Source organism: Pristis pectinata, chromosome 7 (genome assembly GCF_009764475.1).
Source record: "Pristis pectinata isolate sPriPec2 chromosome 7, sPriPec2.1.pri, whole genome shotgun sequence".
Lineage (NCBI taxonomy): Eukaryota > Metazoa > Chordata > Chondrichthyes > Rhinopristiformes > Pristidae > Pristis > Pristis pectinata.
In genome coordinates this window covers 64,044,565-64,499,039 of record NC_067411.1, presented here as the reverse complement: position 1 = coordinate 64,499,039, position 454,475 = coordinate 64,044,565, and the positions used below count along the sequence as shown (strand labels likewise).

The 454,475-nt window shown below is 39.0% G+C and overlaps 1 protein-coding gene across 1 annotated transcript; it reads right to left on the bottom strand.

Annotated features, from left to right (window-relative positions):
- Positions 1 to 60,248: 60,248 nt before the first annotated feature.
- Positions 60,249 to 448,416, bottom strand: glis3 (GLIS family zinc finger 3). The gene is made up of 11 exons (XM_052020524.1): positions 448,117 to 448,416; positions 444,402 to 444,907; positions 332,151 to 332,346; positions 322,243 to 323,278; positions 201,548 to 201,709; positions 198,017 to 198,127; positions 156,512 to 156,653; positions 135,789 to 135,954; positions 117,664 to 117,845; positions 93,184 to 93,357; positions 60,249 to 62,218 (listed from the first exon to the last, which is right to left on the bottom strand). Exons 2-11 carry the CDS (start codon positions 444,793 to 444,795, stop codon positions 62,082 to 62,084), a joined length of 2,700 nt encoding a protein of 899 aa, XP_051876484.1. The 5' UTR covers positions 444,796 to 444,907; positions 448,117 to 448,416; the 3' UTR covers positions 60,249 to 62,081.
- Positions 448,417 to 454,475: the final 6,059 nt, after the last annotated feature.

The window sequence follows — 454,475 nt, the reverse complement described above, 5'->3', positions numbered from 1 at the left end:
ATGGGGCAAGAAGCCAGTGGTTTTAAAAGAAGCAGTTTGCAAAATAGTTGATGCATTCGTGTTAATTTTCCAAAATTCCCAAGATTCAGGGAAGTTCCATGAGTTTGAAAAATAATTAATATACTTCATTTATTCAGAAAACAGGAAACAATAGGGAAGTTAGCCTAACTGGATAGGGAAAATGTCAGAAGCTATTATTATACACAAGAGCAGGACAATTAGAAAAAATCAAGGTAGTCAAGTAAAGTCAGCAGGGTCTTCTTTCACCACTTTTAACAGTTCTTGGAAGAAATAACATATTTGTGTACAAAAGAGATCTGGTGAATGTATTATTCCAAGATTTCTAGAAGACATTTGATAAGGTGCTGTATCAATGGTCATTGTAAAAAGTAAAATTTATTGCAAGGAGAATTGAATACAAAAGTAGTGAGTGTCATGTTTCAGTTCCATAGAGTATTGGTGAGATTGCATCAGGATGTCGGTTGTGTGGTATTAGTCTCCTTATTTAAGCAAAGATGTTAATGCTGTGGAAACCGTTTAGAGAAATTTACTAGACTTATACTTGGAATCTGTGAGTTGTCTTATGGGGAAAAGTTGGTCAGGTTAGGCTTGTACCTTCTGGAGTTCTGATGAGTGAGAAGTTCTCAATGAAACATAAAAGATCCAGTGGGGTCTTAACAAGAATCTAGAGCGAGAATCTAGAACTAGAGTCACTGTTTAAAAATAAGGGACCACCCACTTAAGACAGATGAGGCAAAAAAAACCTCATGCTCATGTCTTTGGAACTCCCTTCCTCAAAAGGGTAGTGGAAATAGAGACTTTGAATACTTCCGAGGCAGAGGCAGGTAGATACTTGGTAAGCAAAGGCGTAAAAGGTTACACTGGGGTTTTATCAGAAACTGGAGTTGAGGTTACTATCAAATCAGCCATGATTTTACTAAATGGAAGGCAAGGCTTCAAGGGCTGAATGGCCTACAATTAATTAATATGTTTGTAAGTAACCACAGGAAGTGGAGAAGGTGGTCAGCCAATGAAAGTAAGGTAGCAGGTGATCAGGGCTAGCCAAAGGAACTGGGACAGGTAACTGGGGCCAAGTAGAGAAATGGGAACAAGAAAACATTGCTGAGCAGTGGAAGTGGAGAAGATAGTCAGAGGTGAGCAGAGGAAGTGGAGCAGGTAGACAGGGCTGAGCAGAGGAAGTGGAGCAGGTAGACAGGGCCAAGTAATGGAAGGGAAGGGGTAATTGGGGCCAAGCAATGGAAGGGGATGCAGGTAGTCGGGGCCAAACAAGAGAAGGTTGTTGCTCAATCCTTATTCAGATTCTAATCTGTAATAAAAAGGAAAAAAATTAAAAAATTAACATCACTTCATGCAATGCCTAAGTTTGCAAAAACAGTCAGCTGTAAATAATTTAAAGAGATAAATTATCATTCTCAGGTCTTCCTTCCTGTGGTTTGCATGCTGAATACAAAGTAAAGGGCATATATAGACATGCATTTTGTTCTGGTAACATTAATGGGCAGTAAATCAGAGTAGTCACTCATTCCCAATATTTATGCCAGTGCACAATTGTTGATGCCTGAGTACTAAAGGAGAGTTGCATCATTTAATACCTTGAGCTGAAAGGAGGCAACTTGGCCCAAAGTACTCGTGCTTAGATTTTTAAAAATATTGGTTCAATACTCCTGCTCTTTCCCTGCAGTCCTGCAAAACTTTTCAGTTCAAGTACAAGATATATATTCAGTTCCCTCTTGAAACTTGTAACTAAATCCGTGTTCAGCAACTTTGCAGGTTGTATATTCCAGATTATAACAACTCATTGTATAAAAAATTATGCTTGTCCTTTTTTTTACTGCCAGTTATAGTCCTCTTGTCACTGATGTTCCCACCTTTGAAACTGTTTGTCCAAACAACAGAAACGTTCCATAATTCTGCACACACATTTGAAGGCGAGTTAAATTGGTGCATGGGGGAAGAGCTGGCATATTCAGGCAACCTAAGAGTCTGTGTCAAACAAAAGATGCAATTGCATTGGTATTATTCTAATTTAGATTAGTGCTCAGAACTGATTAGACTAATGCTCAGAACTGATATTATTAGAAATGCACGTAAACACAATTACTTGGGCTTGGACAGCAAAATATTAACCTGATAAAAACAGGGGCAAATATCTGAACAAAGGTCAAAGGGGAGGAACAGTTAAACCAAGTATACACGAGAATGGAGTGACTATTGGTTATTTCTATTTTATTTCTATTCGCATTTGGCTTCAAGCTTTCTTTGAGTCATACAACACAGAAACGGAGTCTTTGGCCTGACTCATCCATGTCAACTGAGATGCCTGGCTACCCTGATCCCATTTTCCTGCATCTGTCCCATATCTCTCTGTTCCTTTCATATCCATATATCTGCCCCTCCTCTCACCCATTGCCTCCCCTCACCCGTTGCCCCCCTCTGCCCATCCTCTTGCCCGTTGCTCCCCTCACCTCACCCATTGCCCCCTCTGCCTGCCCTGCCCCCCTCTCCCGTTGATCCCCCACCTCGCCCGTTGCCCACCCTTGCCCGTGGCCCCCTTCTGCCCATCCTGCCCCTCCTCTCATCCGTTGCCCCCTTCTCCCGTTGCCTCCCTCTGCCCGTCCTGCCCCTCCTCGCTCGTTGCCCCCTCACCGTTGCCTCCCTCTGCCCGCCCTGCCCCCTCTCTCGTTGATCCCCCTCCTCGCCCGTTGATGATCAAGGACTTCTTTGAATGTTGTAACCAATACTGCACTAATTATCATCAATTTGACAAAGAATCCCACTACCTGATCATTCCTTGCATGTAAGTATATTTATTAAGCTTCCCCTTTACAGGTCTTCCCAAGGTTACAATAAGGTTACGTTCAAGAGAACTGTTCATAGCCCAAACAATTCATGTTGGAAATGCAGCAGCCCAACAATATATTTAAATAAAAACATCAGTTAACCAAGGACAAAGTGTAGTTAAACTAGTGTGTTTAACTCAACCATTCAGATTTCTATTGCAAAATACAATGATACTGCCATGAACTGAGTTCCTACATAGCAGAAGATGCCCCACAATGGTCGGCAAATTCATCCTGCCAGTCTCCCAAACACTCGATTGTATGTATGGGCTGTCCATAAGTTGAATGTTCATAACCTGGAGGGTACCTGTATGCATATTATGTTTTCTCCACTGTGGCGTGTGTGGTGTCTGTGTGTGTGGTGGTGGGGGGGCAGGGGGGGTGGCGGAGTGGAGAAGAGGGGTTTGGTGATGATAGCCCATAGTATTGATTTTGCAACTGCAAGGATTATGGGGATTGGGCAGAAAATTGTAATTGAATCCAAAGTTTAGATTAGTCATGACAATAGCAGAGAAGGTTGCAGGTGCCTTAAATGCCTTTTCCTTCTTTTACTTCTTGTGTTCTCATGGGAACATTGCTACCTTTTCTGGATCATACTCCCTATGCTGAGAGTTGGATGAGGAAAATGATATGTGGAAACTGCAGATTAAGTCTCCAGCCTCAAAGGAACTGTATGATCCCTTAAAGAACTTTAAATATAATTAGACTTTTGTCAAGAGACGTTCTCCTTCCAGCTGCACGTAATAAAATGGCAAAGTTCAAAGGAAGTAGTTCCTAAAAAAGACAGAGAGTTAAAGACCTGCAAGATACACAGGTCTTGTTTTATATTGTGGACTTCAAAAAACACTTCTTAAAGAATGGAGAATCAAAATGATAGGACATTGGATGAAACTATATACATATTCTCTAAAGTTGACATCAGATATGGCCCTAGCAGAAATCACCTGAAAGTGTGAGACATAGACTTTGGATTCAAAGGATTTGTAGATTCAAATCCCATTATTGGGACTCATGCATGTAATTTGACATTTCACTGAAGCATTGGGGAGTGGTGCACCATCAATGGTGCTGTCTTTTAGATAAAAAGCCTCTGTAGTCCTGTCAGATATAAAACATAAAAGAATGCAAAGCACTCTTCACAGAAGAGGAGCTCTTACATGAATGCATCAACATGCAATAAGGCCAAAAATCTAATTTCAGGCTTCCTGGTTTTGGGGTACAGGCAGGCAATTCACTGCTGCTCTTGCATTCATGTCGGCTGTAACCAATTATGATGGTGTAATGATGTAACTGGCCACATATTCAGTTGACAATGGTTGAAAAATAAACACTGGTAAAGAAATTCTATCAAATCTTACCAATTTTTCTTTGCATGTAATTGAGCAAGAGCCTCTAAATTGTCATCAAAAAGATCTGTTGTTTGGAAAGGAAGAAGGGATAGGTTGAGTGATTACAGACTAGTTCAGCGTTCAGATAAATTACTGAAAAAAATTTGAGTAACAGTTTAAATATCAATTAAAAAGGAAGAGATTTGTCAAAAGATGGTTTACCTTCATGGAATCAAAGGAGAGGTAACAAGAAGGGTCAATAATGGCAATGCATTTGATCTGTCTAAGTGGATTTTACCAAGTTATTTGGCTATATGTAGCAGATTGATCAGGAAAGTCAAAACAAAACAACACAGGTTCAAGGAAAGTGGCAAGCTGGATCAAAAATGTGAAGCAAACATCCTGTGGTGTTTTACAGACTAGAAGGCTGTTTGTAGGGCTGGGGAGCAGGTGGTATGAGTGTAGTTAATGGTAGTGATCCACAAGTCTTTTTCTACTTATTCAGTTTTTATCACTGCTTTAGACTTACATTTAGCGAGCATGGTTAAGTGTCTGTAGCAGTAACAAATATATTGGTTGATATGAGGAGGAAAGCTGTACACCACAAGAAGGTGCAGTTTTAGATCTGGTAAATGTAAGGAGATAGAATTAATTAATGATCTCATAGCAAAGAATCCCATGGAAAAAGTGGTCATAGCATGGTAAGATTCCAAATTCTGTTTGAGGGTGAGAAACATCAACTGAAGCTAGTATTTCTGGATGTAAAATAAAGCCTATTACAATGGTGAAAACAGAGTTTCTTAATATACAGTACACTGGGAAAATAGATTAAAGGATAGGATGTCAGATCAGCAATGGCAGGCATTTCACGAGATATTCCATAAACTACAGCAAAAGTATATTTGGGTGATGAAGAAAGGCTCTACAAGATGGATGCAAATCAAGCTAAGTCGAGTTTATTGTCATGTGCGCAAGTACAGTGAGGCACAGGTACAATGAAAAACTTGCTTGCAATAGCATCACAGGCACGTAAATTCTGTAGCCAACTAAGGAAGCTAGGGATGGTATCAAATTGAAAGAAAAGACATGTTGCAGAGGTTAGTGGTATGTGAGATGATTGTTCTTGTTTAGAAACCAGCAAAAGATGAGCAAAACAATTAAAAACAGAAAGAGAAGAGAGTGTATGAGAATAAACCACCAAATAACATAAAATAGACAGCAAGAACCTCTGTGGGTAATATAAAATGAGAGTAGCTAAAGTAAACATTGGTCCCTTAGAAGATGAGTCTGGAGAATTAATGATGGGAGATTGAGAAATGGCAATCACTTTATATTGGTCTTCACAATAGAAGATACTAAAAGCATCCCAATAATATATAATCAAGGGGCTATTAAGAGAGGAACTTACAACAATCTCTATGAACAGACACAGTATGGCAGGCACGGTAGAGTAGCAGTTAGTGTAACACTATTACAGTGCCAGCGACCCGGGTTCAATTCCCACCGCTGTCTGTAAGGAGTTTGTACATTCTCCCCTGTCTACGCGGGTTTCCTCCGGGTGCTCTGGTTTCCTCCCACATTCCAAAGACGTACGGGTTAGGAAGTTGTGGGCAGGCTATGTTGGCGCTGGAAGAGTGGTGACACTTGCGGGCTGCCCCCAGAACACTCTACGCAAAAGATGTATTTCACTGTGTGTTTCAATGTACATGTGACTAATAAAGATACTTTATCTTAACTTATCTTAATACGAGCCAAAATTATAGGGTCAAAGGCCATCAAGACTGTCAGAAAATGCTGGAAATACTTAGCAGTTCAGGCAGCTCTTTATGATGTGGTATGTACGTCACCCTTATTTCAAGGGGACTACAACATGAAGGATAGAATTTATGCAAAAGTTGTACAAAGCTCTGCTTAGACCATATCTGGTTTATAACTTCTAGTTTTAGTCACCACAATTCTAGAAAGACACATGTGCCTTGGAGGGGGCATCTTCAAATTTCACCAAAATGATACTTGGCTAAAAAAAAGTTTTAAACTATTCCATGGTGTATGGGATATTAATTGACTATCAAATTAGGATATTTAAGAATGACTGAGAAGCTGAAAGAATAATTCCTATGGTGGAATATTTCAAACATTGAGGCATAAACTAAAATTAGGTCAACCAGTAGAGAAGCCAGGAAACATTTTTTTCAGGCTGAAGATGGTGGAAATCTGAAAACTTCTACTCCAAAAGCCTGTAATGACTAAAATCAGTTAAAAATATCAAAACTGAGTATTAGATCATTTACGTTAGAAAAGAGTTTTAGGAGATTTGGAACCAAGTCAGATACACAAGCTAAGACTAATTATCAGTCTTGATCTAACTGAATGTCGGAACAGATTCAAAGAACAGAATAGCCCACTCCATTTACCATGCTCAAATATACTGTTTTCAGCTGTGCATTGTGGCAACATTGTTCACATGTAGGCAGCAGGCTCCTGGAACAGACACTATTCCAAGCTCTGTCATGGTAAGATATTACTAGGCAGACGGGAAAAGTCAAGGATGTGCTGAAAGCCTCCTTGAAGAAATGCAACATCTGTATTGACTTCTGGGAATCTCTAACCAATGACTGTTCAAAGTGGAGAAGCAGGATTCAAGATGGTATTGAGAACCTCAAGGCCATGCATCAGGAGTACAGAGAAGCAGCGAAGAAGCAGACCACCTCACTCACAACCCATCCACTCATCCACCCCACATGCTGCACCTGCGTCATGCACGGAACAGTCTGTAGTTCCCACACTGGCCTCATTTGCCACCCCTGCACCCACAAAGTTGGACTGAAAGGAAGTCATTCTCGATGCCTAAGAGGAAGACAGCTGTGAGACAAAAATGCTTAGTACTTAGGACTGTTTCAGTAAAGATCAGGGACAGCAATAAATTTATTACAAAAGCTATGTACTACAGATGCTGCAAGTCTGAAATAAAAATGCTGGAAGTATCAATATAAGGCAGATCATGTACCAAAAGGTACTGTAAAAATAAACTGAGGTGCAAGAGTGGGCGTTTGGGTGGAAAATGAGGAAAAGAGATTATCTGAGAAAGGGTTGAAGACTGCAGAGATTAAATGTCAAATGGATGAAGGTGTATGAGAAGAAGGAATTATATTTAGAGAAGCAAGGGAATAAAAGATGGGTCAAGAGGTGATTAAAATCATTTTCTGAAATTTATCATCTCAGATTTATGAACATTTAAAACTATAATTATGAAGTCATAATTTAAGACCTGTACGTGTATTGGGAGAAAATCCATTGTCAGGAAGGAGAGGTAGCCAGATTTAGTTAACAAGCCACCTTACTGAATCATGTAAAGGGAACATACGAGACCATCCAGAAGTGACCAAAAAGTTCAGGATGAGAGTGATATGGAATTATGCACCAATGCCCTTTCACTAAGAAGGGTTTAAAATTAAATTAATTTTAATTAAGACGTTAGATCATTTGCTTCAAAATGCTTTAACAACACCTTGTCTCAGATAATTATATGTTTACCACTATGTATTTGAGAAGCATGCTAAAAATGCTTGCAAGTTAAAGTTACAAGGCTGACCTACTGGTGTATCCCAATGTGCAATTAAATACTTGACATAACAATGCTATAAAAATTTTTGTAAATAGAATTCAGCTTGATTTTTTCCTAACTTTTCCTGATATGTTTTTTTTTCTTGTTTTCTTCCAGAGGCCACTAATTTGGGCTATTTTGAGCCGACCTCTACCCAATAAAATGGTTGCCCAGTTCTGCAGAGCCTACTTTGGAACTCAGTCTCTGCTTGACTTGATTACCTTTGCTGGGTGATGCACCACACGAACTCAGTCTTCCAATCACCACTAACAATCACAACACTGATCAGTCTCTCTACAGCCAGTTAGATGTTTTGAGTCATAAATGGGGCTGAGCATCTGTAGCATGTTTCTTGCAGCACTATCTGGGAAACAATATTATTGTGAGACAGTTGTTTTGAGTGGCAATGTCAGTTTTTTTCCTTCATGAGACAGGACATCACTGGACTACTCTGGCACAATTCTGAACATGCAACTTACAGAATGTCTCCAAGTGACTGGTGCCACTGAATCCAAGAGAATGGACATCTAAAATAGTTAATTCAGTATTTTGGACAATGTATGCATAAACAAATTCTATCATAGTTAAACACATAAAAGATAATTACTACTCACTAAAATACTTTGTAGCATGATTGATAGTAAAGATTTGATTTTAAGAAGTCAGCAATCAGTGATCCTTGGTTCAGTGGTGGTACTTGTGTCTCTGAGTCAGAAGGCCATGGGTTTAAGTCCTACTCCAAGAACTGGTTGCATAATTTCAGTTGTGATATAGATACGGTCTTTCAGTTTCCTAAAATTCTGCCTATTTTGTTAGGTACATAGATAAGATCTCATTAGATTATTTAAAGAATTGGGACTTTCCACTATCTTCCTAGTACATTACCCACATTCATCCCTTTATTCATACCTTCTTTACCTATTTTTAAGATCATTTTATCCAGATTCATCCCCTATACAAAAAAATCATACCACTTTAAAATCTTATCCATGCCCAATTAATCCTTTCAACCAGAGAAGCCAACAATTATCTTTTAGAAAAACAAATTCTCAGATCATCCCTCTGACTGCTGTTTGAAAGAACTTGTTAATGTGCCAATATGTTGCTCTCATTTTCAGCAGCAACTTTTCTTGACTGTGTAATATGCATTTTGGTATGTTATGTAACATTGCTAAATATATGTAATATTGTTTTTTAAGAATACAAGAAATAGGAAGAGGAGTTGGCCATGCAGCTGCTCGAGCCTATGTCTATACCATCATTTATGGCTGATCTTCTACCTCAGCACTATTTTCCAGCTTTTTCCTCTAGAAATGTATTGACCTCCCCTTTGAATACAATCAATGACTGGAATCCTTTAATCCTGTGTGAAGAAATTTCTCCTCATTTCAGTGTTAAAAGACCTACTACTTATTTAGAGCCTGTGACCCCTAGTTCTAAATTCCTCAGCCAAGGAAAGCATTCTATCCATCCTGCCCAGCTCTCTATGAATTCCATCAATTTTATGTGCAACTTTCATTCTTCTGCATGCTAGAGAACAGAAAACCTGGCCTACTCAGCTTCTTGTAATAAACGGATTTGCCATCCCAATCCTTGCTGCGCTCCACAGCAAGTGTATCCTTTTTTATGTAAGGGGACCAAAATTACCCACAATAGTCCAGGTGTGGTTTTCCTTACTAAGAAGAAAAAACAGGTAAATTTCAAATCTTTTTTCTAATTTCAATAGACCTTTACAAAGTTCCTGAAGATGTGATATATACTACACAATAATGATGTACATTATTTATATTAGAACAAAACCAAAAGCAATCAGGTAATCTCAGCTAACAAGACCTTTAAGTTAATTTTACAGTTTACTGTAAATATGGCCTTCAATATACTATTGCAAATATTGTTGTGGAGATCTCGCCAGCAGGTGCAGTTGTTTCCAGTTCCTCAAGCACTGAGCGGCGGTGTTCGTGGCTGCTGGAAGCAGGTAGTTTCTCCGCAGGACGCAGGTCTGTTGTTTCACGCGTAACTGCTCGGTTTAAGGTGGGATTTCCGCTTTTAAGTAGCAAGTTTGACGGAGAGGTAGAGAAAGAGTAGGCTCACATTCCGCCCCTCCCCTGTCCTCATCCCTCCGCTCTGGTGAACAGTCAATCAGTACCAGCAACAGAAACATTGACAGGGACCGGCGTCCATCATACGCCAATACAACCCCTTGATTTCACTCTCAACACGCAGACCTTCCTAACGGTTGCAGATCAGGAAAGGAGAACTTTGACAGCAAGAAATTACATGATCTATTTCGTTTGCATTGAAAATACAAAACCGAAACGGGGGAACTACGTTTTGTTTTCAGGCACGCAATACACCTGTGTACACCTGGTGGGTTTGCAGCAATTCCACATGAAACCAGATGTGACACATGGACACTGCGTTGCTGCCACTCAGACAGTGACGGGGTTGGGAGGGGGGGGGGGGGGTAAGGAGCGCCGCCCACGTGGCACGGTGCGACCCCCCCGGTTGATGACGTCACAAAGGCCAGTAATTCCACGCGGCTATTGTGGTTACGAAATAAATCATTCATAAATTGCATCATGTCAGCCCAGAAAAAATAATTACACTTAATTTTAAACTGTTGAGCGTACAATGCATTATTGCTCCTGAATGATATTTATTAAGAAGAATCTCTCTTTAAATTTATCCCTGCAGAGTCTGTGAACTTTCCCGTTGAAGTCTCCTACATCTTTTGAAACAAGATGGAACTTTACTTCAATGCAGCGAGGATATAAAAGTCGCTCGCTGTAATCAAATGGATGACTTAATAAAAATCGTAATTATCAATGTTAACAATCTCTCGTTTTTCGATACCTATGTTTCAAATTAAATAACACCGGAACAATGTCTTCCCAAGTGGACGTGACAACAAAAAATAAGACATCCGCAAATGAATTGTGCATGTAAACGTTAAAACGAGGTATCAGTTAATAACGATGTTAAAAAGAGAAATGCAGCATCGCAAACTGGAGCCCTGCTCTTCGTGGGAAATGCTGACAAAGGCTGCGCCTCCGCAAATTGCGGGTGCGGTGCAAGAATGTTGATTGTCACAAAATCGAATCTTGGAGGCGAGAAGCGGGAATAGAGAAAAATGGTTTTGTGTTTATCCCGCCAAGGACAGTAATAAAGAGCGGCTATCACTCAGCTTCCCACCTAGCATAACTGCTGTTTTCTCAAAGAGAGAGGTCGAGAATAAGGAGTAAATATTGATCAAGAGACCGGAAAGACACTCGCTTCTTAAAAATGCAGTGGTATATTTAATATATAATAATACACTCAGTGAGAGAGAGAGAGAGAGAGTACAACTTTATTATTCCAAGAAAGCACTCTACAACAAAAAGCAACTCCTTCAATCTTAGAGCAAAACACGACAGAATTGCTTAGAAATCACACACAAAAATCATTTTTCGCGGGTTAGATTGAGCCTGTCAAGAAATCGGACTCGGCAGTTCCATGCATAATTTAGTTTTTCGCATAAGACGTTTTCTGATAACAAACACACATCTAATGACGTTTCCCTTCTTTGCTGGAATAAATTGGAGAATTTAGTTGCAACCATCTACAGTTGCTTAACACTCACATATAACTAAGAGCACAACGTACAAATGTTTTTGTCTCCGTTTTCAAAGGGACACTGCTGACACCAGGAGACCTAACTGAGAAGCTTCAGAACTCTCTAAGATGTCTTTATTAGTCATATGTACATGAAGACACACAGTGAAATGCATCTTTTGCATAGAGTGTTCCGGGGGCAGCCCACAAGTGTCGCCACACTTCTGGCACCAACATAGCATGCCCACAACTTCCTAAGCCATACATCTTTGGAATGTGGGAGGAAACCGGAGCACCCGGAGGAAACCAACGCAGTCACAGGGACAATGTACAAACTCCACACAGACAGCGCTGGAATTGAAACCAGGTCACTAGCGCTGTAATAGCGTTACACTTTCCAATATCTAGAGTGCACAAGCTAACAAGGAGTCTACCTTTTCACCATTTAACTACCTGAAATATCCATACAATGAGTGCTTCAGTGGCCACACTACTGGCCACATTCCATTATTGAAGGCATCAGTGAAGAGTGCCCAAGAAGACTTGGTTGGGGCCTCAGAGCAAGAGGCTAATCCCTGTCCATCAGCAAAGAGCCTATTAACACAGCCTAAACATTCTTCAGCGACTGCACATTCTATCAGGATTCTCTGATGAGCAAAGTATTCACAAACTCAGATTCTCCAAGGCTATCATCACATAAATATGCAAAATGCCGTTATGGTCTAGAGCCTTGTCTGTTCTTTTCACTGAGATCAAAGTCACTTTCTCACCCACAGCAGGGGGATTCTGTGTCTCCCTACTTGCTGCTTACTTGGGTATCAGAGAGATCACCCAGGCACAGTATTTCTACAGAAATGAATTCATATACGTGATTTCATTGAAGTCCCTCTATGCTTATAGTAAATGTCACAGTATGGATTGGATGCATGCTAGGTTGCTGAGGGAAGTGTTGGTGGAGAATGTAGAAGGACTTGACATACACTCTTCAGCTGCAAAAGGGGTGTAGGAAAATGGCAATATGTTACACACGTTCAAAAAGGAGTGCAAGGACACATCTAGCAACCATAACCTAGTGAGTTTAACCTAGAGGAAGTTTCTAAAACCAACAAATGATCAGAAAAAAAAGCACGGAGAAATTCAAGTAAATAAAGGAGCACTAATACAGATTTAGTAAGGGCACTTCATGTTTGAGAAACATTGATTTACTTGATGAAAGAACAGAGAATGGAATGCAGTAGATGTGTGTATCAATTTTCAGCAAGCATTTAAACTCTCACATAAAAGACAGTTAGCAAAAATTGAAGTTCCTGGAATGAAAGGCTAAGTGACAAGCTGAACAAGAAATTGGCTTAAGGATCTGGTCCTCTAGCAATTTATTGGGAACATGGAGACACTGCTGTGGGGAAGGATGGTACTAGGACCATGGAACATGAATCTCCTGTTTTCACTCACAGCAGCAGGGGAGTTGTTTTTTTAGACTAGAAAGTAATGTACAGTGATGTTTCCTGATGGATTAATGCGAGAACCACAGTTTTTATGTATTTTAGTGACTTGGCCATGGCTGTGCAGAAAAATACATGAAAATTTGCAGATGATACCAAGCTTGGAAGTGTAACAAATTGTAAGACAGCTGGTAATGGACTGCAGGACAACATACATAGGTGAGCAGGATGGGCAGACACTGGAGTTTGAGGTGATACATGTTGATGGAAAGACTGAGGAGAGACAATTTTGACTAAATGACAACATCCTAAGGAGTGTGCTGAAACAGATGACTCAATGGCTGAATAGCTACCTTTTATGACAATTATTCTATGACTGGTGCAGAAATGAAGGTGGTGGGAGAAAAACCAAAGCTAATGCTCAATACCTAAGCAGGACCAAATTTGACAGTACAGGGAATGGGCTGTGGTTTGTCACTAGATCAGAAGAAAAGGACAACACAGGTTTCAGATTCCTGGATGGCTTTGTTTCAAATGAGTTTTGTAGCAAAAAGTTCATTGACTTCAGAACAAGGATTTCATTGGGGCAATTTACAGAAGGCCACTGATGAATTTGCATGATAAAATGTCTGGTGCATTATGAGGCCATCTATAAAGTCATAATTCAATATTGAGCATAGAAAGGTCCAGACCTTCCTTTCTCAAGACAGTGCATGGAGCTTGAAGATCATTCTGCTCATCATTGAACTACATGTGGTTACTTTTGGACCTAACCATAATGGTGTCTTTTGGCTGTCTCAGCTTTAACTGCAGTGCATGTAGAAACCATCCAATGTTTGGGTGTTACAGTGGATCAGACTGCTGCCATCACAACTCTGCATACCAATGTTAAAAGAGGCCTGAAGGGTAACACAGTATCTCAGGATTCTGTCCTCCAGCAATTTATTAAGAACATGGAGGCGCTGCTATGGGGAAAGATGATACTAGGTCCATGGGATATGAATCTGCTGTCTTCACTCACGGCAGCAGCCTTGATGATCTCACTTCCTCTATTCGAAGCCCAGAGGTTGTCCTTCAAGCCTGTATGGTGTCTCCTCCACTGAAACACACCAGCTATCCTGCAGCCATTGGGGTTTTACTTACAAAAGAAATAAACAAGGGTGATTTAGTTGCAGCATAATGCTTGAATTACTGGATTAGAAATAAAGCAGCCTGGAGTGAAAATCTGCAGACAGGAGTTTAAATTCCCATGGCAGCTGTGGAGCTTAGATTCAGATTATTAAATAATATACAGTATGTTTTTTAAAAAGCTGGCCTTATTAACAGTGACAATTAGAATTGGCAGATTGTCAAGATCATCTGGTTTTCAAGGAAGGGTATCTACCAGCCTTATCCAATATGGTCTAAGTGATGTAATTGACTCTTAATTACCGTCTGAAATAGACTAGAATGCCATTAGGTTAAACCAAGAATTGCTACATTAAAACACAATCAGAATGAATTATAAAATCTGCATTGACAAAAGCACTGTCTATGGTCAAGGCAAGGTCACTCACTCCCAGGCCAGTCAATCTCATCAAGTCCTCTTCGAAAACAGCTGAGGAATTTTATCTACATTGGGAGAGGTACCTCACAGACTTGTCAAACAGCAGTTTGATGAAGTTGTACACATAGCCAAAGCTCCATATTCCTCCATTACAATCTCTGAATATATCCTGTCCCACCACCAAGGGGTGGCAGCACAGCTAGGGATGTATGCTAGAATTTAAGTTTGTAAACATTTGGAGGGGCTCTCATGTGAGTCCTTAATGTTATCTGGCAAACATGTGCATGTACATCAGATCGTCATTGAGGGGCCACCCCTTTGGACATATCTGGGCACAGTTACAACTGAGCCAACGGAAAACTCTGGACCAACCAATCGTTCATTTCAGAAAGGGGAAGTTAGAAGTCATGTGCCAGTTTTCATTGGTGGGTTTGCAGCAGAGAGAGTTGGCGGCTTCAAATTCCTAGGCATAAACATCTTGGACGACCTGTGCTGGGCCCACGAAGAAGGTATGCCAGCGCGTCACATTAGACGCTTAAGGAGATTTGGCATGTCATCAAATACTCTAATAAACTTCTACAGGTGCACCATAGGAAGTATCCTGACTGGTTGCATCATAACCTGGTATGGCAATTCCAATGCACAGGACACAAGAGACTGCAGAAAGTAGTAGACACAGCCTGATCCATCATGGGCACAGCCCTCCCCACCATTGAAAGCATCTACATGAGGTGCTGCCTCAAGAATGTTGCGTCTATCACCAAGGATTGCCACCATCTGGGCATGCCCTCATCTTGCTGCTACCATTGGGCAAGAGATACAGAAGCCTGAAGTCCCACACTACCAGATTCACGACAGCTACTTTCCTACAATTATTAGGTTCTTGAACCAACCTGCACACCCTAATCCTACCTCAACATTAGACTACTACTGACCACCTCCTGCACTACCGTGGATGTGTTTCTAATTGTGTTTCTTGCACCAATGTCCTGTTTATGCACAGTCTTTTTCTTCAATCTCTTGTATAATTTATGTACAATTTATGTAGAATTTATGTTCTGCGTATTCTCTGAATCCATGTGTCTGTAATGCTGCTGCAAGCAATTTTTTCATTATACTTGTACCTCACCATACTTGTGCATACACTTGACTTGACAATGAGGAGTGCAGAAAGGCATGCCAGGAGCAAAAATAGGCAGATCTAAAAATGTGGTGCCAACATGCTGAAGGTTCAACAAGGGACTACGTATCTGCTAAGTATCAAAAATAGGATGCAACAGACAGAGTCAAATGATCCCACAACAGATCAGATTAAAGTTCTACAATCCTGCAACATTAGGTTATGGAAAGAGGTGGAATTAAACCGCTAACAGAGAGGAGGATATCTCTGTTCTGGAAGAGGATCTCTTCCAGAACATCCCTGTCCTTAAGAATGGCAGGCCACAGGATGTGTGTTATCTAGAGTTTACCACCATCACCACCAGACACATATTCCCCTCCTCCCCTTTCAGCATCTCAAAGGGATCACTTCCTTCATGACTCCCTGGTCCACTTGTCCATTCCTACTTACCGCTCCCCATTTTATAACACTTTGCATGCAACCACAGGAAATGTAATACCTGTGCTTTCACCTTTTCACTTCCCATCATCCAGTGACCCTAATAGTCTTTCCAGTAAGTCAGTGATTCACTTGCAATTCTTCCAATCTAGTGTACTGCATCTGGTATTCCCAGTACGGGCTCCTCTACATTGAAGAAACCAAACACAGATTGGGTGATAGTTCTGCAGAGGACCTGTGCTCAGTCCTTCTGGTTGCCTGCGACTTTCATTCATCATTCCACTTTCACCTCTGACTCTCTCTGTGGCCTTCTGTACTGTTCCAACAAGGCCCAACACAAGCCCAATTCACAACACCTCATTTTTAGCCTTGGCACATTGCAACCTGCAGGAATTAATGAAGGCACAAGAGATTCTGCAAATGCTGGAATCTGGAGCAACACACACAAAATGCTGGAGGAATTCAGCAGGTCAGGCAGCATCTATAGAGGGAAGTGAACAGTCGACAGTTCGGGTCAAGGCCCTTCATCAGGACTGAATTCATGAAGAATTCTCTAATTTTAAATTACTTATTCTTTCTTCCTGTGGTTATCAGGACTGGTCGTTTCTGACTGCAATCCCCTTTTTTCTTTCATTTGTGGAGTCTGGCCTGTACACAGATGTTACAACATTAGCAACACATTACACAGACAAAAGGAGTTTAACTGCTCTTTAATTGCTGCATTATTTCTCCCCATCAGGAAAATTTCCTGTGGTCTGCTCATTGCCTTCCTCCACCTTCTCTGTTACCCAGACTAAATTGTTTCTCTCTTTCTCAGTTCTGATGAAGGGTCTTTGACCTGAAACATTAACTGTTTCATTTTCCACAGGTGCTGTCTGACTTGCTGGGTTTTTCCAGCATTTTCTGTTTTTATTTCAGATTTCCGGCAGCTACAGATTTTTCGATGTTAAAGAGAGCATGTTGTCCTCCATTGCAACATTAGAGTCAAATCAGCAATGCATGCTGATAGTCGTCACAATCTGCCTGCTCTAGTTTCTTAAAGTAGGTATTCAGTGCACACAATTTAAAGGCCTCACCAAAATGGGATCCAGTGTGACCTATGCCATAAACGCACACGCACACACGCACGCACACACACGCACATTATGTTGGAAGCAATTCAACACCCGTAATGTTGTTTAGAATATTAGGGTTGGATGGGATTTGAGGGATTGGGTGTCAGTGGGATATGAAGACAAGGAAGACATTTTTAAATTTAATCTGTTGGGGGAATGTGAACCAACATGGGTTAACAAAACAGGGATGACAGGCACATAGATCTTGGTGCTGGGCAGTTTATGAAATGTTAGGGATGGAGTCCAGCAGGATGACCTACTTTGATTTCGAGTCTGGCAGATTTTGTCTTCAAAAGGTTCTTTGATTTTACCCTTTCTCATTTCTGTTTTCCACAGAACAAATTCCTCCAGGATTGCTGTGTTCATAACTTTTTTTGATCGTTCTTGAGTTTCACCGTTTAGTACTGTTGCTCGAGGCGTTGGCTGTCTAAGCCCTGTGCAATGTAATTCCTTCCTTAAAATCTCCTCACCTCATTACTCTTCTCCCTCACTCTCACTTTAGAATAGGAGCAGTAGATCATTCGTCCCCTTAAATCTTTTACACTATCCTATCTCGTTTAAGAATCTTCTCAAAATAGTAAGATTTTGGTCACAAATTTTAATATTTCCTTATGTCCATTTGGTGTGATAATTGCTGCTGGTAAAATACTTTGGAAGGTTTTGGTATGTTTAAGGCATATGTAAATTAATGCTGATGGATGGAAAACATTGGAGGACAATGAATGATCAATCATACTGAATGGTGTTGACAAATGAACAAAGAAGGATAAAGCCTTGGAGAAGATGTAGCTTCTGAAATTAGGTGAAAATTAATGTTGTGAGAAGCCAGACCTAAGCATCAAATAAGTTGTTATAAGAGGAATGCTCATATATCTGGGATGAAGCAATATTCAAAGATCTTGGAAAGGATAATTGCAGTTGAGGTTGACACTGGTAAGATTGGAGAGGTTTTTTTTCCAAAAGGGGCATGTTAAAAATGGGTTTGAAGAGGAGAGGTGTCATATCTGAAAAATGTGGACCACTTGCAGTGTCAGCTAACAAAGGGTCTAGAACAAAAGATGTAAGTAGTCAGCAATTGAAGGGGAAATGGATCAAATAAGATTTGAGTCTTAATTTGATTGATTTTTCAGATCAAAACCAATGTTTCCATTATCTCTACAGACATCACTTGATACACTTGGGATGTAGCTCATTCAGTCCAGGGTTTTTAATGTATTTTAGTTGCACTATTTCTCCAGTACTTCATTACTCTCAATTTCTACTCTGTTCTTCTTCTCTCCTACTATGAAGATAGAGGGCAAATATTTGATTGATGTATCTGCTATTTTCTTCTGCATCATAATTTCTCTTATCCTTGCTTCTAAGGGATCCACTTATACTTTGGTGGGTCCCTTAGAAGGGATCTTACTCCTTTTACATAATTGTATAAGAACCCGTAAGTTGAGTTAATATTTCTTGTTTGTTTACTAATTTCCTTTCTATTGTTTTTTTTCTTATTTTGCTATTTTTTGAAATCCTCCCAATCCAAACATTCACAACTTATTTTGGCAACTTTTAAACCCTTTTTTTTAACATCATACAAAAGGTTTTCACATAAAATAAGGACACACGGGGCTGCATGGGTCCTTATTTTAGCATAGGTAGATGTTTGGTTAAATGATAGAAAACATATTGGCAAACTGTTACAATTGGGTGGCTCCAGTGATCAGTCCTGTGTGGTCAGCTTGTCACAATTTATATTAATGACCGAGAGGAATAAACAGATTGTAACAATTCCAAGTTTGCTACAAGCACAAAGCAAGGTGCAGAAGTGAGTTGTGAAGATGAAGCAAGGGGACATGGAGACAAAGGGCCAAGCAAATAGGTAAGAAAGTGGCAAATGGAATACAGGGTTGGAAAATTTTGAAATTATAGATTTTGGGAAGAATAATAGATAAATAGAATATTTTTTTAAATGGTGAGACACTAGCAAATGTTGATATTCAGATGGTTTGCTGGATCATGAGAAATGGAAAGCGAACGTGTATGTATGATAAGCAATTAAAAGGCAAATCACAACATGCTTTTCTCCCCTCCCTTCAATGTAATCTTCTCTAACTCTTTAATCCCCATTTGAGATTCTCAATTTCTGGCCTCTTGCATATCTCCAGATTTATACACTCCACAACTGGCAGTTGCACCTTCAGTTAGAAGTTTAACTCTTGAAATGTAAGTAGATTAGAGTATAAAGTAAGGAAGTCTTGTTCGGATTGTACGTAGCTTTAATGAGACCTCATTTGGAACCACATAGGCAGTTTTAGTCTCCAGATCTAAGGCAACTATAATTCTCTTGGGATCAATGCAGCTCTGTCAGCAAGAATGACATGGATTCTGGTGCATGGGAACACCACCAACTGGAATTTCTCTACCAAGCTGCACCCACCTTGACTTGGAAGTGTATCACCGTACTTTTGTTGTTGCTGGGTTTTACTTCTTCCCCAACAGCATTATCGAAGTATTTTCACCAAAAGGACTATATCAGTTCAAGGAGACAGCTCACCAATACAGTCTCAAAGAAAAGAGGGATGGCAATAAATGCTAGCCCTGTCAGTAATGCCCAGATCCCAAGAAATGTATAACTTTAAAAAAAAGTGGATAAAACTTGCTAGATTTACTTCTGGGATGAGCAGGCCAGACTGACCATCTTTTAATTCTAGTAAACACCAGATGGACCAATGCATCAAGGGCTGGTGGGCAAGTCTTCATCAAAATATTAAATGAGTCAGCAAATGTAATAAATGTCTTCTTCTCATATTTATTCACTCTGGTTTGTATGTGTGATTTATGACATCACTGTATTGCTAATTCATGCAAAGCCTTGTCATTCTAGGCTTTAGCTTAGGCTTGAGCCAGGGCCTATTTGTAGTCCAAGCTTGTCACTGGGGACGAGGGAATTTTTCCTCTGAAACAATATTAAGAATTGGCCTAAACGCACTGGTGTTTAGGAGAAAGAGTAGTGACCTCATTGGCTGTTGCAAGGGCAAGATTGGCTGCTTGATGTTCTGGGGCTTAGATATTGCAAAAGGGATAGGGAGGGAGGTAAAAGAAGGTGGGGGGGGTGTGGCATTGCTAATCAAGGACAGTATCACAGTGGCAGAAAGGGAGAATGTTGTGGAGAGATCGTCTACTGAGCCAGTGTGGGTGGAAGTCAGAAACAGGAGAGGAACAATTAGTCTATTGGGAGTATTCTATAGGCCCCCGCCCACCCCATTAGCAACCGGGACACTGAGGAGCAGAGAAATATGCAGATTTTGGAAAGGTGCAAAAATAACAGGGTTGTTGTCATCGGTGACTTCAACTTCCCCAATATTGATTGACACCTCCTTAGTGCAAAAGGTTTAGATGGGGCAGAATTTGTTAGGCGTGTCCAGGAAGGATTCCTGACACAGTATGTGGACAGGCCGACTAGAGGAGAGGCCGTACTGGATCTAGTACTAGGCAATGAACCTTTTCAGGTGACAGACCTCTCGGTGGGCAAGCATTTGGGAGATAGTGACCACAATTCCCTGACCTTTAGCATAGCCATGGACAAGGATAGGAGCAAATGATATGGGAAAGTATTTAATTGGGGGAGGGCTAATTACAATGATATTAGGCAGGAACTTGGGAGTGTAAGCTGGAAACAGATGTTCTCAGGGAAATGCACAGCAGAAATGTGGAGGCTGTTTAGGGACCACTTGCATGGGGTTCTGGATAGTTTTATCCCATGGAGACAGGGAAAGGATGGTAAGGTGAAGGAACCATGGTTGACAAGAGAGGTGGAACGTTTAGTCAAGAGGAAAAAGGAAGCAAAAATCATTCAGGATTCTTGAGAATTATAAGGTAGCCGGGAAGAAGCTTAAGAAGGGACTTAGGAGAGCTAGAAGGGGACATGAGAAGACCTTGATGAGTAGAGTTAAGTAAAACACCAAGGTGTTCTACATGTATGTGAAGAAAAGGAGGATGACTAGAGTGAGGGTAGGATTGCTCAGGAATAAAGGGGGAAACATGTTGCCGGAGGTGGAGGAGGTAGGGGAGGTCCTTGATGAATACTTTGCTTCAGTGTTCACTAGGGAGAGGGACTTAGACGAATGTGAGGTCAGCGTAGAACAAGCTAATGTGCTAGAGCATGTTGAGGTTAAGAAAAAGGTAGTGTTGGAGCTCCGGAAAAACATTAGGATAGATAAGCTCTCAAGACCAGATGGGATATACCCCGGGTTACTATGAGAAGTGAGGGAAGAGCTTGCTGGGGCATTGACGATGACCTTTGCATCCTCCCTGGCCACAGGAGTGGTACCAGAGGACAGGAGGACGGCAAATGTTATTCTGTTGTTCAAGAAAGGTAATAGGAATAATCCTGGGAACTGTAGACCAGTGAGTCTTACATCAGTGGTGGGCAAATTATCGGAGACGATTCTTATGGACAGGATTTATAAGCCATTTGGAGAAGCATAGTATTATTCGGGATAGTCAACATGGCTTTGTAAGGGGCAGGTCGTGCTTCATGAGCCTAATTAAGTTTTTCGAGGAGGTGACAAAACAAATTGATGAAGGTAGAGCAGTGGATGCGGTGTAAATGGATCTTAGTAAGGCATTTGACACGGTTCCCCATGGTAGGTTCTTTGTGATTTTCATAAATGACTTGGATGAGGAAGTGGAGGGGTGGGTTGGGAATTTTGCAGATGACATGAAGTTGGAGGTGTTGTAGAAAGTGTAGAAGGTTGTCATAGGTTACAATGGGATATAGACAGGATCCAGAGCTGGACGGAGAAGTGGCAGATGGAGGTCAACCCGGAAAAGTGTGAAGCGATACACTTTGGAAGATCAAACTTGTAGGCAGAGTACAAGGTTAATGGCAGGATTCTTAGCAGTGTGGAGGAACAGAGGGATCTTGGGGTCCAAGTCCATAGATCCCTCAAAGTTGCTGTACAAGTTAATAGGGTGGTTAAGAAAGTGTATGGTGTGCTGGCCTTCATTAGTCAGTGCATTGAGTTCAAGAACTGCGAGGTAACGTTGCAGCTCTATAGAACTCTGGTTAGACCACACTTAGTACTGGTTCAGTTCTGGTCACTTCATTATAGGAAGGATGTGGAAGCTTTAGAGAGGGTGCAGTGGAGATTTACCAGGATGCTGCCTGGATTAGAGAGCATGTCTTATGAGGAAAGGTTGAGCAAGCTCAGGCTTTTCTCTTTGGACCATAGGAGGATGAGAGGTGACTTGATAGAGGTGTATAAAATTATGAGAGGCAAAGGCAGAGTGGACAGCCAGCACCTTTTACCCAGGGTGACAATGGCCAATACCAGAGGACATCTATTTAAGGTGAGTGGAGGAGAGTTTAGGAGAGATATCAGAGGTATTTTGTTTACACAGAGAGTGGTGGGTGCCTGGAATGCACTGCTGGGGGTGGTGGCAGACGCTGATACAATAGGGACATTTAAGAGACTCTTAGATAGGCGCATGGATGTAAGAAAAATGGGGGGTTATGGGCTATGTAGGAGGAAAGGGTTAGATTGATTGCGAAGTAGGTTTATATAGGTCGGCTCAACATTGTAGGCCAAAGGGCTCATACTGTGCTGTACTGTTGTATGTTCACTGGGGGAGAAGTGTCAAGGGGGACTGACAGTGTAGATGCTAACAAGTTACTGCTTCACGTTGGAGAATCCAGAAATGTGGGTATGGTCTCAGAATAATGGGTCAGCCATTTAGAAGTCAGCTGACAAGAAATTTCTTTCAGCAGAATGTGGTAAAATCTTTGGAATTTTCTGCTTCAGAAATAATTTTTGGAAATTAGGGCATCTGAGGGTATGGAGAGTGGGTTGCTAAGTGCAGATGAGGCACATGATCAGATGTTGAATGTTGCAGCAGGAGTCCTGCTTTTGTGCAATACGTTTGTAATCTCACCATTAACTTGTCTGGTTAGCTATGAATGGATAATATTTCCAGTGCAGTTTTTATTCAAAGGAATGTGCATCCATTGAGAATTATTGACTTATCATTATAACAACCAGGTTAAAACAAACATATGAAATGAAGATTCATTCCCACTTTACTGTCTTGACTTACTTATTGACTTGATTGCTGGCAATGGTCAAGGATGACTTTCATTCTGATCCCCTGAAAGTCTAATGACCAATTGGCTTCTGTACCCATTTCTTAGCAGTCCATACATCTGGTTATTTTGTGAATCGCATGTCTCATTTCCTTTGTGTGGCTTTTCCCTGTCAATTAATAGCATGCCTTTCTCATGTTTTCAATTCACCTGTAGCATTTAAACATCACCAGATATTTTCATCACAACTTAACTCCAAAAAGCCTGTTTTATAGCTCAACATTACAGGAAGATTATTCTCTTTCCCCACACCATTCAGCCCTTTCTTAAAGGCAAGGAGTGCTGGCAGCTTAGGCTGCCAACTTATGCAGTCTGTTCAATTTTGGGAACGTTGCAGAATTTTGCCCAAAATTAATGTTAATGACAGTGAACTTCACGAAAATGATCATCAGTCGAATTTTGTCTGCCTTTTTTCCTCAGCAACCTTGCACTTTTTTGCCAATTGTAGTATCCTCACAACCATGTTAATTGAAATGGACCAACACCATCTAAGTACTGAATGTTACCCAAATTTTTTCAATGCACGTCCTTTAAAGTCTAGTGGCATCAAATAGAACACCAATGAGTTTCCCTGAAATATGACTGAATTTTACAAGGTTATTTACTAAATACAGTACACCCCTGTATTACAGAGGGGTTGCGTTCCAAGAAAACTCTCCATACCGCAATTTTCTGCAATGCGAATCCTTGATAAAAATTGACAAAAATTGTTGTTTCTTTAACATTTGTGTTTAATTAGTTATTTTTTCTCACATAAAATTCCATAAGAGCAAATTTTTATTCCATATCTCGATTTTTTGGCAGTGATTTGTGAATTCTGTAAGGGTGAATTTCTATTACTTGAACTGCTGTAACATGGGGGTACACTGTATTCCATCTTTCCTATGTCAATCAAATCCACTTCGAGAATTATTTCATTGGTATTTCCTCCTCAGCTTTGATGAAATTGCCTATCATCGTTTCTCCTCAAGTTTATTGACATCTGTGGATCATTTCCTAAAGATACTTGAAATTCTTCATGTAAAATACTTGAAGTACAATCCTATATCATGTCACCATCCATAACAATTTCTGCCTTTACCACAATATCTCTCATGTAATGATATCATGGTAATTACCCTTCCATCCTCTATTTTGATTAACTTTTATATCGTAGCATTTTTAAATCAAACATCAAACACAAAGCCTAAAACACAAGGTATTGAATTATGCTCAATTACTATTATGCACTGGAGCCAGCTAGCACTGTTAAGCATTTCGTTTTGAGCAGTACTCCATATCCTTCAGTAGATGTCACTGAAGTTCTATTTCTTATTGACATTAACTGCTCACTAACATTAAAGGTCAGACAGGAAACACTGCTCCTTTCAGAAGATCACCATTACTCTGTAATGTTTGCTGTGACAGTTTGACAGCAGGGATTAACCAGGCAATGTGTCTCCTGGTTTCAGTTGCAACATAAATGCTTACATGCCTATTGTACACTAAACTACCCCATTAGCTGATTACAATCTTCAGCATATGAAACAGTGATTAACTTGTAGATTTTAAATTGATTTGTTTGTCCATTGTGAAATAATGAAATACACAGCTTCTCTCTGACAGGATTCATTTCAATGTCTTTCACATATATGGAGTTATTAAGTCTAACAGCAGAAACCATGTCCATGCTGATCATTAAGCACCCATCTATACTAATCTATTTACCAACACTTGGTTCATAGCTTTCTATGCCCTTGGCAGTTTAAGTGCTCATCAGATACTTCTTCCATGTTGTGAGAGTATCTCACATAGTGCATTCCAGATTCTAAAGTCTGGGTGAAAAAAATGTTCTTCCTCAGATCCTCTCTGAACATTTCTGTCCCTTACCTTAAAACTATGCCCTCTAGTTTTAGACACCTCTGCAATCGGGAATTTTTTCTTACCATCTACCCTATCTGTGCCCCACTTGCAGGGAAGCTCACTCTTTCTGGAATTTTATGGTTCATGTCAATTTGGGAAAGTGTATGCACCCAGTTATTATTACACTTCAGGTACTCCTGAATTTGCCAGGCAACAGGACCCTAAATGAGCACTGGTTGTTGGCACTGCTATCCTGACTTTTGAGGAGGCAACTTTGGAGATAATTTCTGCATTGATTGCAAGTCCCAAAATTTTGTGGATTCTCATGGACTGAGGGGTAGCAAATGCAACCCTCCCCACCCCCACCACCAATTTAAGAAGGGAAGAAGAGAGAAAACAAGGAAGTTTAGACCAGCTAACTTGATATCAGTTACATTAGTAGTAGGGAAAATGCTAGAATCTATTACTAAGAGATAACAGCACATAGAAAATAGTAAAAGGATTTAGCAAAGTCCATGTGTATTTATGATAGGGAAATCATAGTATGATAAATTTGTTTTAAAGTTGTAATTAATAGAGTTTCTTTACAGTTTTCATTATTCATTTAAAGGATCTAGGTGTCGCTAACAAGGCCAGAATTTATTGCCCATGAGAAGCTGATGATCAGCCATCTTGAACTGCTGCAGTCCATCTGGTGAAAGTACTTCAACAGTGCTGTCAGGAGGGAATTCCAGGATCTTGACCCAGCAATGAAGGACCAGTCAGGATGGTGTGTGATTTGGAGAGGTGTTGTGTGAAAAAGGTTCTTTTGGGATCTTAAAGATGGAGGACTGGACACAGGCTTTGGATCTTAAAAATAGTTTAATCGCAAAGGCAAACGCAGGAACAGAGTGAATGGGAACGAATATACACTCGCACACACACACGCACAGGAGATGGCAAAAGTAAGGGAAATCGCAATGGGGGTGAGATACACACACACACTAAACAAGTTACAACTTATCAAGGGATAAACACTTCAATGCCTGAACACCTTGACCTAGACAAGCATTGGCTCTAACACTCCCTGGAATCTAAGATGCTCCCAAACCTCTTGGTGGTGCACAGTCTTACCAATGGTCTCTGCAGCATTGTTTCACTATTCCTGGGGCAGTCGAAAGAGGAAGAACTAGGAATGTGCAGCACTCTTTATAGTGCTGGAAGGCAGGATGGAGCCAAACCAGACAGGCCAATGGTCAGGCAGGCCCAGGAACAAAGGTGCTCTCCAAGGCCAATCCCTATGCCCCACATCTGATGGGTTGGGGTGGAGTCGAACCTTGATTGACTGTGGTGTCACTTCTGATCCGATAAGCAATGCTGTCCTCCGACCAGAGGGGTCAGTGTTGTCACTGTCACGTGACAGCCATGTGCTTTCATACTACAAGGGGAACCTGCAGGTGGTGGTGATCTACTACATCTGTTGCACAGGTAGCAGATTTGGGAGTTGCTGTTAGAATAGCAATGCATTTTTTTTAAGGTAGTACACATTGCAGCCACTGGTGGATGGAACAAATATTTAGGATTTGTCATAAACGATGTCAAGCTTCTGGAGAGTTGTTGGAGCTGCACTGAAATAGGCAAATGGAGCATATTCCCCAATGCTCTTAACTTAGGCCTGATAGATGGTGGAAAGGCTTTGGATATCAGGAGGTCAGTCACTCATAGCAAGATATCAGTCTCTGGCCTGTTCTTGTAACCAGGTATTATGTGGCTGACTCAGCTGAGTTTCTGGTCTGTTGTGACCCCAGAATATTGATAGTGGGGCACTTGACAATGTTATTGCCATTGAACTTCAAGGGTAGTGGCTAGACTCTCCCTTGTTAGAGGTGATCATTGCCTGGCACAGCTGTGGCACAAATGTTACTTGCCACTTATCAGCTCATGCCTGAATGTTATCTAGGTCTTGTTTAATGGGCTGCTTCAATTGCTGAGGAGTTGTAAATGGAATTGAACAATCATCAGCAAATATCCCCACTTCTGATCTTGTTATAGAAGAAGGGTATTGTGAAGCAGCTAAGTGGAACTCCTGCAGTGATGTTCTGGGGCTGGGATGATGAAGGTATCTTTCACAATTTAATATACCAATATTTAATGCACCTTTCCATGTATAATGTAGGACTGCAACTATTGAAGTGTTTTACCTTTCATCCTCATTAATCAGTTTTACAAGAGTTCCTTGATGCTAAACTTGGTCAAATATTGCCTTGAAGTCAAGAATAGCCACTCAAATTACACTTTTTGATTCAAACCTGGATAGCCATAAGTAGGTGCCACTTGAGAACACAATAGATAAATCAGTTGATGTGTATAGGGACTTTCAGAAGGCCTTTGATAAGGCAATGAGTATGAAATTCTGAAACAAAATTAGAGTGCAGAATATTGGGGGCAGGGGTAATGTACACAAGAGGACAGAAGATTGGTTAATGGACAGAAAACAGTGTCAGAATAAACAGGGTTTGTTTTTTGGGTTTGGGGGCTGCTTCAGGGATGCACATGGGGCTCTCAGCTATTGAGTATATTAGTAACTGAGCTGAGGAGAATAACTACTAATATATTTAAGTTTGTTGATGATACTAAGCTGGGTGGCAGAGTAAGCTGGGGGAAAGATGCCAAGTTAACTTTGGGGATATGGACAGGTTAAGTGAATGGCCAAAAACATGGCAGATAGAATAGAGTTGTGGAGAAGTGTGATGTTTTACACTTTGACAGAAAAAACAGAAATATTGATTTTTTTTTTAAATGGCGAGAGGTTGAAAGACATTGGTGTTCACAGGGACAAGGTGTCCTTATGGATGAATTACTAACTTTTAGCTGAAATTAGGAAGGCAAGCAGTATGTTGGCTTTTGTTGCAAGAGGATTTGAGTCTGCTCCAGTTGTATAGGGTCTGGTGAGACCACATCTAGGAGGTTGTGTAAAGGTCTGGTATTCCTAGCTGTAGGCAATAAAGGAAATGCATTAAAAGGTTCACCAGATTGATTCCTGGAATGGCAGGTTTGTTGAATGAAAAGAAATTAACCAGAATGGCATTATACTCTTGTGTTTAGAAGAATGAGAGGTAATCATCAAAACATACAAAATTCCTACATGCCTTGACACAACAAATATAGAGGAGTCTCAATAAAAGTGGTCAACTATTCAGCACAGGAAAGGAGAAGAAATTTCTTCACCCAAAAGGCAGTCAATCTCTAGAATTCCATATCTAAGAGGGTTGTGCAAGCTCAATCATCAACTACTTTTCTGAGAGAACTCAACGGATTCTTGGATTTTGAGGGAATGAAGGGATATTGTGTAAGTGCAGGAAAGTGTGCTGATGGATCAGCCATGATCTTATGGAATGGTGGAGCAACAACAAGGGGCTGATCAGCCAAATCCTGTTCTATTTCTTATGATCTTAACTGAGAAAATTTGCAACCAGTATAAAACAGGTGATTAGGCATGTGAGGTTTGTAGATTGAACTTCAAGTTTTAAATAAAAGTTTTTACTAAATAGATTTAATTTGGACAAAGATATGATTACATAGGAGTTTAAAATAATATGGGATTTATGTAAAAAAAAACAACATATCTGATCAATTGAAGTAATCACTCCAAAATGCTACCCTCCTCACACAAGTAACTAACTGTTGTACATTTTGTTGTCAGTTGAAGAAAAAAAAATCCACAGCTGTGTCAGGTTATATATTTAAAGTGCTTTTTGTGAAGTTGAAAGTCCCATTTTTTCTTGTTGGAATGGATTGAGCTTGCAAAATAGAAAAGTGATACCTTGTATGATTCAGTGCCTTATTTTGGGTCCCCTAATTGCTCCAAAAAAAAACCTTAATTTAGGTGGTTAAATGTTGTCAACATTTACAAAATACAATAATCTGAAAGAAATTGGTAAGTAATCAATATCAATAGAATACAAATTAAAAGTGATTATCCAATTAATTATAAATATCTTTCCAGAATTAATAAACCAAAGGTCACCAGTTATCATGGGCTCTGAATTTCTGGTCAAATCCCAAAGAATGAACACCACTTAACAAATACATTTTCAATTAAACAGAAGAACATTACGAAGATCAAATTGGTGTGGTTGCTGCACTTCCTTCCAGGCCTCTGTCGGTGAATGCTTATTGTTTAGTGCAAGTTTGCACCACTCAATTAAGAAGTATGCATTTTGCTTTACCATACAACATTTATCAACAAAATAAAACAGAGTTTACAAGATTACCTGCAAATTTGGGATTAGTCCTTACTCTCCAAATCCCTTAACCAGGATACATGTACAGAGCCCCCACATTTATGCAGCTAGATGTGCACAGGTAATGTCAGAAATACAACCTGATACTGCTTTGGGAATTTAACAACTGGATTTACTAACCCAGTGTCAGAAGAGACAATTTAGGCCTTTCTAGTAGTAGGGTGTAAAATGTTGGCTACTCATGAAATTGGTGGTACCCGAGCCTGTGATTCTCCAAAACAGTTGGTTATTATTCACAGAAATCACCTTTATCAAATTAAATGTTAATAGTTAGACTACACACAACAAAAAATGTACTCCACAAGTAAATGCTAATTTTCAGTTACAGTATAAGCACTGTAAGGTACACGGTCAGTGTAATGTCTTAGCCTGGTTTCCCATCACAGTTTTTAATATTTTTGGTATTTTGATTTGTGTTTAAGTGGTTGAGTTAATTTTAAAAAGAAAACACAAATGAAATCTAAAGTGACCAGGATCAATTTGACAGTTTTGGATTATAATGGAAATCGTTACAAGGAAGCAGACCACAATCAGTATTCAGGGATTCCACTAGAATCATAAACCAGAGTGACGTCGAGCAAAGAAACAGAAGGCTCTCGCACATGCAGAAGCCTGGTTCGTTTTCAGCAGTTGAGTCGTCTCCATGTGTGCCATAAGAATTCAAAGAGTAAAGTTATACTAGTCCTTTAAACAAAGGAAGCTTATGGAAGATACAATATTAATAGTCTGAGTAGTCCTTTGAAAGTACTGATTTATGAATGAACAGATTTATGAAAGGGAAATCATGTTTGATTAAGCTATTGAAATTCAATGAGGATGTATCTTGTAGAATAGATAAGGAGAAAACAGTGGATGTTGGGTTTTCAGGAGCCTTTGACAAGATAGTACACAGGCAATTTCACAATCTATATCAATGATTTGACCGAGTGGACCAAATACAACATTTCTAAGTTTGCTGATGAAACTAAATGGATTCTGAGTAACGACAAGGATGGAAAGAGGCTCCAAATGGTGACAGAGACAAGCTAAGTGAATAGGTAACAATATGATAGACGGAGTACAATGTGGAAAAAGTGAGAGTCAACCAGAAATGCAGAGTATTTTTAAAAAAGATGAAAGGTAAGATATCTTTATTAGTCACATGTACATCGAAACACACAGTGAAATGCGTCTTTTTGCATTGGTTGTTCCAGGGGCAGCCTGCAAGTGTCGCCATGCCTCCGGCGCCAACATAGCATGCCCAAAACTTCCTAACCACATACGTCTTTGGAATGTGGGAGGAAACCAGAGCACCCAGAGGAAACACACACATACATGGGGAGAATGTACAAACTCCTTACAGACAGTGGCCGGAATTGAACCCAGGTTGCTGGCACTGTAATAGTGTTACGCTAACGCTACACTACCGCGCCTGCCTGACTGGGAAATCTTGATGCTTAAAGGGATCTAGGTGTCCTTGTACACACGTTACTGAACACAGGCAATTAGGCAAGTAAATAGTATGTTGGTCCTTCTGAGGTCTGCCCTGCAATATTGTGAACAATTTTTACACTTGTTGCAGAGGAAATACAGCAAAGCTTCAGCAGACAGATCCTGGGATGATGGGTCTATTACTTGAGGAGAGGTTGAATAGGGTAGGCCTCTATTCATTAGAGTTTAGATGCAAAATTCTTAGAGGGCAGGGTAGAGGGAGAGGATGTTTCCTCCAGCTGAGGATTCTAGAACTGTGAACTAGTAAAACCAAAATAATCAGGATGTTTGGAACTGAAACGAGGAGAAATTTCTTCAAAGGGCAGTGAACCTTTATCCTGGAAGGCTATGGAGTCTCAATCATTGATTGTATTTGAAACAGGGATGTATACATTACTGGATATTTGAGGAACCAAGGTGGAGGGGTTTGAGCTGGAAAATGGTGTTGAGATAAATCAGCCCTGACCTTGTTGAATGGCAGAGCAGACTTAAGGGACCAAATAACCTTCTGTCCTCTCTCTCCAAAAACTAAACAATAAAAAAAATGCACAACTCTATAATCCATGTGGCTGCCGTAGTGCCAAGCTTCCTGCACAAAACTCACTCCAACACAGTCTTCTTCAGAGCAGAGCAGCCAACATGTTTTCAAAACAGTAGTTCTTCAGTATTGGATCGAAGAACTACACAGACGCTGTGCAACAGTCTCCAGCTGTAACTTATGCCAGTTAGCAGGCTGACCAGCAGGGATACATCATTTCTGAGGATCCTGACAAGAACTTCTGAATAAAACCATCCAGGAGCAATGTCAGTTTCAGGAGATTTGTCAACTTTTTAGGATGATTTTGTACATATATGTTTAGCCTCTTCTGAACTAAAAATTGATTTGAGATTTAAAAAAAATCCCTCTTGCATATATTCTCTCTCTCAGAATTAGGACAAGGCTTTAACCTTTGGGACCTACTCATGGGTTTACCTGCAACAATAAAGAGTGATGTTATTTCCCTTGACCACGTCCAGATTTTGCAAGGAATGCAACCAAATTACACCATCTGCTCATTGACTGTCCATACACTTTGCATGACATGATATTCAAACAACAGGGCACTCTCAAGAGGCATCTAAAATAGTTACAAATATTAGAAGTAACTGTGCATGTTCCTCAGCAATCAGACTGAAAAATTGTTAAAGAACAACTCAGAGGATGAACCAGGAGTTAATAGACTAATGAATTTAATTGGCCAGAATTTGTGTTATCAGTGAGCTGTCAGTTCTTGCCACTAAGCTACAAAAAAATCCTTTGAAGGAAGTCATGTAAAGTTGAGCTCTGCTGTAATGTAAATGGTAACATCTTGCCCTAGAACCTGTTGAAGATGATGTTGGCAGAAAGCTAAGTCATGTCCCTGCACCACCGTACTGTGTCAAATACTTGGTATAGCCCTGAATATTCCAGAAACAATTAAAGTCACTGGAAGCTGTTCAAACTACTTAAGCAAAGAATATTAGAAATAAACATACAAAAATTCAAAAAATTTAAATTAACTTAAAGCAAGTTATTAGAATTTAGCAAGTTTTACAGCTTTTAGAATACTAATACCTTGGACCCTTGCAGCTGCCCTTTTCCATTGAACTGAAGAGCACTCCCTGCACTTGATGTCAAAATCACAGTAGGTTGATCAAGCAGATTCCCTACTGCAAGTCTGAGAAAATGCCTGCAACTTCACACTTCCATGCTGGACTCCAAGTGCAATGGACTGTTGTTAAATGCATTTTTAGGAAATACTCTTGAGCTGACAAATTTGGGACTTCCATAACTGTATGGGATTCCCAAAGTTGTTGTTAATAATTGGTGGGTGGGGGGAGGAAGGGGTGAGGGGAGGTATCAGCAGATATAAATTTGGCAACAATGTTATATCAGGGTGTAAATTGGGAGAGTTAACTATTATTTACAGTAATTGAACATATTAAAATTTATGATTAAGGGATTGAAGGTATGAAAAGTACCAAATCCAAGTTTTCATACCTCCAAATTACTAACATTCTGAAAAGATATTAACATCACAATAGTCTCTGGAATATTTTAAAATTCAAGAGTGTCAATCAAATCAAGACTGAAAGAAAATTGAAATTAACAGATGTTTGAAATGTGCTTACAGGCAATTGCTATGTTACAGCCATTTGGATAACAGGAATTCACCCTTATAGAATTCACAAATCACTGCGCAAAAATTTGACATAGAGAATAAAATTTGATCAAGGGAATTATGTGAAAAATAGTAAGTAAATCAACAAAATTGATTTTTTTCAACCCATATTTCTTGATACATATATAGATGAAATGGCATCGCATTACGGGAAAAAAAACTCAATACAACCTGTTTTCTAGGAATGCAACTCCTCTCCTCCTGTAACAGTGTTACATATATTAAATTGAGATGGAAAAGGTGGAATCAAAAAAGCTAACACACCATGCTTAACCTCGATAAGCATTATCAAGGAAGATAATTTTGCTGATGCCCCAGTAATGCAAGGCGTGATTGAGATTTAAGACAGAATAAAACTGATTGATGGGAGGTACCTGAAGCCCATCTTAAAGTGGATAAATAACCAGGTCCAGAGGGATGTATCATGGATTAAGGAAGGAAGTGACAGAGGAAAATGTAGAGGACCTGGACTCTAATCTTCCAAACATCTGCAGATTTATAGGTGGACCCTGAGAATTGAAAAATTCCAGATGTTATGTCCATGTTCAAAACAAGGCACGTAGGGATAAATGCAGTAACTTCAGACCAGTTGTAGATAAAGTTCTAGAAACAATAATCAGGAACAGAACCAACCTGAATACATGTAAATTGCTTGGGAAAAGCCAGCATGGATTTCTTAGAAGCAAATAATGTTTAGCTGACTTGATACAGTTTTTGACTGGTTGTTGAGGGAAATGTGGTCAATGTGGTATGTATACACTTCCAAAAGGCATTTGATAAGGTGTCACACAATAGGCTTGTCATCAAGATTGAAGTCCATGGAATAACATTGATAGAAAATTGGCAAAGTACCAGGAAATTAATGATAGTAGTGCAAGGATGTTTTTGGACTGAAGGAATTTGTACAGTTAAGTTACCTAGTGGTCTTAGGACCACTGCTTTTGATGTACATGATTTATACCTGGATGTACAGGGTACAATTTCAAAATTACCATGTGATTCAAAATTTGGAGCTGCAGTAAACTTTGAGCAGAATGGTCATAGAACATACCCTTCAGCCCACAATATAATAGACTTTGGGAAGATACAGACAGGCTAATAGAATGGGTAGATAGGCGGCAGGTGCAATTTAATGCTGAGAAATGTGGAGTGTTATATTTTGGTAGGAAAACTGAATAGAGGAAATACAAAGTAGAGGGCACAATTCTACAAGGGTTGCAAGGAGAGAGAGATTTGGGAGTATACTTACATATTTTCTTAAAAGTGACGGTATAGGTTGACATTTCTCCCTCCATCTCCACTCACAATGCAGGTTTGGAGTACACTAACAGGTGTAGCAGTGGAGATGGAATTAATTGTGGTGTTTAAATAGAATTGGATAAGACTATAGTGAAAGGCTAGAGGAATTGGACAAATTAGATTGTTCCCACAGAGAGTTGATACATATTCAATGAGCTGAAAGGCCTTTTTCTCTACTGTTCCATTTTGTGATTCTGGTTCCTGATTGTTTGAGCAGCATTTTCCCTCTTAATCCATCCTTTTTGTTGATTCTATGGTTTAAACTTTAAGCATCCTTACTTGGCATTAGTAAGGGGTGGAAACAACCTCAAACTAGGGTGCTAGTCTTACCTTTCAGTTAATAAGAATGTTGTGGCCTGGCTCCATCTTAACTGGGGACTGCTGCAAGGCAACATCCTCATTCTATTTTTGGGCCTTTTTAATATGAAAATCAGGGTTCCAAGCCATAAAAAAACTTCTATAATCTCATCGACCACATACAGAGCAAATGGAGGACCAGAATTGTACCCTTTTCAGCTACAAAAATAATCTGGGTCACAGCTCTCCTAAAAAATCCACACTCTGCAATTGCTTGCCATCTCCACATCCCACTACTACCATCCTCCCTCCCCCAGCATTTGATTTGTTGACAGCAGCTTTCTCCTGTCCTTCATGCTTTTTTAGCACCCTGCGGCTCACTTGATAAATATAATTGAGATTGGAGAGTTACACCCTTTTTCTGTTGCCATGGGTGGTTCACCAGCATGCTCCATTAATGGTGACCTGAAACTCAAAAGCTTTCACCACATATCTGCAGACAGCCTTAGCTCGCTCACCCATGTAGCATTTTTCAAGTATGTGTCAGGACATCAGCTTTTAACCAATGGTGTCTCTCTCATACATATCTGGCAGAGGTCACTGCACACAGTGGTCAAGAGCAAAACCGTCACTTCATTTTCTTATCAAAGCAAATTATTTCCCAACTGAAGACAGATTTATTATATGATAGTAACACTTCCTTTTTAGGGCCAGCATTTCAGATGTTGTAATGATAATGCAAACAACCAGTTTAACTCAGCATACAGAAGAAATAAAGTGGGCACTGGACCAGCGCAACCAATTCAATGATGATAAGCTAGCTTCTTTATTGAGAATGCAGTAGTACAAGAGAATGATGGTATTCTATTGGAGCAGACTGATAATTCCTTTGTGTCAGGTGATTTATATCTCAGAGGATTTTCAAAACAGGAATACAATGGGTCTAAAATGAGTACAACTCTGCTAATAAAGTTCAACATGTTGACAATTTGACTCCCTTTGTACACAGTGAAAGCCATTTTACAAACAATCATTTATATTGAACTGACTGATTATTGAAATCTGCTACACTCCTACTGTTCCCAGCACGTGATTAATTCAGTATGGAAACATACAACAAAATGAATTAACATCCATTAAATTAATTCCAATGAAGAAATGTATTAATGTATTCCACAAATCATTCACTCATCCAAATATTTGGATACATGCTGCTGAGTGGATATCTACAGCACACATCTACAGGGATTAATAAATGTAATTACAAAATACCTAAGTGGTTTCAGGGAGTTCTCTAAATAAACAAAGTTGCCTGAAAATTCTAGTGCACTCATAGCAGTGTGGTCCCAACAACTATTCAAATCCAATCAAGCACTGGTGTGAAGATCTAGTTGTCTCAGGTATACCTAATGACGGCCATTCTTGAGACAATTTAGTGGACATTTTTCAAAGTGCTACAAAAGAAATGTTGCAGAGTGTTGCAATCTGATGTGTGACTATGTGGAAATTTTGTCAGGGGCACAAGGGATACTTACTCTCAGAAAGACCCAGCTGATATTCCAGAGTGAATCAAAATAACCCAGAGTTGATCATCTTCATGCTTCAGTCTAAAATAGTGATCTTCAAATGCATTTGAATGAGAAAAATCAATTGAATTTTTACAAAAATGTTCATTTACCTGTGCAATCTGGCTTCATAATCAACCCAAAATAAGGATGCAAAATCTTTCTGTACAGCCTAGATGTAAAAGTTTGTATTGTTTGAATCTATTGGTAAAATTTAAAAAGGTAAATTGATCTTTTGTCTCCCATTGTCAACCAAAGAGAAATCAAGATAGTTTGCCTGGGGATGGCAGCTATCATTGTCAAAATTTTGGGTCAAGACCTTGTGTCAGGTCTGTGCAGGATCTTGACCCAAAACTTTGACAATTCCTTTCCTCCCACAGATGCAGCTCGATCCGTTGAGTTCCTCCAGCAGATTGTTTGCTAATTCATTGCATTCCTTGATCTATAAAACAAATTGTATCAGGTTTAAGTGACATTTGGTCATGATAATACTGGTTAAAATACCATTTAACCTCTTAAAAAAAGTATTAGCATTTCTGAACTTTAAATTTACATTCATGACAGACCTCTTTCTAAAATATTAAAGATGCACACATTTAAATATCTAATTAAATTTAGAAACTTGTTCAAATAATTATCTTACAGATCTCTAAATTATTCAGGTCTTCAAGCCTTCCATCAGGACTTTCATTTTTTCCAAGTTAGTGTCGTCCTTTAAACAGTGCAGAAAATGCAGAGTAAATTGAAAAAAAAACTAAGAATCTGCACTGTCAAAACCAGTGACATAATATTAAATACATCAAGAAACTAATTATTCTTGAGGTAGTTCATCAAACAGGCACCCAAAGAGTGCGACATAGGAGGCCCTTATATTTATTATCTTGCCTGCTGTTATATTAATGCCATTCAAAGCAGATGAACTCAAATACCAGATGGGTACATTTTGACATTGGAAGACAGCTGATGATGTTTTATATTAAAGAGATTCAAAACAAGATGGAAAAGTTCCTGAATTTAATTTTGCAACAGGTTCCAAAGAAAATGTCTTGATGTAACAGAGGCTTCTAGACATGGTTTCAATTTTTTGGCAAAAAATGATCCTCACCAGGTTACTAGTTTGTCTTCCAAATTACATTGGTCTTGTTTTAATATGTATTTGAAACTGTCCTGTTTTGGTACAAACCAAGTAATTGAATACAGAGAGGAAGTGAAAGATTCTTAATGTAATAAAAGTGTTAGAGAATTCTTTGGTTGATGTAAGACAGCAATCTAATACATGGTCTCTGATAACCAACATACAATACTTAGTTATTGAGTTTGATGACATGATCTAGTTACTTCATTTTTATTATTGGCTTCTAATTCTCAAATGGATATACATTAGCTTCCATATAGATTTGATCAGTTCATGTGCTGCATCTTGAATTTATGACAAAATCTACTTTTAGCACAACAACAGTCCCAAAAACCTATCTTTTTGAAGTTGGTGGCAATTAAAGGGGAACAAGTAGCATAAAGAATGGTATTGTAAAATGAAGTCATGGAAATGGAAGCAGTGCCATGGTTGAACTGCTCAGCATTATTATAACTTTGGTTTGGTTTGGTTTGTTATTACAAGATCAGGCATTAAAGCAAAATGAGGAGAACTGATTTAGTTCATTGGTAATAAATCAGGCATCGACTTTAAATCAAACATTGCAAGTGAGATCTTGTATACAATTTCACAATGGACTTGATGATCATGGTTTTTTTAAAATCATACTTTCTATTTTATTGAATTTCACTGACCCCAAGATTTGACATTATTGGGTGTTTTCCTTCTTTATTAATTATTTCACCTGGTATGACTCAATGAAGCAGCTAGCTAACAATAATTTCAGAATATGGACTGTGCGTCATTGCTGTATGATATTCCATAGAGTGTGAAACAAAATTTAAGAGTGTGAACTAAACATCTATTAACCTTCACTGTAGTACTGTATATGAAAAGTGACCAATGATAAAAACCATGCTAAATGGAAAAGTAAATTAAGGTACTTTAAGAGCCTTACTGTGTACAGCATCTGTCTCTCCTTATCAAAGATATGCGAGTAAATTATTAACATTTCATCTGTCAGGTGTCTTTTGTCCTACCTCCTCTCCCCTTTCCAATAATTAGTTGTTACTCAATAAAGCTGCCTTTGTTAAATACTTGTTGAGTGAGGTAACTATAGGATAGTTGCCAGAATTTCTAAATTCACTCATTAGCAGTAAAATGAAAATGTTTAGCCAGACTTTTAGCAGTAAAAGTGCATTTTCCTTTAATCTGCAACAAGTCAACTTTTCTCCTGGCTGTTAATGTACAAAAACACATTTTGTTAATCCAAGCAATTCCTTTATTTCCAGGCTGCTCGTTTTATTAGGACTAGACTAGTCTGTCAAGAGAAATTACCATGTTAACCTTAAATGTATTCATGCATGCTATCAGTATTTTCTAGTCACTTTATAAGTATGCTCAGGTACTTCTAAAAAAAACATAAGAATCTTTGTCATACTTTAGCAAGCTAGTCATCTATTTTGTGAATTGTTAATTTCTTACATCGATGGATCAAATTTACAGCATTTAACTGAAAGTTTAAAAAGTAACAGAGCTTACAGTGCACTGATTTTCAAGGTTAGGTTTAAGCTAACTTTTGTTAATTACTGCAAGTACATATTTAATTAGAAGGCAGTTACAAAGCTGCCTGCTCCCATTTTGCTTCATTTTGGTGCTCTGGACATAAAACTGTGTCATTAACCTGTTAACTAAGAACATTAAGAAATGGAAGCAGAAGCAGACCAAATGGGCCCTAGACTCCTCTCCATCATTCAGTAAAGGCATGGTTGATCCTGTGCCTCAAGTTCCCTCTCCCATTCTCTTATCCTTTCATACCTTGTGTCTAACAATCACAACTTTAAGAATGCTCAGTTACTGAGAATCCAAACTCCAATGAGGTCTCACTAAAGTCCTTCACAACCTCAGCAAGGTTTCCTAATTTTGTACTCCAACACATCCTTTCCCAATTCAGATTAGTTTATTGTCATATACACCAGAGTGCAATGAAATTCCTTTGCTTGCATGAGCTCACAAAGTAAATGCATGGTAACAATAAGTAAAGCAACAGGCACAAAAGCAATGGAATAATCAAAAGCACAGTAGTGCAAATTGAGGTTGTGCAAAAAGAGGTGTCAAAGTGACAATAACGGAAGAGGTAGACCATGACACAAGGTTCGAGATCTTTTTCCTGTACTGTCTCTTCGTTGTTGATCTGGCCTACAACAGTGGTGTCATAGAGTCAGAGTCATACAGCATGGAAGCAGGGCCTTTGGCCCAACTTGTCCACGCCGACTGTGTTGCCCAGTGAGCTAGTCCCATCTACCTGCGTTTGGACCATAGCCCTCTAAATGTCTCCTAACCATGTACTTATCTAGTTGGCTTTTAAATGTTGCTAATGTGCCCACCTCAACCACTATTTCTGGCAGCTCATTCCAAATATGTACACCCTTTGCATGAAGAAGCTGCCCCTGATGTCCCTTTTAAATCTCTTGCCTCTGATCTTAAACCTATGCCCTCTTGTTTTAGCACTCCCACCCTGGGAAAAAGACTATATGCTTTCACCCTGTCTATGCCCTTCATGATCTTATATACCTCTATCAGGTCACCCCTCTATCTCCTATGTTCCAGGGAATAAAGTCCTACTCTATACAACATCTCCTTGTAACTCAGGCCCCCAAGTCCAGGCAACATTCTGGTAAATCTTTTCTGCATTCTCTCTAGTTTCGTAACATCTTTCATATAATAGGGTGACCAAAACTGTATACAATACTCCAAGTGCAGCCTCACCAATGTTTCATATAACTGCATCACAACTTCCCAACTCCTTTACTCAATGCCCTGATTGAAGGCCAGCATGCTGAATGCCTTCTTCACCAGCCTGTCGACCTGTGGCACCACTTTCAACGTACTATGCACTTGCACTTCCATACGCTCCCTAGGGCCCTACATTCACTGTACAAGTCCTATCCTGGTTTGATCTCCCAAAATGCAATACCTCACATTTATCCAGACCAAAAGCCATTTGCCAATCCTTAGCCCACATACCTAGCTGATCAAGATTCGCCTGTAATTTTTCATAACCTTCTACACTGTCCACAAAACTACATATTTCTGTACCATCCACAAATTTACTAACAATGCCTTGTGCATTCACATCGAAATTGTTTATATAAGTTAAATGTCCCAGCACTGACCCCTGTGCCACACAACTAGACACAAGCCTCCAGTCTGTGAAACAACCCTCAACCTCTGCTTCCTTGCAGTGAGCCAATTATGAATCCAATACGCTATCAGCCCCTGGATCCCATGTGATCCAACCTTCCAGACTAGCCTGCCATGAGGAATCTTGTAAAAGGCCTTGCTAAAGTCCATGTAGACCACATCCACTGTCCTACCTTCATCTACTCTCTTGGTTACCTCCTAGAAGACTTCCAAGAGATTTGTCAGACATGACCTCCCAAGCATAAATCTGTGCTGACAGTCTCGAATCGGACCCTGTCTCTCCAAATGTTGGAAGATCCTGTCCTTCAGAAACCCCTCCAGCAATCTACCCAATCTGATGGCAGACTCATCGGTCTGTGGTTTCCTGGTTTGTTTTTGCTAACCTTTTTAAACAGTGGTACCACATTAGCCACTCTCTAGTCCCCCGGAACATCACCTGTGGCCAGAAATGAAGCAAAAAATCTCTGCAAGGGCCACCACAATTTCTTCTCTAGCATCCCATGAGATCCAAGAATGCACCAGGTCAGGCCTTGGGGATTTATCCACCTTAATTCACTTTAAGGACTCCAGTACCTCCTCCCTGCTAATTCATATGTGGTCCAAGACAACACCACTCATTTCCCCCATTTCCTTAACTTCCATCATTTTCTCCACAGTAAAAACTGAAAAGAAATATTCATTAAAAAATTTATCCTATTTCCTTTGGTTCCACATACAGACAGCCATGCTGATCTTTAAGGGGAACTATTCTCTCCCCAGTCACACTTTTACTCTTAATATACTTATACAGTCTCTCGGTACTTTGCCTCACCTTGCCTGCCAGATCACTCTCATATCCTCATTTTGCATTCCTAACTTCTCTCTTAAGTGCACTCCTACACTTCTTGTAGTCACCAAGAGATTCACTAGTTCCCAATTTCTTATGCGTAGTGCACGGCTTCCTCTTTTTCCTAACCAGAGCCTCAATATCTCTTTTCAACCAGGGTTCTTGAACCTGCCAGCCTTGCCCTTCACCCTGACAGGAACATGTAGGCCCTGAACTCTTGACATCACACTTTTAAAGGCCTCCCACTTGGCAGATGTTCCTTGACCTGCAAACAATCTCGCCCAATCAACCTCTGCAGATCCTGCTGAGTGGCTCCAAAGTTTGCTCTGCCCCAGATCAGGACGTTAATCTGTCTGATCTTTCTTCATAACTATTTTAAAACTAGACGAATTATGGTCATTGTACCCAATGTGCTTGCTGACAGACACTTTGCCACTTGTCTACCTCATTTCTCAGGAGCAGCACCAGTGTTGCACCCGCTATATGTTGATCAAGGAAGCTTTCTTGGACGCATTCCACAAATTCCACTCCATCCAAGCTTTTTACACTATGGTTGGTCCAGTCAATGTTAGGGAAGTTAAAATCTCCCACTAATACTACCCTATTATGTTTACAGCTATGATCTCTTTACACATCTGCTCCTCCAATTCCCGCTGACTATTGGGGGGCCTATAATACAATCCGATCAGAGTGACCATTCCCTTCTTGTTCCTAAGTTCTACCCATATGGCCTCCCAGGATGATCCCCAAGAATATCCTCTAAGGACCATTGTCATGTCCTCTTTCATCAATAAGGCAACACCCCCTCCTCTCTTACCTGTACATTTGTCATGCCTGTAGTATCTGTATCCTGGAATATTAAATTGCCAGTCCTGCCCTTCCCTCAGCCATGTTTCTGTTATGGATGATGATATCCCAGTCCCCAGAACTAATCCATGCCCTGAGTTCATTCGCCTTGCCTGTTAAGTCTCTTGCATTGAAATAAATGAGGTTTAAACCAATGGTCCTTCCTCTCCCTTTACTGAGCTCCTGTCTTTCCTGATGACTAAACTTGCCCTCATTGGCTACAGTATTATCCCCCGATTTCTCATCAGCCACTCTGCTGCTCAGGGCATCACCACCCTGCCACTCTAGTTTAAACCCTCCAGAGTAGCACTAGCAAATCTCCTAACCAAGATATTGGTCCCCCATCCAGTTTAAGTGCACCCCATCTCTCTTGTACAGGTCACCTCTACCCCAGAAGAGATCTCAAATGATCCAAGAACTTGAATCCCTGCACCAGCTCCTCAGCCATTTTTCATCTGAGCTATCTTTTTATTTCTACCCTCACTAGCACATGGCATTAGGAGTAGTCCAGAGATTACTACCCTTGTAGTCTTGCTTTTTAGGTTGTCTCCTAACTCCCCATATTCACTGCACAGGACCTCATCCCTCTTTCTACCTATGTTGTTGGTATCAACATGCACCACAACCTCTGGATGCCCACCTTCCCCCTTGAGAATATTCTGCAGCCTCTCCGGGAAGTCCTTGATCATGGCACCTGGGAGGCAACACACCATCCTGGTGTCTCTTTTGCAGCCACAGAATCTTATGCCTGACCCCTTAACTATCGAGTTTCCTATCATTACAGCTCTGCCTGACTTCTCCCTTACCTGCTGAGCCTCAGAGCAGGTCTCAGTGCCACCTACCTGGCTACTACTGCTGTGCCCAGAAAGGTCATCCCCCTAGCAGTATACAAAGGGGTATACTTGTTGCTGAGGGCAATGGTCACAGGGGAACCCTGCACTGTCTATCTCTTCCCCTTACCTCTCCTGGTGGTTGCCCAACTATCAGCAGCCTGTCTCTTAGGTGTGACTATCTCACTAAAGCTTTGGTCTATGATGATCTCAGCATCCCATATGATCCGAAGTACACCCAAGTCCAGCTCCAGTCCCTTAATGTGGTCATTTAGGAGCTGCACCTGAGTGCACTTCCCACATGTGTAGTCCTCAAGGACACTGGGAGTCTTCCTCATCTCCTATATCCTGCAGGAGGAACATACCACTGCCCTAAATGACATCCCAACTACACTCATTTTAAATTGTTAAAAAAGTATTTACCAGGCCTTACCCATTTCCTTCCTCTGCTCAAAGTCTTCTCACCAAAGCCTCAGCACTTATTCATCAAACACTGGACATAGGAACTCAAACACTGCCACTCCTGACAATGACCACTCCACTTCACCTTGCCTTCTTTTTAATTGGCTGTCCTCTTCAAAAATTAGCCAATCAGACTGCTTTGCTCCACCTCCTGCCTTGAAACCTGCAAGGTCAGCTCTCCTCTACAGATCATTCAAATGGAAGTGAGTTAGCACTGTATTTGGCCACACAGTCATGGGTTTCTGTAATCTATATGCTTTCTTTGCCTCATGACCCAACACACCTTTATACACCAAAGTTTGTCAGTTTTTCACAATTTAGAAGTATTATTTTTCTTTTATTTCCCTAAGAAAGTGAATAATCTCATATTTTCCCACAATATACTCAATCTACCACCTTCCCAGCTACTTTCACAACTTATTTCTTTCTCTCTGCTCCTCCTCACAGCTCACTTTCCTACCTTGCTTTCAAATGCCAGCAAATTTGGATACTATATACCTACTTTTCATCTAAGCCATAAATACAAGGTCTAAATAGTTGAGGGTCTAATACTGATCATTAACACACCACAGCACCCCACTAAGTTCTGATGCACTTGTTTTATCACAAATGTCCATTACATTTAATCCATTAAAATAAGATATTGGTAATATAAAATGGACACCACCAGCTTCAAAAAGAATTCAGCTGAAACCTAGCATGGAAGTTATTGCCAGTTTTTAATATTAGCTTAGAAATGCAATTGCAGTATTTCCCCTTAGAGTTATACTATTGAAAACTGACATTTCCTGTCCTGAATATGATGACAGCCATCCATATCCAGGTCACTTGGAATTACTCCAGAAATTTAACCAGACACTTTCTGGCACAAATCACCATTGTGCTCTTGATGAGATTTCTAATGTCATAGCCTGTACAAAGTACTTTTTGGAGCATTGCAGAGAAATTTGGACCACGTTTTCCTGGATGAGATACTTGCCAGGCAAGTCAATAACTTGCCTTTCATTCCTTGGACTCATTCCCACTCTCTCATTCCCATACAGCATTGACACCTCCATGATCAGCCCCTGGTCTCCATACTGACTCCATGATTTCCAGGACCGACTTCCCAGTCAGACAACCACCATATATCATTGCCAGTTCCTGATGTCTCATTTCCTCCCCTGCATCCAACTACCTCACTCCAAAAAAAAACACCTATCAGAGCTTGGGTTCCTCAGGTATCCCCACTGCCAGCCACCTTCAGTAAAACTATGATAATCCAGCATGCTTGGGACTTTGGTGCTGGATTGGCAGATTTCCCAGACTATAGGATGTTATTTCCATTAATACCTCAGCATGCCTTTAATTCACTTTTTTTTCAACGAATATACATTTTCCAGTGAATGAAGCAAGTTGAAAGGGAGTGTGGGAAATTGAGCCCTGGTGAGTGGTGTTGTATAATAAGTAAATGGAACCGTAAATTCATTTAAAGTTGCAACTGTAGCCGCACACAACGCGCTACTAAAGGAACACACAGAGGCAGAGAGTGCTGAACTCAAAAAACCCTTTACTGATTCAAAATTGCGCGCTTAAATCTCCCAACCCATGGGCCCATGTGACCCGTGGGGCGGACGTGACATCCGACTGTCCCTGGAGGGTCCGTCCCGAGCGGGTAGTTCCAAACACGCTACTGCGTGTCTGCCTGTGGCTTCCAATGGCGGTTCGAGTCCCGCGTGTGCGGGCCACCACACCACCCCCTCCCAGGAATGTCCATCAGGGGAGTGGAGCCCTCAGTCTGTGTGGCTTGCCTGGGTGGCCGGACTCGCCAGTGCGGTGCGGGTACCCTCACTTGTTGCTCAATGTCCAAGTGCGCTGGTTTGAGGCAGTCCACTGTAAAAGTCTCTTCCCGGCCACCCACCTCCATGACACACGTGGATCTGTTGTGCCGGATCACCTTGAAGGGTCCCTCGTACAGCCGCTGTAGAGGTGACCTGTGCATGCCCCTGCGAATAAAAACATACTCACAGACTCGGAGGTCTTTAGGGGTGAAGGATGACATGGGACCATGTCTGGAAGTCGGGACCAGTGCCAGGGTCTCTACCTTGTCCCTCAGTCTCATTAGCACCGCTGCTGGAGTTTCTTCCAAACCTCAGGCACGAACTTGCCCGGGACCGTCAGGGGGGCGCCGTAGACCAATTCTGCCCAGGAGGTGCCCAGGTCCTCCTTGGGGGCTGTGTGGATGCCCAGTAGGACCCAGGGAAGCTCATCTGTCCAGTTGGGGCCCTTGAGGCATGCCATCAAGGCCGACTTGAGATGCCGGTGGAATCGCTCTACCAAACCGTTGGACTGGGGATGGTACGCTGTGGTGTGATGCAGCTGGGTGCCCAGGAGCTGCCCAGTGTTGTCCACAAACCAGACGTGAACTGCACCCCTCTGTCGGAGGTGATGTCCGTTGGGAGGCCAAACCTGGCGATCCAGTTTGCAATGAGCGTCCTGGTGCAAGACTCAGTGGACGTGTCTGCAAACGGTATGGCTTCTGGCCATTCTGGTGAACCTGTCTACCATGGTAAAGATATACCTGGTGCCCCAGAAGATTGGCAGGGGGCCAATGATGTCCAGGTGGATGTGTTGGAACCTCCTGTGCGTTGGCTGGGAACTGCTGGAGGGGAGCCTTCATGTGCCGCTGGACTTTGGTGGTCTGGCAGTGTACGCAGGTCCTGGCCCAGTGTCCGACCTGTTTGTGCAAACTATGCCAGATGAATCTGTCCACCACCAGCTTGATGGACGCCCGGGTGGGCCAGGTCGTGCAAGCGTGTCGAACACCCAGTGCCTCCATGCTGCTGGTACATGGGTCGGGATTTGCCGGTAGTGACACGTCGCACAGGAGTCGATCCGCTGCTGGGCCGATGGGGGACATCCTCCAAACTGGGTCCCGAAACAGCGGTGCGGTAAGCCGGGATCCGGTGTCTGACCGTTGTACTCCCCCAGTGCTGCTAGTCTATTCCTGAGGACGATATGCCCGCTGAGTGGAGGCAGGGGCGAGACAGTGTGTTGGCGACGACGTTTTTCTTCCCTGCAATGTGGCAGACGTCCATGGTGAATTCTGAAATAAAGGACAGGTGCCTCTGCTGCCGAGCCGACCATGGGTCCAATACCCTTGGCCAGTGCGAAGGTGAGGGGCTTGTGGTCCGTATACACGGTGAACTCCTTCCCTTGAGGAAGTACTGGAAATGCCGGACAGCCAGGTAGAGCACTAGCAACTCTCTGTCGAAAGCGTTGTACTTCACCTCTGGTGGCCGTAGGTGCTGGCTGAAGAAAGCGAGTGGTCGCCACTGGCCTCGACAAGCTGCTCCAGGACTCCGCCGACTGCTGTGTCGGAAGCGTCGACTCTCGGGTGCACTAGGAGGGCCGCCTTTGCCAGCGCCTCCTTGGCCTGCTCGAATGCCTCCGCGTCCCATGCCACCTCTTTGGCCTTGCCAGCCATCAGGCTGAACAAAGGTCTCATGATGTGTGTCGCCGGCGGCAGAAACCGATGATAAAAGTTGACCATCCCTACGGACTCCTGCAGGCCCTTGTCCGTGCTGGGCTTGGGGAACTGGCGGATGGCCTGGACCTTGTCCGGTAGGGGAACTGCGCCACGTTGGTTGCCCAAGAAGTCAATCTCCGTCAGCCCGAACTGGCACTTTGCCAGATTGATTGCCAGTTCGTGGTCGCTCAGGCGTTGGCAGAGCTGGCGCAAATGTGCCATGTGCTCTTGGTGCAAACTGCTGGCCACCAGATATCGTCCAAGTAAATGAAAATGAAATCCAGGCCGCGTCCCACCGAGTCCATGAGCATTTGGAAAGTTTGGGCTGCATTCTTGAGGCCGAAAGGCATCCTCAGAAATTTGAACAAGCCAAACGGGGTGATGAGGGCTGTCTTGGGCACGTCATCGGGGTGCACTGGGATCTGATGGTATCCCCTGACCAGGTCAATTTTCGAGAAGATGGTCGCTCCTTGCAGGTTCACCGTGAAGTCCTGGATGTGGGGTACTGGGTATCTGTCGGTGGTTGTGGCGTCATTGAGCTTCCTATAGTCTCTGCAGGGCCTCCATCCTCCTGCGGACTTGGGCACCATATGCAGCGGGGATGCCCACGGGCTGTCTGAGCGGCGTACGATTCCCATCTCTTCCATCTTATGGAACTCCTCCTTGGCGAGGTGGAGCTTGTCGGGTGGGAGCCTGCGAGCTCGGGCATGCAGCGGTGGTCCTTGCGTGGGGATGTGGTGCTGCACACCTTGTTTGGGGTCAGCCGTGGAGAACTGTGGGGTAACTATGGAGGGGAATTCCGCCAACACCCTGGCGAATTCATTACCCGAGAGGGTCACGGAATCCAGGTGGAGGGCCAGTAGCTTGGCTTCTCTGAGCTGGAAAGTCTGGAAGGTCTCAGCGTGGACCAAACGCCGGCCTTATAGGTCGACCAGGAGGCAGTTGGCTCGTAGGAAATTTGCCCCTAGTAGTGGCTGTGACACCACTGCCAATGTGAAAGTTCAAGTGAAATGGCTGGACCCGAAATGCAGTGAGATAATTTGTGGGCCGTACTTCTGAATACTGGTGCCATTTTCAGCGGTGAGTTCGGGGCCTGGGACCAGGTTATGAATGTCCATGTTCGAGGGGGGGAAGTAAGCTGACTTCGGGCGCAGTGTCTACCAGGAAGCGCCGCCCGGAGTGTCGGTCCCAGAGGTACAGGAGGCTGTCTTGGTGGCCAGCCGTCGTAACCATTAGCGATGGCTGGCCCCGGTGTTTCCCGGAAAAGCACATGGTGGATGGCAACGGCGCGCGCCTGAACCCCATCTTTGGTGATAGAAACACCATTGTTCCGAACTTTTGCCTTTTTCCCCCGTGGGTCTTGATGGCCTTGGTTGCGGGGCCTGGGCTTTGGGGTGCACGCTTGTGGCTAGGCCAATGGAGGCTGCTCCATGTTGCTTATGCTGCCAAAGGACGTCTGCTTTAGCTGCGACCCTGCGTGGGTCACTGAAATCCTCACTCGCGAGGAGGAGGCGAATGTCTTTTGGCATTTGCTCGAGGAACAACTATTCAAATAAAAGGCACAGCTTATGGCTGTCCATAAGCGCCGGCGTATCATTCATGAGCTCGGATGGCGTGCGGTCGCCCAGACCATCCATGTGTAGGAGCCGCACGGCCTGTTCGCAGTGGGAGAGTCCGAAGGTACGGATCAGGAGCGCCTTAAGCTTAGTGTACCTGTCCTCCATTGGTGGCTGGCGTAGGAAGTCGATGATCCGGCCTGCCGTGTCCTGGTCGAGCGTGCTGACCACGTAGTAGTACCGCGTGGCATCGGCTGTAACGTCTCTGATATTGAACTGGGCCTCAGCCTGCTCGAACCAAACGTGGGGCTGAGTGGCCCAGAAAGTTGGGAGCTTCAGAGAGACTGAGCTGGGCGAGTTGCTTGATCTCATGGCTGGTCACTGAGTTGCAGGCTCCAGATGCCGTCTGGAACATCGGGGTCACCAATGTAGCTGCACGCAATGCGCTACTAAAGGAACACACAGAGGCAGAGAGTGCTAAACTCAAAAAACCCTTTACTGATTCAAAATCGCGCGCCTAAGTCCCCCATCCCATGGGCCCCTGCGACCCGTGGGGCGGTCGTGGCGTCCAACTCTCCCCGGAGGGTCTGCCCCAAGCAGATAGCTCCAAACGTGCTACCGCGTGTCTGCCCGCGGCTCCCGATGGCGGTTCGAGTCCTGTGTGTGCAGGCCGCCACACAACCACCAATAATGGGTATAATCCAATATTGGCATTAAGGTGAAAATAACTGGAGATAATACACCATCTATAAATATAATTAAATACACGAGAAAATAGAAGTAAGAGTCAGCCACCTGACCCCTCTTCTGCTTCTATTTTCTTGATCATAGCTGATCTGTCCGGGCTTCAACCCCTCTGTATCCCATTGACCCGAATTCCCCTATCATCCAAAAAAATGATCACCCTCCTCTTTAAATATTTCTAATGATCTATCCTTCACTATTCACCTGGGTAGAGAACTCTCGCGAGTCACTACCCATAGATTGGGGATTCACCAAGTTTAAGTACTCAGATTTCTCCTTACATTCTAATGAATCTGATAGTGCAGAACCTAGAGTCTTATGCTATCTGCAAAGATCCCATGCGTTGTAAGTTTGGACAGTATTGAACTCCCAAGCAACAAACACACAACAGAACATGTACAACTTAGCATATATTGGCATTAAATTGGATTAAAAGAAAAGTGGTTAGTTATGCACAGAATAACATGAAGATATTTTATGCTTATACAAGATGCTGGTTAGGCTCAGAATAATGTGGTCAGTTTTGGTATTCCCACAAGATAGGGGATGGATGAGACTTTGAAAAATATGCAGAGGAGTGTCCATAGATAAAATTCCCAGTTCAACGTTAGGCTCCGAGCTTCCTATAATGTCACAGTATAGTGACAAGTGGAATTAGGTGTTATTAGGTTAAGTTTTAAAAGATGAAGGGAATAGAGTGTGGATAGATCACTTCAGCCAAATAGGATAGAGAGAACCAGGGTTCTACAGACTAATAAAAGGACAAAACTTTTAACATGTTAAGAGGTGATTCTTTACCTTGTGATCATGTGAAAAAGGCTCCTGTTCAATGCTGTGAGCACCAATTGATTGAATTCTTTCATGTGAAGAATGAATTCATTTTTGGCTGTTGTGACGATCACCCAATACAAAAGAAAGGTACTGTTTAACTATAACCAGGGTCGGGGTGATCACCTGAACAAGTTTTGATCACCTAAGACGGTCATACGAAGAGAAATTTTCAACATTTTGTTTCCTCAGTTGGCCCAATTTTTTCTAATTTTCACACTTCCCAGAAAGTTACATACTTATCAATGTACATGTAAAGATCTGCACAGGGGGTTGCATGTTGCATTTGAGTGAGACAGGCTGGACGGACAATTGGGTATTTTTCCCCTCCATCTGTAATTGTTCTTAGATTTGTACATTATTGTCAAATAGGCCAGATGGATTGCCAGTGTGTAAAAAAAAAGACAAAAGTGCAGGTAGAATTTTATCTTATACTTCTGGAAAAACATAATGGATGCAGAATAATTAAGTGAAAAAGAAACTTACCGAGAAATTCCTTAGCACTGTTAGTGGAATGTTGAAACAGTTTAACGAGGACTCTTGCACCTATTTGGCTCACCTGAAAAGGATCAAGATCTTTGCTCACAATGAACAAATTGGATTGGGTAAACACTTCCATATTTAGGAGTAGGTGTGGATCATGCTGTTTCATCTGTGAATTTCGTTCAGCTGCCACCAGTTTACCATCAATCCATCACAGCAAGACTTCAGCCTTAAAGGGATATTTCCCATGGCAACTGTGGAACTAAGTATAAATATATATCCCAGAGTTAACTGACTGGGACATTGAGATTTCAGTAAATGAAATTTACATCAGGAGGGAGGTATGGTGTGGAAGAAAGTCAGATACCAATTAGGGCAGCCATTTGCTGTAGCTGGCAGGAGGTTACAGGTTCTGACCCTTGGAAGTCAGACTGAGGAGCACAGAGTAATGCAGTAAACATTGCTTGTGAGATACGTTAAGCTGAGATCTGCAACATTCACACTGCCACTCATTTTTTCTGCCTCCATTGGACTAACACACATGCACCCACAAACACAGGTATGCACAGCCTCAAGGTTGTGTTTGCCACAAACTGCGTGCAACATGGCAGAGAGGCTACTCAGGCCCAAAAGGTAGTGAGCACAGAGGCCTCTAGAAATCTGCCCAGTATGAACATCTAATCAATCAATCACTATGCTTAATTTATGTAAATATAATTTATATGTGTGTTGTCTGTACTTACGTGCCTGTGATGCTTCTGCAAACAAGATTTTCATTGTACCTGTACCTCACTGTACAATAAACTTGAGTTGAGACTTGATGGAATCCCTTTTGATTTCTCTGTAGACTATCATCTTAATGTGTAAGTTCCTTCCACCAAACGTACTTAGACACAGCTTGTTTGTGCACCTCTCCGATACTTTGCCTTTCAGGTGACGAAGAGAGCTTGCCTCTTTCCCTATCTCCACCTCAGCTTCCTCCCACAGCACCTCAACCACCAGCACAGATGAGGAAGGTGCAGGAGGAAGCAGAAGGCGCTGAGAAGATGATGAGGAAGCGCTCATGATGTTATTGCGCTTGACATTCCTTAGCATCACCTCAGATTTAGCACCACGATGGAAGAAGAAAATTTAACGTATGAGCAGCGACTGATGGCTCTGGGTCTGTACTCACTGGAGGTTAGAAGGATGAGGGGGGGATCTCATTGAAACCGACCGAATATTGAAAGGCCTGGATAGAGTGGACGTGGAGAGAATGTTTCCAGTAGTGGGAGGGTCTAGGACCAGAGGGCACAGCCTCAGAATAAAAGGATGTTCCTGTAAAACAGGGATAAGGAGGAATTTCTTTAGCCAGAGGGTGGTGAATCTGTGGAATTCATTGCCACAGACGGCTGTGGAGGCCAAGTCATTAGGTATATTTAAAGGGGAAGTTGATAGGTTCTTGATTAGTAAGGGCATCAAATGTTATAGGGAGAAGGCAGGAGAATGGGGTTGAGAGGGAATAATAGATTAGCCATTTCAAATGGTGGAGCAGGCTCACTGGACCGAATGGCCTAATTCTGCTCCAATATCGTATGGTCTTATGGAAAATAAGTTACCAGGGCAAAGCACCTTGTGGAAAGACATCTGGCATTAATGATCAACAGTCAGTTGGGAGTAAAAACTGATGTAAGGACTTGCCAGAGGAGGAGTTCACACAGCGGCACTGCTCTGGAGGAAACCAATGAGGATGGCAAAACGAAGGATCTTACGTGGAGGATGGTTGGTATATTTGCCAGACTACCTGACTACATGCAGGGGATGGCAAGGAACGTGGAGGAGTCCATCTCTCGTCTTTTGCTTGAGGTTGTCTGGAGAACATCACTTCTACTCTGGAGGCAACACACTCTCAGGGCAAGGGTTGGTGACAATCCCTTTCACAGCAGCAAATGAATTAGACATCAGCTGCAATGGAGTAACAGGCAGAACCCAAATGAAAGTTTGGTTCCTCAATGCAGTTTCACTAATCCAACTTGAACTCCAATCCCTGCTACATGGGTCCAGACTGTTGCTGCTCAGCAGCCCTGAGATGCTATTTGGCAGCTTGTAGCCCTCACTGAACAGAGATTCCATCCATGAACAGACTGCAGTTCTCTAGAGGCAGACAAATGCTACTAATGAATACCTTGCACAATTATGAAAAAAAAATAGCTCTATTACTTCCAATTTCAAGCTAATCGTTTTTTTTTATTTGCAGTGTCTTAATAGGGAACCAAAATGCAGATCTAATAGATGCTTGAAAATTTACTTCCAATTTTCCATTATTTATTTAACCTGAATTAAAAATTTGGGTTAAGGAATACGTTATGATTGATCCAAATTTGAAAAATAAAATGCAAAAACAAAAAGAAATTCCCCAAATCTCTCATATCTATACAGGCAGTCCCCGGCTTATGTAAGCATTCTGTATCTAAGAACTGTCCACAAGCCGATTTCTCCATAAGTCAGAAACATATCATATCCCATTTCGCTACCCATATTGTATTGGTCTACATGCACTTGCTATAATTCTTCCATTTTATTGAATAATCACCCTACCATGACCCATAATTAAATCAACGGAATATGTATTGTATCCGATCATTAATGAATAGCATGAAACACTTATTATTACTACCTTGAAAAATGCTTTAAAAACATATGGGAGAATTTGCGTGTCCGATTTTCGTAGGTCAGGTCATTCATAAACCAGGGAGCCCCTGCATTCTCATGTAATGTCCTGAAGAAAGCTCTGTCAATTAATAAAAAACTAAAAATGTTGGAAACATTCAGCAGGTCAGGGAGCATCTGTGGAAGGAGGAACAGTTAATGTTTTAGGTCAGAGGACCTTCGTCAGATGGAGGGTCTCCAACATGAATTGTTACACTATTTCTTTCTACAGATGCTTGCTATTGTACTTCATGGCACTTGAGCATGGCATTTTGATGATCACATTACACCTCACCTCAATGGCCATTAAAAAATGACAAGATCCAGGTCTTTAAATATTGAGAGGCGAGTCATTTAATTGACACTGATGTCTTATTATCCAAGTGGATAATGTTCAAAAATTTGTACTTCATTTTTACAGAATACCGACTGAATCACCTTTTCTACTTCATGGCTTAGTTTGCAATACATATAGATGTGTTTATTTGGAAAATATCTGTTCTAGTTTTTCATTTTGTTTCCAGCATAAGTTTCATTTAACATTTGTTTTATGGTTATTAGGGCATTCTCAACACTTTATAAATTTGTGGAAGAGAAATAATTTCAGTTCTTGAAAATGGAAGAAAAGTCCTGGGTTAACTAACAACATAGAATTTTGCATATTGTTTTAAAGGAAACTTATCATTAAAGGAAACTTATTATTAAAGGAAAAGATTATTAAAGGAAACATATTGTTTTAAAATAATGTAAGTTCAAATCCCATCCGTTGTAGTTGGGGAATTTAAATTCAAGCAACTAAATAAATCTGGAGTAAAACAAAACCTAGTATCAATAATGGTAACTTACTGATCAGTCCATCTACATTCTCATCCAAGTCATTTTTATATATGACAAACAACAAAGGTCCCAGCACCAATCCTTGTGGTCCACTACTGGTTACAGACTTCCAGTCTGAAAAAGAGCCCTTGACCACTGTTTCTTATCACAAAGCCAATTTTGGATCCTGTTTGCCAATGCACCTTGAATCCCATGTGCTGTAATCTTCCAAACCAGCCTACAGTGCAGGACTTTGTCAAAAGCATTTTTGTCCAAAATTATTAAACCTCTTTCTCACTCTTTCATACTTTCTGATTAAAAACAAACAAAAATGGCACAGATGTTTCTGAATTAAACACTGTAGACTAACATTACTGCAGAACTCAATACCACATTTGAATTATGCTCAAAAGTGGTTTAAAATAATAGTAGTAAAATAATGAAAGCTTGTTTTAATGATGAAACTGTTCCTGTAGAGCAAATGTGTAATTTTACTTAATCTTGAGTTTGTTACATATGCTTCACTTCATCTCCTGCCAGGGTGTCAAACTTACAATGAGAAGGTCACATGCAACCTCCAAACCTTATTTTATCTGGCTCTTGAAGCCTGAGCAAACCAGATCCATTTTCCTTTATTATTTGTTTGTTGCTTTGTTCTGTTTTGAATTTTGGTGGCCCTGGACACTTGGAAAAACTTGCTTTATGTTATTGCCTCACTGGTGGATGAATCCCAAAGGAGAACACAAGGATCCGTTTGTATCTGTGACTTAGAATTTGTTCATATAAACGGGAACATCGATTTAAACTTTATTTAAAGCCCTGATACTATCACTAAAATTTTAGCTCATAAAGACAAAAGTTTGCATTACTAACCAGAAGGCTGCTTTCACAGATGTGTTTGAACTTATAAAGAATTCAATATTTGAGATAAATATTCCTGGCAAGTGTTGAATATCTTAGGCACTGTTTAACTATATATTGAAGATAATTTTATTCTCACTTGACTCGGATCAAATCTTTACTAAACTTCTTGGCATTAAAATATTACGCAGATACAATTCCAGTATAAAAAAGTGATCTATCAGCAAATTGTCATCTGGGTGCTTGTGATTACCATGATCACATCTTAAATCATGATTTAGGTGAAGAAAGTTGAATTAAGTAACAAAAGCCTAACTAGTCATTCATCCATTTCAAAAGTTTTAATTGGAGCAATTCCCATAGGATAAAAATTGCAAAAAAAAGGTCCATTCCAGGTGCTGCAGTTTTATGACAGTTATTTCACAGCAATGTAATCTACATTTCAAATCAATTCCAGTCCTAGAACTTTTGCCAAGAATAAAAAAAAAGCCTCATTAGCAAAGACCTTAAAGGATATTTCTGTTTCTGATTATATAAAGAAAGTAGCACAAGTCTCAGTAATAATAGTAAAACAAGTGAAAAAAACTACTTTATTTTTCAATACATCCTTCATTGGTGCATTTCAGTTGTTTAAGTGCTGACACAGATCCAGTTTCAATCTTGTACCATTTTCAGAGAAATCATTCTGAGATTTATTTTGTGCCCAAAATAGTGAACAATTTAAAGTGAAAGAATAATATGAACATGAGAAAAATAATTTATCAAAGTTATAATAAACCAGAAGACTACATTATATGTTAATGAAGATGTAGCGATTAACCTATTCTGCTGAAGATTTAAGCTGTGGCAACATAATTTACAATATGTTGTAAATGTAGTATTGGACAGGAAAATCAACCAAATATACAACCAAATTTGCAATTAAAAATCTACATGTGAAGATACATGAAATATATACAAGCTCTATAAAACCATGCAAAAACATAATACATTTTCACATCATTTTTCTATTCAAAAGTGCTTCCAGAACTATATTATGCAGAATGCTCCAATTTATGTACAGATTGCTTTATTTAAACATGTTTTAACATGGAGAATTATATTTTGTTATGCTATTAATATTCTTGTAGGGGAAAATACCGTTGTCATGCTTTTGAGCACAATCTAATGTCATCCAGAGAAACAGAGCTCAAGAATCTTTTATCGCAAACTTTGTAAAACAATAGGAATGATGACTAGAAGAATGTTCAAAGCAGCATCTGATCTGATCTGAATTATAATAGGGGCATATAAAGGGGACAGAAATCTCATCTGAGGAGGATAAGTTGCATGATAAAAGCAAGATAAGATTTGTTATAATTTTGGACTTCTGAATATCTCAATTTTGAGACTATCCTATAATTCTTCCATCACAGTAGTTGTAAGAGACTGTCAATTTAATGAAACTTGGATGAAACATCCTTACTGAAGGATATAAGGAAGGCTAAAGGCAGTGGAGAAGAAGATAAAATAGATTAATGTAGTTAAATGACATCAGGCTTGCATTTCAAAAGCTTGTACATTACAGAAGCATGTGAAGTATGGAATTTTGTTGTTTTGAAGTCTTATCAAATAATGTTAGAATAGGTAATGATGTGATATACCTTGATTTCAAAAACCAAATGACTTTAGGTAATGCAATTGTGCTGAGTGTTAGGAGAATAATGTTCTGTGACATGAATGGGGGAACCTGGTTTGCTTAGTCCCTGATTCAGTTGAGGGATGATAAATTAGCATTGTCGGTGATATATAGGAGTCTTACTTGATCAACAACTTGAAGACTGGCAGGGGATGTAGCAGGATGAGTGCCCTGGCAGAAATGGTGTGAAGTTCAAGTGGACCAAGACAAAGGAAACTTATATCAAGTCTTAAAAGAAAAGCTAAGGCAAGATAAATAACTGTACTGACAGTAATTCTTAAAGTTATAAAATTGTTCATTAGGGATAATGGACAGAATATTGTGTGCAAGAAGAAATATTAAGAGCATTTTATTCTTAACTTTGAGCTATCATCTTGTCTAGTGGCTGCGATACCATTGGTTTCTTTCTTCCACAAAAAGTGTCCTCCATTTCAAAAGGTCAGACTGCATTAATAAAAGTCACATTTTAAAACTGATGTGCAGCACATTGAAGCAGCAGCTTCACCAGATACCAAAGGATTTTCGCTATTTTAATTCTGGGTGTCAGCTTCAGCCAACTTTGGTGTTTGAATTCAGTGTGTTGGGCTTCTCAAGGAATTCAGGTCATCAAACATAAAATTTTCTCCAACTTAAAATCAACAATGAAATTTCTATGATTCATCTTATTAAAAAGGGCTTATCATTCTTTCATAATCTACACCTTGCATAAAACATCATAATATTTAAAAAATGGGACACATCATGCATGAGCTATAAAACTATGATGCTTAGAACCATAGAACTCTAGATTCTCGGAGAGAAATAGCCAAAGGTTATTGGTTATCTTTGATTTGGCCTTAGAACCTTTGGCTATTTCTCTCCGAGAATCTAGAGATATCATTGGTATCTCCAGAAGAGGTATTAACCATAAAGTTTCGTCATATGCTGATGATTTATTACTTTTTATATCTAATGTTGAAGCCTCGTTACCTCCTATGCTTTCTTTTCTTTCTTGCTTTAGTCATTTTTCAGGATACAAATTGAACTTACACAAGAGTGAACCTTTTCCTCTGAATAACCTGGTACCATTTGATATTAACGTTCCTTTTAAAATTGTAAGAAATCATTTTACCTATCTGGGGGTGTCAATTACTAAAAATTATAAACATTTATTTAAAGAAAATGTTTTCACCTTACTACATTATGTGTTTATCAAGTTGGTCACCCCTTTCTATATCATTGATTGGCCGAATTAATGTTATTAAAATGAATATTTTACCTAAATTCATATATCTATTTCAGGCTTTACCTGCTTTTATTCCTAAGTCTTTCTTTGACTCTCTTGATTCAATTACATCTTCCTACATATGGAATAATAAACATCCTAGACTAAATAAAGTTCACCTTCAGAAGGTTAAAAAGAATGGAAGTTTAGCCTTACCTAACTTTAGGTTTTATTACTGGGCAGTCAATATATGAAATCTTATGTTTTGGTTACACTACATTAATCAAGAGGCTTGTCCGGTATGAGTTTCTTCCGAAGCTAACTCTGTTAAAAAATTTTCTATTATTTCTCTGCTTGGTTCTTCACTTCCTTTATCATTAAATAAACTAACTGATAATTTAGTAGTTAAACATGCTTTGAGGATTTGGTTACAATTTAGAAAATATTTTGGTTTATTGAGTTTTTCTTTGTCCAATCCCATTTTCTCTAATTATTTTTTTAAACCTTTTATGACTGATGTAGTTTTTAAAGAGTGGGACAAATTAGGTATTACTTGTTTTCAGGATCTGTTTGTTGGAGGAAACCTTTCTTCGTTTGAACAATCGTCTACCAAGTATAATTGATCAAAAACTCATTTTTTTGATATTTGCAAATTAGAGATTTTCTTCGATCTCAATTACATTCTTTTCCTATGAGCCCTGATAAAAATTTATTAGATGTAACCTTTAATTTGAAACCTTTTCACGATGACTCAATATCTAATATTTATGACAGGTTACCAGGAATGAGTAAGGTGCCACAAGAAAAAATTAAAAACGCTTGGGAACAAGATTTGCAGATGTCAATTTCTGAGAAAACTTGGAATAAAATTTTTAAATTGGTTAATACTTCGTCATTATGCACCTGTCATTCTCTCCTTCAATTTAAAATGGTCCATAGAGCTCACTTGTCTAAAGATAAACTATCCCATTTTTATTCCAATATATCTCCTTACTGTGACAAATGCAATAACGGAGAGGCTTCTTTAATTCACATGTTCTGGACATGTCAGAGTCTTAAAAATACCGGACAGAGGTCTTTCGAACTTTTTCTGCACTTTTCAAAATAAATTTTAAACTTAATCCTTTGACTGCATTATTTGGGATCGTTGGAGAAAAAGATATAACTTTGAAGGCTTCTGATCTACACATTCTGGCTTTTATTTCTCTTATAGCCAGGAGGGCTGTGCTGCTTAAATGGAAGGAAGTTACTCTGCCTACTCATGCTCAATGGTTACGGGATGTTATTGTCATACCTGAATCTAGAGAAGATCCGTTGTTCAGTTCTTGAATCTAACTTAGACATGCAAACCCTGTGGGGACCTTTTTTGAATTATTTTCAAAACCTTTGATTTAGTGACTAAAATACAGACATTGGTTGACATTGTTACATTTCAAGGGTTTTTCCTTGTTTTTTATTAAACAGCTTCGGTTTTTGGTAGTGGGAGTAGATTTTTTTATAATAAAATATTCCTATTTTTCCTTTATTAACTAACTATTACATGTGATTATTAATTTAGAGTATTGTGATTCTAAGTATTATTTAACACAATGTATTCAGTAGTATTTTTACTCTCTTTTTTGATGCATGTACTGTACTTTTTCCGTGGATTTAATAAAAATATTGTAAAAGAAAGAACCATAGAACACTACAGCACAGAAAACAGGCCATTCCGCTTGCAAAATTAGGGATCTTTTAATTCTTCCCCAACTCTACTTTGCATTCTCTGCAGATAAAAAAAATGCATATTTTCTAAACTATTTAAGATTGCACACATTATCCAATTTGTGTAATGCAATCAACTTTCTGAAAATTAAACAATTGCTTCATAGTTTTATTTTCTTCGATGGGAAGAGGTAAATATTTTATGGGATCGATACAGAATAACAAATATTATGAAGGGCAATATCTTTACCCTGTCTGTTTCTTCCAGGCAGGTTTCAGGTTATGGTTCATGCTTAGTTAGTTGGTAACAGTTTGGGGTAAATCTTGCCCTAATGTGATAATTTTGTCGAATTACAAGTGGGATAGTGTATTCTAAGAATACATTCTTCTAATTTCATTAAAGTACAAATAAGATTTTTCCAAGACAGTCTTGAACAAACATAGTGATTAGGGACAACAGAGACTTTGCTAAGTGGTTACAGGATTTGAGAAGAATACTGCCACCCATTACATACAGGTAAAGGTAGACAAGAATGGTTTTATTTTTATATGAGTAACTACTGACAAGGTGCACTCAATATTGTTCCGCTTTTCCAGTTGTGGTGATGTACTGATTCGGGATGTTGAAAAGCTTGGCATTATAGTACTATTTTGAATGCAGGATAAGTTTAAGGGATGGAGCAAAGGAAAATGTGGTTCATGAATAAACTGGAGTTATCTCATTCCTTTAGACAATCCTTCTCCATTTCTAGATTAACAACAGGTAAAATGCATGATGATTTCTTATACCTTTTTATTGTTGTTTTTGAAAAAGGGGTAATCAATGGAATTGAATTTGAAAATAAACAATTGCAATTTTTTCCACCATGTCATAGACAATGAGCTATATCTTGCTGGAATAGAACATCTTATAGCAGTTGTTTTGCACTGTTTTCTATACCTATTTGAAAAGGTTTTGCATTTTAACTTGCTAGAATTGAAAGCTGATAATGGGTGGAGAAGGCATCTGGGAAAACTGTGTCCTTTGTGGATAATGGGATCACCTATCTATCTGAGGCAAAGAACTTTAAGATTGAGAAAGAAAGATAAGTGAAGGAGGAAGGATAATTAGAATCAAATAAAATTCAGAAAGAAAAGCAAAGAAAAAGTTAGGTAGATTAGATTGGGAAAGAAAAGGTAAAAACAAAAATCCCTTTTAATGTCTAAAAAAATTATAACAACAATTCCTTTGCACATGAATGGGATGGGCAGTTTGCCCAACTTTCCTAGGCAGAGAAGTTGAGAATAAAAAGGTTAGGAGAGCAGCATCGATTGACTAGCAATGTTCTGGGATTCACCAGTTACAGTGTCTTTCTTAATCTGCTCAACCTGCTGGCTGAATTGTGCATTAATAATAGTATGCATTGTTTAAATGTTGTTTATCTTCCAGCAAGATGCAGTCTAACATAGGGACAATGTTGATGTTGTTTATCTTCCAGCAAGATGCAGTCTAACATAGGGACAATGTTGTGCAGGTGAGTGTTGATTAATACACGTATACTGGATCAATAAGGATATCATGTTTTACTCATGTCACAATTTCCGTACAGTAGAATGCTGGCACATAACTCACACATTGCAAGAATTGGGATGTTATTTTTTTTATTTTCTTCTTCTGTTCTTAATGAAACAAACTTGTAAAAGCATTTTGCAACAAAACTTTGAATTTAGCGAATGAGGAGTTTAACCTTTGCTGAAATCTTGATCATTTAATGCCAAACTTCGGTAAGAAAAAAACGCTTTGATCTTTTAAACTTTGTGAATGAGACTTGGAAAATTAACCTTGCCAGAAAAATATAAATTTACATACTAATGATTTGAAAAGCGAAGAAATAAAAAATAGATATTTTAGAAAATATGTATAAAAATAGTGTGAACTTAGTAATACATATGTAAATAGGAGATAATATAAAAGCAAAACAAAAATAACCTCCTTAAAAAACACAAAACTTATCTGTTCTGGAATCTTCTCTTCACAAGCAATGATACCTGTTTCAGTAGTATGCTCCAATATTTTGTTAAAAAAACTAAGATTTTGTTTGTATCGCCATTAGTTGGAGCTTTCACCCATGTACCAGCACCCACTATGAAAAGAAATGGGTGACTGAGGCACTGTGCCATGTGCAGAGTCCTTAGTGTGGAAGCACAATTTCTGTTCGATAGCCATATTGATGAAAACACATTTTTTTTGCTCTATTTTGTGTTTAAGGAAAGAAACATAGATTAGTTAAAAAGCAAGAACACGCCATATAAAACAACATACGACCCTTCATATACATTGTGAATTCCCTTTTCTTTTGTAGAAGTAGTTTGTAATATGGCAATAGGTGAATTAGCAGTAGTTTGATTCCTTGGCTATTTCACTTCTATGAAGTACTTCCATAGCATTTGGGTTCCACTTTTCTCCTCTCAGCCGCTGGTTTATGTGAATAGCACGCTTTCTCTCTCTGAGAGGTAGGGATGTAGGGTCTGAATTCACCAGAATAACCTCATTGAGTATCAAACGGTTTAAGAATTTGTTTAAAATGGAAGAGAAAAAATTGTGAGAGATGGTCTCGTTGTAACTCTTTTTGCTCCTGTTTTTAACCCTCCGTGTAAATGGAAGACAGCTGACTAGGGCAGCGATCAATTGCATTAATTTGGAGGAAACCATTGTCTTCAGGGCAATTCCGCACCGAGTCACTGAAAATCCCAGGGGAAGTTGTTTGAAAGTCATAAACTGCAAATTTAAAGAAAATGTTAATACAATGCACAGAATAAGGACAAACTAACCTCAGAATTCAGAGTTGTGCTGGTCTAAGAACCTCAGCTCTAAATACACCAAGGACAGAGCAACAAAATTCCAACAGTGGGATCTGGCCTCAGCTTTTCTACAAAACCTACCTGCTGTAATAAAACAAGTTAAAGATTGCATCAGTTGATGTGATGGTGCCCAGTTTCAACTTAATATGACTTTCAGAATGAGTAATATCAACCCTATTACAAAGACAATTTATTGTGTACATTATTAGCCAGGTGACTCGCCAAGCCTACTGTCCCACCTTCCCAGTTCTGACAAAGGGTTTTCAACCTGAACGTTAACTGTGTTTCTCTGTCCATGATTGTTGCCTGATCTACTGAGTGTTTCCTGCATTTTCTGTTCCATGTTTCGAAATTACCTCTTCAGCAGGTGCTCAAACCGTGGCCTGTGGTGATGTGGAAACCTGCTGAACAAAAGGACATACACGATGCTATCCATATGATTATCACGGCGAGAGGGGGAGCGGAGGTTACTGTGTCACCTGGCTATGTTTCTACTGTCTGAGTGGTGTCATCAGTTTCTGTCTACAAATACTAATTATATCAATACTGTACTGAATCATCAATGATATAAAAATAAAAATTTGCTAGTGCCTAGCAATGAATATTTTAAATCAGGAAGACAGGGAATTCTGAAACAGTTCTCAATTCCACAGTGATGATAAAAAGAAAGGAAAACAAAAGATGAAGTAGTAGCAGACAATGCTGGAAGCATAAGGCGGGCTGGTCAGCTTACGATTGGCAAAAAGCTTAATGTTTAGAAAACTGGAAATAACATTTCTAAGGTAATGACCAAAAATTAAGGGGCAGAAAAAAACAACGCATGCTAAGAATTCTGACTCCTTTCATTAGATGACAGTTAATTTGCTGTAGTTGACAACATTTTTATTTGCTTATTATCATATTGAGGATGCAGCACAAAACAGGCCATTTGGCTGAAATAGTTTGTGTTGATGTCAGTGCCCAATGCTAGCCTCCCTCTATTCCAATTAACTAATTTCATACCTTCAAAATATATTTCTATTCTCTCTTCTTCTATGTATTTGTCTAATTTCCTTTGGGAAACATCTTAGCTATTTCCTGAGCCACATGTTTAATCACCATGAATAAAGACAAAAGCCACCACTTGTTCAATTCTTCCTGACAACTCTAATTTTTCTGTTCCAGCACCATCCTCATTAATCTGTTTTGCACTTTCTCTAGTGCTTCCATTTGCTTATGGGGACCAGAACTATGAACAGTACTCTAACTGTAGCCTTACCAAGATCATGTACAAGTTAAACAGAACAATTTTTGAATTATATACCTCAAGAAATAAATCCCAAGGCTTTGTTTGATTTGTAATGGCTTTGCAATGCTGCTTTTAATGATTTGTTCACTTATATCCCCATATCCCTCTCCTCTGCAACTCTATTCATTTTTACAAAATTGCCTAAGTGGATCACCTCACATCTATGTCACAGTTCATTTGCCACTTAACTGCTCAGACTGTAATTTTCTCAATGTAGTCATGTCAAGTGCAGTTTCTGATTTTGTCCATATTCCCACTGAAATATAAACTTGACTAAACAAGTCATTCTAGAGATTAGTGCATGAAGATTTAAACTGAAATTTCAGTACTGTGGCAGGATAGTACTTCACCAGTAGAAACATCATCATTCAAATGAAAAGCTAAATGAGATCAATGATACATCTGACTTCTCAGGTGGACACCAAAGATCACCTTTGTATAGCCATGGTAAAACGTGAAATACTGTACACATGCATCCACATCTGTCTGTTTGTAGTGTGCATTTCCTACTTTACAACTGTTGACTGCATTTCAAAAACAGATTGCTGGCTGCAAAGTCCTTTGAGACGATCTGAACTTGAGATAGTTGCTAAAGAAATAGAAATCTTAAATATGACTGCAATTGGAATTTGCTGTAATATACTCCTGAAAGTACACTAAACCAGTACGTCAAATGACTGTCGACTGGACCTCCCTCGTGGCATGAACCGTTGAGCCAGCTTGGCCATTATCTGGAAGCCCTCTTCCTCAGTTTCTCCTTCCTCTCCTCCTTCAAGGTGCTTTCTACATCTACTTCTTTGGTCACCCATCGAATGAATTAATATTCAAGTTATCCTAATGGGAGGACCAGATGGGTACATCAGGAGGGCATTGAAAATGTGCCCCACCCAATATTCGGTCCCGTGAATGGGGTGAGGGTGGACAGGAAATCAGGAGACATTTTGAACAGTGGGGAAGGTGGGGGTAGGGTTGGCATTTTGGGGTGGAAAGGAGCTGGTACTGGGAGAAGATTGGGATGTTCAGGTCTTGGGACCTGGGATGAGGGGAGCCAGAAGGATGCAAAGTATCTGGTTGATGTACTAGGCGAGCATCCCAGTACAACAACGAAAACCTTGTTGTCCTTTGAGTAACCAATAGTGGTTTCTCCTGGGAAATTCTCCTTCAAGATTTCTGCCACCACCCTAAAACACTTCAAAAGATGCACAGGATGGTGAATATTTCACCTCATGGACTCCTGATGCAAAAATCACACCAAAAATGCTAGGAAGCTCATGCTCAGAAATTTGGCTGCTTGGCCATTCTTAAGGTGGCGGATGACTTTTTTTTCAACTCAGTACCATATTTCTACATTAACCCAATGTCTCTTGACATCCTGAATATCTAAAAATCTATCCACCTCTGCCTTTAATATACTCAGCAATTCAACCTCTACAGCCGTCTTGGGTAGAGAAGTCCTATAATTCACTACCTTCTGGGTGAAGGAGTCTCTTCTCATCTCAGTCCGGAATGGCTGACCCTTATTTTGAGACTGTGACCTCCAGTTCTAGATACCTTAGCTAGAGGAAACATCAACTCTGCAACCATCCTGTCAAGCCCCATAAGAACTTTGTACATTTCAATGAGATCATCTCTCATTCTTCCAAACTCTAGATAGTACAGACCCAGTCTGCTTAATCTCTTCTTGATTACCATCCCAGGAATCAACCTGGTGAACCTTCTCTGCACTCCCTCAGTTGCAACTATATCCTTCCTCAGGAAGGCATACCAGATCTTTACACAATATTCTGATGCAGTCTCATCAGAATCTGATATAATTGAAACAAGACATCTTGTACTTGAGAAAATGAAAATAAAAAAAATTGCAGATGCTAGAAATCCGAAATAAAAACAGAAAATGCCAGAAACACTTATCAGGTCAGGCAACGCCTGTAGAATGAGAAACAAATGTAATGTTTCAGGTCAAGGACAGGTCTGAGCTGCTGAGTGTTTCCAGCATTTTCTGTTTTTTTTTATTATGTTTGTACTCAAATCCTCTTGCAATAAAGACCAATGTACTGTTTGTCTTCTTAATTGCTTGCCATACCGGTTTGTTAACTTTCAGTGATTCATATACAAGGACAACCAGGTCTCTCTGAAAAGCAAAACCTTTTAATCTCTCAGTATTTAAAAAACAAAATTAGTGTTTTTATTTTTATTCTATCAAAGTGGACAATCTCGCATTTTTCCACAATGTACTACGTCCGCCATGTCCTCAAATGCATTCTGCACCCTCCTTACAACCCTCATTGCCACCTGCCTCTAATATCATCAGCAAACATGTATCTATTATGTTTGATTCTCCCCATGCAAATCATTGATAATAGATTGGGAACAGTGGGATCTCAGCTGCATCCCTGTGGCACCCTCTGGTCACAGCCTCCCAGCACGAAAATGATTCCTTTCCTCCTACTCTGTTTGCTGTCTGATAACCAAATCTGCACTGCTATAATAGATTCCAGCACTTTCCCTAGCATTCATGTCAGGCCTTATTTTCTTTCTCTCTCGTCTCTTAATTAGTGGGATTACATTTGCTACCTTCTAGTTTGTGGGAACCATTCTAGGGTCTTCAGAATTTTGGAAGATGACAATTAATGCATCTATTATTTTCAAAGCCACCTCCTTCAAAATCTTGGAATGTAGATCATTTGGTCCTTAAGATTTACTGCCTTTCAGTGTCTACCTAATAATTCTCAACTGTTTCTGGGAGGTTTTCTGTGTCTGCTTCCATGAGGAAAGACACATGATATTTGTTTAATTTCTCTCCCATTTCTTTGTTCCCAAATCAAATATCTCCTGCCTCAGTTTGCTAGTATCCACGTTAACTTTAGTTCATCTTTTCTTTTTTACATATCTATAAAAGATTGCTTTTATGTTTCTTCCCAGAATACTCATATGCTACTTTCTTTTTCCTTATCTGTGCTTGGTTCTCCTTTGCTGACTTCTGAAATTTTCCAACTCCTCAGGCTTACATACTTTTCTTGTAAATTAAAAGCCTTTTCCTTTGGTTTAATTCTATCAACCTCTCCTGATCGCCATGGCTAAACCATTTTTCCCATTGCATTTTTTTTGCCTTATCAGATGGAATCTATGTATTAGCCATTGCTTATTTATTATTATGCCTTTTAGTGTAGTTTTCCAATACAACATAACCAATTCATGGCTCCCTAGTTTGTTTCAATCTAGCTTCAGACTGAACCAAATGACTTACAGTTTTTATATAAAACTTTATTACTGGTGCCGAAAAGTACCTTGGCTGCCTGGTGCCAGCATGAAGGACAATTAATGTTTAGTCATTGCACAATACTTGATCTAAAATAACCTGTTCTCTCACTGTTTTCTCAATACACTGATCTAGAAATCCATCGTTATTATTTTTATTACATGAATACACCCTTCATCATATTACTGCTGTTCTGGCTTGCCCAGATTAAATGTAAATTAAGGTACCCCATAATTATATTACATTGGTTACCTGCACCTCTAGTTTCCTGATTTTTCTCTATGCCCTGTATTACCACATCTGTCTGGGGCCTATAGACAACTTTTTTCAGCACTTTGATGTTTCTGGTGTCACGAACCAGCAACAAAAGAAACACACTGAGCATGATTCAGTGTTAAAAACTATTTTATTAATCACTACTTATGATAATACGTAAAATAAAAGTAAAAATGTTAGTATGTTAGAATTCAAAAATGTTAAACCTCGAACGTTAACCCCAAAACTAAACTCGTCGTGTGTGTGTGTGACAAAGTCCAAAACTCCCAGTTCCGGAATGGTTCTTAAAGTTCAGTTCCGCAAGCCATAAGGTGAAACATGAGCAAGGGCTTCTTCAACAACCACCATTGTCTGAAGATAAGACGTAGACGTAGAGAAACATAGAGAGAGTAAATACGAAATCCAAATGTTCCACGATGGAACCCAAACGACACTTCAGTGTTTACTCGGTAGTGACTTCCTCACCCCGAAAAGCATCCGAACCGTGGTCGTCCACACATAAATACCTGTTTCCTTCTACAGGTCAGCAACATAGTGAACTCCACTGGATTACTTCCAACTTCCATACATGGATTTCTATGGCAAACACAGTTATTGTTTCTCATCCATCGATAGAGAAAACAAGCAGGCTGGTGTCTCTCTCCCTTCTCTCTCTCTCTCCTTCTTCTTCTTCTTCTTCTTCTTCTTCTTCTTCTGACCTCTTCAACAACGTCATTACGTCCTTTATCTTCTATTGACGTAAGCACGCCCCACACACACATACACACACACACACTCTATCTTAAAGGGACTTTCACTGAGTCTGTAACACTGGTTTATTTAATTCCCAGCATAGGTCACTCTGCAACCATTGATCACTGTAATAACTAATAGGTTCTATTTTTTTCCATGTTTCTTTGTAACACAGAAGAAGGAAATTCATTGTACCAATTTATTTCTAATTATGCCATTAATTCACTAATCGTGTTATGAGTGCTGTGCGCAATCAAAAAAAGATTTTTGTTTTGTCTTGACTTTTTCCTTGCTATGACTCTAACTGGAGGCATACTCTTATGTTTGAATGCGCTTTCCTTCCTGACAGACTCCTGTTAACATTACCCATTTTGCTAGTCTGTACTATTGCTCTGCTCTGACTTTTTAACTGTCAAAATCACTACTATTTAGTTTAATGCCTACAGCCTTAATTATGTGAGTCACTCAGAAACTGGTCCTATCCTGATTCAAGTGAAGCCCAACCCAACGGAACAGCTCATTTTCCCTAGTACTGGTGCCAATGACCCGTGAACTGAAATCCAGTCACAATAATGTTGAGCCACGCATTCAATTCTCTGGTCTTATTTATTTCTATGCAAATTTGTATGTTGCTATGGCTGCAATTCCCCTTTGTAGTTCTGTTTTTTACTTTAGACCTTTGTTGCTCATATTCCTGAGTGGAACCTTCTTCCTTGTCTATGTCATTGATTCCACAACAACAGGATCTTTCCTCTCCCACTCCAAATTCCTTTCCAGTTCTGAGGAGATGTCCTTCATGCTGGCACCAGGCAGGTAATGCAGCCTCTGGGACTTATACCTGTATCTGCAGAGAACATTATCTATTCTCTCTTCAAATGGTGCTACAGTGGGCTTGCTTATCTGCTCAGCAGTTTTACTCTCATTCACGGAGGCTGCAAAAACCTCATGTCTGTTGGACAGGAGCAAGGGGGTGAAGAATGAGACTCCCTGCAAAAGTATATTCTGGATCCCCTGCCTCATTCAGTCACACCCTTCTGCCACTCTTTGCTGACCAATTCTATTAGACTTCATCTAAAAGATGTGACTGCCTCCTGCCACAAAGTAAGCAAGTTGCTTCACCAATCTACCAGAATGCAAGGGCCCCACTCCCCACTCCAGTGCATCATAACACATGAATCTTGGATTCCTCATCAATTTTGAGCCAAAGTTCCCTGAGCTGCAGATGTGCTTTCCAAAGATTCTAATAATTCATCCGTCACATCAATTCCCATATACACCAGCTGTAACACATCACCTGCCTTGTTATACTCATCTTAAGCATTTATTCAATCAATTTACTTAATTCTCTCACCATCACACTTACTTCACCAAAGTTCCTCACTCACCCAAGTCAACAATTATTGGATGCTGTGTTAGGGAGTAGCAGCCATAATCAATAGGAGTAGTGTAGTAGCCATTAATACAAACCAAAAACAGCCCACAAATTCTTTCAAATGCAACCTACAAGCAGTAAGGACAGCTGTGTAAATAAACACTGCATCTGTGAAGAGAGCAGACTAGCAACTCACAGTGGGAGGCTGCTTGAAAGATATATTTTGGAAACTGACATGACCATGAGATATTCTGGTATGCACTAGCCACATGTACAGACAATAGAGCTATCTAGACTGGACTACTTTGAACCAAGGTATCTTGAGCTAAGATACTTTGCACCAGTGTGACAAAGATTAAGGAAGATTCCAGACTTGCTGTTTTGCCATTTTGCGCATCAAGTTGTCAAGGTTATATTTGTTCTGTCCATCAATACTCAGGGTGTGTCTGTGTACCCAGAGAGCCAACCCCCACAATTCTGTAAGAAAAGAAGGAAATTTTGTATGTCTGGGATTTATCCTCAGAAGCTTTTAGAATATTGATATGAACTCTCTTGTCTCAATAAAGGTGTTCGCTGATTTTATCATTTAAGATGTGCTCCCTTTGTAAATATATAACTTTATGGAACTATTTGTTCACACCCAAATATTGAACTATACTATGCACAGTAACTATTGAAATTGTATCTGATCACATACTGTAATCTTTGTACCTAAAGGCTATAAAAACTCAAACACAGATTCTCCTCACTTGCCACTCCTGTGCATCTGCTTGTGCTGAATAAAGATCTGTTACATCCAGACATCCAACCTCCATGTTGCTCATTCAAAGTCACAACTGCTCTCTCAAGATGTTGTGCTAAAAACACACTGTGCTTCCAGCTAGGCTCACTGATTTCTCAGGTATCAGTATCTTTATGTCACTGACTTAAATTCAGTAGTTTTATCTAGTTATCCAATTACCAGGGAGACTTAAAAGCTGCTTGCTTATCACTTTATGTCATTGCAATTAAAACTACCAGATTAAGAGAATTTAACTGTAAAACTGAACAATTTTTTAAAATTAAAATAAACTCACCAAAGTCCATCAAACTATGGGGCCTCCAGCTCCCACTCTAATTTTACTATTGGTGGATCTCTGTCTCCTGTATTCCTCTAAAATTCACGGGGCTTCTGACTGTGTTATCTCTAAACTCATGGTCATTTCAGCATCTTGCTTCAGAAAATATATTGACGTCTTATTGCATAATGCTGGAAAAACCATGCCATTGACTTTCTTGCTTTTTCTTTCTCGTATTTACTTTGCATCCATCTATTTGTGAAATATCGTGTACAATTTTCCCTTCAAAGGCATTGTGGTTGTGATATCCTATTGCTGTACTCTGAGAGTGATCTGAATAGTGCCCATTGATTTACTCCAAGTCCAGTGTAAGATGCACAATGTTCTTGTGAAATATGGGTAGCCTGACATATGGGCTTTGTGTCATCTTAAAAAGCAGGTAACTTGCTTGGCATAGCTTTACATGGGCTTTTCTGTTATCAGGTCACCACTCTAGTGTGACCTTAAACATAATTTTTTATTGTCCAATGATTGATTTTGGCTACAACCCTCAAGTTCAACAACAAAATACATAAAAACACTCACCCATATGATCCCTGGACAAATAGTAAATAGTTTTTATTTCATGCCTTAGGCATATAATTGTATGGATCAGGAATATTCTAACTTGCATTAGACATCTAGTTGAGTTTGTAACCAGGGTTTGCAGAGAAGATGAAATTGTACAGGATTGCGAGACTTCACTCATGTGGAGAGATTAGATATTAGATGATTATTCACCTTAGTTCAAAGAATGTTAAGGTAGATTTAATGAAATTGTTCAAAAGAGGGAATACGTTGCAGGGATACAGGGAGAGGTGGAATTGCATTGAAGGGATTGCTCTTTTGGGAGGTGACATGAACCCGATGGGCTGAATAGCCTATTTCTGTGTCACAGTTGGTAGGAGAACTTGTGGGGCAGAGGAACTGTATGGACACAAACAGGGTAGGAGAGGATTGTGGAAACTGTTCTTGAAATTTTGGCAAAAGAAGTGCCCCAAACCCCACCTCTGCCTTGTGTATAGGTGAAGCATCAATGGAAAGATGTGGCCAGACTGATGGGCTAAAAAACTTGGTCCTGGTACCGCAAGAGGTTTGGAAACTTGACTAGTGTGGTGAAGTCAGGTGTAGATTGTTGCATTTCCCATTTGGTGGTGCTGGAGACTACAATCTTGCACCCGCACAACACTCGCACACATCCCTCACATCTTACACAGACCTACTGCTATTCAATCATGGCAGCTCTTTCACAAACACACGAACAAAACATTCTTAATTTTCTCTTGCAAGAAAATGTTTTTGGCAAACAGCAGCTTCAAGAACAAGTTAAATTGGCTTCCTCTCATGCCTTGACTCTCAGATAATTAGAGGAGAGAGTGCTGGCAGCCATGGGCTTAGCTTCTACAGAACTAGTGGTAAATTGATAAATTGGTTTATTATTGTCACATGTACCGAGATACAGTGAAAAACTTTGTTTTGCATGCCGTCCATACTGAACATTTCATCATATCAGTACATTGAGGTAGTACAAGGGAATAGCAGTAACAGAATGCAGAAGATACAGTTACAGAGAAAGGGCAGTGCAGGCAGACAATAAGGTGCAAGGGCCACACCACGGCAGATTGTGAGGCCAAGAGTCCATCTTATTGTACAAGGGTCCGTTCAATTGTCTTATAACAGCGGGATAGAAGCTGCCCTTGAGCCTGGTGATATGCGCTTTCAGGCTTTTGTGTCTAGTAGATTGGAAATTACTGGTATACTCTGCCTTCTCACATCGTACCATTTGTCATTCCACAGACTCTTCTGCCTTATATCAATTCCGTCCCTCCCTTCACATGATCATATCCTTGTACCTTTCTCATTTTGCATATATGGGATGTCCTATTTAGCTGGGCCCTGGTGAACTGTGGCTGTCAAGGAGGAGCAAAATGTATCATTGTATTTTCATCCACCTGCCCAAATTTTGCTGCTCCAAATATAGTGGAGAGTAGTTTAGGAGTAAGATCTATATGAGGTGAGTCGCCAGACAGTAGTAGCCAGCAGCTAAGCCAAGCGGAAAGGGCTGTTAGTGTGCCAATGTCCTAGAGGGAGAGGTTGCATACCTCTGCTCTATAATGACACCAAGATTGAGCGTGTAGTGGACAGCGAGGAAGGCTATCAAAACTTGCAATGTGATCTTGACCAGCTAGGTAAATGGTCTGAAAAACGGCAGATGGAATTTAATGCAGACAAGCGTGAGGTGTTGCACTTTGGGAGGACAAACCAGGGCAATACTTACTTAGTGAATGGTAGGGCACTGAGGTGTGCGGTAGAACAAAGGGACCTGGGAATACAGATCCATAATTCCTTGAAAGTGGCATCACAGAGTAGGCAGGCACAGTGGTGTAGCGGTTAGTGTAACGCTATTACAGCGCCAGTGACCCGGGTTCGATTCCGGCCACTGTCTGTAAGGAGTTTGTACGTTCTCCCCATGACTGCATGGGTTTCCTCTGGGTGCTCTGGTTTCCTCCCACATTCCAAAGACATATGGGTTAGGAAGTTGTGGGTATGCTATGTTGGCGCCGGAAGCGTGGCGACACTTGCGGGTTGCCCCCAGAACACTCTACGCAAAAGATGTATTTCACTGTGTGTTTCGATGTACATGTGACTAATAAAGATTTCTTATCTTTAGGGTTGTAAAGCAAGCTTTTGGCACTTTGGCCTTCATAAATCAAACCACTGAGTACAGGAGTTTGGATGTTATGTTGAAGTTGTACAAGACGTTAGTGAGGTTGAATTTAGAGTATTGTGTACAGTTCTGATCAACAGCCTACAGGAAAGATATCAATAAGCTTGAAAGAGTGCAGAAAAAAATTACAAGGACGTTGCTGGGAATTGAGGACCTGAGTTATAGGGAAAGGTTGAAAAGGTTAGGACTTTATTCCCTGGAGTGCAGGAGAATGAGGGGAGTTCTCACAGAGGTATACAAAATGACGAGGGGTATAGATAGGGTGAATGCATGCAGGCTTGTTCCCCTAAGGTTGGGTGAGACTAGAACTAGAGGACATAGGTTTAGGGTGAAAGGTGAAATATATAAGGGGAATCTGAGGGGAAACTTCTTCACTGAGAGGGTGGTGCGAGTGTGCCAGCAGAAGTGGTAGATGTGGGTTCAATTGTAACATTTAAGAGAAGTTTGGATAGGTACATGGATAGGAGGGGTTTGGAGGGATATGGTCTGGGTGCAGGTAAATGGGATTAGGCAGAAGATCAGGTGGCATGGACTAGATGGGTTGAAGGGGCTGTTTCAGTGCTGTAGTAGTCTATGACTGTATAAGACTCAGATGGGAGATATAATGGAGAAGCCCTTGGAAGGATGTTGAACAGGCCCTGAGCAATGTACCCGGTATTGTCAACCTTGCCCACGTTTGCATGAAATGTCAAGGAACCTGTCTAAGTCTACTTTTGCATGGGTGTCTACTGAAAGCCTAGAGAACATACATTTCAACATTGAATGGCAGCCAATTCCACGTCGATGTTTATTGATGACCTTACCACAGTACAACTTCTGAAGGAAGGGACTTCAGCTTTCACTCTCATAGGGAGAGACCATACAACGTTTCATCATTTAAGGAAATTTCGGACTATTGCCATGGAAGCTCTACCATTGAAATTCAGACTGCTGGTCATCCAAAAATGTCAGGGGTCAAACAGGGATTAGGCTAGATGGCTGAGTTATCTGAGCAATTTATATTCATCCACAACACTGGATCTAGATGGTCACAGTCAGCTGCATAGCCACCAATCAGTTCAATACGTTATGGTAGAATTTAAAAGAACTGAAAACTGAAACAATTCAGAGATGCTGAATTGAACCTAGTCCCTTCTAATTTAATGTAATTACATAGATTTTGTTCATCTGTAATCAATGATGCACTTCTCTCTCTCTCTTTTCTCACTCCCTGAGTCCATTAAGGTTAGGTTCCTTCCTCACTGATAGCTAAGCCAAAAATCTGTTTCCAGGACTCTATGATCCCCAGATCCAGATGTTAGGTGCATAGGGTCGATCAGAACAACTCAGGTTTTCCATTGCTTTACTGAGCAAATGGAAGGGTTTATGGCATCTGTGACAAGCATAGAACAAAAGTTCTCTCTTGTTTTGGTCTGATTGCTTTCCATTTGAAATTCGGCACAGAAAAAAATAACGACTTTAAAAAGCCACCTGCACACCCTCAAGCTACTTTGCTACCCATATTGCAAAAGTTGTTGTGGTCTCCTTGGAAGCAAGCTTCAGAGGTGCCCAACATATACGTGCAGACTTTATAATTGATTCAATTAGGAATCTGCTTTTTTTAATGCAAGTGGGACTTATGGCAATTAGCTCAGATTTAGAGAAAGAAAGTTATTCAAGAATAAAACAAAATGAAGGTTCATAGACAGACAGACAGTTGACATCACACAAATACAGAAAGGGATAAGAAGAGGGGAGTTGTGTACGTAGTAGGGGCATTTAGAGATTTCATTTAACACTTGGGTTTGACTATTTTTGTTATTTTCACTTTGAGAATGTGGATGATAAAATTTCTATTATGATCAATAATATGGTTGTTTTCTTTGTTCAGACAATACATTTGTTTCATCAATTAAAATCAGATATCCAATGCGATGTTCTATCATTAAAAAAAACCTGGAGCTGGGTCTTGTGGTATCCAAGTAATTATAAATATAGGTAACAAACTAGAATGTTTTGCTGTTCTGGATGTGTTATTGAATGTTAATCTGTATTGTAAATATACTGAGGTTGAGAGGGAGTTACTGCTGGGTGCATAGGACAGTCATGAGTAGTTCTGGGCGTAGGTGGCCTGACTTCCAATCACACTATCTCACCATGAGTGGTAGCACTCTGGGCTGAAGGGCAACATTGAGGGCATCGTCAAAGTGTTGTGGTAGGAGCACAATTGCTGATACCCTGAGAGAAAACAGCTGATTCATTATCCACAGTGTAGGGCATCAGCAACCTTAGCAGATTGTTTGAATGCTGTGGCACCCTTAAAGACCATTCCAACAGTGTGATGCAAAGCCATAAAAGCAGCAATCAGTACTTGTGGGAATGGCACTTAAACAAATTTTAGCACGTGGTTTTCAGCTTGACTGAATTTCTACCCTTCTGTCTCTCCATATTTTTCTTCCTTAAAGAGCCACTTTAAAACTTATCAGTATGACCAACCTTCCTGTCATCTGCTCTAATGTATCCTTTGGCAGAGTGTCAATTATTTGTTTGATTATGTTCTTGCGGGTTTCTCATACTTGCAAGGGTGGAGGTGAAAGGAGTAAAACAATTTATAGAGAAGGTTTGACATACGTAAAGGAATTCAATGGTTATCTTTGCTCCCCAAAAGCATAACATGTGTTTAGCTTATGAACATATTGTGTAAGGAACATAATTCTTACTCAAAAGAATAATTCATGGAACTCCAACACAATGATTTATATTCTGCCAATGTCCACGATTCACTTAGGAATACGTAGATTATTAAATATCAGGAAGATGGTATTTAAATTCCAGGCATGAATCATTAATATGACAACTGAATCACATTTTGCCAGCACCAGACACTTGATTATAGCCTTGCTAAAGGCTCAGTATTAGCACTATTGTCCTGGAATCAGAACGTTGTAGATTTAAGTCCTGCCCCAGGAACATGTTTAAAATTTAGGTTGACTCTCCAGTGCAGTCCTGAGGAAGGGAATTTCTGCAATATTGAAGGTATGATCCATGAACCAAAACTGAGGCCTCAATTACCCTCTCTGTTTAATGTAAAGTTAATTTACTCTATATTTTGAATTCATTTATGAGAATTTTGGCATCACTGGTAAGGTGGACATTTATTGCCCATTCCTTGAACAGCAAGCTATCGTTGATAATGAAGAGGAGCAGAGAAAATCTTCTCAGCAAAATTTACCCCTCAAATTAAATTACAAAAGCAAATTATCTGGTCATTTTGTTCATTGTTACTTGTGTGGCATTGGCTCATGCATTTACATTTTTCAACTGTGACTATACTTCAAAGGGGCTTCAATGACCACAAACTGCTTTGGGACATTCTGAAGTCACGATAGGCGATACCTAAATGCAAGCCGCTTATTATTCTTTCCACAAATTAATATTACAGAATCCATGGAGTTTTTCCAGAAATGCTGCCAAAGTGAAGAGCAGGAGTAGATCTAAGGAAATTCATAGAATACGGCAGAAGGATTGTAAAAGGGCAATTGAAGTTACCGGATGATGTCAAGTAGCATAAGGGCAATTGATGTTAAGCTACTTCAGGGTGTGTGGTTGTTAGAAACTTTGTTACAGCTTGAAAGATATCCATACATCTGCTATTTTATATAACATATTGTTAAATATTTACTGTGCAGTGTTTCCCATAGTCGAACTTTGCCAGCTGGCTCTATAATAATGCATAAAACCTCCATGTTATGAAAGCGAGGGAAATTCTGTCTTTCAGATTTCCTTCCTATTTTAAGATCTCCTGGTTCCACATACCTTCCTAAAGTGGAGAAGATGCTCTGTTATCTCTGTCATGCTACACTGTAACTAGTTGCTAGGAGTTACATTAATAGGGAGTGGCATCCAGGACGAGTGAGAAATATGCTTACTTCTACCTTACTTCTACTTCTATCTGATAATTTGATTAACATCAGAAATTCACCAGATGGGAAATTCCTGGCATGTATCCACATTCTTCAAAGCATGGATCATTACTGATGCCTTTCAGTGGCAGTGAAGAGGATATTTGTTTATTTAAATTTCTTCCAATATTCCATCATTTTACATATTGGTGAAGTCACTACTTTTCCATACAAGCTAATGGGATCATGCAAAGATTTAATAAGCTTTATGTCTCAGATAATTTGTTTTGTCATGATTTTCTGTGTTATTTTAAAAGGTTTCAGCTGCAGCATGAAGTGACCTAAAATAAATGCAACGTAAGTTGTTTCTTTTCCCAAGTAGATCAAAGGTCCATAGTCACTATTTTCTGCCAAACTAGTAATGCAAAAAATATATATCACAAGAGAAATTATTACTACAATTGATGCAAAATATTGAAAGGTCTCAGAAGTTTAAAACTGAAATCTATTCAGAAACTCCAAATTAAATTTCTAAGGACCTGATTGCCCTCATCAGATCTTTGTTCCAGACAAGATATTTTAAATGGAGCTCAAGAAGGAAAACCTTTCACCGTTGTTCCATAGCAATTGCTGCTTAGGCACAATGAGGTTTGCTGTGGCAGGACCACAGTCAAAATGGTGCACTAAGGTGCACTTCAATTTCTAGGCACATATCCTTTGTGACTCATTGTTCATAATTCTTCCTATTCATTTTAAAGCATTCTAGTAAGGGGGGCGCCAACCACATTGTGGCTAATTGTTTTTCTGAGATTCCAACAAGATACTGAAATGATTAATGAAAATATTTTTACTTTTAAGACCCACCAATGGGCAGGACTTCATGACTGCAAACTTTTAAGGTCCTGGTGTGGTTTTTACATATACCAAATGCTCATTCATGTAGAGTTCTCGAGACAGTTTGTGACATCTAAATATGGCCATTCTTCAACCAAATAGGTAAACTTAAAATATGTTGTTCTAGCTTCTCTCTTTTAGACTGATTTGCAAGATTTACCCTGTCTGTTTTAAGCTTTACCTTTAAATTTATAATATGAAAATAACCTTTGTGACCCAGGCTTTGCTTAATTACCAATGTTTAATAAAACCAAGTATATGTATAAGTATTGGTTTTTTAATAAGACTGGAAGCAATAATTGAAGAAATATTATTGGCCAATGTCCAAAATCAAATTTTGTTCTGGTACAATTGAATCCTGACAAATGCATAACTAGTCTGCCAAGAAAAGATCTGCTTCATTCAAGATTATGCTTCATCAGATTTTTATCTAGTTCATATGTAAAATAGTTAGTTGGCAAATCTTTGTTCCACAACCCATTTAATTCTACAGCAATTGAGCTGAAACAAAATAGAAAATGATTAATTAGTTATATTTCATACTAACCAGATTGGATCACTGGAATATTCTGGCATTTTATATAGAATATTGCAGTTGGTTAGCTTTCAAGGTGATAACCATAAAGCAAGAGTTGAATGGTAATACTATGTTTAATATTTTTGCCTGGAAGTGCATAAAATATGAATTAGTTAAATTCACTGGAATTCTATGTATTGAGAGTGAACTGGAAATGATTCAACACATTGGGATTCATTGCTATGCCAATATTTTAGATTGGGGCATTGTTTCAGCTCCATGCTTGGGTTCAGTGATACTCCTTAATACTGGCATAAATTTACACTGATATAGTAGGATCTACTCATACAATAGCACAACCCTGGGTTGCAAAGAACGCATTTTGTGGTGGAAATTTGAGACATTAGATGTACCTACATGAATTAGGTACATCTATGTCTCAAATTTCCACCACAAATCCAAAATTTATTTAAAAAATTGCAAAATATAGCTTGTGAGATTTGCTAGAATTGTTGGATGAATTTGCAAATGTGTTATTGCCATGGAGGTATTCAGCTAGTCGTTTCCAGGATGGTGGTGATGACCAGCTTCATGCCAGCATGCCTCAGCCCGCCAGCCCAGACTGCTGCAGCTCACGACGAGGAGGTATGACCTAAAGACTGGCAGTGAAGGCCCACAACAGCACCCATGATTCATCCGCAACTTCTTTGAGTGCAAGTAACTGCCCATTCACTATGTTAGCTGCGGCTTCTGAGACAATGTTAAGTTGGTAGGGAAGGAAATGAGGACAAGGGAGATTAGCCAACAATTATATGGTTTAGGTTTTGACTTGCTATTTTAATATTTTTGGCATGATGACTTTCTTGATTCCGATTTTCATGATTTGTGGTGAAGGCGACACTGAGGTGATAAACATCAGAGGGAAGGGAAGTGTGTTAACATGGCAACCTGACTTCTTTATTCATTCTCACTCATGGCTGACAGGCTTTTATTAATCTTTGTTTATTATTATCACCGTTGAGAACTGTGAAGAGCTGCTTTCCAGTCCCACCACAGTGCTCATGGTATGGCAACTCCAGCAACTCTAACACTGTGAATGGGCAAGCATTTAAGGAAAGGAAATATATTTTCAGTTGAGGATGCTGGGTGACTTGGAGTTCACCCTGCCTGTGTTACAATATCCAAGTCATAGCTGGATTCACCTTTCTCACTGGTTCAGGTCAAGGCTTTTTCTTTTGGTTGGGAGGATGTTTAAATGAATTGTTTTCATCCACTGGCACGTGGTTGTACACTGCAGGAAGTCTGTCATTGCTGGACTCCAGTGAAAGCTCAGGGTGCTTCACAGGAGTGGCATGTAATTAGCTGCTTTGTCTGGAACAAGTTAAAGCTTTTTCATTGTCTTTGGAGTTGGACAGAATTTCTTTCACAAACTTGACTTTGTGAATAATAGAAACTCTTCAGAGGTTCAGGAGTTCAGCATATATGTAATGTCTAATGTGCTCCTGCAGTCATTGAACTTAAATGGCTGGTTCAGGTCAGTTTCAAGGCAATAGTGACCCCAGGATGTTGCTGATGAGGGAGTAGTGTATCATTTAAAACAAAAGCGTGACTTCTTGTAGATTGAGAGAGTGATTCCTAAGCATTAATGTGTTAATAACCTGCCACTTATCATTCCATGTCCAAATGGGGGGAGGTCCTTTTGCATTCTGTTTGAGCCTTCGTCTAGCGGAGTGGAGTTCCTATCTGCACCTCATAAGGTGCAACCTGACAGCATATCAAGTGAGGTTCTCTCCTCTTTGCTGTCCCTTCTTCCACTTCCTCCTCCTCCATTTCCTCTTGCTGCTGCTGTTGCTGCTGTGTAGCGGGCACAGGCTGTGCTGTAGTTCCTGGACAGCAAGATTGTGTCAAACAAATGGATTGAAAGGCTCTCTCTGCAGATTCATGCAGGATGCTCGCTGACCAGTTCAACCAGAGGAGTCTCATCTTAAGGGTCCTGATGCATTCTCCATATGGTCATTCTTCACCCTCTGGCTGTGGTTGTAGTTTGACTCTCCAGCACTTGCAGAGTTATAAGAGCTATTTGTCTGATCCCGGAGTTAGAATGTGATGAGCACAACTGATTGCTTCAAGATGGATGAGCATGTGAGCTTCCCAGGTACATGAAGTTGACCCTTATTTGGCTAGTGTTACCATACCATCTGTACATTCAGGGGAATGATTGCCTTTTTGATGCCCGTAGGGCCACAAGCCTATGTTCTGTCACTTCCTGAACCTTTGGAAAGTCCACAATCTGGGCAAATTCAGACGTCAGTGTTACCTGATGCTCTCCATTCAAGAAGAAGGAAATACATTCTGTCCTTGAGCAGAGGAATCTGTGTGGAGTGGCAATCTCCAAACTGTGAGGAATGATACATATCAGCTGTCACTTGGGATGATCTGGAGATTAAGAAGTTCAGGGTGACAGTGGTCTTCATTTCTCCAGGCAGGTAAGCCCAGACACAGCTAGGTAACTGGAGGTCTGCCTGCAGAGGTTGGCAGAACCCTGTCATCACTGCCTTTGAATATCTGGATGCAATGCTCCTTAAGCAGATGGAGTGAGGAGTGTTATTCCCAGAAGTCTCCAGGCAAGATCTTTTTGGCCATTGCCTTTCTGCACCTCCTGTTCCAGTTAATGAAAGAAGTCTTAACCTCAATAAAGAGAAAAAAAAACTCAAGTGTTGCACTGCAGCTCAGCTGCTCCAAACTTCTCTCCTCCAACTGAATCCTACAGCTAACTGATAATGTCAATAATTGGCCTAGGTGCAAGATTTCTTCCTGCTGTTATGGAGTCATGGAGCAGTACAGCACAGATACAGCACGGATACAGGCCATTCGGCCGAACAAGTCCATGTTATCCACCCAGCTAGTCCCAATTTCCTGTGTTTGGCCCATATCCCTCCAAGCCACTCTCCTCCATGTACCTAAGTGCTTCTTAAATGATACTATTGTACCCACCCCAACCACTTCCTCTGGCAGCTCATTCCATATACTCACCACCCTCTGCGTGAAAAAGTTGCCCCTCATGTCCCTTCTAAATCTTTCTCCTCTCACCCTAAATCTATGCCCCCTAGTTTTGGACTCCCCTACCCTAGGATAAAGACCGTTACTGTCCATTGTATCCATGCGCTTCATAATCTTAAACACTTCTATAAGATGGCCCCTCATTCTCCTACATTCCAAGGAATGAAGACCTAGCCTGGCCAACCTCTCCCTACAACTCATGCCCTCCAGTCCTGGCAATATTCTTGTAAATATTTTTTGCACTCTTTCTAGTCCAACCATGTCTTTTCTATAACAGGGTGACCAAAACTGTACACAGTACTCCAAGTATGGCCTCGACAATGACATACAGTTGCAACATAATGTCCCAACTCCTATACTCAGTGCCCTGACAGCATGCTAATCACCTTTTTCACCACCCTGGCTACCTGTGACACCACTTTCAACAAACTACGCAATTATACTCCTAGGTCCCTCTGTTCCATTACACTCCCTGGTACCCTACCATTCATAGTATAAGTTCTACTCTGATTTGACTTTCCAAAATGCATCACGTCACACTTATCTGTATTGAAATCCATTTGCCATTTCTCAGCCCACTTCCCGAACTAATCAAGGTCCCCCTGTAATCTATGATAACCTTCTTCACTATCAACACCTCCTAATTTTGTGTCATCTGCAAACTTGCTGATCAAGCCTTTTGCATTCACATCCAAATCATTTACATAAATAATGAATAACAAGGGCCTCAACACCAACCCCTGCAGCACACCACTAGTCACCAGCCTCTATTCTGAGAAACAACCTTCAACCACCACCCTCTGCTTCCTACCTCCGAGCCAATTTTGAATTCACGTAACTAGCTCTCCCTGGATTGCATGCGACCTAACCTTCCAGACCAGCCTGCCATGTGGGATCTTGTCGAAGGCCTTGCTAAAATCCAAATAGACGACATCCATTGCCCTACCCTCATCCACCTTTTTGTTTACCTCTTCAAAGAACTCTAAAAGATTCATCAAACACGACTTCCCACACACAAAGCCATGTTGACTCCTCCTAATCAGACTCTGTCTTTCCAAATGCTGGTAGATCCTGTCCCTCAGAATTCTCTCAAGTAACTTCCCCACTACTGATGTCAGACTGACTGGCCTGTAGCTCCCTGTCTTGTCGTTGCTCCCCTTCTTAAACAACAGAACAACATTAGACACCTTCCAGTCTTCGGGAAATTAACCAGTGGCTAACGGTGAAACAAATATCTCTGCAAGGTCCACTGCAATTTCTTCTCTTGCCTCCCAGAAAGTCCGAGGATGTACTTGGTCAGGCCCTGGGAATTTATCCACATTAATGCCCTGTAAGGCTGCAAATACCCCCTCCCTGGTAATATGAATGTTCTCCGAAACATCTCCATTTGTTTCCCTTATCTCTTGAGCAACCAAGAATTTCTCCTCAGTAAACGTCAAGGAGAAATATACATTAAAAATCCCACCCATCTCCTGTGGCTCGAGACATAGGCAGCCCTGCTGATCTCTAAGGGGACCTACTCTTTACCTAGCCACCCTTTTACTCTGAATATATCTACAGAATCTCTTGAGATTTTCCTTAAACTTACCTGCCAGATCCATCTCATACCCTCTGTTTGCCCTCCTGATTTCTCTCTTAAGTATATTCTTAATCGTTGTATAGTCTTCAAGGGATTCACTCGTCCCTGACCTCCTAAACCCAATGTATGCTTCCTCCTTTTTCTTCACCAGAGTCTCAATATCTCTTGTCAGCCAAGGTTCCCTAAACTTGCCAGGTTTACCCTTCACCCTAACAGGAACATGCTGCCCCTGGACTCTTTATATCTCACTCTTAAAAGCCTCCCACTTGCTATTCGTTCCTTTCTCTTCAGATAGGCTCTCCCAATCATCCTCTGCTAGATCCCGCCTAATTCCCTCAAAATTAGCCCTGCTCCAGTTTATGACCCTAACTTGTGGATCTGTCCTTTCCTTTTCCATCACTACTTTAAAACTAATAGAATTATCGCCGCTAGAGCCAAAGTGCTCCCTGACTGCCACCTCAGTTACCTGCCCTGCCTCGTTCCCCAAGAGGAGGTCCAGTATTGCACCATCCTGAGTTTGTCCCTTGATATATTGACTCAGGAAACATTCCTGGACACAATTCACAAATTCCACCCCATCCAGGCCCTTAACACTCTGTCAATACTGGGGAAATTAAAATCTCCCACTCATACAACCCTGTTATTCTTACAACTATGAGCAATTTCTCTACACACCTGCTCCTCAAGTTCCCGCTTACTACTGGGGTGTCCATAATACAGCCCCACGAGAGTGACACTCCTCTTCTTGTTCCTAAGCTTTACCCACATGGCCTCACTGGATGATCCCCCAAGAATGTCATCTCTAAGCACTGCTGTTACATCCTTGTTTATCAAAAAGGCAACACCCTCTCCTCGCTTACCTGTACCTCTGTCACGCCTGTAGCATCTGTATCGTGGAATATTGAGCTGCCAGTCCTGTCCTTCTCTCAGCCATGTTTCTGGTATGGCTATAACATCCCAGTCCCCAGAGCCAATCCACACTCAGAGTTCATCTACTTTACCTGTTAATCCTCGTGCATTGAAATAAATGCAGTTTAACTGAGTATTCCTTTCCCTCCCTTTACTGTGCCCCTGGCTATCCTGATTACTAAACTTGCTCTCGCAGACTACTGGTTTATCCCATGACTTGCTCCTGCTTAGAGTCCCAATCCTTGCCATTCTAGTTTAGATCATCCCATGAAGCACCAGCAAACTTCCCTCCAAGGATAGACTTGCCCTCCTGTGCATGGCCCATACAGTGTATTGGTTTCATAGAGATGAATGAATCTGATGGGATAGGAGATAAATTTACATTCAGGATGGTTGACAATCATCACTGTAAGCTCTGCATTTTTCAGGCATGTGTGGCTGATGTGCATGGAAAAGTGCGATTGAAACTTTAAATGGAGATGAGCCATATTATAACTGACTAGTTGCAATTCATGATTGATTTCATGCAGCAAACTGGACCAATAACATAAAAATATTCACCACAGCATTTGATTTCTAGGTCTTTTTCTTCTGCCAACCTGTATTCATAGCCAGGAAGTAAATTTGCCAGATAATCCCTATCATGAACCCAGATCCAGAAACCTCCTAACACAATGGGTTTGAGATGTTTATGAATACTGGGGCTGTTAATTAATTGTTTATTATTCATAGTCCTTGGAGAAGATAAGTTCAAAATTTAGTCCATTTGTATATTTTGATTGTGTTTGTTTTTCTCAACATGCATCCGAAATTGGTCTTGGAAGGTGCTTCTGCTTCTACTCCATCACTTCATTAGAAGTGTGATGGAATTGCAAATGTGGCTTGTACTGGAATTACAGGAAAGCTTGAAGGACTGATAAGATAAGATATTTATTTATTAGTCACATGTACATCGAAACACACAGTGAAATGCATCTTTTGCGTTGAGTGTTCTGGGGGCAGCTCACAAGTGTCGCCACACTTCCGGTGCCAACATAGCACGCCCACAACTTCCTAACCCGTACGTCTTTGGAATGTGGGAGGAAACTAGGGCGCACCCAGAGGAAACCAGGGCGCACCCAGAGGAAACCCACACAGACATGGGAATGTCACAAACCAGCAACAAAAGAAACACACTGAGCATGATTCAGTGTTAAAAACTATTTTATTAATCACTACTTATGGTAATACGTAAAATAAAAGTAAAAAAAAATGTTAGTATGTTAGAATTCAAGAATGTTAAACCTCGAACGTTAACCCCAAAACTAAACTCTTCGTGTGTGTGTGTGACAAAGTCCAAAACTCCCAGTTCCTGAATGGTTCTTAAAGTTCAGTTCCGCAAGCCATAAGGTGAAACATGAGCAAGGGCTTCTTCAACAACCACCGTTGTCTGAAGATAAGATGTAGATGTAGAAAAACATAGAGAGAGTACATACGAAATCCAAATGTTCCACGATGGAACCCAAACGACACTTCAGTGTTTACTCGGTAGTGACTTCCTCACCCCGAAAAGCATCCGAACCGTGGTCGTCCACATACAAATACCTGTTTCCTTCTACAGGTCAGCAACAAAGTGAACTCCACCGGATTACTTCCAACTTCCATACATGGATTTCAGTGGCAAACACAGTTATTGTTTCTCATCCATCGATAGAGAAAACAAGCAGGCTGGTGTCTCTCTCCCTTCTCTCTCTCTCTTCTTCTTCTGACTTCTTCAACAACGTCATTACGTCCTTTATCTTCTATTGACGTAAGCACGCCCCACACACACATACACACACACTCTCTATCTTAAAGGGACTTTCACTGAGTCCATAACACCTCCCACCTAAAAAAAAAATTTTCCCAAGAAAATTTTAACCGCGCATAGAGTTAGTAATGTTAATAATTATCACGCTACACAACTACAGACTATCAGATTAGTACAGATACATGTTTCCCATTTAACATCGAGAAAGACAATCAGCAATCACATTATCTTTGCCTTTAATGTGAGTTATCATGAGATCAAACTCTTGCAAAATTAAACTCCAGTTTAACAGCCTTCTGTTCTTGTTTTTGACTCGGCTCAGAAACACCAATGGGTTATGATCTGTATACACAGTCAATGGTTTCTGAGCGGTGCAAACATATACACTGAAATGTTGCAAGGCTAAAACAAGCGACAGTAATTCTTTCTCTATGGTGGAATAATTCTTTTGATGCTCATTAAATTTCTTTGAAAAGTAAGCTACAGGATGGTCAATATCATCAAGGTCACCCTTCTGCAACAACACAGCTCCTGCAGCTTCATCACTGGCATCTACTGCTAATGAAAATGGCTTTTCAAAGTCAGGTGTTTTGAGCACAGGATGGTAGCATAAAATGGCTTTCAGCTTCTCAAATGCTTCTTGACAAGAATCTGTCCAAACAAACTTTACTCCCTTCTTCAGAAGATTAGTTAGGGGAAGAGCAATATCAGCAAAACTTTTACAAAATTTTCGATAATATCCAACCATTCCCAAAAATCTTCTAACAGTCCTCGTACCTGTGGGAATAGGGAACTCAGATATTGCTTGAACTTTTGCCTGAACAGGAGCTTGCTTGCCTTGACCTACAACATAACCAAGATACGTCACAGTGGCATGGCCAAATTCACTTTTAGCCAAGTTAACTGTAAGGTTAGCCTTGGAAAGTCTTTCAAACAACCTTTCTAACGCAGAGATGTGATCTTCCCAAGTATCATTCCCAGTCACTAAGTCGTCAATGTAGGCATCTGTATGTTTTAACCCATGAATCACTGAATTAATCATTCTTTGAAATGTTGCCGGAGCATTTTTCATTCCAAATGGCAAAACATTGTATTCATACAATCCAGAAGGGGTTACAAAGGCTGAAATCTCCCGTCCTCTATCTGTTAATGGAACACACCAGTACCCTTTTAATAGGTCAATCTTTGTAAGAAATTTTGCCTTTCCCACTCTGTCTATGCAATCATCCACCCTAGGAATAGGGTAAGCATCTGACTTTGTTACAGCATTCACTTTCCTGTAATCTGTGCAAAATCTAACAGTTCCATTAGGTTTAGGTACAATAACACAGGGCGAACTCCAATTTGAAGTAGAATGTCTAATAATATCATTTTCCAACATGTACTTTAGTTCCTGATCAACAAGTTTACTTTTTTCCACATTCATTCGATATGGGTGTTGTTTGATTGGTTTTGCATCCCCAACATCAACATCATGGGTAATTATCGATGTTCTGTTTGGAACATCTGGGAACAGATTTTTAAATTTTAAAATTAATTCTCTCATCTGTTGTTTTTGTGAAACTTGTAAATGGTCCAACTTCGTTTCAAGGTTCTCCATGATATTTTGGTTTTTTAGTTTCGATGGAACAATATTTGGTCTAAATTGGCCTTCCTCAACATCAACATCAGGCATTCTAGAAACAACCTTTACACCATCCACCAAGGCCACAACTGAATCCCTCTCATAATAAGGTTTTAGCATGTTTACATGACAGAGTTGTGTTTTCTTGCGTCTATCTGGTGTTTTGATTATATATGTTAGATCAGTCACTCGAGATTCAATAACATAGGGTCCAGAAAAACGAGCTTGCAAGGGATTATTTTGGCTAGGGAAAAATACCAACACCTTTTGCCCCACTGCGAATGTCCTAGGCCGAGCACGTCTATCAAAATATGTCTTCATTCTTATCTGGCTTGTTTTCAGATTCTCTCTCGCTAGCTGGCAGACTCTCTCCAACCGAGTTTTAAATTTTTGGACATAGTCCAACAGACTCAAGTGAACTTCCTCATTAACCCATTGCTCTCTTAACAACTCCAAAGGTCCTCTCACCCTATGTCCAAACACAAGCTCAAACGGACTAAATCCTATTGACTCCTGGATCGATTCTCTAACGGCAAACAAAAGTAAATGGATACCTTCGTCCCAATCCTTGGTGTTTTCAAAGCAATAAGTCTTCAGCATATTTTTGAGAGTAGAATGAAATCTCTCCAGAGCTCCTTGAGATTCTGGGTGATATGCAGATGATACAATCTGCTTTGCTCCCAGCTCATAGACTATTTGTTGAAAAATTTTTGACATAAAATTACTACCTTGATCAGATTGGATTTCTTTTGGCAAACCAAACAAGGTAAAAAATTTTTTACAAGAGCCTTTGACACCGTCTTGGCCTTAATATTTCTAAGGGGTATTGCCTCTGGAAATCTAGAAGTGGCACACATGATGGTTAACAAATACTGATTTCCAGTCTTAGACTTTGGTAAGGGGCCAACACAGTCCACAATCACCTTCGAAAAGGGCTCCCCAAAAGCAGGAATTGGTTTCAATGGAGCCACAGGGGGTTTTTGATTTGGTTTACCTACCATCTGACATGTGTGGCAGGTTCGACAAAACATCACCACATCTTTTCTCAAACCAGGCCAATAGAATTGTTTCAAGATCTTCCCTACAGTTTTATTCACACCAAAATGACCACCCAAAGGCATACTATGGGCCAGGTTTAAAATCTCATCCCTATAAACTTTTGGAACAACAACCTGATGAATAACTTCCCATTCCTCATTAACAGGAACATGAGGAGGTCTCCATTTCCTCATTAACACTCCATTTTTGACATAGTATCCAGTTGGCACTTTTTCAATCTCCTCACATGAGAGTGCTTTTTCTTTCAATTCTGTCAACTCAGGGTCCTTTGTCTGTTCCACCATAAAATCCTTCTTTGACAAAGACAAATCTTTAAATTCAGGCTCACTATAAGGATGTTGATCCTCCAGTGAAGACAGAAAAGTCTCAGATAAGGCATCAAAATTTTCTTCCTGTTTAGGACTGTCACAAGGAACTACATCAGACTGCACCGGACTGTCTGTCTTGGCTAATTCTTTAGCTCTAGCTCGAGTCACCGCACATGATGGGTAAACATCTGGATCATCCTCAGACTCATCAATCCTTGGTTTGGTTGTTAACCGTACCACAGGATCACTTTCTCCATTTGCAAGGTCATTTCCCAATAACAAAGAAACTCCTTCCACTGGCAAACTAGGTCTTATCCCTATCTCGACTGGTCCTTCTACGAACTTTGACTTTAAAATCACCCTGTGAAAAGGTACAGACATGGTCTCACCTGTAATGCCTCGTATTAGATTTACTTCACCAGTGTCACTTTCTTCACCAAAATTTAAAACACTGTCCAGCAAGAGAGATTGACTAGCCCCAGTATCTCTAAGAATTTTCACTGGCACCTGGGGTGACTCATCATTCAGTGAAACAAAACCCTCTGATACATACGAACGGAATTCCTTTCTCACCTCCTCCAACTTTTCCGCTTTTCCCTCTTGCAAGGACTGATCTTTAACAGCATCTCCTAAACCTTTTTGATTTTTAATTGCCTGAAAGCAAGCATTGGGCCCAGCTTCCTTCTTTTTCTTCAAAAGGGCACAATTAGATATCACGTGGCCAGGTTTCCTACAGTAATAACAAGTACGCTCAACAGGTTTCTCCAGCCCTGGCTTCTTTTCATCCTTTCCTTTTTGATTACCTCCCAATTTAATCTCCGGTTTACCTGGATTGTCTTTGTAACTCTTTTGAAAGGTTTTAGGTTGTCCCCATTTGGATTTATGGGTTAAAGCATAATCATCTGCCAACCTAGCAGTTTCTTGTAAAGTTTCCACTGCCTTTTCATTTAAATATGTTGTTAATTCAGCTGGAACACATCTTTTAAAGTCTTCCACCAGTATCAATTCTGTCAATTTATCGTAATCCCCATCTACATTTTTAGCCAGGCACCATCGTTCAAAACATATTCTCTTTCCATTGGCAAATTCCATATAAGTCTGATCTGCAGATTTCCTCAAGTCTCTGAATTTTTGTCTATAAGCCTCAGGGACCAATTCATAGGCCTTCAATATAGCTTGTTTTACCTTGGTATAATCAGCTGCATCCTCAACAGACAAAGCAGAATAAGCTTTTTGAGCTTTACCTTTAATCACACTCTGTACCATAAGAGCCCATCCTTTCCTTGGCCAGTTTGAACTCACAGCAACCTTTTCAAAATGTTGGAAATACTGATCAACCTGATCTTCTTCAAACGGAGGGACTAATCGAACCTCCCTGCTGGCTGAAAAACCATCATCAGAATCAGATTCCGAACTCCTACGCTTCATTTGTAACTCATGCTGCCTCTGTTTTTCCTTCTCCTCTGCCTCAAACTTTAACCGAATTAGTTCCCGTTCCCGTTCAGCCTCTAACTTCATCCGAGTTATCTCTCGTTCCCGTTCAGCCTCTAACTTCATCTGAGTTATCTTTTGTTCGGCCTCTAATTTCTTTTGTTCGGCCTCTAATTTCTTTTGCTCTCGTTCAGCTTCTAATCTCTTTTCCTCTTGTTCGGCCTCTAATTTCTTTTGTTCTCGTTCAGCTTCTATCTTTAACTGGGTTTGCTCTCGTTCAGCCTCTATCTTTAACTGGGTTTGTTCTCGTTCGGCCTCTAATCTTTGGATTGAATCCCGAACAAATCTCGTCAATCTGGGGAACGATTCCAGATGACACTCGTTAACCTTGGGAACTATCCCGGACGAATCTCGTTAACCTTGGGAACTATCCCGGACGAGCCCCCAATTTTGTCACAAACCAGCAACAAAAGAAACACACTGAGCATGATTCAGTGTTAAAAACTATTTTATTAATCACTACTTATGGTAATACGTAAAATAAAAGTAAAAAAAAAATGTTAGTATGTTAGAATTCAAGAATGTTAAACCTCGAACGTTAACCCCAAAACTAAACTCTTCGTGTGTGTGTGTGACAAAGTCCAAAACTCCCAGTTCCTGAATGGTTCTTAAAGTTCAGTTCCGCAAGCCATAAGGTGAAACATGAGCAAGGGCTTCTTCAACAACCACCGTTGTCTGAAGATAAGATGTAGATGTAGAAAAACATAGAGAGAGTACATACGAAATCCAAATGTTCCACGATGGAACCCAAACGACACTTCAGTGTTTACTCGGTAGTGACTTCCTCACCCCGAAAAGCATCCGAACCGTGGTCGTCCACATACAAATACCTGTTTCCTTCTACAGGTCAGCAACAAAGTGAACTCCACCGGATTACTTCCAACTTCCATACATGGATTTCAGTGGCAAACACAGTTATTGTTTCTCATCCATCAATAGAGAAAACAAGCAGGCTGGTGTCTCTCTCCCTTCTCTCTCTCTCTTCTTCTTCTGACTTCTTCAACAACGTCATTACGTCCTTTATCTTCTATTGACGTAAGCACGCCCCACACACACATACACACACACTCTCTATCTTAAAGGGACTTTCACTGAGTCCATAACAGGAAGAATGAACAAACTCCTTACGGACAGCGGCCGGAATGGAACCTGGGTTGCTGGCACTGTAATAGTGTTAAGCTGACCACTACACTATCGTGCCAACCTCAGAGCTCTCATTATAAAACATTTAATAGCAACTTCTCATGCATATACTTTGTATAATAAAAAAACAGTTGAAAACGTGTCATAGGGCATCATGAGAAAGTATAATCAGTTTCACAATATGGTTGGAACTATTTGTTTATATTTTTCCTCGTGGCCTTTTCAACAGAGTCGTAGAGTTATACGGCACGGAAACAGACCCTTTGGCTCAACTTGTCCATGGCAACCAAGGTGCCTACCTGATCTCCTCTCATTTGCCTGTATTTTCCCACATCCCTCAAAATCTTTCCTGCGCATGTACCTGTCCAAATGTCTTTTAAACATTGTATTGTTCCTGCTTCTACCACTTCCTCCAGTAGCTTGTTCCACATGTCCACCACCTCTGTGTGCAAAACCTGTCCCTCAGGCCCTTGAACTATACTTGTGTTACAGATAGGTATGGCAGCATGAAAGATATACAAAATGTGACACTTTTTTAAACTGAATTGAACATTTCCTGATTCGATGTTAAAGTGGTTATACATTTAACTACTTAAACAGAAATGTTCCTCAATTTATGTAAATAGCGATAATACGCTTAAGATGGTAATATCATCTACATAATCAAAATTATAACAGTAAGTGAAAAAGATACAGGTATTGTGAAGATGTATAAATTTTCAAATGCGGTCCTGCCCTCTTTTGGAAAAATATTGGAAAGTCACTTCTGATATTATTTCAGTGGTATTGAGTATTGATTTACAACTTCATCCTATTACTGCAATTTTTGGGTTACCAATGATGGATTCTGGCCATTTATATGCATCAGCTTGTCGTATGATTGCATTTGTTACATTAGTAGCCAGGAGATCCATTCTATTTGAATGGAAAGATCCTAAACCTCCTACTACATTCCAATAGTTTTCCCAAACTATAACATGTTTAAACTTAGAAAAAATTAGGAGTGGTACTGTTGATCCTTCGGTTAAATTTGAAGAAACTTGGAGCCCATTTATCCAGCATTTTCATATGATGTAAGCTGACCTTTTCCGAATCCTTTTCAATAACTTTCTATTCGAATATGGAGGAGCGGAGTTAAAGACATAATAATGTTTTTAACCAAAGAAATACGACAGCCCAGCTTTTGTTCAGTTCTTGGTTAGTTTTTGTTTATTATTACTTTTTTTTGTTTTGTTACTGTTTTTTTTAATTTTATTTTTTCATATAATCAAATTTCTTTTTAAATCTTTTTCATGTTCAATTATTAAGAGATTGGGAGGTTCAGATTATATATCTTACTCTCTGTGTCTGTATATGTTAACTGTTATTATTGTAATCCCGATCTCTTTGTATCATGTGTATAATTACTATTGCTATGTTTATTAATTTGAAATTTAATAAAAAGATTGAAAAAGAAAGAAGTTTTCAAATGTGCTACAAGGAGCAGGCCATATAGTTATTAATGATTTGTTAATGTTTATTATTGTTGAAGTTTATCTGGCTTTAATTCTCTTTAGCCATAACCATATGTTAATATCCCTGTGAGGGAAGGCGAGTGACTTGCTGAAAAGTTATTTCTATAACCAGTGTTTTAGAGGTGAAGAGTGTGGTCCAGGTTGACTTTTTGATTTTCTTCTTCTCTATTAGGAAAAGGTTTAAACCATTTAACACCTGTATCTGGACATTTCCTGCAGATAATTCAATCACGATGTCCCTAGCACTGTAGAAATTTTAGTTATTATAGCTTGGAAATTTCTTTTATGTGTAGTTGCACTTCAGCCTGCTAGGGAGTGGCAAATGTTTCTGGTACTCTAGCATTAAATGAAAATAAATTCACCTGGATGAGCAGTCAACGCTCTGTGGAAGGCATCAAATCCAGCTTGACCCATAGTTGTGGGAAACAGACAGTCTTCAAGTGGCGGTACCATGTTGTGAGGACTGGTTTGGCGCATATTTCTACAAGCTTCGCTATATTGGGGTGGGTAGAAAGTCTGTAACTGGCCGTAATAACCTATAAAGAAAAAAGAAAGGAATTAGATAAATTTGCATTACTTCATCAACTTTCTTATCTAATACAACACAGAAGGAGGTTATGTGGCCCTTGAATCCATGTTGGCTCCCAGTTGAACAATCCTATTAGTCCCTTTCCCTTCTTATTATTTCCCCATAGCCCTAGATATTATTTTTTTCTCATGTGCCAATCAACTCCCTTTTGATTCTTTTGCCACTAACCTACGCTGGGGGTAACTTCTAGCAACCAAGTAACCAACCAGCACATCTTGGGTGCACTCTGCAGACACCCACATGGTCACAAGGAGAATGTGTACACTCCACACACTCAAGGTCAGGATCAAACTTGGTCCCTGGATCTTTGAGACAGCACTGTAGCTGCTGCACAACCATAATATTTTATATTTTGCAACACCTATGAAATTCATTGACCGAATTCCAAAAGTGTGTAAAATGTTTCTAACAATCATGCAGAGACAAAATGTTACCTCAAAGCTGTGAGAACTTCTCAGCCCATTAGATGGGAACTGGGGGGAGAATCATTATTTGGAATGTCTATTGGCTAGCCAAGATGGTGGAACTTGTAAACTGGTTTTCAATATATAAAAACTAGCATTTTTCTATGCTGGGCATCAATAAGGGGAAAATGAATCAACATTTACAGTTGACCATAGTTCATTTTCATGTATTCATGAATAATTTGGGACCAATTCAATTTCAACCTCTGTTCAGTGTTTAACTCAAATGGAAAAAAACACACTGCAATGCAAGTAAAGTTTATTTTATCACATTATGAGCAATTACACAATGACTATTGAAAATAGTACGTTCTCTGTTTGAATGGAAAAAGTGCTGATCAACTTCAGAGACAATATATCTTTATAAATGACTAAAACCAGCTGTTCTCAATGTTCAGCACAATATTACAATGAATTAAATGTTACACTTGCTGGAAGCAGAGTGCTTTGTGAAAGGTTACAGCTGAGTCCTATTACAAGAGCAAACTATCAAAGCCAAGCCAGCTGGCACAGCCCATCAGATTGCATACAGAATACATCTTTCACACTGCCTTGCTCTCATTCTGCATGTTTGAACCCTTCTACAACTTCCTATTCATAACATAGAGAATCTTGCAATATATCTGTTGCAACCAATTGTAGTCGAGTAACAAAAATCTTAATAATGTGGAAGTAATACTATCTTGTTCCAGATTATGTCCAGTGCAAAAAGAATATACAATGTTTTCATTATTTTAACATCGTTGTCAAATAGACGATTTATGAAAAGTGTGCCTTTTAATCCCTATTCTTTTGGTATAAGTTACGCCAATGTTCTAGCTTTAGTTCCCATTTCGGATGCAATTTATAGTTTTAGCACATGTACATTTTTACATGTTATTGATCAAATGACAATGGATAATGAAAGACTTAGGCAACCAAATACATAATGCAGAAATGAAAGTTCAATTGTGAAGTGCTTTGATGTGTTTAATAGAAAAAAATGAAGTACTTACATAAAATCTTTAAAATACCCTAAGGTTTGTTAATCCTTCTATCTTATTTCTGTGTTATTTTTAATTATCAATGCAAATCTTGGAAATGTGCAAATTGTCATTTCCAATCTGTGTGGTGTATGATCTATCACTCTCTGAGTCATCTTTAGATATCTTCCTCTTTTTCACCCTCGCTATTTTCTCTCATTTTCTCCAGTCCCAATCCACTTATGTGTTATCAATCATCTGTATCCTAGATACATTCTACAGTCACATGAGGCCGGTGAAACCCTTTATCAGGACAGCAAAACTTTTGCTGGTTCTTTATGTAATTTTATGCTAAGCCAATCAGCAGGTACTTCCCAGCACTAAAACAAGGAAAAACCAACAGAGGAATTAGCACTTAAATCACTGCTAGTTATTTTTTTATCAGAATTACAATTCTTATGCTTTCTGTAAATTATTTTGCTGCAGATATCCTATCCTAATTCTCACTTTCAATTATTTTGTCTAAAGAACTTGTTTCATCTCTCTCCCTTTACATTCAGTTGCATTGGTAAACAAGGAGAGAGCTCAGACATGGCCTATTGTCATGGCTGAGTGTCAGTTCATATACAAGGAGACATGGGCTGTGGTTTTGAATGAAGTTAATGCCGAGTGCAGCTCATGTACCATCAAAGGAGTCAAGATGAGAGGTAACAAAAGTGAGTTTAATATTACAGCAATAGTTGAGATGTAATAGAGGCAAAAGCTGGTTCTGTTGAAGAGGTGGAAGTAAGTAATCTTAGGGACAGATAGGATAAGGTATTCCAAAGTCAATTCAGGGTTAGAATTACCAAGGCTGTACAGCATCTGTTTCAGTTTGAGAGCAGCAAGGGAGTGGGGTCATTTGCAATATTAGCTGTTTATTTAGCATTCCACAAACAACAAATTTCATGAAATTTATTGAAAAAAATAAAAGAATCCTGCTTAAAGAATGCAAGTAAAGCTATGATAGTATTTGTGTTCCAGAACTTCGAATCTTCACAGGATTTTGGCTACTTAACCTTCTCAACATGGTCTTCTGAAGAGAACTCCCAATGTATACTCCCTAGACCAGGGCCATGGACAGGAAACTGCCAACTAGATTCTCAGTTGGGTTCTGAATCAACCAGCTCAGTTCTATTCAGAAAATATTGCAGCACTATTATTGAAAAACTAAAACAAAACTGCATATGCCGAAAATCTAAAATGAAAACAGAAAATGCTGAAATACTCAGTGGGTCATGCAGCATCTGTGACCTGAAATTTTGTTTCTGGCTCCACACATGCTACTTGACTTTCTTTGTATTTCCAGCATTCTCTGTTTTTATTGCAGCGTTAAAAAGTATTGTATATCAGAGTGCTATCAGACGACATATTGCTTCAGATGATGGGCTCAAATGTCGAGATTGCTAGAGAAACAAAGGACTGCAGATGCTGGAATCTAGATGGTCAGGCAGCATCCATGGAGAAAAACAGACTGTCAATGTTTCAGGTCAGGACCCTTCTTCAGGACTGAAGATGGGAAAAGGGGAAGCCCAATATATAGGGGGGGAAAAGCAGAACACTGATTGGTGGACAAAAGAGCAGAGGTGGGGTAGATGCAGGTAAGAGATAGTGATAGACAGATGCGGGAGGGGGGGAAGGGAGAGCAGATCCACTGGGGGATGGGTCAAAGGTATGGAGGCAGGCGGCATGGGGGGAGAGGAGGAGAGGAAAAGGAGAGAGAAAAAAATGGCAGGAAGAAAAAGAGAGATAGGCTAGGAAAGGGAAGAAAAGAAAAGGCAAGGTGGGGGCGGGGTGGGGGGCGGTGCTTTACTTAAAGTGGGAGAAGTTGATGTTCATCCCATTAGGCTGTAAGGTCCCAAGACGGAAAGTGAGGTCTTGTTACTCCAGTTTGCGTTTGGATTTCTCCCAGCAATGGAGGAGGCCGAGGACTGACATATCAGTGATAGTGTGGGAGGGGGAGTTGAAGTGACTGGCAAAGAGGAGATGCAGAATGCAGTTACAGACAGAGTATAAGTGTTCCACAAAACGTTCTAAGACCCTGCATATTGGGCTTCCCCTTTTCGCATCTTCGGTTCTGAAAAAAGGTCCTGACACGAAATGTTGACTGTCTGTTTTTCTCCAAGGATGCTGCCTGACCTGCTGAGTTCCTCCAGCATCTTGTTGTTTTTTCATGTCTAGACTGCTGTTTGCCAGCCTCCTACCTGTGAGGAATGGCCACAATGCACACTGCTTGGTGAACTGCTAAACACCTGACAAGGTTCAACATCCTTGTCCAGATGAAGGGTCTCGGCCCGAAAAGTCGTCTGTTCATGCCTCTCCATAGATGCTGCTTGACTCACTGAATTCCTCCAGCATTTATCTGTTGCTTAAGATTTAGCAGCATCTTCCTCTGGTGAATCTCGTGACACGTTGGTCTAACTGGGGTGATGGGGGTCATGTGACCAGCCCACACATATGTTGGTGATGCCAGCCTAAAAGCACACCTTCAAAAAAGCAGATATTGCATTTCAGGGGCAATTGCAGGCACCCGAATTTCATTTTAGTCCATATTAACTTGTTGCATTAAATATCAATGGTATATGACAAATCTAAAACCACTTCATAAAATAACTGCACAAAGGATAAGAATTATCATTGTAAATTAACCATTTATATCAGTCAACCTCAATATGACATTCTCTATAGAAATTTTGTGCATTTTCAAGTGCAGCCTATTTATCAGTGTGCCAATCAGCTTGCAGGTCTTGAACTCCAAAACATGTTCCAGAAAGTGAAGTTAGCTAGGATAGAGAACCAGGGGACCAGGGGAGGGGAGTCAAGGAGAGAATTCCAGGTACAATGCAGGTGGCTGTATTCAGCTGGGTGCCCACAGATTACATGTGCAAAACAACAGGCACAAAGAGGTGCAGAGCACTCTACAGCAAACACAAACAAGGCATAGACTGAGGCTCAGTGTTTTTTTTCTGCATCTCTCCATGATAACCCAGTGATCTTCACCAGCATGTTTTCCAAGTGTTATCTTCATCAGCCTGTCCATCAAACAACCATCCAACATGAAAGTTCAGACATCCAGACTTTAGAACAGCTCCTTTCCCACCGCTATCAGACTTCTGAACTAATCACCTCTTTCACATCCTCTTCCCAGTGGTGCCTCCATGTTCTTGGACTCATAATTCTACCTTTCTTGGTTATTCTATTATTATCACTGTATCATTTCTTTTTGCAGTACTATGGTTTGCACTAATATCTTTGCACCATTCTGCCATTTTGCACATGTCGTTTCATTTATTGTTGTATTTATTATTACCATATATACTGTTTACTCTGTGAGATTCATGAGAGCAAGGAAATTCATTGTACCCTGATGTATATGATGATAAGCTAATATGAAATATGACATTTCTTAATTCCCTTAATACTCAAATGCCTCCTAATCTCTGTCTTGAATTTACTCAGTCACTGAGTCTCCACATCCCTCCTCATCTTGTCTGGGTGAAGAAATTTCTTCTCATTTATGTCCTGAATGGCCGACCCTTTATTTTGAGCCTGTGAACTTCGTTTTTGACTCCCTAACCAGACGAAACATTGTCTCTGCCCTGTCAAGCACTATAAGAATTTTGTACATTTTAATGAAATAACCTCTCAGTTTTCTAAACCCAAATGAGAGGTTCAAGGTTGCTCAACCTCATGGTGTTTCTCTCACGCCAGGGATCAATCTGGTGACCTTTTATTGCATTCCCCCTCTCATAAGTATATCCCACTGTGGGAAGGAAGGACTGACCTGTACATAATATTCCAGGTTTGGTCTCACCAGAGACCAGTTTAATTGCAGTAATCCATCTTTACCCTTGTATTCAAATTTTCATGCAATATAAGCTACCATACAATTTGCCTTCCTAATTCCCTGCTATACTTCTGAGTTAATGAGAAGAAAATGGAGGGATATGGGCATTGTGTAGGTAGGAGGGATTAGCTATGTTGGCACAACATTGTGGGCCGAAGGGTCTGTTCTGTGCTGTACTGTTCTATGTTTTATGTTCTATGATGTGTTTACAAGGACATCCAAGTCCCTTTGAATGCCAAAACTTTTCAGTCTTTTACAATTTGGAATATACTCTACTCTTTTATCTTTTTTTACCAAACTGGCTAACCACATATTACTTTGCATGTGCCCTCTTCTCACCCATTCACCTAACCTATTTGTTGGGAGGGCCATTTGCTTGATTGTCACATATTCTGATTCTTGAGGCACACCTACAATTAGTAGAGAAAGCACTGGCTGGAAATAAATAATGTCTGATGATATTATCCCGAACAACATTTTAATAAACAAGATCCAGCACATAATTTCTACGTACAACCTTACAAACACTCAATCCATCATTAAAAGAATTCCCAAAAGGATCTTAACATCAGAAACACAATTCTAATGAGGGGGTTCCAGACCTGTAATATTAACTGTTTTTCTTCGCACAGATGCTGCCTGATCTGTTGAGATTTTCCATCATTTTCTCTCTTTATTACCATGAACAGTTGAGTTGAATGGAGCTGAAAGACTCAACTTTGCCAGTTCAGTTGAATGGACCTTCCTATTTGTTACCTATCTCTCCTGCCTGCCTGTCTGCCTACGTACCTTCCTAACAAGCATCGTAAGTTATTAGCAGTACAGGAGAAATCCTCAGGAAGCACACGTCTTTGCAACACTAAATGCCTTGCCAGGGGAGCAAACATACAGAATCTCCTGGTGTTCATCTCAGCTTGCTCCATTGGCCTTACAGACTAACCAACGAGGGGAGTCCACCACTTTTGTACTGCATGCAGGAACAATTTTTGAAAGGAACTGTAAATTCTTATATTTATATTTTATTGACTTCTCTGATTATGTTTTTTTTTGATTGTGTGCCAGCATCAGGAAGCCTTGCTCACTGGCTATTTATATTAAAATTAATAGAGGGAAATTCATGGGCAGTGCACTTGCAATTTTCTGATATAGATAGCTGGCAGCAAGTCTCTGTGCTATAGGACGAACTACAAAATAAAAAGGCACTTTCCTGAACCCCCACCATACTGAGTGTCAGATTAAACCATAGCCATGTTCCTTCCCAAGGACTCAATCAGTCCAAGGTTTTTCTGCACCCTGTACTTTTGGAGTACCAAAACCTTTCGGTGGCAATTGGATTGTTCCAGCAGAGGTTGCACATTATTGTTTAATGCAAGGAGGGGGAGATTCTCACCCCCAGCAGCATGGAGAGAGTTGGAATGACTCAATGAGTGGTGAGTGACTAGTAGCCCTGTTTTCCAACCTGAAAAGAATGTTAAGTACCAGCATCAGAGTAGTACAGCATAGAAACTGGCCATTCAGTTCACCATGTCCATGCCAACATTGTACTACATCTATACCAATCCTATTCACCCACTTATGATCCATAGCCTTCTTTTGCTTGGTGACTCAAGAGCTTGCCTCGATGCTCCTTAAATGTTGTGGGAGTACTTGCCTCCACTACCTTCTCAGGCAGCGTGTTCCAGATTCCAACAACTCTAAATGTCTTGCCTCTCACCTTATACTCACTCCCTCTTGTTTTAGTCACCATCACCAGGGAAGAAAGATCCTACCTTTTGTATCCTTTTCATAATTTTGTATCCTTTTATCAAGTCACCCCTTGGTCTCCTCTGCTCCAGAGAAAATAAACCCAGTCTATCCAATCTCTCCTTATAACTGAAATGCTCCAATACAGGCAACATCCTGGTGAATCTCCTCTACACCTTCTCCAGTGCAATCATGTCCTTCTTGTAGTGTGACAACCAGAACTGCACAGAAGACTCCAGGTGTGGCCTAACCAATGCATTTAGAAAGTTGTAACTTGACATCCCTGCTCTCACATTCTATGCCACGGTCAGTGAAGACAAGCATCTCATATGCCTTGATGCCTCAACACCTCCCTTTGCAACCAGATCCTTGATGTCCTGACCAACAGACCGCAATCAGTAAGGGTAGGCAGCCACACTAATGCCGCAATTATACTCAACACTGGTGCCCCACAAGGCTTCGTCCTCAGCCCCCAACTCTACTCCCTATACACTTGCGACTGTGTGGCCAGATTCTGTTCTAATTCCATCTACAAGTTTGCAGGTGATACCACTGTAGTGGGCCAAATTTCAAATAACGATGAGTCAGAATACAGGAAGAAGATAGAGAGCTTAGTGACATGGTGTCATGACAACAACCTTTCCCTCAATGTCAGCAAAATAAAAGAGCTGGTCATTGACTTCAGGAAGGGGGATGGTGTACATGCTCCTGTTTACATCAAATGTGCTGAGATCAAGAGAATTGAGAGGTTCAAGTTCCTAAGACTGAACGTCATCAATTGCCTGTCCTGGTCCAATCACATAGATGCCATGGCCAAGAAAGCTTATCAGAGCCTCTACTTCCTCAAGAGGCAAAAGAAATTTGGCATGTTCCCTTTGACCCTCACCATTTTTTTATCAATGCACCATAGAAAGCATCCTATCCAGATGCATCACGGTTTGGTATGGCAACTGCTCTGTCTGTTACTGCAAGAAACTGCAGAGAGTCCTTGACATAGCTCAACACATCATGGAAATCAGCCTTCCCTCCATGGACTTTGTCTACACTTTTCGCTGACTCAGTAAAGCGGCCAACATAATCAAAGACCCCAGCCACCCTGGACATTCTCTCTTCTCCCCCTCCCATTGGGTGGTAGATACAAAAAGCCTGAAAGTACATACCACCAGGCTCAAGGACAGCTTCTATCTCACTGTTATTAGACTATTGAACTGTCCCCTAGTATAATAAGGTGGATTCTTGACTTCACAATCTATCTTGTTATGGCCTTGCATCTTATTGTCTGCCTGCACTGCACTTTCTATGTAAATGCAACACTATATTCTGCATTCTGTTATTGTTTTACCTTGTAATACCTCATTGCACTGCGTAATGAATTGATCTGTGTGGATGGTATGCTAGACAAGTTTTTCACTATAACTTGGTACATGTGAAAAAATGAACTAATTTACCTTCTTCACCACCCTATCTACCTGTGCTGCCACTTTCTGGGATTTATGGTCTAGTAACCCCTGTTCTCTCTCTGTTCTCTCTCACTTTCTCTCTATTCATTAACACTCCCAAAGGCCCTACTATTTACTGTGTATGTCCTACACCTAGTTGACTTTCCAAAATGCATCACTTTGTACTTGTAAGGATTAAATTCCAGCTCAGTTTGCTCTGCCAAATTTTTCAGCTGATCAACATCATGCAATAGCCTGAGGTAATCCTTCTCACTATCTGCAACACCACAAATTTTTGTGTCATCTGAAAACTTACTAATACATTGGGGACATTAAAGAGACTCTTAGATAGTCACATGAATGATAGAGAAATGGAGGGCAATGTGGGAGGGAAGGGTTAGATAAATTTTAGAGCAGGATAAAATGTCGGCACAACATCGTGGGTCGAAGGGCCTGTACTGTGCTGTAATGTTCTATGTTCTATACCTCCTACATAAACATTCAAGTTGTTAATGTATATCACAAATGTCAAGGGTCTCAGCACTGATTCTTTTGTACACCACTGGTCACAGATCCAATCAGAAAAACAACCTTCCACCACCAGTCTCTGCCTCCTATTACCAAGCCAATTTTGGATCCTATTTGCCAACATGCCTTGGATCTGATGGGCTCTAATCTTTTGGACCAGTAACCGCCAGTCATTAGAGTTTTAAACTTCATTTATACAGCACGGTCACAGGCCCTGGCAGCCCAATGAGCCTGCACCACCCAATTACACCCTTGTTAACCTACTAACCTGTATGTCTTTAGAATGTGGGAGGAAACCGGAGCACCCGGAGGAAACCCATGCAGTCACGGGGAGAACGTATAAACTCCTTACAGACAGCAGCGGGAATTGAATCCCGATTGCTGGTGCTGCAATAGTGTTGTGCTAACCGCTACGTTACAGTGCCAGCCATCGGACATTCCAGCCTATTATGAATGATTATAGAAAATATTTAATTACTTTCCTCCAGAATTGCTTCAATTTGCAATAAGAATGTGATACCTCATGCTTGTCAAGGTAGTTTTACTACTTGGCTTCTAGGCTTCAATGGTGCAATTCAGTAATATTTCTATCAAGTGTTACGTCAGAAGTGCAGAGCCTTCTAAGTAGGAGACATAAGAGAGCCAACAAGCAAATTATATCCCTAATGGGTGAAACTCAATGGTGCGAACATGATGCCATAAAATTGGCTCTTTGATATATTAGTATTTTTAAAACAGCTAATCTGATGCAAATCAGATAAAAGGAAGCTGAATGTAGAACGAGTAAGTTCTGTGTAAATGCCAGATTAATACCAAATTAAAAATAGATCTGCATAGTTTCTGCATGGTCTGTTTTGAATTTACTATTTCTAACCTGGCTTTGTCAAGTTAAATAAGGAGGTTGATTCTGAACCCAGACAGGGTTCTGATATCAGGTGCTTATCAAAGGAAGACTGGAGATGTGTTGGTGGTAAGGGGAAAGATGTGAATTGTGCAAGTCAATAACCATTACCAGCTTAGACCATAAAGGAAAATGATTTCAAACGAAGCAGCATTTTATTAGCCTTTTAAAAAATCCCTAAGTATTTCTTTTATGTATAGTAAATCCTTCCCAATTGCCATTTGGAAGAGAAAAAAACTGGCAAATCCTGTGACTGGTGAGTTAAATGAGCAACAAGCAAACGGAGACTGTGGACAAATGGGTGGAGTGGCAGCTACTATTGATAATTTCAGAAGCAGAGGTGTGCTGTAAGAGAATATTTGCCCTGTTTGTCTCTTTGGGTTATTTTCCACCAATCTTGAAGCACTTGGCAACTTTTATCTCTGGTCAAATTTTGGTTGAAACATTCATGTTTTTTTTCATGGTAGAGTTTTTTTTTAAATGTATCACATTTCTATCTTAAACTCCAGATTTATCAAATGCAAGTCAATAAATAAGGTTCAGCATGATTTCAGATTTTCACCTTCTGCTGTACGTATGATGCTGCATTTGATGAAAATATCACATCACCCAAATGTGGAGGGTGCTGTGCTGGTCAAATTTTCTTTTGTGTTAACACCATGAACAAGTAATTGGTCCTATTACAAGCAAATTAGATGGCATCAGACTGGTGCAAAAGAACTCTGCTGAGAAAGAAAGAATGAACATTCCTTTAATTGTGATTTTCATATCCTTGGAAATCACCAGGCACAATGTAGAGAAAAATATAGTGCTTAAATGTAGTCATTATAATAACATACAAAAACAAAATAGACAAAAGATTTTAGCAAACATGAAAATAATATTTTGCACGAGAAAAGATAAGATTTCATGTCTCAGCTAAAAGAAATGTTATAGTTGGGTGCAGGTGGAGCTGCAGATAACATGCAGAAGTTGTCCAACTACAGCTATGAAGGAAAACTTGCTTGTTTCAGTAACACTGAACTGTTTGTACGAGCAAGACAGTACATCAGGTTCATCTGGAGTCTGGTATGTAGAACCATTGCCGTGAAGTTCTTGATGTAGGAGGTGTGGTGAACCAGGACGATTCTCTGAGAGCACAAGATCATTGACCTTATTAAAATTCTTAAGACAACTGAATGCTGTGTCCCAAGTCACAGGAAGGAACTAAGAGCAAATGGGATGCTCTGTGACACCAGAACTGTTAATGATAAATGTAAGCACCTTGGAATTTTTTTCATTCTTGATGGGATCCAAGTGTAGAGTCCATGTGCATTATAATCAGATAGGTCATCTAAAAGTTATTACTTTGCATGGCCCCCTTTTTACAATGCACTGTTCCATGGAAGCTGTATGGCACATTTCCAGTGGGGAACAATAGTTCCATACAGAGAGCTCTTAGCAAATCTGGCACAAAGAACTATGCTTGGAGAAACACCACGCAAGAGGAGAAATCAAGCTCAGTGAGAGATATGGTCAAAAGCAATTCAATAGTAACTTTAGAACAGCAAAATCCCTGGTCAGAAAACTGGATTTGATGTGAATGGAGCACAGAAAAAAGGATGCTTGATTTCCCGAGACATATCAGCTGCATCTGAAGGCTGCCTCTTAGGTAATGCCTCAAGGCAACAACCTCTTTAATTTAGTTAAATGACTTGCTTATAAAATCCCCATTTCTCTCGGCACTTTTAAAAATCTTCTGTATGAAGATGGCCCAGGTTTTCAATGGCTATCCATTGTTGTCAAAGCTGCAACAGTGCCAAGCCAAGCATGACTGAACCCCATGTACTGTTTTGACAGTACAAACAGTTCAAATTTACTGAAACATGCTGTGCTGTGTGTGAGTTCTCCTTCGTTGCCATTTTGCACCTCTTTACTGCCATCACTGTAACACATCATTTTCAGTTTTATGTGCCAAATAACTAATTTCCACCATTTTAGCAATATATGTGAATAACCTCAGTGAATATCTGACAGAAAGACAATCAGTGGGCCAGAAAATTTAGTATTAATGACTCAGTTAAAAGTGTATGGGATTACTGCCAAAGAGCTGTCTGCTGTGCCTTTTGCACCCAACAGTTCAAATATCTGTGACATACTCAAAGTTCTTTGTAAAAGAATATAATAACTAAAAGGGCTTTGTTGCCATAAATTTAGTAAACCAGTGGTCCTGAAAGTGAGAGACATTTTAAGATGCAATAATAGGCAATCCTGATTCTGATCATCTGCATTCCTTTTAAACATTATTCTTCAGTGGAACATGAGAGTTAGTAATCTGCAGAGGTAAAGTTAGTCATTTTTGAAGCGAGGCAAGGATGAGTTCTTTACATAATTAACTGGTTCCCTCAAACACCTGATAATTGATCATTTGGATGTCAAGAGGGATATCTGGATCTGTTTTGCTAAATACCTCATTTTTTAAAATAAGAACATTCACTTTTTCTGCATATTCTTACATTTTTTGAGACTTATGTATAGGTTACACAATATTATGAAAATATTAAGTCTACGAGTGGTAGTTATTCCCTTTTAAATTGAATTCTTCATCAACATCAATTATACTTTACAGTAATAATTTCTAACAGGGAAATATTCAGTATCATATATTGCCAATGTATTGCAATAAAAAAAATATTGAGTAGTATACAGATGATTACTGAATGATTTTGAAATGTTGACAGTTTAAACTGTCAGTCAGTTGAGTTCACAGCTGCAGAGGGGCGTAGGGGGTTTTAGGGAGAAGCAGTGAATTGTTAATGGGTAAGCTGTCTTCAATATATATCCATAACTAGAAATAACTCAATAAATCAAACATGCAAACACACAAAAATATTCTCCCTTCTGGGAAATTAGGAAAGATTGAGGTGGAGATGAAGTTAGAGATAAAACTGAAAATGATTTGTCAGGGAAAGATTCCAATTTTTTCAGCCCCCAAGTTGGAGAAAACAAACAAGGCAGATTTGAATGGATGGCAAAGCAGCTTAGAATTAAAACTGGTCCTGCCTATATAATGTTAATATATTTCATTGGCATAATCGTAGAGTTGGACCCTCTAGGTAAACTCAGTAATCTGAAGAAAAGCTGGAAATTTAAGTGGGGTGTGAGATGTGAGTTGAATGACAAAAGAGGGCAGACATGTCTATTGTAGACCAAAATCATGGCAGTTTTCTTTCTTATGTCAATCTATATTTGAAGAGTTTATGATTTGCCAAGGATTTCATATAAGAACAGCCTTTTATCATATTATTGATGATTCCTACCATTCCCTCCCATTTTCTCATCTGTTCTCCTGTAGATGTGATTTATGACAGGATACAATATCAGCATACAACCAAACATCAATACTTCAAGCATTTTTTATGCATGAATAAAGCCAGTGAGCACTGACTGGCAACTTAGATACAAGGAAGTATCACAACTAAGTTTAATCAGTTCTCACCTGATGTGCCTGAACATACAGCAAAATGTTATCAGGACCAGGAATGTTGGCTAACCTTTCCTCTCCATAATCCAAATTATTGGAACAATCCGTATTTTGTGCTTATTGCTGCCGTCATGGATGAGATCAGGCAACCAGTGCTGCAGGGGAGTTGAGTCTGGGGACTTTGTAATTTGACACATATGGTAAATGTAGCATGTTAGGAGGTGCTGGGAACCTTTGGCCTATGATTCGTAGAATTTTCCACTGGTGGAGAATCTCTTGTAGTCTAATTCATAAAGATTGATTGCTGTTAGGAGTCACCAACTCATTGCCATTGCAAAATGTACTTAACATGCTGGTAGAAAGCAAATAAGATGGAGCTCCCACCTCCCCACCAAAATTCCAATGAGTCCTAATCTATGTGGTTCTAATTTAACAGAATGCATTTAAGAATTGAACCATCACAACAGCCATTTATATTAATTAAAATATTCTGGAAATGCAACTTTAATTTACAACAGTATTCTGAAAGAGACTTCTGAGATGTTTGTTATGGCAAGATTATTCTGCAGAAAATAACTGATGCATTTGAACTGGCACAACCCCAAACATCTGCTATGTTTTAATATCACATAATGTACAGGAGAAAGAATGCCATATGAACAGAATATTCCCCAAACTATAAAAAGCAGAAGAGGAAGAATTAATTGGCATTATCCTATAGGTATGCAATCAATGCATAATATGGAAATGGAGGCGAAAGGTAGGCAGTGGAGAAAATATTCTATGAAACAATCTTGTCAAAATGCATCAAATGTATGATGTAACAAAATATAAAACATTCAATTTACCGAGGCCTGCAGTTAAACATTAGTTGTAATCACTACTATAAACATTTAATTTTTGGATAATGATCATACTCATTGTGGTGAAGCTTATGTTTTAGAATCTGGATTACATGTACTCCATGTATGATAACTTGTCTTTTGGACACTTTTAGTAGTTCAGACATTGTAGAGAATACCTGAACTTCCAAAATGCACTTTGCAAGGATTGAGATGATGCTAGGAAATGGAACAGAGGATATGTAAGTCCAGGGGTGAATTCCAAGGCAGTGTTGGAGTAGGGGAGGGGTATTATAGTGTGCTGGTACAGGGAGAATGTCATTAGAATGAATATGGATTGGGAAGGCAGTCGTAAGATAGATAAGTATTCATGAAACAGTCTGATTTGTAGCAATAATATGTAGATATTTATTTATTAGTCACATGTACTTCGAAACACACAGTGAAATGCATCTTTTTGCATTACTGAGAATGTGCTGGGGTAGCCCGCGAGTGTTGTCACTCTTCTGGCGCTAACATAGCATGCCCACAGCTCCTAACCTGTATGCCTTTGGAATGTGGGAGGAAACCAGAGCACCTGGAGGAAACCCACGCAGACACACGGGGAGAACGTACAAACTCCTTACAGACAGTGCCCCGTATATAGGGGTTTCTGGCAGTGGTACTAAAGTGGAACAGGGATGTGTTATTTGGATCTGGAAGCACTGGGATAGAATGCTGGGGTGTGGGAGTCAGGCTGAACAAAAAGCTGAGGGATCCAGTTGGAAGATCAAAGATCTGGGAACATTTGCCAAATGCTAAAGTGGTTGGATTAGAAGTGGGCTGTCATTGCAGAGGAATATGAGTGAGGATGCAAATGCCTGTGTTATGGGAATTGACAAGACAATTGGCGGCTTTGTTGTAAGGGACATGTCCACAGAGGAAGAGAACAGTATATGGAGTCAACTGACAGTCAGCAAACAATCCTCATTAAACAATATAAAGCTTTCAAAGACATTTGTGTTGACATAGAAGTGTAAGCAGGAGTATTTTCAGAAACTTTGAGAAAACTTGAAGCTATCTCCTGTTTACAGTGGAAATTATTTTCCCCCTTGTGCAGGGAACACATTTTGGGGAAAGGAGACTAAGAGATGGCGCTGTCAAGTCAGGGAACGTTGTGATGACTGATGATTTTGAGGATCATGGTTTGATGAACTAATGTAAGAGCCTGAGATCTGGTATAGACAGGAGGAGCATTGGTACCCAATCATGCATGGTAAAAAAAAATAGGAAGTTCTATCCTCAGGTGAGCCACAGCTCATTTTAAGTGTTTTTCAAAATGCTAATATTTTTGAATGAGCTCATCTTATCTAAGGAATGCTTAATCTTCACGGAAGTTTTTAAGAAAAACATTTAGATCATTGTGCCCAAGGAGCGAAATCGAGTCTGAGTTTAATTTTCTGGCTTGGAAATAGCATGGAATGAAGTCAATCAGTCTAACTCACCTGCCAAATCAATGAACCCTGACAATGAAGTTCCTTTTTTTCAGTTGTTCATGGGATATGGGCATCATTGGCAAGGAGAGCATTTATTGTGCATCCCACTCCCCTTGGGAAAGTGCTGGACAGCTCTGTTCATGAAAGGCACTAATCCCTATGGTGAGAGCTGCTGCCAAGTGCTGTTAATGAGGGATATCCAGGATTTTAACGTAGTGATGAAGTAGTATGACATATTCCCAAGTTAGGATGCTTTGCGACTTGGAGGGGGCTTGCATCTGGTAGTATTCCCATATATCTGCTATGCTAGGTTAAAAATCAAGATTGCAGTCTTGAATTTGCTTCAGGACAGGATTATGGCAGCAGAGGCAGATCTGGGTGGAAGTTATCCATGACTATGGCTCGTGGGAGGCCTGAACAACTTTAACTTCCAGCTCTCATTAATACGATTTTGGGTAGTAGCCATTGGGATATGGCCCTTGGCATATGTTAATTTGTCAGGTAAGGTCTGGAGGCAATCATGACTGGAAGAGGTGGTAGAAGCCTCCACAGAAGAGGCCAAAGGTATGGGGGCCCAGGGAAGCACTCGTGCTTCTCATAACCCACATGGAAATCTGCAAAACATAAAATCTCACAGTCACCATGATTCTAAACATGGTCCTGATTGCCGCTAACTTTCATTAGTAGTTTCAGATTTCTGTAATCAGCAATACAGCTTGCAATAGGGTCCAAATGTGGTCACTGGAGCCCGGTGTTTAAATATTAATGAGGCCTCTTGCTGTTTATAGAGGGTCGCATTGATACCGTTGAGTATCAGGAAATTAAGATGGCAGTAAGTGCAAATTGGTCAATTACAATATATGGTACTTACTGCCATTTTAACTTTCTACTCACCCCATTCATTCCAGGCAAGCTGAGTTAAAATTGGTCTTTAAATGTTTAGATTTCTTGTACACTAATTTTAAATATCATCATTAAGACTAGTTTTTTCAGATATAAGCTGCAGGCTTTTGGACTCACATTTTCTGTCACAGGGAAAGTTTTGCTATATAATCCAAATGAATTGCTTTTTTATTTAAATAAAACTGTTGTGCGGAATTTGTACATGCCCCAATTAGCAGTAAAAAAGAACTGAGAATAAATTTTCCAACAATTCATTGTTACAGACAAATGTGATGCTGGAATTATGGTCTCATAGTTATGTTATGTATGTCAACATTGTAGGGGGCAGTGGGGTTAGGGTTAATTTCTGGTAAAGGACACAGGAATCCCAATGTGTTATTAATTTATGCTTGATAATTACAATGAAGGCAGCATGTTAACTTTGTGCTGTCTGCTCAGTATATTGATTTCAATGACTAACCCTGTCATTGATTGAGACGATGCATTAGAAGGGGGCAATACTGTGAGATGTTAGCTCCTTGTAACATAAGCCTGCACTTTTTGAAGCCAGCCAACACCAATTAACAGGTATGTTGCAGCTGGAGTAGTTGTTTGTTGGTAATCTTCAAGGACATCCAATATAGGAAGTATTAGAGAGTGGCACAGCATGGGAGAGGGCAGGACCCAAGGTTTTCTAACACTGATTGCTCCAAGATTCTTGACACTGATCAAGATGGAAATAGTTGCCAACTGCATTCACATACTTTCAACTCAGACACGTGCAGCTTTGATGGGCAAGGTTGCTGATATTGATTCTGGTACTGAGCATTAGTTCTGGTACACAAGGTTCACCCTCTCAGTTCTCCCATTCTGCTAGGGCCCTTGCATCCTGTCAGCCAGGCAGTTGAACCGGACTTTAACATCTTTTTAAGATTGTAGAGTCTAAAGCTAAGCTTATTCAGGCACAGCGATGTATACAATCAGCATCCAAAGCCATCTGTAGTCTCCCCCACTGAAACCCAATAGTCTTTCACCAGGCAGATGCAGCCACTTGGGTAGCACTAGGACAGGCAAAGGAGCATGGAAGTGGGCAGAGTGATCATAGAATCATACAGCACAGAAATGGGCCCTTACGGCCCACCACATCCATGCCAACCGTGCTGCCTATCAACACTAATCCCAGTTGTCCACATTAGGCGCGTATCCTCTCCTATCCAAGTACCTGTCCAAATGTCTTTTAAACATTGTAATAGTATTTGCCTCCACCACCTTCCCAGGCAGCTTTTTCCAAGTATTCACCATCCTCTGTGTGGAAAAACTTAACCCTCAGATCTTCCTCCCCTCACACCTTAAATCTGTGCCCTCTAGTTTTAGACTCCCCTGATCTGGAAAAAAAAGATTATGACCATCTGTCCGATCTGTGCCCCTCATAATTTTATAAACCTCTATAAAGTAACCCCTTAGCTTCCTACACTCTGTGAGAATAAACCCCACCTATCCAATCTCTCCTTATAGCTACAGCCCCCCATTCCAGGCAACATCCTGGTGAATCACTTTTGCACTCTCTCTATTGCTACCATATCCTTCCTGTGGTGTGGTGACCAGAACTGTACTAATATTCTAAGTGCAGCCTACCAATATTTTGTACAGCTGCAACAGGATGTTCCAACTCTCACAATCAATGCCTGTGATTTAGCACACTTGTTTAGATGATGTTTCTATGCTTTTGATATATTTTTATTCATAAATTTGATTTGGAATGTTTATTCTTTGATGACTTATGTTCTTGCATTATGGCCCAGAGACTGTGACAATCAGTTACCGAATTCACATAAGGTGTGGGACCATTGTTGGATGGAGAATTGGAGTTTTAGCTACCAGCTGTAGACAAGCTCTTCATCAGCAATCCAATCAGAAAACAATTGTCCGAGATGACTCCTCACTTCTTCCTAATCTTCTTCTGCCTTCTTTTTGCTTCTGCTCCTGCTCGTCAACCTTTGGTAAGGGCAGACCCTTCACAGTTTGCTCCAGGAAAGAGATCATCTCAAATCACGTCACATGCTCTCTGTTATTGCAGGGTCCCTCCAGCAGAGTCCATTAGTGGAAGTAGGTTTTCAGCCTGCCACTGATCTGTTCAATCACATTCGGGTGGCATCTTCAACAGTTTGGCCATTTGAAGTTGTAAACTGAGGTGTTTTGGGGGTGGAGTACATATGGATGTGATGAAAATTATTAAACATTTGCCAGAAATATCTTTCAAAAGTAAATACTTAATACCAGAACCAGTATTCTATTCATCACCCTAAATTATGCAGATGTATGAACAGCATATCAGTTAGCATATCGGAACTGTCAAGCAGTGAATATCAGCACAAAATAGAAAACTGTTGATGGTAGCAGCAAAATGTTTTTGCTAAATAGAACCAAACAACATTAAATAATAGCAAGGACTGAAGAACTGTGACTGATTCTGGTAGATTTAAAGCATGAAACTATTATTGTAATCTTCAAAGTAATACGGTATGAAAATATGAGAATAGGCCTACAAATCCTTCAATAATGTCTTTAGAAAAACCTTCCTTTGGTTTTGTTTGAAGAAAACAGTTGCACAACTGAGTAGCTTATGGAGTGCATGGAACAGTCAATCTTGGATCAATTTCATGACTGCTTGCTGTTTAAGCACTAACACTTGGAGATTCACATAGGCTTCCAAGACATCCAGTCTTCAGCAGGGAAACTGTTTACTGCTCTTTGTTGAAAAGGCATGTTGGCCATGAAGCTGCTCTCGCCTGGTACAGCCAATTTAAACTGAACTGACAAGTTTAAGACTGCACATTGAGATAGATAAATGTCACTATTGTTTTGTACCAGAATGAGCTGAAAGTTCAGTGACCATGGCTACAGCTCTTTAAATCATACCAAACAAGCTGGAACAGCAAGGTAGTGAACTGCAGGAGATGGTGACTGTTAGAACTGGCTTCCCACAGCCACCTGATATTATGAAATAAACTAAAAGTGATGAAGCAGCACTATTGTCCTCTTTTTAATGCATTGAGATGGGACAACTAAAGATGATTAAAATTTCTACCCATGCCTGGCTTGGTGAAGTTCAACCTTAAACTGATAAATCATGGAACGGAGTATGTCTTTCTAAGTTTGGAACTCTATGGATGCTAGAACAATAATTTTGTATTTATTTATACTTGCAGTGGCCAAGAGGTAGACAGGTACCTACAATTCAACTGCTGACTATAAAGAAAGTGAATGATTTAACATTATAGCCCCCAGGTATTGGTATCTCTAAATCTCAAGGTTTTAGTTTTTTGGTCTTCTGTTTATACCATTATAGAAACATACATTACCATGGGCGACCATTTGGCCCATTGTACCCATGCCAGCTGACTGAAAGAACCATCAATTAATTGCACTCCTGTGCTTTTTCTACACAGTCCTGCAAATGTTTCTTTTTATGTTTACAACCATTGTCTTTTGAGGGTTCCTATTGATTTGGCTTCCACTCCCTTTCAAATGGCAACAGTTCACAAAGTTTCAAAGAAATCTCCCAAAGCCCTTTTTGTTTTTTTTACCTCACATCTGTTTCTTCTGGTTACAATCCCATCTGCTAGTGACATCAGTTTCTTGATATCAAATCCCCACTCATAATTTTGAATACCTATTAAAACTCCTCTCAATTATCTTTGCTCTAACGAGGACATACTTCATCTGTCCTCTCAAAATTTCAGTAATCCTACATCCATGTAGCCATTTTAGTGAACCTTATCTACATCTCCAATGCTTTGATACCCTTCCTAGGGAGTGGTGCCCAGAAATGAATGCAATTCTCTAGTTGGTCTAAGTCATGGAGATTTACTATAACTTCCTTGGTAAATTGTCTCTACAGCATTAACAATTCAATCGGTGTTTGGCTTTAAGATTAAAAATCATGAAGAATAAATCCAATTGGCCATATACATTTCTGGTCCTGTTTTTAAGTTACAATGGGCATCTGTCCCCCATTGTGCAGAAGAAGGACATTGCATAGACTTCATCAAAATATTGAAATTTGGGGTTTGTAGCCAGGCAGGTTTCCTGGGACCTGGAATCAGGAAATGGCTGAATGAAGACATTATGTGCTTATTAGTGCACTATTGTTTGGCCAGGAAGACTGGATTGATCCCCTTCTCATCTTCCCATCCTTCCAGCTCTACCAATTTCACCCTTTAAATGATTCTCCTCCCTTCTCAATTTACCTCTATTTCCATTCTTTTGGTATTGGTATTGGTATTGATATTGGTTTATTATTGTCACTTGTGCTGAGGTACAGTGAAAAATTTGTCTTGCATACCGATCGTACAGGTCAATTCATTACACAGTGCATTACACTTGAAATACACAGTGCAATTCATTACACTTTTCTCTCATTCAAATAGATGTGTTTTAACCCCTCTCCCTCTTCTCCCCTGCTTCATCTGAACTTCTGGCACCAGTCTCAAACATTGTCACTGGAAGGAAGAAGTAGTAAGAGAAAATTTCTCTCTGTGATGCCAAGACTTGTGTCTGCAGGGCTGTTTAATGGAAAGACTTAGGTGGGCTCAAGGCTTTGGCATCACTGCTGTATCTCTTTAGGGCAAGAGAGATTACCGAAGCTTCTTACTACACTTTTGCATGGATGTTTGCCTGAAGATTGTTTATCTGAATTTGAATTGTGAATACCTACTGTGAAATAGATTTCACCAGGCATGTTGACAGATTTTAAAAACAATCCTTCTACAGCGCCTGTCTACTCTCTCAAAAGTCATCACGCATCCACTTTGAACACATCAACATCCTTGTAGTGCATGTTACTTTTGCAAATTTGGAGAACATGTCAGATTTATTGTTTCCTGATAATACGTCATCCGAAAATAGTGCAGGTGATGGAGAGCAGGCAGAGTGGGTCCCTGTGTGATCCTTGCCTGTCCTGGATATGTGATGAACAGGGGTGAATAGTAGGGGGAAAACTGTCCCTATGTTTTCAATTGCTTCTCTGGACAACATTCCATTTCTGCTGCCTCATTAACGGCACAATAGCGGTGTAAATTATGTAGAAAATCTGGCTCTAAATCTCAAAAGGACTGGGATTGATGTATTTTCCCAGCATGAAGGAAGGATTAATATTGGTCTGCTTTAGTGGCACTGAAGTTATTAGCATGGTTTGTAAGCTGCTAAGGTAAAGCTGTGGGAATCTTAGCTATCACAAGGGTACAATAAAATAGTAACTGTAACACCAGTAGGCCGAATATGATTGTGGTAAAATGATTGAAATGATTTATTCTGCAGCTATGTTTATAATGGCATTAATCTGTTTGGCCAAAGCCAGTATACAAGTAAGAAATAGAGGGACATAATATAAATAGATTAAACATTAATCCGTTAATATTGGTAATAGCAATTTTTCACATATTTTGGCCAAAAATCTAACGTAATCTGAAAATGATTGATATCAAATTTTAAACAGACAAGATCCAAACTTGTTCTTTCCAGTTGAAAACCTAAAGTGACATGCTAATGGTGAGAGTAGAGCACATCATCAGTTTAGTAGGTTTGAGAGAGAAGTTGAAGTAATCCAGTAGTTGATAATTTGACAAGGCCATACTTAAACAGGATCGTAGAATCATTTAGTGCAGAGAGACCTTCAGCCCACTACATCCATGCTGACCGCTGAGTACCCATCTATCTTGATTCCCTTTCCAGCACTTGGCCCATAAGCTTCTATACCTTGGTGGTTCAATTGCTCCTCAAGATACTTCTTACATGTTGTGAGTCCACAACCCCCTCAGGCAGTGTTCTCTCCACACTATAGAAAGGATGTGATTGCAGTGAAGAAGGTGCAGAGGAGATTCACCAGGATGTTGTCTGGGATGGAAAATTTCAATTATGGAGGGAGACCCTCAAGTCTGGATTTGTTTTCCTTGGAGCAAGGGAGTCTCAGAGGCATCTAACTGAAAATATACCAAGTTATGAAGGGCATAGATAGAGTAGATAACAAGAAACATAGACTAGAGGGTGTAGGTTTAGGGTAAGGGATAGGAGGTTAAGAGGTGATCAGAGGAGCTAACTTTTCATTCAGAAGGTGGCTGGTATCTAGAATGTTAAGAACTATGCATGATGATGGAGAAAATTAAAACCCAATGTTTCAGTATGAAGATATTTCATCTGAAGGAAATTGTGGTAGAATAGGTTTATCAGCAGGAGTGAGTATTATTATCTGAGCAACAGAGAAAATCAATGAAGAGTTGGAGAGAAGATTGTTGGAGATCCCTCAGTTGATGATAAAAGATCAGGGAATTAACCACCCATTTTAACACTTTGGCATGATAGTTACAAGTATGACTTTGGTGTGAGGTAACTTTGAAGCGTTTCGTATAAAAACAGATCAATGTATGCATACAAATGTTGAATGATACCTATCTTTTCCGACTGAAATCCCCTTCCTTTCAATGTCATTCCTGTGATAAATCTACTGCAAGGCAAATTAATTTTAATCAGTGTAAACCTAGGTGGGAATGAGTAAGAATTACTTCCTGCAGTAGCCAGAATCCTTTCCATTAATAGCCAAATCCAAGCCAATTGGACAATGAAGAGAGAAAACTAGCTTACTTGATGTGGAGTAGGAAGGCAAAATGAATGGGAATGGAAGATCAAACAATAGAATAGGGTCAGAAGGTGGAGAGCAAGGATTTGTGGCTGGAGGAAGTGGGAAGCTGAGAGTGGATTTGGGAAAGAGAGAGAGGAGATTTTCCTTCACCTCTACTCTAACCCCATCTCTTCCCTTCCAAACCTTTTCCTCAAATACAAGGTTTCTCTTGCCCTCATTTTCCATCCTATCAGTCTCTGTATTAAATGGATAATTTTGTGCCATTTCCTCCTTCTTCAACAAAATGTCATCACCAAACACATCTCTTTCTCCCCTTCTCTTTCAGTATTCTGAAAGAAATCTTCCTTTTGTAATGTGCTAACCCACTTATCAAACACCCTGAATATTCCCTCTCTTTCTGTTGGGAGGGAACTTCCGTGCAGAGAAGATGTACTCCTTGGCCTCTTAGCTCCTCCCTTCCCAAGAACCAAAGTTCCAAATATTAGCTGCAGATGAATCATTGATTTAAAGGTACTGCTTACAGTTTAGTACATTGTATTTGCTGGTCGAAATGCTACCTTATCAACATTGTGGAGACTAAAAATAGAGTGTGTGATTGTACTGTGGAAAACTTCTGAGTCCACAAAGGAGAATTTGAGCTTCTGGTCACTTGTTGCTTTAATTCCCTGACCCACTCCATTTCAGTCTCAGCCTCTGTTGCTATTCCAATGAAATACCCCATCACAGACATTCCTGTTTGTTCTTTGTTCTTCTCTTTCTGGAGTTGATTAAAAACAGTTGCATCTCTACAGAGGAAGGGAAGTGAAATGCAGGCTTTATGAAAGGTCACCAATCTGAAACATTAACTCTGTTTTTCTTTTCAGAGAAGCTGAAAGGCTACTTCTCCTTCAGAAACAAGATTTGCCATCAGAAATTTACAGGTGGAAAATGGAAAATTTTAATCAATTTTCATCACAGGACATCAGAAATCTTCACTCATAGCAAAATTTCCCATGTGGTCTTGACTTTATTTAACTTTCCTTATTTCTTACCTTGGACATGGATGCTGCTAGGCTGTGCTGAAGAGGCTGTGATTGGTGGGTAAGGTTTGAGGTGGGATCCTGAAAATTGTTGTATTTGGGATGGTTGTGGCGTTCTTCTGTGCATCAAGGGAGGAGGCGCTGCAACTCTCCTGGGACTGATGTGATGAGGAGAAGGAGCTGAGGCTGCAAACCTGTGGACAAACCAACAAGGATGTTCATGAGATAAATTGGCAATTTTAATTTTAAGAAGTTGCCTTTTATATAATATAGGCCTAATAAAAAAGGAGGGAGAAAGAAAACAGGCTATGACAGACCAGTCAGCCTAACATCAGTGGTGGTCAAAATGCTGGAGTCTACTATAAAGGATGTGACGTTTAGATAATATCAACAGGATTCCACAAAGACAACATGGATTCATGAAATGGAAATTGTGTTTGACAAACCTAATGAAATCTTTTGAGAATGTAACTGGTAGAAAAGGGAGAACCAGTGGACATGATGTATTTGGATTTTCAGAAGGCCTTCAATAAAGTCCCATGTAAGAGGTTAGTGTGCAGAATGAAAGCACATGGTGGTAATACATGTATTGAAAATTGGTTGACATACAGGAAACCGAGAGTGGGAATAAATGGATCTTTTTTGGGATGATAGGTGGTAACTAGTTTGGTACTGCAGGGATCAGTGCTTGGGCCCCAGCTTTTCACAATATATATCAATGATATGGATGAGGGAGCCAAATGTAATACACATAAGTTTGCAAATGACTTGAAAACTGATGGGATTGTCAGTTATGAGGAGGATGTAAAGAGTTTTCCAGGCCATTTATACAAGATGAGTAAGTGGGCAAAAAAACATGTCAGATGACAAAAAAAACAGAAAGGCAGAGCACTATTTAAAAGGTGACAGATTGAGGAACGTTGATTTTCAAAGGAATCTGGGTGTCCTTGTACACCAGTTGCAGAAAGCAAACAGACAGGTGCAGCAAACAGTTCAGAGGACAATTGATATGTTGGCCTTTAATGAAAACTTATGAGCATTACTGTTGCAGTTGAGTACATTGTATTTGTTGCTCAAATTGCTATTTCATCTCTATAGTGGAGAGTAAATATAGACTGGGTGATTGTACTGTGGAAAGGATATCTTACTGCAGGAGTAGAGGAGCAAGGATGTTTTACTACAATTATACAGGGCCTTGGTGAGATTACACCTGGACTATCATGTTCAGTTTTGTTCTCCTTACCTAAGAAAACACATCATTGCCATAGAGGGAGTGAAATTCACTGGACTGATTCCTGGGATGGGAGAGCTGTTGTAGGAGGGTGGGTTGGACTTAACACGTTTGTATTCACTAGAGTTCCAAAGAACAAAAGGAGATCTCATTGAAGCATGTAAAATTCTGAGTGAGTTTGAAAACTGGATGTAGGATGATATTTCTCTAGCTGAGGTGTTTTGAACCAGGCATCACAGTCCCAGGACAGGGAGTAAGACATTTAGAAGTAAGAGGAGAAGAAATTTCTTCACTCAAGTGTCGTGAACTTGAGGAATTCATCACCAAGAAGGGTGGTGGAGGCCAAATCACTCTATACATTTAAGAAAGAAATAGATTTCTATGTACAAAGGGCAACAAGGTGTATGGGGAGAGAGCAGGAATGCAGTATTGAAATAAAGGATCCGACGTAATCGTGTTGGTCAATTAGTAAATTGGTTTATTATTGTCATATGTATTGAGGTACAGTGATAAACTTTGTTTTGCATGCCATCCATACAGACCATTTCATTACATCAATACATCGAGGTAGTACAAGGGAAAACAACAATAGAATGCAGAATAAAGTGTTACAGTTACAGAGAAAGTGCAGTGCCAGACAATAAGATGCAAGGTCATAATGAGGTAGATTGTGAGGTCAAGAGGTCAAGTATTGAACAGTGAAGTAGGCTTCAAGGAGTGAATGGCCTACTCCTGCTCCTATTTTTCTCTGTTTCTAATGCCTGTGTTAGGTGGGTTGTGAGATGAGCTGTCTTTCTATGCTGCTAATAGCAGATGGCAGAGCAAATCACTGGGCAGGATATTTTCCTCGAGGGATAAAACTCAAAACTTCAGCAGACAGACATAAGCATTGCACATTTGCTTTTGCATCTATGAAATAATTATGAGTGATTTCCATTGCAAGAAAATGCTTTAGTTCGTAGTATTTTTGGCATGAATTATTCATTGAGCATGTACAGACATTGGACACAATAGTCATTAATAATACTCTCACATGCACAATAGGAAATGTTCTTTGGACAGCTTTCAATCTACATTTGAGTTTCTGCATTAATCAGAATTTTCTAATGGTAAATTGCAAATCTACTGGTGCTAAAACAATCAATATGCACTTAAAACCAAATTCCTCAGTGTTAAAAAGTCACAATATAAGTGCAATTTGTTTTTGCCTTTCTTTGCTTATAGTGTGCTTCTGCTTGTCCTTCAACTGCTTGAAAAAAATTGTCTCTTCATGTCTGTAAAACGTGTGGATTCAATCAACTGAGAACCTTGGTGAATAGTGAATTATTTGAGTTGCCCTTTAACCATCTTTTCTGTGCAGCTTATAGTGCTGCCAGATAAATTGGAAACTGCATTGAAAGAATTCCAGCTGCATTGGAAGCAAATACATTGACATTGGTCACGCTCCCTTCAGCTGGTGTTTCTGGAAAGAACTGCCAACTAACAATATTGTGCAGGTCAGTATCATCTTGATTTCTGCCTGTACATTGCAACACAAAATTCAGAACATGTTGGATTCTGGCAAAGATCTCGATGCCAAGTCCAGAGGTGGAGCTCATTTGTGCCGAGCCGAAGGGGATGGATCAACTTCGTAACTGGCCCCTTAACTTTATGGCAGACATGGTTACCATATTGAGGGCAGCCCAATTCATTTGAAAGGAACTGCTGACCAGCAATGGTAAAGGTAAGTGCAGGTAAGAATGCTTTAGTTCGTAGTGTTTTTGGCATGAATTATTCATTGAGAATGGACTGGTGTTGATACTCTCATTTGTACTATACGAAATGTTCTTTGTACAGCTTTCAATCCACATTTGCGTTTCTGCATAAATCAGAATTTTCTTCTGCTAAACAGCAAACCTGCTGGTGCTAAAACAATCAATATGCCCTTAAAACTAAATTTCTCAGTGTTTAAGAGTCACTATTACATTTATTTTAATGAATATAAATGTTTTAAAATAAATTTACATAATTTAAATTCATTTTTAAATGATCTTTAATTATTAGATCTATTTAAATCAACTATTTTTACATGCCTCTGGCTACCAACCACACTTAGGGATTGTTGCCAAGGTCTTTGAAGGCTGTGATTGCCAAAAGGCCATCAAGCCTGGTCTGGGATAAATCCTCATTCTCATTGACTGCTCACCAACTGCTCCACTTATCAGGACTGAGCCTCCACCTCAAGTGGATCTGTGGGACCATGAAGATTGTGGAAGGGTGAACAGGGGACACAGCCATGTTGAGTGTGATCTGGCTCAATCTTATCAGATGTGTTCTCGTTTTTCTATCTCATCTGCAGGTTCAAGGTACAAGCGGTTGTGATGTAGATGTGAAAGTCTGAACAACTCTTGCAGCAGATATGGATAGAACATGAAAATATCCTGAAATGTGTAAATGTCTATCAGCTAAAAATTACATGCAGGCCCTTTGAGATTTTATACTTTAATCCTACGAATACTGCCCTTTCTTTTTGCCTCCTTGTTCTCCTTTCTCAGTCTACGTGCCAGTATAAACCATGCTAACCATGAACAAAGCTAATTGCTGTTAAATGACCAGTGATCAGGTGGTGTGTGTTGTAGGAAATAATTGGTATGAACAAAGTGCATTGTTGGGGTGGGAAGGAGGAACCTTTCATTGTTTCTGTCCTGTGCTTCATCTCTGGTCAACGTCCTTAATTCTGGGACTATCAGTGTAGTTGTTTTAGTGTCTAAAGGTATATTTCATTTGTTGATATGCAGCAGATGTTAGCACTCCTTAAATGACTAAATCAAAATCAACACTAACAAGTTCTTAATGTTTCTATTTTTAATAACAAATAGCTTGTTTTTATTGTTTCACTCTTAGACCTCTGATTTTTCCACTTCCTAATTGTGCTATTTGTTGGCACAGAGTGGTGCATAAATTCTCAAAGTTTTCCATCAGTTTGGGATCTGGGATCAAGAAGTTCAGACTCAAATACATCATAATATACAAACATTGATTTTGTTGCAACTTCAGACATCTTCCTAACCTCTTTGCACAACCAAACACCCTGAAATTGGAGCACTAGCGTCATCGCCTGGGTAGGTCTTCTCTGCACAATTTGAGGGTATATTTGGATGGCCAAGAGTTACAATTCTATCTGAGAGCTGTAGAGTTGTACAGCACAGAAACTGGGCCTTCAGCCCACTACATCAATGCTAGCCCATCCACACTAATCCCATTTAAAAGACTAGATTTTGGTAAAAGGAGGGAAGGGAATCATATCTAAGCTATTTGGTGTTGTCTCTGGATATCTTAGTTCAGGGATTCTGTTTTTGAAGTCACACTGGATAAAGTGAGATAAAGAAAGCCTAAAATAAAAACAGAAAATGCTGGTAACACTCAATAAGTGAGGTAGCATCTGTGGAAAGAAAATGTTTCAGGTAATGTTTTAGACCTGTGAAAGTGAGAATATGAATTTGCTGTGTGTGTGTGTGTGTGTGTGTGTGTGTGTGTGTGTGTGTGTGTGTGTGTGTGTGTGTGTGTGTGTGTGTGTGTGTGTGTGTGTGTGTGTGTGTGTGTGTGTGTGTGTGTGTGAGAGAGAGAGAGAGAGAGACAGATGTGTAAAACTGCGAAATACAAGTCAGAGTTGTTACTGAATTTGAAGTCAAAAAGAGAATGTTGAAATCAAAAAGAGAGTGCTAGGAACTCCCAGCACATCAGACTGTGCCTGCGGAGAGAGAAGAAAAATGAGTTCAAATTACTGATAGATATCCTACGGCAGAACTGGTCAATTCTGAAATAGACAAGTAGTTAACTGAAGTTGTTGAATTTGATACTAAGACCTGAAGGCTGCAATGCATCCAGATAGAAGGTGAGATGCTGTTCCTCAAGCCTGCATTGAGTCTCCTCAGAATAGTACAGGAAGCCACAGACAGATAAGCCAGAATGTGAGTGGGATGGAGAATTGAAGTGACAGACAACTGGAAGCTCAGGGTCACCCTTGTGGATTGGACAGAGGTGCTCTGCACAGCGGTTACCAAATCTGTGCAAGGTTTCTTCAATGTAGAGGAGACTAAATCATGAGCACCTAATGCAGCACAGTAGATTGGAAGAACTGCTTCACCTTGAAGGAGTGTTTAAAGGAAAAGAAAGCTGACCCTTTTGGTGCATATGTGCACTCCTCTTAGAAAAATGTAGCAATAAAACTATCAAGAATAATTAACAGGATAGATGCAGCCTACTAAACCTGTGAGAATCTGAAGAAGATGTCAGACATCAGGAGATCTGCCGACATAAAGGTACCTACCAAGTAATTGAGCCAAGTATGTTAATGTCTCCTTACAACTTGTTAACTTTTCACCTATACTCACTAAAGAGCATGCTATCAGTTTTGGAGGAAAGTTTTCTGGATTGCACGAGGTACTTCCACTATAGCCTCTGGTGTTATTGTCTTAAACGCCTTGGAATTAACTCTATTGAGCTGCAGAAATGTTAAGAGATCAAGAATTGTGATTACAAGAGACTCTGTTAACTGCTTTCAATATGTTGCTAGAAAGAACCTAGAAGTTGAAATTCACATGAGAAACAAAGGAGTGCAAATGCTGGAATCTAGGTTAAAAACACGATGATGCTGGAGGAACTCAGCAGGTCAGGCAGTATCTGTGGAGAAAAGCAGGCGGTCAACGTTTCGGGTCAGGACCCTTCTGCAGGACTCACATACTTTATGAAGTTGAAATTCACATACTTTATTGCAGTCCACAAACCCATTCCCTCACAGATGGAGCATGCAGCAGCAGCAGGAAAGCCATTGTCTCTCAGGGCCATGCGATTTGCAACCTCTGCAGCAGGTAACAACAGGTGCACCAGAAAACAGCTGAGACAGTTGGAGAGTCATCACAGAAATCAGTACAAGGAGGTAGCGGACTTTCTGACTCTCTATAACCTTCAATGTTACTCAAAGACCTGTGCACTTAGAATTATTTGTCAGTTATGAGCTACTGGCAGCACACTACACCTCAGCACCAAGGAAAAATGTAATGGAAGAAACACACATTACCGACATGAAGCACAACTTGGGTGAAAACATTAGTTACATTGTATTTTAATTTTGCCCAGAAGTTTTTTGCTGATTATGTGTAAAAAAAAGGAGCTAAACATGTGCCCAGATCTTTACTAAGGAAGTGAAGAAGATCACATTATTTTCTTGTTATTTGCTGTCTTTGAAAGAACAATTCTTGAGCTGAATTTCATTTAGCTCAAGCTGAATTAATCAAAGTTCCTTTATTTATGGTTGTTATATGGTGAGACCTGTTTAGAGTTTACATGCTGCTCTGACCTGGCTTCCAGTTCCTGCAGAGATGGGACTCTTCAAAGTTCTTCAAATGACAGCAAATGTAACACCCTTGGCAGGAAAGACTAAGCAATCAAGTGCTGATGATTTGTCAAAGTATTTGAAGAACTGCTTCAAAATACCAATATTATTCTCGATAACAGTCCTGTTCGCCTAAGGGCCTCATCGCAGCAGTATGTGCTCAGAGATGGCATATGGATATCCTTAGCCATGACAAAAAGGCATTGCTGCAGCCTGCTTTTGCCTTCAAATAAACCAAATTCAGAGATAAAATGAATGTACCATAACTGCCTGACAAGTGATCATTGACCTGTGTGATGTTGATGAGGCTGATACCACTTCTGTATTAACAACAATCTGGCATGAGGTTTGCAAGATAATGAATGACAGTGAAATTGTGAATGCAGAAATTCCAAAAATGCTGGCAGCAAATTGCTGCTGGGCAGCAAGTTGGATTCCCAACATTTGAATCCTCATAAGAAAGACACTTGATATTGCACACTCACCTTTTGCCTTCACTGGAGAACTAGGTCCCAGGAACAGCCCAGGGCATTTGCCCTTGATTTAAATGGAAGGAAATGGATGTGACAGCCTCAGTTAAAAGTTTAGTTATTTAAAAAATCCTTATAGATAGTTTATCAATTCATTGTAGCTTTCCAAGATTTTAAAAACATCCTTCAATTCGCTTGGAATTCCTTTAAAACATTTAAAAGTGTTTGAATTTATTGTAAAGTGTTTTAGATTTTTCAATTTTCTGAGTTAATTTTTTAAATACTTAGCTTTTTGTTTCTTTTAGGTTTGAGAAGTTTTTAAATGTTTCAGAAACATGGAGGATCCTCCCTGTGGTTTCCAAGTTCTGCGGTAAGGATAAACTGAGATAAATTTATATCTTTTTATTGAAGTCAGCAGAGAGGGGACATTGTTTGGTTCTGACTGTGAAATCTGTCCCATATTTATAGAACAGCTTAACTGAGAAATTTGATTACATAGCACATAAGTACTGTGGGATTGAATTGTGGCATAAAATCAATCGGGAAAAACAATTGGTATCTTATAATTCATTTGGCATGTAATGAAGCTTTTAATCATGCCATTTTGACCTCATCACTCTTACAGACATGAAACACCCAGAGCGCACAGAAGTGTCGGCAATGCTTATGCAATGCACGATTGAGACCTGCCCTGTGAAATTGATTCTTGTAAATGGAATTACCACACAGGAAATCAGTCTGAATGGTGGGGGCCAGCCCTGCACCTGTGTTATTTGCAGAGATCATCAATTACTTGCAGGTTTGTTTGGGAGTTGGAACTGAGCTCTTTGTAGTGAGCCACAGTGAACTTTGCCACACATTTGAGATCATTCAGTTGTGATCTCAGTGAGCCTCCAGTATGTCCAGGGACAGCAAGAGATGATTCAAAGGCAAAGCATCTCTTACAGAGATGTCTAAAGGAGACAGGGGAAAAGGATTCTGTCCAGGTGACATATCTTGACACTCTTTGAGAAGCCATACATCAAAGAATGACATGTAAAGGCTAAGATACCTGAAGGAATTGTGGTGGCAGTGATCTGCATCCTCTGCTGACAAAGATCTAGTCAGAAACACATGCATGGACTACTGTTGCCTGTTGATGTTAGTATCTGTCACCATGACCTTATTGGCTTTGAGATCAATCCAGGCAGCAACAAATGATACCTGTTACATGTTCTAGTTTGGAGCACAATACTGCATTTGAGAGTTCACAAGGAGAGAGGGCTCATGGAAAGGGGGATTCATGTCCTTCCCCTTCAGTGGAGAGCCTCAGGAAATGCAGACATGGGCAGTTATCATGATTGAGGCTTCCTGGAGTGACACACAGCATCAATGTGGCATTCTAGGCTCCACGGGATTGAAATTATTTCCTTTTTACAAAGTTAAAACAACATTGTGACTCTGCTAGTGAAACTCACATGGAAACCAAGAGGTTCAGCTAAAGGCTCACAGCATAGCACTCAGGTTTTAATGAGCGCTGAGTGTCAGTTTTGATGTGGCATCCTCTATTGATCTACTGGAAGTTTCGGTGACCTTGTTATGCAGCAGACTGACTTGTTATGCAGCAAGAGCAAACTATGAAATGTGACAGAGAAGATAATGGTGATCTGTTTTTTGAGCTGGCGGTAAGCTTATGTTGAAAGCACATTTATAGTGTTGTTAGTTATGGTGTTATAGGATTTATTGGAATTGTGATAGTGGTAAGTGTGTGATTTGCTGGTAGATGGGATTTCCACTGAATTTGACTGCACGTGTGAGGATGTTCTGTGTGATGTTTGTGTATTGCTCCAGATTCGAGCATCTGCAGAATTTCCTGTGTCTCTGTCTACTCCTGTGTCTGCCTTTCCAAGTTTTTACTTGGTTTTCCAAACTGCATAATTACTTCTTTCAGTGACCTGAGGCAGTAAACACTTCACCATTCAAAGATTCATTCAACCCCAATTCCTTTTAGCTGGCACTGAAATTCAGAAATATTTCCCTTTTTATACCCTATTATAACAATAAGTATGAATGAGATTCTTTCAGCACACAATTCTTTGCACAGGACTGGACATAAATATCTTATATATTGGTATGGAGGCTCCAATGCACAGGATTGCGAGAGGCTGCAGAGGGTTGTAGACTCAGCCAGCTCCATCAAGGGGACAACCCATGAACACTACCTCGTTATTCCTTTTATTTGCACTATTTATTTATTTTGTAACTTATAATAATTTTATGTCTTTGCATTACTGCCACAAAACAACAAATTTCAAGATATAGTAGTCAGTGATAATAAACCTGATTCTTATTACGGAATGGGCTCAGGGACAAACTTGCAGGGATTTCCCATGCAATAGGATTTTAGCGTATATTTTCACACATGATTTAATTTCTGGCCTGAGATGTTACCATTTGTTTTCTTGTTAATTTCTTGGTTTTCCTATAGCCACTATTGTATTCTATCCTACTGTTGTAACTTTTCTGATAACTTCTTATTCATTTGAAATCTTTTCCCAATTGGCTGGCAATGGGTTAAGGTAAGCTATGAATATTTTTGTTTTAATTGTAATGGCTCCAATGGACAAGTAGATTGTTTTTTGACTCGGACCTCACATCAATAGTAATGTGAACTGACCTTACATAGAAGATGTTTTCCTATGTCAGACATGAATACCTTTTCCATGTGCAGTCTTAAATTTGGAGGATTACGTACAATGGTCAATGGTTCATGCTTTAGGAATATTGGAACATTTTGACCAAGTAGCTTACAGCTTTCAAAATAAAAAGTGACCACAAAAATGACATTGGGAAATGTGTCATTTCCCTGACCTTTTGTTATACTAGGTTGAGCAATACGCTGTGCTTATGAACCCAACAGATTTGAACATTATGCATCAGAGAGCAATTCATTTACTATAACCCTTGTAGTAAATGAATTGCTCTCTGATGCATAATATTCAGAAGGCAACAGTTGTTGCAATAGTGCTGACAGAAAGAAATAATAAAACTTTGCCGAGCCTTTGAAGTGGTTCATATTTTGGTGAGCTTTGAGAAAGAAATCAAGTCATGATGGATCAAGACTGGGCAGGAAATTGCATCTTGCTCCCCTCTGATTTTGATTGATGTTGCCACCCAGAAATGACAGCATGAGTAATTTTCATGTTTGGTAATGGATATGAACCAGATCCTCCAGACTATAATGGAAATTTAAATGTTGGGTTTGTGAAGGAAAATACAGTTTGATTGTCCACCAGCTGTATTTTCATTACATCCCATCCAGTAGTGCTGAAAATGTCCTATCGGGTAATCAGTACCTATTTTGCCTCATTCTAACTAATAGTCCAGAGTATCAGTGGCAAATAAAACATTCTCAAAACATTACTGACCAGAGTATGCTAAATGACTGGGATAATTTTGATGTCAGTTCATTAATGATTGGATACGGAATCAGGTATTAGCTTGGACCAATAAGTATCTTTTTCTGTGGTGAGGGAAATGAGAATTGGGGAAAATCCCTCTTCAGAAGTGTTGAGACATGGTCATAGAGAGATACAGCAATGGAAATGGGCCTTTCAGCTTATTCTGTCTGCATTGACCAACGACTACTCATTTTACATTAATCATACACTAATCCCACTTTTTATTCTCCCCACATTCTCATTAACTCTCCCAAGATTCTGCCACTCATCTACACACTAGGGGCAATTTACAGTGGCCAATTAAACTGCCAATCCACACGTCTTTGAGATGCGGGAGAAAACTGGTGCACCCAGAGGAAGCCCACATGATCTCAGGGAGAATGTGCAACCTCCTCACAGACAGCACCCAAAGTCAGAACTGAACCAGGTTCTCTGATGTTGGAAGGCAGTGGCTCCACTAGCTTTGCCACTAGGCTGCCCTTGACTAAGTCATAATGTCGGTAAATTAAGAAAAAAACTATATTACCCTTGGTATTACAGGTTAACTATATTCTTCCTAGAATACCAAAGGGTGTTTAGTAAATGGTTCAAAGCATTGACAACAAGATTACAGGGGCTCACTTTTAGGTCTATTTTGACAAGGTAAAATCCCTGTATCCCTAATAAACAATAATCCGATGTTCAGAAAGCAAGTCTTACAGAATTCAGGGAACAAAAATCTGACTTTATATCCAATGGCAGCAACTGTTACATTTTTTGTTTATTGATTTTTCAGGATGCAATCATCCCAAAGCCTATCCACCATCAATAAGTTACAAGTATAATGCAATTCTCTCTATTTACCTGGATGAGTGCGCCATAACAGTCAAAAAAAGGTAAATCTCATCCAGGATGAATAACCTCATCAACTACTCTAAACATTCATTTGTTCCTCTATCATTGCACTGTGGGGAGTAAAGAAGGTTGACAATGTTCTGGCCTTTAAAGCTAATGCATGGAATAGTAATGTTACAACCTTATGGGCAGAGTGACACTAACAGTCCTTGAACTCTGTATTTGCTGCTTGCATGAACACAAATTAGAAAATGGTTTCTCAGGACTAGGTCGACATCTGGCAGAATACTTTCATTTGGAGAAATGGTTCGGGGTCTGGCACCACTCCTATTGTGTGGCAGGCAGGTTCAATCAGCCATATGGGCTGGTCCTACTTCTGTCCTGTTATTCTTCTGAGATGGCCCTTGGAAAGCAGCATACTAGTTCTGATAAATGGATTGATGTTGAGCGGAGATAACTGATTTTGATGGGTTTGAGTCTTTCCCTCCCACAACTCTGTTAAATTGAAAAGACTAGTTGGGACCTCTAGCTTTTGTTGCAGCACACCTAAGGCAAAGATACAACCAAGAGGAAGGCAATAAGTAAGTACCTCAGCTATATTTCTCTGATAACTTGGTCAACAATCCCTTATCTAAGAGTTCAGGCTGGACAAAAAATATCTGGAGATGATATTGTATTTGACCCACCCTAAAACAGGACAGAATTGATGGTCAAAATTCAAATTCATCTCCACATAATTTTCTTCCAGCCTCTGCACTCAGCTGCATTAAGAGGAATACCTGCCCAATGTAATCAAATACTCAATACAATAATATATTGCTAACATCCCAAAATCCAATTAACCTTGATTCTTTCTCTTGCACCATCTAGTTCCAGGCCAGTACGACAGGCACGGTAGTGTAGCGGTTAGCGTAACACTATTACAGCACCAGAGAACCAGGTTTAATTCCCACCACTGTCTGTAAGGAGTTTGTGCGTTCTCCCCGTGTCTGCGTGGGTTTCCTCCGGGCGCTCCGGTTTCCTCCCACTTCCAAAAGATGTACGGGTTAGGAAGTTGTGGGCATGCTATATTGGCGCCGGAAGCTTGGCGACACATGCGGGCTGCCCCCAGAACACTCTACGCAAAAGATGTATTTCACTGTCTGTTTTGAGGTACATGTGACTAATAAAGATATCTTATTAAGTGTTCCTTTTCAAGCAAAATATTATACAGTACATGGACCAAAATCACACTGCATTCAAAGATGGGTTTCTACCTCAGTTGGCATGATATATGGAGGGCATTTCATATGAATATATCAAACTTTCATATGCAGCATGCATTGCAGCATTTTCTATAAAAAAAAGTACAAAACACTGACTTAATTTTATCCTCCTGTGCACATTTTATGGAGTTTATGAGGCTTGGCCAAATCCATAAGATTGGAAAAAAGCTAACATGCCTTCAAGAATGGTTTGAGGGATGAGCCCGTATCTTACAGGCCTGTGGGCCTTATTTCTACCATTGTGGAAATCCTTTAAAGTACTAAGAGGGACATTCCAGGTGTAGAATCTTCAGGTTTGGGGAGATGGGGTCGAGGTAAAAGAGGAGGTGGTATTGCAATATTAATCAAGGAGTCCAGTGCTATAGTAAAGAGGGATATCCTAGAAGGTTCTTCAAATGAAGGTATATGGGCAGAGATGAGAAACAAAAAGCAGACAATCAATTTGCTGAGGGTGTACTACAAGTCTCCAAACTGTCAGTGGGAGACAGAGGAGCAGGTATGTAGGCAAATCACAGAAAAGTGTAAAAATAATAAGGTAATAGACTTAACTGGGATCACCTTACTGTGAAAGGCTCAGAGGAGGCGGAATTTTTAAAATGCATTGACAAGAGCTTTTTGAGCCCATGCATATATAGTCTTACTTGAGAAGGTGTAGCACTGGACCTAATCTTAGGGAATGTAGAGAGAAAAGTGGAGGGCTAAGTGTGAGAGATTTTGGGAGAGAGTGAGCATAACCCTGTAAGCTTTAAGGTTGTTATACAGAAGGACAAGGATGGCCTGGAAACTAAGGCCCCGAACTGGGGCAATGACTGATTTCAATATGAAATACAGCATACAGCAAAAGTGGACTGGGAGCAAATAACTGTGTCCAAAATAATTGTCTATTGAAAACAAAAGCAAATAATGAATACAAATGTACACAAATTCCTAAGAATCTTGTCAAATTTAAAAAAAAATTCCGGATACAATGTACTATATAGTAATGTGAAGCAATGATGTAGAAAGTGGAATGTAGCAGGCATGGGGAGCAGGAGGAGGATCTTGGGGTTCTAGCAGACAGGTCATTAAATGCATTAGCATAATATCCCCAGAATGTCTAAAAAAAAGCAGTGTTTTGGAATGTGTAGTAAAGGGACATGTCATTAATATTCAGAGAAGTCATTTTAATTCTGCACTTAATCTGATATGATCATATCTGGAGTGACCAGATTTGGTTTCCCTATTTGTAAAAAGATTTTGAGTTATTTAGATGGGAGACACAATGCTTAATCATAAAACCTAAGAGAATCTAAAACTTTGTTTAAGCATCCAGAGAAAGAGAGAGATATGGATGAAACATTTGGTCAAGTTGAATTCAAAATAGTTTTTCTGTTGTGAACAGAATGTAAATAGAGAATATAATTTTTACAAATTAAGGAAAGCAAAACAAAATGCTAAGTGCAGGGAGACTTTTGTTAACCAATTGGATATTAAATACACTAAACAAAAAAAGTATTGTGTTTCAAGTAGCAACACAATTGACTCTTTTCAATAAATGGATGTTATGCTAATTGGAAGTGCTTAAATGGAACACTGAGAACGCACTGAAGGTCCCATCTTGCCTGAAACTACTATAACTTTTTTTCACACTTGTAACACAGTGGAATTACCGCTAATGCTTTGCTTCTAATTTTACTGTTTTGATAGGATCTCTGAGGAAAACAAATATGCCCTCATAATTCACTTAAAATAATGTGAATTGGAAGTCAGAAGTTCCCTATCTGAACAGTTGCCAGTGTTTCCTGCTGCTTCAATGCTGGTATAGAACAAAAATACAAACAGATAGTGCTGAGAATACTCAGCAGGTTGAATAGCACTAGTGGAGAGAGAAACAGAGTTAACATTTCAGGTCAATGACCCTTATGATTTCTCATCTGCTTAGTATTTCCAGAAATTTCTGTTTTTATTTCTGATTTCCAACAGCTGCATTATTTTGATTTTCAAAAGCTGGAGGTAACTCACAGAAAGAATAAAAATTAAACCCTGAGCCACACTGAATAGTTTATATGAATTGCCTAGCAGCCAATGAGAGCCTTATTATATTTCCAACTGCAATATCTGTTATTTATGAAGCCAGCAAACATATTGTGTGGTATAAATTTTATATATTCTGTAAATAATTCCTTTAACTTGACATCTGGGTAAAGAAAAAGACAAAAGTTTGATGGGGGTAACTAAGAGGTCAATAAGAGATTGTCTGCCACTGTTAATAGAACAGCCAGAATTAGAATCTAATCTGATCAAGGTGAATAGATGAGTTTGTCAGGATTTTGAAAAAGCAGGATTGTCTAAAAGTGGTGCTACTCATGGTGGTACTCATTATTTGTTATCACCACAGTCACTCAAATGAAAATGCATTGCTTTAGATCTGGCCAAGAAAACTAATGGACTGTATTGCCCTGGATTCCGGCCCACTGCTAAACTTGCTGCCCGCATTGGCTGCCTGCCTGCCTAGCTGATCTTCCAGACCCTAGAGTCCTCTCGCAAAGTGAAGCAGCAACTAAGCTTCAGATGGCAGCAACATGATGACCTTTTGAATGTTTGTTGTTGTCAAAGGCCTTTGACAATTTTGTACATCTCTGATAGACATATTTAAAAACTGTTCAAACAGACTTTATAATTATAAAATACTTATGGAAAAAGTAAATTTAGTTAAACATACCTTAAGGTATTAGCAATTAATTAAAGATGTTAAGATAAAGTAAAATAAGCAAGAAACTTACCTGTACTTGGATTTTCACTAAATTTTGATGATGTTTAAATGCATGGCATCACTATTTCTTACATCATCTTTTCTGGATTAAAGTTGAGAGACCAGATGTAAAGTACATCTGGGCTCTCTGCTCCATTTACCTGTACTCTACCACTTGACTCGATGGTAAGTGGTCCCTTAACAAAGGGGCTGCATTTCATATCTCATTTATACAATTATCTATCTCGAAAGATTCTGGGACACCTTCAACTGAGCATATTTTGGTTTGGAGGGTTGGAAGAGCCAGTTTTCTTAGCAGCCCACTATTCCCTCCTCCATTTCTAACTAGATGTTTATAGATTGCAGTGGAAAATACAGGACTCTTTGTAACTCAATCCTAGAGGTGAGGTGAGAGTGACTGCCCTTGACACCAAGACAGCATTTGAACAAGTGTGGCATTATGGTGTCCTGGTAAAACAGAAATCAATGGATATCAAGCAGGAAACACTTCAGTGGTTGAATCATATCTCACAGAAAGGAAGATGGTTGTTGTTGCTGGAGGTCAATCATCCCAGCCCCAGGACATCACTGCAGGTGTTCTTCAGGGCAGTGCCTTTGGCTCAGCTATCTTCATCTGCTTCATCAATGACCTTCCTCCCATCATAAGGTCAGACATGGGGATGTTTGCTGGTGATTGCACTATGTTCAATGCCATTCATAACTCCTTAGCAAATGAAACAGTCTATATCTGCATGCAGCAAAATTAAGACAATATACAGGGAGGGGCTGATAGGCGGCAAGTATGATTCACAATGCAAAATCATCTCTAACATGAGTGAGTCTAATCCTCTACCCTTGATATCCAATGACCTAATCTAACCATCACCAAGTCCCCTACCACCAACATCCTGAGGGGCATCATTGACAAAAAAACTCAACAGGATCAGTCAAATAAGTACTGTGACTACCAGAAGAAGTCAGAGGCTGGGTCTCCATTAATGACCTCCTGATACCTCAAAGCCTTTCAACTATTCCATTTTTGCCAGGATGAGTGATGCTCCAACAACTTTTGCAAAGCTCAATGCCATCCAGGAGAAAGTGGTTTGCTTGACTGGTACCCCAACAACCACTCGAAAGGTCATTCCCTCCACTAGTGCCGCGTGACTTCAGTCTGCACCATCTACAGATTACACTGCAGATACTTATTATGCCTCAGATGGTTCTTTGAGCCTCCTTTGCTTTTTAAAAAGACCATGTCTATCTCCCCAGCTTTGCTTTCCCACCCATTCCCCTAATCCCTTGATTCTACTGGATTCATATTATCTGTTAATCTCAGTCTTTATATGTAGCTTTGAATATATAACAAATGGGCTCACACAGACCTCTGGGACAGAGAGTTCCAAAGATTCACAGCTTCTTGAGTGAATTAATTCATCCTGATCTCAGTTGTAAATGTATGACCTCCTTATCCTGAGACCATGCCTCTCTAATTGCAGACTGTTCCGCCAAGGGAAATGAACTTTTAGCAACCATCATGTGAAGCTTCATCACTAACCTAAACTCCACAGAATATAGGCTGCCTTATTTCATCATTCCTCAGAAAGCAGCCTTCCTGTTCCCAAGAAGTAATCTAGAAACTTCCATTTCATGCCTTCAAAACTATGAAGTCCCTCCTCAGGCAAAGAAGTCAAAATTTACATCTTCCCCTAAATACATAAAATCAATGGGATATGGAGCACAGGAAAAACATAACTCCTTACGGAGATGGTACTGTTCTCTAAGCATGAATTATTACATTACCTTTGTCCAATGTTTGAAAATTGATGGAACCACAAATTTGTAGATATACTCATAGTAGACACATGTCTGTGTAATGCAGTATCATTTTTGTTTCAGTAACATTTGGTTCTGGTGTAAATTTGAGACCTTAATTTGGTTGGAACAAGCATGGCAAATAAGTTATCCTATTTCTATTGGAAATATGCTCACCTTTAATGCTTAGTCTTGACTTCCTTTCATTTCTGTTTGAAGAGAGGTTATGAAGGAGAAGTGCTCATGGAACTCAGTATCACCAGTGTTAATTTGATATTATGTTGGCCTGATATCTTTGCTGACTATTTGGGGTTGTTGAAGGACAAATATTAATAGTATGGTAAATTAACTTAATTTCAGTATCCTAGAATATTCAGTTCATCATAAAAGGATGATCGGCTGAGTAGCTCTTGCCAGTATTTGAACCCAATCAAGCCAAGCCATTTCAAGTTAGTCCTGGGGCCACTGTGTCTGGCGTGCACAATAGTTCCTGAAGCAATATTGTTCCTCACCATGCTCGAATGAGGGATGCATTTGTTGTCGACCTGGGCCTTGATTGATTTGGCATGATGTCAGAGAAGTTGCTATGAATTATCAAAGGTGATTTTCAGGTAGAATGACATGATGACAGTCACTTATCCAGGGGTGGATGGCCATTGGTTTGCCAGGAGCTCATCCACCTTTTGACAGGCATTGTTTTCAGCTCACTTGGGCATCCACATGCTCACCTTAAACCAGGTAACAGTGGTCAGATTGGTGAGCAATCAAGCATTATTTTTCACTTAATGAAGTACAAAAACAGTATACAAAAGCTGATATAACAATAGAGTACCAATCTGAGGTATATTAAATACTGATGAAATAAAAATGACACCAAAGGGTATTTTAATCTTGTCAATCAATCAATCAATCAATCAATCAATCAATCAATCAATCAATCAATCAATCAATCAATAATCAATCAAAAGATTGTCAGTTACCTCTCGTTGCTCTCTTCTACCACTGGGAGGGAGGGTAGCTGTGTCTGCGGGTTGTGGGGGCTTCCTTGCATATTGTGTACAGGGGATGGATGGTTGGGAGGATGAGAAGAAGGAATGATGGCTGTTGCTGTTCCACATCGGCTAGAATGTGTGCTGGAAAACATTCCTGAAGACAAGAAACATCAAAGTACAACATTGTTTAATACAGAAAGATTTGTTTTTTTCAATCCTATAAGGTCATGCAAGCATCACTGAAAAGGTCTGCGTTTAAATACATCCCTTCACAATCTGCCCCCTCCCTGTATCCTTGAGCTGTTCTTGAATCACTGCAGAGTGGTGAACGTCATCATTCTCAGTCACCATATGGTTACTGTTAAACAAGATAATGCTTCTCCTCAAAAGGGAATAACAAAAGTTGTCCTGGTATGAAAAATGAACAAATCCAACATCCAAAAATAGATGTAATAATTATTTCTTCAGAAAAATGTTGAATTTGAAAATAAAACTGTCAGCGTATTTTAAAAGCCCACGGTTAATGTCGTTGGTTTCTATTTGTCAGATGAAGGATAATCAATGCAAAAAACAAACTGCTAGAGGACTCAGCAGATCGAGCAGCATCTGTGAATATTCAATTATTTTTGTTAGAAACAACCCAAGAAATTAAGAAAGTTCTGAATTCCCAATTTTGTATTATATGAAATGCTAGGTTTCTGTGAATTGTCTACATGATTAGGGTTCAAAATAGACCTATTCCTTTTCACAAGGAAGTAATTACAAGATTCACAAATGTAGCAGCTATGTGAAAGAGAGTTTATTCTAAATATGGTGTAAGTACTGTATAACTGTATGAGGAATACAATATTTGTGTGAATTACATTATAAACCCTTTTTTAAAATATGTATGAAGCACGATACCAATCTATGTGGATACTAATATTGAAAGCTCCAATAAAAAATTATGTTCAACAGAATACTTCTTGTATTTGGATACCAATGAGAGTTAGATCATATTGTGTGTAGGTGGCTGATTAACTCTACTTAGAGTTGAATAAAAACCTAGACTGTGGAATATAGATTTCAAGATTTAAATATATATGCATTCTAGTGTAGATTATAGTATGTAAACAGATATAAATTAGAATGTAAATGAATGACATTATGGTACCAAATACAGGATGAAGTATTTTGTTATATTTCATTTCAAGACTGCCACATTTTACTTAAATTACAGGATAAAGGGGTGGAAATTTGCCCTTGGTCACATGATATAGTAGCATTTTGCAGGTTGCTTCTAAAAGTCAATTTCATTAGGTTGAAGGAAAACTTCTTTTGAGGTGGAAGGAGCAGCATTCTTCTCTCTGGTTCCAGCCTGGTCTGACTTCCCACACCTGGTGATCATCTCCATTCTCCAGATTAACCTGTGGACCGTGGCACGGAGTAAAATTGGTGATGCACTCACGGGTGCGTGGCATTGCTGTGACTGATTACCACTCGCAGATCCCTTAATTTATTCTGCTGAGGTCTGATTGTAGGAATGCCCATGAACCTGTATTTTCCAGTTAGATGCCACTCTATGGAATCCTATCTGGTTTCTGACACTAACAAATATAAAGGATGTTCTATTTTTGAAAGGGAAACTCTCCCAAAGTAATAACTACACTTGAGATAAGAACCCATGTCCTCTGAATTGATAATCAAGGCTTCTGGGTTACTAATCTGCTTATGTAGTCATGACACCCAAAGTGAATATTCAGTTTTAATTCAGAAAAATCCTTTAATGGCATTCCAAGTACCAGCCTAAACATTCACTAATGGCCACATTGCTACAGAGCATACCATCTACAAAAGGCTTTGCAGCAACTCCCAAACACGCAACTTCTTCCACTTAGAAGGGCAGAGGGGAATGGGAATACTATTAGCAAAGGGTTCCTCTCCAACTACCACATCATCCTGACTCGGAAGAACATCATTCCTTTCCTGGTGCTATCTTTAAATCCTGCAACTTCCTACCCAACAACACTGTGGGAGTACCTTACATGGAAAGATGGAAATGACTGAAGGTGGCAGTTCACCACCATCTTTTCAAGGGGATTTAGGAATGGTCAGCAAATGCTGGTCTTGCTATTGATTGACATGTCCTGCAAAAGTGATTAAAATATGGAGGGAAATATTTTATAAGACCAGTAATGATATTTAATGATGTCAGAACTAAAACCCTATTTTAATTCTTACGTTACTAAATTGTAACACTTTCCTTCTTTTTCTGAAAAATTATTACGTAAAGCAAAAACATGTGTATTAACCACTGAACATTGGATTCCATGGTTTTTTATACTCATGTTGAACACCAACAAAATCAAATAAAGTAAAATTAGGCTTACTTTTAATAATGGTCATTTATACAAGAAACATTCTTTGCGCCATTGTGGTATATCAGGTCCACTTCTGACAGTGAAAGGTAAAGTTATTTATAAGTAACTAAATACACTTGTAAATGCCTGTGGTATGCAGCACAATAACAACAAGCTTGCTGCAATACATTTACATTAAATGCTGCCCGGGGGGGGTTTGCTCATTGTCTGGATCTTTTAGATTAGCAAAAGTCTCTTTTTTTTTATTGCTGCTGCATTGCTTTTAAGTTTGTCTTCAGACACTTAAAGTGATTGACAGATGGAACAATTGATTGGGCACGGCAGAAAAAACGTTATCAGTAATGACCATTGCTTGTGCGTCTCGGAGATTTTGAGATTAATCTGAAGCTGGTGCCTGTGGTATTAATTAGAATTTGAGATTACAGGATTGGTTGTAGATTCTTTTCTCCTTTACACAATTGTAAAATAGGATTGCTTACAGAAACTATATACACTAATACAGTTATAGGCTGATATGAAAGTAAAACAGCTTTGCATTAATGTCAATTACCAAGCAATGCCAGTAAAGCATTTACTATATTTTACAAACCAACTCTTGTTTTTATTTCCTCAGTTTTTGGCAGGGAATTGGTGAACATACACAATTGCATTGCATTGCTTTGCTAATACATTGGAAACAGTTTAGAGATGATCGACTGGAATGGTTGGGTTGTCTGGTGATGAAACGTTGGGTAGGCTAGGATTGTACCAGCTGGAGTTTAGCAGGAGGACTTGATTGAAACATATAAGAACCTGAGGAGTCTTGACAGGGTGGATGTGGGGAGGATATTTCCCATTTCAGGAAAACCTAGAACTAGGGGTCACTGCTTAAAAATAAGGGATCAACCAATTAAGACAGAGATGAAGTGATTTTTTTTCTCTCTGAGGGTTGTGAATCTTTGGAACACACCTCCTCAAAGGGCAGTGGAAGGAGAGTCTTTGAATATTTTCAAGACAGAGGTAGATAGATACTTGATAAACAATGTGATGAAAGGCTACCATAGGTAGCTGGAAATGCAGAGCTGAGATTGCAATCAGTTCAGCCATGCCCTTACTAAATTTCAAAGCAGACTTGAGGGGCTGAGTGGCCTCCTACTGCTTCTAAGTTGTATTTATGTTTGTACATAATTAAAATTCTAACTCTCCATTCTGTGCTATTGCGCCAGTGAACCATTCCTAGTCACTTGGTCTTTTGACTAGGAACAATTCTTGTACTTTCTACTGCATTTATTCAATTTATTCTACTCTCTTCTGCCATTTAGTAGCACATATCCTCCTTTTACACTGCTCTTCAGTTATCATCGATGAACTTTCAAAATCAGCTGGCAAGAGCAATAATTTGAACAAAACCAGCAGACCAATGTCTTTGTTTTCTGCTTTTAATCCTTCTTATTCTATTGGTGAGATAGATACTGTTGAATGGCAAGGGCTCAAGCTTGGATTCCAGGTTATCTTGCAATGCAGATTTCTTGGAGAAAATGGGCCTATCTCAGATCAAAAGAGTTAGAAGATCACATGCCTGGTTTGGGAACTGTGCTATGGCAAGCTTGATAACTAAGTACAAGTCCAAGGTATCCAATTATTCTCTGGCCAGCTGGATTATTAAAGGCACTTTGAGAAGTAGATGAGTTTGAGAGAGCAGATATTTCACTCATTTGGCTTCATGTGAACTGTCAAAATAGTGATAGTAAGGATGGTGCATTCTGAATAGGTAGCAAGAAATTTATCTGTGCTTTCTGTTGGAAAGTTGTTTTTTTAGTAGGTTAATCTTTAGCAGTATACATGGCACATCAGGGAATCTGTAGACCTTGTCTCTTAGTTAACCTTGCATCAGTTCTCTGGAAATACTCAGGCTGGCACAACAGAAAGAATGCCCGTTGTGTTTGCAGTAAATTGGAAATGGAGAGGTTCTCAGTGAGATACAAAAGATAGTGTTTGCAACAAATGAGAAAAGTTTTGCATACTTTTTTTCCTGTTAATGTTTAAAGTTAAACAGCAGAGAAACCATTATGTACAGACTGACTACCAGGTACCCATCAATATTAATCCCATTTATCAGCACTTGGCCTGTAACCAGAGTAGGTTTAATCATCGGAGGCACGCTAAACAACTGAATGCAATAAAGATTATTCTACTCCTCCAGCAAAAATAAGTCTTTTCTCATATTTGCAATGTTCTTGTGTAAATTATAGCTAAATCCATCATGAAATTTGATCCTGGTCCACACTGTATATGGTACACATTATTTTGTGTATTTGAAGGCTATAGACAGTGTGGGCCACTTACACGAGGAGAGTTGAGGCCTTCTTGAGCATTAGTTAAAAGGAATTTGAATTCACCTGGTCTACTGCCCTACAGCCCAAAGCAGCTATTTGTTGTTTGGCAGGTAGGTTCTTTTCTGAAGTAGTTTTATTAGTATTCACTCCCTGCATTCCCTTCTTACTGCTAAATTCATCAGGGTTCATAGTAAAATGTCAAGCTGACCCTCCCCCTCTCCCCCCTCCCCTCCCCACCACAGCCCCAGGTCCAGCTGACCAGACAAGCCATTGACCTTTTCACATTTGACCGCACATCTTACTTTCTCAGCTCCAAAATCTCCAGAGGCCCTGAATTCTGTTGCTCTGGATGCCAATACCAGACCTGATCCTTTCCCTACACTCTCTCCCCAATCTACAGTCTAACTGATTTACTCTGTTTGCTCTGTCTTGCATCTTGCACACAACAGAATTTTGGTGTTGGGATGCCTCGCAGAAATTTGGTGCAGGGCCCCTTTCACACCATTTTGTGCCCATCAACTTTATTGAATTCAGTTATGTAGTTTGCCTCCAATCATTCTTCATGAGTGTTTGCATGTTTATGAATTGCTGCAGTGGCAAAGACATGCAATAGAATATTAATGAATTCTCCTTTAAATCAACACAAATTCCCAATCCTATTCGCAGTGTGTGGATTTAGTTATGACTGCATTAGAAACATTGCTTTCCTGACCTAGATCTTCTAAAATTATTAAAAAACTCTACGAATACACTATTCTGCAAAGGCAGAATGAACATTTGAAAACTTAATGGACAATGACATTTCATTCAATGTATTCATCGGCTTTCTGTCAGAAATGTTAGCATGAAATGGATATACTTAAATGTGTGAAGTAGAAAAAAAATGTGGTCAAAAACAAAGCGAAAGACCACAATAATTCTTAATACTTGTTACAAGCAGGATCCTTTTTAACACGGGACATAATTATGTTTGTTTTTGTTTTCTTAACAACAATTCAGTGTGGTATTGGAGAGCTGCATCTGTCGATGAAAAGGTACATGATAATATAAATTATCATTTGGGTAGGGAAGGAAACAAATGAGCTGTGTAACATTGTGACATCATATTTGAATAATGTCATAAGGGACACTGTTTACACAATAATTAAACAGAGTTTTTCATCTTTAAAACAAAATAACAAAGCAGCTGTACCCATAATGATTTGACAGTGTGAGATATTAAACTTACAGAACATATACCTGGAAATTGGAATTCACCAATATTCAATGAGCTAAACGGTTGTTTTGTTCAGTACTAACCCCCAATTGGGCAACTCCTCCACTCCCTGTCATAATGAAGTAGCAAAGTTCCTGTAGAGGTTCTAGCTTCTTCGCCATTGCCTCTCAGTATCACGGGAAGTGAGTCACACAGGGATTCTGTGCGCATCTGATGCATGGACTCAAGATTCTCAATAGCACCACAAATGCTCCTTCTCTACTTTGAGGAGTCAAAAGCTCTGATAGATTCAAAAGCAATAATCCTTATAGAGAGCTTGCTGATAGGCAGGGCAAGAAATCCTGTTGTAAAAATTCTTGATTCTGGAGATCAATTTCTCAAGTACCTTGAGAAATTTTATTATGTCAAAGGTGCCCCATAAATATAATACACTACTGTTGTTCAGGTGAGGCAAGAGAAACGGAAACTGCAAAGAGGTTCTTTTTCTCCAGTCTTACTTGTTCACGGTCTGATTAATTCCTGTTCCGGTGCTGCAGTCAAAGAGGAAACACTGTTTAGAAGTTGTGTTATTGTTGACAACAGAGCAAATATCTATGTAAAAAGACTGTGTTTGTGTACAGTCTAATACATATGGGTCTCAGTATTAGTTATCGTAATTTACAGAAAAATACATGAACGGATCAACACCTTTATTAATCACACTGCTGCTATGTCTGACTTTCTTTTAAACCGTGAATTCTGCATATTCTCTGATGCCTATAGAACAAATAACGAAAAAAAATGGGAAAACTGTTGATGTATTTCATCTTTTGGGTTGAGCAAGTAAGTGACTTATTTTCATGCCAAGCATGTACCAGGTGTACAGTGGGGACTGTGCTCTGCTCATCTGAGGAGACTGATTAAATCAAGTGAAACAGGCCCACTGACAGTAATAATCCTCATAGACAACTTGCTGATAGGGATGATAGGAAATTTTTCTTAAAGATATATTGCTGCCCCATTATGTGGTTGGACACTTTCCATGGGTTATCTATGGAGTCGTCAGGATGTGGACTGGGATGCTCCATTTCCCTGATGCTACGTTTGCTCAGCAAGCAAGCGACAGGATGAATTTTTCAATGTAACTTGATCTGATCTGACTTATAGTAGCGTGGCCCCTGTTAGTTTTGCATGGTCTGGATGCCAAAAGTGAAATCCACTCCAAAATTGTGCTCTATTTCAGGAGGAAATCAGCAGTTCAGCTCCTTCTGTGATTATTGTCTCATTTGCCCTGTTTTTCGTATAAGTTTTACCTTTTTCACTGCTTTATTAATCGTCTTTATTGCCCTTAGCAGGCTGAAAACATACATAAACTTTAAGTAATTCAATCAAATTTGTTCAAAATTTTAACCTGCCTTTCCTCCCTCTCAATACTGCTTGACCTGCTGCAAGATATACACTGCTGATGCAGTGACTCAACCCAAAATATTGATATATCCCTCTTGCCGCCACAAATGCTACTCGACCCACTGAGTTCTTACAGCAGTTTGTTTTTTGCTCCGGGTCCCAGCATCTCAAGTCTCTTGTTTCACCTGATGTGTACTTCAATGATCTTCTGATTATATTTTAAATTTCCAGTATGGGCCAATGTTTTTTCTTTTCCCTTGCTCAGTAAAATTACCTGTTGCCACTGATAAGACTTTGGACATTTCCAGCTCTCAGAAATAAAAACAATTTTTTTGAAAATGAAGGAAAAGCTTTATTATTGCAATTTGAGCCAGCAGATCTTAAACAATGTCATACAATTTATAACAAAATATTTACTTCTAATCCTGCTTATTGGATCATTCCTATTTACTTCCTTTTTTTGTTGTGTCGTCGGAGAACTAAAATGACTGGTATCATGAGGATGTGCTTGTGCTTACAGATTGACCTGCTCTTGCTTTATGTGTGAGGGCCAGTTAAATTTCTGGTCAAGGTATCCAGGATGTGTTAAAAGCTGTAGACAAGTCATGAAAAATGAAGAAGGAAAGATTACTGCTGCTGGAAAAAATTCTTTGAAAAACAAAACTGAATAGAGTGTCTGAATTTTCTTGAATAAGAATACACACACACATTTTATTTATATATATATATATATATATATATAGACACACACACACACACACACACACACACACACACACACACACACACACACACACATATATATATATATATTTATGCGCGTGTGTGTTGTGGGGCTGAGGCCAAAGAAACTTTTATACAAGCATTGCAAAGCTATGAAATGCACAATCAGAACTACTGGGTGATACAGAGACCATGGCACCATACTGTTTAGCTTGGAAAAGTATAGAGGCAAAGGTCTTGCAAGAATTCAGCACAGTTGAAGTTCAAAGTTCACTGAGGTAGGGATGCAATGGGTGTCTATAGAGGACTGATCGTTTGAGGTTAGAGGGCAAAACTGAGTAGGACAGTGAAAACACTGCAAAGGCTGAGAACGAAAGCAGAGATGTCTAACAAAAGTTACAGGGAAGAAGGAACTGGACAGGCATTGGAACCTAACAGCTGTTGTAATCTGCAATCCTTGCTGCTTGAAAGGAAAGAAAAACCAGTTTGCTAAAGGAAAGGATGAAGTGGATTCACAGAGGATACCTTTGAGACAGTGAGTCAATGCTACCGAAGGTAAAAGTTGAGAGCATGCACATGTGTAGCAGCACACCAATGAGCATGGATCTCACGATCACTTAAGAACAGTGAGGAAAACTGAGTATCTTAGATATATTTGTGACTTTGGGTGGATCCAAAATATGTAGGATGGAATTTCAATAGGAATTTCTAACAGAGGAATTGGGAGAACAGGTGCAGAGCATACCTATAGGAGGCATGTTGTTTGTGCATAGGAGCCACGGGCACTCTGCAGCTGCAGCGAGGCACTCCTGGCGGGAGGTTGCCAGGGAGGTCTCTGTAAGGACATTAGTACAGACTCTGAACACGACGGAAAAGTAGGTGAAGTCTTCTCATTGTGCATGGTATTTGGAAGATCTTAGTATACAGCAGTGGGCAGAAAACAGATGTAGCAGAGATCAGCAGCAGCTGGAGTGATCCTGAGGCTAGGAAGCTGACAGAGACTGTGACTTCCCTGGACGATGTAGTGAAAGAATACTTGTGAGGTTATTTTCAAGTTCACAGGAAGTAATAGATTCAGAGAAAAGAAAGAATTTAAATTTGAATGTTGGCTCTTTAAACAGCATGGATTCAGGGAAATAGGGCATGGAAAATCTGGTTGTGTTGCGAGTAAATAAAAACAAATGAGGTTGAAAATCTTACTGCAGGTACATTTTGTGAGTTTCGACATCACTTGGGAACTTTTATGCTGCAAGTGAAGTGCAAGGAGAATAAAAATCATGCCATAAAAAGAGAGGAATTTCCCAGCAACACCCAGATATGTGCACTAAATTGCAAAATTCCAGGTTAGGCTGATTTTCAACAGGCCTGAACAACTTTCTAGCTCTGTGAATATTCCTGCAAAGTTAATTTTTCTTTTGCTTTGTTTTGTTTACAATAAGCGGAAGTAATGAGGGAATAAATCTGGCTTTGTCAAGCCTATTTAATTTTTGGTGCATTGTCCAAAATTGAACTCGATATCTTGCAATCTTAATGGAAATTTTAGTGGTTTAAAAGCCCTTATCTTCTGTCACATGCTTTAATTAATAGAATGGCTTTCTAAATTTATATGTTTAACATTTGCAGGAGCAATCAATCAGTCAACAAGTGTTTGTTTTCTCAGCAGTGGAGTGCTAGAGAAAGACAATGTTGTTTGCCATCAAATTAGCTCAGAGTTTGGTATTAGAGACAAACCAACTTTTGTCCTGTCACTCCAAGAGGTACTGAATGCAGCCAACGGGATCTGTCTAGTCAGCCTGCTGGTCGATAATATGCGAGGACTATCAAAGTACTGAAAAGAATTCAGCTATTGTCTGAAATAACATTATTCCATACAGTATTAATGCTGTGATGATGAAGGGATTAAAATGATGAATCCACTTCCTCAACCCAGCTGGATTTTCATATGGCAGTCATTGCAAGAATGAGCATCAATATCCTGCTGACTTCTTCTTTAAAAAGGAAAATTAATATATTTTAATAACATGAGCTAAATTCTCAAAACTAGGAATTTGGCTATGTACAGCATTGTAATTGAATTTTTTTGTTACGGCTAAAAGGGATTTAGTCCAAGACATGAATCTTTGAGACAGAGACACATAATGGCTAAATCTCTTGTCTCTCTTTTTTTTATTTTAATATTATTGACTAATGGATCTTTGACATTTGCCTTTGGGTTCTTGTGTATCCCAGTGCACTACAGGACTTCACAGTGCACCACTGTCCTACACATAGATTTTCCAGCTCTATCAGGCTCTAGGATCAGGTACTTTTTTAGGAAAGTGGGTATCTATTTCTGGGATGTCAGTCAGTGAAGTTCAAGAAAGCAATTCACTTAATTCAATCATGGAATTCTTATTGAAATTACAAACCACAAAATCAAAACAAAAGTAGTTTATTAACATTGCTGAAATACTGTCTTTGACTCACTCCCAGCTCTTTTTAAATTTTTAAAAAAATAACCTTTATACTTAACCCTACAAATACCATTCCGGCTCAAGGTAGACCCATTGCTCATAAAAATAATCAAAATATAGCCCTCAGAAATGGGGCTTTTAATTGGGTAGGAAGCTTCATTAATAAAGCTATATTTCATCCTCTAATAACATAGAACTAAAACTTAGTATTGGCAACAATTCTTGTCCTGGAATGGATGGGCCCAAGGCTTGGGCTATTGAACCTCAAGCTTCGTTCTCATGAAAACTGGCAGGAATCAACAGATAACTTGGATTTCAACCTTAGCCCATTCTAGCATTGGCAGTGGGTCTCATGTAGGATTTGACATATATGGAGGCCTTTAAGAAAGAGAGCAGAATTGGAAAAAGATAGATACAAATGCAAAAGGAGTTTGGTGATCGGCAGATGGCAACATTGGTGTTTGGCAGTGGCCATCAGTCATAGGTGAGGATCAACATCTGGATCCATATTTAGGTGAATTTTTAAAACTCTTTTGGGCCTTTTCTTCCTAGACTGCCCCTTGGGATTTGCTTCCACTCCAGTTCTGTGGTAGCTGATAGGCCAATATAGATCCACAGACTCTGCCACAGGTGAAACAAAAGGATCTCCATGGAGCAGGCCGGTAGATAGTTTAGAAGCTGGTGTGCTTGTTCCACCATTTATGTAGGGAACATCTTTGAGGTCCTGAAGAACTGATTAGAAGTTCACGGGGCATCCCAGATACTTCTCAATTTTGATTGGTTACACACCAGGGATTCCCACGAGTTGGTGAGGATGTTGATTTTCAAGGAGGCTTTGAATATAGTCGGAGTATTCCCTCTGTCCTCCTGGTAATTTCTTACCATAAAGGAACTCAGAGTAGAGTGACTGCTTCATAGCTCTGGAGTTGGGCATGCAAACAATGTGGCTTACCCAATGGAGCCCACTGATGCTGGGCAGGTTAGCCTGGAGCTGGAATACTGACATTAGTTTGCTTATCCTGTGAGTAAATTTGAAGGATTTTGCAGTGGCAGCTTTAAGACACCTGCTTGGATATGTCATGTCTTTAAAGCATTTAGGGTAGCAAAGATCTTTGTTGCCGGGTAGAACATTAGTGTTGTGTTGGGTTTGAGAGTCTGCTCTTTGAACAGTATTTCCTTCAGATGGCTAAAGGAACATTGAAATGAATCTTATCATCAATTTAAGAACAAAATCTTTTTGGTTAAACCACATGTAGCCCACATGTTGACTTAAACATAGTTGATACAGCACTTGCAACATGCAGGATAAACAATTCTGTCTAAGTGCTCTCCTATAGGTATGATTCCACATTTGCAAATGTAAAGGACAAAGCAGCCACAGTACCTCATTTTACCAATATGGCTGTTAGTGCCCAGAAGGCATATGATGAGCACATGCATCCTGCCCAATTTTTTGATTGGTTACATACCAATTTTCACTTGTAAAAGAGCACATGATATTGAATTTCTAAGTCTAAGTTTTTAAAAGCCCGAAGGCAAAACACTAAATGTTTAATCTTGAATTTTAATTGGATAGATGGCCTGAAAAACTACAATAGATTGAGATAATAGATAGACTTAAGACGAAAGTTGGTGAGAAAGAAACAGAGTTAATGTTGTAGGTTAATGCTCTTTCATTGACCTGAAATAAAAACGTTGTCCTTGTCTCCATTGATGCTACCTGACCTACTGAGTATTTCCAGAATTTCTGTTTTTATTTCAGATTTTCAGCACCTGTGTTTTTTTCAGTTATTTCATTCTCAATCCACCTGTGGTCTCTTTGTCCTCAGCAAAATTTTAATGCAAATTACTGTAAACTTCAGGAAAATTACTTAATCTTTTGAAAAGGCACTTACAATCTTTTGGATTGAGCTGAATAATTACAACTAATGGTTCGTCTCTTCATACTTACACCTTTTCTAATCCACTACCTCTTTTTGCACCATCATCTAATTTGGCTGATCACATCTCCTGCCTATTAGCTGATTACAGACCTTCCCCTTCGTTCCTTCCTCATGATTTCACACTTCCCCTTGCAACATAGAAACTTATTTTATCTTTAACATTTTCTAGTTCTGATAAAAGGTTAATTCTGTTTCTTTCCCCACAAATGTTGCTTGATCAACTGAGCATTTTAAGCATTTTCAGTTTTTATTTCAGATTTCAGGCATCTGTAATATTTTCCTTTTGTTTTAGTCAATTCAAAAACAAGGGGTTAACATACATAAATTGGAAGAAGTAACTGAACTGAAATGATATTTGATAAGTAACAGTAACCAGTCGTGGAAACTTTAATGGAAATAAGAATCAACAGTGATGTAAAACAGGCTGCTGACTGATTCATTATCACCCATTTTACATTATCATACAAAGCCCAGATCTATCCCATTTTACATGTGAAGACTGTGACTTGAACAGATTTTTGACCTTGAGCCAGAACTTACACCAATGAATCACAGCTATATTTTATAGCCAAGGCAAGTTCCTCACTCTACACCCCTTTTTTGGAATAAATACACTTACACACTAGGTATTTAACAAATCTGATGACTTGAATTATTGTTCTCTGGATTTATTTCTCTCAGATGGACTTGCATAATTAAAATGGATTCTGCTAATGCTGCAGTACTTAGAAAGGTTAGGTTGTCGCCACCAGAGTCTGTCAATCCACATATATCATTTCAGTTAAGCTACTTCAGCAAAAGAACTATTTTATTTAATCAACCATTGAACAAAAGCATAGGCAGAAAAAGAAAGCACATTTAGGACAGATGTTAATCACCGAATAGACTTCAAGTCTGGCCAGTTAAGTTGATTGATTATCATTACCATGGGATACCTTGAGGCATACATTTGACTGAAGTCATTTAAAAAATTTAATTTACTTAATCTATCTAAAATTGAAGAATACTTAATGCAACAGATCTAGTTTATCACACCCATTATTGCCTTTGCAGTGATTTTTTTATTTATCATGTAGTAAAACACAATCATGGTGAAAATATCACTCGGTCTATGATAGACAATCAAGGTATCAAGTTCAGGACATGTCAAGAGGAAGGAATGTTAAGTTGATGCATTGCACAGTATACCTGTATTCAAAATGCCATACCACTTGACAAGATGGATTATGTCAGTAAAATAAGCTTATTTAGAAAACAAAAAGCAATATTGTAGCAACATATTAGATATTATGTAATTAATTTCCATTTTGTCATGTTTGGAACTGCTGTTAGTCATATTAAAGTATTTTCCCATTTGCTGTTTGCATTGACTAAAACAAATAACAAGGAAAACAAAATTAATTTGCAAATAATACTTAATGGAAAAGAGAAATAATGCACTGGAAATTATTTTAGGAAATTCCCACCTGTGTGTAAAAAAAAGATTACTGTATTCTTTTTGGTTAGGAAAGTGGGTAAACGTGCATTTCATGTTTTGGGAAAGTAATTATATTTTCTCTTTTCCCTCTCCTGGTTTGCTTGTGGTCTGCCTCAGTTGTGGCTTACAGATAGAATGATGAACTTCTTGGCTTTACAAAGGCTGCTCTATAAATTGCATCTCTGAAGACAGGCTCCTCTGACTCCTACATTTGGTAGTATTTGAAGAAAATTCATTATCTAGTAAAACAATTGCCATTTCTCCATTGCAACTGCTCATTTTTTGTTATTCTCTCATAACTGTACTATTTTATGTATTATTTCTAAGTTCTGAAAATATCATTCTATACTGTATGTCCTTTGTGATCCCTAAGTTTTCAATGAGTTAAAATCAATATCGATTTTGCTTTTGAAAAGGGTTTTCAATCTTTTTTCAGGACCTCTAAATACCTTTGTAATCTAGCTCCTGTTTCTTTTAAACTTAGTTTTGTTCTGCAACATGGGCCCTTGCCTTTCACCTAAGAAGCTCAATAAAAGAAAATAGATTGGTTAGAATGTCTCATCAATCAATGTGGACAAATGCATGACCTGCACACAACACCTCACTACAACATTGTGTGGTAGATTTTGCAGTGATAATAGAATGAAGATCATGTGGGTTTTGCAAGAAACAGTCAATGCTCTAGCCCAGATCCTTACCCACGTGATTAAACCCATCGCAGTGATGCAAATATTGTTCTTCTTGCCATCAGTGTTCAGACGCACTCTGACTACAACTAAGTTGAGCATGAAGGGAATAGCAGACATGACCTTATGCCCTACTATTACCTTCATTAACATGGAAATTCAATACACAAACCTGTTCTTAATATAGAAGAAACAGAGCAATCGGATACTTGTAGCTTCTTTGGATAAGGAAAGATGGTAGTAATGGAAAGCACCTGTCCACTTTGCAATATGTATCAATTAAAGATGAACTTTTTCCTACTGAAGTAACAGATGATCCCATAAATAATAAAGTGAGATAGTTACAAACCCACTTGTAGCTTATATTTGCAACCTGTTATCCCATTTTATACCTTGGAACTGCCCAGGGTCAAGCAGGAAGCTGACATTTTATTGTGAAACCTTTTTGTTTTTTCAGGAAGGGGGGGTAGGAGAGTGGGCAGTGTTTGCCACTCTCAGATGGGATTGCTGAAGTCTTACAGGAAAGTTGAATAGAAGAGGGAAAATGCATATAATTAACAATTCTGATGTAAAGTGTAACACCTTTAAATTAGAAACTACTTGCTGCGTGTGCTCAGCATGAAATAATGCAAGGCAGAAATTGGTGTATACATATATAATCTACATACAAAAACATCTATTAAAATAATAGATTGCTAATCTTTTTTTCCTTGAGGCTCTGGTTGTGAATTCTAAAAGCTGCCAGCTCCAAATAAGCATCAGATAAGGAACTGAGTAAACACAAACACACTGAAATTGACTCACACAAAGAGTGGAAGTGGGGAAGAGGGATTTAAATAAGGGGACATCTCCAGTAGTACACAGATGCACACACCAATGAAAGGGAGATGGGTGGTGCTGGATCCACAAAGCAAGCATCTTTTCTCAGTACTGCCAGCTACTTTAATCCGTATAGGCTTCTCCAATATCCATTCTATTGCTCATTGTCAGGCTCAGACACATGTCCTTTGCCAGTATTGTTGGGATGGAACTGAATAGTATGTCATTGATGGAGTACTTGGTTGCACCCACCTGTACTTAGCTGTGTATATTTCAAGCTGCCTGTCATAACCTGCAGGAAATTCCAGAAACATTGAAGGCAATATGTTTTTCATTGCACTTTGGTGTACTTGCACTGGCTGGTGGTAAACATAGGTCTCATAACTATACAATATTAGAATTTTCAGTTACTGCAGTATCTTCTTGGATATGTACCTGCATAAGTAAATGTATTTACCTAAAGGACTGGAGTGCCTGTGGCAAGTTTTTGGATTTAATTGTATGATATTGATAACAGTTGTGAAATCCCTCTGCTTTTATAAGAGAGCGTTAGTTTAACTTTTTAAAAGTAAATTAATTATTATTTAAATTTTCAACAGGTCATTTATATGATGAAAGGCAACCATCATACCTGTGCTTGTCTAAACACCAACTTGGAGCCATTTCCTCTTTTCCTAATTCCTGCCATTTTGCTCAAGCCTTTTGTATTTTTCGTCTTCAACCACTTATCTAATTCCTTCTTAATTCATTCAGCTTTAGATATCACTTGAATTGAAGCACAAAGTATTCTATAAGTGTCATCACTGTCCAGTTTACAGAGAAGGTAACAGAGAAGAAACCGTGAATATGAATTTTTGTCCTTTTGGAGCCCAAACACAACCAATCGCTGATTTAGTGCAATGTCTTTTGACCTCCAGAGATTTCAGTTGGAAGAATGCTTCTTCCCTTTGGTGGCATATATTTACATTTCAACTAAATCTAAATCTCTCTGTCACATCCATAATCATATGCAGCAGCTGTCTGACATTAATCTTGCATTGAATTAACAACTAAGAACTTATAATGTTTATTGGATGGCATGTGCCAAAGCTGAAAAATGTCACAAAGGTGCAATATTTGAAACTTTTCTAAAACTGGATTAAAAAAAATTGTGGACAATTAGTAAATTGGCTTTTTGTGCTGTTAATATACTTAATCAATTTACACTCATGCACAATTTTTTTTCTGAATGCTGAATAGCATGGTTTCATCAGGTAAGTAAAACCTTTAATGTACAGCTCTTTTTACTAATTTTACTCAGTAATTCTTGATTTTGACATTAGTTCTCTGATAATAATGGGAAGGTAGGTCAAAGGGTGAGTCATGTGAGTTATTGGTTTGCTTAGAAGAGGGAATGGGCCACCTGGAATGCTGGGTAAACTGCTTGAATTTGATGGCGGGTCTTCATTTTCATTTTTTCTTTCAGTTTTCTGGCCAGCAGCTAACCTGAGTAACCTTTGGTTGTGGGTTGGACAGGCAATCAAGAAGAGGGTATACCAGAAGGATTTGTCATTTTATGGTGGGGGGTGGTGGGGGGGGGAGGGTAGAAGTGTTTTGTTCAAGAGAGGTTACTACCATGTACTTGGGAAGATTTACACAAGTGGCCATGTTCAAATGGCTTATTCTCCTCTCTACCCAAAACCAGTGCTGGAAAAGTATTTACTGGTATTTACTGGCTGAACTTGGCTGTCCTTGCCTCTCTTTAACTGATGAGTTTCTTAAGTCCTGGAAAACCTGGATGACCAGTGTCAAATTTACTTGCCTGGAAATAACAAAACACCAGGAACAGAGATTGATCAGCAGCCCTGGCTTTCAAGAGTGCCCTCCTCAGATGCCCCATAATGGTGATTTGTTGTTGGGTTTTACACTTTCCCATTTAACACCCCCTACTCTCCCTTCTCCAACTCTCTGGGAGGAGGAGGAAAGGCACTGGGGGAAGGTTAAAGTTACCCCACAGGGAGTCTTCAATGGAAATGGGTTCTATTCCCCAAACCAAGTGGAACATTTAACTACAGTAAAACACGAAGCTCTGCCTTACATTTCAAACCTTGTTCTGTGGGTTAACAGCCACTAAGTGTTAAAATTGATTGATTAATTTAATGGCCTTGTAGAAACAGGTATAGCAACCCTATACTTAGAATTGAAAAAAAAATTACTGTGATATTTCTCGGTGCTTAAGAAAAATACCTGAATGATACCTCAGTCACAATGACATTTTTCATTCTATTCAAAGTAAGAAGTGACTTTCCACATTTGGAGTTGGTGTTTATTTTTGTAGTCAGTTGAAGGTAAAATTATGATACTTTGGGTATTTCACAGTGGTGTCACCTAACAAAACTTCTGTTGTTTTAAAAGATGTTGCAAAATGTATTTTATAACAAATGCTGAACTATCACAAACAAGAAGTTACAACTGGGCTTTTATTCTTTTCCTTTTTACTTGATTGCTCTCTGAATGTGCCTGTGTAAATGAGATGCAGATGCCTGTAAATTATGAATACCGATAGATTCATGAATGGCATACAAGTGCTGCAATGATATTTTTCACTCACAAACCAAGCAAAACTATGGATCCTTGAGCTGTGACGGCGTGTAAGGTGGAACACAACTGAATGGTCATCTGCAAGACCTTAAGGCATAGGAACAGAATTAGGCCATTCAGCCCTTCAAGGCTGCTCCGCCATTTGATCGTGGCTGATTTATTTTTCCTTCTCAACCCCATTCTCCTGCCTTCTCCCCATAACCTTTGACACCTTTACTAATCAAGAACCTATCAACCTCTGCTTTGAATATACCCAGTGACTTGGCCTCCACAGCCATTGGTGGCAATGAATTCCACAGATCCACCACCTTCTGCTTGAAGAAATTCCTCCTCATCCTTGTTCTAAAGGGATGTCCTTTTATTCTGAGGCTGTGCCTCTGGTCCTAGACTCCCCCACTACTGGAAACATCCTCTCCGTGTCCACTGCATCCAGACCTTTCAATATTTGGTAGGTTTCAATGAGATCCCCCCTCATCTTTCTAAACTTCAGTGAGTACAGGACCAGAGCCATCAAACACTCCTCATATTTTAACCCTTTCAACCCCAGGATCATTCTCGTAAACTTCTTCTGGACCCTCTCCAATGCCAGCATATCCTTCCTTAGATATGGGGCTCAAAACTGCTCACAATACTCCAAATGTAGTCTGACCAACACCTTATAAAGCCTCAGCATTATATCTTTGCTTTTATATTCTAGTCCTCCTGAAATGAATGCTAACATTGGTTTTCCTTCCTTACTACTGACTCAACCTGCAAGTTAACCTTTAGGGAATCCTGCACTAGGACTCCCAAGTCTCTTTTCACCTCCAATTTCTGAATTCTTTCCCCATTTTGAAAATAGTCTACGCCTTTATTCCTTCTACCAAAGTGCATGACCATGCACTTCCCTCCATGTATTCCAACTGTCACTTCTTTGCCCATTCTCTCAACCCGTCCAAGTCCTTCTGCAGACTCCCTGCTTCCTCAACACTACCTGCCCCTCCACCTACCTTTGTATCTTCTGCAAACTTGGCCACAAAGTCATCAATTCTGTCATCCAGATCATTAATATCTAACATGAAAAGTAGCGGACCCAACACCAACCCCCGCGGAACACCACTAGTCAACAGCAGCCAACCAGAACAGGCCCCCTTTATTGCCACTCTTTGCCTTCTGCCAGTCAGCCAATCTTCTATCCATGCTAGTACCTTTCCTGTAGTACCATGGGCTCCTATTTTGTTTAGTAGCCTCATGTGCAGCACCTTGTAAAAGGCCTTCTGAAAATCCAAATAAACAACATCCACTGACTCTCCTTTGTCTATCCTGCTTGTTACTTCCTCAAAGAATTCCAACAGATTTGTCAGGCAAGATTTCCCCTTAAGGAAACCATGCTGACTTCAGCCTATTTTATCATGTGCTTCCAAGTATCCAGAAACCTCATCCTTGATAATGGACTCTAACATCTTACCAACCACTGAAGTCAGGCTAACTGGCCTATAATTTCCTGTCTTTTGCTTCCCTTGCTTCTTAAAGAGTGGAGTGACATTTGCAATTTTCCAGTCCTCTGGAACCATTCCTGACTGTAGTGATTCTTGAAAGATCACCACTAATGCCTCCACAATCTCTCCAGCTACCTCTTTCATAACCCTGGGGTGTAGTCCATCCAGTCCAGGTGACTTATCCACCTTCCGACCTTTCAGCTTCCCAAGCACCTTCTCCTTAGTAATAGTGACTACACTCACTTCCGACCCTGACTCTCTCGAATTTCTGGCATGTTGCTGGTGTCTTCCATAGTGAAGGCTGACACAAAATGCTTATTCAGTTTGTCCGCCATTTCTTTGTTCCCTATTACTACTTCTCCAGCAACATTTTCCAGTGGTCCGATGTCCACTCTTGCCTCTCTCTTACTCTTTATATATCTGAAAAAATGTTTGGTATCCTTTTTTATATTATTGGCTAGCTTACTTTCATATTTCATCTTTTCTCCCCTTATTGCTTTTTTAGTTGCCTTCTGTTGGTTTTGAAAGCTTCCCAATCCTCTAGCTTCCCACTAAATTTTGCAATATTGTATGCCCTCTCTTTTGCTTTTATGCTGTCTTTGACTTCCCTTGTCAGCCACGAATGCTCCATCCTCCCTTTAGAATGCTTCTTCTTCTTTGGGATGAAATGGTATTGGCATTGGTATTGGTTTATTATTGTCACTTGTACCGAGGTACAGTGAAAAACTTGTCTTGTATACTGTTCGCACAGATCAATTCATTACATGGTGTATTGAGGAAGTATGGGGTAAAAACAATAACTGAATACAGAGTAAAGTGTCACAGCTACAGGGAAGTGCATTGCAGGTAGACAATAAGGTGCAAGGTCATAACAAAGTAGATTGTGAGGTCAAGAATCTATCTCATCATATGAGGTCAATGCCATTCAATGACTTGGACTCTTGACTTCATAATCTACCTTGTTATGATCCTGTGTCTTCTGAATTACTCCCAGAAACTCCTGCCACTGCTGCTCTACTGTCATCCCTGTCAGGGTCCCCTTCATATCCATGTCGATATACTGTGTATGAGTCCAGCTATGGTAGTAAATACTTGTAGTACAGTTGCTGCTGAAATAATGAATTATGTAGCTGAAAAATCTAATAGCTATTATTTGTATCCTCCAGCTAATATTTTGATGGATTTAATTTTCTGACCTCATAGGAAAACAACATAGCAATATTAAAATTGAAATATATTTTATGCAAATTAACTTAGATGTTTTTAGAAGCTTACCCGAATACATGTCATGAGGGGGCCCTGGGGATCGACCCAGAGTGCTGTCCACAGCATCTTGTGGTGACGTAGCAGGCTGCAGTGGTTGAATAGTGAGGCAGTCATTGAGCATATCCTGATCTGGCTCATTACTGGATCTTAACTGTATAACAAATACAAAGAAGTTGAGAGAAGAAGAAAACTAAAAGTTTTCACAAGAGATGTCAAAATCTGTTCTAGATTTAACAAAAACATTATTAGGGAGTGCAGTGAAGCATATACTCTTGAAATGGATTATTAAATGATATGGGCTATGACAAATCCCTTCTTGTCAACTATTCATGAATGATTTATTATGCTCTTCATAGGAACTGAAGAAGGTATGAAATGTGGTTACATACTTAAATATAAACACTTCAGAATTTTAAAAGAAGAAAATTATTCATTTTAATTTAGCCAGTAGTTTTGATCTCCTTTTAGGACAGACTGACACTCCAACATAAAGTATATGAAGCATGTAGACAGAAATGCAGTTCAGCAAGTGGTGACGAGTGCAATAACCAAATCAAATATAACAGGTGCATTTCTTCTTTTCAGTAACAAATCTTTCTATCAGGTCATTTGGAGGCCTTTCATTTAAACAGACTACTTTGCCACTGTGCAAGTTAACTGCCTGAACTGCAGATGACATGCAAGCTGCGTTGTGACAGCTGGACTACAAACTGTACATCCCCTGAAAAGATCTATTAAAGGAATGTGAGGCATTAACACTATTAGGGGCCACCCTTCTGGAACTAATTCATTTGGGTTACAAATTGCATGCTGGGGGCTGGTTGTGAGGTGTAGGGGAGCAGGTTGGAGGGAACAGAGAGGATGGTGGGGTGAGAGGACTGGGAATTCAGGGGTATAGAGTGGGATGTGTGTGAAAAGAGTATCAGGAGAAAGGGGTTAGTCTGAAAGAAAGGGATCAGATTCAGCTTGGGGCGAGATTGATCAGGGAAAGTATGATTGACGCCTCTGAGAACATCAACAGTGAGGTAAGTGTGTTAGTGGGAAGGGTAGGGGTGGAAAGTAGATTTGTGGAAGCGAGCTCGGAGAGCAACTTAAAGGGACATATATCTGTTTGGAAAACAATGGATGCCTTGTGGCAGTGGACCAGGTCAGGATGGGCTCATATAAAACAAGTCACAACCTTCCAGTTAAGTTCTGCCTCTGTCTGTTAACCTTGCATGCTCACAGGCTTTGTATTGCAGAAGATATTTGTACATGTTTCATCCAATTGTGGGTCCCACGTGATTTGATGTCACTACTTCTGTCCAGTGTTCTTTAGCACACTATGCACTCAGAGAAACTGAAACAAATTTTCATTTGTTTACTCTATCGAGATACCCCTGGGCTTTTGACATAATTCAGTCATGTAACATATTCAAATATTTCATAGTTTTTGTCTTTCAGCGCAATACAACTTCTGTAACAGTTCCAAAAAATATTTTCAACATGGGCATTTGTTCTTTCTGCAAAAGGGGAATTGAGATGTCTAATGGTTGAGTAAACTGTCTTTTCACTTAAAACATTTACTGAAACCTATTTCACATTGGTGGAATAGAAGATTAATTAAGGCTGGGTTGTCTCAACCCAAATCCATAAATTAAGTCCTGGCATCAACTACTTTAAAATTAGTACTCCAATTAAGTTGCAATAGTTTCTATAAGAAATGTAAATGTCATAGCAGTAAAAAGCAGGCAGTTGTCTCGACACTGGACATGAATCTTATTTTTCTCTTTTGAGAGGGAGCATGAAGGATATGGAGCAATAGTGTGGATCCCCTGTCATAGGTGGCAGGTGAAGGCGGAATAAAGTGTATGAGCAAGTTTTTTGAAAAGACAGCATTGAGTGAGGTTATTTTGCTATGAATGCCATGGTTTCATTGCTGTACTAGAAATACAGTATAACTTGAGCAAACAAAGGTGAATAGTTAAACACATAGGTTTTGATACCTGCAAAAAAACTTCCATGGCTTGTGGCATGAATAGAACCAGTAAATTAGTTATTTCACTGTTAACCCAAATAAATTGTATTTACTTGTGGAGCAGGCAGGAACAAGGCAAGGGATTGATCCACACTATTGCTCCATATCCTTATTGCTCCCTCTGAAAAGAGAAAAACAAGGCACTGGAGAAATGGCACATAGTCATGGAGATAATGTACCTTCTCCACGTATAGCACCTAAAGTCAGGATCAAATCTACGTCTCTGGAGTTGCAAGGCAACAGTGCTAACTGCTGTGACATCCTGCAGCCATATTTGCAGCTTGTTGACATGGTTTCAGATTTATAGTCATGCTTTATACCTTCTGCTGCATATTCAGTAAATATGGAAAATAACTTAGAAAGTGAAACCATCCTGAGCAAATATTACTCCTTCCCTTTCTAGTTGGAAGATATTGGGATCAGTCAGAAACAGGTCCATGTGTGCAATGTGTTATCTGAATATGGAGTAATGTTTCTCTCCACTCCAGTAAATTATAACCAGAGATTGAAGCATGATGTTAAACCATGTACACAGCAGAGGGAACCACACATGACTGAAAAATCTAGAGCACTCCATGCAATTATTTGAACTTGCATGTGCAGAACTCTTATTTCTTCCTCTGATGGAAAAAGCCATTAATAATGACTTCCCATTATCACCAATAATGCAACAATGGTAGAAGTGTAACAACAAAATATGACAACTGAGTAAAATTTATGTATCAATGTAATTGTGCAAATATTATTAAAAGATATAATTTGTTTTCCAAATTCTCATGATAATGTTCTCTCTATATTAGAGAGGAGAAACATAGTCAGACATACGGATGGGCAAGTCACACTTACATATTAATGTTAGATAGGTGGAGCTGACTGGGACTGAATCAAGCCCACCACAGGTTTTGAATTTATGTGGTAATATTTCTTAAGAGTTTTAAATGTCTTTGACCCCCTCTAATACATACAGGGGAGTCCCATCTGATTACTAGCTGGCTCACATTAGGCTATAATATTCCCTTATCAAAATGCTTTGTGATTAACTCTATAAACTTAAATATCTTCAAAACTTACAGATATTATTTCTGGCTTTATAGAGTATTTAGCTGTATAATTTACTACTCCCATCATACTCCCAACTCAATATCACATGGCATCAAAATTTCTGTTGAATTTCTGCCAATGTTGTGATGGTCGAGTAGGGGAAGTCTAAGGACATTTACCCAAAATTACAGTGGATGATTTATGAACTTTACACTATTTGTGTGTCATCTTTGCGAAGTACATTGCCTCAAATACAACAAATATATCATTTTGGATACTGTTGGGGAGGTTGGCCTTGCAGAGGAGGGCAGCAGCAGCAGCAGCAGGAGCCAGGTCTGTGGTACAGCGACTGGCTCTGATACACAGCAGGGGAAGGTGGAGTTAAGGACTGCTGTAGTGATAGGAGACTTGATAGTTAGGGGGACAGACAGGATATTCTGTGGCCTCGATTGAGTCTCCAGGATAGTATGTTGCCTCCAGGATAGTAGGTTGCCTCCTGGGTGCCAGGTCCAAGAGCGTCTCCAAGCACTTGCAGAACATACTCAAGGGAGAGGGTGAGAAGTCAGAGGTTGTTGGCAGTCATTGGCACCAACAACAAAGGGATGAGGTCCTTCAGAGTGAATAGAAGAAGTTAGGAAGAAGGTTAAAATGCAGACCTCAAGGGTTGCAATCTGTGAATTACTCCTGGTTCCAAGTGCTTGTGAGGATTGGAATAGGAAGAAAAGGCAAATGAAAAGCTGGTGCAATCAGGAGGGGGTCAGGTTCTTGGACCATTTGGGTTCTCTTCTGGGGGGGAGACGTGACCCGTACAAGAGGACCAGGTTGCACCTCAACTGGAGGGGGACCAATATCTTGGTGGGGAGATTTGCTAGACCTACTCAGGAGCATTTAAACCAGTCTGGCAAGGGGTTGGGACCCAAAGTACAAATGTAGCAGATGAGCGAATTGAAGCAAATATAGAAGTTAAAGTGAGCAAGTCCAGCAAGCAGGACAAGCAGGGGCAGGAGAGAGAGTGAGGAAGGTCTGATAGGCTTAACTGCATTTATTTTAATGAAAGAGGCCTGACAGGTAAGGCAGATGAAATCAGGGCACGAATAGGCACATGGGAGTGTGATATAGTTATTACGGAAACACGGTTGAGGAATGGGATGGACTTGCAGCTCAGTGTTCTGGGGTACAAAGACTACAGATGAGATAGAGGTGGAGGTAAGAAAGGAGGGAGGGTTGCAATATTGATTGGGAGAACATCACAGCAGTACTTCAAGAGGATATTCCTTGGGTAATGTCCAGTGAGGCTACATGGGTAGAACTTAATATTAAGAAGGGGGTGATTATTTGATGGGATTATAGTACAGGTCCCCCAATAGTCATCAGGAATTGTAGTAGCAAATATGTAGGGAAAGGTGTAAAAATAATAGGGTTATAATAGTAGGTGATTTTATCTTCCCTGATATTGACTGGAACTGCCATAGTGCTAAGGGATTAGATGGGGCAGAACTTGCTAAGTGTGTCCAGTAAAGCTTTCTGAAGCAAATGTAGATAGCCCTATTAGAGGAGGGGCTACACTCGGCCTCCTCTATGGAACTGAGGCTGGGCAAGAAGCTGATGTGTAAGTGGGAGAGCACTTTTGGACCAGTGACCATATTACTTAGTTTTAACATAGTTCTGGAAAAAGATAGGATGGGTCCACAACTTGAAGCCCTAATCTGGGGCAAAGCTAATTTTGATGGCATTAGACAGGAACTTGCAAAGCTTGATTGGTAGGCTGTTAGCAGGTGAATGGACATATGGCAAGTGGAAGGATTTTAAAAGTGAGCTAGGGACAGTTCAGTTTGCACATTCTCCCTGTGTCTGTGTGGTTTTCTTCTGGGTGCTCTGGTTTCCTCCCATATCCCAAAGACATGCAGGTTGGTAGGTTAGTTGGCTGCTGTAAATTGCCCCTAGTGTGTAGATCAGTGGTAGAAGCCGGGAGGAGCTGATGAGAATATGGGGAGAATAAAATGTGACTAATGTAGGATTTATGTAAATGGGCAGTTGATGGTCAGTGCAGACTTGGTAAACCAAAGTGCCTGTTTCTGTGCTCTATTTCTCTATGACTCTGCACCTTTTATGCGCATCAATAAAGCAGGTCTTCTTGTCACTTTCTCTTTGTTTGTAGGAGCTTGCAATTTGCTGCCACTTTTCCTACATTTCAACAGTGTCTAGTCTACAAAACTACTTAATTCTGTATAAAGTGTTTTGGAATGTTCCTGATTTTAGGAAAGACATCGTTTAAATGCAAGTCTGTTTTCCTCTCCCACGATATGACAAAAACAGCCAAGTCCTGAAACCGCCAAAAACAGGTGGCAAGTAATTCCTCCAACAGTTTAAGAGGAACAAAGAGGCAAAAAAGTTGAAACAGAACACGACTTAAAAACTAAATTATGCCAGAATGAAAGGGTTAGGAAGGGATGGTAATAATGGCACACATTATAAGTTACAAAAGCAAAATTTGGCACCAATGTCAAGAAACTCATATATACGGTAAATGAAGATTGATCAGCACATGGTTGGATATCTGGAATAGTTAGTGAAGGCACAAATGTCAGAGGAACCTAAGATATAATTGGTTCACATGATAAGAAATGGAGGGTGTTTCTGGATGGATGACTACCTCATTGGCATCAATTTAATGCTTAAAGTTATTTGTGCTTTGGTGTTAAGAGCAACACCTTCTAGAGCAAAGTAGTAGACTGGCTGCTTTGGTTGACAGTGGTGGTCATATTGATTGAGGGCTAGTTTTGTTCACTGAAGGGCAAATCAGATTCCAAAATTCTGAAAATTAATGAACTGTGTATGCTTGAAATTACATAAGCCATGGCAGCTAGGCTTAGAAGGGAAAGTACCTGCCCAGTTACATGGTCCCATTCGGCTTCCTGCCTTATAAATTCACTTCATTGTGTATTATTTTTCCTGCAGAGAGAGAGGATGCTCCCATGCTGTTAATTTGGTGAGATTTTCAGAATTGCAAGGAGCAGAATGCTAACCCACCTCCCCAACAAGCCCTAGCCAATGTATATTTACATACAAATTTTCACCAATGAGTTTATTTGACTTCCCTGCTAATGTGAGTGAAGTTCAAAGGTACCAAAAAACTGTTTCAAATAGCCTTTATTGATTATCAGAAAACAATTCACAAGAGAAAACAAGGAACTTCTATGGCAAGACATTTTATCCAAAGCTGTTATATTCTTTCTGATTGTATGGAATTGACAGCACCTGGAACTGTAATGTCAGTGCAGCTGTAAGCAGTAAGTCTGAGTAAAACATAAAAACTTTGCTGGCATAAATCACATTAACCGGCATGTTACATATTTTAGTTTTAAACATTAAAGTATCTGTTTAAGAGGCCAAACCATTAAACTTTATCAGCAGTGTCATGTATTATATGGCCATATGGCCTTAAATTCTTTTAAATTAATTGGAAGGATATATTGGTTTTACATGTCTACTTATTTATCATGTTTAATAAGGGAGTTTTATTAACTGTTGAAATAAACTGCTAGAAATAGATTAAATGGTAAAAGCACCATTACTTTCAGTGCTGACATGTTACAATGAACACAGACGTAACTCAAGTTTTAAATCCAAAATCTTGCAAACTTAAATCTACTTCAAACTGAATCTAATATAAAATGTCAAAATCAAAGAAAATTTGTGAGTAAGGACAAAAAGTTATGAACAGTTGAGTTCAAATTCCAATTTTAAGATAAATAATTGTCCAAATCCAAAAGGAATAGGCTGGCCTAAAATGATCTAGTTTTTGTATCAGTCCAAGCCAATTCACTTGGGGCCATTTCAGATTTGTAATTAAAACGAACAGCTGAAACAATCAATTTAGATTAAGAGTCCCAAAATATATCCAATGCTGTACAGATGAATAATTATGTTTACCTATGTGGCCTCAAAAGACAAGTCACTGACTGTGCTTTCAAAAAAAAATCATGAATGGGACTTGGACATCAGTCCAAAGTCAGAATTTATTGCCCATCCCTGTTTGCTCTTGTGTAACTGAGGACAGCAAGTTAGCAAGTCAATTTATTTATTTTCAAGCAAGATTCCTGGCAGAATCTTTTGTTTTGTAGAGATTCCGATTTCTCTTTGAAGATATAAAGGACCTGAGAGGTGCAATGGCAAATGGTGACTCCATGCCAAATTAACATAATCTAATGTTTTGTTTGGGGAACGGAATTCTGTGTAGATCCCCATCTCTCATTTAAATCTAAAGGTGAAGAAATAATTACAGTATACTGTTACTTAGTTGGAGGCATCAAGTTCTCAAGGAGATTGCAATGTTTATCAAGTATCATTTTCCAGATCTCCGTGTGGAAGAACATGATCCTACAATGGCTGCCAGTCAATGTTATACAGACAACCTGTGCATTATGGCGGGGGTTGTGTTCCTAGAAGCTGGTCCATATCGTGATTTTACATAACACAAACCTGCATCATCTGCGCCTGCATCAAGAAAAGCAAGTTGAAAAATAATTAATTTTGTGTTTATTTATTTACTTCTTATTCCACATTAATTCTGTGAGAGTGAATTTTATACCATATCTCAAATTTTTGGGTGGTGATTTGTGAATTCTGTAAGGGTGAATTTCCTTTACCCAAACAGCCATAATGCAGGGGTTGCCTGTATTCAAAGCATAAAAAGTTCTCAACAGTGAAACAGTAGAGTAGATTAACTGCAAATGTGTTACTCTTATTTCTATAAGAGAAAAGAAAACTTTGAAGAAATGATAAACAAAATAAAGATAATTGTGTCACACAAAAATATAAATTAGGTTTACTTGCTGGTTTGAGGCTTTGAAAATTCAGGAGTGTTTCTTTCAATGGCTGACCATTTTCTTGTTTAACTGGTGATTGACAATTGGGGAAGCGGTCACCTTGGTTAACTCTAGGACTTCTAATGTCCATCTAGTACAATTTTCAAACAAGATATGCACACTGATGAGCAGTCACCCACCTCCAACAACTGAGAGGCTGCCTATATAAAAAAGTACCTGTGAGATTGTGATTACAACTTTCAGATATGAATCACTCTATAAATCTATGCCTGATATGGATTGCCCTAACCAGGAACCCTTAAATTAGCAAGTATGGACCAATCCCAAAATGGCCCATGCTGGGAGCTTGAGAGGCAGCAGGCTTCCAGCTATACCACATCTGGCCAGCTGCTACAAAATGCCCATATGGCACATACAGCTTGGAGGTGACACTTAAATGAGATTGAGCCTTATACTGGAAATACTGGATTGGAGAGAGGGCTCCTTCACTAACTTCACACATTTTAGGTAATAATCAAAGTTCACCCATCTCACATAAGTAATTATTTATAAATATTACAGAATATATCTATCATGGTTTGTGTCTATAATTTGGATCTGAATCCTCAGCAGCTTCAGCGCTGGACCATTAATGAAAATCCTTGTTTACACACCACCCTATCTTTGCAAAGGAAATGGATATTAAGAACAAACTAACTATTCAATACCTGACCTGTGAGTGCTCCTCAATGTTCCTCATCTTGATGAACACAGAATTTATAAAGATACCATTAAAACTGTTGGAAACACTTCAGTCTGTATGCAAACATAATCTTGTTTCAGATCAATATAATGTCAGGAGCTTATAATTATCAAGGATGATTGAAAATGCTAAACAAGGAAGTTGCCATTTCCAGTGGTGAAATGCAAGCTTAAGCTCAATATTAAGGAAGAAATGTCTGTGAAGGGTAGTCAAAGCTACATTTCAAGACCCACTTAAGAAGTAGCTAGAAGTATTCAGAGATGTTAAAGTTCATGTTCCATCAAGTCAAACATGGCTTATTTTCACCTAAATCTACACTGTGAATAATATGTGATCAGCAAATAAGAAAATATTTTTTGATGCAAATGAGGTGGGATCTTAGATCAAAAAACAAGAAAATATGATTTTTGAACAACTTTTCTTAAGATTTTTGTATTCCATCATAACATTGTGCATATGGGTGGTTCTGATTAGTTTCATGCTAAAAAAAAATTAAGTGTATTTCCTCCAACTTTAGGCTATAAATTTTATAGTCCCTGTGCAGCTCAACTGATTTAATAAGAATGCTCCTGGTCTTTTAATTACTTTGCAATAATGCATAAAAATTATTGTTCTAAATTAAATACCTTTACTGTGTATTTTGTTTTACAATCCCATACACAAATATAAGCTGACATTGGTAATTAACTGGTGAAATATTTACTTGAATGAGGAGTTCTAGTTATGTAAACTTAATACCTTATTGCAACTTTTACTTGCTGGAAATTGGAAAGCATGAAGTAATCTTTTAAAAATAAATGAGTCTATAACAGTAATCAACAAAGAGAATTGATATGCAGTTATTATAGATATATCACCTTCCTGAAAAACAATTTATATAAACGTGGTATCAATTGATTTGGATAAATTTTTTGCTTCACATTTATGTGATGTCACAATAAAACTCTTTTTCTTAATTTTTCTTAATGACAAATACCAGTAATTACATCAGCTGAGTCCATATCAAGTTTTCATCAGGTGAGAACTCAGCAATCATCTGTTATGCTCAAAATATTTGAAGAACAACATTTGCAATGTATACTCTCACAAAACTTGAAACTCAATTTAAGGTACATTTAATAACTGTAAAGAAGATCTAAGAAGCTGCTTAAATACTTTTGATAGTATATGGGAGTTCTTTTCCTTATGTTCCTGTCTCACCATTGTCCTCTACAGTCATGACAGGATCTTGCTGTAAAGCTGTATTGGGCTCAACTTTGTAGACCAATGAATAAACACCACCAGCCCCTGCATCAGCACAAGATAGTACCAGTCAAAACAACAACCATAGTTCCAGACTTCATTGGAACTTGCCCCACTAAAGAACAACATAACAATATTTCAAAGGGGAAGTGAGAATGGCCATCCTTGATATTAATAGTTCTTTTGACTCAGTATAGGGCTAACTTCCAAGTAAAATCAAAGTCAATGGAAATTAAACTCTCTACAGGTTGGAATATTGCCTTGCACAGAAGATGGTTGCATCTAAGTGAAGGTCAATCAACTCAGCCCCAAGCCATTGATGTAATATTTTTTCAGGGCAGTGCTCTTGGCCAAGTCATTATCAGTTACTTCATAAATACTTTCTTCCATGGGAATTTTGCTGATGACTGCACAATGTTAGGATCCATTCACAAATGTTCAAGTAATAAAGCATCCAGCAAGACCCAGACAAATACATGCTAGGGCTGATAAGTGACATGTAACTTTCATATCATGCAAGTGCCAGGCAATAATCATTTTCAATAAGAGAGAGACAACCAGTTTCCTTTGACAGTGAAAAGGTAGTTCTGTCAGTAAATCTCCCATCATGAAAATCCAAGGAGCCACCATTGAACAGAAATTTATTAATGGACAGATAAGTACTGTGGCTTCAGGAGCAAGTAAGTGGCTGATGAGCAAGTGACTTCTCACAGGCTTCCCAGTAAAAACAAAGCAAATCAGGAGTGTGATGGAATGCTTCCCACTTCAGTGATTGAGTATTGCTCAAACTGCAGTCAAAATGATTGACAACGTTCAAGACCAAGCAGCTGCTCGATTAGGACTCGATTCACAAACTTAAATAGTTATTCCCTGCATCACAGCTGCACATACCTGCAGTGTGCATCAAATGCAACATGTGTTTAAGCAACTTGTCAACAGCACTTTTAAAGCCACAAATTCGACAGCCTAGAAGCATGAGGGCAGCAGGTGTTTTGGAATATCCCACCCATAAAGTTCTCCTCCGAGTTACTCTGCTAACAGAAGTATTCAGCTGTTCCTTCATTGTCACTAACTGTAGCAATTCAAGGAGGCAACATACCACCATGTTAATAAGACAATTAGAAACATGCAATATATGCTGGCCTTGCCAGTGGTGATCAGGTGCCATGAACAAGTAAAAGAACCATGACCACGACCACGTCCGTAGACTAGAATGTCTTGAGTCAAACTTTTGTGGTTAGCTTACTTATTTATGACATCAGTGCAGGAATTGTATGCCATTTAGCATATTTGTATGTTGATAGATGATTAGTTACCATTTTTGGGTAGCTTTGGAAAGTAACATCTCAAATTGCGACAAGTGAATGCTTTGCATTAAACATTACATCTGGCAACCTACTTTAACTTATTCTTTGTGCAAAATGAACATACTGATAGACATTTAAACTAAAAGGGCAATAAAAAGGTATGGCAAGAGAACAAGAAAGTGGCATTGAGGTCAAGATCTGACTGAATGGCAAAGGAAGTTTGTGTGGCTCACTGGCCCAATCCTGCTCCTCTGTCTCATGTTGTTTCTTATCCTGTGTTGTTGGGGTTATGCTGCCCAAACTGGTTCTCCCATGAGAACATTGTATCTAAGCAAAATACCTGCTGAAATGGTATTGGTTTGTCATTGAGCATCAGGTAAGAATGTTTAGAGATGGCGGCATATTGCATTGCTTGCTGGCTATAGAAATGGTTCAAGATAATCCAATTAGACTTTAACACTTGTTTTGGAAGTACTTAGCTCATGAGAAACTCATTGTTGCTGGCTATAGAAATGGTTCAAGATAATCCAATTAGACTTTAACACTTGTTTTGGAAGTACTTAGCTCACGAGAAACTCATTTATGTGTCCACTTCCCATCTCTCCAGCTCTTTCCTACCAATAGAAAGAAGCTTCCATCGTTTAAGTAAATAAATTGTGCTGAGTTGCTTCTTATTAGAGAGAAGGCCAAGAACAGCAGCATGATTCTTTGTAAACATGTCTAAAATGTTACAGGTGTACTGATAACAACAGTATAGTATAATCTCAAAAAACATATTTTGTTTTTGTAATGGTATGCAGAATAATCCACATAACACTTAATTAAAAATTGCTCAATCTAACAAATTTGCCATTGATAGCCCAATGAATCATTTTTTAATTTCGTAATGGTTTATGACAAAGGCTTTAAAACTGCTTAAAAATTTGCAAACATTGTAAATAATGTGAAATGCCACATAAAGTATGATGGATTGAAATCCAGATTGCCTTGCATTTTTATGAGTTTCTGCAAAAGCCTCATTATTTCCATGTTTAAGATGCAAAAGGCTCCTTCAGTGCTTCATGAGGAAGCAAGATATAGAACATTGGAGAAATCCATCAAACTGTCCCATTGAGTTATATTCATACAAGTAATACACCTCAGGAGCAAAATTAATTGTGTAAAATATTAAAATGGTGTATTTATTCTATCCATTCAGGTAAGATTATTTCCATTTTAACTATGTATTCAAGTCAACTTCATTTCATTTTTCCTGCTGCTTAATTAAGATGATTACCATGCTATTGGTGTACGTTAGTTTTACTGTATTTTGCTTTACAGAGAAAGCAAGAATTCAATTTAATTTGGCTTGGGCTATCTTTGAGCACCTCTCATTTCCTTGATAAATAAGTGTCCAGAACAAGAATAAGACAATGAAAAAGTGCTGAACCATGGGTTCAGATGAATTAATACCCTACACAGAACATAGAACAAGAACAATACTGCACAGGAACAGGCCTACAGTCCCCAATGTCTGGTCTGACCACGATGCCATTTTAAACTAATTTCATCTGCCTGTACATGGTATATATCCCTCCATCCTCTGCCTGTTCATGTGCCTGTCTAAATGCCTCTTAAATGTTGCTATCGTGTCTGCTTCCACCACCTCCCCTGGTAGCATGTTTCAGACACCTACCAATCTCTGTGTTAAAAATCTTGCCTTGTAAGTCTCCTTTAAACTTTCCTTCCATTCACCTTAAAGTTATGCTTTTTAGTATTTGACATTTCCATTCAGGGGAAAAGACTCTGACTATCTACCCTGTCTATGCCTCTCATAAGTTCACATACTTCTATCAGGATGTCTGCTCAATGCTCCAGAGAAAACTATCCAAGTTTGTCCAACCTCTCCTTACAGCTAATCCTCTCTAATCCAGGCAATGTCCAGGGAATCCAGGGAGTACTTTGGCTCTAGCGACCATAATTCAATAAGATGGAAAAGAATAGGGCAGGTCCACAGGTTAGGCTCCTTAACTGGAGCAAGGCTAATTTTGAGGGAATTAGGCAGGATCTAGCAAAGGTCAATTGGGAGAGCCTGCTTGAAGGGAAAGGAACAATACGCAAGTGGGAGGCTTTTTAAGAGAGAGATATCAAGAGTCCAGGGACAGCATGTTCCTGTTAGGGTGAAGGGTAAACCTGTTTGGGGAACCTTGGCTGACAAGACATACTGAGACTCTTGTGAAGAAAAAGAAGGAAGCATACATTGTGTTTAGGAGGTCAGGGAACCTTAAGAGGGAAATCAAGAGGGTAAAGAGAGGGCATGAGCTGGATCTGGCAGGTAAGGTTAAGGACAATCCCAAGAGATTCTATGGATATATTATGAGTAAAAGAGTGGCAAGAGAGAAAATAGGTCCCCTTAGAGATCTACAGGGCCACCTATATCTCAAGCCACAGGAGATGGGTGGAATTTTTAATGAATATTTTTCCTCGGTGTTTACTGAGGAGAAAATCATGGTTGTTCAAGGGATACAGGAAGCAAGTTGAGATGTTCTGGAGAACATTCATATTACCGGGGAGGAAGTATTTGCAGCCTTACATGCATTAAGGTGGATAACTCCCCAGGGCCTGACCAAGTACATCCTCGTATTTTCTGTAAGGCTAGAGAAGAAATTGCAGAGGCCCTTGCGGAGATATTTCCTTCATTGTTAGCCATAGAACCATAGAACACTACGGCACAGAAAACAGGCCATTTGGTCCTTCTAGTCTGTGCTGAAACTTTATTCCGCTAGTCTCATTGACCTGCACTCGGTCCATAACCCTCCAGACCTCTCCCTTATCTATCTAATTTATTCTTAAAACTCAAGAGTAAGCCTGCATTTACCGCGTCAGATAGCAGCTCGTTCCACACTCCCACCACTCTCTGAGTGAAGAAGTTCCCCCTAATGTTCCCTCTAAACCTTTCCCCGTTCACCCTAAAGCCATGTCCTTTCATACTTATCTCTCCTAATCTAGGTGGGAAGAGCCTACTCACATTTACTCTGTTTATACCCCTTATAATTTTGTAAACCTCTATCAAATCTCCCCTCATTCTTCTATGCTCCAAGGAATAAAGTCCTAACCTGTTCAGTCTTTCCCTGAAACTCAACTCCTGAAGACCTGGCAACATTCTAGTAAATCTTCCCTGCACTCTTTCAATCTTACTGATATCCTTCCTATAGTTAGGTTACCAGAACTGCGCACAACGTTCCAAATTTGGCCTCACCAATGTCTCATACAACCTCACCATAACATCCCAACTCCTATACTCAATACTTTGATTTATGAATGCCAGGATGACGAAAGCCTTCTTTACAACCCTGTCTACCTGTGACGCCACTTTCAGGGAATTATGTATCTTAACTCCAGATCCCTTTGTTCCTCCACACTCCCCAGTGTCCTACCGTTTACTGTGTATGTCCTACCTTGATTTGTCCTTCCAAAATACAACACCTCACTCTTGTCTGCATTAAATTCCATCTGCCATTTTCTGGCCCATTTTTCCAGTTGGTCCAGATCCCTCTGCAAGCTTTGAAAGCCTTCCTCGCTGTCTACAACGCCTCCAATCTTAGTGTCATCAGCAAACTTGCTGATCCAATTTACCACATTATCATCTAGATCATTGATATAGACAACAAACAGCAATGGTCCCAGCACAGATCCCTGAGGCACACTAGTCACAGGCCTCCAGTCTGAGAAACAATCATTCACCACCACTCTCTGACTTCTCCCACACAGCCAAGTTCAAAGCCACTGGTGAAGTTCCTGAAGACTGGAAGGTGGTGAACATTGCTCTGTTATTTAAGAAGGGCAGCAAGGCCAAGCCAGGGAACAACAGGCCAGTCAGTCTGACATCAGTAGTGGGGAAATTACTGGAGGGTATTCTGATGGACAGGATTTACCAGCATATGGATAGACAGAGTCTGATTATGAAGAGTCAGCATGGCTGTGTGTGTGTGTTTGATGAATCTTCTGGAGTTCTTTGAAGAGGTAACCAAAAGGGTAGTGAGGGTAGGGCAGTGGATATTGTCTATTTGACTTCAGCAAGGCCTTTGACAAGGTCCTGCATGGCAGGCTGGTCTGGAAGGTTAGGTCCCATGGAATCCAGGGAAAGCTAGTTAAGTGGATTCAAAATCAGCTTGGAGGTAGGAAGCAGAGGATGGTGGTTCAAGGTTGTTTCTCAGAATGGAGACTGGTGACTAGTGGTGTGCCACAGGGGTCGGGGTTTGGACAAGGCTTGATGAGCAAGTTTACAGATGACATGTAATTAGGAAGTGTTGTTGATAATAAAGAAGGCTATTTTAGATTACAGGGGGATCTTGATCAGTTTGGAAAGTGGCCAAGGAATGGTAAATGGACTTCAATACAGATAAATGTGAGGTAATGCATTTTGGTATTGGTATATTATTGTCACTTGTACCAAAGTACAGTGAAAAACCTGTTTAATATTGTCACTTGTACCAAGGTACAGTGAAAAACTTGTCTTGCATACCGTTCATACAGATCAATTCATTACACAGTGCATTGAGGTAGTACAGGGTAAAAACAATAACAGAATACAGAGAAAAGTGTCACAGCTACAGGGAAGTGCATTGCAGGTAGACAATAAGTTGCAAGGTCATAACAAGGTAGAATGTAGTGTTACAGTTACAGAGAAAGTGTAGTGCAAGCTGACAATAAGGTGCAAGGTCATAATGACGTAGATTGTGAGGTCAACAGTCCATCTCATTGTATAAGGGAACCATTCAATAGTATTAGTGGGATAGAAGCTGTCCTTGAGCTTGGTGGTATGTGCCCTCAGTCTCCTGTATCTTCTGCCTGATGGGAGAGGGAAGAAGAGAGAATGACCCGGGTGGGTGGGGTCTTTGACTATGTTGGCTGCTTCACCAAGACAACGAGAGGTATAGACAGAGTCCATGGAGGGGAGGCTGGTTTCCATGATGTGCTGAGCTGTGTCCACAACTCTCTGCAGCTTCTTGGGGTCCCGGGCAGAGCAGTTGCCATGATACATCCAAATAGGATGCTTTCCATGGTGCATTGGATAAAAGTTGGTGAGTATCAAAGGGGACATGCCAAATTTCTTTAGCCTCCTGAGGAAGTAGAGGCTCTGGTGAGCTTTCTTGTCTGTGGTGTCTACATGGTTGGACCAGGACAGGCTATTGATGATATTCACTCCTAAGAACTTGAAGTTCTCAACCCTCTCGACCTTGATTTTGGAAAGTCAAACCAGCACAGGACTTGTACTATGAATGGTAGGGCACTAGAGAGTGCAATAAAACAGAGGGACCTAGGAATACAAGTGCATAGTTTGTTGAAAGTGGCATCACATGTAGACTGGGTGGTGAAAAAGGCATTTAGCATGCTGGCCTTCATCAGTCAGGGCACTGAGTATAACAGTTGGGACATTATGTTGGTGAGGCTGCACTTGGAGTACTGTGTATAGTTTTGGTCACCCTATTATGGGAAAGACATGGTTAAACTGGAAAGAGTGCAGAAAAGATTTACATGGATGTTGCCAAGACTAGAGGGCCTGAGTTATAGGGAGAGGTTAGCCAGGCTAGGTCTTTATTCCTTGGAACGTAGGAGAATGAGTGGGGAACTTATAAAAGTGTTTAAAATTATGAGAGGCACAGATAAGATGGACTGTAACAGTCTTGCACCCTGAGTCCCTCTGTATCAATGCTCTTAAGGGCCCTGCCATTTACTGTACACTCCTGCTTCACATTTGCCCTGTTGAAGTGCAACTCTTACACTTGTCCGGATTAAACTCCATCTGCCATTTCTCTGCCCAAATTTCCAACTCATCTATATTTTGCTGTTTGCTTTGACAACCTTCCTCACTATGCACATCTCTACCAATTTTTGTGTCACCTGCAAACTTACTCATCAGCCCACCTACATTTTTGTCCAAATCATTTATATATATCACAAACAACAGAGGTCCCAGCACTGATCCCTGCAGAACACCACTGGTCACAGACCTCCAATCAGAATAAAACCCCTCCACCACCATGGTAAAGCAAATTTTGAATCAAATCTACCAAGACTCTGTGGATCCATGTGCCTTATTCTTCTGGATCAGTCCACCATGAGGGACCTTGTTGAAAGCTTTACTAAAGTTCACGTTGACAACATCCACTGCCTCCCCTCATTAATCATTTTTGTCACCTCCTCAAGGTGAAGAAGCATGCATTCAGGGCTATGGGCCATGCACTGAAAGGTGGGATTAGGCTGAAGAGCTTTTGGTTGGCATGGATGAGTTGGGCTGAAGGGCCTGTTTCTCTGCTGTATAACTCTATGATCTCTTTTTGACTGGAGTGGACAAGATGCGCCAAATTATCTTCTATGTTATGAATATTCAATGATTCTAAGAAATCCTGTCCTTGTTAACAACGCCTAAGATGGACAGAAATGAGCAAACTGCTGCAGATGCTCAAAATCCAAACCAAAAGCAGACAATGCTAAAACCACTCAGCAGGTTATGCAACATCAATGGGTAGGGAAACAGAAATAATATTTCAGGTCAACTTAAAAAACACTTGTTTTCTTACTTTTCCAGTTTTAATGTTAGTCCTTGGGACTTAATGTTAAATTAATTAATTTTAGGTAACATCTACTTTTTTTTCCCTCTTTCTCTCTCCACAGATATGCCTGTAACTTTCTCTTCTTGATGCTAACTGCCGGTTTTTAAAGTAATTGTTACCTCTTAAAGTAATTGTTACCTGTAATCTGCCCCCTATCAGAAATCTCTCCTCTGTTCTGTCCACCCTTTGTCCTCTCTGCAACTTATAACAACCTTGTCCTGAAATGTCAACTCTGGTTCCTGTCCCTCCATTTCTGTTTATATCTGATAATTTCTGTTTTTGTCCAAGATGAAGATTAAAAAAAAATTGCATTTAAAGACTTGCTAGCAAACCCAGCTATTTTTCCATGCAAACCCTCTTCGGCAGTTGTATTGAAGAGCTCTGCCAATTTGTAATTTTCTCCACTTTGGGATTGAAGTTGTCATTATTTGTGACTGGTAATCTTCCTCTTATGCCAGTCATAAATCAGAACATGCTACTTCATTGTTCTGCAAAACAATATGATTTATCACAGATTTTTCCAATATACTTTTCATTATTACGAAAATTATGAAGAGTGCCAAGTACCAGAGAATCTGTTATATTCTCGGATCACATAGACATTCAAGTGCAAAGTGTTAATACTGTTGTATCAACTTGCTTACATGCTGTACTGCATTGGAAGCCACTATTAGGTTGAATTATTTTACTATCACTATATTGTCAGCAGAAATTCTTCTATGAAATGATCAAAGATGGGGCTCTAGAGCTTCTAGAAATGTAAAACTGTGTGCATTTAATTTATACAAAAAGATAAACTGGCCTTTTTGCAGTAATTTCTCTTGCACTAACACATTGATCACTTTGCTCTGCACCATTGATCTTCATGAGGAAAATGAGCAGCATTACTTACTGCTTAAATAATGGTAGGTCGAGAATGTCTGTACATATACTGTCATAAACTGAACTTCCAGGCTTATTGACAGATATTCTCAGTATACTCTACCACTGGACTGCACATGGGGGGTGTAGCAGCAGAGCCCAGTCTTTTTGAGATGCCCAAGCAGTTATACCCAGAAATTGCCTATTGGATCCTGCATCAAGTTAGCCTTGTTGCAGGAGACAAAACCCTGTTGATTTCACTGAGGATTGTAAGGCTTTGGATTAGGAGGCAAGGTACTTTCTTAAAACTATTTTGCTTTAGTTCAATTTTTTTTCAGAAGTGTTTCAGGTGTTCTTGTTATTTTTTTAATTTAAAAAGTAATGTTTAAATTTAAATGACTAATTTGAATTTTGATCTACCTTGAATAGCAGATTAGATTTTTATTTAATGAAAACTCAATTTCCTTATGGTTCAGAACTAATGCCAACTCCCTGTCTCCTTATGTTATTATTTTTGGGGATTTAAATACCGGACTTATTCATTATGTTCCTTTGTTTATGTTCTACAAACCTGGAAATTATGGTATGTTACATTATTTTAATGATTAATAACTCAGTTAAAACTTATTGGATATTGGGTAATTACTATGTAATTTCAGGGCTATGGAGAATGAAATGTGCTGGTAACATTTTACCAGCCGGTAACGCTCAGAGCCAAGCGTGAAGTTGTTTAAACCTTTGTCCAAGTCCAAAAGAAGTACATTTTACATGAAAATAATATATACTATTTTACTGATGAATTTACATGTCAAGTCATAGCTGAGTATACATTTTTTTTGCTGAAATTATTTTATCCATTAATAACACTGGAAAATTTATGTCAAAACTTATTTCCACTGAAGAAAATTTGTTTTGCTTTGAAGTAGCAAATGACCTAATACAGGAAGTGGAATCAAAGTATTATTGTTGGAAAGAGATTTTTTATTCAACATGAAAGTATGTTGATTGTAAAGGTAAAGCAGCCAAATTTGGATGCATGGAAATTTTACATTATGCAATATTTCAAAAAGGAACAACAAGGGTCCCTGACTGCTGAATTTTTCGCATGTGGCTAAATTTATGATAAATGCTAGAATGGGTGGCAGGTCACCCTCGTTACAAACAGAAGGGTCCTTTGTTATATATGTGCCCATCATATCTAATGAGAAACCTATATCGCAATCTTGTTTAAATGAGACATGGATTCTGTGTTAGTCATCATGTTCTAATTCAATTAGAGCATGGTCATCAATGTAATGGACAATTTGTGCCTATTGAGCACTAATGAGTATGGTTTTCTGCCTACAACAAAGTTATTTAGAGCAGCACTATTAGTAGGAGCTTTTGTTTTGAACTGCTCCAAAGATATTGCTAAGATAAAAGACCATATTTTGTAACCATAATTTTTGAGTTCCTTGAGTGTCATATTGGTTGTAAAATGATATCCATTGGGAGTCCGCACACTAAACAAAATGCAAAATTCTCCAAATGCTTGAAAATTGTGACTAAAAACAGAAAATGCTGGATCTATACAGCAGGTCAGGCGGCATCTGTAGAGTGAGAAATCAAGTTAACATTTCAATTTGATGACCTTTCATCAGAAAGGGGGAAGGTTGGAAATGAAACACGTTTTAAGTTGCAGAGAAAGCACGGATGGGAAGAAAGAACCAAAGTGTGTGAAAAGGTGATGTAAGAGACTACAGATGCTGGAATGTGGAGCGACAAACAATCTGCTGGAGGAGCATTGGATGGGGGGAATTGTCGACATTTTGGGTCAAAACCTGCATCCGGACAGATTAAAAGGTGGTGAAAATCTATGATAGGGTGGAGGTCAGGGAAGTTTGAATCACACAAGTGTTGAAGGCACTGGCTATAAAAGTGCAGGTAAACGCTAGTGAACAATAAACACTCTGTGTGGAGGAGGTGTAAGCAGGTGCAGATACATGGAAGCTGAAATATCAGCAAGAGATAAGATCTTTATTAGTCACATGCACATCGAAACACAAAGTGAAATGCATCTTTTGCGTGGAGTTTCTGGGGGCAGCCCACAAGTGTTGCCATGCTTCCGGCACCAACATAGCATGCCCACAACTTCCTAACCTGTACGTCTTTGGAACATGGGAGGACACCGGAGCATCCGGAGTAAACCCATGCAGACACGGGGGGGAACGTACAAGCTCCTTACAGACAGCGGGTGGAATTGAACCCGGGTTGCTGGTGCTGTAATAGCATTATGCTAACTGCTACACTATCGTGCCGCTAAGAGTGAGATGGAAAACTGTCTGGTGGAAGTGTGAGATACAAGACCAGAAAGGCTGATTATCTGCAATGGTCGAATTCAATGTTGAGTTCCTGAAGGCTGCAATGTGCCAAGTCAGAAGATGAGTTTCTGTTTTCCACCTTATGTTGGGTTTAATTGGAACAGCGTAGAGGGCATTGACAGAGAGGTTGGAGTGGGAGGTGGATGGGGAAATAAAGTGACAGGCAACTGGAAGTTCATGGTCACCCTTATAGGTACCTTCCCATGAGCAACATGACATATAACACCTGCTGTATCTCCTCATCAACCAGACATTCAGAAGCTCCTTCCAGGTGAATCTGTGATTTCCTTGCACTTCTAGTTTGGTATACTGGACACATTGATCACAATGTAGTGTCCATCAGATGGGGAAAAACAAACTTAGATTGGGTGACTGCTTTGCATAACACCTTTGTTTAGTCGAGAAGTTTTTAAAGAAAAATCTTTTCTGCTTTGTTGTGACTAATCATAGCATTCAGTATAACCAGAGAAATAACTTGTGGATGGCTTAACATAGCTCAAAGTAAAACCAGTTGATACTCTAAATGTATGATTTTTTTAAAAAATGGTGTTGTTTATTGATCCTCCATTACACTGACTTAACAACTATTGTTAGCTATAGAATTATAAAAATAAATCTGTAGCACGGTATAATCCACTGCATTAAGCTTCTAAATTTAAGTGTAACCTTTATTTGCTGCCTTTCATGCCTCTGATATTCTGTACTGCACAGACTTTAAGACTGTCCACTATTGCATTTAACCAATTGTCAGCTGAATACTTTTCAAAGTGTTTTGTTGTTTTTTCTTGGCCACACTAAAAAGAATTGGTCACTCATGGCCTGAAAAGTTTTACAACAAATTGTGTGATTAAATTCCTTGAACACTTTTGCCCATTACTAATCCTCTTTTGCCAACATCCTTTTCAGTAAAAATTGCTGCACACCATGGTGCCAGATTTATATTTCATTCCTGACAGGAAGTAGGGTGGATTAAGGTTTAAGGATTAAAACACTTACTCTTCATTGCATTTTTGTAGAGAATGTATCCTAGATACCGTGTGCTCTGTTCAGTGACCCTCAGCCCTTTCTTGCGCCTCTTTACACATTCATAAAATATTTTAAATTACCTTCAGGAATGTTTAAATATTTTCTTCAGATGTGGACACAGTACAACAAATTCATGTTGTTTCCTCATGGAATGTACCATGTTTTTTTTACATTTAGCAATAACAATTATGAGCCATTGTTTGAAGTGAGGAACAAAAAAGCACAGAAGGCAATAAAATATAATAGGATCATTTTCTTGTTATGAGCTTTCATTTTAGTGTTCATTCTCCACAGGATTAAACAGTTAACTATTTCCTCCAGGAAGAAAGAAAAGACAAATTTTAACTTTAGATAACAAAGGAGTGTACTATGGGAGAACATATTTTAAACCATATAAAATATATATTTAAAGAAAATAAAATTCTACTGGAAGGAATTTAACCTGAATAATTATAATATAAGCAATTTCTGGATCCCTGTCAGATTGTATAGCAGGCTGCAAATTATTTCTATTTCCAAAATATAGGCACCTTCTTTCTTAAATGAAGTTATGGAAAAACTATTGTGTTGTTATTAGTGCTGGAGACAAAAGCTTAACCACATAATAATTACTGTCCAGTTTAAAGTATAACCCATGATTATTTAACCAGATGTACAAAGAAGTCAATGTACTCTTTTTCTGGAAAAATGCATCACTGGGTTCATTATTTTACATGCTATTCCTGACTAATTTGGTACTGTGCACTCCGTTTCTAATGCAGTCACCAGTGCATTTGCAATAACTGGGTTAACAACTCTGTTAAAATACCATAGAGTCTAATAAGTTAACCATTATGTTAAAAATAGCACACAGGAGAAATTAAATCCAGAAGGGGGTTATTTGTAATTTTCAATATCAGCAGCATGTTGTTGAATCTGGCCATGATAAAAACTAATTTTCTCTACGTTCAAATTCCTCACCCCCCCAAAAGACATACCTAGAAAATGATGGAGTGAAATTTCGAGGCTTTTGTGGAACTATGGTCACTGGTCATCCAGTGAAGAACATTCTATTACATAGTAATTAGAAAATTCTAGATTCCCAGATGTTTTGCCATTTTCTAATGTGATTGTTAAATTGTTAGACTGACAATTTGATGCTGATGTACAGGAAGCTAATAAACCTGAAACAATTAATGCTCATTTAAAAATATAGTTCCAAATAGTTGTGCAATGCATTTCCTGGTCTATAAAAAATATTTCTGATCCGTCCAAAGCATTTATTTTAGATTTTTCAAAAAATGTTAAAGAAATGTTTGATGCAAAGATAAAACTTAGATGATAGTCAAATGTAATTCCCTCTAAAGTATAAAATGTTTGTCTCACATACAAAGATTGACATCCATTCACATATACAAATGAATACAGTCAGCACTGACTATGTTAGAATGTAGGAATAGATAAATGACGTGAATTTATACTATTCCTCCACTTATGGATATAGAACACCACTGATGCAGAAATATTTCATTCCGAATCAAAATGCTTTGGAAAACTGTAACCTGGTAGCATAGAGAAATGTTTATTTCTAATTCACTTCTAAGATCCTTCACAAAGAAGGGGATGGTTGATTTTTTTTGCAATATTGAGGTGTTGCAGAACATGCTGGGGAAAATTTGACACTGATCGTTATTCTGGTTTGTTGTTTTTTTTAAATTAGCATTGACACATATTCAGAATCATTTGAGTTAAACAGATTCCTTTTCAACGTATTTATTGTTTCTTCCATTGCTGAAGAATTTCAATGGTCATTTTTATATTTTCAATAATTAAATTGCTGTTGACGGACTCTATAAAAAGAGTGGCTCATTAAAATAAAATACTGCTGTGGATGCTTTGTATTGTACATGTATTGGTAGGAATATACACATTTTTATTTATTTTCCTATCATTCACAAACTATGTTAATTTGAAGCCTTATCCCACAGTATAACAATAGAATCACCTCAAATTTACTTGCGAGTGAAACCTGTTTTTCAAATATACATTTTTGAAAGTAATTTGAGAAGTGCCTTTGAACCACAAATGGCGAACTGACTCAACAATGCACAAGTGACAATCTAATTTTGTTGGCTCACCACTCTTCTTGTGCAATAATTCTGTGAATGCCAGGTATGAACTGCAAACCACAAGGGTAAATAATGGTCAGTGTAATTTTTAAAGATTTTTTAAGCCCACTTCTGTTGAAAAGAGGATTTGTAACCTCACTACAAAAGTGAATCCATGACTAACAGGGTGTGACAGGCAAGGTCTTTTATCCATTGCAGGAAACTGGAATCCTACTGCTGTACTACCGCTTCATTGAGTCTTTATCACCTTGGAATTTTTATGGTTATTTTCATTTTATGAATTGCACATTTTTGTACAAGCTCATTTGACCTCATGCCAGAATTCATGTTTAATTAAAGTCATAATTCAGTTTTAAGACAATTTATTGTTTCTTTAGTTTTTATTGTTATTAGTGGGGAATGCTAGTTCATTCCAAAGTGAAACTGGAGTTTTCAACTAAAACAAAGATGTCTTGGAAGCTTTGCATACTGATAGAGTTGGAGTTCATAGAGCTTAAAGTGGTCAAATCTGTCTGCACTACAGTAGACGACCCCTTTACTGAACAGTTCAGAAATTCTTCAGTGTTTCTAACCCATACACAAGAAATTGATGCTGTCAGGTGGCAGAAATGGATTCTGAAGATGAATTGAAAACATTAATTAACAAATCAAGGAGCATGTTTTTTAAATAGTCAATGTAGAGTTTGCCAGTGCCAGAATACAAGGCAACTTGCACAATTGTCTGCATTTTGAGAGCATCCTAGAATAATGAATATTCTGTGGTTGTTTTTGATCCTTGTTCTTGTCTTGCAGGATGTGACTATTTACATTTGGCAGAGCAGGCTCAACTGGCCAGATGACCTGCTCCTGCTCCTATTTCTTATATTGAACATGCAATAGTTTGTATTCCCTCACAGAACGCATATGCCCAACCCCAGCGATGTTCAGCGATTGGACCAACAAGAAATGCATTGATAACTATCAGTATGGAAAGTTCCAACTTTTAGGAGCTGGTACAATTCGAAGAAATTATTGGTGTTGCAGTAACCTTGTAAAGTGGTATGTACAAGGACCCACATAAGTAAATGGACAAATGTAGATTTAGCAGGATATTTGGCTACCAAATGAATCTGGACAAATAAAATATTTGGAGGCTAGATTGCGATGCAACTGGCACATGACCTAAATTTCCCACTATATTGTGAAATCAAGAAATGGAGATGCATCTACCTATGTTAGGTATAAGGAAGATTGCCATGTGGGGAAATGGCTTTGCCTCTTCTGTGGTTGATGGAGTCCTCACTTGCACTTTCTCTATTTCCCGGACTCCTGCTCTCAACCAACTCCTCCCCTCCCCCCCCACCTTCCCCACAGACAAACAGAGATAGAGTTACCTTGGTTCTCACCTTTCACCCTACCAGCCTCCGCATCCAGCATGTCATTCTTCATCATTTCCGACAGCTGTAATGGGATCCCACCACCACTTACATTTTCCCCTCCCTACCCTTTGTGCTTTCCACAGGGACCACTCTCTCCATTACTCCGTGGTTCGCTCATCCCTCGCCACCCACCTCTCCCTGATCCCTGGCACTTTCCCCTGTAGCTGTAGGAGATTTAACACTTAAACCTACACTTCCTATGTCACTACCATCCAGGGACCTAAACAGTACTTCCAGGTCAGGAAAAGATTCACGTGTACCTCCTCCAACCTCATCTACTGTATTCTGTGGTCTCAAGGTGGCCTCCTCTACACCAGCGAGACCAAGTGCAGACGAGGCGACCATTTTGCAGAGCACCTGCACTCTGTCCGCAATGGCCATCCTGAGCTCCTAAGTGCACGCCATTTCATCTCCCCTTCCCATTCCCACACTGAGGTGTCTGTTCACTGCCAGAGTGAGGACTAATGCAAACTAGAAGAACAACACCTCATATCCAGTCTCGATAGTCTATAACCCAATGGTATGAACATTGAATTTTCCACTTTCAGGTAACCTGCACCCCATGTTCCTTTCTCTCTCCTTCTGATCCACTCAGGTTCTTTCAACCCCCTTTTTCCAACTCTCCTTCCCCCCAGCCCCCATTTCCCCGGTTTGGTCCCCTTCCCCACCTGTTTCCATCTGCCTTTCACCAATACATTTAACCTACTGGGTCTCCTATCACCATTCCCAGTGGTTTCCTTATTATCATCCCTTATCTGATTCCACATCACCTTCTTTACTTATCAGATTTCAGTATCTGCAGCCTCTTGTGTCTCCACCTATCACCCCCACCCACCCTCCCCACCCCCCAACCTGGCTCCATCTACCCTTTTTCCTCTCTCCACTTATTTGGTTCTACCTATCACCCACCAGCCACTGTCTCATAAATCTGTCCCTCCCCCACCTGGCTCCACCTCCCCATCTCCCCATCATCCTCAATCATGTTCAAGCAGAAAAGGTTCAGTTTAATTTGGCATCATGTTTGGCACAGACCATGTGGGCTGAAGGGCCTGTTCCTGTGCTGTACTCTTTTATGTTCTATGTTCTATCCCCCTGCTCACCTGGTTCCACCTAAAGTCTGCCAGCCCCTGTTTTACCTCTTCCCCTCACCTCTTTATACTGGCTATCTCCCCTCCAAATTCCCAGTCCTGATGCAGGGTCTTGACCTGAAACTTCAACAATCCCTCTGCCTCCACAGATGCTGCATGACCCACTGAATTCCTCCAGCTGTTTGTTTTTTGTTTTACTGCTGCAGGAAGCTTATCTTCACTGGCATTGCATTTCCCTCTTTCTAAAGAAATGAAATATTGCAAGAGTCGGCAGATGGGAAAAGTAGCAGATGATAGCAGAGCTGCAGAATGAATTTAACAGTTTTGCCTTTCAGGTGTATAATTGAAGAATGCAGATCATGATGTCAACTGACATGCATTTTTCTCTTTTATACCCAGGCTACCAGCTTCAGCAACAGGAGGGAACTACATCAAAAGCTATTTAAAGGGATCATCATCGTAGCTCTTGACCTGAAATGTCGACTGTCCATTTCCCTCCATGGATGCTGCCTGACATTGAGTTCCTCCAGCACCTTTGTGCGTTGCTCCAAATTTCCAGCATCTGCAGTTTCTTGTGTCTCCAGCTTAGCTCATGATTGTTTTCCATTAGATGGTATATACAAAAAGTTTTGAGCTTTCTAATTTTTTTTTAAGTTTGTAGAGGCTACAGGGAGTGGTGTGCCAAATGCTGAAGGACTTTGACAATGAAATTCCTTCAAAGTTCAGCTGCTCCCAGAGATGGAAGCAATAGTGAGCATTCTCCTCATAACATGACTGAGATCTTCTTAGGCTGTCCCTCAGATTGAGGATGACCTGTTTCTACTTCAGTCTTGTGGATTCTGAGGCAGCGGAAGGGGCTAATGTGGGAATCGCAGACTTCTCCACAGATGGGGCAAGAGGCAGGTAGTTTGTGAGGTGGTGTGCTCCTTCCATTGTTTACGCTGCGCTTCTGAGTGTTCCTGATGCACGGACTGAAGGTTCTCCATACTATCCCGAATGGTCCAATTCCAGACAGCAGCAGGCAGGTTGAGCTCATGGTATCACAAGAATTTGCACATTGCTCTGTGGTGACAGTTGACATTGGCTCAATGCTAGTTTCTTTATGGGTTCTACATGTCAGCTTAGAGATCTACTGCAATTATAATTCAAAATTCGGCTCTTGTGTGACTATATATAATGCATCATTGTGGTTAATACCTGGGACCCTGGGAACAGCCATGATGCCTTCATTCTGCAGCCATCCACAATGCTATTGGCATTTTCAGCCAATGTGACAAACCCATGCTCGTGACTCTGGTGAGCAGCCCTCATGGGTAACGTGACTATGATGAATTCCATGCTGTCTGACAAAATGTAAAATTTAAATTGATACAATGCAACTGCTCACCAGATCATATGGTGGAGTGGGTCACAAAGATTATTATCCTTGGCACAACCTTGCCATGAGCTTCACAAATTTAAATTAAATTTACAACTGTGTACATATGTGCATTTAACCTTTTGTGTAATTCCAATGTTTGTCTAAGTTTGCATCTTTTTCTGAGGGAAAGAAGCAACATAGTGCTTATACGTTTGCAGGGACTGGTTATACCAGATACTGTGATTAAAAGTTATAGCTATCAATAAAGGATGTTCAGCATATAGCTCTACCTCTGTCTAATGGTATATGCTTGCAGTAACACAAGGAAATACACAGACACCACAATTTTGTTGTGTTGTGCTAGATCAATTCATGTCTGGAGACTCCTACCATTAGAGTCAATAACACTGCCCATTTTGGAGGTTGAATCAATTTTCCGGTACACTGGTCCATGATGACCTGATCACCAGTTATTAAGTCTCAGTTTTACCCAATAACCATGAATGTACCAAATGACCAAATCAAAGATGCAACTATGTAAAACCAGCATGAACTCATTTATTAATGCATATGTTAACTCATTTGGTTTAATCAGTGGAAAACTCATTTTCTAGAGAGAAGGAGTTCACCATTAACAGGTACCTAAGAAAACCAAGGTAACATGCCTTAATGACTACTGACCAGTGGCTCTGACATCCACCATCATGAAGTGCTTTGAGAGGCTGGTCATGGCACACATCAACTCCAGCTTCCCAGACAACCTCGACCCACTGCAATTTGCCTACGCCAAAACAGGTCTACAGTGGACACCATCTCCCTGGCCCTACACTCATCTCTGGAGCATCTGGACAGTAAAGGCACCTACGTTAGACTATTGTTTATTGACTACAGCTTCGCCTTCAATGCAATAATTCCAAGCAAACTCATTACCAAACTCTTCCAAGCAAACTCATTACCAAACTCCAAGACCTGGGACTCAACACCTCCCTCTGAAAGTGGATCCTTGACTTTCTGAACAACAGACCGCAATCAGTGAGGATAGGCAGCAACACCGCCAGCACGATTATTCTCAGCACTGGTGCCCCACAAATCTGTGTCCTCAGCCCTCTACTCTACTCCCCATATACTCATGACTGCGTGGCCAGATTCTGCTCTAACTCCATGTGCAAGTTTGTAGATGATGACACCGTAGTGGGCCAATCTCAAATAATGATGAGTCATAGTACAGGAAGGAGATAGAGAGCTTAGTGACATGGTGTCATGACAACAACCTTTGCCTCAATGTCAGCAAAACAAAAGAGCTGGTCATTGACTTCAGGAAAGGTGGTGTACATGCACCTGTCTACATCAATGGTGCTGAGATCGAGAGGGTTGAGTACTTCAAGTCCTTGGAGTGAACATCACCAATAGCCTGTCCTGGTCCAACCGCGTAGACACCATGGCCAAGCAAGATCACCAGCACCTCTACTTCCTCAGGTGGCTAAAGAAATTTGTATGTCCCGTTTGACACTCAACAACTTTTATCAATGCACCATAGAAAGCATCCTATCTAGATGCACCACAGCTTGGTATGGCAACTGCTCGTACCAAGACCTCACAATCTACCTTATGACCTTGCACCTTATTGTCTACCTGCAATGCACTTCCCTGTAGCTGTGACATTTTACTGTTTTCTGTTGTTGTTTTTACCCTGTACTACCTCAATGCACTGTGCAATGAATTGATCTGTACAAATGGTATGCAAGACAAGTTTTTCACTGTACCTCAGTACAAGTGACAATAATAAACCAATACCAGTAGTGGACTGCACCAATGCAAGAAGGAATGGCAGAAGTATAGGCATTGGCTTTCATTGCTCAATCAATCTGAGGATTTTGAATGAATGATTATTTTATATTTCCAACTTCTGTTCGTGAACTAAGTATTATATATGGATCTACTTCAAAATGAAACATTCCTGGAAGATTTCATTTTTGAATGATAAACTCTGAATAATGTTGAATAATTATTTTGCATCAGTATTTACAAGAGGATGTTGATACATTAGGGAAACAAATATTTAATCAGAGATGGGGACATAGCAGAATGTACATGATGGGGCCAAAGATTTAAATTCCTGGGCGTTAACATATTGGGTGACCCGTCGTGGGCCCAGCATATGGATGCAACCATAACGAAAGCACATCAATGTCTTTACTTTCTTAGAAGGTTAAGGAGGATTGGCTTGTCACTGAACACTCCAACAAACCTCTACAGATGTACAGCTGAAAGTATCCTGACTGGTTGCATCATGGTATGGTACGGCAATTCAGATGCACAGGAATGTAAGAAGCTGCAGAAAGTAGTGGACTCTGCCCAGTACATCATGGGCATATCCCTCTGCACCATTGGCGCTGCCTCAAGAAGGCAACATCCATCATCAAAGATCCCCACCATCTGGACCATTTTGCAGCTACCATTGGGCAGGAGGTACAGAAGCCTGAAGTCCCACACCACCAGGTTCAAGAACAGCTAATTCCCTTCAACTATTCAGTTCTTGAACCAACCGGTAAAACCTTAATCACAACAGCTTAGCAAAACTATGAGCACTTTGATCACTCTGCACTAAAATGGACTTTGCTTTTTTGTTCTAATTGTGTTCTTTCTTGTAAAAATTGTGCATAATTTATGTTTAATTATTGTTTGTCTTTTGAATGCTGCTTATATGATGCTATGTGCCCGTGATGCTGCTGCAAGTAAGTTTTTCATTGCACCTGTGCATACATGTACTTAATAAACTCAACTTTGAACTTTGAAGAGTAATAGTTTCCCAGAACCACATGGTTTCCAGTCTAGGAGTTTGAAAGAAATAGATGAGAACGTTGAAATGACTTAACTTCTGAATTTCACTTAAAGAGTCATACAGCAATACAACATGGATACAGGCCCTTCGGTCCAATGAGTCCATGCTGATCATGGTGCCCACCCAGCTAGTCTCAATTTCCTGCGTTCGGCCCATATCCCTCGAAGCCCCACCCCTGCATGTACCTATCCAAGTGCTTCTTAAATTATACTATTGTACTTGCCTCAACCACTCCAACTGGCAGCTCGTTCCATTTACTCACCACCCTCTGCATGAAAACGTCGCCCCTCAGGTCCCTTTGAAATCTTTCCCTTCTCACCCTAAATCTATGCCCACTAGTTTTGGACTTCCCTACCCTGGGGAAAAAGCCTGTTACCGTCTACCTTATCTACGCTTCTCATAATTTTACACATTTCTACAAGGTCGCCTCTCATTCTCCTACATTCCAAGGAATAAAGACCTAGCCTGGCCAACCTCTCCCTATAACTCAGACCATCTAGTCCTGGCAACATCCTTGTAAATCTTTTCTGCACTCTTTCCAGGTTAACCATGTCTTTTCTATAACAGGATGACCAAAGCTGTACATAGTACTCCAAGTGCAGCCTCACCAATGACTTATACAACTACAACATAACATCCTGACTCCTATCTTCAGTGCCCTGACTGATGATGATCAGGATGCTAAATGCCTTTTTCACCACCGTGGCAACGTGTGATGCCGCTTTCAACAAACTATGCACTTGTACTCCTAGGTCCCTGTGTTTCATTACACTCCCTAGTGCCCTACCATTCATAGTACAAGTCCTACGCTGATTTGACTTTCCAAAATGCATCATCTAACACTTAGCTGCATTGAAATCCATTTGCCACTCCTCGACCCACTTCCCTAACTGATCAAGATCCCCCTGTAATCTACGATAACCTTCTTTACCATCAACAACACCTCGTAATTTTGCATCATCTGCAAACTTACTGATCAAGCCTTGTGCATTCACATCCAAATCATTTATACAAATAATGACCTCTCTGAGCTTCATCAGCACGAGACAGTGGTCCCAACACCGACCTCTGTGGCATACCACAGGTCACCAGCCTCCATTCCAAGAAACAACCTTCAACCATCACTCTCTGCTTCCTACCTCTGAGCCAATTTTGAATCCACCTAACTAGCTCTCCCTGGATTCTACAGGACCTAACCTTCCAGACCAGCAGACCATGCAGGACCTTGTCGAACGCCTTCCTAAAGTCCAAATAGATAACATCCACTGCTCTCATCTACCTTTTTGGTTACCTCTTCAAAAACCTCTAAAAGATTTGTCAAGCACAGCTTTCCATGAACAAAGCCATGCTGACTCCTCCTAATTAGACTCTGTCTAACCAAACACTGGTAGATCCTGTCCCTCAGAATTCCCTCCAGTAACTTCCCCACTACTGATGTCAGGCTGACCGGCCTGTAGTTCCCTGGCTTGTCCTTGCTAATATACGGTACCTAGCCACCTTCCAGTCTTTGGGAACTTCACCAGTGACTAACAATGAAGCAAATATCTCTGCAAGGACCTCCGCAATTTCTTCTCTAGCCTCCCACAAAGTCTGAGGATGTAATTGGTCAGGCCCTGGGGATCTATCCACCTTAATATGCTGTAAGGCTGCGAATACCTCCTCCCTGGTAATACAAACGTCTTCCAAAACATCTCCACTTGTTTCCCTTATCTCTTGAGCAACCATGACTTTCTCCTCAGTAAACACAGGAGAGAATTATTCATTAAAAATCCCACCCATCTCCTGCGGCTCGAGACATAGGCAACCCTGCTGATCACTAAGGGAACCTACTCTCCCCCTAGCCACCCTTTTAACATAGCTATAGAACGTCTTGGGATTTTCCTTAACCTTACCTGTCAGATCCATCTCATACCCTCTGTTTGCTCTCTTGATTTCCCTCTAAGAGTATTCTTAATCTTTTTATAGTCATCAAGGGATTCACTTGTCCCTGACCTCCTAAACCCAATGCGTGTTTCCTTCTTTTTCTTGACCAGAGTCTCATTATCTCTCGTCAGCCAAGGTTCCCTAAACTTGCCAGGTTTACCCTTCACCCTAACAGGAACATGCTGCACCTGGACTCTTGATATCACACTCTTAAAAGCCTCCCACTTGCTATTTGTTCTTTTCTCTTTAAACAGGCTCTCCCAGTCAACATCTGCTAGATCCAGCCTAATTTCTCCAAAATTAGCCTTGCTCCAGTTTAGGACCCTAACCTGTGAACCTGTCCTATCCTTTTTCATGACTACTTTAAAACTAATCAAATTATGGTCACCAGAGCCAAAGTGCTCCCTGACTGCCACTTCAGCTTTTGCCCTGCCTCATTCCCTAAGAGAAGGTCCAGAAATGCACACTCTCGAGTAGGGCCCTCTATATATTGACTCAAGAAACTTTCCTGGACACATTTCACAAATTCCACCCTTGTCCAGGCCCTTAACATTCTGGGTAGTCCAGTCAATACTGGGGAAATTAAAATCTCTCACCAATACAACCTGTTATTCTTACAACTATGAGCAGTTTCTCTACACACCTGCTCCTCAAGTTCCTGCTGGCTATTGGGGGGTGTATAATACAACTCCACTAGAGTGACACTCCTCTTCTTGTTTCTAAGTTTTATCCACATGGCCTCACTGGATGATTCCCCCAAGAATGTCATCTCTAAATACAGCTGTTACGTCCTCCCTTATCAAAAAGGTAACACCCCCGCCTCGCTTACCTGTATCTCTGTCATGCCTGTAGCATCTGTATCTGGAATATTGAGCTGCCAGTCCTGCCCTTCTCTCAGCCATGTTTCTGTTATGACTATAAAAGCCCAGTCCTCAGAGCCAATCCACGCTCTGAGGTTGTCTGCCCCAGCTTTAATCCTCATGCATTGAAATAAATGCAGTTTAACTGAATATTTTTTTCCATCCCTTTACTGTGCCCCTGGCTATCCTGATGACTAAGCTTGCTCTTGCTGGCTACTACTTTATCCCATGCCTTAATTCAGGAACCAACCCTTTGGACTGGAAGACTACACATGTCACTCTGAGTAAAGGTCAGAGAGAGAAAATTGGGAATTATAACGAGATAGCCTGGATCTATTGCCAGTAAATTAGGGCCAGAGTGAGTGAACAACTGATCAGACAATCAGAGGGAGCTAGCATAGAAGATAGCAAGAAGGGTGAGTCGTGTCTAATGAAACAGAATCTTCAAAGAAGTGACAAATAAGGGCATTACTAAAATGGAATTCCAGAAGGTATTTGATAAATTAATTCCATTATAAACCAAAGTTAAAGATAATGGAAATTAAGGTAAATTATTAAACTAGTTAGGAAACTGGTGAAGCAATAGGGGCCAGCAGGTATAGATGCCAGAAAGGTACTTAAGTTGGCAGGATGTGACTAATAGTCTCCTGCAAGGATCTGCATTGTGCTGGCAGCTATTCACTGATTTTATAACAAACTTAGATGAGAGGAAGGAGAACTACATATCATGTTGATTAAGTGAATGGACAAAAGTGTGCACAACTGAGATCAGTGTAGGCAAGTGTGGGATCATCTACTGTGGGCCTTAACAGTATAGAACAGAGTACCATCTAAATGATGAAAAGCCAAAAGCAGTTGAAGCCCAAGAAAACTCTGGGTCCATGTACATAGATCATTAAAAGGACAAGGCCAGGCACCAAAAATAACCAAAAAACAATGACTTCCTCTCCCACCCTCCCTGCAGCTTAATAAGATAAAATTTTTTTAAAATCTCCTTCCCAGTTCTGATGAAGGTCTTCGACCTGAAACATTAACAGTGTTTCTCTTCCCACAGATATGGCCTGATCTGCTGAGTATTTCCAGCATTCTTTATTTTTATTTTATATAAACTGGAGCAGTGTGCCCTGGAATTTAGAAGGTTAAGCAGTGTTATATTCAATAATATAAATATATTAAAGGGACCTGAAATGTTAGATAAAGACAAACTATATTTGGTGGTTACGATTTCTGGGACTGAGAGGCATAAACTAAAAATTAGTGTCAGTTCTCACAGGAATGAAGTGAGGAAACACTGTGACAGGCAGACGGTGGTGGAAAGTTGGAACTCGTTTCCACAAGCAGAAAGTGATGCCAAGTCAATTGTTAACTGAGACATTGTAAACCAAAAGGTACAACCTATATTTTTTTTAAAATCAGAAGGTAGACTAAGAGGGAGAAGGAATTTGTGAAAATGGATCAGGTAAGGGGTCTAATTCTAATATTTCAGCCCTGCTGCTGTTCATGGTCTCAGGAATGACCTCTCTAATGATGGAGAGCTTAATCTCCTCCATTGGGCAAGGTTTTATTGCTGTGTCTGTCCACCACAATTATCCTCAACACTGGTGCCACACAAGGCTGCTTCCTCAGCCACTTACTTTAATCCCTCTACTCTTGACTGCATGGCCAGATTCTGCTCTAACTCCATCTATATGTTTGCAGATGACACCATTTTAGTGGGCCAAAGCTCAAATGACAATGAGTCAGAGTACAGGAAGGAGATAGAGAGCTTAGTGACATGGTGTCATGACAACAACCTTTGCCTCAATGTCAGCAAAACAAAAGAGCTGGTCATTGACTTCATGAAGGGGGGCAGTGTACATGCTCCTGTTTATATCAACGGTGCTGAGGTCAGGAGGGTTGAGAGATTCAGGTTTCTAAGAGTGAACATCACCAATCGCCTGTCCTGGTTCAACCACATAGATGCCACTGTCAAGAAAGATCACCAGCACTCTACTTCCTCAGGAGGCTAAAGAAATTTGACATGTCCCCTTTGTCCCTCACCATAGAAAGCATCCTATCTGGATGCACCACAGCTTGGTATGGCAACTACTCTGCCCAAAACCGCAAGAAACTGCAGAGAGTTGTGGACACAGCTCAGCACATCACAGAAACCAGCCTCCCCTCCATGGACTCTGTCTACACTTCTTGCTGCCTTGGTAAAGCAGTTAACATAATTAAAGACCCCACCCACCCCAGGCATTCTCTCTTCTCCCCCCTCCCATCAGGCAGAAGATACAAAAACCTGAAAGCACATACCACCAGGCCCAAGGACAGCTTCTATCCTGCTGTTATAAGACGATTGAACGGTTACCTAGTACAATAAAATGGACTCCTGACCTCACAATCTACCTCATTATGATCTTGCACTTTATTGTCTACCTGCACTGCACTTTCTCTGTAATCTGCAACACTTTATTCTGCATTCTGTTATTGTTTTCCCTTTTACTACTTCAGTACACTGTTGTAATGAAATGATCTGTATGGATGGTATGCAACATAAAGTTCTTCACTGTACTTTGGTACATGTGAATATAAAAATAAACCAATTTTGAGGTGTTTTCGTTGACCTCAACCTTGTGAAAAAGATTATTGAATATTCTGCAATACTGCAAACAGTTCCTTTGGGCTCCTGGCAGTGGCTACCAGGACTATTTCTAGATTCTGGATGGTCTCCTTGCCCCTCAGGAATAAAGGAAAACTCAAATCACGAGGGTCCAGTTATCACAGCTAGAAGGCAACCAGCCAATGCAATCTGCTGGTTGCCTGCACTGAAGTCAAAATCAACTCCAATTTTCATTTGAGACATTGAAACAAGTTCACCTGACTATGATATTGGTTGGGTTGTACAGGAAATCATATTGGAATTGGAAGAGCAATATTTCCCTTCAGATAAACAATATCTGTTGCGTTCCAGTTAGGAAACTCTGTGCTAGGCATTTAATTGGAAAGAGTATCTTTTTTTAACTTGCTGATTCTTTCCATTATCAAGAGGCCATGAAAGCATGAAATCTTTGTAGAAGAATTAAACTTTACACTTGGAGTCAACCAGAATCATAAAGTCCCATGACCTAATGTTAAATTGCCGGTCAAATACTGTATTTTTTTTCCCCATTTGAGTTCTTCTCTCCCATTATATGCTGGGTTTTGATTTCATGCACGCTATCTGTCATCCAGCTCCTTGAAATGTGAGGCTGGATAAAGAGCAGACTATTTGGTCATGGGATGGGAGAACTGGATTCTCATTCACATCCACATTCCAACAAGAGCCACTGGATCTGGAACAGTTGGTGGAACTCAGAATGATTTTACAACCCCTGCCTGGCTCAGAAATGCTAGACCAACTACAATATTTCTTAATTTACAAATGTTTGATCAATGAACTTTTGCATGAATGCCATTGATGCTTCATAGTATGTGTACTTGGTTTAAGGAGCTTTTGTTATGAAAAACAAAAGGTGCACCAATCTCCATCTTTGTACTTCATTCCCCATCATTTTTTCATTGAGATTGCTGAGGTCACAGAGCTCTGCTTGCTATTGGGCTACATCACAATTTATTCTGTGTATTATTCAATGTGGCTTCAAAACATCCCAGTAGTTGTGAGGAATGCACTTCTTCTAAGAAATAACAGCAAACTATAATGTTAATACTAAACTGGATATAATTAGAAGAAGTTAAAAAGGTGAGCATGTGGTGGGCTTTACCCTGGTTCATTAAATTTTGCAACCTCAGCAGTGTGAACAATCTTTACCAATGCAGACAAAGTAAATTTTAGTACCCAAAGTGCTATTCCTGGAAGTGTGGAGATGTTATAAATGGAGAAAGTTGAATAAGTGTTAAGTATGTGATTAGAAGATCAGACTCAGCAGCATATGCCCTGAGTTTGATGACGATCCAGGAAAGTGCCTGTAGAACTGTTTCTTTTCCCTTGAGGAAAGGTGGATTCCAATCTAGGAATGCCTTGTGTTTGTAATTGATTAGCTCCTCAGTTCTCCTGGTCATTCTCATCTGGTTTTTTTCTTGTTACAGAAGCCAAGAGCTTCCATAGGTGCCAGTTATGGCAGACCTTTTAAGGTTGTGGGCACTCAGTGGCTCCTGTAGGCTATGAGTTACCAGGCTATCTGTGAGGTACTGCCCAAGAAGAACTGTCTTTGTGGTTCCTTGAGAGCTTCGACATTGATCTCCTCGCAGCAATGCTTCTGTTGGCACTCCTGTCTTGGGACCAATTGTTATCTCCCCAATGTTTTTGGGAGGTAATAGAGTGGATTAGGCAGTAGTCAGTCGAGCAGTTATTAGTGCCAGACATGGTGCAGATGTCGAGGGCATCCTTGCGGTCCCTTGCTCAGATGATGATATAATCTAACAGATACAAGTGCTTAGACTGGCAATACCCATCTTGTGTTCGACTCTCTGTGTTCATTGTGATGAGGCCATGCTCCAAGAGGGCTGTGTCCCTTCATACCCCTATGTTGAAGTCTCCAGGAAGATCAGTTTATCTCCCATTGGACTGTGGATCAGGATCTTTTCAAGGTTAGAGCAGAAGTCTTTCTTGGCTTCATCTGAACCTTCCAGGATTGGGGTGATGATTGCAATGTATTGGTGTGTGTTAGAGTGAGCCAAGAATCATAAGACTTGCTGAACTAGCACATTCTTGACGGTGAAGCTCACTCCATGAAGACAGCATTCATTTCCCAGGTTGTCCCTCCAGAAAAAGGTGCACCCACGTTGATCTTTAAATTGGCCATCTCTTGCTCATCGAGTCTCACTCAGAGCGGTGATGTTGATGTCAAAGTATCTTAGTTCTACAAATGCAGAGCAGCATTCAGGTCTATCACTCTTGTGATTATCTTTGAGAGTCCTGACATTTTAGGCCCTGAACTTCAAACGGTAGACCGAAAGTTGCCTGTGACAGGTTTCTTTTAATGTGTGGTAGCTGTTGCACACCAGTTACTACACAGCCCTTACAGAAAAAGGTCTTGATCCAGTGGTAAAAGGGACCAGAATGACTGGAGGCCAGTATCTGCATGAATGGGTGCATGTGTAGATGCTGCCTGGCACTTATGCTTCTTTACACACATATATGCACATGTAGACTCATGCACAGGTGCCCTTCCCTTCTTAACCATGTACTTGGCTACATTCTGGGCACTTTGGCTGCCAGCTCTCGAGCTTGACTGTAAACCAGGCCCCATTCCCAGTCCCTGGTTCCACCTGTACACCTAACAGGAATCTCAATCTCTGGCTCTGGCTGCACACTTAACCATGCTGGTCCCTGGTTAAGGCTGCACACAAAACACCCTGACTCTATCCACACACCTAAATGAGTTCCGGTCCCTGAATCTGGTTACGTGCCAAACCACAGCATTCCCTAACTACATTGTTATGCCCACTACATCAGGGTGCTATCGCTACTTTCAAAGTTTACTACCTGCTGTGGTTAATGAGACATCTCATTTTAGAGCTGAGCAGCAATGACACACCCACTATTCAGGAAATTTTGGAAGAGGTACAATATCAAGATGTTTATATACTATATTAGTGCCTCTTGGGATAACATAACCCATACAACAATGAATTGTATATGGAGTAAATCATGGCCAGAGAATGCACACAATTCCCATTGATTTACAAACCTGAACCACCTCCAAAGTCCATCAACATCTTGTTTAAGCCTTGTTTACGAGAAATCTATAAGTCACAGGAAAATCCCTTGTTATCACACTGCAAACTATATGTAGCTCAGATTCACCAGTACCACCACCATCATTATCAACTAAACAGTGGTGACGACTCTGCCTCTTACTGCCACCTCAACACACAAAGCCACCACCATTACTTGCATACAAAGATGTGAATTAGGAGCAGGAGTAGGTCATTTGGCTCTACGTGGTAACCTTTCACCTCCTTGCTTATCAAGAATCCAGCTTAAAAAGTATTTTGCTTCCACTGTCCTTTTAAGGAGGAAGCTGCAAAGATTCAAAACCCTCAGAGCAAAAAAACATTGCCTCATCTGTGACTTAAATGGGAAAGCTCTTATTTTTAAGATAGTGATCCCTGGTTCCAGATTCTTCCATAAAGAAACACCCTCACCACATCCACCCTGTCAAGACACCTCATGAACTTATATTTTTTCAATTGTTGTGTACCCCGGTGGTACATTTGGATGTATTTATTATTTTAATTTAAGATTTAATTGTTAATTAAATAATATTTTATCATCTCAGATACTTGTATTGATGCAGTTTTAAGTGTTTAGGTCCTTCTGACTGACATTCTGACCTCTATTACAAGGAGTTTTTATGATGAAACAAATTGGCAAATAACTTTTGATTTACAATTTTTAATTTAATAAAATAAATGTTGATGTGTTTGACAGTGAGGACGTTAGTCTTGGGTTAGGTAATGATATTGATCAACTGGTAAGTTGCACAGAGCAATGGCAAATAGAATTTAATCTCAATAAGTGTGAGATGGTGTATTTTGGGAGGTCTAATAATGGTTGGACATTCATCATGAATGGTATGTCCCTAGGGAGTATTGAGGGATAGAGGGAACTTAGTGTGTAAGCCATAGATCCCAAAGGTAACAACACAGGTAGATAAGGTGGTGAAGAACTCCTACAGAATGATGGCTTTCATTACCCAGGGCATAGAATGTAAGAGCATGGAAGTCATAATACAACTGTATAAAACTTTAGGCCACAGCTAGAGTTTTGTGTGCAGAAAGTTTAGGAATGCTCTGGAGAGGGTGCAGAGGAGATTTATTTGGATGTTGCCAGTGACTGAATGTCTCAGTTATGAGGAAAGACTGGACAGGTTTTCCCTGGAGCAGAGGAGGCTGAGGGAGGACCTGATGGAGATATACAAAATTATGAGCGGCATAGATGAGTTGGATTTTAGTAAATGTTTTCCCATAATGGGATGCCTAAAACCAGAGGCCATAGGCTTAAGGTGAAAAGTAAAAGGGTTAGCAGGGATCTGAGGCAAAACATTTTCGTTCAGAGGGTGGCTGCAATCTGAGAAGGTGGTGGAGGTAGGTACCCTCAAAATATTTAAGAAGTATCTGGATGAGCATTGAATTGCCAAGATATAGAAGGCTGCAGGCCAAGCGATGATATATAGGATTAGTATAGGTAGGTACCAGGAGGTCAGTATGTACATGGTGGACTGAAGGGCCAGTCTCTGCACTGTATGACTCCATGACTGAAACATTACCCATGAATGCAACCCTTAAATAAATCGAGGATTACCTGTACGCCATTCTTCCACAGCCCCAGCTCAGATCATTTGAACCTGTCTTGATTCAAAGATTGAACTCAGCCTGTCTGATTCAATCCCACATTAAGAAATAAAATTACCAACCAACTTGTGCAGTATATACCATTCATTCTTGCACTTTGTGGAACTTAGAATCCTTTCAGTATGAAATATCGATGGTGGAATTTAGATTTCAAAATTCTTTGTGATATTACAATAATAAAAAAAGCTATTTTACTTAAATAATCACAGGTAAGCAGATATGAAAGGTTTCCAAAGACATTTTTTTTTCATCCTTTACTTTTTTTTAAGGATTCAGTAACATTGAATTGGAAATCTGGAATGAATTATCTTCCTAGCACTAAATTCTTTCTATGACCAGCAATTTTTTTAATAAGGTTATATACTAATTTAAGTAATAAAATAAGCTTATTGGAATCAATGTGGAATTTCTTCTTTCCATATTACATGAAGTTCAGTCTCAGGGTATGCATCTAGCATCCAAAATGAGAACTTCAACAATAACAAGAGAATCAACATTCTTTTTATTTTACCATTCTATCATAATTCTCTTTTTCAAACCCCACAAATTAACTCACCTTCTTTCGAGCCTGTTGCTCTTTTGTGGAGTGTGCCTTCACGTGCTTTCTGAGGGAGCTTGGGTCAGTATATCGTTTAGTACAGCCAAGGATCTGACATGCATATGGTTTCTAAAACAAAAGAGAAAACAGCACCAGCTTTAGTACAGTGAAGATTAGTTGGAAATGGGAATTTGAAATGAGAGCTGGCCAGGAGCATTCTGCCGTACTGTACTTTGGTCTAATCTCAGACTAATCAACTTCACCTGGACAGGACATACATTGGAGTCAGACATGCAAGATCTCAAGTAGTGGTCAAAGGTCGCTGACAGACACCCATTTTCCAATTATGAATAATTTAACAATGTACCTCATATGGCTGAATGCTAACCATTAATCAGAATAATATGACTACTGAAATAAATATGTTATTAAGAATTCACTAAATTCTGTTCTTCTCTAACTTTACCATCTTTGTGACTTTTGTTTTTCAATGAAAACTTGCAGCTGACTTCTGTAATTATTGTAATTATATACTTACAATTTTTTCAGCCCATGAGACTCTGCAGCATAGTCAGAAACGATTAGCAACAGAAAGCATTTAGGGTCTCAGTTCAAGAAACAGCAGAAAGGTCCATGTACAGTATCTGAGCAGTATGAGAAAAAAATTAAATCTGCTAGGAAAGAGAGAAAACAAAGGCAGAGGTAAGAAATTAGTTCTGATGCACTAAGAGGGTTTAGAATGTTGATGATTTTTCTTCCAAACAATTTTGTTTAACTCATCTTAACAACTACAGTTGTTATCTGGTACAGCAACAATCTAAGGAGGAGTAACTCTGGGGAAGTAGTAGATAAGGAGGATACATTAAATGAGTCCAATTACATTGATTATTTAGGAGGGAGAGTAACTCCACATAGAAACTTAAGGCACCAGTTCAGTACAAGAACTTTTTGATTAGTTCAACCATCAACTCTCTTTCGACAGAACTGGAATATTTCATAGAGTCATAGAGTTGTACAGCACAGAAACAGGTCTTTCAGCCCATCATGTCCATGCCAACCTTTTTGCCCACCAACACCAATTCAATTTGCCCACACTAGGTGTGTATTGTCCTATTCCTTGCCTATTTAAATGTGTGTCCGTTTCAAGAACACACTCCATTCCACTTTGTTCTTCTTACTCTACTTTTAAATAGTGCATTCTAAATCATAACAAATTGCTTCATCCCCCCAAGGTTGTTTTGTGAATATTACAAATCTGTCTTCTCTTCCTGACCCATCTGCTAATGGAAACAGTTTCTCCTTATTTACAATATCAAAATTCTGTGTATTTTTGAACACCTCTATTAAATCTCCTTTTAAGCATCCCCACTTTGTGAGCTATTCCAGTTTTTCTAGTGTTTCCACATAACAGATCCATTATCTTTGGAATCATTCTGGTAAATTTCCTCTTCACCCCCTCCAAGGGCTTGACATCTTTCCCACAAGAGTGATGATTCTCCATCTGTTCATAATATTGTGCTGAACTACCATAATTTTTGGATAATTAGGACAGCATAATTCTAAAAGAAAGACCTGAAAACTTATGTTTTTCCTGTTTTAACAATACAGATTATGAAAGAGCTGTTTACTTTGGAGTTTTTGTTCCAATACCTGATAGGTCCCTGGTAAGAGAACTTGGATACAAAATTAAATGGAAGATATTTGCAAAGGTGTGCAATAGAAATTTCTTTGCAGAGAGTTGTCAAGCTGCAGAATTCAATTCAGAGTTAGTCGGTGATGTAGAATCCATATCAGTTTTCAAGACTGGATTGGACAGAAAGATGAAGCAAAAAGGAATAGGATGACTAAGTATGATTTAGCAATCAAATGGAGGGCAAACTCTGACATGAACTGCTTGAGCTGTGTTGGTTTAAGGTCTACCCTTTTCAAACAGTTAATTCTACTGACACCCAGCAGCAACTGCACAGTAGCATCCCCTTTTTGTTCTTTGGAGCTTCTATGGTTTTCTCGCCTATTTCTCCCAGCCGAGCAAGTATGTCAGAAGTCTCCAGGTTTTATGTTGATCTGCACAGAACTTTACACAAGGGAGATGGGAGGTGAAACTAGTTCATGTAGGTTCTAAACATTGACCTGACAGACAAGGGCAAGGTGAGAGGCCTAAAATTAATTTTTACGTTTCTATGTCTTAATTATTACTAGAACTGGAATAGTTAACATTGATGAAGAGATAAAAATTTGTATTGGATGTTATGCAACCAAATCTCATAAGTTTTCATCACAAAAAATGCATCATTTCCATAATGAGAAAGGATGAACCTCATTTTCCTAGATCTTCGAAAAGGATCATAGCCATAGTTTTATGACAACACAGAGAAAGAGAATAGTTACAAAGGAGCCCATTTGGTCAATCAGGCTTGTACTGGCTCTATGTAGGAGCAATGCTTGCAGTCTTTCCTTTCAGATATGCTCATTTTGAACATAACGATTAAGTCTGCTTCCCCTACTATCCTAGCCCCTAACCACTCACTGAGCAAAATGATTTTTCCTCTTGTCACTTTTGGTTCTTTTCCTAATCAATTTCATTCTACGTCCCTGGGATCTCAAGTCCTCCACCATAAGGAACAATCACTCTCTACCCATTCCATCTACATACTTCATGGTCTGAAATGCCTCCATAAGATCATCTTGCAACCTTGTCTGTTCCAAGGAGAACTACATGAGCTTCTTCAGTCTAGGCATGTAATGAAAGTCCCTGGAATCATGGTGGTAAATCTCTTCTAAAGCCTTCACATCTTTCTTAAAGTGTGGTGCCCAGAACTGAACACAATACTCCATTTGTGGCTGAAACGAGTGTTTTAACAAAGTTTCATCAAGACTTTGTCATTCTTGGCTCTATTTATAAACCCTGGGATCCTGTTTTTTTAATCTATTTCAATATATTATTTTAATTTGTGCAATAACACCTTTATTTCAAAAGACTAAGTTAAAGAGTCTCATATGAACACAATAAGTACAAAGCTGTGATGCACAAAATGGGTTTGATGGGATTGTATTTTTTCTCCACCAAGGGCTAAATATGATAAGTCAGAAAATGTTTTTACTGCATTCAGCCCTTGATAACTTTTGAAAGGTCAAAAACTTATATTATTTATTTGATTAAGTTCAGATCCACATAATAACAGATAATAACAGCAAATAAGACTAAAATATTCTATGCTATATATTACACAGTACTAAATTTATTTCCCCAAGTAATATTTAAAAAATATTAAAAATCATGAATATATCATATGTACATATAATTTTTTGGTCAATAAGTAACAGTAATTATAATAAATGCAACAGTTTTTCAGGGCCTTGCATGTGTCAATATCAATGCACTTTAGATAGCAGATTGTAATAATGAAGGGGCTGAAAAATAAATAAGAAAAATAGAAATAAGATGATGTAATTATTTTTGAACTAGATTATTACTATTGAGAAAAAAGAACCAAATAATTTATTTCTTAACAACGTATGGTGCTAGTTTCTTAACTTAGAGAACCTTACTGTGTCTAGATGTGTTCTCTGGTGCTTGGCACGGTCACTTGAATTGCTAAAGGCTTTTTGGCAGCCTGGATGCTGACATAGGTAAGGCTTTTCCCCTGTATGACTTCGTAGATGAATCTTGAGATTTTCCAGTCGTGAAAATGCCTTATTACAGCCTTCAAACTATGGAGAAAGATTTGAAAAATTGTTGTTAGAAAAAAACATTAGGATACAAATTTCTGCCAGGAAATATTGGAGTTCAAATCTTCACTTCTGATAAAATTAACTTATAATTTACTTTCAAATAGTAAATGATCCATTGTCAATTTTCTAAATATTCATGGGTAGCATTTGTACTCAGCTCTTGAGATTTGGCCCCACTGACTTCATCTGTAAAGGAGTTAAGTTCATCCAGTGGCTGATAGTTTCATGTATTTACTAACTGCAATCAAAGTTGTATTTCTCTCAATTTTTTTTTCAATTCCTAATTCATGTAAGGTTTCCTTAAACCCTTACATTTCCCATAGTATGCATGTTTGTTTTAATTGCTTGTTTTTATGACTATCTGAGATGTCTTGTAAAAATATCAGAATCATGATAACTTTGTAGAACAAATTGATTAACTTTAATCACTTCTGATTTTTTAAACCTGTTTACTTTTAAATAAATGCAATCAATTGATAGATAAGAATCCGATTAAGCCTTGGTACTCATGTTGTTTCTCATGCTGTACAATAAGAGATGCTGAACTTCATTCATAGGTATCAATACACAAATTTTGTGAGGAGAATCCTTTTGTTAGTTACACATGCAATTTTCTTGAAAACCACCGAGCAAGTTTGGAGAATTGAAAGAGATTCACGTGATGCAACTGGGGTGCATATATGCAACCCCAATTTGCTTTACACTAAAGGATCTCGACCTTAGTGCCTTGCTTAATTTGCAGAATAGTTCTCATTAAATTTACAGCAGTAATTAATAGTTTAAGTACTTTTTTTAACGAGGTGTTAGTTATTAAAGCAATACCAATCAATCTACTTGGTACAGAAAGGGAATAACTGAATGGGATTCCTTCAGGGAATGAATTATTCTTGGTGATCTTGAAAATGCAAAATTTAAAATTCAATGTGCTTCTTTAATTTTATTTTGTCTCATTTCTCTTTCGTAGTTCATTCTTGATTTGCATATTTCCATTTCTCTTTCTACACTTGATTATGCTAATAAACCTTCCTTTCATCAATATTAGTCATTTGTTTTTTTCTGATTCCTTAATTAACAATATTCAAGAGGTAGAATTAAAAAGATAAATCTTATAATTTACCAAGGACCCAAATTTTTCTTTTGCCTTTGCTATGCAAATATCAGTCAGCACTTCCAGCAACTTGCATTGCAAACTGAATGAAGAGAGAATAGTTCTAACTAAAATGGCACATTGCAAGTTGTTCTGCTCCACCAATTCCCTAGCACCGATTGCAAATGTTGCTTTTGAACTCCAACCATTTTCAGTCTACAAATGTTGAGCAAAAAGAGAACTATTAATAGAGCATGGTTGTTAGGCTGAATCAAACTAATTGTCATAAAGTTGGGTCTCCGTATGTCTGTAACCTCTGTGTATTTTTGGCCAAATCCAGAAGTCCAAGATGAGTTGGAAGTCAGATGTTGGTGAATCTTACCTCCATCTCCAGTGATGGACTTGCCCATGGCCCCTCAGCTTTATATGAAGGAGAATGGTGACCCATACGTTTCACAGGGCTGCTGATCCTTTTGAAAAAGGCGTTCAGGCAAGCACTCAGTCTTATTTGAATGTTTTAATTATATGTTAGCATTTTAGGATGTTTTTAATTAGGTTCTTTAAAAATCTTTAGTAAGATTTAAAATTATTTGAAACTTTTGACATTATTTTCAATGGTCTCAGGATGAACTGAATCATGCAATCTATACAATCGCAAGTGGAGCTTTCAATTCCAGATGCTCTAGTAAAAGATAGCTTACTTCCTCCTCTGCAATATCACCCATCTCTGCTTGCCTCTGCTGCTATAACCCTTATCCATGTCTTTTAGACCCAATGATTATATTGTTTACCTCGTTGGTTTACAACATTCCATTCTTTGTAAACTTCACAATTTAATTCTGCTTAGCCTTTCCCATGCAGAATAAGTTTAGGATAACTGAAATTGTCCTGAAGTTCTGCTCATATTCTGGTTAACCATCATTTCTGTCCTTGCTGGCTTACAGGGACATCTAGACTCTCAGCACCTTTAATTTAACTTTCTTATCTTTATATTTAAATCTCTTCTTTGTTTTGTTTTGTTTTCCTTTCCACTATCTCAGGGACCATTCTGTTTGTGACTCCCTGGTCAATTCTTCTGTTCCCACCAATCACACCCATATAGCACTGGATTTAACCTTTAACCTCTTTCTTTCCCACCATCCAGTGACCGGGTCTTTCCAGGCGAAGCATTGATTCACTTGCACTTCTTCCAATCTAGTATGTTCTCAATGTGGTCTCCTCTATATTGGAGATTGGGTGACCACTTTGTGGACCACCTCCGTTCAGTCCGCAGGGGTGATCTTGAGCTTCCTGTTGCCTGTCACATTTCCATTCCTCTCCCACTCTGACCTTTTGGTCTGTGGCTTCCTGCACTGTTACAACGAGGCTCAATGCAAGCTTGAGGAACTGCATCTCATCTTTCATCTGGACATGATGCATCATTCTGGACTTAATACTGAATTCTAAAACTTCAGGTAACTTGATATCTCTGAATGTATCAGCCATCCGTCTATGAGATTTGCCCAGCTTGTTTATTTTTTTTCTATTTTTTTCTCTCTTTTCTCTCTGGAAATGGATGATATGTCCAACCTGACCTGCCAGGCATGACTTCTTTCTCTGCATATGGCAACTCCTACATTACTTAGTCGATGTTCTTTTGCCTATGTTCTCACTCTTGAACTGCTCCCATTCACTCAATGTAAACCTCGTTTACAGCTTATCCTCATGATTACTTCCTCTCCAACCCTCCCTGCAGCTTAATGAGCTTCTTTTCATTCCATCCCAGTTCTTATGAAGGGGTTTTGATCTGAATATTTAACTGTTTCTCTCCCACAGATACAGCCTGATCTGCTGAGTATGTCCAGCATTTTCTGTATTTTTTATTTTAAATTTCCAGTATCTGCAGTTTTCTTTTTATTCTGAAATTCGGGACTGCAAGATTCAGTGAAACCAGTTGCTCTCTTTCTTGCACACTGAAGTACAACTATCTGGTATAATCTTCCTCTCTGAGGTGAGGTTAGGATAATTTCTCCCATAGGAACAGTGTGGAGGGTATCACTTTGTACTGAGAGCCTTTTCCTCCTCCTACCTGTTTTAGCAGCTACTTCAACTCTGTATGCCCTCTCTTTATTCTTTCTATCATTTAGGACTGCAAAACACTTAATAGCTTCCCCTTGCACTTTGGCAGTCCATCAGAGTCGATGATGACTTATCAGTAGCTCTCCATTGCTATTGAGCCATCTCTGGAAGCAACTGGTTTTTGCAGAAACTTTGACTGAGAGAACCACAAAATTTACAACTTGAAAGAAGACCATTCATCCCATCCTGTCTGTTCTGATTGAACAAGAGCTGACCAGTCTAATCCTACCTGCTAGCATTCTACCATCCCTGCATCCTCTAAGTGAGATTTCCCCCTCATTTCTCTTCTAATCATTCTACAAGTTACTTTAAATCTATGCCCCCTGGTTTGTGCCTTAGAAAGGAAATGGTTTCTATTACAATACAGCTTTTTATAGGGCAATGAGATGTCCTGAAATTTCTACCAAAGTATTATCCATCATTAATTCTTCAGTTTCAATGATAATTAGTTAACATGGATAGCCAATACATGATTAACAAAAGAGCATAAAGTCAAAGATTTGTGAATTTCTGCAGATTCACTTCTGCTAAGCTGACATGACTTTACCAGAAATATGGCAGAAACCAAGATAACACTGCTAAAAGGGAGGAAACTCCCGATAAAGACTGATGCTATTATTAGTTGCAAAAAAATGAGCTGCTGGAGGAACTCAGCAGGTCAGGGAGCATCTGTGGAGGGAAACGGACAATCGACATTTTGGGTTGAGACCCTTCATTTGGACTGGTGAAGGGTCTTCATCCAAAGTGTTGGCTGTCCATTTCCCTCCACGTATGCTGCCTGACCTACTGAGTTCCTCCAGCAGCTCATTTTTTTTGCTCCATATTCCAGCAGCTGCAGTCTCTTGTGTCTCCACTCTCTGCTGTTATTGCTTGCCTGAAGTTGCATTACAATAATCAGCTTGCAAAGCTTGTTTAATGCTATGATCTGCCTACGCTGTACACTCCCAATGGATGTTAATATCCTTATTAATATGGCCTCCAATGTGACCAGAGCTACAAAATGCATGCAAGCATCAGGTGCTATTCTGGAAATGACACATATAAGGCCTAACAAAAAAGGCACTGGAGAACTTAAACATATACCCTTTATTTGAAAAATGTACCTTATTTGTAATATTTGCAAGGAGAAAATTGTGGTGTCTGTGTCTTGGCTTGTATCAGCTGCTGTTTAGAAGAATGAAAATCAACTCGAATGCATAAGATCTTGAGGGAGTTTGACAGGGTGGTTGTGGGCATTTCCTGATGTCAGAGAATCTAGAATCAGGGGTCACTGTTTCAAGATAAGGCGTCACCCATTTAAGACTGAGTTGAAGCAATGAACTTGATGACTAAGCCTCCATAGCTCTCTGAACTCAAGAATTCCAAACATTCCACACCCTCTGAGTGAAGAATTTCTCCATCAAGGCCCCTACCATTATTCTAAGACAGTGAACCCTGTTTTAGAGTCCTCAGCCACCTCAACCATCCTGTCAAGCTCTGTAAGAATTTTCGTAAATTTCAATGAAATCTCCTTCATTTTCCTAAACTCCAGAGAATGTAGACCTAGTTCACTCAATCTCTCCTGCACAACAAATCTGCCTTTGTTGGAACTAATCTAGTATATCTATGTTTTACTCCCTCTATGACAACCATATCCAGTGTTTCTTTAGGTAAGATCAAAATTGGTCACAATATTCCAGCTGCAGTCCTACCAAAGCAGTATATAATTCTAATAAGATATCTTTATAAGTCACCCCTGCATTATGTGGGCGGGTGGGGGGTTGCATTCCTAGAAAACAGTCCATATCGCAATTTTCCTAACGTGAGTCAGTGTCATCTGCGAGTTGGAAAGAAAAATAAATTTTCTGTTTATTTACTTTTTTCACAAATTCTGTAAGACTGAATTTTGTTCCATATTTCAAGTTTTTGGGTAGAGATTTGTGAATTCCCATAAGGCTGTAACATGGGGGTCACCTGTATTCTATACTTCAATCCTCTCAAAATACGTCCAACGTACCATTCTCTCTCCTAATTGCTTGTTCCACCTGCATATTAGTTGTCAGAGAATTATGTGTAAGAACTTCCAGGTGTCTTTGAACATCAGCATTTTCAAATCTGTCACTTTTTGGAAATATTCTGTCTTTATTGTTTGTACAGTAATGTGGATGACCTCACATTTTTCCACAATGTATTCTATCAGCCATGTTGTCTTCCATTTATCTTCTCTCTATCTCTTTGAAGCTTTTCCATATCCTCCTCTCTGCTCACAATCCCATCTAGTTTTGTACAATCATGAAATCTCAAAATATGACATTGGGTTCCCTCAGTCAAAGATGTAAATTGTGAATAGCTGGGGCTCAAGCACAGCTAGTCACCATGTGCCAACCTGAGGAAAAACGCAATTATTCCAATGATTTCTTGGCAACAAGCCAACAGATCTGCATCTGTAGCTCACCAGAACTTTGGCCTGAAAGCCCAGTTTGTAGCAAACCACAGTCTCTGGGTGTACATTTTCCTGCTTCCTATATGTGAAAATCCAGTTTTTCCCCCTTGATATTTAATATGTTGTTTCATGGTCCAATAACTAAGAAAAACATTTCACAAAATAATAGTGCATTGAGTCATATTATAAATCTTTCAAGTGCTAAATTCTTGATCATTATCCTGGATTCATAGGACACAAATAGAGGACAATTCTTTCTCCACAGCATGGAGTAGAAGTTAAATGAACATTCCTAAATTGATTTTAAGGACATCCAGCTAATCATTCTAGACTGGCAAAGGGCTTATGTACTGGCTGAGATTATGGCAGGGAAATAAGGAAAGAGGAAAAAAAAACAATTTTCTTATTTATTTTCCCTAAAAGACATGACGTAATCTTGGTAAAATGTGATTATTATGCAAGGTATAAACAGGGTATAAATCTTGAGTAAACACCTTTCAAAAGAGTGTTTTTATGATGTTGATGGCATGGGAACAGGGAATGGCCAATTAGAAAAAAAGAACATGCATTTTATGTAGCACCTTTCCTAACCTCACTATGTCCCAAAGCATTTCACAGTCAGTGAAGTACTTTTGAAGTATAGCCACTACTTTAATAAGGAAACTCAACAGCCAAATTGTTCACAGCAAGGTTCCTCACAGACTAATGAAACAAAGACCCTGATAGTTAGGTTTTAGTGAATCTGGTTAGAGAGATGAATGTTTCTCAGAATCCTTCTGCTCATTTTCAACAGTGCCTTGGGAAGTTTTATGTCATTCTTAACATGGCAGATGGGGCCTCGGTTTAACATTTCATCTGGAAGACAGCACTACCTTGATTCTACACTGGAAGGTCAGGCTGGATATATATTTAAGTTTCTGAAATAGAGGTTAAACCCACAATTTTCAGAGTGCTGCTACACTGTTGGCTAAAGTTAAATATTTGACTGCAAAGATTTTTGTGAATTTTTTTCTTGAATAGCTCTGACTCATGTTATACAATTCATGTGAATATTGAAAATTAATTATCTCAGACTTCTCCATTAAATTAAAAAGGTGGATACTTGGGCGACTGATGCAGAGTGGGATTCATTTCACGTGTCCAATCAATAATCACGTGATGCCATTTCACCTTATTAATATGCTACTTTACTGGCCTTGTCTTATGTGCATGCACAGTCTAAAGGTTAACAACATTGATATTCTTTAGATCACATTTCAGCACTGTCTCTGATGTCAGGGAAACTGAAAACATGAAGGATTGTGTGTCAACCATACCTATTCTATACCATTTGACTTCAATTAAAAGCAGAAAGTACAAAGTCAAGCAATTCCATCATTCAAAGTCCCTCTCAACTCTATTATTAGTCATAGGTCAATGAGAAATGCTGTCTGTAACTTGACAGGCAACTTTATACCTGAAATTGTATAAAAGTCTCTGACAACTTAACTACATAAATGAACTGACTTGGAATCATGACCTGTTTTGCAATCCTATTTAGATCAATGCTTGCAAATCTAGGGAAATCAGTTGCAGTTTCAAAGCAGACCTCCGTTTCAGTTGCTAATTCCACCAACCTTGATGATTGCAAGTTAGATTGCAATCTTCATTATTCTTTTCATTGCTAAAGTTATTTACCTGTCTTAGTTTAATCACTCGGTTACCAACACATTTGCAATGATATTACCAAGCTGTCTGTGGTATTCAGGAGTTCAAAGGAGAAACTTGACATATATATATAAGTCTGAGGCCCATGTCAGCTATGATTGAGAGCATAAGGAAAGCAAGGCCAGGCTTGAGGCAATTCTAGTTTCTCCATGAGCAGGTTAAGTTGTTTGTTGGGCCACTGTTGATGGGTCTACTGTTACAGGTTGCTGCTGGTGCTCTGAGATATTTAGCGTCTTAGTTGAATGAAAAAAGTGATAATTTTTCTAAAACTGTTGGGTCAAGACCACTCAAAGCCAAAAATAAACACAGAATCCAAAATAATGTCCTTAGTAAAATATAAAAATTGCATTAACAAATCCAGATTCAGGCTAAGGTGTGCTATGTCAAGTTGAACATTTTTATGCATGTAATTCATTTGGACAATTATGAGTTACCAGAACGTTTCCAAATTATTTTCCATTTTCTCCACTTCTCAGGAAAGAGAAAACAAGAAAATGTCAACAAACCTGCTACCAATTAGAAATCCAAAAGTAATGATAGTTCATTGTCATGGCTGTTTTGTTTTAAAAAGTAGGGATTGTATGATGGATAAGTGTTTTCATTTTAAGGTAAATAAAAGAACCCACATTGTAGGAGAGGGAAACAGTATTTACCTTCGAATCTATGCCTGCTATAGTGAACTTTAAGAAGGGTGAATAACTGTAAATAAGTATATTTTTGGATCAAATTTAACTAATGCATGGCTACATTGTGTATCACTTTCACTTCAGATTGCTTATAAACAAACAGGTCCTAAAAGAAACCAGAAAGCGATGGACCAAGTAACCACAGGACAATTAGTCTCTCATCAGTACTGGGTAAATGAAAATCAAAAAAAAAATCTTCAGATGCTTGAAGTCTGAAATAAAAACAAAGTGAAGGAAACATTCAGTAAGTCAGGTGGCATCTGTAGAAAGAGAAAGAGTTAATGTTTTAGGTCCAAGATCCTTCACCAGAAACATTCATTCTGTTTTCTATCCACTGATGCCGTCTGACTCTGAATATTTCCAGCATTTTCTAAGAAAAATCAGAGAGACTGTATAAATCAACATTTTTAGGTGCAGTTAATCAAGGACCTTCAGTGTGGCTATGTTAAGGGAATGATGTGTCTGATTAAATTAACTATTTTTTGAGTTTACATGAAATGTTGATGAAAGTAGAGCATTTCGTATAGTATGTGAGGACTTTAACAAAACATTTTACAAAGTCCCCTATATTAGATAGATCAAGACTGTAATAGCCCATGTTATCAAAGGGAAATTGGCAAATAGGATTAAGAATTAACTCAATAGTAGAAAGCAAAGAGAACTAGTGGATAGGAGTTTAGTGACTGGACTCTTGGATGCAGTAGGGCCCCACAAGGTTCAGTACTAGACTCTTGCTTTCCTTGGTGTATATTTGGAATTGAATGTAAAACGTTAAGTTTGTAATGAAAGAAATAGAGGGGAGATTTAATTGAGGTGTATAAAGATTTAAAGACTGAAAAGGGTATGACCTGAAATGACCTATTTCTAAGAGCAGAGAAGTCACTAATTAAGGGGCAGAGATTTAAGTGAATTGACAGAAGGATTGGAAGAGGAATAAGAAAATGTATCTCACTTATTGAGTGATGGGTGTCAGAAACTCACTCAATGACAGATTGATGGAGGTAAAAACTCTCACCACATTTAGAAAGTACTCAGATAAGCACTGGAAGAGTCATAACCTGCAGAGCCATGAACCAAAGTTAGTCAAACCTAAAGTCTATTTTTGGTTGCCATGGACACAAAGCTGCAAATAGTTTCCTTCTGTGCTATAAATTTCAATGATTCTATGACAGAATCCTTGAAGTCGTAAAGTGAAAGATTTGCATATAACATTTGAACTTGTTCATCTGACATTCCTCTGCCTGCTATTTCAGTGAAAGCATTAGTCAGTTTCAATTAAATGGGTCAGTGCCTTAACTGAAATAATGGTGAAAGCAATTTCATACATTTAGGGTACTTTTCTGAATGCTAATTCCCAAAATATAATTTCATGTACAGTATGTTGTGATATAACTAACATTGAACTGTTACCTTGCCTGTTAGAAGTCATCACTGCATCATAACATAATGTTTACATGTTGCATAACACGGTGATTGGTAGAAATCTTAAATCCTCTTTAACCCTCTGTTCAGGCAAAACAGTCAAAAGAGAAAAAAACAGATACAGGGCAGAAATTCCTTTTTTTTTAATTCCTCCCCTGTAACAGTCAGTTCCCACCCAATCCTGGAACTCCTTTAAAACCCACCATCATTTTGACAGTTGGTCTCCTGGTCCTAAACACTTAATATTAACAATGGCCATCCAATCCCTTAACACTTCCACCCATCTCTAGGATTGCCCAAGAGACTTCTGTTTCATCCACAAATCACTCATGCACCACTTCCACCCCCCAACAGCAGCTGAAGTAGTTCACACACTGTCATTCATTTTCTCCAAAGAAAATATATTACCAAGGTCTTAGCTATATCTGCCCTGTGAGCTTTGAAGAGCATTTTTATTCTGATGTCCTCCCTCACTTATTTTACCCTATTATCTTGCTGACCATATTGGTGCTATTTTTGCTCTTGCTCAGAACTGAAAACTTCAGGACCATTCCTTCCAATTTCCAATGACCACATAGACCAACTCCTAATTGGTCTCTTCCATTCTTTGAATTCAGCATCTCCATTTCTGGGGATAGGTTATCAACTGTCTCTCTCAGGTGCTTTCACTATACTTTCCCTAACCCCTAACTTGCAAGAAATCTAATTTGTTTTTCCAGTTTCTGCATTTGTGTCATATTCATTCTGCCTGTACCATCTTCTGTACCAGTTTGTCCAAAATGTCATCTTATTTCTCAGCAGATTTCACTGTGGTTGACCAACCTGCTATGCCTGTACCATTTTCCAGACTTTTGCTCTCATCTCTTTCCCTCCCTCTCAGTATCGAAATAGTACCCCAACTTTGAGATTCTATTTGTCACCCTACCCTGTTTACATTACCTCCAACATGCTGACAACCGCCCTTCCTCTTCTCTTCTGAATAATGAAGGGAACATGCCGGCCACAGCACCTGATCTACTCCTCACTCAAGTCAAAGAGACACAATATCAGCCATTTTTTTACTGCCTTATTTCCTAATGTCAAGGACTCTAAACATTTCTTCCAGGAGGTACAAGGACTTATTTGTATTTCTTTCACATTGGTGCAATATATCTGCTCCTTATGATGCTGTTTCCTCTACAATGGGGAGAACAAATGAAGACTGTGTGACTGCTTTTGCCAAACATTTCTGCTTTGCTCTCAAGCATAACCCTGAGGTATGGTCACTTGTCACTTCAACTCTCTTTCCTGCTACATTTCAAGCTCTCCATCCTCAGTCAACATTGTTCCAACTAAAGCTCAATGCAAGGCTGACAAATAGCACCTCATCTTTCAATGGGTACTTTATAGCTTTCTGGATTTGACAACATTCTACTCAAAAGTTTCAGATAATAATCACTGTCCTATTTTAACCAGAAAACAATTTTTGGTAACAATTCTGATTTTTCATTTGCATATCCTCTTGGCCCATCTGGTTTCAATTTTTTATTTGCACTATTACCAAATCATATCATCAAAAACTTCTAATTTGTATGTGGTCCAAGACAACACCACTCACTTTCCCTATTTTCTTAACTTCCATCATTTTCTCCACAGTAAAAACTGAAGAGAAATATTCAATAAACATCTCACCCATTTCCATTGGTTCCACACACAGACAACCATGTTGATCTTTAAGGGAATGTATTCTCTCCTTAGCCACTCTTAATATACCAATAGAATGTCTTGGAATCTTGCTTCACCTTGCCTGCCAGATCCTTCTCAAATTCTTTTTGCCCTCCTAACTTAAGAAAAAGAGTGTATGCCTCCCTCTTTTTCTTAACCAGAGCCTCAATATCTTTCATCAAGGGTTACCTAAATCTGCCAGCCTTGCCCTTCACCCTGACAGGAACATGCAGGACCTGAACTCTTGACGTCACACTTTTAAAGGCCTCCCACTTGGCAGATGCTCCTTTCCTTGTAAACAATCTCACCCAATCAACCTCTGTAAGATCCCGCCTAATGGCTCCAAAATTTGCGCTGCCCCAGATCAGGACCTTAACCTGTGAACTGACCCCTATCCTTCTCCATAGCTATTTTAAAACTAATAAAATTATGGTCACTGGACCCAAAGTGCTTGCCAACACATACTTCCGCTACTTGCCCTACCTCATTCCCTGGGAGGCAGTCCAGTGTTGCACCCCCTCTAGTAGGTCCCTCTATATATTGATCAAGGAAACTTTCTTGGACGTATTTCACAAATAGTTAAACTTCAAATATGGTCTCAACACTGCCCTTTATATTTGAAGCATAACCACCCTCCTTTAATCAAACCATTTCTCTATCTACAGATGCTGTCTGATCTGTAATGTCCAGCAGTTTTTGTTTTACTTGAAGATGATGTGTAGAATAGATTATACTGAACATACACAAATATGTCTTTTTCCCTTTATCAAAACATGGATCTGTACAGGTTTGTTGGACTGGTATTGGTTATGGAGAACCAATATAGATTTTCACGTTGTACTGTCTCACTTAAATCAGAAGTTTTGTTAATCAACAAGACAGATCCCAACTGAATAATTTTATTTGTACTGAAATGTTTTGTTAAGATTTTATTTGTGTTATGGTGAAAAAATTAAATTACATGCTGAAGGTTTCATTTTATCTGGAAGCTGGTATGTGCTACTCATATTTATGCAATTGAATACAAATTCAAACCATACAGAACCCCGTAAAATGCAATTTCCTGACTGCATTCATTTCCTGTTTTCCTGACTCTTTATTAATGAGTCTCAAATAAAAAGATTATACCTATTTACATTACATGAATTGTACTCAGAGTTTAAAGTAGAGACATTCTGAGCTTTTTAACAAGCTAAATATTTGATGCCAAATAAATGTACCACAAAATGTATCAGAAATTGCTTCATTCTATTTCTGGATAAGTTTCATCCCCTCAAAATTTCAGCCTGTCTCATTACAGAGTGCCAAAATTTGCAATTTGATCTTGTTTTCATAAACAAAATACATGTTTTTTTTGTCCAAGGATCTGGCGTGTATCTCTTCTATATACTATCTTTAGGCTTTAAACTTTGTTTCTCAATTATTAGTGTTAAAACTAAAAATATTTGATTTTTCCCTTGTTATAAAAAGTACTCAATTGCTAAACACAACAGATTTTTTGATTATATTCCTTTTACATTGTGCAACATAAAGTTGAGCCATGTGAAAACATTTCTAGCCTCTCTATGCCTCCCTGCAAGCAAGCCTTGTGGATGCATAGTCATAACCAATTGGGCCAGATGTGTCCATTTACTGAGCTTGGAAAGGAAAATCTGTATCAGTTGAGCTGTGGGAGAATTCTGAATTCTGTAGCCATGTTTTTCCATATCTGTGGGAGAAATGCTTTGGATTCATAATGAATCTATAAATCTACATCAATTTCTGTTCTGGCTTATGTAGATATTAGGAGATGTTCCTTAAGAGGACATTTTTTTATACAATTAGGGTATTTTTAATTTTAGATATTTGGGTAAATTTAAATCAAGCCTGATTTTTGGTCACTATTGACCTCAAAAGAGAATAAAACAGGTTGTCAAACTGGCCAATCTTAACAGTTTTCTGTCAGGTAGCTTAAGTTAAAACTGTACCTTACTGAAGTAGTGTAGGGAATGTGTTTCTTTTGATCTTAGAAATTACCTAGATGTAGTATGTGTAATACTGGTGATGAACAATGTACAGGCAACCCCCATGTTACCAGGCAGTTGTGTTCCTAGAAAACGGTCCATGTCACAATTTTCTGTAACACGAAGCCATGTCATCTGCACATGTGTCAAGAAATGCTGGGTGAAAAAAATATTGTTTATTTATTTACTTTTTTTTGTATGTGTTGCGGTTGACTTCATTAGAGGTTAAGTACCCACTGAGCTTACATACTTTACAGTACAGGTAAGGTTTAATGAATCTGTACATGTAATTTGTGCAGCATTCCATATGTTTGTATTCAATGAAATGCCCCATGTCTTTCATTAATAGCATGGGCAACCAGGACTGAAACATTGATCAAAGCATGGTCACAAGTCCTTTCAGATTATTACCTATAGTTGTGGCTGATTACAAAGATAAAACCACAGTAATAAACTAAGAAACCAGTAAAAGGTTTATTTCTTCATTTGTACAGAAAAATGAAATAGCACAATTTATTAATAAATTCATGGTAAAATAATCCAGGCAATGATTATTTAGTCATACATACAGTAGGTAATTCTCAAAATGGCAAGCCTGATGTCTTCTGTATTCAGGAAAAATCATATTTTGGTTTGGATTATAAAACAGGTACTGCATATTGGAAGACTTTAGCTGTGGGGAGAGATTGTATAGGCCAGGTTTGTTTTCCCTAGAGTGAAGGAAGCTGAAGGGTGACCTGATAGAGGTATATAAAAGTATAAGAGGCATAGATAGGGTTAATAGTCAGAATCTTTTTACAATGGTAGGGGTATTGGAAACAAGAGGGCACAGGCTTAAGGTGAGAGGAAGGGGTTTTAAAGGAGATCTGAGGGCAGTTTTTTTTAAAGACAGAGTAGTTGATATCTGTAACTCTCTGCCAGAACAGGTGGTGGAATTGGATACAATCATTATGTTTATGAGGCCTTTAGACAGGCATGTAAGTAGGCAAGTCATAGAAGGATATGGTCCTAATGTGGGCGAATGGAATTACTGTAGAAGGGCAAACTGGTTGGCATGGATGTGGTGAACCATAGAGCCCATTCCTGCGCTGTAAGATTTATATGAGTCACATTCATCACCAATTTCAGTCAACCACCAACAACTTGCCTATTGTGTGCCAAACAGTCACGAGATTGATCTCCCCCTTTCTCTCTTGAATACAGTGCCTTTAGAAGTAGAAATGGTCAATTACATCAGAGCAGAAATTTAGTCGATGAAGATTAATCCCATCTGGGTCATCAGGTTGTGAGCATGTAACACTGCACAAAAATACCAGTTTGCATCAGTATATAGAGCATATAAAGAATATGCTGTAGAGCTGAAGGTAATTAGTTTATATGGTATCTTCATGGTTATGTTGCTGGACAAAACTAATGCAGACATTTGGATAAAATTTAGAATAATGAAATCAAATATCATCAACTGTGGAATTTAAATTCCATTAATTAAATCTCCATAAATATAATGCAAATTTTAGTAATGAAGACCTCAAAACTACTGGATTATCTTTAAAAGCTTGTTTGGTTAATTAACATTTCCTGTTCTAACTGAATCTGGAATATTTTGCTTCAGATCTACCAGGATGATTTACTCTAAATTTCCCTCTGAATTGGTCCAGCAAGCAACTCAATTGCATTAAACTTCCAAAAAAATCTTTTAAGAATGAAATTAAATAGGCAACATGGCATTGGCTAGGACATTGGATCAGGAGTCAATCAGAGCACACAGAAACCAGTCTATCTTACAGGATCTTCTTCATTCACATGCTAAGAATGGGAGACTGCCCAACTGATGAATCAACTTGATATTATCCTTCTTGTGTCTTACAACCAATGTCCCAGATTCCACCATTGCCTTTCTTATGTGCGTCTTGGCAGAGCACATTCACCGTTGTTAAGGTAGAGTGCTCTACAATCAGTAGAGAGGGATCATAAGAATTGACAACATTGACTCAGACCCCATGAAATCTCATAGGACCAGGTTAAACATGCGAAAGCAAATCTTCTGCTGATTGCCACACTCCATCCTCCCTCATCTTATAAAATAGTACTCCTCTACAGCAACCAATATTCAGGAAAAGCACTGAGTATAACATGGCACCCTCCCTTACACAAGGAAAAGAGAATTCTCCGTGGGCTCCCACGAGCTTTTCTGGGATTATCTGCATTACAGCATTGGATATCATGAAGTGCTGTCACTTCCAATACAGATTTGGTTTCCTGAACCAGACTTTAATCAACTGAGGGCAAAAGAGGGGATCGTTCGTCCCTACAGAACAACATTCACCCATTCCTTGGGTCCAACTGACCCATAGTCATGGAGCTCATTAATATCCAGCATCAAATATGGCTTGGCAGTATGTTTCCTGACTGAGTCCTGAAGGAATAGTTGGCAGACTATCCCAGCAGTAGGTGGTAAGGGAGTAAAGAGAGAGAATAAAGATGGTTCTTGAACCAACCGGCAGGATCTTAGTCACTGCGGTTTAGTGGTACTATGACCACTTTTATCACTTTGCACAAAAATGGACTTCTTTTTCTTCTTATTGTGTTCTTTCTTGTAAAAATTGTGCATAATTTATGTTTAGTTTACATTTTTACTGTGAATGCTGCTTATATGATACTATGTGCCAGTGATGCTGCTACATGTAAATTTTTCATTGCACCTGTGCATACATGTACTTGTGCATATGACAATTAACTTGACTTTGAAACTTTGAAAAGCTACTTGGTTTCATCCACATCAGTCTACCTGCCATAGATGCATTCAACCATGAGGCAAAATTGTAACCATTCCTAAGGATGAAAATGTTAATGGGAAATGTTATTTGTCCTATCTTTACAATTAATTTTGAAACCAAATATTTTCTGTTCTACAGATCAAATTTTATATATATATAGTACTATTTAAATATTAGTAAAGGTTTTTGAGGAAGTTTTGACTCCAAAAGAAGGGAAAGCATCCAAGTGAGGGTTCAGTATGCCTGGGTGTAACAGTAGGAGGCATAGTTATTTTTAACTTCTCATTAAATGCTGGTGGTGAATGCTCCACTCAGATGGTCAGAGCTCAGTGAAACGCTTCCCATATTTGAGAAACAAAGGACTGCAGATGCTAGAATCTAGATAAAAAACATTTTGATGTTGGAGGAACTCAGCAGGCCAGGCAGCAATTGAGGGTCACATGTGAGGAATTATAATTTGGCAGTTACGAACTAGGGGAAAAATCAAATTCATTTGGGAATAAGGTGATCTTTAAAAGATAAATTTCATGTCAGCATCTATAAAGCCAGATCTCTCCTCCACCGGGATCCATAGGCAACCGACTGTCAACTTACATGTGCTCAGGGCACTTGCCTAAATCAAACACTTTGAATTTGTGTACAAGTATCTTAACATGAGTTTCAGAACATAGAATGAAACTGATTGGAGCTTGTATCATGCAAGTTCCTTAGAGTTAACCCAAGTCTTTAGCGATCTAATTTGTGTCCCCAGTAGGAATCACTGGGGGGGGGGGGGGGGTACTGACAACAAGGTAATTGAAGTGTTTTATACTTTAATTTGCTTGGAGCTAGAAAGAACAAAACTGCTTCCTTCCAGGCTGTATTACAGTTTGAGCTGGTAGAAATCCCTAAGGTCCCAATTAACAAGCTATATAAAAATCAACAATTAGATGGTTTTATGTAGATGGGATGAAGGTTCTTTTGTAAGCTAACCTCTGGCTGATGCTTTGAGCACCAGAAATGATTATGGTGCCATTTCAAAATATTCCTGCTACTGCTTGAATTCTTAGCCCAACACTTTGTTGAAGTCTATATTCATATCAACATATACAGGTGATTAATGGAAATACAAGGGAGAATAGATTACAAAGCTGAGTAAAGCAACAAGATCTATTTTTGCAAAGCAAACAATATTGTTATTGTAAAATGATTATGAAGAGCAAGGAAGTGACTATTGCTTACTGTATCTACATAAGAAAAATTGGATAGGTTTTAGTATTTACAATGGGTTGTGGAGCTAGGATGGCACATAGGAAGGAACACTGCATTTGTCCTGATGCATTACCAGACAAGCTTGTATTCTTTTCTGTAATGATCTAATTTTAATTTCTTTTCCAAGCAGACATGCAGATTGGGCTCTGGTAATGCCACCTAAGCCAGGCTGATTTTGGACCAGAGGTTTGAATGGAGAAGATGACCAGCTAAGGGCCAAAAGAGAAACAAGATTAAATCATTTTACTATTATTTTAACTTTCCTTGGAGCTCAACAAAGAGCAAAATTACTCCTTACATTTCACAAGGAAAGATTTAGACATTTCACAAGGAAAGATTAGACATTTCCTGAACTGGGTTTCTCCCCACCCATGGCTGCAAGGCCCAAGAGGAACCTTTTGCCTGTATAATGAAAAACACTTCTACCATTGTCCATCTGTAGCTTCCATGTGGTTTGGGGCAAAAAACTGAACATGGCTATGTAAATGAGGCTTAGGAAATAAAATTCGAGCCTCATGATGACAAGGTCAGGTCTTGTTCTGCTCACCTTGAAGTCAACCACTCTTACCAGTAATTTAAATTGGGCGATTATGTCATTTTTTTAAAGCTCCTGATAAAGTTACATTTTTGGTGTTGTGTCTACAAAGTCTAAAAACAAACATTAATCCACAGAATTCTAAATTAGATTGTTGTGGAAGATTTGCTGCATGGAACAAATCTGATTAGGTTAGTGACTCAACAAATAATCCATACATCTGAAGATATGACTGGATAGAAGTAAACTGGATTGCTAAAATTCCTAATTACTGAAAGAAGTACAGATGTGCACATGAACAAGCTATTCCATTTAAATGCACTTTAATATATGTAAAAGACATAGACTTTCTCGTAATATGGGATATAAGGTATTTGAATGCTTGCTAAATAATAGTCTTTTAAATTTATTTTATGAAAAACTCCTTTACACATAAAACCACTGGGATTTTAAAAAATAGGTTATTTGTAGAGCTACTCCACAATATGTGCAAATCATCCATTTATTAATAATTTTCTTTCCGTGTGATTAATAGTGATGGTTAAGAATTTTTTGATAGGGTATGACTTATTGAAAGTAAACTGAAATAGCTACCAAAAACCTTTATGCTTACTGAAGCTTTCAGATATTTGAGTGACAGATTTTTGCAAATATTTCACATAATCCACTTTTTGACATGAACTATATGTAGTTTAGACCAAAATTCTTCTAAATAACATTAGCTAATATTTCAGCTTGCTCCTGTACCAATCAATTCCATTCAAGCTTATTGCAGAAGCTTTTGCCAAACACAACTAGGTTTGCACCTGCATCTTGTTATTTTTGTGCAGTCTAGAAGATTCTACATATGTCTCTGACGGTAACTTCTAACTACAGATGAAATGAATGCAGTTCAATTCAATTAAATACAAACTAAGTATAAATATCATCTAAGGTACATTTGATTAAATTATTCAAAGAGCAAATTAAATTAAAATACAAACTCATAACAAAACCATGCTTCAAATTTGATAAACTGAATCAAGGTAACTGCAGCATGCAGAAAAGGGAATTCACAGAGAATGAATTCATCACAAAACTTAGATTTTTCCAAATCCCTGAACCTTTCGTATAAGTCATAAGGCTACCTTACATAGACGGATACACGTAGCTAAGTGGGATATATGTAGCTTATCAGAATGGTTGAATGCTGGTTCACAGTTATGCTTAAATTCATAGTGAGCACTGAATCATATTTCAATTGTTAGGAAACCAGGTGCATCCCCCAAAGGGAAGAATGATAAATTTTAGGGGAAGGTTCCCAACTCCTTGCACACACCTATAGCAGCTGGTTAGACAATATTACCAACAGCACTCTACAAGAATGTCACTTCCTCACTCGCAAGATATAAGAGGAAAACTGAAGAACTGAAAAATGATGTTAAAAATGGGAAATAAGACTGATAAATTTAAAGGAAGGAATTAAAGACCCAGCAAAGTGAGCATTTTACAATGTAACAATGTTATGGTGAAATGGATGATAATAGAAAACAGTCTGAAATCAGTTTTGCATGACAAAAGTTACCTTTGGTAATATATTTTTGGAACTATTTCAACACTTGTGATTGTAAAAAAAGTTACTTAGAATCTACCAGAAAATTAGGAGTATTATGCTTGCAGAGTCTACACCAACTAATTTCAGAAATGCATTACTGAACTTAATGATCTTCTAACAATAGGTTTAAAATACATTTTTCTTACTTTTTTTTGCTATGGTAACTGACCTATTAAAACTTACACTTTTCAGTGAGTTTCAAGCTCATTTTAAACAGTTTAGGCTTAAAATTATTAATAGAAAAGGTTATGTAACTTCAGGACTTATGATAGCAGTCCAGTATCTGATTTATCAGGGTTACTCTGATTATTAATTACAGCTATGTGAAAAGCAATGATAGTTTTTAAATGGCCATGAACTTTTAAAGTTGCTCAGACATTTCCTCGGCAATGTTTCACCTTTATTAATGTACATGCATAAGGGCTTGTTTTATGACTTTGCCTTCCTGATGGGGAGCCTTGCCCACTGAGAGCATATATTAGAAATTCAGGCACACATTGTCTATGATTTTCCAGCCATTAGTTTAAATGTTCAGAAAATCAAGGGGAGTGCATTCTTGAAGTTTCAATATCCTTACTTGGTGGCAAGGCTCCCTGTTGGGATTGCAAAGTTAAAAATTTATCCTCATAAAATACTAATTCTTTTATCTTCACCTTAACGTGATTTTAAGAGATGCACAGGAATTCTTCAGGTCCATGTATTCAACTATATATTAATGGAACAGTTCTGCTGGATTTTAATGCTGGTTGCAGATCAATTAGACTTGCAAGGAGGAACATCCTCATAGTGAAATATATTTTGCATGTAATCAAGATGATGTCACAATTGAGCATTTTGAGGGTAGAATTTTACAGTGTGACAATACAAAATGTGTGATGGCAAATCAACATCCCATCCAGATCACTTCTTGGTTTCAATAGAAACAAAAATTAGCAGGAAAAGTAAAGGACCACTGACTCTTCATTCACCCCTTTTATAATATTGCAGAAAAATCAGTATCCAACCCCTATCATGGAATACAAATCCACTCAGTTACCCAAACCATTGTAACTAAAGTACATCAGATTCTTTTTGATTCTGATTCTATATGTAATTCATTTGAATTACTATCTTAACATAATATAAGCAAAATATAAAACAGTCTCTCTGAGACATATTACCTATGCTCCATTTAAATTATATATCTAATATGGCATAAACAGAATGAATTAAATGTCTTAGTTGTGGTGCTGACAGTGATTTACTCTCCTTCAGAACTGGGTTGTCCTATCTAAAGTCCATTACTTGTTTCGATCAAGAATATGCAGACAATGGGGATAAAGAGAAAGAAAATTTAAAATAAATACAGTCAGAAAAACAAATAAACCTTAGAAATAAGATGCAAAATTGAGAGATTTCATATACATTCAGGGTTTATGATGTAAAGGGAATCTGGCTCAATCCCAAGGTGGTGTAACACTGCATGTCAAGGAATCAATAGTGGTTCAAGAAAAGTTAATGTTATGAAATGTATAAAATTAAATAATGAATATCAAAACAAACAAAAGATTACACTGGAACTATGCTGGAGATCACCTGGTCAAAATAAAGAACACAACTTGTTCCAAGTGATGGAGAGGGAACAAGAATGTTGATTTATGAAATTTCAATCGACCAAAGATTAACCGAGTCAATCTAAGCAATTTAGATTCATAACCATTAGATTCTGTGCATTACTGTTTCTTGATTTTCCTGGAGCAATTTTCATCTTGAGAGAGATCAAGAGGATATTAGTTAATTTCATCAATTGAAGACCATAGTTTTGAGTTTTCGTAAAATAAATTTTGAGAGTTGCTGCAGCAAAATGATTAGAAATATCCATTTTACTGACCAGGTTGGCTCTGGTGAGCAGGTGAGTGGTGCATAGAAATCCATCTACATAAGAATCATTGAAACAATGTACACAGACGCCTATTGAGGCCTTGCCTTTTCACCCTAACTTCCCCGTTCTTCCCCTTTTTCCCCTTCCCCTCACCCCCTGCAAGCTCACTCAAAATTTAAGTACTTTGCTGGAGCTCCCAGTTATTTTGGTTGGGAATTACACTTAAAACAAGACCCAGTTTATAATCATCTGGGTGGCCAAGTAGGCACTAGTGCTAGACTTTAGTATTACGTAGGGTTCTAGCACAAAGGTGGAATTTTTGATTCAACTAAATAATGTCAGAACTAATAATTTACTTGAATCTTTTTTTGACCTTATTTCATTTAACCCCATCAATATATTCTTCTATTCTATTTTCCTTTGTATTTATCTAGCATTCCCTTAAGTTTATCTGTGCTTGTTGCTTCAACTACTCCAACATGGGCTTAAGTTCTGCCATTCTAATCACTCTAGCTAAAGACGTTTAATCTGAATCCTCAACTGGATTTACTGGTAAATCATATAATTATGGCTTTCATAGTGAAACTGGATTGCAGCAGGAAAAGAAAAATGTTCCTTTGCATCAAGGAAGCACTGACAAGCAATGCTAATCATGATTCGGCATTTATAAATGTTCCAGAAGATGTATAACAATGGAATTTATAACTTACATGGAAAGTGTGAATCAGAAATATATAGGACTAGGAGTCAACGACATAACTTTAAAAGATGCAATTGAGAACTGTGGAAAAATCTATAGTTACTAAGTTGCTGGAGGTTGTTCAAACTTCAGCAGTTAAAACAAAAAAGACATATAATACTTCTTTACTGGTATTATACCAAGCATATGGATTCCCAATGCTAACAAACTTTATTAGACTAAAGAATCATGATCTTAAATGGGTGAATGCAAATTAAAAATGAGATGAAGTGGAAAAGTGACTTGCACAGATCCTGCAGTGAGCAATGAAAAAGGCCTAAATGCAAGGAAAAGCAAAAAAGCTTTTGAAGGGAATCAGCAGGACAAAGAGAAACATTGAAAAAGTAGTAGGTAAACAATATGCTAAGAATTCTTACAATAAGAAAATTATGAACTATTAAAAATTTGATCGGAGGTGAAAATGAAGATGGATGTAAAATAATAACTATTCTACATGATTACTTTGGACATGTACTAACTCCAGACAACATCTGCAACATGCCTTCTACAAACAAAGCTGTCCCAGGTAAAGTCAAGTTGTTAACATCAATAAGGTAAAAATTCAAAGAAAGGACCACTGGGCTCAATCAAATAAATCTTCAAGGATATATGTAATTTATCCCAAAGTGCTGAAAGGCACTAGGGAAGAGCCTTATGAAGTGTAAGAAATCATTCAAAGGAAGTCACTGAATATTAAGGATGGCAGACTAGAACCAGGCTACTGTGGCTAAAGTATGACTGATTAATTTTAATCAATTCATGAAAAATAATATTGATTGGAGGATTATCCCAAGACCACACTATATTTGACTGGTGCCTCAAAGAGTTTGATTAGACAAGATTTGATGCACAACAGGAGATACTATTATAAAAGTGGGCAGAATTAAAGCAGTGTTATTTTTAAAAAATGAGGGATGGATAGGCAGAAGGTTTAGAGAGGGAATCCCTAATCTAAGGACATGAGCTGTTAAAGACAATAGTGGACTAAAGATCTAGGAGGCACAAGAAGCCAGAATAAGAGGAATGGAGATATCTTGAAGTGTTGTAGGGCTGGGGGAGACCACAGGGATGAGAAGAGCTGAAGACAATAGAGAGTGGGAAACAAGAATCAAGTCATTGCTGGACCATGGGTCAGAGAGCACATGGGTGATATGCAAGTCCCATGTGGTATGAGTTATGACAGGAGCATAAGAATTTCAGATGAGCTCAAGTTTACTGATGGTACAAGTTGGGAGACCATAAAAACATGTGATAACACAAAAAAGTAAGAAACAGAAGCAGGGAGAGGCTCTTCAGCTCCTCACTCCACCATTCAAAAAAAGGTCATGGATGATCTTATACCTTATCACCATTTTCCTGCAGCAACCTATTTCCCCTGATTCCTTTAATATTGAAAAATCTATCTGGAACATATTCAATGACTGAGTCTCCACAGCCATCTTTGGTAGATAATTATAGATTCACTCTGGTGAAGAAAGTTTTCTCATCTTGGTTCTGAATGGCTGACCACTTATTTTGAGACAGTGATCCAGCCAATGGAAACATCCCTACTTCTACCCTGTTTAGCCTCCAATAATTTTGCATGTTGCAATGAGATCACCTCTCTTTCTTCGAAAATCAAGAGAGTGTAGTTGTAGTCTGCTTACCTTTCTTCGAAGAACAAGCTTATCATTCCAGGAGTCAATCTGACAAACCTTTGCTGCATTTCCTCTACCACAATTAGAGTCACAGAGTTATACAACACAGAAACAGGCCCTTTAGCCCACTGTAATATTGCCAACCATCAACTACCAATTTTATCAAATGATTAATATCACCTTGTAGTCTAAGACTATTGAACTCGCTATCAACACCACGAATGTTCATTTCAATTCTGAACTTACTAATCATACTTGCTACATTCATATCCAAATCCTGTATCCCAGTCTCAGAACTGATTCCTGTGGTGCACCACTGGTCACAGGCTTCTGATCACAAAAAAACGACCCATTCACTGTCATCCTCTGCCTCCTATAATCAAGCCAACTTTGGATCCAATTTGCCAACTTGCCTTGGAGGATCCTTTGGGCTTTAACCTTTTGGACTTGTTTGCAATGTGGGACCTTGTCAAAGACAGATCAGTTTCCCATGTGGGATCTTAGAAAAGACAAGGTGCTTCCTTAGGTAGAGAGACCAGTCACTATTCTAGATGTGGTCTCATCAGGATGATGTACAATGGAAGCAAGATTTCTCGATTCTTGCATTCAAATGTATAGGGACATCTGCTGAACATCAACAGGTATCAATGTCTTACCATTTAAAACATGTTTCTAGTTTTATTACCAAATTAGATGACCTCACATTTTTCTACATTGTATTCTGTTTGCTATTTTCTTGCCCATTCAGTTAACCTATGTATATCAGCAAACTTGGACTGATCCCCTCAACAAATCATTGATATACTTTGGGAATAGCACAGATCCCACCAGTTATTGTTGCTGAACCCTAAATGAACTCCTTTATTCTAACTCTTTGTTTTGTCTGTTAACCAAGCCTTGGAATAGTATTGGCCTACGAACAGATTAATTGTCTAATATTTTGAATGAGGCACAAAAAAGGGGGGGATGAAAGGAGGAATATAACTTTTAGTTCATGGGAACGCAGAAGAAAGCTGAATCAATGAAACAACATTAAAAAAAATGGAGCTGTACTAATTCAGATGAAGTATATAAAATTAAATAATATAATTGTAATAAAAGGAGGAAAATCATGAGTTTGGGAACTTCATCTGTTAACATATTCAATATTGAACGTTTCTGTTGGTTGAGGGAATGAGCTCCACTATATGAGGCATCTGAGCTGATTCTGATAGGAACAATCAATACAATGTCTCAGTGATGGTGTCACTTCTAGTATGTAACTTAATTCATCCCAGGGACAGGAACTATACACAGAAAATTTTCAATTATGATTCACTTTTCAGTCTAAAATAGCCATAATAGAAACCACGGTCAGCATTTTTGATTGTGAACAACTCCTTTTCAGTAAATTACCTTTAAATTGATGCCAAGGATATTACATAGGTTTTTATACTGTAAATTATATTTTATATTTCCTAAACTTTAATGAAATATGAAATGGGGATCATAATGTAAACAAAAATGAACTGGAAAAAGGGTCAAGTTAAACATCTGTCTCTCTGCCAAATGACTTCTGCTGTCAGGTAGCATCACTGCAATGCTTTGACATATGTGCAGCTTTTCATTTTGACCAGAATGATTCAATAGATAATGTGATAAAAGGTGGGCATATCAAACTTCAAAAGCTTTCGGAACACCATACGAAACTGGTTATGTGTAACTCAATATTTTAAAGTGCTGAAACAACAGGACAGTTTACAGATAAATGCCATTGTTCATTAAAGCATTTGCAACTGAAGTTAACAGATGTGTTCTTTAATTTATAGGAGCTGTTTGAAAAAGTTTGAATACTTGCATTTTATTGTGACATATTTAAACAGTGTATTGTACTAAGAAAAAATATTCCTTTGATAGTAAAATGCATCTACTGTTCTCATTTTTTCAGTCATTTTCTTAACAATCACAAAAAGTTCTCAGTGTACTATTTTGTCATTTTTTAAATTTGCAAATACAATTGTGTAGGGAATCTATACTTGCAGGAAAATTTATATAAAAAGCTACATTGATATACACTAGGGTGTTTAAATATTCAACCACATCATAATCATAACTTCCTGAACTTCACAGCCAATTCATAACCAACATGGAACATTATGTCACCAGTAACAATGCATCCAATTAAAGGAGTTACCTACGTCAGAACTAACAGTTAGCTATTGTATCAAAAAGTACATAACTAATCTTTAAATCAACAGAAGTAAGTTTAGTTTGATGTCCAACGTTCCTTTGCAACAAAGTATTGTAAAGAATAATGGCTAGATTGCTCTTGAAAATGTACTAATTTCAATCGTATAGTTTTGAAGGTGTATTCCCCTAGATGGATGAAGGAATAAGTGTGGGGAAAGGTCATTGGACTCTTCTGTTTATCTGGTGATTTGGGACATTGGCTTAGAGATCTTGCTTAATCATAATTTTGGATGCAAACACTAGTCATCTGAACTCCATTATTAATCCAATCTTTTCTTAACTAACTTCAGTGCTGCACTAAATTGAGCTCTTCGAAAAAAAGTTATGGCGAGATAGGTGGCTCATGGATCATGTATTGAGATTTTGGAAAAGCAGTGAAAAGTATAAAAAGATTTATGTTTCACTGATCTGCACCTGGATAAAGAGAAACCCAAGGAAGAGTACAGGGAAAGACTCTGATTTCATAACAGCGTAGAAAGCAGAGATTAAGAAAAGGCCATTTGAATCATTGACTGATTTCATTCACGGATCAGCACATGAGCAAACCATTAAATAACTTGAGTTAAAGTTCTGCAATAATTTCCATTTTACATTCTCCAATTTATCAAGAAAATTGAATTAGGGCCAATTATTCTTGTTCTTTTCTTCAATTTTTAATCACTTTTCAAAATCTTTGTTTAAGAAGCGATATCATTAATCTTTAGAGAAGTTACTGATCCTTATCCAGTAAGAGGGAACTCAACTTACTGAAATAATTAAAATGGGCTGATTGTATCACTATAGCTTTCTTACATTAGGAAAATTGGTAAATCATCTAAGACCATCAAGATCAATGGAGGGATAAACAAAATTGTTCTTACATTTTTTCCACTAAAGTAGCTTTCACTATTGCATCTTTGTCAAGCTAAACTGGCATGTATGAAATTAAGCTTGTACAAGGCAAACAACATGCAGGAGTTCTTAATAATGGCAGAAAATGTAAAAAACTTTCTCTGAAAGTTAAGTGTTTCATTGAAGACAACAAGCAATTGAACCTATGAATAAATTAAAATTCAACTGATTTTTGTAACTACTTATGGCTATATTTTTCAGGTTATTCAAACTCAATAAAATGCACAATTGGTACTGTTATCTCTGAGGACTACACAATCATATTTCTGATCTAATAAATTCAAACAGTTATGGGATAACAGAAAAACAAAATGGAAATATGCAATCCTTTTGGTTTTTATATTCCTGTCACTGTTCAATTTGCAGTTTTTGGATAAGGTGCAAAACAATTTCCTTTTTAGCTAATTAATATGTACATATATTTTACTAAATTCTAAACACTTTCAAAACCTGCTTCATTGGCCAGTGGCTAACTTCAGTTAAATCTATTTGACAAAAGAACTTTGCCAAAGAAGATTAATTATCTGGAGATGCAATTTATGGGATATAATTCCATATATATTTTCCTGATACATGTATGTAGTATTTGCTTGGTGTATTACCATAGTCTTCTTACATACATGTCCAGCTGAATTACATCTAATGTCTGTTGTATCTCTCTTCTTCACAGACTGTCACATGGTTCCAGTGAAGGGGGAGGAAAAATTCAGGAGCAGAAAATAAGTTGGATGAAGGACTTTCAATAGGAGTAACTAGAGCCTGGACCATCCATTCTATGTACAGTAAATAATATCTAACGTTTGCTTCAAGGACCCTGAAATTGGGAGAAAAGTATTTAGCTTTATAAAACAACTAACGTAATGAGAGGATCTGCTGGAAGGACAGCTTCTACCCTGCTGTTATCAGACTCTTGAACAGACCTCCCATATGCTAAAGATGAATTCTTGATCTCCCAATCTACCTTGTCATGGCTCTGGTATGTTATATATTTACCTGAACAGCACTCCCTCTGTAGCTGTTACACTACTACTGCATTCTTTTCTTTTTAACTACTCGATGTACGTATGCATGGCATGATCTGCTTGGATGGCATGCAAAAAAAGTTTATCACTGTATCTTGGTACACATGACGATAATAAACCAATTCCAATTCCAATTCTACCAAGATAAATTTCACCATAAGTTCTTGAATCAAGAATCTGTTGGTGAAATCTGAAGCATTAACTCAACACCCCTAAGAAAATTTTTTGTATTGCTGGTAACTTATTCAGTTACTTTGATTAAGTTTATTTTTCTGTAAATTAACCTTCATAATCTCTTAAAGATTTTCACATTAATAAGACTTCAGTTGGTGGTAACTAATTTAGGGTGCTTGACATCGGGAAGCCTCTGAAATGGATACCAAGGTCATTAATTAAGGATGAGAGATTTTAATTTTCACTTGAAATGAGAGATCAGAGAAAGTGGAACAAAGAATGTTGAAAGGTATTTTAATGCATGTCCTTTAAATAATTTTGATAACCTGAGGGTTAATAATCAGAGAAAATAAATTTAAGAACATAAGAGGATAGGAATGAGAAATACAGCATTTGGAGCCTAGATGAGTCAAAGGTGAAGAGGCTTGAAGACATCTTTTACATAGTTAAGATATTGAGAGCCATATCAGAACCAATGGTAGAAGGTGGTTCTGATAGTTTCAGAAAAGTATGAATAATTGGAAAAGCAAAAACTAGAATGCTATGGAGAAAAAGCAGAGGAATGGTACTTAATGGACAACTCTTTTAGAGAACTGCGTGGACGTAATGGCTCAAATATAATGTGAAATGACTCTGTTCTAAGACTGCCTCACTTCACCTATCCTCCAAAACCCAGACTCATAAATTTCCTAAAGGCAGCAGACTTCTGAGAGATCCACATGTGAAGAGAGATAGGTTTGAAACCATTGTACAAGTCACATTGCTTATATAACATATAATTAAAAGTTATTTATTTGTGAGATATTAGGTTTGTGTGGAAGACCACTGATCAGATGCAGTGCAATGGCCACACATATTATTTATTGACTTTAGTCAGTACTGATTGTTCTTATCCTTTATCTTGCTATAAAACATGCATGACATTGATCTTTTCATCAGTCCATTTCTTTAAGAAACAGTTAATATTTTATTGTGCCATTTTGCTAATGCTATTGCAATGTAGTAAGACAACAAGATCATTTCCTACTAACGTATAATCAAAAAAACAATTAGTATAATACAATAAATTCTATCAAATATCTTGTTATTTTGTCTTTTGGAAAAGGAAATGAAATCAATTCTATACAAAAGGATCAGTGGATATTGGCTTGGATAGTGTTGGAGTTCTGGAATTGGACTTTGATTTCAGACTATGAAGGGAACAAAGATTCAAATTTCCTGTTCCTCATTGCTAGCAGTAACTCCTGCTGAAAAATTGGTGTGTAGAGTATATGAGGCCAACAATATCAGATCAGCTGTGGTGGCTCCCAGGAAGGTAGAGTCAAATGAAGGTCTTTGTTCACCTTCTTGCAAGAGACCACTTGAATAAGAAACACAGGACCTCTGATACTATTAAAATCTTGCACACAGGAAGAGGGCCAAGAAGGAAAATAAGAGGGAAATTAATTTAAAAATGAAATTAATTAATTGTATTAGTAGTTTTAATGAATTTTTGGAATTTATTGGTAATGGCAACGATCCAGTGGTTGATGTGTAATTGGCCTGCTAGCAAGGATCCGGAATTTTAACACATTCCTGGCTTGGCCGAATTGACCAATTATTCTGCTGCTTCTATCAACACTGGGGACTTTTCTTTTCTGGGGTCATTAAGCTTGTCAAAACTAATTTGTCACCACAACTGTGGACCCACTGTGCATTTGACAGCAGCACAAGTATCCACCTGCTCTGCAAAACATTACTGGGCACATCAAAAAAACCAAGTGACTGATTAACTGCGGCACGCTGTGTTCATAGGTCAATGCAGGGAATTTCAAAACTGCTGGAGTAAAAGTAATTTCTAGTACACAGAATTGATGTGATGATATATATATATATATATATATATATGTGTGTGTGTGTGTGTGTGTGTGTGTGTGTGTGTGTGTGTGTGTGTGTGTGTGTGTGTGTGTTTCTGTGTGTATATGTATAATAGTTTTTCCAAAAATAATCACAAATGTCAGCAGATAAAAGAGCCTTAGGAATGGGATTAGACTGTTGGAAATAATCACCAGCTCCTGACTGACTCAATTATATTTATTCTTTACTATCTGTCTAATTTCCATACACTTCCAGTTTCTGTAATGAAATACTGATAGGTATGTTTTTTTTTGTCTGAGCAAAAGCTTTTTAGGATGGAAAAAGGAAATGATTTAAAGTTTTCCCAGTCTTACCCCTCCTCCACTTTTGTAATGATGTCATTGGTTCCATAATCTGTAGCATCAGCTTGTTTTTCCCTCCTTGCTTTGCTAATTGCCGCTCAAAACTTGGCAAACATGAGTTAAGTGGAATTCAGCTGTTTCTCACTGTATTCACAGCCAAAGCCTGCTGAGGTCTGAATTTTAAGTTGTTTCCTTTGTTTCTAGCTGGCTGATGTTATTGAGGTCCAGCAATGATCCATGCTGAATATATTTTCATATTTTATTTAGTCTTATTCCCTTTCTTTTACAATGCTCAGGGAAATCTACTTTCACAGATTATTTGAAGATATATAAACTTAAGGGGTTGCCACAACATATAGCATTAATATCACATTTCACAAATGACCAATGAGTAACAATGCATTAATGCTACAGTTGGCAATGTAAAGCAATTACATATTTTGTGGCTATTCTATAAATAAAACTTACCTTACTTGCAATATACACAAATGATACATGTATACCATGACCATGCAAATATTTAGCAGAGTAGAGAGAAACCCAGTGGAATGTGAAAGGTAAAGACAAAGTTAATTAATTACCATAAAACTTGTGATCTGCACTGCTGTTCTGAATAGTAGGTGACATAAAGACAAATACAAGCATTCCTAAATTTCTTTTCCACTTAAAAGTTTGAGGTTTTTAAATCAATACTTGACATTATGTAATCATTACTTTTTCATTTATCTCATCTTCTCTAATGCTCTGTTGGAGCCCCTTCAATTTCTCAACAGAAAATCTCCGTATGTAGAGTAGCTCATGAAAATCTGCAGGCATCTGCGACTATGTAGTCTCCTTCATAGCACGATAAAAGTATATTCAGAAACAATGCAGTATCCTCTAATTATCTGGCAGAAATACAATATGCTAGAGAAGCAGTCACTTGGTGAGCTGTTCTGAACCAACAATAGTTTTTGGATATTTACCAGATGTATCTAACATATCAAAAGCACTGGCAACAGAAAAAGTGAATTAAGAATGAGTTTTGATTGAAAACTGTATATTTCACTGATTAATTTAATGGCATACATTATCATTTTGGTTTTCAAAAAATGCAATTTCATTTGTGGAATTAATACTATAATTATCCCCTGTTGGTCTGATCCACAAAACATATCCAGTAGTTCATTTAATATGATCTCCACAACAAGCACCAAGGTAACTATCATTGTTTCAGTTATAGGGAAGACAAAATTAAAACAGAACTGATGATTTTATAACCTTGATTTCTATTATTTGAAGTTTTCATAAAGGATATCTTGAGGCATTATGGTAACTTGTACTACCTTTGTTAAAAAATATACAATCCTTATATTTAAAGATTAACCAAGGATTAGCATCTGTTAGTAGACAATAAAACACAGTTGGCAATAAACCTTTGCTTTCTTTTCAATGTTATGCAACTGAAAATCATTTTTTTCCCAGAAGTGAAACATAGTATTTTCCAGGTCATTTAGCACCACATAGAGAATTCAACTTGGAACTCTTTTGCTTCACTGATATAAAATGCTTAGCTTAAAAAATCTGTTTAGGACATAATGGAGTATTGGCAGCTATATGAAATACAGATTAGTTTCTCCCTCTAAATGCTGCCTTGCTTGCTGAGTATTTATAACATTTTCTTCTTTTTATTTCTGAGGACAATTGTACACTGATACATTGATGACATGGAACCTCCTGCCATTTCGTGGATGGACGCCACTTCAGTACTGAGGTGCTGTTGATTATAGTTCAAGCACCATTCAAAAAGTACATGAGACAAACTAAAGTTGAACTGATAATCATGTCCAAAATTGCACTGCTGCAGATGACACTGGCTGGCCACATTCTCCATGGTACTTGGTAACTAAGTCAGCTGACCAAGCAGCACTTCACGGATATTGTCTGTGGAATCCACAATGGATGCTTTTATACTCCATGGGCTGCATAACACAGTCAAAAATAACAAGCTATCAAAGAATATTTTTAACAAGGAGCTGAGCTGCAAATGTGTGGGCACTGCAGCTAAATTATAACTTAAACTGATGTTATGCTTGCCATTGTAGATCTCTGGCATTCAGCAAGTGATGTCACCATGCTGATTAAGCAGCCAATCACAATGAAGAATTCTCATGGAGAGTAAACCAGGAAGAGTGATTCACAATTTCCAACCCTCCATAAACTTGAAAATTTAAACATTCCCTTTCAATCCGCAACACCCCAGTTCCTGCTGATGTATAATGGCTCTGTCTCCAGGGGTATGCAAAGGCACTTAAATTTGCTAGCTTTTGGAACACCACGTGTATGTGTCCTTATTGTTACTGGTAATCAAGCATGTTCCATGACCTTACCCATTACTGGGGTAAAGATGAGGTGGGGAAATAGTGTTCCACTGATTTCTCCCTATGCATACACAATGTCTTTCTCCCAATTAATATGCTCAAAATTCGGAAGATTTCAGGTTAGAAACTGGTCACACAAGATCAGTGGTATTGGATCGAATTCTGTCATATGCATTGTTTTAGACAAAGAACTTAACTATCAGAATCAAAACCCTCTCATTCTACATTGTCATTTGAGAAGAATTTTTGGCCCCTTTCTTCAAATCTCTTCATAGTCTTGTTCCATGTTTTTAAAGCCTCCTTCATCATCTCCTATACCTTTTACACCTGGCCTTTGGTGCATACTTTCTTCCTTTGTTTACCATTGGCATCAGATGCAACAACTGACCAACCTAATCTTTAGCATTTCATTTCCAAAACTTTTCCCACCTTCACTTTTGTAAATCTCAACATATATTTTTCAATGAAGTATTTAATTACTGCTCCTAATCTCATTCCCTTGATTCAATATTCATTCCTTGATATAGGTTTATTTTTAAGTAGTTTAGGTTTTATTTATATTAAAGGTATATATAGTTTGCTGTTGAAGACTGAAATTTTGGTACCTTGATTTAGAATTACCTGTTTGAGGCCAAGTTTGAATGACTAATATTTAAACTGGACATTATACAAGGTTTTACAGAGTACTATGCTGCTGGAGAAAGGCCCTCACATTGGTAAAGTACAATAATTTAAGTGGAGAAGAAAGGAAGGAAAATTTGTACATCAATGTTCCTTGAAAGCTAATAGAGAGTAACATTGAAAACTATTTTGGGTACAAGAAGAACTCGGAAAATCTAAACTCAGCCTGAGATAAAAGAATAAGGCAGTGAAGTAGATATAATTGATAAAGAATTTTATAAAACAATATGTATTGAAGAAAAGTCAACTAGCAAGAATAAAATCATGTGAAATGCTGCAGTGCATCTTTAATAAAGGAAAGATGTGTGTAACATAATAAGACCACCCGTATTGAGGAAGCACATGAATGTAGGAGAAGCAGATGTTGTCCTTCTTGTCCAATACATTTGATGTAACAGCTGTATGATGACCAGCACTTGCAGTATTTAACACGTGCTGTTGTATGGAAAATTCAACAGTTTTTACTTAAAATTGTTAAGGTCATGGGGAAAATGGTCACTGAGTCCAGTAGCTGTGGCAGTGGAGCACTGGACTCCCAACTTGAGGGTTTATGTTTAAATCCCTGCCGTGATTAACACTTGAACTATCTAATTCTTTAGTGAATGAGTTTATTTGTTCTTGCCTCAGTGGATGCAATGTTTTTCAGCCAAAGAGCACTCCATTCTACAGAAAGGGAAGAAAAAGAATAACAGAAGCACATTTTAGTATGAGATGCAGTATGAAGGTAGGTGGCAGCAAAGAGGACTTAAACTACCAGTGAATGGGGAACAATAAAAAAAATTCTTATCGATTATACCTCTTTAAAAATAGAAAAATAGCACTGAATTTGCACATTAAGTTGAATATTGAATAGCTAAATTAAGCATGCTTTGGCAATTTTTGTAAAAGAAATTTACCTCTAAATTTAAAATGTCTTTCTTAGATTCAAAAATTCATCATAACAAAAGAAATAGTAGTATATTGCTGCAGCCATTGGCTTTGCATCATAACAATTAACAAATTCCAGAACTACTTCAGAGCAAGTCAACAGAAACAATTCAATCAAGCAACATCAAGACCTGGCCTGTGCTTGGTAACCCTAACTTGAAATAATTTCACATCCCTGAAATGATGTCTTAACACTACATAGTTTTTTGTTTACATTGCTTTTGTTACAGAGGCGATCTACTTTCTAACGGTTCACTGAGATTCAATTTCAATTGATTCCAAAGCTTATTTCTGCATCTGTGTCTGTGGATTTAGAAGTAAATTAATTGGTAACTCTAGTTGGTGTTGTTTTAAAAAAAATTAAGAATTACTGTCATAGCTTTAGAAGAATTATAAAAGTTTTCCAACTGTTTCATCTTGGTCCATGTGCTTACAACCCAGAAAAAGCTTCCCTATCTTTAAGGCTGCAGAATTATTACAGGTGTATTTGGGTGATTTGGGCATTTTAACTATTTGTATCCAGCTGTTTAATACAGGTCACAGATAATTGACAATATCATCATAGCACCAAGATATACAGTATAGTTGTATCTTCTTGAGTTTAGTTTCAAGATACAAGATACAAGATATTTATTTGTCACATGTACATCGAAACACACAGTGAAATACGTCTTTTTGCGTTGCTAAGAATGTTCTGGGGGCAGCCTGCAAGTGTCGCCACGCTTCCGGCGCCAACATAGCATGCCCACAGCTCCTAACCTGTACGTCTTCACATTCAAGCAGTAGATTTCATGGTAGATTTTAACTATAGTAAACACTTATCAGTTTCTTTAAAATGTATTCATTTACAGGGCATGGACATCACTGGCAAGTCCACTGATCAGCTGGTAGAAAGGTCAGAACAATGATTGGTAGGAAGCTATGAGTGAAGGACTGATGTTGGGGCTATTAGTGCAATTGGTTGTGGAGGGGTGCAGCCAATATCATGAAGGAATGACAAATGCTATTCGGGGAAAGGGTGTAATTGGTAGTTGGGCAGTGCGATCAATAGTTTGGGACTATCATGTTTAGATGGCACATACTGGGATATTTCTCCTCAGATCACAGACAATACCTTCAATTTGCATTCATGTTCAACGATGCTCTGCAAAAGGGTAATAGAGTGATGGCCTGTGCCAACAATTTCTATACGTGGGCCTCCCAAATAGGCAGCTGCCAAGACAAGGTGAAGTAATTACCCACTGGAAGAGGCTAAAAAATGTAATGCTGAAAATTATATTAAATAGTTAAATTTAAGTAGGACCCTTTCACTTGCTCGGTGAATGCTGGAGTACCCTAGTCTTTTGCTGAGCAACAAAATAATGATATGGAGCAAACTAAATCAGTATCTTGTAGAAAATCCCTATCCTGGTTCATTTGCATTATAAGAAGTTTGGTGAAGGGTTCCTTGCTGTGGGACAGTGAAATAAATATCGAGCAAGTTTTCAGGTTCAATAACTGATCTTAGCTGTGCTCCTCCAGAAAACAGAATTGGCTTCAATGTCCATAAGCTGAGGAAGCATCTATTCATTGTCATTTTCTGATGCCTTGTGGTAATAGAGCAGATTAGACTCAATTGTCATGTTCTTGGTCAAATATTCTGCTGAAGTTACAGTCCGGTTTGCGCACATAGAATTTTACTGAAAGATTAGGAAAGCAATGGGTTCGTTTTCAGTTATATGATTCTTCTTGGCAACTTGCTTTGGTAACTGAGATTTACCAAATGTTGTAGCTGATCAGGCTGATAGTAACTAGACAAGGGCATAATGCTGGATCTCACTCTCCTCTTCATGTCTAGAAGTACATGATATTCTTCTCTATCACAGCATGATATACATCACAAATTCATCATGTGTGGATTTATTGGCAGGTGCTGAATCCTTCCATATGTGAGGCAGTAATTTGCATTCTGTGCTACCACAACATTGTTCTTTGTTGTAATCTATTGGCTATCAACTGTAGTAACCAGAGGGGCATCAAACTGAGAAAGATGAGAAAGAAGTTATATTGGAATTGGCTCTCAAATACACTAAGCAGGCTAACATAGATGTAGCAAAGAATAGGAATGCCCAGGAGTAAAGCAATCTGAATGAATTAATGATGTATAAAAGGGAAATACATGGAATAGAATTAAAGTGAAGGTATTTCAAGTATAAACAGCAATACTTCACTGTGACATCCCAGAGAGTTAATAATGGGAATATATGTGCATTAAATCATGATACTTGTTTGGTGAAGAATAGTGCAAGGATGCCAACAAAGCTGTTACAGCAAATATCATCTTACTTGCAAAATTAAATGAGGAACCCTGTTAAATAAACAGATTTTGAAATCTGAGCGGAACAAACTGCTCAGTAACCACAGAACCTTCCACTTAAGAAGTAATTTCGAGTTACTTTTACAACACCTTTATTGTTTTTGCAACAATAGTTGTATGACATAACTCTATTTAGTTAGAATTAATTTTATGACTATTATTTTGTTGCAGATGGAGTGGCGCAGCATTCATTCAAAATCCTATCTTCAATTGTGTGAAGTAACTGCATTGGTTCATTCTGGACTGGCCTGTGTCTGCAGAAAGTCAAATGGATTTGATTTGGTTTGGATGTGAAAGAATTTATCAGGAATGTAATTCCACATTCTACACCAAGAATGCATTAAACTGATTCAGAGATGTGACTACGATATTTTCTTCTGCTTTAACTGGAACATTATACATTTTGGATATTGGAATTAAACTCTCCTCATAAAAATAATTTTATTATTGTTCACAAATGGTTTTTAACTCTATAGATGTTTAGCCTTAAGTCATTCTACTATTTCATTCTTTCTTTCTTCTCTCAAAGTCATCAATACTCATACTCTTCTCCCAATGAATGATCCAAGACAACAATCAACATGGGTTTATTATATGATGGCAATCCACATAGTGAGGCATGATCTACTTTTTTACTCAAAAGTAGGGTTTAGTTGATGGATTCATGGATGCCTCTTACTTTCTCTAGTACAGCTAAACTATATCTAATGATAGAAGCTGTGTCACTCCAGCTGAGATGAGTTATTTTGGGGAAATCAGGAGCTGAATGTGGGATCTTCAGTTCTATACAGCAGATCTGAATATACTTCCAGAAACAAGGCATTCAGGTGATGAAGAAAAAGATCAAAATAAAATGCAACTCCAAAGATGGTTGGGTGTGGATAGCTCTCAGTTATCTCAGAAACTCTGCATCATGTATAAGAAAATACAAGGGGAGAAGATGTAAATACATGTTTGTATATTAAATGAGTTCATCTGAAGAAAAATTCTATATACGTCAGATTAAAGTTTTGGAATTAAAGAAAAATTGGTTAAAGTTAATTGTTTGGGATCCCAAATGCATCCACTGGGCACATAGGTAACATAATATTGAAAAGGTCATGATGCTGATTGTTGTATGTTGCACCCAAATAGTTAAAAGGGTCAAGTGAAATTGGTGCTGCCGGCTCATTATCACGAGTCAGGCAGATAGCCAGTTCTACCCATGCTGCTTATTGACTGTATGCCTGGTTACAAAGGCAGGAATTTTGGCATGATTTATGCCACTTAAAGTTTGCTAACACCACCTGGAGGGGAGGTGTATCTGGCTGCAGCCAGAGAGACAATGCAGTTAATAGTCTACGATGGTGAAGAGAAACAAGAAGCGCACCCAGGTTCTGTGATGCAGCACTGGAGCCCTGGTTCAAGCATCAATAGGAGGGAAGCAATTCTGACACTCCTGGGAAGCTGAAAGTCCTGCAGGCATCATTTTCACTATTAATAGGGAAAGGTCACTGAAAGGAAGTCGATCTCTATTCTCAAAAAGCATCACAAATTTGTCAACAATATACAACCTTCTTTCTTGATCTAGGATTTTGGTAATAACATCTGACTCAAGGCAGTGACTAGAGGAGGAAGAATCCATCTGTACACACTCTCTCCTAAAGTAAGCATGCTTCTCATTGTATGCAGCTTGCAAGTTAAGGCTGCAGTGAAGCACTGTATATGTGATCACATGCTTGCTTCTTGACACCATATTTACTTTCTCTCTCCTTAAAAATCTAGAAATACAGCCAGAAGTTTGCTGTAAAGCTTCTCTTGAGCTATCTGTGCATGAGAAGGGAGTTGTTTAAGTGGACTTCCCTTGTAATCCTTGAATAAAGACAACAAAGAAGACTGCAGGAGGGTAAATGACTTAACGCCACTACTGGTACACTGGGCACAGACTTGGAATCAACCTGCTTATTTATGTCATATTATACTAAAATGAACAATATTTAACTTCAATTGAAATATTTCAATACTTAAATGCCATACAGGGATATTTAATCAAAACTAAAATTTGTTACTTTAGAAGAACCAAGTCCTAAACAAGGTCCATTAATGGAATGCCCTCCCTGGGTTTGTTTCCTCCTGTAGAAATGAATCCGAGCAAAGCAGACCAGCAGCAGTTCATAGTGACAGATTCAGTGCCCTGAAAGTAAGCATGTGAGAGTCCAGGACTTATTTCAGTTTCAAATAACAAGATGCTGGAGGAACTCAGCAGGTCTGGCAGCTTCTGTGGAGGGAAATGGACAGTCAACATTTCGGGTCGAGACCCTTTGTCTGGACTGAAAGGTAGAGGGGAGATAGTCAGTATAAAAAGGTGAAGGAAGGGGTGAAGAAAGAGCTATCAAGTGATCCAGGTAAGGAGAGGTGATAGATGGAGAAGGGGAGAGTGGAAATAGTGACAGAATAGTGACGTATTAGCGAGAAGTAGTAGTAGGTCAGAACCCTATTCTACAAATACCAACTCATATTGGCAAATTGCTATTTTAAAATCTGAAATTGAGCAATTTAAAAAGTACTGAGGGGTACACGACATAATAGGAACATAGAGTAAGGTCACAGATGGCCCATAATCTTACTGAATGGTGAAGAGAGTTCAAAGGACTAAATGCTTTACTCTTGTTCTTATGCTCCAGTGTTAGGGAAGGTGAAATTGTCAGAAAAGATGGAAGAGAGTGAGGAGTGTAGTCAGTGTAGCTGTGGGAGGAAATTACCTTATTGTCAATATTGGTTGATAGAAGAAGAGATCAAAGGCATATTACTTGTCTCTCAACTTGTTCCCACCAACATCCTCTTTTACACTGCAACATCATACTCTCATTTAATCTTTCCCACTTTCATTGCTATTACAGGCATCCCTTCTGTTCATTTTTGATTCATCCTTTCCCTGCCTCAACGTTGCTAGCTTCTCCATTTGAGATGGAACATTAACTCTGTAGATGCTGAGAATTTCCAGCATCTGCTGTTTTTACTTCAGGTTTTCAGTATCCACAGCCTTTTGCTTTTATAGCAGGATCACCCTCAGGTAGAATTAAGTTTAGTCCAGGTCCATTTTCAACCTCAATGGAAATTTACTATATCCTTATTTCACCTGCTTAACATAACAGCATAACTTGGAATTCTTCTTCTCAAATGGCAATTGATGCAAAGTCAATTGTTAATTTTAAATCTGAAATAGATTGATTTGTGATAGTTATAGATATTAAAAGATATTAGGTACTTAAGATTAGGTTGCAGATCAGAGACAATCTCACTAATTGGCAGAATAAGCTACACCTGTCCATTGAAACCATAAATTTTCCCAGAATGAAACATCATAAGCATTTCAGGTCTTTTCACATCACTTTGCAAATTCAACTGGGCATTTCCTGGCATGAAACATGGATCAAATACCACATTGAACATAGAACAGATTAGTGCAGGAGCAGGTCCTTCAGCCCATGATATCTGTGCTGACCACAATGCCAAATGAAAGTAATCCCATCTGCCTGCACGTGGTCTATATCCCTCCATTCCCTACCTGTGCATGTGCCTGTCTGAATGCCTCTTAAAAATTGTAATCATATTTGCTTCTACCACCACCCCTGGCAGCACGTTCCAGGCACCCACCACTCCTTGTGTAAAAAAAACTTGTCTCGCACATCTCCTTTAAACTTTTCCCCTCACACCTTAAAGCTATTCCTTCTGGTAGTTGACATTTCCACTCTGGAAAAAGCCTCTGACTATCTACCCTATCTATGCCTCTCATAATTTTATATACTTCTATCAGGTCGCCCCTCATCATCCGATGCTCCAGAGAAAACAATCTAAGTTTGCCCAACCTCTCCTTATAGCCAATACTCTATAATCCATGCAACATCCTGGTGAACCTCTTCTACATCTTCTCCAATTTCCTTTCTGTAATGCACTGACCAGAATTGCACACAGTACTCCAAACTGAGGTTTTATGCAGTTGCAACATGCCTTGCCTAATTTTATATTCAATACCCCTTTTGATGAAGACAAGAATGCCGTTTGCCTTCTTTATCACCATATCCACTTGTGTTGTCACCTTAAGGAAGCTATGGACTTGCACTCACTCTGTACATCAGCACTCCTAGGCATCCTGCCATTTACTGTAAAATAACACTTTTTCGTCTTCTAATGCTTCTTTTGGAGTGTTGCGAGGGAAACTGGACCAGGTTGTTCCATGGAATGACTGACGTTGGTCACTTTTGGGATATTTTCTAATGCTATCCTGGATTAGAACTCCACTCAGTCCCATCACCTTCATAACCTGATCATCCCCTATTTAATTGTTCTCACTGACCACTCTCCCTGATGAACCAGAACCCAACCACAATTCCACGAACCTGATTCCTCACTTTAAACTCCTCCTAATTGAGTTTCTGACCTCTATCGTTTTCCCTTCCCCATCCTCCCCGCCCCCATCCTCCATCATAAGGAGGTGTTTAATGGCCAGCCAACATCTCCATAGTCCCAGGCACCATTTGAGCTTCTGATGTTTATGTGTGTATCACCTCCAATGCCTCCCAACCATCCGCAGCCCCCAGACCCCCAGTCTTGATCAGGCCTCTGTCCACTGACATTCTTCTAAGACCCAAATACTGTATTTTCCCAACAGGCAAAGTAAAACGTGTAATGGCAACATAGTAAAGCCCAGATGTTACTGAATCTCCTGTTGGCAGCTGATGACTGAAATGCGTTTTAGTGAGCTACAAAATGATTATTTCATTGCAAACAACAATTTTCAGGTTTAAATACCTTATTGATGATGAGGTCTCAAGTTATTTACTCATCTACGGAACCTGTTAAAAATGCAAGTGCCTTTGTTTTTCCCAAAATCCTCTTATTCTTCTTAAACCGTGTTATTAGTCCTGCTTTGTCCTCTTGGTGTATCTGCACAATTCCTTTCAACCTACTGCATTCTTGTTAACTTCCCACCGTCTTCCTTTGAACTATTTCATTTTCTAAGTGAATTTACCCAGGCTCTTGCCATGTAAGATGGGAGCTTGACTTAAGTGTACTACTGCTGCATGAGCTACTCAGGGTTGAGAAGGGGAAGCAGGGACCGGCACCTAGACAGCTTTAACTTCACCTTTCTCTTTAGCAGTGTTCTTTATTGTCCAGCGGAACTGTACTGTTTCCCTCTAAGGCCTAAAAAAAGCTTTATCCTACCCCTCTGTAAATCTTTCCGTCTCTCCCTTTCTGATTGGTAAACTCCACCCATCACATGCTCCCTTCCATAATCCACCACTATGTGCTCTGTCTACTCCCAATTGCTAGGAACCATTCCTAAAGGTTCCCAGCTGTGGCCTCTTACTGTTGGTTTCCCCTCCAGGCCGCAGGCCAGCCTCTTGATATAAGTAGCTGCTGGACAGGAAACAGATCCAAAGAATGACAATACGATTCACCCGTTAACTTTAGCAGGATCTCCATGCTGTCAGTTATATTTGGTTCTATGGTCATTTTTTCAGCTCCTCTGTGCCATCCCTATAAATATTAGAGTAAGCATTTCACTGAAAGGCAGTGAAATCTTTGGAATAGATTCTCCAGGGATGCAATGGAAACACTTAACAATTCAGTGCAAATTGATAAATTTCCTTCAAGAAATTTGAGGTTATGAGTAATTTGAAACATTGGGAAGAGAAAGGTAATCATAAACCTATGGTTTCTTGTGGCATTTCTGAGTCTACTTTTGCCTAATTGATAAAAAACACTAATTGTTATTAACTCTATTATAATTCTATTATTGTGCAATTACCTGCATTGCAAAAGGAAAATTAGATGAATCTGAGTCTTTATTTATATTCCTAAAGGTTGGCCAAATACTTTAACAGTTCAAACAACTGAAGAAAACAAAATGTTCAGTCTAGTTTTTAACCATGTTACTTACAAAAGCAATAATTTGATCATTATTTTGCCAGTAGAAGAAAAACATAATTAGTCCATACTGCAATAAATGTGCTCAAAATTTGGCAATGGATTCCCACTATTTTTAATAGTTAAGTTCATTCATTTGTTCTATCTGTTCATGTATTATAGTTTAAACAACAGCAGATTCTTGGAGTAAATATGCAAAAGCTAAACCTTTTCCATCTGTAAAACAACATGTCTCCTGCTGCCAAATCCTTTACAGATTGGTCACTGTGAAATCAGTGCACTGGTATTGAATGCCAGAACACTTTTTGTATTGCATATTTATTTTATATTGCAAATTCTTTCGTTGGCTTTCGTACTGAAACAATAGTAATTACCCACTACCATGGTGAATGAATGAGAACATTAGTTTGCCATGTTCTTCCTCCCATGATTTGCTCTGCATTAAACAGCATGTGGCAACTTTATATCACCAATTTAGAAGCAGCTGCATAAATAATCAAATGCAGCAGATTTATTAGCATCTGTTTAAAAAAAAGTTTTAAATGAGGATATTGAATGCAAAGTACAAAACACTTAGGAAAGTTCTTGGCTCAGGCTCTGTTTGTGAAGTCATGTTCATTTGTGCCAGTCAGTTACAAGGATCTTTGTCATGGCAACTTTAATAAGTCAGCTAAACGCTGTAGTGTGTACAGATATTATTGCTTGCTGGGTCACCTTGCACTAACAAGCTACTAGTTTTAGAGTTTGTGATATCTTCCAAAACAGTAGTAACATATTTAAATAATTCTTCTGTTTAAATAGCAAACTAAACCTTCCTTTCAAGGTCCAATGCAGCTTCCTTGACTGAAGCAAACAGCTTAGAATGACAATTTATTTCAAAATGACTCAAAAACTCAAATCATTAGTTTCAAGCAACACAAAATAGATCCAAGAGTATGTGGAGAGAAAGGTTTGTTTTTTTTTGAAATGGCAAAGATTTTTAATAGTTTTTGATTATTTATGAATGTTAAACTTAATCAGAAATATTCAAGAGTTTTGCCAGCCATCAATGGCAGAGGCTATGGCTTAACCTTATGTCAATGTGGTTTCAGCAGGTTCAGCAGGTTTGTGGGCAGAGTTTCTCCTGCACCACCCATTCTCCTGCTACCAGCCACCTGCCCTCCCCCCCACCACACCCACCACCCTGGCACACCCCGAGGTGGCTCCCACAGAAAATCAGGCTGCCTTCTCGGAACAAGTTCCCACTGAATCCTAGGGAGCTATCACAAAATGTCTTTGTAAGTCAGAGGCAAGTGATACTAACTGAAAATTCTGGACCACTTGCATATTTTGAACATTAAGTAACTGCTGGGTTGAATCCTACTGATGTTGCTTGTAATTGTCTAAAATGTTATTCACTTTCTATATGTAGCAGTTTTAATCAGCGTCAATGACAGATTGACTCACAAATTCAACCATAGACAAACTCTGTAGTATACATTTTGTTCAATGTTGAAGGCTATTTACAATTCTATGTTATGATTGATCGTTTCTAATTCTGTTTAGTTTTAAGATATATCTTAGTCACATGTACATCAAAACACACTGTAAAATTGATCTTTTGCATAGTTCTCCTATATGCCTTTAATTTCTTAGATGTAGATAACTTGCAGCCAGTAAGAAATTTCAAATGACTAAAGAAAAAGGACTTTCCTTGTTACCTTTATTGATACAGGATGTTTTTCACTTATGATGAGCAATTTTGCAGAAATTATCCACCCAAGCTGCCAAAATTCTTATTTGTTGTCTTTTTAAACTCTCTCACATGACATGTACATTGCTGTACAAGGTGAACATTTAATGCTCATTCATAATTGCCCCCAACGGGAATCCTTATGGTTAAAGTACTCCCACAGTGCTGATGGATTTAGACCCAGCAGAAATGAAGGAATAGCAATATATTTTCATTATTTCAAGCTGAGTATCAGTGAGTAGGTTATTGGTAAATAAGTGTTGCTTGACTGCAGTGTTGGAAAAACCATCCACACCATGATGAAAATTGAAAGCACCTTGATGGACAGTGTTAGTCATTTAGGATTTATTTTGTTCTTTGTCCTTTTGAGCATTTTTTCACACCACCGGGCAGATGTTCAAATTGTAGCCCAATTGGGGCAACTTGTGCAGGGATGCAAGTTGGTTCTAGGGCACTTGTCTTTAGCACTGAAGCTGGAATGTTATTAGGATAGTCGGTATGTCATTTTTCCATCATTTGGAAAATAATGAAGCAAATAAATTTCTTATGTCGTACCATTACATACGTTAACCATGAAGTTAATATTGGGGTCAGAAGAAACACTTCTGGTTATGCATGTGCAATATGTATTGAAAATTGTGGCATTTGTTTTATTGAACATATAAGCTTCTTGCTGATTTCTCGTTAGAAGTTTTTCTACTTTCATCAAATTATGATAGCTCTAGTAGGTTTGTGCAAATCAAAAATACTGCAGATGTTGGAAATCTAAAATAAACACAGGAAATGCTGGAAATAATCTGCAGGTCAGGCCACATCTGTGGGAAGAGAAACAGTGTGGGTCCATGTAAGTTGGCATTTAACATTTTAGCTATTAACCCATCAAAAGAGCTAATATATTCATTTTTTCATGGTAGGATTTTGTTAGTGATCTATTTTTCTTGCAAGGAGTTTGCAAAGCTTTTTATTTTTTTCATTTAAAGACAAAATACATGATAGGAGGCCATTCAATGCTTTTTCTGCACACCTTCTGAGTAAGATAATGGTAAAAGAGTACAGTCATTCACTGGGAACTGCAAACATATTATACAGGTGGATTTTCAAAGTCACTGTCATGAGAATAATTTTCATTATCACTTCCGGGGCCATGATCTTCCAGAGACATTTAAATATCTCAGGCTTCTGTTACAGTCTGTTAGGGATGTTCTGGGGGCAAGACTTCTGCACTAAACCAGGAAAGGCCAAGTTCTCATCTGGATCTCAATGCCCAACTCATGGGTGCTGTGGGCCAGTGAGGCTACCCTTGGCATTTGGCCCAGGTAAATCCTGTCATACAGGAGCAAAGGGTGGCAATCCTGTGGTGGTGAACCAGGTCCTGCGTGATCAAGCACATATTTCAAACCAGTTGTAATCCAATTTGTAAAGAAATTGGGCAATGGCATAAACAGACACTACTAATATAGCGTAAAAGTTACTCTTGTCATTCTCAACCACTTGCAATGAAAATGATAATAACAACATCTACCCTACATTTCAATTTTTTTTAAGATTGTCATCTATATTTTTAGATTCAAATTCCTGATTTCTTTTCATTTCAAGTTATTATTGGAATTGGTTTATTATTATTACATGTACTGAGATATAGTGAAAAACTTTTGTTTGTGTGCCATCCAGGCAGATAACACCATACATAAGTACACCAAAGTTGTAAAAAGAAAACAGAATGCAGAATATAGCAGCTACAGAGAAAGTTCAGAGCAGGTAATCAAATAAAGTGCAAGGGCCACAATGAGGTAGATTGGGAGATCAAGAATTCACCTTTAGCATGTGAGATTATCATTGAAGAGATTGATAACACTGGAATAGAAGCTGTCCTTGAGTCTGGTGTTAAATGCTTACAAGCTTTTGCACCTACTACAGAGATCACTCTCCTCAGAAACTATATGAATGAACAAGTAATTTATGAACAAAATGCTGGAAACACTCAGCAGGTCAGATACCACTGATGCTGCCAGACCTGCTGAGTGTTTCCTGTATTTTGTGTTTTTATTTCTGATGTTCAGGATCTGCAGTTTTTGATTCTCAAATAAACAATAAAATGTGGCAAAGAACATCAGTTTTAGCAGAAGTTCTCAAAATTGTAAAATTGGAAGATCCTGTACCCTTAACAGCCAAAAATCTAAGTTTGCAACAGAATCTTTGCATTTCATCTTTAACTCTATTGAAGTAAGGTTTAACCAAAAAGTACAGAGCACTCTAATAATGTTAAGTATAGTGTAGTATAAGGTCATGGAAATGATTACAGAGCAGTGATATATTCAAAGGGTTCAGGTAACACAATAAGCTGCAGCATAGAATACAACTTAGAAATTACATTTTTGCACTTGCTTTCAATAATAGTATACAGATTTCTACTCTTGGGCTACCGGTAGATGGAGAGATACTCCTGCTTTCTTGGGCTCACCAGTATTGTAAGTTTCCAGCTCACATACTATATCATGACAAAACAAAATACTAAAGTAGCAAAGGCACTAAAATATCAAGAGCAACATTATTAGAGGGGTATTACCCAAAACTGTCGCAAGCTTGCCACAGAAATATTACTCATTTTCCTTCTACTTATATTTCCATTCCTCTTAAAAAAATAATGCTAGTTAGAAAAAGAGGAACATTACTTTGTTATTTTGTAGGTAGAATTAAGATCCATGTTTATTGGAAATAATAATATGTGGAAAATTAACAAACATGCCTTTGAAACATTTGTATTGTACAAAACCTACACAAAGTGTGGATGAAACATTGATTTATTCCCCAATCTAAAGAAAACTTGTCATCCAATTTGATTACCAGACAGAGAATTAAAAAGACAAGGTTGACTCTCTCAAAACATTCTTGAGTGATTGTACAATATTTTAGTGCAGTCACATTGAAAGCCTGTATTACATTGACTTTCATTGTATATGATTCACCGCTGTGTAACTCCAGAGTTGAAATGAATAACATAAAGAAAGTATTCATTTCCTTTGTTTCCCAAAGCTCAGCACGATTTGGCTATTGATTTGAATAAGAAAAATCTGTCAATATTTAATAGCTTCCAAGATGTTTATTCGTGCTGTCCAATTTCTACCACAGAGATCTCAAGGGACTTTTGGCCAAAGTCAGCAAAGCCAACACAAAAAAAAATTGGCAGAATGACTTTCTATGACTTCCAAATTGCATTGGGGTCCTATTGATGTCACAGCACCCCCATTTCCATAAGCTTATGAATCTCCCACATCCTGTCTCTGCCATCTACTTAAAGCAGATGTGGACAAACTCTGCTACTTCCCTATTTTTGTGTAGTTTTCATGATATTTATTGATCTGGATTTCTCTGGGCAATGGTGTTATGGTATGGAATAACAGACTCATAATTCCTGTTTCAGCAATGATTAGCGAAGTGTTCTAATAAAAGGTGTTAAGCAATTTTGTTACAAAGAGTGAACATATGAATCTTTTATTTGTATTTACAAGAATAGTGAATGGACAACTTTTTGTTCTGCCTATATAAAATAAATATTTTAACGATCCTAGACTTACTTGAAATTGATATTGGGAGCTAAAAGTAGAATAGTCCTGTCACCCAGAACCCAGTTGAACACACAGTTCAATTATCCTTTTAAAAAATTGAAATATTTGTCTCTTTTCCATTTAGCAAAAGCTTATTTGAAAAACCTAGATTCATCAGATTCTTTGTTAGTTAAGTTGGACACATGTGATAGATGGTTTTACTTTGTAGAATGCAATTAAATTTTGGAAAGCCTGGAGAGGAGACTTTCATTAATTGATTGAAATTAAACTGACTGGCCTTCCCACACCTGTGTCAAAATGGATCCCTTATCTGTCCTAAGCAGTTAAAATTCTTTCCCTTGACACATAGGGAACCTGTAATTATCTCTATCACTGTACTTTCGACATCTGATTAAACTGTTAAATCATACATATCAAAGGGGAACTAATAATCAGCTTAAATTGATTCTGACAGTGAACGCTCCAAAATCATCACCTTCCAGCTTTCTGATAACTACTCTTCATGTAATGAAATTTATGTTTCAAAGATTAGAGGTGTAACTTGATCTTTTCCCTGACAGACCAACAAACTGTGATAAAAAGATTCACTTAAGTGTAAGCTGTTTCTCAAACCAGTCAGTAATGCACAAGAGATTTTAGCAGTGTAGAGAAAACAAAATGTGTTATTGATCAACATTTTCTTTGCCTGTGTCTGCATCTGTAGCAATTCAGATAGAAACTATAATTTCAATTATAATCCCAAGTACTTTGTTTTCACTATAGTCATAGAACAAATAGAAATATTAATTTTGTACATAACAAAGTCAAACTTCATCGATGGTACCTTGTTGACAGAAGGAAGCAAAGCAATGAAAGAATTTCAAAATATTCCAAAAACCTTTATCGATACTTTGAAGACCATTGTTGAAAAGGAGAAAACAGTAGCCAATTTGCATACAGTGAGTTTCCAAATCCAGCAGACAATAAGATCACCATTTTAAGGTGACGGTTGAGTCACAGAGTCATATAGTATGGAAACAAGCCCTTTGGCCCACTGGGTCTATGTCAACCATCAAGTACCCATTTACACTAATCCTATTTGATTCCCATCGACTCTCCCCAGATTCTACCGTTCACCTACATATGAGGAAGAATTTACAGTGCCAATTAACCTACCAATCTTAACATCTTTGGAATGTGTAAGGAAACTGGAGCACGCACAGGAAACCATGCTGTCTAAGGGAGATGGTGCAATTTCTATGCAAGTTAAAGATTGAACCTGGGTACTGAAGCTGTGAGGCAGCAGCTCCACTAACTGTGCCACTGTACACTGTGAGTAAACATAACACCATCAAAAACAACTTTAATCTCTTTGAAGTTGTATATAAGGGTCAGTTTTGTTAATCTGAAAGAGCAGACAGGGCCCTGATTGATATTTCAAATTAGAGAAACAAAGGACTGAAGATGCTGGAATCAAGATGAAAAACACCATGATGCTGGAAGAACTCAGCAGGCCAGGCAGCATCCGTGGAGAAAAGCAGGCGGTCAATGTTTCGGGTCAGGACCCTTCTTCAGCTTTTCTCCACGGATGCTACCTGGCCTGCTGAGTTCCTCCAGCATCATAGTAGTTTTCATCTTCAACATTTCAAATGACATTATTATTATCTGAACAATGAGAAGTTACCATCTTCAAAAGTCAAAGTCGAGTTTATTGTCATTTGCACAATTACATGTATGCACAGGTGCAATGAAAAACTTTCAGCAGCCTTCACAGGCACATAGCACTATACAAACAGCATTCACAAGAAAAAATGTAAATTACACATAAATTATACACACTTTTTAGAAGAAAACACAATTAGAACAAAAAAAACAAAGTCCATTTCAGTGCAAAATGGTCATAGTGTTGCTAAGCTGTAGTGATTAGGGTTTTGCTGGTTGGTTCAAGAACTGAATGGTTGAAGGGAAGTAGCTGTTCTTGAACCTGGTGGTGTGGGACTTCAGGCTTCTGTACCTCCTGCCCAATGGTAGCTGCAAAAAGATGGCAAGGCCCAGATGGCGGGGATATTTGATGGTAGATGTTGCCTTCTTGAGGCAGTGTCTCCTGTAGATACTACTGGTAGTGGAGAGGAATGTACCCCTGATGTACTGGGCAGAGTCCACTACTCTCTGCAGCTTCTTACATTTCTGTGTATTTGAATTGCTGGACCAGACCATGATGCCACTAATCAGGATACTTTCAACAGTACATCTGCAGAAGTTTGTTAGAGTGTTCGGAGACAAGCTAAACCTACTGAATCTCCTAAGAAAGTAAAGATACTGGCACACTTTCCTAATGATTGCATCTATGTGCTGGGCCAAGGACAGGTCATCTGATATGTTAACGCTCAGGAATTTAAAGCTGCTGACTCTCTCCACTGCCGATCCTCCAAAGTAGCCTGGTGCATTGTAATGGTATTGTTTTGTACTGACCTCATTCTGATAGGAAAAATTACCGATCCATAGTGATGTACAGTGAGATACTATATTAATATTATTGGTGGTACAATCAATATTGTGTGCATGATTCTTTGTGATTTCTCATATTTTCTTATAGCACTACCTTCCTTTTAATCCTCACAAAACTGTCATATTCAGTGGGCTATTTCTTTGGGTTACCAGGGATACATCTTGAAACAAAGGCAATTACATTTGTCCATAAGTAAAAGTTTTATTTTGTCCTATATTTAAGATAATGGTAAAAAGTTTACCAATACAGACCAAAACATATCTAAAATCACTATGGAATCCAAATAAGTCAATGTACCAGGCCAGGGCATGAAATCTACAAAAAAAAGTTACAAATAATTGAACGTGTGTGTAAGGATCGCAACGTACTTTTCACATTTTATTCACAACATGAAGTTGTAAACAAATTGAAGCAATGTGTGAAAATGCATCATTCATTTTGACAAACAGACAAGCATATTTGGATGTGATGTGAGTCTTAATTAACCGATTTCAAACATATTTATTCTCAATCATTTTTGTCAAACGATTGCTACAAGTTGTACTCCAAAATTTGGCCCCATTGAGTTTAATAGAAAACATTTTGGAAGTGGAATACTATGTACAAACACTGCTGTACATGTTTAGCAGTACCAATGAAGGAGGAAGTTCTTTCCATTGTACTAATTGGGATCAAATGAAATATCAAAATCTACTTTAGAAATAAGCCTTGAATTGAAATTAGATATTTTACTTCCATTAACTACATCCTCCATGTGGGCAATAACCCCATGAATCTTGTTTGAATAGTTTTGTGAATTAGTATCAATTGTTACTTTTTCTCCTGACTGCCTTCTTAAAATGCCAGGTCATATCAACCATTCTGTTATTCTCCAAAATATTATCTTCTGCAACACCTGAGCACAAATCCAGTGTCTCTAGCTCTACTCATTGCTACAACATTGCTACATATCCTTCAAAAATCTCTCTTCTGTACCTCTGGCCTCACATTGGGTTTATACCTAAACTCAGTCCCCTTCCTTCATAATTTACATCATCTCAATGACAAAATGATCTGTAGAGTGTGTTTAACTTGTACAATGGTGGCACCTAATTTCACCTCTCTACCTGCCATCAGAGTTTTCATCATCTCCAACTATACATCTGACATTAGGTTCTGGCTGAGACATAATCTCTTTTCATTGAATGCTGGTAAAAGTTAAGTCAACGCCCTTGGTAATTAGCAACATTTCTTTACCACTGCTCTAAACTACATTAACCTCCTTCACTGTTCCGTCAAGGTATTCTCCAAGGCACATTTTCCAATGTTTCTGCCTCTTTCTTTACACCTGATGCACTTCTGGATTGTCTTGAGGTGGATCAGGCAATCCAGAGGTGGATCAAGTATAAATAAAGAGGCAGAAACATAGGACAATGTTGCCTACCTTGTCCCTATTCTTTTCATTTCACTGCCAGGACTTCATCACAGACATGAATTATTTACTGTCCTTACAGCAAGATTTTTGTCCAGTCTGCAAAGTGAAACTTTTCCAGAATGTTGCAAGCTATCTCCTTTTTAACACAAACCCTGATATCTTTGCAAAGATTCAACATCTTCCTGTACCTCATCAGTTGATTATAAAATTATCACTTTGAAGATCAAGATGGTTATGATCTGGCCCCACAGATGAGACAATTTTTCCCGTAGCATTACTTTCTATGATTAGAACTGTCAAGTGTATTTATATTTGAAAATTGAAGGGAAATTTGGAGATCACAGACAAATACTGAAATAGTAATTTATATTTAATTGAAATCTATTATTACTCAAAAAATACTATTACAAGGGCTGACATTAAGAATACAATATTAAGGAGATTATTTTTGTGTCAATTCTAAAAAAAACTCATGTAGAATTTTCACACAAATGGTAAGCACCTGTATGCAGTTACTGGTGTTTTGCGCTTTCTCAAATTTTTAATAGACGGGAGGAACAATCACAAAAATGTATTGGATGCTTGAAATTCCTTGGCACCCACTTCATTGTGTAAATCTATTGAAGTGCATGAGGCTACACAATGGTAAACCATTCAATGTCTCTTTGTCACTTATCTTGACAACAGTAGGGTAGTTATTATGCTCAATTATCTTTGCTATTGCTTCTAAGAAAGACTGCATTAACCGCTGTATTATTCTGTTAAACCATGACTGAATGGTATGTTCACACTAATGCTACTTGCAAAATGCATTAAGGCCTTTATATTAGCATAGTTTCTCTTGCAGGCAAACTGAAATATCCTTAGCCAAAACTTGAAAGTTTGACAGGAAAAATATTTTATAGTGGTCCAAAAAAAGTGAACATGGGCTACTTTTAGGTTTAATTTTAATGAGATAATTAATATATCACTGACAGGTCTGTATAAATCGTTCATTCTGGCTAATCCTAACTGTGAACAATAATTTCACAAATGTGCTCCTGATGGGCAAAGCTCCATACTGAAAGCATAAATTTACAAAATTACTTCTATAACTTCAAACCCAAAATCAAACTAGACATCTTCTTTGAAAGATTTTCATTATCAAAATGATCTGAGATCCTGAAATTGCACCATGGGATATGAGAACATTTAAGCCTAATGCGTTTGTCTGAAATTGCTTTCTCTGTCATTTATTTCAAATGACTTCACTAAACCAGCAGATAGAGGTATTTAAATTTCCTTGCTATCATTTTCAAAGCTTAAAGTTCGAATTTCTGTTTCAACTGTGTTATTTTATGTGAAATTGTCATGATCAAGACAAAAATATCAGAAGATTTCTGATATTTCAGTTGGTAAGAGGTAGCACAAATCAACAACATTCAGGCCACGATCTGAGGTACTTGATCTCGGTTGATCTCTGCCCCTAAGGATAATGAGAGGAAATTGGCAAAGTTGCTAATTGCTTTCCAATTGTACTGCTAAAAATGCACGTTTCCAAACATCAGGTGAGGAGGTTTTTGGCTGGTGTAGAATCTACAGTGCTGTTCCAAGCTAAAACACAAAAAGTGATTACTTTTCCAAGTGAACTGTACCCAAGTTATAACTTAATACCCTGAGGAGCTGAGAGAAGAAGGCATGTGGAAACAGGAGAGGAGAAGATTTTGTGTAATAAAACTGTAGAACTGTAGTGTGTCTTGTGGACTTGGATTACTGTTTACATGCAGCAAACATGATCAGTTAGTATCCTAGTTCAGCCATTATAACATTTTGAATGCTGGTGATGTGTTTATTACTATAATTATGCTTGTACATTATTCCAAATACTAATCACTTCACACTTCAAGACATTTTACCAATTGCTTTAAATTTAGTTTTGAACAATTTAACTTGATTTTTTGTCCGCCTCTCCCAGCTTATTCTGAAGTAATACCCTGAGACTATCTGCTTTTTACTGTTTAATATTTTACATCTGAGTGAAATCTCAACTTACCAGTTGTCTTTCAAGACCTGACCTTTCCAAACAATTTTTTGTTGAACTCCACAGGAGATTTACACTCCATGCATGTTCCTTTTTTTATATAAGAAACAGTATTTGTACCTGGAACAATAGGATTTTATTTTCTTGGCCAACATACAGAGATATGAACCTTCAGGCCTTTAAACTATTAACAAGAGATCTTTACGTAACACCTTAATCTGGGAAAGCAGCAGCTCTGCTGTTCACAAGGAGTATAGTAGCACAGTGGTTAAGGTGTTAGACTTGTGTCCAGAGGCTGTATGATTGATTGATAAGTACAAGTTCAAATCCTACAATGGCAACTAGGGAACTTACATCCTGGTAATTGAATAAAATTTGTATAAAAAGCGGCTATAGAGCTACCAGAATACTATTTATAAGCTTGTCTATCAGGCACGGTAGTGTAGCGGTTAGTGTAATGCTATTACAGTGCCAGCGACCTGGGTTCAATTCCTGCGCTGTCTGTAAGGAGCTTGTACGTTCTCCCCATGTACGTGTGGGTTTCCTCCGGGTGCTCCGGTTTCCTCCCACATTGCAAAGACGCACGGGTTAGGAAGTTGTGGGCATGCCATGTTGGCGCCAGAAGTGTGGCGACACTTGCGGTCTGCCCCTAGAACACTCTGCGCAAAAGATGCATTTCACTGTGTGTTTCAATGTACATGTGTGACTAATAAAGATATATTATCTTATCTTATAGCTTGTTTAATTGTCTACTCAGCCCTGCAGGAGCAATTATAACTGGGGTCTTTTTCAGAAGGTCCTCATACAATGACTGAATTTAAAAATACAATATTTTTTATTTATTCAGGACCTGGGTATTATTGGCAAGTTAGTTAATGCAAAGATAGCACAGTAGAACAAATATATAACAAAAGAAAACTGAATATTAAAGAACACACAGTGGCTTATCCTGTACTCATGAGTGGAATAAAAACCCACTTGCAAGCCTTAAATTTAATTCTGAAGAATTTCAAATGTGAATCAACCTCCACATTCATGGATCTTCTACTGACATTTTTTCAAAGAAAATCCCAATTCTCACTGAGGCAAATTCATGAAGTATTCCATTGTATCTTTGGAACAATGTTGGGAACAATTTTTCAGTTGAGAACCTGAATCAATTAGAGGCATGATTTCAAAATTGTCTTTCAGCCACTAGCACCAGTGATCACATTCTTGAAAATCCGTCATTTTCATTGTTTCATCATTGGTGATCAAGCTTTTCGTTGCCCTTTGGCCCAAGTACCTCTCTGTGCTAATAAAACTTTCCAGCACTCGGCTCATGGCTTTTCAAATGCTCACCTAAATACTCCTTGAATGTGGTGAGAGCACCTGCTTCCACCATTCCTCCAGCAGTACATCACAGATTTCAACTACCCTTTGGGTGAGAAAATCCTTCCTCGAGTCTCCTCTAAAATTCCTACCCCTTACCTTGAACTTATGCCCGCTGATTATAAACTTCTCTGCTCAGGGACAAGTTTCTCACTAATGTTTGTATACCTCTATCAAGTCACCCTTCTGTTTTCTCTGCTCCAAAAAAAGGCCCTGGACTATCCAATCTCTCCTCATGGTTTAAATGCTCCAGCAAAGATAACATCTAGGTGAATCTCATTTTTTAAAATTCTATTGACATAGAATGACATAGAAGGACATATGACATACAAGGAGGCTATCCAGCCCATTGAGCCAATGCTAGGTCCCACAGCATTCCCTTCAGAACCATTCCCTCATTTATTTCCCTGCAATCTATTCCCTCTCACAAGATTACCCTGCTTCAACTGCAACCTTCCTACATTTAAGGGTAACTTACCGGAGCCAATTAACCTTTGGGATATGGGAAGAAACCAAGGTGCTGGAAGAAATGCATGAGGTCACAAGGAAAGTGAGAAAACTCCACATAGTCAGCATCCATGGTCAGGGTTGAACCTGAGGAGATGGAGCTGTGCAGTAACAGCAGTAGAAGCACTTATATCCTTCCTACAGAGAGGTGACCAGGATTGTACACAGTGCTCCAGCTGTAGTTGAACTGATGTTTTATATAGCTGTACTACATTTTCTTTGCTCTTATATTCTATGCCCTGGCTGATTAAGACAAGTGTACCAAATACATTCTTAATCATCTTTATCTGTTGCCTTTTAGCATCCTGTACCTTTGTTCTTCAGTATTTCCTCGGGCCCACTATTCAGAGTGTATGTCATTACCTGCCTCAGTCCTAAGATGCACAATTCACCCTGCAAACATCTCCACCTTCCCACCTGTTTTGACCAAGTATTTTAATGAATGGGCCTTTGCATCCTGGTGTCATATTTTTCTTTTTGATATCCTCTGAAACACTTTGGGAAGGTTTAACCACATTATAAAAATAAATGTTATTAATAATGATCTTGTTAGAACCTCATATCAAAATTGCCCTTTAATACATCATCATTCAGCTGAAAATGAATTTCACATACAGGTGAACTCTTGCAAGTCATCTGCCTCTTGCACAAAAACATCAGGATTTTAAGTAAAATGGATGCAAATGCTCCAAAATTATACTTCTTAGGTTGACATTTCATAACCCACAGTAATGGAATATAATGCTAAGAACATAGTTACATTGAATTGTTGTACATTGCTGCTTCATAGCTGAAGTCTTTTGGCAGTGTGTAATTATTCAAGCAGGATGAAAATATTACAGTTCATTGGAAAGAAATGTTAAATTTCATTGAGCCTGTCACTTATATAGGACAAACAGTCGAGTAAACCCTGGAGGCTATCATAGAAGAAATGATGAAGTGGTAATTCAGTGTTGATCAAAAACACGTTTCTCTCCTCAGACATTATAGGTTCTTGCCAAAGCTTTACCACAAATCATCTAACTTCTGTGTAATGCTTACTCACCAGAACAACAACCCCATAGTTCCACAGGGCATGAGGAAGTGGCATAAGTTTGATGGGCAAGCTTTTAAGTAGTTTTTCACCTTGAGACAGCAGTCACTACACCCGATAGCAGCTTCAGCGAAGCATTTATGACTAGCTCCACAATCCGTAAACAATGATGGCAACATATGCCACATGATGAAATGTGCTATCCACCCAAGCATTAATTGCACTGCTACCTTGTCATGGCATTTGTCTCATCTATGGATATCTCAACTACAATCTAATAATTTTTCAATCTATCATGTTAAGTTCTAAAATAGATTTTCTTAGTGCAAAATAGCAAAATAAAAATTAGTTGACATCTTCAATGAAAACCATTGTTTGTTTGACTAAGGAGTGGCCACTGCTCTTCTCAATTTACAACCTGAAAATAGATTTGTCTCACTGGCTGTTCCAGCTCTATCCACAATCAACTCTGCTGCCAGATGGTGGGCTAGTCACTAACTAACCTTCCACACTTTGTCAACATTATTCAGATAACGTCTAGTTCAAGTACTTCAATCAGATGGGGATTTTATACCTGGTCATTTGATACACAGTAGCTTGGATTACTTCAAGTATATTTTTAGAGTCATAGAGAGATACAGCATGGAAACAGGCCTTTTGGCCCATCGAGTCTGCACTGACCATCAATTACCCATTTTACACTGATCCTACATTAATCCCATGATTTATTCTTTACACATTCTCTTCAACTGCTGCCAGATTCTACCATTCTTTGACACACTAGGGGCAATCTAGAGTGGCCAATTAACTTACCAACCTGCATGTCATTGGGATGAGGGAGGAAACTGCAGCAGCTGGAGGAAACCCACACATTTGCAGGGAGAATGTCCAAACTCCACACAGACAGCTCCCAAGGTCAGGACTGAGCCGAGGTTGTAGGAGCTGCGAGGCAGCAGCTCTAGTAGTGGCACTTCTGTGCTGCCCATTTATTCGTAAGTCCCAGATGGCCTTAAAAGTGGTGACCTTAAGCTTTGGTTACTTACTGCAATGGGGGTCAAATGATATGCAGAGGCGAAAACAGGATATTGAAGTGGTATTTCAGCCGTTATCATGCTGAATGCTGGACCAGGCCCAAAGGGGCGAATGGCTGGCTCCTACTCCTATTTTCTTTATTTCTATGTTTTCTTTTCAGGTGAAAGAGATTTTACCTTAATAGGATTTCATAGTTTATCATTCTGGGCAAGGAATGTTAGTCCAAATGAAATGTTAATGTTCTTGGCTATCCCGCAAAAGAGACAAGCAACACATTACAGTATATTATTTTTGTCAGAAAAGTAAATGTGAATCCCAGTATTCCAAGTACAGAGGATTTTCCTTCTGCTCAGCTCAACTTGTTTCTCACACAGGATCTATGTCCCCCACTCTCTGCTCCATCATATGCTGCCATATCAATCACCAGATGTCACTATCACAGGAGTTACAAAATTAGAGTGGTAGAGGCATTAGAATATTTGGAACACTTTAATATGAAACAGAAGCTCAATGTAAAAGTCAGTTCAGGCAGTTGTCACACAGATTGTAGAAGATTATAATATTGTAAAAACCAGGCTAGAAAATGAATGACGTCTATGTAGATGCATTGAAAAGTTGGTGCACAGCAGGCCAAAGATTGTGTTATTACAAGGTTTGCCACTGGGAATCTCAGTAACATGCGAGGCCCAAGGTGCTTCCTACTGAATAGACTTTACCGGCAGAGGACATCAGATGGGGCTGGGACTGAGTGGCAAGGGTGCAAGTGGTGATCAGGGAATGGAAGGATGGTTGTTCATCTGAGATTGGAAAAGTAAGCAATTGGCTGGGATCAGAAGAGTTGTCAGACTGGGATACAGGATTTCGGCTTGGGATTGGAAGTGTCGTGTTTGGCCTGAGATTGGAGAGGTAAGCGGTCCAGCTAGGATCAGAAGGACAGGCTTAGATTAGGAACTGAAGAGAAAGGATCAAGACAGAATAACGAAGATAGGAGTTGGGGAAGGAGGAGAGTGGAGGGAGGAAGGTAAGAGACAACGACCAATAGGGGAATTGAATTTAAGAGCTGAGAGGTATTTTTGCAGCTGTATTGGTCCCTGGTCAGACCCCACTTGGAGTATTGTGCTCAGTTCTGGTCGCCTCACTACAGGAAAGATGTGGAAGCCATAGAGGAGGTGTAGAGGAGATTTACAAGGATGCTGCCTGGAATGTGGAGCATGCCTTATGAAAGCAGGTTGAGAGAACTCGGCCTTTTCTCCTTGGAGAGGCGGAGGATGAGGGGGGACCTGACTGAGGTGTATAAGATGATAAGAGGTATTGATAGGGTAGATAGTCAGAGGCTTTTCCCCAGGGCTGAATTGGTGGCCACAAGAGGACATAAGTTTAAGGTGCTGGGGATTAGATATAGAGGAGATGTCAGGGGTAAGGTTTTTACTCAGAGAGTGGTGAGTGCGTGGAATGGGCTGCTGGAAACGGTGGTGGAGGCGGATACGATAGGGTCTTTCAAGAGACTGTTGGATAGGTACATGGAGCTGAGTAAAATAGAGGGCTATGGGTAAGCCTAGTAATTTCTAGGGTAGGGACATGATTGGCACAGCTTTGTGGGCCGAAGGTCCTGAACTGTGCTGTAGTTTTTCTATGTTCTATGTTTTTTTCTATGGTGGGGAGGGGACAGACTAATTGTTGGGGAATCAGGTTGGCAGAGTTATCTTTGGGATGGGAAGGAGAGACTGTAGTAAATTTTTACCCCTATTATTGGTGAATAAAAATAGATTGGTATTAGTTTATTATTGTCACTTGTACTGAGGTACAGTGAAAAACTTGTCTTGCATACTGTTCGTACAGATCAATTCATTACACAGTACCTTGAGTAGTACAGGGTACAAACAATAACAGAATACAGAGTAAAGTGTCACAACTACAGGGAAGTAATTGCATGTAGACAATAAGGTGCAAGGTCATAACAAGGTAGATTGTGAGGTCAAGAGTCCATTTCATTGTATAAGGGAACCATTCAATAGTCTTAACACAGTAGGATAGAAGCTGTCCTTGAGCCTGGTGGTATGTGCCCTCAGGCTCCTGTATCTTCTGCCTGATGGGAGAGGGGAGAAGAGAGAATGACCCAGGTGGGTGGGGTCTTAGATTATGCTGGCTGCTTCACCAAGGCAGCGAGAGGTATAGACAGATTCCATGGAGGGGAGGCTGGTTTCTGTGATGTGCTGGGCTGTGTCCACAACTCTCTGCAGTTTCTTGCGGTCCCGGGCAGAGCAGTTGCCATACCAAGCTGTGATGCATCCAGACAGGATGCTTTCTATGGTGCATTGATAAAAGTTGGTGAGTGTCAAAGGGGACAAGCGAAATTTCTTTAGCCTCCTGAGGAAGTAGAGGAGCTTTCTTGGCCATGGCGGCTACATGGTTGGACCAGGAAAGGCTGTTGGTGAAGTTCACTCCCAGGAACTTGAAGCTCTCAACCCTCTCGACCTCAGCACCGTTGTAGACAGGTGCATGTATACTGCCCCCTTTCCTGAAATCAATGACCAGCTCTTTTGTTTTGCTGACATTGAGGGAAAGGTTATTGTCATGACACCATGTCACTAAGCTCTCTATCTCCTTCCTGTACTCTGACTCATTGTTATTTGAGATATGGCCTACTATGGTGGTATCATTTGCAAACTTGTAGATCGAGTTCGCACAGTCATGACTATATAGGGAGTGGAGTAGAGCAGAGGGCTGAGGACGCAGCCTTGTGGGGTACCAGTGTTGAGAATAATTGTGCTGGAGGTGTTGCTGACTATCCTCACTAATTGCAGTCTGTTGGTCAGAAAGTCAAGGATTCAGTTGCAGAGGGAGGTGTTGAGTCCCAGGTCTCAGAGTTTGGTGATGAGTTTGCTTGGAATTATAGTATTGAAAACAGAGCTGTAGTCAATAAACAATAGTCTAACGTAGGTGTCTTTACTGTCCAGATGCTCCAGAGATGAGTGTAGGGCCAGGGAGATGGCATCCACTTTAGATAATATATTTTAAGGTAAGAGGTAAGAGATTCAGAGATCTGTGGGGGGATCTTTTTCACCCAAATAAAAAGGTGGGCTGAAAGGCCTGATTCCATGCTGTATCTCTCTCTGTAAAAGAGTGGAGGGTACCTGGAATGCATTGATGGAGAGTGTGGTGGAATCAGAGTCACTGACAGCATTTAAGATGACCACTTAAATTGTCTAGGCAAAGATGGCTGTGGGCCAGCTGGAAGATGGGATTAGGACAGATGGGTGCCCACTGGTTGGCATAGACATGGTGGGTAGAATGGCCTGTGCCCATGCTGTAAGACTCTATGACCCTGTGAGAGTGTTGGTGAAGGTTAGGAGCAATGATGAAGGGTCATCAGGGTTGCAGCCAAGTAGGCAGATGAGTTGGGGTTCAAGGGGATGTGTGTAACTGCTGTAATTAAATAGGATTTACCTCAGGTGGGTTCTCAGTGCCAGCCTCCAAGGGCTGAGAACTATTAAGGCAGATTCCCTTTAAAGATAAAGGCTGCTTTACAAGTGTAGCAAAGGCCTTTTTTCTCATGAGATGCTTGTGGAGGGCTCAGACCAAACCTACATTGTCAATAATCTCATAAGTAGTGCCCAGAAATGTTAGTATCAGACATATGAAGGTTCAGAAGAAGATCATGAAACTGGTGCAACTTCCAATGTCCATGACTTTCCTTTAAGTTTTATTTTTCATATAAATTGAATTGTGTAGCCCAAAAAAGGCAAATATTGGCAGCTGCCACTAGTACAGACTCAAATCGCCTTCCTATTTTACAACAACAGCGTGACTTTCAAAAACCTGAATTATGTTACATATTAATTTTCTTTAAAATGCATGCTTTAATTTCAAAGAAAACATAAGTAATGGAATAGCCATGCATCAGGTGTCATTACCAATGATGAATATTCTTAATTGTTGGGAAAGTTTGCACTTAGCTATTACAAGTTTCATTTCATAAATGTCTGCCCAGTTGCATAACTACTCTGAATCCTCTTCTAACTTCTTTGTTACGTCATGTTTTCTTTTTTCTTGTCAGCATACTTGACAAGTTTATGTTTGGTTTTGATATCCAGATCATTAATGTAGATTAGTAAACAGAACTGCAAAACTTACCATTTCCTTGGAAAATTCACACAAAGATTATATGGTGGATTTTGAGACTGTCTGAACCTGATGAATATTCTTACTCCAGTATCATTATCATATTTTGGTGAACTCCTGGCTAGATTCCCACCTTGAAATGGGATGCCTGCCTCAGGGAGTGAAATGGCTGTTAACAATTTGCAAAATTACAAAATGTGGGAGAACTTCAAATCTTTTAACTTTTAAATCCTTTGTTTTTGCCAGACCAGAACTGGACAGCAATAATATGCATTTCTGCCCTCTCCAAATCCACCCAAAACTGGACACAACATGTTCAGAAAATCTTGCTTGATGTGTCCAAGCAGTAATCCATGTAAAACTTCATTTGAAACCTCTTCTGCTGCTCAGGGCTACTTATTTTTAACTTGTATTTTTAATCCATTTCTGGGTTCAACCTTGGATATCTATTTAAATTAAACACCCCTCATATGAAATTTGCCAAAAGCTTTTGGAAAATTCATATAAATGACACAATACATTTTTAGAAATCTATGGCCCTGTTACTGAATTTGACACACTAGATCTGTGGGCCCCACAAGGGATTGCCAATCAGTAAAACAGGATGGAAAATCTTTGGCTCTATTGATCTTTGGTAACTAATTCTTAATATTTGCTCTTGCTCCAGAAATACAAATTCTTTAATTTGTAGACTTGTACCTCTGGAAATAGCAATTACTACATTATCCAAAACTTTTCAAAGAAGTCAACAGTTTTTGTTAGGTTTGATCTTTCCTTTCTAAAGGAATTCTGGTTGTTCTGACTTGATAGAGGTGTACAAGATGATAAGAGGCTTAGATTGAGTGGACAGTCAGAGACTTTTTCCCAGGGTGACAATGGCTAACTGGAGGGGACATAGGTTTAAGGTAATTGGAGGAAGATATAAGGGGATGTCAGGGGTAAGTTTTTTACACAGAGAGTGGTGGGTGCGTGGCATGCACTGCCAGCAGAGGTTGTGGGGGCAGATACATTAGGGACATTTAAGAGACTCTTAGATAGCCACATGAACGATAGAGAAATGGGGTCTATGTAGGAGGGAAGGGTTAGATAGATCTTAGAGCAGGATAAAATGTCGGCACAACATTGTGAGCCGAAGGGCCTGTACTGTGCTGTAATGTTCTATGTTCTTATTGTTACTACTCCAGTCTATGCAGATTGCACTTCCATAATTCCTGATAATTGATATTAGAATGCTATTCATTTATTAATTTAATTAACTCATCATCTTCAGTTTTAAATTTATATTTTTATTTTAATGCATAGAATTCTAACTTCATGTTTACCCTAAATCCTGCTAATAGATATTGGAATAATAAATTCAGAATTACGGAAAGCTTGAAGGGCTAACACTAAATTCTGGGAACGTAAACTCACAGAGACTTTTCACAGATACTGCATTTCTCCAAATTGCAAAGAAATACCATTAGAACCAACAATATATTACTCGCATAATTACTACCTCAATGTTTTAAATTTATGGGTCACTTTGGTTGCTCTTACCTAGAAATTAAAGTCAAGGATTGAGAAGCTAGTTGGAGTAACAAGCAATGCTAAGTTAAAAGGTGAGCATATGTCTGGAAATGTTTTATGTATCAAACATGTGGAGATTTATTATCCATAATTATCCCTATCATAACTTGATTGATAGAATTATCCTACTTAACTGTATATCAAAGTTTATCAGTGAAAATCAAGACAGAAAATAGTGCCATGCAGAAGTGGCTCCTCAGCAGTATCTTTGCTCGTCTTTAAATGTTTCTCTGACTCTGTTATATTTTACCAGTAACTTTGAAAAATGAAGATAATTACTGTAGATTAGAATAAAATGGATAAAATTTTCCTTTTTAAATATGTTGTATTGAATTTTGGGATGTCCTACCTCTCAGCATTGATCATGGCAAATATTCCAAAATCAGTCCCATTATTAGGGTGTCAAATACTGGCAGTTTTTTGTGGAAATGCTGGTGTTTACCCCACACCCCCAATATGTGTCAGGAATTTTTGAACAGCCATGGGAGCACAAGAGTGTCATATTTGAAATTCTGAACTCCACCAGCATTTCCCTGGTTGTACTCTGATATTCAATGAAGGAACATGAATTTCCTACAATTCTCCGGTACTGAGAGGGAGGAGGGAGGGTATAATTTACATTGTTTTGGAATGAATCTGCTATGTGCTTGCAGGTGACTTGATTTTTATTTACATTATTTCAAGGATATTCGGAAACATTCATAGATTTTGGCCACTGGCAAAGCCTGGGAGCATGGCTCAGCTGTCTGTCAAAGTTTTCTTCAGCTGACTTGTGGGTGGGGCTGGTTCTGCCCTCCACTGCCCACACCTGAGGCATTATAATGTGCAAAGCAAGCTGCTGGGCAAGACCTCATTACTTAATTACTTAAGGTGGAAGTAACTGGCAAGTTGATATGGGGATCCATAAAAATATAGTGTGCATTGAGTTTGTATGTCAATGGTGAATGCTATCAGAAGATTCTGGCAACTTTGGCGAACTCTTAGTTGTAGCTTTCCTTAGCATGGATAGAAAAAAACTGAAAACTGTAGAATGAGGGAAAATGCCCCAATCCATCCCAAACTGGGCGGAAAACCAATGGGATGTGCATACTTAGTTAGTAAAATTTCAAACAATTCTGTTTATTTCCAGCAGTTTTCTAACCAGGAGGCAAGTAAACTAACAGTAGCAGCATTAAACTGCTGCCTTCAGCAATCCTCAGCCAAAAACTTTGTTCTTCTCAATTTTCTCCATGGTCAGACACAGAATAATTTGGATAATGTGTTGAAGAGATTAGCCACTTCTTTCTCAGGGAAGCAGTTTAGACATTTTACACTCCTTGCTCTGCTGAATAATTGAATGGACACAACACAATCTGCCATGGGGCAAAAAATATCTGATACTGTAACTTCTACTGAATTAGCAGTGAATTGGTAATTGGGGCACAAAGGAATGTTTTTTGAATTGTATCTTTTTGTAACTGCATCTGACATCCACAGCTGCAGAAACAGGCATTTTCCTGGATGCAAGGTCGACAGGATGGTTGTGCAGCTGAATGCCAGTGATTCCCTTCTGAACTGCTGGCCATGTCCAGCAAGATTTCCCTCCACTAATCACTTAAGGTATACCTTCATGCAGCACTTAATTCATCACCTCGTTCTCAACAGCACTGCCAGATGGTAGTTACTGCAGTTAGATGAAAATGTATATTTCCTGACATAATTCAACATTGGAAAGCGTTGAGTCTGCAATTACAGTGCTCACTGTTTTTAAAACTTATACAAACTATTCACATGCCTCACATTATGTCTAAAGGTTGCAGTAACAACACAGTAAGCTGTAGGGTAGAGCATTTGATTTGTTTTTTCCTTCGCTGATTGAAATTGAGTTTAATAACCAGAAATATCACAAACTTTGTGGTGCTTTTTAATTGGCTGTTTTATCTTAATGTGCTAAACAGTAAACAGAGAAGTAAAATAGGGATTAAATTATTTATTTGGTCAGTTTTTATGTTTCACTTTCCTTTGTATTCATTAAAAAGTCTGAACATATTTTAGCAAGATGTTGTCTCAGATGCATACATTTTACTGGAAAACAGTAGGTGGGAAGTATGGGTTAGTCATTTAAATATAATGGAAAATATGAAATTCAAGTATGGTTTTAATAAACTAGATTCATTAATTGATGTAGTGTATGGAATTAATTATGTATTAACAGTTCCATGGCAGTAGCATGATTTTAAACTAGTAAGTATACTTAATTTGGGGATTTATTGCAGAAACAATTTTTCAAAATCAGAGGCAATGGCTTAGTCATATTCATTTATAGCAAGCTCACAATTTTAACATTATAATTAAGTGGATTTTATAAGATGGAGGTTTTATAGGTTGCGATTCAGAAATATGGCACATTAAGTGCTGGTTGAAGTCATGCCCAGTTGCAATAAAGGCTAAATTCTAAATTCTTTTAATAGCATATGGTCTGCTTCCTCAGGTGCTTGAACTGCCATGGGAGATGTCACATTGATGATCAAGTACTCTGGAAAGCTGTGGATTTATATCTAAAAGAGCTGTCCTTGACTCACTATATCATCAATCAATTTGTATTTCTTTTCTCTGTTGCTGAGACGAAGGCTCCCAATGTTTGCAGTATGGTGTCCTATTACCTGGATTACGAACTAACCCCACTGAATGATCTACCTCCTGGGTTTCACACTGATAAATTTTGTGACTAAAATTGGGAACTTGTTGTATGGGAGAAGTACAGATGCAGATTATCTCTACCAATTCGGTGATAGACACTTGGATTTTAGCATGCTGCATCATCATGTAGCAACTTACTTAAATTTTTTTAAAATGGGATTGAAATAATGACTCTAAAGGAAGCATGACTGGCAAATAGCATAAAAATGTTAAATACCTATCATTGATGCATTTAAAAATAAATGAAATTAAAATGAGCAATCACACTGATCTGGCCTTTCTGCTTATAACTGGCACCTAAACATTTACTCACGTATACCTGGGCCAGATGTGGACAGCCAACTAAGTTGGCTTTCTGCACCCTTGAGTCCTGTGGCAAGGTCTGAATGGTGATCATAATTCAGGCTGGTAGTGCAGGGAGCCTGCCTGAAAAGCACCCACGGTGACTACCAGTCAGGCAGGCAAAGCCAATGGCAGAGTTTTGTCTTCTGTCAAAGTTACTACTGATTTTAAGAGGTCTTAAATGCTTCCGACATTCAGAGACCTTCATAGGTTATTACTATTGAAGTAAATGATTGAAGTAATTGAAGTCAAATTTAAATAATACCTGAAAATAAAATTAGTTCCTAGATATTAAATGTTAAAGTTAATTAAAACACATTGAGCACTTGGAAATAATTTAAAAATTTAAATTAACTCAAAGTAATTTTAAAAAAGTAATCCACCATCTACTTTGTATTCTAAATTGGTGCCCTACAAACTCTTTTGTAATCAATGGGATCTCAGGTGTGACAAATCCACAGGGAGTTTAATGATAGGGCAATCCAATAGATGTACCCTCCTAAATCTGACAGTAAACCTCAAACTCACAGGCTGTGGCTAGAATCCAGGACTAACTTTTATTTAAATTCCCACAATTCTGTTTAGTTCATTATTGGTTAAAATATTTTAAAATTTGATGCAATTGGTAAACTATTTCTTTAAATAGATTCAAATGTTTCAAAGGGCAGTAGTGAGATCACTTCTGGAGCACTGTATTAAGTTGTTTACTTAAAGAAGGATGTTAACTTGTTGGAAGAAAACCAACATGTGGAATGGTGGGCTGTGTTTTGAGGAAAGGTTGGATAAGTTGAGCATGTATCCGCTGGAGTTTAGAAGAGTGAGGAACAACAGAGAGCTCTTGAGAGGTTGAATGTGCAGAGAATATTTCTTCTTGAGGTAGAACTTAGAACCAAGGGTTACTGTTTAAAAATAAGGGGTTGCCCATTTAAATAGAAGTGAAATGCTTCTTTTCTTTCAAAGGGCTGTGAGCCTTTGGAACTCAAAGTGCTGTTGAAGTAGAGTCTTTAAATAGTTTTAAAGCAGTGTTAGATGGTTTCTTGAAAAGCAGGGGGTGAAAGGTCATCGCAAGTAGGTGGAAGTGCAAAGTTGATGTTACAATCAGATCACTCATGATCTTATTAAACAGTGAAGCAGGCTTGAGGAGACAAGTGGCCCACCCCTGCTCTTGATTTGTATGTTGATAATGTAAAGGGAAGCTGGTATTATGCAGTCACATTGAATGCAAAACTAATAGTTGTGTCTCATTGTTTTTAAATGCAGGTGATGAATACCTTCAGTTCTTTGGGGTCAACTAAACCCTGGCATGTCAGATTGCATAAGACCTGCCATTTAGCCTCATGAATATATACTTTCTTTCATCATTAATTCATTTCATTTAAAGAGAAATTGCACAAGTAACTGGAAGCATTGATTGCATAAGAATTACATAATACAAAAGAGAGCCATATATCAAAGTCTGAAGATGACAAATTCTGTTGGTTTAAATAACAATGTAAATAAGATCTGTGGTAAATGGATTTCATTGCAGCTAAGTATGGAGTTATCCATTAAAGATGAAAACAGAAATTTGTAGTTTTTTTTAAGAGTTAGGGGACAATGTATATTTGCTCTTAAGTGCAGTAATCACATAAAAAATTCAAACCACTTATCAGAATGTTAGACATTGTAACTAAAGAGTAGATAAAAATGTGAGGAAGTTTGCTACAACTGAACAAAGTTCTGGTTGGGCCTCATCTGGAATACTAAGAAGAGTTAGGAACAGAGAAAGGATAAATTGATCTTGAAAGGAGTGCATTGTTGATTCACCAAACTGTTAAGAGTTCACCATGAATTAGCTTCTGAGAAGAGATCACAAACAACTAGCTTGTATTCCTTGTAAGACAGAAGGTTAAGTGTTGACTTGATTGCTTTTTGTTTTGATTTGCAAAGGAAATAACAGACTGGATAGAGAGAAAAGTTTTTACTTGTATTCCTCTTTCTCATTCAAAAAGGCAAATGTCAGTGCAATTAATTTTAAATCTGAGATGGATAGATTTTTGATAGCTAGGAGTATTAAGGTCTTCTGAGTTAGGATACATCCAGCCATGGAATAACAGAATGGCTTAAAGGTTGACTGTCATTTTCTTCTCCATATTCCTGGTAATTGATTTCTCTTTTAAACTAATTGAGTTTTTGGATGACAGGACAGGATATAACAGGCATTGTGGCTCAATTGGTCTTTTGTTTGGCAATTCACAACCAAAATCAGGAACTCTCCATATGAACACTTAGGGATTCAATAGTGTGTCCAATGGAAGAGTTTTTTGTGACTCCAATATGGTATTCTCCCAACTCATTCAGTTAGTTATTTTCAAAAGTATTTATTTCTCTGGTTAAGTGCTTCTGTTCCATGTTATCCAATTCACAACACTGGAAATAGATAATTATGCTGTTTTCTGTCTTTAAGGAATCACCCTAATGAAGTCAACTTCTTTTCTGCCTTTTGACACAAAACCTTCAGTTTCCTGCATTATGTGCTGATGCAAATTCAACCAACAGAAATGACTGACTGTGCGAATAATGCTATAAACATTTGTAGTACAGTGCATTAAAGCAACATTCCAATTCACCAGTTAGCTGCGTAAAAGAATTGACTATTTGATCAAAATGACAGGAAGGCCACACTTTATCCTCAGAAAATATTTGTCCAAGACAAGTTCTGAGTTATTTCCGTTAATAGTCTTGATTAGAAAAGAGTTATAGATAGTTCTATACAGTTTCCCACAGGTTTGTGTGTTTTTCACATGTTTCTTTTGATTGCTAGCTGCTAGGATCAATATGAATCATTGAATGGAGCAGGGAAAATCTTATCAACAGTTCTCTCACTTCGGAATTTATTAAAATCGATCTTTGCACCACAGCAGTTACTGCTAAACAAACTTACATGACCTTGGAGAAGATCCATGGTATCAAACTGATACCCAAGCCCTTTTAACAGATGTACCACAATTAGTGCATGTGTAATTAGAGCAACATGACTTTGATATTCTAAGAGTAAGGTGAAATTTTAATAAACTATGCTTTTTTTAAATACTCCACCTACATGTCAAAAAAACTGATGTTCTACTTTTGTGACTAAAATAATTTCTCTCCGGGACACAGTCTAAGGAAGATAATCGAAATGATAAAGCCATAAAATTATTGTTGACAACAGTGGACAGAAACCAAAATATCTGTATCCTTACTTTGAATGATTTTTGCCAAAATAGGAAACAGTGGAATATGAAATAATTGCACTCCGGTTGTTCAATTATTTCACCTACAATGACGAAAATGTTTGATATAGGAGATCCTGATGTGATGTGTATATACAGTATACATAATGTTGGCATTAAATGAAAATAAAGATTCTGATGCAGGTGTTTTCTCAAAGGGCAATGCTATTACATTTCATGAAAGAAAAGTCTGCATACATCATCCACAACATTTTGTGCAATTCCACATGGTTTGAAAGCAACACTGGGACCCCAAGGAGGGAGAAGACAAAGTTGGGTTTGATAACTTCCTTTTTCATGCTCTAGGGGACAGCTTACAGTTCCAAAATGGTGACTGCATGCAAGCACACTTCTGAGGTGTTGTGCACCACTTGGTAATTAGCCTTCTGAAAGAATGGTGAGCAAAGAGATCATGATATCAATCAGTGAGCTTACTGAAGTCAACACTGCCAGTTTGGAGTCCAGACCTTAGCTAATACCCTCCTTCCATTTCATGCGGCTGATCACAGTGTTAAACAGCATGAAGAACACCTCCTGTTCCTGCAGTGTTTTTTAAAGGAATCATTAACTAATATATTATTTCTCCTAACTGTTGCTATGTTTCTACTGCTGCCTTTGATAGTTTTTCCAGTTATCAGACATGGAGTAGTGTGGCAGATGTTAAAATATTTGTTGCTAAATTCTAGGCTGCTTCACAGCCCAGTTAATTCCAAATTTTGGTACACCTTTTGGAACTTGCAGGGAGCATATATAGTGTGCAGGGCCGCTAGAAAAAAAATAAGTGGTTTGTAACAGGATAAAGAAGTAGAGACTTTAATACAAATTTATTATTGTCTCTTACCTGAACTTCAGCAACAATTAACAATTAACCTCAGCAACAACCAACAAAGGTCATCACTATAGAAGAGTTGCAGCCACAACTCGAACCTTGGAGCAGGCTAAAGAACTACTTTTCCAGTGACTAAACTTTATGCGAATAGCTGCTTACAAGACCTTTAGTGATATTAACAATATCTTGCAATTTTCAATGCATGACTGCATAAGGTAACTAAGACCCTTTGCCGAAGGAGGTAACTTTATTTCATCCCCACTTGTCCGATAGAAGATGGTGTTCCATGTACATAGATTTGTGAAGATTGTAAAGAGAGGGAGCCATCAACTCCATGTACACTACTTTCTGTATGACACAAGTCAATTTTGCCACATAACTTCATTTAAAGGGGTTCCAGTGCAGCTGTAACCATTTAGCTCCAGTGTTTCTGCTGGTTTTGAACAAGGAGATCTAGTAACACTGAGCTTAGTGGTTAATTGGCTTATATATTGGGGTTCTCTAGGTCTACCCCCCACAATGTGGGTAGCTAAACTAGCTTGTTTCTTTAATTGAAGTGTCAATACAATGCTGCCAGAAGACAGTTCAAAAATTTGACACAGCAGCAATGAGGGAACGAGGATATATGTCTAAGTTGGGACAACATATGACTTGGAAGGGCCTCGAAAGGTGGCATAGTCTTAGTACCTTGTCCTTGTAGGTGTTGAATGTTTCAGGTTTGGGAGGTGCTTTTCAAAGGAGGATTGGCAAGTTGCTGCAGTGTATGTTGAAGATGGCACACACTGCAGCCATTGAGCACTAGTGGTGGAGGCTGTGAAATTTTAGGGTGGTTCTTGGGGTACTAATCAAACAGGCTGCTTTTCAGTGGATAAGATTAAGTTTCTTGAATGGAGTTGGACCTGCACACATCTAGTCAAGTTGAAAAATACTGATTGCAATACTGCTTGTGGTTTTCAGATGGTGGAAGGGTTTTGGAAAGTTAGGAGGCATGTTATTCACTGCAAAAGAACCAATATTTTAGTTGTCAATGTTGCCAAATGGGAAGGAGAAACGAATCAGTCAATGTAATGTTTTCTGCTTGGATAATGTGGTAACATAATTAACTAGGTGGAAGGGTGTGCAAGTTGCGAGGCATGGGTGTGCAACTGGTAACAATTCTAACGCAAGAAGTGACTATATAAATGCTATTAATGGATGCTGAGTGATAGAGGTTATTGGAAGGCAAGTGATGGGAATGTGATGGATTGGGCCATGTCTAAGACTTGTGGTGCACTTGGGGAAAGTGGCATTTAAAGATTCAGTCCTGACTTTGACCCTTCATGTGAGGTCATTACACATTTCAACTCTGTACTCAGGTCCTTGGGGCTACGTTCCAGCAATGACCTCTGCAGCTATCTGTAATCACTGCTTTCTGATTATGTTTGAGGAGGACCACTTGCCTCCTGAGGATAAATATATTCTCTCTTCTTTCCTCTTCCTCAACCAAGACTTCAAATTCAACTTCTAGAAACCTGGACACCAGCACCCTTACCTTTCTTCTTCCTTTCCCATCAAATTCAGTTGCAGAATAACTCCTAGCACTCATTCCAGCTATAGTGCACATCTCTTTAGAACTTCTACTGGTAACGAAGTAAGAGGAGGATGCTCCACAGTCCCTCTCAATTGACAGTCGACAAAGGCTTTTGTGAAGTCAAACTTGGCCATGTTTGATTGGTGCTATTCCCTGAATTTCTCTTGCAATCTTCACATGGTGAAGATCATGTCCACTGTGCTTCCCGATGGGTGGAATTAGGGAAGCAGCTTTTCAGCCATTGGAAGGAGGTGGATGAGGAAGGTGAGCCCTGCCAATGACTTTCCCTGTCGCAAGACCACTCTGTATGTACCCCAATCAGATCTGCCTTCTTTCTTGAAGAAGATCCCAATCATGGTGGTATGTTCTCTTCTTCGTAGGCATAGGAGATGAGTTTGTGAGTTTGAGGACAAAGTTACTCTCTGCCAAGTTTTTAAACTTCAGGAGGGATATAATCTGCTCCTGAGACCTTGTTGTTTTTCATAGACATATTCATCCACAGTAATTAGTGTCTGCGAGGAGACTCTTGGCTTCTTTACCAGAAAACACCAGAACTAGTTTGATGAGAATGACTAAGAAATCCAGGAGCTAGTTAGTCTCAAACATTGGAAACTCTATCACACCCTATGGGAAAATCAACAACTTTGCAGATACCTGAAGGCCAAGATCCAACAGAAAACCTGTGACCCAAAGAGGCTCGTGTGTGGAAAAAGGACACAAAATGCAATAACTCACTGATAACCATGGCATTCATGGATTCTTCAGCACTGTCAAGACAATCTATGACCCATATATGGAAGGGTTGTCCCCATTCTGAGCCAAGAATGGCAATGAACACAAAAAGCAGTCAGTGCCCAATGGAAGGAAGACTTTGACGAACTCCTCTGTTGTGTCTCTGTCCTTGACATGAGCACTTGTTTCCGTCTGGTTCAGCCTCACTGCCACCCCTGACTGACAAGAAGTTGAAAAAGTAATATGTCAATTGAAAAATTAACTGTCACTAATATTTCCAGTACTATCAATGGGTTTTGGCAGTTTTGTGCAATAATTTCAAGCTTCCTGGAGACAGAGAGAAAATAGAAACTCTGATTCAGTTTATTAATGTGCTATGGAAATTCAGCATTGCTTCATACCTCCCCACTCATGCTATATCTGCTGACATCAGTCGAAATAGTTACTATCTCCAGTTTATTATTTACCATCAAGGATACGAAACCATTGTCAAAAAAGAGAAATTTTGGCCAATATGGCTTATATCACCTATCCATATGGAATGAATTTAAATAATGTGGTTCAGAGAATTGAAATGGTTTTCAGAACAAACCAAAGTTTCTTGAGTGATGTTAAGGTTTTCAGAGAAATCACAAGAAGATGGAACAATTTCTAACCAAGGTTTGGTGAGGATCTGCTATAAAGTTATGGAGCCTCTACAAAGGCAATTTTTAGGCTTTTCATGAAATGGACTTCATTACTTTACCTTTTGAAATAGATCAATGACAAGATTTTAAAAAATGGGATAAAGGCCAACAAGGAATCATGATATCAACTAAATTGCAGATGTATGTGTGTATTTTATTAGTTATGGTGGCAAGACAGTAAGCTGCAACTAGGGATTGTGGTAACCTGTCAGATAACTCACAAATATGAGCCTTGTCGTTGCTGTTCAGTTCAAGAAAACCGATGGAAATTGCAACCAGATACCAACAATTTTTCCACAATCTAATAATGCTTTAGCAACCCTTAGGCATAAGAATAATCATTCTGATCATTAAAAAAATGTAGAACAAGGTTAATATTTACCTCGTTCAGAAATCCCATGACCAAGTATGCTTCAATATGCAAAATAATGTGCACTCTGGTTATATCAGTGAAAATGAAACACACTTGCACAGAAAACACAACATATCCTTAGCAGATAAATGAACATCTCACAAATTATTATTTTCCTATAAAAAGGGGAAAGAAAAACTGCATGCATTGCTGTTCAGCCTAACAGTTTTGAGACTTGACTTCCCAATACTGACTGTGCTTTGTCTATAAATATAATATCAACAACACTTGCATTGCAATAATTAATCCTTTGGCAGGCACGGTAGCACAGTGGTTAGCATAATGCTTTACAGCGCCAGCAACCCAGGTTCAAATCCGGCCACTGTCTGTAAGGAGTTTGTACATTCTCCCTGTGTCTGTGTGGGTTTCCTCCGGGTGCTCCGGTTTCCTCCCACATTCCAAAGACGTACAGCATAGGAAGTTATGGGCATGCTATGTTGGCGCCGGAAGCCTGGTGACACTTGTGGGCTGCCCCCCAAAATCACTACGGAAAAGATGTATCTCACGGTGTGTTTCGATGTACATGTGACTAATAAAGATCTTATCTTATCTTATCTATCGGATATCAGCTCATCAGTATCATGGGACAAGCCAAATGGTGTTAAATCAGGAGACCGGTAAAATCACTATGAATTTCACAGTCATACAGAAAATCTGAAAAAAATATAAAAGTGGTTTCAATCCAGTAACACATTTTACATGAATCAGGTGAAGGTTAAAACCACTCAAGAGTTTGTTCTAGGGATTCTGACACTGTCATCATCTTTAAGTGAAACTATTGCCTTAGAACCACTTGTTGCTGTTAACTATTTCATTTTAGGACTAAGAAATATATTTGATTTAAATAAGTTGCTGCAGATTCACAGAATATATACTCCAATAAACTTCAACCCTAATACAGGGCCTTAGCATCTGCAAGCCTCAGAAAATAGATATTATGGACATTATTTTGATATGGGAGTTTTAACTCGCAGATCATGACATTATGACCTTTGTTGCTTTTAGCTTGAAATATGTGATACACTGCATCACGAAGAAGTTATGCATCAGTGTTTAGCACCATCTCTATATTGTTTTGAAACCACAAATCAACCTGTTACCAATTAGAAAAACTGTCAGGATCTATGTAACACAGGTGTACTAGATTTATTCAAGATGCCTTAATTTGGCACTGCTTGAGAATGAGTAACAATGCACTGCAGGTACTGTTGCATAAATTTAATATGAAGAATAAATATGACCTAATGAGGTAAGCCTCAGTTTTATTAGGTGTGTTAGAAACAAAGTTAACTCACCAGCTGAAGAAAGGCTAAATAGTAGCTAGAACATCTGGTTTAATTTCCAGAACCTATATTTCCACGTACTATAAATTCAGCAAATTTAAGTTAGTGCTTCTTCATTTTTCTTCAGTTGGTGAATCATACCTGGCTCTATGGTTTTTGAAAGAAGTCTATCACACAAAAAAAACTTATTATTGTACATTGCATCTGAAGCACACAGAGGCCTATAATCATTTCCTTTGTTAATATAAATGCTCTTTTTAGAGGAAAAATACTTGAGCATCTTATGTGGAAATATGTAGACAAATCCAGAACCTGTCTATTAAATGCCCATGACCAAGCTAATTTCAATGTGGAAAGGATATACAGTCTGGTTGTAGCAGTGAAAACATAACTCATCTGTATACAAAACAGAAGATATCCTCAACAATGAAATGAACATCCAACAAATTATTATTTATTAAAAAAAAAGAAAAGATAAACTACCTTTATTTTTGTCTTAAGAAGAGCTGGCCATTGAGTCCTTCCAGCCTATTCCACCAATCTGTTGAATCATCTGACCTGTATCTCAACTCTACTTACTTGCCTTCATTTCATGTCCTTTGATATGTTCAAGGGACATACAATTTTTAATCAGTGTTGAAAATTTTAATTAACCCAAATTTGTACTTCTTGATTCTATTCTAAAATCCCTGCTGCTAATTTTGAGAAATTATTGTCTCATACTGAATATCCAATAAGTGGAAGGAATTTGAAAGTGAAATAGCAAGAGTTCAGAGTCAGCAAGTCGCCATAAGAAGCAAAGATATAGACTGCCCAGGTTATGAATGCTTGACTTATGGACACCCCTACATATGATTGAGCTCTCATAATGTCAAATTCCAAAGTCTGACATACATTTGTTCTTATGATTAGCAGAACTAGTTTCATCTCTCTCTTTCCACTTTTAGTAATTGTTCTCTCTTACCAATCTTATGTGCTTTTTATATCATTCATTACAATACCGTGGAGGTATGGTTAACACATCAAGTGAACTTGTGCATTTTCCAACCAATGAACAAAATCGCCATACTGTATGGATGTCTGTAAAAATGGAACCTGTTCGTAACCTGGGGATGGCCTGCAGTACGATCAGGAAACCTTGGTTAACAAAGGAAATTGTTAACCAATGTTTAACCAGGAAAAAGAAGGAAGTGTATGTCACGTATCAGAAATTGTTATCAATTGAGGTTTATAGAGAGATCTTAAGAAAGCAGTTAAGAGGATGAAAAGGGTACATGAAATGTCTCTGACCAACAGAATTAAAGAGAATTCTAAGACTTTATATAAATATATTGGAATCAAGAGTGTAGCTAGGAGAAGAGTAGGTCCCCTCAGAGATCGAAAGGGAAGTATTTATGTGGAACCAGGGGACATGTGTGGTGTCCTGAATGAATAGTCTATGACAGTATTCACCAGGAAGGACGGAGGATTAGGGGAGGTGTTCGGGGATGGTTTGGAATATGTGTATATCAGGAAAGAGGAAATATTAGAGATATTGACACACATAAAGGTGGACAACTCCCCAGGGCCTGATGAAACCTATACCAGGGTGTAATGGGAAACAAAGGAGGAAATTGCTGGGGCTCTGGCAGAGACCTTTGCATCATCCTTAGCCATGGGTGAGGTAACAGAAGACTGGAGGATAGCTAATGTTGCTCCCATATTCAAGGGCAGTATGGATAAGCCAGGAAACTATGGGCTGGTCATCCTTATGTCAATAGTAGGGAAAATATTGGAAAAAATTCTTAGGAATAGGACTAATGATCATTTGGAAAGGCAGGGACTGATTAGAGGGAGTCAGCATGGTTTTGTGCATGGAAATCCTGCCTCACAAATCTGAGTTTTTTTGAGGGGGCTACCAAGAAAATTGATGAAGGCAAGGCAGTAGACATGACATACATGGAGTTTAGCAAGATTTTTGACAAGGTCTCACATGGTAGGCTTGTCCAAAAAGTTGGCACACTGGATCCAAAATAAGCTTGGTGATAGTTTACAGAAGGTAGTGGTGGAGGGTTGTTTTTCTGACTGGAAGTCTGTAACCGATGGTGTCCCGTCAGGATCAGTACCAGGACTTTTGTTGTTTGTCATATACTGTATATTCATGACTTGGATGAGAATGTCTGTGGTCTGATAAGTAAGTTTACTGATGACATGAAGATTGGTGGAGTTGTAGATAGCAGGAATGGTTGTTTAAGGATATAGAGGGACATAGATCAACTGGAAAGTTGGGTGAAGCTGTGGCGGAAGGAATCCAGACAAGTGTGAGGTAATGCATTTTGATATGTTACAACTCTAATAGGATGTCTACATACTGTACCCTTTAAGCCTTAATGCATCTGTTGGCCGCTTTCCTTGGAGATGGTCAATCTTGTTTGTAGTTGCCTTACAAGCTATCCTTTTAACTCTAAACATTAGTGTCTAATTTCAGATGACTTTGGACAGAACTCACCCTGCCAATCTGTCAGGTTATTCTGCCTCTGACTTCTTACAAGGTGTCCCTTACAAGATTTTAACCCTTAACTGCAGCTGCTCCTTTCTCTCTCATCACTCTTATAATCCAAAATAACACCCATGACAATTTGATTAACAGGGTTTCTTTTGTCTGTACCACCTCGTTTCCTGTTTGTCCAACATAGGAATGCTTGATGGCCAACAACAAAGAAGCTTTGATGAAGAATCTTTTTAAAAAATTTATCAGGAGTCTAAATCTTGTTAATTAATATTTCCATTAATATTAACACTTGCCAACGTCCACTGAAGACAGAGCTAGACACATTGCAGTCTCCTGATTTATGCAATGTCTTGTTGCTTTGCTGACATTGTCACAAAGCATGGGTCCGAACAAAATGCTTATCCTTTATGCTTGTCCTTTCCTTTCCAACTTAGTTTGTTTGACAGCACATTGAAAAATGAGTGAAAAATGTCTTTCTGACTACCTTAGGCAATTTTAGTCAACCTTTGATCAACTTTTGGTGCACTGTGAATTATACATTCTTGCTGCAAGCATCTGAATACAACAGCACCTTCCAAACCTGCAACCTCTACCACCAAGGACAAGGGTAGCTGGTGTATTCCTCCAAGTGGCATACCACCTGACTTAGATAATTAATCATCACTGGGTCTAACTCCTGGAACTCACTCTGCGATAGCACTGTGGTAATACCTTGCCCAGAAGGACGCAGCAATTCAAGAATCTTCTCACTGCCACCTTCTCAAGAGCAATTAGGGATGGGCAATAAATTCTGATCTTTCCTGCGCTGCCCATATTCTGAAAACAAATGATAAAAGAAAACCTTTCCACCTCTCCCTTTACACAAAATAACACCAAAAGTGAAACATTGGAGGATTGTTGTTTCAAGTAAAGAAGCCACAGAACACCATGAACCAATATCTTCAAGACAGTAGAAAAGGAGAGGTAGAAAAGGAGAGGTAAAAACAAAGCAAAAAGCCACCTCTATGTCTTTTGAAGTATAATATATTAGAGGAATATAATTCCATCACCAAACAGCCACTTCCACTTCATGGACTGCAATGTTAATGGAATGATGCTGCTTTAATAATCTTCCATTCCATAGTTCCTCTACCACTTTTCATGGACTGTTTTGAGCAAACAAGAATAATTAATAATTCTTTTAATTATGTCTCATGATTCTTAGATATTTTTTATTTGATCCAATAGATTGTGCTCATTGACAATTTGTACCTATTAAATCAGTTAGGAAAAACCATGGGTCATAATTTTAAGTTATGTGAGACCAGATCTATGTTAGATATTGGCAGGTGTTTTGTTTTCCCTGAGAGAATAGTGAACCTCTGGAACAGCCTGTCTTCTTGTGTGGTGGACATAAATTCACTGCATTCATTCAAACAAGAACTGTTCCTGTATCCATTTGGGGCAGAAATAACCTCATATGAAAGGTAGAGTCGAATTGGTTGGATTCCAATGATCTCATGGAACAGTTATGATCGCCTAAGGTGGTCAGAAAGACATTTTTCACTCATTTTTCAAGCTGCCTGTTTTCTTTTCGAATCTAGTCTTGTCTCTCTCCCCAGAGATGATATGGATTCTAGTGGGTTTTTTCCTGTTCATTATCTACTTGCTTGCACATTCTGTATTTGTTGTACAGTAAAGCAATAGTCCACACTTTAGGAGCACTGATGTCATGTTTCCTGGAGTGCAATGCATGCAACAAAACCAATGGTATCTCCTTGCTTATAATAGCATTCAATATTAGCAAATTACTTTCTAAGCAATATGGCAAAGTTTAATTCAGAACACTTGGCAGAAAACGTTGCTCATAAATAAAAATGAAATGAGAAAAGAACTCTTGGCTCAAAGAGCTCTTGTAACAGACCATATAAATTGGCACAGACATGACTCTTTTCAACTTGCATATTTATGTAAGGAGCAACATTAAGTAAAGATAACAAGGAAATTAGTTTCTGTGAAATCTCTCCCAAATCTGGTAAATCATGGAAAACTTCAAGATACTGAATTTTCTCTTTGCCAATAAACTGTAAATTTGTGTTTAATTGTGGATAGCATTGTCATGTAGTTCAGCAACCAAATGTTATCTGAGACTGATGTTACTTTGCCCCAATCTGTTGAGAAAGGAGAGTTGTATTTCCCTCCACCCACATCATGAGCTGTTACATCTACCAGTCCACCACATGCAAACAACTGTAGGTGGGTGGGAATATGATGTAGGGCTATATTTCACACAGCTGCAGAGAATGAGACATACAGTTCAATCAGAGGTGGCCCAACTGCACATAAAATCCGACAGCAGTCTCATAAGATCGATTTTTTTAATACTATTTAAAATTCATTGAAGTTTTCTGAATAGGGGCAATGTTTGAAAAATATTTAATGAATAAGGATAAGCAAAATTAATCTGTTAATTAACAGGACACTCCTTCCATAAACCCCACTCTTTTACCCCTTTTGGTCTGCAATGTAAATACTGTATCTCCTTTGTGGATTACAAATTAAGTCTTTGAAGAGTCTTCTTATATGTGGGCTTTGTGCCTTAAAAGAGCACCTGCTTTAGACATTGCATTGAATCGCATTGATAAAAATACAAAATGCTGCAATAACCCTTTATAGGTGGCATTGAATTTTCCCTCTATCCTCTTCTTCACTCCCTCTACCCCTTTTCAAGCACAGATGCATGCAAAGGGTGTTAACATCCAAGAGTCTGCCATGAATTTGTAATAAATGTGCTTTGAAGAAATTGGGGAGTTAAAGTATACTCTATGTCATTGCATCACACAAATTTTCTACCAGGTTTAGAAATAGTCATAGAAAGATACAGTAACTAAACAGGTCATTCGACCCACCGAGTCGATACTGAAAACAAACCATCCATTTACACTAATCCTATATTAATCCATTTGTTATTCTCCTCACATTCTCAACAGCTGTCCCCAGATTCTACCACTCACCTACAACCTAGGGGCAATTTACAGTGGCCAATTAACCTACCAACCAACCAGCACCCAGGTAAGTGCAGAATTCTGTAGCCCAGCTGCTACATTTTATGTAAGGAACTAAACATACCAGCCTTGGCTCAGTTATACTCTCATTATGAGTCATTTGTTCATGGATTCAAGCCACTTTCCACAGGTGAGTACATAACCCAAGCTTACTCCAACACATTATTGAGCGAGTCCTGAACTGTTTGAGGTTCTGTTAATCAAACAGGACCTGTGCACAACTGGCACTCTTACAAAATCCACTAAAACATGAGCATCTTTGCTGGTGTACAATGTGCATGAGTCCTATGAAAGTGTATTCAGAGTAAGTAACTTCCTCTAAGTAGTTGTCCATATCCATCTTTCAGCATACATCTGATTCATCAGTGAAGGCCTTGTTTGAATTGATTGCATATAGCTTAGCTTTTTAAATATAATGGCACATAGAGTATTGCTAATTAATTACCGTAATTCAATGGTTACAAGACCTATAGGTAAAATCATTTAGCAACAGAATCAATCATGTCCGGTTCAAGGGATACAGCTCAACATTAATGCAATCATGAGTAAGGGTATCCTTCTCTTGCATTTTATTTCACTTGCATGTACACCTACCATTCTGAAGAATAGATGAAACACAAAGCATTAGAGGAAATTCCAGAAACTTTCTTTAAAACAGAAACTAGACTTAATATGTTTCCAGATCTACATACAGTAACATTTTTGCATTTCATTCTTTTTCTTCTCAGTTCTCTCCCCATTAGTTTCCTTTTCCACACCTTTTAAAATCATTGAAGTTGTTGACGTATTCTTGTATGCCAGTTGATTTCCTATATTTTGGCAATGTGTGAGTCTGAACAATGAGTTATGCATCAAATCAATGAGAGATATCTCAGCTGCACAGCATAATGTGCTTGTAAGGCAAACATGGATCAACACTTCAATTAGGGAATCTGAGAATGAGAGCCTTGGTAATGTTTCTTTCCTCAGTCCAAGACATCGGGTCTCAGTTCAGCTTTGTGGCCAAGATCAGCTAACTTTGCTCTGATCAATATTTGACTGTAATTGCTGGACTTAATTCCAGGAAATGAACTAGGCCAAGTGACTTGGGGAACATCAAAGAAACTTAATCATATCATATGATTTAGAATAAGATTTAGAATAGCTATGGAAAATGATATAAACCACTCCAAGGGATAAATAGTCGATTGGAGAGGGACCAGTTTCAATGGGATGAGAACAGATCTGGCACTGGCAAACTGAAATCAAAATATGGCAAGCAATACTGTAATTGAATAATTGGAGCTTTTTAAGATGGAAGCATCTCAGCTACGGATTAGGTATATTCACAGGAGTAAGAGGGGTGGGGAAATTAAAGTTGGAGTTCACTGGATAACAAAACAGGTAGAAAGGTATATAGAACCAGAAGGAAAAGCTTATGACAGATGCCATGTTGTTGACAAACAGGCTGATTATAACAAGTTGAAATGAGAAATAAAAAAGATAAGAGGGATAAGGAAAAAGCTTGTGAAAAAGAGCAAATGTAAAAGGGAATCCAAAGATAGTCTCCGGACAAATAAAGGGAAAAAGGATTGTAAGGGGAGAGGTGGAGCTGGTCAGAGAGCAAAAAGGAAATTTACTTGTAGAAGCACATAGCATGGCTGAGGTACTGAACGAGTATTTTAGATTATTGTTTATCAAGGAAGATGCTACTTGAGCCTCAGCAGAGGAATATTTGGTTGGGATTTTGGATGGACTAAAACATATCAGTTGAACATAGAACAAGTAACTCACCTGGTCCAGATGGCAAACATCGTAGGTTGATGAAGGAAGAAACTGCCCTGCCCATAATTTCTCAAGTATCAGTAGGTTGCGAGGTGATACTTGAGAATAATAAAAATGAAAATGTTTCTGGAATGAACCCAGTAACTATAGATAAGTCAGTGCTGAAACAATAATCAGGAACAGAACTATTCCTTTCCTCAACATATATTAATGACTTGGACATGAATATATAGCATTCCATTTCGAAATCTGCAAATAACAAGGGACTTGAAGAAAGAGTGAATGTTGAGGAATAATTATTTATTTGTCCATCAGAGCTACCTCAACTCCAAACATGAATGTTTTTTTTCATGGTTTGAGTTAATGATTGGTATTGGTATTGGCTTATTATTGTCATGTGTACCAAGATACCGTGAAAAACTTTGTTTTGCAAGCCATCCATACAGATCATTTCAAAACATAAATACATTGAGGTAGTACAAGGGAAAAGCAATAACAGAATGAAGAATATAGTGCTACAGTTACAGTAACAGAGTAAGTGCAGTGAAGGTAGACAATAAGGTGCAAGGGCCATGACAAGAATGGTCCCATACATCCAGTTTATCAAATTGTAAAAACATTGATAAAGTAAAACATTAATCCGTGAGCTACCTCTTATTTCATACTCTATCAAAACAGCACGTTAGAACTAATGCCTATGATAAAATCAACTGGAATGCAAGGAATTGTTAAGTATGAAATCATGAAAATGAAAATGGCCGTACTTTTCCCTCAAGCTATGACAATATCTGCAAAGCATTAAAAGACAAATGTATGAAAATATATACATAATGGAATTTGACAACTTGAAAGTCTGGTATTTAAAGATTGGGCCATGTATTTTACACTCACAATAGAAGCAGTACGACTAATTCTAGGAACCAGTCTGTCTCTGTTCCAATATGTGAAAATTGGATGTGTGTGTGTGTGTGTGTGTGTGTGTGTGTGTGTGTGTGTATGTATGTATGTGTCTGTGTGTACATAACGTGTTCCCTAAAGAAAACAAGTTCTGCACCTTATGCAAACCAGCATCAATTATATAGTGTCACATTAAAATAATTTCTGCTTGACTGTCCCCCGAAAATTTATGCAAATTACTTCTGAAGTTAATCCTTTTAAATCCTTTTATACAAATTGTCTGGATTATAGGTTACAAGAACCCGGTGTGACACAATCTACCTCCTGCGTATTCTGCATCACATTAAACTTGACAATAAGTGAGAGCTGATTGACAAAACAGAAATGCATTGATTGTTTATGTCGTCATGATGGACAAAGTTTAATGAACAATATTTAACCTTTTAGCTTGACTTAGCTCTTGACCAGCATTGTAGCAAAGTGATAAAAGGCAACAATGCCATGAGTTGATTTCCTTTTGAAAACTTAAGTAAATCACTATCTGAGACAATCCTTCGATTCAACTCTTGCAAGATATGAAATCATAGCAGTTGGAAGACACAAGTTGGATGAACAATAGAAGCTTTCTTTTTTGCATGGTCAGGGTTGGAATGTGCTGCCAAGGACAGTTGTGGAGGCAAGTTCATTTGTAGCAATCAAAATGGAGCTGGATGAGTGCCAGAAATAAAATTATTTGCGGGGCAATGGGGAGAGGGTAAGTAGTGGGATTAGTTGCAATTTACCTATTCAGTACCAGTACTTACTTGATGGGTTGAATGGTCATCTTCTACGCTGAATCCACTTTGTTATTCTGTTACTTGTAAAGTATTTCAGACACATTCTACTTTCCTCTTTCTTTACCTATATTAATTTGCATTTCTGGACTACCTATCAAGGATCTGTAAAATGTGAAGTGGACGACAACATATAATTAACTCAACTGTCAGAGAAAATCCTAAGAAATTAGAATACTCTCAAAATTGATCTAACTTCTTAAAACTGAAATAAAATTATAATCTGAAACCTTTTAATAGTAAAAATAGCACCTAACTTAAATTGAAACAAATTCCAAAATCCCAAATGTCTCAGAGTAAACAAATTAAGTGGAAACTAAGGGAACAAAACATCTGTCAAGAATTTTGATGAACAGGAACATCAACTGCAATGATAGGAATCTGGCATATTAGGAATCATACCTGTTAATTTCTGAACTTAACTCTCTATCAATACCCTTACTAACAAAGATACTCATCAATAACCTACTAATCTGTCTTTAAAATATTTCCAAGGTTTTACAAAAGATACTAATGCCCTGAACGTGGTGAGTGCTGCTCACTGTCTCCATTCATTGCCAAGGTGGATATTAGTTGCACACATATGATTTTGAATTTGCTGTAAGGTAAGTCTGGATCCTGAATGGCAAGACTCTGGATGGTAGCAGGGTAGTGTTCTGCATGACAAAATGCTGGCATGTGGGCATATCAGAACATGTTCTGTCCACAAAATGGTGGCAAGATCTTTGACATGCAGCAAAAGCCGCAGCCCCATCTTTGCTACCTGTCAGTTTTTTGGAACTCTTTAGAATAATTTTAAAGTTATTTAAAAAACTACAAAAGAAGTATTTTCTTGTATTTTTCTGCATGTGTCCTTTTTCCACCTCTCAATGCTGCTCAATCATTCAGTAATGGAAATAAATCTCTCTTGATTCACTTTCAATAACTTAAATTCCTAGCCTTTGTTCCTTCTTTTACCACAACATTTTTCTTGATCAGTTACACCACATTATTACCTCACCTCCATCTACAATGTGCCACTGACCCTTAAACCTATTATTTTCTCCTATCCTGATTGAAATGTAGTACTGCACTCATCACTGCATCCATATATCCAAGGAACATGGACCTGAACAGATATGAAAGCGAAATGGTTTAGTTATGCATCATTAGATCTGTTTGCAATAGTCAGACTGCTTGTTCAACATCTAGCACTGAATGAACAGAATATTCCTCCAACTAAATATTGGCAAGAATGACACCATTGTATTTGATCTCCACCACAAACTAACTACCAATTTCCCTCGCAATTAATCTGAAGTTAAACCAGACTTTTTGAAACTACGAGGTCATATTTCACTTTAAGGTGGTGACATATCCACATCAAATTTCAACCCGACAAGGGCTCTGAAATTCCCTACCTAATCATCTCCCTGTATTATCCTCCATAAAGATGCTCCATAAAACCTACTTTTATGATCAAGGCTTTGGTTCTCTGTCCTCATATATTCTTACATAGCATAATGACAAATTATTTGATATTATTTCTTTGACCTGCCTCGGAATATTGTACTACATTAAAAGGTTTATATAAATACAAATTCTAGTCATTTTAGCCATGTGGCTTTCTATCAGAATTGCAAAATCTTACAGATGGAGAAGGTTTTAAGATCTCGATGATGGGACAATGGGTCACTGTCACTTTGATCTTTTAAATAACAGGCCAAGAAACCAAGAAACAAGTTGGAATCCTGTTAGCTTATGCAACTTGTGCCGCAGCAGAACCTGAATCCAATACTGAAAGTAACAGAGAAATTTTATGTTCTTATACTGGTGAACTTCACTTCTGTGATATGAACTGCACCAGAACCTTTCTGACCATTAAAGGGTAAACTTGATCCATGCAAAAACAAACAAAGGAATTGGAACAGATCTGGAGGCATAGTTGAGAAACATATACTGTTGGAATTCCAGCACAATGGCTTAATTCTTTTTGCAGATCCGATTTAATGTGAAGGAGTTTTCAAAGAGGTGACAAATGGATCTGTTTCTAATACCCATTGCTAATATTCTGTACATTTCTGTTTATGATTACCAGCTTCACTTAATTTTGACAGGTGTATTTTTTATCTCCATTATTCCCAGTTGAACTTTGAAATGGAGAACATAATATTTACATGTACATCCCAGAGAGCAAGTTTCATGTTCATTTATACTTCTAAGATCATCACAGTGAGGGTTGCACACTTTGTGAGCCCAGTAAAGCCATGTTTAATGAAATGCTGCAACTATGACTATTGTGTGGCTGTGAAGGTAGTGTGAATTGAAAGTTTTTTAAAATAGTGCAAAATATTATCTTAGAGATCAACTTTTTAAGACCTTCTATTGCTTTCCAAAATTAAAGAAACATAGACATGACTGAAAATGTTGGGTTTTATTGTCCATTCCTGGTTTCCTTTCTTCTTAGCCCTTGCAGCAGACTTTTGATACAACTAACATGATTCTATGAAAGGGGGTGAAGTGGAAACCATAGGTGTTCCCTCATCCATAATCAGGAATCAAGACAAGGGAGCTAACTTAAATAATTATTTGTTGTAAATGAGACTTGCACATTTTGGGTGTATGGTTTCACTTAGCCACAAAATCATCCATTGGGAAATCAACGTTCTACAAACATGTAATTTTAGGGCTCCCTGTTTGAATTAAAGAGGATCAAAATTCCAGTCAGGTCCATGGCAGAGTCTCAAAAAATGTTTGGAGTTGAGGTTGGAAAATACCATTTTCCATCAGTGTGATGGTGGGTGGAGGATGAGGACTTTCCCAGGCGGATCTTCCAAAAAGATGACATGGGGTTCTGAGACTATCCTAGGTATTATGAACTTTCTGCCACCAAAGAAAAGCAGGTTGAAATTCATCAGCACAAGTCTGAAAAGAAGTCTGTTGAAAGGCCTCAAATTAAAGGTTATTGAATTTCTTGCATCTAATGATTTCTTCTGGATCTGAAAATTGATTCAGCTATACATTTCTTTGTCTGGAAGAAGTTGGATTGGAATGGATGTCGATGAAGGAGCCTTGCAGATGCCTGTCCTGCTTAACATTGTAAAACACTGAATCCAGAGTTTAGAGGTCTGATGTCCACACAGCCAGAAGTCCCACTCTAACACACTTTTGCTAGCAGACCAGTCCCCATAAAAGTTTCAGCAAGAGGAGTCACTGATGGATAACCAACATAATTTATAATCACCTTATCATCTTCAGAAATCTAAATGGTTAATAGTCCAAATAAGGGAAATTGATATAATTTACTCTACTGGAATGTGAACATTATCAGCACTATATCTTGTAAGTTCAAGCCATTCAATCATATATAGCACATCATTCAGGCGTAATGCATCACACCTCTAATACAATTGCCCCTCTCTTGCAGAAAATGACAATGCATGACCAGTATCAGTACCAGCAGACTGGAGAACAAATGTGAATACACAACTTAATGCACTGGAGGCGAGACTGTCAGCTATTAATGGAGTGGCCTTACACAGTCCTTGACCAGAAGTGGCATGGAGTCCATTGAAGATGAGGGCTTGCTCATATTTAATCCTCCTTCTTACATTCCACATCCCTGTCATCCACAGCCTCATGACAATGATTGTTAGATGGGGTAAGCTTGTGGCTCTAACTTGCCCTATTCTTTCAGCATAACTCTATCTTTGTGCCTTTCAGCATTCAGATAAATTACAGGTAGTGGCAGCTGAGCAACCAGTCTGATGGAGCAGGCACCCCATCTGGAATCTGGGACTTTCAGCCACCACTTCAGACACTGGCACATTGCATGGGGTAGCTTAAAAACAGGATCTGTAGATGCTGAGTTGTATGAATAACTTTCCAGTACAAGGGCAGAGATTAAGAGTAACCCAGGTCTCAGCTTCCAGCTCCCATTTCCCTAGCAATGAATGAGGACTCACATGGGATCTTTAATGGGGCAACTCAGACTGATGGGCATGAGGCATGAGATGCTTGCAGCATTGGAAAGCCTTACCGAAAACCTGCCTGAGGGATCTAGCAGAATGCAGAGTTCAATCCAAATTTGCACACACCTGGATGTGGATATTAAAACCCACCCTATTGCAACAATTGCTACATCTGACTGATATCCAATGCTGTACAAGCAAAGATCACCCAGTGGCTGAGCGCTGCAGTGTCAGCTGCATTGCAGGGTCAGTCATGCTCACTCACATTGTTGCTATGATCCTTCCAAGCACCAGTGCTTTCAGAGAAGTTGAGGCACATTGGCACATTAGAAAACTGCCCTCTCAGGGACCAAATAAAGCACAGATCACAGAATGAAAATAAAAAAAATACAAATGCTAGAAATCTGAAATAAAAACAGAAAATGCTGGAAACACTCAACAGATCAGGCAGCATCTGTGGAATGAGAAACAGAGTTAATGTTTCAGGTCTGAGACCCTTCATCAGAAACATTAACTCTGTTTTGCTGCCTGACCTGCTGAGTGTTTCCAGCATTTGCTGTCTTTATTACAGATCATAGAATTTCAGCAATCCTGATTCCACTTTTGTCACTCTGCCAGTGGGCTTGTTGTGGTAAGATCTCGCAGTCAGAAAATCAGACCCTCAAGAGTTGCTCATGATCATCCTACAGGACCAATAGGAGCCTCCTCATTTGCAAAAAGGCAGCTTCTACCAATCTTGCTGCAACTATTCAGGGAAAACCCTATGGGAACACTAAATCAGGCAAAAGGTGCATGAAGTAAAGAGAATGAGTGTGCTTAGGTAAAAGAAAGATATTTATTTAGCACATCCCCCGGTTGTTTTAGAAATTCCAAAACAACATTATTGAGGTGTAGTTGCCATTATAATCTAGAAACATTGCAGCCAATTTGTTTTCACAAATAACAATGTATTATTGAATGAAAAATATTTTAAGAGAGGTTGAAAGTGGGATAAGTACCGGCCCAGACACCAGGAACAATTCCACAATTTCTGTTTTTGAAATAACGCCACTGGATTTTTAACGTCTGCCCGAGAGAGGAGATAGGCCTTGGCCTAATAGACAAGATTGTGCTCAGTCTGGCCTGCCACCCTCTGGGTTTATCCATTTGCCACACTTGCCTTTTTTTGCACCGTGGGATTGACCATGATCCATTGTGAGCAGGAGGGCCTGTTCCTGTGCTGTACTGATCAAATTGGAGGCCTGGATGCTGCGACCATTTATGCGGCAGAATGTGATATGAACAGCAACTGGGCTTCAGGCAGAAAACCCTGAGATTTCTCCCTCAGAATACCCAGATAGCCTTCTGACAGCTTGCTGTGTCAAAAGCCTTTATGCCATTTATTACAAGGAAAAAAGAAATGAATTTTACTTAAATCTAAGTTACACTGCTGTGGCAATTATTTAAAATTTAAAAGTAAACTAAACCAAATAAACTACCTATCTTTGTAATCGAGGCAGATGACCCCATTTAAATGAAAAGGGTCAAGTTTCTTGTACCACCTTTGGCTGCTTAAAATTGAGAAAGTTTGTGCTCAGGTCTCTCAAGGAAGATTTGAACTCAGGACTTACTGATACAGAGGCAAGAGTACTACCAAGTGAGCCCCTGTTGATGATTCTTTGTCTTTGTGGGATATATCAATATGCTTTGAGTGTTGATTTGCTTTGATTTTTTATTTGTGATTTATGATTAAGCAGACACTGAGATAATTAACTAACAGAGGGAAAGTTGGAACTGAGGGGGAATGGATCATTTACTCATAGACTTGGGCTACGCTGGCAAGGTCAGCAATTAATGGTTGTCCCAAATTTCCTTTGACATTCATAATAACATTAGAATCAGGGGCAGAAGGAGGCCAGCTGGCCCCTCAAGCCCATTGCCTCATTCAAGAAGATCAAAGTTGATCCAAATCTGTTCAACAGCATCTTCCCACTCACTCCCCATATTGGTTGACTCCCTTGTAATTTAAATGTCTATCATTCTCTGTTAAATATACTTAATAACTCCACCTCTATATTTCTCTAGGATAGACGATTCCAAACAGTCACAGCTCTCTGAGAGAAGAAATTCTTCCTCGTTTCCATCTGATTTGGGCAATCACTTATTCTGCAGCTATGCTCCCTGATTCTAGATACCCCCTCCAGAGGAAACATCCACTCAGCATCCACCCTGTCAATTTGCATCGGAATGTGATATATAGCAATAAAATCATCTGATATTCTTCTGTACTCCAATGAATAGAGGCCCAACCTACACAATCTTTCCTGATATGTTAACTACTTCAGCCTAGGAATCAACGTTTAAAGGCGACATGAGGGGCAAGTTTTTACCCAGAAGAATGGTAGGTGCCTGGAATGGGTTACCAGAGGTAGTAATGGAATTCAGCAGTGTCGTGGAGTTTAAGAGGCTTTTAGATAGATACATGAATATGAAAGGAATGGAGGGATATGGATGATAAACAGGGAGGACATTTAGTATAAGTCGGGATCAGGATCGGCACAACACCGTGGCCTGAATGGCCTGTCCAGTGCTGTACTATTCTATATGTTCTAACCTAGTGAACCTTTTTCTACACTGCTCCAAACCAAGCATATCCTTCCTTAAGTGTGGAGACCAAAATGCACACAGTATGCAAACAGTGGAACCGCCTCTCCACCGTACTGCAAAGTTGCATCAAAACTTCCTTACTTTTATATTCCATATCCTTTGTAATAAAGGACAACATTCTATTAGTCTTCCTAATTACTTCCTTTTTACTGCCATATTGTGCAATTCCACTTTTTCATTCTTCCTTTAAAGTGGATAACCTCAAATATTCCCATATTATACTCTAGCCACAAATATTTTGCCCACTCACTTAACCTATCTGTATCCATTTGCAGGCTCTTACTGTCCTCCTCACCCATACTAACTGAAGTATTTGGTCTCACTGGCAAATTTGACTGCAGTGCACTTGGTTCCTTCATCCAAGTCATCAGTATGCATTATAAATTGTTGAGGCCTCAGCACTGATCCCTATGCCAATCCTAAAATGCCAATCTGAAAAATTCCTAATTTTCCTGTTCTCTTACTTTGCTGATGGCCACTCCCTATCCACACCAATATGTTATTCACAACTCCATGTGCTTTTATCCTGTGCAGTACCTTTTGTGTAGCACCTTATCAAATGTTTTCTATGTATCAAAATCTACTAGCTTTCCTTTATCCAATCTGTCTGTTACAGCCTGAAGGAATTCTAGCAATTTTTTCAAACATAACTTCCCCCTCATAAAATCTTGTTGACTCTGACTGATTGTGTTACGATTTTTTATGATTATATACCCATAGGAACTCCTACTGTTTGACTTTATATCATTGGTGGTGTATCTATGCATTTCATTGATCTACGTACATGGACACCAACATCTTTTTGGATATCCATGTTTCCAGCATTTTATCATTTAGAAATTATTCTGGTTCTATTCTTCATAGCTCCAAAGTGAATGATCCAAGATTTACCATCACAAAAATCCATTTGCAACAGTTACAGGTATTCTCTTAATAAAATCAGCTAATACCTCTTCATAATGTTTAATGTTCCCCTCCTCACTGCCAACCATGTTGTCTATCTGTATGTCTTCTGCAAACTTGGATATGTGGCACTCTATTCCATCATATAACTTGCTAATTAACATGACCTGTAGGGGTGAGATCCCAAATCATTTCCTTACTGGAGACCATTGGTCCTGCCATTTTGAGAAACTGCTCATTCACCCTACTCTCCACCCGCTGTCACTCAGCCAGTTTTTCTAACCAGGCCATTGACTTGCCTTCAATTCCATGAGCTTTAACTTTAGATAAACCACACTTTACAAATCCATGCTAGCTCTTTCAGATCAGCTAAAACTATTCAAGGTGTTCAATTATTCTATTCTTAATTATAGACTCAAACAATTTCCTGACAATAGCTGTTAGGCTAACTGATCTATAATTGCCTGGCTTTCCTTTCTCACCTTTCTTAAATAAGGGATTGACATACCTGATTTCTTAATTTTAAAGAATGTTTCCTGAATTGAACAAACTTTGATTACAATCAGGGTATCTGCAATATTCTCACCTACTTCCTTTAAAGGTCTGGGATAGAAATCGTCCAGTCTCATGGATCGATGAATCTTCAGTGGCATTAATTTCTTCAGTCATGTTATTTTGCTTACATTAATTTTGATGAGTCCTCCTCCTTGAATCAATGGCTACTGAACTGCAGCCAGTGGTCAGTAAAGTTTCAGAGATCCGAAACTTGTGCTGACTTAAGGGCCAGATTCACTTCAGATCCAGCCACTTAGCTTTATGCAATCTCTCTTGATGGACAGATTATGGATGTGCTTTAATACTCTCATTGCTTCTTAGAACTCTGCTATCCACCAATCTGACCTTGCATGGCAGCTTCCACTTACAGCACCCAGACACTGAGTAGAGTTTGCTTTAGCAGAAATGGATATCAGCCATCATATGTAGCAACTGTCAAAATAGGACAGGCCACCACTTCCACACTGTGACGATCGTCCTAAGCTCCACACACAACTGTGTACAAGTTTGAAGCTGAATCCCAACATAAATTGGGACCTTTTTAGTGCAAGGGGGTCAGATGGGGCAGAATTTGTTAGGTGTATCCAGGAGGGGTTCTTAAATCAATATGTTAACAGTCCAACAAGGGGAGAGGCTATTCTGGATCTGTTGTTGGGTAATGAGCCTGGTCAGGTGACTCACCAATCAGTGGGTGAGCAACTGGGGAACAGTGACCACAGCTCATTAACTTTCAGGATAGCTATAGATAAGGATAGGTATGGGGCTAGCGGGAGGGTTTTTAATTGGAACAGGGCTAATTATGAAGGCATAAGGCAGGAACTAGGGAGAGTAAACTGGGAACACCTTTTTGCTGGCAAGTCTACGTCGAACATGTGCAAAATGTTTAAGGCTCAAATACATAGGGTACAGGATAGGTATGTCCTGATTAGAAGGCAAAAGAAGGGAACCTTGGATGTCTAGAGAAGTGATGAACTTAGTCAAGAAGAAAAAGGATAAGTATGTAGAGCTTCGGAAATTAGGATCAGATAGAGCACGTGAGGACTATAAAGAAGCTAGAAATAAACTCAAGAAAGGAATTAGGAAAGCCAGGAGGGGCCACGAAAAGTCCTTAGCACGTAGGATTAAGGACAATCCAAAGGCATTCTATACCTACATAAGGAATAAGAGGATAACGAGGGAAAGGATAGGACCACTTAAAGGTAAAGAAGAGAATCTATGTTTGGATGCAGAGGATGTGGGTGAGGTTCTGAATCTGTATTTCTCTTCAGTATTTACCCAGGAAAGGGACATGCAGGACATAGAAGTTCAAACTGAGGGTGTAGACATGTTAGGGTATTTAGAGGTCAAGGAGGAGGTAGTGTTAGGTCTCTTAAACAGTATAAGGTGGATGTCCCTGGGGCCCGATGGGATATACCACAGGTTACTGTGGGAGGCAAGAGAGGAAATTGCTGGGGCCTTGACCAGTATCTTTATGTCCTCTTTGACCATGGGTGAAGCTCCGGAGGACTGGAAAATGGCTAATGTTGTTCCTCTATTTAAGAAAGGAACAAGGAAAAATCTGGGGAACTATAGACAAGTGAGTCTCACGTTGGTTGTAGGGAAATTGCTGGAGAAAATTCTTAGAGATAGGATATACAAGCATCTGGAATCCAATGGCTTGATTAGGGAAAGCTAGCATGGCTTTGTGCGGGGCAAATCGTGTCTTACTAACCTGGTTGAGTTTCTTGACAAGGTGACGAGAGAGATTGATGAAGATAGAGCTGTGGATGTCATCCATATGGACAACAGTAAGGCATTTGACAAGGTCCCACATAATAGGTTAATCAAGAAAGTTCAGATGCATGGGGTCAGTGGAGAATTGGCTGTGTGGATCCAGAACTGGCTTGCCCATAGAAGACAGAGGGTGGTGGTTGAAGGGACTTATTCAGGCTGGAGGCCTATGAGTAGTGGTGTTCTGCAGGGATCTGTATTGGGACCTCTGCTGTTTGTGATGTACGTAAATGACCTGAATGAGTATGTTGACGGGTGGGTTAGTAAGTTTGCAGACGATACCAAGATTGGTGGAGTTGTGAATAGTGTAGAAGACTGGCGACGGATACAGCATGATATAGATCAGTTGCAGATGTGGGCAGAGAAATGGCAGATGGAGTTTAATCCAGACAAATATGAGGTGTTGTACCTTGGTAGGACTAATGTCAAGAGGCAATAGACTCTTAAGGGCAAGACCCTTAACAGAGAGACCTTGGGGTGCAAGTCTATAGCTCATTGAAAGTGGCTACACAGGTAGACAGGGTGGTTAAGAAAGCTTGCTTTCATTAATCGAGGTATTGAGTATAGGAGTCAAGAAGTTATGATGCATCTCTATAGAACTCTGGTTAGGCCACATTTAGACTATTGCATGCAGTTCTGGTCATCTCACTACAGGAAGGATGTTGAGGCTTTAGAAAGGGTGCAGAGGAGGTTTACTAGGATGCTGCCTGTATTAGAGGGCATGTGCTATCAGGAGAGGCTGGACAAACTTGGGCTTTTTTCTCTGGAGCGGCAGAGGCTGAGGGGTGATTTGTTGGAAGTGTACAAAATTATGAGGGGCATAGATAGGGTGGACAAGCAACATCTTTTTCCCATTATTGAGCAATCCAATGCCAGAGGGCATGCATTTAAGGTGAGAGGGCGTAGGTTCAGAAGAAATGTGAGGGGTAAGTTTTTCAATCAGAGAGTGGTGGATGCCTGGAATACGTTGCCTGATAGGATGGTGGAGGCAAATTCATTGGGGGCTTTTAAGAGGGGCTTGGATGGACACATGAATGAGAGGAAAATGGAGGGACATGGGCATTCTGTAGGTAGGAGGGATTAGCTATGTCAGCACAGCATTTTGGGCCAAAGGGCCTGTTCTGTGCTGTACTGTTCTATGTTCTATGTTCTATTCTCCTTGCCCCTCCAATATCCTTTCAAGCTGGCATCAAGTGACTAACATACCATACGGGACTTGAGTTCCAATTTAAAAACTATTGGAAGGTAATTTATACGGAATCAGAGAGTAATGAAATGACCTGTATGATCGGTATGCAAGACAAGTTTTTCACTGTACCTCGGTACAAGTGACAATAATAAACCAATACTAATACCAATACCAATAATGCAGCATGGATCCAGGTAATTTATATCTCTTTGATTCTGAACACATTCTTTAAGCCAAGTTAAACTGTAATTTTCCAGATTCTTTGAAAAGTTGGGATATTAAGATGGTCGGCGTAATGAGATTATTTTAATGAAGAGATCTGTCTACCAACTCATTGAGTTAAATTGACTGTTGCATGAGGCACTCTTGAGCCTACACAAGAGTTACCATTAGTCAGGAAAGTTTCACGACTTTAACAAAAAGCAGCAGCGAGTTCTGTAGAAAATTGTAAAGTCTGTCCACAGACAACATGCCAATTAAAGCGCTCATCATCCTACTCAAAATGCACTGCAGGAAGGAAGAAACAATGCTATCTCCTTGGTGATGAAAGAAAATGCAGTTTATGAGCTGGATTGCTTTACAACAGAATAATGTCAAGCAGAAAATTTTATTTGCTAGTAACTGCTGAGAATTATTGTATCAAATAGGCCAGAGTTTCTACATAAGTAACTATTCACAACAGCATGAGGAGTTACTGGCAATATGCTTTTTCCTACATATATTTTCATTCAGTTGCATTCCAGGAAATTATTTCCACTCTTGTTCATTTTCCTTGTGGATAATATGTTATGAAAAATGCAGCCAGCCAAAACAGCCACCACAGCTGAATCTGCACCTGTGTACACTGAAGAACTGATTTTATCCCATTTTTGTGGCTGAAATGTAACCACAAAGCTCATTTATATAACAAGGTCATATCTACAATGCAATGACTGAAAAACTCAACACAGAAATTAGCAATGCGTTCCCAATTTCTTGAGGTCATGTGTAAAAGTTATTTCTTTTTGCTAAGGTTAGACCTTGATGTCTTTCTCTCCCTGTATCCAGCTTGTGCTTTTCTGCAGGCAAAATCAATAAAGTATTTGACTCTATCCATCTTAATGCAATGGTAGACTCTCACATCTCTGTAAATGTTTCCTTTCTGATTCTACTTTTCACTGAATAAATTTTAAAGTTGCTAAAACTATGGTGAAATCTTTAAATCTTGAACCAAAGTTACAATGGTCATAAATAAAGTTTTGTAAAACTTAGCCAGTTTCATTATTTTTATATTGGGGCTGATCTTCCACTGAGATCTTCATAAATCTGCAGCAGATGTGCCTATTAACAGGGCTTGGTTCAGCACAGTACTGGCCACAGGTCCCATGCACTACACTGGTGGCCTTCTTATGGACCCTAATGCGGTAGCACCACATAATGCACATCTCCCAGCTCTCAGACTGGAAATCTGCCCATTGAACCTGGTCAGGTTAACCTTGCGCATACACAGCCCAATGAAATGAATGGGAGCAATCAGCTGTTGGAAGAGAGATAAATAGGGCTTATTAATTTGATTTAATTAAATTACAGAATCATAGAAAGGTTACAGCATGGAAGGAGGCCATTCAGCCCATCAAGTTCATGCTGGCTCTATTCAAGATAAATCCAGTTATTCTCATTCCCCCAGTAAGTGATTTTGAATGTTTGTGAAAGTCTTTGCCATTCACAACCATTTTGGACTGTGAAAGCTTTGAGAACTGGTAAGCCTGGGGGTGGGCAGTCACCAGCTGTGAAAGCCATTTTGTCAGCTAAACCAGCCATTTGCATTGGGAATGTTCCTACACTGCACTAGACCTCACTGATGGAATCTTCTAAAGGAAGATTGCACCAAAACCTCTCTGGAAGAAAAAAATCATCTATAGTGCAAGTGACCAACAATCTCCAGCCAGCAAAAGATCCAATGTTGTTAGAACCCAAATTTTGCTTTTAACAATGAGCTATGATGACCTGTATCAGATTTAATAACATCAAGAGATCCAGAGTATGTTGATGTTTGAAAACAGATATTCTTTTGGGTGACACTTTTCTTCTTCATCATTGATGAGTGAAAAGCAGCTTTCCAGACCGCTTTCTGGAAGCACCATGCACTAATAATCCTTGCAACTGAAGCCTGTCTTTGACTGAAAACATGAGCATTTTGTTGTCAAATGCTCACTACTTCTACTTGCAAGTGTAAGTAAGTGCAGCTTTGGCACCTTGAAAATGTGTGCAAATGCGTCTGAGTGTACAGTGCTTTGTCATTAGATCTGTGAGTTCCCATCATATTAATGTACTTAATGATCATCAAGTTTCAAGACCTGGGCCTCTGTACCTCCCTCTGCAACTGGATACTCGACTTCCTCACTGGCAGATCTCAGTCAGTGAGGATTGGCAACAACATCTCCTCGCTGATCATAAAACAGGTGCACCCCTGCTCTACTCCCTATACACACATGACTGTGTGGCTAAGCACAGCTCCAATGCCATCTTCAAATTTGCTGACGACACTACTGTTATTGGTTGAATCAGAGGTGGCGATGAGTCAGTTTACCGGAGCCAGATAGGTCACCTGGTTGAGTTCTGCTGCAACAACAACCTCTCGCTCAAGGTCAGCAAAACTAAAAAGCTGAGTGTTGACTTCAGGAAGGGGAAGAAGAATGAACATGCACCAGTCCTACATTGGGGATCGGCGGTGGAGAGAGTCAGCAGCTTTAACTCCTGGCATTAACATATTGGATGATCTGTCCTGGGCACAGCACATAGATGCAATCATAACAAAAACGTGCCAGCGTCTTTACTTTCTTAAGAGATTAATGAGGTTCGGCTTGTCACCAAACACTCTTCTACAGATGTACTGCTGAAAGTATCCTGACTGGTTGCAAATTGGTCTGGTCCAGCAATTAGAGTGCGCTGGAACGTAAGAAGCTGCAGACAGTGGTGGTCTCTGCCCAATATATCATAGGGACATCCCTCCCCACCATTGGTAGTATCTACAGGAGGCACTGCCTCAAGAAGGCAACATCTGAAATCAAAGATCCTCACCATCCGGACAATGCCATTTTTTCACAGCTACCATCAGGCAGGAGGTACAGAACATCTACTTCCCTTCAACCATTTGGTTCTTGAACCAACCAGCAAAACCCTCATCACCACTATAGTTCAGCAATACTATGACCATGCTAACCACTTTGCACTAAAATGGACCTTGTTTTTTTTTGTTCTAATTGCATTTTTTTATTGTAAAAATTGTGTATAATTTATGTGAATGCTGCTTATATGATGCTATGTGCCTGTGATGCTGCTGCAATTCAGTTTATCATTGCACCTATGCATGTACTTGTGCATATAACAATATACTTGACTTTGACTTTAGCAATAGCCATCACAAAAATGTACAGAGGTGATGCTTTCACTTGCAATTGGCACCCTCCTGACATACGCAAACTTCAGCCAGGCATAACCAGGTGGTCGTGTGACAAATTCTGCTTCATTTACATTTAGCTTTCATTTCGGCAATGGAATCCAGTTCTGCTGTTATTGTTTGGGATGTACTGGTACAAATTTGCTATTATGTGCAATTTTATAGCATGATTTGAGCTATCTGCCATTTTGGCAAGGGCAGTTGGGTTGGTGAATACTTGCAGAGTAGGCAGATTGTGTTACATGAGTGCACAATGCCGACTTAATGCCAGCACTGCTAAATTAATGGTCAACATCACAGTTAACACATGTTCAGCTCCCAAGCACAATCCACCATTCATTGGCAAGTATGACATAAACCCCACTCAACTATTTAAAGGAATAATCAATTATTTGCAGGATTATTGACTGATTGATTCATAGAGTGTTGATTGGAGCAATTTGTAACTTAGTCTCTTCCTAGTCCTTGTGGCAGCTTTACCAATCTATATTACTTTTCATTGCAATGGGTGTATGTGTTGAATTCAGGCTTCACCGAAAGTGCATGTATGCAGACACAGGTGCTCTAGTGACCGTCTTAACAGATGTGCAGAATGATAGAATGATCACAAGTCAGAAAGAACAGGGCAATGTGCCAGAAGAAGCAGGAGAAGGAGGAGAAGAAGTGACTTCAGGAGAAGGGCCTATTAAGTAAGGTTGTTTTGGGGACACTTATACACCGATTTCAGTGAAGTACAGTGCATGAGGCGACAAAGGGTACCAAATTGATGACTGAAATATGCCACATGCTGCGACCATAACGATAGACACAGGGATGGACCGGATCAGCAATTCTGCAGGCATAAAGGTTGCAGTGGCCATCAATTTCTATGATTTTGGATCCTTCAAGGCTAATGGAGCAAACATCTGCAACATCTGCTTGGAGCACATGACTGCATTATGGAGCTCATAGATGCTCTCAGTTGCAGAACAACAACATTCTTATCTTTCTCCCTGTGGAAAAAGGAGGAGGCAGTAAGAGCACTTGGATCCGGCAGTATTGTGAATTCACTGAAGGCACAGCATGCCACTGACCACACTCACACCACATTGAGGCTGACATATATAAATGCTGTTATTGGACAATAATAGAGGGTAACATTTCTTATTCACAGGATTCTTGTATTCTAATGGTAGGGCACATGTATTCAATGAATACCAGACAGAAATTTCATGGCAGCTACAGATACTGATAAAGCAAAACAAAAACAGGACAAGAGCCAACTGGAAATTTGAAAAATCTCTTGGAAAACCCAATTGCAAAATGATCCCATGACTCATTGCTCTTTTGCCTTTCTAAACAAATTCAGTTGCTCTGTGGGACCAATCCTGCCAGTTTTACTAGTTTCCTATATTCACAAGTAAGTAAATTATAAGACTGCATACTTCAGAAAAGCAATGGTGAAAAACATATTAGCTATATAAACATCCAATTGTCCCATTCTCTTTGGGTTTACCAAACTGAAATCATGTCTTAAAAAACATAAGTGTATCATCTTTGGAGTCCTAAATGCAGAAAGTGAGCTCTGATAATGAAAACTGTATTTACTGGGAAAGTATGAACGCATGCCCTGACCATCCTTCAAATGTTTTCTTTAAGACATCTTTTCACATAAAGTTACATATTTTCAAATACATGGCTAAATGCTATTCAAGAGAATGATGACTAGAGAAACATCAGAAAAATCAAGGAAAGGAACATTCAGAAAATGTTCAAGAAAATGAACAAATTTTGCTCTTTGGTCTGTTCCCATGTCATTGGAGTTTAGATTGTAAATCTGTTCAGTCAATTTGATGTTTGTGGCATTAAATCCATAGCTGATGGAAGATAAGATTAAACCAAACAGACTATATTTTACTTAAGTAATGCAATTCTGTATATTTTGAATTCCTTGGAAAATTGTATAAACTAAAAGGACTTGTTTAATCTGTAGGGTTGAATAAAAGGGAAGCAAGGATTTGCAATACTATGTGACCTGCTATCAGAGCATTCTAAAACAGCATTGACTTGACATTTGGCATTATCCCTTGTAAAGTACAAGGTATTACTTGGCCAGACAAGAAACAAAAATACTTAGTGAGAATATTACAAGCAACATTCAATGAGGTAGTAACAGACAAAAAATATCCAGAGTGCAAAAGACAAGTTACAGCTAGATGGCAGCAACTAGATCAAACTACAAAACCCGAATACAAAGACTGCCGATGGTGGAAATCCAAAATGAAAACAGAAAATGTTGAAAATAATCAGCAGATCTAGCAACATCAATGGAAAGAGAAACAGAGTCAACATTTCAGGTCAAAAACCCCTCATCAGAATGGGAAATAGTTAAAAATAAAGCAAGCTTTATGTTGCAAAGGAAGAGATAAGGGGAAGAGAGAATAAAAGAAAGGCTCTGTGACACAATGGGAACTAGGAGAGACTGGATGACAAAGTGGTGGCAGGGTGGCAGGGTTGGGTAAAAGGTGGTAAATACTGGTGAATGGCAAAAGCTATGTCTGGAGAGGGTGCACAGAGGAGCAGATTAATGAAAGAGCAGAGGAGAGAGGGAAAAACTGAATGCTGATAATGTAAAGAAACATGTTTAGAATGGCTTGGAATGTTTCATCACCTTTTCTGCCAATTTCCAGCTCATCTCACTTCAACACAATCCATTTCTGAATCTTGATTTTCCTACTTGACACAATGACACATCACCAGTGAAACTTCAGCAGAGGATTAATGCAACTGCATCACTTTAAACAGTTGTAGCTATTACAAAATCCATGGCTTGCTATAGCCATGAAACAAAAATTTATATAATCTTCATAACTACTCTGCCTTCCCACATATCCATTTCCCCTCTTTCATTCTCTTCTGATTCGAAGGTTCAGAAGGTATACACATGCATCATTTGCTTCCTCTGACTCCTACCTTCCCATTTCAGAAAGCCAAAAGCTACAACTTGGCCAGACAGTGGTTGAAGAATTCAGAAAAGATTTAGAAACTGTGTGTTATTTTATTTGATACAATAGCCACCAGCTCACATACTGAGACTTTGTACAAATATCGGGCATGAGAGTTTTTCAAACATAACGGAGGGAAAAGGTAGCAACGGGGTGCCAACTCCCCGTGGATGGGGTCACAGATATGTTCTACTGTAGAGTGCTCAGAAAAGAATTTAAAAGGGGGGGGGGTGAGGGGTAATGGTAGGGTCTTTAGGAGAAGACCATGGATATGACATGAATAAAATGGCAAGACAACATGGACATGCCAGGCACCAACCCTGTAGAGCTTGGGATCCATCCTTTCCAGCATAGAAATGGCAGAAAATATGCAACAACTAATGACAAACACCTAAGCTTCCATTGCATTAGAAGCAGAGGTCCACCTAACATCCATGAGCAACAGCGGAAGCTCAGGATTTCTTCACACAAGCTCAGTTTGCATCGATGATAGGCACAATGAGACACAGGATATTAGAGCAGTCCAGCAACCTGCTCACTAATCTTGCTCATGATTACAGCATTTGTGATCCCACCATTGCCACTCTGCCCATACCCCTGCTGTTTCTAGTCAGCCAGCATTGCCAAAATGGTGCAATCCAAGGCTGGGACTCCAGACCGAGAACTGCACAAGCCTACTCCACTCATCTCAGTGAATATCTACAAACATCTACCAATTATGGTATAGATACCAGAAGCATGATGTAGCACCACTTGCACAGGAAAAGGCACAAGGAGGACAGGTACCAAGAGAATGCCCAAGGGTGATTAATTCCTGTAAGCATAGCTTGACTCAGAAACTTGGAATGGAATATTGATTGGCAGATTATTATAACATCTTCCTGATCAAGCAGGTGCCACAATGGTCAGCAATATTCACTATAATAAAGATTCATTACTCAATTTCATTGGCTACTACCTCCTTCTCCTTATCCCTTCCCAATCACTGGATTTGATATCTACCACATATGTTATTGATGTCTTTCAATTATTGCATGAATTATTTACAGGATGCTTTCCCAAAAGCCACCAGAGTTACATGTAAAGTACTTTCCTTCTTTCATTACCTTCTATACAGGACAAGAGCAACAAAGTTATAGGACTCATCAATTTTTATTACTGCTTCCAGTCATACACCACTCATAAGTCAAGCAAATTTTACCACCATATCAGAAAAATTGAATCAAAATGACTGCTGCCATTCAGGGTGCTTAGTCCTGCTGCGACTATATGGCAATTTATAAGGAACTGTTTGAAAGAAAAAATGTGTATGTTGTTGCTTGCACTGATCTTCAAAAGTGTTCTCAGTTTTATTGATTTTTTTTCCTCTCTCCGATATTGCCTCTTCACTCCTGATATCAACAATGTTCTATGTCTATATTCATCCCAAGAGATGGAATTTCAATAGGACATGAGGTGACATATTTGACAAATGGACATGGCAGCCTGCTCTGTTTCTAAATGCACACTCAAAGTCGTAGTTTTTTGATTTGTTCTTCATCTATTTGCATTCATTAGAAACCAGATTAGTGCTACCTTTTCATTTTTCGTTGATTTGTCATTACTTGTCATTACCTTTTTCAAGGTGATGTCCTGCACCATGATTTTTTTTTCTGTTGCTTAATTATCTAGTTAAAAATGAAGATATATTTTGAAATTATAACTTGAATTTGATTCAGAAGAACCTTTCAAAGATTAGAAATAGTAATCACATTAAAACTTGGGCTGATAAATGGCAACCAACATTTGTGTCACAAAATGTCAGATGATGACCATTTCTAACAAGAGACGACTTTACCACCTCTCCTTGTTACTTAATACATTGCCATCACAGAGCTTTCCACCATCAACATTCTGGAGCCACTGCTGACTAGAAACCTACTTACCCAAACAAAATAGTATGCTAACAAGAGCAAGTAGGAGAATGGATGGGGCAGGAGGAAGCTGACAGGACAGGCAAGTGGTGGTTTGTGAGGTGGTGTGTTCCAGGACTTCTATAAATGCTGGCCATGTAGGTGATACTCACAGCCCATAAATTGAACTGGAAAAAAATGCATACATGTGGTCAAATTGTCATTTCCTTACAGTTTGTTGTTTGGATTTGAGTTCGTACTTTTAAGAAATTAATATCCAAGCTGTTCCCTAGATTATCAAATATTTTATGGTTGACTATTTGAAAAGATTTCAGATATTTTAATACACTCCTACATTCCAACTAATTATGAAACCATAAATCCATCTAACAGCAATTTTATCTGGATCTTTAACTTTAGCTGCAATGCCTCACAATTATTTTCCCAGTCTATCAGTGGAAGCTAACAATGTCAGTGTTAAAATATGTTATCATAGTACATTTGTATCTTAAGCATTCACAGAGAAGATCAACTATTTACAGACTATATAGTATTCCTGGCATCTGCTAGAATGAAGAGTGTTGTAACTTTAGATGGCAAAGAACTGAAATAAAGCAAAGCTAATGTTTCCTTAAAGAAAAGTGAAAAGCATTTGTTAATGCATGAATAATCCTATGAAGAATTGTAGAATTCTGTATCATAGCAACATGTATTTCCTGGGTCACTAACTTAAACTGTCACTCCAGTAGATGCCGGCTAAACAGGTTGAGTAAATGTTTACTGAAAATGTTGCTCCTTGTGTTGAAATATTTCTGAGGCCACAGTCAAAATTAGATTTTTCACAAGAAACTTGCGAAAGAATGAGGTGATATACTGTACATGCAGGAAATGTAACATACAACATTCTCACTTGACAGGGGTAGATGCAGAGTTGATGTTTTCCCTCGCTATGGTATTTAGAACCGTGGGTCACAATCTCAAAATAAGAAGTTGGCCATTCATGTCTGAGATGAGAAGAAATCTTCAGCCAAAGGGTGGTGAATATTTAGAGCTCTCTACTCAAGAGGGTGTGGAGTCTTAATTCCTGAGTATATTTAAGACACGGATTAATACATTTTAAGATATTAAGGGAATCAGGGTGAGAGGACAAAAGTTGCACAGAGGTAAGAGAACAGCCACAAAAAGCTGAACTGAAAAGATGAGCAGGCATGAGTGGCTGAATGGCCTATCCTGCCTCTTTATCCTGTGTACATTCTTTATAACTAAGCAGTTCAAATCAACTGCATAAATACCAAAACCACAAAGATAGTTCAAAAGGCAGATAATTCACAATCTAAACAACAACATTGTTTTCATAAACTTTGCCAGTCCTGTTGTAACTTTGTAGGTGCAGAACTTCCTTGATATATAATATTCAATTGACAAACTTTTGTTGTAACATTATTGATTCACCTAACATATTATGTCCCAAGAATACATTCCTTCTGTAAATCAAGGAATGGTTGTATCTCATATGCATCTATGTGCTCAAATATGAAAGCATATCTCTCAAAGCTTTTACCAAAACTCCAAGATTGCTTTGTAATTGTAAAATCAAAACATTAAGAAGATTTTATGTAGTGAATTTAGAAATGAATTCAATATAACTGCATGCAGAGTAGTAGTTCATAGTTCTACTTAAGGTTAATTAATAATTGTCAACAATGATGACAACTTTGGTACGTTTCATTTCCCTATGTATCATTTATTTTCTCTCCTTAATGGTATCCGCAACTTCTCTATAATTAGGCCCAGATATTACTGCCAAGACAATGGTGAGGCTAATGGTCCTCACAGACAATTATATGCAAATTGCAGAGCATCAAGTAAAGGAAAAATGTTAGGTTAAATTCAGAAATCCAAAGGTTGTTCACCCAGTTGTACAATTCTGCCATTAGCTTCATGAAGTTGTATTTAGTCTAACAGTTGCCTCAATCAAATGCATTGATTTCCATAAAGGTCTTTATTTGGAATAGTAATTCAAACTAAAATCATAAACAAAAGTTAAGGCATATCATGTCTACTTGAAATAACCTTTGATAATATGATAATTACTGCAGGAATTGAAAATTAGCAATTACAGATGTGGAAACTTAGTACTTCAGGACTCAATTGTTTTGAGAAATTAGAAGTGTATTTTTTTTCTCTTAATCCAATTTCTATGCCCCTCTTTTTAATTCCTCTTCCTGAACCTGATATTACATTGATTTCATCTATGTCAATAGTTGCTCTCTTCTCTGTCCTTGTGATGTTATTTTCCAATATTTTGATTTGATTTGTTGAGATACAGAGTTACTCTATATTTGCCCAAAAACGAGGTTTTGGATCCATAAAATGTATGCTTCTTACTGTCTTTCTCCATGAACTTTCTAGCTGATATTCTTTTGACAGTTTGCCAAAGACTATGCATACCTCTGACTTTGACCTAATAATGACTGTCTTACTGAGTCCAATACCCCCCATGGCAGTTATCTGAGAATATTCTGGCATATTGCATTGCTACCCAGAGGCATGCCTTCAGATCAATGGGTCAATAGTAGAACACTTTATGCCATGTGGATCCATTTAGCAAGAACAATTAAAATTGGATCTGAGATCTTTAAAGTACTCACCAAGTTAAGGATACCATCAGGTTTGCCTCTTCACTGATCCATAGCCCAACATAAACAGCATGTGCTGTCCTTCTTCATGATGCCATCTCTCTTAATGACTATTCTAACTATCTCCCTTGAATACCTGGTTGTGCAAACGGTAGGCTAGAAGCCCAGACAGTCCACATTACTGTAAAGGTGAATGATCCTGCCAAAGCGTACTCTCATGACCCAGAATTCCCACAGAACACTGCAGAACACTACCAACCTTGATGGTTAAGCCACATATTTTCTCTATCTTTTAAATAATAGCTTCATAGACACTGGTGTTACATATAAAAGAACAGATAATTGCATGACAGTATAAGTAAGCCATTTAAGTGTCCTGAAGTAAATCTTAAAATGAATCTTGGATGAAGCTTTCTCAGGAAAAGTGGCCAACTTTCAACAGATAATAGAATTTCACAACATGATGCCACAAGATGCACATAAATGCACTTCTAGTTCAATAAATTATGCATGATGTTCATGCTTTGCTGAACAAACAGAGTAGTACCAATTATAAAAAAGCATGTGATGTCTGTTTGCCAAATTACCATTAAACAAATACCTGGAACATGTTTAGACAAGTGCTACTGAGTCAGTTAGGTCACAACAGAGGAGACTTTTATTCCCAGCAACCAAAACGACTGCAAATCCAAGCAAATTAGTAATTAAAAAAACAACAGTACCATTGTCCTCGGTCTATCACGTAGAACAGACTTGATTGGAATCAGTGACGTCCTATTATAATGATAAAAGCACACTGGTAGAGCTGTACTTTTTTTAAATGCATTTCTGAAATAGAATGAACTGTCAAGAATTTGATCTGACAAACATAACTAATGGCAACATTACAATCTTAAAGTTTAAACATTTTCTGATGATTTTAACCATTATATATTGTGCATTATAATAAAATCAAGCACTAAAATAAAAAGTCATAATTTGTAGCCTATTGTGAAAATGAGTAATATGGACACATGCTTAACATGATGAAATGAAACTCCTTTGTTTAATACTTTAACATAAATATTACAATGAACACTTTAACTTCCTTCCACCACTGTGAAAATAATAGACAAATTCAATTGTATTAACCTTTTTTCAACAATATTTGCATAACTGTTTTTAATCTTTACTAATATATGTTACATGTTTGTGCGTATTGAAAAATACAACAATCATAACACTTACAGTCCTATAAGAGCAGGCATATTATAAGACAATTGGGCCACTAATATTTGCCATAATAAACTGATTATTTAAAAGAAAACCAGAGTAGTGCAGTGGTACATTACCTCCTTAACTATAGAAACAGGTTTCATACCAAATCTAGATTAATAGATTGAAATTGCTTCATTGCTATTTAATGTGAAATCAAGTTGAGAATTCAGTCCAATTTCTATTTTGCTTAAGGCCACAATAAGCAATAGTCTCATAAACCGAAATTGCATCTTGACATACATGAACAGAAATATCATTAGCATACACAATTTAAACAACAGAGAATTTCTACTTAGTTTCCACTTAAGTCATACTAATGCACTTATTTTTCTAGTGGGTTCATAAAGCTCTGCGATGGACTACCACAATGTGACTTACTGTTTTTGATAATTTTAGTGAAATTATAATATAATTTTCCTTTGAAAAGAGTATGTTCATTCTTACGAAGGGAAAATTTGTGTTTGACAAATCTAATTAAAACTAATCTAATTTAACTGGCAAGTTAGATGGATGCTGCGTATCTGGATTCTCAAAAGGAATTTGATAAAATAGAATATTCAAATTTGTTTTGAGAGAAAATATAGGATAGATTTTGAGAGGCTGTTTCCTCTAGGGACAAGGGGCTCAATGACCACTGCTCTTTCTATTTCTTATGATATATTTTGATAAAAGGTACCAACATGCTCTTATGGTTATAGAACTGAAGATATTTTAGCTACTGACACATGATTTTTAGCATACATGTCTAAAGCTTAATTTACAATCTCCCTCTTAATGTCTGTTGACTTCAACTAAATGCCATCCTTCACTGCTTATGCTCACAATTGCCCCTGTTAACATAGATAGCGAGTTAGGTTAAAATTGCACCAATATGTTTAATCAATGAATTATGATGACATACAAATCAGGTAGTTTTGAGGTTTCATCCAATTTCATTACTGATCTAAGTGGTCTCAACCAAAATAATAGTATGGCTTTTACAGTTGTCCTCAATTTCAAATGCATTAAATAATTAAATTATCATCTTGCTGTAATAATTTCCATGTGTTTATCAACAGCAGTACTAAATACAGAGGATTCTGAGTTACTTTTTGAACATGATATTTCTGCTGAGTTCGAAGAAAGAACACAATGCGTTCTTTAGATCCTTTATTCAGAAGAAGGGAGCTCAAGGAAAGTCCTGCACATCAAACACATGTATTTACCTGTACAGATGGTAAATATTAATAGAAATATTTGAATCAACAGCCAAAAAAGTTAAGTCTTTCTTGCACAATAATGCAAACTATCAGGGGAGTAAAAGAATGTTACAGCTTCATTCAAATTAATTCCATGGTGTTCTGTAAAACTCATTAAAACTTAAGTGCTTAAAATGTTATGGCAACTGTGAGCTAAGGTCAGTAACCTGGAGAGTTTGCTTTTGATGCAACACTTGAATTTGGGTGAAGAAAAGTCACAAGGGATGCAATTTGATACCAAAATAGTTTGTGGCAGGCTGTCTAATGATAACCTATATTAAATTATTTTTGTCGTTAAATTATCTTTAGTTTGTCATTTAATTCCTTTGAAGCCAGCTCCCCTGAGAATTTTTTATGTCAGTTTCATCAATGATCTGCATAATTAAGATATAAAAAATATTTGCAGCGTATCACATATGTAACAAATTACAGCAATTACTGCCTTTTCGTTTTCTCCTGTATCTGTTACTTCTTTATGATTACATTCAGTTCACTTCATGGACAGCTTTGTTGACTTGTGTCTCTTGGCAGTGATGGAACTGAGAACATAATATACAGATGGATAATAACTGACATCATCACTACAAATGAGAAAAACTGCACTGATCTTAAAATATTATGGCATATATATATAATATATATATAATATAATATATTATATATGTATATAAATTTCTAAATGATTTGCAAACAAATCAACAGCTTATTTACCTTATGCAGTTTGTTATTGGACTTAAGTTGTATTGAGTCCTCCACTCTCAATATTAAAAAGTGATCACACTACTGGCAGGCATGGTAGTGCAGTGGTTAGCTTAACGCTATTACAGCGCCAGTGACTCGGGTTCAATTCCTGCCACTGTCTGTAAGGGGTTTGTACATCTTCCCTATGTCTGCGTGGGTTTCCTCCCACATTCCAATGATGTACGGGTTAGGAAGTTGTGGGCATGCTATGTTGACACCAGAAGCATGGCGACACTTGCGGGCTGCCCCCAGAACACTCTATGCAAAAGATGTATTTCACTATGTGTTTTGATGTACATGTGACTAATAAAGATAGCTTATTTTTAAATTGCTTCTTTAAGTCTTTCCTGATATTGTGAAATGCATAATATAAATATAGGCCTTTCTTCCTTTCTTTCTTTATTTATTTCTTTATTTGTCATTGTACTGTTGCAACAACAACACAATGAGATTTCTTTCTGTAAACCTAGAGTTCCAAGAAAGGCTCAAAACAAAGGAAGTATTTTCAATGGCTTTTAGAGTACGTCATTTTATGGAATATATAATTTGTAATGATGATCTTACAAAAATATTAGCTGTTGTTTCTGAGACGATGGCTCCAAATTTAACTCTTCTATGCATTGGAGGCAGATGGTTCTGTTGGTTTGAGTGAAACCCAAGAGACATGGGCATGCAGTGTTTTTTTTTAAACTCAGCTGCCTCATTGTAACTTTCTGTGGACAAATTGTTGACTGTGGGTATGATATAGATTTCCAAGGCATGGTCTCGTTGGAGACTCCAAATAAGTGATTTGAAGAAGTTTGAGTTGGGAGTGTACCAAGATGGTTTCCAGACTAGCAAAGGCTGTGGCTTGTTTCAGTGACACCTTCCTTGAGATGCTGTCATAAGCTGTGAGAAAACAGTCCACAATGTCCAGGGAAATGTCAATGTCCAGCGAAATTTTGTGTCTAACTACAGGCATTTCTCCACATAAGTGTCAGCAAGTTCAGGACTTCCCTAGCACTTGCCTGAACACTGAAGTCCTGAACTAGTCTCAGCTCTTCTTCAGGGATTTTCCAACTGTGGTCCATCACTGAGTACCTCTGAGTGGAACTTACAGCAAGAATGAGTTCAGTCATTTCAATGAAGCCAAATGCAATTTAGTAGTTTACTCTATAGGATTAATTAAGCTCAGTTAATTTTTTTACAGTGTGGCGACTCACCGTCTAGTCGGGCGAACCGGCTCGGCAGTCGGGTCGCGCGGCGTCGGAGCGACGAGGCCCAAGATGGCGGCGGGCCTCGTCTTTCCGAGCGACGGGGAGAACCCGCGCGCGGGAAAGTCCTGATGACGTAGGACTTACGTCATTGCCGGTTTTTTTGGGCGGGAATTTTCTCCCTTAAAGGGCCCGCGCAAGGCGGGAAAAAAAACCAGTTCTGTTTGGCAATCCTCCGAGTAGAGTCTTGTTTTATTCCGTGGTAGCAACCGCTACAACAGTTGTTTTGGCATTTATGGCCATTGGAGAGTGGGAGTTGGAGAGCTCCAAGAAACTTGGTGATGTAATTAAATCAAAGCCAGTAACATAATTGTTGGACTCATACCCTGTAGAAAAATAACTTTTCTGAATGCATTCTGACTCTGGACTGGCCAGCAAGGGAGTGTAAAGTTGAGGTAATTTCTCAACATTAATGGTGGAGAATTAGCAATGTATATCTTATATCATGCTGGTCCTGACATTGGGATGGCTTCTTCACTGATTTAAATAGAGTAGAACAAGTTGCGAAAGACTTGGGCAAGTATTAGTAATTTCTGATTTTTACGGATTCTTAGAGTTCTAAATGTTTGTGAGTTTAGAAAGTTTTAGGGATTTTCTTGTAATTTTTAAAACAGACACTGTGGTTTGATGTCTGTGAAAGTTCAAATTATTTTTTAACATTTCAGAATGTCCTTTTAATGTCAGAACAGACCGTTTTAATACTTTCAAACAACCAATCAATTGCTTGAATAATGTAATTTTATGCAGCATTTTGGGAGATCTTGGTTATATCTTTGTCAAGTCATGGAAAGCTCAGAAGGCTCAAATTTGCTGATATTGGTAGAATCACGAATGGTGATGAGAAGGCGTACAGGTGTGATATAGGTCAACTGTTCAGTGTGTCACAACAACCACCTTGTGCTCAATGTCAGCAAAACCAAAGAACTGATTGTGGACTTTAGGAAGGGGAAGTCAGGTGAACACACGCCAGTCCTCATTGGAGGGTCTGTGGTGGAAAGGGTGAACAGCTTCAATTTCCTGGCTTCTGACATCTCAAAGGATCTATCCTGGGCCCTGCGTATAGATGCAACCATGAAGAAGGCACACCAGCATCTCTACTTTCTTAGAAGTTTAAGGAGATTTGGCATGTCGAATTGGAGCAGACTCGATGGGCTGAATGGCCTACTTCTGCTCCTTTGTCTTGTGATCTTGTGATGTCATCAAAGACTCTGACAAATACAGATGTAGAGTGGAAAGCATTCTGACTGGTTGCATCATCATGGCCTGGTATGGAAACTCCAATGCACTGGAATGTAAGAGGCTAGAGAGAGTGGTGGACTCGGCATCAGCCATCATTAAGAACCCCCCCATCTGGGACATACCCTCTTCTTGATGCTGCCATCAGGCAGGAGATACAGAAGCCTGAAAACCCCCACCTCAAAGTTCAACAATAGCCTCTACCACACTGACATCAGGTTCTTGAACCAACCTGAAAAACCTTAACACTACCTCAGACTTTATTTCCTTTTTTTCCTCTCTCAACTTGCCCTAATGTCATTATTTTTACTTTGTTTATATTGTTGTGTAAGTTATGTATAATTTATGTTAATTTAAGTTTACGTTAACTTATATTTGTACTGTACTGTGCTGCTGCTGCAAAAACCTAATTTTCATGGCATTTCTATATTTGCCCATGACAATCAACAAATTTGTACTTGAAGGCAATAATGTTGACCTTGATGGTATCTTTGACACCAATGGTCAACAGATCCTACCATAATCACGCCTTAACCAGTTCTAAGGATGGTCTCCTGTCCCAAAACATTAACTGGTTTTCCCTTTCCACAGATGCTGAGTTCTTCCAATATTTTCTGTTTTCTGTTGCAGAAACCAAGTCTTCTTCTGGGAGACAGCCAAATCTTTGATGCCTTCTTTGATGACATCATAACCCTCCTAAAACACTGGAATTCAGGCATGTCAGGGAATCTCAGCCTTTTCTCACAAACCTTCTGCATCGATAATGTCTTCAAGTAGATAAAATCTTCTGCTAGCCCCCTCTGCATTGTGTAGCAGCAGCTCTGTAACAACAGGCTACAGCAGATGGTATGGCTTTTTCTGGTAGTCAGGTTCCTCATCTGACATTTAATCCAAGGCAGCGCAAGTGACAGCCATTCTCATATGATGGACAAAATATTAAAGTACAAAAAGCAACCTAATTTCTTGTACAAAATATCCTTTCAGCAAAAGTACTGCGAATAAACCCTTTCCTCCAGCAGGTGAGAAGGAAGCTATGAATACGGAGTGTTGAAATCTTTGGCTAAGAAGACTTCAGCCCCATCAGTTTGGTTTCCTTAGTGAGTTTCAGGAAGCTTGGGGAATCTTTGGAACATAATGATAGGTAAAACCTGTGCATTAAAATTGCTATAACTAAGCAATCAGCATATGAAAATCAAAAACAGCTTTTCCTAAAGGGTTGCAGGCAGGTAGCTTAATGCGTTGGAGTCAAATGCAGAATTTAGCAGGTTGGTGCAGCTTTTCAACATGTTGGACAACTTCATGGATTTTTAAACCCTCCCCGCCCCTAATCCAAATCCATATTACCTGCCATATTAAAGTTCAGCTCTATTGTGCACTAAGTATTTTAAAACACAACAACTCCAACTTAAACTCCTATGCTATCTAGAATGTGTTAACCTAAAACTTGTTTTTATGTAATTTATCATAAGAAGTATAAAAAGTGAGACAAATGCATCCAGTAAAGTGAAAAATGAGTGAATTGGCAGTTAGATTTATTCACAATCAAAGAGTTGATGAAGAAGAAAAAAAATGTGATTGATGGTTTATGTTGCCATGAGAATGACACAATATACCTGTGAAACTGTTAAATACCTGATGAATATCTCTCTTTTGTGTCATCAAACTAAAACTTGATTTACCTTATATCATTTACCCATTTGCTCAGGATTTGTTCAACTTTTTGTTCCATTTTATCAGATTATATTGAAGATGCAAGAGACTGCAGATGCTGGAATCTAGAGCAACAAACAATCTGCTGGCAAGAACTCAGCAGGTCGAACAGCAGGAATTCCTTTCCTTCCACAGATGCTGTTTGAACCTGCTGAGTTCTTCCAGCAGATTGTTTGTTGTTATCAAATTTTATTGATAGTTTGAATCAGACTTTTATCATATCTGTTAACAATTCAATGGAACTATATAAAGGTAGTAGTCCATTAAGATGACTACAGGAAGGGGGCAGTGCACACACTCCTGTTTACATCAACAGTGCTGAGGTCGAGAAGGTTGAGAGCTTCAAGTTCCTTGGAGTGAATGTCACCAATAGCCTGTCCTGGTCAAACCATGTAGACGCCATGGCCAAGAAAGCGTACCAGCATCTCTAATTCCTCAGGAGGCTGAAGAAATTTGGCATGCTCCTTTGAACCTCAATAATTTTTATAGATTCACCATAGAAAGCATCCTATCTAGATGCATCACAGCTTGAGATGGCAACTGCTCTGCCTGAGACCGCAAGAAACTGCCGAGAATTGTGAACACAGCTCAGCACGTCACAGGAACCAGCCTCCCCTCCATGGACTCTATTTACACTTCTCGTTGCCTTGGTAAAGCAGCCAATTTAATCAAAAACCTCACCCACCCTGGACACTCTCTCTTCTCCCCCTCTCATTAGGCAGAAGATACAAAAGCCTGAAACCACATACCACCAGGCTCAAGGACAGCTACTATCCCACTGTTATAAGAATATTGAACAATCCCCTAGTACGATAAGGATGGACTCTTGACCTCACAATCTACCTCTCTATGGCCTTGAACCTTATTGTCTGCCTGCACTGCACTTTCTCTGAACTGTAACACTTTATTCTGCATTCTGTTATTGTTTTTCCCTTGTACAATCTCAATGCACTAATGTGATGAAATGATCTGTAATGGATGGCATGTGAAACAAAGTTTTTCACTGTACCTTGGTACATGTGATAATAATAAACCAATTTACCAATTTATACACAAAACTCAATACCCTTCCCATTCCACCACATTTTGAATTCACCTTTTTAAAGATTAGACAAGTATTATAATATAATTTCTGGTGAACCTGATGTATTTAAAGAGATCACAGGAAACAGGGGCCCTGTGAGTTAAAAGGGAGCACAGAAATGGAACCCCAGTGAGTTTAAACTGTGCATGGGAAATTGTGAGTTTAAAGGGAGCACAGAAATGGGGCTCCAGTAAGTTTACAGGGAGCTCAGGAAAGAGATCCTGGTGAGCTTAAAGGGTGCATAGGAAACAGGGCTCCAATAAATTTAAAGGGAGTGTGAGAAATGGGGTCCTGGTGAGTTTAAAAGGTGCATGGGAAACGGGGTCCTAGTGAATTTAAAGGGTGAGCGGGAAACAAGGCCCATGTGAGTTTAAAGGGTGTGGGAAGCAGGACCCCAGTTAGATTAAAAGAAGTGTGGGAACAGGACCCTGTGAGCCAGATTTTCAAACAACTGAATAGAAGTTAAAGGGAGTTTTACTGAAGGTTAAACTTGTAAATAAACTTATGCCATAGATCTTGATAACTATCTGTGTAACTGAAAACGAAGTCTAGCTCTAACAGTTGCTCTCCACAACAAAATTACAAGGGTTGAGAAACATTTGGGGATAGAAATTCATCTCAAATAGTTATAGAAAACACAGAGCATTGCTTTGGCTGCCTGATTAACAAACCATCAGAGATCCAACCTCACTGGCGTAAACTTAAAAAATGGTCACCATTGTGTAAAATAGTTTGCCGATATGACAGGACTTTTTTATATCAGCAACCATGATGAAGTTCTTTTTTTTCAATACCAATGTCCCTTTAAAATCTATTTGATGATTCTGATACAATCAATGTTTCTCCAACATAGGGAAACTGATTTTTCTAAAATATGTAAAATCTGTTTCTGATTTTGAACAGAAAGAATAGTATAAAACGAGGCCAGTTGCTCAGGTATGCCAGATCACATGGTACCTCATGGGAAAGTAAATTAAAATTACTGAACGACAGATCTTAAATTGTGCTTTCAGAAGTAAAATAGTTTCTGGCAGGTATTCTTATTGACTGCTGCCAGTAGGACATCTGGAGAGGATTTCTCCCCTCTGTTTCCCTTTTTCACTTCCCCATCCTTCCAGCAAATGTCATTCAAAAATTTCTGAAGATCATACTTCTATCATACCTGTTAAGAGTTTGATATACCAGATGCCTCATGGGATACATGCCAATAGCTCAGAAATGTTTCTTCTCAGACATGGCTAAACTTCCCCAGATGTTATAAAACAGCATGTTTTTTGTTTTCAGTTTCCAGTAGTAGATATGTTACTATTCATCAGGTTTATTTAAAATGATAGCACTTCATACCATCAACTTAATCAAAGGAAACCTCATTTTGTCTCTACATTTGACTCAAAGACATTATTAGGTTTTTAGAATATTTAGGGTTTTTTTCAGGAAGAGTAAGCTATAAATGTTTCATTCTGGCAAGAGACTGCATGTTGTCCTGATACACCTATGTGAAATCTCATTGGCAATGTAAATTGAATTCAGACTGTGAAATACCATTTTCTGGAACTGCATTTTATTGGTTACTATAGTGGATAGCTACTTACAAAAGCCTCATATTTCAATGAAGAGAGTAACACAATATTAAAAAAAGCAGCGATATAATTCTATCCATATGGATAAACATTAGATTGCATTCAGATTTACCAAATGTGGTTCTTAAGACTGGTAAAATGTACTTAGAGGAATTCAGTTCTAATTCAAATCATGAACAAATGTTACTTCTGGCTATGATATGTTACCAGAGCCTGATATATTAGGGATCACCAAAGAACTAAAATATGACAAGCCATTTCAAAGAATTTTAGTGTTATTTCATTTTTATGCCAGTTACAACAAACCAAAGGATGACTGGGTGGCAAACTGGATTTAGTGTTGTCTTTGGACATCAGATATCCAGGTTTCAGTTCCAACTAAGATAAATAAGATGAAAATCTCTATTCGTGCGATAGTTATGATGTAAAAGGAAACAAACCTGAGCATGTACAACCCCATGTTCTTTGCCCACAATACAAAGTTATTTGAAATACTTCAAATATTGCCCCAGTGTAACAACATTATTTTGGGTTGTGAGATGAAGCAGTTTAGGAATTTTCACATACATTGTTTAAGCATGAAGTTCACCAGTCAGTGTGTGACTTTTAGCTCATCCATTACTGCTCTAAAAGTTTGCTTCTTGAACTATTACAGTCAATAAAGTGAAGGTGCCCCCACAGCACAGTCTGACAAGGAGCTCAGGATTTTTAGCTTAATACTAATGAATGAATGGTAATATTTATCTAAACCAAGATATTGTGTGATAGCAATGTGATGGAGTTATCATGCACATTGAGGTGGTGAGGTTCATTGATTTGGAAGCTGATATCTAAAATCCTTGATGAATTGCAGTAGTACCACAATTAAGGAGGACCCACTGCAGCTGTGGCATACCAATGCTGGAGAGATTGAATGTTTTGGATAGGAACTGATATGTGTTCTAGAAAACCTCTGTATTCTGGAAGGTGTTAAGATTCATGAACTTCGATGCAGAGGAGAATATACTATCTCACTCCATTTTATAGGTGGTGATGAGGTTTTGAGGCAGCATGAGGTATGACATGCAGAATGCACAATTACTAATCTACCAACATTGGCTTGTATTTTTGTTCATTTAAAGACAATATCCAGAATGTTGAGGGTGAGAGACTTAGTAACAATAAAATGACTGAACATGAAGGGACTGTTTCAACTGTCGCTTAAAGATAGTTGTTTCCTGGCACTTTTCTTTTTAAGTGCAAAAATTATTTGGTACAAATGCACTATTTAAGTCTTCCATATATCTTATATATATGTGAAGTGCTTTCCTCTCTGATTAACTACAAATGGGACTGAATGATTTGCAAACTTCTTGAAAAAGGGAGAGTCATTCAAGAAATAAATCAGAAAACATTAGAAACACTCAAAAGGCAGCAACAATGGAAAGAGAAAAAGAGTTAACATTTTCAAGTTGATGACATTTCAACAGAAATAGTCTTGATGAAGTGTCATTGACCTGAAATGTTAACTCTTTTTTCTCATTCCAAAATGCTGCCCAATCAGCTGTGTATTTCCAATACACACCAGAACTTTGGTAGTCTAGCATCTGATTGTTCAGAAATCCCAAGTCTGGAGTGTGGCCATAACCAGGGTCCACACTGTAGACCACGTGTGCAGCTGGAGCTGGGGTTGGGGTCAGGAGCACCAAGTGTCAGAAACATGAGTAGGTTTGTGGCTGGAACCAGGGTCCAAAGTGCTTGTATATGTCTCACTTCCTTTATATTCATCAAATTCACTAGTTATTATATTATTACACCAGTAAAACATGTAAAAAAACATGAAATGAAAGTGTGTTTGGGCATTAACAGGAGTATTATCCAATGGTCTGGGAAATCTGCTAGCCCGACACCACCATAGTCCCAAGAGTGATGGTTTATCAGAGCTTTACTGTATTCTGGTATACTTCAGAGTTCCAGCATCTGCAGTATTTTTTTTATTAAAAGGTAATTGATGAAATTATTGGAGTGCGTTGGATCTAACCCATTGCCCCAACAACCTCTGCAACTACTTGGTAGGGTTAATGATGCTTGGTCTCTTAAAATCATTATCAGCTTCCTTTGTCCTAATGTGACACCAGGCAATGGAACACTTCAAAAATACTTGCTACCAGACTCAGCTGAAAGTTGCCCAATTGTCAAAGGTAGTTACTCTCAGTTCTCTTCTGGAATTAAGTTCTTAAATTCAAGGATGAATCAGACCAATCACGAAGGCTTAAACTCGGTTATTTGGGTGAAACTCTAACTGCGAATCATTAAGCAGGTTATGAGTGAGCAATTGCCTCTTCCTGGTAGTGTTCATAATTCCTTTCATCTTCAGTTATGTTGGAAAATGTTCCACTAAAGAAGTTAGGGTGGTTTTGAGGTAATTCTATATGTGGCCTTTCTGTGATTTGATCAGGGTAACAAAGGCAGATGATTACACTGCACTAAACCTCATATGTCTAATGTCAGAGGATACAAGCTCCTTTCTTGACCAATATATCCAGAATACTTGCACACATCTCACTTCTGGCAATATAAGTTTTCAAAGGAAGTTCTTCATTGCTGTGCTGGAATAATTTCAAATAAATATTTTGGTTAAATAACAATTGATAGTTCAGAAAATATTTGTGGCATCTGCATTTTTCATCCTTTACTAATCAAAGGGAAATAAAAATAACATGGGTAGTAAACTGACTACATGCCAACATTCCTCAAGCAATACACAATACAGTGGCCCACTACATCTTCTGCAAGACTGTTTGTATGACAAATATAAAAGACATTTAAACCTGGATGGGGCAATCTGTTGGAGATTTAATATGAAATTGCAATATGCATGTTCAAGTGTCATCTTCATAATCTATTGATCACATTTTATGGAGATAGCACTGTAAAAACTGGCAAGATACATTAATTCTATTGAAACTCTCACAAAATCTCTTGTGTGTTCGCTGAGTCCCTGTCAAAAATTAGTAGATGCAGCCAGCATTTATCTCTTTGATTTTAGTTACTAATTTGATCTGCAAGAAATGGGACACATATTGCAGAGCTGTTAAAACACCAATGGCCAAACCTGACTATTTCTTTCAAACTCTCAGGTCTGACCACCTCATTTATGTTTCCTCATTATCTATCCATTGAACATTCCAGAACTGAAAAAACCTAACAACTGCAAAAAGTATGTAACAATTTCTCAATCATTACTTCTGATATTTGTTGATTTTTTTTATTATTGTATGACCTGGAGAAGGATTCCTCTACTCCAAACTGTATTCTAATAGTGCTCCCACAGTTACACAATGACTTTCAGCTCTTCTGTACTGTTGTTTTCTTCTAGTGTTCCATTCTCTTGCTTGCATTCTTCCTTTCAATAACTTCCAACTGATTAATCAAAATGATTTTTACTTCATTTTCAGTGGATTCAAATCACTCTTATCCACTTACTGATAAAGCATAAAACAGAACCTTCTTGACTCATTTCTTCAGTAATGATAAAACAGCAGCATGAACAATGCAATGCATCGACCATAACACTACTATCATATCTCATGCATGTGAAGTTCAAAAGGTATTGTAGAATCAAATACTTGACTGGGAGGACACCAGGAAACTGATTAAGTAATCTTTGATGTTCCATTTATTGAGTTGTCAGTGTTTTCCCTTGCTGGGAGTCATTTTGCAGATCACCCTCAATATGCAAACAATATATTTCATGGACACTCTACTTATGAACTGTAGCCAAGAGGGGAACTCCTTTGAAAAACTCATTTATAGTTCTGTTATTTTCAATTACATAAAATTATTCTGTAGATCATTATTCTAGCTTTTCACCTACCACCTTCTATTCCTGTGTGCAAATGCCTGGTTTCAGATTACTGCCTCTTTACCAAGATAAGGTTAAAATATGGGATTCAATAATGTGAGGGATTTAAAATCCAGAACCCATTGCTCCATGGTACCATGTATTATTTATGTCGTATTATTGTCCTGCTTGGCTTTCAAAAGTTCAATAATGTTGAGCCCCCTATATGCTTAATATACAAGAAGTGTTTACTGTGTTTAGTAACTAGGCTACCATATGATTTCATGTACCAGTGGTAGAGATAATAGAACTGAACATTCAGGTTTGGCATCATGGTTGTAACATGCGACGTAAAAGAAATCTGTTAGGGTAGGAGGGTGATTAATCCTTGGTGAAATGAAAAAAATGTGTGGTGTCTGTTATCTCTGAGATATCCAGCAATTTACTAAAACTGTGGAATTCTTCTGTACTTTGCAAGTAAAACAGAGCATAATAATATACATTGGAAGACACCTTGTTCAGTAGTCAAGATGGAAACGAAAACTAAAGATGACAAATGTGAGATACAGTTAGTAGCCTGTTGTAACATAATGCCTCAGGGCAAGAAAATGGTTGATTTGCGAGCAAATAAGAAGTATATAGAACACTGTTTTGCTACCTACCGTACACTTGTTCGGCTTTTCTCCTGAATGCACCCTCATGTGGATCAATAGTTTATAGCGAGCATTAAATGGCTTGTATCTGCGTGGGCAACCAGCCCAGAAGCAAGTAAAGTCTTCTCCTTTACGCTGGTCTATATGTGCCTTTTCAATGTGTCGTACAAGCTCCTCCTGCTCGTCATATATTGCACTGCAGTCTATCCATCGGCAGCAGTGCTTTCCATTAATTCTTGATGGCTCACCATCCTCATCCAGCTGTGTCCCTTGTGGTGATGGTTGCCCATGTGAATGAGAATGGGTCATAAGATGCCGGTGAGCATGATATGGTGGTGGAGGACCCTGGGGCAGTGCAGGTATTTCCATACCCGAGGAGAATTCATCCAGTTGCTCATCTTTGAATGTATCATACTGCTGGTTACCAATCACTGAAATACCCTGTTGAACAACCATGTTGTTCATCACCATAGGGTGCAATGAAGAGTGCTCCAACTGCTGCATTCTCTGGTACACACTATTGCTAGCTTCAAGGTCAGCAAAAGTAAAGAGATTTCGTTCTTTACCAGTTGCATTGTAGGCTTGAGGGATGCAACTACCTCTCACCCCCAGAAAATGCCCACACACTTCAGGCTGAGGGGAAACATTAGCCGGGGAGCCTCTGGACCCATTGATGTATGCTACTAATGATGTTGGAGACGTACGAATAATGAGATCGATTCCAACTCCATCTGAAAAGGGCGAGGTGGAAAGTCCTCTTTTTCTCGATCGAGCAGAACTAGATCGGGCAGAATTGCGTGAGCTATTTTCATTCCCAAACAGGTAAGAAGGTAAAGAGTTTGAAGTGCTGTTACTGGACATGGCAGTTCCAGGTGGTATACTCAGCACATCCCCTAGTTCACTGCCATTCTGGGAACCTTGGTTTGATGGGAGTGATGGAAGGATTGGGTAACCATGTGGCCACTCTTGCTTCACATTCAAGGTTGACTGGCTTTCTATAAGACTTACTGCAGTTGAGCCTAGTGATCCACCTGAAGTAATCGATCTAAAAGTAAAGAAAGAAGAAATGGACAATGAAAATAAAACCCAAGTTGTCACAACTCCTTTCCACAGGTGACTAAATATCGGTTGTCACTTGAAATATTCTGTTTCAATGAAAAGTGATGCTCTGAAGTTGCCTAATCTAACCTAATTATACAATTTCCTTTTCAGTGGAAAGGTGCCTAATTGCTACAGCCTGGAAGCTCAAGTTTCTTAAAGCAAAGCCAGTTCAGTTCCTTTGAAGTAAACAAAAAGAGCTTAACCATTGTATTCTGTGTCATCCTCTAGATTTGCACAGGGACTGGGACAGATGGTAAAACAGCAAGATTTATCCATTCTAAAGACAGATCATATCTTGCAATCTAAATTTTTAAGCAAGTGTATTATTAGAGATGTGCAAAATGACTCAAAAACGGGATTTGTTTATTTTATAATGAAACACATCAAGTCCCAAGCACGCTGATGAGACCAGAGTATGAGTCTTCAGATAGTTTTACATGTAGGAGACTGTTTGCAAAAATGTACACTTTCCATCAAATAAATATATTAAGCTTTTTTAAAAGGAGTACACTTTAAAAGGAGCATAGTTTAGGCAAAAGGTTAGGTTAAATTTACTTATTTGCCTCAAATTTTTGCATTGGAAAAAGAGATTGATGGACAGATGCTGTGTGAGTCAGGTTTCCCAAGAAGTATTCTGTAACCATCTGATCACCCTGGTACATCAACATTCAGTAATACTCTATCGCTCCAAATGTTACAATAGCAAAGCATACCATAATTTATGGAGTTAGATGTTTCCCTGCATTGGTCAGCTCAATAAAAGGTGCCATAAATTACTGGAAATGCATCTGATAACAACATTGTGGTATGCTGGGAGAGGCTGAGCAGCAGCTATTTGGCAGCTCAGAGAACTGGGAGACCTGTGTAACTCCTTAACCAAGTTTAAGAATTGACAGAGAAGCAACAGAAAAGGACAATTTAGAGTCAAATCAGATACAGAAGGAGATTGAATTAGCATGCACAGACATACTATTGCTTTCTGTCTACCTGCCTCTGTAAGAATAAAAGATATACAACACAACCATTTGTAGTAAAAGTCTTTATCCTATTCATAGTTTCTGTCTGTTACTACAGCTCTAATTTATCAAACTTCCATGGCTGGATTAAACAATGCTTGGGATCAAATTCAGAGAACCCTGATACAATGATTCAGACACTTGTGTGCCATGTGATATGTTTGCCCACATATTTCTGGAAATGCTGAGAGTAGCTTCCGAAGTGATGTTCCTAAGGGATTTTTAAAAGAGAATTATAGAAGCAGACCTAAACAGTAGAAATGGATACTCCTGCTAGAAATTTATCCAAGCTCAGTTGTGCCAGTGTGTTGGAGAATTATTCTATAAAGTAGATTTAACCAGGGATAAATTTCCAGATAAATAAGTGTTCATCTTATATTTGAAATAATTTTATAGTAATTAGTTGGAATATCGTAGGGGGAATATCAGGTGCAATCATACAGCCACTTTTGCTACAATTTTCTTCACAAGGATAGGAGAGGCAGCAGGATAGCTTCAGAGTCAGAATGAGAATTTAACTTCATACTACATTTATTGGAAGAAAGAAAAAATCTTAAATTGAGCCTTTTAATCCAAGGTTCAAGTTACTGATTACCATAAATTCTGGTTTATTGGAGTTTGATATGTAAAAGGACATGTTCTGAATACACCATGCAATGATGATAGAATACAATGTTAAATTTACCAGCCTGGAAAATGCAGTTGGGTGTTTTCTTCTTGCATTTGAATAGCATGTATAATGTCCTGGGGCTTGCAACTAGTTTTAGAATTTTACAATAGTTGAACACAAATGTAACTCTGGTATACATAATTATTTCATTTTGTATATTGTCTGTGCACTATACAGAAGCTGTGGACCTCAAGAACTGCACCTTGCCTTTGATTATCACCTATGCCTGTGTCTGTGCAGATTTCTCTTCACTCTTCCCCAAGTGACTGTTCAAATACAAAACAAGTGTTTCAAAATCTCATGCAAGACAAGCATAAATCAGATAATTACTTCTTTGGCAGCTTATTAATATTTAAAATTTAATGACAATTTGAATTCAAATCCATTTGGACATATTGAAACTTTTTATTACAGCCAAAAGTAATAAAAATCTCCTGGAACCACCAAGAGAATTCATATTTTATTTGGGTTGCTCTATAAAGTACACAGGCTATGGATGTTGAAATGGATAATCCCTAAATATCGGGGGGTGGGGGGGGGGAAAAGTTAATTCAAATTGATAATCCCATGGCATTCATTACAAATGGTATTCAGAAAGGATAATCAATTCAGTGGAGGCACTGAAGCTCAATTCAAAAAGTGACTATATAGTACACGCATTGCAGTTTCCAAATAATTCCAGAATAACAGCTCTAGAAATTTGCTCAGCTGCTAATTGTGAGATATCATTGAGTTTACATTACTTGTTGCATTTATCAGCAAAAGTACAGGAAATACATTAAAAAATAATCCCTATTTGTAAACCACTTTGGGAACTCAGCCAAAGTGCCACAAATTCAACCTCTTAAGTTATTTGCATCTTTGCCTTTCAACAACCAGCTCTACTATTTTTCTACTACTGAAAAGTGCAATGTTGCTAATTTATCTAAGAAGACAGTAATTTTGTGTTTCCCACTTTCTGCCTGCAATTATCTAACAGCAGAAGAACAAGAAATGTGTAAGTGCAGAAAGGCTGACAGAATACCATCAATATTGCATTGTTTATATATAAGGCAGCCAAGTAGTAGCAAAATGTAGTACTACAAATACAAGACATCGAGGATGCAGCCAACTAAGTAAAATTGAAGATGGGCTGCATTTTGTAGCATTGCCAAAGACAAATCATGTTCACTTTAAAAAAAAACCCTGTTGTATTCTGCTAGTTTTTTCTCCTGTCCATCTTTTATTCAATGAAGGTTCGATCTTTTTTAGGGTTGAGAGTGTCAGGCCTTTCTTTGGTAACTTATTCAAAGATTATTCTTTATGCAGCAAACTGAAGGTGTGTTCTGGTAGCCTCTCGAACTGCTGTCTGACATTGTAGCCAGCATGATCTCTTCTTTAGCAAAGATACACTAACATACAGTTACATGGCTTCCGATCAAGAGAAGAAATTGGGTAGTTTCCCATTACCTTAAGAAGTAACAGTGAGGCTGACTGAAATGTCCATACCTGACTGCATTTGATTACCCAGAAAATACCAGTGACTAGAATTGGAAACCTCTTGGTTGCAAGCAAATGAACCATCAAGATAGAGTTTTCTTGGAGAGCCAACTATTTCTGATGAGCTGAATGTGGGAGAAAATGCAAATGTTTTCCCAAACAGTTCTACATGCAAGACATATGAAATGGAATTTTACCTATGAAATTTAGCTTGGACATTTCTAAGTAAAGTAATTTTGTGCAATTTTTATAAAACATGGAGTTTTTATTTTGGGTACTTCGTTATTTGAGCAGATTTTGATTTTAGAAGCCAAACAGGTTACATTTCAGAACCAAAACTTTGAATGATCATCTTTCTTTTAAATGTAATAAATTTAAGCAGAATTTCAAAATAAATTTTGATCCGTGAGCTCTGAAAAATCTTCTATGAAATTGTCTTTAAATGTGTGTTTATACTTGACTGATAATATAAAGTTCTATACTATCTCATCATAATATATCAAAATGGTAACCATGCATAATGTAAGCAATGCAATGTGACAATGCCAAGGAGGGACATGGAAAAATAGACCAAAAAAAAGATTAAGTTAATCACTTACACTATCTCCTGGTTTTACCCAGCTGGTTTGACAAGAGACCACAGGCAAAATTCAGTCTTTTTCAGTGGACTGTTGAAACAGTCCACTGAAAAATTATAATAATAATACATCATTAGCTAAATATTATAGTGTACTCTATTATATTCAGATATCCATGAGCCACTGTTATAGGGATGTAGATGTCAGCATTCTTAGAAATATTGATGGACATAAAATCCTGCTAATAACGCTGACCTCCATTCTAGAATTTCCAATAGATATTCATGATACATTAATTCACAGAATCAATTCCTGAATACTTAAACTGCAGATACTTTAAAATAGATTTTAATTGTTGCCCAAGAACATTATTGAGACCAGATTTTATTGATATTTACACATACTTCCAGCATTGTGTGCCATATTAAATATAATGGCCCCGAAGTTCAATTATAGAACCAAGGATTGAATTGTTGAGTTTCATATCTTGATTACACCTTTCCGACTTTCATGATTTATTTGAAATGATAAGTAGCAGAAGGATGGCAATATGGGAACTATATCACCATGGGGATTAGGCTTTCTCTTTATTCATTATCCCTGGAAAAATGATGGTGAATGTTGCTGGTGGTACCTCATTGTTGTCATGGGAAAAGCTCCAACATGGAGAAGGAACAAGCGCAGGAAAGAGAAAATATATTTGCTCAACAACCTCACAATATTCTTTAAATTGGTTCTCTGGAGCAGAATTGGTCCATGAATATCCCTCTGAAGAGCTGGCACATAAGCTCCCCTTCCTTTCTGGTGGACCTGAATTCCACTCCTGCTTGATACATATCTATATGTGCTTCCCCTTTCTAAACTTTTCTCTATGGTTCTTAAAGTGTAGGGACCACAGCTGACAGATGGGACTGGCCAATTCACGATGTGATGTATGCTTCTTTCTTTATTTGTGGTGGCTCCACTGCTGGAGCCAGGCCAAATTTTACTTGTCCAAAATGAGAAGGGTACAGGGCTAATCATGACAAGGAGACAGAGCAAATGAGAGAGGCACATTCAGACCTGTATATTGTATGGCGGAAGAAATTATGTAAAAGGGTAGGGCAGTGAGAAATGAGAAAACAGATTAAATATGAGCACATTGGCATTCTCAATTATTCTTATTTTAAGATGATGGCTGTCGCTGTGTCAACAAATCCCATTCTCACCAACAGCATACCCATCCAATTAGCAGAAAAGCCTGTGGGCATATTAAGGCACTCTCCAGTCTGCTGCTGTAATTTGAAATTTTGAGGGATCTTCTCTCGCAAGGGAGAATTGTGTTAGTGAACATATTGCAATCTATGTGTATGATACACCATGGGTGAATAGCTGGAAGTGTGTTAGAAGTCTGAGATATATGAGTGAATACCAGTGAGATGGATGGTTTGCATGCACTTTAGTACAGTTGTTGGCCGATGGCATTTGTTATTGTTTTGCTAACTTTCACCAAACATGCAAGGCCTTTAAACTTTCTGTGGCATTGGAACTTCGGGCATTTATCTCTCTGACCATCTCCTCCCACTTCAGCCCTTGGTAGCTTCTAGCTCTGGCATAACAAGACTCTCTCTATATCTCCAGCCAGTTATCATGACCTAGTGGTATGCATAAGTAAAACAGAGTGCTTACACATGTCAATCCTTTTCACTGGGTGTTCCCCAAGCTGTGCAATGACTTCCAGCAGTGGTTGATATTAGTGATCACCTTCCCATCAAGGAAGTGCAAGCATGGCATTAATTAGGGCATGAAATAAGGCAGTTTAATTCCAGCCCATGCATGGAACTCCTGAAATTACTCTTGCTTAATGTACAATGATGGGAAATATTTCAAAATTGCACCCTCTAAGTGCCTAAGTCCTTGTCATGAAATTATAACACTGGGACTCCCCCAAAGGCACTATCATAACGCACGTTTTTAAGTATGGCTGAATTTCTAGGTCAACACTTTTACACTGTAACTTAGTTCTGCTTTGTATCTTATAACCTTGAAATTAGGATGAAGTGTAGAACTAACACTTGTTAGAAGCTTTTACATGGTATGTCTGCAGTTAAACCACAGACATTCCAAGTACATTCCTGATGTCGGCAAAGAATAATATTCACAAATGACACAAGGCAGTATGTCCACAATTTTCCCTTGAGCACGTTTGTCTCTAACCAAATCTTCCTACCTTCGAAATTACTGAAATTCCTGCATAGATTAATTGTCAGTGATCACTTATAACTAGAATTGCAAGTGTCATAGAGACCGCTAAAACAATATCCTGGTTTTGTTTTTGTACTGCTAAGTAACTTCAAGATACATAAATTTTGACTTTTATTTTCACCCATGAGATAACCATTTGCTTCCACTCTGTTAATGGATAATCACAGCAAAGGGAGGGATGGGGTGGGGGTGGAAGAAAACAATTACTGTAAACTTTGAGGTTCTGTCCTCAGGGTTATTTTATGACCAATCTGTGAACTTGTATAAATTACAAGAGAGCCTCAGCTTAAAAGAACAATGAGCACATTTTAATACAATATTTTATGTTGGCTTCAAAATACAAATTGCTAATATTGTTAAAAATTAAAATGTCATCAGAGTTGCTGATTTATAAATGATTGATAGATGTGCCAATAATGTTAAGTAGTCTGGATTGCAGACTCAGGTCTGAATCTCCTTTAGAGTGAGATGCATTGGTGACTCCAGGTTGGAATTGTGAGTAGGAAGGCCCTGGTATTGACTCTCTTACCAAGATGCTTTGTGACACACACAGATGACCATCTAATGTTGTACTTTCCAAACCAAGTTTTCTAACAGACTCAGGATTTGCTCACGTTACACAGCTATATGATGTGTCATCATTTGGTGCAGCAATGGCACTCAGTTCATTTATCTCTTTGACTTTGGTGGACTTGCTCCAGACTTAGACTCAATTAACCAAAAGCCCCCAGTGTTGTTTCACTTTACTGATATAAATCCAGTCTATTATTTTAAATGTAATTTATTCTAATTCAAATGTTTAAAGTTTACTGAGAAAATGAAAAATGTAGTAACACAGCTATTTTTCACCATTTAAATTACAAAGCAAAAGTTTTAATTTGTTTTGCAGCATAGGAAAAAATCAGGAAAGTCTTTGACCACTTTATTAGATTAGATTGGCAGTGTAGTACACATGAATCCTGGTGTACCTTTAAGAAGTGTCCCACATGATAAAGACTTCTGATATATTTTCTAGCCTTTGCTGTTAATTGAGTATTGACTAACTTCAACTGAAGATGTTTTGCTGGTAGCTTTATCTTTGTCACTTGTTTAAGTGAACAACTCAAAAAAAGCTACGGACACGAAATCCAGAAACTAAAAATGCTTAAATAAGATACCGTTTAAACCAACTGCCCCACATTTATAGTTTAACCAAGGAGCCAATTAGATCCAAAATATATATAAAATAAATTTTTATTACCATTTTGTATCAAGATCTTTTTGGAATGCACACTTTTGTACTTTATGCTTCAGTTTGGGGTATGATAGAAGTGCTCTCATGCCACACCGACAGCATTACAATTACAACATTGTGAGCCTTTTAAATCAAACTGGCATGCATCTGTCCTCAATGATTTGGAAAACTTCCCTAACAAATGGCTGCAGTTAAGAAAACACTACAGTGCTTCTTATTAAGCAGTGTACTGTAAGTTAAGTATTGTGTGGGACTAGCAATATCAATCTCAAACTATCCTTAAGTGAAATATCACTTTCAAACAATATAATTCTGCATAAGTAATTTATAATGGCTTTGAAGGCAGAATAGAGAGTTGGGTAGATTTTATGTGTGTCGTCAGAATAACGCAAAATTAAGATAGATGGGTATAAAGTATTTCTCATAGGAGGGGAAAAATAAATGATATATCTACTTCACAAATGGTTTTATAATAACTAAGTGTGAATTTAAGTGATGTCTACGAGGCTTATTTGACTTAACTTGCACTTGTGGAGGGCCATTCCTGGACTTACTCTTTTTCAGGCTCAGACCTGGGACACTATTGTCAGCAGCACACCAGTTCTATGTTGACTAGCTGGTGCACTCGACTTAGAACAAACCTCTTATGTCAATGGGCAGCTGAAAACAAAATGGAAAGAAATTCAATCCCGGTAATCATCCCGGTTACTCATTGCCTCCAACCTTTTCTTCTTCCTCCTTTTCCTCTTCATCTGTAGCGTCAGGGTCTCTAACAGTTACACCACCCACAGGGTGAAATTGCATAGTCCATAACTGATTTCAACATTTTATCTGGTCTATACTAAGGCATTCCCTTGGTCACTCTAGTCTGTTCCAGCAGAATTCAGGTGAAGGTCTGTTATGTTGCACTTATCCCTTCTGAAGTTTAGGCAAAGTACCAAAGGATTCTTCAGGTATTCCTAACAAGCCCTGAAGATTTGGATCATGGGATAAGAAAGAGTGGTCACAAGGTGCCTGAAGTGAACAGAAATCTGCATTTGTCGGAACTTGTCTTTTTCTGAATCCAACATGATTTTGGAATGCCCAGTGACATTACTACTAAACGTAAAGTATCAGATAACCGAAAATGAAATCCAGATGCAATACTAAGGTCATGTGCCTTTTCAAAATCAAGTATATTCCAACACCAACCATTTTGGATGGTGAACAGTTATAGAAGAGTGAACTGGTGAAAGATGACTAAGTTTGGTAAAGGACCATTTTATATGAAGTTGTCCAAATTTAGAAAGGGCTACTGGCATTCACAACATTTGGGCGAAACCTCTCAAAAAAATATGTGCAACTTGTTAAATTTGTACCCAATAAACAGATATCTAGGCAATACCAGACTGATTTACTACAACACAACCTTAATGTGATTGCATAAAATGTCTTTTTTTTCAGTTAAATGAATCAATCCATCTTTCTCAGTCTATGCATAGCAAGTGAAACTTTTTAAAAATTAGATATCTTACATTATCAAGTTCAGAATTTGAATTGGGAATGAAATGGTCAATTAAATCAATGAATTTAAAATTCCAAGAACATTACAAGACCTTGTATCTGTAGCAGGAATGTTTAGATTTGGGTTCATCTGATGATATATTGCCCGATTAAGGTGGTTGCCGGGGATGATTGCTTGGTTTGGTAGAAGCCCTGTTCTCTGGACTGTCATGGGACTGCTTGTAACCACTAGATTGTTGCTGGTGCCTTTCCCAATTGCTTTGCATTGTGGTCCAAACCCAGGATTCCCTGAAGTGTAGAAAAAATAAATGTTAGGTTTATGCAGCAATTTCAACTAAACATTTCAAAATAAGTCAAAGCAACAATTTTACCAAAGTTTGGTCAATTGATTTGATGTTTCCCTACTTGCTTCACCATATCTCGAAAACAAGGATGAGAACTTTGAAACCTAAACCCTATTTAACTGTGACCCTGCATAGAATAGGGAGTGCACAATAATGCTGAATGGGACTTGGTGCAAGGAGCAATGCAACACCATCACATGGGTGGGTCAGTACAATTGAACAGTAAAACTGAAAAAAACTTTGAAGCTGGCTAAGTCATACCCCTAACATCAGCCGTCTGTCAAACCCGTCAAGGACTTTGAACAATGTTGAATAGCTCTGATATTCAGAAACATACAAAAACTATTAAAAACAATGAAACTATTAAAAAATAAATGTAATAATAAATTAAAATACTTAAAATTTAAACTATTAAAAGCATGTTAATTAAGCCCTTATTATTCAAACAAAGTAAATTATCTAATTAATAAATTGATCTTTTACACACATTACAATCCATTGGATTGGATGGAATTGGTGTTTCAATAAGATTAACTCTCATTCTTCTGAAAGTAGAGGCTATTCTGTTTGATCTTTCCTCAAAAGTCAATCCCATCATCCACATTGCAAGACAACCTTTGCTGCACTGCTTCCCTTAAAAAAAGACAACCAAACTACACACAATAGTTCAAGTGCAAGTTCAGCAGGCTGATTCCCCCAGTGCCGGCACTGAAGGATTGAAGCAGATTCAGTTTCCCCCATTGGAGTCCCTGAAGAACCTGGTGCCTGAACACAATCACCAAAAGCCCAACAACTTCAGGACTTCAGCATTCATCTGGAAATACCATCTTGCTGTTACTTATGTGGAGAAATACCAATGATTTTACATATAACTGTCTGAATTTCCCAACAAGGCTTGGCTCAAGGATTTTTTTCTTGATTCATTCATTCCAAATTATATTTTGGCAACTTTTTCTTCTTCCCATTGTGACAGTGAAATCTGACTACTTAAAACATGTTTATCAATAAATGTAAAATTAAAAAATTAAGGGAAATACTCAGAGATCATTAATTTTGTTATAATCTGAATATGTTGGCTAAGCTAATTCTTCTATCTCTTTTAGTGTTTTCATATAATTATTATAAATCTCGTAAAAAAACTGAATTTCTGGCTTTAGCCCAAATTAAGCGGGTTGGCAGTTTGATTGGTCTTTAAAGGACAGGAATACATTGTGAGAGCCTTTAGTACAAAAATTCTCAGTAAAAGGTGAACCACTGCAGCTGAACATGAACATGAGTGGAGATTAAATATGAATTGTTCACTGTACTCACATAACACGAGTAGAGATTGCCTGTTGGGAGTACCAATTGTAAGAGCACCATTACAATGGTAAATGCAAACAGGAGAAAGCAGATGGAAAACTTCTACCAGTCCAATGTAAAGTAGGATTGTTCCAATGAGAATGATTTTGAGTGGAACTTTAACCCATTCCCTATACCCCACCCCCCACCCCCCCAAAAAAAGGTTTTGGGTCACATAGCCTGCAAGAATGTAAAAAGCCCATAACTTGCTCTCAACCTGCCCACTTCCAGAGGTTAAGAGAGGTGGGAACAAGGGGTACAGGTGAGCTTGTTATTTTATACTGCAATGAGATGATGCACCTTATAATTAACTAGCAGTTTAAATGTAATCTTCACGTTTCCAGTTTCACGCAACATGTCAGCTAAAGCAACTTGAAGGCTGCTGGATTTTCTATTTTCCACTTGCCAGTTAGCTTCACTTTACCCGCTTCATCCTCCCACTGCCATCTCTTATCATGGCACCTCTCCACTAGCACACTGAGCAACCTTTTCAATCACCTAATAACCATTCTGGACTTCTTGCAGTCCTCTGTCCTTACCAATCATTCCTGGTCATTGACCTTTGCTGTTACAGCTCTGAGGCATTCGAACCCTCCCTCCCTTCTGCTCTGCTACTTGACTGCACATACTCCCAATGGTCTTTACGACTGATGGCTGACCTGTCTTTCAAATCAAATTGGTTGGAGCCAGGAAATTGAGACATAAAAAAAGACCTGCCTTAAATCTGACATAATCTGAGGAAAATCACATAATAAACAATAAACTCTCATCATCTTTTGTAGATAGAAGGGTTTCTGTGATCTTTTTTCATTTTACATTCATTTTATTGAAACCTGATAAAGGCACGTTGCAATTAATAGAACATTATGGTATAAATTGAATAACTTTTTCTCTGTCATGACCTAATCAGAAATAATATTGAGTGATATGCATTAATATGCGACTAAAAGCACTTGCAAAATATAATTCAGCAGGGAATTGCTGAGATAAAAACAAAAATATTCCAATGAGAATAAGACTGGGAAAAATATACAAACATACCAAATTACCAAGTAGGAAAAAACTAACTGGTTCATCCAGCCTTCTCTACAAAATCATACACTGAACTTCATGACTAAGTACTTCTCCCCTCCTCCAGTCTCCCGCTCAATGCCATAGTCATGTAATCTCATAAATAGAACCCATGGTAACAGGCCTCATAAAGTACTGACAATAATACAACTTGCTTTTACAGTATATCTCACTAGTTATAATTGCTTGACAACTATAATAAGATTAAGCTATATACAGGCAGAGCTAACTTTTGTTTTTACAGTGCAATAGTAAACCAGTTTGATTTATGAGTAATTATTGGGGCCACTGGATTGCACTGTTAATCTACTGAGTTTTCACCAATGTATTCTTGATTAAAATATCCCATATAGGATATCAATATAGTAATTGAAATATATTTATTGATATTTTTGGCCTTGGCGTGTAAGGAGGTGAGTCACTCGCCATAGGGTACTTAGCGTCTTAGCTGCTCTTGTAGTTATGGTATTTATATGGCTGGTTCAGTTGAGTTTCCAGTCAATGGTGACCTTCCAGGGTATTGAGGAATGGGAACTTGGTGATGGCAATGCTACTGAATGTCAAAATTAGGTGTTAGATTCTTTCTTGTTGGAAATAGTCATTTTCTGGCACTGTTGTGGCACAAATGTCCTTATAATGGAAGGGTGGTCACTGCCCTGAAGAACTCAAACAATGATCCTAGAATGATTGAATTTGTACACCGCAAACATCTTCCTCTGTAGGATGGAGGGGCTGACTCCAACCATTGGAGTACATAGAACATAGAACATTACTGTGTTTCCCCTTTGATGCTCATTGAATTCAGGTTTATTAAGGCGCTTTGACACCACACTCACTCAAATGTTGCCTTTCTGCCTAAGGCAGACATTCTCTCATTTTATATGTTTATTTTTCTTGTGGTTCATTCAATGGATGTGAACATTGCTGGCAATGCTGACATTTATTGTTTATTCCTAATAGCCTCTGAATGGAGGAGGCAGTTAAGAGACAACTCCATTGCAGGGTCTAGAGTTGAATATCAGCCAGACTATGCAAGGAAGGCAGATGAAATGAACCACGTGTGTACTTGTCAAAATTCTGTGGTTGTGTTTCATGTTTACTGTGACAAGCTTTTAGTTTCTCAATTTAGATTTATTTAATTACTTGAACTTAAATTTCCCAGTTGCCATTTTGGAATTTAAACTCCTATCATTGGATCAATTGTCCAGAACTCTGGTTGTTGGTCCATAACACCAAATCCATTGTGGTCTCAGGGTCACAGATTTGGAAGAAACCAGAAAGTCGCTTTGGTCAGAAAGCATAAGTCAAGCAGTATGCATTACTTTCCGAGTATTAATGTTTACATCAGAGAACACAACATGAATAACATGACTCAAAAGCCAATTAATGCAAATGCTGGAAATCTGAAATAAGAGAAAAAAATGTTATAAATACTCAGAAGGTCAAGCAGTACCTATGGAGAGAAAAACAGAGTTGATGTTTCAGAGCAATGACCTGATGAAAACAATTTTATTCTAAACAAAAACTTTAGGAATAGAACCAGGCCAATCAGCTCCTCAAAGTTGTTCTGTCATTCAGTTAGACCCTTGCTTATCCTGATCTCTCTGTTGATACCAATTTTTTTACTCATCGCTTAATACATTGGTTAACAAAAATCTATTAATCTTGGATTTAAAATTAACCATTGTCCAAACAACAGCTGCTGTTTGTGGAAATGTTCCAATTTGATGCCACTCTCTACAATGGAAGTGTTCCCTAACTTTGGTCCTGGAAATCTTGAATACTTTCTATTCCATGATCTAAGTAAGTTATAAGTACTGTGAACTGTTGTTGCCCAACACATCCATCAGGGACTTCACTCAAAACATTCTGCCAATATGATTACTTGCCTATTATCCTTACTCTCTGTTTCCTGACGCTCTGCCAATTTTCTAGCCAACGTGATAGATTTCCTCCAGTTCCCTGAGCTTCAGCTTTAGCCAACAGTCTCTTCATATTGACTTTATCAAATGCCTCCTGGCAGTCCATACAAAAAAAGCAATCGACAGCCTTTTGTCCACAGCTTGATAACTCTTCAAAAATTTAATGAGATCTATCAGGCATGATCTACCCTTTATGAACCTATCCTGGCTATCCTTAATCAACTCATAATTTTCAAGGTGTTCACTCACTCTGCCTTTAAATTAATTGTATTTTATATTTTCATATTATATTTTCCTTGCAACTTAGAAGAAGGCCATTCAAATAATCTATAAGAGTCTATTGCCAGCTCTCAGAGCAGTCCCATCAATACCTTTCTCCCACTAACTTCTTGTAACCAATTCTCTCCTATATGCCCATCAATTCCTCCCAATTATCCTGCCAGCATTTCCATCAGAGGTAATTTACAGTGGCTAATTAACTCACCAACATGTCTTTGTTGTGTGGGAGGAAGCTGGAGCACCTGGAGCAAATCTACACTGTCACGGGGAAAATGTGCAAAGCCCACATTGAGTACCTCAGATCACAGGCAAATACAGACCTCTGTCCCACCCAGTAATAACCAGTAATTTATTACAAACATACTAAACTGAGTTTCAGAATAATTGAGAATGTTTCTAAGAATGAAAATAATGGTCTGGATCTTGCAGAGTAATGTTGGCATTTCTTCGCACAAGTGCCTGCTCTTTTGTGTTTCCTGCACCAATATGAAGTCAGACACTTACTGGTGGCTTTTCACTGACAATTTGCCACGTGTCAAAGTTCTATCAGATATTTTATGGGCAAGGTTGTTTCTAGCCCTTTTTCATGATGTGACATAATTAAAGTATCAGGGTGGTTTGGGAATCCAAGTTGACAAGAAGGGTCCACAAAACTTTATTTTGCATGTGGCATGCAAGTCAGGAGTCAGTGTAGGTGGTTTGCCACTGACAGGCTTCAGTACAAAACATTTTAAAGGAGACTATAAACACAGTAACATTCCCTATACCCATGAACATCTCCACTGCCTAACAGATGTTATGCCCATAGAATATCTTCTCCTAAGCCAATAATCGCTTGAACCCAGGAATGGTCTTGCAAAAATGTGTCAAATAGTCCAATGCATGAAATTAGGGACCTCATTGATGGTGAAACAAGAAATGGACAGAAGCCATCTAGCATGCAAAATCCAGATAGGGTGCAGGATTGCAGCTCACTAGGAAAATTGAACACAGTCAGCCCTTCCGCTTCTACTCTTTCTTCTGCCCATTGTGCAATTGCAAAATTGGCCACACTGCTCTGATAATTTCAGGTTTCTTTACTGTGTGGTATTTAACAATTGAATCTACAGGGTAAATGCAGATAGGCTTTTTAATCACAGAAGTGTCTTACAGCACTCTCCATTCAAGCTTAGTTGCTTCTTTGTCTTATCTGATTATCATTAGAACCATATTCTTACAAGGATGCACTAAACCTTTGTGGCATTACTGTAATGTTATTGTTTTAAAGGTGACTTGTGTGCATTATTTAACTTTAAAACAAATTTGAGCAAATAGTTTTTGTAGACACAAGACTGTAAATGTTGGAAGTCTGGACAACACACAAAAAGTGGGAGGAACTCAGCAGGTCCGGCAGCATCAATGGAGGGAAATGGACAGTCGACGTTTCAGATTGAGACCTTTCATCAGGACTGGAAAGAAAGAGCTGGAGGAAAGAAAGAGCAAATAGTTTTTGTATCTGTGTTGGGCTGTTTTAAAGATATTTCCCCCTTTGAAAAGATGTGAAGCTGGCATCCCATGGGATCTCCTGAGAACAATACAATTTGAATATGTTGGGAAGAAGCCTGACAGTCATAAACTAAATAAACTTTGGCCATCATCAAATACAAGATTAATCAACATGATTTAAAAAGCCACAAAACTGGTTAAAAATTAATGATAAATGAAATGTTAAAGGTTTTTCATCTGAGTTGACTCTGAGGTGCACTGGCACAGCAAATGGAAAAACATCATTTGCAAACTCTACTATCTTCGAATAACATGATTTTAAGGATGAAAACTTAGAATTCTGCCAGTAAAGTAAAAATGACAACTGAGAACAGAGGTTATTCAAATCTTTGTAAGGAGTGGTTGCACAAATATGTGCCTATAATTCTTTTTTTGGAGCCTTTAGAAGAAACTGTTTAATATATTTGCCAGATGGTTTTAAATAGTTTTATTAATTTACAAAACCAGAAAAGATAAATATCAAAAAAGAAAGGAAACATTATGGAGAAATGAAAGAAAGTTCGAAGAAGATGGAAAATGCAAGATGTTATGATTTTATGGGATGCATATGTCCTGTCGGTTGTAGCATTTGTTACAGCAAGTAATTAATATGTCATATCCTACAGTCTATGCTTATTTTGGTCCAATGGTTAAGGGAAGTCTTTTATATGTTAAACCATTCTATTTTATTGTTTTAATAATAGAGAAAACAAAAAGAATAAATATAGAATTTATGGCACATTTCATTTCATTTCATAACTAAAGTGTGGTGGAAATGAATTTTAAATGTTCTTTCATAAATTTAATGAAACTTGCCAATGAGATTTTCTTCTCTGAGTCCAGCTGTTGATTTAATGTCACTGGGTTCTTATTGCAGGCAGTAAACATGATGATGATGTCATAATAGCCTGGCATTTTCAGTAGATTGCTGTTTCCAGAAAGGTTACAAAATAGCATCCCACTGATCAACTCTGGAGCATGATTCCAGCTTAAAGAACCTTTTTGTTGATTCCTGGAATCTGGGGCAAAATTAACAGAACCAGAAAGTCTATTATGTGTAATTGTTGCAAATATCTAAAAAAAAATCCTGCTAATGTCATTCTGAGTAAAACAATATTAAGTACAGAAAATGAATTTTTAAACAGAACATATTTCATCAAAATCATTAAACTTGCTGATTGAAGACATAATAAAACTGAGTGTTCTGTTGATTTGAAAGGCATTATTCTTCCAGAAAATCACTTTAATTCCATGATTTGAGTGATTTGATGGAATCACTGATGTCATGGAATAAGAATGATTCTATCAGTGAGAGTCCATTGTTGTATCAATACATAAAGCCTTAAATGTTCATTCTAAGGCACTCTTTTGTGCCTCTTATACTGCCTTCCAAATTATTCCAAACAAAAGTCACTCTTTGCACAATAAGAATCTTCATGATGTGTTTTATATTTACATTAATACCTTGTCACCTGGCCTACTTTCTTGAAGTTTTTTTTAAACTAGTGAATTCCATGTACTACAATGACTGGAAGTGTGACAGGGCAGAACTTATGGCCCAATTATACCAAATGCTAACGTGGAGTAAATTGCATGGTTAAATCATTTTAATATTTCTGGATAGAATATACATGAAAGTCATACTGACAATTAGTGAAAAGGCTGAGAGATGTTAGGAAGAGAGGGAAGGTGGGAGGGGGCCAGGATGGGTTTTTGACCATACTGCCACATCATTTAAAGCTTGACAGCTCTTGAAGCAGAACCAGAATTCAGGAAGGCAATGACACGTCTAACTGAAAGTAGAAAGCCAACAATGTATAGCTCAGTGAGTATAAAAATATCCTTCTAACACAAATGAGACATCATACAACTGTAGTAGAGATGTATTAACAGAATGGCCAAGATAATACAAGAGGAGGAGGAGGAGGAGGAAGAGGACAAAGACACATAAGAAGATAGGAAGGCAATTATATGTTAAGTACTTAACATGTCGAAGTAATTGCATCCCTGATTAGTTGGGCAAAAAAATAAGTTTTGTACAGAATAAATGCTATTGTTTGATCGGCAAAAAGTATTAATTTTTCATTTATACCTACTGTGATGAGAGCCTTATATTTGCATAGCAAGCAACCAGAAGCTCTAACATTTTATTCCAGAAAGAGAAACTGACCAAATGGAATGATCCTCAACTGCAAAATAAGCAAGTAGTGAGAGAAAATGACCGAAGATTTCTGCCTTCCCTCAGTACAGGAATGTCAAAAATGCTAATGACTTTGAAAGAACGGAGAGATGTTAGAATTCTAATGAATGAATCGTGGCAGCTCTCTGAATTTTAGCCACTAACACAAAAGATTGTGCACGCTAATTGGACTTTAAGTGAATGCAATATTTTCAGAGAAAGTGGTGACGTTGGTTGACAGTAGGTGCTCGTATATCCCCATGAGTAAAACCTGTAGTTCCAGAAAGTCATTCAGACCCAGTAATTCATTGAAAACTAATGATGCACATACTTAATTATCTTACTCATATGTCAAACATTGTGAACTGGGGTGAACTGGCAAGCAAAGCATTAATTACTTGCCTAATGCAAGAAAGAGCCTGGCATTTCTTGCCTATGGCATTATGGAGTGGGCCACTGGCCAAGAAATTCAATGGAATAATGATTTTCTGGGACAGAGTTAGTACTGTCTTGTTTCTTGAAGCTTTCAAAGCTCCCTGTAGGATATTTCAAATTTCTTCCATGGCCTTTGTTGTGAAATGTAATCTTAATCCACTGAATTCAACATAGATATTTAAATAAATTTTTGGTGATCTATACATCCTGGTCCCTAGGAATCTGTAAGATTGTTATGGTTCTGCCTTGTGAGCCAGACATCCTAGATTCTCCTTATTCTTCTTCTTCCATATATGTGCCATTATACAAGGTACTGGTGAAGAGAAACCTGCAGAAATATTTCCCAGGATTCAATATTAAGACCACTGCTCTTTTTGATATATGTTAATAACAAAGTCGTCTTTGAGGGGTCAGTGGTGGAAGGGGTGAGCAGCTTCAAGTTCCTGGGCATCAGCATCTCAGAGAATCTACCTTGGGCCCAACACATTGATGCAATCATGAAGAAGGCAGGCCAGCGCCTCTTACTTCATTGGGAGTTTGAGAAGATTTGGTATGTCACCTAAGACTCTTGCAAATTTCTACAGATGTACGGTGGAGAGCATTTTGACTGTTTGCATCACCGCCTGGTATGGAGGCTCCAATTTGCAGGAATGAAAGAGGTTGCGGAGGGTTGTAGATTCAGCCAGCTCTATGACGGTCACAACCCTCCCTGCCATTGAGGACATCTTCAAGACGTGGCGCCTCAAGAAAGTGGCATCCATCATTAAGGACCCTCAGCACCCGGGACATGCCCTCTTTACGTTACTACCATCGGGGAGGAGGTACAGGAGCCTGAAGATCCACACTCAACATTTCAGGAACAGCTTCTTCTCCTCCACCATCAGATTTATGCACTCATGAACACTACCTCGTTCCTCTTTTGCACTATTTGTTTTTGTAACTTATAGTGATTTTTATGTCTTTATGTCTTGCACTGTACTGCTGTGCAAAACAACAAATTTCATGACATATATCAGTGATAATAAATCTGATTCTGACAGATATATAGAAAATAATTTCAGTTTGCGATATTAGCTAAATAGTGAAGACCATAAACTGAGCTATTCTGAGACTTAGAAAACCCTAAATAAAGGACAAGAATTAGTAGAAGTTTAAGATTATTCAAGGTTTAGGAAGAGTAAATAAAGCAATGGTATTTCCATTTGCTAATGGGTCAATAACCAAAGACATAAATTTAACATGAGGGGTAAGGAACCAGGGTTGAAGAATAGTTAGAATTTGAAATGCACTGACAGACAGGGTGCTGGAACCAAAGTAAATAGTTGCTACCCAATGTGAACAGGATAAATTCTTGAAGGAAAGATAAACTATAGGAATGGAATTAGGAGGGAGTAATTCTAGAAGTCCTCAATATTGCCTTTGGACTCTTTGAAATGTCTTGGCATCAGACCATACAAAAAGGAATTCCTTTTGCTTATATTATTGCCCTTCCTCAGCTGTGAATCAGCACTCCTCCTTCTTGAACACCATATGGAACAGGGGTTCAGAGTACACTGTGGATGAAGGTATTGCTATTGGTATTGGTTTATTATTGTCACTTGTACCAAGGTACAGTGAAAAACTTGTCTTACAAACCAATCTTACAGGTCAATTCATTACACAGTGCAGTTACTTCAAGTCAGTACAGAGTGCATTGATATAGTACAGGTAAAAAAAAATAACAGTACAGAGTAAAGTGTCACAGCTACAGAGAAAGTGCAGTGCAATAAGGTGCAAGGTCACAACAAGGTAGATCGTGAGGTCATGAGGTCATAGGTCATAGTCCATTTCATTGTATAAGGGAACTGTTCAATAGTCTTAGCACAGTGGGGTAGAAGCTGTCTTTAAGTCTGGTGGTATGTGCCTTCAGGCACCTGTATCTTCTACCCGATGGAAGAGTGGAGAACAGAGAATGTCCCAGGTGGGTGGGGTCTTTGATTATGCTAGCTGCTTCACCAAGAAAACGAGAGGTAAAGACAGAGTCCAAGGAGGGGAGACTGGGTCCGTGATGTGCTGGGCTGTGTCCACAACTCTCTGCAGCTTCTTGTGGTCTTGGGCAGAGCAGTTGCCATACCAAGCTGTGATACATCCTGATAGGATGCTTTCTATGGTGCATCGGTAAAAGTTGGTGAGAGTCAAAGGGGACAAACCAAATTTCTTTAGCCTCCTGAGGAAGTAGAGGCGCTGGTGAGCTTTCTTGGCTACTTTAATGCCCATCACTGAGAATAGATCAGTAGCACCAGCACTGAACAAGCTGCCAGTCATGAGGAACATAACTGCCAGACAGTGACAGGTGGTGAAAGAATAAATGCCAAGTTAGCTTAGTTCTCATCAATCTACCTGTTCATACAGTATTGGTAGAAGTTTCAAATGCACCATCTTTCTCAAGAACCAATTCCATCTTCACAATAAGGGCATCTCCATTATGCCGTGTGGCATTATGATTGTGCTAAATGGGGTGAATTCAGAAACAGAACTATTAGATGAAAATAGGGCAGCTGGGCAACCATGAGCCACAGTGGCAGCAACATTTTATACCATCACAATCTGTAAGCTTACGACAGAGCACATCCCTTACTGAATCATTACCATTTATGATGGTACAAGAGTATACAAATACAACACCAGGGCGTACCTGAAAATGAACTAGAAAAGGACTAAACGCAAATTTAATAGCAAAACAGCATATTATAGTAAGATCAATACACTTCTTATCTGCTATATTCAGCTGCGAAAAGTTGCAAACTATTAACAGCTAACGGGAGCACAAGGCTACGTGAATGATCCTCGGTGATGGTGGAGCCAGTACAAGTGCAAAGTTCCAAGCCAAGATGCTTGCAACCATCTTCAGTTATTAGTGCCAAGTGAATGATTGATCTTGGACTTCTCCTGAGGTCCCCACCATTTCAAGATCCAGTCTTCAGGAAATTTGATTCTCTCCACACGCTGTTGAGAAATGATCAAGTGCACTGAATACACCATACCCTGTCAATATACCAACTCAAGTGCTCCAGGATTAGCTGGGTCTCTAGGTAAGCTAATCCTGTACAGCAACATTGGTATCTATCCAACCTATGAACAATTACCTTAATGCTTATCTACCAAAACCAGAACAAATGTAATCTGTTAATTTCATCCCAGTTACTTTCAACCATCAATGGGTAATGCTTTCAAGCTGCACTTACTCAACAATGACTTGTCCAGTGGTGCTCAAACCAGATTCTACTGCGACCAATCTGTTCCAGAGCATATTTCAACATTAGTCCAAACATGTACATGAGAAATGAGTTCCAGAAACCTGGTGAGAGTAACTATTCTTGACATTAAGTCATTGACTGCACATCAAGGGGACCTAGGATTCCATGAGTTTAAGTCATAGGTAGCAAAAAGGAAATAGTTGTGTTGTTTGGCATTCTCAGCACCACAGCACATTGCTACAGACTGAGGCCTAGCCACTTTCATGTGGTTCATCATTAGATTAGGAATGGGAATACCTACTGATGAGAGTGTTCACATTCATTTGCAACTCTTTAGAGATACAGGCCACATGTAATAAGAAAGGGTCCTAGCACTTCTTCTTGATACTCAACAGCACATCTAGAACACAGCAGAGTATAGCACAGGAACAGGCCCTTCAGCCCACCATGTCTGTGGCAACCATGATGCCAATCTAGCTAATTCTATCTGCCTGAACATGGTCTGTATCTCGCTGTTCCTTTCCTGTTCATGTCTAAATACCTCTCAAATGCTCCTATTGTATTTGCTTCCACCACATACCCTGGCAGCAAATTGCAAGCACTTAATACTTGTAATGTAAAAAAAAATTGCCTCACATCTCCTTTTAACTTGCCCCCTCTCACCTTAAACCCATGCCCTCTATTATTTGACATCTCCACCCTGCAAAAAAGACTTTGACTATCTTCCTGATCTATGTCTCTCATAATTTTATATACTTCTATCAGGTCACCCCTCAGCCTCTAATGCTCCAGAGAAAACAATCCAAGTTTGTACAACCTCTCCTTATAGCTAGTACACTCCAATCAAGGAAGCATCTCGGTGAACCTTTTCTACATCCTTTCCAAAGCTTCCACATCCTTCCTGTTGTGTGGCAACCAGAATTGCAGACAATACTCCAAATGTGGCCCAACTAAAGTTTTATTCAGCTGCAATATGATTTCCTGATTTTTACACTTAATGCCCTGATTGTATGCCTTCTTTACCACTCTATCCACATGTGTTGCCACTTTCATCATCAACAATACATATCAACAATACTCCTGGGAATCCCTTCAATAGTGTCATTGAAAGTGCCCATGAGCTGGTTTCGTGGTGTTGGTAAATGTTAATTATAGTCATTTTTTGGGAGCACCAGGAGCTTCAGGACAGTTTCAGATTAACAATCAAAAGGCACTTACTTCTCTTGTATAATAACATCATTACATTATTTGTATGCAACATGTGAGTAAATATGCTACACTGTTTGCCCTCTTCGGAAAAATGTGCGAAACATTTTTATCTATATATTTCAATTACAGGCTCAGCCTATTTACTGACTTTCTCTAAAGCTCAGGTTTTCTTAAATGTAGTTAGGTTTCTGTCATTGTCGTTTCTTCTTGACTTAAGGATGTGGTGTTTTAATTCAACTCACTATTGATTTGTGTCTCCTCTTCAATAGTTGGCTCTTTGTTCATATCTGGAATAAATTCAACACCTCCTTCTCAATGTGTTTAGCTGTGTTTCACACTGTAATCATGTTGCCAACATAGACACTTCTAACCTTTCCTCCAATTCACACTGTATATTGTTTTGGACTACAGATTTGTATTGTTTCAGCAGTATCTGAATCACATGCATCATACTTGCTTATTGGTCTTAACACTCTCACTTTGTGTGAATTGTTTGTTTTTGCCTTTTCCCGACAAATTGTTGAGATATGAATCATGATTTAGGGCCGGATGGCAGTCATTCTGACCCAAGATTTATGGTTACTGCATATGCTACAGCCAGAGACACGAGAGACTGCAGATGCTGCAGATCTGGAACAGCAAACAATCTGCTGGAGAAACTCAGTGGATCAAGTAGCATCTGTGGGAGGAAAGGAAATGTCAATGTTTCGGGTCGAACCGAAACATCGACAGTGCGCTATCGCCACATGACCAAAATAAATTTATGTCACCTTGCACCTCCAAAAATGTTGATGTCACAGTCCTTCTGCAGAGTGTAGTGGGCCACAAGCAGCAAAATAGGCACAGGTGCTGAGCGTTTATAAACAGTTGGGAAAAAAAGCAGGAATTAAAAATAATATTTTTTAGTTTAATTTTTAAATTATAAATTCATTTAAAACAGCCATGATTAATTTATTAAAACATCAAATGAAAAGGGCTGCACTAAGTGTCCCAGCCATGGAAGACTTCAAGTGAACAAAGTATATCCGGCTGGTCAACTCAGCAGCTTGCAGAGAACCTCTGGTCCTGCTATCAAGCCTGGGGGTACAGCAAGGGGTCGCAGTGTGTACGGCTGACCTCCAATGTGCAGTGCACAGGCATGGTAGTCTGTGCTCTGCAGCTGGCTGATGGTTCCCTTTGGCCCACCAGCTAGCTGTTAGCATGTTCCGGACCTGTGTTTCTGTATCAACTGTCACCTCTCCACTCTCCCCTCCAAATTAGACTCTGAAGCTACCATCACGGAGGAGGTACAGAAGCCTGAAGTCCCATACCACCAGGTTCAAGAACAGTTACTTTTCTTCAACCATTCGGTTCTTGAACCAACCAGGACAATCTTAATCACTACAGTTTGCACTAAAATGGCCTTGGTGTTTTTTTTGTTCTAATTGTGTTTTTTCTTGTAAAAATTTTGTATACTTTATGTTTTTCTTGTGAATGCTGCTTATATGATGCTAAGTGCCAGTGATGCTGCTGCAAGTAAGTTTTTCATTGCACCTGTGCATACATGTACTTGTGCATATGACAATAAACTCAACTTTGACTTTGAAGTCTCAAGTGGGTTTCAAGTCTCCGACGCATCAGCAGTTTTGCTGGGATAAATCCTGTGGTAGAATATGACATCTTACAATATTCAAACCAGAAGTCAGTTAAATTAGTGCTTCACTGCATCCTTCAGAATACACATAGAATTTTCCACTGTACCATTGAGAGTGAGATAGGTAGTATGGGAGAATTATTGAATCTTGATACCACTGCACCTCATGAAGTGTTCAAACAAATATGATGTGAACTGTGGTCAATCATCCGACACCAACTCCTCAGGTACACCATGTGTTGCAAAGACCAATCCTAGATCTTTATTTGTACATTTTGCTGTCACAAGTTCCCACATATCTAATTTCAATCCATTTTGAGTGCAAATCAAGGCTTAGAAAGATTTCTTTGTGTTTCTGATAAGAATGGACAATCTGATAACGATATATCAGCCACTTCTATGTCTATATGGTGTCTTTAATTATGTCACTCTGCACCCCTACCAGACTGCATGGTGACACTGAATCTTCTGAACCTTTGTCAATGTCTAGCCAATAAATGCAGCTTCTGGTCAGTATGGTCTGAATGTAACTTACACATGGGTCTGCCCCTATTTCAGACGCGCTTGATGAGTGGACAGTTCAAATGGTGTCCAGTAAAATAGTTGCAGGGGTGCATTTAGACAATGATCCAAATTGATCCAGTATGCTTATAGACTTGTTTTAGAAATGTGTCCTACTGCACTGCCTGAGTAACTTTTGGAGCTGTGTCTGGAAAATAATTGTCCACTGTTCATTATGTGTAAGTTGTGCTTTCCCTACTTCTGACATCCTTCATGTCGAACTCTGGGTAAAGCCTCAGGAATAACATTCTCTTTGCAAGATATTCACCCAGTCCCTCCCAAGGCCAATTGTTAGATGTAGGAGCTTCAACTGAGGACAGGAATTTATACCAGGCTCTCAGCAACCAGGTTCCTGGCACAGCAGCACACAGCTGTGTGAGGACAGCGGTGTACAATATATTCCTGGCACAACAGTGTTGCCAGTAATGCATCTCTGTAGACATAATATTACAATGACCCCTTTTACTTCTGATTCCATGAGTATTCTTGTTCCATGGAACACATCCTGAGCACCAAGTGAAGTACCTGTGTAATGTAGAAAAATGTGAGGTTATCCACTTTGGATTTCTGTTTTGTGCACTGAAGTATTTTTAAAATGGCGAGAGATTTGACAGCGCTGATGTTTGAAGGGTCTGAGGTATCCTTGTACATAAGTCACTGAAAGCCAGCATGCAGGTGCAGCAAGTGACTAGGAAGGCAAAAGATATGTTGACCTTCATTATGAGAGGATCTGAGATGTAAAGGTGTCTTACTGCAATTATGCAGGGCCTTGGTGAGGCTGCGCTTAGAGTACTGTGTGCAATTTTGGTCTCCTTCACTGAAAAAGGATATGCTTGCAGTAGAGGGAGAGCAAGGAAAATTCATTCAACTGGTTTCAGGATTGGCTCATTTACTGTACGAGGAGAAAGTGAGTAACTAAGCCTGTATTCGCTAAAGTTTAGAAGAATGAGAGGAGATCTCATTGAAGCTTACAAGATGCTTGATATGGATGCAGTTTTGCCTGCCCCTTTTTCTGTTACCCCTGAATGAGGAGTTGAGAACCAGGCATCAGAGAATAAGGGGCAGGTAATTTAGAATGGAGAGGAGGTAAAAGGGAGGGTGGCGAATCTTTAGAATCCTTCACCTAGGCTATTGAGGTTGAGTCATTGAGTTCATTTAAAACCAAGATCAATAGAATTCTGGATATTAAGAAAATCAAGGGATATGGGGATGGTGCAGAAAAATGGCACTGAGATAGAAGATCAGCTATGATTTTGATGAATGGCAGAGCAGGTTCAAAGGGCCAAATGACATACTCCTGTTCCTATTTCTTATTCTATTTTTCTTCACCTATTTTGCTTGTGTTAGACAATTCCCTGTTTCTGATTTAATGGATAGGATTGTGCTGGCCCTCACCCAGACTTTGCAGCCAACTCCTGCTAGCTCAGTGACCACAATAACCTTTTGCAGCTTCGCAGCTCCCAACAACTTTCAGTCCTCACCACAATGCCCATTCAATGAAGTGACTAAGCCTCAGGCGACTCATGCTATTAAAAGGACTTTTCATTTTTTCCATATGTCTGTGTATCTAAGCATAAGTTAAAATGATTGCAAAACAATTAACTTATTGGAAAAAATAATATTATTAACGGAACTTAAAAATAAAAATGTCATTTTAAAACACGATTAACCAACCTAAAACTAAAGCATTTTTTAAAACTTATCTTTTTAATGAAGGTTGGCAGCTATGGTTGGCACGAAGCCAAAGGGAAGGATATGAGATGGTCCTTACACTCAGCTCAGGTCATTACAGAATAACCAGGACACAACAGTAAATCCAGGAACAGAGCAGGAAGTCAGCTGCACTCACAGCTCACCTCCAGGATGTTCCATACTTTCACAGTGCACAAACCCACCAACTATCCAGCTGGTCTATTATTAGTTTTCTCAAGATGTTACCCTTTTCTTCCACTGTGAATACTCATGCAAAGTAATCATTCAATACACCTGCCATTTCCTCAGTTCTATTTGTAATATCATCATTATCAAAGTCTTAAGAGGCTCCAATTGCTCTTCTACCTAATATAAACTGTAAGTATTGTTGATTTTGATACTTCTTGGAAATTAATTTTCATATCATTCAATTTCCATTTTCTTTTACAGAACCACCCAATGACATTATCATGCAATCAATCACAAGTTACCCTTGTGCATTCCCTGAGTCCAGTTAGTCCAAGTGCTTTTACCTTGCCCATACACCCACACAATGCTCCCACTGTGGCTGCAGAAAAACCTGGGAATGTTTGTTCCTTTGCAATAGATGAGCAGTAGATGCCTGTTAAGTGTAACTACAAACAGCTCTGGGTAATAATTTGATTTCTTATTGCGGTGTCTTGCCATGGGCTGCTGTAAACTGGGCTCACTGAAAGAAAGTCAGCTGCAGGAATGCTCACAAAGTGGGAAAGGTCCTTGTACTGTCATCCTGGGAGAAAACAGAAAATTCAAATTCCATGGACCATTTTAAACACATCCAATTTGGGGTATCAGAAGCCCTTGCAATCTGCTGTTAGGGGAATACTGGGTCATGAAAACAGCGTTCTGCGTTAGGGTGGTAGCATGCAGAGTTGGATTGTCAATGATCTGAGCTTTCAGCACAGCACTGTGATGTTGGGCAACAAACAAGAAGCTGGAGGAACTCAGTGGGTCAGGCAGCATCTGTGGAGGGAAATGGACAGTCGATGTTTTGGGTCAAGACCCTTCATCTGGACAGTCCAGATGAAGCATCTTGACCCGAAATGTCGACTGTCCACTTTCCTCCACAGATGCTGCCTGACCCATTGAATTTCTCCAGCTTCTTGTTTGTTGATCCAGATTCCAGCACCTGCAGTCTCTTGTGTCTCTACTGTGATGTTTGGTATCCTCTAACAATGCTGCAAAGAAAGTGGAGTGCTCTGACATAGTAGTTGGGTCTGCATCTGCAAAATGGAGATAGCAACCACTCCTCTGCTGGAACTATATGTATTTCATCAGACATAGGTTGTGGGTTGATGGATTAAGAAAGGACTGACTGGATATGAGCTCAATCTTCAATGATTTCCAGTCACTGACTTTGTTGCAACTAGGACTGCAACTACAAACCTTTCTTCTTCATCTGATTGATCTGCTGGGCTTGGAAGAGACCACTCCTGTTTGTACCACCGATTGTGATAAAATATTCTCCTGATAGTTGAGTGATGTGTATTGCAATGTATGAATTAAATACTATCATGATTGAATCACTGTGAGTTTGAGTGTTGGGGCAGTCATACGTGTCATCTCCTTTTCTACTTAGTTACTCCCTTAAGGTCTCTGTAAGTCATTTTACATTCCCTTTGGTTTTATAGGTTCTCAGATGGATGTGGAATGACAGACTTTGTCAGTAGTGCTTGTTGATCTCAGTAGGTGTGTGGTACTCATAAAATTACTTCATGTGCAGTATTGGAGAAATCAGTGCATCCATGCATTTGAAAGAGGTACATGCATAAAAAGTACACACCATTTGGATATATGAACATGGGTCTCCTATGCAATTCTATTTTAGTATTTCAATCTATGGGCAATACAATTTCTAAATCAACGAATGAAGCCTGTTACGTAAGTGCTGCTCTAACTGTAACTTGGCATTATAGATTGAATTGGAACTACTAATTCAGTTTGCAGATTTGCACTATAGTGCCAAATTAAAAAAATAATAGTCTTGACCACTAAATTAGAGGAGGCATTTCAACCCTAAACATACTTACAGTATTGTATGTTTTTCTTTGTTACACAGCTTACCTGGAAACCAAAAAGGTACATTATATCTTTGCAACTTGATAAGTATGACCTTATATACAAAGCTAAATGATTAAAAACACTTTTGTTGCTCAATCTTAACATAAGCTGCACCTTAACATAACCAGGCAAAACATTACTCAGATCTCTGGTTTAAAATCTAAGGATGTATTAAAAACAATCTTATTTTTCACTCAGCAAATTATGTACCAAGTTCTTTAATGATAAATGGTTTGCTATCTTTTAATTTACAATAAAAAAAGATTGAATGGTAACCTAGTGAAGTTATGAGGTATCCTTGTACCTTTGCAGTTCATTGACTGAAAATATGAAAGAGTTGGACATTTGTTTGCTAATTATTAAATAAATTAAATGAACTGGATTGTATTAAGGAAGGTTAATTATAAAAGCTTCTGTCTTCGAATGAAGGTCCTCAGTTATACAAATCTATTATTTGCATTCTTAAGTCACACTGCTACTTAAGCAAATCTCAAATTGCCACTGCTTTGTTTCAGTTATAACAGGGTCTTAAACTGTGAACTTAAGGTTAAAGGTAAAGCAATATGAAACACATTACAGAATGAAATGCATGAATTTACTCCTAATGTGCCCAGACAATGATTTACCTTCAACTTTCATGGGCTAGAGTACCCTTGTTTCAGTCAAATACAGCATATTAAACACATGTCTGCACTGTTTCATGCAGACAAAGTTTGTCTTTCTCCCAGCAGATCACCAATTTCAATTCAATGGGAAAGCTAATCTAAAAAGTTTTTTTATAACTTTCTCACATTATTTGAAATAAAAATGTATAAACATTTCATATTTTGGTTGGCTTCATTTTCATATGCTCATAGATTCATGGGGATTATGTTTAGTTTCCTGTAATTAAATTTTACTGGTACTTTGAACACACTTATTTGGGTCATTTTAAAGCGGACATTAGATACATACGTTTTGCAAAAGAGGATAAAAACAGACAAGAATGTTAATTAGTTAAAATAGACAGAACTTTGACAAACATTATCTTTTAATTATTTGTTTTACTTCTTCATTTTTTGGGACATGAGCACTGGTACAAAGGCTTGCATTTTGTTGCCCTGTGCTAATTGCCCTTGCCACCTTCTTGAACTTCTGCAGTCCTGCTGATGAACACACTCCTACAATGTTCGTTGATATGGAGTTCTGGCATTTAGACCCAGCAACAAAACAGCAATATATTTCCAAACTGGCATGGTGTGCGATTTGAAGGTATGATGCAATTCTCCTTCTTGGTGATAGAAGTCACAGGTTTAGAAGGTGCTGTCAGAGTAGTCTATGCAACTAACTACAGTACAAATTGCATGTGGTACACACTATACCAGTGTGCTGGTGATGGAGGGAGCACTTTTGGCAGTATCATCATGCTAATGATTTACCTGAAACAAAATTGATTCCAGTTAGCTACCTGCAAATCAGCTAGCCCATGTTGAGGTTACAAAGAGAGTTAGGTGTATAACCAAAGCTGAGGACCTAAAGGTGCCCTATATGTGCAGACTGTACTGGAGATCAGGAATATGGATCAGATATGCAGTTTGGCTCAGGAACTGATGGTTGGGGGAAGCAAGGAGAGAGGCAGTAAGCAAAAGCCAGAGAGAATGAGTGGACAAGTGTGCACATGGCAGGCAGCACCTACAGATGTGTCCACTTTTACATTGAAGCATTAATACCCACACTGTTGAATTTGGTCTCCAGTTGTCTTGATTCCCCTTAACTCTGGATCAAGATCTTGCTCTGTGAAGTCCATGTGGTGGCTGGTGTGCAATGACTGTGTCATATTAAAAGAAATCATGCAGAGACAAATTCCAGAATATGAAGTCTGGAATTTGCAATGTCAGAACCTTTATGGATAGTCCCAACAACAACAGACTGGAATGTCACTCCAGCTTAGGAACTCTGATGCTTTGAAGACATTCAGTCAGATACACTAGACAGAAGATGGCCAGTTTAAAGAACAAAGTGGTTGGATACACTTTCTTCTGGAGGGGAAAACTGGAAGAGGAATGCCACCTCCAAGGTATGAACTTCCCCATTGAGAATCAGTTAATCTACCATCTCAGTGACTCCCATGAAGAACTGGTGAAAGTCTTATGATCCTTTGACTCATGCCCCAACCTTGGGAGCTTCGAATGAGGCCAAATCTGCATCCAAAAGGGAGACAACTGATATTGCTCAGAGTGGAGAAGGAGCATTCGGAATGGTATTTTCAAACTCTTTGAAATCTAACATTATGTCTAAGCAGCAGAAGAAGCATACCACCCACAAACTACCTGCTCTGCCTTCTTCATCAGCTACCTCCTGCCCCATAAGTTCCCACATTGTCCTCATGAGTTTCTTGAGTGTTGTTGAAACTGCACTCATCCAGACTAATGAAGGATATCCTCCTGACTTATGCCTTTGGGATATCAGCAGGGATATCAGTAAATAAGATGCCCAACCTCTGACCTGCCCTTGAAACAACAATATTTATGTGGCTGGTCCTGTTGAGTTTCTGGTCAATGATGACTCCCAAGATGTTGATGGAGGAATTCAGCAATAGTAAAACCATGGAATATCAAAGGTAACTAGTTTGACTCTCTCTTGTCAGAGATAGTCATTGCCTGACCCTTTTGTGCACAAATGTTACTTGCCACTTATCAGTCCATGCGTGGATGTTATTTATATCTTGCTGAATGCATGGACTGGTTCATTTCTTGAGGAATTTTAAATTTTATTGTAATTGTGCGACCATAAACAAAGATCTCCACTTCTGATCTTATGTTGGGAGGAAAGTCATTGATAAAGCAGCTGAAGATGGTTGAGCCTAGATTCCTGCCCTGAGGAACTCCTGCAGTGACATCCTTAGGCTGATATGATTGACTATGATCAACCACGACCATTTTGTGAAATGTAACTTCAACCACTGGAGCGCTTCAATGATTTCAGTTTAAGTAAGGCTCCCCAATGCCAGTCAAATGCTGCCTTGGTGTCAAGGGCATCCACTTTTGCCTCACATCTAAATTCACCTCTTAGGTCCATGTTTGAAATGGCTGTGATGGAGCCTGGACCTGAGTGGTCCTAGCTAACCCCAAACTGGGCATTGGTGAGGAAGCTATTAGATAATAAGTGCTGCCTGATAACACCTTCTATCACCTTCTATCATTGAGAGCAGAATGATTGGATGGGTCGTTACTCAGATTGAATCTGTTCTGTTTTCTTTTGTGGACAGGATATACTTGGGCAATTTTGCACATTGCTGGGTAGATGCCAGTAATGCCAACCCATTCTAAAATTAGAATCTATTCTAAAAAAAGTAAACAGTAATTTGCACTTATGTGGCATTGTTAATGTACATAAATCTTTCAAAATTGTCACAGAGACAACAAAGAAAGTATTTGGCAAAGATGAACAACAACTGGAACAAAGAAGTTATAAGGAGGGCATGTCTGCAAATGTTGATGTGTAGGATGATCGCAATACATGAAGGAAAAAAAGAGAGTTTGAGGGGAAGTTGTAGGACCACAGGAGATTATAGCTACTGAAGAGGCTGAGGCTCTGCAAGGTTTAAAGATGAGAATACCAAACTGAAAGCATTGGAGGATCAGGATTTGGGTGAAGATGGTCAGAAATGATAGGTAAGGGATAGGTTAAGGGAAGTAGTATATTGGACATGTATGCTGGGCAAGGCAGCAAGGGAATGTCTGGCTTGGGGTAACAAAGACTTGCCTGAATGTTTTAATAGGGGACAGGCAAGGAGAAAAGATGTGGTAAGAGACAGTATGGATATGATAAGTGAAAGTGGAAGCTTCTCTTGGGTGATACTATTAACACACCAAAGACTAAACAAGGGGAAAGAATAACCAGCATAGGTAAAAGGGGAGTGGAGTGGACAAAAATGGGAGAAAGTTTGGCTCATGCTGGACTGGAAAACCTACAAGTTACCAAACAACATGGAGGCAATGGAGAGGTTTGGAAATGCATACATTCTTCATGTCATAGCTGATCTCATGTCTGTGGATGGTACTGCCAAAATTCAGCACGTAAGAGAATGAGGTCAAAGGTAGATTCTTGTGTGGATTCTTGGGGAATCCGCACAAATGGAAGAGAAACAATTGTCTTAGAAGTAGTGGCTACAATCAGATAGCCAAAAGCAGGAGGAGACAAGGGCAACTCAACCTGGTTCGATAATGGAGGAAAGGTATTGGGAGGATGGCGAATCACATTTGCAACATAGAAAAAGACCAATCATCCCAACTGCCAAGCAATGTTTTTATACTCCACACAAGCCTGCTCCATCCACCTTCATCTAAATCTTCATTAAATTATCCTTTTATTTCTGTCTCATGAGATTACATGAAAGTATCTATGACATTTGCTTCAATTACCTGCTATGGTTGTAAGTTCCACAATTCTCCTCTTAGGAGAATTTCCTGAATTTCCTATGAGTTTTATATTTCTTTCCCTTAGTTTTGGCCTCATTGCCAAGTGAAAACATTATCAGTAGTAGTTGTACATTATTAGAGACATGTAGATGAAAAAGTCCAATAGTAAATTAATGCAAATGACCATAACAATGGTAATTATTAATGAGCTACTGTTACTACTTACACCATCGGGATTTAGAATCAATTAAACACAGGGCCATGCACAATTATCTGTTCGACTTTTTACATAGTCAGGGAAAGTGGGCATTTCCCCATTATGACTCATTTTGCCAGTCACAAACACTGCATTACCAACATATGATGTTAGTTAGCAGTTCAATTAAAGACACAATGCACAATATGACAGAATGCTTTTCTTTTTGGCAAGTTATAATGACATTAAAATATATTTCTTGACATAATGTTAGTATTAGCATTTGACAAATCATCATAATAAATAAAGAACTGTACAGCACAGGAACAGGCCCTTCGGCCCACAATATCTGTGCCGAACATGATGTCAAATAACTTACATAAAGAAACTCAGTACTTAAATCAAGAACCTCCTGGGCACTTTCCAGCAACAGTATTGCTATACATCAGATTCTTGACTTTTGCACCAACTAAAAAACTCTTACATAAAACAACTGGTGAATTGATTATAATTGTTTCTCCATATTTGAACAGAAGGAATCTATAGGTACCAATAGACCAATGTGCTCAATTGATCGGTTGAAAACCTATAAACAGTAAATATTTTGGTCAATGAGATGTTTAGCCTTTGTGTTATATGTCTGAGAGTATTATATTGTTTGGTGAAGAAAAATTAGTGATGAAATAACTGAAATTTCAGAAAGCAAATCAAATTTTAAACACTGCAATAACTGACATAAATGAAAAAAAACAGATGCTAATTATGAATTATAGGAGTGCAAGATAACTCGATGTCCCTAATAAAATACAATGAATGGAAACATGTTCCACAAAGTATCTTATGTAACTAATAGCTTAACATTTCCAAAAAAAATCATTGGCTGGCTATGCAGGAGAGTTTTACTTTTGAAGTCCTTTAATAACTTCTCATGAGCAATTTACTGGCCATTTTCCTTTACATTTGATTTACATTCTCACTCCATTGCTGACTTACCTCTGGTTGACCCAATCCACAGATGCAGCAGTGAAATATGATGGCAAGAATTTGATAAGCAGGAATTGCATGCAAGACTGAGTAAATTATTATTTGATCTCTTTTGAGAATGAATAGGGGGAAAATCAGGATTAAATGTGGACTTCGGGTGAATCTGAAGGAGAAGGTATCTGATAACTGGATCAGGATTTTCTGACTTTTTAATCTCCATTTCAAACCCATGCATACATGCTTAGAAACTAAATGATATCTATTTATGTATTAACCAGATGATGCAAATAAGTCAATGATATCATAGTTTGAGGGCTCTTATGGAAAGTTCAATAACGTACAAGACACAAAGCATGACCTGGTACTAAACAAGTCTTACACTAGCAGTATCTATTTTTTGTGCTTTATTATCACAGAATATGTGAAGAAAATCAGGTTATGTACAGGGTTGAGTTGCATAGACAAAGATGCTGGGGATGAGGAGGGTGGGGGAAGGAACCTGGGGCTTCATTAAGAACCGGAATGGAATAGCACCAGAGGAGAACTGGTGGACAAGGATCGGGGTTTGGAGTGGGAGGTTCATAGAGATGCTGGTCAAGGGTAACCTACCAAGGATCAGTTCGGGTTGGTTATTGGGCAATGACTGCAGTTGAAAAGGAGGGCAGCAGAGGTGGGGGGTAAGGACCCGAGGAAGCTTAACTGAAGCATTTTCCCACTACTTATTCTATGATATGTTCTGACTACTAAATAAATTAAACAAATAATTCACATGAAAATCTAGAAACATACCAATGGCTGCATTTTCAGAAAGGAAATTACCCAACACAGGCTTGCGTTTCCTCAGCCTTAGGTTCTAGATTCTAGAGCTTGCGTTATCTTCTCCAACATAACCGGAATTGGATCATTATTGTCACATGCACCAAGGTACAGTGAAAAGCTTGTCATGCATACTGTTCATACAGATCAATTCAGTACACAGTGCATTGTGGTAGTACAAGGTAAAACTAACAGAATGCAGAATAAAGTGTACAGGTCTACAGAAAGTGCAGTGCAGGTAGACAATAAGGTGCAAGGTCATAACAAAGTAGATTGTGAGGTCAAGAGTCCATCTTATTGTACTAGGGAACCGTTCAATAGTCTTATAACAGCAGGGTAGAAGCTGTCCTTTAGACTGGTGGTATGTGCTTTCAGGCTTTTGTATCTTCTGCCCAATGGGAGAGGGGAGACAAGAGAATGTCCGGGGCAGGTATGGTTTTTGATTATGCTGGCTGCGTTACTAAGGCAGCGAGAAGTATAGACAGAATCTATGGAGGAGATGATGGTTTTCATGATGGGCTGGGCTGTGTCCATGACTCTCTGCAGTTCCTTGCGGTCATGGGCAGAGCAGTTGCCATACCAAGCCGTGATGCATCCAGATAAGATGCTTTCTATGGTGCATCCATAAAAGTTGGTAAGAGTCAATGGGGACATGCCAAATTCCTTTAGTCTCCTGAGGAAGTAGAGGCACTGGTGAGCTTTTGTGGCCGTGGGGTATAACCAAGATTAGATAAGGTGACAGCATGCCGCCTTGTGAATGCACTAATATGACTTTATGCACATTACTGCCTTGGATTATAACTCTCAAATGGGCTTTCAGTCTGCTTTTTTCCCTCAGTCAAATTAGGGAAGAGGTTTTTGGAATCACAATGTAATGGAACATTCATTGAATGCTCAGTATTTCAAAAACACATTCTGGTTTTCTGATTGATTACCTACTCCTACAAACAAGCTACTGATTTCAAATTAATTAAACAGATGCTGATGGGTTGGACACCAAAACCCTTCTTCTGTGTTTGTAATCATGCCAGTGAATCTTATTCATCAGTCTGATGAAGCAGTTGGGCCTTAGTTTTAATGGACCAGATTGCATTGATGACAGCCTGTGTCCTGCAGTCTCACTAATTATCTTGTGTCCATGCAGCACCGATGGTCTTTCTTTCTTTGCTGCCCTGGCCCTTCTACAAGGCATATCAGGCTGCAAAGGGCAACAGAGCTACAGTGGGTGGAAAGTAAAGCTCTGAACTTGCTCTCCCCTGATGACCTTGTGATAGCTTGTGTGCTCAATTGTTAGCAATCCTGACTTCTGTGGTGCAGTTTGCAGAAACCTGGAATGTGTTACAATGTGCCTTGCAGCCAGCAGTAGCAGCTCTGATAGTGCAGCTGTCTCTCAAGTGCCTCCTTGGAGTGGATGCTTAAATCCCTGGAGAGGTACTTGAAATTACAATCTCTGTCACAGAAATTATAATGTGGCATTTGAACTAAGGCTAGCGCTAAAAATTCCTTTCTGCCTGGTTGTTCCTTTGTGCCATTGACATCCTGGTAGCGGTGTACATTCCACTCCTAGCAAATGTCAAACTGGCACTGGGGGAGCTGAGCATCATGATCAACAGTCATGAGACAGCACACCCTGATCCTTCCCAATCATTGTGGGGGACTTCATCCAGGCTAACTTGAAGAAGTCTCTGACCAACTACCACTAACATATCACCCGCAGAACCAAAGGAGTCAACACACTCGATCACTGTTACACAACCATCAAGAACGCCTACCATGCTATCCTTCGCCCACACTTTGGCAAGTCCGATCACCTGGCTGTACTTCTATTCCCAGCGTATAAGCAGAGACTGAGGACTGCAACACAGTGGTGAGTGAGGACCGTGAAGGTATGGTCAGGGGAGGTGGAGGACCATTTACAGGACTGCTTTGAATCAGTGGACTGGACCATATTCAGGGATTCATCCTCAGATCTGAATGAATATTCCACAGCTGTCACTAACTTGATCAAGACCTGAGTGGATGAGTGTGTGCCTTTGAGAACGTACTGAGTTTTCCCAAACCAGAAGCCCTGGATGAACCAAGAGATTCACAGTCTGCTGAGGGCTAGATCTATGGCGTTCAAGACCAGTGATCTAGAACCCTACAAGAAGTCCAGGTATGATGGACAGAAGGCCATTGCAAGAGTGAAAAGGCAATTCTGAGTGACGCTAGAGACACAATTGGAAGCACGACAGCTGTGGCAGGGTTTGCATGCTATTACTTCCTTTAAGGCGAAACCTAACAACATAAATGGCAGTGATGCTTCACTCCCCGACGAGGTCAGCATCTTTTATGCACGCTTTGAAAGGGAGAATAACACTACACCTGTATGAATCCCCACAGCATCCAACGACCCTGTGATCTATGTCTTGGAGGCTGATGTCCGAACAACCTTCCAGAGGGTGAACCCTTGCAAGGTGTCAGGCCCTCATGGCATACCTGGCTAGGTACTGAAAACCTGTGCCGACCAACTGGCTGGAGTATTCAAGGACATCTTCAACCTCTCACTGCTGCAGTCTGAGATTCCCATCTGCTTCAAAAGGGCAGCAATCATTCTAGTGACCAAGAAGGGCAGGATGAGCTGCCTCAATGATTATCGCCCAGTAGCACTCACATCTACTGTGATGAAGTGCTTCAAGAGGTTGGTTATGGCAAGGATTAACTCCTGCCTGATCAAGGACCTGGACTCGCTGCAATTTGTCTACCGCCACAACAGGTCTACAGCAGATGCAATCTCACTGGCTCTCTACTCTGCTCGGAGAACCGCAAAACATATGTCAGGCTGCTGTTTATAGATTACAGCTTGGCATTCAACACCGTCATCCCCGGAGTACTAATAACCAAGCTTCAAAACCTGGGCCTCTGTACCTCCCTCTGACTGTCAACACAGGCACACCTCAAGGATGCGTGCTTAGCCTACTGCTCTACTCTCTCTACACTCATGACTGTGTGGCTAAGCACAGCTCAAACACTATCTATAAATTCACTAGCAGAATCTCAGATGGTGATGAGGAGGCTTACAGGAGTGAGATAGATTGGCTAGTTGAGTGGAGTCTTAACAACAACCTCGCACTCAACATCAGCAAGACCAAGGAACTGATTGTGGACTTCAGGTAGGGGAGGTCGGGAGAGCACACACCAGTCCTCATTGAGTGGTCAGTGGTGGAAAGGGTGAGCAGCTTCAAGTTCTTGGGCATCAACATCTCAGAGGATCTATCCTGGGCCCATCACATTGATGCAATCACAAAGAAGGCACGCCAGCAGCTGTACTTCATTATGAGTTTGAGGAGATATGGTATGTCATCAAAGACTCTCACAAATTTCTATAGATGTATGGTGGAGAGCATTCTGACTGGTTCTATCACAGCCTGGTATGGAGCCTCCAGTGCACAGGATCGGAAGAGGCTGCAGAGGGTTATAGACTCAGTCAGCTCCATCATGGGCACAAGCCTTCCTGCCATTGAGGATATCTTCAAGAGGAGGTGCCTCAAGAAGATGGCATTGATTAATATGGACTCTCACCATCTGGGACATGCCCTCTTCTTGATACTACCATCGGGGAGGAGGTACAGAAGCCTGAAGGCCCAAACTCAATGATTCAGGAACTGCTTCTTCCCCTCTGCCATCAGATTTCTGAATGATCCAAGAACCCATGGACACTACCTCATTATTCCTTTTTTTGCACTATTTATTTATTTTTGTAATTTACAGATTTTTATGTCTTTGTGCTGCTGAGTCCATAGCAACAAATTTCATGTCATATGTCAGTGTTAATAAATCTGATTCTGGTATTCATCATATTTAAAAATGATTGGCTCAAAGAACTGCTGCAATTTGACTATAAAGATTCATAGACTAATGGTAAAAGCTACCAATTAAGAACTAACAGGTGTGAAAAGAAACTGAACGAAATCATTGTAAATCAATACCACATGCAAAATTAATCAAATTGCTCTTTTTTAAAATAAAAAGTCTGTTAAAAATTCAACTGCTACCTAAACAAAGGGACCAAATTCTGATTGTGCTTTTCAACTGTTTTGTGGCGACTCACCGTCTAGTCGGGCGAACCGGCTCGGCAGTCGGGTCGCGCGGCGTCGGAGCGACGAGGCCCAAGATGGCGGCGGGCCTCGTCTTTCCGAGCGACGGGGAGAACCCGCGCGCGGGAAAGTCCTGATGACGTAGGACTTACGTCATTGCCGGTTTTATTGGGCGGGAGTTTTTCTCCCTTAAAGGGCCCGCACAAGGCGGGAAAATAAACCAGTTCTGTTTGGCAATCCTCCGAGTAGAGTCTTGTTTTATTCCGCGGTAGCAACCGCTACAGTTTGTTATTTTCTCTTTCAGGCAACAAATTACTCTTTGGCCAAAGTGGAACTTCCTCAGTAGTAGTACATCAATCCTTTGATTAGAATCATAGAATCCCACAGCACAGAAATGGGCCCCTTTGGCCCACTGAGTCTGCACCAAACATCAAGCACACCTCTACACTAATCCAAATTATGGTGGACTTTTGTTTTGCTTGGAAGATAATACTAAATTGATAAAGGGCATAATCATATAATTACAAATAATAAAATGTAATTTTCTAGAGAAGATAGAATATACTGTGGCACGAAATAATTCTCCCATATAACCATTGTCTTCTCTTCTAAGGCAGTTTCTCAGTTTTGAGGATGACTTACTTCCACTCCAGGTCTGGGGGTTCTGAGGTGGCTGATTAGGTCTATGGGAAACACAAACTCTACCACAGGTTGAGCAGGTGGTGCCCAATAGGGTGGGCAGATGGGCCGTTTGTGAGGTGGTCAATTACTTCCTTTGTACATGGAAAGCCTCTGTATACTTCCGATGCATGGTCTCAAGGTTCTCAATACTATCCTGAATGCTCCTCCATTTGGAGCAATCATGAGCCAGAGATTCCCAGAGATCAGAGAGGATATTGCACATCTTCAAGGAGGCTCTGTGTATCCTGAATCTTTTCCTCTGTCTGCCAAGTAATCTCTTCCCTTGAGAGAGCTTGGAGAAGAATGTCTGTTTGGGAGTCTGATGCTGGGACTAGTGTATATTTCCAGTGAAAGACTGCTTATACAGGTATTGTACAAAACTAAATTTTGGCAGAGAGCATGACAGACAAGCGCTGGCTCCACATAAATTGCTGATGTGCCATCAGTGTTTTCATGCTCAGTTAATGAGCTTAACTATTATTTTCATGGTTCATTTAAAAGTTTTATGGGTTATTAGGTAAAAATAAACATTATAGAAAATGTTTTCAGTTGGGATGTTTTTTTTCCCTTTTGGCAGCAGTGGTTCTTGATATGTCACTCAGATAACACGTATGCAAATTATGCTCAAAGTTCAAAAACAAATCAATTACTGCTTGCAAACATTCTTAAATTAAAATTTAATTGATTATCTCCATTATTTATTATTCTTTTTCCATTTAGGAAGTGAATTTTATCAGCCACAGTTGTGTAAACCAGGGGTCCAAGAAGGTTCAAATCTGACCTTAAAATCAATTTTAGTCAGTCTTAAACAGTATTTCAAATAATTGGAACTTCCTCTAAGAACATGAAAGATGCAGTGAAGCTTCAAACTCTGATAGTGTTGATTTGATCCAGGGAATTTGTGAAATCACAGGTTGAAAACTGGTTGGAATGGAACAAAATGCATGCCTGATTTCTATCGGAGTTGGGGGCTGCTAAATGTACACTGGGAGCTGGTTCCACCCAACTTAAAGTGGGATTGGGAGGAGGGGAAGTGTGTGTCTGCGTGTGTGTATGCTTCTTCCACCAGCCTTCCCAGAAAAAAATTGATAGGAAGAAAATTCCATAGCTTTGGAAGGCAATTTTTCTATTTACACCATTGAAATGCCTCAGCAGAACTCACTCTAATTGAAACCCAACATGAGCCTCTTTAAGTCCTGGTTCACACTCCAGCAAGGTCCCACAGGATTTATCTTTAACAGAGAATCTCATCTTCTAACTGTTCTATTTTTTTCTAACCTTTAATTGTTCTTCTGCTATCTTAAATATGTGCTTGTTATTATTGTCTTTAGACACTTTATCAAACACTCTTCATAAATGCGAATACATTCATCAGAGCCCATCCTTCATACATTGCAAGAATTCTAAATTCAGGTCTTTCTCCATAACTAATCTACGGTAACATGCTTGGTAACAGACTAGTGAATTAGTTCCCTACCATCTCCGTTGCTTTTAAAGCCTTCCTTTAAAGGGCTATCCAAAGCTGTACAAAATACTCCAGCCTAATTTCAATGTAAGCTCCTTACTTTGTGTCTTAAGCACGAAAGCAAAGCTGCTGAGGCCAGGAATTTCATTTTAGAAGCGAGGCATGGTAAACAGTCTTTGTGCTTTGGTTGTTGGCTTGCCAAATCAAATTTTAAAATTAAATGGAATGTTCTTTGATGTTGACCAGGTACAAAGAAAATAGATACTGTAAATTGGCTGCATGTCCAAACTTACTCCATTTTCACTTTTCAAATAATAACAACATTAATTTGAACTGTTTTACTTATCAATGCAAAAAAAGGAATGTTATTTCATCATTTCCTAAACAAAACCATATATTTGACCATTACTTCTAATCGACCTTGGTGACAGGAGGCAAACCCTGGGAAAATTATACAAACAGCCACAAATATTTAAAACCTGCATTGTTCCCACTTGCGTACTCTCATCTCAGACCTAAAGGCATTTCTCTTTTCAGTTTTATTCTTTCATTAGCACAAGGCGTGCTAATTAATTGGAATTTTCCAGCGCTTTTGTAGCATGACAAAAACTCAATTCCTTCAACTTAAAGAGGTTCTGTATACCCTCCAAAGGGCAGTACAAAGCCACTGAGAATAAGAGACAGGATTAGGTTCAGTATGAATGAGTCAGCCCCTGTAAAGACTACTCCAGTTCCTGCCCCTTGCTTTAGTTGTGCCAAAACTCATTTAAGGGGGCTGACATCTTAACCACAACTATTCTTTCTTTGAGGAAGAATCTATTTTGTTGATGCTGTTCAAGATCAGAAATAAGCCCTTGAACAAACTGGCACAGTTTAAAATAAGGAAAGCAAATCTTAACTTGTTTTCTATTTAAAGATATGGGAGGTTATTGCATTTTACCCACATTATAGTTCTTACAATTTGAAATTTCAAATACTGAAAATAAAACTGAAAAGTGAACTGTCTTCAGGTCAGTTGAAATTGACTTAACAGCCTTTGTCACAGATTTTAATCTATTTAGGCAAAATAAGTAGGAAATGGCTTTTCCTTGTCTACGTGTCAGACTAATCACAAGATAATCAGTTTGCCAATTATTGCTCTTGGATCCCCAACAATACAATGGTCTGGCTCCAAAACAGACAGATGCAAGTTACAGCATACCCTGCTGAAACTTAACCAACTTCATTGGATATGTGCGGACTCCGTTTAATCTTGCCATATGACATTAAGATTTAATTGTGCTTTTAGGGTCAAGAGTCAGTAAGGAAGAGGTTTAGTACTAGCAATCTGGTCAGTAATTTGGGTTTATATTCCTTGATAACTAAATCATCAGAAAGCAGTAAATAAAGGCAATTTAATAGATGGGCATGTAATTAAAATCGACAAGAACAGAGTGGGTGTCAGATGTCTTCTATTTTAAGCTGTTCTTCCAATAGGCAGCAAGGGCAGCAGTTGTCTTTTAAATATGTAAACAGGAGCAAGATAACATAAGTGGGTGTGGACCACAACTTTAAATTGATGGTCTCATTTGGGTAGCTGCTTTCCTCCCCGATGTAAAGAGCAACGAAGACTTGAAGCTGCCCAAAACAGATATGATCATATTTTTATTCCACTTTCCTTGAAGTGCCAGGAAGAGAACAAGTGCTTCACCAAGCCCTGCAAGGGACATTGCAACCTCTGTTGACCCTGGGTACTCACTTCCTGATCATGTTAATCCCATGTAGAAGTTTTATTTACATTGGTGGTTATCAGTATGAACCACTCACCGTAAAGCTGACTGGAGTCTCATAGTTCAAGGGATTTGTATTTCTAATTTGGTCCTCTATCATGGTTAATAACTACTTTCAAATCCTGATGACCAGAAACACCTTTGTTTTTTCTCTCCCCAAATCTTGATTGCACACAAACTTGAGTCAGATAAAACTCCAAGTGCGTTGATTGTTTTTAAAAGGTGAAATTAATGTTGATCCAGGATAAATAACAAATTCCCAATTTGCACAAAATTACAGTGTTTGCTCTGAGCCCTCCATGCATCAGAATGCATTGAAGTACTGAGGACCACACAGGGGAATCAAACAATGTGCAGCACAAGCCTAGACATCACATCTGTAATTTTCAGTTACATCCTCTGTGGTTCATACAGCCATAGAGAGTATGGCTGTATGGATCACATACAGCTATGGGCATTTTGGCCCATCAAATTCACACTGACCATCAAGCACACATTTCTACACTAGTTCTACCCTAACCCACTTTATTCTCCCTACATTCCCATCCATTCCCTCTTAGATTATATCACTCACCTATTCACTTGGGAAATTTATCGTGCCCCTGGTAACCCATTCCAGGCACCTACCATTCTCCACGGAAAAAACTTGCCCCTCACATTGCCTTTAAACTTCCCTCCTCTAACCTTAAAAGTACTTCCTCTGGTGTTTGACATTTCTACCCTAGGGAAAAGATTCTGACTGTCTACCCTATCTATGCCTCTCAGAATTTCTATGCCTCTGATGCTCTAGGGAGAACAACCCAAGTTTGTCCAACCTTTCCTTATAGCTCACACCCTCTAATCCAGGCAGCATCCTGGTAAACCACTTCTGCATGCTTTCCACAATCTCCACATCCTTCCACAAATGGGTGACCAGAACTGCACACAATACTCCAAGTGTGGTCTGACTAAAATTTTATATAACTGCAGCTTGACTTCCTTACTCTTATACTCAACACCCCTACCAATGAAGGCAAGCATGCCATATGCCTTCTTTACCACCTTATCCCTTTGCGTAGCCACTTTCAGTGAATTATAGACCTGGACCCCAAGATCTCTCTGTACTTCATTGCTGTTAAGGGGCTTACCAATAACTGTATACTTTCTCCTTTCATTTGACTTCCCAAAGTGCAACACCTCACACTTTCCTGGATTAAACTCCATCTGTCACTTCTCAGCCCATATCTGTAACTGATTTATATACTGTTGTATTCTTTGATAGTTATTTACACTGTCCACAACTCCACCATCTGCAAACTTGCTAATCTACCCATCTGCATTTCCATCCAAATCATTGATATATATCACAAACTGCAGAGGTCCCAGCATTGATCCTTGCAGAACACCACTGATCATGCACCTCCAGTCAGACTAACAGCCTTCCATCTCTACCTACCTGCCTTCTATGGGCAGGCCAGTTCCGAATCCAAACTTGCAATTCACCCTTGATCCCATGCATCTTTATTTCCTGAATCAACCTACCATGAGGGACCTTATCAAATGTCTTACTGAAGTCCATGGAGATAACGTCTACTGCTTTGCCCTCCACAAGCACCTTTGTCACCTTCTCAAAAAATTTAATCAAGTTTGTAAGGCATGACCTACCCTGCACAAAGCCATGCTGACTGCCCCTAAGCAGGCCATGCCTTTCCAAATACACATAAATCCTATCCTTAAGTATCATGTCGAATAGCTTCCCTACCACTGATGTGAGGCTCACTGGCCTATCATTGCCTGGATTATCCCTATTTCCCTTCTTGAAGAAAGGCACAACATTTACTACTCTCCAGTCCTCCAGGGCCTCTCCTGTTGCTAATGAGCACACAATCTCCTCACGTGCTTCTTTCAATATTCTGGGATATATGCCATCAGGCCCTGGGGACTTGTCCACCTTGATGATTTTCAGAAGACCCAGCACTACCTCTTCCTTAATCTCAAAATGTCCCAGCACATTAGCATGCCCCACTCTACTTCCACTATCCTACAAATCCTTCTCCTCAGTAAATATTGATGCAAAGTACTCATTTAGCACCTCAGCCACTTGCTCTGACTCCAAGCACAAATTTCCTTTTTTATCCTTGAGTAGACCTATCCTCTCCTTAGTTATCCCCTTTATCTTAATGTAAGTATAAAATGCCTTGGGATTCTCCTTGATCCTGCCCACAAAGTATATTTCATGGCCCCTTTTGGCCTTCTTAATTGCCTGCTTGAGAACTTTACTGCTATCTTTATATTACGCAAGGGTCCAGTCTGATTTTAGCTTCTTAAACTTCCTTTCCCTTCTTGACTAAATTTAGGGCCTCTTGGGTCATCCAAGGTTCCCTTACCTTACCATCCTTGTCCTTACCTCTTACCAGGATATGCTGATCCTGAGCTCTGCTCAGCTGGTCTTTAAACAACTCCCACATGTCAGACATAGACTTGTCCAACAGCAGCTGCTCCAAGTCAATGCCCCTTAGTTCCTGTCTTATCCTTTCGCAATTTGCCCTCCCCCAATATCCAATGTTATCCTTCCTCATAACTATCTTAAAACATAATGAGTTGTGGTCACTATTCCCAAAATGTTCACTCACTACCATGTCTATCACCTGGCCTGGCTCATTTCCCAAAACCAGGTCCAGTAATTTCTCTCTTCCAGTTGGACTCTCCACATACTGTTTCAAGAACCCCTCTTGGATGCACTGAAGAAATCCCACCCTTTCTAAGGTTCTGGTATTAAGGAAGTTCCAATCAATACTGGGGGAGTTAAAGTCCCCCACTATGACAACCCTGTTGTTTCTGCACATTTCCATAATCTGTCTACAGATCTTTTCCTCCACCTCTTGGTGGCTGTTGGGTGGCCTATAGTATAATCCCATCAGCGTAATTGCACCTTTCTTTTTTTTGAGCTCCACCAAAATTGCCTCTGTGGATGAGCCCTTCAGTGTGCCATCTCAGTACTTCTGTAACATTCTCCCTTATCAGTAGTGCAACCCCTCCACCTCTTTTACCCTTCTCTCTATCATGTCTAAAACAACAAAACTCAGGAATGTTGAGCTACCAGACCTGTCCCTCACACAAACCAGGTCTCTGTAATGACAACAACATCATAATTCCATGTACTGATCCAGGCTCTAGGATATTCATAATACTCCTAGTGTTGAAATAAACACATTTCAGCCCATCAGTCCCACCATGTTTATTAGCCTGTCCCTTGCTGTCCTTCCTTTCAGTCTTACTTGTCAAACCATCTTTCTTGCCCTCAAACCCTGTTTGCCCTGCTCCTGTGATTCCCATCCCCCTGCCACTCTAGTTTAAACCCTCCCGAGCAGCACAAACAAGCCTCCCAGCGAGGAAATCGGTTCCCCTCCAGTTCAGATGCAAACTGTCTTGTTGTACAGGTCCCACCTGCCCTGGAAAAGAACCTAATGATCCATAACTCTGAAGCCCACCTTCCTGCACCAGCTCCTTAGCCACGTATTGAACTGCACTATGTATCTATTTCTCACCTCACTAGCACATGGCATGGGTAGTAATCCTGAGATTACAACCCTGGAAGTCCTGATTTTTAACTTCCTACCTAGTTCCCTAAAATCCCTCTGCAGGACCTCATCCCTGCTCCTATGTCATTGATACCAATATGGGCCATGATCTCTGGCTGCTCACTCTCCCCTCTCAGAATGTCTTGTACCCACTGTGAGACATCCTTGACTCTGCAACCAGGGAGGCAACACACCATCCTGGATCCTCGATTGCGGCTACAGAAACTCCTATCTGCACTCCCTACTATCGAGTTCCCTATCACTATCACCCTGCTTTACTTCACTCTTCCCTTCTTTGCCTCAGAGTCGGGAAAGTTGCCACCAACCCAACTACTACTGCTAGCCTCTGAAAGGTCATCCCACGCCCAACAGTATCCAAAGGGGTATACCAGTTACTGAGGGGAATGGTCACGGGGAACTCTTCACTGTCTGCCCCCTCCCCTTACTTCTCCTGCTGGTCACCCATCTATCTGCAGTCTGCACTTTAGGAGTGACCACCTCGCTAAAATTCTCATCTATAATGTCCTCAGCATCCCAGATGATCCTGAGTACATCCAACTGCACCTCTAGTTCCTTGACCCAGTCTGTTAGGAACTGCAGCTGGGTGCACTTCCCACAGATGTAGTCATCAGGGAGACCATGAGGTTCTCTGACTTCACACATCTTGCAGGAGGAACATTCCACTACCCTGACTGCCATTTTGCCTACACTAAATCAAAGGTCATGGATTAACAGGAAAATAAAAACCTTACCTGCTCCTCCTTGCTGAAGCTTCTTGAGCCAAAGCCTCAAAAATCCCACTCCTACCCTGGCCCACTCTCACTTGATGTGGGAGGAAACAGGATCAGCCAGAGGAAATCCACACAGTCACAGGGAGAACATGCACCCTCTACACAGACAGCGCAGGAGGTCAGGATTGAACCCAGGTTACTGGAGCTGTGAGGTGGCAGCTATGCCATTTTCCTGCACAACTTAAAAATTACACTTTCCTTAGCAGGTCCTAAGTTTACACTAGAAACCAGATTTAGGTAGGCTGCCTTTTAGTGGATATCTACTTGGCTCTCCTTCTGACTCCCAGTGTCTCATTACTCCCTTCCTACCTTCACAAAGCAAATTCCCACTCCTATCCTATCCCCTCTCCTCCACCCACCTGGCATGGTTAGTAAGTTTGCAGATGACATTATAATTGGTGATAGCATAGACAGTGAAGAAGGTTAACAAAAATTACAAGGGCATCTTGATCAGCTTGGTAAATGGGCCAAGGAATGGCAAATGGTGTTCACCTCAGATGAGTGCAAGATGTTACATTTGGGAAATCAAACCAGGGTAGGACTGTCCAATGAACGGTAGGGCCCTGGGGAGTGTTGTAGAGCACAGGAGTAAAAGTACATAGTTCCCTGAAAGTGGAATCACAGGTAGACAGGGTGGTGAAGAACACTGGCCATCATCAGTCAATGCATTGAGGATAGGAGGTAGGAGTTGGGACAATACGTTGCAGTTGTACAAGACATTAGTGAGGCTGTACTTGGAGTATGATGTACAGTTTTGATTACCCTGTTATAGCAAAGATGTCATTAAGCAGAAAAGTGTGCAAAGAAGATTTACCAGAATGTTGCCAGGACTTGAGGGCTTGAGTTATAGGGAGAGGTCGGGTATGCTAGGACTTTATTCACTGGAGTGTAGGAGATTGAGGGGTGACCTTATAGAGGTGTATAAAATTATGAGGGGCACAGATAGGGTGAATGTCTCAGGTAGGTAAGCCCTGTTTGCCTCTCGGGTGCTGGACAAGGATAGATATGGCAGGAAGGCAGTTTTGTCTTTCAATGCTAATTACTCTAGGTACAGAAAGCTTTAGGTAATAAATTATTATACATGTGTTCAAACTGACAATAAAAGGCTTTGGGCCCTAAACAGTAAAATCTCTGTAATAATTTTTTTTTCTAAATTGTATTTTCCTTACGTGGATTACATTTACATTGCATTTACAGGCTGTTCCTTAGTTGTCTTGGTTAATGATTGTTTTAAAGTGTCCATAGCCTTCCCATGATGAATTAATTTTGATTTGAAAGTCAGAACTTCTCATTATAAAATACATCAAATGGAAAATCTGGCATTTTGCTAGAAATTAAATATCTAGGTTTTAGCACTGAAGTTCCTTTCAATAATTTCAATTCCAACAAAAAGTGACTTCATGTTGAAATGCCTGCAGCTCAACTAATAGCAAACATATGTCCAGTAAAGTTTCAATCCTAATACTTCGGTGGCCGTGTCAAAACCAAGTAGGAATTATGCAGGAAGATTATGATGCTTGTTTGACCCGTTGCAAACACAAACAAAATGTGTGTTATAGAGCTGTACAGCACAAAAACAGGCACTTTGGCCCATCACATCTGTGCCAACTGTTGGCTTCATATTTCGCATCAGGTCCATAGCATTCTATGCCTTGGCAATTCAGGCGCCTGTCCAGATTCCAGATGCTTCTTAAATGTTGTTAGAGGACCTGCTTCCACCACCTTTTCAGCCAGCACATTCCAGATTTCAATCAATCTATGTGAAGGAATTCCCCCTCAGAAAACCCCTTGAAACCTCCTCCCACTCATCTTAAACCCATGTCCTCCTGTCTTAGATAACCCACCATGGGAACAAGATTCTTACTATCTACTTTATCTATCTCCCTCATAGTTTTGCATACTTCTTTAAAGTTATCCCTCAGCCTCCCCCACTCCAGGAAAAACAAACCCAGCCTTTTCAATCTCTCTTTGTAACTAAATACTCCGGTCAAGGCAACATCCTGTTGAATCTCCTCTGCATCCTTTTCAGCACAATCACATCCTTCCTAAGGCATGGCAACCAGACCTGCAAACATACTCCAAGTGTGGCCTAACCAATAATTTATAAAGTTGTAACATGATGTTCCAGCTCTTATATTCAATGCCACCACCCTCTCCACCTGTGTTGGCACTTTCAGGAATCTACCAACTTATACCCTGAAATCACTCTGTTTATCAGTATGCCCCAAGGCCCTACTATTTACTGTGCGTGTCCTGCACCTGTTTGCCCACCTCACACTTGTCAGGATTAAATGAGGTTACTACCTCATTTTTGTGATTCACTTTCTAGGCAGCACTAACTGTAGTTTGCAGCGCACATTGACAGGGTCTGATTTCACTGATCAGATCTGACACTTTGCATCTCATAGAGGGTCAATTAGATGTAATGTCTGCACGTGGTCTTTGACTGAGCAAGTGTAATCTGTGGTCATAGCAAGTGGCCTAAGTCTCACTCACTTCATCTAAAGCTACACACGGGTTCTAATCAAGAGGAGTCATATAAGGTTTCAGAGGGGCCATGTAGAAATGGCCAGTGGTAAGCGTGCACCTGAAAATGTTTGGGGCATTGTTGTGCTGTAAAAAAAAGCCCAAGTGAAATGTCAAAAAGCTTGGGAGTCCAACACCAACTTTTGATGCTTCTTTGTGCCAAATCTTCCATTTGGCATTGTATGGAGTCTGGGGCCCATGCTTTCCAACAAGCAAGTTGTGGCGAACTTCTTTTCATAGAATCATAGAACAGTACAGCACAATACAGGCCCTTCAGCCCAAAATGTTGTGCCGACCTTTAAACCTCGCCTAAGACTATCTAACCCCTACCTCCCCCATATCCCTCTATTTTAAATTCCTCCATATGCTTATCTAGCAGTCTTTTGAATTTGACCAATGTACCTGCCTCCACCACCACCCCAGACAGCGCATTCCATGCCCCAACCACCCTCTGGGTAAAAAACCTTACTCTGATATCTCCCTTGAACTTCCCACCCATTACTTTAAAGCCATGCCCTCTTGTATAGAGCATTGGTACCCTGGGAAAGAGGCACTGGCTGTCTACTCTATCTATTCCTCTTAATATTTTGTACACCTCTATTATGTCTCCCCTCATCCTCCTTCTCTCCAAAGAGTAAAGCCCAAGCTCCCTTAGTCCCTCCTCATAATGCATACTCTCCAAACCAGGCAGCATCCTGGTAAATCTCCTCTGCACCCTTTCCAACGCCTCCACATCCTTCCTATAATGAGGCGACCAGAACGGGACACAGTACTCTAAGTGTGGTCTAACCAGAGTTTCGTAAAGCTGCATCATTACCTCGCGGCTCCTAAACTCGATCCCACAATTTATGAATGCTAACATCCCATAAGCTTTCTTAACTACCCTATCCACCTGTGAGGCGACTTTCAGGGATCTGTGGATATGAACCCCCATATCCCACTGCTTCTCCACACTACCCAGAATCCTGCCATTAACTTTGTATTCTGCCTTGGAGTTAGTCCTTCCAAAGTGTACCACCTCACACTTCTCTGGATTGAACTCCATCTGCCACTTCTCAGCCCAGCTCTGCATCCTATCAATGTCCCTCTGCAACCTTCAACAATCCTCCACACTATCCACAACACCACCAACCTTTGTGTTGTCTGCAAACTTGCCAACCCACCCTTCTACCCCCCCATCCAAATCATTAATAAAAATCACGAAAAGCAGAGGTCCCAAAACCGATCCTTGTGGGACACCGCTAGTCACAGCCCTCCAACCTGAATGCACTCCCTCCACCACAACCCTCTGCTTTCTACAGGCAAGCCAATTCTGAATCCACATGGCCAAGCTTCCCTGGATCCCATGCCCTCTGACCTTCTAAAGAAGCCTACCATATGGAACTTTGTCAAATGCCTTACTAAAATCCATGTAGACCACATCTACTGCACTACCCTCATCAATCTGTCTGGTCACCTCCTCAAAGAACACTATCAGGCTTGTGAGACATGATCTGCCCTTCACAAAGCCATGCTGGCTGTCCCTGATCAGACCATGATTCTCTAAATGCCCATAGATCCTACCTCTAAAAATGCTTTCCAACAGCTTGCCCACCACAGACGTAAGGCTCACTGGTCTATAATTCCCTGAACTATCCCTACTACCTTTTTTGAATAAGGGGACAACATTTGCCACCTTCCAGTCCTCTGGTACCATTCTTGTGGACAATGAGGCTCAAAGATCCTAGCCAACGGTTCAGCAATCTCCTCCCTTGCCTTGCGGAGCAGCCTGGTGAATATTCCATCAGGCCCCGAGGACTTATCTGTCCTAATATTTTCTAACAGCTCCAACACATCCTCTCTCTTGATATCAACATGCTCTAGAACATTAACCTTACCAACACTGTCCTCAGCGTCATCAAGACCCCTCTCCTTGGTGAATACTGAAGAGAAGTATTCATTGAGGACCTCACCCATTTCCACAGCTTTCAGGCACATCTTCCCACCTTTGTCTCTAATCAGTCCTACTCTCGTCATCCTTCTGCTCTTCACAGAAGTGAAAAGTGCCTTGGGATTTTCCTTAACCCTACTTGCCAAGGCCTTTTCATGTCCCCTTCTTGATCTCCTCAGCCCCTTCTTAAGTTCCTTCTTTGCTACCCTATATTCCTCATGAGCCCTATCTGATCCTTGCTGCCTACACCTTATGTATACTGCCTTCTTCCTCCTAACTAGATTTTCAACACTTGGGACAAGCACAATGTAGTGTCTTGTGCTTAATCGCTTGCACCCTGGTAGCACAAGCAGGAACCAACCAACCTCCATGTGTGAAGTGAGAGCTCAAATGAACTCAGGCTGTTCTGAATACCAGTGCTCAAAGGGATTCTAATATTGCCGCATCTCTCCAGCAATCCAGCCCTGAGCATCTAACTGGGATTGCTGATGTATCACTTTGTGAAATGTCGATAGATCTTTGGAGCATGAATCTGTAGTCCTCTTTTGCAATGAGAGCACTTGCGATCTAAACCACAGCCACACTCCTAGTCCCCTTGTTATTGCTCATCAGCAATCTAAAGCAAACTACTGCCATAACAAGGTGGAACAGCTTAAAGCAAGACTATCTTGACCCAGGCATGATCTAGTTCATTCTTCAGAGCTATTTGCAGTTTGCTACATTGCAAGCGAAGAACCTTCTATCAGCCTTGTTGTAGTGACTTGGACAGCATGGGTAAATGTAGAAGACAGGTATAAAGCTATGTTCATGATTCTGATTGTTTATGTTTTGGCTAGAATACATGTACTGTGTAAATTTGGTTTGATTGTATTCACCGATGATGCCACAGAGAAGTTGACATGATTAACTGATGGAAGGGATGACGGAAATAGAATAGAATGAGGAAGGCATTTTTTAAAATTCTTTCAAAGGATGCTGGCAACACTGGCAGGGTCGTACTTAAAGACATTGCTAATTGCACATGAAGGTGGTGGGATGCTACTCTGCTTGCCTTCTGCTCTGCTTGTGGTGAAGGTTCTCCCATTATACTGTTAGAGAGGGTGTTCCAGGATTTAGATAAAGCAACAAAAGAGAAAGGCAGATGTATTTCCAAATTAGGATGGTGTGTGTCTTGGAGGCAAATGTAAGTGGGTGTCTTTCCTTACAGTTGCTGTCTTGTCTTTCCAGGCAATAAAGATTGTGGATTTGGCTTATATTGTCAAATTAGTCTTTGTAAGCTGGAGTTGTCCATTTTATGGATGGCACACACTGCAGCCACATTGCACTGCTGACAGAGGATGGGAATGTATAGTGTTCATGCAGGCTGCTTTGAACTTGATAGTGTCAAGCTTCTGAATTTTGTTGGAGCAGCATTTATCATGACAAGTGGAATGGAGTTCAACCCTCTTGATTTGTGCCTTTCAGGTGCTGGAAGGCTTTAAGAGGTGGAGTCCTCACTGCTTGACACCCAGAAACTAATGTCTTCTTGTAGATTATTCACCCCTTTGAGCCTGTTAGACAATTCAACTAGATCATGGCTGCTTCTGAACTTCAACTCTATTTATCTTCTTTTGATCCTGATAAAAATGTTTCATTCATGAAATTTCAATTAATCCAATATCCACAGTTCCTTTGGGGAGAAATGGAAAATATGACAGCAGAAATCTTACTGACTGTACTTCTAGATAGGTTGTAGCAACTCAAAGAAAATTCCTGACCAATTTAATACAGAAGGGGGATTCAACAGTATTTAGCAAGGACAGATTGCAGATGAGTGGTATTTAGTACAAGAGAGTGTGTGATGGTGGAAATGTAATGAAATTGAGATCCATAGAATAGATTTGATTTTTAAAAACAAAATTAACCTTTTTTTCGTATTAATTGACACCTTATTTTATGATGATCATCTGTCAGAAAATATTACTATGACGGTCATATTAAAGCCACATCGTCATCGGGATACCTCCACATTGTCACTGTCTCTACGTTCATGCAATATCCATTATAGTTTGTGAACATTATGTATTATTTATTGTAGAATGAGGTACATCTAGTTGCTATTCTCTCAATCTTAGAGGCTCTCCTTATGTTTATAAATCTCACGTATGTCACTGCTGTGGCTTTCAAATGAATTAATACCTTATAATTACACTACTTGGAGTTTATTATCCTACAGTCACTATACAACTGTACAAAACACAGTGAACAATCAGTGGCTGGTTAGCTGATACATTGAAGTGGTATTTTAATTTTGTCTTTAATAGAAAGAAATTTGTTTTATTGGCTTGTACATTTCATGCTTCATTCGATCAATTTCCTTGTTACCTTTGGCTTTGCGTTATTTCCCAGGTAAGCTAGGCTTGTATGGAATGGAAACATCTACTATCATGAAAAGTTCTTTACTAACCTCTTTATATTGTTATAATTTTAATTATTGAAGATCAATAGTTTCAAAAGTTGCATTTAATAAGGATATGTATGTAATATTTTGTATTGATAAATTGTATTTATGAACAATATGAATGGCAAAAAAAAACGTTTTTCTTTGATAGCTTATGTGCACATCTAAAGATCATTATTATGGCTCTTCTATCAAAGTATGTAGCTATTGTGCGCTGCATCTTTTATCAGATTAATAAAGTGACTTAGGAATTGCTGGGGTCGAACATAACCCGCTAAATTTTTTCCCCACTTATCTTCATTTTAAAAAATGTTTGTGCTACTAATTGTTCAATGTGTAAGTGAACAACAGGGAATCTGAGATTTTGGTGACAAATGAGACCACCAATCTCTGTATAACAGATAAGCAAAGACACAGAACTGAGATGAATTACTGTAAAATTAGATACTGGACGAGAAATAAAGAGAGGCAAAAGAATGAATTAAGAGTATGAAAAAGAGACAAAGAAAAACATATATATTTTTCAGGTCAAATTTACTACCTGCAGTAATGAGACTCCACAGTGTCTGTATCTCTTTTATGTACTAGTGATATTAAGTGGCATTGAAAAAATATAAATCCTGTAACTAAAAGTGTCCTTGTGTCACTAAGTTACTATCCTTTTTGTGATGAGTCTAATTCATTTTAACAACAATTTCTTGAAAGCCATGAATTAGCAACAAATTCCCACTTTTGCAGCGCTGATGATGGGGTGACAGATGTCATGCAGAAGGTTTGACACCTTTTATTCTAAGAATTAGATTTACTATCACTGACAAATGACATGATATTTGTTGTTTTGTGGCAGCGGTACAGTGCAAAGACATAAAAAATCTATAAACTACAAAAATAAATAAATAGCGGAAAAAAAGGAATAATGAGGTAATGTTCATGGGATAATGGATTGTTCAGAAATCTGATGGCAGAGGGAAAGAAGCTGTTCCTGAATCATTGAGTTTGGGTCTTCAGGCTCCTCAGCACAAATTGAAGCATTAATTACACTTTAAAACCAATGTAAGAATTCAATTTGACATTATCCTCCAAACAAACTCTGAACCAAAATTTGTCCATTAGCTACGAAAATGTGGCTTTATTTTGTAAATGAGGATGAACAATGGAAAACTTTGTTTTTAGATAAAAGTAGTAGAATGACGGTTATACAGCATGGAAACACACCCTTTGGCTAAGCTCGTCCACACCAGCCAAGGTGTCTTCCTGAGCTAATCCCATTTTCCTGCATTTGACCTATATCCCACTGAACCTTTCCTATCTATGAACCCATTCTTTCAATCAATATTCAAAATTCAAATTATAACATAACAATAAGGTAAAGTATTAAATTATAAATAGTTCTATAATGGCCAGCCAGCTTAAAGATAGAATAATTCTAGGCAAAAATTGTTTTTAAATGTTTTTAACTATAGAGTGAATACTATTTGGTGATTAGTTTTTAATCAATTCCAGATTGACATCAAGCAAGCAAATTTTGCTCTTTTTGGGGCGGCACGGTAGCGTAGCGGTTAGCGTGACGCTATTATAGTGCCAGCGATCAGGGTTCGATTCCCGTCGCTGTCTATAAGGAGTTTGTACATTCTCCCATGTCTGCATGGGTTTCCTCCGGGTGCTCTGGTTTCCTCCCACATTGCAAAGACATATGGGTAGGTTAATTTGGGTTTAAAATGGGCGGCGCGGACTCATTGGGCCAGAAGGTCCTGTTACCACGCTATAAATAAAATTTTTTAAATATTTAAAAAATTTACCTTATGCTTTTTGAACCAGCTGAACCGGACCAGTTGCCAGGAATCACCACTGGCTGTCTGCTCGAGGCTGCATTTATTTAGGCTGAATGTGAAGGGTGCATCTTACCTTCCTCTGCAAGCCATAGTGCAGTGACAAGATCCAAAGGGCAATGGGACGTTCAGTGAAGGATACAAGCCTTGCCACAAAATGCCCCTAAATGAAAGGTTTTGAGGCATTGAGTTCTCACTGCAGGGCACCCAGCTAATCAATTTTGATATTTTTTAGAATTGAAGAAAATAATTAAAATAAAATTAAAACCTTTTTTTTTAAACCGCAGAGTTACTTACCTTCCTCTTTGCCACCTAATCCACAGATCTACAATCATCATTGAAATAAGTGGGGTCTCAGATGCTGCAACAAATCTATCCTGGCAAGTGGTATAATACCAATGTGTAAAAAGCATGCACACCCCTTTGTTATATTAGTTTAAAGTTTGTAAAGTTTAACTATCTGCTTTGTCTGAAAAACAGGCAATGGTACCACCGAATTTCTAGGCCTGGGATCTGCAGCCTGGTTTGAAGCTATTTAGCAATTCCCCCCCAAAAAAAACACACAGTTCACAGTGCAATATTCTTTTTTCATGAAACAGGTAAACCTAATGAAGGGCAGCGCTGTGACACAGCAAATAACACAGCTGCCTCATACCTCTAGCAATTTGGATTCAATCTGGTGCTGTTTGTGTGGATTGTGCATGTTCTTTTTGTAACCATGTGGGTTTCCCCTAGATATACTGGATTCTTTCCACATCCCAAAGATATGTTACTTGGTAGGTTAGAGTGTCACAATGTCACACGAAGAGCGAGATCACAGAGAACTCGAATGAACACTGGAACGAGACTGGAGTCGGGATGCTTCCTCAGTACCAAATGCAAAATGGTGAACAGAAGGAATCTTGCCTCAGGACTCTGAGACAGACTCCCAACACGGAAACAGGGTTTTCTAGGAGAAACCGTGAAACCGGGACTGCTCTAGAGTTAACGGCTCGAAGCAGCCGGGAGACGAAGTATACTCAGAGATAGACCAATAATCTGGCAACCAGTGTTTGTGAAACCAGGGTTCTTACACTAGTCTCCTGATGGAACTCAGGTGTGTGCCATTAGGCAAATAGTAGTGCATGGAAACCATGTGCTGCACGACAAGGCACCATCAGTGGGGATAAGGGGCAGAATCGAGAACCAGAACTTGGAACCATGACATAGAGGGCTACTGCAAATTACCTCTGGTGCATGTAGATGGCAGGGGTAGGAGAGAAAGATGAGCAAGAATAAATTATAGGAAAATAAGTGGGGGTAATGGAGTTAATGGGATTGCTTTAAGAGCTGGTATAGACTCAGTGAGCCAAATGACCTCTACCTATGTATGTAAGAAATAAAAAATGAGTGTCAAGTCAGTGCATGCACTTAATAGGTGACCCCTGCATTATGAGGCAGTTGTGTTCCTAGAAAACCAGCCATATTGCGATTTTCCATAGTGCAAAGCTACATCATCTGCATATGCGTCAAGAAATGCAATTTGAAGAAATTAAATTTTGTGTTTATTTATTTGCTTCTTTCCACATAAATCTCATTTTATCCTGTATCTCAAACTTTTGGGTTGTGATTTGTGAATTCTGTAAGGGTGCATTTCCACAACTCAAATGACTGTAATGCGGGGGCTTGTCTGTAGCATTTAGCTTAGTGTCAGCTTTTAATATCGGGTGCTTTGTTTAGTCGTGAATTATCTTGAATGCCATACAGTTCAATAAAATGCAATATTTAAATCATTTTTTAAAAAAAGTATAAAAGACTATGATTCATTAAATTTTAACTCTTTTTGTATAGATGTATCAAATTCATAATTTAAAAAGAGTGATTTGGAAAGGAAGTTTTAAACAATTTAACAAAGCAACTATAAGATTTATCAAACAAAAATAACATCAATAGCAAAACTGATCATGCATTTTACTAGATGGGGAGTGTACTTCATCTGAAACCTGACTGATACTCAAGATACTGTTGGTAATTATCACAAAAGTATTTCATTCTTTGAGTTCCATTAAAAAGTACATGCTGTACCCTCAACAGATGCAATCAGGAAATCCTGAAATTAACCATCCAAAAACCAAATCTAGAAGAACTGAAGATTTAAGGAAATGGAGTCAACGCTAGTAAAGGATTATTTTATGCACTTAATATTTAATGCATAACATGTTTTCTCATTGAGAAAAACTAAGTTTGAATGCTGATTTGAAAAGTCTGAAATAAAGTTGCATAATTGAGGTCATTCATCAGTTCAGCTCTACTTTGGAAAGTGATACTTATCTAATGAATAAATCTGAAAAATCTGGGTGGTTATCTATGAGAGAAGCATTACGGTGCTGATGTGTTGTGTGTGAGCTACTGTTAAACAGTGATGCATTACTTGAAAGTGCTGTATAAAAATTATCTCAAACTCCAGTTTCAGTTCAGCTGGAATTAAATTAAGAGACCTGGCATCTTAATTGGAGTCTAACAGACTGAAGAATGGCAAGGCATGTTCAGGTACCTATAACTTATTTATACTGGTCACTTCTTGCTACTGAAACCATGATAGCGGTCTCCTTTGTTCACATACTACCAACATACTATCCAATACAAGTCCATACCTGAGTAAATCTGGCATTAAAATGGCTCTAAATTTCAATCAATAGAGCAGGTTGTCTGACCCACTGCTGATTTTTATTTCCTTCTTGGTTCAAGAGATTGGCACCATGACAGCCACTTTTGACCAACCCATACACCATTCAAGCTGATCCCTCACCCTGTCACTGAACTCCTATGAAGCTCAGAACCTCCCAGCCTTTGTGCTGGTGGATGGCTTCTACTACCAGTGATCCAGATAAAGCTGAGATTTTTCAGTATGCCTGATCTGTTGAATTGCAAGAGGGTTCTGACCTGGTGTCAGGGAACAGTGGAAAACAATTAAATGAAGACAGAAGCTGCATCTAAATGTTCTTAATTTTTTGAATTACCCTTTTCTCCCAGGTGATTGAGGCAAAAATCTTCACTATATCCTTTTAAAAGATGGAAGGGGCAATCTCCTAATCACTCCTGTACCCATAAAAAAACTCAGCTGTGAATATCTCCAAAGGCTTTCATGTTATTCACTTGAAACAAAGAAAATTAGGTCATCAGTATGCATGAAGATTGGTCACTTGTTCTTCAGCGTGCATTGTCGATATCTTCATAATACTGGATTCACCAGGCAAGCCAACTGCCAACATACATCAGGAGCTCAGCAAAGACAGCAATGGCTAATGGGAGGGTATGTGTTGTGGCATAATTACACAGAAAAAAAGCTGGCAAGTGGCAGGTTGGATGATTCAACCCATCGTGTTACCTTCAAGTTCCACGAAGGGAAATTTATTTCTATGTGTTATTTTCCTGGCTGTCCTACAAGACAACTGTTAAAGAAACCACAGTCAACAAATGATTGAAAAAAAGCCCATCAAACTAAATGTCTTCATAAATATCTTAACAAGAACAGACAAAGGAGAATGCGTACTCATTAAAGAAATGAAGCGTTTATAATGGACAATAAAGAAATGGCAGATGTTAAATAAGTACATTGTAACTGTTTTCACAGTGAAGGCAGTTGAAAAAATACCAATGGCTAAATATTAATTACAAGGAAAACTTAGAATTATTATTGGTAAGAATTGACCATGGGCAAAATTATGGTATTTTTAATAAGTCAAGGTATTGAAAAAATGAATTTCAAATAGAGGATTGCCATTAATTTTCCAAAGCAGTCTTAACTTCAGGACTGTGCTTTTCAATTGGAAAATTGCAAATGTTATTGCATTCTTTAAACAGAAGGGTGGGGGAAGAAAGGAAGTACTGACCTAGTATCAGTTGTGGGAAAGTCATTGGAATAATTTTATGTGTTTCAATTAAGTCATCTGTCATTCTTCTAAACTTCATAGAATAAAGGCTAATTCCACTCAATCACTCCTCCTGTTGCAGATCCACCATCTCTGCAACTTTGCTGCACTTTCTCTATAACAAGCATAATACCTTTTAGGTAATGTCACCAAAATTGTATACAATCTTCCATGTGTGGCCTCTAAAGGCCCAATGTAATATAGGAATATTTGTAGATTACAGAAAAATGAGAGAAACAAGAAGTTGTATGGAAGTAAGAATAACATTAATGAGGATCACAGACAGTGAGTGGGCAATACTAACATTGAATGAAGTGTGACAAAGCTATCCATTCACCAGATCCAGAAAAGCCAAGTGGGAATACTTTTGTTGATGATGGGAGCTTCAAAAGTCTGAAGTGGAACTGGGAAAAGCATGTCTTTCATCAAATGTTGGTGCACCAGAAGAAAGAGTATTTCTACAAAAACTTTCCAAAAAAACTAATTGAACTGCCAATTAAACATATCTTTTTTCTCAAAAGGGACCAAATTACAACAGTAATGAAGTTATATGTCATTTATACAAACCCTACTTCTGAATTACTATGTTATTTTTGAATGATACACATCAAAAGGATTTGGGGCTTTTGGAGTAGACAAATTCACTAGAACTTTGGGGCTTATAGGTGCAGTACCAAATGTGGAGAAATAGGGCTGATGTGCAATTCAAGTTTAATCTGGATGGCAGCTGGCAGAATAAGCTTGAGAAGTACTTCCTAACGTCTACACTCCTAATGTTTTGCACTTAACATAGTATATGTGTTAAATTTTTTAAAAATAAGTAATTATCTTTGGATAACAACCACTTTAGTTGTATCATTTCAATGAAGCATTATGCGTATAATAATCTGTGAAAATATATGTCTCTAGAATCTATGCTGCCACTTTTTGCCAAAGCTAAACAGTTTTTGTGCCATAGTAAGTAGCATAAATAATTACTGGATGCTTTTTCAGATTAACTATTGGACTGTTGCCAGAGATGGAGTAAAATGTGGTTCTGCCAGAATTCTAGTTCATGGAGAAAAGGTCAGGATATTCTGGTGGGTGGAAAGTGGGTGGACCTCTGCTTGACTCAAGAGGTGTGTCTGGCAGAATGCCTGGTAATTCTGCACTTTTACACCCCTGTGAAGCCTCAGCTGAGCTCTGACTAGCCAAAAGACCTTTTGAAAGTTTCAGATCTTTATGAATAAAAAATAATTGATTGCTGACTGTATTGTGGGCTCCATTGGCAACCAAAGATACAGAAAACTGATGTTTGGCAGTGAATGCTGTGAAATGTGTTCCCTGAGGGTACAGAAACAATAGCATGGAGATTTTTTCTGTTTTCATTAGCAAAGTGAATTTGAATTTAGTATTTATTCTGAGCATGTTCAACATTATTGTAAAGCATAGCATCTTCTTCTTGGGGTTCTGTCGGTGCATTCTTTGATTCTAATGTTTGTGCTGTACGACCTACATAGAAATACATAGAATTTACAGGAAGTTCCTCAAACTCCTCATCGTCAGGGCTAGCACTCCACACAAACTCCCACTGTATTTCATCTAACTCCACTATGTATAACAATTGACCTGTGAGATGGGTCTGCAAACCCATACTCACCATCACCATCTTTGACCCATCCGGTACTCCTCATGTTTGCTGGTCTGGTCACAGGCTTGTGAGAAGGCCTGAAGAAACCTTAAAAGGAACTGCCAATGATATCATCAGGAGAAGCATTGCAAAGACCAAGGCTAAAGTCTCCAGGTAGGAATCTACTCATTTCAGTCTGCCTAGGTTCCCAGGGCTGTTCCAGTGCTGCACATAATAGGAGCAGGAGTAGGTCATCTGGCCCTTCATGCCTGTGCTACCATTCACTGAGATCATGGTTGATCTTCTACCTTAGTGCCACTTTCGGGCACCATCCCCATATCCCTTGATCCTCTTAGTATCCAGAGATCTGTTCAACTTCATCTTGGATGAACTCAGAGAGTAAGCCTCTGCCCCAGTCCGGAGCAGAGAATTCCAAAGAATCAATATCCTTTGAATGAAGATATTTCTCCTCATCCTAATCCAACAGCCTACCTTCTACTCTGAGACTCTGATTCCTGGTTCTAAACTCTTCAGTCAGGGGAAACATCCTCCTTATATCCAGCCTGTCAAACCCTCCGTGAATTCTGTAAATTTTCATGAGATGCTTTATCCTTCTTCTAAATCTCAGAGAAAACAGGCCTTGTTTCCTTACATGGATAAACCTGCCATCCTTGGAGCCAGTCTAATTAATCTGCATTCTCGCTATGGCAAACGTATCCAAATCTAATCTGAAATACTCTGAATGCAGTCTCACCTAGGCATATATGTCCAATAAGACATCCTTACTGAAGGAAAAGTGAGCTGCTGGAGAAACTCAGCGTGTCAGGCCGTATCTGTAGAGGGAAATGGACAGTCAACATTTTGGGTTGAGACCCTTCAGCTGTACCGAAAGAGTAGAGGAGAGATGGCCAGTATAAAGTGGTGAGTGGGGAGGTGGAAGGATGGAAATAGTGATAGAGGCTAGGTGGTGATACGTGGAGGTGACAAAGGGCTGCAGTTGATGGATGGAATCTGATAGGAAAGGAAGGAGGCGCATGGAATCAAGTAACTGAGGTGAGGTGGGCAGGTGGGAATAGTTTGGGGGAGGGGATCCAGTGGAAGGAGCATGTGGGATATAGGCAGATGGAGTAGGTGGAAGAGGGGAAAGAAACAGGGTGATAGTGGGCTGGTGTGTGTGTGCGGGGGTGGGGGGGGGTTGGAAGGAAGGGTGTGTGTGTGCGTGCAAGACTTGGATAGGCCAGGAGAGAGAAAGGGACAGAAGGGGAGTAAGTTACCTGAAACTAGAGTATTCAATGTTCATGCTGTTGGGTTGTAGACCACCCAGGCAGAATACGGGGTGCTGTTCCTCTAGTTTGCGATAGGCCTCACCCTGTCAGTGGAGGATGCTGAGGACATACAGGTCAGTGTGGGAATGGGGAGGGGAATTAAAATGGTTTGCAACTGGGAACTCCACATGGCCATGGTGAATAGAGCACATGTCCTCAGTAAAGTGGCCACCTAATCTGTGTTTGATCTCACCAATGTGGAAAATGCCATCTTGAAAGCACTGAATGCAATAGATAAGATTGGAGGAAATACACAAGAATCTGTCACATGTGGAAGGGCTGTTTGGGTCCCTGGATGGTGGTGAGGGAGGAGGGGTCGGGACAGGTGTTACACTTCCTATGGTCACAGGGGAAAGTGCCTGGGGAGGGGGAGGGATGAGCGAACCAGGGAGTCATGGAGAGAGTGGTTCCTGCAGAGAATGGTCCCTGCAGAAAGTAGAAAGGGGTTGAGGGGAAATATGTGACTGGTGGGGGGATGACATTGCTCCAGATTCCACCATATGCGGTCTGAGTCTCCAAAACATTCTTACTCCTGCATTCAAATCTTTTACCATTTGCCCTTCTAATCACCTATTGTACTTGCATGCTGACTTTCAATGACTTGTGTACAAGCACACTAGTTCCCTTAAAATATCAACATTACCCAAATTCTCACTACTTAAAAAAAATACTGCTTTCTGTTTGGTGCATCAAAGTAAATAATCTCACATTTTCCACATTATCTTCCCTCTGCCATGTTCTTGCACATCATTTATATCCTTGTTAAGCCTCTTTACATCCACCTCATCACTCACAGTCCTACCTAGTTTAGCTGCATCGACAAATTTGAAAATCAAGTCATTGATATGGACAGTGAATATCTAGGGTTCAAGTACTGATTTTTGCAGACATCCCATTAGCCTGCTAACGTGAGGACAACCTATTTATTCCCATTCTTTGCTTTCTGTTCACTAATCAAGATCTCAGTGCAAGCCAGTACATTACCTCCAATTTCATGTGATCCAAGCCTGTTGACCAATCTCCAGCGTAGGACTTAGTTGAACGTTTTCCAAAGATCCATATACACCATATTAATTTGTCCCCCCTTATTTATCGTAGTAGTCACATTCCCAAAGAACTCCAGTAAATTAGACAAGCTTGACTTTCTTTTCATTATTCCATGCTGACTCTGCTCAATCCCAATATTCTTTTCATGGTATTGCATTATTACATCGTTCTTTGTAGATTACAGCATTTTTCCTACTGCTGATGTTAAGCTAACAGATCGATCGCTCACTATTTTCTCCCTGCCTTCTTTCTTAGATAATGAAGTCACATTTGCCACCCTCCAATCTAGCGGAACAATTCCAGAATCTGTAGTGTTGGAAGAGGACAACCAGAGCACTTACTATCTCTATAACCACCTTTATCAGAACTCTAGGTCTGAGAAAAGGGTCCTAGGGATGAAACATTCAGGAACCCTGGAACTATTGCCTGATCCAATCTTCTGGGCCTGAGTCAAGGTCTGCGCCTATATCTAGGTCTAGACGCAGGTGTACTGCTGGGAGGCAGAGGTCTTTCACCATAAAATTTTCAGTACTCGTGCGCACAGTTTTCTCATTGTATAACATGCTGTGCAGAACTGTTGTGCATACTTCAGGTCAAGTAGAGAAGTGGTGTTTTGAGCAGCAAGAGAAGCAGTGGAGGGGTGGCAATTGTATTAGCTGGGTGGGGATTAATGAGCAGAGCAGCAAGGAAGTAGAGCATTGGAGCATTGGAGCAACTAGGGGCAGAGAGTGAAGTAGTGGGAATGTCAAATGGAACAAGCAAGGTGCGAGCTGAACAACGTGGCAGGGAGGAGGGGCAACAAGCATAGCAACACGGGAATGGAAATGGAGCAGCAGGGGAAGGGTGGCAAGAGAAGCATTGAGAAGATGTCAAGTGGAACAGTGAAGAGGCAGTGCATTTTAACCACAAGTATTAATACCTGGCTATGTACTAATAAAATATGTTCCTTGTGAGAGGCCTTTGAATGTGGCTCAGATTGCAAATCTGGCCGCTCTCAAAAAGTGTACCAATGATCTAACCCCATCAACATATTCTTCTCTTGTTTTCTCTCTCGTATAGCTTCCTCCTAAATTCAACGATCAATCTTAAGAGGTATGTGCTGGTTATTTTGCCACACTACGCAACATGAGAGCACTGTTCCCGGGTGGAAATGTGAAAGCATGTGACTAGTCCTCTTGAATACTGAAATCAAAACTGCTTAAGAGAATTATGAACCTGTTCATTATATGTTCTGTGCCTAGGATCATGATAGCTTCAATGGGGGGGGGGGGGGAGGGCATAGGTTTAAAGTGAAATGGGGAAAGTTTAAAGAAGATGTACATTTTAAACAGAGAGTAGTAGGTGCATGGAACATGCTGTCAGGGGAGGTGGCAGAAGCAGATACGATAGCAATGTTTAAAAGGCATTTAGACAGGCACATGAACAGGCAAAGAATAGAGGGATAGGGATCACGTACAGGCAGATGGAATTAGTTAGATTGGCATCGTGGCCGGCACAGATAGTGTGGGTCAAGGGCCTGTTCCTGTGTGGTACTATTCTATGTTTTTATTTGTTCTTAAGACTAGAATCCTTAATCTAACTCAATGCTCCATTGTATTCAATTTATTTTCATTTAATAATTAACACTCAAAAGGAATACCATCTAGCTGTTTTTTAATGTTATCACCATCAGCAACTTCATGCAGTAGCAACTTCCACATTCTAGCTAATGTTTTTCCTGAATTACTTTTTTAGTTTATTTTTGATTGTTTTGTATTTATGTCCCCTAGTTTTGCACTATGTATTGTGTGAAAATATCTTCTCCACCTCTACCCACCCCAGTGAATCTTTTCATAATTGAAAGGCCTCTGTTAGGTGTCCCATTAGTCTTACCTTTCCTTGAGGAAAGTCCCAGCTTAAGCAGTCTTTCCCAATAGGCGTAACCCCACAAATCACCACAATGAGTATTTTGAGTAACAGCTAAAAATGTTTTGTATGAATTTTAAAACAAAGTATTGAAAATTATTCCAGAGAGAATACATTAAAATAGTAATTGACAGTCAATTTTTGTATAAAAGACAGTTGTGGATCTGCTACCTCAGAGAGGAGCATTTATTACATCAGGAACATCCACAAGAATTATCAAATATCTCAGTATCTTACGCCAGATGGATAGTAAATTTCAAACAGAATGATGGAATTCCAAATGTTGCAAAATTTGTTTTCTTTATCCACTGAAGTTCTATTGATGTATTATGACTTTGCTTAAATCCCTTGGGCTCTTTTGGAGACTGGTGGTCACATTTTCTTTGACAAGAAGTAGTACGAATACTTTGATATTTCCTGTAAAGTAAGCTGGTCAGCCAATGAGAGGGCCTGTGTTACAGATCTAACTTTGATTGCTGTACACCTTAATTTACCTTATGGGAAAGATATTAAATGCATCTCACTTAAACATGGCACATCGCTGCATAGGGAGGAAAAGTGTTGTGGGATGCACTAATAGGCAAAGAGAAAAACTTAACTGCAACAGTACAGCCTCATTCAAGTTTAATTCAACAGAAGTCTGACCGCAGATTGAGACCGACAGCCCATGCACAAAAGCTTATCTATGACCACCATGACAACTCATGGCCTCCCACACTAACCTATTAAATTCTCATTTACCAGCTTCAATGGTTGTGAAGAGACTTATAAAAATGTAGCCTTGTAGTAGCATCACAAATAAGGATGACACATTTGACATTTATTCAGAGAAGCTGAAGTTTCTATTGTCAAGCTATATTATTTTCTGTACAACATTATCTTATTTTGACTTAAAAAGAAGAACAAATTATGTTATGCTTGTTTTTGCCACAAAACAATCTGTTGAAACAAATTTGGAAAAGAAACATTTCTATGAATAATTGTGTATGCTTCTAAAATGCTCCCTGTTTTATGAGATGCAATCCCAAATAATGACTCAGTGGGGGTCCTGAGCAGTCAAAGAGGATCAAATAGCTTCAGTTACTGGCAATGACTCAGTCAACCAAACCATTGCAGGAACTGACATTTTCACTTCCACGTTTTGTTTTGTGAAATAGTTACAATGGCCATGAAGCTATGGCTTGGAAAAGAAAATGAACAACTTGTCAGTCCCCATATGAGCAAATCACTGCCAGTAAATGATTGTGCACAGAGTGATATTTTGCTTGCATAAAATCAAAAGGAAAACAAATCACAATTGGTAGAAACTTTTCATACGTGGATGATACACGAATGAACTAGGTAAGGCAAACTGTGCGATTTCATCCTCAAACTGAGATAAGAGGGACAATTTTCAAACACAACCTTTTTTATCACGTGAAGAGGGAACCAATGACTAATGTTGGGGAGGGTGGGGGTGCAGTGGGAAAGAGGTAGCTTTAGGGGATCTTTGCTCACTCCAACAACAACCAAGGATTGAGGCAATGTTCAACCAAGCCTACAATTGGATAAGCAGTCCATCCAAATGAAAGAAACAGAAGGGATTATAGACATTCAGTTTATAGAACCTTGATTACTATTTTCAAGTACAAACAGAAAAGCATTTTGTTTCTTTCTATTCTTTCTTGGGATGCAAGCTTCTCTGGCAAGGCCAGCATTCTTCAGCTGTCCCAGCTTGCAAGTGTGAAGGCACGGGTCAATGGCCAACTAAGAATCTGGCCCACGTGGCTCCCAATAACCCTATTTAGCTCAGGATGACAACTTTCTCACTAAAGCCTCAGAGGCTGAGGGATTGGGGCCATTAAAACCACAGAAGTGGAGGGGCTGGCACTTCCCGAAAAAAAAAGGAGAGGTTGGCGATGTCACCAGGCAGTTAAAAGGACATGGGATCAGGAGCAGTGTTGTGGAGGTGGTGGCTGTAGACAGAGGAAGGACACAACCCTTCTAACTGTCCAGCCAGCTCACTGGACCCACCTATTGTGAGCCTGAGTCTTTATGATCCACCCCATGGACCCACATGGTCGGATTTACTGGGCCTCAGTCCAGATCCAAGTTAATATCCTTCTCAGAACCCAGGGATACAGTACTTTTGAGTACAGATCTAGCACCATTCAACAGTGGAATATTATTGTGGTGGGAAGAGGACTCCGTGCTTTGCTGGAACATACTACTATGGGTACTGATCCTTTGCTGCTGTTAACTGTAGTTTCAAAAAGCTGATAAAAGTGCAATGTACTGTAAGACTTTTTGACTCACCATCACTACCATGGTGGTCCTCCTAATTTTACTCTTGTTGGAGGCAGACACATCAACATGCCAGGGAGCTGCTTACCTGGACTCCTATTTGTGTAATGTCCCCAAACATGACTGACGATGTCTTTCCAGAGTTGACCAGGCTGGGTGTCTGAGTCTAGGTCAATATGAAATTGAGGGATTCCCACATAAGCTGATGGTGTGAAGCACAGTGTTTATTGAGAATGGACTTGAAAAAGTAGAAACCGTTTGCAATGGAATTAAGAAGAAAGCAAACAGCTCCCTAACTCTAGCTTCCCCTACCAAAGGAAATATCCCCTCAGCAAATACCCTATCAATCCCCCTCAGGATCTTCTGTGTTTCAATCATTTCACCTTTTATTCTTTTAAATTGCATGGTATACAAGCCCAGACTGCTTCATCTTTCCTCACAAAATAGGTCCTTCATATATTTTAAAATGCTGCAGATTATGTTTTTGTGGGAGCATTAGTAAATTAGGGGGCAAACTTCACTATCACCTTCCTGCCCACCCTAAACTTTCCATCGTTCAAGAAGGGAAGTATGTTATTCAAGAAGGGAAACAGGGATAATCTCGGAAACTATAGACCTGTGAGTCTCACGTCAGTGGTAGGGAAGCTATTGGAGAGGATGCTTAGGGATAGGATTTATGAGCATTTGGAAAACTATGGCCTAATTTAGGGACAGTCAGCATGGCTTTGTGTTGGGTAAGTTTTTTGAGGATGTGATGAAGGCGATTGATGAAGATAGAGCTGTGGATGTTGTCTATATGGATTTTAGTAAGGTGCCTGACAAAGTCTCTCATGGTAGGCTCATCCAGAAAATTAAGTTGCATGGAATCTATGATGACTTAGCTGTTTGGATTCAGAATTGGCTTGCCCATAGAGGACAGAGGGTAGTGGTCAATAGGACTTATTCTGGTTGGAGGTCTGTGACTAGTGCTGTTCCGCAGAGATTCAGAGTTGACTGGGCTCTGCTCTGCTGTTTGTGATATATATAAATAACCTGGACGAAAACATGGATGGATGGGTTAGTAAGTTCATAGATGATACACAGATTGTTGGCATTGTGGATAGTGTAAAAGATTGCCTAACAATTCAGTGTTATGTAGATCAATTGCAGATATGGGTGGAGAAATGGCAGATGGAGTTTAATCTGGCCAAGTGTGAGGTGTTGCACTTTGGGAGATCAAAAGGAAAGGGACAGTACACTGTTAATGACAAGACCCTTAACAGTGTTGATGTATAGAGGGATCTTGGGGTCCAAGTCCATAGCTCCCTGAAAGTGGTTGCACAGGTTGATATGGTGGTAAAGAAGGCGTATGGCATGCTTGCCTTCATTAGTCGAGGCATTGGGTTTAAGAATCAGGAAGTCATATTGCAGCCTTATAAAACTCTGGTTAGGCCACATCTGGAGAATTGCATTCAATTCTGATCACCCCATTATAAGAAGGTGCAGAAGAGGTTTACCAGGATGCTGCCTGAATTAGAGGGCATATGCTATAAGGAGAGGTTGGGCAAACTTGGATAGTTTTCTCTGGAGCAGCAGATGCTGAGGGGAGAACTGATAGAAACTTATAAGATTATGAGAGGCATAGATAGACAAGACAGCTGGCATCTTTTTCCCAGAGTCGAAATGTCTAATACTAGAGGGCATGCACTTAAGGTGAGAGGGGGTGTTCAAAGGAGATGTGCAGGGCATGTTGTTGTTTTGTTTACACAGACAGTGGTGGGTGCCTGGAATGTGCTGCCAAGGGTGGTAGTGGAGGCATATACGATAGAGGCATTTAAGAGGCTTTTAGATAGGCATATGAATAACCAGAGAATGGAGAGATATGGACATTGTGTAGCATAAGGGATTAGTTTAGTTGGGCATTTAATTACTAGTTTAATTAGATTGTCACAACATGGTGGGCTGAAGGGCCTATTCCTGTGCTGTACTGTACTTGTTCTATGTTCACCAATGAACACTGTATTGGGTGTTGAAGAGGAGTGCAAATTGGCTGAATTGGCTGACAACAACTGCCTGATCCATGCAAATGAAATGTGGTCCTGCTGACCTTGCATGCCAAAATGTGGCCCTTCTGGAAGGGATTGTTGCACATGATCAAAGGCTGTAGCTTGAGGTGTTTCCTTCAGATATAAGAGTATTCAATTACATTGGTATCTGCAAACAATCACAAAAATCCCTCAGTGCAACATGGTTGCTTATAAAAATAGACTGTGGATTTTATAAATGAATTTAAAACTCCCTTCCCATAAATGAATTGTCAGACATTTAGCCCATAAAACCATTATTTCCTAGGCAAGTGTTAAACCTCAACAAACTCTGCCAGCATGCAAACTGGATTTTTTTTTACAATAAAGTAAGAAATCTCTGAGGACTGTACATGATGAATTGCATCCACTTCTGAAGGTATAATTCACAATGTTTTGGGTAAGGAACAAGGCTGTGGAGTCAGTGATTGGCAGAGAAGTGAAAATGTAGACAATATGTATTTTGTTTGTGTACTGTGTTTTTGGGAATGAGTTGAGAATGAAGTTAACACTTTGAGAGCATCTCAGAATAATATTATAAACTCTTCAGTGTGTTCATAAATCTCATGTATCTGTTTCTGTTCTTCATTCACAAGATTTTATATTGCAACCATACTGTTCTGATGAACCAGCAATTTAGTTCTATTCACAACTGATGATACAGAATCTTCTGGGTAAACCAAAAGCATATTTTGGGTAACAACACCATCCAATCCACAAGAATGAAAGTGAGCGTCTCATTGCCTGACTGTTCTTAGTCTGCTACACTGTTCCAATGAAACCCAACATAAACTCAAGGAATACCATTTCATCTTCCTGCAAGGCACATTAGTGTTCTGTACTCCACACTAAGTTCAAAAATTTCAAATAATCATTCTGCTATTATCATGTGTGTCTCCTGTAGCCCCAAATTTGCTTCATTAATTGTCCCATTATGATTTTTTTTTGCCTTGCACCATCATTCCATAGAACCATAGAACACTACAGCACAGAAAACAGGCCATTCGGCCCTTCCAGTCTGTGCTGAAACTTTATTCCACTAGTCCCATTGACCTGCACCCAGTCCATAACCCTCCAGACCTTTCCCATCCATGTATTTATCCAATTTATTCTTAAAGCTTAAGAGTGAGCACGCATTTACCACGTTAGATGGCAGTTCGTTGCACACTCCCACCACTCTCTGAGTGAAGAAGTTCCCCCTAATGTTCCCCCTAAACCTTTACCCTTTCACCCTAAAGTCATGTCCTCTCATACTTATCTCTCCTAATCTAAGTGGAAAGAGCCTACTCACATTTACTCTGTCTGTACCTCTCATAATTTTGTAAACTCCTATCAAATCTCCCCTCATTCTTCTATGCTCCAAGGAATAAAGTCCTAACCTGTTCAATCTTTCCCTGTAACTCAACTCCTGAAGACCCGGCAACATACTAGTAAATCTTCTCTGCACTCTTTCAATCTTACTGATATCCTTCCTATAGTTAGGTGACCAGAACTGCACACAATACTCCAAATTTGACCTCACCAATGTCTTATACAACCTCACCATAACATTCCAACTCCTATACTCAATATTTTGATTTATGAATGCCAGGATGACGAAAGCCTTCTTTACAACCCTGTCTACCTGTGACGCCACTTTCAGGGAATTATGTATCTGAACTCGCAGATCCCTTTGTTCCTCCACGCTCCTCAGTGCCCTTCCATTTACTGTGTTAGTCCTACCTTGGTTTGTCCTTCCAAAATGCAACACCTCACACATTTCTGCATTAATTTCTATCTGCCATTTTCTGGCCCATTTTTCCAGTTGGTCCAGATCCCTCTGCAAGCTTTGAAAGCCTTCCTCGCTGTCCACAATGCCTCCAATCTTAGTGTCATCAGCAAACTTGCTGATCCAATTCCCTTTATCATTTACCCTCTTCTACATTAGATCCTACCATAAATCCTCCCTTTAATTTTTTATTTGCCTCTTCATTTTGAGACTTGTTTACTTCTAACCTTTTCTTGTGCAAATGAATGGTTGTGCACATGAAATTTTATTTACATTCTTCTCTCTCTAAAAGCTGACTGAGCTATAGCAAATTTCCACACTTTGTTTTTTTTATTTCGGAGTTCCATAACCTGCAGTATTTGACTGTTGTATTGCAACCTGTAGGTTGGAGTGAGTTGGCTGTTAAGACATATTAACTAGGCATCATGAATTAAATTAAATGGAAATGAAAACCTATGTCCCTGCTGCTACACACCTGCATAACTTAAAGGAAGTTTACTGTAAAAGCTAGTAATTGGGCTCAGCGGTAGGCATCAGCGTGTCATGAATTATCTGCTTGAACGGAGTTTCTTCCTAAACTGAAAGGTACCGGCAAAAAGGTAGTAAAACAAAGAGTATAGGCTCTTTTATGGGTTCTTTCTGCTATCCCAATGCTTAGGAGACATTTGATGCAAGAATAGCAGAGGTGCATTTGGTTTTAGTTATGCAATGCCAGCCAAAAAACATGGGTCCACTTTGATCCAATACTGGACCATAGCTTAGAGACCTGAAGAGAAGCTGCGTTAGAGAAAAAGCAAAAGCTCTCTTTTGGAAGGAGACACTGATGATTTGTTTATTTCTTTTACCAGGGCCCATCCCAGCCCCAACAACACTCATCACTCTGGAGCACAAACGGCCATCACTGCTGACTCTAAACCTTTTGCATTTTGGAAAGTCAAATCAAGGTAGGACTTTCACAGTAAACGGTAGGGCCCTAGGGAGTGTTGTAGAACAGATGGACCTTGGAGTTCAGGTTCATGGGTCACTGAAAGTGGAGTCATAGGTTTGCAGAGTAGAGGGCTTTTGGCACACTGGCCTTCATCAGTCAGGGCAAGAGTATAAAAGTTGGGAGGTTATGTTGCAGTTGTACAAGACACTGGTGAGGCTGCACTTGGAGTATACTGTGTTCAGTCTTGGGCACCCTGCTATAGGAAAGATGTTATTAAACTTGAAAGAGTGCTGAAAAGATTAGCAAGGATGTTGCCAGGACTCAAGGGACTTAGTTATAAGGAGAGGTTGGACATGCGAGGACTTTTTGTTTTACTTGGAGCGTAGGAGACTGAGAGGTGATCTTATTGAGGTGTATAAAATTATGAGGGGCATAGATAGGGTGATTGCACACATCCTTTTTCCCAGGGTTGGGAACAGAGGGTATAGGTTTAAGGTGAAAGGGGAGAGATTTAATAAGAACTTGAGAGGCAATTTTTTGTTTTACACAGGGGGTGATATATGGAATGAGCTGCCAGAGGAAGTGGTTGAGGCAGGTACAATAATGACTTTTAAAAGATAGTTGGATAGGTACATGGATAGGAAAGGCTTAGAAGGATATGGGCCAAGCTTGGACGGGCATCGTGGTCGGCATGGACTAGTTGAGCTGAAGGACCAGTTTTCGTGCTGCATGATTCCATGACCTTTAACAAAAGCATCAAACCACATCAAATGTAGTCTTTGTGATAACTGTCATCTAGTTTGACAATCAGATATTGCATAATGAAACCTTTAGGGAGATGACAAATGGCAGCTAGATTCTGAGGCAAGGTGGGCTGGTGCCCAAGCTAAAACCAGACCACTCAAATGGGTGACTGGTCGGCATACAGGTGAAAGGATCCCAGAAATTCATCCATAATGTAGACCAGAGATTGTATTAACCTCATTCAGTCCCTAGTTCCTAAATATTTAACCTTTATGTGTCTTTGTAAACTGGTAGTGAAAGACTTACAAATATTAAAACTCATTAAATCTCATTTCAATTCAGTAACATTTACCTTTTTGTTAAACTGCTTTCCAAAAGTTTAAACTTATACCAACTACATCCTGCAATTCAATGTACATTATTATATTATAACATCAGGGCATTGCTAAAGTTCTATTCAATACTGCTGTAAATCCAAATCCTCTGGCTGAGACCTGCACATACAGATTTGTGCAGCTGGGCTTTATCCATCACAAGTACTGGGTTCACTGTCTTTTGGACCATGTACAGATTCAATGAGTAACAGATGACATGGTCCATTTGCTGCAATATATCCGTAGAATTAGCCCATACTGTGACGCATGCGCTCACTATGGTCAGGTAGATGTAACATGGATCATCTTTATGGGAGATCACTTCACATTGGACAACTTCAGACCAGTGTGAAAGCAGTAGCAATCAGAATTCAGGAATGAACAATGCTTAAGTATAATTCCTCATCTACCACTTGACAAGTTTTTTTTAATTCAATAAGTCAAAGTAAAGGGTAAAGACACATAATACAAGTTTGGGAATTCAAGAAACCTGAGATTAATGGTGTGAAGCACACAGTGCCCTGGCATTGCAGGATACATCATCATTTTGTCCAGACCTGCTTGCATTTCCTTGCTTAAGTGCCAGCATTCAAGATTCTCATGGACATACTGTACAAGCAGATGCAGAAGTCGCAAAACTTGCAGAGGGATAGCATCTCCATTTATTTGAATGAAGAGGAACAGTTGTGAGGGGCCAAACCAAGTTTTAGTTAATTTATATATTTGAATTGTTTTTGTTTTGTAACGGTTTCTAGTTTACCGTTTTAAGTTCATTTGCATGTTTTACTTTCATAGTTTTAATAATTTAAAGTGTAGTAGTTTGCAGTTTTTGAACAAATAGGGCATACCTCTGCTTCAAACTGCCAACTAAGCCTATGCTTGGTTAAACCTAGGATAAATATAGAAGCCCCATTAAAATTAATGGAGAAATAGGCTGTCAGCAAAATGATAAATAGATCTTTTTATTTGACTTAATTGTTATTTTAAATGTTTTTAAATTGTATTTAACTGGGTGCGTGTGTACACATGCTTGTGCATGATTTTAATAATTATTGTAGTTTTCTTTTACCTTTTGCTCAATAGGTCCTAAGTGGTTTTGAATATCTGTGAATATCAAAGACTTTCAAACATTTAATAACTGTCTTGACATCTGGTGAGCCAGGGGACAGGTCCTCACCAGCTGTCAAAACCATTCTGTGAATCCAGACAGCGGCTTGCACTGAGAGAGCTCCAATGTTGAATTTCATCATGCTAATGCACTGGGAGCCAAACTCAGAATGAAAAAAGGCAGATGAAATACCCAAATATTTCTGAATGTTGGAAATGGTCATTATTTTAACAGTCAGGAGGCATAGATTTTATGAGCAGGACTTATTCCAGCACACCCACGTGGTGGGATTTAAGTAAGGAAGGCCCTCTCTTGACATGAGGTCTCATCACTGATCTTGAAGCTGGCATCCTCCTGGAGGTTAGCCTGCTATATATCCGGGCAAATCTGATCTTTTCTAGGTCAGCGGTGAGGAATGGTGGCTCGCTACAAATTCCAGGGCAACATTTATCACTAAGCTAACATTTAGATTCAGATTGTTTATCAAAGCAAGTAGGCTCACCAGGAGTATAGCAAGTATAGGGGGGTAGAGACATACAGTCATAAAGAGATGCAACACGGAACAGGCCCTTCAACCCACAGAGCCCTCACCCATTTAGACTAATCCTATGGTAATCTCATTGTTTTAATTTTCCCCATATTGTCATCAACTCTCCCCAGATTTCACCATTCATTTACACACTACTGCTGATTAATCTACTAACCCATACATCTTTGGATGTGGGAGGAGACCAAAGCACTTGGAGGAAACACCTGTGGGAACAGGAAAAACATACAAACTCCATAAGACAGCACCCAAGGTCAGGAATGAACCCAGATCTCTGATGCCATGATGCAGTGTCTCTACTAGCTACATGCCACTGCCACCCAATAAAGAAATTAGGAAGTCAAAAAGAAGACATGAAATGTCACTGGCAAACAAGATTAAGAAACATTCCAAAGCATTTTATGTTTATTAAGAGTAAAAGGGTAACCAGGGAAAGTAAAGCCCATTATAGACCAAGATGGCAATCTATATGTGAAGCCTGAGGACATGGGTGAGGTCTTAAATGAATACTTCTCATCAGTATTCACTAAGGAGAAGGACATTGTGGTTGGAGAATTCAGAGTGGGGGTGGGGGGAATGGTGAAATTCAAGAACATGTTATTATTAAAAAGGAGGAAGAATTAAATGTATCAGTGAGTTTAAAGGTAGATAAGGTGAGATATATCCCAGGATGCCCTGGGAGGCAAGTAATGAGACTGTTAGGGTCCTAACAGATTCTTAAATCTTCACTGGCCACAGTTGAGGTGCCAGGTGACTGGAGGACAGCAAATATGGTACTTTTATTCAAGAAAGGCAGCAGAGACAGGCTTGTGAGTCCAAAATCAGTGGTAAGGAAGTTACTGGAAAAAGTTCTGGGGACAGGTTGAATCTGCACTTAGAAAGGCAAGGAATAATCAAGGATAGTCAGTATAGCTTTGTTAGGGCAGGAGATAGGGATCCTGTCTGACCAATATGATTGAATTGTTGGAAGAGTTAACAAAATAGTACAACTTTAGAAAATGTTGTTTAGGACACAGTTGGAAGACTGTTTACAGTTCTGTTCACTGCACTATAGGAAGGATGTGGAGAGGGTGGAGAGGAGATCCACCAGCATGTTGCCTTGGAAAGATTGCTTTAGTTATGAGGAGATTCTGGATAGGCTGGGTTTGTTGTCATTTGAGTAAAGAAGAACGAGAGGGGTCCTAATAGAGATATACAGCATTATGGGAGAAAGGGTAGATAGTAGGAAACTTTTTCTAATAGCAGAGGTGTCTAAATCTGGAGAACTTAGATTTAGGGCAAGGGAAAAGTTTAGATGGAATCCGAAGATGAATCTGCCGGAAAAGTTTGTAAAGTCAGACACTCTCACAACATTTAAGTAGTTTCTAGATAAGCACTTAAATTGCCAAGCCACACTAGGCTATGGACCAAGTGCTGGTAAGTGGGATTAGTACAGATGGTATTTGATGTTCTGATGGACACAGTGAACTGAAGGGTTTCTTTCTGAATTCTGTGCTCAATGGCACTATGAACATTTCCCTCTCTCCGCTTAGCATCCTTTTATGATTTTCATTCTTACTCCAGATGCCCTTGAAAAGGGTATTGCCATTTGGGTGCTGCTGGGATTGAAAACATAAACTCAACATCCTATATGCCAGCAAAGAAAACATGATAAGAGATTGCAAAAATACAGTGATCCATTTATTACTGAGCAGCTTCAATGATTTTCTGCACTGCTGCTATTATTTACAATACTAGACCTCCACTTAATAATAGTTGACCAAGAATAGCAGCCCTACATTCTTAAACACTGAGATGTGGGAAATTAAGCCCTTAATGCCATTACTTAGTAATCTGTGTTTGTCCATTCAAAGGAAATTGTCTGCAGGTCCTGTATTTTGGATCTTTGCCCATTTCTTTATGAAAACCATGCTTTATTCCAGTAAATTCCTCCACCCAATTAGATTAGCTAGGAATTCCATAGGTACCCTTAGAGGAATCAGTTGGATTGGAAAGAAGGATTGCCTCACATTTGCCATTTTATTTATGGTATGCCATCTAGGAACTTGAAAGAGATGCCTTAAGAATAGTCATGAATTTGAGAACAATGTTTAAATCTGGGATGAGTTTTACAAACAATTAGCTCAACTTGATGGGCACAATGTGCTTCAAGAGAGAAATCCAAACTTCTTTGGAGGCACTTTGACAGTGGAAGAACCTGAAGCTTGCTGCTCAAGGTAAGAGGAAATGGTGAAATTAATATGAATAAATGAGGCAGATAGAGCCATTAGAAAGAAGAGGCAGTGGACTTCATACACAATTATTGAAAATGTAACAATACTAGAACTTATTCTGACTTAAATAAGAATCTATTTGTAGCTACAAATATGTAAGTATTTTGTTCCACTTTCAATTTCTCCAAATCTCCCATAAAGTAAGAATCACCACAGGCAGTTATACTGACCATATGTCATCTATGCAACATGTATAACTCCTGCCATCAAGAGTAAGACTATAATGACAAGAAAATGAATTTTGGAAGTGCCATAGGTTTAACTATTCATGAATCCCATGGCGATGGATTCCTTCCATTGAGGGAATTGTGACTGAAAGGCTGCTGAGGATACATAAACACCTTCAAGCTAAATATAGTGAAGGTACAATGGACATTCCTGACAGCAGGTAAAACTTCTGTTTGAATCTACATCTGATAGCCAACATGCTTTAAAAAAATCACTATCACTTGAGCTATGATGAGCTGAGTTTGAAGATAGTGTCATAGGGTTATACAGCATAGAAACAGGCCCTTTGGCCCAACAAGTCCATGTCAACCAAGGTGCCTACCTGAACTAGTCCCATTTGCCTGTGTTTAGTCCGTATCTCTCTAAACCTTTCCTCTCCATGTACCTGATAAATGTCTTTTAAACCATAGAACCATACAGCACAAAACAGGCCCTTCGGCCCACCGTGTTGTGCCGTCCATCAGACCACCCTTACACTACCTAACCCCTTCCTCCCGCATATCCCTCTATCTCACGTTCCTCCATATGCCTATCCAACAAGCTCTTGAACCTGTTCAATGTATCTGCCTCCACCACCACCCCAGGCAGTGCATTCCATGCACCAACCACTCTTTGGGTGAAAAACCTCCCTCTGACAACTCCCCTGAACCTCCCACCCATAACCTTAAAGCCATGACCTCTCGTCTTGAGCACTGGTGCCCTGGGAAGGAGGCGCTGACTGTCTACTCTATCTATTCCTCTCAGTATTTTATATACCTCTATCATGTCTCCTCTCATCCTCCTCCTTTCCAGTGAATAAAGCCCTAGCACCTTAAGCCTCTCCTCATACTCAATACTCCCCAATCCAGGCAGCATCCTGGTAAATCTCCTCTGCACCCTCTCCAATGCCTCCACATCCTTCCTATAATGAGGCAACCAGAACTGAACACAGTACTCTAAGTGTGGCCTAACTAGAGTTTTGTAAAGCTGCATCATAACCTCGTGGTTCTTAAACTCAATCCCGCGACTTATGAAAGCCAACATCCCATTGGCCTTCTTAACTGCTCTTTCCACCTGTGAGGCAACTTTCAATGAACTGTGAATATGAACCCCCAGATCCCTCTGCTCCTCCACACTGCCAAGTACCTTGCCGTTTACCCTGTACTCTGCCCTGGAGTTTGTCCTTCCAAAGTGCACCACCTCACACTTCTCCGGATTGAACTCCATCTGCCACTTGTCAGCTCAGCTCTGCATCCTATCAATATCCCTCTGTAAGCTCCGACAGCCCTCCACACTATCCACAACACCGCCTATCTTAGTGTCGTCCGCAAACTTACTAACCCAGCCCTCCACCCCCTCATCTAAGTCATCTATAAATATCACAAAAAGTAGAGGTCCCAGAACTGATCCCTGCGGGACACCACTAGTCACTGCCTTCCAATCCGAGGGCACTCCTTCCACCACAACCCTCTGCTTTCTACATGCAAGCCAATTCCTAATCCACACAGCCAAGCTTCCTTGGATCCCTTGGCCTCTGACCTTCTGAAGAAGCCTACCATGAGGAACCTTATCAAATGCCTTACTAAAATCCATGTAAACCACATCCACCACACTGCCCTCATCAATCTTCCTGGTCACCTCCTCAAAGAACTCTATCAGGCTTGTGAGGCAAGGTCTTCCCTTCACAAAGCCATGCTGGCTGTCCCTAATCAGTCCATGATTCTCAAGGTGTTCATAAATCCTATCCCTTAGAATCCTTTCTAACAGCTTACCCACCACAGACGTGAGACTCACCGGTCTATAATTCCCTGGCCTATCCCTATTACCTTTTTTGAACAAGGGGTCCACATTCGCAACCCTCCAATCCTCCGGAACCACCCCCGTAGACAACGAGGACTCAAAGATCCTTACCAGCGGTTCAGCAATCTCCTCCCTAGCCTCTCGAAGCAGCCTGGGGAAAATCCCGTCAGGCCCCGGAGATTTATCTGTCTTAATATTATTTAACAACTTCAACACATCCTCTCTCTTGATATCAACAACCTCGAGAACATTACCCCTACCAGCACTTCCTTCCGCATCATCAAGACCCCTCTCCCTGGTGAATACAGAAGAGAAGTACTCATTCAGAACTTCTCCCACTTCCACCGCCTCCAGGCAAATTCTCCCACCTTTGTCCTTAATTGGACCTACCTTCACCCTAGCCATCCTCCTACCCTTCACGTACTTGAAAAATGCCTTGGGATTTTCCTTAACCCTACTAGCCAAAGCCTTTTCATGTCCCCTTCTAGCTCTCCTCAGCCCTTTCTTAAGTTCCTTCCTCGCTACCCTATATTCCTCACGGGCCCTGTCTGAACCTTGCTGCTTATACCTCACTAACAAGTCGTTCCACCTCTCTCGTCACCCACGGTTCCTTCACCCTGCCATTCCTTCTCTGCCTCACATTGTAATTGTACCTGCCTGTACCACTTCCTCTCGCAGCTTGTTCATCCACAATCATCTGTGTGAAAACTTGCCCTTCAGGTCCTCTTTAAATCTTGCTCTTCTACGTTAAACCGACGTCCTCTAATTTTAGACTCTACTACTCTGGAAAAAAGACTGCGACCATTCACCTTATCTATGCCCCTCATGATTTTATATACCTCTACAAGGTCACCCCTCAGTTTCCTGCGTTCCAGGGAAAACAGCCTCAACCTATACAGTCTATCCTTGTAACTCAAGCCTGGCAATATCCTTGTGAAACTTTTTTGCACCCTTTCCAGCTTAATGACATTCTTCCTGCAGCTAGGCAATCAGAACTGCACACAATACTCCGAGTGCAATCTCACCAACATCTTGTACAGTTGTAACATGATGCCCCAACTTTTGTACTCAATGCCTCGATTAATGAAGGCAAGCATGCCAAATGCCTTCTTTACCATCTCGTCAACCTGTGTTACCACTTTCAGGAAATTATGTACTTGTACCCCCAGGTCTCCCTTCTCTACAACACTCTCCATGGCCCTGCCATTTACTGTGCAAGTCCTGCCCTGGTTTAACTGACCAAAATGCAACACTTTGTACTGTCCAAGTTAAATTGCATCTTCCATTCTTTGGTCCCCTTTGCCAGTAGATCTAGATCCTGTTGTAATCTTAGATAACCTTCTTCTCTGTCCAATATACAACCAAATTTGGTGTTACCTGCAAATTTACTAACCATGCCACCTATGTTCTCATCCAAATCTTTAACATAGATGATAAACAACAGGAGACCCAGCATCAATCCCTGTGGTACACCACTGGTACAATCCCTGTGCTCACAGGCCTCCAGTCTGAAAAACAATCCTTTGCTACTGCCCTCTTCCTCCTTCCACCAGGCCACTGTGTATCCAATTAGTTAGCTCACCCTGGATCCCATGTGATCTCACCTTCCACACTAGACTGCCATGAGGGACCTCCTCAAAGGCCCTGCTAAAGTCCATGTAAACAATGTCTACCGCCCAGACCTCATCAATCCTCTTAGTCACCTCTTCAAAAAACTCAATCAAATTCATGAGACACTATTTCCCACACAAAAGCCATGCTGACTATTCCTAATCAGTCCTTGCCTTTCCAACTCAGATAGATCCTGTCTCAGAATCCTATTCAGTAACTTTCTCATCACTGTAGTTAGGCTCTATGGCCTGTAGTACCCTGGTTTGTCCTTGCAGCCCTTCTTAAATAAGGGCAAAACATTAACCACCCTCCGGTCTTCCAGTACCTCACCAATAGCTAATGATGATACAAATATCTCTGCCAGGCCCCCGGCAATTTCTTCCTTGGCTTCCCACAACGTCCTAGGATACACTTGGTCAAGACTTGAGGATTCACCTACCTGTAAATTGTAAATTGGTTTATTATCGTCACATGTACTGAGGAACAATGAAAAACTTGTTTTGCGTGCCATCTATACAGATTATTTCATTACGTCAGTGCATTGAGGTAGTAGAAGGGAAAAACAATAACAGAATGCAGAATAAAGTGTTAGAGTTATAGAGAAAGTGCAGTGCAGGTAGACAATAAGGTGCAAGGCCATTAGGAGATAGATTGTGAGGTCAGAAGTCCATTTATTGTACTAGAGGACAGTTCAATAGTCTTAATACAGCAGAATAAAAGTTGTCCTTGAGCCTGGTGGTATATGCTTTCAGGCTTCTGTATCGTCTGACTGATGGGATGGGGGAGAAGAGAGAATGTCCAGGGTGGGTGGGGTCCTTGATTATGTTGGCTGCTTTACCGAAGCAGTGAGAAGTGTAGTCAGAGTCCATGGAGGGGAGGCTGACTTCCATGATGTGCTGACCTGTGTCCACAACTCTCTGCAGTTTCTTACAGTCTCGGGCAGAGCAGTAGCCAAACTAAGCCATGATGCATCAGGATAGGATGCTTGCTATGGTGCATCGATAAAAATTGGTGAATGTCAAAGGGCACATGCCAAATTTCTTTAGCCTCCTGAAGAAGGAGAGGCGCTGGTGAGCTTTCTCGGCCATGGCGTCTATGTGGTTGGACCAGGACAAGCTACTGGTGATGTTCATTCCTAGGAACTTGAATTGATGTAGACAAGAGAATGTGCACTGCCTCCCTTCCTGCAGTCAATGACCAGGTCTTTTGTTCTGATGGCATTGAGGGAAAGATTGTTGTCATGATGCCACTTGGTTCTGTCTCCTTCCCATACTCTAACTCATTGTTATTTGTGATTCGGCCCACTAAGGTGAGTCATCTGCAGACTTGTAGATTAAGACCACCAGCATCTCCTCTTTTGAAATGTGGATATGTTTCAGGACATCACTGTTTTCTTCCCCGTATTCCCTTGCTTCTATGACCTTCGCCTCAGTAAATACAGACAAGATATATTCATTTAAGTCCTTGCCCACCTCATGTGACTCCACCCGCAGATGACACATTAATCCTTAAAGGAACCTTGTTACCCTTTTGCTCTTAACATACTTATAGAATCTCTTAGGATTCTCCTCTACCTTGTCCGTCAAAGCTATCTCATGTTCCCTTTTTGCCCTCTGGATTTCCATCTTAAGTTTACTCCTACATTCCTTAAACTCCTCAAGGGATTCACTGGATCCTAGCTCCCTATACCTGATATATGCCTCCTTTTTCCTGAATCTTTACAAATTCCTGTTTAATACCATCAAAATTAGGCTTGCCCCAATTTAGGACTTTTGAATCAGTCCTATCTTTCCCATAACCAATTTAAAACTAATAGAATCATGGTCACTGGTCCTGAAGTGCTCTGGCGCCAAAGTGCACTGACACCTCAGCCACTTGCCCAGCCTCATTTCCCAGTAGGAGGTGGCTCTCTCTCTGGTAAGGCCATGTACATACTGCTTGTAGTATATCCAAGTGATTTCCTAAAACTCTCTGAACTGGGGCTATTACTGTACACAAAGCAAGAAAGACCTGTATTTATATAGTCTATTTTTGCCCATTTCAGAACATCCCAAAAAATGGGGCACTTCTGAAGAAGAGACACTATTAAACATAGGAAATGTGGCTGTTTGCTTAAACACAGAAAACCTTCACAAACAGCAATGTGAAAATGACCAGGTATTATTTTTAGCCAGGAAGCCTGAGGTAGCTCCCCTCTTCTTCAATGAAATAGTACCATGGGATCTATTACAATCATTTGAGAGAAGGGGTGGTTCTCTTTCTGGTCATTATCTCTGAAAGCACAGTGCTCTGTTAATGCTGCACTGGAGATTCAGCATAGGTTTTTGTGAAGCATCTGCAGTGGGATACGAACCCACAATCTTCTGATTCTGAGGCAACAGTGATACAAACTGAGCATAAACAACACATTCAGGCCAAAGGTGCCATACAGAGGGAAAACCAGCATACATAATGTCCAATTCTCCTTGTTTTACCACCACTTTCCCACAGCCTGAACAAAAATAAACAAGCTCAGGTTTTTGTAGTCATTCCATTAACTCATAATTCTCTCCTAAGTAATCTGGATGCAGCACATGCAGGAATTAGTGGAGCTGCTCAAGTTACATTGTGAGCCTTGAGTATTAACATGAACCAGAACCAGAGTGAAATTACACAGACTGAAATCACCCTGAGATTAGTTTTGTTGAAGTTAGAAATATTCACATTGAATATATTGACATTCAGGAGGCATTTGATTAAGTACTACATTCCAGACATATTCATAAAACAGAAGCCTGTTTGATTAAAGGGATGGTGATAATTGGAGAAGTAACTGGCTAATGGAGAGAAGGTAATGTAGGTAGTTCTTTCCTGATTGAAGAGAAGTATGCAGTGGGGTCCTCAGGGGATCAACATTATTGCTTTACATGTTTTAATAAATGACCTGTTCTTGGTACTTGTTGTACAACTGTGAAATTTGCAGTCACTGCAAATCCAGCAATGCAATAATGAAATAGGAAAACACAAAACAGTTTTGTACGTATGGTATATTTGAACTTTAAGTTATTTTACCAGCTGCCTCCTTCAGTCTATTTTTTATTTAAACTAAGATTAACATCACTGCAAGTTCTGATGACAGTGATCACCCTGAAACATTAACTGTGACTCTCTCCACAAATACTGCCTGACTTACTGAGTACTTCCAGAATATTCCATTCAGGGTAGATGAAGGTAGGGCAATGCATGTTGTCTATATGAACTTCAGCAAGGCCTTTCACAAGGTCCCTCGTGGCAGGCTAGTTAGGAAGGTTAGATCGCATGGGATCCACTGGGAGATAGTGCATTAGATACATAATTAGCTTAGTCGTAGGAAGCAGAGGGCAATGGTCAAGGGTTGTTTCCCAGACTGGAGGCCTGTGTCTAGTGGTATGCCACAGGGATCAATGCTGGGACCTTTTTTGTTTGCAATTGATATAAACAATTTGGATGTGAATGTACAAGGCATGATTAGTACATTTGCGGATGGTGGTGTTGTCGATACTGTAGAAAGTTATGAATATTACAGGGGGATCTTGATCAGCTAGGTATGTGTGCTGAAGATTGGTAAATGGCTTTAAATCCAGATAAATGTGAGGTATTGCATTTTGGGAGATCAAACCAGGGTAGACTTGTACAGTGAACGGTAGGGCCCTGGGGACCATTATGGAACAGAGAGACCTAGGAGTGCAATTGTACAGTTTGCTAAAAGTGGTGTCACAGGTAGATAGGGTGGTAAAGAAGGCATTTGTCATGCTGGCCTTCAGTCAGGGCATTGAGTATAGGAGTTGGGAAGTTATGTTTCAGATATATAAGATGTTGATGAGGCCACATTTGGAGTATTGTGTACAGCTTTGGTTACCCTGTTATAGGAAAGATGTTATTAAACTAGAAAGAGTGCAGAAAAAATTTACCAGGATGTTGCCTGAACTTGAGGGCCTGAGTTACAAAGGGAGGTTGTGTAGACTAAGATTTTATTCCCTGGAACGTAGGAAATTGAGGGGTTACTGATACAAGTATATAAGATCATGAGGGGCATTGACTTGGTGAAAGCACATAGTCTTTTTCCCCATGGAGGGGGTGCTAAAAACAAGATGGAATAGATTTAAGATCAGAGGTGAGAGATTTAGAAGGGACATCAGGGGAAGCTTCTTCATGCAAAGGGTGGTGTGTATTTGGAGGTTGAGGTGGGCACCTTAGCAATATTTAAAAGCCATCTAGATAAGTACATGGTTAGGAGAGGTTTAGAGGACTATGGGCCAAACACGGGCAGATGGGACTAGCTCGCTGGGCAACACAGTCGGCATGGATGAGTTGAACTGAAGGGCCTGTTTCCATATTGTATGACTCTAACATCTGGACACTAAGTATGAAGTGATTTACTTTGAGAGAAATAATATGAAGAACAATAAAATCTAAATGCAATTATTCTGAGGGAGCTTCAGGTGCAGAGGGGAATATAAATTCAGAACTCTGAAGGCAGCAGGGATGATTTATAAGGTGGTTATGAAAGAGTGGGAGGTACTAGACTTTGTAATTAGCAGCAATCAATATAAAATATTAAAGTTATGTTAAATGTTCACCAATCTTCAGTTAAGGCTCCGGTTGTGTAGAACAGTGGGCATAATATTTTAGGAAGGATGTCAAGAAGATATAGAGAAAGTTAGAAAGGGAAATGTGGTCATGGCTTCAGTTACATGGAAAGAACAGAGAACCCATGTGTTCTCCTTAGACCTGAACAAGTTCAGCACAGCCCTAATCAAGGCATTCAATATTGGGAGAGATTATGCAATAGGGAGAAATTGTCTCCTCCATCAAGAAGACAAGTTCTAATGAAGGTCATTGACCTGAGTAATTACATAAGAACTAGAGGGGAAATGAGGAGAAATTTTCAAAAGGCAATGGGTGAGTACTTGAAGGTGACTGATTAGTGAAGCTATGGTGAATTGGCTAGTGAAGAGAGAAAAACTGAGCCAATGTTGCAGATGGATTAGCTATAACAGAACTGGCCAGTTCTGATACAAATAGAGAAAGCAAGTTACCTAAAGCTGTTGAATTCAATGGGCATTTTCTACAGCTCTCCATTTCATAAGTGTAATGTTCCATTATTTACATTTCCTCTCTTTCTCTAACTGCTCTCATCTCACAAGTTCCTTTGTTCATATTCTCTCTCATTTCTCTATCACCTCATAGAAGTGTATTTTTTTAACCAAAATAAACTTTATTCATAATAAAAGACAAACTGTATACAAAAATAAAACAGTGCAAGCCTTTACATTCTTGTACTGATCAATCATTAGTGTTACTTTTTATATATAAAAAAACACAGCACCGATGCCATTTGTGCAGCTCCCTGGGGTGATACACCAATCCCGTATTTACAATATTTAAGGGGCCTTCTTGCCTGACCCCGCCCCTCCCTCTCCAGTGGCAGAAGAACCCTAAACTGTAGTCCTTCCCCACTGAGCGCTTGCGTTGGCTGCACCCAGCTTCAGTGCATCCCTCAGCACATACTCCTGCAACCTGGAATTTGCCAGTCGACAGCATTCCCCTATGGACATCTCGCAGTTTCAGGCAGACCAAAGGGCACCTTTCACCGAGTTGATGACCTCCAGCAGCAGTTGACGTCCGTCTCTGTGTGTGTCCCCGGGAACAGCCCGTAGATCAGAGAATCCTCTGTTACGCAGCTGCTGGGGATGAACCGTGACAAGAATCCTTGCATCTTTCGCCACACCCTCCTTGCAAACCCACAGCCCACAAAGAGGTGGGCAACTGTCTTGTCCCTAGCGCAGTCCTCCCGGGGGCAGCGCGTGCTGGGACTGATGTTCCGACCATACAGGAAGGATCTGACTGGGAGGGCCCCTCTCACCGCCAGCCAACTGAGGTCTTGGTGCTTGTTGGTGAGTTCTGGCGATGAGGCATTCTGCCAGATGGTCTGGACAGTCTGCTCAGGGAACCACTCCACAGTATCCATTGAGTCCTTCTCCTGCAGTGTCTGCAGGATGTTCCGTGCTGACCACTGCCTGATGGACTTGTGGTCAAAGATGTTGGTCTGGAAGAACTTTTCCACGAAGTACAGGTAGTGCGGCAACGTCCAGCTGACTGGGGCGTTGCGCGGCAATGGAGCCAGGCCCATCCTTCGCAACATCAGGGACAGGTAGAACCTCGGCACGTAGTGACACTTGGTGCCTACATACCTTGGTTCTACACACAGCCTGATGCAGATACAGATGAAGGTGGTCATCAGGATGAGGGCGACATTGGGGACGCTTTTGCCCCCATTGTCCAGGGATTTGTGCATGGCGACCCATCGGACCCACTCCATCTTGGATCCCCAGTTGAACCAGAAGATGGCACCAGTGATTTTCGACCCAGAGGAGCGAGGAACAGGCCACACCTGCGCCAAGCATAGCAGCCCTGAGAGCACCTCACACGTGATGACCAAGTTCTTCCCAGTTATTGAGAGGGAGCGCTGTTCCCACTGTCCCAGTCTCTGCTTCACCTTCCCAATCTGCTCGAAATGCATAAAATTACGAGAGGCATAGATAGAGTAGACAACTGGTAACTTTATCCCAGGGTTGAACTGATATGACCTTTTTTAAGAGATATTCCATTTTTCCTATCAAACCTTTCTTCACTCTCTTCACAACTTAAAACTAATTAGTTTTTCTTTCCATTTCTGATGAAGGGTCTTTGACCTGCAATGTTAACACTATTTCTTTTTCCACAGATGCAGACTGACCTGCTGAGTATTTTTCAGCATATTCTGTTTTTGCTTTAGATTTTCAGCATCTGTGTTTTTTTTTCATTTTCACCATGCTCCTGAACTGCATAAAGGGATACATTATTACCTGTAAAATTCTATCCAATAAGTTACTTATCCAACTCCCCTTTGAACACCACAACTGAATCTTCCTCCATCAGTACCTAATTATACAGTACCCCTAATTATACATTCCAGACTTTTATAGATCCTTTTATTTGCCAATTACCTTCATTCTATCTTTCCCAGTTCTTGACCCTTTCTGCTAACAGGAACAGTCCCTTTCTAAACCCATTATAATTTCAAATAATTTTATCAGATTCCCTCACACCCTCCTTTGTTCCAAGTGGAACAAGCCCCAGCTTCTCCAGTCTATCCACATCTTCTCCATTTTCTCCCGTAACTCCACCTTCATCTTCTCCAGTCCCATATCCCAACAATAAATTTCTTCTGCACCTGTCTAAAACCTTTACACATTTCTTAAAATGTGGCACCCAGAACTGGACACAATACTCCAGCTGTGTTTTATAAAGGTTCGCCATGACTTCCTTTTTTCCTTGCCCTTGTACTCTAAGCCTCTACTTATAAAGCTCAGACTTGCATATTCAACCATTCTCAATGAGCAGTGGAGACCAAAGATAATTTATTTGGTCTTACTCTTGTTCAATGGGAGGAAAAGTTGTATTATCCAGTACAGCCTTTCAAGCAGAATAGAAAATATGGAGGTTTTAAGAAAGGAGATGGTGAAATAGAACTGGATATCATCAGCATACACATGGATTTTGCAGGGAGAGTTTGTACAAAGAAATAGGAGGTTGCCAAGGAAAGAACTTGCTGTGGGAGCAGGAAGAGGTGCCATTGAGAGAGGTTCTCTGGCCAAAACTGGACAGCAAAAGAGGAAATTGGTGAAGCTGGTCCCAGTTTGCTGGATAACAGAAAAGGCATATTGAGAAAATAAAATAAAATGCTGGAAATACTCAGCAGGGCAACCAACATCTATAGAGTAAAGAAATGTAGTTCAGTTCGGTGATCTTTCATTGGAACAGGGAGTCTAAGAAGAATAATGTCAACCATGTAACAGACTGCAGAGTGAAAAGGAATAAGGAGGGATGGAGCACAATGGTCCACGCCAGTCATAATGCCATTTGTGACTTTGAAAGTTCAAATGTAGAGTTGCAGAAAATACAGGCACAGATTTGGAGGGAATCAGAAACCAACTTGAGAGGAAAAAAAGGCTGAAAATGGATCAACAGTCTGAAGAGATTAGGAAGTGTCAGGTTGGGAGTGGGAGGCTTTAAAAAAAAGGATAGGGGTGATAACAGTTGATTTGAGAATGAAGGAGGATTTTGTGAGGAGAGCAAACTTAATACAATATTTATACAAGGTAGCATTTCCAAAATGTTTAGTTTTAGGTAGTTTGAATTTATCCTAACACATTTCCTGCATAATTCTGCATGTTGATCTATGCATAATAGTGACCCTAAGAACTAACTTAAACATAAATTTATTTTAATACAACTCCAGCTGATTATTGATTAACCTATTTACAGAAACATGGAGTCTCCAGGCACTCTAAGACTTCTCCAAACTAGTACTATATTGTTTCTGACAAATCAAAACTTTGTTAATAAGAAAAATGAACCATTATAACCACCTTCATAGCTTCAGTAGTTGAAAAGTTAAAGTTCCTGCTCTTCCAAATCCCACAATTATTAATATTATCTGCAAACAAAACTTTGACTCAGAAGAATGGATTGTTCACATGGTATCTTTTGCCCAAACTAGGCCAACTTGTTTTGCACTGTATTAATTGTTTACAAAGGAGAAGACTTCTTGAGGTATGTAGAAAAGAAATACTAAAATAAGAAACACTACTTGGGAAAAAAAGGCTTTACACGCACAATCTTGTACAACAAAATATGGTAATTATCCAAACAGACTTCTTTTAAATTCCCCTGAAGAATACCAGGGATAGGCCACTGAACAGTGGAAGAGAAATGAAGGCTGGCATTTGTAGACAAGTTAGAGAATTTGTGATAATAATACAATTAAAATAAATATACTTGTAGAAGAATTTAAAAATGCAAATACAGAATAAGTCAGAGGAGAGAATTTTGGTGAAATGGAAAGCTTTTGCTGCAGTGTTCAGGGCAGTTTTCTCATGGGGGAAATATCAAAGCCAAGTTCTGTGCAATTAGGGAATGGAAGTAGCAACCTAAGACTAGGGGAACATTTAGGAAATAGTTATCATTACATAATTAATTTCATTCACAAAAAAAAGCAGATGGTCAGGGTGAGTGTAAGTCAAGCAGATCAGAAATCATAAAATCATAAGACGAGTGCTAGGGGATAGATGGGGTAAATTAGCTACTCCCTTAACTTTAATTAAATCAAGAAACTAATCAAAAAACTAAAAAAGACAAATTAATTTAATGAAAAATATAAATTTTAACAAAATAAATAATACAACATTGGGTGGAGATAGAAGTGCAATTGGTGTGCCACAACTGCATCCTGTGGGAGCAAGTAAAGGGCATCATAATCCTGACAGCCACATCTGCATTAAGTGTCTTTATCTCCAGGAACCTCACCTCAAAGTTGCCATGCTGGAATCTTCAGTTCAGTCATTGTGGAACACCTGGGAGGGAGAGTGTTACCATAGCACCTTGATCAAAGAGGCAGCCAAGTTATGCAGTGATACAGGAATGGTTGGTAGTTAGAGAAAATAGGATATAACTACAAGTCAGGCAGCTAGGAAGATATCAGATGAATTGAAGGGGACCTTGGCGTTGCCCATTTCCAATTGACGAAAGGTTCTTGCTGTCTGTGCAGATGAGGTTAAAGTCTGAAGGGTGGAAGAACAACCTGATCAAAGCAAATCGTATAGTAGGCAATTCAACTGGGAGGAGTGAAAAAAGTTATGTGTTAGTGGCTGACATAATTGAGGGACCCACAGTGTCTGCAGGACAGGAATGCATTGTCTGCCTTATGCCAGGGTTAAAATTGACATCTCATGCATGAAGAACAACTTGGAGCTGAGGAGGAGGATCCAGTTGTCTTGGCTCATATAGAAACCAATAACATTGATTGACCAAGGAATGAGATCTCCTGAGAGGGTATGAGGCGCAAACAAAAACAAAACCTGATTAGATGTTTTGTCTCAGCTATTTACTAATCACTTTGCAGACAACTGAATTGTAAGGTTAAACGAGTGACTGAAAACAGGGTCCCAAGGGTTTTACATCAGGCAACACTAGCACAAGTTCTAGAAAAAAAATAGCTGCTGTGTTGGGAAGGAGTCAAAGTGGGGTAGGAGTGTCCTGCAGAATTGAATAACCAGGGCTTTAAATAAATTAAGTGGCTGGGCACAGGAATATTCAGGAAAATACAAATTCCAGGCAATAAAGTTAAGGCTGTGGACCAGAATAGTAGTTGAGGTTAAAAGCAATCATTGTGGTTTAAGAAAGAACAGAGAAATTAGCAAAAGTTGTAAGGCATTTGTGACTATTGGAAAATTGAAAAAATAAACTTAAGGTACAATATCTAATTGAGCAAAACATTTTCAATAAAATAGATGAATCAATAACATGGATGGAAATAATTGGCTTTGGTTTAATAGTAATTGTGGGATGTGCCTGTCGAGTTTGGGAACTGGACAGTCCACATTTGGAAAACATTGGTAAAACAGAAAAGGGTCACTGGGATGTGGAAGTGGGAGCAGCAAGCTGATGATAAATAATGGGATAAAGACCGTCATGAGAAAAGCTAATCTAAATTTATGTAGGTTTTTGAGATGGCACAGTATGAATCTTCTAAATACTGGATGTGTTAGTATCCAACTGAGAGTTTGACACACGAATTGAGTTATTGCTACCCAAAACTTACTGCTTTTCCTTTTATACTGTATCAGAACAATTTAATAAGTGTAGCAATTGTGTCCTGTTTCCATATTTTTAATATTTTCTTTTTAATTTTATAATTTCCTGAACCTATCTGCATTGCCTTAAAAGCAAAAGATTAGCTTTATTATTAAAAGTTAATTTACTTCAACATTATTAAATATTATTAAAAGGGACAAAATGACTTTGGGTTATATCTGAAGCTTACCTCTCTAATGCCAGTTTCCTTCACCATTGTTTCTGTGAAATAAAAGACAGTGATTTCATCACTGTAATAGGCCTTTCTGATTTAATGAAGATAACATCTGGGTATTTGTCGGTATTTTTCTAGGACTAAGTCAGAAAACTCCCCATGTTATTTGTGATTCAGCGAAGAAGAAAGTGGCCACTTATATCATATTGTGCTGGCATCTGACCTTCTTAAGAGCTGTTCAATTAATCCCACTTCTGTGTCCTTTCCTCATAGCTTGGTAAAGTTCTCCTTTCAAGCATATGATCAATTCTCTCTTTAAGATTACTACTAAATCTTCTTCCATCACCCTGCCATCTTATGCATGCCAGGTCAAAACAACACACTAGGTAAAATGATTTATTTTCAGTTATCCTCTGGTTCAATATGTCCTATTATGACCAACTCATCTTCCAATGGCAAGAAATTCTATTTACCCTCTCAAAAGCCCTCAATTTTGAAATCTTCTAGATAATTTAGCTTTGGTCTTCTCTGCTCCAACAGAAATAATTCTCGTTTTTTTTAATCTTTCTATATAAGTCCCTCATCTTAGGTAAAAAAAATATGCTCCATCAATTTTATTCTCCCAAAGTAAAGATTAAAATTACAAATTTATGGGTCTAGAATAGAGGTGACAATATATATCAATCTAGATCAATCAAAGAATATTATAAATAATATAAGGAATATTGCCAAATGAAATATTAAGGAAATAATTCAGGGTGTCATTAATGAAATTCTGGATCAATATCTCTATAGAAAATATGTGTTTGTGTTATGATGATGTATTCAAAAATAAACCGAAACCAATGTTTTCATAAAGTTAAGAAATACATTCAAGGTAACATAAAGACATCTACTAATCTGAGAATTAACGTGGATCAACGATATCAAATTCATCCAAAAAATCACAAGCATAATCAAATGCCCCAAAGGAATGGTTTCAGGTAAGCATTTAAATCACATAGAAGGCAATTCTTTGCCAAGTTGGTACAAAAATTGTTTGTAAAAGGTAAAATATAAAGCAAAAACAAAATACTGGAGCTGCTGTAAATCTGAAATAATCTTGAGTATTTTGTATTTTATGTAAAAATACATTTCTGGACAAGCTCAAAAAGAAAGAAAAGAAACCATATGATGAAAAACTTTAAGAGATTAACTTAAAAACCAGAAATTTGAACTCAGTTCCGGTCATTTTCAATTAGCTGCTTCAGTGAATGGCAGTAAATATTCTACTATTATCTTCAATAAAAATTATTATCAATTATAGGTTTTGCCTTAGAAGTAAGAAGATCAAACTGGATTCCAGTGTCAACATTTTTGGGACCATCACAAGAGCTTTTTAAATGTCTTCCATTGATTAAATATCATCTATAAAATTCATTAACACTGAAAGCAAATTTATACAGTTGAAGAGAGCCCAGTTTCACACATAGAGAAAGACACTTTACTCTATACTGACATTTTACCAATGATAAAGCCACTCCATTCAAATACTTTAATGAGGAAACTATCAAGGTTATGTCCAAGTAGGAAACTGCTATACAAAAACAATCCATGGTAGTTGGGCCAAAATACATTAGAGGTTGACTGAAATGATCTGCAAAATTCACTCATATTGTTTTCCTGCCCAGAAAATAATCCCTTCCTTTAGTTTCCAGCCCTGAGCCTGCTGGCTACTCAACTAATCACTGTATTACTCAATACTTCCATATCCCCTTTGGGTTAAACTTTTTAACTATTAACAAGTTAATCGAGTCTGCTCCTTGCTCTGTACTACACAATCTCACTTCAAGCTTCATGCTGGCAGACATATACCCCTGAACCAGTTCTATTTCTTCCAGTTCTAATTCCATTGTCTTCCTTAAAATAATCTACCTGTAACATTGTCAATCTCTCAAATAATTTATAACCCTTACATTGTCTTCTATGTCCAGTTTTTTTCCACCACTCCTTGTTGAAAACATACCACCATTTCAGGTACAATGCACATGAAAGTCACACATTGTAATTGCCCATGTCTATACTTCTGTTCTAAAATATCTTCAAGAATATCCTTCTCCAGAAGGAAAAAGCAACAATTAGCATTCATATGGCAGTTTTCATAACTTTGGCCATTCAAAGTGCTTCATAGCCAATAAAGTTCTTTTCAACTGCAGGGCGGACTTTCAGGTGTGGCAGCAAATAGCTGTGACATTGGCAATGCACCTGCCTGGCGTAGCAATTGGGGCTCAGCTATTCTGCATAAGGATTTGAGCAATGTAAATTTTTCCAGCCCAAATCAGAGCTCTAATGCTTGAAAAAGGGGAGGCAAATTTCCATTCTACAAAATTAATTTGCACCACCCCAATTCTAACTGTTTGATTCTTTGATTGGAACCTAAAACACCAACACCCAAAGAAGAGCTGCTTGGCTAATTGCAGTGATGGGGTAAAGTGTAGTTCACCTTTGCCATGATATACTCTAGTGTAGCGGTTAGTGTAATGCTATTACAGCACCAGTGACCCAGGTTCAATATCGGCCACTGTCTGTAAGGAGTTTGTATGTTCTCCCTGTGTCTGTGTGGGTTTCCTCCGGATGCTCCAGTTTTCTCCCACATTCCAAAAGATGTATGGGTTAGGAAGTTGTGGGCATGGTATGTTGGCACTGGAAGCATGGCGACACTTGAGGGCTGCCCCCAGAACACCCTACGCAAACGATGCATTTCATTGTGTGTTTTGATGTACATGTGACTAATAAAGATAACTTATCTTATCTTCCAAATTTCCTTTTAAGTCACCTTCCCATCACCACCAATACTCTTATGAGTTCTGGAACAGAATTCAGGATCTTCAACCCAATCGTAGGTAATGCAATTATACCTATTAATAGACTCTTAAATCATAACCAGATATTGCATCCTCTATTTATTAGAAGTGAAAATAAAGTGTTCTTTGCAGAGTTTGTTCCAGCCTTCATTATCTAGCCAGACTTTCGAAAAGTACTCAGGAGACAATTTTCTAGCTTACTGACACAACCTGACTGAAATTATTTTTCATTACTCTGTGTACATGATGAAATCAAATATCAAGGAGAAAATTTATGTTTCTGGGTTTAAACAGAGAGATTCCCTTGTCTGGCACTCAGAAGGTAATCAAGCACATATAATTCATGAGTGTCTGATGGCTGGAGCATCAATGCATAAAATAATCCCACATGCAGGGAAGGTGGGAGAGGCTGTTCAATCACTGTGTGGAAGCAGAAAATATTCCTTCCTCCTTTCAGAAAGATTTGCATGGATTTTGAGAACAATTAAGTTGGAGATAAAGTTAATCATTTCAATAGAATAACGGTTTTCAAGAAAATGATCCTACATAATTTTGGAAATTGATCAAGAACTAAAATGTAAATAGATTAACTCATTTCTAATTCCCACAAAAGAAATTGTTCTGACCTGGAAATCATTTATTGCCCAGTTTTGAAACAAATGAATGTTCCAATGAGTTAACAGACATCTCTTAATTACCAATCAGATCATACGAGGCAGAGCGTGCTCTGAAAGGCAACTAGACCCTGTGTCCAGAACATCCTGATGATGTTGGACAGAAAGGGACAGTTTTGATAGAAACATTTAAAAACTATTCAAATAGACTTGAATCAATAGAAGTATAAAATTTAAAATAAATTTAATTTTGCAAATCAAAACAAATAATTAAAATGAAGTAAAATAAAGCTCAATTGGCAAGTATCAAATGCACCGAACAAGAGGCAAGTAATGAATACCCACTAGGAACAAAAAGACCAAACTTCTCCTTATGATATACAATACTACCACTGTAGTATCACTATCAACAAAGGAACTCAAGAGTGTATTAAAGCACAGAAACAGGCCCTTCAGTTTACCATGTCCATGCCGACCATCAAGTACCTATCTACAGGAATCCTATTTGGTCTGCAGTCGACTACGCCTTGACAATTCAAGTGCTCATCCAGATGCTTCTTAAATGTTGTGAGAGTATGTCCCTCCACCACCTTCTCAGGCAGTGCATTCTAGATTGTAACAAGCAATCTGCTGGAGGAACTCAGCGGGTCGAGTTGCATCTGTGGGAGGAAGGAAATTGTTGACATTTCAGGTTGAAACCCTACATCAGGACTCATTGCAACCTCCCTCTGGGTGAAAAAAAATTCTCAAATCCCCTTTAAACATACAACTCCTCACCTTAATCCTATGCTCTCTGGTCTTAGGTACCTTTGCCATGGAGAAAAGTTTCTTATTACCTGCCTTATCTATGCCTCTCATGATTTTTTACACCTCTATCAGATCCCAACTCAGTCTTCTCTGATCCAAAACAAAAAAAAACAAACCAAGCCTATCCAGTCTTCCCCCATAGTTGAAACATTCCACCTCAGGCAATATCCTGGTGAATCTCTTCTGCACCCTCTCCAATGCGACCATGTCCTTCCTATAGTGTAGCAATCAGAACTGCACACAATATTCCAGCTGTGGTCTGATTAATGTGTTATAACGTTGTACCAAGACCTTCCTGTTCTTATACTCTATGCCATGGCTAATGAAGACAAGCATCTCGTATGCCTTCTTCACCACACTATCTACCAAGTACAAGTTCAAGAAGATTTACCACCACTGGTAATATTCACTACAAGTACAAAATATTCAATATGAAAAATGTGTTAAATTTCAGAAGTTGTACAGTCTTTTTTTAAATCAATCTTTCATGTTTTCAGCTGTGATAACCTAAAGACACTAGACCTTGTGTACAGCCTGTGTTGTGATCTTATTTATATCAATATGAAATTTCCCTTCAGTGAAAATAATGATTGCTTCCCATGGCTAGCACCACTGCTTTGTCATTTCTAATCTGGACTTGGATATTTGAAGAGTGCCATTATGACACCAACTATCAACTAAAAATAATTTTAGTGTGTACTTCCAGGGTGTTCCATACAAAAATCTCTGTAAACATGTGCTGCTTCTGTTTTCCTATGCAGTGTCCATCATTAAAAAGGCACTAATACCCAAAATAAAATCTTTAAAAACTCAACCTCTAAGTAGTTCCAACATATTTTGCAAAAACAAACTTCAGCTCCTCAGAAGATGTCATCCTTTTGACCTTCCACCACTGTCAAGCACATATTGTATGCCAAGCATTCCATAAATTGTTCATGCTCAAATACACATATTGATTCAGAGCTCTCTTGAATGTTATGGGGTAAAAATATCCAGTTGCTGCCTAGTCTTTTGATACAGATTGAGGCATTCAAGTAAAAACAAAATGAAAACTTAAAAAGGATTATAAACATCACTACGTTGCAATAGAGTCACAGAGCAATACAGCACAAAATCAAGTCCTTCAGCCCAACATGTCCATACCAACCAGGCTGTCCACCTAGCTAGTCCCAATTTCCTGCGTTCTGCCCATATATTTCTAGGCCCCTCCCTTCCATGTACCTATCCAAGTGCTTAAATGATACCATTGTACCCGCCTCAACCACTTCCTCTGGCAGCTCATTCATATACTCACCAACCTCTGTGTGAAAAAGTTGGCCTTCATGTCCCTTTTAAATCTTTCCCCTGTCTCCTTAAATCTATGTCCCCTCATTCTGGGCTCCCCTACTCAGAGGAAAAGACTGTCACCATCCACCTTATCTGTGCTCTCATAACTTTAAACATTTCTATAAGGTCACCACTCATTCTCCTACCTTCCAAGGAATAAAGACCAAGCCAGGCCAAGCTCTGCCTATATCTCAGGCCCTCTAGTCCTGGCAACATCTTCATAAATCTTTTCTGCACTCTTTCCAGTTTAACCACATCTTTCCCATAAAAGAGTGACCAAAACTGTACACAGTACTCCAAGTGTGGCCTCACCAATGACTTATACAACTGCAACATAATGTCCCAGCTCAGTGCCTTCACTGACGATCAGCATGCAAAATGCCTTTTTCGCCACCCTGTCTAACTGTGATGCCACTTTCAGCAAACTATGCACTTGTACTCCTAAGTCCCTCTGTTCCATTACACTCCCTTGTGCCCTACCATTCATAGTTGACCTTCCAAAATGCATCTCACACTAATCTGTATTACAATCCATTTGCCACTCCTCATCCCTCTTCCCTAACTGATCAAGATCCCCCTGTAATCTACAATAACTTTCTTCACTCTAAACAACACCTCCTAATTTTGTGTCATCCGCAAACTTAATGTTCAAGCTTTGTGCAGTCGCATCCAAATCATTTATATAAATAACAAATAACAAGGGTCCAAACACCAACCCCTGTGGCACACCACTAGTCACTGGCCTTCATTCCAAGAAATAACCTTCAACCACCACCCTCTGCTTCCTACCTCTGAGCCAATTTTGAATCAACCTGCTCTCCCTGGATTCCATAGGACCTAACCTTCCAGCCAGCCTGTCATGCAGGACCTTGTCGAAGGCCTTGTCCAGTAACTTCCCCACCACTGATGTCAGGCTGACCAGCCTGTAGTTCCCTGGCTTGTCCTTGCTGCCCTTCTTAAACAACGGAACGACGTTAGCTACCTTCCAGTCTTAGGGAACTTCACCAGTGGCTAACAATGAAGCAAGCATCTCCACAAGAGACTCTGCAATTTTTTCTCTGGCCTACCACAAAGTCAGAGGATATACTTGGTCAGGCCCTAGGGATTTATCTGGCTTAATTTGCTGTAAAGTTGCAAATGCCTCCTCCTTGGTAACATGAATGCTCTCCAAAACATCTCCAATTATTTCCCTCATCTCTTGAGCAACCATGATTTTTTCCTTAGTAAACAGCAAAGAGAAATATACGTTAAAAATCCCACCCATCTCCTGTGGCTCGAGATATAGGTGGCCCTACTGATCTCTAAGGGGACCTACTCTCTCTCTAGCCACCCTTTTACTCTTAATATATTTATAGAACCTCTTGGGATTTTCCTTAACCTTACCTGCCAGATCCATCTCATACCCTCACTTTGCCCTTCTGATTTCCCTCTTAAGTGGATTCTTAATCTTTTTATAGTCATCAAGGGATTCACTTGTCTCCGACCTCCTAAACACAATGTATGCTTCCTTCTTTTTCTCGACCAGAGCCTCAATATTTCACATCAGCCAGGGTTCCCTAAACTTGCCATGTTTACCCTTCACCCTAATAGGAACATGCTGCCCCTGGACTCTTGATATCTTGCTCTTAAAAACTTCCCACTTGTCGTTTGTTCCTTTCCCTTCAAATAGGCTCTCCCAATTGACCTCTGTTAGATCCTGCCTAATTCCCTCAAAATTAGCCCAATTAATCACATACATTGGATGTATTTTACTTATGTCCTTATTTTGGACATCAAAACATTATTGGAATAAAAACAAATGAAATAAATATTCAGATGAAGCTTCAGAAATATATTCCACAACACCACTTGGTGGTCAAAGAGTAGAATTACAAAATCACCAGAATAGACATCCCGATAAAAACATCTCGTGACAGACATAACCAGAGTTAGTGTGGAAAGTCCCAGACACTATCAAATGGAATGATGATAAAACATATTATTTCCATTGTACTAGCTAGTTGTAATGAACCTCAAAATACTGATCTAGTTTGTGGTTCAAGCAAATACATTGCTTCAAGTGCACTCACTTACTGACAGGATTCAAACATTGGTTTGATCACTGGACAAAAGTTTCCCCAAATCCATTCAGTTTTAACCTACGTATTTCTGATTGTCAGAAAACTTTTCCCAGCATCAACAATGAATATTCGCATCTTTACTTAGTACCTCTTGAATGGTGATTATTCTCTACTTGTTTTTTTAAGCAATGTCGTATTCAGCCAGTTGCCCAGTGGTTGCCAATTGCTGACTCATTGGTAACCTAAAATGTTGCTTTTGTCTCTTTTATTTCAAAAAGTGCCTGGATGATTGGAAAACATAAGCATTTTGCAAAAAAGTCCAACTGACCATAAGATTTTTAATATAACTATTCCAAAATTAATTTTAAATCTTATCAATATAGATGGAGAAAACAAAGCATGGATTTCCCAAAATAGTCAATGTTGAATTTTCTGTTCCTTTGCTGGGTTTTATTATTTTAGTCCGAATAAAAAAATGTAATCTAATACATCAGTGCATGCTTAGACTGACTTTATTCATGGAGAGGAAATATAAAGAAGGCTGGGGTTACCAAATTAGGGAAGTATGAGATGGTCTCAGATCCTAGAATTAAAATCCTGCTGTAATTTATATTCTATGTGTGAGCCACATGCTGCTTACTCTTACATGCTTTACTTAATCATAAGCAAATGATAAACCCATCTGCCTACCTGGCTCAAAATGACTGACATTTCAAAAGCCAGCATGCATGCCTTTTATGTAGTTTGCAAAAGTTTTAGAAGTTGGCATTTTCTGGAAGTAACATTCAGATAAATGTAAGCTACATCAACATAACTTTGAAAAAGTACTTCTTGTTGACCTGATATATTACTTCCAAGTAGTTCCTAGTAGTACTAATCATTAGCTTCTCAAGGTTCTTTGTTAGAGGAAGCTGTTAAACTAGTTAGCTCACATCAATTTTCCACAGCATGAATCCTTTTGTTGAATGCTACTTTTACAGTCAACAAATTGGATAGTTTAATTATAAGCTTTTATTCCCACATCCTGTTCCATGAATCATCAAAATGGAATGCAAAGTACATTAATTTCTTCAACACTGGCAACACATATAAAGAGTGGTTTGGTTGAGATTTGTCAATAGGGATCCAATGAATATGCAAATTGAGCTGATGCCATTGAATTAATTTACCACCTAGTTAAAAGTGAGTAGCTTCTGACGATTGTGGATTGCGAATTGTCTCTTTGCTAACAAAAAAAGTGTACCCAGTGGAACAATGCATTACCATGATCAAATTTGCCACTGGCTGTCTAACTTGGCTTATTTAAATCAGGCTAACTAATTGGCCTTAGTGCCCTTATGAAAGACTGAAACCTTAACCTTTACCAGCCAGCAACTCCTGCTGAAAAGTTCATGTAATGTCACTTTGGTTATCAAAATAAAACAATATGCAAATGTTCCAGGATATTGCCAATTTGGACAAAAATATATGGATTGAAGCTTTAATCTAATACTTATGCACAGTCCAGGCTAATATTTGAATTCAATCCTCAGTGACTGCATCGTTGTTGACAACACATTCTTCAGAGGAAATATTAAACTGACAACTCAACTGCCTGTAAACAAGTCAGCTGTGTATAATAATACCCTGGTACTATTTTAGGATGAGATGGAGGTCTGTCTGCCCCTCTCTCTCAGTTAGCATCAGTAAAAAAATCATCAGCTTCTTATTGTTATCATGTTGTGGGATCTTGCTCTATTGAAAGATGTGTTGCATATGTATAAAAAACACGTTGATCTTTGGTAGTAATCAATTGATACAAAGGTACCTTATGAGACACAGGGTCCTATATAAGTGCAGCTGGTGATCATTATTTATGTTAAGTATTGCAGGGCTGTAGTATGCAGTCTGTTTGAACTATATTCAAACAACGTAACAATATTTCCAGCAATCTCAACAACTGCATTCCATCCTCTCCTGCACAGCTGAGTATAGACACATACAATTCCTCCTTCCCTTGCAATCAAAATATTTCCTTCCCATCTATGAACTGTTTGAATTTGCTTTTTTCACACTTTCAGTAAATTAGACAATGGTATAGTCCTATACACCTGCACAAGCCTCTGCATTTGCACTCTTTAGCTCTTATTCTTTTAATCTGTGGGATAAGCAGTGCTTAACAATTGCAAGGATATAAGATATCTTTATTAGTCACATGTACATCAAAACACACAGTGAAATGCATCTTTTGCATAGAGTGTTCTGGGGGTAGCCCGCAAGTGTTGCCACACTTCTGGCGTCAACATAGCATGCCCACATTTCCTAACCCATATGTCTTTGGAATGTGGGAGGAAACTGGAGGAAACCCACGCAGACACGGGGAGAATGTACAAACTCCTTACAGACAGTGGCCAGAATTGAACCTGGGTCGCTGGCGCTGTAAAGCATTATGCTAACCGTTACACTGCAAAACCAAGGCTACAGCAACTAACTTTCTGATCATGAATGATCTGCAGCAGCAACCAAAGGGAACTTGTGTTCTAACTAGTGCTACCTGCATCAGAAATTGTCAGTCTTCACTAAACAGATTTTCTGACAATTACCTGCAGTTCTTTATTAGGCATTGACAAAATGCCCAGAAAAATTGAATTACATTGTATTCTGCAATTGAGCAGTATCCTAGAACTGGCATAATTTATTTCCCTTTTCACTTGGCCTTCTGAACAGCTAGTGATTCTCCCTTATGAAGACATCTCAAAGAAGGAAAATCCTTCTGCAAAAGTACTGTCATGCAAAACAGTCATTCCCAAACATAACGGTTGGCCCTGTGGTTTGGAGAGAGAGAGAGAAAGAAGGGATAACTGTCATTTGATGTTTCAACTGGCACAACTTCATAATACGAGTCCATAGGGTAGCCATTGATGGATGTTGAATTCCTTTCCCATTGGGGTCCCATGGAACTTATGGAATGCAGATTTTGATTTGTTAACCACCTACCCTTTTTTAAAAAAAAGAATACTCCTGTGCTAAAGCAATTAAGGAGATATCAAAACAATACTGACAACAAATTGATTTTTTGCAAATTTAACTGTTCATTAGTTCTGTTCCCACTGGGTACATAAAAAAAGACCAAGGCCATTACACTAGTAAATTTAGTAATTAACTTATCAATATAATTTGGAACCAAGATGTTTAACACTCTGAACATGACATTATTATCCAGGAAGGCATCACAGTGCAGAACTTTCATTTAAGGCAGAAAGGACCCTCCAGCCTTAAGGAGTGTTAGAGAAAAAATAATATTAAGAGGCAAAAAAAGGAGTTTGTTAAATGATTTGAATTGACAATATATTGCTTCCAGCAGAGTTTATGAATTGTGCATGTTCTGATTATTATATGAATTCAGTTTAAAATTATCTGAAACAACAAAAAATGCATAAACAGCAATTTGTCTAACACATTCAGTTTCCTAGCTCTTAACTAATTCTTTACTTGATCCTATAGATATATAAAGGACAACAAGATTCAACAGCCTGGACTCAAGATCTTCATAATACCAAATTTCTTCACTCTGATTGATTCAAAAAACAATATATGCCACATTATTATTTCAAAACAGGAAACTATATTGGAATTTTCTGTATGTGTTTTGGCAATGTCTTGCTGCTCTTACTTTTTAAGAAGTGAAAGATAATATTATTCAAGGCACAAATTTAATGCCGCAGGAATGCTATATCCTGTCATCTTGTCAAAGATTAGATAGTATTAACTGTGAAAGCAAGCAAGCTGTTGATTATGATAAGAAGGTGGAGTGAATTCCCCAGCTAAAACTCAATGACTAAATTTAATCATAGATTTGGGAAATCTATTGAATAGTGTTTGATGTGATTCTTGACTAAAAAAAATCCCAACTTTGTTAGTTAGTCACTGCTGAAATAAGGAATCTTAGTAAAACTACAGTACTTCCACTTCTCTCAGAATAGGTAATAGAAGTACTCCTAAAACTCATTACTTCTTAGTGAATCCCCCCTATTGCTTTGTGCAAGATGTCATGTAAGATCAGTACGTTGTTAAAGTGCATGCCTCCTTTGCCAAATACCCTGTTAACACTCATTTATTTAGGTGCACATATAAAGAATGGTCATGTATGTGAAGTGCCAGAGGACAGCTGGCATATTTGAAATTGTACATCAAAATTTGTATAGAAAAGGCATGATCTTAAAAGAAGAATTTTTAACTTCAGAATCCAGTACACCTATTAGGAGTACAAGCAGAAGTGAAAGGAAGCTGCTACAGGCCAGTATAGCATACTGGCAAAAACATGTCCAACATCTTACTTGTGATAATACAGTATTGGTAAGAATTGCACACCATACCAGTAAGAAATTTAAGTCACTTTCATCCCTGAGTACAACAGGAGCACTGTAAAGTAGTTACACTATTAAACTGAAAATCTATAGGTACGGATTGATGCTTTCAAAATATGTTCAAATTCCACCATGGCAGCTGAAGAATGCAAATTAAATTAATTTAAAAATCTGGAATTAATAATATCATTAACGGTGCCCATAAAACTACTAGATTGTTATAAAACTCCATCAAAGAAAGGAAATCTATGACGCTAGAACCAGAGGAATGTGGTTGGCTCTAAAGTACAAGTGATGTAATTAGGAATTGGTTACCAGTGACACTCACTTCATATGTATGAAACAAGTTAAAATAGGTGCCCTTGTCTTGATTTTTCTAACTGTAGTATTATCATCATATAGATTCTATAGTTAGTAGGGAACAAGGCAGGGTGAAGCACTCAAAATCACCTTTGCTCTGGCTATGCTTTTTGCAAGTTGACATTTCCCTGTTCTTCAAAAGATTCGACACACCAGATGATGGACAACCAGCAGCTGAGCAGAACATAGACTTATGTGTTGATTTTTAGGTACGCATTGCAGTGTTCCTTATCCAATTTTAACTTTGTTTACCTACAGATTGAGATTGTCACAATGATTTGAACCAAAAATCTGATCAGATTCAGTTTTCTGATTGCTAAAAAATAACTGAAAATATAACGTATTTCACACATGCATCTGGAAAGACGCACACTACATAAACAGATGTACAAATCATTCATACTTCGTGCATTCTTTCAAAATTCCACAATATGCCCACACTCATTATAATAGTATATTCCATTCCCTTAAATTTATATTCTAATAAACTTCAACTTCTGACAATGTGCATTGCTCAATATTTTCCCTCTAATTTAAAAATTCACAAAACATATTACAATGCTTCTTGTCTTGCTTCTCAAGAGGAATTTGCACTGGTTTAGCTTGCTATAGTCGTGATTCATCTGCAAGCCTTTTGGATGGGGATTCTCGTCATGTGATTTGTTTAGCACAGGTGCAGGAAGAAAAGATTAGCAAAGACTAAAGAGATTTGAATCTAACAATACTTGGTATTTTTGTGACTAAACCACTTTAAGGCTCTGGATCATGTTATAATTATTTTTTGGGATTAGTGCCAGCAATGCATATTTATAGTTCAGAGAGGCCAAGGTTAAGTAAATCTATCATATTTAATTAGCTAATGGTTCACAGTCTCTAGGCCTAATTAATTAAGCAGCACCCACAAAAAGGCAAAGGCCCAAAAATCCAAAGAGATGTATTTAGATGCAGTTACCTTGGATTTCATTCAATTGTTAGATCCCACTTCACAGAAGAAACATTTGGGAACATTTGATGTAACTTAAAAAAATTGGCCAGCCAAATCAGAATTCCAGTTCCTTGACCAATTAAGGTCATAACCAGGCATACCTACATCAATCATACACAGGTCTCAGAGGTGGGGCAGGTTATTCAAATTTGTGCATTAAGAAACTCCATCCCTGGTCCTGTGTTGTCTTCTGAGTTAATTGTTTCATCAGGATTAGGCTGAGTCCACAGTGGCATACAGAACCTCAGATAAAAGGACAGGTCACAATAACCCCTCATCCCAATCATTCCTTGTATAAATATGTGCCAATAACAACACATCACTTTATTTTTTAACATACAAGTTGAGCCTAAAATAGAAAAACAGACTCCTCTATTTAAGGGAAAAAACAGAAAGTGCTGGAAATACTCAGCAGGTCAGGCAACATCACTGGAGAGAAAAACAGAGTTAAATTTCAGGCCACTGACATTTTGAACTTTTCAATATGGATTTTCTCCATGGACAAAATGGGAATGCTTATTAATTGTGGAATAATTACCTTTCTTTATGAAGCAATACAATTGCTGCCACATTAAAAGCTGATGAGCATTACAGTTACATATTATTAAATTTAGCATGAATTTTTAAATTGCAGTATGTTTAATGCACATTGATTGTAAAGTTACACTTGATTAAGGTTCTGATACTGCTTCTGCAGCAATGGAGAAATACATTAAGAGACTCAGGTCTCCAATGCCTGAATGTGACCAGGGGAACAGTGCCATTAGAGCATTAGGTTAAAAAAATGTCAGCTGCAGATCTCTGAATTAAATACTTTGCTTGTGTTGTTAAATTGTCAAATGGGAGAACCTTCCTGACTGATAATAAAGTAATTGAGCAGTAGTCACTAGTTTTACTGCCTTGAAACAAAGAGGAACTGATGCTCCCTGCCAGAAGGCAGGCACCTTCATTCATTTTTTCAGATAACACAGACAAAGTTTATGCTAAATCTGCCTTCTCCAAAATGCTGCATGTGATAGACTGTAATTGTCCTAAAACCCATGTACAGCTACTCTATGCAAGAATGTGCAGTGGGAAAAGAGTAGAAGGAAACATCCTCACATATGATTTATTCAGATTAAATCACTTGTGTGTTTCCAAAATAAAATCTGAATCAACAATTTTAAGTAAACTGGTTTGTCACTGAAACAGCAGTAAACAGTGACACAATCATCAACCATCATCAATACCAAGACATCTAAATCTGCTTCCCATTGTAGAACAAACCATCATCATGTGAAAGACAAGAGCCAGGCTCATGGGGCAGCAACCAAAAATAAAATGTTGCAAATACTCAGCTGGTCAGCAGTATCTATGGAGAAATAATAATTCAGCTGACCCTTCATCAGATCTGAAAGGTGATTTTCTTTTAAGGAGGAACAGAACAAGGAAAAAAATGAGGGTAATAAACTACACAGGAGCAAAGAAAAGGGGTACTCTATAAATGGAGTTGGTGGAGAAAATGGGATGATTAAATGACAGAAATGACAAAAGCAGAATGCAAAAGTAGACATTATCAAAAAATATACAAAATGGTGAGGATGCATTAAAGCAGAGAAAAACTACCAAAGTAGAACAGGTGATAGAGAACCAGGACTGGTTTGGGGTTTGTGCACAAAAGCATAGAAATTATTGTTGGCAACTTAATGGAAATACTTGCTGCCATTTTAAATGGTTTACTACTGTTATTGCAGTGAGAGTGATTTGATGCCAATGTACATTCTGTGGTTTCATAATATTCTCAGTAATATCTGCCTTTATAAAACCTTAAATGACAGAATTAACCACATTTAATTCAATATTTAATTTCACAGATTCCATTTATTTTTGATTAAAATAATGTGTCCCAGAAATAATACGAGTACTCAACAGAATAAAAGTTAGTCTCTATTCCGATGTAATACTGCAGTAAATCAATGTTGGGTCCAGATAACAAAGCTATACAATTGAAGAAATTGCTCTGACTAACATGCATAATGACAAAATAAAACATGTCTTAGAAAAACAGCATTATCATGGTATGCTGGAAAAATTGCATTCAAATTTATAAAGTGCACACTCAGGATTTTGTTGGATAATGTATATTTTCATAAACTGAATGCTGAGATGAAATATTATAACTATCACAAGCAAAGCTAGCTGTCATCCAGGCATCTTGCCATAAGTATCCTGGAGTATGCTAAGTTGATGGCCATAAAGTAATTAAAAGCACAAAATATCTGGGTTAATCACAACAAGATATACATATGTACATACATTTTCTATTAATTTGAGACCTTTCAGGTTGAACTTAGGACTCCAGTGAAAAGGATGCAGAACAAACAGTGTACTCAACTCCACATTGAGTCAAGAAAGTTATTTACTGCTCACCTGAGAGCTCCTCTACATGGGAAGACCTAATGGAAATTAAGTAACTAGATGTTTTGCAGAACAGTTCCATTCAATCAAAATCAAGAACCTGAGCTACCTGTTCATTTGTCATTGTAATTCGTCATTGTACTCTCTCTTGATTTCTGCTCTTGGCATGCTATATTTTCCTAATGAAGCTTGAAAAATAGTGCTATGTTTTGGTTGTGCAGCACCACATCTTGGGGAAATACCATTTTCCTAGAGATGCTCTAAGATGTGTGCATATTGGTAACAGGGAATAAGTGATGCCAAATAAGCCAAATGTGTTGCAATTATGGGAAATTATAGTTTGAAATGTCATAAGAGAAGAATGAGTGGTAAAAAGCCAGAGGGGCTTAGAGGAGGATTTCCAGAGCTTAGGGCCTTGGCCACCAGTGACTGTGTGAATAAGATGCTACAACTGGAGGAGGGCAGATATTTTAGAAGATTGTTGGGCTGGAGAAAATTAGGAGAGAGGTAAGAAGAAGACCATGAAAGGACTGAGAAGCAAGGATGAGAATTTTAAAATCAATGCGTGGATTCCCTTTTATACATAGTTTAGAATGTAGCCATCATCTTTTGTCCCTGTCATATACTCTGTTCCCTTATAACTGATTCCATCCTTCTCCCTGGCACTGCTACATGGGTACCTTGATATATTATTGATCTCCAAGCTGAATCTTGGGCTATACATCTGCAGAATCATTGATACCTTCACCCCAGTTCTAAGGGTTCTGCAGCAGCCGAGGAACCATAGCATTGTGTTGTACAGCATAGAAATGAGCCCTTCAGCCCACTATGTCCATGCCAACCTTTTTACCCATCTACAATAATCACATTTGCCTGCATTAGATCCATATCTTTCTATGCCTTGTCTTTTTAAGTGCCTGTCTAAATGTCTCTTGAACTTGGTGATTATATCTGACGTCACCACCTCCTCTGGCAGCGAGTTGCAGATATCAACCACTCTCTGTGTAAAAAAAAACTTTCCCTCCAATCCCCTTTAAAATTCCTTCCTCTCACCTTAAAACTATGGTCTCTGGATTTTGATATGCCTACCAAGGGGAAAAGATTCTGCCTGTCTATCCTATCTATGCCCCTTTTAATTTTATATACCTCTATCAGGTCACACTTCAGCCTCCTTCAGTTGAGGGAAAACAAACCCAGTATATTTAATCTCTCCCATAACTAAAGTCCTCCAATCCAGGCAACCTGGTGAATCTCCTCTGCACTGCCTCCAGCACAATTGCATTCTATGCAGGATCCACAATCTCTGTCAAAAGTTGGATAGATGGTGCTTAATGGGACAGGCGAGGTGACAATTTGGGATATTGTGCAATCCTTCTATTGTTTGGCCCTTGCATGTTGATCTGAGGTGCTCAATACTTCAGTGGTCATGGCCCAAAACATTGAGGATGTTACATTTTTTCCAAAGTTTGAAAATACTCTTCAACCATTGTCACTGTCCTCCAGTAAACTTTTTCCCATGACAGAACTTAGAAGAGAGTGCTTGTTTTTGGAATCTAATTTCAGGGATGGAAATAGTGTGGTTCACTCACTGAAGCTAGTTGAACATGATCAAAGCCATAGTGCTGGGGATATTGGTCTGGGGAAGACACTGATATTATTTCCTGTTTCTTATCGGTAGATTTAGAGGATTTTGTGAAAGCAGTGCTGATTATAATTCTGTTGATTGTTCATCATACAGAAGTGCACAAAAGTGCAGGGATCTGCTGCTCAACACACTTGGTAGTTGGTGTGAAGTTTTGGTCTTCAAACACCTTTTTCCTCAGTTGGCCAAAAGCCTGCACCTGTGTACTAGAGATGGTGTTAAATTTCATTATTGTTGAAGGATTACTCCTGAGATACGGAAAGTAAGTCACACCTCTAGGGTCTTATTTTAGATTGTGATTGGCAGGAGATGCCGGAGAATATCAAATACAGGATAGTAGAGGATTGTTGTCTTCTAGATGTTTAGTATTAGAATCTTCCTTTCATACACTTCACTGAAGGAGACAACAATGATATGGACCTTATTCTACAAGTGTGCAAATATATAAGCACATCAGAGTACTGTAATTCCATGGTCTTGGTTTTGCAGCAGAGATGACAACAGTGAACAGATTCCTACTCATCCTACAGTCTAACTCAGCTCAAATTTGAAGCTTATTGAAGTTGAGGTGTGGTATTGCAGCAAGACAGAATGAAAAGAGGATCAGAGTGATGACACAAGCTTTGCTTGAACCCAGTTTGCATTGTGATTCTGTTTGTGGTAGAATAGGATATACTGGTCATTAATTTAATACCACTTGTGGGATTGACTTGTGTGTCGGTAATCAAATTTCAGAAGAAATTTATTATTTGTCAATCAACAAGGATATGAAAATACTAAATAAAAGTGAAACCTTTTGCTCTTTCCTGATGAGCTGTAGAAGAAATGCGGATCATCTTTTTCTTTGCTATTCTGTGTTTATGCAATAACTGATGACTGAAGTACACCCAGATATTCAATATTTCGCTTGAAGTACAAAACACATAAACTAATCCAGGACTTCCACTGAGTAGTCATTGCATCCCATCTGGTTTAGAAACCAGAGACTCTCCAAACCTTTAGAACATCAATGGGTTAGCAGTAAGATGATATCTTAGGTGAATAATACATATGTAAAGAGTTTTATAATAGAAATGTACAATTCTTTAAAGGAACTTTGCTAATTTAGCAATGTGAATTGATTGTTGGTGTACTTTACAACTGGATTAGGGAGAAGTGTGTAAAATGGAATACTGGTGAAGCTTATTGGTGCATCTGTATATTATACTTTATAAAATATTATTGACCCAACATGAGAACAAGACAAATTGACAACTGCAGACCTTCTGGTTAAAGCAAAGATAAAGTACTTTAAATATTTGTAAGATTATGAAATGCTTCAATTCAGTTTATTCTCATTTCCCTTAATCAATTAAGTATTGCATTAACTAAGGTAATCAGAATTATCAATAGGAAGAATAAACTACAGTGATTTTAAATATCATCAATGTCAGGATGATCAGGTACAATAGGATTTTTCAAACTAAATACAGATAATCTATTCTGCATTAATTTATTCAACCAAATGTGGAAAAACATAATGCAAATAATGGATATATTGAAGTCATATGTGGAAGTTACTTAGGTATGAGATAAGACTTCAAATGTGAAACATCCTCGTGAGAATTAAATGTAGAATCTATAAGGTATGAAGAGATCTGCTGGGGGAACTCAGCAGGTTGAGCGGCATCTGTGGGGGTGGGTGGGGGTGGAATAAATTGTCAATGATTCAAGTCAAAACCCTGCATCAGGACTAAGAGGGGAGATGGCCAGTAAAAGGAGGAGAAGGGGGGTGGTGAGACAGGAGCCTGAGGTGATTGGTGGACTGAGAAGGGGTGAAAGATGATGGGCCAAGTAGGGGAGGGGAGGGTGTGGAATTGGGAGATGGTGCCAGGTGGATAATAGATGGAGGCAACTGCTGCCTCCAACCTTCATGCCCCACTTCCCCCCCCCACCTCATTCCATCTGCCTTTTATTTTTGTTTCTCTTTGCCTGCCTCCATCTAGCATCCACCTGCCTCCAGATCCAGCGTCTGCAGTCTCTCCAGATATGTTTTGAAGTTATGAAGAAAAAGTGTCAGATTCAAAGTTGAGTGAAAAGAAGAAAAGATAAAAGAAAAAAAAAGGGGAGTAATATGGAGAAGAACACAGAGAGGAGAATATCTGAAATAAGAAAAGGAACTGAATAAAGTTCCTTCAGTGAAATTGTACCTTAAGAATAACTGAAAAAGTCACTGACAAAATTTAAAGCCCTTCAAAAGAATCATTACTTCTCTGACCTCCACATTTGAGGTAATTATTCAGTTACATGTACCATTAGATTTCCTGAACCTTGTTATGAACCTATTTTATTAGAATCAAAGACTCTCAGAGTTATATTATAGCCAACTTCAGTACTTAGTGTATTCAAAGCAATATTTCGGAACCCATATTTTAATTTGTATCAACATACTATGTAGACCAATCATCACAACATTAATTGGTGTTTATTATTGCTGTTCTTTTTTATTGTGGGAAATATCACTAAGGACAGTAAAAGTTCCATTAATGCTCACAGAATAAATAATCTTATCCTTGACTGCAGGTTAAATATTTGTGCTTATGTAAACTGACTAGTGCAGTACTAGCTGTGATTCTAACCACTAATACACAAAGTTGGTGCAGGCAAAAGTAGAAAATAGTTAACAAGAGAAAATACCCTGGAGCTGCCGAGACTTGCCTTTCAGTCCTGTGATATGATGATGGCAGGTGAATTACGCGATATATTTGCATCCATAATCAATGTAAATATTTTTTATTGTGTGTATCTATTTGAAAGTCAGTTGATATATGGAACTCTTAGTTTTTTTTAAAACGTTGTTTCTTAGTGAAATGATTCATATGCCAAATAAAAAGAGTTTAAAGATACCCAATTTATCAAAGAGGAGGTATTGGCAGTCTTAAAGCACATTAGGGTGGATAAATCTCCACAACCTGACCAAGTGCATCCTTGGACCTTGTGGGAAGCTAGGGAAGAAATTGTGGAGGCTCTTGCAGAGATATTTGCATCATCTTTAGCTATAGATGAAGTTCTGGAAGACTGGAGGGTAGCTAATGTTGTATTGTTATTTAAGAAAGGCAGCAAAGACAAGCCATGGAACTTCAAGCCGATGAGCTTGACTTCAGTGATGAGTAAGTTACTGGTGGGGATTCTGACGGACAGGATTCACCAGCATTTCCATAGATAAGGATTGATTAGAGGTAGTCAGCATGTCTCTTTGCATGGGAAATCATATCTCATAAATCTGTTAGAGTTTTTTGAAGACGTAACCAAGAGGATTGATGAGGGCAGGGCAGTGGACGTTGTCTATGTGGACTCTAGCATGGCCTTTGACGTGGTGCGGCATGGTATGCTAGTGTGTAAGGTTAGATTGCATGGGATCCAGGGAGAGCTAGATAATTGATGGTAGGAAGTGAAAGGTAATGACGGAAGGTTGCTTTTTGGACTGGAGGCCTGTGATTACTGGTGTGCCACAAGGATCAGTGCCGGGCCTATTGTTGTTAGTCATTTATATAAATGATTTGGATGAAACTGTACAAGGCATGGTTAGTAAGTTTGCAGAAGACACTAAAATAGATGGTATCAGAAACAGTGAAGGTTTTCAAAAATTACAGAGGGATCTTGATCAACTAGGTAAATGGGCTAAGGAATACCAAATGGAGTTCAATACAGATAATTGTGAGGTGTTACATTTTGGGAAGTCAAATCAGGGTAGGACTTTCACAGTGAACTGTAGGGCCCTGGGGAGTGCTGTAGAACAGAGGCACCTAAAAGTACATGTGCATACTTCCCTGAAAGTGGTATCACAGGTGGATAGGATGGTAAAGAAAGTGTTTGGCATGTTGGCCTTCATCAGTCAGGGCACTGAGTATAGGAGACACCAAAGATTGCAGATGATGGAATCTGGAGCAACACACAAGTAGGTCAAGCAGCATCTATGGAGAGAAATGGACAGTCGATGTTTCGGATTGAGACCTTTTATCTGGACAGAAAGATAGAGGGGAGGTAGCCCTTATAAAAAGGTGGAGGGAAGGGGTGGAGCAAGAGCTGGCAGGTGATAGGAGGATCCAGGTGAGAGGGGCGATAGGCAGATGGGGGAGGGACAGTGTGGGAATGGCATAAGAAGCTGGGAGGTGATAGGTGCTGCGGGTGAGCCATGTCTCATGCTCAAACACCATGTATAAATTTGGCAATCATACCACTGTTGTTGGTAGAATCTCAGATGGCAATGAGGAGGTTTACAGGAGTGAGAGAGATCATCTGGTTGAGTGGTGTCACAACAACAACCTCACACTCAGCATCAGCAAAACCAAGGAACTGATTGTGGACTGCAGGAAGGGGAAGTCAGGAGAACACACACCAGTCCTCATTGAGTGGTCAGTGGTGGAAAGGGTGAGCAGCTTCAAGTTCCTGGATGTCAACATCTCAAAGGATCTATCCTGGGCCCAACACATTGATGCAATCATGAAGAAGGCACACCAGCGGCTCTACTTCATTAGGGGTGTGAGGAGATTTGGTATGTCACCAAAGACTCTTAAAAATTTCTATAGATGTATGGTGGAGAGCATTCTGACTGGCTGCATCACTGCCTGGTATGAAGTCTCCAATGCATAGGATCGCAAGAGGCTGCAGAGGGTTATAGTCTCAGCCAGCTCCATCACGTATACAACCCTCCCCACCATCAAGGACATCTTCAAGAGGCGGTGTCTCAAGAAGTTGGCATCTATCATTAAGGACCCTCACCATCCAGGACATGCCTTCTTCTCGTTACTACCATCAGGGAGGAGGTAGTAACCAAACTCAATGATTCAAGAACAGCTTCTTCCCCTCCGCCATCAGATTTCTGAATGATCCAATAACCCATGAACACTAACTCACTATTCCTTTTTTTTGCACTATTTATTTATTTTTGTAATTTATAGATTTTAATGTCTTGCACTGCACTGCTGCTGCAAAACAACAAATTTCACATCATATGTCAGTGATAATAAACCTGACGAAGGGCCGAGGATGGTGGAATCTCATAGGAGAGGAAGGTGGAGCATGGAATAATGGAACGGAGGTGGGGAGGGGAAAGAGACACCAGTGTGAGGAATGTGTGGGTGACAGCAGATGGAGAGGATGGGAGAGCGGAAAGAGATATGGTGGTGACGGCTAGATGGATCAGGAGGAGAGAGAAAAGAGAAAAGGGATAGAGGGGGAGCAGTTACTGGAAGTTGGCAAATTCAATGTTCATGCACCCAGGTTGCAGACTACCCAGGCAGAATATGAGGTGCTGTTCCTCTAATTTGCATCTAGCCTCACCTTGGCAGTAGAGAAGGCCGAGGACAAATGTAGGTTATTAACATTGAACATAGGAGCATGGATATTATGTTCCAGTTGTACAAGACATTGGTGAGGACGTACCTGGAGTCTTGCGTACAGTTTTGGTTACCCTGTTATAGGAAATATGTCATTAAGCTGGAAGAAGCATTTGTGAGAATGTTGCCAGGACTCGAGGGCCTGAGTCAGAGGGAGAGGTTGGATAGGCTAGGACTTTATTCCTTGGAGCTTAGGAGACTGAGTGGTGGTCTCCTGGAGGTGTATAAAATCATGAGAGGCATAGATAGGGTGAATGCAGTCTTTTTCCCAGGGAAAGGGAACCAAAAACTAGAGGGCATAGGTTTAAGGTGAGAGGGGAAAGATTAAAAAGGGACCTGGGGGGCAACTTCTTTACACAGAGGGTAGTGTGTATATGGAATGAGCTGCCAGAGGAAGTGGTTGAGGTACATACAATAACAAAATTTAAAAGACATTTGGAGGGGTACATGGATAGGGAAGGTTTATAGGGATAAGGGCCAAACGTAGGCAAATTTGGGATTAGCGTGGATGGGTATCTTGGTCAGCATGTACCAGTAGTGCCAAAGGGTCTGTTTTCATGCTGTATTATGCTATAATTCTATGATATTACATTTAAAGAATCACCTGTCCCCAATATTTGCATAAAGTATCATTTTCTACTATTGGAAAGCTAACTATGAGGAACATGGTGATGGACAAGGTGGTTGGGTGGTTGGGGCAGGAATTTATTAACTTAGTAATAGGCCTCAAGTGAAAAGTGAGGTTTGAATGACTAAAAAAAAGTATTCGACCTTTCCGTGGCCTGGGAGAGGATTGAGAATAAATGCAGAAGTAGAAGGTCTGTTATGGTTATAACAGAAGGCAGAGCCAAAGTCAAATTACAACGTTCCTACCTTGTACCAATCAATAAAGATACATAAAACAGACTTATTTACAGAAAAATATGCCTGGGTACTTCATAGAAGAATAAAATAATGACATGAACAGCTGTGGGACAGTTTTTAATTATAAAAAAAAGACAGGGATAGGAGAATGAATAGTTGTTCATAAAAGAAGAGCAAGGGAAGAAACACTGTGTGAAAAGGTCATCCTCCAAGGACTAGAAGAGATGGGGAAGATGTGGGAATTCAGAATGAGGATGAGGCAGTCTGGAGTGGGTTTTTGTTGAGGAATTAAAATTTGGTGGAAGAAAAGAAAGCAGAAGATGGAGATGGTAGGATACACATGGCTTAATTTGTGATAGAATGAATGAGCTGAGCTTCAGCTGTCATTGTAGCTTATTTGTAGAGGGAGATGAAACTAGTGAGGGTCTGAAATCATGGGTGTCTTCCTGTTTAATTGGTGGAAAATAAATATCTAATCCATTATCCAATTACAGACAAGTAATCTAATTTCATGTTCATGGGCATGGGTCAAATGATGGGAAGGTGGAGCTGCATGCCATCAGCACTAGAATGGAAGCTGATCCTGAACACAAGGTCACAAAAAACAGCTACCTGCACTATACTTTCTCTATAATTATGACAATTTATTCTGCGTTCTGTTTTCCTTTTTACTACTTCGATGTACTTATGTATGGAATGATCTGTCCAGATGGTATGCAGGCAAAAGTTTTTCACTGTACTTTGGTACATTTTACAATAATAAACCCATACCATCAAACTAATACCAATATAAGTGGAATCCAAACATAATGTTGGAAGTATTCCTAAGACCTACCATAAAAAATCATGCTTAGCTGAGATGATTAGATGGAATGGAGGATGGGACGTTTATTATGTTATGAGATGGTTGACGAGATTTTATATTGAATTTTCAGGATATTGATGACAATGAAAGGCCACACTTATTTCCCAAGCAGTCCCAAGAAAATAGCAATGGTTTTGTTCATGAAACAATTGTTTTACAATTAAGTGGCCAACTAGACCATGTTTACAGTCAGTCACATGGCGTGATACCAGTATCTTGTAGCCCAATCTACACAGAGATGGCTGTTTCCTTTCCCCAAAGGATATTATTGAACTAATTAAGTGGTTCTGTTGTTAGTTGTCCATAATATGCCATGTTTAAATTTGAACAACTTTGAGGCTGTTAAGAAACTACAAAATTCACTAAATTATTGTACTTTTCGTCTGATTATTTGTATCAGTCAAAATATTTAGCTGTACTCTGATTGGAGAGATGGTTTTGCAACTACGATACTGTAAATAAAAACCTTTTTGCTGTAACTGCGCTGAAATATTTCCATAGGAAACATTATCATAGAGATAAAGTAACAAACAATCTATTATGTTAAAAAAGATCACAGGAATTCACTTAAAATTTAACTATTAAAAATTGGCACAATAAAGATAAAAACTGTAGAAAAATCAAGTTGACAAGTGATCTTACAGGCCATATTTTTACAGTGCATTTCCAGTTTTAATTATTTTTATATTATTGAAACTAGAATTCTTTTTCAATAGGCTCCGAGGACTAATATTGCAGTATAAACAGGCAGTTATTCTGCTACTTAAAGTTTGGATTGAAAGTAGTTTTTGGACATGTATCAATACAGAATCAGAATTAGTACTGAAGAGGTCACATTGCTAATCTGACTTCTGTAGCATTGATTTCTGTAATCAGATTGCTAATCTGATTTATGTAGCAAGACTCTCACAGATATGTAACATTACATGCTGAGCATTATAACTCCTGCTCAGAATGATTTTCAGAGTATCAAATGAATTTTATGAAGCCTCATTTGGATGGATCAATAAAATTAATTCTTGATTCAGCTGTGCACTTGGATTGCCCAACACAAAGTCCCAGTTAAAATGATATAAACAGAGGAACTGACAGAAAGTCAATGACAACATCTTTTAATTTCAGTGCCATTCCACTTCAACAGTTAGAGGGGGGATTAAAACCTCCATCACTGTTTGACGGAGTCAGCTCTTCTGATCATTTCCCCCACTTGTCAAAAACACAAGTGGATTGCATTTCACAAAATGCAAACGATTTTTATAGCATCTATCTGCCATCTTGCAGACCTTGTTGTGCATCAGTTACTAAACGTGCCTCATGCAGCTGGAATGTGTTGGCAGAATTTACTATGTTAAGATTTCAGAGCAATAGCTTAAAGTATGACTTGTAAACAATATGTGTGCCACGCCTCGTCATGATCATACAAATTAAGATTGTTTGACAAGTTGAGTATGAAGATTTAGAGTACAATACTAATAAATATTCATGCTATAAAATGTGTTATCACACCTATTTTCTACAGTAATCCAATGAATAACATTATTTTATTAGTTTAATGTTACTTTGACAGTTTTCATCATTTGGTTATCTACAGTTAGAAATAGGTTGGTTTCATTTTGCTGAGGGAAATTAATAATCAGCTAGCTCAAGCAAAACAATTCAACGATCTTTGACTATTTTTCTTGGCACCTATTATATGGTTCGCTACATACATCAGCACTCTCTTCAAATATGCTGCCATACTTTCAGGAAATCATTGATGAGAAAGTGTAATTTTTTTAATGCACTTCCTGTGAAATGAAAGCATAATTCACAGGAATTACTCACAGGAATTTCAAAGCTCTTTAAACTGATATTTTAATTGTAGACCTTTGAAAGAAAATCTCTTTGAAAAAAAAATTCAATTGCCATTTATTCAACGCTACTTTTGCAAACTGCTGCAAGTTGCTTTGAAGTAATGTCTGATCTCTGGAAAACACTGGAGCAAAACAAGATTGATTTCTGTGCAAAATCCAAAGTGATAAGTTTGAAAGAAGCTAAAATCTCAGCATCTTTAGAATGAAAAAAGTGCCTTAGTCAACTGTATTCCTGGTGATTTTCTACTTCAAATTAGGAAAACTGTTTATTTGTCAAATCGAGTTATTGACAGTCAGTGGTTCTGTAAGGAATTATTGGTGATCAGCATAGCCAAATGCTTTAGTCTGAAATAAGTTGCACATCCGACGTTGGGAAATTTGACCTCCTCCTCCACTGCAAAACCCACCAGCAAGCCCAGTGGCAGAACAATAGATATTGTGGAGAGGGCATATTGTGTGACAACTTTCCCTGTAGAGGAAGTGTAGATATGTGTTTGAAGTATTTTCGTTTTTTCAGTTGTTAGTTATGTGTTAGTATTTTGTGGTGCTTTGAGCTGTTAAGGACCATCAGAGCATTCAAGAGGCAGAGCCTTAGGGTTACAGTGGCCTAACTGCTACTCAAGAGCCCATTTTGCTACTTGGGTTCAGGGAGTCAGCTTGTTTGGTCCTCCACATTCATAAAAGAGAAGTGCTGGTGAGTAGGCACTGCAGGCAGTGATTCCAAACTGTGGGCCTGATCCAAGATGATTCAGCCCAGAGTCTGTAAGCTATGTTACATTTCAACAACTAAAGTTATAGCTGGCATAAAAATGATACATGAGAGAAAATGGTGGTAGTAAGCATTAGATGCTTTAATGTTGCAGTGATCTGAAATCTCTGAAGTCACACCATCTCCTGGAGCAACACAGAACAAAGGCAAGAATCTTTAATTAGGGACAAATTACAAGTCTGTTTGGACAGCAATGTCAAAACTCTTTTTGTTATAATATCCAGCAAATTGCCTGCTACAATCATCAATGTTTTGGAAACATTAACTGTAGAGTTTCTATTTTCTTTTTTGCAAACTACTCTAACTTAATTGTTTTGGGAAAGCATCAAGCATTGACACATGAAGTACTTTCTATAAAAGAATCTGCACCATTTCAACAGTTATCTGACTCAAATGAACTTAGTTACAATTAAAGAGAAGTACCTTTCAGCCTTTAAAATTCATGCAACTTTGTTCCAAAATCTAAAATTCTGTGAAGGGTCAATGACATTGTGGATTAGAATACTGATGGTTTTATCTATGCAAGCTCCTACTCAGATTCAAAAAGTAACCTAAGGATATGATTCTGACTGTTGTGAAACATCAGAAGAGATCTCTTGGATTATTAATTTATTTCCAAAGACTCCAAATCCAAAGTAATAAAAAACCTAAACCAAATGATGTAAGTTAAAATAATACTTGCAAGTTCTGGGAAGTATGGATTAAAGAATAGAAATGACGTTATATCTGGCTCTCTTTGGAGACTTGGTTGGAAGACCAGAGATGAGGGACTGTTTGCAACTACACTATGCTGTCATTGCCTTCAGAAAATGATGCATGATAATTTAAGTGCAAAGCAGCAAAACATTATTAAACAATAATAAAAAATCTTCATGGACTATTTAGAGTTGTATAATCACAGTGCACCATATGGTTTCAAAAGCAAAGATTTCTGAAATGCCCTTCCTGCACCAATTAATTTTATAATTCTGATAATTCTAAAGAACATTTAATGTTCAGTTAAATGAAACAATGTACATTGTCACTTCATTATTTTATTTGTACTATTAACGACATCTGGATAATCATTACACAAAACATTTAATTTGAGATCTCAAATCAAAATTTGCCACAGTGGCAATAAGCCCAGTTATGGAATGCCATCTAACCAAGACAGCTAACATATTCAGGTGATGTCCTCATTGTAGGTAACACTTCATAGCTCCAACTAAAACAGCAAGGGTTATTTACTTCCTTGAAATTATTTCCATGTTTTATTTATTTTCTAAAATATGGTTGTTTCTGCCAGTGACTACTGATATAACAGATAACAACAGCTAGGACACACTTTACAGACTATATATGATGATTTTTACTAAATGATTAATGATTGTCAGATAATCCGGTGACTCATTAGGTGATACTTTGCAGTTCAATACTTGAGAATAATAAATCAGTATGCTTTATAATAAGACGTGTTTAGAAAAGCTGGTTATTGATTCACTGCATGTGCTGCAGGAGTCCTATGCAACAGTTACCAAGCAAAAGGTTAAAAAAGCTGGCAGTAACATTAGAAAGGGTCACTTACTATTTAACCAAGCATAGTTTAACTTGTTGGCAGTGTGCTGACATCACCACCAACATGCAAAGGCATGCTTAAGGCAATGGATCAGGACAGGTCAGCTCATTATTAATCAATCAACCATTTATTCCATTTTTTTTCCAGCAATCAAAGTAACATATTCTATGTAGGCAACAAAAATATAGAGCTTTAAGAGTTTTGTTCGCTTTGGAGAGCTAAGAATTTATTAACTAAAGTAATCATTTCAGATTAATGCACACATAGATATTCTCAAGAGTAAACAACATTCATTTCAGTTTAAAAAGCCTTACCTTTTACACTGTTGTTTGAAAAAATGCCTCCAAATTCCATGGATTTTGGTTTTGAGGAAAGAGCTGTTGAATGACCCGGCGGCTGGGGTACTTGAAAGGTATGTTTTGATACTACTTGCCTTCTCGGACTTAAAGCGGGTAAGTGGATGGCATTTTCGGGCATGCTGGTGTTTTGAGGTGTTGCGGTAGGATGCTGGCAGCCGTTCATTGATCGTTTCCTGTGCATATTGTTTGCGAGCATTCCAGCAGCAGGACTCGGTGTAGCGCTGTTTGAAGAAGGGCAAGGTGTTTCTGTCTGAATTCTGATGGGGGGGATCTGTTGTCCATTGATTAAGGCTGGCCCCTGAGGAGTACCCGTTCCCCGGTGGCTAATATTACATGGTCTTCCATTCATGTTTATATGGGTTCGTTAGCAAAACCAAAGGTGTTTAAATTATCCACAGAATTGGTCAATCCAATAAGATTTAATGAGAGTTCAATAGATTATCCATATGTCAGAGAATATCCTGTCAAATGAACAAATAATCACTTGTAAAAGCATGTTTTATTAAATATAATGAATATATAGATGATTGTTGTATATAAATATTACCCTGTTTGATGAACAACTATTGGTGCTACTTTGATCTTATGAGCTTGCACGTTAGCCCTAATAAAACTTTTACCCTTAACACGCTAAATGATTTAATTTGCACTTTATGCAGGAACGGCTTGTGAGTAACGGTATATGCATCCCGCCTGTATCAAATAGTGTAAAGGAAATTGAATCACTTCAACAAATATGAATGATTGATTCATTGTTGACAATGTTGAGCCAAAACTTCTTTGTATGTTTTAAAGACAGTAACTGATCCCAAAAGGCCCTTTTGAGAGGCTTGACAGAAAGTAAAAATGTTAGCTGGGCAGACGCGAACTTTAAAGTAGTTCCACAGATTTGGAAATGAAAACAGAAAATGCTGAAAATCCTCAACAGGTCAGGCAGCATATGTAGAGCGATGATCTTTGATCAGCGCAGTTCTGATGGAAAGTCATCGACCCGGAATGCTGAGCATTTCGTGTTTTATTTCAGATTCTCGGCATCCGCAGTTTTTTTGTTTGCTTTTCCACAAATATTAAGTCGCGCAGATGGTAGCACAGCAACGTTGGAGCCGAATTCGTAGAGATGTCATGGGTATTCGTACTCAAAACATGAACTGATATTTCTCAAGGGCCACTAATTGCACGCGTACTCACCTCATTTCCATTTTCATTTTCAGCTTTTATTGAAGGGGGAAAATGCACTCGGCATGAGGACGGCAGCAACAGAATTCGTCATTGAAGCAGGAAAATTGGAAACTGAAAATGGTCCAAAATTATTTTTGAAAATGTCCCATTTGATGCTAGTTATTTTAATGAGTTGGAAATACAGATTGACGATACAAGTCACCACCACGTCGTTGTAGATTTTGCAAAAATTAATTCATACATTTGTATTTATGTATTAAAAAAAAGTCTTCTTTATTTTACAAGTATTTCGCCCTTCAAACTCCAACAGGTAATATGTTGAACATGGTGTAACTGCAGACTATTTAAAGGGATTATTGTTTAGCAATTAGAGATAATCCGCCGTATATTGCAACGGGATCGTGTCGTGGGAAAGCAGAGAGCACGGGTGCCAGAAATCCAAAAGTTACAATGTAACCATGTGAGCAGCAACACACTCTGACATTTCTCGTCAGAGTTGTTTAAATGAAACCCAAAGAAATTGCAAACTGACAGGCATGCTGTGATGCCGCAAATACATCCACCCGACAAGTTAAAAAAGGCTGAAGGTGAAACTCCTCCCCAGAAAGCTAATGCTCAAATCCCTGGGCCCGGCTGACAGGTGAAATGTCAATCAAATGTTTTCGCGAGACCAAGCAGGCTGGAACCAATTGGTCCTGCGCGTATCGCGGAGAGAAGGAAGCAGGAGGCGGGGCGGGGGGAAAGCCGGCGGGTTAAGTTCACCTACCGTCTGCACATGTCAGGATCTCAGCTGGTGTTCCAGTGCGGCGGAGGGAGGTTCGGGAACAAGCAGGAGCTCGATTCCGCCTGTCCCCATCTCAGTCAGCACTGGCATTGCCATCCATCGTGGCAGGGAAGAAAAAAAGTGGCACATGCTGATACAAGACAAACTTCAGCTAGACTTTTCTGTTGAGGGATGAGGGAATGATACCCAAGGTCGGGCTTTCATTTCCCCCAGTAAATGTTCGAAAACCTGGAGCCAAGTTATGACGATGGATCCATTTAAAACAAAATACAAAACATATACAGCAAAAAAAGGGCGACAAACCGTGCATTGTTCGCCAGTCAGAAAGTTCACCCCGCTTTCAAAATGTAAAAACAATACGAATGACAGTGGCCCAGAGCAGGCGAAGAATAACTTTCAGGTGTGGCTGTCCTTTTAAAATAGTTAAATCTGTCAGAGGAAAACATGGGAACTTGGCTTTGGATGATTCAAGGCGGGAAATGATAGATGCGCCCGGAGGCGCGAGCATGTGCACCTGGCGGCGCGAGCCGGGCCCGGGCTCCAGCGTCTGCCGTGTCCTCGCCGCCGGCTACCAGAATGCATTGAACAACTCAGCAGACGAATAAAACTTCACAATAATCTTGCCCAGTCAAGGCCAATTTAGAATTGGAGCGATTAGGATGGATCGGTTTCAATGCAATGAGTTAAACTGCAATATTTTAAGAGGTTGAATAGGCAGCATATGCAAACATATCCGATATGCACCATTATACACAGGTTACATAAACGGGATTGACTGGTGAAGCCTGCTGACCGCTTCTAATAAATTTGAGCGCGGGGCCATGCACAAATATTAAGTGAAAGAAAATTATTTTTTTCATATGCTTTCCGTTCCATGGCTTCAGTCGGAGCACACACATATTTTGAAGGTTTTGTTTTCAGGGCATCAAAGGGCATATTCTCATTTCCTTGAAAAATATTTAATCTGCGATGATTTTATGGATTTGGGTTTAAATTATGAACATTTGCCGTTGCTGGTCTCCGGGAATTCTCAGGAAAGCAGCAAAGGAGCGAACCTGATATACTCACCACGGTTTCGATGTTCAGTTTTATCCCCGCGTCAAGTTCACAATGCCATTAATTAACTTTACCACTTCATAATAGCGACTTATTGTGAATAATCCCCGCTCGGTGCAGCCTTTATGGTCCCCCGCAAAAAAGCAATTTGCGTTGGACCTAAACCTTTTTGTCACTTCCAGCCCCAGAGGTCCACCTGTCATAAATGTGCAGCTTCAGGACAGTGTTTCCTGAAAGATGTTTTGCGGTCAAAACTTCCATAGTGTTGGTTCTCCAAGAGAGGGGGGGATACTGGACTTCCTTTCAGTTTCATATCGATTGCACAGCTTCAAGGAAGGGAAATTGTAACACATAAATGTGCTTGTTTAAGACATCCCACATTCGTTTCAATGTTTGTTCACATTGAAATAAATGTTCTGCTCACTCAAGTACTGCTTGTCACCTCTTTCGCTACAAGTTTCAGATGCACTACACGCCAGAGATAACATCGTAGTAATAATGATTGATCTTCACTTGCATTGTGTCTATCTGACACTTATGACAGTAACAATCCGCATTCTCACTGGCGACTGTAGTTATTTGCACACAGATCACGATGAAAATGCAGTCACAGTTTTATTTTGCATCCCGTTCAAATCAAGAGCCACTTACCGGATAGTTAAATGATCCGCACAACCCACCATAGAGCCCTTCATGATTGAGAGTGTGTCTGGATCCGGGCGAATATTCCGCAGTGAAGTTACTCGCCGTTCAAAGATTAAGCAGATCCCATGTCGCCACTGAGTTTTCCCAGCAGATCTCACTCTGACCGTACAGAAGCATTTCCTTTCTCTTTGTTTTTCGCTTAGGGGGAGGGGTTCGACAACTTTTTTTTGGTTAACTTTGGGATCACTGCTATAAATTCGTTTTTTTTTATTTGATGCCTGGTGTTATGCTGCGACTGTTGCTGTATCTCTGCCAGTGACTGGAGTGTGGATCTGTGCTCAACACAGCTCGAATGCGGGGGCGGGTAATTGGTGACCGATTTGTGGAAACTCATTCAACCGAGGACTTGGAAGCTGCAATAGCCATTCGCTGAAAGAACTTTAGCAAGTCTGCGCTCCCACATCCTACAGCTGAGTTCCGCGCGACAGTGTGGTTTAGATATATACTCCGCATTGTTTCCGTTGTCTTTAATCTTTGTGTGCGTTTGATTAACAGGCTTGAATGCAATATGAATACTAATATCTGCACGTACACACGGATGTGGTATCAGCGATTCCATTAGAAACAGGTTTTCTCATCCCGCTTAACAACGATCGATTCTAAATATATTCTCAATATACGAATTAGCAACGCCAGTGTTATTCGGGCTGAGCTCATTTGAATTCAGGAAAGCAGTAAATAATTTGCTACTTTAATTGTAAATTTGTTTTACAAATGAAAGTTGCTAGGGCTATTATTCAAGAAAAAAACTGCAAGGACGGGTTGCAAAGGGTTAAAGCATAATGCAAGAATCTTGCCATTTAATTACCCAAGGTGCCGCTTATGAGAAAGTAAAACACCATTCAAGTATTCTAACACTGGTATATGTTTTGCTAATCTGTTGGCCACATGTGTATGTATATAATAGGAAGAAAATATTAAGTCATCTTAGTAACACATTCTTGATAGACATTTTTGTAATTCAAAAGCTGCTCCCTCATCTCGTAGTCACTGTAACCAGGAATGACACACTCTCTTGGTTACCACAACCCACTGAGAAATGATTACCATGCCAGATGAGATTTCTCACCTACATTGCAACCAGACACTAATCATGACATTGATAAACTTCTGTCGTGAAAACACACACGCACAGTGTCTTGTGTGATTACCGTTGGATAATGAGAATGCCATAAAGCGGTACAAAAACTTGGAAAAGTAATTATTGTTCATTATCGTAGGTGGCGTTCCCGTTTACAATGATCGACTCTGAAAACATTCTAAGTTGATGAATTAACCATATCCATGGATTTATTGGATTGATTTAAAATATTTTCTGTTAATTAGTGAATCCAAAACATGGCATCAATTGAAGGAAGTTAGAGGATGTAGTTCACCTCAAACATCTCTTTTATTTTGTCATGTCTTGTCCCTTTCTAAACATTTGTGTTTTTCTTTGCTTATCCCTTTATGGGTTTCTGACTTTTTTATAGTTAAAAAAACAGGATGTAGCCAACACTGTAACAGGAAAGGATTCATTTTTAGATGAAGGATTCACTTTTAAGACGAAGTGCTGTTTGTAGGACTTGTGGATTTTCTTTACACCTATTGCTGCATTTTATATTCTGCTTGCTATATATTCCCATTGCATCTTCGACTGCTTTTGACATGTGACTCTTGCCCTTGGAATCCAGTTTACACCATTTCCTCTCCATCATTCTTTTTTACTAAACATTTTGCTTAATGCCACTTGTTCATTGCCATCATCTCAGTCACTCCAAGAATTTTGTACAGCATACAAAGTCCTGTATGCATTTCTTTTGCTTCACCTCTTATCCTCAATTTCCTCATCAGTAGCTGCATTCCATCCAGCTCTACCCCGTACATGTATTTTTGCATCACTATATTTTCATGCTGACCCTTCAGCTCCATTCCATGTACTTGTGGTCATCAGTCCTTGTCCAAGATTTTCTGCCTCTCAGTGGATGTTTCCAGGTTCTTTTAAAGCTGTGAAAATCAACAGTAACTCATCATCTTACTACCATAAGCCTGATCACTGGTAAATTTAAATGTAAAGTGCCTGAAAACTGCGAGGAAGCCAAAATATGCTGAGAGCCTCTGGGAAAGTATTAATTGAGTTAATACTGCATCATTGATTTGTGAGGATACAAATCCTGTGTTTGGCTTCATAGCCTCACTGAAGAAAATTTAAGATCAGTTGAGATGAGTTGGAACTAATGAAATGGGGTAGCAGGTGAGGAGGCAGAGTCTGCACACTATAAAACTTGAAAGGCAGCATGCTAACACTTTAAAAACAAACTGCAGCTAATACCACTGACAATAATTAGTTTGTGGTAGTGGTGGCCAAAACACAAAGGACAGGCCAGTAAAGAGCAACGTATATGCACACATGCATGTATGTACATTGGTACATTGGACAGTGAGGGTAGTCTTAAATGAATCATAGTTAAAGGGATTCAGAAAGCATGTAGAAGATTATGGAACTGCAGAGTAAAGATGTTTAAAAGAAGTGAAGATGGAAATTGAAAATAGGGATACACTATAGCATTATCAACGGTGGAAAGTTTGCTATTACACTGTTGCACATAGACAAGCATAGATAAAATATCTTACAAAGCCATAGACTTCTTATACATAAAATGCAATCATGTTTTCTTAGACTTTTATAGCAAATTGCTGTCACTGTAAATTCTTATCTTCGCACTTATGATGGAGGCTGCCTAAGCAAGCATGGTGCATTCTATACATCTGAATAAATCTATATTTAGGGTTAAACAAACATCTTACATGAATATGTGCATTAATGTATTAAATATACATAAGACATACATATACAAATTGCCATATGGCATTGTGTATTTATCTAGATAGCTAGTTGTTTATATCCCTAAATGAATATATATTTACCACCTGACCAGAATGCCTTTAAAAATGTGATATCAAATTGTCTAATGAAACCATGTAAAGTTATCAGTTATTTTTCAAATTGCTAATATATGTTTGCATTGTCTATTTGCTTCTGAGACAATAATTCCTATGAACTAAAAGCAATTCATTGAAAGTGAAGTGTTATAATAAAGGCACTGTATAAGTCAATTTCTTTCTTTCTTAGGGCATATGTATAAGAAATAAAAACAGATGAAATGCAAGACAGGTGTAACTGCATAATTAGTGTATCAGCTAGGATTTTAGACCAGACTATGACAAATTATTAATTATACTATCATTGCAGAGTGCTAACTGAAGCTGTTTGATATTCATTTTATTTTTGCACCTAAATAATTGAGAAATTAAAATAATATTTTTGAATGATACTATGCCACAGAAATTGTATAAGTATATTTATTTGTATGAGGAAATGTATTCTTATTAATAGAATAATGTTGACCATGTGGTATATATCTTCTGCTTTAGGTCCAAGATAACATGAATAGAAGCACTACTGATAGAAATTGATGATTATTAGATTATTCTATACCCTGGATATAGGCAAATATAAATAAAATATCTGACAAAGCAACAGACTTCTTTTACATAGAACTTTCTTTTTTTCTTAATTTTACATCAATTTACTTCTATTGTAAATTCTTGAATTCACATTTATGATAGAGGCTTTCTATGCAAGCCTATCGCATTCTAATTAAATTCTCTTCCTAATGATGTCTATATAGTGTGTTGGTTTTGTATCCCTCAACAATTACTGCAGAGAAGCTCCTTGATCTAACTAACCATAACGCTGCTTCCAAAATCAGCTTTAAATTTTCACTATTTGTGAAGCTGGAGAAGATAGAAATGTGAAATGATGCTGAATTAATTGATGAATAATAGTATCTATACACATGATTTACAGCTTTATTTGTACCCAGAGATAGGCTTCAGAGTATATATCAGTGTCATCACTAAGATCGCCTATTTCTTTCTCTTTAACATCACCCAACGAAGCTCTTCTCAGCTCCTCTGCTGCTAAAATCCTCATCCATGCTTTTGTTACCTCAAAACTTGCTATACCATTGCATTCATGGATAGCCTCCCTTGTCTGTTTCTTTGAAAACTTGAGGTTAACTAAAACTCTGCTGCCATGCCTTAATCCTTTCACCTATCACCCCTGTTTTGTTGATCTACAATGGGTTTTAGTTAAGAAGTCCCTCAATTCTAAAATTCTCATCTTCGTTTTCAAATCCATTCATGGTCTTACCTCCCCTTATCTCTGTAATCACCTCCAAACTTGAAACCCTCCAGGATATCCATGATGCATTAATCCTGGGCTCTTGGTCTTCACTGAATTTGATCACTGCTGACTGTCCCTTCTGCTGTTTAGACTCTTAAGTTCTGAAATCTACCCTGCACTCACTACCCCACCAACCCTCATGCCTCTTTTTCCTCATTTAAAACACTCCTTTAAACCTATAATCTTGAACAATAGTTCTTGTCACACCCACTAATATTCCTTTACTTGGCTCTTCAACAAGTCATTTCATGTCTCATAATGCTCTTTTACTTTTGTTTTTTTTAGCCTAAAATTGGTATATAGTTCTGAGTTGTTGATGCCATAGTGGTGATGCAGTTGGGAACAAATTTCATAATAAAATTAAATAGGAAGCATTGACCCCAAAATATTGCAAAATGTTGTCAACCGTACAGAATGTTTGTGATAGGTGAAGTTGTGCTGTGCACAAGTCTGAAAGAAAAATATTAATATATAAATTTTGACGCAGAGTTGTTTTACTTGTTAATGTTGTTCTTTGTTTTTTAAATTCCTTCAGCTACAGTTCTCCATTAAAATCTTTGTTGAAATGTGCGATACTCTCTTATGAAAGAGCAATAGAACAAATTATAAATCTTTCTTATGATCTGATAATTCTATTTCCATGAAATGTTTCACAGAAATGTTAATCATGATTTTTTCTTTGAAGTTCTGTTGCATAAAGAATGTGACTTATAAAGTATTTAAATTCACAAACCTCAGCAACAGTCCAATTGTCACTCTTACTGCCTCCAGCTGGAGTGTAATTAAACCAAAATGGAACACAGTGCACTGTTGAACCCAATCTTTTCTATCTCTTCACCTGACTAACTTTAACTGGATCTTACATGACCTATTTTTGATTTTCTGTGTAAATGAGATGGAGGCCATCTGCATTCCATTACTACTCTTGCCCTGTTGCTGATTCATTTCCAATTGTTTTTATTTTAAATCCATTGGATCACCAAAATGTAATTTCCATGTATATTTCAGCCTGAAACTTTTACTATGTTTTTTTTTCCCTCTACAGGTGCTGCCAGACCTGTTAAATATTTCTGGCACTTTCCATTGGTATTACAGATTTCCAGTATCTGTGGTATTTTACTTTTGTACCTTTCATTGTACAGTCTCTGAATTAGTTGACAATAACTGCAATGAATACATTTTCTTTGGTGGCAATAATCTTTGTTGTTAATAATCTTTGTTGTTATTGAATATTCCATAAACAAATATATCAGTTTAAGGTGTGAAGTTACTTAACAGTTTCCACCAGCTATAAAGGTGCTAAATTCATTAGATTTCTAAGGTCATAAGGATTGGAATATTAGCAACTATTAGTTTTGCCAATCAGGTTTATTGATGCAAAACTTTAGAAACTAAACAGGAATCACTGTATTAAAGTTAAAGCAAAAGTGGTGGCGCTAAGGCCTGTATTACTCACGTGCTATACCATGGTTCAGTTGAATTTTGGCATAAATGCAAAGATAATCACTGTGGCAAATGCGTTTCATACATCTGAAGCCAATTTTAACTGAAGATTCTACACTATTAACACATCACCCAACCCATAGGAATAAATGCGTAATTCATAATAACAATGCACAACAGATCAATTTTAAGGTTTTTTTGCATAGACATTTGCGTTGCTTGTCCCTCTTCCCCACCTTGCTCGTTTGTTGTGAACTGACATTTTAGAAACAAATAATGCAATTATGTAATGAAATGATATCAATGATAATAACTACATAAATGAACAACTGTGTGTTTAAAAACTGCATTTCACCATTAAATTAGTCTACAGCACTGCCTTTGAGTTTCAGTACCTAAAGTATTAGTACTGATGAAAGGTCATCAACCTGAAATGTTGTTTCTGTTTCTCTCTCCACAGATACTACCTAACCTGCTGACTACTTCTCACAGTTTCTATTTTTGTCCATGAAATGTGGTTTTCTTGGTCTTATTCAATATTAGTGAGATATTTTCTGCAACATATTTCAAATCTGTGCCATAAATATATGTATAAAAACTGTAAATGCCAAGGTAGATATTTAATATATTTCCA

Coding starts and splice junctions, on each gene's coding strand:
- glis3 (XM_052020524.1), bottom strand. CDS start 444,795: ATGAATGGAAGACCATGTAATATTAGCCACCGGGGAACGGGTACTCCT. Junction 198,128..201,547: donor AGAGAACACATCTAGACACA/GTAAGGTTCTCT, acceptor CTTTTGTTTTAG/AAACCATATGCATGTCAGAT. Junction 93,358..117,663: donor TAGCAGCATCCATGTCCAAG/GTAAGAAATAAG, acceptor TTTTCTTTATAG/GTTATTACGGCCAGTTACAG.